The sequence below is a fragment of the Desmodus rotundus genome, chromosome 5 (genome assembly GCF_022682495.2).
Source record: "Desmodus rotundus isolate HL8 chromosome 5, HLdesRot8A.1, whole genome shotgun sequence".
Classification (NCBI taxonomy): Eukaryota; Metazoa; Chordata; class Mammalia; order Chiroptera; family Phyllostomidae; genus Desmodus; species Desmodus rotundus.
In genome coordinates, this window is record NC_071391.1 from 91,018,458 (window position 1) to 91,593,582 (window position 575,125).

At 39.9% G+C, this 575,125-nt stretch overlaps 4 protein-coding genes, 1 non-coding gene and 2 pseudogenes across 23 annotated transcripts; 3 read left to right on the forward strand and 4 right to left on the reverse strand.

Moving 5' to 3' along the window:
* Positions 1–48,560: 48,560 nt before the first annotated feature.
* Positions 48,561–326,930, reverse strand: ARHGEF12 (Rho guanine nucleotide exchange factor 12). 9 transcript variants are annotated; one of them, XM_053923628.2, is made up of 42 exons: positions 325,718–326,929; positions 324,266–324,375; positions 216,538–216,561; positions 215,211–215,284; positions 214,572–214,657; positions 193,658–193,756; positions 192,979–193,028; positions 191,189–191,246; positions 189,688–189,866; positions 187,840–187,917; positions 187,544–187,663; positions 184,099–184,236; positions 147,293–147,367; positions 144,603–144,695; positions 142,973–143,083; positions 142,583–142,681; positions 129,269–129,311; positions 128,864–128,969; positions 128,321–128,458; positions 127,781–127,813; positions 127,405–127,519; positions 126,442–126,547; positions 124,895–125,107; positions 119,762–119,894; positions 119,445–119,480; positions 96,747–96,901; positions 95,576–95,722; positions 93,944–94,029; positions 77,266–77,391; positions 75,604–75,718; positions 67,479–67,579; positions 64,507–64,584; positions 63,068–63,143; positions 61,158–61,325; positions 59,823–59,910; positions 59,062–59,148; positions 58,851–58,927; positions 58,326–58,559; positions 55,577–56,047; positions 54,411–54,727; positions 53,744–53,813; positions 48,561–53,177 (listed from the first exon to the last, which is right to left on the reverse strand). In XM_053923628.2, exons 7-42 carry the CDS (start codon positions 193,015–193,017, stop codon positions 53,167–53,169), a joined length of 4,320 nt encoding a protein of 1,439 aa, XP_053779603.1. In that variant the 5' UTR covers positions 193,018–193,028; positions 193,658–193,756; positions 214,572–214,657; positions 215,211–215,284; positions 216,538–216,561; positions 324,266–324,375; positions 325,718–326,929; the 3' UTR covers positions 48,561–53,166. The 9 variants fall into 9 exon arrangements, with proteins under 9 accessions (XP_053779603.1, XP_024425343.2, XP_045058919.2 ...); XM_024569575.4 differs by lacking the exons at positions 215,211–215,284; positions 324,266–324,375 and adding an exon at positions 213,049–213,105; XM_045202984.3 differs by lacking the exon at positions 324,266–324,375.
* LOC112312983 (GTP-binding nuclear protein Ran-like) lies at positions 235,167–237,929 on the forward strand (annotated as a pseudogene).
* A 2,413-nt stretch (positions 326,931–329,343) lies between the features above and the next one.
* TLCD5 (TLC domain containing 5) lies at positions 329,344–336,744 on the reverse strand. 6 transcript variants are annotated; one of them, XM_045202995.3, is made up of 3 exons: positions 336,610–336,744; positions 333,478–333,691; positions 329,344–331,655 (listed from the first exon to the last, which is right to left on the reverse strand). In XM_045202995.3, exons 2-3 carry the CDS (start codon positions 333,674–333,676, stop codon positions 331,135–331,137), a joined length of 720 nt encoding a protein of 239 aa, XP_045058930.1. In that variant the 5' UTR covers positions 333,677–333,691; positions 336,610–336,744; the 3' UTR covers positions 329,344–331,134. The 6 variants fall into 6 exon arrangements, with proteins under 6 accessions (XP_045058930.1, XP_045058928.1, XP_045058929.1 ...); XM_045202993.3 differs by having other exon boundaries at positions 333,478–333,914; XM_045202994.3 differs by having other exon boundaries at positions 336,418–336,744.
* A 13,247-nt stretch (positions 336,745–349,991) lies between these two features.
* POU2F3 (POU class 2 homeobox 3) lies at positions 349,992–453,716 on the reverse strand. Of its 4 annotated transcripts, XM_045202996.2 has the most exons (13): positions 453,537–453,716; positions 444,072–444,140; positions 401,943–401,977; positions 371,445–371,549; positions 369,888–369,990; positions 367,636–367,718; positions 365,194–365,376; positions 364,656–364,797; positions 363,002–363,138; positions 361,346–361,507; positions 355,452–355,518; positions 354,187–354,319; positions 349,992–353,245 (listed from the first exon to the last, which is right to left on the reverse strand). In XM_045202996.2, the coding sequence occupies exons 1-13, from the start codon at positions 453,562–453,564 to the stop codon at positions 353,206–353,208; spliced, it is 1,287 nt and encodes a 428-aa protein (XP_045058931.1). In that variant the 5' UTR covers positions 453,565–453,716; the 3' UTR covers positions 349,992–353,205. The 4 variants fall into 4 exon arrangements, with proteins under 4 accessions (XP_045058931.1, XP_045058932.1, XP_045058935.1 ...); XM_045202997.2 differs by lacking the exon at positions 444,072–444,140; XM_045203000.2 differs by lacking the exon at positions 361,346–361,507.
* LOC112312973 (small ribosomal subunit protein eS24 pseudogene) lies at positions 410,651–411,145 on the forward strand (annotated as a pseudogene).
* On the forward strand, positions 424,632–424,738 carry LOC112312984 (U6 spliceosomal RNA). Its single transcript, XR_002975646.1, has one exon. It is a non-coding gene; the product is annotated as a U6 spliceosomal RNA (small nuclear RNA).
* A 9,981-nt stretch (positions 453,717–463,697) lies between the features above and the next one.
* OAF (out at first homolog) lies at positions 463,698–498,014 on the reverse strand. 3 transcript variants are annotated; one of them, XM_053925231.1, is made up of 6 exons: positions 497,872–498,014; positions 497,256–497,449; positions 471,293–471,390; positions 466,947–467,081; positions 465,993–466,194; positions 463,698–464,753 (listed from the first exon to the last, which is right to left on the reverse strand). In XM_053925231.1, the coding sequence occupies exons 3-6, from the start codon at positions 471,374–471,376 to the stop codon at positions 464,488–464,490; spliced, it is 687 nt and encodes a 228-aa protein (XP_053781206.1). In that variant the 5' UTR covers positions 471,377–471,390; positions 497,256–497,449; positions 497,872–498,014; the 3' UTR covers positions 463,698–464,487. The 3 variants fall into 3 exon arrangements, with proteins under 3 accessions (XP_053781206.1, XP_053781205.1, XP_024425341.2); XM_053925230.2 differs by lacking the exons at positions 471,293–471,390; positions 497,872–498,014 and having other exon boundaries at positions 497,256–497,813; XM_024569573.3 differs by lacking the exons at positions 471,293–471,390; positions 497,872–498,014 and having other exon boundaries at positions 465,993–466,173; positions 497,256–497,806.
* Between the last annotated feature and the right edge of the window lie 77,111 nt (positions 498,015–575,125).

The window sequence follows — 575,125 nt, forward strand, 5'->3', positions numbered from 1 at the left end:
GGAAAAGACTGTAGTGAGAATGTTTCGTATTTTAGCAGAAAGCCCTCTGCGGTGTTTGTAAGGTGATTCTCATGTACACATTTTGGTATGTGACAGAGTCTGGTTGTGACTGAGATGATAGATTCTCTTTATATCACTTTGTTTCAGTGTGTTTTTGAAGCACCATCACTCTTGTGTTCCTCTTAGTAGAGAAAAAGCTTCTGAAAGCACTGTGTCAATGGTGAAAGAATGAATAGGTGCATAGTACTATATTGTTTGTGAAATACAGCAGGTTTTTATACCATGACTTTATCCAATGTGCTCTTTGCAGAAGAAAAGCGTAATCTTAGCTAACATGGGAGTGAAGTGTTCAAACTTCTCCTGTACACTGGGGGATTAGAATATTTCATGGCTGAAAATTTTTCATGCTATAGAAACACCTATCAGCTTTGGTGTTTCTTCATCACAATATGGTTATTCCAGCTTCATATAGCTTTACAGTCACTATGGACTTGCACCCTTTCCTGTGTCACACAAATTCAACTACATATAGGTGGAACTGAGGATGCCTTTCTCTTTTTAAATCTCTGCTTTTGTGACTTTACAGCATGTCCCATAGAGTCTAAAAAATCTTCGTATTGATGGATAATATTTGTAGTGTTAGAGTCTCATATTCCTTTGTATATTTCTTCAGAAATGTTTTTCTCTGGTTCTGTAGAAGGGTGGATGAGAAGAATTTTTCTAGGGTCTTCACAGTTTTTGCATTATGCTCCAGTGTCTTAAGGCATACGAATTGTCTGGTACCCTGTCTTCACATTGGCACCTTGTAGGCTCTTGTAGCACCATTGCATACAGAGTACAGAGCCTTGCCAAACCCGAATTGTGGTGACAGAGTACTGCTTCTGTGCAAGGATGCACTTTTTACCCTCCCAATGTCCCAAAACACTGTAAGTAAGCAGATTTTTCAAATGCCACTCCAGTTGACAAGTGTTTCAAATCTTTTATCATCTCACTGCATACCCTGTGTGTTCTGGAGAGAATTCTTGATCACTTCATTTTGTAAAGAACCCCAGAAACAAGAACAATAAAGAAGAAAAAAAGAAATGTTGCTGCTAAAAAGGATTGTGTCTATAGGAAATATAAAAGGGAGGAAAATGGTGAGAGCTGTGGAGAATCATCATTTTGTTGGTTTCTTTTGTTCAAAAGAAATGACAAAGGGGTCCGCAACTTGTACCAAAATTATCTAGGTTGCCCCTTCTGCTCTGTTCTGAACCTTGGGTGCTGTCTTCCTGCAATCATATGAGAAATAAAGACCAAAAGACAGAAATACAAGAAGAAATAAGAATCCAGTTCTATATTCTTTACCCCATGCTGCCAGACAGAGGGAAATATATCAAAAGTCTATCTAGAGATTGTTCTACATGCATCTTTTACATGGTCTTTTGCAACTGGTAGCAAACTTGAGCAATTGTGATCAACTAGCTACAAGTGGATTCAACATTATTTAAGTAGAATGATAGCCACTCACATTCCCCATTACCTGTCTTGCTCAGGTCTTCCCTCATAATTGTAATTTTAATGACATCTCTTTTATTTATTCTATGGCACATAATTTAAGATACTTTTTCTTTTGTATCTCAAATATTTTACTTCAATATCCAGGCAACTATCCAATCATTTTCTCTGTCTGCTGATGGCTGTTACCTAAATACACAAAATTAACTATTGTGGCACAGATTCTGTTTCTAATCCAGAAATTTCATAGAGTGAAGATTTCTCTCAGGTTTACTTTACATTCCAGAAGCATATCACACATAGTGGAAGTTATACTCACATTCAATTGAGGAGTACAGATAAGGAACATATAGATTAATAATTTCCCCCACATATTTGAGGCTGAAAGAGAAGAGATCTTGATCCTGTTGATGTTGCCCTTACTTCTTAAATATGGAGGTACAAATAAGAATGACAGTAGTTCACCTTTCAAATAAAGCACTGTTTCAATTTGGTTTCCAAATGAGAGACTTATGAGAAACTGCCTCAATGCAAGTATAAACTAGCTTCATAACAATAACATAAATCACAATATGTATATATAACAATTACAAATAAACTGCTTGTAACTTGGGAGCATTTTCATACCACAAACACAAAATATGGCCAAAAAGTGAGGTAATGAGTTTAACTGACTGGATAATATGGAGCGGTGGATTCGGGGCAGTGTCTATACTGGACAGAGGATGAGTCCTACTTTGTTGATAAGCACACACCCAAACATTGCACAGTGCACCACTATAATACAAATTTCTATGTCCAAGTGGCAGATAAGTGAACATTCTCAACACACATTTGAGAAATAGAAATGCATGTTTCTATTTCCCAAAGGAGGAAATAAACTCCCAGGGGACTACAAGACCTCCATGAGTCCCCAAAGCCTGTGTTTCTGAAAGGACTGGTACTGCTCTCACTTAGGGGATGCTTTGGCTGATCAGAAGTGATTAGCCTGAGAAGCCCAGTGTGGGATACAAGGGAAATGCCTCCTCTTCTCAAAGGTGGCAGAATTGTAGGAATTGACCTTGGAGATTTCTGACTTCAATTCACTGATAATGAATTGAACTCTTATTCTCAAGAGTTCAAGGTATTGTTTTGTTTTGTTTTGTTTTTTGAAAGACAATATATTTTGGGGGAGAGCTATTTGACCTTAGGTTTTGGTGTTTGAATTCCAGAACAAGAGCCAGAGAGACATGTGGAGGACTTTTTATTTATCGTATATTGAATTTATAGAGTTGATGTGGCATAATAAATCAATAAAGGTTTCAAGTGTTCAATTTTATTATACATTATTGGTCTACAATGTTGTGTTTTCATTATTCAAAGTCAAGTCTTTTTCTATCAATACTTATTTTTCCCTATTCTACCCTTTCCCTTCTCTGATCATCATACATTTCTCCTTGTCTATGAGGATTTTTCTTTCTATTTTTTTCATTATTTCTGAAGAGCTTTCAAACATCTGTCAGTCTCTATTTAGTTTCCATGATTCTGTTTGTATATTGTTTGTTTGTCTATTTTGTTCATTATATTATACTTATAAATGAATCCAGGTGGTCATTTTCTTTCTGTGTCTTACTTCAATTAGTATAATACACCCTACTCCCATTGATGTCACTACAAAAGATATATATATTTTTTATGGTCAAGGAGTATTGAATTGTGTAAATTTCTTCATGCACTGCTTTTTCAAAAGAGTTTTAGTAACTTATTTTTAGAGAGGGAGCAGGGAAAGAAAAAGAGAAAGAGAGAAACATCGAAGTGTGGCTGCCTCTCACAAGTTACCCACCAGTGTCGTGGTTGGCAACCAAGGCATGAGCCCTGAATGGGAATTGAACCAGCAACCCTTGGTTCACAGTGTGGTGCTCATTCCACTGAGCCTCTCCAGCCAGGGCCTCATACACTTGGGGAGAATGTTAATTACTGCAAGAACCATAGAAAACTCTAGGTAATTTCTTCAAAATATTAAAAGTCAAATTGCCTAAAGACCCAGCATTCCCATGTCTGTAATTGTATCTGAAGTACCTGGAAACATTAATTATAAAAAACATATGCACCCCTGGTAAAGATAGATCTGATTAAGATGACTCAGATAATTGGGGAATTAAAGTGGGGCAATAGGATGAGTTTGCAAGGACAATGTTGGTCAGTCTAGGACAGGATTGTCCAAGAAGCTGAAAGCTTCTTGAGCCAGTGGGGAAAGAAAAGAGCACTTATTCTCTCTAAGTGGGAGGTTCTGGGGCCTGCTGGAATTCTCTGGCTACTGTGGTGGGGCTCACTGTCTTAAGCTTTCAGGCTGTTTCTCCAGAAGGAGGCCCAATTGCAGCTGCCCGAATTTCCCAATGCATCACATTTTTTATGGGTAGGAACTCAGGGCAAAGCTGAGGGTCTCGCTGACCTGGCAGAGGATAACAGGTTCATTTTTTCAGTATTCTGCAGGGAACAGCCTTTGAGGCAGAAGACTGCCATTCTCCCAGAATTCTGTAGTTTTTGGATATTATGTTGTTTTTATTTTGTAAGCTAACCCTTAGAAACAAGACAACTATTGAAACTAACAGGGAAAATATTGGACAACACAGGAATTAGAGTTTAGACTTAGTTGGTGGGCTTACGTGATTAAAGCAGTGACTTGATAGGCTTCAGTATCTGCTTTTGAAAAGAGGCCTTTGCCTCTGAAGTTTTTGCCTCTGGAGACTGACAATGGCAGCAGGACGCAAAGTACAGTTCCGTAACACCCCTCTCTATTGCAATGAGATTTACATTAGCCAGGGTTTGTAGGCAGACTTAGAGACCATCAGTATATGAATGGGGAAAAAAAGCCTGGGGGAATTCTTTTTTAGTTATGCTCCTTTAATTATTTTGTTTACAATTTTGGGGTTTCCCAGAAAACACAGGTTGTGGTAATAGCAATTATGTTTGAATTTTCCTTTTTTATATAGCTGATTCTAGTTTCCAACAATTCTGGCCATTATTATCTTAGTACTATTTCTAAAACTCAGTACTTTAAAATAAAACTATTGTTATTTAACCATTTTATTCCACATTTAACTCTCAAAACAGCCCTCTGAGATAAAGGCTTTTTTAAATCACATTATTAGGGAAGAAAGAGGTAAAATGCAACTTCTGTAGTCTGTGGCAGTTTCAAGATCCTAACGTGATATTTCCAGCCACATTATCCCTCAATATTTTTTTTTAAACTGTAACAGAAAAACTCAGAGAGCAGAAAATGTGGGCGAAATGGGAGTATTCTTTTCAGTGTTCTCATATGTTTTGTGCAACTGTCTTTGTGGAACTGAACTTCAGAGACTCTGGCCTCACAAACTGGTTGGCACAGGCCAGTAATGAAGAGTTTGTGTGTGAAGGGCACAAGAACAAAGCCATCAGCTACACTGAAAAGGATAAAAACAGTCCACACAATAAGATAGGCTGAGACAGAATCCAGACTTTGGCTAGGACATCCTCACTCAGAATGCAAGGCTTTTCTTTCCAGCACATGCTCTGTGGTAACATGAGAACCTTTTCCTAAAGTCAAAGACTAATTGCATTGTTAAATGTTCCTGTGATACATCATTCTGGGTGGTGTTGGGAACATGCCTCCAGTTCCCAAGGCTACAAAGATACCATCTGTGCTACATGGAGAAGAGAATCATACGATGCCTATTTTCTCTACATTTCTACTAAAACTGAAGCTCCGGAATTGTGTGCAATTTTTTCATGAGTTATGCTGTGTCACAGAAAGTTCCTGCAGCTAGCATAAATAACCATATATATAGAGGTAGTTGAATAAATAAACTCCATCCAACTTTGTACGAAATATCTGAGTTAGTCTGGGGCTTCTCTGCAGCCCCCACAGATTCTTAATCTGGCCAAAACAGGGACAAAATTAATGACATGAAAAGTAGCATATATAATTTCTTAACAGGTTGTTTTCCAGATGCTTTTCCAAAGTCTTAATGGCCACAGGCCAGTGAAGAAAAAGGCAGAGTACTTCTCATGAAAAAATGGAAAGTTATAAATATGAGGAACCACGGTATTTCCATCAGGATATTATGCACAACAAAGCACCAGGTATGCACTGGCCATGGCTGATACAATTAATCCCACTAAAAATTACACAAATCTTATTTGTGTAATTACCCACTTTCTGAGAGGCAAATTGAGGCTCAAGGGGATAATGAATGTTCCCAAGATAGAAGTCAAAGGAAGACAGTGTCACCTTGTGCTGTGGTGAAAGGCAATAATCCACCTAGTGAAAAGCTGGTCCACAATATACTGCGTGGAAGTAAATGCCAGGTAGTTGAAAATCTAGGTCATGTTCATGGTTGTTCTACTTTGAATGGTAAGTACAACAGATACAAGGGACACCACTTTCTAATGTCTCCTGGGTAGCCCTCAAGGTACAAGTTTCATTCACAGATAAGCTGGTGTTATCTTCACACTAAGTAAGTAGAAAAGAGACATAATGCAAGCAATATCTCTAGGAACCATCAAAAGGATCATGGGGTGAACATCACCCAGGAACTCTGAGTTCTTTATGGACATGGGTGGAGGAATGGAGATTTTTAACATAAAAATATTCTGAGCTACAAATGTACAATTTCAGTTTACTGGTTTGAAAAACTACATACAAGTATGTCCTTCAGGGCATTTTGTTAGGTGAGGAACAACAGATCTTCCTGTAGGAAGTCTGTCTTAACAGCATTATCCCAGTGAGTCTGCAAGAAACACCCTGAGTATAGACACTAGAATACAGAAGCTTATGGATTTGAATGGCTGCTCAAGCTCCTTCAGGTCAGAACTGACAACCCTGTAAAACACATTTCTCCACATTCCCCCTATGCTACTGAGGATTGATGTGCCCCTGCAGTGAAGGAAAATGATCTGCAAGGTGTCATTGTTTTCCAATTTGGAGACACTGTGCAAAAAAAAGAAAAAAGACTCATTATAATAACTTTAATATTTTTCCATTTTTAACATTTTAATTTATTTTTTAAACATTTTTATTTTTATTCAAATACACTTTTTGCCCCCCCCCCACAATTCCCCACCACCCTAGCCATCCCCACCTCCTTCCCCTGTTTCCAACCCAAATTGTTATTGTACATGTGTCCTTTATAATTATTCCTGTATACCCTTCACACTTTTCCCCCATTATCCCCTCCCTTCTCCCCTCTGGTCACTGTCAGCCTGTTTTCAATTTCAATGTGTTTGATTATATTTTGCTTCTTTTTTCATTTTGTTGATTAGGTTCCTGTTAAAGGTGAGATCATATGATATTTTTTTGTTCACTGCCTGGCTTATTTCACTTAGTATAATGCTCTCCAGTTCCATTCATACACTCACAAAGGGTAGGAGATCCTTCTTTCTTTCTGCTACATAGAATTCCACTGTGTAATGTACCATCGTTTTTTGATCCATTAATTTACTGATGGGCACTTATATTGCTTCCAGCACTGGGCTATTGTAGATTGTGCTGCTATGAACTTTGGGCTGCATATGTTCTTTTAGATTGGTGTTAAGCATGTGGATTGTTTTTCCTATTTCAGTAAATCGAGTTTTCATACCCTCGTTATGAACATTATAGATTTAGCAAAGCTGTACTTGAACAATTTAGTTTGCTGAGATAGTCTATTACAGGGAAAGAATTTGAGCCAATAACAATAACAAGGGAATAGACAAGCCTTTATGTGGCCAATGAACATCTGATAAATCTTTATAGTATCAATGAAACAAGGGGTTATGAAGGAGCACTGAGGGAGCATGAACAACCTGACACCATGTAGGTTTAAAATGAAAAGAATAATTATGCCTGCCTTTCAGGTCAAGTCCCCATTAGGGGTGTGTGAGAGGCCACCACACATAGGTGTTTCTCTCCCTCTCTTTCTTCCTCCCTTCCCTTCTAAAAACAAAGAAATAAAACCTTTAAAAAAAAAAAAAGATGCATGTTCTGGCCAGATGGTGGGGTAGGTAGAAACCCTTCACTCTGTGCACAACCAAAAGTAGGATAACAACCAATCTAACATCAATAAACAACCAGAAGTGCCAGAAAATCAAACTGCATGGAAATCCAATAACCAGAGAATCAAAGAAACAGTTACCAGGACAATCAGACCTGTAAGATGGATGGACAGAGAATATGAGGTGACTCTTTGGATTGTATGGGCATGGCTGGCTGACAGAAACCATGATGAGGCAATGGACTCTGTGGGAGGGGCTGGCTAAAAGGAAACTGAGACTCACAGCTGACTGTGGAGTACAGTGGGGGTTGCCGTGGTGGGAGAAATTCCCAGGCTCACAGGAGGGTTTGTTGGAAAGTGGGCTGGAGCTGAGCAGGTGAGCTGCATTGTTACCTCTGGGGCCCATCCCCCACAGGGAGGAGGGGCAGAGAAATGCAGCCTCGGTGGAGGGTAGTCACAGGAAGGCATTGGTTGCAATGCCCAGGAAGGCTGGGGGGTGGCTGGCGGGCCAGGAGAGGCTGCCTCTGGTGGAGGCGGTGGTCCCACCTTTCTGTGTGGATAAACCAGGAGAAACACCTGGGAAGCAAGACAGTCCACATAACCCAGGGTTACAAAGTGGGGAAATAAATCCTCAAAACCTCTGACTGAAAAAACCTTTGAGTGTTGTGTTAGCAGGAAAAAATCCGAATCACAGGAGGGTCAATTGGAGAAACCCACAGGGTCCTAGAAAGTACACAAAAACACCCCAGGAAACAATCAGCACCAGAAGGGCCCAATTTGCTTGTGGGTAGCAGAGGAAGTGACTGAAAGCACCTGAGAGTCAGGCAAGCAGCACTGGTCCCTCTCGGACCCCTCCCCAACATACAGCCCCACCATGCAGTCACATGAGGTGTACTCCCCTGGCAAATACTTAAGGCTCCACCCCTTACTACGTAATAGGTGCACAGAGGCAACCCCCCCCCCCCCAAATATAGAACAAATCAAAGGTCCAGAAAAAGTACAATTAAGCTGTGGAGAGATAGCCAACCTATAAGATGCACAGTTCAAAACACTGCTAATCAGATTGCTCACACAAATGGTAGAGTATGGTCACAAAATACAAGAAGAAGTGAAGGCTATGCAAAGCGAAATAAAGGAAAATGTACAGGGAACCAACAGTGACAGGAAGAAAACCGAGACTCAAATCAATGACTTGGAATAAAAGGGAGAAATAAACATTCAACCTGAACAGAATGAAGAAACAAGATTTCAAAAAAATGAGGAGAGGCTGAGGAACCTCCAGGACATCTTTAAACATTCCAACATCTGAATCATAGGGGTGCCAGAAGGAGAAGAGGAATAGCAAGAAATTGAAAACTTATTTGAAAAAGTAATGAAGGAGAACTTCCCCAATCTGGCAAAAGAAATATTATTCCAAGAAGTCCAGTAAGCTCAGAGAGTCCCAAGGAAGTTGGACCCAAGGAAGCACACATCAAGGCACATCATTATTACATTACCAAATATCAAAGATAAAGAGAGAATCTTAAAAGCAGCAAAATAAAAAAAGGCAGTTACATATGAAGGAGTTCCCATAAAACTATCAGCTGATTTCTCAAAAGAAACCACATGGGTAAGAAGGGGCTGGATAGAAGTATTCAAAGTCATGACAGCCAAGGACCTACAAGATAGATTACTCTATCCAGCAAAGCTATCATTTAGAAAAGAAGGGCAGATAAAGCACTGCCCAGATAAGGTCAACTTAAAGCAGTTCATCATCACCAACCTCACTATATGAAATGTTAAAGGGACTTATCTAAGAAAAGGAAAAAGATCAATAACATGCACAGTAAAATGATAAACTCACAAGTAGCAACAACCAAACCTAAAAAACAACAAAAACAATAAACTAAGGAAACAGCTAGAACAGGAATGGATTCACAGAAATGGAGATCATATTGGGGGTTATCTGTAGTGGATACATGGGGAGCATAATGGGGATAAAGGTATTTGGAATAGGAAGCACAAAAGGTAGATAAAAATTAGACAGGGAAAGGTTAAGGATAGTATAGGCAAAGGAGAAGTCGAAAACTTACATGTATGACACATGGACATGCACTAAGGTGGGGGAATGCTGGTGGGAGGTGGGGTACAGAGTAGAGGAGGAAAAAAGGGAGAAAAAAATGGGACAACTGTAATAGCATAATCAATAAAATAGATATAAAAATGAAAAGGAAATTCTCAAAGGATGACACAGGTATAAAAATTCATGAAAAATCTTTAAGAAATATTACATATGAACACATTTTTTTTTCATATGAACACATTTGTGAATCTAGATAAAATGGAGTTTTCTCAATAACATAGAGTGACGCAGATCCCGGCCAGCAAGATCTGTTGTGGTTGCCATATACAAATACACACGGACTACAGAAATCCTGTGGAGAAAAAGGGGCTGTGTGGCCACTCTCCAAGTTAAAGAGAGGGCCCCTGACCCCCGCCTGGACAGGCTTTTATTGTTTTTCTGGCACATTACATTGAGGACGATCCTGATTTACTATGCACAGGTTCACCACAGGTGATTACCTTTTCAGGAGGACAAAGGACAGGACACTGCTAATTACTTCAAAGACAAGGATGTTACAGCTCAAAGGGGGAAACTGCTCACACTCCATACTTGGATGGTTTAGCACAAATTTTAGGAAGTTAAAGATACTCAGTAAACATTTGCTGCCTCAATTCAGGGTGAGGGAGTTTTAGCAAGATCAAGTCTCATAGCAGTCTAGGTAAAATGCAGGCCTGATTTTCCACTGGAGAACCTATCCATGGACGTGGGTCCTGCCCAGCAACCTCGCTTCCCACTGGCTTTTCCGAGTGGGGGCTGAGCCACATTTCCCACGCTTGGAACGGTTCCCCAAAATAGAGCCTCCCAAGTCACAACGAGAAAGAAACAGCATTTGTCTGTAAAACAATTCCCAGCAGTTCAAGTGAAGTCAAAATGAAAACTCCCAAAAAACAAAATCCCAGAACCACATGGTTTATAGGCCAAGTCTGCCAAATATTTAAATAATAATTAGTACGTTTTCTCTTCAAACAGTTTTCAAAACCATATAATAACACTGGAGAGAGTGTATGAGGGCATTGTCACAGTGGTTTTGTGTGTAAAGCAGTGAGAAGGTACTAGGACTTCATTTGGGGGGAATCCTTTCATAATTCTTCCCTACCACTGTGATTTCATCCCCAACCTCCCATGTTCTGTCTGTACACTGGGATCACTTCCTTGCATGGCATGTGGGTGTGGAACAAGTTAATAGCCAGATGGCAATTTGACCTTATTCTCATCCTGTCTGGGAAAAGAATCCACCCAAAAATTGGGAACAGGTGGATGTGTAAGAGTTCACCAGAGGCTTTCGTGAAAAATGATTTAGAGTCTCAGAGAAATGTGATGCCTCTGAGGGGGGTAGGAAGGCCAGCTAGCTTTGCCATCCCTCACACTTTATCCTCTATTCCCTCAGTGACTGGGTGTCCTTAAGGTGACTGAGCAGATTGGCCCATGATGACATCAAGGTGGTTGGAAAAGGAAATTATTGGAATTTGCCAATAATCTATCTGATAAGGGATTGACATACAAAATATTTTTTAATTTTAATTTTTTACTGTTATTCAATTAGAGTTGTGTGCCTTTTCTCCCCATCCCTCCACCCCACTCCAGCTGAACTCCCCTCCCTCCCCCACCTCCACCCTCCCCCTTGATTTTGTCCATGTGTCATTATAGTAGTTCCTCTAATCCCCTCTCCTCACTGTCCCCTCCCCACTCCCCCCTGCCCATTGTTACATTGTTCTTAACTTCACTGTCTCTGGCTATATTTTACTTGCTTTTTTCTTCTATTGATTATGTTCCAGTTAAAAGTGAGATCATATGGTATTTGTCCCTCACCATATGGCTTATTTCACTTAACATAATGCTCTCCACTTCCATCCATGCTGTTGCGAAGGGTAGAAGCTCCTTCTTTCTCTCTGCTGCATAGGATTCCATTGTATAAATATACCATAGTTTTTGGATCCACTCGTTTGCTGATGGGCACTTAGGTTGCTTCCAGTACTTGGCTATTGTAAATTGTGCTGCTATGAACATTGGGGTGCACAGGTTCTTTTGGATTGGTGTTTCAGGGTTCTTAGGGTATAATTCCAGCAACTGAATTGCTGGGTCAAAGGCCAGTTCCATTTTTAGTTTTCTGAGGAAATTCCATACTGTTTTCCACAGTGGCCTCACCAGTCTGCATTCCCACCAACAGTGCACTAGGGTTCCCTTTTCTCCGCATCCTCTCCAACATTTGTTTGTGGATTTGTTTATGTTGGCCACTCTGACTGGTGTGAGATGGCACCTTATTGTGGTTTTAATTTGCATCTCTCTGATGGCTAGTGATGCTGAGCATCGTTTCATATGTCTCTGGGCCCTCTGTATGTCTTCCTTGGAGAAGTGTCTGTTCAAGTCCTTTGCCCATTTTTTAATTGGGTTGTTTGTCTTCCTGGAGTGGAGTCGTGTGAGTTCTTTATATATTTTGGAGATCAGGCCCTTGTCTGAGGTATCATTAGCAAATATGTTTTCCCATACTGTTGGTTCTCTTTGTACTTTAGTGCTGTTTTCCTTACCCATGCAGAAGCATTTTATTTTGATGAGGTCCCATTTGTTTATTCTTTCCTTTAAGTCCCTTGCTTTAGGGGACATTTCTGTGAGGATGTTGTTGCGTGGAATGTCTGAGATTTTCCTGCCAATGTTTTCCTCTAGGACTTTTATGGTATTACAACTTATATTTAAGTCTTTTATCCATCTTGAGTTTATTTTTGTGTATGGCATAAGTTGGTGATAGAGTTTCATTTTTTTGCAGGTAGCTGTCCAGACCTCCCACCACCATCTGTTGAGAGGCTGTTTTTGCTCCATTTTATACTCCTGCCTCCTTTGTCAAATATTAATTGACTGTAAATACTTGAGTTTATTTCTGGGCTCTCTGTTCTGTTCCATTGGTCTATGTGCCTGTTTTTATGCCACTGCCAGGCTGTTTAGATTACAGTGGCCTTGTAATACAGTTTGATATCAGGTATTGTGATCCCTCCTCCTTTGTTCTTCTTTCTCAAAATTGCTGCAGCTATTCGGGGTCATTTATGGTTCCATATAAATTTCTGAAATGTTTGTTCTATATCTGTGAAATATGTCATGGGTACTCTAATAGGGATTGCATTGAATCTATAAATTGCTTTGGTTAGTATGGCCTTTTTGATGATGTTAATTCTTCCAATCCATGAGCATGGTACATGCTTCCATTTGTTTGTGTCTTCCTTAATTTCTTCCTTCAGTGTTATGTAGTTTTCTGAGTACAGGTCCTTTACCTCCTTGGTTAGGTTGATTCCTAGGTACTTTATTTTTCTTGTTGCTATATCAAATGGGAGTGTTTTTTTTTTTTTTCTGATTTCTGTTTCTGCAGTTTCATTGTTGGTATACAGGAATGCCTTTGATTTCTTAGTATTGACTTTGTATCCAGATGTTTTGCCAAATTCATTTATTAGGTCAAGTAGTTTTTTGGTGGAGTCCATAGGATATTCCATGTACACGTCATCTGCAAACAGTGACAGTTTCATTTCCTCCTTTCCAATTTGGATGCCTTTTATTTCTTTTTCTTGTCTGATTGCTGCGGCTAGGACTTCCAGTACTATGTTGAATAGGAGTGGTGAGAGAGGGCATCCTTGTCTTGTTCCTGATCTTAGTGGGAAAGCTCTAAGTTTTTGTCCATTGAGTATGATGTTGGCTATGGGTCTCTCATATATGGCCTTTATTATGTTGTGCTCCCTTTATTCCCACTTTGCTGAGTGCTTTTATCAGAAATGGGTGCTGTATCTTATCAAATGCTTTTTCCGCATCTATTGATATGATCATGTGATTTTTGTCTTGGCTATTGTTGATGTGATGTATTATGTTTATTGATTTGTGAATATTGTACCATCCTTGCATCCCTGGGATGAATCCCACTTGGTCATGATGTATGATCTTTTTAATGTATTGCTGGATGCAGTTTGCCAATATTTTGTTGAGGATTTTAGCATGTATGTTCATCAGCGATATTGGCCTGAAGTTTTCTTTCTTTGTTGTGTCTTTATCTGGTTTTGGGATTAGGATGATGTTGGCTTCATAAAAAGAGTTTGGGAGTCTTCCATCAGTTTGGATTTTTTCCAATAGTCTGTGAAGGATAGGGGTTATCTCTTCCTTAAATGCTTTGTAGCATTCTCCTGTGAAACCATCTGGTCCAGGGCTTTTTTTGTGTGTTGGGGGTTTTTTGATGACTGCTTCAATTTCATCTGCTGTTATTGGTCTGTTCAGGTTTTCTGCTTCTTCTTCATTCAGTTTTGGAAGATTCTATTTTTCTAGAAATGTGTCCATTTCACCTAGGTTTTCAAATTTCTTGGCATACAGTTCTTCATAGTAATTTCTTACAATCCTTTGTATTTCTGTGGTATCAGTTGCAATCTCTCCTCTTTCATTTCTAATTGTGTTTATTTGGATCCTCTCTCTTTTCTTCTTGATGAGCCTACTTAAAGGCTTGTCAACTTTGTTTATATTTTCAAAGAACCAGGTCCTGGATTCATTGATCCATAGAATTGTGCTTTTAGTCTCTATGTCATTTAACTCTGCTCTGACCTTGGTTATTTCCTTCCTTCTACTTGCTCTAGGCTGTCTTTGTGGTTGTTCCTCGAGTTCTTGTAGGTGTAGGGTTAGGTTGTTTGTTTGAAATGTTTCTATCTTTTTAAGGTAGGCCTGTATTGCTATGAACTTCCCTCTCAGGACTGCCTTTGCTGTGTCCCATAGGTTTTGGGTTGTTGTGAGTTCATTTTCATTTGTTTCTAGAAAGTGTTTGATTTCTTCCGTAATCTTGTTCTTGACCCATTCATTGCCTAATAGCATGCTATTCAGTCTCCATGATTTTGAGTGTTTGGGTTTTTTTCCTTTGGGGTTGGTTTCTAGTTTCAGTCCCTTGTGGTCAGAGAAAATGCTTGATATGATTTCAATTTTCTTGAATTTTTGAGGCTTGCTTTGTGTCCTATCATGTGGTCTATCTTTGAAAAAATTCCATGTACACTTGAAAAGAATGTGTATTTTGCTTCTTTGGGATGAAAAGCTCTCTATATATATCAGTTAAGTCCATTTCCTCTAGGGTATTGTTAAGTGACACAATATCCTTCTTGATATTTTGTTTGGAAGACCTGTCCATTTTTGACAGTGGGGTGTTAAAGTCCCCTACTACAATTGTGTTGCTGTCAATATCTTTCTTGAAGTCCTCCAAGATTTTCTTTATGTATTTGGGTGCTCCTATGTTGGGTGCATATATATTTACAATGTTTATGTCCTCTTGGTGGATTCTTCCTTTGAGTATTATGAAGTGACCTTCTGGGTCTCTCTTTATGGCCCTTCTTTGGAAGTCTATTTTGTCTGATATGAGTATTGCTACCCCTGCTTTTTTCCCCTGTCCATTTGCTTGAAAAATTTGTTTCCAGCCCTGCACTTTCAGTCTGTGTAAGTCTTTTGTCGTGAGATGGGTCTCTTGTAGGCAGCATATGTGTGGGTCATGCTTTCTTATCCATTCAGCTATTCTATGTCTTTTGATTGGAGCATTTAATCCATTTATGTTTAATGTTATTATCGATAGGTAGTTATTCATTGCCATTTTTTCCCACCTGTGTTCCTCACTCTCTCTCTTTTCCTTCCTTTCCTTAAAGCAGTCCCTTTAGCATCTCTTGCAGAGCTGGTTTGGTGGAAGTGTATTCTTTTAGATTTCTTTTGTCTGGGAAACTCTTTATTTGGCCTTCTATCTTGATTGAGAGCCTTGCTGGGTAAAGTAGTCTTGGTTGCAGGCCTATGGTTCTCATTACTTGGAATATTTTTTGCCATTCTCTTCTGGCTTGGAGCGTTTCCATTGAGAAGTCAGTTGCTAACCTTATTGGGTCTCCCGTGTATGTTACTTCCTGTTTCCCCTTTGCTGCCTTTAAGATCCTCTATTTGTTGTGGAATTTTGCCATTTTAATTATGATTTGTCTTACAGTGGGCCTCTTTGGGTTCCTCTTGATTGGGACTCTCTGTGTTTCCTGGATTTGGGTGACTTTTTCTCTCATCAGATTAGGCAAATTTTCCATCATTACTTTTTGAAACAGGTTTTCTATCCCTTGCTCTTCTTCTTCTCCTTCTGGTATTCCTATTATATGGATATTGTTACGTTTCATGTTGTCCTGCATTTCCCTTAATCCCTCTTCATTCTTTCTGAGCCTCTTTTCCTTTTGTTGCTCTTTCTGGTTTTTTTTTCTACTTTGTCCCCCAGCTCGCTGATCCGATGCTCTGCTTCATCAAGTCTGCTTTTCATTCCTTCTATTCTGTTTTTCAACTCAGAAATTGTATTCTTCGTTTCCTCTTGGCCCTTGTTGATAGTTTCTATTTCCTTTTTCATGTTGATATAGTTTGCAGTGAGTTCATTGTAGTTTCCCTGTAGTTTCTGGTAGTTCTCTGTGAGCTCAGTGAGTTCAGTGAGCTTCCTGATAACCATTGCTTTGAACTCAGTATCTGATAGTTGACTTGCCTCTTTTTCAGTTAGCATTCTTTCTGAGGCTTCCTCCTTTCCTTTCATTTGGGGATTGTTTCTTTGTGTTCCCATTGTTTGTGAGACTCTTCTTGTTAGCCTTTGCTTCTGCAATTGATCTATTCTGATTCCCTGGGTTTATGGTATGAACTTCTATGGTAGAATGCCAATGGGATTCAGTGGTGCTGTCTCCTTAATCTCCTGTGCTCACTGGTCTTGAGCTGACGTTTATGGGTGTGACATGGTCTAACTCTGGTCTTTTCAGCACTCCAGGTTTTCTTGTCTCACCTGTGGGAAAAAGAGAAAGTGGGGGGGAGAAGAAGAAGGGAAGGAGGGAAAAATGGAATAGAAAAGGAAAGGAAGGAAGGAAGAAGGAATAAAGAAAGATCGGAGGCAAGATAAGAAGGAATTTTAACAAAAATTAAAACAAAAGAATAAATAAAAGAATGCAGGAAGAAGGAATAAAAAAGGATGGAAGGAAGAAGGAATATAAAAAAAGAAAGAAGGACAGAAAGGAAGAAGGAATTCAGGGGGAAAGGAGGAAAGAAAAAAAAAAGTCTTCTGCTGTCTTTAAACTGGTCAGGTTAGTTCTGCTGGTCTTCCTGTCTGTGGAACGGGAGGGGGTGGTTGGAAGGATTGGTTTCACTTTTCTCTCTTTCTGAGCCACACTCTTCGCTGTTGTTCAGCCTCCAGTCCAGTTCTTCCGGGTCCTTCTGCTCCCTACTAGGCCTTTAGTTCACCAGTTGTGCTGTCCTTGAGTTGCACCAATTAGGGGCAACTCACACTCCCCCTTCTTTCCTGTCTTAGATGCTAGGGGCTCTCGGTGCTGCTATGGGGTAGTTCAGCCCCCTACTGGGTGGAGTCTTTCCGGGGAATGCAGTCTTCCCTCATCCTGTAGCTCTCCTCTGCTGGGTGTTCTGCCTTAGTCCTAGAGAGCCAGTAGAGCCTGCAGGGCTCTGTGCGCAGGGGCTAGGTAGGAGTTGTTCAGAACTGGTGCTTTTAGGTGTGGTCCCTCGCAGCCAGCTAGGCTGTTGATCAGCCAATCTGCTGCTTGGGCCTGCGTCAAGCTCGGCAGGCTGGTCCGCCACTTTGGGCCTGAGTAGGGCGGCTGGCCAGTCTGCCGCCTTGGGCCTGTGCGTGGGGCAGCTAACCTCTGCTCCTGGTGCGCACCCACCCGAGGTTTCAGGTGTGGGCGGCCAGCTGGGGTTTGAGGTGTGGGTCCCCAGTCTGCTAATCTGGGCGCTCGCAACCAGGCTTCAGGTGAGTGCTGGGGCTGCTTATCCCACGTTCACTGTCCAGGGGCTGAGGGGCGAGGGGCACCAGAGGCAGCAGCCGCTGCAGAGAGTTCTCTAACTAGCCACTGAGTGCCTCTATTTTCTTTTTCTTTTTGAGAAATTCTTCCTATTCAAGCCCCCCTGGTCCAAACAAGCACCTGGCTGCTCACACAGCTCAGCCTGCCTCTCTCTCAAGAATCCTGCAGCAGACCCTTCTCCCGGGCCGGGGCTCAGCCGCCCTGGTCCCTGCGCAGGTCCCAGGGACCTTATTGCCCTTAAGCACTCTTCTTACCATCAGATCTTTCAATGTCCTCTATCTTTGGTCTCCTATCTTCATATATGCTGCAATATCATTGGCTGTTCAGTCTGCTCCTCAGATCAGCTAGGTGTTTCACTGGTGTTGAGGGGAAGTGGACTCCGCTCCCACCTATCTTGCCGCCATCTTTGCTCGCTCAGTCATTTTGAATGCCGACATCCAAAATTTATAAAGAATGTAGAAAACCAACACCAAGACACAAGCAATCTAATTTTAAAAAATGGAAAAAGAACCTGAATAGACACTACCAAAGGGGGCATAAATGATTAATAGACTTATAAAAAGATTCTCAATGTCACTAATCATTAGAGAAATGCAAACTGAAAGCTGTTATATATCTTATTGAAGATGGCAACGAGATAGGTGGGAGTGGAGTCCATTTCCCCCTGCACACGGGTGAAATACCTAGCCAATCTACTGAGGAACAAAGCGAACAGTCAACAGTACCCCAGCATTTAGGAAGATAGGAGACCAAAAAGTATAGAGGATACTGAAAAAACAGATGGTAAGGAGATTACTTCAAGACAATAAGGCCCCTGAGACCAGTGTGAGGACTAGGTTGACTGCAGCCCCAGGCCTGGTGCCTGCCAGGCCTGCTGCAGGACTCCTGGGAGAAAGACAGGTTAATAGCTCCCTCCCCTGCCAAACAAGTTTTGAGCACCACCAAGAGACACCTGGTTGTTTGAAGTTGCAGGGAGGGGAATAAAGACAAAGTGGTAAACCCACGGACACCGTGTGCACCAGCTGGGGAGAGTTGAGAGTTGGGCTGTGTTGGGCCCTGACCCAGACAGTCCCTGGTCTAGCTGGAGAGGTGGGCTATGTGAGAGGACAGGCCCTTCCTTGTATGGAGGGACAGGATTGAGCAGGGGGGAATTTCCCAAGAAGAAAAACTGAAATAAAAAGAGACAATTGGGGGCAGTTTAGGGACTTCTCTTGCAGCAGCAGCTACAGCCTCCTCTCCACCTGGCTGCCAGGTGCTCCCGTCGGGGTGTGGGGGCCTCCAGGCCCACATTCAAGGCACCGGGGAGAGTGCACACCTCAGAGGGATCTGAGACCACATCCAAGGCATCGGGGAGAGTGCACACCATGGAAGGCCCCACATGCACGCACCCAGAGTCCTGTGGAGGGTGCGTGCCTGAACCTGTGGGGCCAGGGGCTGCTGGACAGCTGGGCTGGAGGCTGGCCAAGTGATGGTCAGGAATGGAGAAGAGCTAAACGAAGCCCCCTGAGCCTGCTGCAGCCAAAAAGACCAGCAAAACTGGCTTGGCTAGTGTGAAGCCAGCAGGAGGCTTTTTTTTTTAAGTAATTATTTATTATTATTTTTTTTCCTTTTAACACCTTCCTCTCTTTCCTTCTTTCTTGTTCTATTCCTTCTTCCTTTCCCTTCATATCTCTTCTTCCTTCCTTCTTCTTCTTTTTTAATTTTTTTAAATTCCCACAAGTGAGACAATAAAACCTGGAACTGTGAAAAGACCAGACTTGGACCCAAAGAGGGGGCATCCCAACAGCTGAGACAGTCAAACAAATTTCACTTTGCTACTCCAGAGAACTTGCAAGTTATTGCATATTTGCATTATTATTTTTTCATCTTACATCACTCATTTTATTAGTATTTTTGTATTTTTCTTCTTTCTGTTTAGTCTTCTTCCCTTGACTGGTTAATTTGCATTGTTTGACTGGTTTCCCCTTGTTTTCTCTTTCACAGTGTATTGTTGTTGGGTTTTTTCTTAACTTTTTAAAATTTTTATTCAGTTACAATTGTCTGCATTTTCTCCCCATCCCTCCACCCCACCCCAGCCAATCCCACCTGCCCTTCTCCACCTCTACCCTCCCCCTTGATTTTGTCTTTGTGTCCTTTATAGTAGCTCCTGTAGACCCCTTTCCCCACTATCCCCTCCCTACTCCCCTCTGGCTATTGTTACATTGTCCTTAATTTCAATGTCTCTGGTTATACCATACGATCTCACCTTTAACTGGAACATAATCATAGTGTATTGTTAATTAACTGTCTTTCACTTCACTTGAGTTCCATTAGCACACTACTCTAGTACCTATACTCCTTACTCTAGTTATCCAGATCACATAGATTCTGTCATATGATTGTTGCTCCATTACTATTGTAAATAATAGCTCTTCCATATATTTGTAAATACGACACAGAACCCCTCCCAGATCTCAGCCCATTTCACTGTTTCCTGAACTTTACTACTGGTGTGGTTAACTATATTCTCTCACACATTACAACTATTTTCTATCCTTTACTCTCACTTTACCTCATAATCTGACCTCCCACAAGCTCACAGCTACCTAGAACCAACACAAAATCCTCCCCCCCGCCCCCCACAACAAGAGTCTTATCTTCTTTCCACCCTTTCTAAAAAGTGGCCAGGTGGGTGAATTATCATGGTTAACACTATACATATCCAAAGCATCTCCCATCTGTTCTCTAAGGGCTGGTACGTTAAATAACATAGAAGACACTCCTGCTCTCTTAAACCATTTCACCTTCCCCCTCCAACCTATCACAGAAAAGAATAGGTAGAAGCTATGAACAGCAGAACACCTCCTGGAAGAAGAAACCCACCTACAAAGGAGCCACCAAGAGATAAGAACAGAAGAAGGTGAAGGAGGGAGTGGAAGCCACACTAACTCAATCCAGGACCTATCTGGAAATACAACCAAATAGTGGAGAAAATACTCACAATAAACAACTGAACAAGAGAAAAGCTTCACACCTTTGTATACACCAAGGAACCAATTCCAAAACAACCTGCCCACATCTGCACAACAGAAGACAAGAGGTGGTGGACAGACTGACCCTCAGTTAACCAGCTGGTGGGAAGGACCAACCAAAGAAAGACGCAACAACAACCAAAAACCAAAGACATACACAGAGCCAACATAAACCACAGCCCAAGTTCAGTAAGATCGGGAGATCAAGGAGACTGTACCACTGAATCTCACAGCTATTCTACCCCAGAAGTTTACACCATAAATCCAGGGGGTCAGAACAGAGCAACTTAAGAAGCAGAGGCTAACAGGAAGAGTCTCACAAACAATGGGAAGACAAAGAAACAATCCCCGAATGAAAGGAAAGGAGGAAGTCTCAGAAACAATGCTAAATGAAAAAGAGGAAAGTCAACTATCAGATAATGACTTCAAGGAATTAGTTATGAGGAAGCTTAATGAACTCACACAGAATTAGCAGAAACTACAATTAACTCACTGCAAACTATATCAACATGAAAAAGGAAACAGAAACTATCAACAAGGGCCAAGAGGAAATGAAGAATACAATTTCAGAACTGAAGAACACAGTAGAAGGAATCAAAAGCAGGCTCGATGAAACAGAGGACCAGATCAGCAAGGTGGAAGACAAGGTAGGAAAAAACACCGAGAATGAGCAAGAAAAGGAAAAGAGGCTCAGAAAGAATGAAGAGAGGTTAAGGGAAATGCAGGAAAATATGAAATGTAATAATATCCATATAATAGGGATACCAAAGGAGAAGAAGAAGAGCAAGGGATAGAAAACCTGTTTGAAAAAGTAATGATGGAAAACTTACCTAATCTGATGAGAGAAAAAGTCACCCAAATCCAGGAAACACAGAGAGTCCCAAGCAAGAGGAACCCAAAGAGGCCCACTGCAAGACACATCATAATTAAAATAGCAAAATTCCAAGACAAAGAGAGGATCGATCTTAAAGCCAGCAAGGGAAAAAAAAGGAGGTAACATTTAAGGGAGCCCCCATAACATTATCAGCTGATTTCTCAATGGAAATGGTCAAGGCCAGAATAGAATGGCAAAAAATATTCCAAGTAATGAGAACCACAGGCCTGCAACCAAGGCTAGTTTACCCAGCAAAGCTCTCAATCAAGATAGAAGGCCAAATAAGGAGATTCCCAGACAAAAGAAGTCTAAAAGAATACACTTCCACCAAACCAGCTCTGCAAGAGATGCTAAAGGGACTGCTTTAAGGAAGGGAAGGAAAAGAGAGAGAGAGAGAGAGAGGAACACAGGTAGGAAAAAATGGCAATGAATAACTACCTATCGATAATAACATTAAACATAAATGGATTAAATGCTCCAATCAAAAGACATAGAATAGCTGAATGGATAAGAAAACATGACCCACACATATGCTGCCTACAAGAGACCCACCTCAGGACAAAAAAAAACTACACAGAACTAAAGTGAAGGGCTGGAAACACATTTTCCAAACAAATGGGGAGGGAAAAAAAGCAGGGGTAGCAATACTCATATCAGACAAAATAGACTTGGAAGAAAAAGGGCCACAAAGTGAGACCCAGAAGGTCACTTCATAATACTCAAAGGAAGAATCTACCAAGGAGACATAAACATTGTAAATATATATGTACTCAACACAGGAGCACCCAAATACATCAAAAAAAAAAATCTTGGGGGACTTCAAGAAAGACATTGACAGCAACACAATTATAGTAGGGGATTTTAAGAACCTACTGTCAAAGATGGACCGAACTTCTAAACAAAATCTCAACAAAGATACTGTGGCATTGAACAATGCCCTAGATGAAATACACTTAACTGATATAGAGGCTTTCATCCCAAACAAGCAAAATACACATTCCTTTCAAATGCACATGGAACATTTTCAAATATAGAACACATGATAGGACACAAAGCAAGACTCAACAAATTCAAGAAAATAGAAATCATGTGAAACATTTACTCTGACCACAGAGGACTGAAAATAGAAACAAACCTCGAGGAAAAAAACCCAAAACACGAAAAAAAAAAAAAAAGATTGAATAGCATGCTATTAAACAATGAATGGGTCAACAATGAGAGTAGGGAAGAAATCAAAAAGTTTGTGGAAACAAATGAAAAAGACCTCGCAACAATCCAAAACCTGTGGGTCACAGCAAAGCCAGTCCTGAAAGGGAAGTTCATAGCGATACAGGCCTACCAAAAAAGAACAGAAACATTGCAAACAAACAACCTACCCCTACCCCTATAAGAACTTGAAGAATAAAAACATAGACAACCCAGAGCCAAGTATAAAGAAGGAAATAAACAAGATCAGAGCAGAATTAAGTGACATAGACACTAAAGGCACAATTCTAAGGATCAATGAATCCAGGAGCTGGTTCTTTGAAAAGATAAAGAAAATCAAGCCCTTAAGCAGGCTCATCAAGAAAAAAAGAGAGAGGACCCAAATACACACAATTAGAAATGAAAGAGGAGGGGCTACAACGGATACCACAGAAATGCAAAAGATTGTAAGAAATTACTGCGAAGTACTATATGCCAAGAAATGTGAAAACCTAGATGAAATGGACAAATTTCTAGAAAAATATAACCTTGCAAAACTCAATGAAAAAGAAGCAGAAAGCCTGAACAGAACAATAACACCTGAAAAAATTGAAACAGTGATCAAAAAGCTTCCAACACAAAAAGCTCTGGACCAGACGGTTTCACAGGTGAATTCTATAGAGCATTTAAGGGGGAGCTAACACCACATCCTCCACAGATTATTTCAAAAAATTCAAGAAGATGGAAGACTCCCAAACTCTTTTTATGAAGCCAACATCATCCTAATTCCAAAACCAGATAAAGACACAACAAAGAAAAAAAACTCCAGGGTAGTATCACTGATGAACATAGAGGCTAAAATCTTCAACAAAATATTGGCAAATCGCATCCAGCAATATGTTAAAAAGATCATACACCATGACCAAGTGGGATTCATCCAAGGGATGCAAGAATGATATGATATTTCCAAATTAAAAAACATATTACACACATAAACCAAAGCAAGGACAAAAATCACATGATCATATCAATAGATGCGGAAAAAGCATTTGATAAGGTACAGCACCCATTTCTGATAAAAACACTCAGCAAAGTGGGAATAAAGGGAGCATTCCTCAACATAATGAAGGCCATATAAGAGAGAACTACAGCCAATATTGTACTCAATGGACAAAAACTTGGAGCTTTCCCACTAATATCAGGAAAAAGACAAGGATGCCCTCTCTCACCACTCCTATTCAATATAGCATTGGAAGTCCTAGCCACAGCAATCAGACAAGAAAAGGAAATAAAAGGCATCTAAATTGGAAAGGAGGAAACAAAACAGTCATTGTTTGCAGACAACATCATAGTGTACATGGAAAATTCTATAAATTCCACCAAAAAACTACTCGACCTAATAAATGAATTTGGCAAAACAGCTGGATACAAAGTCAATACTCAGAAATCTAAGGCATTCTTGTATGCCAATAATGAAATATGAGAAACAGAAATTAGGAAAAAAAACCCCTCCCATTTGATATAGCAACAAGAAAAATAAAGTACCTAGGAATCAACCTAACCAAGGAGGTAAAAGACCTGTACTCAGAAAACTACACAACACTGAAGGAAGAAATTAAGGAAGACACAAACAAATGGAAGCATGTACCATGCTCATGGATTGGAAGAATTAACATCATCAAAATGGCCATACTACCTAAAGTGATTTATAGATTCAATGCAATCCCTATTAAAGTACCAATGAGATATTTCACAAATATAAAAAAAAATTTAGAAATTTATATGGAACTATAAATGACCGCGAGTAGCTGCAGCAAATTTGAGAAAAAATAACAAAGCAGGAAGGATCACAATACCTGGTATCAAACTGTATTACAAGGCCACTGTAATCAAAACAGCCTGGTACTGCCATAAGAACAGGCATATAGACCAATGGAACAGAACAGAGAGCCCAGAAATAAACCAAAGTCTCTACTGTCAATTAATATTTGACAAAGGAGGCAGAACCATAAAATGGAGCAAAAATAGCCTCTTCAACAAATGGTTGTGGAAGATCTCGACAGCTATGTGCATAAAAATGAAACTCTATCACCAACATACACCATACACAAAATAAATTCAAGGTGGATAAAGGACTTAAATATATAAGTTGTAACACCATTAAATTCCTAGGGGAAAACATTGGCAGGAAAATCTCAGACATTCCACACAGCAACATCCTCACAGACATGTCCCCTAAAGGAAGGGACATAAAGGAAAGAATAAACAAATGGGACCTCATCAAAATAAAAAGCTTCTGCATGGCTAAAGAAAACAACACCAAATTACAAAGAGAACGAACAATATGGGAAAACATATTTGCCACTGATATCTCAGGCAAGGGTCTGATCTCCAAAATATATAAAGAACTCACACAACTCCGCTCCAGGAAGACAAACAACCCAATTAAAAAATGGGCAAAGGACTTGAACAGACACTTCTCCAAGGAAGACATACAGAGGGCCCAGAGACATATGAAAAGATGCTCAGCATCACTAGCCATCAGAGAGATGCAAATTAAAACCACAATGAGGTGCCATCTCACACCAGTCAGAGTGGCCAATATGAACAAATCCACAAACAAATGTTGGAGAGGATGGGGAGAAAAGGGAACCCTAGAGCACTGTTGGTGGGAATGCAGACTGGTGAGGCCACTGTGGAAAACAGTATGGAATTTCCTCAGAAAACTAAAAATGGAACTGGCCTTTGACCCAGCAATTCAGCTGCTGGGATTATACCCTAAGAACCCTGAAACACCAATCCAAAAGAACCTGTGCACCCCAATGTTAATGGCAGCACAATTGACAATAGCCAAGTACTGGAAGCAACCTAAGTGCCCATCAGCAAATGAGTGGATCCAAAAACTATGGCATATTTACAGAATGGAATTCTATGCAGCAGAGAGAAAGAAGGAGCTTCTACCCTTTGCAACAGCATGGATGGAACTGGAGAGCATTATGTTAAGTGAAATAAGCCAGATGGTGAGGGACAAATACCATATGATCTCACTTTTAACTGGAACATAATAAATAGAAGAAAAAAGGAAACAAAATATAGCCAGAGACAGTGAAGTTAAGAACAATGTAACAGTGGGGAGGGGACAGTGAGGAGAGGGGATTACAGGAACTACTATAAAGGACACATGGACCAAATCAAGGGGGAGGGTGGAGGTGGGGGAGGGAGGGGAGTTCAGCTGGGGTGGGGTGGAGGGATGGGGAGAAAAGGCACACAACTGTAATTGAATAACCAAAAAAAATTAAAAAATAAAAAAAATTAAAAAGAAAACAAAAATCTGGTTCATATAACTTTAAACTTTTTAATTTATTTAGGGTTATTTTTCTCCTAGTACAAGATCTATCTTGGAAAGTTTTCCATGTGAAATAGAGAAAAACGTGTAGCCTGCAAGTTTTAAATGCAAAGGTCTACAAATATCTATCAAGGAAACCTGTTTTGCAGTTAGTCTAATATTATTTTTTAATTGTCTAAGACAAAGTGTTTTAAAATACAATTATTCTTCTTTAATCATACCATACCATATTTAACCCTCAAAGGGAACCATTGAAATAAATGCTTTTTTACCTCAGCATTACATACGAGGAAAGTAAAAGGCATTTTAGCTATTTTAAATTCACAACACCATTAATAGCATTTCCAATTTTTCATCCAAGGACTGTCTGTTTCCCCAGCCATCCATATCTAGTAATAAAATAGTAAGGAAGCTTAAAAAGATTAGCAAGATGGATGGAAAAGAGAATTAGGTGGCTCTAGCAAGGGGCTCTTAGCAGTATCTAAGACTCTGTGGGTCTGAAGTTCACAGAGTCCAGCCACAGGTTGTCTATATGGCACAGGATGAAGATGATACGGTTGATCATGCAAAGGCATTAGAAAAAGTCCAGCAGTTAAAGTGTAAAAAATAACAAAATGGCAACAAGTTTAGAAATGGATTGTACCAAATCCAGGGTACTATCACACCCTTCTCACCTATATGAGATTCTCTCCTCCTCAGGACATGTACTAAAAAAATGGGAGGTGCTTCCTCTGGACTTGAAGATCACTAACCTATATCTATTGTCTTGTGATCCTTCACTCAAGTCCACATTTGGAAAGTACCTCCAGATACAAAGCATTCTAAGAAAATACCACATATGACATATGTTCAGGAAACATAAAGTGATACATAGTTTGACTGTCAGATCCTCTGACCAAAACTAAAGATCAATTGTTGTGTTTGGGTTTTTGTTTTTTTTTTAACTGAATTATGGTAAGTATTTCAGGGAGGGCCTGCTTGAATGACATATATAAGATATAGAGTTGAAGGAGTGACCTGCATCCAAAATAACACCAAATATCTGAGTGGGCCTGGGGACTTTCAGCTACCCCCAGAAATCCCTAAACAGGCCACACCAAAACCAAAACCCGGACTAGATAAATGGCATCTGAAACTCCTTGGCAGTTTGCTTTCCAGGTGACTTTTTCAAACTTTTGAAGGCCATGGGCAAGTGAAGATGGAGGCAGAAGTCCTTCTATGAGTGAGTGGAAATTGATAAAGATCAAAAAGCACAGCAGGTCCAGCAATATATTCTGCAAAACCAAGTACCAGGTAAACACCAGCCATGGCTGATCCAATATATCCATCCAAATACATATAAAATATATTTTCTAACAACTTTCACAGAAGCAAACTGAGACTCAGAAAGATGAGGATTTAGACACATGGCCAATCCTAGAAATGGGCAGTGTCACCGTGTGACATGGAGTTGGCCAGTGCTCACCTAGCAAAAAACTGGCCCAGGATATTTTGTGTGTTGTTGAATGTCAGAAAGGAAAATAGGTAGGTAGTCATGTAAATGAAGGTCCTACATGTGAAGTTTAGTACCATGGACACTATAGGCAATTCACCATTATGCCTTCAGGGAGACCCCAATGTGCAAGCCTCATCCATGGAAAAATTGATGTCATGCTCATAATAAATGATACAAAAGGGACATAATGTCAGCCACATTACATTGAACAAGCAGAAGTATACACTTCTGGGGGTTACCCAGGAACACTCAGCAATTCAGAGATGCTTTGCAGGGACAGATGTGCACAAGATGAAAAAACTATTATGTATAAATGTATAATTTGAGTTTAACGGTGAAGAAAATTATTCAATTATTGTTTTCAAGGCATTTTGTTAGCTGAGGTACAACTGGTCCCCCTTTATGGGTAGTCTGTATTAAGAGCATTGTTCCAGTGAGTTTGAAACCCACAACCTGATTATAGGGGAAAAAAAAAAAAAGGGAAACAACAGTACTTGAACAACAATAAAAAAATGAATAAAATAAAATAAAAAATGAATGAATAAAGAGTGCAATAAAACAGAAAGGCTTAGAGATTATTAAAAAGAAAAGAAAAGAGAGGCCTCAATATTTCAAATTGTCCCTCAAAGGCTTACAGGCCAGAATTACAAACCCCCTAAAGTCTGGAAGAACCACATTTGGTTTAAGCTCTGAACATTCATCTACCTGTGAAGTGGAGGAAAATGTCTGCAGAATGCCTTTCCTTCCCAATCTGGAGACAGTATGCAGGAACAACACACACAATGAGAACCTTCTTGATTTCAAATGAAGAGACTGATTGCTTTTGGTTTACTTTAAATTGAATTTTGATACTCCTATTATGGAGATTCCAAGTTACTAAAAGTGGCAAATACTTAATGATTTCACGAAGAGAAATAGCACATTCCAACAAGGAATCTGTATGACGACTCAGGATGGAAGAAATCTGTTTTACAGGTAACCCAGCCTTACAGGTGCTTCAAAGTATCATTAAAACAAGTGTTCATAAATGACCACTGGAAAAACACATTTGAGGACTAGAACACAAGGGCGGTTTCCATGTAAAAGAATGATAAATCCACAGTCAGGTTGTTTGCAATAAAGTAGCTAAAAATCACAGAGAGATAACAAATTGACAACTCCAGCCTTTTCCGTTTGGAATCAGGCTATAGCTTATATATATATATATATATATATATATATATATATATATATATATATATATATGTAAATATATATATATATCTTTCTATATAAATATATATATATTTCTATGCACAGCCCCATTTCTGAGTGAATTTATTGAGATAAAGTGTTGTATGTATGATACCAACCTTCCTGTGTACAACCATCGTTTACATGACTACCTACCTGCTTACTTATTTGGCATAACACCAAACAACACATTCCGTACCTGACTCTGCCAACACCTAGTTTGTGTCATCGGAGTATCCCATTATCTGTATGAGACGCAGTTTGCATGTCTGAAAATTGGGCGGTATAAAATAAACCTTGTGTAATTTTAGATGGATTAATGGGTCAGTCATGGCAGGTTTCCCCCTTATGCGTCTTCCTGCAGAATATGCAGCTGGCCTAGCTGTGTTGTTGTATTTCATAAATTTCAACTTTCTATAAAATCACTTACCTTTTTCCTTATTTACCTGTGGCTAGTATTAGTTTTAAAAAGTACGTGAAAAGCAACCCTCAAGGAGCTTGGGATGCCATTTATGAGGTCCTGGTTTATGTTTTGCGGTGGCCAGAAAAGGCATTCATGCAGGCAGACAAAATTCCAAGGCCCGCTCAGCTTTTTCATATGATTTTGAATACACTTCATTCATAAAACTCTATGTTATACACCTGCCAATGTAGACACATTCTGAGATAACTTGCAACACTATTGAAGGAGGCAGAACAAAATCTCTTAACCTCAGTTTTAGTAGGAGAGTCAGACAGTTGTAGAAGACATTACTTGAAATCTCTTGCCATAGGGCACTTATGGTATTTTCATAGCCTTTGTTGCACCTGGTGGCATTTTTTGAATGGTGACTAGAGGGATGGATCAGGATGGGTCACAAGACCATATATACAAAGGGAGTGATGTTTGTGTCCAGAAGAAAAACCTCATGTTTCTACAGAACATAGGTTTAATTGGAGAGCATTAGTTTTCGGATGAGGAAGGCATGGCAGAACACTAGATTTGCAGATTTGCTCCAAGTCCATCCTAACTTGCGTCTTCTGTTTGGTCTCACTTCAGGTGCTGGCCCCGCTCTGGTGTCCATCACTTTCATCATCATTAGTTTGTACCATAAAAGGACATGTGCCCAGACTCTGTAAAGTCAAGTTCCACAGAGTCACTTGTACAAAACCTGGTTAGAACCACTGGCAAGAAAGCCCATTTCTTTTTACAAGCTTATCCAAACTCTCCTTGAGTTTTTTTTTTCTACACTTATAGAGGATATGCAGTGCTGAAAATGTACATAGTTCCAGGTCTAAAATTTTGGAACTGCCAGAGATAGGTGGTCACTTTAATATACAAAACTTCCCTTTTGTGATTTTTATCTGAAATACTAAGATTAAAATGGACTTCACTCAGAATGTCCTTGGGATAATAAACGTGGAATGGAATTTTTAAAGAGCAGTAATTTTCATTTATAATACTATATGTTAATAAATTAATTATAAATAATGGCCTTAACTGCCACATTAAAACACTTGACATCATAAATGTTTATAAAGGATTTTATTGCTCTAACCTGATGCAGATCCCGGCCAGCAGGATCCTGTGTTGTGGCAGCAATAGACAAATACACACGGACTACAGAAATCTTGTGGAGAAAAAGGGACAGCATGGCCACTCTCAAAGTGATAGAGGGCGAGAGGGCTAGAGAGAGCCCAAGAGAGAGAGTGCTGACCCCTGCCTGGGAAGGCTTTTATTGCTTTTCTGGGCACATTACATCAAGGATGGTCCTCATTTACTATGCACAGGTTCACTGTAGGTGATTACCTTTTACAGACAACCAAGGACAGAATGCTGCTAATTACTTCAAAGAGAAGGATGTTACAGCTCAAAGGGGGAAAGTGGTTGAACTGGTTACACTCCATACTTGGGTGGTTTAGCACAGACTTTAGGAAGTTAAAGATACTGGTAAACATCTGCTGCCTCAATTCAGGATGAGGGAGTTTTAGCAAGAGCAAGTCTCATAGCAGCCTAGGTACAATGCAGGCCTGATTCCCCATGGGAGAACCTATCCGTGGGCATGGGTCCTGCCCGCCGAACCTCGCTCCCCACTGGCTTTTCCGAGTGGGGGTTGGGCCACATTTCCCACTTGTGGAACGGTTCCCGAGCAGGCATGGCTCAGCATAGTGAGTGTCAGCCTGTGAACTGACAGGCCACTGGCACATGCCTGGGATGCCTGCCAGGTCCCATTTTGGGAGCACTTGAGAGGCAACCGATCTATGTGTTTCTCACATATTGATGTTGCTCTCCCTTTCTTTTTCCCTCCCTTCCCCTCTCTCTGAAAGTAAATAAACACAATATTTTTTTAAAAAGACTTTGATTAATAATTTACTATGCGAATCACTGTGTAAGTTTTATTCCCTAAAAAAAAAACCCCAAAACACACTTCAAAACACATGGCATTTGACTATTAATATAACATCTTTTAATTTGCATTTCTCTAACAATTAGTGATACTGAGAATCTTTTTAAATGTCTATTAACCTTTTATGCCCTCTTTACAGAAGTGTCTATTCATGTTCTTTTCCAATTTTTAAAATTGGAAATTTCATAGCTTCGGTTTTGGTGTTCATTTTCTACATTCTTTATAAAGTTTGGATGTCAAATCCCTATCAGATGTGGCAAATTCCATTTTCATTTTCCAACCACGTTGATGTCATCATGGGCCAATCTGCACATTTCACCCTATGGACACACAGTCACTGAGAGAATAAAGTGTTAGGGATGATAAAACTCACTGACATTCCTACCTGCCCCAGAGGCATCACATTTGTCCGAGAGACTCTAAATTATTTCTCTTCAAAGCCTCTGATGAACTCTTACACATCCACCTGTTCCCATTTTTTGGTGGATTCTTTGCCAAGACAGGATGAGAATACGGTCAAATTGCCATCTGGCTGTTAATTTGGTCCACACCCACATGCCATGCAAGGAAGTGATCCCAGGAGACAGAGAAAACATGTGAGGTTGGGGATCAAAGCACAGCGGTAGGGGAGATTTATGGAAGGATTCCCCCCAAATGAGGTCCTAATACCTTCTCACTGCTTTACACACAAAGCCACTGTGACAATGCCCTCATACACTCTCTCCAGTGTTATTATATGGTTTTTAAAATAGTTCAAAGACAAAATATACTAATTATTATTTAAATATTTGTAAGACTTGACCTATAAGCCACGTGGTCCTGGGATTTTGTTTTTTGGGAGTTTTGATTATGGCTTCACTTTCACTACTGGGAATTGCTCTATAGACTTTGGAGGCTCTATGTTATTGAGGAAACACCATTTTATCTAGATCGTCAAATTTGTTTGTATGTAATTGTTCATACTGTTTTTTCATGAATTTTTAAACCTGTGGCATCCTTTAAGATTTTCCTTTTCATTTTTTATATCTATTTTATTGATTATGCTATTTCAGTTGTCACATTTTTTCTTCCTATGATTCCTTCCACCCTGTACCCCACCTCCCACCAACTTTCCCTCACCTTAGTTCATGTCCAAGGGTCATACGTGTAAGTTCTTTGGCTTCTCCTTTTCCTATACTATTCTTAACCTCCCCCTATTTTGGACCTACCATTTATGCTTCTTATTCCCTGTACCTTTACCCCATTCTGCTCCCCACCCACCCCCTACTGATAACACCCCCTGGAGTTTCTACCTACGCCTCCATCTTGGCCAGAACGTGCATCTGGTTCTGAGTTTTTATTTTTTTTAAGGATTTATTTCTTTGTTTTTAGAGAATAATGGAGCCAGAGAGAGAGAGAAACGTCAATGTGAGGTTCCCTCTCATGCAGCCCGTACTAGGGATCTGACCTACAAGGCAGGCATAATTATTCTTTTAGTCTTAAACCTACCTGGTGTCAGGTTGTTCATGCTCTCCCACTGCTCCTTCATAGCCCCTTTTCATTGATATTATAAGGACTTATCAGAAGTTCATTGGCCACATAAAGGATTGTCCATTCCTGTGTTATTGGCTCAAGTTCTTTCCTGTAGTGGACTATCTCGCCAACTAATTGTCCAAGAACTCCTTTGCTACATCTAAAATGTTCATACTGAGGGCATGAAAACTTGATTTACTGCAAAAGGAGGAACAATCAACATCCGTACCTAAAATTTTAAAAGTTATTATGTGTGTCTTCTTTTTTGCGCAGTGTCTCCAAACTGGAAAACGATGACACCTTGCAGATCATTTTCCTTCAGGGCAGGGGCACATCAATCCTCAGTAGCATAGGGGGAATGTGGAGAAATGTGTTTTACAGGGTTGTCAGTTCTGACCTGAAGGAGCTTGAGCAGCCATTCAAATCCATAAGCTTCTGTATTCTAGTGTCTATACTCAGGGTGTTTCTTGCAGACTCACTGGGATAATGCTGTTAAGACAGACTTCCTACAGGAAGATCTGTTGTTCCTCACCTAACAAAATGCCCTGAAGGACATACTTGTATGTAGTTTTTCAAACCAGTAAACTGAAATTGTACATTTGTAGCTCAGAATATTTTTATGTTAAAAATCTCCATTCCTCCACCCATGTCCATAAAGAACTCAGAGTTCCTGGGTGATGTTCACCCCATGATCCTTTTGATGGTTCCTAGGGATGTTGCCTGCATTATGTCTCTTTTCTACTTACTTAGTGTGAAGATAACATCAGCTTATCTGTGAATGAAACTTGGACCATGAGGGCTACCCAGGAGGCATTAGAAAGTGGTGTCCCTTGTATCTGTTGTACTTACCATTCAAAGTAGAACATCCATGTACATGACTACCTAGCTGTTCGACTAAAATGCATTTGATACCACACAGTATATTGTGGACCAGGTTTTCACTAGGTGGATTACTAGCTTTCTCAACAGCACAAGGTGACCGTGTCTACCTTTGGCTTCTATCTGGGAATATTCATCATCCCTTTGAGCTTCCATTTGCCTCTCTGAAAGTGGGTAAATAAGATTTGTGTAATTTTTAGTGGGATTAATTGTATCAGCCATGGCCAGTGCATACCTGGTGCTTTGTTGTGCATAATATCCTGGTGGAAATACTGTGGTTCTTCCTATTTACACCTTTCCACTTTCTCATTTTCCTCACTGACCTGTGGCCATCCAGACTTTGGAAAAAAACCTGGAAAGCAACCTGGTAAGAAATTATATATGCTAGTTTTCTCATCATGGATTTTGTCCTTATTGGGGCCAAATTAAAATCTCTGGGATTACCGAGAAGTGCCAAAGTAACTCAGATATTTGGTTCGATGTTGCATGGAGTTTATTTAATCAACTACGTGTGTGTGAATAAATAAATATATATTTATTCAACTGCATGTATATATTCAACTACACACACACACACACACACATATGGTAGCTGCAGGCGCTCTCTGTGACACAGCATAACTCATGAAAAAATTGCACACAATTCCTGAGCTTCAGTTTTAGTAGAAATGTAGAGAAAATAGGCATCGTATGATTCTCTTCTCCATGTAGCACTGACGGTATCTTTGGAACCTTCTATGCATCTGGAGGCATGTTCCCAACACTGTCCAGAATGATGGATCACAGGAATATTTAACATGTGATTAAGCTTTGACTTTAGAAAAAGTGCATCATGTTACCACAGAGCATGTGTTGGAAAGAAAAGTCTTGCATTGTGAGTGAGGATGTCCTAGCCAAAGTCTGGATTGTGTCCAAGCTTACCTTATTGGGTACACTGTTTTTATCCTTTTCAGTGCAGCTGATGGCTTTGTTCTTGTGCCCTTCACACACAAATTCTTCGTTACTGGCCTGTGCCAACCAGCTTGTGAGGCCAGAGTCTCTGAAGTTCAGCTCCACAAAAACAGTTGTACAAAACATTATGAGATCCCTGAGAAGATTACTTGTATTTTCCACACATTTTCTGCACTCATTTTTGAGTTTTTCTACTACAGTATTAAAAGATATTGAGGGATAATGTGGCCGGAAATTCACATTAGAATCTTGAAATTGCCACAGAGTACAGAATTTGCATTTTGCCTCTCTGTTCTCTAATAATGTGATTTTAAAAAGCACTTCTCTTACAGGGCTGCTTTGAGAGTTAAATGTGGAATAAAATGGTTAAATAACAATAGTTTTAAAGTACTGAGTTTTAGAAATATTACTAAGATAATTGTAGGAAACTAGAATCAGCTATATTAAAAAAAGGAAATTGAAACATAATTGCTATTACCACAAACTGTGTTTTCTGGGAAACCCCATAATTGTAAACATAAGTGAAGGAGCGTAACTTAAATAGAATTCCTCATGCTTTTTTTCCCCCATTCATGTACTGATGGGCTCTACGTCTGCCTACAGATCTTGGCTAATGTAAGTCACATGGTAATAAATAGGGGTGTTACGGAACAGTAGTTTGGGTTTTGCTGCCCACTGCCACAATCCAGAAGCAAAAATTTCAGAGGCAAAGGCCTCTTTTCAAAAGAATTAAAAGAATTCACAGAATTAAATGACATAGAGAGTAAAAGAACAATTCAAAGGATCAATAAATCCAGGATCTGGTTCTTTGAAAAGATAAACAAAATCAACAAGCCTTTAACTAGACTCTTGAAAGAAAAAAAGAAGAGAGGACCCAAATAAATAAAATCATAAATAAAAGAGGGGCGATTATAACAGACACCACAGAAATACAAAGGATAGTAAGAGATTACTATGAACAAGTATATGCCAAGAAATTGGAAAACCTGGGTGAAATGGACAAATTTCTAAAAACATATAATTTTCCAAAACTGAATGAAGAAGCAGAAAGCCTAAACAGACCAATAACAGCTCGTGAAATTGAAGCAGTAATCAGTAAACTACCAGCACACAAAAGCCATGTACTGGATGATATTACAAGAGAATTTTATAAAACACTTAAGGAAGAGCTAACCCCTACACTTCTCAAATTATTACAGAAAATCAAAGAAAAGGGATGACTCCAAACTCTTTTTACTAAGCCAGAATAATCTAATTTCAAAAGCAGGTAAAGACATAACAAAAAAAGAAAACTATAGGCCAATAATGCTGATGAATTACAGATGCTAAAATCCTAAATAAAATGTTGGCAATCACATCCAGCAATACAATAAAAAGATCATACACCATGATCAAGCAGGGTTCATCCCAGGGATGCAAGGTCGGTACAATTAATACAAATCAATAAATGTAATACATTACATAAACAAAAGGAAAGGCAAAAATCACATGATCATATCAAAGGATGCAAAAAAAAAAAGCATTTGATAAGGTACAGCACCCATTTATGATAAAAAAAAAAAACAATGAGCAGAGTGGGAATAGAGGGAGCATACCTCAATAATAATTAAGGGCATATATGAGAAATATATAGCCAATATCATACTCAGTGAGCAAAACCTAAAAGCTTTCCCACTAAGATCAGGAACAAGGCAAGGTTGTCTGCTTTCACCACTTCCATTCAACATAGAATTGGAAGTCCTTGCCACAGCACTCAGATAAGAAAAACAAATAAGAGGTGCCCAAATTGGAAAGAAGTAAAACTGTCACTGTTTGCAGATGACATGATAGTGTACATGGAAAATCCTACAGAGTCCACCAAAAAACTGCTTGACTTAATAAGTGAATTCAGCAAAACAGCAATATTCAAAGTAAATATTCACAAATTGAAGGCATTTTTATACATCAACAAAAGATCAGAGTCAGAAATCAGGAAAAAAGTCCCATTTGATATAGTAACAGGAAAAATAAAGTACCTAGGAATAAACCTAACCAAGGACGTAATAGACCTTTACTCAGAAAACTATACAACACTGTAGAAAGAAATTAAGGAAGACACAAATGGAAGCATGTACCATACTCATGGATTGGAAGAATTAACATCATCAAAATGGCCATACTACCCAAAGCAACTTATAGATTCAACACAATACCTATTAAACCACCAATGGCGTATTTCACAGATATAGAACAAACATTTCAAAAATGTACATGGAACCATAAATGACCCCGAATACGTGCAGCCATTTTGAGAAAGAAGAGTGAAGCAGGAAGAATCACAATACCTGGCATCAAACCCTATCACAATGCCACTGCGATCAAACAGCCTGGTACTGGCATAAGAACAGATACATAGACCAATGGAACACAATAGAGAGCCCAGAAATAAACCCAGGTTTCTATGGACAATTAATTAATATTTGACAAAGGGTCAGAAGCATAAAATGGAGTGAAAAGCCTCTTCAACAAATGGTGTTGGGAGACCTGGAAAGCTACATGAAAAAAAAAAAAAAAAGAAAGAAATTCAATCACCAATTTACACCATACACAAAAATAAATTCAAGGTGGGTAAAAGACTTAAATACTAGTCGTGACACCATAAAAATCCTAGAGGAAAACATCGGCAGGAAAATCTCAGATATTCCACGTATCAAAATCTTCACCAATATGTCTCCTAGAGCAAGGGACACAATACAAATATAAAGAAATGGGGTCTCATCAAAATAAAGATCTCTTGCTTGGCTAAAGAGAACAGTATGAAAATGAAGAGAGAACCAACTCTATGGGAATACATACTTGCCAATGATACATCAGACAAGGTTTTGATCTCCAAAATTACATATAAAGAACTCACACTACTCCACTCCAGGAAGACAAACAACCCAATTAAAAAATGGCCAAAAGACATGAACAGACCCTTCTCCAAGGAGGACATACAAAGGGCCCAGGGATTTATGAAAAGATGCTCAGCATCAGTAGCCATCAGAGAGATGCAAATTAAAACCACTGTGAGATACCACTTCACACCAGTCAGAATGGCCAACATAAACAAATCAACAAACAACAAGTGTTGGAGAGGATGTTGGGTAAAGGGAACCCTAGAGCACTGTTGGTGGGAATGCAGACTGGTGCAGCCACTGTGGAAAACAGTATGGAATTTCCTCAGAAAACTAAAAATGGAACTGCCTTTTGACCTGGCAATTCCACTGCTGGGCTTATATCCTAAGAATCCCAAAACACCAATCTAAAAGAACCTACGCACCCCAATGTTCACAGCCCCACAATTTACAGTAGCCAAGTGCTGGCAGCAACCTAAGTGCCCATCAGTAAATGAATGAATCAAAATCTATGGTACATTTACACGAGGGAATACAATGCAGCAGAAAGAAAGGAGGAGCTCCTACCCTTTGGGACAGCATGGATGGAACTGGAAAGCATTATGCTAAGTGAAATATGCCAGGCGAGGAAAGACAAATACCATATGATCTCACTATTAACAGGAACCTCATCAAAAAAACGAACAAGCAAGCAAAGTATAGCCAAAGACATTGAAATTGAGAACAGGCTGACAGTGATCAGAAGGGAGAGGGGAGGAGATAATGGGGGAAAAGGGGAAAGGGATTTCAGGAACAATTATAAAGGACATATGGACAAAACCAAGAGGTGGGGTGGAATCTGGGGAGGGTGGCTGGTGTGGGGTGGGAGTGGTGGGGGGAAATGCAGACAACTGTACTTTAACAGTGAAGTAAAAAAAAAAAAAAAGAAATTGAGACACCTATAACAGCATAATCAATAGAATATACTTTAAAAAAGAAATTAGTTAACATAAACATAAGAATATAAATTCAAATCATTGTTGAGTTTACTCCCCGTAACCAGAAAAAAAAAAGATGCTCAACAACTCATCAAATGTAAATCGAAAGTATGTCAGTGAAAGACAAATAACACATGATCTCACTTATATGGGGAATTTAGTTAACTAAATAAACTGGTGAACAAAATAGAAACAGATGCATGGATACATGGAACAGACTAACAGCTGAGGAGAGCTGAGCAGGTGGGACTGGATAAGAGAAGGTGAAGAGATTAGGCAAATAATATATGGGCATAACCCATAGACACAAATAATAATGTGGTGATGGCCTGAGAGAAGATGAAGGCAAGGGCTGAGTGGGGGTGGGGAAAGGGGAGCAGTGAATGAATGAGGATATCTATAATAAATAATGAAAACAAAGTTAAAAAAAACACAATAAGGTACTTCTTCACACCTCTCATAAAAGCTATCATCAATAAATTAACAAACAACTGTTGGCCAGAATGTGGAAAAAAAAGAAACCCTCATGGAAGAGTTGAAGGGAATACAGCTTTGTACAATCACTATGGGAAATGTGCGAAGGTTTCTCAAAAATGAAAAATAGAACTGCCTTATGACTCAGCAATTCCACTTATGGGTATATATTCACAGAAACCCAAAACACTAATTTGAAAGAATATATACACCTCCATATTCATACTAGATATGGAATCAATGCAAGTGGCCTTCAACAGACAAGTAGATAAAAACATTGTGGTACATATATACAATGGAATATTACTGGGCCATAAAAAACAATGGAATTACTACTTGGACAGCCCAGATGGACCACAGAGTATTTTGTCAAGTGAAATAAGCCAGACAGAGAAAGAGAAATAACATCTGATATCACTTATATATGGACCTAATGAATAAAATAAACCAATAAACAAAATAGAAATAGACTTACAGATACAGAGAACTGAAGGAGTCCACAGGGGATAGATGTTGGGGGACAGGGTTAAAAAGAGGTGTTGGGATTAGGAAGTAAAAATTGACAGTTACAAAATAGGAATGGGGATGTAAGAAAATGCATAGAAAATATATTTAACAATATTGTGATAACTATTCATTGTGCAAGGCTGTCACTGGAATTACTGAAGGGAACATTTTGTAACATATATGAATGACTCTCTGCTGTGCTGTACACCTGAAACTACTTAACAAAAGATGCAGAATGAAAACTGTAATCAAAAAATAAAATTAAAATAATTACATAATTGGCTTTTTTTGCTACACATATGAAACAGTTTAAGGAAAAATAATTTACATCAACAGAAATAATAGAATCATACTTGGATTTACAAAGAAACATAATAATCTGTTTATTGTATAACTAACCATTTTTAAAACTATAACAGTTAATAGAACAAAGTTTTTATAAACATAGCAGTAACGTGTAGCAAATTACACCAGTTATACAAACAGCTTAAAGTTTTAACGGGTAAAAGCCCCAAATCCCTGAATTTCTAAGCATTTGTCTCCAAGTTCACTGTTTCACCAAAATGTTACTTTAGAAGAGATATTTAAGCATTTCTCCTCTACATTATCATACTTTCACAAGTGGAAAGGGAACAATTCAATCTGTCATTTTACTAATTCTCCTGAATCTGATATTAGTTTTATTGCAGTGAACTTATTATCTTTGTTCTAGAATATTGCTGATATTGTACAGTAAGCCTGTCTACCAGAAATCCATATCTGTGTTTGAAACATTTTCTGGACAAATTATTGAGAAGTTAAGGCCAGCTATCAATGAAGATGCACTGTTCCCTGTCAGCTAACAGTTTGATCTTTTCTATCAAATTAAAATTTCTTAGTGCATAGGATTACATCTCATTTTTTCTGTATCCTTTGTAGCAACTACTAAAGTTTTATGGGTATGACGAGTTCCTCTTGGTGAATATTATCTGGGAAAAATTTTTTCCTTTCTGCCTCAAAGGAAACCTCAATCCATCATGTGATACACTTTAACTCCAATATCACAAATTAGATTCATTAAAAATTACATTAAATGTTATCCGTATTAGTAGATACTTAAAATGTGGGGCTTGTTCTCTCTGACATCAGTTGAAATTCATTTCAATTTTTAAACATTGGCATGAGGTGAAAAATAAGAAACTCACAAAGGGAAGTAACTTCCAAAATATTGAATTTTATTTAATGCAATTAGCCCCAAAGGTGAAGTGAAAAGATACGGCTTAATGTATTTTGGAAAAAGACAACACACATTCTAAAATATTCATAAAGACTATATATGTTTTTTAAAACATCAAGTTTATCTTACCATGTTACCTGAAGTCACCTCAATTGAAATGTAGGACCTTTTCACTTAGTGATCAAAAATGAATATAGGGGGTTTAAAATCCCAGTAGGATAAAAAGAAATTACCATTTAAAATACTGTACTTTTCATAAACTAGTAGCACTTCATTCTACCAGAACATACAGATTTTGCTTCACTGATTGGTCAGAAACAAGGGAAAATGTGTTATGTGTCTAAAACAGCTCATTGTACAAAAGAAAACTGAAGCTACTATTTTTCCTCAATAACTATTTCCCTCTTAGGGGGTATGTGAAATCACTGGAATGTTAACTTCAATGGTAGAGAGGTGCTGAATCAGGCTCTTTTCCCACCATGGTGGCTTGACAGGGGGATTTTATAAAGTGACGAGTAAAGTTAGAGACAGTTGAAAAATTGCTAACAGGAATAACTATGACACCATCAGTTTTTCCAGAGGTAGAGGAAGGCACTGGATGGAGATCCAGCATTCAAGCATGTTCCCTGTGGAGGCTAAGGTTTGAGAGCATTGTTTTATACTTTTATGCCAAGCTGTCCCATTTTAAAATGTTAAAACAGGAAAAATTAGTAAGTGCTATATAGTTGAAGGTTAATAATATGGAATATCTAGGGAAGTTTACCAACTTGTTGCAAGATAATTAAGAACATCAATGTACCCAGGAATATGACAACTATGAAATAAACATAATGATTACACATGAGTTAACTTTACTGATTTGGTCCCAGATATTGGGAAAGGCTGTCTGCTACAAATGCCATCTGCTTTTCGCCGAAGTGGCTGTACGCTGTGAACAACTTCAATTGGAGGTATTCTATCCAGCCAGGCAAATGAAGTGTAGTTTTTGAAGTGAAAAACATAAATCCATAAATCAAATACTTTTAAGTTTGCAAAGCAGGGATTTATTAACAATACCCAGTCTCTTCCAGTGACTCTGGAGTGAGTCCTTGTGGAGATACTCTTTTCAATGGACCATATCTCTAGGTTGTAGGCCATGCCGTCACTGTCTTCATTGCCCAGGAGTGTGCTGTCAAATGATTGTTCTACAAGCTTTGAATTAATTTCCAGAGCTTTTCTAAGTTCTTCACAAAGTCAGAAAATCTGCTTAATAAGGCAGATTTGTACATTTCCTGATCTAGCTTCATAGGCCTTCCAGTAACAATTTAAAAAATGGACATTTGATGTTTACCAAAGGAAGTAGATCTTAAGCAACAGCAGGGAAAGGGCTTTAGGATAAGGCAAATTTTAAAAAGTCAACAAATTTTACCTAATTTTAACTACCTTGTTGATTTGCTCTATAAAATCAGAGGAATGTGGATGATAAATACAATGGAAATGCTGTAATTTTGGCCAAACTATGCATATCTGGTGTAGAATTTGTCTTTTAAAGTGGTTCCCCTGATTGCTATGGGACTATGTGAGAATTTTTCAAGCAGGAACATTCCTTTCTAGAGTTATTTTAGTGACCGCTGTGGCTGTGATTCCTTTGACATGGGAATACCTGTATCCAATGCAAATACATATGAATTATCACTAGTATACCTTTTGTCTTTGAAAGTGGGGAAATTAAATTGAAATCTACTTTCCAAATCTCAAATAAGCCTAACTAGTTTATTCCCCCCTTTTAAAATATTTCCTGTTTTAGTTACCCATTTAATCATGGCGACAAAGACTTGACAAGCAGTTATAGAAATTTAAATGGTTAGAAGGAAAAATGTAGCTCTTTCAATATTAGAAAGTTTGGTTTACCCAATCAAAAGTCTGAAACCAAGCACAGTAAGTAGTCTAACAAACACAAAATCCTTAGTTTTCCTTTACAATTTCTTACCCGAAGCACACCATTAGCACAGGAAAACTTTGTCCTTTTAACAGAGAAACTGTTAAAAGGATTGTATCTGTACCACTGTGTATTTAAATTACCTTAGTTTGACCATGCAAGAGATTTCTTCTCTCAAGATCCCTTCTCCATGAATTTTTTGCAACTTCAACAAACCTGCAACTTGCAAAACCCTTCAACTTTTGTTCTTTCCCCTTATTGTAGCACCATCATTTTACTCTAAGAGACAGAGTAAATCATTTTACTCTACAGAATAATTTTTATTATTCTTTTCCTTTAACAAAAATAAATTTTCATTCCTTGTACCTTCTTTTAGCAAGCACACATACCTTATTCTCCATAGCATCCCCATCAGGTTTCATCACTAGTGTCTGGACCTTAATCTGAGGCATCTTGTGCCCTTCTAGCCTTGCAAGTAACACACTAAGCTCTCCAAATTTATTAACCTGCTTCTTGTGTTGTCTGCCAGTCCTAAAGGTAGCAGAGCAATAGGCAATCAATATCCTTAGTCTTGTTTTTATTTACTGAAGATTAATCCTAGATCACATGGACTTAAAAAGCAATTGGGAGAGTTTATGTTATTTCTCCAATTTGTATGAGCACTCATTTGTTTTTAGCCAGTTAAACAGGGCTCCTTTATAACCTCATTTTGCAATTGCAATTTTGGCAACACTGTTCAGCAACGTAAGTATACCATTATCTCTAACATACGTACATTGACATAAACACACAGGCAGCACAATAAAACAAAACTCAAAAGAAGACTGGATCTAAATTGTTTTCTGGTAGATGGATTAAGTTACGGTTTTGCTTAGATAGCCAAAGTTTTTGCATGCTGTGAGAATTTATTTAAAGCTGTTTTCAAAACAATGAATGCATTCTATTGTCTCTGAGGGGTCTGAGATCCTCTTTTAAAAGTGCCCCTTAAAGTTGACTTGTCAACAAACACAAACAAAAATATAAAGAGCAAGTGTGCACAATAAAGTCAGAAAGCTCAGAAAGCAGAGAACAGCCTCAGAAGGCTTGAATTTAAAAGGGGGAAGATATTCCTGGAGAAAGGAAGGTGGTACTTAGCACAAATAGCTACTGCTCACTTCCCCCATACCCCACAAACTCCCAGAAGTAGAGAAGATGGGGTGAAAAAAGAAGTCTCAGAAGCCACTTAAAAAATACGTAACAGTTCATTTTATTTTTAGTGCTCTCAAAGTAACACTTAAGCTTCTCATTGTTTCTGGGAAGTACAGCATTTCCTTTGTACTGAGGACGAAAATAGGTAAGTTCCGTGGTTCCAAAGGAGCCCCATTTTGACCAACAAAGGTTAAGATTATCCCACTTTTTTTCATCCAGAAGTCTAGCCAATTACAATTGTCTATACTGTAACTTTTGTTGTACATGTAATCAGCCAAAATTTACACTTCTGCCACCAGGAGGGAGCTGATTAATATGAGAATTTTAGAGCACGAGTTATCCTTATGAGTGGCATCCCTACCCCTCAGTGCCTCTTAGCACGAGTCCCCACAAACCTTATGGACAAGGCCGAATCCCAACCTTCAGAAACCCTCCCAGGTACCAAACATAACTGGTGAATACCCTCACTAGGTACCAAGTGCAACGAAGTGAAGCCAAACCCAAATCATATGGAGGGGTCTTCTTGGTCCAAACATATGAACCAGTCACAACAAATGAGGGTACCCTAACTAAACTAACGTCTGTAAGACTAACCAAAAGCATGGGAGACCCTGGATCTGAGAGGACTCATCCGAAACCCTCCCGATGCTGACAGGAAGATAACTGAGCTCAAGAGGCTCATGAAGATATCAAAGTATTAGTTTAAGATGGCACTGAGAGGAAAATCTAGCTATCACTTCAGATCCCACCACTGCTACCTTGTAATGTAACCCAATGGTCTTTGGCATCAATTAAATGCCAACAGGAATCCCCATTTTGTAATGTGGTGAAGGGGGTGATTTATTCAGTGCAAACAGCTCAACTATAATGCAGCTCAGCTGTTGAACAACATGGCTGTGAGGCAGCCTGGGTATGAGACAGCCCAGGGCACTAGGTGATCCTGGGGTAAGGCAGCCCTTGAGCAAAGCAGTCCTGCTGCTGCAGCTCAGTGTTACCTGACCCTTCTCTGGGGAGACACCTCTGCTCCACTCCAGCAAGATAGCTTTGGTGTTACAGCTCCAAACCAGAGAAATTCAGTCTTCAGTGGAAACCAAAAGTGTGCTCCTGAGATAGAAGGGAGGCTGACATAGAGAGAAGTCCTCACCCTGGTTGAATTTTCATCCTAGGAGTGGTTCCTGGAAAGGTTGACAGGTGGCAGTACAGTGCAGGAGGCAGGCAGCCAACTCTGGTGGATTAAGTATTATTTACCCCAATTTATAGATAAGAAAATGAAAACAGAGGGTAACCTTCTCAAGGTCACACAACAAGTGGGAGAACTGGAATTTACTTAGTCTAAGTTTGGACTCTTTTCACTACATCAGTTTTTAAAATGTGGTCTGCAAATCTCTGAATCTCAAAGACCTTGAGGGGGAGATCCAGGAGTGAAAACTATTTTTATAAAACTAAAGGCACTATTTGTCTTTCACCATGTTAACAGTTGCACTGATGGTGCAAAAGCAATGGAGGGTAAAGTTGTTGGGAGCTTAGCCTGAATCAAGGCAGTGACACCAAATTTCGCTAAGTCTTCACTGCTGGTCACTTGCAATATAAACACTACCAGTATCACTTTGGAATGCCCCTGATGAAGCAGTAAAAATTAATAGTAATTTTATTAAATTTCAATCCTTGATTACACTTTTTTAGTATTTTGTGACTGAGAAATATGCCTAAAGTACCTCTGCCACATACCCAAGATGTGTCTAAAGGAAAAGTAATTGTGCAATGGTCAGAGTTGAGAGCTAAACCAGCCTTTCCCCCCCCCCCCCCCAAATGAAACTTTAAAGGATGACTGGTAAACAGAGGCTGTTCAGGTTTGAGTATATAGCAGATGTTCTCTCAAAAAGGAAAAAAGTGAACCTGTCATTTGAAAGAAAACTGTATTTGTTGCCAATGACAAAATCTGAGCTTTCAAGTACAATTAGTTTTAGAAATTTGTTTCCACCATGACTTTTCTGATGACCTATGTTGTTGGTATTAATAAATGTGATTTTTTTGATATTATAAAATGTGTCAACATTTAGAAGACCTGCATGATTCAGTAAACTAACAATTTTCAAATGGCAATATAGGTATTATGAAATCATGTATGGTAAAGGATTCCAATCTTCACACATTTAAAGTATGAAATGGACTGATGGACTTTAGTGAAACAAAGTATAAAAATTTCACTGATATGGCTTCAGATTCCACTCTTTTAAGAACCTACCACTTGTCAAGTTTCAGGGTAGTGTCAAAGAAGAATATCCACAATGATCTGAAACGGCTATTGAAATACTTTTCCCTTTTTAAAATATGTGCCTGTGTGAGGCTGGATTATTTTCATACAATTCAACCAATACAACATTATCACACCAGATTGCATGCAGAAGTATATATGAAAGCCCAGCTGTCTTTTATTATGTCAGACATTAAAGAGATAAACTATAAAACACTTTTCAATAAATATTTTTTATTGTTGTTCAGTTACAGTTGTCCCCATTTTCCCCCATTGCTCTCAATAAACGTTGTGATTATGAAAAATATAGTAGTTTCTCATAAAACATGTAATGAATTTACCATTTTAAAATAAATTAATTTTTTTAAAGTATATTTTGATTATGCTATTACAGTTGTCCCTTTGTCTCCAATTAATTCCTCTCCACGCTGCAACCCCTCCCACCAGCATTACACCCCCATAGTTCATGTCCATAGGTCATACATGTAAGTTCCTGGCTTCTCCATTTCCTATTCTTGACCTCCCTGTCTATTTTGTACCTACCATTTATGCCATTTTCCCTGTACTTTCCCCGCGCAACCTCCCTGATAAACCTCCATGGGCTCTCCACTTCTTGATCCTGTTCCCATTCTAGTTGTTTGCTTAGTTTGGGGCTTTTTTTTGTTTGTTTCTTTCTTTCAAATCATTTTATTTTTAAAAATTTTTATTGTTATTCAATTACAATGTCTGCATTTTCTCCCAACCTTAGCCAATCCCACCTGCCCTCCCCCACCTTTACCCTCCCCCTTGATTTTGTCCATGTGTCCTTTATAGTAGTTCCTGTAAACCCCTCTCCCCACTCCCCTCTGGCTATTGTTAAGATTGTTAACTTCAATGTCTCTGGTTATATTTTGTTTGCTTTTTTCTTTTGTTGATTATGTTCCAGTTAAAGGTGAGATCATATGGTATTTGTCCCTCACCGCCTGGCTTATTTCACTTAGCATAATGATAGTTGTGAGTTTCTTGTCATTTTACTGTTCATAGTTTTGATCTTCTTCTTTTTCTTAGATAAATCCCTTTAACATTTCATATAATAAGGGCTTAGTGATGATAAGCTCCTTTAACTTGGCCTTTTCTGGGAAGCACTTTATCTGCCCATTCATTCTAAATGATAACTTTGCTGGATACAGTAATCTTGGATGTAGGTCCTCGCCTTTCATGACTTTGAATACTTTTTTCCAGCCCCTTCTTGCTGTAAGGTTTCTTTTGAGAAATCAGCTAATAGTTTTATGGGAACTCCTTTGTCTCCTTTTCTCTTGCTGCTTTTAAGTTTCTCTCCTTATCTTTACTCATGGATAATGTAATTATGATGTGTCTTGGTGTGTGCTTCTTTGGGTCCAATTTCTTTGGGATTCTCTGAGCTTCCTGGAAGAATATTTTCTTTGCTAGATTGGGGAAGTTCTCCTTCATTACTTTTTCAAATAAGTTTTCAATTTCTTGCTCTTCCTCTTCGCCTTCTGGCACCCCTATGATTCAGATGTTGGAACGTTTAAAGTTGTCCCAGATGTTCTTAAGCCTGTCATATTTTTGAATTCTTGATAATTCATTCTGTTCTGGTTGAATGTTTATAATCTTCCTACTGCTCCAAACCATTGATTGGAGTCCTGGTTTTCTTCCCTTTAATGTTGGTTCCCTGTGTATTTTTCTTTATTTCTCTTTGCATAGCCTTCACTTTTTCCTCTATTTTGTGACCATACTCAACCATTTCTGTGAGCATCCTGATTACCAGATACAGAGTTTTTTGAACTCTGCATCTGATAAGTTGGCTATCTCTTCATTGCTCAGTTCTATTTTTGGATTTTTGATCTGTTCTTTCATTTGGGCCATATTTGTCTTGGTACACCTGTTACATAGTAAGGTGCAGAGATTTAGGTATTTGCCAGGATGGGGCAACCCACTTCGTTGTGTTGTGGCACAGTCTAAATGTGTGTTTCTTCTTTAATTCCTTGATTGTTGGACTTCCATACAGTTTGATTTTCTGGCAGTTCTGGTTATTTTTTGTTCTTATATTTGTTGTTGTCCTTCTTTTGGTTGTGTGAGGGGGCAAAGTGCCTCCACCTATGGCTGGAAGTCTAAATGAATTAATGTTTATATAAATTTTCTCATTTTAATTTCTAATAGATATATAGATATAATCCGTATGAAGACAGGAGTACTAAGATGTAACCTAATTATTGTTATTGATCAGAATGTGTTCAGAGAGCCCCAACCCTGTGGTCACATGTACTAAAAAAGGAATCCCTTGAAATAAAATGCCATAAAGGAAGCCTTAAATTATCAGTAGGTCCTAAATAGAGACCTCTACCTACCTTAAACAATTTAAAACCAAGGTCTCAGCTGATATTCAGGGAATAATAATTTCTCACTAGTAAAAACACGTGGCAAAACAATCATTCCCTGACAGCTAAAATAAAGGAAGTGTTTGATTCAACTAGTAACAAGAATTATACTTGATACTACATAAAAAAATCAGAAACACCTATAGCTAGCTATTTATCTATAACATTTTATGACATTAATCATAGTAGGGAGACATCACATTGAAAAGCAACTTCATCAGGACATATCCACTTATTTTTCCAGTCCATATTAACCTTTGCTGGACTGGTCATTTGGCTTGAAGGAGGAGAGCAAAAAGTGAAAGTAACTGCTCACATGCAAAGACAGAATTTTACTTTCTCCATTCCTAGTAGAACATGGTCATCTAGGAGCAGGTAGAAATGATATGGGAATTTACTTGTTCTACCAGTTATGCGTATAAACAGAGAGAGCTAAGAGTACAAACACTGCAAAGGACATCTAACACGTAATTTTTAAAAGGTTTAAATTAAAAGATGACACAAAATACTAAGCATTTTTTGTTATGTTTATTAGATCTATCAGCCAAAAGTGCTCCTGAATGAGTGAAAGCTAAAATATCATCCCCAGAATAAGTCGAATTATATCTCTATGTCAAAACCAACATACAAAAACCCCCAAATTGAGTGAGTCATCTGAGTTGAAATGAAATCCCTTAACAGCATAGAAATGTTAGTACTTTAGGAAGTCCAGCATTGGGGATAAGAATGGTAATAAACACATCATATTTTCATTTAGGGTAGCATTAAACAAGTTATCTTCAAGTGAGCCATAAAAACTGCCCTATTAATTCCACTGAACTGTACACTTAAAAATAATTAAAAGGACAAATTTTATGTTATACATATTTTATCACAATTTAAAATAATGTAATATACCAAAAGTTATTAAATAGTACATTTTAAATGAGTGAATGGTGTGATAGGTGAATTGTATTTCAATAAAACTAAGAAACAACAAAGCTGTTCCAGAGGTGAGGCAATCCCAGCTGTCAGTGTCCTCATGAAGGTTTATAAACTAGCGAGATCAACTGTAGTCTCACTAGTGAAGATGCTCAAAGCAGCAGGAAGATGTTTAATAGTCATTGCCAGTAAAATTAATTAAGGCTTCCTTGGCACCTAAACTTTCCCCATATAACTTGTATAAGACAAATCAACAAGAATACAAATAAAAAGTCACATACTTGGTTCCTTTAAGCATATTTAATATTTGAACTCTAATTTTTTATTTTCCCAGATCCCAGAAAAGAGAAAGTTTTTAGATGACCAGTATTTTGTTCCAGAAACATACAGCCTTATCAGCCAATTCATTAAAGAGCTATTTTGCAAAGGTGTATCTGGATAATTAGAACAATAGTCTTTTAGGTATTTCAAAATGTGATCAGTAAAAATACATGATTATTAATACAGGTTTATTTTGAAGGTCATTCCAAATTTTTAAAAAGTAGTTTCTGTTTAAGAGTACATGATTGTATGGTGAACAAAGAAAATAAAATGTTTTAGTAGGAAGAGGCTTATTAAAAATGACCAACAGTGTGCATATTATAGTTATTTTTGTAGTACGTACGCTTAAGTGTTGGCTCCTGGAAATGGCAGACAGAGCTTCTTTCTGGGAGGTACATTTTTTTCCTACCAATTTATTATCAACACCATCAGCACCAGTGGGAAGGCATAAGAAATGAAGCAAAGGAAATTTTTTCTTGAGGAAAGAACAATTTTGCAGACCACTTTGAAAAGGGGTAGAAAAATCTGGAGAAAACATGATTTAGAAAACAAAAATTGTAATACTAGGAGGAAAAACCCAGCAGAGAGATAACTGGAAGGTCCTGCTAATTGTCTATTTTGAGGTCCTCTGTACTCAAGTTCTCAATGATGCCTTCTATGACATACAGCCAAGAAAATATTGACCAAAGCTCTAGTCCAATAGCACTAGATAACCCTATATACCACATTCAGAGAAAATAGTTTCCAGTTTGAAATATAGATGCTCCATGTAACACACCAAATTTACCAATATCAAAAAGAAAAAAGTATACAAATAAAAGACAACCTAGAAAGCATACCATTTTCTTTAGCTTCTAAAAATAATAAAAAACAGACTTTTCCCCTCTACTATCACATTAGCTCCCCTCTCCAAAATCAAATAAAAACTTATTTTTCCTTTTTACCTAAACTGTAACTATTTATTATACTACATGGGAGGTATATTTCATAAAAAAGCCACAAAGCTTATGAAATATACTCCCCATGCAGTATAATAAATAGTTACAGTTCAGGTTTGAAAAGCCAAGATAACTCAAGCAGTCCAAGTTAACTGATATTAAGATATGTAAAATATGTAGCTTCAAGGGTAATAATCAATATTTTAAATTAGAGCACTTTGAGTGCTTACTGATTTGCCATGATTAACTCTTTATTCTGTTCTCACTTCAAATATAATTTGCCACTTAGTAGCAAAGGAGCCATAGGCCCACTTCAATAGCTAAACCCCCCCAGCTCTCCTGCTCTGGGAATGTTACTTTGTCCACTACCTTTGGGTTCTTCTGAATGGAAATAGGTTCCAACATCTGGTCCTATAACTTTGAGAACAGCTTTAATGGTAACCATTTCCACTCATGGAATTATTCCACTCATGAATTCCATCATCCTGAAAGGCAGTATTAATATCAAAGTAAAACAGATCTGATTATAACAGCCAAAATAAAATGGAAGGTATGGGTGGCCAGGCTAGGGAGGAGGAGGAAAGTAGTTCAGCTGGTAAGATAAAAAGAACACTTGAAATTGTGGGATCTTTTCAAAATTATACTTCATTTTGGGGCTCCATTTGAAAATATAGATACGAATTTATTTAGAGGTACTAAAGCTATGGTCAAAGCATTTTGCAGTTAGCCCTGTTATTGTTCCAAGGATAGGTTAAACTGCAGGAAAAGAACTGCAAATAGTTGCTAAGGACAAGATATTTGCTGAGCTACAAAAGGAACCAAAACATTGTTAACCTACAAAACTTCTTAAGTGAGCGCCAGAGAATTACGTAATTTCCCTGTAGTGTCTGAGGTGAGGTGAAAGTTCTATTTATATTTACCTTTCTCCTGATTAACTGTCTGCTGATGGTATTTGTGTGTCAAGTGGTGACAGGTGAAACCCTTTGTGAGCAGCTGCATTATTTTTAGCAGCACAATGTGACCATTAGTTTCTACTGGCTTCTCTTCAGAGATCAGAAAGTTCAAGTCCACTTATATATTAGCTTCTGCTTCTAAAATTTTTAATCTCATTCTGATTTAACTTATACTTGGGTCTACAACCCAAAATGTAATTCTAATTTATAAATGAGGGTCCAACAATCCAAGTTGGTCAGTTTTCTTAAAAACATAGATCACTTCTGAAAAGACAGAAACAGGAATCGGACATAGATGAGCTTGTTATAAGCTGTAGTGCTGTTTGTAAGAGTAATTGGGAATCCTTACCACTTGCGATGAGTATATATATATATTTGGACTGCAAGGAAGAATAGAATTACATCCTGACTACTCACAGAGTTCAGAGGGCTCTACTGAAAGACAAGAGCAGTGGATTAACTCATTGCATATTAACAGAATTTTAAGATTTGACAAATGATTTAGTTTTAGTTGGCAAAAATAATCCAAAACATATATACCAGATGCATAACGAAAATCATAGAAAACCAACAAGTGAAGGAGTTCTTGAGTTACAATTCTGAAACCTTTATCCTCTGTAGGATGCTGCCAATATACTAGTCATTCTAGAACAGGCAGTTGCCAACACCTTGCTTGGAGTATCCAGTGTCTGTACTGGTCCACAATTTTTTAAGGCCAGTCAGGCACCAGTGTGGAAAAAGTTCTAGCAGTAAAGTCAGAGAAAGTACTTCTGAAGCTGGTTTGGGCAGCTCTGCCTTTTCTACCACATCTCTTGGCACTCACTCCTTTTAACTCAAAAGAGCCCTTTGGCACGATTAGTGTAAAAATTAGAGTCAAACGTCCAGGCACTAACTTTTTACTGGCCATTTACTCAGCAGTACCTGTGGCTAATGACAACCATTATTCAACTCAGTAGTGATTCGGTTACATAACCTTCCAAAGTCTCCAAACATTCCTCAGCAACTCCCATCCCTGCCACCACCTGAAGCATCTCCTTTTTTTTTTTTTTTTTTTTTATTTCCTGTTCAATCTGCAGGAATAATTTACACAAGTGCTGAAGACTATGATGCATAATTTATAACAATGAAACAATTATTAAGAAAAACAAATTTATAATCAAGAAAATAAAATTTGTTTCCTCTCCCTCCCAAATCCCAACCCTCAACGGAAAAGAAAATAGAAGAAAACACTTATTTTCAAGTGTCCGGTATTTAGTACATTGAGGATTCCTGTTAACTGGGAGTTGATCCCAGCTAGAAAAGAGGTGTTTGCCTCAGATGGGAAGAAGCCCACCTGGGTAGAACACAGCTCAAGTCTTTTGCACAGAGGAGCCATAGGCATACAGTGCCTTGAGGGAACCATTAAGAAGCAGCCTACTGGACAGCAGAGGGCATAAGATACAGTTTAGAAGGCTAAATGCTCCTCCTTCCCCTTCTTACTTCCTTCTTTTCTTTCCCTCTTTACCCAGCCTCCTAATACCCCATCCTGAACTCTTTGCTTCAGAAGCAACAGATCCTTCAGTGTACTGTATACAAAGGGTCACAACTCTCACTACTCACTTAAAACATGGCAAAATAAAAATTAAAATGTGCTTTCAAATATGGAATGAAGTCAAATAAATACATCTGATTTTCTCATTTTCTTAAGTCTAAATAGAATTTCATATCCTACACCCAAAGCTCTATACATTTGGTTTTTGTTCTGAATAAAAATGAATTTCTCATAGAGGACAGCGGAGTGAGGAAGGAATATTCACTGACAGAGTTACGCAGCTGCCAGACTGTGAATAACTAGTCCTGTTCTGGGCCCCCTGTGACATGACTAACCCCAGGGGCTTCACAGGCAGATCCTATCACATACTCTCTCTTCGTCCACACGGGAGCCAGGATGTGCTGATATAAGGCCAATGCTCAAAATCCAACAACCTCCAGGACATGCAGCTCTAACTTTTATCTGGAAGAATAAAGATATACAGGTATCAAATTAAGAAGAAAGAACACATGAACACTTAGAGAATGCCTATGAAATCTGTGGGAATGGTTATTTATATCTTTGTTTTTTGATCAGAATAGAACAGCCTCATTCAAAAACAAATGAATACAAATTGCTGCACTGAACACAGATCCACTTAGAGTCATAGAGACATAAAAGCGCACCAAGACGTGAGGAGGATCAAGCTTCCACCTTTAGGGAGTTATAGCAGAACCGACAAGTCTCATAGGGGATTTAGGATTATCAGGCTTACCACCATTCTGCCTTCCGCTTTGCAAAGGTGAAGAAGACAGAGAAAAGGGGTGGCATGGCAACTGACCACTGCAGTTCCTCTTAGAAAACAAAGAGCTGAGTTAGCAGATAACAATTTCTGCTTGATTATTGATGTGTGCACACAAACAATTTTTTAAAAATAAAAAAAAGGGATCTCTTGAGGCTTCTGCTTTACAGAATAGGAAATAATTTCATCTACTGCATTTGTTCACGGAGAATGATTCTAGAGTCTGGAATCTACAACTTTCACATACCTGAGTGGTTGTCTGTGAGGGCTGATTCAGCCAGCCTTTGCCAAAGGATGGTATAACTTTCCTCCACCTTCTGTAAAATAAAACCAATAGGTTTTTCATTTGAATATTCTAAAAACATTTTTTGAAAATAATAAAAAAGGGTTATATTAGAGACATGCTTCCAAATTTCAACTTAAACATAATTAAAATTTTGTTAGGAGGAAAAATGTAAATTTTATTCCTTTTTACCTGTTTTTGCTTTAAATGAATAACTTAAAACTTTCCCATGTAAAAAGTAGTAGAAGTGAGACTAAACAGTAAAAGTGATTCTCCCACCCCAGGAGTCACCCTGAAAATGGTCCCACATTTAGTATGTGAGACATATTAGAGCCAACCTGCACACAATGGACTTTAGTATAACTCCTCTCAGGAGCCCCAGGATGAAACTACATGTAATCATATGAAGAAGGGGAAACATATCATTTGAAGTTAAAGAAAAACTAATGGAGACCAGCCTTTAGTTAAAGGCTAGGGACAGTTTTAACAATGTCCCTAAAGCCTCCAACTGAATGATGTAATGAAAAAACATTTGGGCTCTAGGAGCTGTCTACTGTCAGCAAACTTTAAAATATAGTCCTTTCCTTGGAAATTACCAAACAAGTCCTAAGAATGCTGAAGTGTGAGGTACCTTTAAGTGTTCAAGGTCAGCCTCTATCTTATGAATGTACTCCATGATCTGTCTTTCTGAATCTGCACAAGTGTAGGGACTCTGGATCTCATAACAGGTATCCTCCCCAGCTTCCCAGCACTGCTGGACCAGGAATTCTGGGGTGAACGGTGAAACTGCTCCATCAGAAAGAGCATTCTGGAGAGAATGTTGCGGCTGCTGAGTAGAGTCCACAAAGGGGAGGCCTTTCATGGGTTGTGGAGGAAGGGAGGAGGTGACCTCCTCATCTGTGGAGCTCTCTTGCACTGTTTCGTAGCCATCAAGGATCAAATAGTTTCCTATTGGTATAGACAGAACAGTTTTGTGAAATTTAGTAATGCTATCAAAACATCAGAAAATAGAAGTTGGGTGATATGCTGACAACTTTAAAAGCTGTTAAAGAGGGATGGAAGTTATTAATTCCAAAATTCCCAAGTTTAATTTTAAGTACATCAGAATTTTCTCACTTTGGGCTCAAGTTAAACTTAGCAATCTTTCATGGTACTTTCTGAATAATTTCATATTAGGTAGCATTTTAAAAGTTAAGAGCTGAAAACTACAAAATCTGCATATGATCTTACCACCATTTCCCCAGCCGAATACCTTTTTTGCCTCATCTTCTACCGCTTTTGTCTCCCTTGCCCTGTATTCCTTAACCACAAAGAACTTGCTCTTGCCACATAGCCTGTGCATATTCTTCTCTGCTATAACACTCTGCTTCCAGATAACCGTGTAGTTTCTTCCCCTGGGTCTCTGCTCAAATGCTACCTCAGCAGAGGTTCCTCTTCCCTGATCACCTTGTCTGCTCCCATTACTCTCTGCTGTCCCTTAGGGAGACTTATTTTTTCCTGTGAATACTTTTATATGTGACATCTACTTATTTGTTTACTTATTTATCATTACACTTTCCCCTAGTGGCACTTAAGCTTCATGAGAATAGTTGATTTTTATGTTTATTCAATGCTACATCTCCCAGCATCTAGAGCAGATTAAAAAATTATTTAGTGCAATAAAGAATAAATAACATATCACAGACACACACACACACACACACACACATGATGCCTGCAAACCCAAAAAATGTGCACTTCAGCACACAGGATAGTTAACAGCAATCAAAATCAAAGTTTAAATGTGAAAGAACTTGCCTGAGATGTGTAAATTAGCATCCTTCTCTTCCATTTTAACTGCTCCATCACCTTCTAATGGATTATCATCACTATGTACTTCACGGGCATCAAAAAAGTGCTCTCCACTCTCATCAAGACCTCCTTCTGGCTCTGCAGGAGGAATCTCTGGGGTCATAATCATGTGGTCCATTACTAAAATGTTACTTGCCTGGCTATCTTGGAATGCCAGTACCACTGAATCCCGTGGAACATAAGAGTCAGTTGAAGCCCGGGGACTGTAACAAGCTGAAATGTCACCAGTTCCAGTTCTAAAGGGCCTCTGTCTTTCACCAGTATGGTAGGCCTTAATAATTTCAAAGTTCTGGGTTCCACTGTCTGTCTGCACCCCCGGGGACGCTGTCCTGTATGTTGAGAAATGTGGCCAATCTTCCTGAGTGCTCTTCTCAGTCAAACTCAGCTTCTGTACCAGCAACTGCTTCAACAAACCCACTAAAAGATTTAGGAGGGAGGGGGAGGGTTGGTGAAATGCACATTCACAACTATAACCTCAGAGTGCCAACATTAAATTAGTTAGTGGAATTATCAATTATCTCTAAAAGTAAGTACCTTTTAAGTAAAACATACAGTCAAAATATTAATTTCATACAATCATTTTTTTGTTTTGTTTGAAAAATAAAATCAAGCACCATCTACAGATGATTCAATATTAAACTAGACTTAAAAAGATCTAAATATCTGTAATGGGGAGGGACTCCTACTTTGCACTCCTAGATAAACAAAACCATGTCTTCCTCTATTTTTTCTTCCATATAACTGGAATAATATCCACACAGTACTTCTTAAAAGGATGTTGAAACACTGTGTTAAGCTAGACATGAAGGTTCTATTTTTCCAGACACGGACAATATATACACAGGCATTATTTTTTCTGATTTTATTAGCCACACAGAACATTTATTTTATCATTTAGAGTAATCGAAAGAATTTCCTTAAATAGTGAAGAAAACAGTAGACTTTTTTTGTGAAAAAACTTTAACTCTGATGATTGGTAGTGTGTATAATTTCAAAAGATAAGGAAATATTTGTTTAGTTTTTTAAAAATGACCTTACTCATGGCACAGCTTCCTTAGGTTGTTAAAAAGAGAACAAATTCAATTTTGAATGGGCAAGTCTATGCTGTAAGGTCATTCATACAATAACAGAGTTACTGAGACAAGGTCAGTCAAACCATCAGAAATCTTAATTGTACTTATAAACGCCTAACCACTATGTTGTACACCTGAAACTAACATAATACTGAATGTCAACTGTAATTGAAAAATATTAAAAATTAAAAAAAATAAATCATTACCAATGTGAATTCAGGAGAATCTAGAATTAATTCGGTTTTAAAGAACTTGACTAGTTCCCTACTTTCAACTCTGGCTTAATTTCTACCTTCTATTTCTCCACATAGCTATGAGCCTTTGACCCTTTGTCTTTCTGCTTTACATTCATTTCCTGAGAGATGCTCCAAAGTTTTATGGCTTTGACACTAAAATCATCTCTCTCCCTAGTCTCTCTACAAAGTTCCAGTCTTAAACTCTAACGTCCTACTCATCAGTTTTTTCTTAAGTGGCTTATCATTCATTATATGAACTCAACATGTTTTAAAATTAAACCTATACTCTTTGGCAAATAAAAAAGTGGGGAAAAGTGTGACAGTGGGCAGTGTTGGTCCTTTATGACTTTTATTTCTAATAAAAATATTAAAATTATTTCTAAATTTTCCCTTTTACTCTCACATCCAAACAAGTTAATTGTTTTAAATATTTGTTGACTACTCACTTTATATTTATTTCTCTGATATCACTCTAGTTCAGACCCTTTCAGCCTCAAGCCCAGGCTACTACAATAATTTAATGGTAACTGTACCACTCCAAACCTCTTTCCATTAAAATCCTTTAAAAGCTCTCAGTCAAATTAATCTCTTTTCATTAGTTATAACTTAAAAACTTCAAATGGTTCTCTACAGCTAAAGCAATCATTCTCAGCCTTTTCCCCAACTCCAAATACGAATGAGAAATGTGATACACTCCCATTAGTAACTGATTACCAATGACTGGAGAGGGAGGGGGTTAGCTAACAGAGTGGCAAGGACCATTCACTCTCATGGGTGTGTACAGGCGCGTATGTGAAAAGGATGGGCCTTGGTGGAGAATACTACAATTTCCACAAGAATATTAGAAGAATAATTTGTAGTTTGAAAAACCCTCAAAACACTGATGTGCCATTCTTAAAGTTCGGAAGACTCAATCTGGTATTCAAGGTTCACAGCAGCTGAGATCAACAACACATCTGCCATGACTTATCTTCCATGACTCCTGTAATTTAAATGGTCTACCATAGGCCTACTGGTCTATTTATTGCTTCCCAAACACTCTGTTTTTCCCCTCTGTGCTTTTGGTCCTACTATTATTCTTGTCTGAATGACTTCTATTCTTTTAAATGCCTACCAGAAACTTACTCCTTCAAGGCATTAATCACATCTCTCTTGTTTTCTGATGCTTCCCTTCCCTGGTCACCCCAACCAAATCATTGTTAATATACTTGTATTGCTTGTTTATTTAAAAATATGGGCAAAGTTTTTATCATCTTCCCAACTAGATTGTAAAAATATTGCAGGAAAAAGTCAGTTATACTTCTTTGGATTCTCCCTAAATGATTGCAGAGTACATTACACAACTCTGGTACTTATTATCTGCATTAACTTATGAATAAAACTTACAATTCCTTAGTGCATCCAATGCCCACTGTCCTTCTGAGACAGGCAAGTGTGAATCTGGAATTGTGATTGGATATTTTACTCCAACTTTCTTTACAGTCCCCTCTGCATGCTGTTCCTTTGCAAACTGTCTTTCAGCCACAAAGAGATCATCTACCTCTGATTTCTCAGAGACATCCAGTGAATGAGGTTGAGCTTTTGATGACATTAAGGGAGATTCTAATCCCAAATCTCTGTCTGTTCAATGAAACAGAAAAAGTATGTATCTTTCAGAAACAGAATATATCTTTCAACTTTTAACATGAAATGTTCAGGAAATACTTGGGAAAAAGTAACCACATGAGTTAGAGAGTCTCTGTTAAGTAAAACACACACTCAGAGCCATGTTACAAGGCTCATAAGCAAAGCTTGTTAAAATAAATAGCTGATGCCAGAATCTGCATAAACCAAAAGAGTTAAAGTTTCTCTGCATTTTAGTAAGTAATATATGGACTAAATTCTTCCAGGTAAACTAACAAATAAATTTACCTGTGCTCTGCAGACAAGTTACTGAAATGCCATGATGTTCCACTTTTATTTTTGGAGGTTCTTCATCATTGTCTCCTCTACAGAAGAAAGAAAACATTCTTTGAGCTTCATGAGGTGCCTATACATCATTGCAACAAAATGTAAAATTACCCATTTCTTTTCTGACCCAGACCAGAAAGTCGGTTCTCCTAAAAGACAAAGGCACACTCACTCGCAAGGTGGTGACTGTGGCAATGGAATTGGCTTTGTGGACTGCTCCTTCACTGATGCAGCCATCTGACAGATTAGGTCCTGCCAGCTGTGGAATTTTGAAAAGAATCCAAAATACAAAAGGGAAAGGAAAAAGAAATGTCCTTTAAACACACTGAGAAAGCAAAAATAAAAACAAACCAGAAACAAACAAAACCAAACCAAAGAATAGAACCCAACAAACAAAAAACTCTATTTTCTGCCAGAGAATATCTATATATTTTGGCAATAACTACTAAGTAGAGATTATATGTACTCTATACCTTAAAGAAAAACCTTACAACATAATGGATACACTACCCACTAAAAAACTTCACTTGATCCTCCCAGAATCTTTTTAGAAGAAATACTTTCAGTAGAACAGAATCAAAGAAAGAGGCATCTAAAAAGAAATAAGTTCTTAGAACATATCCAAAAGACTATAGAAGAACTGTTTGTTTCTTGGTTGTCAAAGTCCTATTGAAGAAACAAAATTTGTGAAAGATTATATTCAGGATATGAAACATGGTCGAGCACCAGTAGGTAGTGGGTAGTAAAGGGTAAAGGTTGTCAAATATAAGGCAATGAAAAGAGATTTGACTTCTGAGTACTAAACACACAATGCAATACACATATGATGTGTCAGAAAATTGTACACTTGAAGGCTGTAAAATTTTATTAACCAATGTCACCCCAGTAAATTTAATTAAAAAATAGAGCAAGGTAGCTATATCTAATACATACACAGTCTTTTCAGAAACTGTCTGTGCCACCAGTTCATAAATTTGAGCTCCATTGTCTGACATGGAAATGACGAAAAAAGCTTTGTTATCTAGAAAAAAAATAAGACAAAATTTACTCTCATAATATGACCTACAGAGGCATTTTCCAGGGTCCTGGTATTATTGTGCATCTAATCCAAGTAAAGGTTACATATGTTCACTTTGTAAACTTGTGCTTACTTTGTAAAAATTCACCAAGCTATATACTTAAAATAACATACTGTATGTTATACTGTATTTATTATACTTCAATAAAGCAAAGATTATAAAAACTAGCACTGATTCCACAGTAACTTATTAGAAACAAAAAGTCAAAGTACCTAAGTTCCTGAACTAAACACTATGATTCTTTGGCAATTATTTTGAATTGGCCTTTTGCTAAAGAGTTAGTTAATAATATTCAGTGGGTATTAGAGAACAGAGGTCATAAATTTTCCCTGCCATCATGGAACTAATGAGCTTTAAAAGAGATCTCTGGACAAAGAACATATACACATAAGTCATAGACATGGACAATAGCGTGGGGATGGACAGAGGGAAGGGGGTTGAGGGATGAGTGGGGAGGCAGGCAAAGTGGGGGGAAATGGGGACATCTGTAACAATGTCAACAATATATTAATTTAAAAGGGATTTCATTGTTAATATAACTAATACATAATTTGCTACCTTAAACTGATTTCAAAAACCCAAACTATACCTACATCTTCAGGTTTTGCTTTTTGCCTTCTTCCCCCCACCAAATCAAAAAACATACCACTCTAATAAGTCTTTTCACGGGGATTATCTCCCAATTTACTATTTTCATTGATGTCTATCAATAACTTAACATGGAATAAAGATCAAAGTAATATGCAAAAAATTTTCAAATGTAGAAAATTACTCAGAGTCTAGGTGTCCTAATTAGGGAGTATAAACACTTAATTCACTTTTTTTTTTTAAAGATTTTATTTATTTATTTTTAGAAAGAGGGAAGGGAGAGAGAAAGAGAGGAGAGAAATATCAGTGTGTGGTTGCCTCTCACATGGCTCCCACTGGACACCTGGTCTGCAACCCAGGCATGTGCCCTGAATGGGAATTGAACCGGCAACCCTTTGATTCATAGCCAGAATTCAATCCACCGAGCCATACCAGCCAGGGTTTAATTTACTTTATAAGCAGTAAATAAATTTCATTTAACTTGTATAAGAATATAAAAAGAAAAAACTTTATGGCAGTTGTGCTACTTACATAACACTGAATATCTTACAGAATTTTACAATGAAACTGAGGGTTAGTATCATTCAGCAGACATACTTACCTGTTGCCACTTGTCGAACCAACACTGTATTCAACTTAATGACAGGGCTAAATGTGTGTTTGCTATCAGCTGTAGATGCCAGAATCTTACTATGACACCTTAACACCAGTCTATCATCCTGCTTTTGTAACAATACAAGAATGTCTTCCAAAAGCAATGTATATAGATCTAGAAATAAAAAAATAGGAAAAGGTGATTAGTATGGAAACTGAAATGTGTTTTATGAACTTTATAATAATTCAACAGAGAACTTTTCTGTTAAATCTAGTATATTTTAGTAATTGACTTGTTACTGTATTTTTATTTATTGTTGTTCAGTTAAAATTGTCCCTCCTTTTTCCCCATTGGTCACCCTTACCCCGTAGCCCCACACCCAAAGTCAATAACCAACCCGCCCCACTCCCTGTCATTGTCTGTGCCCAAGAGTCTTCTATTCACGTTCCTTTGCTTGCCCATTCCCCTTCATTCCACCATTATACCCCTTCTCCCTCCCCTCTGGACACTGTCCGTTTGTTCTTTATTTCCAAGTCTCTGGTTCTACTCTGTTCATTTGTTTGTTCTGTTGGTTAGGTTCCACTTATAGGTGAGACCACATGGTATTTGTCTTTCACCACCTAACTTACTTCACTTAGCATAATGCTCTCCAGTTCCAACCAATCTGTCATAAAGAGTAGGAGTTCCTCCTTTCTTTCTGTTGCGTAGTATTCCATTGTGTAAATGTATCATAGTTTTTTGATCTACTCATCTACTGATGGGGCACTGAGGCTGTTTCCAGCTCTTGGCTACTGTAAATAGCGCTGCTATGAACATTGAGGTGCACAGGTTCTTTTGAATTGGTGATTCAGGATTCTTAGGGTATAGTTCAGGCAGTGGGATCGCTGGATCAAAAGGCAGTTCCATCTTTAGTTTTTTGAGGAAATTCCATACTGTTTTCCACAGTGGCTACACCAGTTTGCATTTCCACCAGTCTACTAGGATTCCCTTTTCTCCACAACCTCGCCAGCACTTGTTGTTTGTAGATTTGTTAATGATGGCCATTCTGATCGGTGTGAAGTGGTATCTCACTGTGGTTTCAATGTGCATCTCTGTGATGGCTAGTGATGTTAGGCATCCTTTCTCATGTCTATGGGCCATCTGTATGTCCTCCTTGAAGAAGTGTCTGTTCAGGTGTTTTGCCCATTTTTTAATTGGATTGATTGTCTCCCTGGTGTGGAGTCATGTGAATTCTTTACATATTTTGGAGGCCAAACCCTTGTCCGAGATATCAATGGCAAATATGTTTTCCCATGTGGTTGGTTCTCTTTCCATTCTGCTGGTGTTTTCTTAGCCATGTAGAAACTTTTTAGTTTCATGTAGTCCCAGTTGTTTATTCTTTCCTTATATTCCTTGCCCTAGGGGACATATCAGTGAAAATATCGCTGCGTGGGATATCTGAAATTTTTCTGCCTATGTTTTCCTCTAGGACTTTTATGGTGTCACGACTTATATTGAAGTGTTTTATCCATCTTGAGTTTATTTTGGTGTATGGTATAAGTTGGTGGTCTAGTTTCATTCATTTTTATTGTATTACAATATTACACTAAAGTGTTAGTCTGTGACTGTTAAATGAAAAGTAGTGGTTCCTCAAACAATAGTTTTAGATTTAGTAATCTAAAGAAAGATCATTCAAATACAAGAATGATGGAGATAGAATCATGACAAAAGTTTTCTGCTTCATCCCTCGATGAGTATGTAACATTTCACATGTAACAAAGTCACATAAGCGTATCTTCTGTAAATGCATAAATAACACAAAGTAGCATTGTTCACTGTTTTATAAATGAAAATGGTGAATGGTTATCTCTTCTAAGAAACTTTCCCACTCTTTTCCTTTCTTCAGTCTCCCCGAAATTAACAGATATTTGACCTACCAATAGTTTTATCTCTATTCACCTTCCAAACCAATGGCCCTTCATGAATCATCTTCCTTTTTGTTAAATCCAAATTCTGTCAAAATAAAAAGAATTATATAAATTATTTCCATGCGTTTAGTGGGGTAGTATTTCACACAGTCTCTTTTCAAGAAATTGGTGAAAATTTTATTATTACCATGTAAATTACTATTATTATTGGTATCTCTCAACTACTGACATAAAAAGCAAGTTACAGTAAACTGCATACAAGTTTCTAAAAAGGAAAAGAATCTTGGGAAACATTCAGGAGTACTGTCTTCTAAATCTCACTGTAAATAGATGATATTAGCTTATAAAAATAAAGCAGTATTTGTCTTTCACTAACTGGCTTATTCCACTTAGCATAATAATCTCCAGGTCCATCCATGCTGTTACAAAAGGTAAGAGTTCCTTCTTTTTTTACGATTTCACTTATATGTGGAATCTAATGAACAAAATAAACTAACCAACAATAGAAACAAGAGGCATTGATACTGGAACTGAGAGCTGTCAAGAGGGAAGAAGGGAGGGGGGGCTGGATGGTAGAAGGTAAAGGGATTAGCCAAAGAACATGTATGTATAATCCATAGACACAGACAATAGTGTAGTGATGGCCAGAGGGAAGGAGGGTGGGGGAAGGAGGTGGGCAAAGGGTAGGGAAAATGGGGACATTTGTAATAGTGTAAACAATACAAATAAGGTAAAAAAATAAAGCTGTAAATATTAAGCCACCAGATTCTCAACCCACCGCTTAATTTTTTATATATAACTAGATGCGGATAATGCATAGTTTATTTGTAATAGGGCTCTAAGTTCCAGGCTCTAGTTCCAAAGAAACTTCTAAGGAATGGCATTTATGAAAAGTCCAGAAAGTACTCGGGCTTGATCTAAATATTAATAACGTAGTAAGAGAATCATCTTGTAGTATAAGTAGCTCTAGAAAAACCTCATTTTATGGTCAGGGCTAAGCACATTAGTATGCTTTTTGATAAGCTGTTATATATGACACAGAAGTCTATTTTAACAGCCACCAATTTGCCAAAACAACTACCTAGCACAATACAGCCACCAGTACAAGAAAGAGTTAAAAGTTTAAGTAGTTGTTAATAGAAAAGCCTCATATGCTAGTAGTGACAATTAATAAAGTTCCCATAGTAAACAGCCCTATTCTTATTCACACTATACAACACAATAAATTAAACTTAGTAAGTAATGTTCTTTAGCCTCCTGTAAATTTCTATCACAAAACAGTCTCACAGAAATATTCCTTTAGTGAAAGACTAAAGTAATCTTCACACAGATGAGACATTTAATGGAAGAACTTATTCAGGTAATGTATGTTCCCACTGAGATGTTAATTACCTGCCAGGTCTTTAGTAAATTTTATTTTTTAAAATAATTATTAGACCATCTCTCACCCTGAGCTCTTCAACGTTTGGGTACTCTGACAACTTCAGATTGGAAGTATCAAGGCGACGCTGATAATCTTCTAAACGCTGAAAATTAGACAGGATAGAGCAAAGATTACTGCTTTGGGTATCAGTGACCTTCCCACTCCAAAATCAAATGGACGTTTTTTAACCTACATTTTACAGAGCTCTTTGCCATACTGGGCAAAACTGACAGCACACACTTTTTTAAAACACTCCTTCCCTTGGTTTTGAAAACTCTCCTAGCTTTTGCCTTACATCTTTGGCTCTGCTTTCTCAATCTTTTCAAATTCACTGGCCTCTAACTAGCTTGTATTTATTTTCTGAATATGTAAATCATGTACACGGTACAAAATTCAGAAGGTAATGTAAGGCACACAATAAATAAAGTAAGTTTCCCTCCAACCCTGTTCTTTTGCCTCCCCACCCCCAATTTCCTCTAAAGGAATACCCATTTCTTTGGTAGTCTATGACAAAAATTCTAACCAGACAGAATATACATGTATACTTGTCTCTTCATGTTATGTGTATATATCCTTCAACAAAAAAGATATGGTAGCATAATAAATTTATATACACATTTTTCTATGTATGTGTATCACTCACCAATACATCTTGAAGATTGTTCCACATTAGTACATATATAGAGAGAGCTGTCTCATTTTTTAAATGGCTCCATGGTATTTAATTCTGAAATGAGCTATATAGCTTATTTAACTACATCTTACTGATGGACATGTAGGTTACTTCAAATTTTCTCCTATAACAAACAATACTGCAATAAAATGGCCTTAAACATATATTTTTGTACACAAGTGTAAATATACCTGTAGGATAGATTTTTAAAGGAAGAACTGTTAGATCAAAGGGTATGTGTATTTGACCCAGATTATAAGTTGCCAAATACACAGAAAAGTTTGAATGTGTATACTGAATACCCATATACCCACCACCTACATTCAATAATTAACATTTGCTGTATTTGTTTTGTCATGTATTCATCCATCTAGTCATCCCTCTATCCACCAATCCATCTTATATTTTGGATGCATTTCAAAATAAGTTACAGACATAAGCACACTTCACCTTTAAACATTTTAGCATTCCTGTAATTAACAAGAGATCAATAATTGTTTATAGTTCTTTTTATAAAGTAAAATTTACACAGTGAAAAAAATGCACTAATTTTAGATGTACCTTTCCATGAGTTTTTACAAATGCATGTATGCCTGTGCAATCAAACTCCATCACCCTCATACTTTTTCCTAATTAATATCTGTCCAAAATCCCCAGTGACAACTATTTTTCTGATTTTTTCCCACTATACATTAGTAGTCTGTTCTAGAAGTTTATGTAAGTAAAATTATATGTACATATTCTTTTGTGTCTGTTTTTTTTTTTTCATTCAGCATGTTTGTAAGATTCATCCATGTTGTTTATATCAGTGAGTCATTCTTTTTTATTGCTGGTATAATTCTCATTTATGATTATACCACATTTGGTTTATGTTATAAACATTCCCGTAAAAGTCTCTGGGCATATAGCTTCATTTCTCTTGGGAATAACTAGGAACAGAATTGCTGGGTCAAAAGGTAGATGTATGAATATGTGTATTTTTAATTTAGATAAGTTTTGCCAAATTGCCCATTGGGGGTTTATTATTTTATACTCCAAACACTACATTTTGAAGTATCTGTTTTCCTACAGCCTCACCAATAGAGCTGTCATCATACTCAGTTCCTAAGAAATTATATCCAGGTCTATGGATTTAGTAAGCCTCTATATGCTCACTATCTTATACTTTTATTTTTCAGTATAGTCCTCTTAGAGGTGAGTACATGTAGCCAATTGTTTACTGTACATTTTCACCTGATATTGCACACTGAACTCATAATCCTCCCCACATATCTGGGGCTTCTCCACTCATCCTGTTCATCCAAATGTGCAAGCCAGAGACATTGGATTTATTCCTGACATCAATTCTCTTCAAATCCTTCTCTAAATCAGGCACCAAGTCCTGTCAATTTTATCTTTGAAGTATTTTTTAAATTTCTGCACTTCCCTAAGCCACCATCATCTATCCTAGACTGCTCAAAGAGTCCTAAGTGAGCTCTTTCATCCACTCTCTTCCCTCTTCAATTAATTTTTCATAGAGTAAATGAGTGGTACTTAGAAATGAAAAACCTGAACATGCCGCTCCTTGACTATAATGAATTCCCAGTGCTCTTACAATAAAAACCAAAATCTTTAACATGGTCTACAGGGCTTTGTATGATTTGGCCGTAGCCTACTGTATCTCATTTCATATCACTATGACTTTGCATTTAGGCCTGATAAACACTAATCTAATCTTTCAGTTCCTCAAACAAGGAATGCTTTTTTACCCTAAGACTTTTCTACATACTGTTCCCTCTACCTGTAAGGTTGCTCATTTCTACATTATTTTATTTCATTCCATCCTTCAAACTCATCCTTCAGAGCTTGGCTTAAATGTCAGTTCCTCAGGAAGCTTACTCTGATGGCCACTACCTAACATCCTCAAACTAAATTAGCCCTGTCCCTCAGCATCCTGAAATTCTCCTTCATGGCATCCATCACAACTGATATAAAATACTGAATACCTGCACTATAATCTGTTCAATGCTGTTCCATCCTGCTAGAAAACAAGCTCAGTGGAGGCAATTATTATACTCATTTTTTTCCAACTACTCTATACCCTACACTCAGCATACAACAAGATGCTGCATAAATATCTGTTGAATGAATGAGCAAACAAGCAACTAGAGATGCTCAAAAAAGTCAAATACAACTCTGATGTTCTATCACAAATTGATACAGACTCACATACTATATGAATAGTTAACAAATGTCCACCTTTCAATTATTATTTCACAGATTCCAAGAAACACTAATTTAATATTCTTACTACGTCACCCAGTATCCTGCTTTTCCCTTCTTACCTGCTTGTTTTCTGCCTCCTTGACAGCCTGATTTACATAATTTAAGATCCGACGACAATGATCTGCAGCTTTCTTCACCTTCTCCCTTTCCATTGGCCACTCTAAATAAGGGCAAGAAATCAAAAATGGAAAATGGAGGATATCAGGAAAAAAAAGGTATCATACATAACATTTTATTTGAACAGTTAGAAGAACATACTAAGATCCTGAATATTGTTATACCAAGATAACAGTGATGGAAGAATCTCAATTCAGGTAGTCTTTGGACATGTGAAACTACTTATGACAGTACTTTAAAACATAAATACTAATCTTTAAAAAGAAATCATAGTATAGGAACCCAACACAAGGAGAGATGTTTTACATCAAGTATCAAGTATCAAGCATCATCAATGTTACACATTCCAGGGAGTCGGTCTCATTCACATTGCAAGCAATATAAATGAGAGTCCTCCCCACTAAAATATCACAGTGCACAGCCTACATGATTATGTACAGTGCACCCGTTAAGCAATTTTTGAACGATAATACAAAATAATTCCAAATAACTCCAAAATAATTTAAAATAATTCCAAATAACTCCAAAGTAAGTTTCTTTGAATTTGAAATTAGATTTATAGAAATAAAATAAGATTAGAAAATCTGTATCATTAAAAGAAGATAAAATTCGGCCCTGCCTGGTGTGGGTTAGTTAGTTGGAGCATTGTCCCGTACACCAAAAAGTTGGGGGTGCCATTCCTGGTCGGGGCACATACCTAGGTAGTGGCCCCAGTCAGGGCACGTATGGGAGGCAACAAATTGATGTCTCTCTCTCTCTCCCCACCTCCTTCTCACTCTTTCTCTAAAATCAATAAACAGGTTAAGAATAGGTGGGAGCTGAGCCTACGTGCTCATGTACTCAACTGGGACACTTAGCCCATCTTCCAAAAAACAAAGTGAACAGCCAACAGAATCTCAGCTGAAATGAAGTTTGGAAGCCAAAGTGTACAGAAGACCCTTAAAAAAGGGCAGTAAGGAGGATTCACAGAGCAATGGGAAGGTCCCTGGGCCTGGCACATGAGACTGTGACTACCACGGGTACATTGGAGGAGAGTGGGGTCAGTGACAGCAGCCTACAGGCTCCCTCTCCTCCCACAGAGGGGAAGTCCCAGACCCATGCCAGGAGAGAGACATGCACACATACAGGAACAATGCGTCCAGTGGGGTAAACTAAGTGGGGTGGGGGGGAAGTAGCAAGCGACACACAGCCAGCAGAGTACCCAGACTGGGTCTGTGGTCACTGCTTGGGACATTGCCAGAGAATTTGGGGGATCCTGGTTGACACCTGGGAGCTGGGAGAGGAGGTGGGCTGCAACTGGGTGTGACCAAATAGAACTCTGGATCTGACAGAGGGTTGGACTGTGTGGCAAGCTGTGGAGTGCCTCAGTGCAGCAACAGCGCTCAAAGAGACTTTTTGCAAAAGGAGAACTGAGGTGCTCAAGTGCAGGGACCTCAAACTTGCCCAGCTAGCAAAGAGGGAGGCATGGGGGCGCGATTTGCTCCCACTCAGGAAACCTCATGGACTGATCAAAAGGGTGCAAAATGAGGTGGCTTATCAGCGATGGATAGGTGCAAATGCTCGGTGAAGAGTACAGGATGCACAGTACTTGGAGGGCCTGGGCTGGAAACTCGGCACCTCTGACTATAGTAGCCCAGAGTGAGCCACCATCCTTGCAGAACCACAGCAAAGGAAAAAATGTAGCCCAGCTCCCCTCTGCCTGCAGGAAACTGGAAGATCTGCAAAACTGACTGGGCAGGCTTTTTTTTTTTTCCTGTCAACTGTAAGACCTGGACAGGAGAGGCAGATCAAAAAATAAGTCAGAAGGCGAACACCAACAGCTGAGACAAATTTCACTTTGCTTTTCAGTAGAACTTGCATGTTTTTAAAAAAAGTTTCTCTTACTTCTTTACATTTAGTTTTTTTGTTCTGTTTTTTTATTCTCCCTTTCATGTTGTATTTTCATTTTTTTCTTTCACTTCACTTATATTCCAAATAACGTGCTACTCTTGGTCTTGTACTTTTTATTCTTTTTATTTAGATTATATATTTCTTATCACACTATTATTATTCCAAATCCAACAGAACACCCTTCCCTGGTCTTAATGCATATCGCCACCTTCCTGGAATTATCGTTGCTGTAAATTTTATTTTCTCTCACACTATGCCAAGTTTCTATCCCCTACTCTCACCAGCTCTCCTCCATATAACCTCACATATGTGTTTTTCTTTCTTAAGTCAGCTCCCATTCTTTTCCCCCTGTAATAAGAGTCATCTCTTTTCTACCTTTTATAAATAGTGGCTAGTTGGGTGAAATACCACGTTTATAGAAAGGAAAAAGGAGAAATTACAAATGACACCACAAAAATACAAAGGATTGTTAAGAGATTACTACGAACAACTCTATACCAAAAAATATGAAAATCTGGGTGAAATGGACAAATTTCTAGAAATATAATCTTCCAAAACTGAATAAAGAACCATAAAGCCTGAACAGACAGATAATTGCTGGTGAAATTCAAGCAGCAATCAAAAAACTCCACCCGCAGAGAATACCTGGACCACACAGTTTCACAGGAGAATTTGACAAACCATTTAAGAAGATCTAACCCCTATCCTTCTCAGAGTATTCCAAAAATGATTCCAGGGAAAATTCCCAGCTCCTTTATAAGGACTGCACTATCCTAATCCCAAAACCAGATAAAGAAACAACAAAAAAAGAAAACTGCAGGTTGATATCACTGATGAACACAGACACTAAAATCCTGAACAAAATATTGGCAAATCGCATCCCATAACACATTAAACGATCATACACCATGACCAAGTGGGATTCATCTCAAGAATTCAAGGATGGTACACTATTTGCATATCAATAAATATAATACCTCACAGAAACAAAAGACAAAAATCACATGATCATATCAATAGATGCAGGAAAGCATCTGATAATGTACAGAAACCATCTATGATAAAAACACTCAGCAAAGTGGGAGTATAAGGAACATACTTCAACATAATAAAGGCCATATACGAGAAACTTATAGCCAACATCATACTCAATGGGCAAAAACTTAGAGCTTTCCCACTAAGATCAGGAACAAGAGAAGGATGTCTGCTTTTACCACTTGTAATATTGTAAGTCCTAGCCACAACAATTAGACAACAAAAAGAAATAAAAGGCATCCAAATGGGAAAGGAGGAAGCAGAACTGTCATTGTTTGCAGATGACATGATGGTGTACATAGAAAACCCTATCTACGTCTGCAAAAAACTATTCGACCTAATAAGTGAACTTGGCAAAACAGTGGGATTCAAAGTAAGTATTCAGAAAGTGAAGGCATTTTGCATACTAAAGATGAAATACCAGAAACAGAAATTAGGAAAATAATCCCTATTGCTATAGCAACAAGAAAATAATGTACTTAGGAATAAACCTACCAAGGAGGTGAAAGAACTTTACTCAGAAAACTAAACAACATTGAAAATAGAAATTAAGAAAGACACAAATAAATGTAAGCAATTACCATTCTCATGGGTTGGAAGAATTATCATCATCGAATGTCCATATGGCCTCTAAAAATCTACAGATTCAATGCAATCCTTATCAAAATGATATAATGACATATTTCAGAGATACAGAATAAACACTTGAAAAATTTATATGGAACCATAAATGACCCTGAATAGCTGCAGCCATTTTGAGAAAGAAGAACAAAGTAGGAGGGATCACAGTATCTGACATCACAATATATTATAAGGCCAAAGTAATCAAAACACTATGGTTCTGGCATTTAAGAACAGACACATAGATCAATAAAATAGAATAGAGACCTCAGAAGTAAACCCGCGTCTTTATGGACAATTAATATTCAACAAAAGGAGCAGAAGCGTAAAATGGAGTAAAAATAGCCTCTTCAACAAATGGCATTGGGATATCTGGACAGCTATATACAAAGAAATGAAACTCGACTACCAACTTACACCATACATAAAAATAAACTCAAGGTGGATAAAAAACTTATATATAAGTCACACCATAAAAGTCCTAGAGGAAAACATAGGCAGGAAAATTTCATATATTCCACGCAGCAATATTTTCACCAATATGTCCTCTAGAGCAAGGGACATAAAGGAAAGAATAAACAAATGGGACCTCATCAAAATAAAAAGCTTCTGCACGGCTAAAGAAAACATCAGCAAAATGAAAAGGGAACCAACTGTATGGGAAAATATATTTGCCTGTGATAACTCACACAAGGGGATGATCTGCAAAATATATAAAGAAATCATATGACTCCACTCCAGGAAGACAAACAACCCAATTAAAAAATGGGCAAAGCACCTGAACATACGCTTCTCCAAGGAGGACACACAGAGGGCCCAGAGACATATGAAAGGATGTTCAGCATCACTAGCTATTAGAGAGATGCAAATTTAAACCACAATGAGATAGCACTACACATAGATCAGAATGGCCATCATAAACAAATCAACAAACAAGTGCTGGCGAGGTTGTGGAGAAAAGGGAACCCTAGTACACTGTTGGTGGGAATGCAGACTGGTGCAGGCACTGTGGAAAACAGTATGGAATTTCCTCAAAAAACTAAATAGGAACTGTCTTTTGACCTGGCAATTCCACTGCTGGGATTATACCCTAAGAATCCTGAAACAGCAATTCAAAAGAATCTATGCAACCCAACGCTCATAATAATGCCATTTACAATAGCCAAGTGCTGCCAACAGTCTAAGTGCCCATCAGTTAATGAATGGGTCAAAAAACTTGGTACATTTACACAATGGAATAGTACACAGCAGAAAGAAAGAACTCCTATCCTTCATGACAGCATGGATGGACCTACAGAGTATTATGCTAAGTGAAATAAGCCAGTTGGTGAAAGACAAATACCATATGATCTCACCTATAAGATGAACCTAATCAACAAAACAAACAAGCAAGCCAAATATAACCAGAGACACGGAAATAAAGAACAAAGTGACAATGATCAGAGGGGTTGGGGGAGGAGGATAATGGGGAAAAGAAAGGGGAAGTGTCATCAAGGAACATGTATAATGGACCAATGGACGAAGACAATGGGGATGTCGGAGGACTGAAGGTGGGAGATGGGTGTGGGCAGGGTCGGGGACAGTAATGGGAGAAAATGGGGACAACTGTAATTGTACAATAATAAAAAAAGCAAAAAAATAAAATCAATACACAAATTTAAAAAATTAAAAATGAATAAATAAAACATGAAATTTGCCACAATATGATGGGTTACACTGATGTATACAATGTAAATACCAAAATGAGAATATTCAAAATTACAATCCTCCAAACATAGTCTAACTATAATGAATAGATATACTAAAATATAAAAATCATGCTTATGAGTGTTTTCAAATTCTGAGGCATAAGAGTTTACATAGAATTATTAATGAAAATTAATTATAACAGCCTAAAGCTCAATTGTAAAATTCAGTACTTATTTTAACTTTTTTAAGTATATTGTACTGAGTATCCTATTACAGTTGTCCCATTTTTCCATCCTTTATCCCCTTCAACCCCGGACCCCTATACCCTCCTGCATTTCACCCTACCCCTTAGTTTATGTCCATGGGTCATATATGTATGTTCTTTGGCTTCTCCATTTCCTATACAATTCTTAACTACCCCGTATCTACTTTGTACCTATGAATTATGCTTATTTCCTGTACCCTTTTCCCCATTCTCCCCCCTTCTCCTCCCTGCTGATAACCCTCCAGGTTATCTCCATTTCTGTGATTTTGTTCCTGTTCTAATTGTTTACTTAGTTTTTGATTTTGTTTTGTAGGTTTAGTTGTTGATAGTTGTGTGTTTGTTTTACTGTTTATAATTTTGATCTTTTTCTTAGGTAAGTAAGTCCATTTAACACTTCATATAATGAGGGCTTGGTGATGAACTCTTTTAACTTGACCTTATCTGCGAAGCACTTGATCTGCCCTTCCATTCTAAATGATAGCTTTGCTGGAAAGACAAATCTTGGAGGTAGGTCCTTGCCTTTCATGAATTTAAATACTTCCTTCCAGCCCCTTCTTGCCTGTAAGGTTTCTATGGAGAAATCAGCTGATAGTCTTCTGGGAACTCCTTTGTAGGTAACTGTCTCCTTTCCTCTTGCTGCTTTTAAGATTCTCTCCTTATCTTTAATCTTGGGTAACTTAATTATGATGAGTCTTGTGTTCCTCCTTGGGTCCAACTTCTTTGGGACTCTCTGAGCTTCCTGGACTTTCTGGAAGTCTATTTCCTTCACTAGACTGGGGAAGTGTTCCTTCATTATTTTTTCAAATAAGTTCTCAATTTTTGCTCTTCCTCTTCTGGTACTCCTATGATTTGGATGTTGGAATGTTTTAAAGTTGTCCCAGAGGTTCCTAAACCTCTCCTCATTTTTAAAAATTCTCATTTCTTCATTTTGTTCTGATGGAATGTTTATTTCTTCCTTTTGTTCCAAATAGTTGATTTGAGTCCTGGTTTCCTTTCCTTCACTGTTGGTTCCCTATATATTTTGCTATATTTCACTTTGCATAGCCTTTACTCCCTCCTCTATTTTGTGTCCATGCTCAATCAATTCTGTGAGCATTCTGATTACCAGTGTTTTGAACTCTTCATCCAATAGGTTGGCCATTTCCTCTTTTTCTGGAGTTTTGATCTGTTCTTTCATTTGGACCATATTTCATTGTCTTGGTGCACCTGTTCTGTAGTAAGGGGCAGAGACAGCCCACCTTACTGCATTGTGGCACTGTATGTGGGGGAGGGGTCAGAGAGGGAACAATGCCACTTGTACTACTCTTGCCCTGCTTTCAGTCACTTCCCCCACTACCCACAAGCAAACTGGCCCCTCCGTTGCTCATTCCCTGGTTGGTGAGCTTGTGTACATTCTAGGACCCCGTGGGTCTCTCCAATGAACTGTTCTGTGAGGGTGGCAGTTTCTGCCGCTGCTGCAACCCCCACAGGTTTTTATAGGCAGTGGTTTTGAAGCTTTATTTTCCCAGGCTGGAACCCCAGGTTGCGTGGTCTGTCTCACTCACCAGTTGTTCCTCCCAGCTTATAGGCTCATGAATGTAGGACCACCCTGTCCACCAGCTACCACCTCGCTGGCCTGGTCTGTTGCCTTGCCATGCGTCATCTCTACCCAGCCGCCTGTCACTGCCCCTCCTACCGATCTGGATGAATATTTCTTCTTTAACTCCTTGGTTGTCAGACTTCTATACAGTTCGGTTTTCTGGCAGTTCTGTTTGGTTTTTGTTTTTAAATTGGTTGTTGTCCTTCTGTTGGTTGTTCGAGGAAGCAAAACATATCTACCTATACCTCCATTTTGGCCAGAAGTTCAACATATAGATTTTCTGGAGGTGAGCAGTAGTGTCGCAGATTCTGTGGCAGCAGTGGTAGGGGACAGCCCGGTGGAAGGACTGATGTGCTGGCTGGCTGCAGAGCGGAGCTATGGTCCCAGCACCAGCACCTACAGAGGCAGTGCTGCGCCTCCACTACTTATTTTAACAAACTATAGAAATGATCCCTTAAAGTATAGTCTTCCACTACTTATTTTAAAACGGAAGAGTTAGAATTATAATGCGCTGATCAGCTAGGCTAATGAAAGTACATACACAGATAAAAAACATCTCTTCAACCCAACATTAGCCTTCTTCAAAGGAAATATGATATACGCTAGAGGAAGAATTGGTGAACTTCTATAAAGAGCCAGTAAAAAGTATTTTATAATTTGCAGGCCAAGTGGTCTTTGTCCGAACTACTCAATTCTGCTTTTGTAGTGCAAAAGCACGATGTGTCAACAAACACATGACTATGGTCTACTAAACTTTACAAAAACAGGTGATTAGCTAGATTTGGCCCATGATCCAGATTAACAAACCCTGTGCTAGACTCAATAATGGAGTCCACTATATCAAATATCCTGGAGACTGGATTGAATCTTACTAGAAAATTTTGCTCTACTATTCGGAAACCTCTAGGCACCAGAATGCTGTGACAGAATTTTGTTCTTTTTTTTTTTTTTCTCCCTAAGCTTTTTAATTTCAGTGAATATATTGTACCTGTGTATTTGGCAATATTATCCAATAGAAGAGGGTACTTAGTAAGCCTCTGCATTTGGGTAGGAATGATATCCTTCAGCTGCAGACGACGACAGAGTGGATTACTCTCAGCATCCTAAAATTAAAGTGAAATAAGTGAATTTTAAGTTCTACCATACATTCATCATATAAGTGTCTACAGCAGCATAGTTCTGGTAATCAAATCAAGACTAAAAATATGCCAAAACATACCACTGCCACAATATACTTCTGCTTTCTCTTTTTATCCCTAAACCAATGGCTTCTTTGTTATGTGTTTAAGCAAGGACTGAACGCATTCATAATCAACTCTTAGAATAACTTTCTTGGGATAAAAGTTTTTTCTTAACATATTCAAAAAATCTAGTTACAGTTTCCTATAATTGGCATTCCCACCCAAAACAAATCAGATAATTTGCTGGCTGCCATCCCAAGTAGGCACAATGGGCCACTAGTCTGGATGTAACAGCTCATCTATATCAAGAATCTGAAAACTTCTCAGTAAAGTGCCAAATAGTAAATATTTTAGGCTTTGCATACCGTACAGTCTCTACCACAACTTTCAACTTTGCTGTTTAAGAACCAAAGCACCACAGATAATATGTAAGTCAAAGAATATGACTACGTGTATTAAGTTTCTAACATGGCTCCTACAATTCCCCAACTGGCGTAGACACCCTATATAATCCCCTCCCCTTGTGTGTGGATAGAACCTTGAATATGATAGCATATTGCTCCTTTGCTTAGGTTACTACCAGCTGACTTTTGAGGATTCTCCTAGGTGAGTCTGACTTATTTAGAGGATTATTTAAAAGAAAGCTCTGCCAGGGAGATGCTTTCCTACTGTCTTGGAAGAAAGCAAACATCCATCTTGTAAAATGCCTACAGGGGTCAGGGTCAGATGGCAAACAAATATGGGCATTCTCTAGTAACCAAGAGCAGTTTGTAGCCAACAATAGTAAGAAGACAAGGATCCCAGTTATACATTTACAATGACACGAATTCTGCTAACAAGTGAGCTTAAAAGAGGACCCCAAGTCTCAGATGAGAACTATGGCTCCAGCTAACAACCTTGATTTCAGTCTGATGAAAGCATGAAAGGAGAACCTAGGTAAACTATACACCTGTACTCCTGAACCCCCAAAACACTGACACAATAAATTTGCATTGTTTTAAGTTGCTATGCTTGTGGTAATTTACTATACAACAACAAAAAACTACTATACTGTTTTTCAATATAACTTTATTTACAAAAACAGGCAAGAGGCTGGATACGACCAGCAGGTTGTAGCTTACTGACCCTTCCTTTATACCAATATATACCTCAATAAGTATGATTGTTGTTAAGTTGCTCCCTGGACTGAATATAAACCCATTCTTTATGTTTTGATGATATGATTTTAATAGTATACATGGGCCACTTCTGGACAATATCCCCAGGGTAATGTGAACTTCCATGTTAAGTATTTTAATCCTGATATACATTCTTTATTTGTCACTATTCCAGTAATTTAAGAGAGCATTTATAGATTTAAGAAACATTAACATAGATATAATGCTTGTAAAAGAGTCAAAATTCACCAGTTTATTCCATAATTAATTTAATTGCATCATTTTTTCTCCTAAAGGATGCAGTCAACTCACTTGCACAAAAGTATGAAATCGAGAATCCTTTTTCTGACGAGATTTGATCATTTCTAGGGCAAAAGGTTGATTACTGCAAAAGGTAGCAGCAGCATGTTTCAACTTCTCCTCCCCTGGTCCACTGAACTGTACCAAGAAAGCAAAGAACACAATAGAGAATGGGATACTTAGCTGATAAAAGGTCAGACAAAATGAGAGACATCCACAATTTTACCAGTATTTCAGTAGGTATTCTCAAAAAACAAGAAACAAAGAACTACATATATACACAGAATATCAATGTTTCTCTATTAAAAACATCTGACTCTGACACATTCAAACCTTTTCTAATTAAACTCTAAATGTTTTCTTCCTTGTAGCCTCCCACACTTACTAACTTTTCAGTCTATACCACTTCTATATTAGATAGAATGGTTGACACTTGGGAAATTATGAGACATAAAACACTTAAAAGAGACTTTGGGTAGTGGACAAAGAAATAGACAGATGATGTATCATGGAACTGCACTCCTGAAACCTACGTAATTTTATTAACCAATATCACGCCAATAAATTTAATTAAAATAGATAAATAAAATTTAAAAATATACTGTAAAACAAAAAAATACTGAGATTAAAATTTCATGTTCTTAGAATCTGGCACTTTCACAAAAATGACTCTTTTATTATTGCTTAGTATAAAACCTAGGTCAGGTCAAAACTTTTCTGGGTTGCAATAAAATTAAACTACCCCTGCTTCACCTGTGCTGAGGCTAGATATCCAGGCCATCAATCTCTCTCCTGGGGAAGATCCATGAGCCTATGAATCTCTTTGCTAAAAATAATACTTTTTTACTGATAATTTTAATTCATAAATTTAAGTTTTTATATGCCATAATTTTAAAGTTTCTGACAAAACACTTAATAGTGCTTTACTCACAACAGGTACTTTTATAAGTATAGGTTGAATAAATTATTTTTAACCAGTTTTATATTTCTAATAATTGCTTTTATGGTCCATAAATAAATTTTTGATATAATCTCCCCTTTAAAGTCATAATTGCAAAAGTTTGTACATGAAAATATTTTGTTAACTGTTTTATAGTGCATTTGTAGGTAAAGTCAGAGTGTTTTTTCAGCTCGGACACATATCAAGTGACATTTCAATAGGTTGTTCCAATGCTGTATTCTTATTCTATTATAAATGACACTCAACATTTAAAAAAATAAAACTAACAGCAGTTTGGAATGTTAATTCTGCCACACAAATACTACCACAGTAGTTGGGTTTACAAAAGAAAATAAATGTCATCAACCTCAGGCAGTTGTTAAAGTAGTTTTACAAGTAGCTTGAGTATCCATTAAGAAAGATGATCTTAATGGACAAATACAAAAAATAAATTCTCCAAAACTATTTGAAAAAATAATTTTAAAGGCATATTTATGATTTTTGCTTTTACTATTTCTGCATTGCCCTAAATTAACCATCTATAACTAATGGTTACTAATCTAATTGGTTAGTCCATTCCAACTTTTTTATAGGTCCATCACACTAGTCAAGAATACACTTCTTTTGTCAGTTCTAGTAGTTTTTTGGTGGAATCTTTAGGGCCCTCTGTAACAGAATGCAAAATAAATATCCAGAATTAAGTTTCATTTTTATACACCAATAATGAGCTATCAGAAAGGGAAAATAAGAAAACAATTCCACTTACAATTGCTTCAAAAAAAAGTACCTAGAAAAAAATTTAACCAAGGATGTAAAAGACCTGTACTCGAAAAATTATAAGGCAATGAATACAGAAATTAAAGAAGCATATGAATAAGTGGAAGCATATACTGTGTTCATGGATAGGAAGAATTAACTACCCAAAGCAATTTACAAATTCAATGTAATTTTTACTAAGATACCAATGGCATATTTCACAGAACTGGAACAAATATTCCAGAAATTTATATGGAACCACAAAAGACCCAGAATAGCCACAGCAATCCAGAAGAACAACAACAAAGTTGAAGGAATCATCCTACCTGATATCAAACTATACTACAAGGCCATAGTGGCTGCTGTGGCTCAGTGGATTGGGTGCTGGCCTGAGAACGAAAGGGTCACCAGTTCGATTCTAGTCACAGCACATGTCTGGGTTGCAGGCCAGGTCCCCAGTAGGGGGCACGCAAGAGGCAACCCTACACTGATGTTTCTTTCCCTCTCTCCCTCTCTGCCTTACCCTCTCTCTAAAAATAAATGAATAAAAATCTTAAAAATATAGTAATCAAAACATCATGGTACTGGCATAGTTAAATGGAACATAACAGTGCCCAGAAACAAACCTTTGAGTTTATAGGCAGTTAATATATGACAAAGGAGGCAAAATATACAATGAGGTTAAAAATAGTCTGCTCAGGAACTATTATAAAGGACACATGGACAAATCGGGGGGGATGGTGGGGGTGGGGGAGGGAGGTAGGGGGGAGGGAAGGGGAGAAAAGGCATACAACTGTAATTGAATAACAATAAAAATTAAAAAAAATAGTCTGCTCAAAAATGGTGTGGGGAAAATGAGATGGATATATGCAAACAAACAAAAAAAGAAGAAACTTGACCACCTTCTTATACTATACACAAAGAATAAACCTCAAAATAATTAAAGAATTAAATGTTAGAATCTAAACCATAAAAATCCTAGAGGAAAACACAAGCAGTAAAATCTGAGACATTTCTTGTAGCAATATTCTGATATTATTGCTTTGGGCAAGGGAAACAAAAGAAAAAATAAACAAATGGGACTACATCCAACTAAAAAGTTTTTTCAGAGCAAAAGGAAACCATCAACAAAATAAAAAGACAATCCACTGAATAGAACATATTCACCGATACAACAGATAAGGGGTTAATATCCAAAATTTACAAAGTACTTATAAAACTCAACATCAGAAAAACAAACAATCCAATTAAAAAATAGGCGAAGTACCTGAATAGACATTTCTCCGAAGAGGACATACAGATGGCCAATATACAGATAGGATATTCAATGTCACTAATCAGAAGTGCAAATTAAAACCACAACGGGATTCTCACCTCATACCGGTTAAAATGACTACTGTCAATAAAGCAAACAACAAGTGCTGGCAAGGGTGTGGAGAAAGGGTAACCTTCGTGCACTGTCGGTGGGAATATAGATTAGTGCAGCCACTGTGAAAAGCAGTATGGAGTTACTTCTAAATTTAAAAATGGAACTGTCTTATGATCCAGCAGTTCTTCAGATACTTCTGAAAATATATCCAAAGAAACCCAAAACACTAATTTGAAAGAATATATGCACCCCCTATGTTCAGCATTATTTACAACAGTCAAGATTTAGAAACAGCCCCAATGTCCATCAGTAGGTGAGTAGGAAAAAAAAAGCTGTGGTACATTCACACGGTGGAATACCACTCAGCTATAAAAAAGAAGGAAATCTTATCTTTTGCAAAACCATGGATAGTCCTGGAGAACAGGAGGGGGGGGCCCTTAAAAATGGAACTATCTTCTGGAGGGTGGGCCCCTTGTAGCACAGGCTTCCTATGCTAGGTGAGTGTTCTAGAACCCCATCTGTATCAGTGTACCAAGTGGCATTGTTGTGAGAGGCTGTGTTCAGCTTCAGTGAATTTTTAAAGACTCTTTCATTGCACTTACCCATTTCATGATGGGTGATTTATGAGCACACCTGCGCACACTGCACTGAGTATTCAGCAGTTTTTGACCAAAAATGGCATGACCCCCATGCCCCACTCTCCCTATTCACCCAATCTCGCACTGAGTGACTTTGTCTTCTCGGTGAAAAAACTCCTCAAAGGGAAACGTTTTGCTGATGTGGAAGAGATGAAATAAAAAAATGGTTGAAGCACTGAAAGGCACCCAAATCGATGAGTTCAAATACTGTTTTGTGAGCAGCGGAAAAAAAGTCTCAATAGGTGTACTACATCAAATGGAGAATACTTTGAAGGTCACTGAAGTTTAAACATGTTAAGAATATACAATTTTTTATAAATGAGTTCTCAGTTTTTGGGGGTCCACCCTCGTATTATGCTAAATGAAGTCAAGTCAGGCAGAGAAAGACAAGTACCATCACAAAGTACATGATTTCACTCATATGTGGAAACTAATGAACAAAATAAACAAACAAACAAAATAGAAACTGACTCATACATACAGAACAGACTGACAACTCTCAGGTGGTGAGGGTTTGGTGGGCTGGATGAAAAAGGTGAAGGGATTAAGCAATAAAAACTCTTATAAAGAGAAAACTCTTATAGAGAGTATGGTAATTACCAGAGGGAAAGGGGGTGGGGGAGGGGGGTAGGTAGCAGTAGGTAAAGCAGGGATTAATGGTGATGGAATGAGACTTGACTTGGGGTAGTAAATACAGAATAAAATATACACATGATGTATTCTTTAATTGTGTACCTGAAACAATATAATTTTATTAACTAATGTCACCTCTATAAATTCAATAAAAAAATAAATGGAACCCTGGCCAAACAATTGTGGCTCAGTTGGTTGGGCATCACCCCACAAAGCAACAGGTCACCAGTTCAATTCCCAGACAGGACACATGCCTAGGTTGTGGGTTTGGCTCCCTGTTGGTGTATGTTCAAGGGGCAACCAGTCAATGTTTCTTTCTCATAGTGGTCTCTCTCCCCCTCTTTTTCTCCCTCCCTTCCCATCTCTTTAAAAAAAAAAATTTAAAAACAAATAAATTAATGGGGAAAAAAAGAATACACTTCTTCTGCAAGGTCCAAGATTATGGCAGAATAGATAAAAATAACACTCACCTCCTCCCAGGAACAAATCAGATTTACAACTAAATTAAAGAATAATGAACTAGAATAACCCACTAAAGATTAGCTGAATAGAAGACCCATACCCAAGAATCTACACAAGAAGCTATGTCAAGACTGGTAGGAAGGGTGGAGATGTGAAAAGGGCCCGCCCTGCACTCATGTGCCGTGGTTGAGAATTTGGAGGGATATCTCAAGTGCCAAGAATACCCCTGAGGAGTAAGGGATATCTCAATACCAGAGCACCACAGCTGGGAACTGGAGCCCACATAATGTCTGGCTGTGTAAATCAGCAGAGATTCTGTCCACCAGGAAGAGATCAGAGTTTGCTAGAAACCCACGTGTCCTCTGAAATGGACAATGCACAAAATCTTGTTGATGGCTACTCACTCTGGGTTCTTCCAGAGGGAAGGGGGCTCAGAGAAAATTGGAATCCTATGGGGAGATACTGGGTTGCGTGGATTCAGGGAGAGGGCTGAAGGAACAGCTGCCAAGGTCCCCGTGTTGAGTTGTGCTCCCACACAACCCAGAGATGTCATGTATCCTGTGTTGAACACTCTCCTCTATTAAGCATCAACCTGGAGAAATTCAGTAGCTTCTCCTCCTGACTCCCAGTGGCCCAGCCCTGCCAAGCTCATGTCCAGCAGAGAAGTATGCTGGGTGGGTCCAGCCTGGATCCACAGTGCAGTCGTTCCTGAGGAGATCTAGGTAGACTCCTGAGGAGATCTAGGTAGACTCAGGTTGTGTCAGAGATGCACAGGGCGAGGCTGAGTTGTGTGGCAATAGGGAAAGGGCCATTTCCCCCCTCACACCAACTAGCGCCACCATTCTGATGTAGAACCCTCCCTCCACATGGCCAAATAATGATCTCTTTTAGCATGATTGACTCTGTTGGCCTCACCCTGATAACTCCCTTAGATTGTGCCCTACCACAATGGTCCACAAGTGGCAGCTGGCCTTGGTATACACTACGACTTTTGCTGAGTGGCGTCAGACCCAGCACTGGTGTCAAGTTTCAATTTGTAACAACCTGGTGAACAGCACTCACCCTACCGGATACTCAATGAGAACTCATGCAAATCATGTACTGACAGAGGCTCTTTCAGTGACTGGGCCTAACAAGCAGCCAGTAGTTGCAGGCATATTTCAGAGTGCCCTGGCCATTTGCTGACATGCCTCTGTGCTAGAAGCTGGTGGAAGCTTACCTTGTTATGCAATTTGGTCCCTTCCACATGTGCCCAAGCCCAGCAGACTCAGACACAAACTAGGATCTCTTTGCAGCCCAAAACAGGTAACCTAGGGTGGGTCAGAGACAGAATCTGACATTGATCTGCACTGGATTCCCTCTCAGAAGCTCCCAGAAGCAACACACATGGTGGCAAGCTTCAGAACAAATTAGAGCACAGTCCAATTAACTCCACAAGAGTCATACCCAAAGGGAGATCTCATCAACCACCAGACCCTGCTGGAGGAAATTCTGCTTCCTGGAATCTGCCCACACATAGCAGACTGAACGCTGTGGTTGGGGTCAACCCTCATAGTTAGCCAGTACGAGGCTCAATCCTACCCATGGTCAACCAGAGCAATCAACACTCAACTATAAAAGGAAGGCTCAATAATCCCACACAAGAAACATTCCTGAACCACCTGGATTAGTTGACAAGATAGATTGTGCCACTGAAACTAGTAAGACACCTACTACATAAGGCCATAGTACAAAGACTGGGAGACAGAGCAGATCTACCTAATACACAGAAACAAATAGAGACAGGCAGCCAAAGTGGGGAGACAAAGAAACACTCAAAATGAAAGAAAAGGAGAAATCCCCAGAAAAATAAACTAAATAAAATGGAGGCAAGCAAGCGACCAGATATAGAGTATAAAATAATGGTTATAAGACTTCCAGCCAAAATGGAGGTATAGGTAGACACACTGTGCCTCCTTGCACAACCAAAAGAAGGACAACGACAATTTAAAAACAAAAAACAACCAGAACTGACAGAAAATCAAACTGTACGGAAGTCCAACAACCAAGGAGATAAAGAAAACACATTCATCCAGACCCGTAGGAGGGGTGGAGATGGGCAGCTGGGCGGACAGGACTCGCAGCAAGGCGGTGGCTAGCAGACCCAGCGAGGTGGCAGACTGTGGAGTGGGGTGGACAAAGCTGCAGCTGGCCAGCATGAGGCACCAGCTGGTGGACGGGGTGACAGACCTCGAAACCCAGAGTTCCAGCACAGGAAAATAAAGCCTCAAACCACTGACTGAAAACACCCGTGTGGGTTGAGGTGGCAGGAGAAACTCCCAGCCTCACAGGAGAGTTCGTTGGAGAGACTCACAGGGTCCTAGAACGTACACAAACCCACCCACTTGGGAAACAGCACCAGAAGGGCCCAATTTGATTGATAGCAGAGGGAGTGAAAACCGGCAGAGTAGAGCAGGGCCATTGCTCCTCTCCAACCCCTCACCTACATGCAGCATCACAGTGCAGCAAGGAGTGTTAAGCCGCCCTGGTGAACACCTAAGGCTCTGCTCCTTTACATAACTGGCATGCCAAGACAAAAAAAATGGCCCAAATGAAAGAACAGATCAAAGCCCCAGAAATAATTCAACTAAGTGATGAATAGATAGCCAATATCAGATACAGAGTTCAAAACACTAGTAATCAGGAAGCTCACAGAATTGGTTGAATTTGTTCAAAAACTAGATGAAAAAATGAAGGCTATGCTAAGAGAAACAAAGAAAAATGTACAGGGAACCAATAGTGATGCGAAGGAAACTGGGACTCAAATCAACAGTGTGGACCAGAAGGAAGAAAGAAACATCCAACCAGAAAAGAATGAAGAAACAAGAATTCGGAAAAATGAGGAGAGGCTTAGGAACCTCCAGGACATCTTGAAACGTTCCAACATCCGAATTATAGGGGTGCCAGAAGGAGAAGAGGAAGAACAAAAAATTGAAAACTTATTTGAACAAATAATCAAGGAGAACTTCCCTCATCTGGCGAAGGAAATAGACTTCCAGGAAGTCCAGGAAGCTCAGAGAGTCCCAAAGAAGCTGGACCCAAGGAGGAACACACCAAGGCACATCATAATTCCATTCCCCAAGATGAAACAGAAGGAGGGAATCTTAGAAGCAGCAAGAGAAAAGGAGACAGTTACCTACAAAGGAGTTCCCATAAGACTGTCAGCTGATTTCTCCAAAGAGACCTTACAGGCAAGAAGGGGCTGGCAAGAAGTATTCCAAGTCATGAAAGGCAGGGGCCTACATCCAAGATTACTGTATCCAGCAAAGCTGTCATTTAGAATGAAAGGGAAGATAAAGTGCTTCTCAGATAAGGTCAAGTTAAAGGAGTTCATCATCACCAAGCCCTTATTATATGAAATGTTAAAGGGATTCATCTAATAAAAAGAAGATCAAAAATAGGAACAGTAAAAATGACAGCAAACTCACAGTTATTAATAACCACACCTAAAACAAAAACAATAGCAAACTAAGCCAAAAACTACAACAGGAACAGAACCACAGAAATGGAGACCACATGGAGGGTTATCAACAGGGGAGTGGGAGGGGGAGAGATGGGGGAAAGGTACAGAGAATAAGTAGCATAAATGGTAGGTAGAAAATAGACAGGGGGAGGGTAAGAATAGTATAGGAAATGTAGAAGCCAAAGAACTTATATGTATGACCCATGGACATGAACTATAGGGGGGGAATGTGGGAGGGAGGGGGTGGAGTGAAGGGGGGGATGGGACAAATGTAATAGCATAATCAATAAAATATATTTAAAATAAAAATGGTTATAAGGCCCTGGCTGGTGTAGCTCAGTGGGTTGAGCACAGGCCTATGAACCAAAGGGTCACAGGTTCTATTCCCAGTCAGGGCACATACCTGGGCTGTGGGCCAGGTTCCCAGTTGGGGGCGCATGAGAGGCAATCATACACTGATGTTTCTCTCACTCTCTCCTTCCCTTCCCGTCTCTCTAAAAATAAATAAATTAAATCTTAAAAAAAAATGAGTGTAAGAATGTTGAAGGAACTCAGGGGAAGAGCAGAAGAGTGGATGCATTCAGTGAGAACTTAAAGTGACAGTGAGCATAAAAAATGACACTGAAACCATAAAAAAGTATGAGCCAGAAATCAAGAATACAGTATGTGCAATTAAGATAACACTAGACGGAATCAACACTGGATTAGATGAAGCAGAGGACTTAATCAGTGAATTGGAGGAAAAGATAGCAGAATACACCCAAACAGGGCAAAAAAAAAGAAAAGAAAAGAAAAAAGAACTTTTAAAAATGAGGACAGTCTAATGGGAGCTCTGGGATATCAAGCATAACACCATCCACATCTTAGGGGTACCACAAGAAGAGAGACAGAAAGGGATTGAGAAGCTATTTAAAGAAATAATGAGTGAAACTTCCCTAATGTGGTAAAGGAAAAAGACACATAATGTCCAGGAAGCATTGAGAGACTCAAACAAGATGAATCCAAAGAAACCCATACCAAGGCATATCATAATTAAAGTGACAAAGATAAAGACAAAGAGAGAATCTTAAAAGTAGCAAGAGAAAAACGGTTACCTATGAAAAAGCTCCCGTATGATTGTCAGCTGATTTCTCAACAGAAACATATCAGGCCAGAAAGGATTGCCACAAAATATTCAAAGTTATGAAAAGCAAGGACCAACAACCAAGACTAAGTATTTTACCCATCAAAGCTGTCATTTAAAATTGAGGAGAACCCTGGCTGGTGTAGCTCAGTGGATTGAGTGGTGGCCTCTGAACCAAAGGGTCACCAGTTCAATTCCCTGTCGGGACACGACTGGGTTGTGGGCCAGGTCCCCAGTGGGGGCCATGTGAGAGGAAACCACACATTAATGTTTATCTCCCTCTTTTTCTCCCCCCCTTCACCTCTCTCTAAAAATAAACAAATAAAAAAATTTAAAAAATAAAATTGAGGAGAAACAAAGAGCTTCTCAGACAAAAATAAAAAAGCTAAAGTAGTTCATTATCACCAAACCAGAAATGCAAATGTTAAAGGGACTTCTTTAGGAAGAAAAAAGGAACAACAACAAAAAAAGAGGAATGTAATTATAAAGAATAAAATGGCAATAAATACATACCTATCAATAATTATTTTAAATGTAAATGAATTAAATTCTACAATCAAAACACACATGGTAGCTGAATGGATAAGAACACAAGATCAATATGTATGCTGTCTATAAGGGCCCCATTTCCGAATGAAAGATCTACCCAGACTCAAAATAAAGACATAGAAAAAAATATGTCATGCAGATGGAAATGAAAAGAAAACAGGGTTGGCAATACTCAGATGAGACAAAACAGACTTTAAAACAGACTATAATACAAGACAGAGGACATTACGTAATGATAAAAAGATCAATCCATCAAGAAAATATAACCACTATAAATATTTATGCACCGAAAATAGTAACACCCAAATATCTAAAGGAAATAACATAAAGTTGAGATCAACAGTAATAGAGTCATTGTAGCAAATTTTAACATCCCACCTATCCAGACAGAAACTCAACAATAGAGGCCTTAAAAGACACACTAGACCAAATGGATTTAACTGATATTTTCATAGCATTTCACTGAAAACCAGCAGAATATGCCTTTTTTTCAAGTGCACATGGACATTATCTAGACCAGGGGTGTCAAACTCATTTTCACCGGGGGCCACATTGGCCTCGGGGTTGCCTTCAAAGTATAAGTGTAACTACTCCTTAACTAGCTTGGTGCTGTTGCCGGATAGAAACAAGGTGCCAGGCTGGATAAAACAAGGTGGAGGGCTGGATTTGGCCCTCGGGTTTTGTGTTTGCCACCTGTGATCTAGAATATACGTGTTAGGACACAAAACAAATCTCAATAAATTTAAGAAGACTGAAATCATATGAAGCATCTCCTCCAACCACAATGGTATGAAACGAGAAATCAGTTACAAAAAAAACCCCCCAAAACCCCCCAAAACCCTGAAAAACACCAACACATGTAGGTTAACTCACATGCTACTAAACAATGAGTTCAAGGTAGAGATCAAAAGATACAACAAGACAAACAGCAACACAAAATCTATGAGACACAGACAAAGCAGTCCTATAAGGGAAATTCTTGGCAATACAGGCCTACTGCAAAAACAATGAAAATCTCAAATTAACAATCTATCCTTACACCTTCAGGACCAAGAAAAACAACAAAAAACCCCAAAATGAGTAGAAGGAAAGAAATAAAGATGAGAGAGAAATAAAAATAGTATCTAAAAAACTATTAAAAAAATCAGTGAAACCAAGAGCTGGTTGTTTGAAAAGTCAAAGTTTGATAAACCTTTGAGAAGACACATCAAGACAAAAAGAGAGGACCCAAATACATAAAATCAGAAATGAATACTAAATGAAAGAAAAGCTGTGGTTCATCCTTAATTGGAGTAAAATAATTATTTTCCTACTTTAGTGGATACTCAGTAATTTATTTTTGAAAATCCAACATCATACTCAATAGTTAAATGCTTTATATGCTGTGGAGGGAGAAGGGTTGTCAAGAATAACGATAAATATCCATATATATACTACCCAGTCAAAACATAAAACACTGCCATCCAGGACCGCAAAAGACCCCCAAGTGTCCATATTCTCCATCACAACCTTATTCACTCACCAGGAGGTAACCATCCTCCTAATTTTTGCAACTGTTGTTTCCTTGGTTTTCTTTATGGTTTTACCCTTAGTATCTGCATCCCTTACAATATTGTTTGATTTTGCATATTTTTGAACTTTGCACAACCATTTGTTCATATTTTAAAGAAAAGAAAGAAATGAAAGAGAAGTAACAACTGATACCACAGAAATGGAAAGAATTATAAGAAAATATTATGAACAACTATATGCCAACAAAATAAATAATCTGGAAGAAATAAATAAATTCCTAGAAATATACAATCTCCCAAAACTAATCAAGAAACAGAAAATCTGAACAGGGTAATACAACCACAAAATTTAAGCAATAATAAAGAATAACTGCCAATAAACAAAAGTCTTGGACCAGATGGCTTCACAGATGAACTTTACCAAACACTCATAGAAGAACTAACCTACACTTCTCAAACTATTCCAAAATTTCAAGAGGACGGAGACTCCCAAGCTCATTTTATGAGGTCATCATTATATTAAACCCGAAACCAGTAAAGATACCACAAAGAATGAAAATTACAAACCAATATACCTGATAAAAAATGATGCAAAAACCCTCAAAAAAAAAAAATGAGCAAACTGATTCCAGCAACGTATTAAAAAGGTCATATACAAAAATCAAACAAAAAAAATCACAAACCATGATCAGATGGAATGGATGCAAGGTTGACAGAATAGTCACCAATCAATTAATGGGATACACCACATAAACAAAATAAAGGATAAAAATCATATGATCATACTGATACAGAAAAAGAATTAAGACAAAATCCTGACCAATTTATATTAAGAACTCTAAGATAAGTGAAAACAGAGGGAAAAGGCGACATAAAAAAGGCCATATGTGACAAGTCCACAGCTAACATCACACTCAATAGGGAAAAACTAAAAGTGTTTCCTTTAATATCAAGACAGGCATGTCCACTATCACCACTGTCATACAACATAGTACCGGGAGTCTTAGAACACAGCCATCAGACAAGAAGAAATGAAAAGCATTCACAATGGAAAGGAAGAAGTATAACTGTAATTATGTGCAGATGACATGATTCTGTATATAAAGGACCCTAAATATTCCACCAAAAAAATACTAGAACTGATAAATAAATTCAATAAAGTAACAGGATACAAAATAAATATTCAGAAATTGGTTGTACTTTTTATTGAACTATCAATAAATATGTACCAATACTGAACTATCAGAAAGTGATACTAAGAAAACAATCCCATTTACAATTGCCTCAAAAAAATAAAATACCTAGGAATAAATTTAACCAAGGATGTAAAAGACCTGTACTCAGAAAATTACAAGGCAACAAAGAAACTGAAGAAGTACACAAATAAAGTGGAAGCATATACCATGTTCATAAATAAGAAGAATCAACATCACTAAAATGTCTGTAATACCCAAAGCAATCTATAAAGTTAACAAAATTCCTATCAAGATACCAATGGCATATTTCACAGAACTAGGACAAATATTCCAAAAATTTATACGGGAACTACAAAAACCCCAGAATAGCCACAGCTATCCTGAGAAAGAAGATCAAAGTTGGAGGTCTCATGCTATGTGATATAAAACCATACTTTTATGTTAACATAACAAAAGCAGTATGGTACTGGCATAAAAACAGACACATATATCAATAGAACAGAATGGGGAGCTAAGAAAAAAACCAACACCTATGTGGTCAATTAATATTTGACAAAGAAGGCAAAAACATACAATGGGGTAAAGGAAGTCTATTCAATAAAGGGTGTGGGAAAATTGGACAGATATGTGCAAAAAATGAAACTAGACCACCTTCTTAGAAGAATAAATTCAAAATGGATTAAAGACTTAAATGTAAGACCCCAATCCATAAAACTCCTAGAAGAAAACGTAAGCAGTAAAATCTCTGACTTTACTTTTAGCAATATTTGGCTGACGTATCTGCTTGAGCAAAAGAATCAAATAAATAAATAAATAAATGGAACTACATCAAACTAAAAATTTTGCACACCAATTGATACCATCAGCAAAATGAAAAGGACAACCCACTGAATGGGAGAACATATGGTGAATGATACTGCTGATAAGAGGTTGATATCCAAAATTTATAAAGAACATGGACAACTCAACACCAAAAAGAAAAAAAATAACCCAAGATGGCCAAAAGACATATGAAAAGACGCTCACCATCACTAATCATCAGAGAAATGTCAAATTAAAACCACAATCAGATATCACCTCACACCTGTAAGAATGGCTATCATCAATAAATCAACAAACAAGTGCTGGTGAGGATGTGGAGAAAGGAGAACCTTTTTGCACTGTTGGTGGGAATGCAGACTGGTGTAGCCACTGTGGCAAGCAGTATGGAGATAACTCAAAAAATTAAAAATGGATCTGCCTTTTGACCCAGCTACCCAACTTCTGGGAATCTAGCTGTAGGAACCCAAAACACTAATTTGAAAGAACATAAGCACCCCAATGTTCATCGTAGCATTATTTACAATCACCAAGATATGGAAACAGCCCAAGCGTCCATCAACAGATGTGTGGCTAAAACAACTATGAGACATTTACACGATGGAATATCACTCGGCCATAAAAAAGAAAATTTTACCCTTTGTGACAGCATGGATGGACTTGGAGAAGATTAAGTGAAATAAGCCAATCAGGCAAAGACAAATACCATATGATTTTACTGTAGAAGCTAATGAACAAACTGTACTAACAAGGAAAACAGAGACAGGCTCATAGAGAGCAGAATGACAGCTAAGGTGGGAAGGGGAGGTTAGGGGGTGGAGGGGTTGAGCAAAAAGGAGAAAGGATTCATGGACATGGATAACAGTGTAGTGATTGCTGGGTGGGGAAGTGGGTACAAGGGGACTAAATGGCAATGGAAAAAAATACAACTCAAAAAAGACTTAACTGGAAAAATATATTTAAAATTAATATGTAAATAAAAAGAAAAAGAATGGAACTGCCTTATGACCTAGCAATGCCACTCCTGGGTATATATCTGAAGAAATTCAAAGCACTAATTCGAATCAATATACGCATCTCTATGTTCACTGTGACATTATTCATAATATAATAGCCACGATATGGATGCAATTCAAGTACCCATCAACAGACAAGTGGGTAAAAAATGTTGTACGTATATACAATGGAGTATTACTCACCCATAAAAAATAAGTAAATCTTATCATTTGTGACAACAAGGATGAACCTAGAAGGTATTATGCTAAGTGAAACAGTCACTATATAATTTCACTTATATGGGGAATCTAAAGAGCAAAATAAGCACAAAAAACCAGAAACATACTCATAGATACAGAGAACAGAATGACAGTTGCCAGATGAGAGGGGGGTTAGGGTACTGGGTGAAAAAGGTGAAGGGATTAAGAAGTACAAATTGTTAGTGACAAAAGAATCATGGGAATGTAAAGTACATCATAGGGAATATATTGTCAAAAATATTTTAATAACTATGTGTGGTGCCAGGTGGGTACTGGAAGTATCAGGGCAACTCTTTGTGAAGTCTAAGTTTGTCTAACCACTCTGCTGTATACCTGAAACTAGTATAAAATAATACTGAAATTATAATTGAAAAATAATATTAAAAAAGAATACATTTCATTTTACACGTACTAAAATAAATTTTGTCCCACTCTATGAATAGGTTTCTCTACTTTGTTTTAACATGTAGATGCATATATGGAGTACAATGGACTCTGATAAGAGGACCAACTGCACTTCTGTTCCACATTAATGATGAATCTCACTGGAGACTTGGTTTAAACACTATTTTATATGAGGCACAAATTAAACTCCTTAGAATCAAGATTGGTATCTTACATCCATATGACTTACAACTTTTTAATCCACACTTCACATGAATTGATGATACACTATGTCATCCTACAAATGTTTTGTTTTAAGTGGTCTGCTGCCAAGCCAACAGAACTCAGTCATAACTTTCACTGCTACAATGACATCAAGAAACAAAATGAATTAGACTATTACAAAGTAGCCAAAGAATAAATTGAACTTTTCAAGGAAGTAGATCTCCTTAAAAACAATGATCCTAGACTGGGCCAAGGGAGAAATTGCTTTGGAAAGTTCAGTAAATGCAAAATAGGACTGGATTATGATTCCCTAATCCTGTTCTAGGAATCAAGTAACTAAGAAGAGATCAACTATTAGATTAGTAGATTGATTCTAAACCAAGATCTCACCATCCATGAAAGTAGTAAGATGAAGATTTTAGTGAACTGGTAGTATTTAATCTTTAAAAAATTTATCATTGTAGAATTCCCATAATTTCATGGCAGGCTACACATTGAAGTAAATTTTTATGGACGTATCTAAACAGTGATTTTTTAACCTGTGTTAAATTTTTGCTGACTACATGATATACTTTACTCTTATCTATAGCCTTAAGTATAGTAATTTCTTTAAATGTTTGAATCAAACTCCTTTTCCCATAGGAAGATATTCTGTATGTTTAACTTTAGGTCTTACTTCCATATATTCCTATAACAACCTGTATTCTTCCCGTTCTTGTAACAATCACCAAACTTGAAATAATTAACAACAGTTGCCCTATTAATTGTGAGCTCCACTAGGCCAGGAGCCATGTCTGTTTTGATCACCTCTATTCTCAGCACAGTGTTTGGCACATACCGGTAAATATATATTGTGGGGTATATACTGACAAAGAGTCAGAAAAAATAACCACAACTTGATATAGTCTCTGAATTCTTTTATTATACTATAAATAAGATTAAGTAATTTTCACCTTTCTACTTTTGTGATGGTAAATTCTAGATCTATAATTTTTAATGTGCAGTATAATTCTGAGATTTGGACAGCAGAAGATAGCTAAAATTCTATACAGTTAAATTATTTTTAGGGAAATTCATTTTACTCTACATTCTTTAAAACAGAAAGAACTAGTATCTTTAATTTGATTAAAAAAAAAAAAGGAGCACTTAGTTTGATTGAGCACTTAATAGAAGACTAACCAAAAAACACATACTCTGGACTCTTCATCTTTACAGTAGCTTTGAAAAATGGATGAATTTGCACATTTGGAAAGGCTAATTACTTAAACTTGAATCTGATCTTCAAATAGCTGTAAAAATATTAAAATAAAATAGCTAATTTCCTTACCCAGGTCAGCAAATCTTCCCCAATTTGATCAATAACAGAGGTCTCATTCCTTTTTCGAACAGCTTTCATTTGCTCATTCAACACAACTAAAGGGGAAAAATAAAATGGAAAAAAAATAAGTATATACTCATTTCAGGCTGAGTTACTGGTAGTACCAAGAATTTAAATCTTCTCCTTAAAATAAGTTTGGAAACAATTCTTACACATCCACAAGGAGGGATCCCCCCAAAACCAGAATTATCTTCTGGTGGGCCCCTTGTAAGTACAGGCTTCTCCCTCTAGGTGAGTGTTCTAGGAACCCATCTGTATCAGTGTACTAGCTGGCATTGTTGTGAGAGGCTATGTTTGGCTTCAGTAAATTTTTTTTGAAAACACTTTCAATGCACTTGCTTATTTCATGATGGGTAATTTAGGAGCATATCTGCCCACTCTGCGCTGGGTGTTCAGCAGTTTTTGACCAAAAACAGCATGACCCTATGCCCTACCTTCCGTATTTATCTGATCTTGCCCTGAGTGACATTCTGTTTCCCTTGATGAAGAAAGTCCTCAAAGGGAAACGTTTTGCTGATGTGGAAGAGGTTAAATAAAAAACGGTAGAAGCAGTAAAAGGCATCAAAATCGACAAGTTCAAAAACTGTTTTGAGCAGTGGAAAAAATATCTCAATAGGTGTACGGCATCGAATGGAGAGTACTCTGAAGGTGACTGAAGTTTAGGATGTAAGAATAAATATACATTTTTTATAAATAAATTCCAGGTTTTTTAGGGTCCCTACTCATAGATATTTATGAGCTCTATCTGAAAAATAGGTGGCAAAGCATAAAACAATGTGAAACTAGCAAATAACATACAGGATAGGCAAACCAAATATTCACTTAACTTCATGACTCCATCTAAATTTAAATTTAAATAGTGCAGGTTATTCTCTCTATTATTTCTTTCAAAATGTGTCTGTTCACAGGCAGGGGATATAATCAAGCCTGAACTTGTCAGTGCATGCCAGTGAAACCTAAAATCACCCCCAAAGAAGTAAAAGGCTTCAACCTGGTGGGCAGGTATTGAAAGGTGATAAAGGCATCCCTGAAAAAAGAAAAATGAAAAATTAAGGGTCACAGAGAAACAGTGACTTATAAAGAGAGGAACTGACAGTACTGACTAGAAAGTCTGAGATGAGTTTAACCAAGTGAAGCCAGCAAGAAAGAATTTTTCTGTATTTACTCAAGAGTTCCAAGCAAAAAAAAAATAAATAAAATTCCTGAAAATGATACCTTTATGGGGTTATATACTATATATTATTACTTTCAAAATTCATTTATACATATGTATTATATGGGATATTTGTTTTTAAAAACATATACACTGTAATTGACAGGAAATTTTCAAGGGTAATTTTGACTACTCATGTTTTTCATCTTAAACACTGACATTAGATACTAAGTCCTCTGTAAACCCTTTGTATAGAAAAGGCTGATATGTGGGAGAGAGGGGATATTCAAAGATGTACTCACATATATAATTTCAGAAAAACTAACATGGATACACTTACAAGATTTTACTGTTATGGTATCTATATACTCACAATCTTCTATCTATTGGAAATGTTAGGGACAAAGACGAAGGTCAATTTCTCTTACTGTGAAGTTGAAGAATATCTTCTAAGTTTGAAAAAATTTTCCGTATCTCTGAAGGTGACAGAATTCCTTCTCGGGACACTCGCTGATAGAATACTTGATCAAGAACCTTTAGTGTTCGAACATGAGCTCTTTCAGTATAAAACAATTCTAAAGAGCAAAAAAGGTAAATATAAATGTTGCCTTACTTAGAACAATTCCATGAAAAGTCTACCACTTAACTTACACCATACATAGTTATTACAATATTATCGACTATATTCCTATAGGCTTCAGCTGAAATTAACTAGCAAATAAGTTATATAATATTTATTTATAGTTTAGAAACTGTGTGGTATCTCCAAAGTCATTTTCTTGATTCCACAGAACCCTCCTACATATTAGCTATAAGAATTTAATAATGGCAAATGAAAAAGTTATTATTATTATAGTTATTAATAATAGTTAAATATAGTTGTAATAACTATGAAAGTTATTATTCATAACTGTTTGATAATTAAAAGTTAAGTGTACTCCAAAACTTGTACTTCAAACTTAACAGTGTACTCTGAAACTCATCTGTCTTTCTTCAATAACACTCACCAATCACAACCATAACATTAGAAAACTGTAAGCCCAAACATCATATAGCCTTTAAATTGAGCCCTCCTCATAAGTAACAGTACTTTTGGTTATCTAATTTGCCTATAAACCCTCATTTCTGAGGTCAGACTTATAATTCCACTATGTCTTAATGTTATCAGGGACAAGAGGATATTTATTCAAATCATATTCTAAAGATAGTAGAGGGTACAGCATTCATGTCACATCTCCATTACATAAAATGCTTGGATAAAGAGCATTGCATTAGGATAAAGCAAGACCTGGATCCTAGTTTTCTCCCTATCACTTATCAGCTATGATCTTTACTTGTTCAATCACCTGAGCCTTAGCATCCTCATTTATAATCTATGCATAAATTAACTTAGCCTGAAAGTAAAGTGATAGGGCAATGTTATCTTAATGATTTTGCAAGTTGTAAAGTTCAAGGATCACCTATATAGCTTAATTTCCTCATTGTTTAAAACAAAAGGCAAACAGAAACTGTGAAGCAAACGCCAAGGCTCAGGGTGTTTTCTGCTCTAATAAAACTCACTATATGTAAACAACAACAACAAAAACTAATTAAACTCACCATTAATTACTTCCTGTCTTTTGATTTCACAAGGCTTTAGTCCCAATAATACTTCTCGACTAACGAGCTGTTGCCAGTTGGGTGGATCTGTCTCTAAGTCATTTTCAAATAGTTCATCTTCACTTTGACTTTCTCCAAAACCTATGCTATCAAACCTAATGAAAAAAATGATGAAGAATTCTTTCTGAGGACATCAGGCAGACAATAGGAAATAGCAATAGTCGTTACATTAGAGTAAATCACTCTGATAGATTGTGTACAGTGTTTCCCTTAAATTTTTTTTTCTTAGTTGTCAATGACAGTTGACATACAGTAGTATTAGTGTTAGATGTATTAACACAGTGAATAGATGTGTTTATGAAATGATCATCCTGATAAGTCTAGTACAATACCTATCTTATACCATATAGTTATTACAATGATATTGGTTATATACCCTGTGCTATATTTAATATTTCCAAGACAATATTCATAACTGTCAACTTGTACTTCTTAACCCCTTCACCTTTTTCAGCCATCATACCAATCTCACTCTCATTTGGCAACCATTATTTATTGTCCAAATCTATTTAACTGTTTGTTTTGATTCCACATACGGTATTTGCCTTTCTCTGTTTGACTTACTTCACTTAGCCTAATACCCTCTAGATCCACGATGTTGCAAATGGCAAGATTTCATTCTTTTTATGGCCAAGTAATATTCCATTGTGTATATGTTTACATCTTCTCTATCCGTCTACTGATAGACACTTAGGTTTCTTCCATATCTTGGCTACTGCACATAATGCTGTAATGAACACAGGGGTGCTTGTCTTTTCAAATTAGTGTTTTGGATTTCTTCAGATAGATATCCAGAAGTGAAATTTCTGAGTAATACAGTAGATCTGTATTTAATTTTTTGAGGAACACAGTGTTTTCCATAGTGGTTAACAGTACACAAGGATTCCCTTTTTTTCCACACACTCTCCAAAATTTGCTGTTTGTTAATAATGACAGCCATCTCACTGTAGTTTTAATTTGCATGTCCCTGATGATTAGTGATGTTGAGCAACTTTTCGTATCAGTAGATGTTACTGTATCAATAGATATTAGCCATCTGTATGTTCTCTCTGGAAAAATGTTTATTCAGGTCCTCTGCACATTTTTAATCTAAATGTGTCTAGGGTTTTTTTGTGGGGTTTTTTTGGTGATAAGTTGTATGGACTTTCCTATATATTTGAAAATTAACCCTTTATAGGATGTACCATTGGTGAGTATTTTCTCCCATTCAGTGAGCTGTTTTGTTTTGTTGATTATTCCCTTTCTTATGCAAAAACTTTTTAGCTTCACGTAGTCCCATTTGCTTATTTTTTCTTTTGGTTTTTTCTTGCCTGAGGAGACATATCCAAAATCCTATTACTAAGAGTGATGGCAAAGAGTTTACTACCTATGTTTTCTTCAAAAAGTTTTATGGTTTGGGATCTTACATTTAAGTCCTTAATCTGTTTTGAGTTTATTCCTTTATATGGTGTGAGAGTGTGACCCAATTTCATTCTTTTGCACATATCCTTCCAGTTTTCCTAATACCTTTTATTGAATAGGCATGAGTTTATTTCTGTACTCTCCTCTCATCCATTGATCTGTTTGTTTTGATTACTACAGCCCAGTAGTGTAGTTTGATGCCAGGTAGTATGATACCTCCAATTGTGTTCCTCTTTATAGAGACCTCTACTCAAGGTCTTTGGTTCCATATAAATTTTAAGATTATTTGTTCTAGCTTTGCAAAAAATGACATTGCTATTTTGATATGATTTCAATTGCATCTACAGATTGCTTTGAGAAGTATAAACATTTTAGTGATGTTAATTCTTCCTATCTAAGAGCACATGCTATACTTTTATTTGCATCTTCTTAAATGTTTCCTCAATTTCTTAGGGTTTTCTGAGTATTGGTCTTTTACGTCTGCAAATAATAACAGTTGTCTTTATTCCTTTCCAAAATGGATGCCTTTTAGTTCTTTTTATTGTGCTTGCTGCGGCTAGCAATTCCAATACAATGTTGAATAAAAGTGGTGAAAGTGGATATTCTTGTTTTTCTTGATATTAAAGAAAAAACTTTGTTTTTCTTCATTGAGTATGAATGTTATCAGTTTATTTGTCATGTATGGCCTTTATGTTGAGGTATGTTCCCTATATCATAACTGCTGAGTTTTTATAATAAATGAATGTTGAATTTTGTCAAAAGATTTTTCTGCATCTACTGAGATAATCATATGGTTTTTATCCTTCATTTTGTGTATGTAGTATGTAATCATAAATGATTTGTAGATATGAATCAACACTGAACGCCAGGATTTGAACTCCTTATCTCATGAAACGCACCTTAACGACCATCTGGTGTCAGTATGTCTAACAGACCCTAACCTGAGGCAGATCTCTGTGTTTCTTCAATTGTTATCTATAGATAATATCTGTCTTCTATAACTACAGCCTTTGGACATTGATTGATGAGCTATGCATGCATGCATGCTGTATACCCCTACACATACCAATCCCAATAAAAGCCGTTTTGGAGAAGGGCTTGGGGCATTCTGCAACTAGAGGGAATCGTCACCCTTTTTCTGCCAGACAGACTGTTTCTGGGCCAACTCATTTCATTCCCGACTGGGAGAATTCCACAGGGACGCAGTTCACCTCAATTGGTGCCCGAACAGGGACCCTCGATTGGGGACCTGCATCAGATGACAGGCTACAAGCCCTCACTGTGGAAGGCACACCTACACAGATGGGATTCGGCGCCTTCGTCACACCTAAGGGACAAAGGCACCAGCACTTTTGGTTATACTGCCAGTGTGTATTAGACGACAGGGGAATTTCTTTCAGGACTACCTCTTACAGCCATTTGGTTTCAGTCTTCCTTCTCCTCCCTTTGCTTTTAGCTATACTAGGAAGCCACCATCAGCTAAATAAAAGTCAGGACTTGAATGAGAGCTTCTGGTTTTGGCTGGACTCCAAAGATGAGACGAATTTCCGCCCTCTGGCCCGAGTTTCCGGGTGTCCCTATGTGAGTGGGGGCCTAGTAGGGGTGTCTGGGGTCAACCCCCAAGACGTATAGGGGCCTCACAGGAGACTCCAATCACTGTAATACAACTTTTGGCTTGTCCGGGGATATGCGATATAAAGGTTGGTCACCCAGCACTCTGAGCCCTCCTAGCTGTTTTAGATGACTGGGAGGGAAACTGAGACACCTAAGAGAGGCAGGGATGACCAAGGGATGACATCCTTGGGAACCCTCCTCACAAGCAGCACACTTTGACCCACAACATTTATCTTACTCCCCAGCAATTAGCCAGAAGCTTACAGAACGAGATAGGCAGAGCCGAAGTGAAGGGAGACGAAACTAAAAATACCCCAGCCACAAAAATGGGTTCAGAGCTTTCTAATGAGCATGAGATATATTTTCAACTGCTTCAGCAACTTCTTAAGACTGAGGGATGTCAGGTTAAAAAACTGAATTTAATTAACTTATTACAGATGGTAAAGACCTACCCTCCATGGTTCCCAGATAAAGGCTCTTTAGACTTAGAAGTATGGGAAAAAGTAGGACAGAAACTAAAATGGCATCAGGAAAACGGGACCCTTATTTATATGGCATCAGAATTTATTAACCTGGAGCCTAGTTAGAACACTCTCGCCCCTATTCATACTAGAAACCCTCATAATCAGGAAAGCTTAGACATAAAAGAAGGTACCTTTCATGGCTGCTTAACCTAATAATAAAAACCCACTGCCGCAAATGGAGGGGGACGGTTTCCTTTCTGGCCCTCCTTCAGCCCCACTACGGGGCAACTCACTGAAGATCTACTTCCTCCCCCTCCTCCTCTATTAGATTCACCTCCGACCTTTGGCCAGACTACTATCGCCACGCAACAATGTCTCCGAGAGGCTGCGAAAGCCAGAGACTGGAAAGCTGTATCTGCTTTTCCTGTTTTCACTAAACAGCGCAGGCAGCCAATGTATGAACCTTTGCCTTTTGAAATATACAGAGACTTATGCCCACTCAGTATGCCCACTGCTGTCGTCAAATGGCTGAGACGAACAGAAGCTGAAACCCAGTCCAGCTTAACATGCTTCTTGGAACTGATTGATATGAATCCACTGAATAACAAGTATAAACGGACCCTCAAGCTTTCTCCCAATGCTCCCAGGCTGCTCTCTGTGCCCTGAAGGTAGTTCTAGAAGCTAAAGCCCGGGGGGCCAGGCTCCTTCATTAATATTTGGCAAGGAGCCACACAGGCTCACTTAGATTTTGTTGATAGACTACAAGAAGCAATACAAAAACAGGTTGAGAGTCGGGAAGCAGTTGAGACCCTTTTATTACAACTGGCTTATGAAAATGCAAATACTGATTGTAAGGCTGTACTCAATCCTCTCAGACTAACCACCATTAATACTAGTCAATGTATCAAGGCTTGCCAAAACATTGGCATGGAACCACATTGAGCCACGTTGTTAGCGGCTGCCATAAAGTGGGAAATTAAATGCTTTAATTGTGGCAGACTGGGACACACCCATCGGGAGTGCCAAAACAAACAACAGAATAACCGAAAAACCACCCCCAGTAAAGACTGCCCACAATGTGGCAAGGGCAAATTTTAGGCCAATCAATGCAGATCCAAATATGATAAAAATGGCAAACCACTTCCACCTCAGGGAAATGGGCTGGGGGTGGGGCTGGGGGGGGGAGACGGTGAACTCTGGTGCCCCAAATTCCAACAGGAGTTTTCCAGGCAGCAGCAACCAATTGTTTTGGACTCAGGAACATGCCAAGTCACTGACCTCTGTGCCGCCACAAGTGGAAGCACAGGATTGGACTTGGTTACTACCCAGGAGCCCATCTTAAGAGAACAGGATAAATCCTCGTAGCTCCTACAGGGGTATTGGGGACCACTACCTGAGGGCACTGTTGGATTGATTTTAGGAAGATCTAGCATTACCGCTAGAGTTTAGCAGATTTTAGTCCAGCTGGGAGTAATTGATTCTGATTGTCAGGGAGAAATCAAAATTACGACCAGAACCTTTGGATATCATGTTGTTCCTGCTCAAACTCGTATATCCCAACTACTTCTTCTTCCCTATATAGTGCCAAATACTCAAAATAGTAAGAAAGGTTAAAGAGGCTTTGATACTACTGGTAACCAATCTGTTTTTTGGACTGCTTCAATCAAATTAAATAAACGTCTTTTAGAAGTAACAATCAAACACAGAACCTTCCATGGCCTGCTAGATACGGGAGCAGGTGTCTCTGTCATTTCTAGCCAATTTTGGCCTCCAGATTGGCTGCTAGCAGAGGCCAACATATCCATAACTGGCATAGGAGGCGTTTCTCAGTCACACAGGTGCTATGGCCCTGACAGACAGGTAGGGTGAATTCAGCCCTATGTCCTTCCAGACCCACTTAATATTTGGGGAAGAGACCTTCTTACTTAGTGGGGAATGAAAATCACCCTCTCGCCTTTTTACTAGTGGCCACTGTTCAAATATCTCCTCTACCCCTCACATGGCTTTCAGACACACCTGTGTGGTTTGATCAGTGGCCAATAAAAGGGGAGAGGTTAGAAAAAAACCATGAATTAGTACAACAACAGTTAGAAGCAGGACATACTGAGCCATCGAACAGTCCGTGGAATACTCTGATTTTTGTAGTTCCTAAAAAATCAGGGAAATGGAAGCTTGTACATGATTTTAGAAAAATTAATGAGATACTCCAACCAATGTACACTGTCCAACCTGGAGTCCCAAATCCAGCCTACCTACCCAAGGATTGGCCACTTCTAGTCATTGACTTAAAAGACTGCTTTTTTACAACTCTTTGGCTGAAAAGGACAAAGAGCAATTTGCTTTCTCTGTCCCGGTTCTTAACAACTTTCAACCATTATAGAGATTCCACTGGAAGGTTCTGCCTCAAGGCATGTTAAATAGCCCAACTATCTGTCAACATTTTGCCCACCAAACCTCATGAGCCTGGCTGGGAAAGGTCTCTAATTCTATAATGTGTCTTTATATGGACAATATTCTAATTGCTGCCCCACCTTTTGAGATACTGGCCTAGACCTGTTTACCTAAAAGAAGCCATATCTCATGCAGGCCTAATTATCACCTCTGAAAAGGTCCAAAAACGTGAGCCATGGAAATACCTGGGGCACATTCTTTTTCACTGGACAATCTGGCCTCAAACACTCCAAATCAATCCACCAGAACCCCCAACCCTTAATAACCTCCAGCAACTACTGGGTGTTATTAACTGGATTCAACCCAGCCTAGGAATTACTGCTCATCAGCTTACTCATTTATTCAATACCTTAAAAGAAGACTCTGATCTAAATTCCCCCAGAACTTTATCCCCCCAGGCTCTCTAAGAACTAGATCTTGTCAATTAACATATCAATGAAAGCTCACAAGAGTTGACCACCAATTTCCCATCAGGCTATTCTGCTTTCCCACTTTAGGTACCCCCACAGGATTAACTGGTCAACTATTACCTCAGTTAGGCATGAGAATGGCTATTCCTCTCTCATCAACCTCGACGAACTATTGCCACTTAAATATTACAGCTCTACGCCATCTTATTATTAAAGGACGTGAAAGAACTCAACAACTTTTTGGCCATGATCCAGCTATTATTCACATCCCGCTTACCCAAATCTATTTACAATTGTCCAGTCAGTCTCTGGAATTTCAATGTGCCATCACAGATTTTGTTGGCAAAACAGAAATTAGCCTGCCCTCAGATAAATTATTACAAAATATCCCAATTCTTAATGTTCGTTTGAAAGAAAAAAATTAGTAAGACCCCTATTCCCAAAGCAAGGACTGTTTCCATTGACAGCTCAGGAAAAACAGGGAAAGCCGCCATCACCTGGCAAGAAATGAGGAACAGAAACACTGTATTTCTTATGGTCATGTTTCCACTCAATGAGCTGAGCTCTCAGCAGCCATTATAGCCCTCCTACAGTGGCTTCATGAGCCCTTCAATCTAGTTTGTGATTCTGGTTATACTGTGTACACTCTCATCTGTATGAATGGCTCTCCTTAAGGGGTCCATTGACCCTCCTCCACTCAGTCTATTTTTAACCTTACAAACCTTGCTAGATAGAAGGGAACCCATCACATATACATTCCCATACAGGCCTCCCTGGTCCTAGGTCTGAAGGCAATGCCCGAGCTGACACTCTAGTAAGCATAGTAGATACCTTTCAAAAGGCTGTTAACTCTCTTCAATTTTTTCATCAAAACAGTCATGCACTTCACAAAGAGTTCAAATTCCCACGTTCTCAGGCCAAACAAATTATTAAAGAATGTCCAGATTGCCAGGCCTTAGGTAAGGCATTGCCCTCTATTGGAATTAATCCCAGAGGTTTACAGCCACAAATAATCTGGCAAACAAATGTCACCCATTACCCCTCTTTTGGGAAGTTTAAATTTATAAATGTCTCTAGTGATACCTTCTCTAGAGCATTACACGCTTCCGCCCTTATAGGCAAATCAGGTAAGAACATCCAGGCCCGTTGGCTTGAGGCTTTTAGCCATCTAGGCCGTAGACAACAAATTAAAACTGATAACGGACTGGGTATACAGCCTGACCTACTCAACATTTCCTACAAAGATGGGGAATTCAACACAAAACAGGTATCCCTTATAATCCCACAGGCCAAGCAATTGTTGAATGTGCCCATCATACCTTTAAAACTCTCCTTAACAAACAAAAAAGGGGGAACCAGGAGACCTCTCACAGAAATCTGATAATGCTGGCCATGTACAATTTTCTTAATTGTGATAATTCTCTTAACACACCTATTGAGAATTTGTCAGAATTTCAATTGACAAAAGGTAGATAATAAGGGGCCCCATCCCTTAGTGTTGTAAAGAGACCCCTTGGGAGAAGGGAAATGGGAGGGACCAGCTAAATTGTTGACATGGGGAAGAGGGTGTGCTTGTGTCTCTGCTTCAGAAGGACCCTTGTGGCTGCCAGTGAAGAGAGTGAAGCCCTATCATGGAAAAGGCTACCCCACTCTGTGTCCCACCTCTGTTCCATTGGACTCCCACAATCCAGGAAATAACAGTACAGATGATGAGGATGCTAGAAGTGAAGGACTGGCACCGACGGGATGGCTACCAGCCCCTCCAACAGGAGAGGCGATCTACACCTACTGATGTTACACAGGGTAGTCTCAAAAAATTGAATGAGGAGGCAGACAGCATGTTAAATCAGACAGGTGTAGAGGATACTCCCCAGACACAATTTTTCACCTTTTTAGCCATTATCTCTTCCAATTCAGCATGCAGTATACTCATTCTCTGACTTCTTCTTAGCCTAGGGGGAGGAGGATTAGCCTCCTCTGAGACAGTTTATTGGGCACACACCCCTGATCCATCGTTTTGATTGCATACCTGGTGGCATTCTGAGCCTCCTCTCTCTACCAATGATACTGAATGGACTGGGGGTACCTGGCTCCCCCCTCAAGGACCGTTAGAGCAAGGGATTCATTGGGACTGGGTGCCAGAAGGAAGTATTTACCTGTCAACACCTTACCGCTTGCATTACTACTATCCCTGGAAGTCTATGCCTGCCCATGAGCTTTCGCAGCACTGCATATCAGTATAATCTAAGATTACAGGGTACTGAGGGATTATGAGTTATTGTAGCCCAGGGTCTACCCTAAACCAGACTATAGAGAAGATAGATCAGCAAGAGTGTTCCGTCTTCCCTAGTTGTTCCATGGAAAAGGTGCACGGAGACTGGGAGACTTGTAGCAAGATGCCTCTCAGGAAAGGGGAGATCCTTGGTATTCCTCTCTGGTGGGAGGACTAGGGACCCAGTCTTTGAGCTAGATGTAATAACACCTACTTTGAGGAAGGGTTTAATAGTATTTGTAAGCCCCTTGCCTGTAAAGGAACTAGACTAGGAGCTCTACTACTAAGAGTAAGAGGGGAAAGTTACACCAGCCCCTGACGTAAAAACTTATGGCGGGGTAGGGCTCCCCTTTCAGTAGAGACGTGTTGGAACCTGGCTTACACAAATCAACAACACAATGGGTTTAGTTGTTACGGGGTTTTTCCCAATGAGAGCCAGCCAGTTACTGTTTGCACTTCTCACCCCTGCCTTCTCTTAGCCATGCCTGGGACACCTCAGCCCTCCTATGATAATGCCTCTCATTTATATAATTTAACCCTATCCAACAGATCCTTTTACGCTAGCTACTTAACTCATAGTAATGTCACCCAACTCAATCTGACCACTGTCTTCATAATTTGATGATGGCCAAGTGTGGGCTACCAGTCAATGCTCCCTGAAAATGGCAGGACCATGGGGGTCTCGCTGCCCTCAACCAAGCTCCAGCAACAGTACAGGTCAAATACTTTGTTGGCACTCTCATGGCATGCATTGTCTCTGCCATTATTATGGTTGCCACTGCTGCCACAGCTACAGCAGCATTAACTGAATCAGTCCAAACAGCCCACACAGTAAGCAAACACTCTGCTCACTAACACTACTAATGATATGTTACAGCAAACGCATATTGATGAAGAAATCCTCACCTGCCTCTTGGCAGTAGAGTCTGCAGTAATATGGCTGGGAGAATGACAGGATGCCCCTGTCACTTGTCAATAGCTCACTTGTGATCCAGGCTTCTCGAAGCTATGTTACCCCCCTGAAGTGAGACTCCAATCAGCACTCATGGGAGGAGGCCTGACATCACTTATGAGGGGCCTTTTCCATTAATCTCAAGAGACCAATCGATCAACTTCAAATTGAGCAGTATCAACAACTCCGGGACATTAAACAGCTCTCTGAACAGAAGGTCTTTCAGACCCTGCATGACAATTTACAATGGTTTGATCCAAGGACTTGGTTTGAAGGACTAAATTTGCGTATCTGGGTCATAGGGGCTACAGGATGCCTCCTAATCATTGTAGTCTTTTGTGCCTTGAGATGTATATACAAATTGTTTTCCAGAGATCGTATATGCGAAAAGCAAGTAGCAGGCTTCATCAGACGTACCACCATATCTGCCATAACAAACAAAAAAGGGGGGGATGTTGGGGACCATTTTATGTGGTATCAGAGACTGTAGCCCTGCACAAGCTAGGCCTTGAAAGAGAAAACCGGGAATGCAGGAGGCAGGCATGACCCGATGCTAGAACCGAAGGTTCCCGTGGGCAATCAGGTCTGAAGAGTGCATTGTACCCTTTGAAGCTTGCTTTGCTCTGTATAGCCCTGTTGATATAAACCAGATGTTTAATTTCAAAGCATAAGGAGTAAACTCATCTCATGTAACATGCCTTAGTGACCATCTGGCATCTTACAGACCCTAACCTGAGGCAGATCTCTGTGTTTCTTCAACTGTTATCTATAGATAATATCTGTTTTCTGTAACTACGGCCTTTGGACATTGATTGATGAGCTATGCATCCATGTTGTATACCCCTACACATACCAATCCCAATAAAAGCCATTTCGGGGAAGGGCTGGGAGCATTCTCCACTAGAGAGAATCACCACCCCCTTTCCCGCCAGACAGATTGTGTCCAGGCCAACTCACTTCATCCGAGACCAGGAAAACTCTGCAGGATGGAGTTCCCCTCAGATTTCTTCTAGGTTTTCCAATTTGTGGCAATAAATCTGTTGTAGTATTTCTTTATAAATCTTTGAATTTATGGTGTAGGTTGTCAGTTCTCTTTCAGTCCAGATTTTATTTACTTGGCCCCTACTTCTCTTTTTAATTTTTTTCTTTGTTGATGGTAATGCAGACAGTGTAAGAGTCTGTGTAAGTGTTTATCAATTTTATTTTTTCAAAGAACCAGGTCTTGGTTTCATTAATGGTTTCTCTTTTTTTATTGAACTCTATTTCATTTATTTCAGCTCTTATCCTTTTTTTTCTTCCGTCTGCTCACTTTGGGCTTTGTTTGTTCTTTGTTTAGTTCCTTCAGGTTTAGTTAGATTATTTATTTGAGATTTTTTTGTTTCTTGTGGTAGGCTTGTATTGCTATAAATGTCCATCTTAGAACTGCTTTGCCAGTGCCCCAAAGATTTTTGGTCATCATGTTTTCATTTTCATTTGTTTCAAGGTATCTTTTGGTATATTCCTTGATTTCACTGTTAATCTATTCATTGTTTAGTAGCATATTAGCCTCTACATGTTTGTGTTTTTCAGCTTTCTTGTTATTACTAGTTTTGTATTATTGTTCTCATAGAAAATGATTGATATTATTTCCTTCCTCAATTTATTGAGACTTGTTTTATGGCCTAACATGTAGTTTGTTCCTTATGCACCTGAGAAGAATGTATATTCTGCTGCTCTGGGTTGTAATGTCATGAACATATCAACCCAGATTAGACACATTTGATGTAATGTGCAATTTAAGGCCACTGATTTCCTTGTTAATTTGCTGTTTGCATTGCCTATCCATTGATATCAATGGGGTGGTTAAGGTCCCCTACTATTATTGTCTTACTATCATCTTCTCTGTTTATGTCCATCACTATGTGTTTTATGTATTTAGGTACTTCTATGTTGGATGCATAGATGTTTACAACAGTCATAGTGTCTTGTTGGAGTGATTCCTTTATCACTATGAAATGCCCTCTTTGGCTCTTGCTATAGCTCTTGTTTCAAATTTTATTTTCTGTAAGTATTGCTACACCAGCTTTTTTTTTTTTTTTCATTTCCATTTGCAGGAAATGCCTTTTTCCATTTCTTTACTTTTTCACTCTGTGTCTTTAGATCTGACATGGGTCTGTAGGCATTATATGGGCCAGTCTTATTTTTTTCATTCATTCAGTCACTCTATATATATTGGAGCAGTTAATACATTTAAATTATTGATATCTATGCAGTTATTGCCATTTTATTAATGGTTTCCTGTTTATTAATGGTTTTTGAAGTTCCTCTCTGTTCCTTTCTTATTCTCTAATATGTTGATGACTTTCTACAGTGTTTAGATTCATTTCTTTCTTTATTGTATATCTCTTACAGATTTTTAGTTATGTGGTTACCACATGCTTCATATATACCAAGCTATGTTTATAAGTCTGTTTTAAGCTGATGGTAATTTAACACATTCTAATATGACCATTTTTACTTATCCCTCCACATGTATGTTTTTATCATTATTTTTAATACTTCATGTGTGTCTGCGTGTGTATCCCTCACTTTATTGTTGTAATTACACATGATCTTCCTACTGTTGCAGTTTATACTTTGTACTAACTTTATAGTTGTTTGATTCTCTGCTTTTACTAAGTGTTTGCCTAAATCCCTTGAACATTTCTTATACTACTGGTTTATTAGTGATGAAGTCTTTTAGCTTCTACTTGTCTGGAAAGCTCTTTCTCTCTCCTTTGAATCTAAATGATAGCCTTGCTGGGTAGAGCGATGTTCATTGTGTGTCTTTGCTTTTCATCACTTTGAACATTTTATGACAACCCTCTCTGGCCTGCAAAGTTTGTTGAGAAATTACCTGGCAGTCTTAATGGCAGCTCCCTTGGACATAATTAACTGTTCTTTGGTTGTGTTTAAGATTCTCTCTTTGTCTTTTACCGTTCGCACTTTAATTATGATGTGTCTTGGTATGGGCCTCTTTTGGGTTCATCATGTTTTGGCTCTTTCTATGCTTCATGGACTGGCATGTCTATTTCCTTCACCAGGCTAGGGAAGTTTTCAGTTTCTATTTCTTCAAACAGGTTTTAAGTTCTTTGCTCTCCCTCTTTTCCTTCCGGCATGTATATGATACAAATGTTGGTACAATGGTGGTTGTCCCAGAGGTCCCATAAACTACCATTATTTTTAATGTTTTTTTCTTTTTACTGTTTTGATTGGATATTTTCTGCTACTTGTTCTTCTAGATCAAAGATTTGATGATTTTCTTCATCTAATCTGATACTGATTCCTCTAGTGTTTTCTTCACTTCTGTTATTGTACTCTTCATGTCCAACTGGTTCTTCTTTAACTTCTGTATCTCCTTATTTATGTATCCTATCTCTTTGTTAAAGTTCTGAGTCCAACTATTCTGCCTCTCAGATTGCTGAGTATCCTTATAACCTGGGTTCTGAACCAGAGTTCTATCTAGTAGGTTGTTTGTCTTCATTTTATTTAGTTCTTTTTCTGGGTTTTTGTTCTGTTCTTTCTTTTGAAACATGTTTATTTGTCTCCACATTTTGGCTGACTCCCTGTATTTGGGTCTATGTATTAGGTAGATTTGCTATGTCTCCCATTCTTGGCAGAGTGGCCTTATGTAGTAGGTATCCTTGAAGGCACACTTGCACAGTCTCCCTGGTCACCTGAGCTGGGTGCTCTCGCAGAGTCTCCTGTGTGGGTTGTGTGTGCCCTCCTGTTATAGTTACATCTCGATTGCTTTTGGCGTATCAGTGGGTGGGAGTGACCCTTAGGCTGACTGGCAGTAAGGGATGGCCATGACTAGATCAGAACAGTTGTACAAGGGCAGGGCTGATCCCATGGAATGGGAGTTGCTTTAGCAGGACTATAGTGGCAGCTGAATACACCCTTCTGATTTGTTATACGTACATCTGATTGAGTGTTGTTCTGGTGTGGTCTGAAGCCAGCCACAGGGTGTGTTGGTTCTGAAGCCTCTAAGGAGGGGCTCTTGTGCAGGCTAAGGTCAACCCCCATAAGTGCCCAGCGTGTGTCACGTGGTGGGAACTATAAAGTGATCTGTGGTTGGTTGCCTCTTGTGCTGGAGTTGGAGGGACCTGGAAGCTGTTATGCTGCAACACAGGTCAGCTGTCAACAGTGCCAGGCTTGAAGTTTCCAGATGGTGACAGAGTAGGTGGATCTTTCTCACACCACTTCCCAGGACCAAACGAAATAAAAGTAGATTGGGGAACATTCACCCAGAATTACCAACTGAAGACTATCTGAAGAGGACACTTTTAACCAAGGATAGGCAGAAAGCACCTTTAGACTGGTAGGAAGAGTGGGATCGCAACCGCAACAGGGGCTAGCCCTACTCCCATAGGTGGCAGGCTGAGGTTATGAAGGGATAGCTCGGGAGGTTCTCCTTGAGAGGAGTGAAGCCTAGACCTCCAGACTGGGCTCCCCAGCTTGGAGTGCCAGAGTTGGGATCAGCTATCCATGTAGCATCCAGTGGTGAAAGTCAGTGTGGTTTCTCGATGCTAAGAAGAGATGGAGCCCGCTGGAGACAGTCATACTTTTTAAAGGGCCAACGCACAAGATTTTTTTTTCAGAGAGACTCACTCTGGGCTCTGGCAAAAGGAAGGCGGTGAGGACTGAAGTCGCCTGAAGAGAGCATGGAATGGGATATAGGTTGGATATGTGGGACAGCAAGTGCCAGGATCACTGTGTGGAGGTGTTCCCAGGATATTGCAGCAGCCATTTTACTGAAAGGAGCACACCCCACCCAGGAGCACCAGCCTGGGGAAAAGTAATTACCCAACCCTCTGGAATACTACCTACCCTAACTTCTTGAATCCCACACAACCCACCCATTAAAATACTGATACAGAAGTGTGGCTCTGAGGTGGGAGGGGACATACCCACCATCTTCTCTAAAGTTTGAACTGCACCTCCCCCTCACAGGAGATGCAGGGGTCCCATTATCCTGATTCTGCCAAAAGCCCTTTCAGAAATAGCCTTTTCAGTAACTAAGACTGACAGTAGAAGGCAGGGGAAGGTGGATCCTGGCGTGCCTTGGGCATATGCTGACCTACCCCTGTGCCCTAGCTGGTAAACAGAAGCCCGGCCCCTCCCATGCACAGCCAAGCCCAGCAAATCCAGCCACAAACTGTGAATTGCTTATAGCTTCCAACAGGTTGCTGAGTGCCAGATGTGGACATAATCTGACACTGGCTCGCATAGAAAACCTCCCAAAAGGCTTGGAACAGGCACAGTAAGTGGCCAGTTTCAGACAACTTCAGAGTAGGATCTAAGGGAAGATCCCAGCAGGCACTAAACTCTGTTGGAACAAATTCCACTTTGGACTTTTTCATTATTTTTTCTTTTTTTATTATTTTTATTTTCTTTCTCTTTTTCCTTTCACCCTTTATCTTTTATATTTATTTTTTCTTCCCTTTTTCCTATCTTTTCATCTTTTTCCCTTTTCTTATATATTTTTTGTTTTTCTTTTTGTTTTTCTACTCTTCTTTCTGTTCCTTCTTTCCTTTCATATTCCCCCCTTTTTCTTCTCATGTTCTTCTTTTCTTTACTCACTTTTCTTATGCTTTATTCTTTTGTTATTAGAGGTTTTTAAAAAATTTTATTTTGTTTTGTTTTGGCAGCACCTGCAAAACAGCTTGTGTGATGTGGTTAGGATTGAGCCTCACAATCAGTCAGGCTGAGGGGAGATTCCACCCACGAATGAGCCAGCAATAACCAAGTTCCAATTACAATAGGAGAGTCCACAAAAACCCATACTAGGGACATTGCTAGAGCATCCAGCTCTGAAGATCAAGGAGACAGCACCACTAAGTCCCAAATAACAACTACATAAGCCACCCTGGTAGGACTGGGTGTCATAGTAGTTATATCTAATACATAGAAACAAACACAAATAGGCAGTTAAAATGGGAAGACAAAGAAACAATACCCGAATGAAAGGAAAGGAGGAACCTCTAGAAAAAGTTAAATGAAATGGAGACAAGCAATTTGAGACATAGAGTACAGAGTAATGAATATAAGGATGCTCAAAAAACTTAGTGAGACCATTAGCATGTAACAAGACATAAGACCATGAAGAAGAACCAGTCAGAAATATACAATACAAAGTCTGAAATGAAGAATACACTAGAAGAAATTAAAAGATGGCTGGATGAAGCAGAGGATCAAATAAGCAATTTGAAAGATGAAATAGAAAAAATATCCAGTCAGAGCAACAAAAAGAAAAAAAGAATTAAAAAGAACAAGGATAGTTCAAGGGAAATTTGGGGCAACATGAAACATAACAATATCCAATAATACCCCGTAATTATAGGGGTACTAGAAGGAGAATGAAGGGAGCAAGGGATAGAAAACCTATTTGAAGAAATAATGACAAGAAACAACCCTAACCTAGTGAAAAAAAGTTATACAAGTTCAGGAAGCACAAACAGTCCCAATCAACATGAACCCAAAGAGATCTACTCCAAGACACATCATAATTAAAATAGCAAACATTAAAAACAGAAAGAATCTTAAAGGCAGCAAGAGAGATACAGTTACTTACAAAGGAGTTCCCATAAGTCTGTCAGTTGATTTCTCAACAGAAACACTTCAGGCAGAAAAGACTGGCATGAAGTATTCAAAGTAATGAAAAACAAGGGGCCTGAAACCAAGACTACTCTATCTAGTGAGGCTAACATTTAAAACTGAAGGCAAAACAAAGAGCTTCCCAGACAAAAATACGCTAAAGGAGTTCATTACCACCAAACCAAAAACACAAGAAATGTTAAAAAGACTGCTTTAAGAAGAAGAAATAGAGAGAGAAACATAGGTATAAAGAATAAAATGTCAAAAATAAGTACCTATCAATAATAACCTGAAATGTAAATGGATTAAATGTTCCAATCAAAAGACACAGAGTGGCTGAATGGAAAAGAAAATATGACCCATATATATGCTGTCTATATAGAGACCAGCCTCAGAACAAACAACACACACAGGCTGAAAGTGAAGGGATGGAAAAAATATTCCTCGCAAATGGAAATGAAAAAAAGAAAAAAAGCCAGGTTAGCAATACTTATATCTGACAAAATAGACTTAAAAACAAAGGCCATGACAAGGGACAAAGATGGTCACTAACTAGTACTAAAGGGATTGATCTAAAAACAGTATATAACCCTTGTAAACATATATGCACACAGTACAGGAATACCTGAATACATATTAAAAAACAAACAAACAAACAAACAAACAAACAAAACCTCCTGATGGACTTTAAGAGAGAGATCAACAGCAATCCAGTCATAGTAGGGGATTTTAACAAACCACTGTCATCATTGGATAAATTTTCCAGATAAAAAACATCAACAAGGAAACAACGACCTAAAATGACAAACTAGATCAGATGGAGTTAATTGATATTTATAGAACATATCAACTGAAAACAGAATATACATTCTTCTCAAGTGCACATGAAACATTCTCAAAAACAGATCACATGGCAGGACACAAAATAAGTCTTAAAAAATTCCAGAAGACTGAAATATCAAGCACCTTCTCTGATGACAATTGCATGAAATTAGAAATCATCTATAATTTAAAAAACTCAAAAACACTCAAACACATAAAGGCTAAATAGCATGTTATTAAACAATGAATGACTACTAATGATATAAAGGAAAAAATAAAATATTACCTGGAAACAAATGAAAATGAACACACAACAACCCCAAATCTATGGGACACAGTGAAAGCAGTCCTGAAGGAGAAGTTTATAGCATTTACAAGCCTACCTCCAGAAGTAAGAAAAAACTCAAATAAGCAATCTAGCCCTATACCTATAAGAACCAGCAAAAGAACAAGAAAAGCCTAGAGTAAGCAAAAGGAAGGAAATAAGAAAGATCAGAGCAGAAATAATTGACAGAGTCTAAAAAATACAAAAGGTACATGAAATCAAGAGTTGGTTCTTCATAATCAACAGAAGAAAAAAGCAAACAAAATATAACCAGAGACATTGAAGTTAAGAACAATCTAACAATAGCTGGGGGGGGGGCACAGTGGGAAGAGGGGATTACAGGAACTACTATAAAGGACACATGGACAAAACCAAGGGGGAGGGTGGAGGTGGGGGAGGGAGGAAAAAAAATAAATAATAAAATAAAATAAAATAAAACGTGAATTAGAAAGTCTCTGTAGTTATTGGTTTACTCTCTACTTCTGTTTAATGAATTTAGTGTAAAATGTCTGCTCTTCTAGAAAGTCTTCTATAACCTTACCATTCGTATAAATTTTAGTTTGATTTTCAAAGTTCACTATTGGTCTCAATATTTGCTGCTGTTTTGCTACATTGTAACCTAAGAAACAGAGAGGACCCAAATAAATCAGAAATAAAAGAGAAGTAAAAACTGACATCAAAGAAACATAAAAGATTGTAGAAAATGCTGTGAACAGCTATATGCCATCAAATTGCACAACCTGAGAGAAATGGACAAATTCTGAGAAACATAACAATCTTCTAAAACTCAATCAGGAAGAATCAGAAAACCTGAACAGACCAATAACAGCTAGTGAAGTTGAAGCTTTAATCAAAAAACTCCCAACAAACAAAAGTCCTGGGCTGATGGCTTCACAGGAAAATTTACCAAACATTCAAAGAGGAACTAATACCTATCCTCCTCAAACTATTCCAAAAAATTCATGAGTAGGAAAGACTTCCAAGCTTTTTTTATGAGGTCAGCATTATTCTAATTCCAAAACCAGATAAACACATGACAAAGAAGAAAATTATAGGACAATATCCCTGATGAACATAGATGCTAAAAATCTTCAACAAAATATTAGAAAACCAGATCCAGCAATACATTAAAAAGATCATACACAATGATCAAGTGGGATTTATTCTGGGAATACAAAATTGGCACAAAATATGCAAATCAGTAAATATGACACATCACAAACAAAATTAAAGATGAAAATCACATGATCATATCACAGATGCAGAAAAAACATTCAACAAAATCCAACACCCATTTATGATTTAAAAAACTCTCAACAAAGTAGGAATAGAGGGATCATACCTCAACATAATCAAGGCCATATATGAAAAACCTACAGGCAACATCATAATAAATGGGCAAAATCCAAAAGTGTTTGCCTTAAGATCAGGAACAAGAGAAGGATGTCTACTTTCACAGTGATCAGACAAGAAGAAATAAAAACCATCCAAATTGGAAAGAAGGAAGTAAAACTGTCATTATTCACAAATGACATGATAATGCACACAGAAAACCCTAAAGGCTCTACCATAAAACCATTAAGTCTAATAAATGAATTCAGCAAATTAGCAGGATACAATATCAGTATCTAGAAATCAGTGGCTTCTTTACACACCAATAATGAACTCTCTGAAAGAGAAACTAAGAAAATGATCCCATTTAGTATTGTGACAACAGCAAAATAACGGTAACTAGGAATACACTTAACCAAGGAAATAAAAGACCTTTACGTATAAAACTATAGGACATTAAAGAAAGAAATAGCAGAAGATACAAGTGGAAGCATACAGTGTGTGCTGTTCATGGACTGGAAGAATTAATATCATTAACATGTCCATATTTGCCAAAGTAATCTATAGATTCAATGCAACTCCTATTAAAACACCAATGGCATATTTCACAGTTCTAAATAAATACTAAAAGAATTTATATAGAACTAAAAAGACCCCAAATAGCCTCAGCAGTCTTGAGAAAGAAGAACAAAGTTGGTGGGATAAGAATACCTAATATCAAACTACACTACAAAGCCAGTGTAATCAAAACAGTCTGGTACTGACATAAGAACAGGCGAGTAGATCAACAGAACAAAACAGAGAGCCCAGAAATCAACCTACACCTCTATGGTCAATTAATATTTAACAAAGGAGGCATGAGCATACAATGGCGTAAAAACAGTGTCTTCAATAAATGGTGTTGGGAAAATTGGCCAGGTACCTGCCAAAAAAATGCAACTAGACAACCAACTTAAACCACACACAAGAATAAATTCAAATTTGTAAAAGACTTAAATATAAGTTGCAAAACCGTAAAAATCCTAGAAGAAAAAATAGGCAGTACAATCTCTGACATCTCTTAGAGCATTATTTTTGCCAATATGTATTCTAGGTCAAGGGAAACAAAGGAAAAAATAAATACGTGAGACTATATCAAATTAAATTATACACAGCTAAAGAAACCATCAAAAAAATGAAAAGGGAACCCATTGTATGGGAGGACATATTCACCAGTGATACTTCTGGTAAGGGGTTAATATCCAAAATATATAAAGAACTTAGACACCTCAATACCAGAAGACAAATAATCCAATTAAAAAATGAGCAAAGGACCCACCCAAATAGACCCTTCTCCAAAGAGAACATACAGATGGCCAATGGACATATAAAAAATGCTCAACGTCACTCATCACCAGAGAGATGAAAATCACAACTACAATGAGGTATCACCTCATACCCGCAGAATGGCTACTATCAATAAATCGACAAACAGCAAGCGCTGGCAAGTATGTGAGGAAAAGGGAATGCTAGTACACTGCTGGTAGAAAGGCAGACTGGGCAGGTACTGTAAAATCGATTACGGTGTTTCTTCACAAAAATGAAAAATGGAACCGCCTTTTGACCCAGCGATCCTACTTCTGGAATATATCTTAAGAATCCTGATATGCCAATTCAGCAGAACATATACACCTCAATGTTCATAGCAGTGTTATTTACAATAGCCAAGATCTGGAAATAACCCAAGTACCCATCAATAGGTAAGTAGAGAAAAAAGATGTGGTACATTTCCACAATGGAATACTATGCAGCTGTATAAGAGAAGGAACTCTTACCTTTTGCAATAGCATGGATGGACCTGAATATTATCATGATAAGCAAAATAAGCCATTCAGGGAAAGACAAATACCATATGATCTCACTAATATATGGAATCTAATGAACTAACCAACAAAATAGAACCAAAGGCATGGATACATGACAAATGTTAGAGGGGAGAAGTGGGGAAGACTGGATAAAAGGTGAAGGGATTAAAGGACATGTGTGTGTGTGTGTGTACATATATATAAGGGGGGAGAGAGAGAGAGAGAGAGAGAGATGGCGAGTGCGTGCGCACGCGAGTGCCCATGGATACAGACAATAGTGTGGTGAAGACCACTAGAAGGGGGCTGCTGCTGAGTGGAGGTGGGAAAAGGGGGAAAAAAATGAGGGACATCTACAACGGTGTCAACAAAAAAAATTTCTTAAATGAACAAGCCCTGGCTGGTGTGGCTCAGTGGATTGAGCACAGGCCTGAGAACCAAAGGGTTGGTGGTTCCATACCCAGTCAAGGCACATGCCTGGGTTGTGGGCCAGGTCCCCAGTAGGGGGCATGTGAGAGGCAACCACACATTGATGTTTCTCTCCCTCTCTTTTTCCCTCCCTTCCCCTCTCTCTAAAAATAAATAAATAAAATCTTAAAAAAAATAATAAAATAAACAGCATTTCAGATACTAGGGTGAATGAAAACTTTAATATTATTTTAGTAGATTTGAAAATAAGATTTCATTTTTTTCGTTAATTTAAAATCCTTCACTTCATATTGACATTGTAAACTTAATTTTCAGTTTTTCCTTGTATAATTAAACAATGTAAATAAACAATGTCATTGCATTTCATGTAACTACTATTAAATTCAACTAAGTAAATAAAAAAAAAATAGTGCCAGGCTCCAGACCCTTTGGTGGTGACCTTGATGTGCGCCTATGCCAGTGACCACTTATGCTAGGCTTACGGTTACTTAGTTGAAGCTGCTTTCCAAGCCAACCCTGGACACAGCTTATGCCAGGCTTGCAGCTATCTGATGGGAGTTACAATGCAAGTTGAGACAGACTGCTGGTTGTACTGCACTTGGGGAGTCTTAACAAGTGGTATAGGACATGCCATGGCCAGCGCCTGGTTGTTTCGGATTTGGAGACTCTTGAGATATTTTAGGAATATCCACAGCATGAACTAACACAGAGCACTTGTGTGGAACAGCCACTGGAAGTGGCTCAGGGTGTGTCCGTGTCTGAGTCAATCAACACGTCTGGAAAAACAGTGTTAGCTAGGTTAATGGAGAGCACAGATTTGGAGCCAACCTGAGCCTGCCAGACAGGTGGTGGGAGGGGTCAACAAAGTAACAAAAGTAGTGCCTACCAGAACTTTTGGTCCCCAGAGAGCACTGTTTTGACCTCTATCCTTCCATCTCTTACCCCTAAGCTACTCTATTCAGTTCCTCTTTGCCAAGTCCTTGCTGCTCCTGTGCTGGTGCCTAGAAGGAGGGAATTCATCAGGGAGTCAACCCACAGGCTTCTCAAGAGGAATGCCTAGGACTCCAGCAGCCCTCTGCCTCACTCAGATGCAATTCCCACTGGTTTTCACAGCCAGAAATTATGGGGACTTCTGTCAAGGAAGCCCAATGTGGTGCTGGGAACTCTCATTCCTTAGGGTAGACCTCTACAGCTGAGATATCCCTTCTGATTCTTATTCATCCCACATGTGTGTGAAACCTGCACATTTTGCATCTCTACTCCTCCTATCACTCTTGACATGGCTTCTTTATATTTTTAGTTATAATATCTCTAAGTTCAGCTAGCCTTCAGATGGTTCTCAATGATGTGTTCTACAATTTAGTTGTCATTTCATATGGTCAGGGAGGAGGCAAGCACAGCGTTTACCTACTCTACCATCTTGACAGGAAGTTCTGAGCCTCTTTTCCTTTAAAAAAGAATGTCAGGGGAAAAATATGAATTTCTTAAATTATGCCTCAATTGGCCCTGGCCAGGTAGCTCAGGTGGTGAGAGGATGGTCCCAATATACCAAGGTTGCGGGTTTGATCTGTGGTCAGGAGGGCACACACTAGAAGCAAGCAATGAAAGCATGAATAAGTGGAGTAAGATGTCGGTGTTTCTCTCTCTCTCTCTCTCTCAAAATCAATGAAAAATTAAGCCTCTATTAACAGCTACTTTAGGGTTACTTACTTTCGAAAGGGCTTTGGTGTCCCATGTTCAGGTATCCTAAAACAATGGAAAATACTCAACATAAAAACAAAATGTAATCAAAAAATTTTGCTAAAGTTACTCAAAACTGGGTTAAATGACTGGCTTATAAATAATTCTACTGGATATTTGTAAGATTAATATCAAACTAAAAAAAATAGTATGTACTACCAACATAAGTTCTAGTTCCTTCCCAAAAAATCACATGTGGTAAAAACTCTGCAAAATATAGGGATACTACACAATTAAAAAACTTTAAGCAATGTCCTAAACTTAAACCTAAATGATCACTGAATTACCTTTCTACTTCCCATTCCTCCTCTTGCACCTGATCTAATTGAAGAGGCAGAAAATCAAAGATGGTATTAGAAGTACGAGGTGTGCTATCCAAGGAGTCTCCAGATGCTGGTGTTTCCCCAACTTGCTTTGATCCTGCAAAGATAAATGTCACACATTCAATTCATGTTAATACTTAATATTAAGATGATTACAAAAAAATATTGGTTCCAAAGACCAATAGTCAACCAAATCCATAGTCACATTCATATTTAAACAATTGTGGGTTAGCTAGAACCAAAATTCAAGTCTATAGAATTTTAAAGTACACTAAAAAATAAACAGAAAAATCAATTTTAATAGCTTTTAAAAGTCAACACAGGACACGGCAACAACTCAAAAGAGAAAAAAAATTCTCTTACCATATCTTTTTCTATTCCCAATCTTTCTCATTCAAATTTTAGATAGTATGGTGATCCGACAACAAATAGTAACTTCATATTTCTTTTTCCTAATTTATTACCTTTAGGTAATATCCATTTCTTTCTCCTCTGAAGATATTGCTCATTTACGCTTCCTACCTTCACTTTCCCCATTTATCCCCAATATTTGATAATCATTACTAGTTGGATCATTGGTTTTTAACTAAGTTTGAACAATATAATTATATTTGTATTTTCGTTATATCAAGAAGTTAGTATCTTAACTCTCTTCTATGTCAGATTAGGTATTTGGTGTACATGTCCTTCCTTCTAATTATATTTCTCTCTTCTACTTTCATTTCTTTCAACTACAATTTTACTTTTTTTTACATTTCTATTCTAATCTGCAGCCACAGCTAAATACTCTATGCTTTGCCTAAGAGGTTGATTCTAAAAGTCTAAAAACCAGTAAAGTGCTTACGTTATTAGGTCATTATATACATATTGCCATATACAATATACAACATACACATAACTATTATTCTTGCCGAGTTAATAGGTATGCTAGTTAGGATTATCTTTTCTTTTATATTGGCCCAATAATGCAAAATTCCTGGGCCACTTAAAATAAAAGTTTTATTATATTAGAGTCTTATACTCCACCAATTACTTTAAAATTATGTCACTTTTTATTTTGTTTCATGTTTAAAGTCATGACTTAACTTTCTGAACTTTTTCTCAATGCTTTTCTATTATTACTGTCAAAGTAATATAGTTTTATCAAGTCTCAAATTTTTTCATCTGCTACATCATATGACAGTATGCTTAAAATCCCTCTCTTGCTTATTATCCTTTACGTTCTTGCATTCCAATATGAAACAGCTGCTCCCTTGGCCTATGACACAATTACCATCATAGAACTGCTCTTTATCACTTTCCTAAGTTGTTTCCACTTTTTCCTGATCTCATGACATTTTCTTTCTTAATGCTTTTCTCATTTTGCTGAAGTGGTACCTTCAAATAATCTTCGAGAAAAAGTTACATTTAAGTTAGACTTTTAATCCTGGCATATCTGAAAATGTCTTTATATCTGTCTTCATATTTTACGGATAGTCTGAATGAATACAGAATTTTAAGTTCAATATCATTTTCTTTAAGCAAGTTGAAGGCATTGTTCTTTGTAGTCAAGCACCTAGTGTTACAATGAGAAATGTGGTGCAGCATAACCCCCATTTTCTCTTGAAAGATTTTTCTTTTTTTTATCTTTGGCACACTGAAATTTCCAAAGACATTTTAGGTATGGATCTCTTATTTTTATTATTTTTCTCTGTAGTTGGTTCCAAGTGAGCTCTTTCTATCTGAAAACGTGTATTCTTTTTAAACTCTGAGATTTCTTCTGTCATTTCTCTGTCTCTTCTCATTTTCCTCTACTGATGTTTTGTGAAGCCAACTTCTGTAGTGATTCTCTATATAATTCTTGTCTCTTTAATATCGATTGCGTTCTGTATTAATTTCTAATACACATTCTGAAATATTTCCGTGATTATATTTCTAAGGACTATTTGTTTCTTTAAATACTAGCAGTTATAGCAGTTTGAAAATATGTCCACAAATTCTTTGATACTTATCTCTTCAGGGGTGGAGCCTAATTCTTCTGTCCTTGAGTGTGGACTACATTTAATAACTTGCTTCTAACTTGCTGAAGTGACAGTATGCACCTACAGAAACTGAAGTTATAAAAGACGTTGGGGCTTCTTTCTTGCTCTTTGGATCACCCTGGGGAAAGTCAGATACCATGTCATGGAACACTCAAGCAGTTCTATGGAGAAGCCCATGTGGTAAGGAACTTAGGCTTCTGGCAAGGAGCTAAGATCTTTCTGCCACCAGCCACCTGTGTGAGCATGGAAGCAAGTCTCCTGACCTCAGCTAAGCTTTCAAATGACATCTTAACTGTAACCTTATGAGAGACCCAAAGCCAGAACCACCCAGCTAAGCTACTCTTGAGTTCCTTGCCCACCAAAAAATGTGAGATAATGCTTTCTGTGTTAAACTCTTAAGTTTTGTTGTAATTTGTTGTAATACTTAAACTCTTAAGTATTGTTGTAATCACACAACAATAATAAACAATACAATAATTATTATACTATATATAGTAGTTATACTGAAACTATTTCTGGTCTTTGAATGCTTTTTCATAGCATCCCATTCTTGTTTTATAGATATAATAATTTATTTTTCCAAGTATACTGTCTAATGTAAGAGGTATTTTTTCAAGTGCTTGTCTATTATCAAAATTATTATTTTCTGCTAGTTTTTCTGTTCTTTTCATGTTCCCTTTTTTATACCACTAATATGCTTGGCATTATATATTACTTTAGATCTTGACTCTAACAAGCACATTTTTCCAAGAGTCAATAATGCTGCTCATATTTATAAATATAAGCCCTGACAGATGATTTGGCTTTCTTTTGCTGCTATTTGTTAGTAGATCCATTTCTGTTGGAGTTTTCTGAGCAGGGTGAGTCCCTAGCATGCCTACTGTTAGGCTTTAGGCCCCCAAATGCTAGAACTCCAGGACAATCATATCATGGAGAACTTAATTTTCTCTTTACAATTCATTCAACTTCCCTAAAACAGAGCACACTCATTTTCTTCTGGTACATAAATGAGAGAGTACTTATATTTTATAATGCAAGGATCAGAAGCTGCTGACATAATTGTTTTGATTACAGACTTTCAATTTATTCATTATTTTCAACTTTCCTTCTTATTCATGTACTCCATACATGCATGTTCTGAGACTGAAGTCTCAACAGGCTTCTAATGGGCAGACTGGCTCCCACCTTGAACTTCTTGAACAAATTTTGGACTCCAGTTTCCTTTATGTTGCTTTATCCATCAAACTACTACTGTCCTCTTTCAATCTCCCCAAAATTGTTAAAATCTCTTATTTGTTGATAACATCTTATCTTCCTCTACACACTTTCTCTTTATGGTTTTTGTTCGTTACCTATCATGTTTGTATTTCAGTAAGTTATAGGACACATGAATTAATGTATGTACATAATCCAACATCTTCAGAATTCTCTCTCAGACAAAATCTCTAGATTTTTCTCCAAATGTCACCCATACTTCTTTGTCTTAAATAAAAACCTGCCTACCCCATGAGGATGCTACTTCTTCTGTGACAGCCCTCTCAAATAGAGACTTATGTTTCTGTCATACACTAAGTACTTTAGGGTAGAGATGGGATGGACAGCCTCCTTTTTCCTCAATACTATTTTTAAACCATTATCTAGGTGTGTTATAAAAATACCCTTGTTCCACTAAGACCTTCATTGTCTAGATATTATCACATGTTCTCCTTCCTTACAACAATCATCTAGTAACACTGAACCTTTGGCAGCTGGCTCAAAGTTTTCTTCTTAATGCTCGTATCACACAAGGTAACCTCAAAACCCATATACATATTAAGCTATTCAAACTCCTGTCTCCTTGTTTCCTCACCTTCCTCATCTGACAACTTCCTCAATGCCACCTCAGTAGACACTCCCACAGCTTTATCACTTTCTCATTTATCTTGACATCACCAGAAACTGAACTGCCTCCCAAATCACTAATAAAGATAGGCATTCCCTGTTCCAAATAAAACCACCTATTCTCTCACCTCACTTGCTTATAATGGGTTAAGAAACCCCTTATAACAAGTAGAAAGAAATATGCTAATAAGCTCTTTTCCCAATTATCTACAATTACTTCACATCTTTCTTTAAATCCCCTTGTTCTTTTCACCAAAGCCTCACTCTTAGGTAATAACCTTATCTTTCACATATACTCTGCATCTCATCTCTTTCTTTTTCAAAACTTTGTTCTACTGGTTATATAGTTTATTTCTTGCATCTTCAACTTTGTCCTCACAACTGGTTTCCACTTAGCATTTAAAAAACATTTCTAGTATCTCTCATTTTTAAAGTCTTCTTTAGATCTCTCACATCCCTAACCACTGACCAGTCCCCTCAATACTCACTTTACCTTCCTCTGTTGTATTTAGCACAATTTGAATTTGTGTTTGTTTGTGTATGTATGACTATTTCCCCATGAGACTAAGCTAAGACCTCTTGTGGGGAAAGAATCTATGTATAATTATTGTATGCTAACATCAGTTATGAAGCTCAATAAGTATTTTTTGAATGGATGAGAACTTAAAAATTATCATTCATGCAGATTTTTCACTAGTTCTAAAATATTAAAAAAATGTTTTTTCACCAATAACTTTATTGATTTGGAGATTTTGAGTATGTCAGCTATATTCCACATGGTATAACATTGATTGTTCTCAATTAATGTCTCCGTTTGATCACTATCAACTTCAGGTGGTCTACTGGAGCAAGAAATCTCTAGCACGAAACCTCGCAAACCTCTTTTGACACATTCGATCAGTCACAGCACCTTCTCCACACACTGCACAAATCCTTTTTTTTTGCCTTTCAGTTGTTTTTATCTTTCTTTTTTTAAAATTTTTACTGTTATTCAATTACAGTTGTATGCCTTTTCCCCCCATCCCTCCACCCCACCCCAGCTGAACCCACCTCCCTCCCCCACTTCCACCCAAAATATTAAAATTTAAAACTAAATTGAACTGGAATTCAGTCTTGATTAAAATAATCTGCCACTCTATTTCTTAGTTGTTTTATTGTTTTAAAATCTCGATAGTTAAATTAAACTACAGCTCACCCATGTCATTATCTTTCCCTCCTTCCTGGAAAAGAGTGGCCACTGAAGCCATAGAAGACATGGAATTGGCTGGCAGGTATCCAATGTCTGATCCTTCACTTGCTAACCCACTCTGGCGCAACTTAGCAGAGTCCTGAGGTTCAGGGCTCACAGATGAGGGTGTGGATAAATGCTTAGGGTAGCGCTGCTTCTGTAGTTCCATGGCTCTGCCAACTGAACAGAAAAAAAAGGTCAAAAATTTGTGTTTCAAAACAGCTTAAAAAAGATGATCTAAAAGATCTGGAAAAATGTCTAAAATCAGGTAGGCCCTAGAAAAATATAAGGTTAGTTATTACACATAGTGAGAAAGAAAGGAAAGAAAGAAAGAAAAATGAGAGAAAAAGGCAAAGGAAGGTGGAGGAGGGAAGAAGGAGATGGAAGATGAATAAAAAGGAGAGGTATGGTGGAAGATGAGGAGGAGAAACAGGAGGTAAAAAAGATGAGTCATGAGAAAAGGAGATGAGGAGAGCAATTGTAGGAGGGGGAAGAGGTAATGCTGATAAAGACAGATAGATGCATATGGAACTGTGCCCATTTGTAAGAGTGATGAAGCATTTTGGCTCTGTGAGCTATTAGAAGCTTCCCATTTGTCTCTAACACTCACAGCTTCATCATTACAACATGCCTCACAGACCATCCAGACGAATCCTTATTCTGCTCATTATCCCTGTGCACATCAGTCACAAGAAGCTAAAACCTTTCAGGTCATCCATCCTCCACAGCACTGCACATCCTCACACAGCTTTATACATCATTAATCCTAAAATTCTTCCTTCCTTAATTCCAAAAATTCTTTTCTTCTGTATCCCTTGGAACTCTTGGTCAGCATATGTGAAATGCTCCATCTTCTCAGTGTTTCTCAACAAAGGTACTAATGGCATTTGAGTGAGAATTCCTCATTGTGAAGGACATTTAGTATCACTATATTGCAATACCATCCCCACTACAACCATGCCAACATATTCAAACGTGGTATTGCCTAAGTTATAGACCACTACATAAACTAGTTTCCTCCCCATAGGACCACTATTCCTATTTCTCCTGTAGCCTCTTCTAGTGGGCTGATCTCTCTTCATTAAACCAGAGGGTAGAGGGAGATAAGAAAACAAAGCACAATTGAGAGATGAAAAACTGTGGAATTAAGGAAAGAGTAATATATGTATAAAAAGATTAAACAAAGTATGGTGGAGAGATCCAGGCACATATTTATTTTTTTTAATTTAACAATCAGAACTTGAATACAAACAAAATGAGAACAGGTAAATAAGTTTTATCATGGATAACCGATGGAATGCTCTACTGCCATTAAAGAAGATGTTTATAACAATTATATAGCCACATGGAATAATTTAGTTCAGTTCTAACACTGAATGGAAGCAAGGCATATTGGAAGTTCAGTGGAATCATGACAAGAACATCTATTTCCAACAATTCATTCTAGCTAAATGAGCCTCTGATAAAAGGAGGCATGGAATGGTAGGAATGCAGCATTTCAAACTTCAACATACTTGCACTGTTGTCATGACGGCTTGGCCTCCGTGGGGGTCCCAGGATGCTGGAGAATCCTCTTCGCTTCCCTTTCTCTTCGCCTTCCCTATCTTTCTTCATGGTTTGCTAGAGTCAAGGTACAATCAAAGAGATAAGAGATACATAACAAAGTAGATTTATTTTGTTGCTTTCAAGTACAGAAATGCAATTCCATTATCATTTATAAGAAATTAGTTAAATGTAAATGAAAGACACACACACACAAAATACTCCTTAGAAACTAGCACACACTACTGTGTATACATCAAACTTAGATATCTGGGGGGAGGTAGAAGAGGGTGCAGTGTGGCTAAATGGAGATAAAAGGAGACGACTTGGAGTGATGAACACACAATACAGTATGTAGATGATGTTTTATAGAACTGTATACCTAAAACCTATGTAATTTTATTAACCAATGTTCCCCCAATAAATTCAACTAAAAAAACTAAAGATATTTTTAAAATTCTGGAAAATAAAAAGGTAGTTACATAACATCTTTGCTGGGAACTTGTTCTAAATGATTAATTTATCCATTGAATAAATATTTACTAAGCTCATAACATGTGAAGGCACAATGCTAAACCCTGGGGATATAATGATGAAGGCGTTGCCGGTCTTTATAGAGCTTTACAATCCAACTAAAATTAAATGGAAACACAGGTAGTTGCAACTGGACAGGTACCACAAAAGAAAAGGCCATTACAGAGTTGGGGATAGCACTCTGTGTAAATTGCTATTTTCACTTTTCATATTGTCTAGTAATTAGTTCATATGTCTGGATTTCTCACTAGATTTTGAGTTTCTTGACAACAGGGGCCATATCTCATACCTATCAGTGTGTCTACCACTAATATGCTGAGAGAGTAAAGAAGAAGGAAAGCACTGAACTAAATGTAAAAAAGCACAGAACACTAAACACACTGTCATTCTTCCAGTCTTACTTTGATTTTTGGAAGGAATCCAATCCGACCCCGTTTATGCTCCAAATTTCGAGGTTCTTTCACTTTTACTCCCAAATGCTTCATGTACATGAAAATAACATACTGCATTGTTGAACTAGAGGAGAATGGATTAGGTAAAATAAGACTTCTGAGAAAGGAAGATGGGTAAAAATAAAGATTGCAAATGACTTCAAAACCTCAATGATGGAATTCTTAGGATTTATTCAAGACACTACAATATTAGTCAAATAAAATATAGGCCACCAGAGGGAGACAGTTTATACCTTTTAAGTTAAAAGAAAAAATATGTAATTTAGGACTGACAAAAGATAGTTTTTTTCTTGTTCTTAGAATTCTAGGAAAAAAGTTGTATTACCTCTTATCTTCTTCTATAGCCTGAGCAGTCATCCTAAAAATAAAAACATTTAAAAACAAAATATTAAAGTTTAATAAGAGTTGTATTAAACCCAGACACCTGAAAGAAAAGAACACAGCTGAATGCTTTGGGAGCCACACTAAAATCTCTGTCACATGGAATATAGTTGGAAAAAAACTCTAATCCCTAAAGGAAGTACATGTTTTTCACTCTTATATTATTAACTGTAAATGTTTTATAGAAAGAACTATTTCCAAACCTTATAAATTTAAATTAATGAAAGTATTCTACCTGCTTTTGGTCAGTTAGAAATTTTGTAGTTACTCATTTTGTTAATATCCAGAAAAAGAAACTCAAGAACTTTATTTAAAATAAAATATTAGCAATAATAAAAAATTCTAGTTTCTCAAGTATTATGACAAATAAATAGCTCCACATACCTACTGTGACACCACCCCCTCTAAATTTGTTCATAGTGTACTTTCAGCATAATAAGCATCCTGGAAGAGGGGCATTTCTACATATACTTGTATTACTTACAACACTTCTTCAATTTTGGCAACAATCTGTTCTGCACATGCCCGTTCCTTCTCCAAAGTTACCCGGTCCTTGTCTCGCTCTACATCAAGTTTAGTCAGTTCGCTTTCAGCCAAGGTCAGCCCCATGCTCCGTTTCTGCCTAAAGGAAATAAGAAGAATTTCCTGAGGGAGCCTAAAGAAAATCTATCTCCCTCAGCAAACTTTCCATAGCAATGACTTTCTAGTAACTGGAAAATGTCACAGTTTTTTATTTTAGAACACCATGTCACCTAGGACACCACAGGAAAAAAACTCTAAGAGGCAATCACTTAACAGAAAAACATGTCCTGAAGGAACACACTGAATACTGAACTCAAATGCTAAAATCATATGGAATGGGAACTATGAACTCTCTACCACTCCAACACTTTGAATCCAGATGTTCATTATATTTTAATAACAGTGATAAAGATCGTATGCTCAGTCAAGGATTTAATGCATTAACTTTCCTACCTACAAAAACTCCAGAATAATCCTATCAGCTTATATCTATCACCAAGCTTACCGGAAATCTTCTAAGTGCCTCTGAATTTCTGGGTGGACTCTTTCTTGCACACTTTGAATATAGTGGCGATGCAGATCCTCAGGAATAAGCTCAGGTCGTCTTTTCTCTACAAAAAAAAAAAAAAAAAAAAAAAAGAAAGGGAAAGAATTACTTGATTTAAAGGTATAGTCTGTGCATTATAACTGGCAACGTATCAATGTCATTTGATGTAAACTTATCTTGGGGTAAGGCAAAGAGAAATTCTTCAATTCAGTTCATGTATTTCATCTCAGAATTCAGATTTCATTTACCCTTAAATGCAGGTGACCTACTAGTCACCACATGACACATAAAACCTTTAGAGATCAGCTAAGGAACATAACTATAAAGATATAATTCTCCGGGATATGGGTCCTCCGAACTTACCTAGATCTACTGATATTTCATCAGGAACAGAAACTTTCAGGTGCTAAAATAAAAATACAAACAAAAAGTGAGACAGCACTAACGACTCTTCAAGATGTATATAAGTACCTGTATAAAGTAAAGAGGTAGAACTTGGATAGTTATTTTGATAAGCATATTAATGTATAACTAATTTACTAGGTTCTGCCAACCCAAATTTCACAGCTTTGGCATGTCCTATTGTTTAAACTTGAAAATAAGTCCTTTCCCAGATCAGTGGCCTGGGCGTCCACACCTGAAACCCCGGTTGGGCATGCACTCTGATCAGTGGCCCGGCTGCTCGGGCGCACAGGCCCAAAGCCAGGGATTGCTGCACAACCCAATAAACGGCATGGCTACCTGTGGGCGACCACACCTGAAGCACCGGGTCTGAACACCTCCCACATAGCCGCTGCACACAGAGCTCTACAGGGCCTACTCACTCTCTAAGAGGAAGGTAGAATGCCCAGCAGAGGAGAAGTGCAGGGCTAGGGGAGACTGCAGTCCCCGGAAAGACTTGACCCACTAGAGGGCTGAACTACCGTGAAGCAGCACGCAGAGCCCCTAGCATCAATATATTGAAGAGCAAGAAGGTAGAGTGTCAGTTGCCCCTAATTGGTGCAGACCAAGGACAACACAACTGGTGGACTAAAGGCCTAGGGGGGAGCAGAAGGACCCTGAGGAACTGGACTGGAGGCTGGACAACAGCAAAGAGTGTGGCTCAGGAAGGGAGAAAAGTGAAAACAATCCCTCCACCCACCCCCTCCAGTTTCACAGACAGGAAGACCAGCAGAAGTGACCTGACCAGTATAAAGCCAGCAGAAGAGTTTCTTTTTTCCTTTACCCCTAAATTCCTTCTTCCTTTCTCTCCTTTCTTTTTTTAACTCCTTCTTGCTTCCTTCCTTCACTTTTTTATTCCTTCTTCATGCTTTCCTTTCCTTTTCTGTTCCTTTTTCCTTCCTTCTCCATTTCCCACAGGTGCGAAAATAAAATCTGGAGCTCTGAAGAGACCAGAGTTACACCTTGTTAGACCCATAAATGTCAGCTCAAGACAAGTGACTCAGGGGATTAAGGAGACAGCACCACTGAATCCCACTGGCATTCTACCATAGAAGTTCATACCATAAACCCAGGGAGTCAGAATAGATCAATTTGAGAAGCAGAGGATAACAAGAAGAGTCTCACAAACAATAACAAGACAAAGAAACAATCCCCAAATGAAAGGAAAGGAGGAAGGCTCAGAAAGAATGCTAACTGAAATAGAGGCAAGTCAACTATCAGATACAAAGTTCAAGGCAATGGTTACCAGGAAGCTCACTGAGCTCACAGAGAATTACCAGAAACTACAGGGAAACCACAATGAACTCCCTGAAAACTGTATCAACATGAAAAAGGAAATAGAAACTATCAACAAGGGCCAAGAGGAAATGAAGAATACAATTTCTGAACTGAAGAACACAGTAGAAGGAATCAAAAGCACGCTCGATTAAGCAGAGGATCAGATCAGCGAGCTGGAAGACAAAGTAGAAAAAAACACCCAGAAAAGCAAGAAAAGGAAAAGAGGCTCAGAAAAAATGAACAGGGATTAAGACAAACGTAGGACAACATGAAACGTAATAATATCCGTATAATAGGGATACCAGAAAGAGAAGAAGATGACCAAGGGATAGAAAAGCTGTTTGAAAGAGTAGTGATGGAAAATTTCCCTAATCTGATGAGAGAAAAAGTCACAAAAATCCAGTAAACACAGAAAGTCCCAAGCAAGAGGAACCCAAAGAGGCCCACAGCAAGACACATCATAACTGAAATGGCAAAATTCCAAGACAAAGAGAGGATCGTAAAGAAAGCAAGGGAGAAATAGGAAGTAACAAACAAAAGTAGCCCCAATAAAGTTATGAACTGACTTCTCAATGCAAATGCTCCAAGTCAGAAGAGAATGGCAAAAAATATTCCAAGTAATGAGAACCAGAGGCCTGCAACCAAGGATACTTTACCCAGCAAGGCGCTCAATCAAGATAGAAGGCTAAACAAAGAGCTTCCCAGACAAAAGAAGTCTAAAAGAATACAATTCCACCAAACCAGCTCTGCAAGAAATGCTAAAGGGACTGCTTTAGGAAAGGAAGGAAAAGAGAGAGAGGAACATAGTTACAAAAAAATGGCAAGGAATAAGTACCAATCAATAACAACCTGAAATGTAAATGGATTAAATGATCCAATGAAAAGACATAGAATAACTGAATGGGTAAGAAAGCATGACCCACACATATACTGCCTAAAAGAGACCGACCAGGACAAAAGACCTAACCAGAGTGAAAGGGAAGGGCTAGAAACAAATTTTCCAAGCAAAGGGACAGGAAAAAAGAAGCAGGGGCAGTAATACTCATATCAGTCAAAATAGACTTCCAAAGAAGGGCCATAAAGAGAGACCCAGAAGGTCACTTCATAATACTCAAAGGAAGAATCCACCAAGAAGACATAAACATTGTAAGTATATATGCACCCAACATAGGAGCACCCAAATATAGAGAAAATCTTGGAGGACTTCAAGATCGATATTGACAGCAACACAATTATAGTAGGGGTCTTTAACACCCCACTGTCAAAAATGGACAGGTCTTCCAAACAAAATATCAACAAAGATATTGTGTCACTGAACAATACCCTAGAGGAAATGGACTTAACTGATATATATATAGAGAGCTTTTCATCCCAAAGAAGCATAATACACATTCTTTTCAAGTGTATACGGAACATTTTCAAAGACAGATCACACGATAGGACACAAATGAAGCCTCAACATATTCAAGAAAATTGAAATCATATCAAGCATTTTCTCTGACCACAAGGGACTGAAACCAACCCCAAAGGAAAAAAACCCAAAACACTCAAAATCATGGAGACTGAATAGCGTGCTATTAAACAATGAATGGGTCAAGAACGAGATTAGGGAAGAAATCAAAGAGTTTCTGGAAACAAATGAAAATGACCTCACAACAACCCAAAAACGATGGGACACAGCAAAGACAGTTCTCAGAGGGAAGTTCATAGCAATACAGGCCTACCTTAAAAAGATAGAAACATTTCAAACAAACGACCTAACCCTGCACCTACAAGAACTTGAGGAATAACCACAAAGACAGCCAAGAGTAAGTAGAAGGAAGGAAATAACCAAGATCAGAGCAGAGTTAAATGACATAGAGACTAAAAGCACAATTCTAAGGATCAATGAATCCAGGACCTGGTTCTTTGAAAAGATAAACAAAGTCGACAATCCCTTAAGCAGACTCATCAAGAAAAAAAAAAGAGAGGATCCAAATAAATAAAATTAGAAATGAAAGAGGAGAGAATACAACTGATATTACAGAAACACAAAGGATTGCAAGAAATTACTATGAAGAACTGTATGCCAAGAGATATGAAAACCTCGGTGAAATGGACACATTTCTAGAAATATAGAATCTTCCAAAACTGAATGAAGAAGCAAAAAACCTGAACAGACCAGTAACAGCAGACGAAATTGAAGCAGTCATTAAAAAACTCCCAACACACAAAAGCCCTGGACCAGATGGTTTCACAGGAGAATTCTACAAAGCCTTTAAAGAAGAGGTAACCCCATCCTTCACAGACTATTTGAAAAAATCCAAACTGATGGAAGACTCTCAAACTCTTTTTATGAAGCCAGCATCATCCGAACCCCAAAAACAGATAAAGACACAAAGAAGAAAGAAAACTTCAGGCCAATATTGCAGATGAACATAGATGCTAAAATTCTCAAAAAAATATTGGTAAACCCCATCCAGCAATACATTAAAAAGACCATACACCATGACCAAGTGGGATTCATCCCAGGGATACAAGGATGCTACAATATTTGCAAATCAATAAACATAATACATCACATAAACAACAGCAAAGACAAAAATCACATGATCTTATAAATAGATGCGGAAAAAGCATTTGATAAGATACAGCACCCATTTCTGATAAAAACACTCAGCAAAGTGGGAATAGAGGGAGCATTCCTCTACATAATAAAGGCCATATATGAGAGACCTACAGCCAACATCATACTCAATGGACAAAAACTTAGAGCTTTCCCACTAAGATCAGGAACAAGGCAAGGATGCCCTCTCTCACCACTCCTATTCAACATAGTATTGTAAGTCCTAGCCACAGCAATCAGACAAGAAAAAGAAATAAAAAGCATCCAAATTGGAAAGGCGGCAATGAAACTGTCACTGTTTGCAGATGACATGATAGTGTACATGGAAAATCCTATGGACTCCACCAAAAAACTACTCGACCTAATAAATGAATTTGGCAAGACAGCAGGACACAAAGTCATTTTCAGGACACTCAGAAATCAAAGCCATTCCTGTATACCAACAATGAAACTACCAAAACAGGTATCAGGAAAAAAAAATCCGATTTGATATGGCAACAAGAAAAATAAAGTACCTAGGAATAAACCTAACCAAGGAGGTAAAAGATCTGTACTCAGAAAACTACACAACACTGAATAAAGAAAAGAAGGAAGACACAAACAAATGGAAGCATGTACCATGCTCATGGATTACAGGAATTAACATCATCAAAATGGCCATACTACCCAAAGTGATTAATAGATTCAATGCAATCTGTATGAAAGTACCCATGACATATTTCACAGATATAGAACAAACATTTCAGAAAGTTATATGGAACCATAAATGACCCCGAATAGCTGCAGCAATTTTGAGAAAGAAGAACAAAGTAGGAGGGATCACAATACCTGGTATCAAACTGTACCACAAGGCCACTGTAATCAAAACAGCCTGGTACTGGCATAAAAACAGGCACATAGACCAACTGAACAGAAGAGAGCACCCAGAAATAAACCCAAGCCTTTACGGTCAATTGATATTTGACAAAGGAGACAGGAGTATAAAAAGGAGCAAAAATAGCCTCTTCAACAAATGGTGTTGGGAGATGTGGACAGCTACATGCAAAAAACTGAAACTCGATCACCAACGTACACCATACACAAAAATAAATTCAAAGTGGAAAAAAGACTTAAATATAAATCGTAACACCGTAAATGTTTCCTAGAGGAAAACATTTGCAGGAAAATCTCAGACATTCCACGCAGCAACATCCTCACAGACATGTCCCCTAAAGGAAGGGACATAGAGGAAAGAATAAACAAATGGAACCTCATCAAAATAAAAAGCTTCTGCAAGGCTAAAGAAAACAGCACCAAATTACAAAGAGAACCAACAGTATGGGAAAACATAATTGCTAATGATACCTCAGACTAGGGCCTGATCTCCAAAATTTATAAAGAACTCACACAACTGCACTCCAGGATGACAAACAACCCAATTAAAAAATGGGCAAAGGACTTGAACAGACACTTCTCCAAGGAAGACATACAGAGGGCCCAGAGACATATGAAAAGATGCTCAGCATCACTAGCCATCAGAGAGATGCTAATTAAAACCACAATGAGGTACCATCTCACACCAGTCAGAGTGGCCAACATAAACAAATCCACAAACAAATGTTGGAGAGGATGCGGAGAAAAGGGAACCCTAGTGCACTGTTGGTGGGAATGCAGACTGGTGAGGCCACTGTGGAAAACAGTATGGAATTTCCTCAGAAAACTAAAAATGGAACTGCCCTTTGACCCAGCAATTCCGCTGCTGGGATTATACCCTAAGAACCCTGAAACACCAATCCAAAAGATCCTGTGCACACCAATGTTCATAGCAGCACAATTTACAATAGCAAAGTACTGGAAGCAACCTAAGTGCCCATCAGCAAACGAGTGGATCCAAAAACTATGGTATATTTACACAATGGAATTCTCGCAGCAGAGAGAAAGAAGGAGCTTATACCCTTTGCAACAGCATGGTTGGAACTGGCGAGCATTATGTTAAGTGAAATAAGCCAGATGGTGAGGGACAAATACCATATGATCTCACCTTTAACTGGAACTAAATAGAAGAAAAAAGGAAACAAAATATAACCAGAGACATTGAAGTTAAGAACAATGTAACAATGGGCAGGGGGGAGTGGGGAGGGGACAGTGAGGAGAGGGGATTACAGGAAGTACTATAAAGGACACATGGAGAAAATCAAAGGGAAGGGTGGAGGTGGGGGAAGGAGGGGGGTTCAGTTGGGGTGGGGCGGAGGGATGGGGAGAAAAAGCACACAACTGTAATTGAATAACAATAAAAAAATTAAAATTAAAAAGAAAGAAAGAAAGAAAAAAAAATACAAAACAAAACAAAAAACAACTATGGTACATTTACACAATGGAATTCTACGCAGCAGAGAGAAAGATGGAGCTTATACCTTTTGCAACAGCATGGATGGAACTGGAGAGCATTATGCTAAGTGAAACAAGCCAGGTGGTGAGGGACAAATACCATATGATCTCACCTTTAATTGGGACATAATCAACAAAAGACAAAAGCGAGCAAAATATAACCAGAGACATTGGAGTTAAGAGCAATCTAACAATAACCAGAGGGGAGTGGGGAGGGGACAGTAGGGAGACGGGATTACAGGAACTACTATAAAGTACCCATGGACAAAACGAAGGGGGAGGGTGGAGGTTGGGGAGGGAAGTGGGTTCGGCTGGGGTGGGGTGGAGGGATGGGGAGAGAAGGCAGACAACTGTAATTGAATAACAATAAAAATTTAAAAGAAAAAAGGAAATAAGCCCTTTCCTAAGGATCATGCCATAAAGAAAATATCTACAGCATTGACTAGATGACTAAAGGCTTCTGTGCCTATCTTACTCCTATTGGCTTTGGCTTTCTAGGATCATTGGTTAATAAAATTAGTCACTCATCATTTGAATTAAGAGGTAAAACCTATATGATATGTATATATTATGAAAAATTACTCATATATAACCATAAATTTTATTTGCTGTATGAGAGATACTCCCACTACAGACCATGATATTCCCAGTCACTTTCCTATGTAAATTTAAAGAACCCTCACAGTAGTCACATTCCCAATGAAAAGGTATTGGATGTAGATGTTGAGGGTTTGGTGTCTTAAATCTCCAGTAACCACCTACAGTATTTGTACTATTAAACTAATTAAAGTTACTGTGTCAAAATTTAGTTTATAGGTAGGATTTCCCCCATAAGAACTGCAGTTTCTTGTCCAACTACCAGGCAGCTTCATTTTTCTTTCCATCAATTTGGGAAATGTTTTGAAAAATAATTATTTTTGCATTTACAGGAAACATCTTAACATCTGCATACTTACTTTGTATTATTGTATAACTACTTTAGTCATATACTTCCAGAATTTAAACAATTCCTTTAAAATCTGAACTTTTATATTTGAAAATAAGTCACTGTGAAGAACAGGGAAATAGATATCAAAGTTTTCTCTTTAACTGAGTTTGCCATGCCATTGTCAAATTTAACTGTCCTAACACTATTTCTAGCACAAATACAAAAATTATATAAATGTTCATTTCTTTATGAGGCTACTTATATGAAATAAATGTCTCCTGTGGCTTGAAAATAATTAGCAAATTCATCAAGGTTCTTATACTTTGATGTTAATAAACTTATAGATCAGTAGAAAAATATAAAGTTTTAACTTAGCATGGAGCTCCTTAAATGTGAAACTCAAATACAATTCAATATATTATCATATCTTCATGGAAGCAAATTATCTTAATAAGTGAAATGTATAATATTTTAAACAATAGCAATAAAATCAGAATCCTAATTAATTCATTTAAAAAATCTAATCCTGGAGGTGACAAAAGTAGGTATAAGATAAAAAGCTAGAAAGGCTGTACGGAAGTAAATTTTGTAGGGCAGTATAAGTCAAATTAAGGTGTTCGGACTTTTAAAATAAAAGAAACTACCACGAAAAAAAGAAAAAGAGTAACGTCAAAATCTGTGCAAACCAAATTAATTAGCACTATTCACAAACTGACACTAAAATAATAGAAATGTTGAGTTAAAAAGCATTTTGTAATTATGCTGAGTTGTTTATTTTTTTATGAAAAAATGTATTATAAATGTACAGGATATTGTTCAAAATTTTTTCAAAAAATAATCCGTATTTCTACCAATCTAGTGAAATGAAGTTTTAAAGAATTCTGTAAAAGAAATCTGCAATCTTTAGCCATACTATTTGTTGCTAAAGATACTGACAAAAATATTTGTATGTATTTTAGATGGATTTTGATAATTTTTTTTAAAGGTGTTATTTACTTATTTTTAGAGAGAGGGGGAGAAGACAGGGAGAAACATAGGGAGAGAAACATCAATGCGTAGTTGCCTCTAGCACACCCCCTACCCGGGACCTGGACTGCAACCCAGGCATGTGCCCTGACTGGGAATCAAACTGGTGACCCCTTGGTTCAGAGGCCACCACTCAATCCATGAGCCACACTAGCCAGGGCAACTTTTGATAATTTCTATATATGTAAAATACAATTGAAAACTTAGGCAGTAAGTGTTATTCTGTTTAATCTGACTGTACTTTTTTGATACTTGTGCCAACTGCTCCCTGCTTACAAAGTAAATTATTTAGACAGAAACAAAAATTGTTTCTGATAACTCTGTGTTCACTGTTACTTAACATTTGGTACTTCAGGTGCACTCAAATTGATTTTTTATTAAAATGAATTTTTCCAGAAGCATGAAAATTGACCAACTGGTTTCTAATTCTCAAGTACTATTTCATTTATTATTTAAGAACAGTGATTCTGCCAGGTTTTCTTATTTTTCATCAAGATACCATTCACTTATCTACCATCAGTGTGCAAAAACTGTAGGTATGTTTGACATTTCATCATTTCATATTCTAAATAGTCTGGGAAGTTCCTGGCAAGAAACTTTTAAGAAAAATATGCTGTATTGACTAAGATATTTTTAAAGTATATTTTATTGATTATGCTATTACAGTTGTCGCAATTTGTTTCTCCCTTTTATTCCCCTCCTCCCTGTACCCTCGCACCTCCCAGCATTCCCCCACCATCCTTAGTTCATGTCCATGTGTTGTACATGTAACTTCTTTGGATTCTCCATTTCCCATACTACTCTTAACACCTCCCCCCCGTCTACTTTGTACCTACCTATTATGCTTCTTATTCTCTGTACCTTTTCACCCTATTGTCTCTTTCCCTCTCCCCACGATAACCCTCCGTTTGATCTCCATTTCTGTGATTCTGTTCCTCTTCTAATTTGCTTAGTTCGTTTTGGTTTTTGTTTTTTAGGTTCAATTGTTGATAGTTGTGAGTTTGTAGTCATTTTACGTTCATATTTTTGATCTTCTTCTTTGCTTAGATAAGTCCCTTTAACATTTCATATGATAAGGGCTTGGTGATGATGAACTCCTTTAAGTTGACCTTATCTGGGAAGCACTTTATCTGCCCTTCCATTCTAAATGAAAACTCTGCTGGATAGAGTAATCTTGGATGTAGGTCATTGCATTACGACTTCAAATACTTCTTTCCAGCCCCTTCTTGCCTGCAAGGTTTTTTTTTTTTGAGAAGTTAGCTAATAGCCTTATGGGAACTCCTTTGTAGTAACTGTCTACTTTCCTTCTACTGCTTTTAAGATTCTCTCCTTATCTTTAATCTTGGGTAGTATAATTATGATGTGTCTTGGTGTCTTCCTCCTTGGGTCCACCTTCTTTGGGACTCTCTGGGCTTCCTGGAAATCTATTTCCTTCACCAGATTGGGTAAGTTTCCCTTCATTATGTTTTCAAATAAGTTTTCAATTTCTTACTCTCCCTCTTCTCCTTCTGGCATCCCCATGATTTGGATGTTGGAACGTTTAAAGTTGTCCCAGAGGTCCCTAAGCCTTTCCTCATTTTTTTTTTGAATTTTTATTTCTTCATTCTGTTCCAGTTGGATGTTCACTTCTTCCTTGTGTTCCAAATTGTTGATTTAAGCCCCAGTTTCCTTCCCTTCATTGCTGGTTCCCTGTATTTTCCTTTATTTCACTTTTCATAATCTTCATTTCTTCCTTCATTTTGCAACCCAGCTCAATAATTTCTGTGAGCATCCTGATTACCAGTGTTCTGAACTCTGCATCAGATAGGTTGTCTATCTTCTCATCACTTAGTTCTTTTTCTGGAGTTTTAATTTGTTCTTTCAATTGGGCCATATTTCTTTGTCTTGTTGCATCTGTTACCTGGAAAGGGGTGGAGCCTTAAGTATTTGCCAGGGCGGGGCAACCTCTTTGCTGTGTTGTGGCACTGTTTGTGGGGGAGGAGTCAGAGAGGCAGCAATGCTGCTTGCTTGGCTTTTGTCTCACTTTCTGTTACTTCCCTTGCTTCCCACAAGTAGTGCCCTTTCATGTGCTGATTCGCAGGTGGGTGGGTTTGTGTACATTTTAGGTTTCTGTGGGGCTCTCCAACAGACTCTTGTGTGAGACTGGGAGTTTCCCCCACCACTGCAATCCCCACAGATTTTTACAGCCTGGGGTTTTGAGTCTTTAGTTTCCCCATGCTGAACCCCTGGTTTCACAGTCTCTTGCTCCCCAGTTGTTCCTCCTGGCTTATCCACGTGCGAATGTGGGATCGTTCACATGGTCCATCACCTTGCCTTGCCATGTGTCCTCTCTGCCCCCATCTCTGTCCCTCCTACCAGTCTGGATGAATGTTTACTGTATTTTGTGGACTGTAAGACGCACCGGACCATAAGACGTTCCTAGGTTTTAGTGGAAAAAAATAGGAATAAAAAACCCCGCTCCACACCCCCCACCCCGCCCCACAAGCCAGGTAAGCTACATTCGGACTATAAGGTGCACCCCCCTTTCCTCCCAAATTTGGGGGAAAAAAGTGCATCTTATAGTCTGAAAAATATGGTTAACTCCTTGGTTGCTAGACTTCCATGCAGTCTGATTTTCTGGCGATTCTGGTTGTTCTTTGTTTTTAAATTGGTGTTATCCTTCTCTTGGTTGTATGAGGATGTTGGGGACCACTCTGTGTGGTTTCGGAGACTGTAGCTCCTTGAGAGCAAGCTCTGAAAGGGGCTGCTATGTCTCCCTGGAAAACCAGGTCATAACACAGGTGGCAGGTATGACTTGATTCTAACACTGAGGGTCCCATGGGAATCAGGCCTAAAATGGACATTTTTGTCCTTTGAAGCTGGCTCTGCTCAGCAATAAGCCCTGTCAGTATAACCCAGATGTTTTAGTTCAAGGCATAAGGAGCGAAACCCCCTATTTCATGGTACACGCCTTTACAGCCATCTGGCACCTGCATGTCTCTCAGACCCCAATCTGAAAAGATTTCTATGTTTCTTTCATTGTTAACTATAAATACTGTTAGTTTTTTATGACTGTAGCCTCTTGGACATTGATCAATAAGCTATGCATGTGTGCTGTATCCTCCTGCACTTCCCAACCCTAACAAAAGCGGTGTCAGAGAAGGGCTCAGGGCATTCTCCACTAGAGGGAATCGCCACCCCTTTTCCTGCTGGAGCAGTAAGATTGTGTCCGGGACGACTCTTTATTCTCATCTGCTGTGGCCCGGGGAACCTCACTGGCCAAAGTTCCCCTCACAAGGAAGAGAAGTGTTTCTGCCTACACCTTTATCTTGACCGGAACCCATCTAAGATATTTTTATCGTAGTTGAAATTTGTTGTGCTTATGAATCCAGTCCATCATATTTTACTTCTCAGATTTTGAAAATGAACATTTACATTATGCATGGTGAGCAAAAGGCAAAGTCCAAAAATCCAGGGAAAACTCTGTCTAATGGTCCAAATATCAATTTATGGATCAATTCTGTCCACAATCATTTTATTCCATAATTCCATTCCATAATTTTATTATTACCATACATAACTTTTTGTTTGTTTTAGTGCATGTATGTGGCAAAATAAAATGTAGGTATGCACCTATGTCATACCATCTAGTAAAAAAAAAAAAATGGAAAAATAAAAAAATGTAAGTGACTACTCTATGCTAGGATTTTTTCCCCTAATCCTTACCTGAGGAAAAGAGAGAGAGAGAGAAAGAAACATCAATTGGTGGCCTCCTGTACACACTGATCAGGGATTGAACCCGAAACCTAGGTAAGTACCCTGACCAGGAATCGAACCCACAACCTTTCAGTGCATGGGATCAGGCTCCAACCAACCGAGCCACAATGGTCAGCAACCAGAATTTATTAATATTGGGGAAACAGCAGTGAATAGACAGAATAAAAATATCTGCCCTGATGAAGCATATGTTCAGGGAAGAGTAGGAACACAAACAAAATAAATAAAGTTCTGTAGAAAAAAATAATAAGAAAGATAACATGAAGTGAAGGGGATCAAATTTTAAATAGGTTGGTCAGGGAAGGTCTCAATGAGAAGGTAATTATTTTCAGCAGTGTGTAGGCAACTTGTAAAGGAATACAAAGAAAGTGGGGATCTGGACAAAGAGATAGGGCCAAAATGTTTGTGTGTGTGTGTTCATTTGCTTTAAGATAGAACTAACAATGCATGCTAATGTAAATGATTCAACAAAAAAACAAAAACTGATGATGCAGGATAAAATGGGATATCATTTAAATAGCCTCTTTGAGTAAATATAAAGAGACATAATACACATGGTATGATGAAGGTAGGTGATGTATCTGTAGAAGTTCTCTTCTGTATAGTATTATATTTTAAATTTCTCAAAGAAAAACCATGTCATCAGCTGAGAAAAAGATAAGAGAGGAACTGATGGAAGTTTTAGGAGAATAGAGATATGAAACACTCACCTGGGAGAACTACAAATATGAAAGAACTAAGGACACGCACTACGATTATCCAGGAAGCATTAAGGGCTAAACTCTTATTTACATGACGGCAAAGCTAATAACAAAAATCTTAGTTTAAAAATCTATTAACATTTTGATTGGTAAAATAAAACACTATTATCATTTACTATCATTTATGTGAATAAGATCTTTTCTACCACTTTTACCTACAAACTTCAAAAAGGCCAACCAGAGTTCAATTATCCAAGTATTACCTTTTGGATCCTAATATATAAATATGTATCATTTGTGTTCTCTTTTTACTCCCTCATCCTAACCATAAATATGTATAAACCCAAATATACATGTATACATGCCTATCTCCTAATACCTACTTTGACAATTCATATGCCCATAACTAATTTAAATGATTAAAAATAACAGTCAAGTGTAATCACTAACTGACATATAATACAGAGCTCACAAAGCACAATAAAGCCCAAAAACATGGGAGTGGAACCTGGAAGTAGGAGGCCAATTATTCAATGTACTACAGCAAAGAGTTTAATATTATCTTGGTAACTTACTGCAGATCGATCCAGGAAGAACTGATGAAACTCAAGGAAGACACGACGAGTCTCCTTGGAATTGGTCTGTTTATAAAGGTCTGAATAGAGATAACAAAGCTGTAGTAAAGAAGAAATAGAAAAGATAAAGTGAGAAATTAAAAAAAAAACATAATCTGTTAGATTCTCATAAAGTATAAATGTTTGGAACAGGTAAGTCACCACAAACAGTCTAGTGACTATTATATAATGAAGTGTTAAAAAACAACATTTTAAGTATCTTTCGTGTTTATCCTTATATGTTTAGAAAACTGAAAGAAGTGTGTCCAGTTATCTTGCATAAGTGAAAAGTTTTATGGTTTATGAATCAATGAAAGAACCCTAAATTGGCTAAATTGTAAAATATATTACCAATGTCGCAGGGTCAAACTGTGAAACTACATGATGTAAAAATACAGCTAAGTGAGCGGGGCGAGATTTTAGCAGTTCAATGCTCTGGAAACAGCTGCACTGCCCATTGATCTAGAAAAAGAAATAATTATATGTCAATAACTCCATCACAAATGCTCAAAGATATCAAAATTTTACTTCGATCTACCCCCCAAAATTCAAGATTTAAAATATTTCACTAGAATGTATTAGCAACAGAGGCTATAGAATCTCTTCCTCTGAAATAAATAAACTCTTGGAAATAGGATGGAAGAATGTCCATCTTGGGAGAATTCAAGTTTAGAAGATGATTATCAAGGAGCTGAGATATCTATAAATCAGTATGCAAAAAACTAACAACACTTCTAATACTGTAATGAAAGGCTTTTTGCCCAATAATGAAATAGCCATTTTCCTTTTCTTTTGGGCTAATTGTAGAAATTGTGGTAGAAAATGGAATTGTATGATTTTAAGTAAGACACCACCTAGAATACTTGTATATTCCCTAACTACATTGAAAATAGAAAACAGTAATAGTTATAATAGAGGTAACTAGACTCACAATTTTCATATAATTTTTCACTTTTAAATAAGGGTGAGAATAAAGTTGATCTAAACAAACGATACTGATTCTACACCATCTCTTTCAGAAAATACAGGAGGTAACACTTCTTAATTAATTCAAAAAGGCTAGCACTACCCCACTATCAAAACCAAACAAAATAATTATCAAAAAAGAAAAAACAAAAAACTATACACCAATATTCCCCATAAACATAGACACAAAAGTCCTCAGCAAAATAATAGCAAATGGAATACAGCCACACATAAAAAGAAAAATACATTATGACCAGTTAGGGTATATCCCCAGAATCTAAAACTGACTCAACATGCTAATATCAACCCATGTAATTTATCATATTAGGAGACTATTATAATCATCTCATTCAATAAAATTCAGTATTCATTCATGATAAAAAACTTTTTAACAAACTAGGTAAAGAAGGAAACTTTCTTAACCTATAATAAAAAGTATCTACAAAAAAGCTACAGCTAACTTTATTATACTTTATGATGAAAGACTAATCTTTCTTCCTAAGATCAGTAATAAACCAAAGATGTTCTGCCTCCCCAATCCAATTCAACCTCATATGGAAATCTTAATCAGTGCAATAATAAAAGATAAACTAGAAACAAAAAAGCATTGTCTCTAATCATTCACAACATGGTTGTCTATGTAGAAAATCCCAAAAACTTTTTTAAAAAGCTCCTGGAAGTACCAAAGGCAAGAATCAAGCCTATCATATTCCTATATGCTATCAATAAACAACCAGAATTTCAAATAAAATAAAAAAACTTTACAGTAACACCTCCCTTAATCCAAATGAAGTACTTAGGTATAATTAATGACTTCTTATTAGTTTTAAAAGCAAAGTCATTTCTATCGTTTAAAGCTAAAATAAGCAACTAACCCATGCAACTAACCGATTAATCTTAGTTCTAAAATTTAGCTTCGAATCCTTAACAATTTAATGTCAATCTCCCAAAAGTGTTCATTTTTACAACAATCAAAACTCTCAAAAAACTAATGGGTTTTTAGAAAAAATATCACCTGTTCATGTTCGGTACCAAAATCATCATCCTCTGCTCCAATAATATGAGGTGCTGTATGGGTTGAGGGACTTCCGATAAGTGATTGAGTGTCCTGGTAATATTCAGAGAAAAGAAATGGAAAAATTATCTAGTCATCAAATTCAGAGACAGGATAAAGTGAAACCATCAAAAGATGTGGTTCACTAAACAGGTAGGATTTCTTTCTATTCATTTCCTTTATGCACTTTATTTTCAAAGAAGTGGTTATCAAATTTCAAGGCCATGAACCACTGTAGCAAAGAAAACTACTATAGTAATTTTTTTTTTCTTGTGGGGAAAATAATGTTTCCCCTAGAAATAAAAAACATTCTTTGCTCACTATACCCTTGGTTTTCTGATTCTAATCACTCTCTGTAGACTTCATTTATTATGTCATACAAACCTAACCTTGTTACGGAAAGAAAAAAATTAGCTTATTTTAAAAACTTAGATTTTAAAAAGTGAGTGAAGGCAACAGGACAACAGAAAAATGAGAGTAGAAGTGATAAGACAAAGTTAGTAGAGGTTAATACAAAGATTTCTATTAATATCACATATATATTGAAAACCATCACCAAACCCTATTTTTCATTTTTAATTCTTTTTTGGATTTGCATAATGCAAGGTTTTCCAACCCTGGCACTGTTGATATTTTGGGTCAGATAATTCTTTGTTGAGGGAGCTGTCCTGTGCACTGTAAGGTATTTAGCAGCATCCTTGCCTTCTACCCATCCACTAAATGCCAGTAACAGGCTCTCAGTCGTAACAGTCAAACATGTTTCCAAACACTGCCAAATGTCCCCAGGGGCAAAAAAAAAAATCACTCCTGGTCGAAAATCATTTGGCACAATGCAAAATAAAATTTGAAGTAATCACATAAAAAACTACGATAGAAGCAGATGACAAAAATTACAAAAATAAATGAACAGATCTCACTCCATGCAACAGATCATCCATTTGCCAACTCACAGAGTAAAATCAGCATGTAAAAGGCAGTGTAGAGGCATTAATGTATACTGTAAAAAATACAGGATGTCCGAAGACCACAAATACCAAAATCAGAGACCACAAGAGCATCAAGAGAAATAAAATTTGGAAAAATTAGAAAAGAATGAGTTTGGCTTAAATCTGGCAGCAGTTGAACATGTAAGATCTGTCTGTAGCTGAGCAAAGAGAGTGAGGCTATAATCATTTGGGACTCATTTGCAAATTAAACGGATCCAACAAATTATAAATTAAGTAAGTAATATGTAACTGTTGTTTTTCCTCCTTAAATGTTGTTCCAACACTATGTATTTGCATCTCTTAAACTTGATTTGGCCTTTTTTACTAATATTTTCAGAAACACATGTATTTTAATTTTTAATTTATTTTTATTGTATTTTTTCCATTACCATTTGTCCCCCTTATGCCCTGTCCTACTTTTACCCGCCCTGCAATCACTACACTGTTGTCACTGTCCATGAGTTCTTTTTCTTTTTTGCTTCTCCCCACCCGACCCCAAACCCCACCCCAGAGCTGTCACCCTGCTCTCCATGTATAAGTCTATCTCTATTTTGCTTGTTAGTTCAGTTTGTTCATTAGATTCCACATATGAGTGAAATCATATGGTATATGTCTTTCTCTGACTGGCTTATTTCCCGTAGCATAATGTTCTTCAGGTCCATCCATGCTGTTGAAAGAGTAAAGTTTTACTCATCTTTATAGCTGGGTAGTATTCCATTGTGGAAAAAAATTAGTTTTTAAAACCGAACATTTTAATAATTTAAGAAAAAAAATCAACTGTGAAACAATAAAAAGGCATACACAACAGTAGTAGTTAGACAACCTTTGATCTTATAGCTGATTTAACTTCCCTGATTTTTCTATATGTTCCAATAAACAGTGTATCATAGCATGATATTAAGCTTTTTACTATAAAGCTTTATATAATTCTAATTAAAATAATAAAATCAAAATGCTAAAAGTATATTTCCTCTTCTAAGTATACACCCAAAAGAACTGAAAGAACTTGAACAGATCTGTATAGTCATGTACATAGTAGCATTATTCATAACACCCAAAAGATAGAAACAAAGCATTCACTGATAAATGAATGGATAAAAAAAATGTGGCATATACATATGATGGATTATTATTCAGCTTTAAAAAGGAAGAAAATTCTGACACATGCTACAACATGGATGGACGTTAAAGACATTATGCTAAGTGAAACAGGCTGGTCAACAAAAGGACAAATATTATACAATTCTACTCATATGAGGTTTCTAGGGTAGTCAAATTCATAGACAGAAAGTGGAATGGTAGTTTGCCAGATGCTCTGAGGGAGAGGATAATCTGGAGTTAGTATTTAATGCGTACCAAGTCTTAGTTGTAAAAAGATGAAAAAATTTTAGAGATGAATGCTATAATGGCTGCACAACATGAATGTAACTTAATGCCAATGAACTGTATACTTAAAAATAATTAAGTGGTAAATTTTATGTTATGTATATTTTATGAAAAAATTAAACCACCTAATAATACTATGTAGTAGCTCTCCATTTATCAAAAATTTTACTAAGTTCCTTGAAAGCTTAAGCTTGCTCTCAAAATAATATATAAATAGCAGATATGTCTGTCACTTTAAGTATAAGGAAAATGCTATCTCTTTATAGATTTCACACTCACAGTGTCCTGAATTACTTCATTTTTCTCTAGGTTTTCCTCTAGATAAATCTTCTCTTTCTGGCCACTCTTAGGACTCTATTTAAAAAAAAAAAAAAAGATATTCAGTTCATTTCAACAGGCTCACCAAAAAAAAAAAAAAAAAAAAAAAAAAAAAGTGTGTGGAAAAATAATCTTCTGAACTTCATATATATATTTAAGACTACTAAATATCTTTCGTATAATACCTGGCTCTGCTATTTTGTTCCTGACTTTAGCAGATCAATTATTCTCTCAGCTTTTACAGTGATAAAATAATATAGAACCAATAGAATAATTTTACTACAACTCCAGTCCTGAGGACATATTTCTACCAAATACCTGTAAGTAGATATTACATATCTCAAATTCATTATGTCAAAATCAATCTCTATCTTTATCCATCTCTGTTAACTCCCCCTGCCCCAAACTATTCTTTTTATCCAAGTTAAAAGCATATTGGACTATTTATATGAATGAAATTAAGCTTCTATTTTGCCTCTGCTACCTCATGTGAAACTGATGTATGGATTTTTATAAAATTTATGTGGTTATGTTTGTAATGACCTAATATAAAATATGAACTATCTGATATGCAGAACTTCACTTCTGGGGGATGAAAAATACCCTAAAGCAATGGGAATCATTCTTCAGAGCAGCTGAAGATCAGGCACAAGAGATTTTTGTGTGAATGCAAATAGTAAAGATACATGCTACCTATACATATACCAAAATACCACAAGACAGAGAAAACAGTAAAGCTACCAAAGCTACTGGTAAGTCTTGTCAAAAGAATACAGAAGACAATTTGAGGAGACTCTACTGGCCAAAAAAGGAACAATTTAAGCAATAAAAAGAATAATGATTGCAATGGACTGAAACACAGTAAGCAATATGTTAAAATCTATGAATTCAAAATATCATAGACATGTGGTAGTGTACATACACATCCCTATATTGGTGACCTTTGGAGTTTCGTAGGCTACCAACTCTTCTGAAAACAGATACATAAAGGAAAAGAATCAAGCATTTATCCCACATTCCCTATTTAAGCTGTATTTTATGATAATCTAAAAACTACTGTAATATGGAAAAATTATTCCTTACAAAATAATTCCACCTAATATACAGAAGAAATGACAAAACAATATCATTTTGAAACAATTAATTAAATCATGGATGCAGGCATTCTGACCATCAATGGCAGGTAAAAACATGACATAAAAGCTTAACAGAGAACTTTATAATGAAGGAATCATGCTGGTATCACCTGAACACCTTAAACAAACTTAAAAGTCCCCCGCCAGATATTTACCACCTGATGTGATGTAGTAGGGTGTATACAGTACCACCCATGAATTGTTCTTGACAAACAACTCTCAAACCTTATTCTGATCAAGACTCCATCTCACTATCAATTTTCAGAAAATATACATGAAGGAACATGTTAAATAACACCATGAAAATACAATTACTGGATATATGATCCAGCTTCTTTAACAAAAAATGGAAATGAAAAAGAAGAGGGAACTATTATAAATTCAGAGATTTACCAACCAAAGGTTGAAAATGTTTATTAAATCCTGGTTCAAATAAACTAACTGCAAAAAGATCATTATAAGACAATTAGGGTAGTGGTTTGGGGCCCTTTGGATGAAAAGAGGCCGATCAAATGGAGAGATGATTCTTTGGGAAACTGACACTACACAATGGCACCCTTTCTCCTAACATACTGCAAGTGGGTTATGAAGTTTGGAGGCCAAAGATTGAAGAAGACACTTAAAAACCTCAAGTGGTAAGGGGATTTTGTAGGAAAACAGGAAGGCCACGTGGCCTTGCTCCTGAGACTGGGGCTGCAGCAGAAGCACTGAAGAGCTGTGTCAGTGATAGCAACCTAGCAGCTCCATCCCCTCCCAAAGTGGGGAAGTCTCAGACCTAAGCCAAGAGAGACCTGGACAGGAAAAGACAGAAAAGACGCTGGGGGGATAAAAAGGCAGTTAAGTGACATAAAACCCGCAGTGGACCCCTACTGGGGCAGTGGTCACTGTCTGGGACAGAAATTGGGGAGCTGGGTGGCACTTGGAGCTGGGAGAAGAGAGGGACCTCAACAGGCCATGACCCAGACAGAGTCTGGACTGGTCAGTGAGTTGGAATGCATGGAAAGCAGGCACTTGTTAGGAGCAACAGGCTGCAACAAGGGGACTTTTTCTCAAAAGAGAATCTCAGCTACTGTGCAGGGACTTCATGAGTGCAGTGCCTGGGCTAGCGAAGAGGGAGAAATGGGGGTGTGATTTGTTCCCACTCAGGGTGCCTCAGAGATTGATGAAACTGGGGCAGCAGAGACTTGGAGAGGCAGTGGTGCGCAGAGAGACTTCATTCAATAGAGGAACTGAGCCCTCATGCAGGAACCTCCCGCGGGCACAGCAGCCAGGCTAATTGTAGGGGGGGGGGCGCACAACTTTGTCCCATTCAGTGCACCTCATGGACCCATCAAGGGTTGCAAAACCAGATGTATTATTGGCAGTGGCCTGGCAAAAATAGTGCAAACCTCACAGTGCTATGAGAGCCTGGGATGGAAACTTGACACCTGTGAATATTGTAGCCCAGAAAGAACCACAGGAAAGGAAAAATAAAACGGAGCCCAGCCCTCACTCTGCCTTCAGGATCCCAGAAGACCTGCAAAACCAGATTGGCTGGTTTAAAATAAGTACAAGGCCTTTTTCCCCCCCCAAGAGTAAGACAAGGAGAACTGGAGCTGTGAGCAAACCAGAGATGGATCCAGAAAGAAGAAAGAAGGCAAACCCAACAGCTGAGACAAACTTCACTTTGCTCACCTCCACAGCTTACAGGGTTTTTGTTTTTAATTTCTCATATTTCTGTTTATTTACTCATTTTTCTGTTTCTTTGATTTGTTTGTTGTTTCCTACTGTTTAATTTGTACTTTTTATTCTCCCTTTCATACAGCATTTTAATTTTTCTTCTTTTCACTTCACACATATTCCAATAACACACTACTCTTTTCTTTTACTTTTTATTTAGGTTATATATTTCTTATCATATACCAAATCCCACACAGCATCCTTCCCTGGTCTTAATCCATTTCACCATCTTCCTGAGCTTTATTACTGTTGTGGTTAACTTTCTCTCATACTCACACTATGCCAAGTTTCTATCCTGTACTCTCACTATTTCTCCTTCATATAAACTCACATAAGCACTTTTCTTTCTTAATGCAGCTCACATCCTTTTTCCCTTCTAATGAGAGTCTTATTTCTTCTTCACCTTTCATAAACAGTGGCTAGTTGAGTGAAATATCATGGTTATTGCTATACTTCTCCAAAGAAACTCCTATTTGTTCACTACTTGTTTGTACTTTAAATGCCACAGAATACTCTCCCGCTGTCTTAGTCCACTTTGCCCTTTTACTACCCTGGCTCAGTTGAGTACAAATTTTATTTCATTGTTTTTTCTTTTTTTTTCTTTTCTTTCTTTTTCCCCTCTTTCAACCTGAGCTTTACTCCTTATTCTTATTAGCTGGGTTCCCCTATCCTGTCAGAGTTATGTTTTTTAATTGTAGATACCTCACATTCACTTTTTGCTTTTCTACAGTATTCTTTTTCCCGTTCTACCTTCATTAAACTTCATTCAACTGTCATTGCTATTGACCCTGCTGTGATTTTTCTGCAATTTTGCTCCCAATGTTCTAGTACCTTTCCAACTTTACTTCAAACTTCTACAGTATACTCTTCCATTTACTTACCACATTGTTCCCATTACCCTTTTGTGTATTACTCACATAAATTTTGTTATCTCCCTTTCTTCACCTCCATTGCATCCTAACTCTTATCAATTCTCCTCCCTCCTACCACACAATATCCCCATCTTTAATCAGTCTCATATGACCCTTGTCACATCTTATAATATCCACAACCTCTTTTCACCTTTATTAGTATTAGTTCAATTGAGATTGAGACTGCTGATGTAGTACCTCTGTGGTACCCCTTCTTTGTCCTGGTGTAGGTTTGATTGTTTGAAAACACTGCTTTGTTAACCAACACCAATACAATAGCATACAAGACAAGGTGGGAATTGAGAACACCAGTAAACATGATGGATGAGGGAAACCCACAAACAAAGGAGCCACCAACAGCTACAGCACAAGTACAATAAGAGAGCACGTACAAACGGAAAAACTGTCAACCATAGAGAATTCACAAAAGGAAATCAAAGAGACCATACCACTGAGTCCCCCAGATGTCCTACCACAGAAGTTCACCCTACAAACATAGCTGGCAAAGCAGAACATTGTGAATCGCAGAAACAAACAAGAAGAGTCACCTAAAATGGGGAGACTAAGAAAGAATGTATAATCGAAAGCCATGTCAGAATCCCCAGTAAAAGACCTAAATGAAATGGAGGTGTGCAACCGATTAGATATAGAATTCAAAATAATGGTGATAAGGATGCTCATGGAAATTACAGAAAACTACAAGGAACTGAGTGGGAACTACGACAGTATGAAAGAGGAAACAGAAATAAAAAAACAAGGAAGAAATGAAGAATGCAATTTTGGAAATAAAAAATACCCTTGAAGGAATGACAAGGAGATTGGATGAAGCAGGGGACAGAATTATCAAGCTAGAAGACAAGGTGGAAAGAAACACCCAGACAGAGTAGCCCCACAAGAAGAAAACAAAGAAAATGACGATCGCTTAAGAAAACATGAAATACAACAACATTCAAATCACAGGAATACCAGAAGGAGAAGAGGACCAACAGACAGAAAATCTGTGTGAAAAACTGACAGAAAACTACTTGAAACCCAGAGAGGGGAAAAACCCACATAGGTTTGTGAAGCACAGAGAGTCCCCATCAAGGTGAACCCAAACAGGCCTACTCCAAGACACATCATAATTACAATGCCAAGTTTTAAAGACAAAGACAAAGAATTGTAAAAGCAACAAGGGAGAAACAAGAAGTAACATACAGAGGAGCTCCCATTAGGCTAGCAGCTGATTTCTTAATAGAAACACTACAAGCCAAAAGGCAATGGAAAGAAATATTCCAAGTAAGGAAAAGCAAAGGCCTGAAACCAAGACTACTCTACCAAGCAAAGCTCTCAAATAAAATGTAAGGTGAAATAAGGAATGTCGCACACAAAAAAGGCTCGAAGAATAGAACTCCACCAAACCAGCACTGCAAGATATGCTAAAAGGACTGCTTTAAGAAAAGGAAGAAAAAGAGTGAGAGAGGGGAACACAGGTACAAAGAGGGGAAAATTAGTAAGTATCTATCAATAATAACCTTAAATGTAAATGGCTTAAATGCTCCAATCAAAAGACACAAGGTAGCTGAATGGATAAGAAAACATGACCCGTACGCATGCTGCCTACAAGAGACGCATCTCAGCACAAAGTATCTACACAGACAGAAAGTGAAGGGTTTGAAAAAAACATTCCAAACAAATGGACAGGAAACAAAACTATTGCTACACTTATATCAGACAAAACAGACTTCAAAACAAAGGCCATAAAAAGAAACACTGAAGGACATTTCATAATACTCAAGGGAAGAATTTATCAATAACACATAAACATTATAAACACACATGCACCCAACGTAGGAGCAGCCAATTAAATAAGGAAAATATTGGAGGACTTCAAGAAAGACGTAGAGCAACATAATTATACTAGGGGATTATATCACGCCACTGTCAAAAATGGACAGATCTTCCAAACATATTATCAACAAGGATATGGCGGCATTCAACAATGCCCTCAATTAAAGGGACTTAACTGTATATATATACATACATATATATATATGTATATATAGAACCTTTAATCTCAAACAAGCAAAATACATATTCTTTTCAAATGCACATGAAACATTTTCAAAATGGGACACAAAATCAGCCTGTACAAATGCAAAAAAATTGAAATCATATAAAGCATTTTCTTGGACAAGCGCCTGATACTAGAAACCAACCTCATGGAAAAAACTCAAAAACACTCAAATTTGTGGACACTGAAGAGCATGATATTAAACAATGAAGCGTTAACAATGAGATCAAGGAAGAAATCAAAAAGTTTCTGCAAACAAATGAAAATGAACACAAAACAGTCCAGAGTTTATGGGACACAGCAAAGACAGTCCCGAAAGGGAAGTTCATAGCAATACAGGCCGACCTAAAAAAAGATAAAAACATTACAAATAAAAAACCTAATCCTCCATTCTACAAGAACTGAAGGAAAAACAACAAAGCTCAGAGTGAGTGGAAGGAAAGAAATAACCAAGATCAGAGCAGAATTAAATGACACAGAGACAAAAAGAACAATTCAAAGGATCAATAAACCTAGGAACTGGTTCTTTGAACAAATAAACAAAAACAACCAGCCATTAGGCAGACTCACCACAAAATAAACACAAAGGACCCAAATAAGGAAAACAGAAAGGAAAAAAAAAGATTATAACTGATATCGCACAGATACAAAGAATAGTAAGAAATTACTACAACTACATGCCAAAAATTTGGAAAATTTCGGAGAAATGGACAAAATCTAGAAAAACATAACCTTCCAAAACTGAGTTAGGAAGAAAGCCTGAACAGACTAAAACAGCTGGTGAAACAGAAGCACTAATCAGAAAACTCGCATCACACTAAAGACCAGATGGTTTCACAGGAGAATTTTACAAAATATTTGAGGGCGAGCAAACCCCTAACCTTCTCAGACCAGTTTAAAAAGTCCAAGTACACCTCAGGTGGGGGACGATGCCTCAGACCACAAGCACCAACCAGGGAGAGTACCCACCTCGGAGGGACCTGAGACCACAGGTAGCAGGAAGAGTACGCATCACAGAAGGCCTGCGCGCACACACACCCATAGCCCGGAGGAGGGTGAGTGCCTGAAACTGTGGGTCCAGGGGACACTGGAGAGCTAGGCCTGAGGCTACCCGAGGAATGGAGAAGAGCTAGGTTAGGCCCCCTGAGTTGAATTCACCCAAAGAGACCAGCAAAACTGGCTTGGCCAGTTTGAAACCGGCAGGCTTGTTTTTTTTTTTTCCCCTCTCTCTCTCTGTTTTCTTTAAGTAATTCCTTTTTTTTTTTTTTGGAAGTAGCTACATATTTATTTTTTAATTTTAATTTTCTGTTATTCAATTACAGTTGTGTGCCTTTTCTCCCAATCCCAGCACCCCAACCCAGCTGAACCCCCCTCTCCCCCACATCCACCTTCCCCCGTGATTTTGTCCATGTGTCCTTTATAGTAGTTCCTGTAATCCCCTCTTCACTGTCCCCTCCCAACTCCACCCTGACCGTTGTTAGATACTTCATAAATTCACTGTCTCTGATTATATATATTTTTTCCTTTTTTCTTCTATTTAGTTCTAGTTAAAGGTGAGGTCATATGGTATTTGTCCCTCACCGCCTGGCTTATTTCACTTAACATAATGCTCTCCAGTTCCATCCATGCTGTTGCAAAGGGTATAAGCTCCTTCTTTCGCTATCTGCGAGAATTCCATTGTGTAAATATACCATAGTTTGTGGATCCACTTGTTTGCTGATGGGTACTCAGGTTGCTTCCAGTACATGGCTATTGTAAATTGTGCTGCTATGAACATTGGGGTGCACAGGTTCCTTTGGAATGGTGTTTCAGAGTTCTTAGGGTATTATCCCAGCAGTAGAACTGCTGGGTCAAAGGGCAGTTCCATTTTTAGTTTTCTGAGGAAATTCCATACTATTTTCCACAATGGCCTCACCAGTCTGCATTCCCACCAACAGTGCACTAGGGTTCCCTTTTCTCCGCATCCTCTCCAACATTTCTTTCTGGATTTGTTTATGTTGGCCACTCTGACTGGTGTGAGATGGTACCTCATTGTGGTTTTAATTAGCATCTCTCTGATGGCTAGTGATGCTGAGCATCTTTTCATATGTCTCTGGGCCCTCTGTATGTCTTCCTTGGAGAAGTGTCTGTTCAAGTCCTTTGCCCATTTTTTAATTGGGTTGTTTGTCATCCTGGAGTGCAGTTGTGTGAGTTCTTTATATATTTTGGAGATCAGGCCCTAGTCTGAGGTATCATTGGCAAATATGTTTTCCCATACTGTGGGTTCGCTTTTTATTTTAATGCTGTTTTCTTTAGCCATGCAGAAGATCTTTTTAAAAATTTTTTATTGTTATTCAATTACAGTTGTGTGCCTTTTCTCCCCATCCCTCCACCCCACCCCAGCCAAACCCACCTCCCCTCCCCCACGTCCACCCTACCTCTTGATTTTGTCCATGTGTCCTTTAAAGTAGTTCCTGTAATCCCCTCTCCTCACTGTCCCCTCCTCACTCCCCCCTGCCCATTGTTAGATTGTTCTTAACTTCAATGTCTCTGGTTATATTTTGTTTCCTTTTTTTCTTCTATTTATTATGTTCCAGTTAAACGTGAGATCATGTGGTATTTATCCCTCACCGTCTGGCTAATTTCACTTAACATAATGCTCTCCAGTTCCATCCATGCTGTTGCAAAGGGTATAAGCTCCTTCTTTCTCTGATGCAGAAGCTTTTTATTTGATGAGGTCCCATTTGTTTATTCTTTCCTTTAAGTCCCTTGCTTTAGGGGATGTGTCTGTGAGGATGTTGCTGTGTGGAATGTCTGAGATTTTCCTGCCAATGTTTTCCTCAACGACATTTATGGTGTTACGACTTATATTTAAGTTTTATCCATCTTGAGTTTATTTTCGTGTATGGCGTAAGTTGGTGATCGAGTTTCATTTTTTTTGCACGTAGCTGTCCAGATCTCCCAACACCATCTATTGAAGAGGCTGTTTTTGCTCCATTTTATGATCCTGCCTCCTTTGTCTTATATGAGTTGACCATAAAGACATGGGTTTATTTCTGGGCTCTCTGTTCTGTTCCATTGGTCAATGTGTCTGTTTTTATGCCAGTAACAGGCTGTTTTGATTACAGTGGCCTTGTAATACACTTTGATATCACGTATTGTGATCCCTCCTGCTTTCGTCTTCTTTCTCAAAATTGCTGCAGCTATTTGGGGTCATTGATGATTCCATATAAATTTCTGAAGTGTTTGGCCTATATCTGTGAAATATGTCATGGATACTTTAATAGGGATTGCATTGAATCCATAAATTGCTTTGGGTAGTATGGCCATTTTGATGATGTTAATTCTTCCAATCCATGAGATGGTAAATGCTCCCACTTCTTTGTGTCTTCCTTAATTTGTCTCAATATTGTGTAGTTTTCTGAGTACAGGTCTTTTACCTCCTTGGTTATGTTTATTCCTAGGTACTTTATTTTTCTTGTTGCTATATCAAATGGGATTCTTTTCCTGATATCTGTTTCTGAAGTTTCGTTGCTGGTATACAGGAATGCCCTTGATTTCTGAGTATTGACTTTGTGTGCTGCTGTTTTGCCAAATTCATTTATTGGGTCAAGTAGTTTTTTGGTGGAGTCCATAGGATTTTCCATGTACACTATCATGTCATCTGCAAACAGTGACAGTTTCATTTTCTCCTTTCCAATTTGGATGCTTTTTATTTCTTTTTCTTGTCTGATTGCTGTGGCTAGGACTGCCAATACTATGTTGAATAGGAGTGGTGAGAGAGGGCATCCTTGTCTTGTTCCTGATCTTAGTGGGAAAGCTCTAAGTTTTTGTCCATTGAGTATGATGTTGGCTGTAGGACTCTCATATATGGCCTTTATTATGTTGAGGAATGCTCCCTCTATTCCCACTTTGCTGGGTGTTTTTATCAGAAATGGGTGCTGTACCTTGTCAAATGCTTTTTTTTGTTGCATCTATTGATAAGATTATGTGATTTTTGTCTTTCCTGTTGTTTCTGTGATGTATTATGTTTATTGATTTGCGAATATTGTACCATCCTTGCATCCCTGGGATGAATCCCACTTGGTCATGGTGCATGATCTTTTTAATGTATTTCGGGATGCGGTTTACCAATATTTTGTTGAGAATCTTAGCGTCTATGTTGATCAGCGATACTGGCCTGAAGTTTTCTTTCTTTGTTGTGTCTTTATCTGATTTTGGGATTGGGATACTGCTGGCTTCATCAAAAGAGTTTGGGAGTCTTCCATCAGTTTGGATTTTTTCAAATAGTCTGTGAAGGATAGGGGTTATCTCTTCCTAAATGCTTTGTAGAATTCTCCTGTGAAACTATCTGGTCCAGCGCTTTTGTGTGTTGGGAGTTTTTTGATGACTGCTTCAATTTCATCTGCTGTTATTCGTCTGTTCAGGCTTCTGCTTCTTCATTCAAAGTTTGGAAGATTCTATTTTTCTAGAAATGTGTCCATTTCACCTAGGTTTTCATATCTCTTGGCATACAGTTCTTCATACTAATTTCTTACAATCCTTTGTATTTCTGTGGTATCAGTTGTAATCTCTCCTCTTTCATTTCTAATTCTGTTTATTTGGATCCTCTCTCTTTTCTTCTTGATGAGCCTACTTAAAGGCTTGTCAATTTAGTTTATCTTTTCAAAGAACTAGCTCCTGGATTCTTTGATCCTTAGAATTGTGCTTTTAGCCTCTATGTCATTTAACTCTGCTCTGATCTTGGTTATTTCCTTCCTTCTACTTGCTCTGGGCTGTCTTTGTGGTTGTTCCTCGAGTTCTTGTAGGTGCAGGGTTAGGTCGTTTGTTTGAAATGTTTCTATCTTTTTAAGGTTGGCCTGTATTGCTATGAATTTCCCTCTCAGGACTGCCTTTGCTGTGTCCCATAGCTTTTGGGTTATTGTGAGTTCATTTTCATTTGTTTCCAGAAACTCTTTGATTTCTTCCCTAATCTCGTTCTTGACCCATTCATTGTTTAATAGCATGCTATTCAGTCTCCATGTTTTTGAGTGTTTTGGGTTTTTTTCCTTTGGGGTTGGTTTCTAGTTTCAGTCCCTTGTGGTCAGAGAAGATGCTTGATATGATGTCAATTTTCTTGAATTTGTTCAGGCTTGCTTTGTGTCCTACCATGTGGTCTATCTTTGAAAATGTTCCATGGACACTTGAAAAGAAAGTGTATTTTGCTTCTTTGGGATGAAAAACTCTATATATATCAGTTAAGTCCATTTCATCTAGGGTATTATTAAGTGACACACTATCCTTCCTGATATTTTGTTTGGAAGATCTGTCCATTTTTGACAGTGGCGTGTTAAAGGCCCTGACTATAATTGTCTTCCTGTCAATATCTTTCTGGAAGTTCTCCAAGATTTTCTTTATGTATTTGGGTGCTCCCATGTTGGGGGCATATATATTTACAATGTTTATGTCTTCTTGGAGGATTGTTCGAGTGTTATGAAGTGACCTTCTGCGTCTCTGTTTATGCCCCTTCTTTTGAAGTCTATTTTGTCTGATATGAGTACTGCTACCCCTGCTTTTTTTTTTCCTGCCCCTTTGATTGGAAAATTTGTTTCCAGCCATTCCCTTTCAGTCTGTGTAGGTCTTTTGTCCTGAGATGGGTCTCTAGTAGGCAGCATATGTGTGGGTCATGTTTTCTTATTCATTCAGCTATCCCATGTCTTTTGATTGCAGCATTTAATCCATTTACGTTTAAGGTTATTATCGATAGGTATTTATTCATTGCCATTTTTTTCTACCTGTGCTCCTCTCTCTTTCTCTTCTCCTTCCTTTCCTTAAAGCAGTCCCTTTAGCATCTCTTGCAGAGCTGGTTTGGTGGAGGTGTATTCATTTAGACTTCCTTTGTCTGGGAAACTCTTTATTTGGCCTTCTATCTTGATTGAGAGCCTTGCTGGGTAAAGTAGTCTTGGTTGCAGGCCTCTGGTTCTCATTATGTGGGATATTTTTTGCAATTCTCTTCTGGCTTGAAGTGTTTCCATTGAGAAATCAGTTGCTAACCTTATTGGGGCTCCCTTGTATGTTACTTCCTATTTCTCCCTTGCTCTCTTTAAGATCCTCTCTGTCTTGGAATTTTGCCATTTCAATTATGATGTGTCTTGCTGTGGGCCTCTTTGGGTTCCTCTTGCTTGGGACTTTCTGTGTTTACTGGATTTTTGTGACTTTTTCTCTCATCAGATTAGGGAAATTTGCCATCACTACGTTTTCAAACAGGTTTTCTATCCCTTGCTCTTCTTCTTCTCCTTCTTGCATGCCTATTATACGGATATTACTACGTTTCATGTTGTCCTGCATTTCTCTTAATCCCTCTTCATTCTCTCTGAGCCTCTTTTCCTTTTCTTGCTGATTCTGGGTGTTTTTTTCTACTTTTGTCCTCCAGCTCGCTGATCTGATCCTCTACTTCATCAAGGCTGCTTTTGATTCCTTCTACTTTGTTCTTCAGTTCAGAAATTGTGTTCTTCATTTCCTCTTGGCCCTTGTTGATAGTTTCTATTTCCTTTTTCATGTTGATATAGTTTGCAGTGAGTTCATTGTAGCTTCCTTCTGGTTTCTGGTATTTCTCTGTGAGCTCAGTGATCTTCCTGATAACCACTGCTTTGAACTCAGTATCTGATAGTTGACTTGCCTCTCTTTCAGTTAGCATTCTTTCTGAGGTATCCTCCTTTCCTTTCATTTGGGGATTATTTGTCTTCCCATTGTTTGTGAGACTCTTCTTGTTATCCTCTGCTTCTTAAATTGATCTATTCTGACTCCCTGGGTTTTTGCTATGAACTTCTAAAGTAGAATGACAATGGAACTCAGTGGTGCCGTCTCCTTAATCTCCTGTGCCCACTGGTGTTGAGCTGACGTTTATGGGTCTAACTCGGTCTAACTCTGGTCTTTTCAGCACTCCAGGTTTTACTGTCTCACCTATGGGAAAAAGAGAAAGGGGAAAGAAAAAAAAAATAGGAGAGGGGAAGGAAGGAAAAAGGGAATAGAAAAGGAAAGGAAGGAAGGAAGAAGGAATAAAGAAAGATCGGAGCCAAAATAAGAAGGAATTTTAACAAAAATTAAAACAAGACAATAAATAAAAGAAGTCAGGAAGAAGGAACAAAAAAGGTAAAAGATGCAAGGAAGAAGGAATAAAAAAAGAAAGGAGGACAGAAAGGAAGAAGGAATTCAGGTGGAAAGGAGGAAAAAAAAAAAAGTCTTCTGCTAGCTTTAAACTGGTCAGGTTAGTTCTGCTGGTCTTCCTGTCTGTGGAACGGGAGGGGGTGGTTGGAAGGACTAGTTTTACTTTTCTCCCTTCCTGAGCCACACTCTTCGCTGTTGTTCAGCCTCCAGTCCAGTTCCTCAGGGTCCTTCTGCTCCCCACTAGACCTTTAGTTCACCACTTTTACTGTCCTTGAGTTGCACCAATTATGGACAACTCACATTCCACCTTCTTGCTCTTTGCTGTCTTAGATGCTAGGGGCTCTCGGTGCTGCTATGGGGTAGTTCAGGCCCCTACAGGGTCGAGTCTTACTGGGAATGCAGTCTCCCCTAGCCCTGCAGCTCCCCTCTGCTGGGCGTTCTGCCTTTGTCCTAGAGAGCCTGTAGGACCTGCAGGGCTGTGTGCGCGGAGTCTCGGTAGGAGTTGTTCGGAACCAGTGCTTTTAGGCCAGGCCATTGACCAGCCGATCTGCTTGCTGCTTTGGGCCTGGGTCGCGCGGCCGGCGGGTCTGCCGCCTTGGGCCTGTGAGTAGGTTGGCTAGCCTCTGCTCCCGGTGTGCACCCACCCGAGGTTTCAGGTGTGGGTGCCCAGCTTGGGTTTCAGTTGTAGGCCCCCAGACCGCTAATCTGGGTGTGCGCAACCGGGCTTCTGGTGAGAGCTGGGGCTGCTTATCCTGCGATCAGAGTCCACTGGCTGAGCGGGGAGGGGCGCCAGAGACAGCGGCTGCTGTGGAGAGGTGTCTAACTAGCTGGTGAGTGCCTCTATTTTCTCTTTTTCTTTTCGAGAAATTCTTCCTATTCAAGCCCCCCTGGTTCAGACAAGCACCTGCCTACTCACACAGCCCAGCCTGGCTCTCACCCAAGAATCCTGCAGTAGACCCTGCGCCCGGGCCAGGGGCTTCAGCCACCATAGTCCCCGCGCAGGTCCCAGGGACCTTATTGTCCTTAAGCACTCTTCTTACCGTCAGATCTTTCAATGTCCTCTACCTTTGGTCTCCGATCTTCATATATGCTGGAATACCGATGGCTGTTCGCTCTGTTCCTCAGATCAGCTAAGTGTTTCACTTGTGCTGAGGGGAAGTAAACTCTGCTGCCACCTATCTCGCTGCCATCTTGGAGTCATCCTTATTATTATTTTTTACTTTCTTCTTTCTTTTAACACGTTCGTCCTCTTTTTCCTTCTTTCTTGTTCTACGCCTTCTTTTTCGCCTTTTGTATCTCTTCTTCCTTCCATCTTTTATTTTTATAAATCCCCAAAAGTGAGACAATAAAACCTTGAACTGTAAAAACACCAGAGTTGGACCCAAAGAGGGGGCGGCATCCCAACAGCTGAGACAGTGAAACAAATATGACTTTCTTACCCCAGAGAATATGCAAGTTATTATATATTTCTATTACTATTTTTTTCACTGTTCTCACATCACTCAATTTATTAGTATTTCTGCATCTCTCTTCTTTCTGTTTAGACTTCTACCCTTGACTGGTTAACTGGCATTGTTTGACTGGTTTCCCCTTGTTCTCTCATTCACAGTGTATAGTTAATTAACTGTCTTTCACTTCACTTGTGTTCCAATTGCAAACTATTTTAGGACATATACTCCCTATTCCAGTTACCCAGATCACATAGATTATGTCATATGATTGCTGCTCAATTACTATTGTAAGTAATAGCTGTTTCGTACAATCGTAAATACTACACAGAACCCATCCCAGATCTCACCCCACTTCACTGTTTCCTGAACGATATTAATGGTGTGGCTAACTCTATTCTCTCACACATTACACCTATTTTCCACACTTTACTCTCACTTTACCTCGTAATCTGACCTCCCACAAGCTCATAGCTTTCTAGATCCTACTCACTCACAATCCTTCCCCACCACAACAAGAGTCTTATCTTATTAAAACCCTTTCTAAAAAGTGGCTAGGTGGGTGAAGTATCACAGTTAACGCTACACATATCCAAAGGATCTCCTATCTCTTCTGTAAGGGCTGGTATGTTAAATATCATAGAAGACACTCCTGCTGTTTTAGACCATTTCGCCTAACCCCTCCAACCTATCACAAAAAAGAGTAGGTAGAAGCTGTGAACACAAAGATACCACCCGGGAAGAGGAAACCCACCAACAAAAGAATCACCAACAGATAAGAACAGAAGAAGGTGAAGGAGGGAGTGGAAGCCACACTAACTCAACCCAGGAACTATCTCGAAATACAACTAAAATACTGGAGAAATTACTCAAAACAAACAACTGAACAAGAACAAGAGAAAAGCCTCAAAACCTTGTACACACCGAAGAACAAGCTCCAACACAACCTGCCCACACTTGCACAACAGAATACAAGAGGTGGTGGACAGACTGACCCTCACATAGCCAGCTGGTGGGAGGCACCCACCAAACAAAGACCCAACATCAACCAAAACTAAAGACATACACACAGCCAACATAAACCACAGCCCAAGATCAATAAGCTTGGGACATCAAGGAGACTGTACCACTGAATCTCATAGGTATTATATCACAGCAGTTTACACCATAAATCAAGGGGGTCAAAACAAAGCAACTTAAGAAGCAGAGGCTAACAGGAAGCGTCTCACAAAAAATGGGAAGACAAAGAAACAATCCCCAAATGAAAGGAAAGCAGGAAGTGTCAGAAACAATGCTAAATGAGAAAGAGGAAAGTCAACTATCAGATACTGAGTTCAAAGAATTGGTTTTAAGGAAGCTGAATGAGCTCACACAGAATTACAAAAAACTACAGGGAAACTACGATGAATTCACTGCAAACTATATCAACATGACAAAGGAAACAGAAACTATCAACAATGGCCGAGAAGAAATGAAGAATACAATTTCTGAACTGAAGAACACAGTAGAAGGAATCAACAGCTGACTTTATGAAGCAGAGGATCGGATCAGTAAACTGGAGGACAAGGTAGAAAAATCATCCAGAATAAGCAAGAAAAATAAGACAGCCTCAGAAAGAATGAAGAGTGGTTAAGGGAAAGGCAGGAAAACATGAACGTAATAATGTCCATACAATAGGTATACATGAAGGAGAAGAGGAATAGCAAGGGATAGAAAACCTACTGGGAAAAAAAAAATGGTGGAAAATTCCCCTAATTAGATGAGATAAAAAGTCACGTAAGTCCAGGAAACACGGGGAATCCAAAGCAAGAGGAATCCAAAGAGGCCCACTCGAAGACACATCATAAATAAAATGGCATAGTTCCAAGACAAACAAAGAATATTAAAGGTAGCAAGGAAGAATCAGGAAGTAACACACAAGGGGGCCCACATGAGGTTAGCAGCTGACTTCTCAATGGAAACGCTCCAAGCCAGAAGAGAACGGCATAAAATATTCCAAGTAATGAGAACCAGAGGCCTGCAACCAAAGATACTTTACCCAGCAAGGCTCTCAATCAAGATAGAAGGCCAAATAAGGATTTTCCCAGACAAAAGAAGTCTAAAAGAACACAGCTCCACCAAACCAGCTCTGCAAGAGATGCTAAAGGGACTGCTTTAAGGAAAGGAAGGAAAAGAGAGAGAAAGGGACAAACACAGTTACAAAGAAACATCAATGAATAACTACCTATTGATAATAACCTGAAATGTAAATGGAATAAATGCTCCAATCAAAAGACATGGAATAACTGAATGGATAAGAAAACATGACCCACACATATGCTGCCTCCAAGAGACCCACCTCAGGACAAAAGACCTACACAGTCTGAAAGGGAATGGCTGGAAACAAATTTTCCAAGCAAGAGAACAGGGAAAAAAAAAGCAGGGGTAGCAACACTCAGACAAAACAGACTTTAAAAGGCCATAAAGAGAGACCTAGAAGATCACTTCACAATACTCAAAGGAAGAATCCATCAACAAGACATAAACATTGTAAATCCCTATGCAAGCAACATAGGAGCACCCAAATACATAAAGAAAATCTTGGAGAACTTCCAGAAAGATATTGACAGGAAGACAATTATAGTCAGGGACTTTAACACGCCACTGTCAAAAATGGACAGATCTTCCAAACAAAGTATCAACAAAGATATTGTGGCATTGAACAATGCCCTGGATGAAATGGACTTAATTGATATATATACAGCCTTTTATTTCAAACAAGCAAAATACACATTCCTTTCAAACGCACATGGAACATTTTCAAAGGTAGACCACATGACAGGTCAGAAAACAAGCTTCAACAAGTTCAATAAAATTGAAATAATACCATGCTTTTTCTCTAACCACAAGGGACTGAAACTAGAAACAAACCTCAAGGAAAAAAACCCAAGACACTAAAAAACATGGAGGTTGAACACAATGCTATTATACAATAAATGGGTTAAGAATGAGATCAAGGAAGAAATCAAAAAGTTTCTAGAAACAAATGAAAATGAACTGACAACAACCCAAAAACTATGGTAGACAGCAAATACAGTCCTGACAGGGAAGTTCATAGCAATACAGGCCTACGTAAAAAGAACAGAAACATCTCATATAAACAACCTAAATCTAAACCTTACAAGAACTCGAGGAACAACAGCGAAGACAACCGAGAAACAAGTATAAAGAAGAAAGTAACCAAGATCAGAGCAGAATTAAGTGACCTAGAGACTAAAAGCACAATTGTAAGGATCAATGAATCCAGGAGCTGGTTCCTTGAAAAGATAAACAAAATCGACAAGCCTTTAAGTAGGCTCATCAAGAAAAAAAAGAGAGAGGACCAAAATAAACCACAATCAGATATAAAACAGAAGAGACTACAACTGGTAACACAATAATACAAAGGAGTGAAAGAAATTAGAAATGTGAAAGCCTAGATGAAATGGAAAAATTTCTAGAAAAATAAAACCTTCCAAAACTCAGTGAAGCAGCAGCAGAAAGCCGGAACAGACCAATAATACCTGATGAAATTGAAAGAGTAATCAAAAAGCACACAAAAGGCCTGGACCAGACGGCTTTACAAAGGAATTCTACAAAGCATTTAAGGGACAGCTAACCCCCATGCTCCACAGATTATTTCAAAAAATTCAAGAAGATGGAACACTCCCAAACTGGTTTTATGAAGCCAACATTTTCCTAATACCAAAACCAGATAAAGACATAAAAAAGACAAAACTTCACGACAGTATCACTGATAACAGATGCTAAATTCCTCAACAAAATATTGGTAAACTGCACGCAGCAAAATGGTAAAAGGATCATACACCATGATCAAGTGGAATTCATCCCAGGGATTCAAGGATGGGACAATATTCGCAAATCAATAAACATAATACATCACATAAACAACAGCAAAGACAAAAATCACATAATCTTATCAATAGATGCAAAAAAAAGCACTTGACAAGGTATAGCACCCATTTATGATAAAAACACTCAGCAAAGTGGGAATACAGGGAGCATTCCTCAACATAATAAAGGCCATATATGAGAGTCCTACAGCCAACATCATACTCAATGGACAAAAACTTAGAGCTTTCCCACTAAGATCAGGAACAAGACAAGGATGCCCTCTCTCACCACTCCTATTCAACATAGTATTGGAAGTCCTAGACACAGCAATCAGACAAGAAAAAGAAATAAAAGGCATCCAAATGGGAAAGGAGGAAATGAAACTGTCATTGTTTGCAGATGACATGATAGTGTACATGGAAAATCCTATGGACTCCACCAAAAAACTGCTCGACCTAATAAATGAATTTGGCAAAACAGCAGGACACAAAGTCAATACTCAGAAATCAAAAGGCATTCTTGTACACCAACAATGAAACATCAGCAACAGAAATCAGGGGAAAAAATCCGATTCAATATAGCAACAAGAAAAATAAAGTACCTAGGAATAAACCTGACTAAGGAGGTAAATGACCTGTACTCAGAAAACTACAGAATATTGAAGAAAGAAATTAATGAAGACACAAACAAATGGAAGCATGTGCCATGCTCATGGATTAGAGGAATTAACATCATCAAAATGAGCATACTACCTAAAGCGATTTATAGATTCAATGCAATCCCTATTAGAGTACCCATGACATATTTCACAAATATAAAAAAAAAATTTAGAAATTTATATGGAATCATAAATGACCCCAAATAGCTGCAGCAATTTTGAGAAAGAAGAAGAAAGCAGGAGGGATCACAATACCTGGTATCAAACTGTATTACAAGGCCACTGTAATCAAAACAGCCTGGTACTGGCATAAAAACAGGTGCATAGACGAGTGGAACTGAACAGAGAGCCCAGAAATAAACCCAAGGCTTTATGGTCAATTCATATTTGACAAAGGAGGCAGGAGCATAAAAAGGAGCAAAAACAGCCTCTTCAACAAATGGTGTTGGGAGATGTGGACAGCTACATGCAAAAAACTGAAACTCGATCACCAACTTATACCATACACAAAAATAAACTCAAGGTGGATAAAAGATTTAAATATAATTTGTAACACCATAAAAGTCCTACAGGAAAACATTGGCAGGAAAATCTCAGACATTCCACCCAGCAACATCCTCACAGACATGTCCCCTCAAGAAAGGGACATAAAGGAAAGAATAAACATATGGGACCTCATCAAAATAAAAAGCTTCTGTACGGCTAAAGAAAACAGCATTAAAATGAAAAGAGAACCAACAGCATGGGTAAACATATTTGCCAATGATGCCTCAGACTAGGGCCTGATCTCCAAAATATATAAAGAACTCACACGACTCCACTCCAGGAAGACAAATAGCCCAATTAAAAATGGGCAAAGGACTTGAACAGACACTTCTCCAAGGAAGATATACAGAGGGCCCAGAGACATATGAAAAGATGCTTAGCATCACTAGCCATCAGAGAGATGCAAATTAAAACCACAATGAGGTACCATCTCACACCAGTTAGAGTGGCCAACATAAACAAATCAACAAACAAATGCTGGAGAGGATGTGGAGATAAGGGAACCCTATTACGTTGTTGGTTGGAATGTAGAGTGGTGCGGCCACTGTGGAAAACAGTATGTAATTTCCTCAGAAAACAAAAAATGGAAATGCCTTTTTGCCCAGCAATTCAAGTGCTGGGATTATATCCTAAGAACCCTGAAACACCAATCCAAAGGAACCTGTGCACCCCAATGTTCATAGCACCACAACTGACAATAGCCAAGTACTGAAAGCAACCTAAGTGCCCATCAGCAAATGAGTGCATCAAAAAACTATGGTACATTTACACAATGGGAATTCTACGCAGCAGAGAGAAAGGAGGACCTTATACCCTTTGCAACAGCATGGATGGAACTGGAGAGCATTATGGTAAGTGATACAAGCCAGGCGGTGAGGGACAAATACCATACGATCTCTCCTTTAACTGGAATATAATCAACAGAAGAAAAAAGCAAAGAAAATATAAGCAGAGACATTGAAGATAAGAACAATCTAACAATAGCCAGAGGGGAGACGGGAAGGGACGGTGAGCAGTAGGGTTTTTGGGAACTAATATAAAGGACCCATGGACAATACCAAGGGGGATGATGTAGGCAAGGGATGGAGGTGCGTTTGGCTGGGGCGGGGTAGACGCGTGGGGAGAAAATGCAGACAACTGTAATTGAACAACAATAAAATAATTAAAAAAAATAAAATAAAAATGTCCAAGTAGAGGAATGATTCCCCAACTTTTTATGAAGCCAGCATCATCAAATCCCTAAATCAGGTAAAGACACAACAAACAAAGAAAACTACAGGCCAGTATCACTGATAAGAATACCTGCTAAAATTCTCAAAAAAAACTTTGGCAAACCACATCCAGAAATACATTAAAAAGATCATACACTATAATCAAGTGGGATTCATCCTGGGGATGCAAGGATGGTACAGTATTTACCAATCAATAAATATATGTCACATAAACATGAAAAAGACAAAAATCACATGATAATATCAATAGATGTGGAAAAAGCATTTGATAAGGTACAGCACTTATTTATGATAAAATTGGGAGCAGAGGGAACATACCTCAACACAATAAATGCCTCATTCTAGAAACCTACGGACAGTATCATAGTCAACAGGCAAAAACTAAGAGCTTTCCCATTAAGATCAGGAACAACACATGGATGTGCACTTTCACCATTCTATTCAATATAGTATTGGTGGTACTAGCCACAGTGATCAGACACGAAAAAGAAATAAAAGGCATCCAAATTGGAAAGGAGGAAGAAAAACTGTCATTGCTTACATATGACATGATAGTGTACACAAAAAACCCTATAGACTCCACCAAAAAACTACTTACCTAGTAAATGAATCAGGCAAGACAGCAAGATACAAAGTCAATATTCAGAAATTCAGGGCATTTTTGAATATCAAGAAGGACATATCAGAAACAGAGATCAGGAAAAAATCCCATTTGGTATAGCAACAAGAAAAATACCATACCTAGAAGTAAACTTAACCAAAAAGATAAAGGACCTGTACTGAGAAAACTACACACACTGAGGAAAGAAATTAGGGAAGACACAAACAAATGGAAGCATATAAGATGTTCATGAATTCAAAGAATTAACATCATCAAAATGTTCATACTACCCTACGAAATTAATAGGTTCAACACAATCCAACTAAAATGCCAATAACTTATTTCATAGGTACAGAACAAACATTTCAAATATTTATATAAACCATAAAGGACCCTGAAGAGGCACAGCAATTTTGGGAAGGAACAAAGTAGGAAACAAACTATATTATATGCCAAAGTAATCAAAACAGTGTGGTACTTGCATAAGAACAGACACATTGACCAATGCAATAGAACAGAGAGCCCCGAAATAAACCCATCTCTGTATGGTCAATTAATATTCGACAAAGGAGGCAGCAGTATAAAATGGAGTAAAGATAGCCTCTTCAACAAATGGTATTGGGAGATCTCGACAGCTGCATGCAAAAAAAATAAAACTTGACCATCAACTTACACCATACACCAAAATAAACTCAAGGTGGATAAAAGTCTTCAACATAAATTGGGACATCAAAAAATCCCAGAGGAGAACATAGGCAGGTACATCCCAGGTATTCCTTGCAGCAATATTTTTATTCATATGTACCGTAGAACAAGGGACATAAAGGAAAAAACAGGAGTTCTGGCCAAGATGGAGGCATAGGTAGAAACTCTCTTCGCTTCCTCACACAACTAAAAGGAGGATAATAACCAATCTAAAATCAATAAACAACCAAAAGTGCTAGAAAATCAAACTGCATGGAACACCGACAACCAAGGAATCAAAGAAAAAAAAAACAACAAACAACTAGAACAACCAGACTGCTAAGAGCTTGCAGGTGGGGATGGCTCAGAAGAACTGGGGCAAGGTGACAAACCAAATGGGCCAGGACAGCTCAGAAAAACCACAGCGAGGCTGACAACAGAGCTGGCAGGGCTGGCTCAGAAAAAGTGCCTCAAGGTGGTGAACCACGTGGGTGGGGCTGGCTGAAGGCAAAACTGAAACTCAGAGCTGACTGTGGATTACAGCTGATATCACACCAGGAGAAACTCCCAGTCTCACACAAGAGTCGATGGGAAAGTGGGCTAGAGGCAAGCAGGCGAGCTGCATTATTCCCTCTCTGGCCCCTCGCCCACAGACAGTAATGCCTAGGAAAGAGGGTTGCCCTGCCTGGGTGAATAGCTAAAACCCCACCCCCTTACAACTTATCAGGTACACCAAGATAAAGAAATATGGCCCAAATGAAAGAACAGAGCAAAACTTCAGAAAGAGCTAAAAGATAAAGAGATGGCCAACCTATCTAATGGAGATTTTAAAGCCCTGGTAGTCACAATGCTCACAGAACTCATTGAGCTTGCTCAAAAATGAAACAACAAATGAAAGATACCCAAAATGAAATAAAGTAAAATATTCAGGGAACCCACAGTGCAGGAAGGAAACCAGGACTCAAGGCAACAATTTGGAACAAAAGGAAGAAATAAATATCCAAACGGAACAGAAGGAAGCAGAAAAATGAAGATAAGCTGAGGAATCTCTGGGACAACCTGAAACATTCCAACATCTGATTATAGGGGTGCCAGAAGGAGAAGAACAGCAGCAAGAAATTGAAAACTCATTTGAACAAATAATGAAGGAGAACTTCCCCAATCTGGCAAAGGAAACAGACTTCCAGGAAGCCCAGGAAGCCCAGAGAGTCCCAAAGAAGTTGGACACACCAAGAGAAACGCACCAAAGCACATCATGATTAAGTTACTGAAGATTAAAGATTAAGGACAGAATCTTAAAAGCAGCAAGAGGAAAGGGAAGAGTGACCTATAAAGGAGTGCCCATTAGGCTATCAGCTGAATTCTCAAAAGAAACCTTGCAGGCAAGAAGGGCCTGGAAAGAAGTATTTGAAGTCATGAAAGGCAAAGACCTACATCCAAGATTACTCTATCCAGCAAAGCTTTCATTTAGAATGGAAGGGCCGATAAACTGCCTCTCAGATAAGGTGAAGTTAAAGGAGTTCATCATCATCAAGCCATTGTTATATGAAATGTTAAAGTGACTTATCTAAGAAAAAGATGATAAAAAATATCAACAATAAAATGACAACAAACTCACAACTATCAAATGAACCTAAAATAAAAGAAAAACAATGAAAACAAAAACTAAGCAACTCAAACAGGAACAGAATCAGAGAAATAGACATCACATGGAGGGATTTCAGTGGGGAAGGGGAAGGGAGGAATGGGGGAAAAGGTTCAGAGAAGAAGAAGCATAATTAGTAGGCATAAAATAGATTCGGAGAAATCAAAAATGGTATAGGAAACAGAGAACTCAAAGAACTTATATGTACAACCCATGGACATGAACTAAGGGGGTGCAAAGCTGGAGACTTGCGGGGGCAGGGTGTAGGGGAGTAAAGGGGGGAAAATTGAGAAAACCATAATATCATAATCCATAAAAATACTTAAAAAAAGGAAAAAATAAAGAAAAGAGACTTCATCAAAATAAAAGGCTTCTGAATGGCTAAAGAAAACATCAGCAAAATGAATGGAACCAACCTTATGGGAAAATATATTTGCCAATGATATCTCAGGCAAGTGTTTTATCTGTAAAATATACAAAGAACTCACACAACTCCAGTCTAGGAAGACAAACAACCCATTAGAAAATTGGCAAAGGACCTGAACAGACACTTCTCCAAGGAGGATATACAGAGGTCCCCAAGGCACATGGAAGAATGATTAGCATCAAAAGCCATTAGAGAGATACAAATTAAAATCACAATGAGATACCACTTCACACCGGTCAGGAAACCTGTGGGGGTTGAGGTGGCGGGAGGCAGCCATCATAAACAAATCAACAAACAAGTGCTGGCAAGGGTGTGGAGAAGAGAACCCAAGTAGACTGTTGGTGGGAATGAGGACTGGTGTAGCCACTGTGGAAAACACTGTGGACCTTCCTCAGAAAATTAAAAATGGAACTGCCTTTTGACCCTGCAATTCTGCTGCTGGGATTATAACCTAAGAGTCCTGAAACACCAATTCAAAACGACCTATGTACCCCAATGTTCATAGAGACACAATTTATAAGAACCTATGCACCCCAATGTACATAGCAACACAATTTACAATAGCCAAGTACTGGAAGCAATGTTAAGTGCCCCTCAGGAACTGAGCTGATCAAAAAACTGTGGCATATTTACAGGATGGAATACTACATGGCAGAGAATGAAGGCACTCGTACCTTTCAGGACAGCACGGATGGAACTGGAGAGCATTATGCTAAGTGAAATAAGCTAGGCAGTGAAAGGCAAATACCATATGATCTCACCTATTAGAGGACCCTAAGAAATAAAACAAAGAAACGATAAAAATAGAATGAGAGATATCGAAATAAAAAAAAATTGACAGTAACCAGAGGATAATGGGAGAGGGATAACGAGGGAAATAAAGAAAAGGGTTGTCAAGGTACATGTATAGGAACAAACTGACATCTGGTCAAGATGGAGGTGTAGGTAGGTACACTTTGGCTCCTCGCAGAACCAAAAGGAGGACAACAAATTTAAAAACAAAAGAATAACCAGAACTGTCAGAAAATCGAAGTGTATGGAAGTCCGACGACCAAGGAGTTAAAGAAGAAACATTCATCCAGACCGGTAGAAAGGCCTGAGATGGGGACGTCGGGTGGAGAGGAGTTGGAGCACAGTAGCGGCTGGTGGAGCGGGCATTTCCACACTTGTGTACAGTTAAATCAGGAGGAACAAATGGGAAGTGAGACAGACCTCTCAACCCAAGGTTCTAGTGAGAATAAATAAAGACTCAAAACCTCTGACCAAAAAAAGCTGTGGAGGTTGAGGTAGCAGAAGAAAGTCCCAGCCTCTCAGAAAAGTTCACTTGTAGAGACCCCCGGAGTCCTAAAATATACACAAAACCATCCAGCCTGGAATCAGCACCAAAAGGGCCCAATTTGCCTGTGGGTACCAGAAGAAATGACTGAAAGCCTACCCTGAGCTAAGCAAGCAGCATTGTTCCTCTCGGACCCCTCCATCACATACAGTGCCACAATGCAGCCAAGTGAAATGCATGCCCTGACCTGGTGAATAACTAAGGCTCTGCCCATACTATGTAACAGGCGTGCCCAGACAAAGAAATTGGCCCAAGTGAAAGAACAGATCAAAGCTCCAAAAAAATTCAACTAAGTGTTGAATAGATAGTCAATCTACCAGATACAGAGTTCAAAACACTGGTAATCTGTATGCTCACAGAAATAGTTGAGTGTAGTCACAAAATAGAGGAAAAAGTGAAGGCTATGAAAAGTGAAATAAAGGAAAACCCACAGGGAGCCAACAGTAAAGGGAAGGAAACTGGGACTCAAATCAACAGTTTGGAACAGACGAAGAAATAAACATTCAACCAGAACAGAATGAAGAAACAAGAATTCAAAAAAATGAGGAGAGGCTGAGGAACCTCCAGGACATCTTTAAACGTTCCAACATCTGAATCATAGGGGTGCCAGAAGGAGAAGAGGGAGAACAAGAAATTGAAAACTTATTTGAAAAGATAATGAAGGAGAACTTTCCCAATCTGGCAAAGGAAACAGACTTCCAGGAAGTTCAATAAGCTGAGAAGAGTCCCAGAGAAGTTGGACCCAAGGAAGCACACACCAAGGCACATCATATTTACATTAACCAAAATTAAAGATAAGGAGAGAATCTTAAAGGCAGCAAGAGAAAAGGAGACAGTTACCTACAAAGGAGTTCCCATTTGGCTATCAGCTGATTTCTCAAAAGAAACCTTGAAGGCAAGAAGGGGCTTGAAAGAAGTATTCAAAGTCATGAAAGGCAAGGACCTACATCCAAAATTACTCTATTAATCAAAGCTATGATTTAGAATGGAAGGGCTGATAAAGTGCTTCCCAGATAAGGTGAAGTTAAAGGAGTTCATCGTCACCAAGCCCTTATTAGATGAAATGTTAAAGGGGCTTATCTAAGAAAAAGAAGATAAAAAATATGAACAGTAAAATGACTACAAAGTCACAGCTATCAACAAGTGAACCTAAAAACACAAACAAAAACAACCCAAAAAGGAACTAAGCAACAACTAGAACAGGAACAGATTCACAAATAGAGATCACATGGAGGATTATCAGCCAGGAAGGGGAGATGGGAGAATGGGGAAAAAGGTGCAGAGAAGAAAATGTATAAATGACAGGCACAAAATAGACAGGGGGAGGTTAAGAATAATATGGGAAATGGAAAAGCCAAAGAACTTGTATGTATGATCCACAGACATGAACTAAGGCGTGGAAATGAGGGTGGGAGGGGGGGTACAGGCTGAAGGGGAATAAAGGGGAGAAAAAAATGGGACAACTGTAACAGCACAATCAATTAAAAATATATTTAAAAAAGGAACATGTATAAAGTATCCATGGTTACAGCCAAAGGGGAATAGAATTGATGGTGGGAGTTGGAGGTGGGTGGAGTAGGGGAGCATGGTGGGGGTAAAGTAGAGCAACTATGCTTGAAGAACAACAAAATAAATAAATAAATGACAGTTTAAAAAAAGAAGATATTAATTCTAAAGATTTGATTATGGTAATATGGCTAAATGTTTAAGTTTTTTTCTCTTTAAGTTGTGTATTAATGAAATAATGTGTTGGGCCCTGGCTGGTGTGGCTCAGAGGACTGATTGTAGGCCTGTGAACCTAAGGGTTGTGGGTTCCATTCCCAGTCAGGGCACATGCCTGGGTTGCGGGCTGGGTCCCAGTGGGGGACACCTGACAGGGAACCACACATTGATATTTCTCTCCCTTTCTTTCTCTTTTCTTTCCCTTCTGTATAAAAATAAAGAATTAAAATCTTTTTTTAAAAAGAGTGTATTGGATTTTACTTTAAAATATTCCAGTATTAGTGAGTGAGGAATGGAGGTTACAGACAAATTTGAGCACCTGTTGATGGGAAAACCATTATGCTAGTCTCTACTTTTCAAAGTACCTCTCTTGTGAGAACTGGGTATGTGGGTATTCTTTAAAATCATCTTTCAGGCAAACAAAAGGAGGGAATTTTACAATGATGATAATATCACGAACACCACAGGGAGATTATTTTATAACATGAGCAGAAATTAGGGAAAAAATTAGAAGCACTGATTTAAAAGATAAAAACACCGATTGGTTCCTATAATCTTAATACAGTTCAACTGAAACAAACATGGAATCCTATTAGCTAAAAGTAGCACATCTTAGCTTCGAACAGACACGAATAGAAATTAAGCTTGTTTTTTATGTGTTCAGTACAAATCGTAGTCTACACTGTATCATCTCTCACCTGGATCTCTACAATATCCATTTATTTATTTGCTCTCAGTTTCCTGGTTTATAAAATGGTGATATAGCTTCTTGAAGATTATTATGAGAGCTAAAAAAAACTATCTGTAAAGTATTAGGTTAAGTGCTGACACAAAGGCAGGTATTCACTAAATGATAACTATTTATTAACCATTCAACACACATTTAAGTTCCTATTAAGCCAAGCAGTCTTCTTTTCTTACAGATCTCCCTGATTCCTTATTCTACTTCATTTTACATTCTGACATGTTTCTGTTTGTACCTCTCTTCTGAATACAAGACAATGCCCAAACTCTTTAATTATTAAATTTGCTGTTTGTTCAAATACTTCAAAAACACCAATTACATCTCAAACAGTCTTAATTCAATGGAATCCCTGTTTCTACATTTGCCAATTCACTCTATTTTATATATATCTAAGCCACAGATTTTACTGTAACATTCCTCTAAATATAAGATAAAATTCAAATTTTTCCTTCTTATCGTTTGTTCTAAATTTGTACAATCTGCCAGCCTTTGGAAACATAAAGGTAAGTAAGATGGCCCCTGGGCTCTAAAAAACTTTGCATCTAATGGTGGAAACAGGCCTTGAAAGTAGGGAGAAGTTGCACTAAAATAAAAAGGAGAAGAATATGAAAAGGATTCCCAAAAGCAATACTGTTAGAACAAGTTGAAGCCCTGGTCTCAAGAGTGTTTCTAAAAGAAACTATAGCTATTTCTTCCATGATGCTAATATACAAGGAAAATTTTTACTGCTTTCCCAAAATGTTACCCATTTTCATACAAAAGCCCCTTTGTTTATATTTAGAGTACTGGCTTTTGCAGCCTAGGTAGAGGTAGATCACTTAGTAACTGGGTAAGTTTGGCTAGTTAGTTAACTCCATTTGGCCTCAGTTTTTTCTTTTCTAAAGTTATGATAAAAACAGTACTGTATCACATGGCTGTTTTGATAATTAACTAAGGAATGTAAAAACACTTATAGCATATGGTATTAATGCCCAATAAATGTGAGCTATTAAATTTTTTTCTTGCATCACAATTGAATTTTTCGTTAAAACCTTTAGCCTATCCAATCATTAACACTCCTATCACCATCTTTCAAAAATAAGAAAGTAAACCCTCATAATTTCTCTGCATGAGGAACTGAGTCGTTGGGCTTAAGCCTCAAAACATGGCTAAAATGATCGCTTAAACAAGTAGCTTTGTGTATATAAAGCTATATTATTTTTATATATATAAAATTTTATTTTTTTAACCACAACCTTCAGGAAGAAATTTTACATTGTTAATCAGCATATGTGGGTGTGTCTCTGTGTATGTGTGTATATGTATATTCACATATACTAAGTGGGGACACAAAAAACGCCAGAATTTATTTATAAAAAATTGTGTATTTGTTCTTACATGTTTAAACTTCAGGTACCTTCAAAGTAATCTGCATTTGACACAATACACCTATGGAGACTTTTTTCTACCGCTCAAAACAGTTTTTGAACTTGTCGATTATGATGCCTTAGTACTCCTGAATTTTTTGTTTCACCTCTTCCGACATCAGCAAACTGTTCCACTTCAAAGACTTCTTCCGCCAGGGAAACAAAAAAAAGTCAGTCAAGGCAAGATCTGGCAAATGGGGAGAGTAGGGCATAGGGGTTATGCTGTTTTTGGTCAAACTGAACACTCAGCATGGTACAGGCAGGTGTGCTTGTAAATCACCCATCATGAAATGGGCAAATGTGTTGAAAGAATCTACAAAAAAGTTCACTGAAGCTGAACAGAGCCTCTCACAACAATTTCAACTGGTACACTCATATAGATGGGTTGGTAGAACACTGATCTAGAGGGGGAAGCTAGACTATAAGGTACCTGACCTCCAGAAGAAAATTCCAGTTTTTATAGGGTCCCCACTTGTATACACATTCACAAAGATACATACATATGTATATAACAAAGTCACAAGAAGTAACACCACTTCAACATGTAAAGAACTCTTTAAAAAAATTTTTAAACTTATTGTTGTCCAATTACAGTTGTCCTACCTTTTTCTCCATTGCTCACCCCTACCCCACTCCTACACTTCCAAAGTCAATCGCCCCCATTGTTCTAGTCTATGAATACTCTATTCGTGTTCCTTTGCTTATGCCTTCCATATTTTCCCCATTATACCCCTCCCCCATCCCCTATGGTCACTTTCACTTTCATCTTTATTGCCATATTTCTAGTTCCATTTTACTCAATTGTTTCTTTTGTTGATTAGGTTCCACTTATACGTGATATCATATAGTATTTGTCTTTCACCGTGTGGCACACTTCACTTAGTACAACGCTCTCCAGTTCCATCCATGCTGTAGCAAAGGGTAGGAGTTCCTTCCTTCTGCTGCGTACTATTCCATTGTGTAAATGTACCATAGTTTTTTGATCCACTCATTTACTGATGAGGCATTTAGGTTGCCTCCAGGACTTGGCTATTGTAAATTGTGCTACTATGAATATTAGGATGCATAGGTTCTTTTGAATTGTTGCTTCAGGATTCTTAGTGTATAGTCCCAGCAATGGGATCACTAGATTGAAAGGCAGTTCCATCTTTAGTTTTTTGAGGAAATCCCATACTGTTTTCCACAGTGGCTGCACCAGTCTGTATTCCCACCAAGAGTGTACTAGGGATCCCTTTTCTCCACAACCTCTCCAGCACTTCTTTGTTGATTTGCTTATGATGGCCATTCTCACCAGTGTGAAGTGGTATCTCATTGTGGTTTTGATTTGCATCTCTCTGATGGCTAATGATGCTGAAGCATCCATTCATATGCCTATGGGCTGTCTGTTTGTCCTCCTTGGAGAAGTGTGTGTTCAGGCCCTTTGCCCATTTTTGAATTGATTGTTTTCCCAGTGTGGAGTCATGTGAGTTCTGCGTGTATTTTGGAGATCCAATCTGTGTCTGAGGTATTATGGGCAAATACGTTCTCCCATATGGTTGGTTCTCTTTCCATTCTGGTGATGTTTTCTTTAGCTGTGCAGAAGCTTTTTAGTTTGATGTAGTCCCATTTGTTTATTCTTTCCTTTATATCCCTTGCCCTAGGAGATGTATCAGTGAAAATATTGCTGCGTGGGATATCTGAAATTTTTCTGCCTGTGTTTTCCTCTAGGACATTTATGATGTTATGACTTATATTGAACTCTTTTATCTATCTTATATTTATTTTGGTATATGGTATAAACTGGTGGTCTGCTTTCATTTTTTTGCATATACTACACCACTTATTGAAGAGGCTATTTTTACTCCATTTTATCTTCTGGGCCCTTTGTCAAATATTAACTGACTGTATTGACATGAGTTCATTTCTGGGCTCTCTAATCTGTTCCATTGGTCTAAGTGTGTGTTCTTATGTCAGTATCAGACTGTTTCGATTACAGTTGTCTTGTAATATACTTTGATATCAGGTATTGTGATCCCTCCTATTTTGTTATTCTCTCTCAAAATTGCTGAGGGTATTCGGGGTTGTTTATGATTTCATATAAATTTTTCAAATGTTTGTTCTCCACCTGTGAAATGTTATTGGTATTTTGACAGGGATTGCGTTAAATCTATAGTTTGCTTTGCGTAGCATGCACATTTTGACGATGTTAATTCTTCCCATCCATAAACATGGTATATGTTTCCATTTATTTGTGTCTTCCTTAATTTCTTTCTTCAGTGTTGTATACTCCTCTGAGTACTGGTCTTTTACCCTTCTTGTCTAAGTTTATTCTGATGTATTTCATTTTCCTAGTTGCTACACTAAATAGGATTTTCTTTCTTTCTTTCTGTCTGTCTCTCTGTCTTTCTTCCTTAATTTTTGGTATTTCATTGCTGGTGTACGAAAATGCCTTCTATTTCTGAATACTGACTTTGAGTCCCGCTGTTTCATCAAATTCACTTATTAGATCGGGTAGTTTTTTTGGTGGAGTCTGAAAGGTTTTTTTTTAAAAAAGATTTTATTTATTTATTTTTAGAAAGAGGGGGAGGGAGGTAGAAAGAAACGGAGAGAAACATCAATGTGTGGTTGCCTGTGACCCTACTGGAGACTCAGCCCACAACCCAGACATGTGCACTGACTGAGAATTGAGCCGGCGACCATTTAGATCAAGGACTGGCACTAAATCCACGGACGCACATCAGACATGGCTATAGAGTTTTCTATGTAAACTATCCTGCCATCTGCAAAGAGTGACAACTTTACTTCTTCCTTCCTATTTTGATCCATTTATTTTTCTCTTCTGATCACTGTGGCTAGAACTTCAAATGCTGTGTACAATAGGAGTGGTAAAGTGGACATCCTTATCCTACCCTCGATTTAGTGGGAAAGCTTTCAGTTGTTGCCTGTTGAGTATGGTGTTGGCTGTACATTTCCCGTATATGGCCTTTGTTATATAGAAGTTTGCTCCCTCTATTCCCACTGTGCTGTGTTTTTATCATACATGGGTGATGTACCTTTTCAAATGCTTTTTCAGCATCTGTTGATATGATCATTGGTTTTTGTCTTTCGTATTGTTTATGTGGTGTATTACATTATTGACTTGTATATACTGTACTACCCTTGCATCCCTGGGATGAGTACCACTTGGTCATGGTATATGATTTTTAATGTGTTGCTGGATATGGTTTGCCAAAATTTTTTTTGAGGATTTTAGTGTCTATGTTCATCAGTGATATTGGTCTTTCTTTGTTGTGTCTTTACCTGGTGTTGGAATTAGGATAATACTGGCCTCATAAGAAGAGTTTGGGAGTACTCCATTTTCTTGGATTTTCTGTAATAGTTTGAGAAGAATCAGAGTTAGCTCTTCTCTAAATGTTTGGTAATAATCTCCAGTGAATCCGTCTGGCCTATGGCTTTTGTATGCTGGGAGTGTTTTTATTACTACTTCAATTTCACTAGTTGTTATTGTCTATTCAGGATTTCTGCTTCTTCTTGACTCAGTTTTGGAGGATTGTATTTCTAAAAATTTGTCCATTTCAAATTTCCTGGCATATAGTTGTTCGTGGTAGTTTCTTACAATCCTTTTTATTTCTGTGGTACTAGCTGTAATTTCACCTCTCTCATTTCTGATTTTACTTATTGGAGTCCTCTCTATTTTTTTTGATGAGTCCAGTTAAAGGCTTCTCGATTTTGCTTATCTTTTCAATGAACTGGCTTCTGGGTTCAACGATCATTTGAATTGTTCTTTTAGTCACCGTGGCATTTAATTCTGCTCTGACCTTATTTCCTTCCTCCTGCTCACTCTTGGCTTTATTTAATGTAATTCCTTTACTTTTTTGTAGATGTATGCTTAGGTCATTTATTTGAAAAGTTTCTATCTTTTTGATAGGCCTGAAAGGCTATGAACTTCCCTCTCGAGACTGCCTTCGCTATGTCCCATAGGTTTTGGTTTGTTGTGTGTTCATTTTCATTTGTTTCCAGAAACTTTTTGATTTCTTCCTTGATCTCATTTTATACCCTTTCATTGTTTAGTAACATGTTATTCAGTGTCGATATATGACTGTTTTTTAGTTTTTTCCTTGAAGGTGATTTCTAGTTTCAAGCCATTGTGATCCAAAAAAATGCTTAATATAATTTCAATTTTCTTGAATTTCTTGAGGCTTGATTTGTGTCCTATCATGTGATCTGCCTTTGAAATATTCCATATGCTATTGAAAATTTGTTGTGAAAGGTTCCATATATATCAGTTAAACCTATGCAATCTAAACCCATGTGATTCAGTGCCAATATATCCTTGTTGATTTTTGTTTAGAAGACCTGTCCATTGTCAACAGTTGTGTGTTAACACTTAAATACTGTGAGTATGTTGCTGTCTATATCTTTCTTTAAGTCCTCCAAGATTTTCCTTATATATTCGGGTGCTCCTATGTTGGGTGAAAATAGGTTTACAATTGTTATAGCTTCCTGATGGATGCTTCCCTTGATAATTATGAAATGACCTTTGTCTCTTTTTATGGACTTTGTTTTGAAATCTGTTTTTTCTGATATAAGTATTGCTACCTTGGCTTTTTTTTTTTTTTTCTGTCCATTTGTGCAGGTCTTTTGTTCTGAGGTGGGTCTCTTGTAGATAGCATATATGCAGGTCATGTTTTCTTATCCATTCACCTAACCTATGTCTTTTGATCAGAGCATTTAATCCATTTCCATTGAACATTACTACTAAAAGGCCCCTTATTCATTCCCAATTTTCCTTTTGTACCTCTGTTCCTTTCTCTCTCACTCTATATCTTCATCTTCTTAAAGCAATCCCTTCAGTATGTCCTGCAATGCTGGTTTGGTGGAGGTGTGTCATTTAACTGTTTGTCTGGGCAACTCCTTATTTCACATTCCATTTTAAATGACAGCTTTGCTTCATAGAATAGTCTTGGTTGCAGGCCTTTGCTTTTCATTATTGCATTATTCTTGCCATTGTCTTCTGGCTTGTATTGTTTCTGTTGAGATAACACCTGCTAGCTGTATCTGAAATCTCTTGTATGTTACTATCTGTTTCTCCCTTGCTGCTTTTACGATGCTCTCTTTGTCTTTAAAATTTGGCATTTTAGTTATGATGTGTATTGGAATAGGCCCCTGTGGGTTCATCTTGATTGGGACCCTCTGTGCTTCCTGAATTTTCATGGCTTTTCCCCTCTCCAGGTCAGGAAAGTTTCTGTCATTTTTTCAAACAGGTTTTCTATCCCTTGCTTCATTTCTTCTCCTTGTGGTATTCCTATGATTTGAATATTGTTGCATTACATGTCGTACTGCACTTCCCTTAAGTTATCCTCTTACTCTGCTTTGCCAGTTAGATCTGTGGGACTCAGTGGTTTGATCTCTTTGATCTCCTTTTCTGGATGCTTCTAGGGTTGCCATTTCTTCTGTTTGTGTGGGCTCTCTTGTACTTGGGCTCTACTTGTTGGAGGCTCCTTTGTTGGTGGGTTCTCCCCCTCAGCAGGCTTACTGGCAGTCACAACTCCCACCTTGTCTTGTATTCTGCCGATTGTTAAGCGTGCCCAATCGGTTTTGCAGAATCTTGGGTCCTGCATGTGGGCAGGGGGGTGGGAGCCGGGTTGAGCTCCGTTTTCCCTTTCCGATGGTTCAGGAAGGATGGGGACTCAGTCTGGGCTTCAATAACCCATGTGCTATTTCCAGCCGACCTCCTGATAGCACTATGTGGCCCACACTCTCCTCTCTGCGCAGTTGCTCCAGGTTGGTGTTGATAAAGGACCTCGCTTTGTACCCCTTTGATCAATTGTGAGGTGTCCTGAGTGGCAGCAAATCGTGTCGACAATCCTCTTTCCTCATTGCCCAGCAGTTGTACATGGGAAGTCCCTGACCTGTGTGCCTCAGTTCCCCTTTTGAAAAAAGGCTCTGTTAGCGCCATTACCAGTCCAAGCCAGTGTCTGGCTGGCTTTCTACACACTCCAACTCTCTAGCAAACCCAGAGTCAATCTCAGTCACAGCCAGTTGCAGCCCACCTTTTCTCCCAGCTCCAGAAGCCACCAGGACTCCCCGGTACTCTCTGGGACATTCCTGGCAGGTGACTGCTGCCCCAGCTTGTATAACCCCCAGCTATGAATGAGTTTGGTTGTGTTTTTTTCCCCCAGCGCCTTTACACGTCCAGGCATGAGTCTGAGAATTTCCCACCCTGGGAGGGGAGGGAGTTTCTAAGCTGCTTTCACTGACCCAGCTCTCCTCCAATATTGCCACTGCAGCATCCGTGGTTTCTGGTACCACGCCTGGAAAGCTTCACCGACTGCCTATAAAACCTCCTTACTGCCCGTTTCCAATCGTCCTCTGCACACTTTGGCTTCTAAACTCCGTATCAGCTAAGATTCTGTGGACTGTTCATTTTACTTTTTGGAAGATCAGCTATGTGTCCCAGTTGGGTGCACGAGCAAGTGGATTTAGTTCCACCTACTTCGCCACCATTCTGTAAAGCACTCTTATTTCCTTATTATTATGTTTTTTGGCATGCTGGTCCCAACCAACCATATTGATTTCATGAATCACAGTTTTAAAAACACTGGTTGAGACTACCTTCCTCATCATGTTTTAAAAGGGTGATCTATTCTTAAAGTCATTATTCCTATCACTGATACTACTTACAAAAGACTGCTAATTAACACTCAATTCATATGACTATGAAGCCATATCACATTCGACTTAAAATATCTTCTTTTAACAAATATCCATGTACATCTAGCAATTCCTGTGTTCATCAGGAAAAGTGTTACTAAACATGGGCTATTAACTGAAGTCTAACAGAACTAAGTCTTTTTCTGCTTGTAATGGCAAAGTGCCCCATGATTCAAGACTGAGTTACTCTGACCACAAATGGAATATTTACAGGCTCTTAAAGATATCAACAACTGTCCTTTCAGTTCAGTAAAAAGCACTGGCATTATTAACTTTTCTACCCTCAAACAAGATGCCTGCTGGGAAATCCCATGTCCTCTAAAGAAATATTTGACAATGGGTGTCCAAAGGAAAAAGCGAACTCTAGAATTAAAAGCTCAATATACAATAGTGTCCAGAATTTCTGCTCATCAAATTCCTACATCAAAGAAGGCAATGATAAAAAGATTATAAGTAATAAGAGAACATACCGGTAACTCATGTAACTTAACATCAAATATAGAGGCTATAAAGAAGAACACAACTTCAGTGTCTCTGGTTATATTTTGTTTGCTTTTTTCTTCTATTGAACAATCTAACAATAGCCAGGGGGGAGTGGGGTGGGTACAGTGGGAGGAGGGGATTACAGGAACTACTATAAAGGACACATGGACAAAATCAAGGGGGAGGGTGGAGGTGGGGGAGGGAGGTGGGTTCAGCTGGGGTGGGGTGGAGGGATGGGGAGAAAAGGCATACAACTAATTGAATAACAATAAAAATTAAAAAAAAAAAAGAAGAACACAAGAAGACTAAGATATGAACACTTACATTTGCATTGTCACTGCTGGGCCAAGAAACATCTCTGCTATAGTCAATTTTGCATAGTCCATCACCAGGATCTGCCTCTAACTCACTGACTGTTAGTGTGTCACCTAAAGGCTTGGAGGAAGTAATTATAGCTCCATCCTAAAACACATTAAACACATACACAAACACATAAAAAAAAAAAAACAACGTTCATTACTGATTGCATAAAGAAATAGAGTTGCATTATAAACTCAAGGAGACCACTAAAAGTTGGACATTTCCACATGATCAAGAATGCTTAAAAAGATTTGAAAGTTAAAAACATAAATAACTACTAATTCTGTGGTTATAAAATGGCAGTAACATTAGAGACAGTTAATGGGACTCTAAGTAAAGAAAAAATAAATAACGTGAAAGTGAAAGTACACTAAACCAGCAAGTCAAGAAGTTTTCAGAACCATAGCATGATTTTTAATTAGGCTAGATGATCTTAAAAACATCCTTTTAGTTCTATGAATCTGGCTTTCACTTACAGACATAACTAAGGAAAAATAGCAAGTCAACAGCTTTTATTCATTTTAAATGGTACAGGCAATTTATCCATTTAGCTTTTTTTTTTTTTGTATCCTTATGCAAGGACATGCTTATTGATTTTAGAGAGGGGAAGAAGGAGGGAGAGAAACACTGATGTAAGAGAGAAACATTGATCAGTTGTCTTTCATAGGTGCCCTGACCAAGAACCCAACCCTTTGGTTTATAGGATGATTCTCCAACCAACTGAGCCACACTTGACCAGGACCATACTGCTTTAAAATGAAGTAAAAGGAGCCTTTCATATTCCAAATTTGAATATTATAGAATATAAATCTGGCTGAGATATAAATGCTGAGCTATTTTTTATGACACCATCATCTCTATACTTATACCTATTTAGCAAATTTTGTCCTTATCTATTTTATTATTTTATTGTCATTTTTAAATGTTTATTTATTGATTTTAGAGAGACAGAGACAGAGAGAGAGGGAGAAAGAGAGAGAGAGAAACATCAATTTGTTGTTCCACTTATTTATGCATTCATTCGTTGATTCTGTATGTGCCCTCACCAGGAACTGAACCTGTAATCTTGGGGTACAGGGCTGAAGGACTATACAACTGAGCTTCCCAGCCAGGGCCTGCTGCAATCTATCTCAAAATTATATAAAAACACAGTCATTAAGAATGTGAGTGTGTTTTAAATTCATCAGACTCAGCTTAAATTCCAGTTCCATCACTTTTGAGCTACATGTTCTCAAACAATTTATTTAATCTGAGTTTCTTTAAGTGTGTATGCAAAATGGGTAGGAGGGACAACATAGTATCTAATCTCAGAGGGTTGTTCCGGAGACTAGGAAAATGCTTGCCCAAGTACTTAGCACAATGCCAGTCCATTCGTAAAATCTTATGTCCCTACTTAAAAACATAATTGCAGGACGAACCTCAAAACAATAAATACATGTATATAAATACATTTCAGTAATTTGTCCCATCAAAGCAAAAGCACTCCCTTAAAAATTATTATGGGGAAACATGGGGAGAAACCCTTTGCTTCCTCGCACAACCAAAAGAGGGTAACAACCAATCTAAAATCAATAAACAACCAAAAGTGCCAGAAAATCAAACTGCATGGAGCTCCAACACCCAAGGAATTAAAGAAACAGTCAAATAGAAAAACCAGACCAGTAAGAACCTGCAGTGAGGCAGCAGACAGCGTGGGCAGGGCTGACTGAATGAGAAACTCAGACTCAGAGCTCACTGCGGACTACAGTGGTTGCCACCATGGGAGAAACTCCCAGAGTCACATGAGAATTTGCTGGAAAGTGGGCTACAGCCAAGCAGGCGAGCTGTATCGTTCCCTCTATGGCCCCTCCCCCACAGGCAGTGCTACAGGGCAGCAAGGAGGGTTGCCCTGTCCAAGTGAATACCTAACGGCCCTCCCCCTTACAATTTAAGAGGTGTGCTGAGACAAAGAAATGTGGCCCAAATGAAAGAACAGAGCAAAACTTCAGAAAGAGCTAAAAGATAAAGAGATGGCCAACCTATCTAATGGAGATTTTAAAGCCCTGGTAGTCACAATGCTCACAGAACTCATTGAGCTTGCTCAAAAATGAAACAACAAATGAAAGATACCCAAAATGAAATAAAGCAAAATATTCAGGGAACCCACAGTGCAGGAAGGAAACCAGGACTCAAGGAAACAATTTGGAAAAAAAGGAAGAAATAAACATCTACCGGAACAGAATGAAGAAACAAGAATTCAAAAAAATGAAGCGAGCTGAGGAATCTCGGGCAACCTGAAACATTCCAACATCTGAATTATAGGGTTAGGGTTAGGCCAAAAGGAGAACAGCAGCAGCAAGAAATTGAAAACTTACTTGAACAAATAATGAAGGAAAACTTCCCCAATCTGGCAAAGGAAACAGACTTCCAGGAAGTCCAGGAAGCCCAGAGAGTGCCAAAGAAGCTGGACCCAAAGAGCAACACACCAAGGCATATCATGATTAAGTTACCCAAGATTAAAGATAAGGAGAGAATCTTAAAAGCAGCAAGAGGAAAGAAGAGAATTACCTACAAAGGAGTTCCCATTAGGCTATCAGCTGAATTCTCAAAAGAAACCTTGTAGGCAAGAAGGGGCTGGAAGGAAGTATTCCAAGTCATGAAAGGCAAGGACCTACATCCAAAATTACTCTATCCAGCAGAGTTATCATTTAGAATGGAAGGGCAGATAAAGTGTTTTCCAGATAAGGTGAAGTTAAAGGAGTTCATCATCACCAAGCCATTATTATATGAAATGTTAAAGGGACTTATCTAAGAAATAGAAGATCAAACACTATGAACAGTAAAATGACAAAAAACTCACAACTATCAAACAAATGAACCTAAAAGAAAAGATGAACAACGAAAACAAAAATTAAGCAAACAACCAGAACAGGAATAGAATCAGAGAAATGATTCTATTTCTAAATCAAAGATTTCAGTGGGGAGGGGGAAGGGAAGAATGGAGGAAAAGGTACAGGGAAGAAAAAGCATAATTAGTAGGCATAAAATAGACGGGGAGAGATAAAAAATGGTATAGGAAACACAGAACTCAAAGAACTTAACATGTACAATCCATGGACATGAACTAAGGGGCGGGGGGAATGCTGGAGGGTTGTAGGGGCAGGGCAGAGGGGGGATAAAGGAGGGGGGATTGAGAAAACTATAATATCATAAACAATAAAAAATACTAAAATAATTACTGTAGAACAAAGAAACATTAAATCATAGGCAAGCAAATAATCAGAAGTCCACATTTCTGTAACATCCTACAAGGGACTTCCTGCTCAAAAAAGTAACTGTTTCAAAAGGCAACTGCAACATTCTCTAACACATTCCCCAAAGAATATGCTCCAACAAAACAGCTGGCTAGTGCTTTTAATAGTGTTGCTACCTGGGCAGAGCCTGTGGCTTTGGATAACTGCTCCTGCAGCTGAGGGATGTGTTTCTTGGCTTCTTGGATCTCTTTTAGCAATCTTTGGGCAGGTGTTCGGTTGTAATCTTCCTGTAATAACTGAAAAGTTGTAAAAATATTTTGATATTAATTATTTATGTCAAGAAAAATAGAGAAAAAGTCTGTTCTTAATCAAGTAACTGATGGACTGATTACAATACTGTTTGACTGTGATTATAATAAATACCAACTCACAATCTAACTGGCCTGTAAACAGCCCTTCCCTAGTTCAGTACCTGTAGCCGTTCCTGTTCTTTCCGTAACATTTTTCTCAAAATTTCTACTTTCTGGTTATGAACCACATTGTTTTCCTCCTAGAAAAAGATAAAACAAACAAACAAAAGATGCAATCCAGGGAACGTGAGGCTAAAGTAAACAGTGAAAACAAGACTTACTATGTTATGTCCCAGCTCTATTAAGATTTTCTTTATTTCTAGCACTTATAAGGTTAGACTTTTTTTAGACGTGACACTACAGATAAAAGGCAACAGGGAAATTTCAGCCCTTTTCACTTTTACTAAACTAGATCAAGGAAACATTAAATATTGTATTAGTTGGAAAAATAAAGTTGCCTTAAGTATAAAAATAATATCAGTATTTTCCCTTCTTCAGATCTTTACTATCAATCCCCATACATGGCTCAAATTCCCAGTACTTCCGACCTGAAATACTAAGCTAGCTCCCTAATTCACTTCACACCATCTTCCTTATTTCAAAACCCCTCATTTTATCAAAATAGTCTTCCTAAAATCCTGCTATAATCACATCACTGTCTTAGTCAAAAAAACCTTCACTGGCTGTCACTGCCTATCCAAGTTACATGTAAAATAGCCTGGTAGTTGTAATTTTTGAAAACAAATAGTCTTACTTTTTCAAGCTCATTTCCCACTACATAAATCCTTAACAGGCACCAAACGAACAATAGTCCTAGCTAACTCTACTACCTATAAGTGCGTTGCCCTCCTTTCCACTGCCACCACTTAAATGTTACCTGTTTATCAAAGGCTCAATTAAAAAACTAGCTTTCCACGAAGTCCTTCCTTATCACAACTGGATATACTCTTTTGCCCTCCTTTGAATTCTTTAGAACTTAATATTTTTTGCCCTTATGTCACATTCTGCCTTTGTACTGTAATTACTTGTATTTATAGTCTTGATTCAATCTCAAACAACAAAGGTTTATTAAGCACCTACTATATGCCAAGCACTATCAGGGATGTCCAACCAGTGGCCTGTGGGCCACATGAGTACCAGGATGGCTACCAATGCAGCCCAACACAAAATCGGTAATTTACTTAAAACATTATGAGATTTTTTTTGTGATTACAGGTCACAATGTGTTTAATGTGTGGCCCAAGACAACTCTTGTTCTTCCAGTGTGGCCCAGAGACAACAAAAGGTTGGATGCTATATACTTTTTTTCAGGCACTAGGGACTCAACAGTAAACAAACAAACAAACAAAAACCTTCATCCTTTCAAAGTATGTGTTATTAGATAATAAGGACCTTGAACACTGGATATCTTAAATATTTTTGTGAGTGGCAACCTGTTCTCTGTATGGTAGGTATTTAATATTTATTGAATTATATCTCCTATCCCAATACTCAGTAACTATTCCAAATTACAATTGACACTTGAATAACATGGGGGTTAGGAATGCCAACCCCTGGGCAGTCAAAAATCTGCATGTACTTTCTGACTCCACCAAAACTTAATTACTAATAGCCTATTACTGAATGGAAGCCTTACCAATAACAGCTGATTAACACAATTTTTTTATATGTTAGATGTATAATATACTGAGTTCTTGCAATAAAGGTAGAGAAAATGTTATTAAGAAAATCATATGGAAGAGAAAAACATATTTATAGTGCTATATGTATTAATTGAAAATAATTCATGTATAGTAGATTTCAAATCCATGTTGTTGAAGGGTCAACTGTATTATGTAATTATTATATTAGAAAGTTACTTTCTAGAATCTTGCACTTAAATGTATTTATCAGTTCTGTACTTCAAAATTCTGAATACGAAGCAAAGTCATTATGCAATTGAGCATTTACAAAGATTTTCTCCCACTCACCTCCATAAGCACTGGACTAGTAATTCTCTCCATATTCCCAGATGTTCCAGGTGAATGAGGGGATGTCATAATGGGAGACATATGTCCAATGACCAATGGCTCTACTTCAGAATCAGAAAGTGGAATTTGGGCCGACCCAGGTGGGCGTCCCTGAACAGTGAGAGCTACATAGGAACCGGCTTGGGGTAAGGAGATAAAAGGGGAATGAAGGGGAAATAAACATTGTAAAAAATTGTTTACAACACTTCACTACTTAGTCTTTGACTTTTCTAATAAGATCCAGTCATGTGCAAAAGTTTCATCATCCGCTTATCACTTATCCACATAAAAAAAGTCCAATTTGTCTTTTTTATGACTCTTCTAAGAATCTAAAAGAATAACTTCATTTTCAGGTAGCAAATTATTACTTATAACATTACTTAGAAGAAAATAAAATGTATAACCCTCAGATTTTAATTAGAGAAGAATGAGTTAATATCAATCATCTACTAATGGCTATGTTTAATTAATTTCTTAAATGCAAATTTTAAAAATCATTTTAAGATGACAGTAATTAGGCAGAATTTAACCAATTTTCTAAAGTATAATGATGCAACTTTAAATTAACTTTATAAAATAAAACTGACAAAAAATATCCTACGAAAACTGGGAAAATAATAAATAAGCAGTGAGTATTCATTTTAAAAATTTGGGGAAGACAGAAATTCACTAGGTACATTACAGGGGAAAATAAAAACTACAGAAAGCAAAATTGACCATAACCAGAAATACTCAACAGAAGACATTCATTTTTTATCTACCATCAGGAAGAAATGAGACTTTCTAAACAAAGGATTTCTTTAGGTAACTGGCCTTTAATAGACAAAAATCTTTCTCTTATTAGACTTTTCAATAGAACTTTTAAATGTATTTCATACCTTTTTGCAATTTAACCTGATTGTGGAACTAAGTCAGTTATTTCACAATGTTTGAGTTTCTAAAACCTTTTTTTTATTTTAACCTAATGGTCATAAATGCTATGACTTGGGGGAATTTTAAGTTTATATATTTTTAAGGTTTTCCAGTTCATCCAGGCCATTGCATTCAATTTCTCATTCTCTTCTCTCTTAGGTGGCTTTAAGACATTTCTTTCAAATATATACTATCAATATTACCACGACAACAAGGATATTATAATCAACTATAAAAATGAAGTTGACATAAGATAATTATTAAGAATTTCCACCTCAGACTTTCCTTTAATTCAGGAGTCAGCAAATACTAGTCAAGGGACTTAACCTAGCACACAGACTGTTTTGGCAAATAAAATTTTATTGAAACACTGCCATACCTATTCATTTACATATGTCTATTGTTTATTTCATGCTACAATGACAGAATCAGGTAGTAAACCATACAGACCACAAAGCCTAAAATATTTGCTATATGGTCTATTATAGAAAACATTTGCTAATCCTTGCTTAAGGGTTTGGGAAAACAAAACATAATAACATTCACCTACATTTGATTAACTTTACCACCTCCAAATGATTTGAATGAGTCACCAGTGTTCCATTCACCTGCAAGAAAATGAAAATAGTGTATGTCAGATACATTCTATTGAGAAAATGAGTAAACTGATTTCAGGAATTACCATACACAGTACATACAATTATAATATAGTGAATAAAGTTATGTCTATATTTGCATAATATTCACTTCTCCATTATTCTATAAATTATACTCAGCAACAAAATGAACTTGAACACTCAACAAAACCTATCATGCAAATGACTTAAAAATCCTTCACAGTGGAGGGCTCTTGCAAATAGAAAACATTTCTTAGACTATAATTACTAATTCAGTAATTTGTCAAAATCATAATATATTTTTGAAACATGAAAAAATAAGTATTTCCAAAATAACATTCAACTAACTTTCAGTTTCCTAATTATGACCTAACCTTTACAAAGAAAATTAATTTTAGGAGGTTAAGTGTAGGATATGTTATCTGAAGTCTCCAATAAACAAAACAAATTCAGGTATAATGAACATGGATCTAACATTAAAACTATTTTTTCTCTGATACAAATGATGCTGATTTTTATAAGTTCAAATATATCAGTATATAAAATAGAAGTAAAAATACATTCATTGTAACCACAAGAGATTACTTGTTAACCATGTTTAATCTTTGAACCACTATTCTAGTTACACACACCACAGACACATATAAATATGCATTATAATTGTTTTTCCTGCAAACAAATACTTTTTATTGTAGATATCTTTCATTATAGGTACACAAATTCTTTTTAAAAGCTGCAGATAATTTGCAATTTATTTCTCTACCTCGAAGTTTATAAGTTTTCAGTGTGATGAAGCTGAAATACATTTCCCTGTATAAATGTCGTTTCATGTTTGTACACTTATTTCCTTACATATGTTCCTAAAAGCAAAATTGCTGATCAAAGGTATATACTTAAAAGTATGTAATTTTTGATATATATTCACAAATTTCCATCCAAAAAAATTTTACCTAATTTACAAGGTCTGTCTAGAAAAAATTCAGCTAGTGTTAATATGAGAACAGTTTGCATGACATCAATTTAACCTGGCAGCCAAGGAGAGTGGACTGGAATGCACATGTGTGAACAATGACGACTTCACTGTACTAGTCCGTGGGGGTGATAGACGCCGCTGAGTGAGCATGTGTACTGCGTGGCCATCCCATTCAAAATGACTGAGTGAGAAGAGCAACAAATCTGCATCAAATTTTGTGCTAAGTTGGAAACATTCCTCCACAGAAACTATTTGGATGATTCAGAAGACTGCAGCTATGGGCAACTGGTGACTGACAGCTCCATCATGACAACACACCAGCTCATGCAGCATGTCTGGGGCAGAGTTTTGGTGAAACATCAAAGCACTCAGGTGACTCAGCCCTCCTTTTAGACCAGCCTTCTGGCTTTTCTCAAAACTAAAATCACCTCTGAAAGGGAAGAGATTTCAGACCATCAGTGATATTCAGGAAAATACAATGGGACAGCTGATGGAGATTGGGAGAACTATGTGAGGTCGCACTCAGTGGAATGAGAATTTCTTGCTAAAAAATTATTTACTCAAGCCTTTTATTATGCCTTTCAGTATAGGGTTATATTAGTTTTAAAGTAAGTAAGTTTTTATAGTCCACAAACCCAACATATGTCAAGTGCTGCTTTTTATAAAAATCCAAATGAAAAAAATCAAACTATGGCTAACATATGCTGTTTTTTAAAATTCTACCATAAATTCCATTAGTCTCTTTCTTACCTTGATGATTCGATCACCTGTCTGTACTCCAGCCCGCATGGCTGCTCCATCTGTAAGAGAAATTAATTACTTAAAATGTAACTCATTTGAATTGGTTGATAATCTTCATGAAACAGAGGCAGCATAATAAAATGTTTAAGAACGTGGGCTGAAAATCAGACAGACTGAGATTTAAAAGCTACCTGTCACTCACTAGTTGTGTGACCTTGGACTGTTTTCATGGTTTTTAATCTAAGTCTCAATAGCACTTAAAAAATAGGGATAAAATATATCTACCTCAAATTATAGTACCCAACATAAAGGAAGTGATCAATAAATGGTAATAGCAATAAAAATTATTAATGTTGTTTTGGAAAAAGAATAGGTATTTTTGACCCTATAACCATCTGCTTAGTCTGTTTCTACTGAAGTATCTTCATAACACAAACTTCTGTTAAGTGATGATGCATAAAGTATCATGACCAAAGAGTTATGTGATTTCTAGAACTATAAGTAAACAGAAAATCAACTGGGGGAAATTCATGCCTCAAACTACGACATTAAAGACAAATCTAGCAAAACAAGTCACGTAACCTGAAACCTATGTCATTATTTTATTCTGGGCAACAGACTTTATTTAAGCTTTTCCATTCTTACTGTTTGCTTTCGAGTGACAAGACAATTCGAAAAAATGTCTTGCCTTCTTTGACAGACTGTACGAAGACTGGATTATCTCCACTGACCGTCAGCCCAAATCCATTGTCATCCTTCTGGATGACCACACAACGCTGAACAAGACCTGCTCAAGAATCAAAGGGTAAAAAGAGAAGGAAGAGAAAAACAAAGAGAAAAAAAGACAGTAATTACATACTAGTAATGATATGTATTATTTCTGGAGAAATACAAGGTAGCACATGAAACCCAGATATAAAATAAGAGCACTAAACTCCACGAACAAAACAAACGCTACAACATCACAATGTCATATATATCGGTTTCTCACTGGAGGGGCAGAGTAAAATTGCTCCAAGATTAAAAACAGCTATGGCAAACTGGAAAAGATGAAGTATTAGAGAGGAGATAGAAGAAAGAAAAGTCCACTCATATTTATCCTACATTGCGTATTATAAAATTCTTCCATACAACCCTGTGTTTTTGTGCTCTTACTGGTGTTTCACATCCTCCCCTCAAAATAAAAACATTCTGAAACATTAGGCTACAAGCAGCCCATAGTAAACTCTAGAGAAATCCAATTTCACTCCCAGGAAAATATGCTTGGAAAGGAGATGCTTGCAGAGCACATGCAGCTCTTCTCCCAAAAAAGAGAAAAAAATGAAAAAAAATCACAGGGAAAAAAGATCTTGGCTCAAAGAAAAAAAGGAAGGAGAAAAAAGCAAAAAAGAAGAAAATCTGTGAGCTCAACCAGTTCTTTTATCTCTTTCATATACTTACCTGATTCCTACAGGAGAATTCATTTTCCTTCCAGTTAAAAAAGTAAATGAAAATTGTCAGGGCAAGGTGAGAGAGGACTCAATCAAAGGAACAGGTGTGTCATGGAATAGACAAACCCTGATTAGTGCCCAGCTGTTTTAATATGGATCAGATATGATCATCCTGAACTCTGTGTTAACTAAAGATTTAATACATATTTTCAGTTTTACAGAATCTAGTCATTTCACCAAAACTCAATATATAAATACATGTAAAATAACATAAGTATAATGATGATTATACATGATTTTTTACATAAGTCTGGTGAACAAAACAAAGGATATGTTAAATATTGCATATTTTTACATAGATTTATATATATGAGATCAGTCCAAAAGGTATCCATCCATGTAATATGAAAAAATAGAGACATTTATTGAAGAAGATACAAGAAACATTGTAGATAGGACAGAGACGCCTCAGTCCCCTTCAAAATAGGCATCTTGGGACCTCACACAGTTCTTCCAATTGCCATCAGCTGCCCCATCATGTTTTCCTGAATTTCACTGACAGTCTGAGATCTCCAGCTGTTCAAAGGTGATAGTAGTTTTGGGAAAAGCCAGAAGTCACAGCGTGCCAAATCTGTACGGGGGCTGAATCACCTGGTGATTTGAAGTTTCACCAAAAAACTGCACAAGAAATGGTGCATGAGCGGGCACATTGTCGTGATGAAGCTGTCGGTCACCAGTTGCCCACAGCTTTGGCCTTCTGAATCATCCAAACAGTTTCCATGGAGGAATGTTCAACCTTAATGCAAAATCTGATGCAGATTCGTTGTTGCTCTACTCGCTCAGTTATTTTGAATGGGATGGCCACACAGTACCCAAACTCACTCAATGGCATCTACCACCCCCACTGACTAGTACAGTGAAGTCATCATTGTTCACACGTGCACATTACAGTCCACTCTCCTTGGCTGCCAGGCTACATTAATGAACTCTTCTCGCTGTTATTAACAATGGCTGTACTTTTTCCAGACAAACCCTATATGTTTCTTGCTGTTAATGAAATATCACAAGTATGTGTGCCTACTACAGATAACTAACTGAAATAACTGCATCCCAGCATGGACAATATGAATCTTAAATTTAAAATTAACTTAAAGCAGATCATGGACCTAAACACCAAAAGATAAAATTTTTCATGAGAAACCACATAAGAAAATCTTCAAGAGACTTTAATGTAGTCATAGGTTGTTTAAGATGCAAAAACGCATCAACTGTGAAAGGGAAAAAACCGGCAAATTGAACTCAAAATTTAGAACATCTGCTCTTCTAAAAGACACTAAGAAAATGAAAAGGCAAGCCACAGACTGGGAGAAAATATTCACAAAACAAGTATCTGACAAAGAACTTATAACCAAATTAAAGAAAAAACAACTCTACAATTCAAAAATAGAAGACATTTTAAAAGGGACAAAAGATTTGAAAAACACATCACAAAGAAAAATACGCCAATGGACAATAAGCACATGCACAGGCGCTCAATATCCGCAGTCATCAGAAAGATACAAATTAAAATCACATTGAGGACACCATTATGCACAAATTGAAATTGCTAAAGAAAGAAAAGACTTAAAATACCAAATGTTGGCACAAATGTGGAACAACCGGAACGTTCATCCATACTGATGAGAGTGTAAAATGATACACTATGAAAAACAGTTCAGGAATTTCTTAGAAAAATAAGCATACATTTACATATAACCCAACAATTTCACTCATGAGAAATGAAAACTCACGACCACAAAGACTGGTAGACAGTTTTGTTGACAGTTTTTTTGTTCATAAAAGCTGAAATCCAGAAAATAAAACAAGAGCTACTCACACATGCACACTCATGTATGAATCGCAAAAACATTTATGCTAAGCAAAAGAGGGCAATAAAACACTATATGAATGTGATGTAAAACAGACAAAACTAAACTACAGTAACAAATCAGGTTAGTGATTGCCTAGGAGCAGGATGGTGAGAATGACTGCAAAGGAACATTAAGGAACTTTTGGGGATGATGGAAATGTCCTGTATCTTAACTGAGGTAAAAGTTACGTGAGTATATTCATTTCTCAAAACTCAGTGAACTGCACACATAAAATATATTCATCTTATTTCATGTAAATTGTACCCCAAGAAATGATTTTCAACATTAAAGAAGTGTTACCCCTCCACTGAAGAGATCACTAAATACTAAAGAGCATCTGAATTCACCACTCCCATAAAACAGAAAATTATAATGAGGGCAGAGGAAAGATAACCCATCTGAATTCAACCTTCTTCCTTTGCTTAATGTTGATTCCTTGTTAGTGAAGATTGAAGAGTTTGTATGTTTGTGTATTTCACTTTAATGAACATACAGTAACTAATTTAATGCCTGACACATATTAAGGACTCATAAATGTTAAATGTCATTTTATGACTGAGTGTAGATTGCCTTCAAATTTCCTAATCAAAAACATATCTTACTTATCTATCAATGTTTTCAATGAAAAATGTATTAAAAATACTTTTCTGTTAAGAAACTCCTATCATTTTTGCAAATTCTCCTCCAAAAGGATCAATCCTCATTTATATTTTTGTCTGAGTTTTGTAACAGACAAGCAAATTAGTTTTATTTTTTGCTTTATTGTTTTTTACTGTATTTTTATCCATTACCATTTATACCCCTATACCCTCTTCCATCTCCACCCAATGCGCACCCCTCCCCACAATAACCACACTGTTGTACAAGCAAATTAGTTTTAAATGAAAGAGGGAGAACGAAAACTGAACAGAGGATGTTCAGAGTAACTTCAGAAGATGAGAGACAACAGGAAGTCTCAAGAAACTGAACACCTCCTCTTGTAAGCTTTTCCTGAATATCCATACTGGGATAGATGGGTCCTTATAGACACCAACTGCACCCTCTATTTACTCCATACTGCCATTTGATGTGTATTTGTTTTTATCCTTTCATAAGGTTTTATGCTCCAAGAGTATAGGGGCTCTATCTCGTTTATAATCTTATCGCAGGATCTGGCATATGTTCTGGCATAGAAAAAACTTTAAAAAAATTGTTAATAAATTAATAAAAATTGCAAACCTAGATGAGTCTAGGAATGGATGGAATCACAGAAAGGGAGGTATCTAAGAGGAAAAAAAAATAACCACCACACACAGTCAACTTTAACAAATATGCATAGGGTCCTAACAGACTTTTAAGGATTGAGTAAATATAATGGGATTCTCTCAAAATACTGCAAACCTGTATTCTCCAATTCAAAATGGTACAGCCTGATGATTTCTGCTTTTAACTCTACATCAAAAGATGAGGAACAAAGGATAAAGAGGAAAAGGATAAAGAACTATGTAGACATTGTATTCATCTTTCTTCTCTACCCAACCCCACTTTATTGTCCATTGATTATTATTTTAAGTCCATCTGTTAATCTGAGAATCTGACCTACTTTAACATGTAAGAATTACTAGATCAATATAAAAAGAAAACATACCTTATATATAAGCAAATCAGACTCTACAGATTTCAAATCTACGCCATCTACACAAACTTAATTAACTGAAAACTAAGCTGTAATATCATTCAAAATTCAAAAATCCAATCTCTCAAATGCTTAGATCTATTATGTTCCCTCTCATTCAAAATCAAATAACATGTCTGTCAAGGGGGAAGATGGCGGGGAGATATGTGGGAGCAGAGTCCACTTTCCCCTGCCTATGGGTGGAACACCTAGCCGATCTTCTGAGGAACAGCCAATGATGCTCAGGTGAAGGTTGGAGGCCAAAACAGTATAGGACATTGCAAAATTAAGACGGTAGGAGATTGCTTTGGGGCAGTAAGGTCCCTGGGACCAGCACAGGGACCCAGGTGTCTGCAGTCCCAGGCCCAACACCCTCAGGGTCTGCCACAAGATTCTTGGGAGAGAGCTAGGTCAAGGACTCCCTCCCCTGCCAAACAAAGAGGTTTGAGCAGCACCAGGAAGGAGCTGGATGCCTGAAGTCCCTGAGGTGAATAAGGACGAAGTGGCAAACACACAGGGGCAGTGTGCACCCACTGAGAATGTGGACATGGGCTGGGAAGAGTTGGGCCATGATGGAACCTGACACAGTGAGTCCCCAGTATGGTTGGGGAGTTGGGATGTGTGAGAGGCCAAGTGCTTGTTTGGAGTGGCAGGAAGGGGAGGTTTAGGGAATTCTCTCGCAGCAGCTGTCCCCAACTCCACCAGCTGGGGCCCTGTAGCCTCGACCATAGGTGCGCCTCTGCTGCCAGGACCACTGCCAGGACCACAGCTACACCCCTAACACTAGCTGCAGAGGCAGAGGGCGCCCAACCGAGCTTGAGACTCCACTGGTTTGCCACCAACCCAGCCACCACTCACCCCACCCTGGCTGCCCCCCACTGCAGTGTAGGCTGGCAGGTGCCCAACACAGCTGCCCCGTGACTGCGCTCCCTCTGCACCAGTGGGGGGTCAAGTACTCACACCTGAAGCCCTGGGGACATCCTGCGCAAAACCCCCTGGCCCAGCAGCTGGCTATTCCTACCCAGAAACAGAGGCTGAGTGCTCATACCCGCATCCCTGGGAAGGCGCAGGCCCGACCACGTAGCCCAGGGGCTGCCCATCCCGCCCCTACAGCAGAGACCCAGCGCGCAAGCAGGCAGCCCCCCCTGACGGAGTGCTCCTGAACCCACCACCCAGAGGAACCATCCACCCAACCGCACTGCCTGGGCACAGGAGCAGAAGAGGCATGATCCCGTGGCCCCAGCCAGGGTGGCAACCCCACCCTGTGGGGCCCACAGGCTCACTAAAAGGAAGGGGGAGATGCCCCAGCAGAGGAGAGCAGCAGGGCTCAGGGAGTCAGCAACTCCAGAAACACTTAATTCAGTGGGGGAGCCGAACTACCCTAAAGAGACTCTGAGAGTACCTAGCATCTAGGACAGCAAAGAACGAGAAGGTGGTGTATGAGCTGCCCCTAATTGGTGCACCTCAAGGACAGCACAACTGGTGGACTGAAGGCATAGGATAGATGCAGAAGGACACTGGAGACCTGGGAGCAAACTGAAGAACTGGGCTGGAGGTTGAGCAACTTTAAAGAGTGTAGCTCAGATCTGGCCATTGCCATGATACCACTGGAAGGGAGAAAAGCTAAACCAATCCCCCCTCACCCTGCTGCAGCCAGAAGACCAGCAGAACTGGCTTGGCTAGTTTAAGGCCAGCAGAAGGATTTTTTTTTATTTATTCTTTCTTCCTTTTCTTTTATTAATCCCCACAAATGAGACAGTAAAACCTGGAGCTGTGAAGGACCAGAGTTAGACACCCCAGAGGGGTCACCAACAACTGAGACAGTGAGATAAATTTCAATTTGCTATTCCAGAGAATTTGCAAGTTATTGTATAAGTTTATTATTATTATTTCATTATTTTTACATCTTTTTTACTAGTATTTTTGTATTTCTCTTCTTTCTATTTCGTCTTCTTTGCTTTCTTTGATAAACTGCATTGTTCAACTGGTTTTCCTTGTTCTCTCTTTCATTGTGTATTTTTAATTTTCCATCTTTCACTTCATTTGTGTTCCAATAGTGCCTATTCTAGGTCGTGTACTCACTATTCTTGTTATTCAGGTCACACAGATTCCGTCATATGATTGTTGCTCCATTACTACTGTTAACAATTGCTATTCCATACAATTGTAAATACTACACAGCACCACTCCCAGATCTCAGCTCACTTCACAGTTTCTGCAATTTTATTACTGTTGTGGTCAACTCTATTCTCTCACACACTACAATTATCTTCTATCCTTTACTCTCACTTGATCTCATAATCTGACCTCCCACTAGCTCACTGCTTTCTAGAACCAACTCACAACCCTTCTGCCCCTGCAACAACAGTCGTATCTTTTTTCCAACCTTTCTCAAAAGTGGATAGTTCGGTGAAAACTCACAGTTAACACTATATATATCCAAAAGATCTCCTATCTCTTTTCTATGGGTTGGTACTTTAAACACCATGGAATACACTCCTGCTGTCTTAAACCATTCTGCCTTCCCCCTCCAAATGATCACAAAAAGAGTAGGTGGGAGATGTGAACACCACTATACCGGCTGGAAGAGGACACCCACCAACAAAGGAACCAGTAACCAATAAGAACGAAGAAGGTGAAGGAGGGAGTGGAAGCCACACTATTCTTAATCCAGGACCGATCTGGAAATACAACTAAAAGGTGGAGAAACTACCCGAAACAAACAACAAAACAACAGTGAGAACCTCAAATCGTCATACAGACAGAAGAACCAGCTTCAATACAAACTATCCACACCTGCACAACAGAATACAAGACGTGGTGGACAGAGTGACCATCGCTTAACCAGCTGGAGGGAAGGACCCACCAAAGAAAGACCCAACAACAATCAAAAACAAAGACATACAGAGAGCTAACATAAAAAACAGACCAAGACCAGTGAGTTCAGGAGATCAAGGAGACTGCACCACTGAATCTCACAGGTCTCCTACCATAGAAGTTTACACCATAAACTCAAGGAGTCAGAACAGATCGATTTAAGAAGCAGAGGCTAACAAGAAGAGTCTCACAAACAATGGGAAGACAAAGAAACAATCCCCAAATGAAAAGAAAGGAGGAAGCCTCAAAAAGAATTTTAAATGAAATAGAGGCAAGTCAACTATCAGATACTGAGCTCAAAGCAATGGTTATGAGGAAGCTCAATGAGCTCATAGAAAATTACAAAAACTACAGGGAAACTACAATGAACTCCCTGTAAACTGTATCAACATGAAAAAGGAAATAGAAACTATCAACAATGGCCAAGAGGAAATGAAGAATACAATTTCTGAACTGAAGAACACAGCAGAAGGAACCAAAAGCAGCCTTGATGAAGCAGAGGACCGGATCAGCAAACTGGAGGACAAGGTAGAAAAAAACACCCAGAATAAGCAAGAAAAGGAAAAGAGACTCAGAAAAAATGAAGAGGGATTAAGAGAAACGTAGGACAACATGAAACGTAGTATTATCTGTATAATAGGGATACCAGAAAGAGAAGAAGAAAAGCAAGTGATAGAAAACCTGTTTGAAAAATTAATGATGCAAAACTTCCCTAATTCGATGAAAGAAAAACTCACACAAATCCAGGAAACAGAGAGACTCCTAACCAAGAGGAACCCAAAAAGGCCCACTGCAAGACACATAATAATTAAAATGGCAAAATTCCAAGACACAGAGAATCTTGAAGGCAGCAAGGGAGAAACAGGAAGTAATATACAAGGGAGCCCCAATAAGACTAGCAGCTGTCTTCTCAATGGAAACACTCCAAGACAGAAGAGATTGGCAAGGAATATTCCAAGAAATGAAAACAAGAGGCCTGCAAACAAGACTACTCTATTGAGCAGGGCTCAATGAAAATGGAAGGCAAAATAAGGAGTTCCCCAGACAAAGGAAGCCTCAAAGAATACACCTCCTCCAAACCAGATTGGAAGAGAAGCTAAATGGTCTGCTTTAAGAACAGGAAGAAAAAGTGAGAGAGAGAGGAGCACAGATACGAAAAAATGGCAATACGTATGTAAAAATAAGAACCTTAGGAGTTTGACTGGGGTGAGGGGGAGTGGTGCAGGAAAATGCAGGAAACTGTAATTGAACAACAATAAAAAAATAATAATAATAACCTTAAAAATAAATGAATTAAATGCTAATATCAAAAGTCATACTACAGCTGAATGGATAAGAAATCATGAACCACACATATACTGCCTACAAAAGACCAACCTCAGAACATAAGACCTACACAGACTGAAAGTGAAGGGCTGGAAACAAATACTCCAAGCAAATGAATAGGGAAAAAAAGCTGGGATAGCAATACTCGTATCAGATAAACTAGACTTAAAAAAAGCTATAAAAAGAGACCCAGAAGGTCACTTCACAATACTGAATGAATGGATCCATCATGAAGACATACAAATTGTGCATATATATAAGTATCCAACATAGGAGCACCGAAATACATAAAGAAAATCTTGGAGGACTTCAAGGAAGATATTGACAGCAACACAATTATAGTAGGGGATTTTAACAACCCACTGTCAAAGATGGACAGATCTTCCAAAGAAAGTATCAATAAAGATATTGCAGCATTGAACAATGCCCTATATGAAATGGGCTTAGCTAATACATAGAGAGCCTTTACGCCGAAAGAAGCAAAATACACATTCTTTTCAAATGCACATGGAACATTTTCAAAGACAGACCACATGATAGGACACAAAACAAGCCTCAAAAAATTCAAGAAAACTGAAATCATATCAAGCATTTTCTCTGACCACAAAGGTCTGAAACTAGAAATCAACTGCAAGGAAAAACCCCAAAACACTCTAACTCAAGGAGATTGTTTAGCATGCTATTCATCAATCAATGGGTAAAGAATGAGACTAAGGAAGAAATCAAAAAGTTTCTGGAAACAAATGAAAATGAACTCACAACAACCCAAAACTTATGGGACACAACGAAGGCAGTCCTGAGAAGGAAGTTCATGGTGATAAAGGCTTACCTAAAAGAAATAGAAACATTTCAAATAAACAACCTAACCCTACATTAAAAGAACTCAAAGAACAACAAAGACAGCCCAGAGCAAGTAGAAGGAAGGAAATAATCAAGCTCTGAGCAGAATTAAACAACATAGACACTAAAAGGTCAATTCTAAGGATCAATGAATCCAGGAGCTGGTTCTTTCAAAAGATAATCAAAATCAACAAGCCTTTAGGAAGACTCATCAAAAAAAAAAAAAAAAAAAAAAAGAGAGAGAGAGAGAGAGAGAGAGAGAGAGAGAGGACCCAAATAAACACAATCAGAAATGAAAGAGGAGAGACTACAACTGATACCACAGAAATACAAAGGACTGTAAGAAATTACTGCAAAAATCTATATGTAAACAAATTTGAAAACCTAAGAGAAATGGACAAATTTCTAGAAAAATATAATCCTCTAAAACTCAATGAAGAAGCAGCAGAAAGCCTGAACACACCAATAACAGCAGACAAATTTGAAGAAGGAATCAAAAAACTCCCGAGAAACAAAAACCCTGGACCAGACAGTTTCATAGAATTCTCCAAAGCATTTAAGGAAGAGCTAACCCCTATCCTTCACAGACTATTCCAAAAAGTCCAAGAAGATGGCAGTCTCCCAAACTCTTTTTATGAAGCCAGCATCGCCCTAATCCCCAAACCAGATAAAGACACAACAAAGAAAGATAACTTCAGGCCAGTATCACTGATGAACATAGACGCTAAAATCCTCAACAAAATATTGGCAAACTGCATCCAGCAATATTTAAAAAGATCATACACAATTACCAAGTGGGATTCATCCCAGGGAGGCAAACATCATACAATATTCACAAATCAATAAACATAATACATCACATAAAAAGCAAAGCCAAAAATCACATGATATCAATAGATGCGGAAAAAGCATTTGATAAGGTAAGCACCCATTTGCGATAAAAACACTCAGCAAACTGGGAATAAAGGAAGCATTGCTCAACATAATAAAGGCATTATATGAGACCTACAGCCAACTCAATGGGCAGAAACTAAAAGCTTTCCCCCTAAGATCAAGAACAAGACAAGGTTGCCCAATTTCACCACTTCTATTCAACATAGTATTGGAAGTCCTAGCCATTGCAATCAGATAAGACAAGGAAATAAAAGACATTCAAATTGCAAGAGGAAACAAATCTCACTGTTGCAAATGACACAATATTGTACATAGAAAATCCTATAGACTCCACAAAAAAAATGTTCAACCTAATAAATCAATTTGGCAGCCAGATACAAAGTCAATACTCTGAAATCAAAGGCATTTTTGTACATCAACAATGAAACATCAGAAACAGAAATCGAGGAGAAAATCCCATTTGATACAGCAACAAGAAAACAAAATATCTAGGAATAGACCTAACCAAGGAGGTAAAATACCGGTACTCAGAAAACTACACAACACTAAAGGAAGAAATTAAGGAAGACATAAACAAATGAAAATATATACCATGTTCATAGAATGTTAGAATTAACATGACCAAAATGTTCATGCTACCCAAACCAATTTATAGATTCAACACAATACCCATTAAACTACCAATGGCATTATTTCACAGATATAGAACAAACATTTCAGAAATTTATATGGAACTGTAAATGACCTGAAATAGCTGCACCAATTTTGAGAAAGAAGAACAAAGCAGGAGGGATCACAATACCTGGTATCAAACTGTATTATAAGGTCACTGTAATCAAAACAGCCTGGTACTGGCATAAGAACAGACACATAGATCAATGGAACAGAACAGAGAGCCCAGAAATAAACCCAAGTCCCTACAGTCACTTAATATTTGACAAAGGGGGCAGAAGCATAAAATGTAGTTAAAACAGCCTCTTCAACAAATGGTGTTAGGAGAGCTGGACAGCTACATGCAAAAAACTGAAACTCGATCACCAACTTATACCATACACAAAAATAAATTCAAATCAAAAAGATTTAAGTATCAGTTGTGATACCGTTAAAGTCCTAGAGGAGAATATAGGCAGGAAAATCTCAGATATTCCATGCAGCAATACTTTCACTTACATGTCCCCTAGAGCAAGAGGCATAAAAGAAAGAATAAACAAATGGGATCTCCCCAAAAGAAAAAGCTTCTGCATGGCTAAAGAAAACAGCATTAAAAGGAAAAAGAGAACCAACCGTATGGGAAAACATATTTGCCAATGATATCTCACACAAGGGTTTGATCTCCAAAATATATAAACAACTCACATGACTCCAGTCTAAGGAGACAAGCAACTCAATTATAAATGGGCAAAGGACTTGAACAGACACTTCTCCAAGGAGGACATACAGAGGGCCCTGAGACATATGAAAAGATGTTCAGTATCACTAGCTATCAGAGAGATGCAAATTAAAACCACAGTGAGATACCACCACACACTGTTGAGAATGGCCATCATAAACACAGAACAAACAACAAGTGTTGGAGAGGTTGTGGAGAAAAGGGAACCCTAGTGTACTGTTGGTGGGATTGCAGACTGGTGCAACCACTATGGAAAACAGTATGGAATTTCCTCAGAAAACTAAAAAAGGAACTGCCTTTTGACCCGGCAATTCCATTACTAGGATTATATCCTATGAACCCTGGAACACCAATCCAAAAGAACCTATGCACCCCAATGTTCATAGCAGCACAATTTATAATAGCCAAGTGTTGCAAGAAACCTAAGTGCCCATCAGTAAATGAATGGATCAAAAAAACTATAGAACATTTACATAATGGAATTCTATGCAGCAGAAAGAAGGAGCTCCTACCTTTTGCAAAAGTGTGGATGGAACTGGAGAGCATTATGGTAAGTGAAATAAGCCAGGCAGTGAGGGACAAACACCATATTATCTCACCTGTAAGTGAAACCTAATCAACAAAATAAACAAGCAAGCAAAATATAACCGAAGACATTGAAGTTGGGAGCAGGCTGACAGTAACCAGAGGGGAGAGGGGAGAGGATAATGGGGTGAAAAGTGTGAAGGGTTTACAGGAACAACTATGAGGGACACGGATGAAAAACAATGGGGGGGCTGAAACAAGGGAGAGGTGGGGATGGTTGGGGTAGTGGGGAGGGGTAGAGGGAAAAGGCAGAAAACTGTACATGAACAACAATAAAAAATGTTTAAAAAATAATAATAAAGAATTAGCTTCAAGGAAGAGTGTGGAAAAAAGGTCATGGGCATCCTCATAAAAACAGCTCATATTTAAACCGCTGCCAGACATATATGTTTTATGAGTAAGACCTCAGATAATCCTTTGATTAAGAAGCTTCTTCCCCTGGCTGTTGTGGGTCAGTGGATTGAGCACCGGCCTGAGAACCAAAGGGTTGCCTGTTCAATTTCCAATAAGGGCACATGCCTGGGTAGGGGTGCAGGCCAGGCCCCCAGTACAGGGCATGCAAGAAGCAACCACACATTGATGCTTCTCTCCCTCTTTTTCTTTCTCCCTTCCTCTCTAAAAAGAAATAAATTAAATCTTAAAAAAAAAACACAAAAAACTTCTTGATTCTAAATACACAGTGCTGCCCATAAGAGGTACCTTATGTTCCAAGTATGCTGATTTCTTTCTTTAAGCTATTCCTACCAACAGTAAGTCTCATTTCTAAGTTACCTTTTCTTTCATGTTAATATTTTTCAGAGGAAAAATCTAATGAAGTTGCGTCAATATTTTATTCCACCAAATCTCTTTCCTATAATACTCATCCCATTCTCAACAGTCACTCAATCAAAGGTGAACAAGTGCCTTCAGGGTATCAAGCATGATGGGAGATATGAAGACAAACGGAAGTACAAATAACTAGACACAAAGCAGGACGTCAGAGCTGAGATAACAGAAGCAGCTGGGCACATCCAGGAAAGCCTGGAAGGATAAAGAGGATTCTAACAAGAAGTTATAGGATGTAAACCATTCAAGACAATGGGAATGGCATGAACAAAAAATGAAAACCAAGCCATATTTAAGAAATGAAAATTTGAAGGAGACCCTGGTACATTTAGGTGAACAGTAAATTAAGTTGGAATGATAAATTTGAAACAAAATTATGGCATATTTAATAACTATTCACTAGTAAGTGAATGCCCGAATCCTTGCTGGTGATACTAATCTGACAAAATACACAAGAATGGAGAATAGAAAGTGAAATAAAAGTGAAAGAAAATTAGGAGTCTAATGATGAAAAGGGGTGGGAATAGAACCAAACAGTGTGTGATGAAAATAAAGTGATGGTAGAATCAACGGGACCTCATAAACAATTAAGAAGAGAGGACAAGGTAAAATAAGTTGAAAGTAACTATAAAAATAGTAAGACTGGGTTAATGGAAGAAAGACAGTGCTACTCAAAAAAAATCAGGAAAACCAAGGGAAGATTGATTTCTAGCCATAAAGAAAAATGATGGATTTCAGATTGGTCATTCTGAATAAGAAGAACAGTTAGAGTGAAAGTATTCAGCAAACAGTTAAAAATATAAAACTAGAAAAAGAGAAATATCAAGGACAGAAACTCAGGTCATGTTTACATTTGTACAAGGAAAAGGCAATTAAGTACAGAAAAGACAAAACAATTATAAAGAAAAAAGAACCAGATTGATATAATATTGTACAAACCAAAGGAAGAGCGTCAACATTGTCAAATGGTTCAGAAAGATGGTGAGAACTGAGAATAAATTCGCAGATTTTCAAGTCCAGTATTTTGCTTTACCTTCCAGATAGTATGTGCTCAGATATTAGATTTCAAGAGGTTAACAAATGAATAATTTAGGAGGACATAGAAAGTTCATATTGCAGAATGTTCTTTGCAAAATTAAAGAAAAAAAGAGAATCATAATTTGGTGAAAGTAAGAATCAAACCAAAAATCCTGACCAACGTGGCTCAGTTGATTGAGCATCGTTCCACAAATCAGAAGGTTAGTGGTTCGATTCCCAGTCTGGGCACATGCCTGGGTAGGCCTGATCCCCTGTTGGGGCATGTGCAAGAGGCAACCATCAGTGTTTTTCTCACACATCAATGTTTCTCTCCCTCTCTTTCACCCTTCCTCTTCCTCTCCCTCTCTCTAAAAATAAAATAAAATAAATAAAAACAAGAACTTCTCTTTTTACAGATATGAGAAGCTAACAGTTCACCTCTGTTAAGGACTGTATCTTTGTGCCCCTCACAAAATTCATATATTGAGTGAGCTTCTCTCTCTCTCTGCCACCTTCTCCCCCTCTTTCTCTCTCTCCCCCCCCCACTCTCTATCTCCATGTGCTTACAGCAAGGAAAGAACATGTGAGCCAAAGCAATCCAGGAGAAGAGCTCTCATTAGAACACAACCATGCTGGCATGCTAATCTCATACTCTAGCCCCCTGAACTGTAAGAAAATTACATTTGTTATTTTTTTTATTTGTATTGTTATTCAATTACAGTTGTCTGCCTTTTCTCCCAATCCCTCCACCCTACCCCAGCTGACCCCACCTCCCTCCCCCACCTCCACCCTCCCCCTTGATTTTGTCCATGTGTCCTTTATAGTAGTTCCTGTAATCCCCCCTCCTCACTGTCCCCTCCCTACTCCCCTCTGGTTAGTGTTAGATTGTTCTTAACGTCAATGTCTCTGGTTATATTTTGTTCGCTTTTTTCTTTTGTTGATTATGTCCCAGTTAAAGGTGAGATCATATGGTATTTGTCCCTCACCGCCTGGGTTGTTTCACTTAACATAATGCTCTCCACTTCCATCCATGCTGTTGCAAAGGGTATAAACTCCTTCTTTCTCTCTGCTGCGTAGAATTCCATTGTGTAAATGTACCATAGCTTTTTGATCCACTCATTTGCTGATGGGCACTTAGGTTGCTTCCAGTACTTGGCTATTATCAATTGTACTGCTATGAACATTGGGGTGGGTGCATAGGTTCTTTTGGATTCGTGTTTCAGGGTTCTTAGGGTATAATCCCAGCAGTGAAATTGATGGGTCAAAGGGCACTTCCATTTTTAGTTTTCTGAGGAAATTCCATATTGTTTTCCACAGTGGCTGCACCAGTCTGCATTCCCACCAACAGTGCACTAGGGTTCCCTTTTCTCTACATCCTCTCCAACATTTGTTTGTTGATTTGTTTATGTTGGCCACTCTGACTGGTGTGAGATGGTACCTCATTGTGGTTTTAATTTGCATCTCTCTGATGGCTAGTGATGCTGAGCATCTTTTCATATGTCTCTGGGCCCTCTGTATGTCTTCCTTGGAGAAGTGTCTGTTCAAGTCCTTTGCCCATTTTTTAATTGGGTTGTTTGTCTTCCCGGAGTGCAGTCGTGTGAGTTCTTTATATATTTTGGAGATCAGGCCCTTGTCTGAGATATCAGTGGCAAATATGTTTTCCCATACTGTTGGTTCTCTTTTTATTTTAATGCTGTTTTCTTTAGCCATGTAGAAGCTTTTTATTTTAATGAGGTCCCATTTGTTTATTCTTTCCTTTATGTCCCTTGCTTTTAGGGGAAGTGTCTGTGAGGACATTGCTGTGTGGAATGTCTGAGATTTTCCTGCCAATGTTTTCCTCTAGGACTTTTATGGTGTTACGACTTATAGTTAAGTCTTTTATGTACCTCGAATTTATTTTTGTGTATGGTATAAGTTGGTGATCAAGTTTCATTTTTTTGCACGTAGCTGTCCACATCTCCCAACACCATTTGTTGAAGAGGCTATTTTTGCTCCTTTTTATGCTCCTGCCTCCTTTGTCAAATATCAATTGACCATAAAGACTTGGGTTTATTTCTGGGCTCTGTTCTGTTCCATTGGTCTATGTGCCTGTTTTTATGCCAGTACCAGGCTGTTTTGATTACAGTGGCCTTGTAATAGTTTGATACCAGGTATTGTGATTCCTCCTGCTTTGTTCTTCTTTCTCAAAATTGCTGCAGCTATTAGGGGTCGTTTATGGTTCCATATAAATTTCTGAAATGTTTGTTCTATATCTGTGAAATATGTCATGGGTAGTTTAATAGGGATTGCATTGAATCTATAAATCACTTTGGGTAGTATGGCCATTTTGATGATGTTAATTCTTCCAATCCACGAGCATGGTACATGCTTCTATTTGTTTGTGTCTTCCTTAATTTCTTTCTTCAATGTTGTGTAGTTTTCTGAGTACAGGTCTTTTCTGTTATTTAAGCCAAGTCTCTGGTGTTTTGTTACAGCAGCCCCAGCAGACTAAAGACAGCTTCAAAAAGACATGACTTATTTTTTGTACAAAATACTATCAGCTAGAATCTCTTCATGAAACCAAGATAGAAGTTACGAAGGAGTATCCAACTCAAAATTCCCTTGTTAAATTTCTTATGTCCCACAAAAGCTACAGTTTCTTCACTATAATATTAGTGAAAAAAATGGAAAATTACCATATCTTTCGTACTGTAAGATGCACCAGACCATAAGACATACCTAGGTTTTAGAGGAGGAAAATAGGGAAAAAAAAACACAAAAAAACCCCCCTGCTCCACTGGGCCCCCTCCCCCCAGTCAGCCAGGTAAGCTACATTCAGACTATAAGACACACCCCCATTCTCCTCCCAAATTTGGGGGGGGGTACGTCTTATAGTCCGAAAATATGATAAATATCATTAAATTACAGATCAGAAAATGCATCTGTATATGATCAACAGACTTCAAACGGTACAAGGAAAAATAAGGGGATACGGAATAAATATTGACCTACTATATTGGGTAGAAAATTATCAACAGAAGTCAATAGAGAACAAATACTTGGTTTCCTTTTAAAATGAGCAAGGCAAATCTATCTGGTAAAACAGTTGTTAAAATGGCTAAAAGAGTATAAAATAAATACTTTATAAGTGGATAACTGGCAGTTGTATTAAGTATCCATCCAGCTAGTGAATTTTACTCCAAGACAATGTATAATCTCTAAAGTTAGAAGTTAGCTTGTTAAGAGCCCCTATGCTAAAGCAATGTCACCAGTGGCTATGATTCTACTGTCATATTCCATTATGTCCAAGCTTTCCTTGGCTTCCTAGAGATTAGAGATTCTTTTTCATCCATGCTAACTGCACAGAGTTTGAAGTCTATTCACACAGGTGATAAAGTATTTGTAATATGAAAGAGATTTAAGGTAAAATGCTAATTAACTTTGTTCTGAAAAACTCATTTCTCTAAGTGGTTTTTGAGAACTCATGGCTCAGTTCCCTCCACAAAATGCACTTCTACAGTTCTCAAGAAACAAACACACAGATAATCCACACCTTGCATCCTCATTACTACTTAAAACATTTCTATTACTACTAAGCCAATGGCAAGTCTGAAATAGTGTTAACATCCAAATCAAACAGGAAGCTTTCATTCATGCCTATCATCTTATCATTCAAAGCAAAGATCCTATCATCTTAAGCAAACAGCAAGCTTTTGCACACATACCACAGATCTAGGAAAATGGTGGGGGAGATAAAATAACAACACTGCAAAGGCTACTCAAAAAGAATGGGGCTATAAAGACAGTGTTCTCATTCCTAAAGGATAAACCAGAATAAACCATAGTAAACTCTTTATACAGAACAAAAAAAAAGTCTTGAGAAATTCAGAAGCTACTTCTTACTTATATGGAGCCAAATACTCTGGAAGAAAAAAACATAAACTTGACATGTGTTTGGCATGGTATACATTTCCTGCTGAACTACTGTAAAAGGTTTAATTACATAGAAAAAGCACTGGTCACAAAAACCCAAGCAAAGATTTTTATATATGTATCTAATGAAGAAGCATTTACTGCTTTATAACCCAACACTGAAGCCTCATGATATTAAAAAGTGTCTATTATTGGCTGAAGTATCAGGAGATATAAATTATAAAATATCTTAAAAGGGTTAGAAACATTTTCATATTTTATTTTCCTTTCATGTATATCAGGCTAGGAATCAGCAATACCTGGGAAAACGTCTACTTGACAGACGTTTGGTTCTATTAAAGAAGACATGGTTTTCCTTTGATGACAAATTGGGAATCTTCTAAAAAAAATAACCTCTTAGTCTTTTAGAGATTATTTTCAAAGTCTTTGTTCCAGGCTCTGCTTCTCCTATTCACTTTTCTCAAAAAAACTAATTAGATATCAAAACAGGAAAAGTGAAACTTTGCAAAGGAAGAAGAAAAATATGTACAATCTTCACAAATAATGGTTTATATTATCCTTGGAATACAGGACACAATCTGGAATTATCAGTGTTTCAATAACCTGTTATAAAAGTTGACCATTCTGGTTAAACCTGCTTTTTGTAAACATTATTTTTAAAACATACCATTTTGTAATTTGCCCATTCAGACAGAATAAGCTTTGGGGAAACTTATGAAAGGCACAGACAAATTCTTCAAGTTATAAAAATAAAACACTTAAGGCATTTTGTTGCTGTGGATGAATCACACAAGAACAGCATTTCCAGAGGATGATGCAATTAAAAATAAAGCAGCAAATAAAAGATAAAAATTCCAAAGAACTGCTAACACACATTAAGTTATACCAGCACTATACTTAGAGTAAAAGACTGGTAGCACTGAGAAATTCTATGTGACCCAAACCCTGCAAATGGGACATGGGAAGAAGATAATAAGAATTTAATGCCCTAATTAAAAATAAAGAAAAAGAAAATAAAGAAGAGGAGGAGGAGGAGAAAAGAGGAGGAGGAGGAAGGAAGAGGAGGGGGGAAGAGGGAAGGAAAAGAAAGAAGAAGGAAGAGGAAGAAGAAGAATTATTATTCAATGCTCATCCACGTTACATGGAAGAACCTCACCCAAACATATGAGAGAGAATCACTTTCCCAACATGAACAAAATAAAAGAGAAGAAAACTAATGTGGTCTATTCTTATTCTACAATGTTAGTTTCTACCAACCTTAAGCTTCCACATCACAGCCACATTAAAACCTTAGGTTCCCTTTCCCAGCAGATCATGCCATGCAGAGCAGACACAGGAAGGCTCTAGTTATTTTAAAAAAGGAAACAGCATGAAGCAAACTCCAAAGGTGCAAGGCTGAATTGTCTACATAAAGCTTACCATATATCTCGGATCTACTCTCCTCTGAACTAGACCTTGTCTTCTTGGAGGAGCTATCTGCACAAGAGTGGGAGAAAAGGAGAGAGATATAGAAAATATGGAGACCAATGTAAGGGGAAAAATTTATGGGGGAAAAAAGAATGAATCATGATCAAGTTAAATCATGCAAACATAAAGCATGAACATCACAGATGACAGCACTTAGTCACGAACAGCTGCGACGTTATTTTAAAGATTTACCAAAGAAAAGACAGTGCAATAAAAATAGGTTCAAAGAAAACAACACATGAATAGTCTACAAAATATATATGCCAATTTTAGAGATGGCAAAAGCACTAAAAACTGTAATAATCTCATCATGAAGCACTGCGTATCACTTTGCTAAATCTGTCTGCAGAAATGGTCACATCACACACAAACAAAACACAGTAAGTTAATCTAACAAGACCACAATACTTTTATGAACATAGGGCAGAACTTGTGACCCTCATTAGCAAAACAATAACTAATTATATAAATAAGTCTCTGAGCCCCATAATGTCAAAATTAGGTGTCGGAAATTATTATCTTTTAATGGAGATCCAGAAGTTACATATCACATATTCCCACCACCAATACCTCACAAACTGATGATTGGGGTTTCCTTTTTACTTAATCTTAATTAGACACAAAAAATGTTATTAAAAATTTATAATTTTTTTTCTAAATAAAAATATCTAAAAATAGATAAATTATGTATCTGGGAACCTTAGCATTTACATATTTTATCTTTTGTCACAGGAACATACGACTGAATAAAATAGTTTGTACACAAAGAACACATATCACTTTTAAATGACGAAAGCAAAATTATCAAGCAATTTTTTTATAAATTAAAAACTTGGTGAATTTACAAGGAGAAAGCAACAGCATATATTTCACAATAAGAGTTCAAACTTTATGTATAAATTAAGGGATATAAATAGTTGAGAGTCTATTAACATGAAAACTCTATGAAAGAGCAACACAGCTGAGGCAGAAATACAGCTGAGTTCAGAATACTTTTTGACTGAAGAAAAAGGGATCTCTTCATTTGCTTACTCTAAAATGAGATGATAATTAATTTTGAAGTTGAATTTATCTACTCCAGACCTAAATTTTTAAATGACTGCAGAAATTGGTAGTTGTTACAGACTTGATTTTGACTTACTACCAGTGCATACTTAACTTAAGATTTATCTTAATACTAAGTCCTTGGTCTTAACAAAATACCAATGATGATATAAAAACTATTTCTATTATCATCACCATATTTAAATACACTCTACAATGATGCTTCCATGGTGGAATCCATAGTACTGAAAGTTAAAAATGTTTGCATTCCCTGAATGCAAAGATTTTATATGATATAATTGAAGAGGAAGGTGAGTCATAAATGGAAGTTCTACTTCTGAAACAAGTGTTTCAGGTCATTATGTAGCTCAAACTATAGCATTCTGAAGTTTATTTCTCTCAGTATAATTTGGAAGAAAAGAATATTTTACCTGTGGGGTCAAAATCATGTGATACACTGCGCTCAACTTTCTGCTTCTTATCTGTTGGTGACTCTCGGTTCAAAATACTTCCATGCCTAAATTAAACCAAAGCAATCAAGTATTTACTACAAGAAAGTCATTAGCACAAAAACGTAATTTAAAAATCTCAAGTGTGTCTTACAAAAAGAAACCAAGAAATCAATTTACCTTATACAGTCTCATAAACCTCTCTGTATTTTTCAAGAAGTTTTAAAATTAGTCTGCGCTGTGTGTAATACAGAGTCTATTTACTTGGTTATAAAAAATGCTTAAAAATGATAAAAGTAGTATGTTATAAAGTCAGTTTTATTCTTAGAAATAACTGCTTTAATTCCTTTAGTGGTTTTCAAAGAAAAATCAGTATTATTTTCATTTACCAGATAAGAAAACTCCCAACTTGTAAATTCAACACATTGACCAAGCCTATATATACATCATGATTTTTTAAGTTCAAAATCACTGTGTAAATATAGCACTGATGAGAGCAGTTGAAAAAAAAAATGGGGGGGAAACTTCACTTAAAGCCTGCCTATAATTCTAGCTGCAGTAGTTTTAGCCAAGCCCAGACAACACTAGAATTATTATTTTTCTTATGGTTTATCAAATTACCTGATCAGATAATGGCTGGGCAGTAAATAAAACCATAACTATTGGGTTGGCCAAAAAGTCCATATGGTTTTTATCTGTAAAATAAAAGACATTTTTCATTTTCATGAATAACTTTACTGATTTGGATATTTTGAGACTGTCGGCTATACATCATGATAGAACATTGATTGTTCTCAATTAATGTCTCAATTTGATGGTTATCAACTTCAACTGGTCTACCTGACTGTGAAGTACCTTCCGTACTCCATGAAAGTTCACAAACCACTTTCTAAAAAAAGTTTTAATTGTTATTTTATTACAATTATCCCAATGACAGTATGGGGCAAACCACTTTTGACCCATTTGATCAGTCACAGCACCTTCTTCACACACTGCACAAATCTTTTCTGCATTTTAGTTGCGTTTCTACTTTTCTTGAAATAATAAAGCATAATATGCTGAAAAATGTTGCTTACTTTCTTCCATCTTCAATATTAAAACGGCTACACAAAAAGTCACCAATTTTGGTAAGCTGTTTTTAAATGCACAATGATAATGACAGCTGTCACAGTACAATCTAACAAAACTGTTTCGAATGAAGTTAAGACAACTAAGCACTACTGGAGCCATCTTACAAGAAAAACCAAACAATTTTCTGGCCAACACAATAAATACATACACTACTAATTAACTGAAATGCCAAGATTAGCATTGGTATTCTGTACTATGGTGTCACTAAATGACAAATGCACTATAATAATAGGAATGACATGCTACCTACATTTTAAGTAGTATTTATGACAATTAAGATGAAAGAGAAGGATGTTAAAGAAGAAGTACTTAGGAAGAGACATTTAATCTTGGGAAATTAGTAAATGTGGAGATACAGATATGGGCACAGACATTTGAACATTGTGGACTTTTTCCCTTTATTGTCTTAAAGTAATGAAGACTGATTCAGTTTCCCACAATTCATTAACTAAAGGCAGTTACAGTTACCCAGATGATAAAACACATCAAAAACTGGTAATCCATTTATACTCCCCATGATATTCACAACTGAAAGCAGTCACAATGGATCGTAAAATTAAGTCTCCTCATAGGGAGTGACGTTAAGCATCAACTTGAGCAGACATTTTAAATGCTTATATTAAAAACATTTGTTATCAAAACAAAGCCATCTTGCAGAAAAAACAGAAACACCTGTTACATTTTAAATTCACAAAACATTTTGAAATTTTAAACTAAAATCCACATTTTCAAAAACCACAAAAAATTCACCATAATTTCAAAGGAATGCTTCCATTAAATTTAACCTAAATGTATGAGGTGCAACTGAACAACTTACCTTATAGGTTTTTTGAGGGGAAACCTGAAACAAAGGGAAAAAAGGCATAAATGTAATTATTTCACTTGTAAGACAGTCATTACATTTACTGCATTCTACTTAATCAGAATAAGGGACTTAAATTTTATGCTAACTTTCCCAAAGCAATTCAACAAACAGGTAAAGTAAGAAGCTGGATATCATTTTTAATATCTTAAATACTTTGCAAAATCGTTTTTGAATTGATTTGAGAGAGAGAGAAGGGAAGGGAAAGGAAAGGAGAAAAGCAAGAAAGAGAAGTAGCTAGAGGGAGAGAAACATCAACCTGTCACTCCACCCACCCCTGACCAAGGACTGAACTATAGAACCTTGGCATATGGGCACAGTGCTCTAACTGAGCTACTAGACCAGAACCTACTTTGTTAAATCTTAAATTGCAGGTGTATTTACCCTCGGCTGTTCAGGAGTATGGGTTCTCTTTTTAAAATTCCAAATAATAATAAAAACAGCTAAATTTACTGAGGGCTTACTAGATGCTAAGCACTACGCTAAATTGTTTCCATGTATTATCTTCCTTTAAAAAAATAACCATGAAGGTATTTCCATTTTACAAGTTTTTAAAAAAAAGGCAAAGAGAAATATTTTACCAATAATATATTATACTTAGTTTCCCTAACAAGGAAAACTTCCTCCTTGCCCATCATCACCTCACCTCACTCCCTAAAATATCCGGGTGCTGATTACTGTTCTATTAATCTATCTATCCTTTGATCATGATTAAATCATGGTCTTCAATTATTTATGCTTAGTTTTAATAACAGAAATTTAGAAAAAGTTACCACTGGAATACTATTAGTTATTAAAAATACATTCCTACAGTAGAAAACAAAGGGTACGTTTTTTCTTTTTTGGTCCTGTAAGCTAAAAGCTACATCATTTCTCCAGGGCAGTCTTTTTAATTTTTATAAATATTTCTTCATTTATTTTTAGAGAAAGAGGAAGAGAGGGAGAAAGGGAGAGAAACATCTATTGGTTGCCTCTCCAACGCCCCCAACTGGGGACCTGGCCCAACCCAGGCCTGTGTCCTGAATGGGAGTGGAACCAGGGACCTCTCTCATTTTGCAAGCCCACGCTCAGTCCACTGAGCAACACGCCAGGGGATCCTGGTTGCCTTTTTTAAAAGCAATATTACTGGAGGCTTCTTGATAAGAGTTTGATGCTACACATAAATAGAAATCTAAGTCTACAATGTGTTATCAAATTTCCTCCCATTCCTCTTTTCACTTCTATCCTTTTAAAAATTATCTAAAATTATTTATTCTAGGTAACAAGAACAGTTTATTGTAAGTATCAGTAAAATTAGGTTTTTATTTCATTTTACTTTTAAAAGATTTTATGTATTTTTAAAGAGAGGGGAAGGGAAGGAGAAAGACAGGGAGAGAAACATCAATGTGTATTTGCCTCTCATTCACCCCCAACTGGGGACATGGCCGGAACCTAGGCCTTTGTCCTGACTGGGAATCAAACCGGCAACCATTTGTTCACTGAGCCACACCAACCAGGGCTAAAATTAGATTTTTTAAAAAAGACTATAATTAAAGATAGTAAGAAATAAACATAAAACAATTATAGTGGAATGACTACTTATTTGCCATGGAAGTAGTTTGGTTTAAAAACAGTATGTTTAATTACAATTTCCTTTAACTCCTATATAAATCAAAATTGATCCTAAGAAAGACTAAGAATTTACAATCTCCCCTAATAAAAAATATAGCATGTTAACTCACAACACAGTTAGGGATAACAAGGGCAGGGGATCCAGGATAAGAGAACACTGCTCTAGAAAATATACTGATTACAAATGATTACCAAATATTCAGAAGTAAATGTTCCTAAGTAGTCCATCCTTACTAATGGGGATAGTGGGGTAGGAACATAATTTTTAATTTACAGATGAATATAAAATTGGCAGAAAAGAATTTCCAACTGAGTTTTTGCAAAGGGTAACACCCATAGTTAGCAAACTTAGTCACTCTGCCCCATAGCCATTATAAAAATTTCTACCCCCAAACAATGTTGCTTGTGTCAGGGACTGCAACACCCATAGAGATTCTGGTAAAGAAGCTAAGAAGATCCCAAACTAGTGATTGTAAGACAGTGTCCTGAGCTATTGTCTCTTGCAAGGGAATGGAAAAGGAGGAGATAAAAAGAGGATAAAAATGGAATGAGAAGATAAAGAACAAAGACCACCCTACAATATAACTTGCTTACCATAATTTACTTAACACATCAGAAAGTACAGATAAAGAACTTTTCTCAAACAAAAATTTTTGGATAGAGAAGGTGGTAGCATAGTAGGTGGGAACTGAGTAAATCTGCTCATGCACCCAACTGGGACACTTAGCCTATCTTCCAAAAATCCAAAGTGAACAGCCACAGAATCTTAACGGATATGCAGTCTGGACTCCAAAGAGTGCAAATGATGCTTCAAATTGAACAATACATGACAAAGTGGGAGTTCTGACTAGCAGGAAGCCTGCTGAAAGAAACGAACACACCAACAAAGAAGCCACTGACAACTAAAGCCCAAGAACAATAAGAGAGCCCACACAAACAGAAGAACAGTCCTACAGCACCTAGACAAGATCAAAGAGACCACATCATTAAGTTCCACAGATGTCCTACCACAGAAGTCAACCCCACTAAGTCAGGCAGGCAAAGCAGAGCACCCTGAGATGCAGAAACAACAAAAAGTGTCATCTAATATGGGAAGACAAAGAAAGAACCCCAATCAAAATGAATGGAAGAATCCCCAGTAAAAGAGGTAAAGGAAATTAAGGCAAGCAATCTATCAGACATAGAAGTCAAACAAATGCTTGTAACAATGCTCAAGGAATTCTGTGACAATACAAGGAACTGAGTGGGAACTACAACAGCATGAAAAAGGAAACAGAAACTATAAACAAGAACCAGGAAGAAATGAAGAATACAATTTCTAAAATACAAAATACATGAGAAGGAATTAAGAGAGGCTGGATAAAGCAGAGGATCAAATAGGTGAGTTGGAAGACAAGGTAGAAAGAAACACCCAGGCAGAGCAACAACATGAAAAAAGACTTAAAAAAATTATTAAGTTAGCTTAAGGGAACTTCAGGACAACATGAAACATGAAAACATGTGAATCACAGGAACACCATAAGAAGAAAACGAGTAAGGATAGAAAACCATACGAAAAAATAATGACAGAAACTTCCCTAACCTGGAGAGGGGAAAGACAGGCAATATCAAGCAGCAGAGAGGGTCCCAATCAAGATGAACACAAAAAGGGCTACTCCAAGACACATCATAATTAAAACGCCAAATTTTAAAGACAAAGAGAGAATCTTAAAAGCAGCAAGGGAGAAACAAATAGTAACATATAAGGGAGCTCTAATAAGTCTAGCAGCTGATTTCTCAACAGAAATAATACAAGCCGGAAGGGACTGGAAAGAAATATTCCAAGTAATGAAAAGCAAAGGCCTGCAACCAAGACTATTCTACCAAGCAAGACTATCATTTAAAATGGAAGGTAAAACAAGGAGTTTCCCAGACAAAAGAAGGTTAAAAGAATATACCTCCACCAAACCAGCACTACAAGATATGCTAAAGAAACTGCTTTAAGAAGTGGAAGAAAAACAGTGAGAGAGAGAGGAACACATGTACAAAGGGGATAAATGGCAATGAGTAGTACCTATCAATAATAACCTTAAATGTAAGTGGATTAAATGCTACAATCAAAAGACATAGGGTAGCTGAATGGTTAAGATGTCATGACCCGAATATATGCTGCCTACAAGAGATCCACCTCAGAACAGAAGACCTACACAGACCAAGTAAAGGGTTGGAAAAAAAAATTCCAAGCAAATGGACAGGAAGAAGAAAGCCAGGGTAACAATACCTATATCGTAAAAAACAGATGACAAAAACAAGGGCCATACAAAGAGACAAAGAAAGCCATTTCATAATTCTAAAGGGAAGAGTCCATCAGGAAGCTATAAAAATTATAAACATATACGCACCCAATATAGCAGTATCAAAATATATAAAGAAAATCTTGGAGGACTTAAAGAAAGACACAGACAGCAACACACATATCAGGGGATTTTAACACCCCATTATCAACAATGGATAGATGTACCAAACAAAGAATCAACAAGGAAATTGTGGCACTGAATGACACCCTAGATCAAATGGACTTAACTGATATATATAGAAGCTTTCACATCAAAGAAGCAAAATATACATTCTTTTCAAATGCACATGGAACATCTTCAAAGATAAACCACATGATAGGACACAAAATAAGCCTCAAAAAATTCAGGAAAAATGAAATCATATCAAGCATTTCCTCGGCTCACAATGGTTTGAAACTAGAGACCAACTTCAAGGAAGAAACTCAGAAACAATCAAATACATGGAGAAAGAGTAAAATGCCATTAAACAATAAATGGGTAAACAATGAAATCACGGAAGAAATCAAAATTTTCTAGAAACAAATGAAAACGAACACACAAAAACCCAAAACCTACAGGACACAGCGAAGGCACTCCTGAAAAGGAAGTTCATAGCAATACAGGCCTACTTAAAAATGATAGAAAATTTTCAAATAAATGACCTGACCCTACATCTACAAACACTAGGGAAACAACAACAAATGAAACTCAGAGAGAGGACAAAGAAGAAAATAATGAAAATCAGAGTAGAATTATATGACACAGAGACTAAAAGAACAAAGATATAATAAATCCATGAGCTAGTTTCTCTGAAAATATAAACGAATTTGACAAGCCTTTAACCACACTCATTAAGAAAAAGAGAGATGACCCAAATAAATAAAATCAGAAATGAAAGAGGTAAAACTACAACCAATATCACAGAAATACAAAGGATCATAAGAAATTACAATGAACAACTACATGCCCAAAATTTCTGGAAACATATATTCCTCCAAAACTGAGTCAAAAAGAAATAGAAACCCTGAATAGACCAGTATCAGCTAGTGAAATTGAAGCAGTAATCAAAACACTCTCTGCACACAAAAGCCCTGGGCTGGACGGAACCACAGAAGAATTTTACCGAACATTTAGAAACGAACTAATCCCGATTCTTCTCAAACCATACCAAAAAGTCCAAGAAGAGGGATGACTCCCTAAGTCTTTTTATGAAGACAGTACTATCCTAATTCCAAAACCAGATAAAGACACAACAAAGAAATAAAACTACAGATGAATATTGCTGATGAACATAGATGCTAAAGTCCTCAGACAAGTATTGTCAAAATGTACCCAGCACTACATTATAAAGATCATACACCATGATCATGTAGGATGCATCCCAGGGATGAAAAGATGGTACAATATATGCAAATCAATAAATGTAATACACTACCACATGAACAATGCGAAAGACAAAAACCACATAATGATATCAATAGATGCTGAAAAAGCATTTCATAAGGTACAGCACCCATTTCTAATAAAAAACACTCAGCAAAGTGGGAATAGAGACAACATATCTCAACATAATAAAGGCCATATACGGGAAACCTACAGCTAACATCATATTCAGCAGGCAAAAACTAAAAGCTTTCCCACTAAGATCAGGAACAAGACAAGGAGGACTGCTTTCACCACTTCTATTCAACATAAGTACTGGAAGTTCTAGCCATAGCAATCAGACAAGATAAAGAAATAAAAGGCATCCAAATTGGAAAGGAGGAAGTAAAACTGTCACTGGTTACAGATCACATGATAGTGTACATAGAATACCCTACAGTCTCTACTAAAAACTACTTCAAACTAGTAATAGAATTAGGCAAAGTAGCAGGATACAAGGTCAATATTCAGAAATCAAAGGCATTTTGGTATACCAACAATGAAATATCAGAAACAGAAATCAGGAAAAAAAATCCCATTTGCAATAGCAATGGGAAAAATAAAGTACTTAGGAATAAATTTAACCAAGTAGGTAAAAGACCTGTACTCAGAAAACTAGACAACGCTAAAGAAATAAATTAAGGATGACAAAAATAAATGGAAGCATATACTGTGTTCATGGATTGGAAGAATTAACATCATTAAAATGTACACACTACCCAAAGCAATCTATAAATTCAACACAATCCCTATCAAAATACCAATGACTATTTCACAGACACAGAACAAATATTTCAAAAATTTATATGGAACCATAAATGATCCAGAATAGCCTCAGAAATTTTAAGAAAGAGGAACAAAATAGGAAGGATCACATTACCTGATATGAAACTATATTACAAGTCCACTATAATCAAAACATCCTTGTACTGGCATAAGAACAGACACAGAGACCAATGCAACAGAATAGGGAGCCCAGAAAAAAACCTATGTCAATACGGTCAGTTAATATTTGACAAAGGGGGCAGGAAAATAAAATGGAGTAAAAATAGCCTCTTCTATAAATGGAGTAGGGATTTGGGGCAAATAAATGCAATAAAATGAAACTCGACCACCAACTTACACCATACACCAAAATAAACTCAAGATGGACAACAGATGATTTAAGTTGTGACACCATAAAAGTGCTAGTGGAAAACATAGGCAGGAAAATTTCAGATATCCCACCCAGCAATATTTTTAATGATACATCCCTTAGGACAAGGGATACAAAGGAAAGAATAAACAAATGGGATTACATCAAAGTAAAAAGCTTCTGCACAGCTAAAGAAAACATTACCAAAATGGAAAGGGAACCAACCAGATGGGAAAACACATTTGCCAATGATACCTGGGACATGGGTTTGATCTCCAATATATATATAGAGAGAACTCATATAACTGCATACCAGGAAGACAAGCAATCCAATTAAAAAATGGGCAAAGGACCTAAACAGACACACCTCCAAGGAGGACATACAGAGAGCCCAGGGACACATGAATGGATGGTTCAGGATCATTAGCCATCAGAGAGATGCAAATTAAAACCACAATGAGATACCACTTCACACTGGTGATAATGGCCATCATAAACAAGTCAACAAACAAGTGCTGGCCAGGTTGTGGAGAAAAGGGAACTGTGGTGCATTGTTGGTGGGAATGAAGACTGGTGCAACCACTATGGAAAACAGTATGGAATTTCCTCAAAAAACTAAAGATGGAACTGCCTTTTGATCCATCAATCCCACTGCTGGGATTATACCCTAAGAATCCTGAATCACCAATTCAAAAGAACCTATGCACCCCAATGTTCATAGCAGCGTTATTTACAGTAGCCAAGACCTGGAAACAGCCTAAATGTCCTTAAATAAATGGGTGGATCAAAAGACGATGGTACATTTACACAACGGAATACTGCAGCAAAAAGAAAGGAGGAACTCCTACCCTTCCCAACAGCATGGATGGATCTGGAGAGCATTATCCTAAGTGAAATAAACCAGGCGGTGAAAGACAAATATTTTGTGATCTCACCTATAAGTGTAACCTAATCAAGAAAACAAACAAATGAGCAAAACAGAACCAGAGACTTGGAAATAAAGAACAAACAGACAACAAGCAAAAGGGAGGGGAGAGGGAATAACAGGGAAAAGAAGGGGGAAGGGCAAGCAAAGGAACTTGAATAGAGGATTCATGGACATGGACAATGGATGAGGGCATTGACTATGGGAATGGGGCTGGCTGGGTGGGGGTGAGCAATAGAGAAAGAGGTGGGGAAAAATTATTTTTAATCACAATACTTTTTCTCTAATTACTGAATTCCACTTTAATGTATATGGTATACAAGCATATATTTATGTTACTATATATGTGTAGTTGCATATATATATAACCAACCATGTCAGGGGCCTTCCTGGCTATTTCACTTGTTCTCTCTGTTCCAGCTAAGAAAATCAAAATAAACAAAACAGAAACAAATTCACAGAGAACAAACAGATGGTCGACAGATGGGAGAGGTGGTTGGGGAAATAGGTGAAAAGCTGAAAGAAATTAAGACGTACAAAGTGTCAGTTATAGAAATGGTCACCAGTAGTAAAGTGCAGCATTGGATGTATAGTCAAAAGTATTATAATAATTATGTATAGTGGCAGATGGGTACTAGACTTATTTGGGTAAGTACTTTGTAAGGTATAAAAACATCTAATCACCATGTTAGTCACCTAAAACTAATATAACATTGTATGTCAACAGCAGTTGAAAATTAAAATTTAAAAAACTTTACCAAAAATTATTTTTCATTAGAAATACTTTTTTATGGGATATGTATATAATGAACCCTGTAACGAAAATTTCTGATTCAAAAGTAAAGAGATATCTCTTCACAAATGCTTTGGTTCTGGTATCAAATATTAACAATTCCTCCCAGCTATCCACTTAAGTTTATTACGAAACCAAATCTGAATATCCAAAACTTTCAAACCACCACAAAGAAAAAGGACCTCTGATTTCTTGGGGAAAAGGTGATAAATTAGTTATATGTACGTCTTCTTAACTTTCTTTAAGTTAAGAGTTTTTCTTGACTGAAAACCAAGGAATTAGAGCTGGGATATACTCTTATAACTAACAATGGCTCACCATAGCACTGAATTTGGAATGGGAATCACTACTTTACAAAGTTCAGTTCATTTTAATTTCTCTGGCATGCAGTTCTATTTTCTCTTTAGATGCTAAAAAGGTAACTTATACTCACATAGTTAATGCATAAGGCTTTTGACAGTACTAATGTCTAAATAAATCTGTTACTGATATTTTCATAATATTTTCAAGACAATTCCTCTTTCAAAGGATTGAGGAATAAGATTATCTTTCTCAAAATGTAAAGTGTTGTATAAAGCAATGGTTCTCTACTTTTTAATACTAAGAAATGTCTTTATTTTATTCCCCAAGAAATACATGTACAAAATTAAGAAATAAAATACAAAAACTAGCCAGATTATCAATAACTAGCATTTTTATGATTATTTCCTCCATCTTTAAGATATAGATTTCTGTATTTGTATAAAGTAGAAACACAGTGTATAAATTTTGTAATAAAAATTGAAGCAAACTGGACATACTGTTTAATAACTTTAACTTTACGAAACATCAACATAATTTTACATCATTAAATATTTCACTACAGCACTAATTTTAAATTATGCTTCATAGAATTGTAGGGTTCAAAAGAAGTACCTCAAAGAGCAAAAGTGAGATGGGAGCTCTAGTCTTCTCATATACCAGAGGTGCTTAGCTTTTATGTTATATATTGAACTTACAAATAAGATAAAGATTTGAAAAAAAGAGCTCTAAATAATTCTTGATAGCTGCAAAGTGCTTTGTGATAGGGCTACTTAATTAATTTAACCAATTCTCTTTTATAAATATTTAGGCTAGGTACCATTTTTCAGTATATCTTGAAGGAGCACTCTGATGAATAAATAAACCTTTATGTTCTGTAGATTTGAGTACTAAGAAAGCCAAATTCAGTCTATATTTACAGTAAACAATGTATTTGGTCCCAAACATCAAATACTTAAGAGTGCATCTAATATGTGTAGAACACTACACAAAGTTTATAATGCTGATACACCCCGTCCTCACCAAGCATGAATTCCACATTATCTTGAGTTTAGGTTTTATTTAGGAAAAATAAATAAAATGAGGATAAACTAGCAAAAAATAGGAGGAGGGGGCTGTTAAATTGTTCTTTCTAATCTAATAACTCTAGATAATGTCTGAAACTGGTAATATTGTTTTGGTTTTTTAAGATTTTATTTATTTTTAGACAGAGAGTTGAAGGGAGGGAGAAACAGGGAGAGAAACATCAATGTGTGGTTGAGTCTTCCCTGCCTCACACCAGGGAACCTGGCCTGCAACCCAGATATGTGCCCTAACTGGGAATCGAACCTGCGAGCCTTTGGTTCGCAGGCTGGCACTCAATCCACTGAGCCATTCTAGCCAGGGCTGAAATTTATAGATTTTTTTTTTAAGCATAGCATGACTGACAGGCAACTTAGAACTATAGTTCAGTCATGTAATCTCTGCCCAGCCCTGCTCTAACACAAGTATTTGGATATTTCTAAGAGGTAATATCAGTATTTTCTCACAGAAACAGAACAGCATTTACAGGCCAGTGAAGAAAAATGGGTTTTCCCCCAGCAGCTCTGCTCAATGTAGCTTTTGTCGTGCTCTACAGCTAAGGGCAGGAAGAGCCTGCTATATAAAACTATTCAGATCCTAAAACAAATTCTACCCTGGTGTGTGTGTGTGTTTGTGTGTCCATATTACCCATTTAGGGAACCCAACTGTTTTCTATCAGTGTTCAAACCCAAATTTAGATGGGCTCATCATCAGAAGAAAGGTTTCTGAATTCTTGTGGGAAAAAACCAACAACATTCTGCTGAACTTGTACCTAAAGAGGAGGTGAACAGGCTAAAAATAAATGTAAATTATAGTGGTAAGGAGTAAGAGTAAACTGTTCCTGGTGTTGGACGGCTGAAAAATACTCATTTGAGAAGAATGGCTAGTTGAGGAATGCTCAATATCTTGAAGTTACACTTGGTAATCAAAAATTATGCTAGGCAGAGAGATCCAAGATGGCTACAGAGTAGCTGGAAGCTCTGTCCACTTGCTCCCAGACCTGGAACAGTCTTGTAGCTAAAACCACAGAGCAATTAACTCAAAAATCCAGCTGAGAGTAAGTGGGAGCATGTGTGAGTGTTATGCGGACAAGTATGTGGGGCGTGTGCAAAAGTGAGCAAGAGCCTAACCGCCTGCAAGGTACTTCAGAGCAGGCAGCCTGGGCTCTCCTAGCAGAGCAGCTGCCCAACCCAGCACTTCTGGCTGCAGAGGTTTGGGGTGGAAGCCATTTTGAGGAATTTAAAATATCCTTCTCAGGAATAAGCCTCTGGAGTGCTGGGACCTTGGTGCCCACACTTGACTCTGTGCCCTCCGCCCCAGGCAGAGCTGCGCACGCAGTGGTTGCCGCGAACCAGGATCCAAGGACTGCAGTTCTTAGTGGGGAAGGGGCTGTGTCCTACCTAACTCTGGGTGCCATGGGAGCCGCGACAAGGACAGAATCTGACTCAGAAGGCTGCAGATCGGCTCATGAACTGCGAGCACCAGGGGTGGAGAAAGATAGCTGGGGCAATGCTGAATGTAGAAACTGCGTGGCAGGACAAGGCTGAGAAACACTACCCCCAAGAACACCCTGCCCCCGCCCAATGTTATAGTATCGCTGTGGGACTTTTCCCAGCGCCATCAGAGAGAGATCCAGAAAGAAACTTTATCTAAACTGTCAGAGGCTCTGACAGATTGTGGCAAACCCTGACTGAGAAAGGCTGTGTGCTTTTTGGCGAGGAGGAGCACGTGGAGAACAAGCCCTCCCAGGGCTCAGTGCTGCGCGGGAGGGGGGGAGGGTAGCACAGAGAAACTCTTCTAAAGAGGAGTTAAGGGGAGACTCCAGGCCAGGAGGGACCCTGTGCTCACATGTGTGTGCATACATGTGCAGCAGCTCTCCCAATAAAGAACTCAAGAGTGATAGTTACGCTGAAGGGACTGTGGGACTCAACCCAGCACAGCTGGTGAGCAGGGGACTGTGCAGAATGGACACTGAGGCAGGGTCTCCTGCGAGAGTGGCAGGCTGAAGACTAGATGTGCAGGAGCTGAACACCTGAGATTCAAGCAGCCAGGCAGGCAGGCGCAACCCTCACCTGCAGGCTCTGCAAATCAGTGAGGCCAGGCTCAGGAGCCCTCTGCTGGGAACATATGCGTAAGGAAAAGAAGGTAAAGTTCTGAAAGGGCCCTTTCTTCAGACACTGTGAGCTACACTGTTCCTCAGGCCCTGATCCACTGAAACCAGCAGAGCAGAGAAATTAGACACAGATATAACAAGGGGTGTGTGTACACAGCCACGCCCAGCCTCAGGGCCTAGTCAGAGCTGCTGTCTGCACCAAGCAGGAAAAAGCTGCCCCTTTTACAAAGATTAGCCCCTCAAAGGAAACAGCTTATTTGCCAGAAACCATACATTATTGGAAAGAATATGGGGCAGACCAACACACACAGCGAGGGGACAAGGAAATACTACCACCATCTTCCCTGAAGAACAAACAGTGCCCCACCGAGGGTGACCCAGGGTTCCCACCCTCCCAACAGCTCCAGAGCGGAGGCAACCTCTGGGGTCAGGTGAAGAAACTACTGGCAGTCCTCTAGGGTCATTCAATGAACCACTCCTGGGACCTGGGCTGCTGGAAAGCAAGCAGGGCAGAACAGAGTATACCAGCCAAATCTGAAGGAGATCTCCTTCAGATTTGGCTGGTATACCCTGTGGATCACTTGTCTTGAACAGGCTGCCTAGAGCTAGACTAGGACACCATCTGACATTATAAGGGGTGGATCTAGAAAGAGAAGACAGTGGTAAAGAATGGATCCTGTTGATATGAATTCCACCACTGACTTCTTCATTATTTGCATTATTCTCTCCTGCATAGCTTTTTAACATTCATTTCTTTTCCTTCAAGTTTGTACCTATTTTTAGGATTTTTATTTTAGTTTATTTCAAATCTCATATTTTGCTCCTCCCTTCTCGTACTCCATTTTATCTTCTTCCTTCCTCTTATTTTTGTTTTAAATATTTTTTCTTTTGCTACAACTTCTTTCTATTCCACATTTTTACTATTTCACCCCTCTCCAGCCTCTCAAAATCATTTTTCTCATCATTAGTCATTTCACATTCTTTTCCTCATTCTTAAAATATCTTTAATCTCTCTTAACTTTTATCAATCTTTGCTCATTGGTTGTTGACATGATGGTTGTTACTGCATTTCTTCAAATTTATTCTGAGATCTTCACTATCTTTGTATTTCAAATTTCAAATTTCACTGTTACCCTCTCTTACTCCATTTTGCCTTCCTCCTGACCTTTGTTTTTATTGTTTTAAATTTAACTTTTTCCCTGTCTTGGCCTGGTTTTCATTCCTGACTCTTAGTATTCCTCTACCTCTATCCTCTCAAAATTACTTTTCTTTCTTCTAGGCATCTCATAAGCTTTTTTCATCTTTCTTTTTTTCCTTCCTTGTTCCCATTCCACCAGTATTAATCTTTATTTATTTGTTGTTGATACTCCCTTAGTGGGCCTTTTTCTCCAATATGGTTCCTATTTTTTTCACTACTATTTCAAATTTGTTCATTAACCTCATACTATACTCTTCTTATTCCATTTTGCCTTCTTCCCCACCTTTTTAAAATTACAATATAAATTCTATTTTCTTTCTTTCTTTACCTTGTTTTTATTCCTGAGTCGTATTGTTTCTCCTCCCTCTACCCTCGCAAAATCGTTTTTCTTTCAGTTAATCACTCATATTCATTTTTCCTTTATTATAAGTCAATCTCTTAACACCTTTATTAATATTTGGCTCATTTGCTGTTGATAGTGTGGTTTTGGATGGCAGTAATTACTGCATGTGTGAGTTTTCATGTCTGGTTGTTTTGTTTTGTTCTGGCAGCACATGTACAACAGCATACAATATGTGGTAGACAGTGTGAATCTCAGACAGTTGGAGGGAAGGACCCACCACGGAACAACAAAACAACCACCAAAACCCAATTTCAACCACAAAACCCACATAAACAGCATAAAGGGCATCCCAAAAACATCCAGCTCAGGAGATCAAAGAGAATTTCACCGAGTCCCACAGGTCTCCTACCACAGAATGTCACCCCACGAAGTCAGGGAGTCAAAGCAGATGAACCTAATATGCAGGAACAAACAAGAGGAGTCACCCAAAATGTGCAGCCAAAAAAAAACCCAACTTGAAAGGAAAGGAGGCTTCCCCATAAAGAGTGCTAAATGAAATTGAGGCAAGAAATCTATCAGACATTGAATTCAAAATAATGGTTATAAGGATACTCAAGAAGCACAGTGAGAACTACAAGGAAACCTATGGAAGCTACAAGCAACTTACTGGGAACTACATCAGCATGAAAAAGGACATAGAAACTATCAATAAAAGCCAAGAGGAAATGCAGAATACAATATCTGAAATGAAGAATACAGATACACTAGAAGGAATTGAAAACAAGCTAGATGAAGCACAGGATTAAATCAGCGAGCTGGAGGACATGGTAGAAAAAACTCCCAAGACAGAGCAACAAAACGAAAAAAGACTCAAAAAGAATGAAGAGAGTTTAAGGGAGATGCAGGACAATAAGAAACATAATAATATTCATATCACAGGGATACAAGAAGAAGAGGATCAAGGGATAGAAGACCTGTTTGAAAAAGTAATGACAGAAAACTTCTCTAACTTGATAAGGGAAAAAGTCACGCAAGTCCAGGAAGCACAGAGGGTTCCAATCAAGATGAACCCAAAGAGACCCACTCAAAGATACATCATAATTAAAATGGCAAAATTTAAGACAAAGAATCTTAAAGGCAGCGAGGGAGAAACAGCTAGTAACATACAAGGGTGCTCTGATAAGGCTATCAGTTGACTTCTCAACAAAAACACCACAGGCTAGAAGGGAATGGCAGAACATATTCCAAGTAATGAGAAACAAAGGCTTACAACCAAGACTACTCTATCCAGCAAGGCTCTCAATTAAAATAAAGGTGACATAAGGAGTCTCTCACACAGTAACAGACTAAAAGAATACAGCTCCACCAAACCAGCACTGCAAAACATGATAAAGGAATGCTTTAAGAAGATATAGAAAAAGAGTGAGAGAGAGAGGGGAACACAGGTACTAAGGGAAGAAATGGCAATGAATTAGTACCTATCAATAATCTTAAATGTAAATGGATTAAATGTTTTAATCAAAAGACATAGGTGCTAAATGGACAAGTATACAGGACCCATATATATGCTGTCCACAAGAGAACCACGTCAGAACAAAAGATCAACACAGACTGAAACTGAAGAAATGGAAAAAAAATATTCCAAGCAAACAGAAATGGGAAAAAAAAATGCTGGAGTAGTAACACTTACATCAAACAAAACAAACTACAAAACAAAGGCTATAAAGAAGACAAAGAAGGTCACTACATAATACTTAAGGGAGTTGTTCATCAAGAAGATATAACCCTTGTAAACATATATACATCCAATATAGGAGGCACCTAAATATATAAGGAAAATCTTGGAGGATTCCAAGAAAAATACAACAGTAGTGCACTCATTGTAGGGTATTTTAACACCCCATTGTCAACAATGGGTAGATCTTCCAAGCAAAGAATCAATAAGGATATTGTGACACTACAGATCAAATGGAGTAATTGATATACACCGAACATTTCACACCAAAGCAGTAAAATATAAATTCTTTTCAAATGCACACGTAACATTTTTGAAGATAAACCATATGGCAGAACACAAAACAAGTCTCAACAAATTCAAGAAAACTGAAATCCTATCAATCATCTCAGATGGCTTGGAACTAGAAACCAACCTCAAGGAAAAAACTCAAAAATTTTCAAATACATGGAAACGGAACAACATGCTATTAAATAATGAACGGGTTAACAAAGAGAACAAGGAAAAAATCAAAAAGTTTCTAGAAACTAAAGGAAATGAACACAGAACAGCCCAAAATCTATGCAACATAGCATAGGCAGTCTTGAGAGGTAAGTTCATAGCAATATGGCCTACCTAAAAAAGATAGAAATTTTTCAAATAAACAACCTAACCCCATATCGAAAATAAAAGAGGAACAACAACAAAGCCCAGAGCGAGTAGAAGGAAGGAAATAAGATCAGAGCAGAATTAAATACACAGAGACTTAAAAAAAAAAAATTGAAAGGATCAATAAATCCAGGAGCTGGTACTTTGAAAAGATAAACGACATTAACAAGTCTTTAACCAAACACATCAAGAGAAAAAAGCGAGAACTCAAATAAATAAAATAAAAAATGAAAGAGAAGTAACAATTGATACCACAAAGATACGAATGATGGTAAGATATTACTATAAATTACTATGTGCCAAGAAATTGGACAACCTGGGCAAAATGGACAAATTTCTAGAAAAATACAATCTTCCAAAAATGAATTTAGAAGAAACAGAAAGTCTGAATGACCGAGAACAAGAGAACTTGAAGCAGTAATCAAAAAACTCCCGCCACACAAAAGCCCTGGACGGGAAGGCTTCACATGCTAATTTTACCATTTAAAGAAGAAATAACTACTAAGCTTCTATAACTATTCCAAAAAATCAATCAGAGGCAAGACTCTCAAACTCTTTTTAGGAGACTACTTTTATTAATTTGAAAAACAGGTAAAAACAAAACAAAAAAACAAACTACAGGCCAGTATCTCTGATAAACATAGATGCTGAAATACTCAACAAAATACTGGCAATCAGGGTCCAGCAACATTAAAAGGATCAAACACACCATGATCAAGTGGGATTCACCCCAGGGATGAAAGGATGATACAATACTCACAAATAAATAAACATAATACATTATACCATAACACAAAAGGAAAAACAAAAATCACATAATTGTATCAATAGATGCTGAAAGAGCAGTTGATAAAAGTACAGCATCCATTTATGATAAAAACACTCACCAGAATGTGAACAGAGGGAACATACCTCACATAATAAAGGCCATATAGGGGAAACCTACAGCCAGTATCACACTCACTAGGCAAAAACTAAAAGCTTTCTCCTTAAGATCAGTAACAAGGCAAGGGTGTCCTCTTTCACCAGTTATTCAACATAGTATTGGAAGTTCTAGCTACAGCAATCAGACAAGATAAGGAAATAAAAGTCATCCAAATTGGAAAGGAGGAAGTAAAACTGTCATTGGTTACAGATGACATGATAGTGTACACAGAACACCCCACAGTCTCTATCAAAAAACTACTTCAACCAAATAAGAGAATTTGGCAATATAGCAGCATACAAAGTCAATATTCAGAAATCAAAGGCATTTTTGTATACCAACAATTAAATATCAGGACCAGAAGCCAGGAGAAAAATACCCATTTGCAATGGCAACAAGAAAAATAAAGTACTTAACCAAGGAGGTAAAAGACCTGTACTCAGAAAACTAGACAACACTACAGAAAGAAATTAAGGAAGACACACATGAAGAGGAGCACAAACCATTTTCATGGATTGAAACCATTAACATCAAAATGTCCATACTACCCAAAGCAATCTATAGACTCAACGCAATCCCTATCAAAATACCAATGGCCTATTTCAGAGATCTAGAATATTTAAAAATTTCTATGGAACCAAAAATGACCCCGAAGAGGCTCAGAGATCTTGAAATAGAGGAACAAAGTAGGATCACAATACCTGATATCAAACTGTATTACAAGGTCACTGTAATCAAAACAGTCTGGCACTGGCCCAACAACAGACACATAGATCAAGGGAACAGAACAGAGAGCCCAGAAACAAGCACATGCCTCTATGGTCAACTAATATTTGATACAGGGGGCAGAAGCATATAATGGAGTAAAAACAGCCTCATCTATAAATGGAGTTGGGAAATCTGGACAGCTACATGCAAAAAAAAAGTGAAAACTCAACCACCAACTTATACCATACACCAAAATAAACTCAAGATGGATAAAAGACTTCAATATAAGTCGTTACACCATAAAAATCCTAGAGGAAAACATAGGCAATATAATTTCAGATACCCCACGGCAGTATTTTTGTCGATACCTCACCTAGGGCAAGGGAAATAAAGGGAAGAATAAACAAATGGGACTATATCAAACTAAAATTTTTCTGTACAGCTAAAGAAAGCATGATCAAAATGAAAAGCCAACTGACTGTATGGGAGAACATATTTACCAATGATACCTCAGACAAAGGTTTGATCTCCAAAATATATAAAGAACTCACAAAGAACCATACGAGGAAGACAATCAATCCAATTAAAAAATGGGCAAAGGACCTAAAAAGACACTTTTCCAAGGAGGACTATAGAGATCCCATAGATATATGTATGAAAGAATGCTCAAACAACATCACCAGCCATCAGAGAGATGCAAATTAAAACCACAATGAGATACCACTTCGCACCGCACCTGTGAGAATGGCCATCATAACCAAATCAACAAACAACAAATGTTGGAGCGGATGTGCAGAAAAGGAACCCTAGTGCACTGCTGGTGGGAATGCAGACTGGTGCAACCACTGTGGAAAACAGTATGGAATTTCCTCAAAAAACTATAAATGGAACTGCCTTTTGACCCAGTGATTCTAATGCTGGAATTATACCCTAAGGATCCTGAAACACTAATGCAAAAGAACTTATGCACCTGTGTTCATAGCAGCACTATATACAATGTCCAAGTGCTGGAAATAGCCTAACTGCCTATCAGTAAATAAGTGGAATAAAATTTTGTGGTGCATTTATACTTCGGAATACTACCTACACAGCAGAAAGGAAGAAAAACTCCTACCTTTTGTGACAGTGATGGAACTGGAGAATATGCTAAGTGAAATAAGCCAGACGGTGAAAGACCAATAGCATGTGATCTCACCTATAAGAGGAACCTAATGAACAAAACAAACAAATGAGCAAAATACAAGAAGAGGCATGGAAACATGAACAGATGGACACTAGAAGGGAAGAGGGACAGGGATAAGGATGAAAAGGGAAAGGACTAGTCAAGGAATATGTATGAACGATTCATGGACATGGACAACAGGGTGGGGATTGACTGTGGGAGCAGGATTTGGGGTGGGTGGAAGAGCAAAAGGGGGAAAATTGGGACAACTGTAATCAAACAACAATAAAATGTTTAATTAAAAAATTTTTATAGAAAGTATTAAAAAATTATGCTAGGCAGATTGATCCAAATATATGTCCTCCATTATCCATAACAATGATTAATAATTAATATCATAATGATAATTGATAAAAAGTTATTTCAGTATTTTACTGTATACTTACTGTTGCCAGTCTCTGTGTTGAGTATTTTATACATATTAGTTAATTTAATTCTAACAATAATTCTCTTTTTTAATTGTTGTTCAATTACAGGTATCCCAATTTTTCCCCTGTCCAGCTCACCCCTGCTCCCACATTGTTAGTCAATTCTAACAATAACTCTAAAACACAGATATACATTATTTTAGCCTCATTTCATAGCAGAAAAGTGTGAGGTTCAAACAAGTAAAGTAACTCACACAAGTTGTATAACTATACAAAAAACCTTCAATTCAAACTTCACAGTCTGACTACAGGCCCTGCTCTCAGCCTCCAGACTACTGCATTACCACAAAACACTATTTTCCCTTTGTATAGCTTTTTTTATTTAACAGTTTACTAAAAGTTTTCACATGTGGACTCAAAAACTACATCTGATACAACTACAAAATACTTAGCTAGAAAGGAAGGTATTCAGACTGTTTATATAGTTTTAGCCTAAGATAAGCCAATATAAACTGGTTACAAAAGAACTTCCAATCCTACAGAATCTGTCTCTCCAAATCCCAAAGCTTGATGAATTCAGTTAATACCTACCTGCTATATGGCCCACTTGCCACCTATACCACTTGAATGTCTTTCTTCCTAGCAACATTCTCACAAACCACTTATTCCTTCAATAAATATGCACTAAGTCCAGTTAAAGATAAAAGAAAGAAAACAAAAGCAATTTTACTCTACTATCCTTCCTCTACATTAAAATGAAAAAAATAGAAGAAAAATCCATCTTCTGTGAAAGAAGGACATGATTATAACCTTAAAACATTAACTACAAAAGATACTTGCCATATCTATTAAATTGCTTGACAGACTTGAACAGAAAACAGATTTCCCTATACATAAGGATCACAGAGCTCAAACGTAAATCTAACTAATTAGAAAGGGAGTAGGGGACTCTGTAGAGACCCAGAATAGTAGGAGGATATTAAATTAAAGTAAGCTCAGTCAGATGGACCAAGAGACACTTCTGGAAGTCACATCACCATGACCGCCCAAGGAGAACCCCAAGTTCAGTTCAAACTTGTGTTGTTTGGCAATGGTGGGACGGGGAAAACCACATTTGTGAAGTACCATCTGACAGGTGAATTTGAGAAGTATGTAGCCACCCTGGGCACGGAGGTCCACCCGCCAATGTTCCACAACAACCGAGGGCCCATCAAGTTCTCAACATGTGGGACACAAGTAGGCCAGGAGAAGTTCCAAGCGCTGTGGGACAGCTGCTACATCCAAGCACAGTGTGCCATTATAATGTTTGATGTCACTTAGAGAGTTACTCACAAGAATGTGCCTAACTGGCATAGAGCAGATCTCTATGAGTGTATGAAAGCATCCCCACCATGTTGTGTGGCAACAAAGTGGATATTAAAGATAGAAAAGTTAAAGCAAAATCAATTGTCCTCTACCAAAAGAATCTTCAGAATTACGACATTTCTGCCAAAAGTAACTACAACTTTGAAAAGCCCTTCCTCTGGTTTGCTAGAAAGCTAATTGGAGACCATAACTTAGAGTTTGTCGCCATGTTTGCTCTTGCCCCACTGGAGGTTGTCAGGGACCCAGCATTGGCAGCACAGGATGAGCACGACCTCGAGGCTTCTCAGACCACCACTCTCCCAGAGAAGACGGTGACCTGTGAGAAAGGGAAGTTGGAGCCCAGCATCAGAGGTCTACATTTATAGGCAACTGTCCTGTGATGTCAGTGGTGCAGCGTGTTTGCCACTTTATTATATAACTAAGCAGAACCTGTGATTTGATCCTTGGGATGCTGAAAGAGATGAATGGGCTTTAGAGTGACTGCGGAAGTTTAACAATACCTTCATTTGTTGGACCTGCATATTTAACTGTTTTGTAACACAGTTATCTCCTTACTGAGTTTCAAAACTCTAAGACTGCTGTAGCCACATCAGCATATTCAGTGGTGAAACCTTGTTTGTCACTGGTCATTCCCATCTCTTTATGTTTAGAATCAGAATAAAGTTGTATTTCAAATATAAAAAAAAAAAATTAAAGTAAAAAAAATATGCTGACACATTCCTAGGTTTAGAGTACTGCTGGAGGTATAATGAAGATAATAATGGAAAGACAGAACAAATGCCACCAGAACACAATAAAGAGAAACCTGTGACCCCAAGAATTTTGCTATGAGCAACATAGGCCTTTTGAACACTGACAGAAACAAACAGTAAGTAATAGAAAAATGGAATAGTTAATAGCTAACACTTACTGTGCATGTAACATATACCAGTAAGTGTTGTAACTACATTAAATATATTAACTCACTTAATTCTTGGTATATACTATTATTAACCTTGCTTTATAGATGAAAAAACTAAGGTACAGAAAGATTAAGGAACCTGCCTAAGGTCAGATAGTAAACAGAAAAGCTGAGATGTGAACCCAGACCTCATAGTTATAGAGCCTTGTTCTTAATCATTATGCTTTACAGAATAAAAAGAATATTTTTAAAATACTAGAAAAAAAATTTTTAAATACAGAATAATTTGAATCTGAAGACAGAAAGGGTATGCTATACCCTATAAAAACAGACACAAAATAATCAAGACTCACATGTACACTGTTAAAGTTTTGAAAAATTATGATTTTAAAAATAAAGAGCTATATAAGCATCTAGACCCCCCCTCAAAAAAACTTAAATCGTGTGCAAGTGGGAAAGATTAAATTAGCCTCAAGATTTCTCCAAAATAAGATTCCATATGCCAGAAGATATGACTCCAATGTAAGGCAACATCTAAAATTTCTTTCAGAAGTTTTTATGCACACTGGAAATAGGGACATAAAGATTATTTAGAGAAATAAAGAAGTAAAGTACCTACAATCCATTCTTGGAGAGGGAAAAAAGCTACTTGAAGACAAAAACCCATCCAATGACTATATAATCAAAATTTAAAAACCAGGAATATAGAAACTAAGGTAAAAGGATTGAGGGTAAGCACTAGATCCATTAACATCCAGGAAACAATAAATAACTGTAAACAACTGTAAACAACTTGAGGGTCAGAGGTAGCAACCCCTCTTGAATCAAAGCTCTCATATAACTTTTGACCTCTGGGGATTGGTTCCAGACCCCCAACAGACACCAAAATCTGTGGATGCTCAAGTCCCTTATATAAAATGGTACAGAACAAAGCAGACAGTTGGTCCTCTACATCCAGGAAGTACCAGCTGTGGATCAAAAATATTGTTTCAACCACCATGGTTAGCTGAATCCAAGGATGTGAAACCAGGGGATACAGAGGGCCAACTGTATATTTATTGAAAAAAATCTACCTATAATTGGACCCAGAGTTCAAACCCATGTTGCTCAAGGGTCAACTGTACCTCTAATCAAAGCCCCCCCCCCCCCCCGCCGCCAACTGCAATCCAGTGAAACACTAGTGTTAGCTCAATAGCGGTATTATCTTTAATTTTGTATCGTCACTATACCTCAGATGGTACTTCTCTGCACATAGCACTCAACAAATAAATGCTTTTTAAGAGGGTAACTTGATATATCACCTACTCAACCCCCCAAGCTGAAGGAATATAAGCTCTTTGATGGCAGGATTCCTGTTTTATTACTGAATCCCAGGAGACTGATAGGCATAGAGTGGTGCTCAATAAATATTTAATGGTTAATAGCTAACACTTAATAAATGAACAGATATTAGATATGGGCATATGGACTTATTCTATCTTCTGGGCTCTAACCAACTGCCATCTAGACATACCACCGATATCTCAAATTCAATACATCCAAAACTAAATTCTGACTCTGCCTCTCAAAACCCAACTGTCCATTTCAACAAACCTCCATCCACCTGACACCTTCCTCTCCCTCAGGCCTCATATCCAAAACATCCAACTCTCCATCTATCCAACAAAATTTTTGAGCATTTATTATATACCAGGCACTGCTCTAAAGACTGAAACACAAAATACATAAAATTCCCCATTTTCGTGGAGTTAACATTCATCATTGCATTCTACTGATTTTATCTTAAATATATATTTCAAATCTGTCTATTTCTGACCTTTGCCAATGCTAGTTTTGAGCTAGCCACCTGAGTCATCTCAAGCCTACACTGTTCCTGTAGTTTACTAGGTCTTGCCACTTCTCTTGCACACAACCTCAAATTCATTTTGCCATACGGCAACCATAATTTTGAAAGACAAATCTTATGGTGTCTTTCCCCTGCTTAAATTCTTTCAATAGCTTCACACTGCATTTAGGGAAAAAAAATCCAAACACCAAACATGACATTACAAGGCCCAAATATAAAATATAGTTTTTGTTGCCTCTTATCTCAATCACTCACTATGCTCCAGTCAGTGAATGGCCTTCTTTCAGTGCTTCATTCACATGCATGTTTCCCCCCAAAAGGGATATTTTCCATGCTGCCGTCTAGGACACTCTCTCTACCAATCCAACTCATAATTATACTTTATGTCTTTGCTTAAAGAGTACTGCCTCAGGCCCTTTTTGACCTCTGTTTCTCAATTTAAATTAGGTCCTTCGTATTACTATCTCCCATAATTACCCTGTCCTCTTTTTTAACCATTTGATACATTTCATAATTTAATTGATTGCATTTAATGTTGACCTGTATCATTAGACAGCTCCATAAGTACATGGTAAATCCAGGACCTGGTATAGCTCCTCAAAGTGTTCAATAAATAATTGTTGAATAATTAATAATTAAACCAAAGAAAAGAAACAAGTGGAGAAATTCTCTGCAAGGGAGAAGCATATGCTGATGTATTTGGAGAAAAATGCAAATACATGGGGGTTTAGTAATGATGTCTGGAGAGATAAGTAGTAACTAGATCAACAGGGGTCTATATATCATACACAGGATTTTAAACTTTGCTCTGTAGAAAGAAAGATTTTTAACTCAGGTTTCAGCTTCTATGGGTACTGAATATTTTGAAGTGAAGGAATATCTAGAGAGAGTCTCAAAAGAGGTCCGTAACATTCCTCCTCCAAAGAACCACTGCTAGAGAAAATGCAGGAACAATGACAGGTTTTAAGCCATGCAATGATATGTTCCAATATGTATTCTAAAAATATCACCTTACAAACAGCATGGAAAATGGGCAGCAAAGGTATGAAACTGAGGGCTGGAAAACCAATTAGAAAACTTTAATAGTACACATTTAAAAAAAACGAGGATCTAAATGAGTGCATTATCAAAGGCAACGAAAAAAAGGGGATAAATACAAAAAAAAATAGTATTATGGAAATAAGCACTGCACCTTCAGCAGACTAGAGACGGAAGAAAAGAAACTCCCAGGATTTTGGCTTAGTTGACAAAATATTTGATTGTGCCACACTCACCATGGAAAGAAATGCAAGAGGAGTTTTGGGACAGAAGCCATTTTATGTTTGTCAAGGCACCTTCAGCACTCCATAATAGAGATGTCTACAGAGGACTTGAGTTCAGAGAAGAGACTGATCTGGAAATCCACATTTGAATGACATCAACATGACAGCAGAAATCATGAAAATAAATGAAATTCCCTCAGAGGTTCACTTACTATCATATGTAAAATGTAAGAGGCTAAATCTGAAATACACTTAAAGTAATATGATTTTGCTCATTATTACTGATTTTTATGAAATAAATCGATAAACTTATTTTAAAAGTTTATTAAAGTTCATATTCTATATATACACAGTTTCTACTTCCTCATCATAGTCTTATAATATATATTACATTCAAATTTATGTCGTAACTATTACACAGCAAAGAAAACACTAAAAATGTTTAGTTATGATTTCCCTTGCAATGCCAGAATACTGACACTGGTATAATTCTCCTGTTAAAGGGTATTAGGGAGTTCCAACCCTTCACTTCCTCACACGCACAAAAGGAGAATAAACCAATGTAAGATCAATAAACAACCAGAAGTGCCAAGAAATAAAACTGCATGGAACTCCGACAACCAAGGAATTAAAGAAACAATCAAGTAGACCAAGCAGACCAGTAGGAGGGAGATGAGGGAGACGGGACAAAGGGGCGGATAGAGAGAGAGAACCCGAGCCGAGGCAAGGACCGTTGACTGCGCAGGCGGGGCTGGCTGAAAGGACCCATGGTGAGGCAGTGGAACATGTTGGCAGGGCTGACTGAAGGGGAAACTGAGACTCAGAGCTGACTGTGGACTATAGTGAGCATTGCCATGGTGGGAGAAACTCCCAGTCTCACAAGAGAATTCATTAGAAAGTGGGGCTAGAGCCTATCAAACAAGCTGCATTGTTCCCTCTCTGACCCCTCCCCCACATACAGCATCACAATGCAGCGGAGGGTTGCCCTGCCCTAGTGAACACCTAAGGCCCCGACCCCTTACAATTAAATAGGCGCACAGAGAAATATGGCCCAAATGAAAGAATGGAGTAAAACTCCAGAAAGGGAACTAAGCAATGAGGAGATAACCAACCTATATGATGGAGAGTTCAAAACACTAGTAATCAGGATGCTCACAGAACTGATTGAGCTTGGTCAAAAAAAGAACAAATGAAGGATACCCAATATTCAGGGAACCAACAGTGACAGGAAGGAAACCAGGACTCAAAGCAACAATTTGGAACAAAAGCAAGAAATAAACATCTAACCTGAACAGAATGAAGAAACAAGAATTCAAAAAATGAAGAGAGGCTTAGGAATCTCTGGGACAACTTTAAACGTTCCAATGTCCGAATTATAGGACTGCCAGAAGGAGAAGAACAAGAGCAAGAAATTGAAAACTTATTTGAACAAATAAGGAAGGAAAACTTTCCCAATCTGGTGAAGAAAATAGACTTCCAGGAATTCCAGGAAATCCAGGAAGCCCAGAGAGTCCCAAAGAAGTTGGACCCAAGGAGGAACACACCACGGTACATCATCATTAAGTTACCCAAGATTAAAAACAAAGAGAAAATCTTAAAAGCAGCAAGAGAAAAGGAAAGAGTTATCTACAAAGGAGTGTCCATAAAACTATCGGCTGATTTCTCAAAAGAAACCTTACCAGCAAGAAGGGGCTGGAAAGAAGTATTCAATCAAAGTCATGAAAGGCAAGACCTACACCCAAGATTACTCTATCCAGTAAAGCTACCATTTAGAATGGAAGGGTAGATAAAGTGTTTTCCAGATAAGGTCAAGTTAAAGGAGTTCATCATCACCAAGCCATTGTTATATGAAATGTTAAAGGGACTCATCTAAGAAATTGAAAAAGATCAAAAACTATGAACAGTAAAATGACAAAAAACTCACAACTATCAACAAGTGAACCTAAAAGAAAAGACAAACAACAAAAACAAAAACTAAGCAAAGAACTAGAACAGGAACAGAATCAGAGAAATGGACATCACATAGAGATATTTCAGTGGGGAGGGGGAAAGGAGGCATGGGAAGAAAAGGTACAGGGAAGAAGCATAATTGGTAGGCATAAAATAGATGGGAAGAAATCAAAAATGGTATAGGAAACAGAGAACTCAAAGAACTTACATGTACAACCCATGGGCATGAACTAAGGGGCAGGGGGAATGCTGGAGGGTTGAGGGGCAGGGTGGAAGGGGGATAAAGGAGGAAAATTGGGGAAACTGTCATAGCATAATCAATAAAATATACTTTAAAAAAAGAAAAAATGTATTATTTTGAAAAAATATTCTGAAGGCCTTTCTTTAAAAATATGTGATGTTAAACTGTTTAAAATTTTTTACTTAATTTGAACAGTAGTATTACCAATTATATTTCTAGTTCTTATAGCCTTAAACACTCTTAAAAAGTCTAACCTGATGATGGCATCTACGAAAAACCTATAGCTAACATCATACTAAATGGTGAAAAACAGAATGCTTTTCTCAAGGATCAGGACAAGATAGGGATATACCTGCTCTGCATTTTTACTCAACACTGTACTATTGTAGCCAGTGCAGTATGACAAGAAAAATAAATAAAAGGCATCCAGATTGAAAAGAAAGACGTCAAATGGTCTTTTTATTCACTGACATGATGATCTATGTAGAAAACTCTATGAATTCTATGAAAGAGCTACTAGAACTAATAAGTTAACAGGGTTGCAGAATTAAAAATCAGTAATAAACTGTCTTTATGTATTTTGTACTAGCAATGAACAATTAGGAATTCAAATGGAAAAGACAATACCATTTATGATAGCATTAAAATATTAAACACTTAGGTTAAATCTGGCAAAAGATGTGTAAGACCTGTAAAACGGACAACTAGAAAACCGTTTAATAAATGAAACAGTCATGTTCAGGCATTAGAAAACTCAGTAATGTTAAGATGACATTTATACACAAATTATTCTACAGATTCAAGGCAATTCCATACAAAACCCCAACAGGCTTTTTTCGGAAACTGAGAAACTGATCTTAAAGTTCATATGGAAATGCAAGGAATGAATAAGAGCCAAAAGGAGGAACAAAGTTGGAGGACTAACAAGACAGTATGGTAGTGCAGTCAAGAGTGACCAAAAGATCTGTAGAACAGAATAGAGACCCCATGTATATGGACAACTGGTTATGACAGAGGTGCAAAAGCAATTCAGTGAACAAAAGAAAGTTTTTTCAACAAATGGTAGTAGGATATTTGGATATCCATATGCAAAAAAATATATACTTCAATCTATACCTCAAGCGCTATTAAAAAATTACTTCAAAATGTATCAGAGACCTAAAAGTAAACTTAAAATTATAAAACTTCTAAAAGCAAACCTTGGAGAAAATATTGGTTAGGCAAATTATTTTATGGATATACAAATGTACAATTCATGAAAGAAAAAATTGACAGACTGGAATTCAAAGTTAAAAATTCTGATCTTTGAAATGTGGATTTTTTATTAGAAAGAGAAAATACTAAGAGAATTAAAGGACCAGCTGCAGACTGGGATAAAATATTTCTAAATCATTTATCTAATAAAGGACTTATATCCCGAATATATAATGAACTCTTACAACTCAATAATAAAAAGACAGTGTAATTAAAAACAAGATTTAAATAGACAATGAATGAAAGAAGACATATGGATGAAAAACACATGAAGTGATGTTCAACATCACTGGTTATTAGATGAAATGTTAATAAAAACAACAATATAACACCATTACCCATCTACTAAAATGGCTAAAATTAAAAAGACTAACAATACCAAGTATTGGTGAGACTGTGGAGCAATTGTAATATTGTTTGTGGGAATGTGATACAATATAGCAAGTTCAGAAAATAGTTTGTTAGTTTGTTAAAAAGTTAAATACACTCCTACCAGATGATCCAACCATCCCATTCCTAGGTGAAATGAAAACATATATCCATATGAACACATGCATGTACAAAGAAAACTTTTTCCTGGTAGTCCAAAGCTTGAAACAACCAAAATGTCCACCAATGGATGAATAAACAAATTGGCATATCCATATATTGAAATATCACTAGCAATAAAAAGGTATGAACTATGAATATACACAACATGGACAATAACATGGACAAATCTTAAAATAATTATGTAGAATGAAAGAAGTCAAGCAAATAAAGAGCATATATTATAAGATTTTAACTAATCTATGACAATATCAGTGGGTACCTGAGGATTGGTGGAGAAGGTTGGGAGGAAAGAATTACAGAAGGCAAGAAGAAACTTTTGGGGGGTGGATATGTTTATTCTTGACTGTGGTGAAAAGCTTCCCAGTTGTGTGTGTGTGTATATCAAAACTTATCAAATTGCTTACTTTAAATATATGCAATTTATTAAATATATGCAGTATATAGCAATTATACTTCAATAAAGCTGATAAAATCTCAAAAGCCTAATGTTTAAATGAACCAAAAGTACCAGTAAACATTATATCATACTTCATTAAGTAACTTTTAAGTAAAAGATTCAATGGTCTGAATATTTTCTACCCCTTGTAAATAACATCTGAGACTATAATTAAATTAACAGATAAACCCAAAAGGGACCTTGCTACTGTTTGTCTTTGTATATGTGGAAAAGCATCTAATAATACTCTAGGTAAAGTATTTTTAAAGAGAATATTGCCTAAACTTAATTACTGTATAGGTTTTCTTCTTTTCAAGATTCTCACACTAGTTGGTTCCTTAAAGGATCACTGTAATAGTAAAGTGAATAATTTTAGTCCCAAGAGAATCTGTTAGTATTAAAAAGTATAAAATTACTTCTATATACCAATGGACTATACAAACACATCATTCATATATTTATACCTGCACACTATATGGCCAGGCACTAGTCTAGGTCCTTGCAATCAATATATTTGGGGAAAAGGGAAGGGGAGACCAACAGACAATAAGGTTCTTAATAAATAAATGTATACTGTAATATATTAGAAGGTGATGTGCATTACAGGTATAACCCCCACCCCAAAGAAAAAAACAGTAAAGCAGAATATGAAGGATCAGGGATAGACTAAATACATTTATAATAAAAACTTCAAAGTAATGAGACTTGTTTCCATAGCCACACACAAAAATCTCTTACATGCAACAGAATCATGTAATATTAGAACTGAACTTTAGGTAATAACCTAGTCCAACCCTTACACTTTATAGATGATGTTAAATTACTCAGTTTTTGGCAGAGATTAGGAGCCCTATTTTCTGTTCACTCTACTGGCATCATTCTTTGTGAAGGCAAATAATTATGATAAAATGTTTTTAATATGCTAATGTGGAAAGAGTTCAAAGAGTTTCAAAGTTTGGTCTGGCCTTCCTCACTTCATGGTCTTGTTACTTATGGTAAATTACTTAACCAGTCACAAAGTACAAATTTCATCATCTATAAAAGAGGGATCATGGTAATTTTGTTACTGGGTTGTTAGGAGGATTATATAGTAGTTTATGTAATTTACATATCAGTACATAGGTATATAACCAACACTTGCATACTAGCACCAAAAATAGGGCATCATATTCATGAGTTTTTATATCTCTACTAGACTATAAACCTTATACATACCTAAAGTACTAAGTATTATGCAAATACTAAATAAGCATTCATTAATTTGTTAATATTCTGAGGGATCAACCAGTTTTCAAAATGTTGCAATCATGATAACTCCTATGACTAAGATGGCGATAGTCAAATTAATTGAAAGCTTCAGAGTATGCTTAAAAATGTTTTTGATCTATCTTTTCTAAACAGAGAAGTCTGTAAGCACTAAACACTTTTTAGTGCCATAAACTATGGTCCAGGATCTTTCTGTCAACAAGAAAATAAATTCCACCATGAAGACACCTTAAAAGAAAACAAAGAAGCCTACAGTATTTTATACCATGTCTGCTTTTCACATTCATGTCTCTGCTCCTGTATTCACAAATATGAATGCAAACAAAAAAAGCAAAACAAAACAAAACAAAACAAAAAGCAGAATGCAATTCCAATGCCATCGGTTAGTAATCCAGCAGCCTCTTTGTATTTGCAACCATCATTTTAGCTGACAACAGCAAAATAACCACAAACTGAGCAAAGGATGAAATAGTGCAAATGGGTAAGAATGTTTGATGCCATGCATATCATCTTTTCCAAATGACTGTATATTCCAATTTAATTTCAAATAGAAAACAATCATGAAGATTGCTTTGTAAAAACATTCTCTTCCCCCACTACAGAATTAATCCCTGCCCTAATCCTCAATAGCCCATCCAAAGTCCCTTGGGTATAACAGGGAAACAACCATCCAGGAGCTTCAGATTTAAATCATAATTTAGAGAATAATAAATCAAAGTTCCTAGCTAAGATTCAGAAATTAAGTCACTTCGGTTCTAAAAAGAGAAAAAGAAGGATGCTGTTTCCTATCCTTTTGAATAAAAAATATCCCTGCAATGCTGGACATTAAAACCTTTGTTCTCAAGCTGAGCAACAAAAGCACAGGTTTTCAAAAACAGGAATTTGGTTCCTTAAGGTCAAATTAGGCTTTTTTAAACATGAAGAAATCTTAAAAGCTATTGTAATAATAATAATAATAAATAATACAACATATCCTTTTCCCTTTCAATTTTATTCCTATGTTATAGGTACATCCCTTTCACATACGCTATTTTTCTACCATTTTGTTACATTCCACACCCTCCAAGAAAACAAATATTGCTATAGGTTGGTTACCTGGACCACAGGACAACTCAGCAAACAAGTAAAAGCTCAAAAGGTTGTTTCCATGGGATACAGGAGAATGAAATCCTCACCAAAGCACCATTCCATTAATAATCCTAGGCTTTTCCTTTATACATACACTTGAGATCCTTGGAAAGGCATCTTCTGTCTGATGATATTGCTGACTACAAAGGGATGATATGAATAAACCCCACCTCCTCTTTCACCCCCAATCATCTACCCTCATCCACTGAAGCCCAACACTGCACTGTTAATGGAAAGGCAAGAACAGCATCTATACACACTGTTCTAGAAGAAAAACACTATGAGAATACATAAGAGACAAAGAAAACAAAGACTTTCCTGACAATTTTCTAAGACAGAAAGCCAAACAGCTCCCACAAAATTAAAAATATTTGTTAAAGATCCAATTATACAACCACAATAGATTAATATTAATTTGTCAGAATTTCCTGAATAAAGTATAATTTTTAGAAAAACACATAGTGTCTCTACCAAAACTAGAGGTCCTCAAATATTTTAAAATTTTGTTGTTGCTACTAGTAGCTCCTTTCCCTAAAGCCAAATAAACCAAATTAAAGATTAACTGATATTTACATTAAAAAACAAGACTCCTTTTGTTGGTGTGTGACCTCTTCAAAGATAATCTGGGACAGGAGGTGGAGATGGAGAAACATAAAAAATGGGAGGAGGAGAAACCTTTTCTGTCCCAATAAGCCTAATTAAAGTTGTGAGCTAGGAGTACTGAAATTTCTTCATGCTATTCTGTCAGTTTGTATGTGATTATTGTAAAGGTTCCCTCATCTCTTAACTATGCCCCCAGGCATTATGATATCAAGCCTTCCGTTAACTAGTATCCCTGACACTTACAGTAAAATAAGAGAGAGACAAGGGGCATACTCATTCAGTCTAATCTTTAGAAGCCCTGTAATTTTGCCAAAACAGTAATTTCCTTCAAACACTGCTCTTTAACAAATGCACTGTCATATGACAATGATTCATTTAGCCTCTACTTTCCTTTCCTGAAGCATCAACCCAAATTGACAAGTTGCACACACATAATTTCTGGGATCAATATAATAGTAATAATGAGAAACATATTCTTTGTTTTATGAAACATATTCCCTAAAACATTTTAATGTATCTAATTTTATGTTAAAATACAGTAATCATTTCACTCACATAAACTATAGAACCTCAGAACTAAAGTCAGTGATCTATGATGAATCAGGTTCCAAAGAACCACACAATGGCAAATGTAGTTTGTAATAAATAAAAGAACCAAAGAACAAATAAATGAGTAGATTATGTAGATTTTCTAAAGCAGAGACCAATGATTTTAATGCTCTTCTTGGGCAACATTAAAGAACTACATCATTCAATTTATGGTAAGTACTTAACAGAAAAGTAGTGATACAACATTATACAACCATGAGACTCAGAAATCATACTTTTAGTTATATATATATATATATCCAAGTGATGTGAAAATGTATGTCCACACATAAACCTGTCCTTGGATGTTTATTGCAGCTTTACTCATAATTGCTAAAAACTGAAATAATCAACATATCTTTCAATGGATACAGACATTATGATTCACCTACAAAATGGAATACTATTTAAAAATTAAAAAAGAATATACTACTAATTCATACAACAATATAGATAAATCTTAACTGCATTTTATTATGTTAAAGAAGGCAGCTGCAAAAACCAAAGGCTTTCATATTCTGTTCATATGACACCCAGGAAAATGCAAAATTAAAAAAAAGATTAGCAGTTACTAGGGATTGGGAAGGGGAGAATAGTTGACTACACAGGGGAACATTTAAAATTCAGGATCTGTTCTGTATGATACTAGGGTTAGGGTGGTGGATACAGGACTCTTCTCTTTTGTCAGAACCCAGAGAACATTACAAAGAGTGAACTTCAATGAATGGTGGCAAGCAACAATCAAAAAACCATCAACCAAAATGTTGGAAGATTTCAAGATGAAATGTGGACTGTGACAAATGAATCTACTACTTATATTACAAATCATGACATAACTGCATTAAGGAGTGGATGAGAAAAGGAGCTGACCTAACTAACTTTGGAAAACAATGTTTTGACTGGAAGCATAATAGACAAAAATAAAGACTATACTCTAGTTGGAAAATTTGTTTCTCATAGGTATATAAGTTAATAGTTCTATTTCACTTTTCATGTTTATTGGAGTTGAACAAATAAATAGGTACTACATAGTTGGAGCCAGGTTTCTGACTGTCAGATTATGAAATCATGAATAAACAAGAAAAGAAGACTAGACTGTGGCACTGAATTAAATCAGAGACATCAGTATGAACTCAATGGATAAAGAAACAATTACATGTATGTGGGTACACATGGGTTGGTATACATACATATATTACCTAGCTCTGTCCCTTGAGAAAGCCTAAAAGAAATGGCACCTCAGTAACAATGAGCACACCCAGAATCCACACTTTGGTTTCCAAATACCATTACCCAATAAAAGGAATCACAGTTCTTTGGAAAAAGGCTTACTCCACAACCAGAGCAAAAAAAAAAAAATACAAGATGAGCCTGCAGCATCTATCTTATAGTACCAGAAAATAAGGAAGGGCTCAAAATACAAAAGGATAGGGATAAGTGCCAACCTGAAAGCTTTTCCAATGGTCAAAGTTGCAAAAATATGAGCAACAAAATAAAAATATACTATTGGATTAGAAATCAAAGTATAAAATTAAATATATATTAGACCATACTGATGATATAAGTTTAGTAAATCAGTAACAGAGGAAAACACAAATCTTCCTCACAAAAGAATCACATATGTAGATATCTTCCTACTCCCCCAAGTGTGGAATGGACTTAAGTAACTTGCTTCTAAAAAACAGTTGGGAAAGAAAAGAAAGGGTAACTTTAGAGTGGAGAAACCTGGCAAACACTACCTTACTCAAGTGGTCAAGGTCAATATGATGTCATATGGATGTCATGTACACATCATATACCAGATATGATGAAATAAAAAGGGCGCTTTGCCTCTGTTGTATTCTTCGCAAAAATGCATAACCCTAATAATGAGAAACAGCAGCAAACTCAGACCAGAGGACAGTCTAAAAAATATCTGGCCAGTACTCCTCAAAGCTGTTAGGGTCATGAAAAACACAGTAAAACTGAGAAACTGTCACAAACCACAGAGACTGGGGAAACTTGAAAACTAAATGCAATGTGGTATCCTGGACTGGATCCTAAAACAGAAAGAGACCATTAATGGAATAGCTGGTGAGATCCGAATGAAGTCTAGTTTAAAGTAGTTTAGGTAATACCAATGTCAGTTTCTTAGTTTTGACAAATGTACCATAGTAAAGTAAAACGAAAACAATGAGGAAAACTACGTGTGAAATATACTCTCCATACTATTTTTGTAACTTTCTGTAAATCTAAAATTATTCCAAAATAAGAAAGTTATTGAATAATTAGTCTATGATGCTAAAAGGCAGAATAGTAGGTACTCTTAGGTAGTGCCATCAATTGTTGGCTTTCCTCCCAACCCGCCCACCGAAAAACCCTCCAGGCTCAGGTGACTTCACTGGTGAATTCTTGCAAAAGATAATAACATCCTATACACACTTTCTGGAAACAGATGACGCTTCCCAACTCATTTTAACGAGGCAATGACATTACAAGAAAATGAAAAACTACATTCCAACAAGTCCTAGTTCCAGCCAAGATGGAGGAGTAGGTAGAAACCCAAAAGGGTTTCCTCACACAACCAAAAGGAGGATGACAACCAATCTAAAATCAATAAACAACCAGAAATGCCAGAAAATCAAACTGCATGGAACTCCAACAACCACGGAATTAAAGAAACAGTCAAACAGAAAAACTAGACCAGTAAGGCGGTGGACAAAGAGAAACCACAGTGAGGCGGTGGACCGTGGGGTTGGGGCTAGCTGCACCAGGCGGCAGGTTGAGTGGGAGGGGCTGACTTAAGAGGAAACTGAGACTCAGAGGTGGCTGTGGACCAAGGCAGTTGCTGTGGTGGGATAAACTCCCAGTCTCATAGGAGAGTCCATTGAAAAGTGCGCTAGAAAGGAGCAGACAAGCTGCGTTATCATCTCTCTGGCCCCTCCCCCACAGGAAGGGCAGGGGCACAGCAAGGAGGGTTGCTCTGCCCGGGTAAATACCTAAGGCCCCGCCCCCTTACAACTTACAACTTAAGAGGGGCCCAAAACAAATAGGGCCCAAATGAAAGAACAGAGCAAAACCTCAGAAAGAGAGCTAAGCGATGAGGATACAGCCAACCTATTTGATGCAGAATTTAAAGCCCTGGTAATCAAAATGTTCACAGAACCGATTGAGTTTGGTCAAAAAATGAAAGAACAAATGAAAGATACCCCAAATGAAATAAAGCAAAACACTCAGGGAACCGACAGTGACAAAAAGGAAACCAGTATTCAAAGCAACTATTTGGAACAAAAGGAAGAAATAAACATCCAACTGGAACAGAATGAAGAAACAAGATTTCAAAACTGTGAAGAGAGTCTTATAAACCTCTGGGACAACCTGAAACATACCAGTATCTGAACTATACGAGTGCCAGAAGGAGAACAACAACAAGAAATTGAATGCTTATTTGAACAAATAATGAAGGGAAAACTTGCCCAATCTGGTGAAGGAAATAGACTTCCAAGAATTCCAAGGAGACCAGAGAGTCCCAAAGAAGTTGGACTCAAAGAGGAACACACCAAGGCACATAATCATTAAGTTACTCAAGATTAAAAACAAAGAATCGTGAGAAAAGGCATTCAACTGTAATTGAATAATAATAAAAATTTTTAAAAACGAACAAACCAAAAAAAAAAACCCAACCAAACAAAGAATCTTAAAAGCAGCAAGAGGAAAGGGAAGAGTGACCTATAAAGGAGTGCCCATAAGACTATCAGCTGATTCTCATAAGAAATCTTACAGGCAAGAAGGGGCTGAAGAGAAGTATTTGAAGTCATGAAAGGTAAGGACCTGCATCAAGATTATTATATCCAGCAAAGCTATCATTTATAATGGAAGGGTAGATAAAGTGCTTCCCAGATAAGGTAAAGTTAAAGGAGTTCATCAGCACCAAATCCTTATTATACGAAATATTAAAGGTGCTTATCTAAGAAAAAGAACAAATTATGAACAGTAAAATGACAACAAACTCACAACTATCAACAGCTGAACCTAAAACTAGAAGGAAAAACAATGAAAACAAAAATTAATCAAACAACTAGAACAGGAACAGAATCAGAGAAATGGACATCACATGGAGGGTTTTCAGTGGGGAGGAGGAGAGAAGGAATGGGGGGAAAGGTATAGGGAAGAAGCAGCATAATTGGTAGGCATTAAATAGACGGGGAGAGGTCAAAAATGGTATAGGAAATAGGGAACTCAAAAGACCTTATATGTACAACCCATGGACATGAACTAAGGGGCGGGGGGGAGAATGCTGGAGAGTTAGGGAGCGCAGGGTGGAGGGGGGATAGAGGGGGAAAAGTTGGGAGAACTGTAATACCATAATCAATAAAATCTAATTAAAAAAAAATAAAATATTCTGAAGACTCAAAAAAAAAAGAAAAACTAAATTGCTCATGAACACAGATACAAAATTTTCACCAAAATATTAGCAAACCAAATCTATCATATATACAAAAAATAATAAAAAATAACTAAATAGGGTTTATTGCAGGAACATAATGTTGGCTCAACATTCAAAATTTGATATAACTCATCATAACCACCAGTCTGAAAAAAATCCACATCATCTCAATAGATGCAGAAAACAGCATTTTACAAAATGCAATATCCATTAATGATAAAATCTATCACAAACTAAGATAGAAGATAACTTTCCTAAGCTGATAAAAGGCATCTATAAAAAAAAAAAAACACAAAACATCATACTTAATAGTAACAGACTGAAAGTCTTTCTCCTAAAATCAAAAACAAGGCAAGAATGTCTACAATTCTATCCTCGCAAATTTTATTTAACATGTCATCCAGAAGAGTAAGGTAATAAATATAGAAAAGGCTTATAACTGAAAAGAAAAAAAGTGCAACTGCCTTTAACCACACATAACACCATCATCTATATAAAAAGTCCAAAAGAATCTATAAAGAAAACTAATAGAATAAGTTTAGCAAGGCAACAGTAAAAAGACCAATGTACAAAAAGCAACTGTATTTCTAAATACTAGCAACAAATTAAAAATTGTAAATATCACTTAACCTCAAAGCACATAAAATATTTAATACATACAGATGTAGTTAAACTCCATGTAAGACCCATGTGCTAAACACTACAGAATCTTTTCAGAGAAACTAAAGACCTCAAAAAATAGAGAGTGAGATTATGTTCATGGATCAGAAGACTCACACTGTTGAGATGTTGATTCTCCCCAATCTGATGATCTAGATTCAAAATCACAGCATGTTTTTTTAAAACAGAAACTAACATGCTGATTCTAAAAATCATATAGAAATACAAAGGGTCTAAAAGAGTCAAAGCAATTTTTAGAAAAACAAGTTGGAGACTTACGCTATCTTATTTGAAGATCTAAAGTACTCAAGACATAAGGACAGGCATATTGATGAAGAGAATAAACAGGTCCATGCATAGATGGTTGACTTGAGTTTTTAACACAGATGCCAAGGTAATTCAACAGGGAAAGAATAGTCTTTCCTATAAATAATACTGAAACATATGCCAACACACACACACACACACACGCACACACACACAACACCTCAACCCATACCTCACACCATATACAAATGTTAATTTGTATGGACCCTGAGAAAAAAGATACCTCCTAAGAAGGGCTCCTGGTGGCTAATGGGCTCAAATTAAAAAAACAAAACAAAACAGAGCTCAAGAGCCACTCATGCAAACTGCATGTCATGGAAAAGCCTGCACTGAAGGGGCTACGTGCCTCTGCATGGAACTGCCTGCCTGCACTGTGTTTGGGATCTGAGCCAGCCCTTACAAAAGTGTTACTGAAATCCTATTTCAAACACCGAGACTGAGGCTTTTCCCCATCTAATCGGAGGTGCACAGCTATAGCCCCATCAACAATCAATCAGAGCAGATCTATTCTGACCAGTCAGGAAAGCGCCTTTTGTACCAAACTGTGAGAACTTGGACCTCATTTGCATAAGGACAGACCAATCAGCAGCAAGGAGTGGGGCTTTCTGTCTATATAAGCTCTGTAAGTATACTTTCCTTTTCCATCCATGATTGAAGACTGTTATCCTAGCTGAGCTGAAACACTGAAAATGCCTCACAGGAGCAGACTGGCACAGAACAGAGCAGACCAGCACAGTGCAAAGCAGACAGACTGGAAAGGAGCAGAGCACAGCTGTCTAGCCTGAGAAGGGCATGCCTCTTAGCTATGCTGTTTTCACAGTTGTGCTGGTATCACAATTGAGCTCTTTTACACTGAATATACTTTCCTTCTTCACTGGTCCCCAAATAGGGGATTTCTATTGGTGCTGAATTGGCACCAATGACCATCGGCTTTCACTGAATATGTATCATAGGCCTAAACATAAAAGCTAAACTCTTAAACTTTTAAAGAAGTTAGGAGTAATTCCTTGAGATCTTGGGTTAGGTCAGGATTTTTCAGAAAGAACCTAGAAGGCAAAAACATAGAAAGAAAAAGTTGATAAACTGAACTTCATCAAAATTAAAAACACAAACAAATGAAACTTCTGTTCTTTGAAAGATGTTAAAGAAATAAAAGAACAAGCTGCAAACTCGGAAAATAATTTAAAAACACATACCTGATAAAGGACTCCTATCTTACATTTCAGTAAGAAAGTAAAGCCAGTTTTTAAGATCTAACCAGATACTTCACAAAGAAAACAATGGCAAAAAACACATGAAAACTCCTCAACATCATTAATTATAAGATAAATTCCAACAGAAAATACAGTGAGAGAGGGAGGAAGATGGCAGTGAGGTAGGTGGCAGCTGAACCCACTTGCTCATGCACCCAAGTGGGACACCTAGCCAATCTTCTGAAGAACAGAGAGAATGGGAAACAGAATCCCAGCTTACATGAAGTTTGGAAGCCAAAGATCGCAGAGGATGTTGAAAAAAAGATGAATCCTCTCCTGCTGTCATAATACACTCCACCTTCACCCTGCCCAGGTCACACACAAGACAAGGTGGGAGTTGTGAATACCAGTTAACCCACTGAAGGAGAGAACCCACCAACAAAGGAGTCATCAATGGGCAAAGCCCAAGTACAACAGAGACCACATAAACAGAAGAAAAGGGAAACCCTAGAGCATCCAGACAAGGGGATCACAGAGACCACACCCTAAGTCCCACCATAGAAGTTCACCCTACAAAGGCAGCTAGAAAAGCAGAGCATCAGGAATCACAGAAACAAACAGAGTAACCTAAAATGGGGAGACAAAGAAAGAACCTGCAATCAAAAGAAATGGAAGACTCCCCACTAAAAGAGCTAAATGAAATGGAGGCAAGCAAACAATCAGATATAAAATTCCAAAGAATGATGATCAGGATGCTCTAGGAACTCACAGACAACTACAAGGAACTGAGTGGGAACTACAACATTATGAATAAGGAAACACAAACTATAAACAGGAACGAGGAAGAAATGAAGAATACAGTATCTGAAATAAAAAAACACACTAGAAGGAATTACAAGCAGGCTGGATAAAGCAAAGAAGAGAATTAGTGTCCTGCAAGACAAGACAGAAACACACAGGTAGAATAGCTGCACAAAAAACTACTTGAAAAATATGAAGACAGCTTAAGGGAAGTGCAAGATAACATGAAATGCAACATTCGAATCATAGGAATACCAGAAGGAAAAGAAAAGGACCAAGGGATAGAAACCCTGTTTCAAAAAGTAATGACAGAAAACTTCCCAAACCTGGAGAGGGGAAAAGCCACTCAAGTTCAGGAAGCACAAAGGGTCCCAATCAAGATGAACTCAAAGAGGCCAACTTCAAGACACATCATAATTAAAATGCCAAGTTTTAAAGCCAAAGAGAAAATCTTAAAAGCAGCAATGGAAAAACAAGAAGTAACATACAAGGGTGTTCCAATAAGGCTAATAGCTGATTTCTCAACAAAAACACTGCATGTTAGGAGAGAGTGGTAAAAAATATTCCAAGTAATAAAAAGAAAGGGCCTGCAACAGAGAGTACTTTACCCAGCAAAATCTCAATTAAAATGGAAGGTGAAATAAGTTTTCCAAACAAAATAAAGATGAAAGAATAACCTCCACCAAACAGGCACTATAAGATATGCTAAAGGGACTGCTATAAGAAGACAAAGAAAAGAGTGAGAGAGAGAGGAACACAGGTATGAACGGTGGAAAATGAACAAGCACCTATCAATAATAGCCTTAAACATTAATAGATTAAATGCTCCAATCCAAAGACATATGGTAGCTGAAGGGTTAAGAAAACAATATCCACACGTATACTGCCTACAAGAGACCCGCCTCTGGAAAAAGACCTACACAGAGTGAAAGTGAAGGGTTGCAAAAAATTATCCCAAGCAAATGGGCAGGAAAAAAAGCAGGGGTAGCAATACTTATATCAGACAAAAATACACTTCAAAAGGAAAGCTATAAAAGACACACTGATAGACACTATATAAAATTCAAGGGTATTCTACTCAAGGGAAGAATCCATCAAGAAGACATAAACATTATAAACATATGCACCAACATAGGAGCATCCAAATATATAAGGAAATTTGTGGAAAACTTCAAGAAAGATATACACAGCAACACATTACACTAGGGACCTTTAACACCCTACTGTCAAAAATGGATAGATCTCCCAAATAAAATGTCAACAAGGATACTGCAGCATTGAACAATGCCCTAAATAAAATGGGCTTAACATATATATAGAGAGAGAACCTTTAATCGCAAAGAAGCAAAATACACATTCCTTTCCAATGCACATGGAATATTTTCAAACATAGACCACATAAGAGAACACAAAACCAGCCTCAACAAATTCAAGAAAACTGAAATCATATAAAGCATTTTCTCCTACCACAAGTGACTGAAACTAGAAACCAACCTCAAGGAAAAAAACTCAAAAGCACTCATCTTCATGGAGATTGAATGCATTGCTGTTAAACAATAAATAGGTTTTAAGAATGAGATCAAGGAAGAAATCAAAAACTTTCTGCAAACATCATGAAAATGAACACGCAACAGTCCAAAACTTATGGGACACAGCAAAGGCAGTCCTGAGAGGGAAGTTCATAGCGATACAGGCCTGCCTAAAAAAGACAGAAACATTTCAAATAAACACCCAACCCTACATTTACAAGAACTGGAGGAACAACAACAAATCCCAGAGCAAGTAGAAGAAAGGAAATACCCAAGACCACAGCAGAATTAAACAACACAGACACTAAAACAATACACGAAAAGATCAATAAATCCAGGAGCTGGTTCATGGAAACTGTAAATAAAATCCACAAGCCTTTAATCGGACTCATCAAAAAAAAAAAAAAAAAAAAAAATAGAGGACCCAAAGGAACAAAATCAGAAGTGAAAAGGAGAGATTACAACTGATACCACAGAGATACAAAGGTTTGTAACAAATTACTATGAACAACTATATGCCATGAAATTTGAAAACCTGGGAGAAATGAACAAATTTCTAGAAAAATATAATCTCCCAAAACTGAATGAAACAACAGAAAGCTTGAACAGATCGGTAACAGCTGATGAAATTGAAGCAGTAACCAAAAAAACCCCAGACCAGACGGTTTCATAGGACATTTCATAAAACATTTAAGAACAGCTAACCCCTAACCATCTCAAATACTCCAAAAAAATTCCAGAAGAGGGAAGACTCCCAAACTCTTTATGAAGCCAGCATCATCCTAATCCCAAAACCAGATAAAGAAACAACAAAGAAAGAAAACTACAGGCCAATATCACTGATGAACACAGACACTAAAATTCTCAACAAAATATTGGCAAACCACCTCCAAGAAACACATTAAAAAAATCATACAACATGATCAAGTGAGATTCATCCCAAGGATGCAAGGATCATACAATTATCGCAAATCAATAAACATAATACACCACATAAACAAAAGGAAAGACAAAAACCACATGATCATAGCAACAGATGCAGGAAAAGCATTTGATAAGGTACAGCACCAATTTATGATAAAAACACTCAGCAAAGTGGGAGCAGAGGGAGCATCCCTCAACATGATAAAGTCCATATATGAGAAACCTACAGCCAACATCATACTCAGTGAGCAAAAACTAAAAGCTTTCCTACTAAGATAAGGAACAAGGTAAGGATGTCAGTCTTCACCATTTCTATTCAATGTAGTATTGGAAATACTAGCCATAGTGATCAGACAAGAAAAAGAAATACAAGGCATCCAAATTGGAAAGGAAGTAAAATTGTCCCCGTTTGCAGATGATATGATAGTGTACATAGAAAACCCTATAGACTCCACCAAAAAACTACTCAACCTAATAAGTGAATTTGGCAAACAGCAGAATTCAAAGTCAATATTCAGAAATCAAAGGCATTTTTATACACCAAGAATGAAAGATAAGAATCAGATATCATGAAAAAAAAATCCCATTTGCTATATATAGCAACAACAAAAATAAAGTACCTAGGAAAAAAATCTTACCAAGGAGGTAAAAGGACTGCACTCAGAAAACTACGGCACACTGAAGAAAGTAATTAAGGCAGACACAAACAAATGGAAGCACATACCATGTTCGTTGATTGGAAGAATTAACATCATCAAACTGTCCGTATTACCCAAATCAATCTCTAGGTTCAACGCAATCCCTATTAAAGTATCAGTGACATATTTCACAGATATAGAGATGGACAGCCACATGGAAAAAAATGAAACTCGATCACCAACTTACACCATACACAAAAATAAATTCATGGTGGATAAATACTTAAATATAAGTCACAATACCATAGAAGTTGTAGAGGAAAACATAGGCAGGAAAATATCAGATATTCAATGCAGCAGTATTTTCACTGATACGTTCTCTAGAGCAAGGGACACAAATGAAAGAATAAAGAAATGACACCTCATCAAAATACAAAGCTTCTGCATGGCTAAAGAAAATAGCAGTGAAATGAAGACAGAACCAACCATATAGGAAAATATATTTGCCAATGATACCTTGGACAATGGTTTGATCTCCAAAACATATAAAGAACTCACACAAGTCCACTCCAGGAAGACAGACAACCCAATTAAAATATGAGCCAAGGACCTGAACAGACACTTCTCCAAGGAAGACATACAGAGGGCCCAGAGACAAATGAAAAGATGCTCAGCATCACTAGCAATGAGAAAGATGCAAATTAAAACCACAATGAGATACAAACCACACACCGTTGAGAATGGCCATCATAAACATATCAACAAATAAGAAGTGCTGGAGAGGTTGTGGAAAAAAGAGAACCCTAGTGCACTGTTGATGGGAACGCAAACTGGTACAGCCACTGTGGAAATCAGTTTGGAATTTCCTCAGAAAACTAAAAATGGAACTGCCTTTTGACCCGGCAATACCACTGTTGGGATTATACCCTAAGAATCCTGAAACAACAATCCAAAAGAACCTATGCACCCCAACGTTCATAGCAGCGCAATTCACAATAGCCGAGTGCTAAAAGAAACCTAAGTGTCCATCGGTAAATGGGTGGATGAAAAAACTGTAGTACATTTACATAATGGAATACTATGCAGCAGAAAGAAAGAAGGAGCTCCTACCCTTCGTGATAGAATGGATGGAACTAGAGAGCATTATCCTAAGTGATATAAGCTAGGCGGTGAAAGACAAATACCATATGACCTCACCTATAAGTGGAACCTAATCAACAAAACAAACAAGCAAGCAAAATATAACCAGAGACACTGAAATAAATAACAAACTAACAGTAACCAGAGGGGAGGGGGAAGAGGGATAATGTCGGAAAACAGCAGACAGTCCATCAAGGAACATGTATAAAGGACACATGGACAAAGCCCAACGGGGTACGTTTGATGGTGGGTGGTTGGGATGGGTGGAGCAAAGGGCCATGATGGGGAGAAAATGGAGACAACTATACTTGAACAACAATAAAAAGAAAGACAAATAAGGGAGGCAAGTATAGGTATAATACTTTGTATAACACATTAGTAAATGTCTAGTATTTATTTACACAGTACCTGTCACGTAAGTTTGAAATAAATATTTGTTGAACTCTTAGAATGAATACGATTTGGAATTAAAATCACCTAAAATTAAAGATGCACAATGTCCAGAATTAGTGAGGTTACATATATAGAAAGGGGTAATGACATACTATTATGAGATTTTTGGAAGTCAGTTTGGCAATGGCCACCAAATTTTAAATGGTTTTTTTTGGGTCCAAAGAGTCTAAGAATCTACCCAGGAAATATCTGTGTTCCATAAAATGGATATACAATGATGTTCAAATTTAGCACTGTTTTTAATTGTGAAAATTACAACCTAAATGTTCAGAGATGGGGGAATTATTTAATAAATTATGAGTCATCTGTTAAAAGAAGAATTTTATTAAAGGTATTAATAAGGCAACAAAGAAGAATATACAGTGAGATGGCTACTCACACCCACTAAATGACTAACATTAAAAAAAACTGGTAACATCAAGAATTGATGAAGATGTGCACACAGCAACTGAAACTCTCCTACCTTGCTGGTAAGAATGTGAAATGATAGAGTCTCTTTGGAAAACAGTTTGGCAGTTTCTTATAAAGTTAAACATATACTCAATCACACAACTTAGCAATCCTACTAAATAAAAGGTTTCAACTAAAGAGAATGAAAATGTATGAAACTTAAAAGGTAGAACACCTTAAAACTTTAATTCTTAGTTTTGAACATATTATTTATAAAAACATTTAACATTTGATGAGCACTGTATCGACATAACTTACTTCAATACTTAAAACCCAAGCAATTACCAAGACAATTAATTCACCTAACTAGGCTATTCTCACCAGAACATTCCAAGACTCTACAGTAGAGAAACCTGACAAAACACTACTTCAGCCATATTATCATCATCATTGACAGTCATAAGTCTTGTTGATAGTATGCACCCTTGATATGATGTGATGAAAAAGCATTTTACCCCCCCCATGCTCTCCCTTTCAACAACCCATATCTCTTAAGTCTAATCATGAGAAAAACACCAGACAAATCCCAATGCAGGGGTACATTAAAACATACCTGACCAGCCCTGGTCAGATGACTCAGTTGGAACGTCATCCCATACACCAAAAGGCTGTGATTTTGACCCTGGTCATGGCACATACCTAGGTTGTGGGTTCAATCCCCTGTTGGGGTGCATACAGGAGATAACAGATCAATGTTTCTCTCTCATATTGATGTTTCTCTTTCTCTCAAATCAATAAACATATTGTTAGGTGAAGATTTTTTTTAAAAAGCTGACCAGTATTTCTCAAAACTGTCAGAATCATCAAAAACAAAGTTAGTTTAAGAAACTGTCATGGTCTGAGAAACTGTTACAGCCAAGAAGAGCCTAAAGAGACATGACAACTAAATGTAATATAACAGTGGGAGCAGGGGGGCAAGTGAACCAAGGGGGGGGATCCTGAAGCAGGAAAAGGACAACACTGCCCTGACAGGTGTGGCTCAGTTGGTTGGGCATCACCCCGCAAAGTGAAAGGTTGCCAATTGTATTCCAGATCAGGGCATGTGCCTTGGTTGTGGGTCCGGTCCCCGGTTGGGGCATGTACAAGAGGCAACTAATACATGTTCCTCTCTCACACTGATGTTTCTCTCCCTCTCTTTCTTCCTCCCTTCTCCTCTCTCTAAAATTAAATGAATAAAATCTTTTTATAAAATCAGTAACTAATCTAGCTTCAAAAAAGTAATTTAAAACAAAAAGAAAAATTAGGACAATAGATTAAAACTAAGGAAATAAACTGTGGACTTCAGTTAATAATAATTTATTAAAACTCATTCATTAATTTTAAGAAATGTATCATACAAATGTAATATGGAATGCAAGTGTAAGTACATGTTTTTCTCTTTACTACCTTTTGAATTTCTCTATAAATTTAACCCTGCCCTAAAAAATAAATTCTTAAAAACACCTCCCCGTCTATCTCACCAAATAAAAAAGGTTCATTTCATAAGAACTTAAAAATTTATAACACAGGAAAAGAAAAGGCACAAGGGGAAATAAATTAAAACAAAAAGGATTGTATGGATACTAATTTAAAGAACATCATTACAGCCTTGGTAGAAGAATTACAAGGCTATTTATTTATTTATTTATTTATTTATTTATTTTTACTGTTTAGTAGAAGAAGAGAAAAGCATAAAAGGAAAGGTAAAAGCTGATCTAACAGGAATGTTGAAAATACTCTTCCCACTGCTTATACTGATATTTTGACATCAATTCAAGACTCCTATGGATTAGAACAATTCAGTCTTTGGTGTTTGCTGTGTAAGTTCCCAAGTAGAACCAGTTGTTAAGGAATGTTCCTTAACATGATGAGAAGACTAACTTTGCTTAAAATGTAAGATACACAGTGGCTAACTGTGTGTGGGGGGGGGGGGCGGGTAGAGGAGCAGAAATAGAGTGGGTCATTCTGAGCATTCATTTGAGTTTATATTTTCTCTCTTAGATGTTTAAGTCATTTACTGTCTCATTCCTAATCTTCATTGGGAAACTAAAATGACATATCAATCTCCTTAATTTCTTTTACAAGTCAATTTGGTTGGTAAAAGCAAATTATTAGTGTCCTTCAAAAATAAAGTTGATATTCAAAAATTTTTGAAATTTCAAAATCCAGAATATCTGTATTTTGTATGATAGATTTAACTTAATGGGGTGATGTTAGTAATTTGAATCACTAATCTGTATGATTCAATGTACAGTTGACCCTTGAACATCACAGGTTTGAATTGTGTGGGACCACTTATACACAGATTTTTTTCCTGTAAATATACAGTCAGACTGCCTTATCCAGGGTTTCGTATCCACAGATTCAACCAACAGTGGACCAAAAATAGTATTTTCAGTCTCCAGTTGGGAATCAGTAGGTGCGAAGGGTTGACTGTATTCATTGTTCTATGTCATTTTATATAAAGAACTTGAGCATACACAGATTTTAGTATCTGTGGGGGTCCTGGAACCAATTCCATGCAGATACTGAGGTATGACTATAGTTAAGTTTTGGGGGAGTCAAAAGTTCTATGTGGATTTTTGGGTTCATGGGAGTTGTTCAAGGGTCAACTATAATCAGTTATTCACAAAAGCATCGTCAATGGTAAAACTATAATGTAAATCCTTTACTATTTAAAGAGAAATGTGTTTTAAGAATTTTATCTAAGTCTGCAAACTATGAGGACTGAGATTAATACGCCAAAATACACAGGGTTAATTTTGCATACTGGAAGGTAATTTGTGCTATGTTGTATATACTGGATCCATGAATTAAGAAATAATTCAAGAATATATTTATTGTCAGCATTGTAAACCTTTGAAGTTGAGCAGAAAAATCAGCTAGAGATGTTTGATAGTTCAGTGAATCTATTTTTATCAAGTATCACAGTGTTCACACATATTTAGCAATATATAAAAATCCATCTTTATTTCCAGAAGTACTTGCCACCTCTTTAAAGGTGATTAAATCAAAAGAAAATGTTTCTTCTCTACCTAAGGATATAATATCACAGCAATGTCAAAACTGCTGAACTGTTAGAGATATCCAAAAAAACTGGAACTGTACAGTAATTTCTATGAGAAAAATCATATCTAAAATTCATAGTATCTCTCCTACACTGAACAATGGTTACACTCTGAAAGGATCATAGGAGAACACAGGAGGCATCATTCAGGAGGAGTTGGTTAATGAAAGCCACTAGATTATAAAGGAAGCACCATAAAAGGAAGACACAATTTATGGGTACCCATAAAAATACATTTTTCATATTTTCATTTTGTTCTCAAAATAAATGTTTAATATAGGTAAAAGAAACAAAAAAGAAAAAATAAACACAAAGTCCTACTGGCCATCATTATTGTACTAGTTTGGTAAATTATTGTACAACTATACAATAGAATATTGTACAAATACAAAGCATAGCCATTCACATAAAAATAAAACATTGTCAAAGTGTATTGCTAAATGAAAATTTCAAGTAACCAAACAGTATATAAAGGATAATTTCATTTGTGTAATGAAACTTAATGGTGGCTACCTCTGGTGGATTAGGCAAATGGATAAAATGAAGGAAACTTGTCGTTTTATACCTTCATCTTTGAAAAGATTAATCTAACATATACTTTTATTATTGAAGCTGTTAATAGTATATAAAGGTTGATTATGCTATTCTAGTTTTAGTGTATGCCTGAAATTTTATACAATAAAATTATGTGAAATTATACTTTACATATACTTTTTAAAAAAATTATCCTAAGGTGGGTGTGCGGGAAGAACTTGCTGAGACTACATTCATCTTCAATAGCCTTTTGTGTCTGCACTTATTTTTAATTCTAGAGATAGGTACACCTCAGATTGTCCTTGAACAAAAAATTATCAGTCAGCTACTATAGGGAACCGTTCCATATGTGGGAAATGTAGCCCAGCCCCCCACTCAGAAAAGCCAGCGGGGGAAAGAGGTCCGGCACACAGGACCCATGCCCATGGATAGGTTCTCCTGTGGGGAATCAGGCCTGCATTGTACCTAGACCGCTATGAGACTTGCTTTTGCTAAAACTCCCCCACCCTGAGATGAGGCAGTTAGTGCTTACCACTTATCTTTAAAGTAACTTCCTAAAATCTCAGCTAAACCTCCCAAGTATAGAGTGTAACCAGTTCAACCACTTTTCTCTTTACATTTGCAAGTATCCTTCTTCTTTGGCGTAATTAGCAACATCCTCTCCTTTGTTTTCTCTAAAAGGTAACCACCCAAAGCAAACCTGTGCATAGTAAATGAGGACCATCCTTGATGTAATACACCTAGAAAAACAATAAAAGCCTGTCCAGGCGGTGGTCAGGGCCCTCTTTCTCACTTAGCAGTGAGTGGCGCAGTCCCTTTTCTCCACAGGATTTCTGTAGTCTGTGTGTATTTGTCCATTGCTGCCACAACACACGGATCCCACAGGCCGGGATCCACATCAAGCTACAATTTAATAATTTAAAAAACACTATTGTTTAAAGTTCATTAAAGTAGATATTATAGTAGCTATTAAGAGAAAAAAGCAAGTTATACAGGCAAAGTAACTTTCTCAAGGTCACTCAGCTAACAATTGGTAGAGACAACATTTGAACCAAAACTTGTTTTCAAATCCTGCCTGCTTCTATAAAAAGCTGTAAAGTTTTGGGGCTGGAGGGGCGGGGGAGGGGGGGGGACATGACAAAATTGAGCACCTGTCTTACCTCTAAATAAAAAACTTCCATTTTCCATAAATAAGTCTTTCAATTACAAGAAGTTAACCAAGAAAGGATTCCTATGCATCATTGTACACCTGCCTAGGGAAGATCAAGATACGTTTGAGCAGATTTCAGCCCTGCAAAGCAAACTGATTAATAATACACTTGAAGAAAGGTCTGCAAGAAAATCTTTGTACTGTATATGACAGTGTGTAGTGAAGCACAAATAACTACAATTCAGAGGTATTAAATATATATCAAACCAATGTTAAAAATGGTATATATATATATAAACATATTGGAACTTTACTTCTTGAATTAAAAAAAATTATCAAAGCAAATCAGAGCAATAAACAGTACTACTAAAACCCAGATTGTACTGCTAGTGGTGACTGAATGAATTAATTTGTAATTTATAAGACTTTTTACTGTACTAGTTTACCTTGTCATTACTAGTACTTATGTAGTATTCTCTTGAAAGTTTTAGTGGTTTTAAGGATGCCAACAAAAATTCCAATATTCAAAAGTATGACATTAACACAAAAATTATTTAGAGTACCAACTTCTTATAATCCAAATTAGTACATTATAACTTAAATTATAAAATAAATAACAGTAGCTTAGTCCACCAAAAGAATTAGATTTGGTCAATTATCCTTTAAGCTATTCCCTCAGTTTTTTTACTAATGGTCTTTAGAAAAGACATTAACAAAATATTTCTCGTAACCTGTTATGAAACTGTTATAGAAGTACTGTCCCCAGTGTTGTCTTAACCCCATGTGAATACTCTTTATAAATTTAATAACATTTTAATGAACATTTTACAATTTTTTAAAATAAATTTTAAAAGTTTAGCTTCCTTTTTACAATGAAAAAAATAATACATCCACCAATAGCCAAATCATATTTATCTTTTCCCCAGTCTCCTGAAAACAGAGGCTTAAACACAATGACTGTATTAACCTTCATATTTGCATTTACCTCAGTAATAAATTGACTTTCTACTTTTAATGTCTTTAATTGAAATGTGTGTGCATGAATGTATTCTTTTTATAAACCACATCCTTTTGGGGGAAGGGAGGTATAAGCTTTATAAGTAATTTTTAAGTCAAAGTAAGTTTATATATTCAGGTATTTTTATTTAATAACTAAGTATTGATTATAATAAACATCTAGTCTGATTTTTGGGAAGTGGAATACCTGCCTAGAAATAACTCCTTTTCTCATTGAGTTGTTAATTAAGAAAATATCAAATCTCGCTTGATCCTGTGTGATAGACAATATAAAAGTAAACATTATTCTCCCTATACAGATTAGGAGAATTAGGCTCAAAAAAAAAGTAAGAAAAAGAAAAGTTGACTTAATTGTCATGTCATCCTTGGGGACAAAGCTGGGATTCATTTCTAGCAATTCTGATTGTCATATATTTACCTCTATACCGCACTACCTTAAGTAGAACTTTCACGCCAAGACAACATAAGAGTAAAGCATTAGGTGATAAGCAAGGGAGGTAAGAACAGAAGGAAGGAAATGGGAGTGGGGGGGGAAGAAAAGAGAGGGAAGATAGTGGCGAAATAGGTGGAAGCTGAGCCCACTTGCTTGTGCACACTTAGCTGATACTTAGCTAAGTATCAGGGGCACTTAGCTGATATTCTGAAAAAACACAGTGAACAGTCAACAGAATCTCAGCTGATATGAAGTTTGGAAGCCAGAGTGTGCAGAGGCACTTCAAAATGGGCAGTAAAGAGGTCTTATAGGAAGACAAAGTCCCCGTGTGGGGTGCCAGCAGAGACAACATCAGAGGAGAGCTGGGTCAGGCTAGCGGCTCCCTTCCCTCCAAGAGCAAGGAAACCAGACCCATGCCAGGAGCAACTTGAATGTGCAAAGTCTCCAGAGAGACTGCACACACACTCAGAACTGGTGGTGCACCCAAGATGGTGGGGCAGTCACCAGCTAAAACAGTGCAAGAGAGTGGGGGGGCATTCTGGCTGTACCCAGAATTGGGGGAAGAGAAGGGATGTGACTGGCCATGACTGAGATAGACTCTTAACTTGCCAGAGAGTTGGAGTGTGTGGAAAGCTCAGCAATGGCTCGGAGGGAAAAAGTCAAGAGACTTTTTTCAAAAGGCGAAGTGAAGCATGCTAGGCAGAGGGACCTGGAACGCACAGCTTCCCAGCCAACAAGGAGGGAGGACTGTGGGCGAGATTTGCTCCCACTCAGTACACCTGGCAGACTGATCAAAGGGGTACAAAGTGAGGTGGTTTCTAGGCACCAGCCTGGAGCAAGGGTGCAGAGTGGAGAGTGCCAGCTGCAGAGTATTCTCAGGGCAGCAGGCTGGAGACTGTACACCTTTGATTGTTGTAGGATAGACTGAGCCCCCTTCCTTGGCAGAACCACCAGAAAGGGAAAAATTGAATCCAAACTCCCAATGCCTACAGGACCTGGGAAAATCTGCAAAATCAGCGGAGAGGCTTAACAAACAGCAGGGGCTTTTCCTTTTTTTCCAAGAGTAAGACAGCAAGCCTAACTCCTGAAGAACCCATTCTGAACTCTCCACAGAGAGACAAAGTACACTGGATCCTAAGGCCCTATTTCACTGAGGCCATCAAAGCAGGAAGTTAAGAAAGGGTACAAGAAGGGAGATTCAGGGTAACACCAAGACTTGGCTCACCCATAGAGCTGCAGACTACACCAAGCAGGAGAGGGCTGACACTATTAAACACATTGCCCCATTGCCCCGCCCCCCCGCCCCCATGAAACAGACAGCTATTGAAGCAGAAACTATACCTTTTTGGAAATAAAGTGGGACAGACTAAGACTGGAAGTACAGGTCCAGGGGGAATGCACTCACAATTTTCCCAGAAGATGAACAGTGCCTTCCAGGGATGACACAGAGACTTCACCCTCTCAATCACAACAGAAGCTCCCTCTAGAGGCAGGGGAGGAGATACAGGTGGTGTTGCCAGAAGATGTACAAACCACCTGGGACCTGGAGCTAAAAGAAAACCTGAGACGGATCCAGAAAGAAGTCAGAACACGAGCACCAACACCTGAGACAAACTTCACCTTACTCTTCATCAGAACTCGCAAATTTTCTTTTTACTTCTCTTTCTTCTTTTCTTAGGTTTATTTTTGCTCCCTTTCATATAGCACTTTAATATTTCTTCTTTGAGTTCACTCATATTCCAAATAACTCACTACACTTGGTCTCTTACTTTTTATTCTTTTTATTCAGATTATGTATTTTTTTTCATATTATTGTTATTCTAAATCCCACACAGAACCCGTCCCTGGTCTTAATCTATATCACCATCTTGCTGAGCTTTACTACTGTTGTTGTAAACTTTATTTCTCTCACACTACAGCATGCTTCTATCCCTTACTCTCACTATATCTGCTCCATTAAACCTCACATAAGTGCTCTTCTTTTGTAAGTCAGCTCACATTCTTTTTCCACTCTTATAAGAGTCTTATTTCTTTTCCACCTTTATGTAGCCCAGGGGCTACATGGGCAAAATACCATGACTATTGTGGTAATACTCAAATGGAACTCCAATTTGTTCGCTATTTGTACTCTAAATCCCATAGGATACTTTCCCCCTGTCTTATACCATTTTGCCTTCCCTTTGCTCCTGATCAATTGAGTGAGGAATTTTATTTCATTTTTCCCCCCTCAATCAACCTGGGCTTTACTCCTTACTCTTATTAGTTTGTTTACCCCATCCTCTCAAAATTAGTTTCTTTACTGTAGACATCTCATATTCATTTTTCTCTTTTGTACAATATTCTTATTCCTGTTCCACCTTTATTGAACTTCATTAAGCTGTCATTGATATCAACTCTGCTGTGGTTTATCTGCAATTTTGCTTCCATTGGTCCAGTACCTTTTTAGTTTTACTTGAAACCTCATAGTATACTCTTACCTTTTCTAACTCTATTGTTCTCATCGCCCTTCCATGTTTTACTTATGCTTTAAATCTTGTTCTCTCCCTTTCCGCGCCTCGGTTCCATCCCTACTCTTACCAATTCTCCTCCCTCTTCCCACTCAAAAACATTGTTCTGTTTTAGTCATCTCGTATTCCCTTTGTCCTATCTTACAATATTCATAATCTCTCTTCATGTTTATTAATCTTTGCTCAATTACAGTTGAGATTGCTGATGTAGTAGGGGGGTTCTTTTTGCTAGTGCAGGTTTGGTTGTCTGGTAGTACTGTTTCATTAAGCAATACCTGTACAACAGCATACAAAATGAGGCAGGAGTTGTGACTACCAGTAAGACCACTGGAGGGAGGAACCCACCAACAAGAAAAGCCCAAGGAAACAGGCGAGCACACACAAACAGAAGAAAGGGTAACTCTAGAGCATCCAGACAAGCAGACCAAAGAGACCACACCACTGAGTCCAACAGAACTACTACCACAGAAGTCCACCTCATGACGACAGGCAGGCAAAAGCAGAGCATCCAGACATACAGAAACAAACAAAAAGAGGCACCTACAATGGAGGGACAAAGAAAGAAACCACCATCAAAATGAACGGAAGAATCCTCAGTAAAAGAGGTAAACGAAATTGAGGCAAGCAATCTATCAGACACAGAATTCAAACAAATGCCTACGACAATGCCCAAGGAATTCTGTGACACCTACAAGAAATGGTAACTACAACAGCATGAAAAAGGAAATAGAAGCTATAAACAAGAACCTGGAAGACTGAAGAATACAATTTCTGAAATTAAAAAATACACTAGAAAGAATTACAAACAGGCTGGAAGAAGCAGAAGACAGAGTTAGCGAGCTGGAAGACAAGGTAGAAAGAAATACTCAGTCCAACAAAATGAAAAAAGACTCAAAGTATGAGGATGGATTAAGGGAACTTCAGGATACCATGAAACGTAACATTTGCATCATAGGAATACCAGAAGGAGAAGAAAAGGAATAAGGATAGGAAAACTGTATGAAAAAATAATGACAGAAAACTCCCCTAACCTGGAGAGGGAAAAGCCATGAAAGTTGAGGAGGCAGAGGGTCCCAACCAAGATGAACCCAACAGGCCTATTCCAAACACATCATAAGTAAGATGCCAAACTCTAAAGACAAGGTGAGACTCTTAAAGGCAGCAAGAGAGAAACGTATACTAATAAACAAGGAAACTCCAATAACGCTAGCAGCTGATTTCTCAACAGAAACAATATAAGCCAGAAGAGAATGGCCGGAAATATTCCAAATAATGTAAAGCAAAGACCTGCAACAAAGAATATTCTACCTAATAAGGTTGTCATTTAAACGGAAGGCGAAATAAGGAGTTTCCCAAACAACAGAAGGCTCAAAGAATACATCTCCAACAAACCGGCACTGCAAGACATGCTAAAGTGACTGCTTCGAGAAGATGAATGATTGGAGTGCGAGAGAGAGGAACACAGATACAAAGAGAAAAAATGGGAATGAATAAATATCTTTCAGTAGTAACATTAAATGTAAATGGATTAAGTGCTCCAATCAAAAGACACAGGTAAGCTGACTGGATAAGAAAACATTACTCACATATATGCTGTCTACAAGAGACACACCTCAGAACAAAAGAACTACAGAGACTGGAAGAAAAGGATTAAAAAAAATATTCCAAGCAAATGGACAGGAGAAAAAAGCTGGGGTAGCAATACTTACATCACACAAAACAAAATTCAAAAGAAAGACAATAAAAAGAGACAAAGAAGGTCCTTTCATAATTCTAAAGGGAAGAATCCATCAGAAAGCTATAAACATTAAAACATGTATGCACCCAACATAGGAGAACCCGAATACATAAGGAAAATCTTGGAGAATTTCCAAAAAGATACAGATACCAGCACACTTACAATAGGGGACTTTAAAACTCCACTGTCAACAGTGGACAGATTTTCCAAAGTATCATCAAGGACATTGTGACACTGAACGACACGCTAGATCAAATGGGTTTACCTGATGTACATAGAACCTTTCACCCCAGAAAATATACATTTTTTTCAAATGCACATGGAACATCTTCAAAGACAGATCACATGACAGGACAGAAAAAAGTCTCAACATATTCAAGAAAACTGAAATCATTTCAAGCATCTTCTCGGATCACAATGGCTTGAAACTAGAAACCAATCTCAAGGAAAAAACTCAGAAACAATCAAATCCATGGAGACTAATGAGCATGTTATTAAACCACGAATGGGTAAACAATGAGATCAAGGAAGGTATCATAAAGTTTTTTAAAACAAATGAAAATGAACACACAAAAACCCAAAACCTAGGGGATACAGTGAAGGCACTCATGGGAAGGAAGTTGATAGCAATACAGGCCTAAAAAAAAAACTGATAGAAAATTTCAAATAAATGACCTGACCCTACATGTACAAAAACTAGAGGAACAATAACAAGCAAGCCCAGAGAGAGTAGAAGGGAGGGAATAATCAAGATCAGAGCAGAATAAATGACATAGAGACGAAAAGAACAATCCATAGGATCAATAAATACAGGAGCTGGTTCTTTCAAAAGATAAACAAAATCAACAAGCCTTTAACCAAAGTGAACAATAACAACAAAAAAGATGACCCAAATAAATAAAATGAGAAACGAAGGAGACGGAATTACACCTGATATTATAGAAATACACATGGTCATGATCAATAACTATGAAAAACTATATGCCAAAAAATTTGAATACCTGGTTGAAATAGACAAATTTCGAGCACCATACCATCCACCAAAACTTAATCAGGAGGAAGCAGAAAGCCTAAACAGACCAATAACTGCTAGTGAAATTGAAACAGTAATGGGAAAATTCCCCACACAGAAAAGCCCTGGACCAGACGGCTTCACATGAGAATTTTACCAAACATTTAGGGAAAAGTTAACCCCGATTCCACTCAAAGTTTCCAAAATATCCAAGCAGAGGGATGACTCCCAAACTCTCTTTATGAGGCCAGTATTATCCTAATTCCAACACCACATAAAGACACGAGAAAGAAAGAAAACTACAGGCCAGTATTGCTGATGAATGTAGATGATAAAATTCTTAGCAAAGTATTGGTGAAATGCACCTAACACTATGTTAAAAAAATCATACACCATGACAAAGTGGGATTCATCCCAGGGATTCAAGGATGATGGTACAACATTCACAAATCAATAAATGTAATCCTTCACTTAAACAGTACAAAAGACAAAAACCATATGATCATATCGACACATGCTGATAAAGCATTTGGAAAAGTAGAGCACCATTTATGACAAAAATTCTCAGCACAGTGGGAATACAGGGGGCATACCTCAACATAATAAAGGCCATATAGGAGAAACCTACAGCCAACATCATACTCAAGGGACAAAACTAAAAGCTTTCCCACTAAGATCAGGCACAAGACAAGAGTGTCCGCCGTCATCACTTCTATTTAACATCATATTGGAAGTTCTAGTCACAGCAATCAGAACAGAAAAAGAAATAAAAGGCATCCAAATTGGGAAGGAGAAAGTAAAACTGTCACTATTTACAGATAACGTATTAGTATACAAAGAAAACCCTACAGACGCCTCCAAAAAACTATTTGACCTAATAACTGAATTTGGCAATACGGCAAGATACAAAGTTGACATTCAGAAATCGAGGGCATTTTTGTACACCAACAATGAAATATCAGAAACAGAAATCAGGAAAAAAAAATCCCATTTGCTATAGCAACAAGAAAAATGAAATACTTAGGAATAAACTTAACCAAGGAGATAAAAGACCTTTACTCTGAAAACTACAGAACACTGAAGAAAGAAATTAAGGAAAACTCAAATAAATAGAAACATATACTGTGTTCATGAATTGAAAAAAATTAACATTAAAATATCCATACTACCCAAAGCAATCTATAGATTAAATGCAATCCCTATCAAAATACCAATGACATACTTCAGATAGAGAACAAATATTCAAAATTTTATATGGAACCATAAATGAACCTGCATAGACCCAGCAATTTTGAGAAAGAAGAACAAAGTTGGAGGGATCATAATACCTGATAACAAACTATGTTATGAGGCCACTGTAATCATAACAGTCTGTAGTGGCATAAGAACAGACACACAGACCAATGGAACAGAACAGAGAGCCCAGAAATAAACCCATGTCAATAAGGTCAGTTAATATTTGAAAAAGGGGGCAGGAACATAAAATGAAGTAAAAGTAGCCTCTTGGATAAATAGTGTTGGGATTTTAGGACAAATAAATGCAAAAAAATGAAACTAGACAACCAATTCACACCACACACCAAAATAAACTGAAAATGAATGAGAGACTTAAATGTAAGTCGTGACACCATAAAAGTCTTAGAGGAAAACAGGCAGGAAAATATCAGATATCCCACGCAGCAATATTTTCACCAATAAGTCCCCTAGGGCAAGGGATATAAAGGAAAGAATCAACAAATGGGACTACATCAAACTAGAAAGCTTCAGCACAGAAAAAGAAATTATCACCAAAATGCAAAGTGAAACAACCATATGGGAAACCATATTTACCAAAAATACCCAAGACAAGGGTTTAATCTCCAAAATGTACAAAGATCTCATAGAGTAAATACCAGGAAGACAAACAACCGGATTAAAAAATGGGCAGAGGACCTGAACAGACACTTGTCCAAGGAGGACATACAGAAGGCCCATAGACATATGAAAGGATGCTCAACATCACTAGCCATGAGAGAGGTGCAAATTAAAACCACTACACACTGGTCAGAATGGCCATCATAAACAAATCAACAAACAAGTCCTGGAGAGGTTGTAGGGAAAATGGATCCCTGGTGCACTGTTAGTGGAAATGCAGACTGGTCCAGCCACTGTGGAAAACAGTATAGAATTTCCTCAAAAAACTAAAGATGGAACTGCCTTTCGATCCAGTGATGCCACTGCTGGGATTATACCCTAAGAATCCCAAAATACCAGTTCAAAACAGCCCATGCACCCCAATGGTCACAGCATCATTATTTACAATAGCCAAGCATTGGAAACAGCCTAAGTGTCCTTAAGTAAATGAGTGAATCAAAAAACCTGTGATACATTTACACAGTGGAATACTATGCAGCAACAAGAAAGGAAGAACTACCCTTCACAATAGCATGGATGGAACTGGAGAGTATTATCCTAAGTGAAACAAGTCAGGCAACGAAAGACAAATACCACATGATCTCATTCTTAACTAGAACCTAATGAACAGAAAGAAATGACCAAAACAAAACCAGAGACATGGAAATAAAAAACAAACTGACAGTGACCAGAGTGATGGGGGGAGAGGGATAATGGGGAAACAAGAGGAAGAGTCTAGTCAAGGATGATGTATAAAGAACCCATGGTAATGGACAACAGGGTGGGGGTTGACTGATGGAGTGTGGCGTTGGGTGAGGAAAAGAAGAGCAAAAGGGGGAAAACTGGACAACTACAAGTGAACAACACACACAAAAATTTTTAAAGAAAATATTTGCAAAATTAAAAAAATAAATTCTGGAACAAGACAGGGATGTCCACTTTCACCACTCTTACCAACATAGTACTAAAAGTCCTAGCCACAGCAATCAGACAAGAAGAAATACAGACTTTCCAATTGCAAAGAAGTAAAACCGATTATTTGCAGATGACATGACACTGTATATAGAGAATCCTAGAGATTCTACCAAAAAACTGCTGGAACTCATAAATAAATTCAGTGAAGTAGTGGGACTAAAAATAAATATCCAGAAATCAGTTAAATTTTTATATACGTATAATGAACTATTAGGAAAGGAAACTAAGAAAACAACTGTATTCACAATTGCTTCAAAGAGAATAAAATACCTAGCAATAAATTTAACCAAGGGAGTCAAACACCTGTACCTGGAAAATGATTAGACACTGAAGAAAGTAAATGAAGAAGACACCAACAAATGTAAGCATATTCTGTGTTCATGGAAAGGAAGAATTATATCATTAAAATCTCCATACAACCCAAAGCAATCTATAGACAACCCAATTACAACCAAGATACCAGTGGTGTATTTCACATAACTAAAACAAGTATTACAAAGATTATATGGAACCACAACACACCCAGAATAGTCACAGCCAATCCTGAGAAAGAAGAACAAAATTGGAGTAATCAGGCTACCTGATATCAAACTATACTACAAGGCCATAGTAATCAAAACAACATAATACTGTCATGAAAACAGACATACAAGGTCTGTGCAGAAAATATCCACCCATGTAATATGAAAAATAGAGACATTTACTGAAGAATATACACTATGCATAGGACAATGATGCCTCAGTCACCTTCCAAGTAGATACCTTGGGACTTTACAGAGTTCTCCCAAACACCACGGTGCTTTCTTGCATTTCATCAACAGTCTGACATCTCTTCCCATTCAAAGGTGATTGCAATTTGGGAAAAGCCAGAAGTCACAGTGCACCAAATCTGGGCTGTAGAGGGACTGAGTCACCTGGTGATTTGATGTTTCAGCAAAAAACTCTGCACAAGAAGTGATGCATGAGTGGGTGAGTTGTTGTGATGAAGTTGCCAATCATCAGTTGCCCATAGCTGCAGCCTTCTGAATCATCCAAATAGTTTTTCCGGAGGAATGTTTAAGCTTAAGGCAAAATCTGATGCAGATTTGTGGCTCTACTTGCTAAGTCATTTTGAATGCTATGGCCACACACTACCCAAGCTCACTCAACACTGTCTACCAACCTTGCTGGCTAGTACAGTGATGTCATCATTGTTCACTCATGAGCATTCCAGTCCACTCTACTTGCCAGCCAGGTTACATCGATGTTGCACAAACCATTCTTGTTGTATTAACAACGGCTGGACTTTTTCCAGACAGACCTCATATATTTCAATGGAACAGAATAGAGAGCCCAGAAATAAACCCATGCCTTTTGAGTCCATTAATATTTGACAAAGGAAGCAAAACGTACAATGGGAAAAAGATAATTTATTCAATATTTGGTGTTGGTAAAATTGGACAGATAATGTGCAAAAAATAAAAACTATACCACTTTCTTACACCATGCACAAGAATAAATTCGAAATGGTTTAAAAACTTAAAAGGTTAGACTTGAAACTGTAAAGGCCCTAGAAGAAAAGAGAGGCAGTAAAATCTAGGACGTTTTTCTGATATATCTCCTTTGGCAGGGAAACAAAAGAAATAATAAAACATGAGACTATACCAAACTAAAAAGTTTTTGCACAACAAAAGTAAACCATCAATATAATGAAAAGACAACCCACTGAATGACAGAGCTTATTCGCCAATGATACATCTGATATGGGGATAATGTCCAAAATTTATAAGGAGCTTATACAATTCAACACCAAAAAAAAGAAAACCCCCCAAAATTTAAAAATGGGCAAAGGACCTGAGTAGACACATCTCCAATAAGGCATGCATATGGCCAATATACATGAAAAAGTGCTCAACCTCACTAATCATCAGAGAAATGCAAACTAAAATCACCTCACACTTGTCAGAATTGTTATCATCAATAAATCAATAAACAATCAGAGCTAGGACTGAGCCCCCATCCCCAGGGAACCACAGGAAAGGAAAAAAAACAAGAGCCCAGCCCTCTGCCTATAGCATCCAGGAAGACCAGTGAAACCCACTAGGCAGCTTTAAAGTCAGCGGGAGGATTTTTTTCCCAAGTGTAAGACAGTAAGACCTCGAGCTGTGAGACCACACACAGATCCAGAAAGAACTCAAAAGGCTAACACCAACAGCTGAGACATGACAGTCTGGTATGACCTTGCATGGAGGCACCTAGCCAGGAAGACAGGGTATCGGAACAAACAGACCAGGGTGGTACAGCACCCAAGTAATCAGTCATAGAACTAGAGTGCTGCAGGATAGAAACACCCAATAAGAGAAGGAAGAAAGTGGAGCAGATCAAAGTAACCAATTACAAGACTACTTGCCCACAATGCGCTGTTTTTTTTTTCCTTCAAAAACCCAACACAGAACCACCCGAGTGGGAACTGGTCTGAACTGGGAACTGGCCTCAGCTCTGTTGCATATCCTCCCTTGCTCGGAGGGACCCTGCTTTCAATAAACTCCTTGCTTTGCTTCTAGCTTGCTGTCTTCTTGTGGTTCCTCAGTGGCTCAGATCTCACAAGACAATTTTCACTTTCCTAGCCTTCAGAACTTGTATCTTTTTTTGTTATTTTTATTTTTTCTTTTATTTCTTTTTTCTGTTAATAATTTTTTATTGGTTTGTTTGTACAATTTCATTATTTAATTGGTTTTCTTTATTCTCCCTTTCGTACTGCATTCTAATGTTTCTTCTTTCACTTCACAAATTTTCCAAAAACATACTACTCTTGGTATTTACTTTTTATTCTTTATTCAGATTATGTATTTCTTATCATAGTCTTGTTATTCCAAATCCCACACAGCAACCTCCCCCAATCTGAATCCATTTTGCCACCTTCCTGAGATTTATTACTGTTGTGGTTAACTTTATTTTCTCACACACTACGCCAAGTTTCTACCCCTTACTCTCACTATATTGCACTCTCTAACCTCACATAAGCGCTTGGCTTTTCTAAAGTCAGCTCTCATTGTTCATCCCCTCTACTAGGAGTCATCTCTTTTTCACTTTCTATAAAAAGCGTCTAGTTGGGTGAAACATCACAGCTATTCCTGTACTTCTCCAAAGGACCAACTATCTGTTCTCTACTTGTTACTACTTTAAATCCCATAAAATACTCTCCCGCTGTCTTACTCCATTACAACTTCGCCCTGCCCCTGATCACATACAAGAGAGGTGGGAGTTGTGAATACAAGTATACTGCTGAGGGGCAGAACCTACAAACAACCAACAGGTAAAGCCCAACAAGAGAGCCCACACAAATAGAATAAAGGGCCACCCTAGAGCATCCAGACAAGGAGGTGAAAGAGACCGCACCACTGAATGCCAAAGAACTCCTACCACAGAAACTCACCTGGCAAAGCAGAGCATCAGGAATCACAGAAACAAATAAAAAGAGTCACCTAAAAAGGGGAGACAAAGAAAGAATCCTCAATGGAAGGAATGGTAGGCTCCCCAATAAAAGGCTAAATGAAATGGAGGAGAGCAAACTATCAGATATAGAATTCAAAAGAATGAAGATAAGGATGCTCAAAGAACTCACAGACAACTACAAAGAGCTGAGTGGGAACTACAACATTATGAATAAGGAAACACAAACTATAAAAAAGACCCAGGAAGAAATGAAGAATGCAATTTTGGAATAAAAAATTCATTACAAGGAATTACAAGCAGGCTGGTGAAACAGAGGACCAAATAAGCAAACTGAAGGACAAGGCAGAAAGAAACACCCAGGTAGAGCAGCTGCACAAAAAAGACTAAAAAAAATAAATAAAGACAATTAAGGGAACTGCAAGACAACATCAAATGGAACAACATTCAAATCATAGGAATACCAGAAGGAGAACAAAATGAGCGAGAGAGAAACTCTGATTGATAAAACAATGACAGAATACTTCCCTAACCTGGAGATAAGAAAAGCCACATAAGTTCACAAAACACAGAAGGTCCCAGCCAAGATGAACCCAAGGAGGCCTACTCCAAGATGCATCGTAATTAAAATGCCAAGTTTTAAAGACAAAGAGAGAATCTTAAAAGCAGCAAGGGAGAAACAAGAAGTAACATACACAGGAGCTCCTGTAAGGCTAGCAGCTGGTTTCTCAACAGAAACACTACAAGCAAGAAGGCAATGGCAACAAATATTCAAGAAAGGAAAAGCAAAGGTCTACAACCAAGATTACTCTACCAGCAAGGCTCTCAATTAAAATTGAAGGTGAAATAAGGAGTTTCCCAGACAAAAGTAGGCCAAAAGAATACACCTCCACCAAACCAGCACTGCAGGATATGCAAAAGGGACTGCATTAAGAAGAGGAAGAAAAAGGGCAAGAGAGAGAGGAACACAGGTACAAAGGGGTAGAATGAATAAGTACCAATCAATAATAAACTTAATTGTAAATGGTTTAAAAGCTCCAATCAAAAGATATAGGGTAGCTGAATGGATAAGAAAATACAACATGCCCATATGCTGCCTACAAGAGATCCACCTCAAAAACAAACAAGCAAACATACACACACAGACTGAAAGTGAAGGGATAGAAAAAAATATTCCAAGCAAATAGGAATGAAACAAAAGCTGGTGTAGCAATATTTATATCAGACAAAATAGACTTCAAAATAAAGGCCATAAAATTAGACACTGAAGGACACTTCATAAAAGTCAAGGGAAGAAGTTATCAAGATATAAACATTACAAACATGTATGCACTCAACATAGGAGGACCCAAATATATAAGAAAAATCTTGGAGGACTTCAAAAAGGCTACAGACAGCAACACATTTATACTAGGATATTTTAACACCCCAGTAAAAAAAAAAATGAATAGATCTTTGAAACAAAGTATCAGCAAGGATATTGCGGCATTAAATAATGCCATAGATCTAATATACTTAACAGATATATATAGAAGCCTTCATCCCAAGAAGCAAAATATTCATTCTTTTCAAATGCACATGGAACATTTTCAAAGACAGACCACTTAACAGGACACGAAACCAGCTTCAACAAATTCAAGAAATTTAAAATCATATCAAGCATTTTCTTGCACCACAAGGGCCTCAAACTAGAAACCAACCTCAAGGAAAAACTCAAAGACACTCAAATTCGTGAAGATTGAATAGCATGCTATTAAACAATGAATGGGTTAAGAATGAGATCAAGAAGAAATCAAAAAGTTTCTGCAAACAAATGAAAATGAACACACAACAGTCCAAAACATATGGGACACAGCAAAGGCAGTCCTGAGAGGGAAGTTCATAGAAATAGAGACATACCTAATGCAGACAGAAATATTTCACACAAATAACCTAACTCTCATGTATAAGAACTAGAGAAACAACAACAAACAAAGCCCAGAATGAGTAAAAGGAAGGAAATAACCAAGATTACACCAGAATTAAATGACAAACAGATTAAAGGAACAATTCAAAGGATCAATAAATCCAGGAGCTGGTTCTTTGAAAAGATAAACAAAGTCAACAAGCCTTTAATCAGACTCATCAAAAAAAGAGAGAGGACCCAAACAAAAATAATCAGAAATGGAAGAGGAGAGAAAAACTGATACCACACAGGATTGTAAGAAATTACTAAAAAGAACTATATGCCATGAAATTTGAAAACCTGGGTGAAATTGACAAATTTCTAGAAAAAATATAACCTTCCAAAACTGAATGAAGAAGAGCCAGAAAGTTGAACATACTGATAACAACTGCTCAAAATGAAGCAGTAATAAAAAAAACTCCCATCACACAAAAGCCCTGGACCAGGCAACTTCACAGGAGAACTTTACAAAACATTTAAGGAAGAACTAACCCCTAACCTTCTCAAATATTCCAAAATATTCCAAGAAGAGAGAAGTCTCCCAGAATAATTTAATAAATCCAGCATTGTCCTAATCTGAAAACCAAAAAAACACACAGCAAACAGAGAAAAGTATAAGCCAATATTGCTAATGAACACAGATGCTAAAATCCTCAACAAAATATTGGCAAACCACATCCAGAAATGCATTACATAGATCATACACCATGATCAAGGAGGATTCATGTCAGGGATGCAAGGATGGTAAAATACTCACAAATCAATAAACATAATACATCATATAAACAAAAGGAAAGACAAAAATCGCCTGATTGTATCAATAATGCAGAGAAAGCATTTGATAAGGTAGAGCACCCATGAATGATAAAAACACTCAGCAAAGTGGGAGCAGAGGGAACATACCTCGACATAATAAAGGCCATATATGAGAGACCTACAGTCAACATCATACTTAATGTGAAAAAACTAAGAGCTTTCCCACTAAGATCAGGAAGAATACAAGGGCGTCCACTTTCACCATTTCTATCCAACATAGTATTAGAAGTCCTAGCCACAGCAATCATACAAGATAAAGAAATAAAAGGCATCCAAATTGGAAAGGAGGAAGTAAAACTGTCACTGTTTACAGATGACATGATATTGTCATAGAAAACCCTATCGATTCCACCAAGAAAATCCTTGACCTAATAAGTGAATTTACAACACAGTGGATCACAAATTCAACATTCAGAAATCAAAGGCATTTTTGGACACCAACAACGAAATATCAGAATGAGAAATCAGGGGAAAAAATCATATGTGCTACAGCAACAAGAAAAATAAAGTGCCTAGGAATAAACTTACCCAAGGACGTAAAAGACCTGTACTCAGAAAACTACACAACACTGGAGAAATAAAGAAGATAAAAATAAATGGAAGCATATACCGTGTACATAGATGGGAAGAATTATCATCATCAAAATGTCTATACTACCCAAAGCAATTTATAGGTTCAACACAATCCCTATTAAAATACCAATCACAAATTTCACAGACATAGAGCAAACATTTCAGAAATTCATATGGAACCATAAACAACCCCAAATAGCCTCAGGAATTTTGAGAAAGAAAAACAAATTTGGAGGGAGCACAATGCATGATATCAAACTATATTACAAGGCCACGGTAACCAAAACAGTCTGGTACTGGCATAGAAAAATCGATCAATGGAACAGAATAAAGAGCCCAGAAATAAACCCAAGTCTCTATGGTCATTTAATATTTAACCAAGGGGGCAAAAGCATAAAATTGAATAAAAATAGCCTCTTCAAGCAAATGGCGTTGGGACATCTGGATGGCTACATGCAAAATAATGAAACTCGACCACCAACCTACACCATACACAAAAATAAACTCAAGGTGGATTAAATACTTAAATATAAGTCGCAACACCATAAACGTCCTAGAACATAGGAGAACATAGGTAGGAAAATCTCAGATATTCCATGCAGCAATATTTTCACCAATATGTCCCCTAGAGCAAGGGACATAAAAGAAAGAATAAACAAATGGACTTCTTCAAAATAAAAAGCTCCTGCATGGCTAAAGAAAACATGAGCAAAATGAAAAGGGAACCAACCATATGGGAAAATATATTTGCAAATTATACCTTGGACAAGGGTTTGATCTCCAAAATATATAAAGAAATCACACAACTCCACACCAGGAAGACAAACAACCCAATTAAAAAATGGGCCAAGGACAAGAACAGACACTTCTCCGAAAAGGACATACGGAGGGCCCAGAGACATATGGAAGAATGCACAGCATCACTAGCCATCAGAGAGATGCAAAGTAAAACCACAATGAGGTACCATCTCACACCAGTCAGAATAGCCATCATAAACAAATCAACAAACAACAAGTGCTAGTGAGGTTGTGGAAAAAGGGAATCCTGGTGCACTGTTGATGGGAATGCAGACTGGTGTAGCCACTGTGGAAATCAGTTTGGATTTTCCTCAGAAAACTAAAAATGGAACTGCCTTTTGACCCAGCAATTCCAGTGCTGGGATTATAACCTAAGAATCCTGAAACACCCAAAGAACCTATGCACGCCAATGTTCATAGCAGCAAAATTCACAATAGCCAAATGTTGGAAGCAACCTAAGTGCCCATCAATAAATGAATGGATCAAAAAACTGTAGTACATCTACATGATGGAATACTACAAAGCCAAAAGAAAGAGCCTCTGCCCTTTGTGACAGCATGGATGGATCTGGAGAGCATTATCGTAAGTGGAATAAGCCAGGCAGTAAAAGACAAATACCATATGATCTCACCTATAAGTGGAATCTAATCAACAAAACAAACAAGCAAGCAAAAGATAATCAGAGACAATGAAATAAAGAAGAAACTGACAGTAACCAGAGGGGAGTGGAAAGATGAGTAATGGGGAAAAATAGAGGAATGGTTATCAAGGAACATGTATAAAGGACACATGGACAAGGCCAAAGTGGGTAAGATCGAGGGTGTGAGGCGAGGACGGATGTGGCAGGGGGAGTTATGGGGCCAAAATGGAGACAAATGTATTTGAGTAATTAATTAATTAATTAATTAAATCAACAAACAAATATTGACTGGTGCAGCCACTGGGGAAAGTAGTACTGACTTACTTCAAAAAATCAAAAATAGAACTGCTTTATGACTCAATGATTCCACTTCTGGGAAGATATCCAAGAAAACCTAAAACAATGATTCAAAACAATATAGGCACCCCTATGTTCACTGAAGCATTATTTACAATAGCCAAGATACAAAGAAACAATTCCATTTTCAATTGTATCAAAAAGAAAATATTTAATAATAAATTAAACAAGGAGGTAAAAGATCTACACTAAGAAAATATAAGACATTAGGGTTTTACAAAGATGGCGGCAACATAGGTGGGAGCGGAGTCCACTCCCCCTCAACGCCAGGGAAATACCTAGCTGATCTGGGGAGCAGAGCGAACAGCCAACAGTATTCCAGCATATACGAAGATCAGAGACCAAAGATAGAGGACATTGAAAGATCTGACGGTAAGAAGAGTGCTCAAGGACAATAAGGTCCCCGGAACCGGACCGCGCGGTACAAGGGCGGCAGAAGCGCCAGCCCTGGCGCAGGGGCTGCTGCAGGAGTCTTGGGAGAGGGCCAGGCGGAGCTGTGAGCAGCCAGGTGCTTGATTGGACCAGGGGGGCTTGAAAAGGAGGAATTTCTCAAAAAGAAAAAAGAAAATAGAGACACTCAGGGGCTAGTTAGAGAACTCTCGGTAATAACCGAGGCCCCTGACGCCCCTCCCCCCTCCACCCCTGGACTGCCAGCGCGGGATAAGCAGCACCGGAGTCACGGCGTTCACCTGAGGTCCGGTCGCGCGCGCAGATTAGCGAACGGGGCCCATACATGAAACCCCGGAGGGGCGCCCACACCTGAAACCTCCGAGATCATTTGGAGCAGAGGCTAGTTGCTCCACACACAGGCCCAAAACCTGGGAACCGAGTGCCGCGTGATTCAGTCCCAGGGCGGCCCGCTGCCCGAGAGACTCAAGCCCAGGGCGACTGGATCGGCCCCCAAGCACAGAGCCTCTGGCTCGGCCGCCTGCACGCTCACCAATCGCAGGGCCGGCTGGATGCGCGTTTTCCAAGCACAAAGCTGCTGGCCAGTGTCCTAACCCCAAGGCGGCTGAACCCGCCGCCGGCGCGCCAGCATCCCAAGCCCAGGCAGCTCCATTGCCTGGCTGTGCGCTCAGAGCACAAAGCAGCTTGAGAGCGTCACAAACCCAAAGCAGCTGGATTCCCCTGCTGTGCGCGCACGCGTCCCAAGACAAAGCGGCTGGAGCTGCCGCTTGCGTGTCCCAAGAACAAAGCTGCTGGACTGGCTGACCAACGGCCTGATTGCCTACCTAATAAGTGCGCACCCTGCAGGGCCGATTAGCTCTCTAGGACAAAGGCAGAACACCCAGCAGAGGGGAGCTGCAGTGATCGGAGGGTCTGCAGGCTGAACAACAGCGAAGAGTGTGACCCAGGAAGGGAGAAAAGTGAAACCAATCCTTCCAACCACCCCCTCCCGTTGCACAGACAGGACACCAGCAGAAATAACCTGACCGGTTTAAAGCCAGCAGAAGATTTTTTTTTTTCCCCGTTTCCCCCTGAATTCCTTCTTCCTCTCTCTCTTTTTTTTCATTCCTTCTTCCTCCCATCCTTTACCATTTTTATGTCTTCTTCCTGACTTCTTTTATCTATTTCTATGTTTTAATTTTTGTTAAAATTCCTTCCTATCTTGCCTCCGATCTTTCTTTATTCCTTCTTCCCTCCTTCCTTCCTTTCCTCCTTTCCTATTTCCTTTTTCCCTCCTTCCCATCTTTTTTTTTTTTTCCTTTTCTTTCTCCCCCCCTTTCTCTTTTTCCCACAGGTGAGACAACAAAACCTGGAGTGCTGAAAAGACTAGAGTTAGACCGTGTTAAACACATAAACGTCAGCTCAAGACCAGTGAGCACAGGAGAGTAAGGAGACAGCACCACCGAATCCCATTGACATTCTACCATAGAAGTTCATATCATAAACCCAGGGAGTCAGAACAGAGCAATTTAAGAAGCAGAGGCCAACAAGAAGAGCCTCACAAACAATGGGAAGACAAAGAAACAATTCCCAAATGAAAGGAAAGGAGGAAGTCTCAGAAAGAATACTAACCGAAAAAGAGGCAAGTCAACTATCAGATACTGAGTTCAAAGCAATGGTCATCAGGAAGCTCACTGAGCTCTCTGAGCTCAAAGAGAACTACCAGAAACTACAAGGAAACTACAATGAACTCACTGCAAACTATATCAACATGAAAAAGGAAATAGAAAATATCAACAAGAGCCAAGAGAAAATGAAGAATACAACTTCTGAATTGAAGAACAAAGTAGAAGGAATTAAAAGCAGACTTGATGAAGCAGAGGATCGGATCAGCGAGCTGGAGGACAAAGTAGAAAAAAACACCCAGAAAGAGCAAGAAAAGGAAAAGAGGCTCAGAAAGAATGAAGAGGCAATAAGGGAAATGCAGGACAACATGAAACGTAACAATATCCGTATGATAGGAATACCAGAAGAAGAAGAAGAAGAGCAAGGGATAGAAAACCTGTTTGAAAAAGTAATGATGGAAAATTTCCCTAATCTGAGGAGAGAAAAAGTCACCCAAATCCAGGATTCACAGAGAGTCCCAAGCAAGAGGAACCGAAAGAGACCCACTGCAAGACACATCATAATTAAAATGGCAAATTTCCAAGAAAAAGAGAGGATCTTAAAGGCAGCAAGGGAGAAAAAGGAAGTAACATACAAGGGAGCCCCAATAAGGTTAGCAACTGACTTCTCAATGGAAACGCTCCAAGCCAGAAGAGAATGGCAAAAAATATTCCAAGTACTGAGAACCAGAGGCCTGCAACCAAGACTACTTTACCCAGCAAGGCTCTCAATCAAGATAGAAGACCAAATAAAGTTTCCCAGACAAAAGAAGTCTAAAAGAATACAACTCCACCAAACCAGCTATGCAAGAGATGCTAAAGGGACTACTTTAAGGAAAGGAAGGAAAAGAGAAAGACAGAGGAACACAGGTAGGAAATAATGGCAATGAATAACTACCTATCGATAATAACCTTAAATGTAAATGGATTAAATGCTCCAATCAAAAGACATAGAACAGCTGAATGGATAAGAAAACATGACCCACACATATGCTGCCTACAAGAAACCCATCTCAGGACAAAAGACTTACACAGACTGAAAGTGAAGGGCTGGAAACAAATTTTCCAAGCAAACGGACAGGAAAAAAAAGCAGGGGTAGCAATACTCATATCAGACAAAATAGACTTCCAAAGAAGGGCCATAAAGAGAGACCCAGAAGGTCACTTCATAATACTCAAAGGAAGAATCCACCAAGAAGGCATAAACATTGTAAGTATATATGCACCCAACATAGGAGCACCCAAATACATAAAGAAAATCTTGGAGGATTTCAAGAAAGATATTGACAGCAACACAATTATAGTAGGGGATTTTAACACCCCACTATCAAAAATGGACAGGTCTTCCAAACAAAAGATCAACAAAGATATTGTGTCACTTAACAATACCCTAGAGGAAATGGACTTAACTGATATATACAGAGCTTTTCATCCCAAAGAAGCAAAATACACATTCTTTTCAAGTGTCCATGGAACTTTTTCAAAGATAGACCACATGATAGGACACAAAGCAAGCCTCAACAAATTCAAGAAAATTGAAATCATATCAAGCATCTTCTCTGACCACAAGGGTCTGAAACTAGAAACCAACCCCAAGGGTAAAAACCCAAAACACTCAAAATCATGGAGACTGAATAGCATGCTATTAAACAATGAATGGGTCAAGAACGAGATTAGGGAAGAAATCAAAAACTTCCTGGAAACAAATGAAAACAAACTCACAACAACCCAAAACCTATGGGACACAGCAAAGGCAGTCCTGAGAGGGAAGTTCATAGCAATACAGGCCTACCTTAAGAAGTTAGAAACAGTTCAAACAAACAACCTAACCCTAGGCCTACAAGAACTCGAGGAACAACAACAAAGACAGCCCAGAGCAAGCAGAAGGAAGGAAATAACCAAGATCAGAGCAGAACTAAATGACATAGAGACTAAAAGCACAATTCTAAGGATCAATGAATCCAGAAGCTGGTTCTTTGAAAAGATAAACAAAATCGACAAGCCTTTAAGTAGGCTCATCAAGAAGAAAAGAGAGAGGATCCAAATAAACAGAATTAGAAATGAAAGTGGAGAGATTACAACTGATACCACAGAAATACAAAGGATCATAAGAAATTACTATGAAGACCTGTATGCTAAGAAATTTGAAAACCTAGATGAAATGGACACATTTCTAGAAAAATATAATCTTCCAAAACTGACTGAAGAAGAAGCAGAAAACCTGAACAGACCAGTATCAGCCAAGGAAATTGAAGCAGTCATCAAGAAACTCCCATCACACAAAAGCCCTGGACCAGATGGTTTCACAGGAGATTTCTACAAAGCATTTAAGGAAGAACTAACCCCTATCCTTCACAGACTATTCGAAAAAATCCAAACTGATGGAAGACTCCCAAACTCTTTTTATGAAGCCAACATCATCCTAATCCCAAAACCAGATAAAGACACAACGAAGAAAGAAAACGTCAGGCCAATATCGCTGATGAACATAGACGCTAAAATTCTCAACAAAATATTAGCAAACCGCATCCAGCAATATATTAAAAAGATCATCCACCATGACCAAGTGGGATTCATCCCAGGGATGCAAGGATGGTACAATATTCGCAAATCAATAAACATAATACATCACATCAACAACAGCAAAGACAAAAATCACATGATCATATCAATAGATGCGGAAAAAGCGTTCGATAAGATACAGCACCCATTTCTGATAAAAACACTCAGCAAAGTGGGAATAAAGGGAGCAGTCCTCAACATAATTAAGGCCATATATGAGAGACCTACAGCCAACATCACACTCAATGGACAAAAACTTAGAGCTTTCCCACTAAGATCAGGAACAAGACAAGGATGCCCTCTCTCACCACTCCTATTCAACATAGTATTGGAAGTCCTAGCCACAGCAATCAGACAAGAAAAAGCAATAAAAGGCATCCAAATTGGAAAGGAGGAAATGAAACTGTCACTGTTTGCAGACGACATGATAGTGTACATGGAAAACCCTATGGACTCCACTCAAAAACTACTCGACCTAATAAATGAATTTGGCAAAATAGCTGGATACAGAGTCAATACCCAGAAATCAAAGGCATTCCTGTATACCAACAATGAAACTGCAGAAACAGAAATCAGGAAAAAAATCCCATTCGATATAGCAACAAGAGAAATAAACCTAACCAAGGAGGTAAAGACCTATACTCAGAAAACTACACAACACTGAAGAAAGAAATTAAGGAAGATACAAACAAATGGAAGCATGTACCATGTTCATGGATTGGAAGAATTAACATCATCAAAATGGCCATACTACCCAAAGCAATTTATAGATTCAATGCAATCCCTATTAGAGTTCCCATGACATATTTCACAGATATAGAACAAACATTGCAGAAATTCATATGGAACCATAAACGACCTCGAATAGCTGCAGCAATTTTGAGAAAGAAGAACAAAGCAGGAGGGATCACAATACCTGATATCAAACTGTATTACAAGGCCACTGTAATCAAAACAGCCTGGCACTGGCTAAAAACAGGCACACGGACCAATGGAACAGAATACAGAGCCCAGAAATAAACTCAAGTCTATACGATCAATTAATATTTGACAAAGGAGGCAGGAGCATAAAATGGAGCAAAAACAGCCTCTTCAACAGATGGTGTTGGGAGATCTGGACAGCTACGTGCAAAAAAATGAAACTCGATCACCAACTTACGCCATACACAAAAATAAACTCAAGATGGATAAAAGACTTAAATATAAGTCGTAACACCATAAAAGTCCTTGAGGAAAACATTGGCAGGAAAATCTCAGACATTCCACGCAGCAACATCCTCGCAGACACGTCCCCTAAAGCAAGGGACATAAAGGAAAGAATAAACAAATGGGACCTCATCAAAATAAAAAGCTTCTGCATGGCTAAAGAAAACAGCACCAAATTACAAAGAGAACCAACAGTATGGGAAAACATATTTGCCAATGATACCTCAGACAAGGGCCTGATCTCCAAAATATATAAAGAACTCACACGACTCCACTCCAGGAAGACAAACAACCCAATTAAAAAATGGGCAAAGGACTTGAACAGACACTTCTCCAAGGAAGACATACAGAGGGCCCAGAGACATATGAAAAGATGCTCAGCATCACTAGCCATCAGAGAAATGCAAATTAAAACCACAATGAGGTATCATCTCACACCAGTCAGAATGGCCAACATAAACAAATCCACAAACAAATGTTGGAGAGGATGTGGAGAAAAGGGAACCCTCGTGCACTGTTGGTGGGAATGCAGACTGGTGAGGCCACTGTGGAAAACAATATGGAATTTCCTCAGAAAACTAAAAATGGAACTGCCCTTTGACCCAGTAATTCCGCTGCTGGCATTATACCCTAAGAACACTGAAACACCAATCCAAAAGAATCTGTGCACCCCAATGTTCATAGCAGCACAATTTACAATAGCCAAGTACTGGAAGCAACCGAAGTGCCCATCAGCAAACGAGTGGATCCAAAAACTATGGTATATTTACACAACGGAATTCTACACAGCAGAGAGAAAGAAGGAGCTTATACCCTTTGGAACAGCATGGATGAAACTGGAGAGCATTATGCTAAGTGAAATAAGCCAGGAAGTGAGGGACAAATACCATATGATCTCACCTTTACCTGGAACATAAGCAATAGAAGAAAAAAAGCAAACAAAATATAACCGGAGACATTGAAGTTAAGAACAATCTAACAATAGCCAGGTCGGGGGTGGGGGGTGGGGTTGGGGACAGTGGGTAGAGGGGATTACAGGAACTACTATAAAGGACACATGGACAAAACCAAGGGGGAGGGTGGAGAGGGGGGAGGGAGGTGGGTTCACCTGGGGTGGGGTGGAGGGATGGGGAGAAAAGGCATACAACTCTAATTGAATAACAATAAAAAAAATCATATCTAAAAAAAAAAAAAGAAAGAAAATATAAGACATTGAAGAAAGAAACTGAAATAGATACAAATAAGTGGAAGCACATACTGTGCTAATGGATAGGTAGAATTAACACCATTAAAATGTCCACTCTATGCAAAGCAACACAGAGATTCACTGTAATCCCTATTAAAATACCAATGACATGTACCACAAAACTAAAACAAATAATCCTAACTTTATATCCAAGCACAAAAGATACCAAGTAGCCAAAGGAATACTGAGAAAGAACAAAGTTGGAGGTATCATTCTAGCTGATACCAAACTACAAGGCTACAGTAATCACAGCACCATGGAATTTGCATAAAAACAGACATATAGATCAATGGAACAGAATAGAGAACCCAGAAATAAACCCACACCTATATGGTCAATTAATCTACAACAAAGGAGGCAAGCATATGTAACAGGGTAATAACAGTCTCTTCAGTATCTGGTGTTGTGAAAACTGGACAAAACAAACACATGCAAAAAAAAAAAAAAAAGAAACTAAACTACTTTCTTACACCACATACAAAGTTAAACTTAAAATGAATTAAACACTTAAATGTAAGACCTGAAACCATGAATTCCTCGAATAAAACATAGGCAGCAGACTATTTGACATAGCTCTAAGCAATTTTTTTAGTAAGTCTTCCTGAGAAAGGGCAACAAAAGGAAAAAAAATAAACGAAGGAGGCTGCATCAAACTAAACAGTTTTTTTTATGGGAAAGGAAATCATCAACAAGACAAAAAGACTGCCTACTCAATGGGATAAGATATTTGCCAATAATATATCCAACAAGAGATTAATATGCAAAATGTATGAGGAAATCATACAATTTAACACTAAAAGAACAAACAATATGATTAAAAATTTGGCCGAGGACCTGAATAGACATTTTGCCAAAGAAAACATACAGATGGGTAACAGACATATAAAAAGATCAACAATCGCAAGGGACATGCAAATTAAACCACAATGAGGTCTCACTTCACACCTTTCAGAATGAGTATCATCAATATATGAACACACAAGTGTTGGCAAGGATATGGAAAAAAGGGAACCCTTTGCACTGTTGTTATGATTGCAAATTGGCACCGAAATTATGGAAAACAGTATAGAGTTTCCTCAAAACATTAAAAACAGAACTAACATATGACCCTACAATTATAATTCTAGGTATTTATTTATTGGAAGAAATCCAAAACATTAATTTGAAAAGATATTTGCACCCCTATGTTCACTGTAGCATTATATGCAATATAATAGCCAAGATATGGAAATAACCAAAGTATCCATTGATAGATGAATGGACAAAGATGATGTGGAATATAAATATAATGGAATATTACTCAGCCATAAAAAACAATGAAATCTTACTATTGTGACAACATGAATGGATCTATATCGTTTTAAGCTATGTGAAATAAGTCAGAGAAAGACAAATACCATCCGACTTCACTTCTCTGTGGAATCTAAATAAATAATAAATAAGCAAGCAAATAAAACAGAAACAAATTCACAGATAAAGAGAACAAATTACAAATTGATGGTTGTCAGATGGGAGGGGGCTTCAGGTCACGGATGCAAAGGTGAAGGGATTAAGAAGTAAAGCATACCAAATACAAAAACAGTCACAGGCATATAAAATACAGCATAGAGAATATAGTCGGTAATATTACAATAATTATGCATGGTGTCAGATGAGTATTAGACTTACCGGGGTGATCATTTTATCAGGTATATAAATGTCTAGTCACTAGGTTGTACACCTGAACCTTATATAATATTGTGTGTGAACTATAATTTTTATCTTAAATTTTTTCAAGGTGAAAGGGATTAAGAAATACAAATTGCCAATTACATAAAAATAGTCACAGGGATGTGAAGCACAGCCTAAGGAATATATAGTCAGTAACATCGTAACTGTGTATGGTGTCAAATGGGTGATCACTTCATGAGGTATATGTAAGTATCTAATCATTATGTTGCATACCTGAAACATACAATATTGTATATTGCTGCTTTTGAAAAATAAATTTAAAAAAAAATGAAATCTAAGTAAAGCGTCCTTGAAAACAAGAATACTAACAGTATGCTTGCAACACATCATTATAGCAGCCTTGAAAAAGAAGCATTTCCTGTTTCCTTCTCTTCAAATCTCCTAACATTGTAACATGCCATCAGCTATAGAGTAAAAACTGTCCTATTCAATTCACTGGTACCAGTGATTGGTCATTTAATGGAAAAGTGCAGTTAAAGTAAGGAACTGTTTTTAAAACACACTCATATATAAACTTCATTTTAATTTAAAATGATCAAGGGTACATTAATTTGCCAATTTTTAAATATAGGATCAAGGTTTTTTCTTTAAGTAAGGATGTTCTGCTGATTGTAGTACCCTATTATTTTTCTTGTATGAACTACACTAAAATAAAGTACATTGGCTATGATTTATTTCCTGTTTTAGTTTCCTTATAGTAAAGTAAGAAACTGAAGATACTCACTAGACTCTTTTCACGCACATCTAATTCCACAGCAATTTCGTTAGTGCCAAGTGTCTATTCACATATCCAAAGTGCAGACAACTCAGTCTTCATAGAAATACCTTTCTCTTTTATGCTCATATTTCGTCAGTTTTCTTAATATTAACTAAACTATACAATTCCAATACCAGTACAACAGGTTGTGATTATACAGTTCAAATGGGAGGAGTAGAAATATTCAAACATAATGCAAAGTAGCCTACCAGACACAGCATTTAACATACTCTGAGTACAAGTTATGGAGTCCATTTAACTGAGGCTAACTAAGAGATTTCAACTATTCTTTCTCCCCCTCTTCTTTTTAAATACTTTGACCACATCTCAAGAATTGGTAACGTTTAACTTCCCTTCATATTACAGGACTTCATGGATTCCTAAATGACTACCCATCTTTAACATATTTCCTCTAACAGTTCCTTAAACATAGTTGGTCACCACGAGACTCTAAAGCTTTTATGTTAACATAAAAATGATACACCTTCTTGGAACTTTTGCAGCATCCCTAACACTATTATTTGCAAGTTTTTTTGCCAGCTATTACATTCAAAACCATTCATTAAAAATCTTATAAAAGTATTCCCTATGTTAACTTCAAAATTGGAACTACACGTAAGGGTTTTGCAGAAAATTGGAAAGTCTTCACACATTTGTTTGAGTTACAGGAAGAATTTCAAATATTTCTGGAAAAAAAACTTTCAGTTTGTAAGACCACATGCATGACTGAGACAAGCTTTGCCAATAAGCACATCTACCCATGTAAACTTAAATTTATCCTGTCAAATTTAAAATATGCCATGTATAAAACAAGTTAACAAGGTAACTGCAAAATTAGAACTACAAGATGTATGTAAGTTGGATTATTTTTCCTTTCCAAAAGGACTACTTAAGGATTCCTCTGTAAACATTTTGAATATTTTTAAAGGTGCTTAAAAGATCTGATAATTTTTCAAAGGAATTTTCCCAAAGTGCATGACAGCAAAAAGTAGATGAAAAAATCCTTTTGCACTTTACTAACACCAACTAATAAATAACCTGACACACTCAGAAGGAAAGATTCTTAAGATTACTTTAGGTGATTTCTTGAAATAAAAGGCCTAATTTTTATTAGAATTTTACTGTAGATCAAAGTTGACCATTAACTATCTTCTGATCATTCCAGCTACAAATAGAAGAAAAGACTTGAGAGTTAGGATCTTGGAGCTTGTTAGTATCAAAACATTTAAATGGAACTATTGTTATGACCTCAAATCTCATCTTAGTTATACACCAAGCAGTGTGCAAATATCCTTTTACTGCTGACTAAAAACACTTGAGAAACTAATTTTCAGGCAGGCATTTTTGTAACTCAAAAGGATGCATTACTGTGTTTCATTTAAAAATTTTTAATGGAGTAATAGTTTGTAATTTTTACTACTGTTGCCTTCTGTCTATGGCAAAAATATGACTTTCTAATATATAATAATAAAATAAACTTTCTTTTGAAAATGAAATTTTAACTTAAAAAGTAATGTTTAAAAAGTATTAAGTAACTGATGGTTCAGAGGTTATAAGACTTGCAAATCATTAAAACAGTGTCCAACAATACTCTACAATATACAGGCAAGTTTCTGACCATGCATTCAATATCACTCTAAGGATCCTACCAGTCTGCCTTCTCGCTACTTTCTCTCAACAAACTAGTAATATTCCACACAACAAAACAATGTCCGTTCTATTACCCACATCACCACCTCCACCATTATCACCACCACCACCATCATCACCACCACCACCGCCACCACCACCACCTCCACACACACATACATAGGCATACAAACTCAACTCCTTACTTTTAAAAAAGGCTCTACACTAAGGTACTTAACTATCTTCCTCCAAGAAATCTTCTCTAACCATGTCTCCTCTCAAGACTATTATATGTTACTAGAGACTTTGTCTTATTCATCTATGTATTTTTCTCTGGTTGATAGCATATTTATTCCATAAATAACTTTTGAGAGAATGACTTAAATTTTACTCTTATTTGACTACTCTCTCTCATTTAGCAATGTTAATTATATTCTACTTTCAACTTTTATTCCTTCATGAAGTTACCTTTATCATGCGCTCTCATGGTAGTCCTACTACTCCTCTGTAACCATTCCTTTGATTCTCTTTACTGTTTCTCAATAGCCTTTGAGAAAATTTCTGTCCTTTCCCAAAACTGTGACCCAAGATACTATATTGGCCATCCTTCTAGTGTAATCTCATTATTGTTGCATTCGCCTATTCAAATTACTTCAACTACTATCAAAAACACAATAGCAACAGCCAAGACCTCGCTCCTATACATCCAGTTGCTATTAGACATTTGAACCCGGATATTCGAGGTAACGTGATAAGCAGTCTCTAAAATAACCCCCAATGAATCTTCCCTCCTGGAACTCATGCCTTTGTATGGTTTCCTCTCACACTAAATACAGTTCATCTGTGCTACCAAGAGAATATAACAAAAAGGAGAGTTTACCTTCTGAGGTCAACTCATAAAAGCTACTATGGCTTCCACCTTGCTCTTTATGATCTTCAACTGGGTAAAGCCTGATGCCTCAAATACCTCCATAGAGAGGTCCACCTGGTAAGGAAATGAGGCCTCTTACTAACAACCAACATTCACTTGCCCAGCATGTGAGTGAGTTATGTTGCAAGTGGATCCAGCAGCTCCAGTCAAGCTCTCAAATCAACTACAGCCTCATTAGAGACCTTGAACAACAAACACCCAGTGATTGAACACTGCTCCCAGATTTCTGTAATGTTTAGCAGGACTGTCCAGTAGGACTTTTTTTCTTTTCTTAACTTTTATTTATTTTTTAATTGAATTTTCTGATTAATAAAATTATATAGCTTTCAGGTGTACAATACAGTATTGTGTGTTCACCATCCCAAGTCAAGACTCCTTCCATCATCACTTATCCCTCCTCTATCCTCTTTTAATTCTTCACACCACCCTTTCCTCTGGTAATCACCATGCTGTCATTCTGTGTTCATGTTCTGAGTTTTATTTTTAGGACTTTTGGCGATTATTAACATGTTCTATGTCCAATGTCAAATACAGTAGCTCCTGGCTACATGTGGCTACTGAACACTTAAAAGTGGTTAATGTGACTAAGGAAATAAATTTTCAATTTTAATTAATTTTAACTAATTTAAATTTGAATAGTCACATGTCTTGTGTCTACCATATTGGATAAGGCAAATTGATACACTGTTTTTGGAATATTCCATTATGCAGTAATAATAGATAACTAGTACAGCATCTCAAACTAAATCCGTCCTTTACTACAGTCCATTCTCTTCTTCATCTTTCATCTAATCAGTCAACCAAACAAAAATAACAAAACAAAACCATGCCTACTCCCTTTTACACACAAATGAATATTCCCCTCAGTAAATGGTACCAACACCCACCCAAATATTCAAGACAGAAAGGCCTTCATTGTCACCACCTACCATTTTCATACCAGAAAGTATTCTTAGTATCTTAATTTGTCCCTTAATAGCTCTATTAGTCTCTTCTATTTTAAATTGTTACCACAATCTGTTATTTTTACAACTTCAGTTTAGGTCTTCTCATTTTTCATCTGGATTATTGAAAAATGTCTCCTTATTGGTATCTGTGCTCCTAAAACTGTTTCTCAACACTAATCCACTCTTCACACTGCTACTGAAAGATCTTTCTATAACATAACACTGCATATTACCCCTCTGATTAAAGGCCTTCAGTGGCTCCTCACAATCCAGAGAATAAAACACAAACTCCTAAAAACATCATAAAAATATTCTGGTGTCTCTTTACTGCAAATTTACCAATTGCTATCCCCATTATCAACCTCCATGCTTTAAGCACACAACTATATGCATTCCTAGAAAATGTGAGCTATCTCACCCTGTGCCTTTTGTGTATATTGCCACTTCTACTTAAATTGTTCTTCTCTTCCTTACATTTCTGGTAACCACACCCCACTTTCAGGACTTAAAGGAAGTATTCATCTCCTCTATGAAGCTGTTTCTAATGTATCCAGAAAGTATTCATTCTTCTCCTTTGAATCTCCACTGCACCATGTGCACTCTGCTGTCTACATTTCTGTCTCCCTCTTTCAGACTACAAGTTCTTAAAAAGGCAAAAACAAAAAGATACCATCAACAAAACAAAAAGACAACCAAATGGGAGAAGACATTTGCCAACAACAGCTCCAATAAGAGGTTAATATCCAAAATATATAAAGAACTCATACAACTCAACAAACAACCCAATTAAAAAAATGGGCAGATGACCTGAACAGACACTTCTCCCACGGCGACATAGAAATGGCCAAGAGATATATCAAAAGATACTCGACTTCACTAGCTGTTAGGGAAATTCAAATCAAAACTATAATGAAATACCACTTTACACCTGTTAAAATGGCTATCATCCATAAGACAAGTAACAGTAAGTACTGGAGAGATTGTGGAGAAAAAAGGAACCCTCATGCACTGCCAGTGGGAATGTAAACTGACACAGCCACTACAGAAAACAGTATGCAGGTTCATTAAAAAATTAAGAATAAAGCTACTATATGACACAGCAACCCCTCTTCTGGGTATCTACCTGAAAAATTTGCAAACATTTATTCGTAAAGATATACATACCCCTGGGTTCACTGCAGCATAATTCACCGTGTCCAAGACATGGAAACAACCAAAGTGTCCTTAGATAGATGATTGGATAAAGATGGGGTATATACACATATACAATGGAATCCTACTCAGCCATAGAAAAGATGAAATACTGCCATTTGCAATAACATGGATGGATCTGGAGAATATAATGTTAAGCGAAGTCATATGGAAAAAGTCAAGAACTATATGATTTCATTCACATGTGGGATATAAAAATGAAAACAACAAATGAACAAACAAGACAAAGTCATAGACACTGACAATAGTATGATGACTAACAGAGAGGAAGGGGGTTTGGCGGTTGGTAGTATTAGGTAAAGGGGGGTCAAATATATGGTGATAAAAGGAAATTTGACTTTTAGGAGGAAATCACAACACACAATATGCAGATAATGTATTACAGACTTGTACACTTGAAATCTAACTAACCAATGTCAACCCCAAAAAATTTAATAAAAAATGAAAATTAAATTATTTTTTACAGCTTTTTATTTTTTTATTTTATTGATTATGCTATTAGTTTTCCCATTCCCCCCCTTTTATTCTCCTCCATGCTGCACACCCCCTCCCACCCACATTCCCCTCCCTTTAGTTCATGTCCATGGGTCATACATGTAAGTTCTTTGGCTTCTACATTTCCTATACTATTCTTAACCTCCCCCTGTCTATTTTCTACATACCATTTATGCTATATTCCCTGTACCTTTTCCCCCTCTCTTCCCCTCCCACTCCCCCACTGATAACCTTCTATGTGATCTCTATCTCTGTGATTCTGTTCCTGTTCTAGTTGTTTGCTTAGATTTTTTTTTTTGCTTTTTTTTTTTAGGTTCGGTTGTTAATATCTGTGAGTTTGTTATTTTATTTTTCATATTTTTTCTCTTCCTCCTTTTCTCTTGCTGCTTTTAAGATTCTGTCCTTATCTTTAATCTTGGCTAATGTAATTATGATGTGCCTTGGTATGCTGTTCCTTGGGTTCAACTTCTTTGGGACTCTCTCAGCTTCCTGGACTTCCTGAAAGTCTATTTCCTTTGCCAGACTGGGGAAGTTCTCCTTCATTATTTTTTCAAATAAGTTTTCAATTTCTTGGTCTTCCTCTTCTCCTTCTGGCACCCCTATGATTCGGATGTTAGAACGTTTAAAGATGTCCTGGAGGTTCCTAAGCCCCTCCTCACTATTTTGAATTCTTGTTTCTTCATTCTGTTCTGGTTGAATGTTTCTTTCTTCCTTCTGCTCCAAACCGGTGATTTGAGTCCTGGTTTCCTTCCCCTTCCCGTCACTGTTGGTTTCCTGTACATTTTTCTTATTTCACATAATGCAATCTTCATTGCTGCCTGAGTCTTTTTTATGCTGTTGAAGTAACCAGTGAGTCCCTGGAGCATCTTGATTACCAGTGTTTTGAACTGTGCATCTGATAGGCTGGCTGCCTCTTCATCGCTTAGTTAAATTTTTCCTGGAGCTTTGATCTGTTCTTTCCTTTGGGCCATTTTTTTTTTTTTTTTTTTTTTTGTCTCGGTGCACCAGTTACATAGTAAGGGATGGAGCCTTAGGTATTCACCAGGATGGGGCAACACAAGTAGATACATTGTGATGCTGTATGTGGGGACGGAGTCAGAGAGGAAACAGTGTCGCTTGCTCTGCTCTCTGCTGATTGTCAGTCACTTACCCCATGACCCACAATCAAATAGGGCCCTTCTGGTGCTGATTCCTGGGTGGGTGGGTTTGGGTACATTCTGGGACCCCGTGGGTCTCTCCAATTAACTTTCCTGTGAGGCTGGTAGTTTCTCCTGCTGCCGCCTCAACCCCCACAGGTGTTTTCAGACAGAGGTTTTTAAGGCTTTATATCTCTACACTGGAGCCCTGGGTTGTGCGATCTGTCTCACTCCCCAGTTGTTTCTCCCCAGTTTATCTGCACGCAAATGTGGGACCGCCTGGTCTGCCAGCCACCACCTCGCCTGGTCTACCAGCCGCCACCTTGCTCCAAGTCCTCTCCACCCAGCTTCCCATCTCCACCCCTCCTACCGGTCTGGATGAATGTTTCTTCTTTAACTCCTTTTTTGTTGGACTTTCATACAATTCAATTTTCTGGCAGTTCTGTTTGCTTTTTGTTTTTAAATTTGTTATTGTCCTTCTTTTGGTTGTGTGAGGGGGTACAGTATGTCTACCTACGCCTCCATCTTGGCCAGAAGTCCCCTAAATTTTTTAAAAAGGACATAAACACATTCAATGCTGACTGTACCTGACAGTATAGCATAATGTTTGAGAGTACAAGTTGGGAAGTCGGACAAACTCAGACTAAAATTACAGTTTTACCATTCAATAGGCATGCTACTTAAAATTTATGAGCTTCTGTTTCTTCACCTGTAAAATGGAGATTATATAATAAAACCCCTTACCTCAAAGGGTCACTGTGAGAACTAAGTAAAATATTATGTATAAAATGTTGAATGGAGAGATTAATGGTTGGGTTACCACTTGCTAGGTATGTAAGGAAAGGGTGATGAAGTTCAAAATAGAAGGTACCATCTTTGAAATAACTTTTACTAGGATACTCTAGAGAAAAATAACAAGTAATCCAGGAAGCCTATTGGATAGGGAATGGCAAAAGGGCTCAACTAGAAATAAATCAAAGGTTGAAAAAGAGCAGAGGTTCTAGATGGGGTCAGACAGGAGAGTTTAAAAGCCTGGTGATGACAATAAAGACAGAGAGTACATATAAAAAGATATGGAGACAAAGAAGAAGTTGAAGGATTGGGAACATGGTGGCGAGATAGGTGGGAGCACAGTCCATTTCTCCCTGCACACGGGGGGAATACCTAGCTGATCTACTGAGGAACAGAGTGAACAGCCAACAGTACCCCAGCATTTATGAAGATAGAAGACCAAAAAGTACAGAGGACACTGAAAAACCAGACAGTAAGGGGATTACTTCAAGACGAAACGGTTCCTGGGAACAGCTCGGGAACCAGGGCCACTGCAGCCCCAGACACACACACACCGGGTCTGCCGCAGGACTCCTGGCAGAGAGATGGGTTAATGGCTCCCTCCCCTAACAAACAAGGTTTGAGCAGCACCGAGAAACAGCTGGTTGCTTGAAGTCGCAGGGAGGGGAATAAGAACGAAGTGGTAATCCCACGGAGACTGTGGGCACTGACTGGGGAGAGTGGAGAGTTGGGCCGTGTCAGGCCATGACCTGGACTGTCCCCAGTCTACGTGGAGAGGTGGGCTGTGTGAGAGGACAGGCCCTTCCTTGAATGGAGCAGCACGATTGAGCAGGAGGATTTTCTCAAAAAGAAAAACACACTCAGGGGCAGTTTGGGGAATTATCCTGCAGCAACAGCTCCAGTCTCCTCTTCACGTGGCCACCTGGCACTCCCGCGGGGGTGAGCGGGGAATCGAGCCCAAATCCGAAACACCAGGGAGAGTGCACACATTGAGGGGACCTGAGACCATATCCAAGGCACCGGGGAGAGTGACACAACAAAACAACCCACGCACCCACCCATAGCCCTGAGGAGGGTGCACAAATGAACCTGCCAGACCCGGGGCTGCTGGAGAGCTGGGCTGGAGGCCGCCCGAGTGCTGGTCAGGAATGGAAAAGAGATAAATTAAGCCACCTGAGCCTGCTGCAACCAAAAAGACCAGCAAAATTGACTTCGCCAGTTTGAAGCCAGCAGGAGGCTTTTTTTTTTTTTCAGTATTTTTTTTCCTTTTAACACCTTCTTCCTCTCTTTCCTTCTTTCTTGTTCTATTCCTTCTTTATTTCCCTTTATATCTCTTCTTCCTTCTTTCTTTTTTTTTTTTTAATTCCCACAGGTGAGACAATAAAATCTGGAACTGCAAAAACACCAGAGTTGCACCCAAAGAGGGGGCATCCCAAAAGCTGAGATAGTGAAACAAATTTCACTCTGCTACTCCAGAGAACTTGCAAGTTATTGTATATATGTATTATTATGTTTTTCATTATTCTTACATCACTCATTTTATTAGTATTTTTGTATTTCTCTTCTTTCTGTTTAGTCTTCTTCACTTGACTGGTTAATTTGCATTGTTTGACTGGTTTCCTCTTCCTCTCTCTTTCACATGGTATTGTGAATTTACTGTCCTTCACTTCACTTGTGTCCCATTTGCATACTACTTTAGGACCTATACTCCCTATTCTAGCTAACCAGATCATATAGATTCTATCTTATGATTATTGCTCCATTACTATTGTAAATAATAGCTGTTCCCTACATTTGTAAATACTACACAGAACCCATCCCAGATCTCAGCCCACTTAACTGTTTCCTGAACTTTATTACTGGTGTGGCTAACTCTGTTCTCTTACACATTCACCTATTTTCTACCCTTTACTCTCACTTTACCTCGCAATCTGACCTCCCACAAGCTCACAGCTTTCTAGATCCAACACACAATCCTTTCTCTCACACAACAACTCTTATCTTCTTTCCGCCCACTCCAAAAAGTGGCTAGGTGGATGAAGTATCACAGTTAACACTATACATATCCAAAGGATCTCCTATCTCTTCTGTGAGGGCTAGTATGTTAAATATCAGAGAATATACTCCTGCTGTCTTAGACCATTTCGCCTACCCCCTCCAACCTATCACAAAAAAGCGTAGGTAGAAGCTGTGAACACAAAGATACCACCCGGGAAGAGGAAACCCACCAACAAAAGAACCACCAACAGATAAGAACAGAAGAAGGTGAAGGAGGGAGTGGAAGCCACACTAACTCAACCCAGGAACTATCTCGAAATACAACTAAATAGTGGAGAAATTACTCAAAACAAACAACTGAACAACAGCAAGAGAAAAGCCTCAAAACCTTGTACACACCTAAGAACAAGCTCCAACACAACCTGCCCACACTTGCACAACAGAATACAAGAGGTGGTGGACAGACTGACCCTCACATAACCAGCTGGTGGGAAGTACCCACCAAACAAAGACCCAAAAACAACCAATAACCAAAGACATACACACACAGCCAACATAAACCACAGCCCAAGATCGGTAAGCTTGGGAGATCAAGGAGACTGTACCACTGAATCTCATAGGTATTATACCACAGAAGTTTACACCATAAATTCAGGGGGTCAGAACGGAGCAACTTAAGAAGCAAAGGCTAGCAGGAAGCGTCTCACAAAAAATGGGAAGACAAAGAAACAATCCCCTAATCAAAGGAAAGCAGGAAGTGTCAGAAACAATGCTAAATGAAAAAGAGGAGAGTCAACTATCAGATGCTGAGTTCAAAGCATTGGTCACAAGGAAGCTCTATGAGCTCACAGATAATTACCAGAAACTACAGGGAAACTACAAGGAACTCCCTGCAAACTATATCAACATGAAAAAGGAAAGAGAAACTATCAACAAGCGCCAAGAGGAAATGAAGAATACAATTTTGGAACTGAAGACACAGTAAAAGGAATCAAAAGCAGGCTTGATGAAGCAGAGGATTGGATCAGTGAACTGGAGGACAACATAGAAAAAAAAAAATACCTGGAATGAGCAAGAAAGGGAAAAGAGGCTCAGAAAGAATGAAGAGGAGCTAAGGGGTTAAAACAACATAAAATGTAATAATATCCGTATAATAGGGATATCAGAAGGAATAGAAGAGCAAGGGATAGAAAACCTGTTTGAAAAAGTAATGATGGAAAACTCTAATCTGATAAGAGAAAAAGTCACACAAATCCAGGGAACACAGAGAGTCGCAGTCAAGAGGAACCCAAGGAGGCCCACTTTAAGACACACCATAAGAAAATGGCAAAATTCCAACACAAAGAGAGAATATTAAAGGCAACAAGGGAGAACCAGGAAGTAACATACAAGGGACCCCCGATAAGGCTAGCAGCTGACTTCTGAATGGAAACGCTCCAAGCCAGAAGAAAATGGCAAAAAATATTCCAAGTAATGAGAACCACAGGCCTACAACCAAGGCTACTTTACCCAGCAAGGCTCTCAAAAACATAAAAGGCCAAATGAGGAGCTTCGCAGACAAAAGAAGTCTAAAATAATATTCCACCACCAAACCAGCTCTGCAAGAGATGCTAAATGCACTGCTTTAAGGAAAGGAAGGAAAAGAGAGAGAGAAAGAGGAACACAGGTACAAAAAAATGGCAATGAACAAGTACCTATCAATAATAACCTGAAATGTAAATGGATTAAATGCTCCAATCAAAAGACATAGAATAGCTGAATGAATACGAAAGCATGACCCACACATATGCTGCCTACAAGAGACCCATCTCAGGTCAAAAGACCTACACAGACTGAAAGGGAAGGGCTGGAAACAAATTTTCCAAGGAAACGAACAGGAAAAAAAAGCAGGGGTAGCAATACTCCTATCGGACAAAACAGACTTCAAAAGAAGGGCCATAAAGAGAGACCCAGAAGGTCACTTCATAATACTCAAAGGAAGAATCCACCAAGAAGACATAAACATTGTTAATACATATGCTCCCAACATAGGAGCACCGAAATAAATACATACAGAAAATCTTGGAGGACTTCAAGAAACATATTGACAGCAACATAATTACAGTAAGGAATTTTAACACCCCACTGTCAAAGATGGACAGATCTTCCGAACAAAATATCAACAAAAATATTGTGGCATTGAACAATGCCCTAGAGGAAATGGACTTACTTGATATATATATAGAGCCATTTATTTCAAAGAAGCAAAATACACATTCCTTTCAAAAGCACATGGAACATTTTCAAAGATAGACCACATGATAGGACACAAAACAAGACTCAACAGGTTCAAGGAAACCGAAATCATATCAAGCTTTTTCTCTAACCACAAGGGACTGAAACTAAAAACAAACCTCAAGGAAAAAAACCCAAAACACTAAAAAACATGGAGATTGAACACAATGCTATTAAACAATCAATGGGTTAAGAATACGATCAAGGAAGAAATCAAAAAGTTTCTGGAAACAAAAGAAAATGAACTCGCAATAATCCAAAACCTATGGGACACAGCAAAGGCAGTCCTGAGAGGGAAGTTCAAAGTGATCGATACAGGCTTACCTAAAAAGAACAGAAACATTTCAAATAAACAACCTAACCCTACACCTACAAGAACTTGGGAACAACAACAAAGACAACCCAGAGCCAAGTATAAAGTAGGAAATAACCAAGGTCAGAGCAGAATTAAATGACCTAGAGACTAAAAGCACAATTGTAAGGATCAATGAGTCCAGGAGCTGGTTCTTTGGAAAGATAAACAAAATCAACAAGCTTTAAGCAGGCTCATCAAGGAAAAAAGGGAGAGGACCCAAATAAACACAATCAGAAATGAAAGAGGACAGACTACAACTGATATCACAGATATACACAGGATTGTAAGAAATTACTACGAAGAACTGTATGCCAAGAAATGTGAAAACCTATGTGAAATGGACAAACTTCTAGAAAAAGATAAGCTTCCAAAACTCAATGAAGAAGAAGCAGATAGCCTGAACAGACCAAGAACACCTGATGAAATTGAAACAGTAATCAAAAAGCTTCCGACACACAAAAGCCCTGGACCAGAAGGTTTCACAGGAGAATTCTACAGAGCATTTAAGGGAGAGCTAACCCCCATCCTCCACAGATTATTTCAAAAAATACAATAAATGGAACACTCCTAAAGTATTTTTATGAAGCCATCATCATCCTAATCCCAAAACCAGATAAAGAAACAACAAAGAAAGAAAACTTCAGGCCAATATCGCTGATCAACACAGACGCTAAAATCCTCTCAACAAAATATTGGGAAACCACAGCCAGCAATACATTAAGAAGATCATACACCACGATCAAGTGGGATTTATCCCAGGGAATGCAAAGATGGTACAACATTCACAAAATAATAAACATAATACACCACATAAAGAAAAGCAAAGACAAAAATCACATGATCATATCAATAGATGCAGAAAAAGCATTTGATACGGTACAGCACCCATTATGATAAAAACACTCAGCAATGTGGGAATAGAGGGAGCATTTCTCGACATAATAAAGGCCATATATATGAGAGTGCTACAGCCAAAATCATACTCAATGGACAGAAACTTGGAGCCTTCCCACTAAGATCAGGAATAAGACAAGGATGCCCTCTCTCACCACTCCTATTCAACATAGTACTAGATGTCCTAGCCAAAGTAATCAGACAAGAAAAAGAAATAAAAGGCATTGAAATTGGCAAGGAGGAAACAAAACTGTCATTGTTTGCAGATGACATGATAGTGTTCATGGAAAATCCTATTGACTCCACCAAAAAACTACTCAACCTAATAAATGAACTTGGCAAAACAGCTGTATACAAAGTCAATACTCGGAAATCAAAGGCAATCTTGTACACCAACAATGAAATATCAGAAACAGAAATCAGGAAAAAAAAATCATATTTGATATAGCAACAGGAAAAATAAAGTACCTAGGAATAAAGCTAACCAAGGAGGTAAAAGACCTGTACTCAGAAAACTACACAACACTGAGAAAGAAATTAGGGAAGACACAAACAAATGGAAGCATGTACCATGCTCATGGATTGGAAGAATGAACATATTCAAAATGGCCATACTACCCAAAGCGATTTATAGATTCAATGCAATCCCTATTAAAGTACCAATGACATATTTCACAGATATAGAACAAACATTACAGAAATTTATATGGAACCGCAAATGACGCCGAATAGCTGCAGCAATTTTGAGAAAGAAGAACAAAGCAGGAGGGATCACAATACCTGATATCAAACTGTATTACAAGGCCACTGTCATCAAAGCAGCCTGGTACTGGCATAAAAACAGGCACATAGACCAATGGAACAGAACAGAGAGCCCAGAAATAAACCCAACTCTCTACAGTCAATTAATATTTGACAGAGGAGGTAGGAGCATAAAATGGAGCAAAAACAGCCTCTTCAACAAATGGTGTTGGGAGATCTGGACAGCTACATGCAGAAAATTGAAACTCAATCACCAACTTACACCATACACAAAAATAAATTCAAGGTGGATAAAAGACTGAAATGTAAGTTGTAACACCATGAAAGTCCTAGGGGAAAACATTGGCAGGAAAATCTCAGACATTCCAGGCAGCAACATCCTCACAGACACATCCCCTAAAGCAAGGAACATTAAGGAAAGAATAAATAAATGGGACCTTATCAAAATAAAAAGCTTCTGCATGGCTAAAGAAAACAGCATTAAAATGAAAAGAAAACCAACAGACTGGGAAAACATATTTGCCAATGATACCTCAGACAAGGGCCTGATCTCCAAAATATATAAAGAACTCACACGACTGCACTCCAGGAAGACAAACAACCCAATTTAAAAAATGGGCCAAGGACAAGAACAGACACTTCTCAAGGATGACATACAGAGGGCCCAGAGACATATGAAAAGATGCTCAGCATCACTAGCCATCAGAGAGATGCTAATTAAAACCACAACGAGGTACCATCTCACACCAGTCAGAGTGGCCAACATAAACAAATCCTCAAACAAATGTTGGAGAGGATGTGGAGAAAAGGGAACCCTAGTACATTGTTGGTGGGAATGCAGACTGGTGCGGCCACTGTGGAAAACAGTATGGAATTCCCTCAGAAAACTAAAAATGAAACTGTCTTTTGACCCGGCAATTCCACTGCTAGGATATACCCTAAGAACCCTGAAACACCAATCCAAAAGAACCTGTGCACCCCAATGTTCATAGCAGCACAATTTACAATAGCCAAGTGCTGGAAGCAACCTAAGTGCCCATCAGCAAATGAGTGGATCTAAAAACTATGGTACATTTACTCAATGGAAGTCTACGCAGCAGAGAGAAAGAAGGAGCTTATACCCTTTGCAACAGCATGGGTGGAACTGGAGAGTATTATGCTAAGTGAAATAAGCCAGGCGGTGAGGGACAAATACCATATGATCTCACCTTTAACTGGAACATAATCAACAGATGAAAAAATGCAACCAAAATATAACCAGAAACACTGAAGTTAAGAATAGTCTAGCAATAGCCAGAGTGGACGAGGGAAGGGACAGTGAGGAGAAGGGTTTTCAGGAAGTAGTATAAAGGACACATGGACAAAACCAAGGGGGAGGGTGGAAGCAGGGGAGGGAGGTGGGTTTGGCTGGGGTGGCGTAGAGGGGTGGGGGAAGAATGCAGACAACTGTAACTGAACAATAAAATAGTTAAAGAAAAAAAAAGAAGTTGAAGTTCAGGCAATAAAACACAAAGTTTGACAGCAGAATCCTTCCAAGCAATAATAGAAACTCCAGGATGAATCATATAAAATTTCAAATACTGGATGTTTTTGATAGATGAAATAGATTGACCAATTTTTAAATAATAAACTTGACCTTTTTAATATAATAAAATAAAAGTGGTGCAGGGTGTTACACATTAATTCCATTTTACATCTTACCTTTTGCCTTGAATGCCTAAGATAACGTGGGGCTCATAATAAAATTAAGCAAAAGAAAAAATTACATTCCTATTAAAATATCCCAGAAGTTCCCTAGAATACAATTAGGAATTGCTACTGTAGCTTACATTAAAAGACAAGAAACTAAATAAATAACTTTCTTTAGCTGAAACTTCTCATTTGAAGTTTACACTTTCAATTTGTATTTGGATTCTAACTTCAGAGAAATGACATCTTCCCAAAATCGTGTATAGTAGCAAATACAATGAGCCAAGGGTCAAAAGACCTGGGTTTTAAACATGGTTCCCAAAATATACTAGCTAGGAAATACTGAACTCGTCAATGAATATCTTTGAATCTAACCTTTCTTTATTTATAAAATGGAAATAACATATCTCGTAGTGTTGTTATATATATTAAATGAGGCCTATAAAGCACCTAGAATGATGTTCAATAAACAGAAGCTGTTTATTATCATTTATTATTATCCAACTTCATCACCCTCAAAGCTTTACCAGAACATTCTCCAGATTAGTCGTACCAATAATAATAAATTTTTCAAGTTGGATAAGCAAAGATTTCCTTGTTGTTAACAGTGAGAAAGTAATACTTGCTAAAATGAGATACGGTAAATATTTATGCAAAGTTAACAGACCTTTTACCCCACAGGGAGGTGACAAGCATGAGAAAAAGCAACTTCCCAGAATTCATCATAGGAGATATCTATAAAACTCCCTAAGAGCTATAAAATCTCTGCACACATAAGAATGCTTCAAAAGGCACTACCTTTTTGCATGCACCCTCTTTTAAGTCTTAAACGGAGTAAAATTATCAAAATATAATTCTCTAGTCTTTTTCAACTAAGAAATAGCAGTTATTCAATAAAAGATTTAATTTGTGAGCTTTTTAAAACCCACTATCTGCCTGCCTCTGTTGTAGATACTCTGGGGTTACTAAGAAAATGAAAGAAAACAATTTATAATTAAAAGGGTTAGGTAAAAAAAATTACACACTTAAATATCTATTAAGCAAATTTCCTTTCCAATATTATGGCATAAAAAGTGGCTAGAAAAAAAATGATTCATGTCACAGAATCTTAGTAACAGAAAAAAAATCATTTACAAAGAAGAAATGAAGACTACAGGTAACAATGTTTTATGGCTCAGAAGATGAATCTGGAGCTAGAACAAAATAAGTAATTACTTATTTCTTTAAGTGGTAGAAAATACAAACTAAATGATAAAGAAGGGAAGATCATGGCCTGGCCATGTGGCTCAGGTGGAACATCGCTCCATACACCGAAAAAGGCTGTGGGTTTGATTCTCAGTCAAGGTACATCGCAGGTCGGGGTGCACAGAGGAGGCAACAGATTGATGTTTCTCTCTCTCTTTCTCTCCCTTCCGCTCTCCCTACAATCAATAAACATATCCTTGGATAAGGATTTTAAAAAAAGAAATGAAGGGAAGATCACTACTATAGCAAATCTTTAAAAAGAAAACCTCTCCATTGCCATTTAAGTAAACAGACTCTTGCTAAAAAAAACCTTAAACCCGGTTCGTTTCAATCATTTATATTTCGCAAAGGTCTGATCACTTACTATTAAAATCATTCATTTGTCGCCTCTTCTCTCTTACATACTCAGTATAAGAATTTTTTGAGCCCTGGCTGGTGTGGCTCAATGGACTGAGCACCTGCCTATGAGCCAAAGGGCTGCGGGTTCAATTCCCAGTCACAGCACATGCCTGGATTGCGGGCCAGGTTCCCAGTTGGGAGCATGCCAAAAGGCAACCACATGTTGATGTTTCTCTCTCTCTTTCTCCTTCCCTTCATCTAAAAATAAATAAGTAAATAAAAGAACTTTTTGAGTCACTTCATACTACTTTATGTGTCTATAATACTAACAAAAAAAAAACTCCAAAAAATTTATATCAGATGGGCCTTAAACTTAAGAGAACTTTAGAACACTTATGAAAGAAAATTATTTATACGCAACATATATTAAGCTTCAAAAAAGTCCAATGTTTATAGATGTGTATATACCTAATGCAATGAATAAGAAACCAGCCCTGGCTGGTATGGCTCAGTGGATTGAGTGCCGGCCTGTAAACCAGAGTACCGGTTTGATTCCCAGTCAGGGCACATGCCTGCGTTGTGGGCCAGGTCCCCAGTAGGGGGCATGTTAGAAGCAACCACACATTCATGTTTCTCTACCTCTCTTTCTCCCTCCCTCCCCTCTCTCTAAAAAAATTAATAAAATATGTTTAAAAAAGAAAAAGTGAAACCAAATCACACTGTCACCATTCTTTAGAGGAAATGAGGCAAAACCCTTTGTGTCAGAAATCTTAGAAAAGGTACGTAAATAAATGATGAAAGGTAAAACGTAGTTATGAAATTATATGAAGACAACACCTAAATGGTATTCAAGACAAAATCCACTTCCTGAGTTTCATCCAACTGACTCAAAAGATCAACTGGCTGATCCAGCTAAACCAATCTTAATATAAGCAGGACTTAAAGAAAATGGGCATTGAGTCATAATTCCAAGTCTTTTATTGTGAAACTATGTGACCTTGAACAAGTTAGTAAATGTCTTAAAGCCTCATTTTTCTGTTTTAAAATGAGGACAACAATATTTAATTTACACAGCTGAGATTTTAAAAGATGTCCAGAAAGTACTGCCCAGACTTAGTTCTGTGTGTACTCAACAAGTAAAAATATCCTTTACCACTTCCCAAATTTCTATTTTTTTCCAATGGTTTCTTTTTATTTCTTTTTTTTAATTGTCGTTCAGTTACAGTTGTCACAATTTTTCCCCCATTGCTCTCCCCTGGTCCATCGTCCCCTCTCTCAGTCAATCCCCACCCTGTTGTCCATTACCATGGACCCTTTACAAATGTTCCTTGACTGGACTCTTCCCCTTCTTTCCCCGTTATCCCTCTCCCCACTTGGTTATTGTCAGTTTGTCTCTGGTTCTATTTTGCTCATTTCTTTTGTTCATTAGGTTCCACTTACAGGTGAGGTCATATAGTATTTGTCTTCGCCTCCTGGCTTATTTCACTTAGCATAATACTCTCCAGTTCTATCCATGCTGTCACAAAGGGTAGGAGTGCTTTTTTCTGCTGACAAATTTCTTTTATAACATTAAATTTCACCTATTTTTAAATAATCATTTTCACCTACATTCATCTTGCCACCTGTCTGAAGTGTAAAATTTTAAAGAAACAAGTCATCATAATTTAAGTACTGTCCTACCATAGTTTTCAGAATCCTTATTTGATTTCATCACTGTATTTATGCACAAATTGATTTAATGGGTTGCTACCTTCAAAGAGGTAGCTAATGAGTAGAGGAGTTTTCCTTCAAGTTGTGACTAAAACAACTCCTAGTCACCAAAATGTGATGTCTTCTATTCAAAAGCAATGAACACCTAAAGTTTCTCAAATGTCAACTTATACCATATGTCCTTTTTAGTTTAGGTAACTCGCCAAACTATAATTAAAAGAACAAATTTAAAAATACGCAGTATGTGATAGGAAGTAACATTAACTTTTTTTTTAATTTGGAAAAGATAAATTCAATCATTAATTATGATTTCCTCCCACTACTTCCCAAAATATACAAGACATCTCACCTTAACCTTCAGCACTAATCAATGAGTATCACTCTCACATTATAGGTAAATTTCTTAATTCCTAAGTATAAATCAGCAGGTAACAAGAGCTCAAAATAACTTTGCCAAACAATGACCTACACAGAGCAGTCATTTAACACTTACTGAATGAATGAATGAATGAATGAATAAATAAACAAACAAACAAACCAATGTTGTAAAGACAAAACTGGACAAATTCTGACTGACTGAAGCTAGATTTAAAAGTTGATTGCCAAAAAGACACCTGGACAATGCCAAAGGGGGTAGGTTCAAGTGTGGGAGACAGGGATTGGGAGGGGGAGTGTGGTGGAGTGAAAATGGAGACATCTGTACTTGAACAACAGCTAAAGAAAAAAGAAAAAAAGAAACAAAACAAAATTGTAAAAAATAAAATAAAAAGTTGTCTGCCATCCTAAAAATCTTACCAATTCTGCAACTAGAAATGTTATTGTTTCATAGGCTGAATTGAAATAACTACCTCTTAATCTATTCTTCACTTCTAAATGCACCTTAATTTTAAAAACATCCTACAATTTGAAATATAAAGGGTAAGGAATATTACCGCAAGGGAAAAAGAGCCACAGCAGCAGCAAGTACATATGAATTCAAAATCATTTTATATGCATAGCTCAAATTTTTAGAAAGACATAACTAATTTCTAAGATTTCAACAGTAACGGCTACTATAATTTATTGACCTTTTATAGCTAGATATTTAAACACATTCTCATTTAATCTTTATGACAATTTGCCAAATTAATTATTATTCCCATTTTTATAAATGAGAAAACTAAACTGCTTGTTCACAGAGGTAAATTTGCTGAAGAACTCTCAACTAGTCAGAAGGAGAACAAGCCTGACACAACACCCAAGCTCTTTTTTCTACATCATTTCTCATCCTATGGCTCCTCTCCTACAAAGACTAAAATATAAAAATATGTAAAATTAAGAGCTGAATTAACTCTTCCTTTAAAAGCTATTCTTTAACTCTGACAAACAGGAGAGTCTCAAAAATAATTTTGCCAGAGAGTAAAAATTAATGTAATTACCAATATCTATCCACATAATATTTTACTGAATTCTTTTTTGGGGATACAGAACTACACCTTGTATCCTATTAAGCAATAACTAGATAGTGAGAAGCTCTTTTTTTTTTTTACACTATTCACATTCAGGCAACGTATCTAATTTACCTTTATACGCTGTCTCGAGAATTCTGATCATGTAGGACTTGTACCCCTGGGTAAATTATAGTAACTGAAACCACAAACCTTCCCCCAAATTGTGCAACTAACAAATGCAACTAAAATACAACCAAAATGGAAGTATATTATTCTGACTAAGGTATGACAAACTATCTCCAAAAATAAATGTTTTTAACAGATTATATTGTCCCAAGCAACTGAAGCACAAATAAATTCAATGGCCAAGAAAAACTTAAATTAAATACACATTTAATTTAACATTTTATTTGTAAGTCAATGGTAGCCATCTACTGCAGTCACATATCTGAAATCAGGTTAACAATACAACTTAATTAAGAAAAACTAAAACTATTTGTACATCTAGAAAGACTACTTTATGTGTCTCTATATACAATGAAAGAAGCCAGTTAAGAGAACAAAATTAGCCCAGTAGCTCAGTTTGTTAGAGCATTGTCCCGATACACCAAGGTTGCAGGTTCGATCTCCAGTCAGGGCATATACAAGAAGCAACCAAAGAATGCATAAATAAGTAGAACAACAAATCAGTGTTTGTCTGTCTGTCTCTCTCCCCCCTCCCTCTCCCCTTTCTTCTAAAATTCAATCAATTAAAAAAACTTTTAAAGAAAAAAAATTGCACTATACTAAAACAAGCTATTTTCATATTATATGCAATTATTTATTTACTAGCCAGTATAAATTCTCTCTGATCACCTTATTGTCACCCACCAATCTACAAACCAGAGAGACCAGTCTGTTTTATTTGCTTCCCACTGTTGATTACATAACACCTTCCCAAAGAAATGTCCTGTGAAACTGATGATCCTAGATCCATAATGTAATGCCCATACTCCCTATAACCGGAGAAATGACAAATAAACTTATTGTATGACACTGTAAGCTAATAAAATCTGTGAAGTCTTGAGTCAAAATGGAGGCTTTAACAAACTAACATGAGCAGTTAAAAGTGGCTTTAATTATTCCTAATTTAAAATTAGATGAGTCATTTCCTTACTTTTGTATCATCCTAGGGATCTCCTGAAAGATTTGATAAAGCCTTTCTCTGCACAGAAAGTAGCATAGGTGAATAGAGGATTTTTATAAATGATTCCAGTGTTCTCTGGAGTAAATAACATCACTGACTAGGAACTCCCAGAAGACTTACAGCCATTAAGGGCTGGGATTCCTTTCAAATAGGATCATTTCAACTGAGAGAGGCTCAGTGAGAAATGAAAACTCCTGCAAATAAAATGTGTTGCAGTGCTATTTTTTCCAGAGGCTTATAACCTGTTTCTCTATACACACATGCACACATGCACAATATTTCCTTCTCTCTCTCTAAAAAAAAGAGGCTAGAAAAAGAGATGACACTCTGGTGTTAAGCCTCCTCCAGAAATACTCAAAATGAAATAAAACAAGTTTGTGGCTGTCAAAGTCTAAGCACCCTCCGTGAACATCCTCCCCTACTTGACACCTATCAGTTCATAGTGCCATTACCTCAACTTATTAGACAGTAAGGATTTACTAAAAGAAGTCATACTTTCAGACCTTCTCTTTCAAAGATAGTAAAATATTTATGGGTAAAATGATGGTGTCCAGAAACTGCTTCAAAATAATCCAGTAGGGAAGCAGAGCAAGGAAACAGATGAACCAAGATTGTCCAAGCCCTGACAATTACTGATGCTAATGATGGGAACATGGAAGTTCATCATATTATTCTCTATACATCTGTATATGTTAAAAATATTTCATTAAAGAAGTTTCACAGATTTAAAACACCACAGTTATCAAGCATTTATTGAGCACTTCCCATGGTAAACTATATTATTATTCCTAATATTCACTCTCTCCTGTCCTTCCTTAACAGGATTTTACATACTTACCCATTATTATGTGACTTGTAATACTACCTGTGGGTGGAGTATACATCCCTGGCCCACTGACAATGAGCTGGACCATACAACTTACTTTGCCCAATGACATGTGTGAGCTAGTGTGACTGCCGTACACCATGACTGAGTGGAAACTTTAAGATCCCTTACGTTTGCATCAGTTTTCCTGTTCTTTCTTTATAACAGGATAATGGCATATCCCAGAGAGCGGCTGCTCCTTCAACCAGGTATCCAAAAGTGCTGCAGCCAAATCCACAGCTGACAGGATATAATGTAAGCAAGAAATAAATCACTGTCATATAAATCATTGAAATTTGAAGGTATTGCTATGGTAACATAAACTAGCAATAGCTGATATATACACCTATTATGGGCTAGGTACAAAGAATATTAAAATAAAAGGCTGGCACATTTATAAGAATGTTTTAGAAGGTAGACAAAAAAATGTTTAACTATGACTACCTCTGAGTAGACAGTTTGAAAACCAACTAGGTGTGTAGGAATAGGGGTAAGATCAGAGGGAGACATTATTTATACCATCATGTATCATTTGAATTTTCTTGTGTATGTTTTTTAAACCTCACCATTATCTAGGTACTTGGATAATTTGGGTTATTTTTTCTTTCTTATGACTTTTAGTATTAAAATAGAATGAAAATATAATAAAGCAAATAATAATTACTTACAAATGATTAAGAACTATCCTCCTACCCTTGAGAAACTCAAATTTTAGTTGATAATTTAGGATTAAAAAAAGCCTTTTCCCAAAAAACATTCAGTGTTAATTTTTCGGTGGCAAAGGCTGCTGACTGCAAAAAAAAAAAAAAGTGTGACACAGGTTTCAGCAAAGCAAATATAGGGTTTTATATATGGGTGGTGTGGCTACTGATCTCGAAGGAAATTCAATTATATTATTTTAGTATGCAAGTTAAACTGGTGAAGAAGCTTGCTCCTAGCTTTAAGTTTTGTGAATAAGTCTCAACTACAGACAAAGTATTTCACTCTATTAAATTAGCTCATGTACACTAAAATTATAAAAAAAAGAAGAAAATAAGTGGAAAAAATTCTAACCATGAATCTTGCAGTGATTAAACAACACTTGAAGTTCTGTAGGGTAAAACTTTACTATGTGAACATATTTTTAATTAAATTTGACCAATATTTGAACACAGCAGTATCTTGCAAATATGATTAGGAACATGTCTACACATTTTAGACTAGCATCTCAAAGCACCTGACAAACATTAACCTTCATTTTGCCTGACAGGTAGATATTATACCACATTATAATCATCTATCCTTTCACTACAAAGTATTTAAATACCCCTCCAGCAGTACTTGCCCTGAGGAGGTCTTGCCCAAACAGCCAATAAAACAGGAAATAAGCTGACAGTACATGTGCCACCAACAATCTCTGAAAAGATCAGACCTTCACCCAAAAGAACCACTTCCTCTGAGTAAACCACAAAGACTGTACAGGGCAAACCACAACATACCTACTTGTGTCAGGAACACAGACAGATAACTCATCTAAAATTTATAAAAGAATATGTCTAAGCACCTCCACAAGATTTCCTACCTATATGCTTTTAAGTACATTTTGAGAACATGTTACTCTTCTGGACAAGATATAGCCACCTACTGCATTACTTGATCAATTTCAGATATAATTTCTTCAGATGCCAATGAAGTCTTCAGTTTTTCAACAGCAGCATTTTCTACATTTTTCATAATCCACAGAACTACAATATCCTCTTTAATGTCTTATATGTGAATCTAAAATTAGCATTTAAATATAATATTTGACCAAAACTGTAGTACCAAAGTAGTTTCTTTAAATGACAACAGGCTTTATAACATCAAAAGAAAAAGCAGTGTGACACATGACTAACTGTAAGCAGCAATTATAGCAGGTTTTCTTATATATTTCCAATTTCTTCATGAATTGTTACTCATAGTTTCAGGACAGGAAATGTAATTTCTCATTGGCCATTGGATTTGCATGTTTCTCAACACTAGGAAGCCAGTAAGAATCTAAACTGTCAGCTGCACTGGTGCACGCTAATTCAATAAAGTAAATTTAGTGTGTCTCTCCTTTTATTAAAAGTCAATAATGCACTCTTATGAAATTTTGGCAAAGCCTCTGACCTTCAGCACCATCATGTAAGTACCTCAGCAGAAGCAAAAACTGAAAATTATTCTAGGCAATAGCTTCATGGGCTTAAGAAGTTATATTAGAAGCTAACATAAGTTAGAAGCTGTCTTACAAACTTCTTTCACATAAAGCTATTTTGGTACTCTACATATTCTAAGTTGAAAAAGTAAAATGCCCTAAATTTGGCATGTTTCCAAAATTCTAAACTTTGAGGAAACAATCACTAACAAAATACAAAAGTATAGAGGTCCAGCCAAGATGGAGGCATAGGTAGAAACCCTTCACTTCCGCACACAACCAAAAGGAGCATAACAACCAATCTAAAAACAATAGACAACCAGAAGTGCCAGAAAATCAAACTGCATGGAACTCTGACAATGAAGGAATTAAGGAAACATTCAACCAAACCAGTATACTGAGACAAAGAAATATGGGCCAAATGAAAAAACAGATCAAAGCTCCAGATAAAAGCTAAGTGATGAGGAGATAGCCAACCTATCTAATGGAGAGTTCAAAACCCTGGTAATCAAGATGCACACAGAACTGACTGAGCTTGGTCACAAAATGAAGGAACAAATGCAGGCTACCCAAAGTGAAATAAAGCAAAATATTCAGGGAACCAACAGTGACAGGAAGGAAACCAGGAATCAAATCAACAATTTGGAACAGAAGAAAGAAATAAACATCCAACCGGAACAGAATGAAGAAACAAGAATTCAAAAAAATGAGGAGAGGCTTAGGAACCTCCAGGATGTCTTTAAACGTTCCAACATCCAAATCATAGGGGTGGGCCAGTAGGAGAAGAGGAAGACCAAGAAACTGAAAACTTACTTGAAAAGATAATGAAGGAGTACTTCCCCAATCTGGCAAGGGAAATAGACTTTCAGGAAGTCTAGGAAGCTCAGGGAGTCCCACAGAAGTTGGACCCGAGAAGGAACACACCAAGGCACATCATGATTACATTAGCCAAGATTAAAGATAAGGACAGAATCTTAAAAGCAGCAAGAGAAAAGGAGACAGTTACCTACAAAGGAGTTCCCATAAGACTATCAGCTAATTTCTCAAAAGAACCCTTACAGGCAAGGGGCTGGAAAGAAGTATTTGAAGTCATGAGAGGCAAGGACCGACATCCAAGATGACTCTATCCAGCAAAACTATCATTTAGAATGGATTCGCAGATGAAGTGCTTCCCAGATAAGGTAAAGTTAAAGCAGTTCATCATCACCAAGCTCTTATTACATAAAATGTTAAAGGGACTTATCTAAGAAATAGAAGATCAAAAACTATGAACAGTAAAATGACAACAAATTCACAACTATCAACAACTGAACCTAAAAAAACAACAATGAAAACAAATACTAAGCCAACAACTAGAACAGGAACAGAATCAGAGAAATGGACATCACCTGGAGGGTTTTCAGTGGGGAGAGGGAGGGAAGGAATAGTGGGCAAAAGGTACAGGGAATAAGAAGCATAATTGGTAGGCATAAAATAGATGGGGAGAGGTTAAGAATGGTATAGGAAACAGAACTCAAAGGGTTAAGAATGGTATAGGAAACAGAACTCAAGGAACTTATATGTACAAACCATGGACATGGAACAAGGCGGGTGGGGCATGCAGGAGGGTTGGGGATGAGGGCAGAGGAGGTATAAAGGGGGAAAAATTGGGAAAACTGTAACAGCATAATCAATTAAGTACTTAAAAAAGAAAATAAAAAGTACAAAAACATCTAATTAAGTAATTTGAAACTACGTATCAGTGAAAAAGGTCTACTAATATTCAATTTCTATAATATATATTTTGTAACAACTTATATATGCACTTTTTCCTTGTTATTGTCTCTTATTATTAGTAACAATTCTTATAAATTCAGTGGTAAGAAAGTAAAATGTTATTTCAGTGTTAACAATAGTGCTTTTTACAGGAAATACACTGTTAAGCATTGAGTCTATTTCTTTTCACTAATATGTGGGAATAAGAGAAAAAAAATAAAGTAGAACAATAAAAAATGGGGAAAAAATGGCATGCAACTTGAGGTAAGACTGAAAAACCACTACAAAAAAAATATATATATATTAACAACAACTTCCAGATATATCTCAACACACTGCAACAGATTTTTTACTTTAAAGCTACAATTACGCCCTGGCCGGTGTGGCTCAGTGGATTGAGCACCGCCTGTGAACCACAGGGTCTCAGGTTTGATTCCCAGTCTAGGGCCCATGACTGGGTTGCAGGTCAGGTACCCAGTAGTAGGTGCTCCAGAGGCAACCACACATTGATGTTTCTCTCTCTCCCTTCCTCCCTCCCTTCCCATCTCTCTAAAAGTAAATAAAATCTTTTTTTAAAAAAGCTACAATTACATCCCTTTATTTACTTTTAAATTCAGAGATGTTTTATCTTCAGTTCTGACTGATTTTCAACCAAAGGTGGCCTCTAACACTTATTGTTTGTTGCTACGCTTTTGTCACATAATTGATAATACTTGTTAGATTAGGGTACTCATATTTTAAAAAAACAAAGCCTTTTATAACATGAGTAATTGCTTAATCAGTCAATTTGGTAATTATGCTGTTTATATAAATGTTTACTGTTTTATTTGTGACATCTCCCACATCCATTCTAAAAACTATCTATAATAAAAGAGAATTAAAATGATCTTCAGAATCTCTTCACCTCTAATTTTGGGCTATGCCTGAAGAAAACTGAGGGCCACCTGAACTACAGTAAAACTAAACTTGGAACTTGCTGCTCTAAAATATGGGTAAAAACATACAGAATGTCACATAGATTTGTACAAGGAGAATATCTAAGGGAAAAATCATTTTGCATTAGAAAAGCAATTGGGAAAAAGCTAATAAAATATTAAGAGGGACAGGTTGATTCTTGGACAATGAATCAAGAGAAAATATACAACTTGTTTAAGCAAAGATTAAGGGTGGGGGGGTAGATAATTGTCTGACCCATTTAGAGTCCTATAAACAGAAACGAGAAGAGAACATTATTTAGCCTGGTATAGCAAGTTTATACAAGCAACAAGACAACTTAAAGTCTGAGCTAAAAATCTAGAAAAGCTACCTGATTACAAGATCTATCAGACTGCTGTACATTCTCCTGAGGAAGTGATGAGTAGCCACTCTCTAGAGATACTTAAAATTAGAATGGATAAGATACTAAAAATATCCTCTAAGAGACAAAATCCCACCTGGACACGGTCAGCTTGGAAAGTTATTAAAGGAAAGTGGGAAAGAAAAAATAAAGTATATAGTAAGACAATAATTTAAAGTGAAAAAGTGGGGGACTTGAGAGCTAAAAAGAGCTAGATTAAAATCTTGGGTCTGTCCTTTCCAGTTTTATAAACTTGACTTAAACTCTGAGTTGCCGGAAGTATAAATGGTGATATGCCCTATGTTGAGTTGAAAACATTGTAAATGCTATAGAATTACAGGATATCAGTTCATACATGAGGGTATTTTACTCAAAAGGGAACAAAATATTTATAATTTGGCTAATTTTATAATTTATGTTAAAACGCCACTATTTTGAAGACACTCAATTATTAAAAGGGAAAGGAGCAGGCCTTGAAATAAAATTTGAAAACATTATCAAAGCCAAGTTTTAAAGAATGCGACCAAATGAAGTTAAACTCCCTATTGCTGAAAATATGGCATGGTCAATTTCGAGGAGATAAGAAATCATATAGTAAGAAATATCTCTAGTAACTATGTGAGACAACTATGACGTAAAAGAGTTTCTCCAATTGCCTCTGAAAAAAACCATTAAAATAATCTATTTCTGTGACCCGTATATTTGGTAGGCAATTCATATCTATTTCTAGATGCCTTTTATAAGAGGTAACCATATATGTTTACATTAAGAATTTCCAACTGTTTTCCTGTAATCACAATGCTCCACAGAAAAATATGTAAAACACACCATTTATGAGTTCTATCAATGTTTGCCTGAAATTTCATTGTTTCAACTAAAATTTCACACTTAGTTTTTAGCAAGTCCTACATGTTAACTCAATATTATATACTACATTTAAAAAACTGGAAACCACAAGTGTGTTAAGTGGTATTTCCAGGTTAATATACCTTTATATTGATTCAGATAAAGCTTCTCTTGCCATCTCACTGAATAATAAATGTGCCATTTATCAGCTTTGTATTTTTTTAAGATTTACTTTGGACGGTACATGTTTCTCACTTAAAACTGAACAAGTGGAAGTACTATCACATACCTATATGAATTGGGGTTTTATACTGAACTCTTAGAAGAAAAGACATCACTGGGATCTTGATACCCAATTTCAATTTTGTATTTATCAAATGACTGACTTCATAAGTAAATATTACAAACAATTTCACCTTGCAGATGAGTCAAGCAACCTTCAAAATAGCAGTTACACTAGTTTTTTGTGTTTTTTGTTTTTTTAATCAAAAGCATTATATGGCGATGCTGGCAGAAAAAGTATAATGAGCCCTGGCTGGTGTGGCTCAGTGGACTGAGTGCCAGCCTGGGAACCAAAAAGATCACCAGTTCAATTCCTGGTCAGGTTACATGCCTGGGTGGGTGGCCAGGTCTCCAGTTGGGGGTGTGGGAGAGGCAACCAATCTATGTTTCTTCCACATATCAATGTTTCTCTCTTCTTCCCTTCCCCTATCTCTGAAAATAAATAAATAAAATCTTAAAAAAGAGAGAAAGTATCATGAATTAAAATGCTAATTAATGAGTATATGCAATATAAAGTCACAGGTTTCCATATTCACTTTTAAAGTTTACTTAAGCTAAACAAGTTTAAAGTTGAACTCAGTGCTAAGGAAATGCCAATGCATTAAAAATCTTTGTTTATCCATAAGTCAAAAAAACCCAAAAAATCCCTAAGTTCAAGACAAGACAAAGGTCCGTTTATTTCAAGGAAGACCCTTACAACAAAATCCCGCCTGTATTGTCCCTAAAAAGTCATTGTTCTAGAATCTAGCCTGAAATCATTTACTGAGTCCAATGAAAAATCATTCTTTTCTATTTCTCAGAAGAAATTCCAATTGCCAGAGGACCCCTAAATTCTCAAGGACAGAAGACAGGAATTAGGGACACTGGAAAAAAATGTTTAAGGACTGAATGCAGTAATCAATGCAAACTGAAAAGCAGCAATCAGATATTTCTACCGCTTTAAGTGATGATTCTAAAAACTGAAAACTACAGTCCACAGGTCTCACAGGCACTACAAAGCAAGAAAGTGGAAGGTAAGCTGTATATATATTTTTTAAGCTGTTCAGATATATTACATTTAAAAAGTAACTATCATAAACATACTTGGGTTTTTAATTGAGGACTATGCCTTTTAAAAGGGGGGTGGGAGGTTTGGGGAGTAGAGGAACAAAAGAAAACAGAATAAATGAATGTGTTAATTTAACTGCAAAATGACAGGACATTAGTTCTGAGTATCCAAAGTGACTAATCAGAGCCTAAACATAGCTGAATTTCATCCCAGCCCCAGCATGTCCCTAACACAAGAAAAAACCTTATCTTGTTCAGCCATATGTCCCCTGCCACAAACTGCAGAACAGAACAACGCCTAAAACCAGCTAGTGTGATTTCAACTAAGGACAGAGAGACCCTGTAGTCAGAAGGACAATGAAAGAACTCTAACTCAGACAGCTGGTCGAGTGGGTCTGCACACTCTACAAAACAAAGCCAGACCACATAGCAGTACTTCAAAGTATCTTTAAAAAGCTACATTGGCAATTGTTAATTTGCCAACAGTTCTAGAATCAGCAAAACATATCTCCACTACACTGTAGTTAGTGAGAAATGAGGATGAAGGAGACAGGGCTGAGAAGAAGTTAAGGCATCCTGGCACAGAAATCATAATAAACCAGTATTTTACCCTAACATATATTCAAATCAGAGACAATTACTTTTCTAAAGGGCAAATGGATGCTTGATATTTATAGAACATGTTTGAAGAAAAACTAATGGTCATGTACGAGTAATTTTCTTTAAAAAACTATTAGTATATGTCTAAGAAACAGGTATCCATATTGTCTATGCAGTGCTTATTAAATTAAGTGACTTTTAAGTTTTTTTTCTTTTAAAAAATGCATAAAATCAGGCAGCACTTGAACCAACTCAAGGATATTAATACCCAAACCAATTTACAGATTCATCTTATACTGAGAATCCCCTTCGTTTAATCCTTTGGGCCTAGCAGTGCCTGGCAAAGAACAGGCATTTATTCACTACATGCTGATTGTATATTTATATCTCCTCTAACTTATAAAAAGAACACAAATCCCAAGATTTTATTTCCAAGATAATGGAAAGAGTAAGGAAATCTCTGAGAAGCAAAAAGGAAGAAAGGGCATTACTTGTGGGCTTGTAGGTGTGAGTGGAATGAGTTGATGACTCTAAATTCTGTTTCTACAAAATTAAACACCCCTATTATCACAATGAAAACTAGCAACATTACATTACCTTCTTGTAAGACTTCTTGTCTACAAGTTCAAGAGTGGGAGAGGACTGAAAAAACCAGCGTAACGATTACCCACAGACCCATGAAAGTGATTTCTCAAAAGCAAAACACCCTGAAAAGAAAAGGAATGAGGATAACTAGAAATCAAGATATGCATTGTTCCTACTCATGTTAAGTTAATCCCCAAAAAGTTGAAAATTATTTCATTTCATTGAAAACTAAAATGTATTTTTTAAATATGCAAACAAAAAATACATATAGTTTAAATATTTAATGGCATCTTTTCAGGTAAACAGTCCCTTGACATTGGAAAGCATAAACAGGAAGAGGAAGTTCTTTTTTTGGAGTAGCTGTTATGTTACGATAATGGAATTTGGTCCTTTTAAAATCAACAAATGAGTCTACAATTTAGGTGAAACTACTATTAGGAAATTCAACTATTTTCTGCAGGAGCACTATTGTTCCACTTTTCATCAAGGAGCTTTTTTTCTTTGGGCGCCTAATTGAGTTATTTGATCTTTTTTTCAACTGATGTAATAATTTGAAGGTTGACCGAAAAAAAAAACAAGCTGAAATCTGGTACAATGAGACAATGTCATAATTAAATTCAGAAATAAACTGTAGTAAAGTAATTAATATGCTTTTATCACTTAAACTAACATTCAAAAGAATAACTGTTAAGAGTAAGGGAACTCTACTTGAATCACAAATGATCTAGCTCAACTCACCAAACACCACCAGGCAATGTAGATAAGTACTATAAATGTCTCAAAGAACTTAACAAAAATCCACCTGCCATGCTTATACTACAAAATTCCCTTGGGATTTGTATCCCTTAAACACAAATGTTTCTGGAAAATGAAATACTTAAAATGCATTAATTAAAATCAAGCCCCATGATTTCCCCCCACCTTTTTCAAGCCCCATGATACTGCCCTCAGCAAAAGTCTATTATTTACTAGTAACTTCAACATTCTGGAAAATTATTGAATAAACACTGCGCAGGACAATACTTAGATCAAGTTCATAAATCATCATGCAGAAGTATCAGAATGAAATTCACAAATAGAAATTTCTGGACTGTCTACACAACTACAAGACAGTAGTAAAACTGATGATGTACCAATACCCAGCTAATTTCGGGCACTGACCTTCATCCAAAATTACCTTCTTCTAGTTCCTGGACAAGTACAGAATCCTAATGCACGCTACAGACACATCATGGTTTTACCTACCGCTTCTTTGAGAATCTGGAGGTAAGTTTCTCTCCAGAAAAAAAACTACATTTCCAAATTCAATCAACCAAGTAACTTGACAGCAGCCCTAGACTTAATTGCAGAGCTCCATAACAACCCTTTCTCCTTTGCCTGTCAACTTCACTAGTCAAAGGCAATCAAGAGTTTTTTGCTGGGTCGGGACAAATCCAGGGAGAATAAGCGCACGTTTGTACAAACCTGTCGGTGATAGTAGACTGCGTGCCACTCATTGGGGCCCTTGGCAAGAAGTCCTCCTTTCATCCAACTTGCATTTTACAGTGACACCTCCACCCTACCCCCACTGCTCTGGGACCAGGCCCGACTCCGGAAGGGGCAAAAAAGTCCAACTCAAAACTCCATTCAGTCATCTAGAACGTCCGGTTGAAAGGGGTCCAGGAAGGAGGATGCAGGTTGAAGCAAAACAAATTATCTCCCAAAGCAAACCGAGAAGGCCTGCCAGAAGGCAAGTTCTAGAGCTAGAGATAAATCCTCGAGAAAACGCAAGGAGAAAACTTCGTCACGGAGGAAGTGGGCCCAGGAATCCCTCTTGAGCTAGAGCAGGATCAGCACGGGGTTTGGTGTCCACTCCTCCTCTGAAGTCTTGAGGGTCTGCAAGTTCCCGCCGCCGCAGAACCGGGCCCTCTCGCCGCCTCCTCTTTCTATCTGGGGCTGGCGGGCGCTCGTGGCCGTAGCCTCCGCCGCGTCTCGGGCCCTGCCGCGCCAGGCTCGCGCGGCTCCATGTCCGCAGGCCGGGATATTCCTGTCGTCTTCCTCGTCACCTCCACCAGGCTTCGTACTCTGGGACAAGCAAAGATTCTGGGGATAGGGAGCCTTGCAGCCAGGAGTGACAAGAATCTGGCCTCTCAGCGCCGCAGTCTACTGAACATCCTTCGGAGGCCCGGACGCTTCCGCAGTCTGCAGAGGCAGCGGCTACGGCTCCTCCCAGTGGAGCCGGTAAACGGCGATTACCGCGAGAGGCGGGATGTTCCCGTCCGGCTTGGCCTGGAAACACCGGCCGCCAGCGGTGGCTGGGGCTGGGGCTGGGGCGGCGGCGGCAGTGGCAGCAGCGGTAACTCTGTTCGCAGGGCAGGCTTACCAGGTCCCGAGGCCGTCCAGGGAGCTCGCGCGGCGGGCAGAGAAAGCTGCCTGCTGCAGTAGGGGTCGACGGACTGGGTGGGTGAAGGGCGACAATCGCCGGCGCGCTGATGGGTTCCGGTTCCGGTTCTGTCGTAGCCTCTGCGAGTGCGAGCCAATTCGTCCCCTCCCCCGCTGGCTTTTTGGACTCCTTCCCTCAGACCTCGGCAAGGCGCCTCACCCGGGATCCCTCCGCCACGGGCGCCAGCCGTCGTGGTGAGACCGCCACCGGTCCGGTTTGAACTGCAGTTCTGCTCTCTTAGCTTGGACTCCTCCCCCGGGGTCTTGTTTGTGGGCAGAGGGAGGCGGGAATTGTCCCACCGGGGAGCCCCACCCATCACCCCACTGTCGCCCTGAAGGCCCTGGGAATGTCGGAGACCTGTACTTTTGAGTTTAATTTTAACCGGAGACCGCCAAAGAGTACTCCTATACCGAGAATTTCAGGATGAGCGGCTCAAGCCCTAGAAACTTGTGTTCTTTATTAAGGGAATGTAATTGTTCTCCTTACTCTCCGATAATACTTATAGACTGCTTTTGACCAATGGAAATGGTCTCAAGTCCAGCTGCCTGGAACGTCCTTTACTCTGAAGCAAACCCCAGCAAAGAGAAGTTTTGGCCTTGGCAGACACACTTGGGGTTTCTGCTGGTCTCGTCCCCTGACAGAGGCCTCTGTGCCGAAGTCCTGGCTGCGGGAGAGGGTTAGAGGGTGGTGGTGTGGGTGGATGGGGAGAAAGAAAGTTGGGAATTGGAGTCAGGATTTCTTGGTAAAAATATTGCTTTGGCAAAAGGAAATGCATTTTTTGCCAAATTAAGAAAGGATGGTGCTTTCCACAGCGACTTAACAAGCTTGCTGTGGAAATAAATGGGAGTAGAAAACAAAGAATATTTATCCAGTAAATAGCAATACAGTTGTCTCTCAAGAGTTCGCAAAAAGTTGTTCGGATTCCCCCCCACCCCGTACCGGCTAGATTTAGATATCCATCTAGTTTTGTAATTGAATAATTAGGTATGATAACAATTTAAGTACCACATACCATATAGTTTCTTAATTCCCTCTGCAAATATCTGAAGCGGCTATGCTTTTATTTTTTCAGACTTTGGAGTTTAAACCTGTGCTAATGGGTACAGGACCACAACCTTTTTGTGGAAATTCAAGTGGCAAAACAAATCTAGTAAACAGTGGATGTGGAGAGGGAAACAATTATCTCTCTAAAATGCTGTTTCTAAAAGTCAATCGCCAACAATTCATGAAAGGTCATATCCCTGAATAGAGTATGAACTAAGGCTGACGTTAGAAGGGTTAAAAAAAAAAAAAAGGAAAAGATAAACAGAGGCCAAAGATGACTTTTTATTACTTTTTTTTTTTTAAGTTCGGGGCACAGCTAGCTAATTTTGTAATGTTAATTTTGGGGAAGAATAGAAGGGATTTAAGTTTCCAAGTCACTTTCCTAGTGATCAGACCAGGACACATTGCCACCTGGTGGTGTACCCTAGCATGACAATTCTATCCTGAAGACACTTTTAATTGCTTATTTTGTACATATAACCGGAAAGGGTTCCATCCATCTGTTCCATAGTGATCAAAATGCAAACCTTATCCCCAAACTTGTATCTTTATTATTCATACTAAATATATTCATACCCTGCCCTAATAATTTTGCAGTGTAGGTATCAAGTTAATTGGACCCAATGACTCATCAAATCATGCATTTTAAAAATGAGTTCCTTTCTTCCCTTCAAAAATGATTCACTACTTGAGCTTCGGGAATAAAACAAACTGGGAAGGTTTCCAGGCTCACCTTCTTTTCCTTGCATACAAAATTTCTTGGCAAACTACTTTTAAGATTTTTCCAAAGTTAAACACACACAGTTCTAGCTGTGAGCCTTTGCTGTGGGAAAGTTTCACAAAATGGTAGGCAAAGGATTTAATTAAGCCAGTTGTTACTCATTCCAGAATCATTTTTTTTAATAATGAAAATCTCTGTATTTGCCCATGAATCTGTAATGGTAAAAATGTCCTGAAAGCTTCCTTACAGATGTTGGTAGCCCTAGACTGTTCTAAAGGCTCCATCTACACAATCCCTTTAGAAAGTCACATTCTCAACCCTCATCCATTCTTTCAACATGCTTCTTGAGCACCTCCTATGTGTCTCACATTGTTCTAGGCATTGGAAGTACAGTTTTGAAGAGAGCCAAAGGCCCTATTTTCATGGAGCCCACTCAACAACATTTTCAAGGCAACTACCCAAATGGGGCAAAATAAGAAAGAAATTGTGTTTTTCCTCTCTCTTTTGCCAAACTATTTCTAGTATGTAGATTGCTGTTCCAAAAACTAAAAAACATTAGGAATGGTTGTTGATAAGTAGCAGGTTAAGAGGTATTTTACTGGTAAGTATAAACATGGTTTAACATTTCTATAGGCCAAAGACTTATTTTCTCACCCTTTTGTCAAAACCACAACAAAGATATAAAGGCAAGCTCTGGATTGATAAAAAAAAGTTGTTTATTTTTATAAAACAGTAAAAATCATTGAAATATAAATTCTCTTGAGCAGTGTTAATTATAACATAATAATCCAAATGCAAATGAGTACTTCATTTTATCTGTTAATTAGCCCTCATTTACCAGTGATGTGAAAACTTAGCATCTTAACTGCTGGTAATCTTCATTTCACATTTTTCTTTCAGAGAGGTTCCTTCCTAGTTATTATCTACAATATCAAGAAAAGTTGAAATGAGGGATTCTGTTTCCCTTATCATTCTTTAGGTTTCTCAAAATTCAAGAGACCTATATATATTGATATGAGAGTACCCCAAAACAAAGATCTGCAATCCCCAGTCTCTTCACTTTCGAGGAGTAAGGAGAAAAGAACTAGCACCAAATTAAGCCTATTCATTTGTCTGGTATGGAACAAGTTGAACTGTGCTAAAATTTAAAAGCCAGCTTTTTTTTTTTTTTTTTTTTTTTTTAGAGCTCATGCGCCAAGCCATTCTTTTTTGCTAGGTTTTTATTGACATCAGCATTCCCCAGCATCCTACTTTGACCACATTTTTGGAAAGAAACTATCCAGCATTTTAGGGATACTGATCATAAGAAAAAAGAGATGGAGATACTACTCTCAGATTATTTCCATGTCCAGTAAAACTCTTTAACCAAATGACAGTCATTTTTAGAAGATCCACCACAAACAAACAAGCAAAACAGAACCAGAGGCATGGAAACAAGGAACAAACTGACAGTGACCAGAGGGGAGAGGGGAGGGAGATAAGGGGAGAAAGAAGGGGAAGGGGCAAGCCAAGGAACACAAATAGAGAACTCAGGGGCACAGACAATGGGGGGAGATTGACTATGGGGTTGAAGGTGGGGATGGGGCAGGGGAGAGAACAATGGGGAAGAAGGTGGAACAACTAACTGAACAACAATAAAAAATAAATGCATTGGTGAGGATTACCCAAAGAAGTTATATCTAGATGGAATAAATGTATTTTCCTATCATTTGCTGCTTCAGGCTACAATAAACATGTTTCTTTTGTAATAAAACATCATTTTAAAAGGCAAAAAAAAAAACCACCCACTGTTGACAGGCCTTTAAAGTTGCTTTGCCTGGAGCACCTATGGATACGTGCCACTCCGCTATGTGTGGCCACTGACATCTATTTTCAAGAACTTGCATAAGGTTAATATTGCCACTGACCTTCAGTCTTGACTTCAATAGCCCTACATACTTGCTCACTAACAAAGCTAATCAATAACCACTGATCTGAATAACAAGTAAACAGCAAAGATATAAATAATCCTTCACTTTTTCATAAAAGCCCTACATTAAAGATCTCCATTAATGAGATGCTACATAATGTTGCTATGAAATACACAATGGGGTATTTCATTCACAACAGGATTTACACTGAGGCAAAGGATAAAAATAAGTGACCTCCCGAAGTGATTGGGCATGTGAGTAGCATAATTCTGTAAAAGAATCCAGGAATTCTTGATTCCAAACTTCTTGTTCTAAGCTTATATTCTTGCTTTTCCTAGGTGAGATTAGAGAATAATCTTCACACTAAAAATTCTTTTTTCCTTCATGGATGGGCCTTGTCATAATATTTTGTCCACAGATAGTGGTACCTTTTCCAGAGAAAAGAAAAAATAGAGGACTAAAAGGGAATGTATCCAAAAGTAAGAATCCTAGGAACAACAGGACCCAGAGCCACCCCAACCAAAAGGAATGCAGTTCTGATTTATTCAAACTACTACTGATTAGTTTCACTTTCTACAACTGCACCCCTGTAGAAATTAGTCTTTTAATACTGACTGGTATGTGCTCCATTTAAAAACTGACCAATAAATTTACTTCTTTTTTGATACCTAAGTTTGTTAGATAAGCATGATTCCTTAACAGCCATATTGTCAACCTGGTTCCCATGGCTAACTTTACCCAATCCATTAACAGGAGTAAACCTTAACTAGTGTGTCTTGAGATGTCAATTATGTTTCAGTTTCTGGTTTACAGTCCACCTGCTTCTCCAGGCATGGTACTTCTTGATGCTTTTCCTCCATGCAAAGCGCCAGATGCTTAACATAAAACACCAGGACACAGTGTACATGGCTATCCCCCCAGCCTTCATAAACCACCTGGGCTTAGGTGAGACCATTTCACAGAAAAGGAGGTGAGCTCCTAAGCCAATCCTCACACCAGTGAACAAAGCCACAAAGAGGAAGTCCACCACATCTCCAATGAAACTGTGGTAGTAGCCTGTTTCACGAAGAAACCAGCGTATCTGCAGCAAGGGGTTTGTAATTTCACTTCCAAAGAGAACTGCGTTGACCTCTGTGCCTGACTCTCCAAGCACCAGGGCCAAGATGATGCCCCAGATACTCAGTGTGTGGTGCGCCAACATCAGGGAACCCTCAGACTGGAAGTAGATGCACCAGCCCAAGTCAAAGATGAAGTAGCCCAAGGTGACACACAGAACATACACTTGGAGAGGTGTATTGGGTGAGCCTGAAATAAACCAAGACAGAAACAAATTGAGTGACTAGGGATGGTGCTGCCTTACACAGGAATCCTATGTTATTGTCTCTCAAATCTTTTAAGATTTTATTTATTTTTAGAGAGGACAAAGGAGGGAGAAAGATAGGGAGAGAAACATCAATGTGTGGTTGCCTCTCATGCACCCCCAACCAGGGACCTGGCCTGCAACCCAGGCATGTGCCCTAGACTGGGAATTGAACTGGCGACCCTTTGGTTTGCAGGCTGGCACTCAATCCACTGAGCCACACAAGCCAGGGCTGAAACCTTTTTTAAAGCATTGAAATAAAAAACATTGGCAATCACATGCTTTTTTAATGACAACCAAAGAAAGACTAAATCTAAAACCGTGGTCTTTATCAAACCAAACAATGTTATGGGTCCCAGAATATGCTGTTCTGATGAATCACATTTCTGTAAGTGATTTGAGCACCAACAATGATTTTAGTACTCTCTCTATGTAGCAGCATAAAATCGAATTATTTTGTTCATTCAATTAAAATCCTACATAGTTTCTCTTCTTTCTTTTAACAGCTAGAAATCTATTTCCAAAGCTTTTAGCTATCCTGTTATGAATGTCAGATTAATTTCATAATTTACTGAGTTAAATTACTGGACACTGGTAACCCTAACCCATCTTAAAAGTGGACTTTGGAAAGAACTCCAGAAATTAGTGTGTTACACGTCCAAGAACATAGGGTACAAGGATCTGACATGTTCAGATCCAGCTTAAAAGTTGCTTTTATATCAGTTTGACAGTTTAGAGGGAAACTCAGAAGTTCAATATAGATACCTAAGAAAAAATGTTAGAAAAGAGTCTAAGGTATTTTTAAAAATCTTATTCTAGGGGACTTATGGACTGAACTATGTCACTCCAAGATTCATATGTTGAAGCCCTAACCCCCAGTACCTCAGAATATGACTGTATTTGGAGATAGGGACTTTAAAGAGGTAATTAAGTTAAAATTGGGTCATCGTGGTGGGCCCTAGTCCAATGTGATTGGTGTCCTTAATAAAACAAGGAAATTAGGACAGAAGCACACAATAAAAGGGAAGACCATATAAGGACACAGCAAGAAGGGCAGCTGACCAAGCAAAGGAGTGAAGCCTCAGAAGAAACCAAACCAGACAACACCTTGGTCTTGCATTTCTAGCCTCCAAAACTGTTAAAAAAAAATTCTGTTGTTTAAGCTACCCAGTCTGTAGTATTTTGTTATGGTAGCCCCAGCAAACTAATACAAGGGGATACAATTTTTTTATTCTAAGAAAGTAACACTTGTACATCTAGCAGGTATTCTAGAAAAATTAATATCATTGCCCCAAATAATAAGGCATTGGCTAAATAAATGAAGGTAAATACATACAACACTATTATTTAATAATTAAAAAGAAAAAGGAAGATCTACATACGTAAACATGGAAAGATGATATCCTTTGAATATACAATCAAGTAAAAATTTCAGGTAACCAAAAAGTACATATTATACAGTACATTTGTGTCTGTCTGGAGGTGGTAGAAAATATTGATATTGGCTTTATGTTTTGTACATTTTGATTGATTACATTATAAGAAGCATTTAAATTTTGTTTTAAAGGTAGAGCTATGAAAAGCAGAAACAATAGGTGACATAGACAACATCAGAGTTAACAATGAAGACTATTGATATAAATTATAATGATAATAAGTTTTCAATATTCTTTGATATTGTACAAATTCTCTGAAAAAGTCCTATCCTTTTAAGACTACCCCCAAATTATAAATCCCTTAGGGAAAAATCCTCTGTCTCCCACCTACCTGGGTAGGTAAAAGGCCAAGGGCCATCAATGAAGCCAATATAAGCTGAGAGACTTATAGAGAGGACTCCATGGGTGAACGTAACCAGCCGGCAGCTCCACTCATAGCTTCGGTGCTTATTCACACAGCAGAAAGAAATGTAGAGGGAGAGCCAGGCCCCCAGGCTGCCAAGCACCTGCAGACACAGAGCTAATGCCATCCTATGATGAAAAGACTGAAAAAAAACACACACACAAAAAAGGATGTACCCTACGAAAACAGCATTGGGTTCATTTATGTATAATCTTCATCTCTGCTATAGAATAGTACAAAAATATTGCCTTCATTGAAGTAGTGCTTCTTTATCTATATAGCCAAGACTCTTCTATTTGTGTGTCCATATTTCTGACTCCATAGTCCTCAAAGATAACATGTTGGCAATGGGTAAAGGCTGTAACCTGAAAATCAGGAATTGCATTCTGAGTTAGTAGACTGTCTAACACATTGTTATATGTCAATAATAACCTGTCAGTGATGACTGACCTTGGACAATGATATGCAAGTAGTATATGTAATATGTAACATAATGCATGTATTAGATATTGTGTTCACATTTCAAAAATCCCAGATAAGAAGCTGGCATGAAGCTACTCACCACCAGTTGTGGTCTCTGCTAGAGCTCATATGACACATGGCAGTTCAGTATGATTTTAAGCTAATATTAAACTGAAGTTTGGATTTGGGTTATGAGTTTATTGGTCAAAATCAATACTTGAGGTAAACCTAAATACAGAATTAAAAACAGTTCAGATATTTGGGAAGGGAAAATATTATAGTTCTATTCATTCTGAAATTCACCTCAAAGAATGACAAAGGGGGAAGCAGGATTTTGAGGTATTGTACAAGTGGAAAGTTTTTGTTGAGATATAAAAATGTCTTTAAGACAATTATTTAATTAAAAATGAAACAGAAAACTACACTTTGGAATTTTTCCTGGTGATAAAGATACCAGGACAAGATTGACTGTAACTGAGTCAATTTGGTCACACAGGACTAAAATCTAAAAATAACCAAGATTATATTATTAATATCATTAGCTCCTCTATTAAAAATAGAAGTTAAAAAGTCAAAAACATTTCAGATATCAGTCTCATCTCAGCAGGAATTTTCTGCATAACTACACTTACTGCTTAATCCTGCTCTGACAAGTGAAATACTATCTGTGGATTAACACACTTCAATACACAAGCCATTCCTAAGAATGCTATCCAGAGAAAGCTTTAGGACGGTCAAATTTTGAAACAGTTTTCACCTGAAATCAGATTTCTATTCAAGAAAACAGTAGGTGTCATTCATAGACCTGAGTTCTAATTCTGTCTCTGTCCTTAACTAGTCAATAAGAGTTTATGGGCAAATTTTTAACCTCTTGAGCCTCAGCTTAAAAAATAATAAATAAATAAGTTTTTAAAAAAGGAAGAGAGGAAAGAAAAAAAAACAATTGAAATACCATACGATTTCAGTTATATGTGGAAATTAAAGAACAAAATAAATGAGCAAACAAAACAGAAACTGACTCATAGGTACAGAGAACAAACTGATGGTTGCCAGTTGAGAGGGAGGTTGGGGCTGAGTGAAAAAAGTAAAGGGATTAAGAAGTACAAATTGGTAGTTAGAAAATGGTCACAGGGATGTAAAGTATAGCATAGGGAATACGATTTATAATTGGTGCCAAATGGGTACTAGACTTATGTGCAGGGGGGAGCACTTTGTAAATTATATTACGGTCTAACTATTATGCTGCACATCTGAAACTAATACAATAATATTGAATGTCAAATGTAATTGAAAAAAATTTTTAACTGACATTAAAAAAGAGAGAAAAAAAAAAGTCTATAATTCGGTCCAGTTCTGAGTTAAATTTTGTAAAACATTTAGGCCAATTTGCAGAGTAAGAGCCAGAAGTGCCATGTACCCTGAGTGAAAATCACATTCTCCTATTTCCATTTTTTCCCCCCAGTGATCTAGCACAGCTTTATTCTTTTTTATTTTTTAGCTTTACATCAAAGTATTTAATTTGACAGTACTGTTTTACATAGTACTTTTTTTAATTTTTAAATTATTTTATTGTTGCTCAATTACAGTTGTCTGCATTTCCCCCCCACCCCTCTACCCCACCCCAGCCAAACCCACCTCCCTCCCCTGCTTCCACCCTCCCCCTTGGTTTTGTCCACGTGTCCTTTATAGTAGTTCCTGAAAACCCTTCTCCCCATTATCCCTTTCCCCCTCCCCTCTGGCTATTGTTAGATTGGTCTTAACTTCAATGTCTCTGGTTATGTTTTGTTTGCTTTTTTCTTCTGTTGATTATGTTCCAGTTAAAGGTGAGATCATATGGTATTTGTCCCTCACTGCCTGGCTTATTTCACTTAGCATAATGCTCTCCAGTTCCATCTCATGCTGTCCCAAAGGGTATAAGCTCCTTCCTTCTGCTCCACAGAATTCCACACTCTCCTATTTCCTTTTAAACTCCAGGGTCACCCACCAGTAATGTGGATCAGCTCATTTGGATATACTGACTAGTATTTTTAGAGTCCTCTTCTCTGAATCCTAATTCCTTGTCAGAGCAGAGGAAACAGTAGTCCATTTACAAATACTTAAATAAAAGAATAGACAGCTGTAAATGGCAGATACAACTCTGTGACCTTGGGAAAGGCCACTCCATCTCTGAGATTCAGCTTTTTACTCTTGGGGGAAAGAATGGGGAGTACTTAGATGGCTGTTCCAGCTCAGAATTTCATGGCTTCTGATTCCTCACTAGCGCTGAGGGGCACACCAGGCTCTGAGCCTAGGAGCAGGCGTGGGGGGGGCGGGGGCGAGCAGCAACCTGAGCACCTCGCAAGCACAGCGAACGCACCTCCCCAGGTCCGGCCTACCGACTGCAGGCCACGCCCGGCCCTGGCGCACCTGAACCGGACTATTAGGCCGGCATCGCTCCGGCGACCAAGCTGGACACAGAAAGGCCTCCGCGGCCCAAAGGCAGATGAGGCCCACTCCCCTCAGAAGCTCGGCCACCTCCCGGCCTCTTTAATCACCAGTCGACTGCGACCAAAGCGCAGAACGGCCGCCCGAGCCGGCAGTTTCGCGCCACAACGTTACCTGACCAAGCGAACCGGGAAACCTGGGGCGCCTGGGCTCTGGAGCTCAGGGCCGGGAGGGATTCCGGGGGAAGGAAGCAGCGGTAAGAGGGAAAGAGGATGAGGCTCTGACAGCTGAGGAGCCTGAGGCCTGGGGGCACCTGGTGGCTGGGAGGACGGAGCGCAAAACCACGGCTGGACGAGGGACGTTCCGAAAATGGGCGAAGGGTCTTCCTCCGCGAAAGGCTAGGCTGAAGGGTGGGGTGAAGTGATGTGGGTTTTGGTGCTTTAGTGGAGATGTGAGACCTGCAGGCTGTTCCTCTTGCTTGTTTGTTTGTTGTCTTTTTGTTTTAATAATTATCTATTCCCCCACCTCTCCCATTGTGGAACAGCCCATCCAATAAACAGTTGTTGAGCACCTATTATATGCTGGCATCCCTACTAGGCACTCTGGAGATGCAAATTATCGTCTCTGGCCTCATGCTAGAGTCTAAGTTTTGAAACAAGCACACAAATAACTAATTTTAGAAAAGTGCTCAGGACTGGAAATTAGAAGTCATTCTCATTTCAGCCCTGTCACCAACTTGCCAGTAGAGTATGACTTAAGAGTAAAGCTGGCTTGATTACTGAATGTGTGTCTTTGATCAAGTTACCTAACTTTTCTGTGCCTGTTTTCTCATCCATAGATAAGGCATAGTAATAATAGCTATCTCATTAAGTAGTGTGAGAATATTACACACTTTACACGTGTAAAGTGCTTATAACAATAGCTGGCACTTGCAAATCACTATGTAAATGTTAATTATTTTCGTTACATCACTTTGGGTAAATCCTTTCTCTTTTCTGGGTTTAATACCAAGGAAATTAAATTTGAAGAGATGACCAAACATAAGTATAGAGACGCAAATGCAGTAAGGAGGGATCTGGTTTGATCAGCACAGGCAATGATGGGGTCCTGACAGGCTCAGACATTCATAAAAGCAAAAGACCTTGAGTAGAGGTGTGAGCCTTTAGGCTAGGTCCAGGGAATAGTAAATAGTAAACAGTCTTATTTTATTTTATTTTATTTTATTTTATTTTATTTTTATTGTTATTCAATTACAGTTGTATGCCTTTTCTCCCCATCCCTCCACCCCACCCCAGGTGAACCCACCTCCCTCCCCCCTCTCCACCCTCCCCCTTGGTTTTGTCCATGTGTCCTTTATAGTAGTTCCTGTAATCCCCTCTACCCACTGTCCCCAACCCCACCCCCCACCCCCGCCCTGGCTATTGTTAGATTGTTCTTAACTTCAATGTCTCCGGTTATATTTTGTTTGCTTTTTCCTTCTATTGCTTATGTTCCAGTTAAAGGTGAGATCATATGGTATTTGTCCTTAACTTCCTGGCTTATTTCACTTAGCATAATGCTCTCCAGTTTCATCCATGCTATTGCAAAGGGTATAAGCTCCTTCTTTCTCTCTGCTGCGTAGAATTCCATTGTGTAAATATACCATAGTTTTTGGATCCACTCGTTTGCTGATGGGCACTTAGGTTGCTTCCAGTACTTGGCTATTGTAAATTGTGCTGCTATGAACATTGGGGTGCACAGGTTCTTTTGGATTGGTGTTTCAGTGTTCTTAGGGTATAATCCCAGCAGCGGAATTACTGGGTCAAAGGGCAGTTCCATTTTTAGTTTTCTGAGGAAATTCCATATTGTTTTCCACAGTGGCCTCACCAGTCTGCATTCCCACCAACAGTGCACGAGGGTTCCCTTTTCTCCACATCCTCTCCAACATTTGTTTGTGGATTTGTTTATGTTGGCCATTCTGACTGGTGTGAGATGATACCTCATTGTGGTTTTAATTTGCATCTCTCTGATGGCTAGTGATGCTGAGCATCTTTTCATATGTCTCTGGGCCCTCTGTATGTCTTCCTTGGAGAAGTGTCTGTTCAAGTCCTTTGCCCATTTTTTAATTGGGTTGTTTGTCTTCCTGGAGTGGAGTCGTGTGTGTTCTTTATATATTTTGGAGATCAGGCCCTTGTCTGAGGTATCATTGGCAAATATGTTTTCCCATACTGTTGGTTCTCTTTGTAATTTGGGGCTGTTTTCTTTAGCCATGCAGAAGCTTTTTATTTTGATGAGGTCCCATTTGTTTATTCTTTCCTTTATGTCCCTTGCTTTAGGGGACGTGTCTGCGAGGATGTTGCTGCGTGGAATGTCTGAGATTTTCCTGCCAATGTTTTCCTCAAGGACTTTTATGGTGTTACGGCTTATATTTAAGTCTTTTATCCATCTTGAGTTTATTTTCGTGTATGGCGTAAGTTGGTGATCGAGTTTCATTTTTTTGCACGTAGCTGTCCAGATCTCCCAACACCATGTGTTGAAGCGACTGTTTTTGCTCCATTTTATGCTCCTGCCTCCTTTGTCAAATATTAATTGATCGTATAGACTTGAGTTTATTTCTGAGCTCTCTATTCTGTTCCATTGGTCTATGTGCCTGTTTTTATGCCAGTACCAGGCTGTTTTGATTACAGTGGCCTTGTAATACACTTTGATATCAGGTATTGTGATCCCTCCTGCTTTGTTCTTCTTTCTCAAAATTGCTGTTGCTATTCGAGGTCGTTTATGGTTCCATATGAATTTCTGCAATGTTTGTTCTATATCTGTGAAATATGTCATGGGTACTCTAATAGGGATTGCATTGAATCTATAAATTGCTTTGGGTAGTATGGCCATTTTGATGATGTTAATTATTCCAATCCATGAACATGGTACATGCTTCCATTTGTTTGTATCTTCCTTAATTTCTTTCTTCAGTGTTGTGTAGTTTTCTGAATACAGGTCTTTTACCTCCTTGGTTAGCTTTATTCCTAGGTACTTTATTTTTCTTGTTGCTATATCGAATGGGATTTTTTTCCTGATTTCTGTTTCTGCAGTTTCGTTGTTGGTGTACAGGAATGCCTTTGATTTCTGGGTAATCAGACTCTGTACCCAGCTATTTTGCCAAATTCATTTATTAGGTCGAGTAGTTTTTGAGTGGAGTCTATAGGGTTTTCCATGTACACTATCATGTCGTCTGCAAACAGTGACAGTTTCATTTCCTCCTTTCCAATTTGGATGCCTTTTATTGCTTTTTCTTGTCTGATTGCCGTGGCTAGGACTTCCAATACTATGTTGAATAGGAGTGGTGAGAGAGGGCATCCTTGTCTTGTTCCTGATCTTAGTGGGAAAGCTCTAAGTTTTTGTCTATTGAGTATGATGTTGGCTGTAGGTCTCTCATATATGGCCTTAATTATGTTGAGGACTGCTCCCTTTATTCCCACTTTGCTGAGTGTTTTTATCAGAAATGGGTGCTGTATCTTATCAAACGCTTTTTCCGCATCTATTGATATGATCATGTGATTTTTGTCTTGGCTGTTGTTGATGTGATGTATTATGTTTATTGATTTGCGAATATTGTACCATCCTTGCATCCCTGGGATGAATCCCACTTGGTCATGGTGGATGATCTTTTTAATATATTGCTGGATGCGGTTTGCCAATATTTTGTTGAGAATTTTAGCGTCTATGTTCATCAGCGATATTGGCCTGACGTTTTCTTTCTTCGTTGTGTCTTTATCTGGTTTTGGGATCAGGATGATGTTGCTTCATAAAAAGAGTTTGGGAGTCTTCCATCAGTTTGGATTTTTTCGAATAGTCTGTGAAGGATAGGGGTTAGTTCTTCCTTAAATGCTTTGTAGAAATCTCCTGTGAAACCATCTGGTCCAGGGCTTTTGTGTCATGGGAGTTTCTTGATGACTGCTTCAATTTCCTTGGCTGATACTGGTCTGTTCAGGTTTTCTGCTTCTTCTTCAGTCAGTTTTGGAAGATTATATTTTTCTAGAAAAGTGTGCATTTCATCTAGGTTTTCAAATTTCTTAGCATACAGGTCTTCATAGTAATTTCTTACGATCCTTTGTATTTCTGTGGTATCAGTTGTAATCTCTCCACTTTCATTTCTAATTCTGTTTATTTGGATCCTCTCTCTTTTCTTCTTGATAAGCCTACTTAAAGGCTTGTCGATTTTGTTTATCTTTTCAAAGAACCAGCTTCTGGATTCATTGATCCTTACAATTGTGCTTTTAGTCTCTATGTCATTTAGTTCTGCTCTGATCTTGGTTATTTCCTTCCTTCTGCTTGCTCTGGGCTGTCTTTGTTGTTGTTCCTCGAGTTCTTGTAGGCCTAGGGTTAGGTTGTTTGTTTGAACTGTTTCTAACTTCTTAAGGTAGGCCTGTATTGCTATGAACTTCCCTCTCAGGACTGCCTTTGCTGTGTCCCATAGGTTTTGGGTTGTTGTGAGTTTGTTTTCATTTGTTTCCAGGAAGTTTTTGATTTCTTCCCTAATCTCGTTCTTGACCCATTCATTGTTTAATAGCATGCTATTCAGTCTCCATGATTTTGAGTGTTTTGGGTTTTTACCCTTGGGGTTGGTTTCTAGTTTCAGACCCTTGTGGTCAGAGAAGATGCTTGATATGATTTCAATTTTCTTGAATTTGTTGAGGCTTGCTTTGTGTCCTATCATGTGGTCTATCTTTGAAAAAGTTCCATGGACACTTGAAAAGAATGTGTATTTTGCTTCTTTGGGATGAAAAGCTCTGTATATATCAGTTAAGTCCATTTCCTCTAGGGTATTGTTAAGTGACACAATATCTTTGTTGATCTTTTGTTTGGAAGACCTGTCCATTTTTGATAGTGGGGTGTTAAAATCCCCTACTATAATTGTGTTGCTGTCAATATCTTTCTTGAAATCCTCCAAGATTTTCTTTATGTATTTGGGTGCTCCTATGTTGGGTGCATATATACTTACAATGTTTATGCCTTCTTGGTGGATTCTTCCTTTGAGTATTATGAAGTGACCTTCTGGGTCTCTCTTTATGGCCCTTCTTTGGAAGTCTATTTTGTCTGATATGAGTATTGCTACCCCTGCTTTTTTTTCCTGACCGTTTGCTTGGAAAATTTGTTTCCAGCCCTTCACTTTTAGTCTGTGTAAGTCTTTTGTCCTGAGATGGGTTTCTTGTAGGCAGCATATGTGTGGGTCATGTTTTCTTATCCATTCAGCTGTTCTATGTCTTTTCATTGGAGCATTTAATCCATTTACGTTTAACGTTATTATCGATAGGTAGTTATTCATTGCCATTATTTCCTACCTGTGTTCCTCTGTCTTTCTCTTTTCCTTCCTTTCCTTAAAGCAGTCCCTTTAGCATCTCTTGCAGAGCTGGTTTGGTGGAGCTGTATTCTTTTAGACTTCTTTTGTCTGGGAAACTCTTTATTTGGTCTTCTATCTTGATTGAGAGCCTTGCTGGGTAAAGTAGTCTTGGTTGCAGGCCTCTGGTTCTCATTATTTGGAATATTTTTTGCCATTCTCTTCTGGCTTGGAGCGTTTCCATTGAGAAGTCAGTTGCTAACCTTATTGGGGCTCCTTTGTATGTTACTTCCTGTTTCTCCCTTGCTGCCTTTAAGATCCTCTCTTTGTCTTGGAAGTTTGCCATTTTAATTATGATGTGTCTTGCAGTGGGTCTCTTTGGGTTCCTCTTGTTTGGGACTCTCTGTGATTCCTGGATTTGGGTGACTTTTTCTCTCCTCAGATTAGGGAAATTTTCCATCATTACTTTTTCAAACAGGTTTTCTATCCCTTGCTCTTCTTCTTCTCCTTCTGGTATTCCTATTATACGGATATTGTTACGTTTCATGTTGTCCTGCATTTCCCTTATTGCCTCTTCATTCTTTCTGAGCCTCTTTTCCTTTTCTTGCTCCTTCTGGGTGTTTTTTTCTACTTTATCCTCCAGCTCGCTGATCCGATCCTCTGCTTCATCAAGTCTGCTTTTAATTCCTTCTACTGTGTTCTTCAATTCAGAAATTGTATTCTTCATTTCCTCTTGGCTCTTGTTGATATTTTCTATTTCCTTTTTCATGTTGATATAGTTTGCAGTGAGTTCATTGTAGTTTCCTTGTAGTTTCTGGTAGTTCTCTTTGAGCTCAGAGAGCTCAGTGAGCTTCCTGATGACCATTGCTTTGAACTCAGTATCTGATAGTTGACTTGCCTCTTTTTCGGTTAGTATTCTTTCTGAGACTTCCTCCTTTCCTTTCATTTGGGAATTGTTTCTTTGTCTTCCCATTGTTTGTGAGGCTCTTCTTGTTGGCCTCTGCTTCTTAAATTGCTTTGTTCTGACTCCCTGGGTTTATGATATGAACTTCTATGGTAGAATGCCAATGGGATTCGGTGGTGCTGTCTCCTTACTCTCCTGTGCTCACTGGTCTTGAGCTGACGTTTATGTGTTTAACACGGTCTAACTCTAGTCTTTTCAGCACTCCAGGTTTTGTTGTCTCACCGTCAGATCTTTCAATGTCCTCTATCTTTGGTCTCTGATCTTCGTATATGCTGGAATACTGTTGGCTGTTCGCTCTGCTCCTCAGATCAGCTAGGTATTTCCCTGGCGTTGAGGGGAAGTGGATTCCGCTCCCACCTATGTTGCCGCCATCTTCCGCATTCAAAACAGTCTTATTTTAGTCATTTGTCTTGCCAACCATTCAAGAGTTAAGGATTGCACTATTTTCATCTTTGTTTCCCTTGAATCCCCTAGGAGGCAGGTTCAATAAATGTTTGCTGTTGAATGAATAGTAAATGAACTTCAAAGAGTACACTGGAAACATATTGTGGCTACTAAATCTTAATGATTATGTATACCCCTTGGAAAGTGTTTTTAAAATACCCTTTGTGTAGGCCTTGAAGATTATGATTTAGTAAGCCTGGAGTGACTAGGAATCTGTATCTTTTAAAACCTGCCCACAGGGTCAGTGAGATGGTTAGTGATACGTGAGAACCATTGCTATTAGAGGACCTTAAATAGCTGATGCCAGCCTAAGATGCCAGGCTGAATCATCTTATGTGAATAACAGGAAACCTATGATGTTATTGGACAAGAAAATAATTTTATCATGTTCTTCATTCCCTTGCTACTTGAAGTATGTAGGGCCAGCAAAATCTGCATTGCCTGAGTTTGATAGAAGCACAGAATCTCAGACCCTAACCCCAGACCCTGCTATATTAGAATCTGCATTTTGACAAGGTTCCCAGTGATATGTACACACATCTGGGCAGTGTTTCTCAACCTTGACAGCACAATAAACACTGGAGTTTCTTTTCTTTCTTTCTTTTTTTTTTTTTTTTTTTTAGATTTTACTTATTTATTTTTAGAGAGGGGAAGAGAGGGAGAAAGAGAGGGAGAAAAACATCAATGTGTGGTTGCCTCTCACATGGTCCCCACCTGGGACCTGGCCCACAACCCAGGCACTTGGAATCAAACCAGCAGCCCTTCAGTTGGCACCCCGTGCTCAATCCACTGAGCTACACCAGCCAGGGCCACTGGAGTTTCTTTAAAAAAATAAAATCCCAATGCCAATTCCACACCCCAAAGTAAATTAGAACCTGTGTGGGTAGCAATCTTTTTTGTAAAGCTCCCCAGATGATTCCAATGTGCACCCAAAGTTCAGAATCCCTGCTATACAGACACTCACCTAAAATCAGTATAAAATAAACTGAAGAAGACACCTGTTACAAGTAGTTTTGAATAGAGCCGATAAAACGTAATGATAGCCTGAAGAAAGAAAACATGATCCATTTCACTAATAGAATGTATGCAAATCTCAACTTTTTCCCATTTGTTTTTGTTGCAGTACTTTTTTTTCCTTCTGGTGTCTAAATGTGGAACTTTCTTCTTGCTCTGTTCCCCAGGAAAGAACAGAATATTCCCGAAAGGCTTCAGGAGTCTAAAGGCTGAGGGGATAAGGGAAGGTGCCAGCTCTTCCAATGGAGACTTTATTGGGCCTTTATCCCAGAGTGACTGAGATGCCAGGTTTATACTACATTACCAGGGATTAAATTGTATTAATTTACATATCTTTGTGCACAATTCTTGTCCTACCAAGTCAGATCCCTGTCAGTAGTGACATCCCCACAGAAAAGTTCTGGACTGTTAGGGACAATAGGAGACAGGAAGCTCTCCCCTAATTTATTTGAATAACAATGACAATAATAATCGCAATAATAACAGATAACATGTATTAATGTACCAGACATTGTCCTGTGGTAGGCTGTTAAACAGATAATGAACAGAGCAAGGATGATGGGTCAGGTACAAAAGATCACTGGTTTGGAAAGCCTGGGGTCCCTAAAAATAGGCAAAACTGGGAAAATAGGTACCTTGCCCTCAGAGTGACCTTTCCTCCCCTAGCATATCTCTGGACATGTGGTTTAGACCCCCTGGCCTTTCATAACGCTGATCATGTGGTTTAGATCCTCTCCTGACATTTCCTCCCCTAGCATATCACTAGTCATGTGGTAGACCCTCTTAGAAGAGGAACAAACAAGGAGGCGAGAGAATAGCTCTTAAGTATTAAGCCCCCAGGACAATGAAGTGCTAACCCACATCAAATATAATACATCTAGGCCTCAGCTGTGTTTCAGCTCCAGGCCAAAAAAAGCAGCAAAACCAGACAAGGGATGCCATGGCTGACATCAGGACCAGCTGCACTGACTAATGATCCCCTGTCCTGGCACTAACCAATCAGTGGAGATGACAGCCCTAAGAGGACACATATGGAAAGCTGATGAATATTCTATAGAGATCCTCCCTTAGGACCTCCCTATAATCCCCACTCTTAAAAACCCTTAGGACAGAGGACCCAGCATGCTCTCTCTTGGGAGCTTGTCTGAGGCTTTCCTGTCTGTCAACCTCCCTCTTCTTCCCTCAAGATGTGTTGCCTTTATCTTTTTCCTAAACTCCAAGGACCCTTCTTTTGCCTTTGTAACTTGTTTCCTGATACCACACCCAAGTGGCTTACTTTTCCTACAACTGTAACTTTCTAAATAAACTTTTTCTGAGAGTTTTGAGTCTTGGCTCTAAATTCTTTCTTAGCCAGAACTCAAGTACCAAGGTTGCTGAGCCAAGGTCTGGTCTAATTCCATCGGTCTAACACTTGATCTGTTTCACCACCAACTATTCCCAGCACTTTACACATATGAGGGGAACCCCCAAAACACAGAATTACCTTCTGGAGGGTGGGCCCCTTGTAGTACAGGTTTCTTCTGCTAGGTGAGTGTTCTAGCTCTATCATTGTACTAGCTGGCGTTGTTGTGAGAGGCCACATTCAGCCTAAGTGGATTTTTTTTTCAAGACTTTTTCAGCGCATTTGCCCATTTCATGATGGGTGATTTACAAGCTCAGCTGCCAGCTTTTGACAAAAAAAATGGCATGAACCCTGGGCTTCACCCTCCCTATTCACCTAATCTGGTCCCGAGCGACTTATTTTTCCTTTCCCTAGATGAAAAAAAGTCCTCAAAGGGAAATGTTTTGCTGACATGGAAGACCTGGGATGGGGTGGGAAGGAAACAGCAGAAGCACTAAAAGGCATCAAAATCAATTATTTCAAAAACTGTTGCAGCAATAGGGAAAAAAACCCCATCTTGATGTGTGTGTTGCATCAAATGGAGAGTACTTTGAAGGTGACTGAAATTTAAACATGTAAGAATAAATACACAAATTTTTAATAAATAAATTCTGGAGTTTTTGGGTCCCCCCTCATATTAACTCTTTTAATTCTCACAACTCTTTGAGTTACTCTATTGTTACTCCCATTTTACAAGTGAGAACTGAGACACAGAGCTTTCCAAAGGTGACATGATTAGTAGGAGGCAAATTGGGGTATGTATGAACCAGGCAATATGTCCCTGGATGTCATGCTTTTAATCACCAAGATATACTGCTTTCACTGGACTAGAATCTTCTCTAGATATGTACTGTATTTTTCTGTATTCATAGCTCCATACCTCAGTGAAGGGCATTAGAAGTTGTTCAGAGAAAAAAAGATGAATTCAATTTATCTTTTTTTAATATATTTATTGATTATGCTATTACGGTTGTCCCATTTCTGCCCCTTCACTCAACTCCATCCTGCCTACCCCCTCCCTCCCACATTCCCCTCCTATAGTTCATGTCCATGGGTCATACTTATAAGTTCTTTGGCTTCTACATTTCCTACACTATTCTTACCCTATCTATTTTCCACCTATCGTCTATGCTACTTATTCTCTGTACCTTTCCCCCCCTCTCCCCCTCCCAGTCCCCTGTTGATAACCCTCCATGTGATCTCCATCTCTATGGTTCTGTTCCTGTTCTAGTTGTTTGCTTAGTTTGCTTTTGTTTTTGTTTTAGGTGTGGTCGTTAATAACTGTGAGTTTGCTGTCATTTTTACTGTTCCTATTTTTGATCTTCTTTTTCTTAGGTAAGTCCCTTTAACATTTTATATAATAAGGGCTTGGTGATAATGAACTCCTTTAACTTGACCTTATCTGAGAAGCACTTCATGTTCCCTTCCATTCTAAATGATAGCTTTGCTGGGTAGAGCAATCTTGGATGTAGGTCCTTGCCTTTCATGACTTGGAATACTTCTTGCCAGTCCCTTCTTGCCTGTAAGGTCTCTTTGGAGAAATCAGCTGACAGTCTTATGGGAAGTCCTTTGTAGGTAACTGTGTTCTTTTCTCCGGCTGCTTCTAAGATTCTCTCCTTCTGTTTCATCTTGGCTAATGTAATTATGATGTGCCTTAGTGTTTTCCTCCTTGGGTCCAGCTTCTTTGGGACTCTCTGAGCTTCCTGGACTTCCTGGAAGTCTATTTCCTTTGCCAGAGTAGGGAAGTTCTCCTTCATTATTTGTTCAAATAAGTTTTCAATTATTTGTTCTTCCTCTTCTCCTTCTGGCACCCCTATAATTCAGATGTTGGAACGTTTCAAGATGTCCTGGAGGTTCCTAAGCCTCTCCTCATTTTTCCAAATTCTTGTTTCTTCATTCTTTTCTGGTTGGATGTTTCTTTCTTCCTTCTAGTCCACACTGTTGATTTGAGTCCCAGTTTCCTTTGCATCACTATTGGTTCCCTGTACTTTCTCCTTTGTTTCTCTTAGCATAGGCTTCATTTTTTCATGTGGTTTTCGAACAAATTCAACGAATTCTGTGAGCATCTTGATAACCAGTGTTTTGAACTGTGCATCTGATAGGTTGGCTATCTCTTTCTGGCTTAGTTGTATTTTTTCTGGAGCTTTGAAGTGTTTTGTCATTTGGGCCATTTTTTGTTTGTTTGTTTTGGTCTTGGCGCGTCTGTTACTTAAAGGGGCGGAGCCTTAGGTGTTCCCCAGGGCGAGGTAACGCTGGTCGCTGTACGTGGGGGAGGGGCTGAGAGGGAGCAATGGCGCCCACTCCCCTCTCCCCCGGATTTCAGTCTTTCACTCCGCTACCCACAATCAAACTGGGCCCCTCTGGTGCTGGTTCCCGAGTAGGTGGGCTTGTGCACGCCCTAGGCCCCTGTGGGTCTCTCCAACGCTCTCTCCTGTGAGGCTGGGGGTCTCTCCTGCTGCCGCCGCAACCCCCATGGGCGTTTTCAATCAGAGGTTTGAGGCTTTATTTCCCTGAGCTGGAGCCCTGGGTTGCACGGTCTGCTTTGCTCCCCACCGTTTGTCCGGTTTATCTGTGCGCGAATGTGGGGCTGCGGGGTGCTACCCTCCGCTCTGCCTGCCCCGTTCTCCGCTACTCTGAGTCCGGCTCTCTCGGTTTATCTGCGCGAATGTGGGGTCGCAGGGTCTGCTAGTGGTCAGACTGCCTGCCCCGTTGGTCCCACACTCTGCCAGTCTCGGTCAGGCCACAGCAACGTGAGTCCTCTCCGCCCCGGCTGCCCGTCTCAGCCCCTCCTACCCGTCTGGATGAATGTTTATTTTTTATTTCCTTGGTGTTGGACTTCCTTGCTGTTCAATTTTCTGTCAGTTCTGGTTGTGCGAGGAGGTGCAATGTGTCTACCTACGCCGCCATCTTGGTTCTCCCAATTTTTTTTATCTTAATTGCCTATTATATGCTAATTACAATGCTAGTCATGGTGTTACAAAGAAAAAGAGACAGCCTTAACTGTAAGAAACTCCCGACAGTTTAGCAGGAGAAGCAGCAGGGTCAGCAAATGTACTATATGAGATATAACAGGAGCATTCTGAGTGCACAGTGAGGAGAGGCAGTGAGCCTGAAACCTAGGTGCTCAGGCCAGGATTCCTAATTGAGTCCTGGGACTAAGCTCATTCTCCGATTTAGAGCAAAAGTCTTAGGAGCCCATAGCTGGGCCCACAGCTCTGGAGTCAACTAAAGATCTAAGTATGAAATCTGAAAAGCAGCAGTAATTTTCCCCCTTTCTTTTCCCTAAACAATGCTGGTTGTTGCCCTTAGATTCTCTTGTGCCTAATTAGGGGCTGAAGAAGCTAACAAAGCTATGATCAAATTTTATTGGAATTGTGAGTTTTATGGAATCATGCAGACATGAAAGGTAACTCACTCACTTTCAGGCTTGAATTTATTCAACAACTGTCCAAGTTAATGGACAATGAAAGCTACTGGAGGCTGAGCATTTAGACTACAATTCAGTTTATCTCTATTTTCTGTCAAGTAGAGAACCCAGAAATAGACCCCATAAATATAGTCAACTGGTCTTTGACCAATGGAGAAATGATAGTCTTCGACAAATGTTGCTGGAACAGCTGGACATCTACCTGCAAAAAAATTTAATCTAGCCCTGGCTGGTGTGGCTCAGTGGATTGAGTGCCAGCCTGTGAACCAAAGGGTCACCAGTTAGATTCCCAGTCTAGGGCACATGCCTGGGATGCAGGCCAGATCCCCAGTAGGGGGTGCATGAGAAGCAACCACACATTGATCTTTCTCTCCCTCTCTTTCTCCTTCCCTTCCCCTCTCCCTAAAAAATAAACAAATAAAATCTTCTTAAAAAATTTAATCTAGACACAGACCTTACACCCTTCACAAAAAGTGAACTGAAATGAATGCCAGAGGTAAATGTAAGGAATAAAACTATAGCCCTGGCTGGTGTGGCTCAGTGGACTGAGCACCAGACTACAAAGCAAAGGGTCACGGGCTGGATTCCCAGGCAGGGCACATGCCTGGGTTGTGGGCCAGGTTTCCAGTGTGGGGTGCACGAGAGCCATGCATTGGTGTTTCTCTCCTTCTCTTTCTATCTCCCTTCCCCTCTCTCTAAAAATGAGTAAATAAAATCTTAAAATAAAAAATAAAAATTATTAAACAAGAATAAAACTATAAAACTCCTAGAAGATAACATAGGAGAAAACCTAGATGACCCTAGATGACCCTGGATATGATGACTTTTTAGATAGAACACCAAAGACATAATTCATGCAATAAATAATTAATATGCTGAACTTCATTAAAATTAAAAACTTATACTCTGCAAAAGAAAGTATCTAGAGAATTAGAAGACAAGTCACAGATTTGACAGAAATTTTTTCAAAAGGCACATCTGATAAAGGACCATTATCCAAAATATTCAAAGGGCTCTTAAAACTCAACAATAAGAAAACAAACAACTGGGTTGAAAAAATGGGCCAATGACTTTAACAGATGGCTCACCAAAGGAGGTATACAGATGAAAAACAAGAATATGAAAAGATGTTCCACATCATATCTCATCAGGGAAAAGCAAATTAAAACAATGAGATACCATTACACACCTACTAGAATGGCCAAAATCTGGAACATGGAAAACAACAAATGTCGACAAGGATGTGGAGCAACAAGAACTCTCATACCTTGCTGGTGAGAATGCAAAATGGTACAGCCTCTTTGAAAGACAGTTTAGCAGTTTCTTATAAGACTAAAGGTACTCTAAAAATCCAGCAATTATGCTCCTTGGTATTTGCCCAAAGGAACTGAAATTTTATGTTCACACAAAAACCTGCACACAGATGTTTGTAGCGGCTTTATTCATAATTTCCAAAACTTGGAAGCAACCAAGATGTCCTTTAGTAGGTGGATAAATGGATAAATAAACTGTGGTACATCCAGACAACAGAATATTATTCAGAGCTAAAAAGAAATGAGGTATCATGCCATGAAAAGACATGGCGGAACCTTAAATGCATATTATTAAGTGAAAGTTAATCTGGAAAGGCTCTATACTATATGAATCCAATTATATGACATTCTGGAAAAGGCAAAACTATGGAGACAGTAAAAAAATCAGTGCTTGTGGGGTGGGGGTAGTGGAAGGGAAGCATGAATAGGCAGATCACAGAGGATTTTTAGAGCAGCGAAAAATAGTATGGTATTATGATGATGAACATATGTCATTATACTTCTTTCCAAGCCTGTATAGAATGTACAACACTAAGAATAAACTCTAAGTTAAACTATGGACTTTGGGTGATTGATTATGTTTCAATGTAAGTTCATCCTTGAAAAAATAAATGTGCTTTCTGATGAGTGATATTGATAATGGGGGAGTCTATGTATGTGTGGGGACATCTGTACCATCTTCTCAATTTTGTTGTAAACCTAACATCGCAAAAAAATAAGTTTTTTTTTTTAAGTTCAAATGGTTGAAAACCAGAGTCTTGGACAGTGCAGATAAATGTTTATCATTCACCTGAGTGAGATGTCGAGGTAGCCAGGATTGCTGAAGAAAAGGGTCAGCTCTGGCACCCATGAGTATACAAGGGAGAGTACACGTATGCCTGTGCATGTATGCATATATATATGCACAGATGGGCTCATGGGTAGCAGAGTAGTCCCTTTATATACTTAAATTACTACTGGAGGGTCCTCTTACTGTCTTTTTAAGATACCAAGCCCCTCTCAGCTAGCCTTTTCCTACTTCATGACATGAAATATTAGTCTTAATATAAACCCCATTCAAACATCAAGAAGAGTTAACTCTTAATCATTTATGTTTAGATTGTCCACATGAATATTATTATTTGTAAGAAATGTCTAATCCCAATTTTAGTTTTTCCCCTTTGGCTATTATATTTTTGAAGGGCCTCTCTTTTCCACAGGTCAATGCTTACCTCAGGAATGGTAACTATTTAAATTTTTATTAACCTAAGAAAAACCACAAGTATAGCTGTTTTGCCCCTTTAGCCCCTCATTAAAGTCTCAGCACATTCCAAAGCCAAATATATATGATTATTAAATTATCATTTGTCTGAAATATCTATTGCTTTCCATTGTGAATTATGAATAATTGACCTTCAGGATATCTGAGATATGAACTATTAGCCTCAATATAAGTCTTCAAATGACTTGACCTTAAGTAGTTACCATTCTCTCACTTACAAAATGAGGAAACCAATCTCTTCTCTGCCTTCAAGGCAGTTCTGTCAAAAACAAAAACAAAAAAACAGAATTCTGAACTCTTAACGGCCCTGCATTAATGTATGTCAGCTTTAGCACTAGTTTGGGGAGTAATACACTTAATTTGAAACATTTTTATCGTACCACTTGGTCATATGTACTCACATCACCCTGCAACAAAAGACACAGAAAAATCATCTAAACATCTTCTTATCAATAGTGGCATAGTGTATATTATCACTATACAAATTTATTTAGGAACAGTGAGATTCCTTTGAATCTCAACATTTCTTTGGATATGCAGGTTTTTTTTTAAGTTACCATTTCTAGAATGGCTTCATATTACATTTACATACTTGCTCACAAAGGAGACTTAAAATACCATTTCCGGGAAGTTAACAAGGATTCCTAGCCCATGTGGGAACTCTTGTGGGAGTTAGCATAGTATTTCACACCTTGGTATTTTTCGTTTCTCTTTTTTTTTAAAGAAGATAAAATATTACAGACATGTTCAAAATTCACACCTGAGTTAAACATTTTGCTGGAAAATTCCACATTAATGAGAGAAGTGCAAAAAGAGGAAAAGGGCTGTATATAAATATTTTGCCAGCATAATTGTTGCATGTTTGTTTTTGTGTTCTTCCTTCTATAGCCAGGATAAGGGAGAGAGAATAAGACAAGGAAAAACACAATGAAGGTGAGAATGAACAAGTGCTCCTTAACTCTGTGACAGGTGTAACAGACAGAGGAGCATCTGTACGTAGAGAAATATGCCCAGCAGACTGAGGGACTCAACCTTTTGTAAAGAGGAGGGAACTTGGAGAACAAAATCATGAATGGAGTTGGTTCTAGAAAAGGAGGCAGCACTAAAGAGAAAATTGGGTGAAAGAAATTTTGGCCAGAAAACTTTGCTGAACAGGGAAAACATCAAGGCTTTGGTGGAGACATCAAATTCAAATCCTTTCACAGATTTTAGAAGTAGTTCAGAGATTATGGCTAAAGTCAGAGTTAAAACCATTATCTCCCTTTTTGATAGTTTGGCACGCCAGACAAAAATGGCTGTCCCCAGAATGGGTTAGGGAATAATGGCAAGATGTCCTTTCTCTGAAACACCACTGCCACAGTGATGCTGTCCGAAATATTTACAACTAGAGGATGGAGGTGGGCCACAGGCAAGGAAGTTCAAATTCTAGCATTGGTATATATTTCAATAACACTAGAAGTCAACACATGGTTCAATCACAGTTTAAATCTCCCGAGGCCCTTGCTCATTAAGAAGGCAAGAGTTTAGGTTCAGTGATAGTGGGAATTCTCCTCTGCTCTTCTGAGAGTAATCTGTTCATACAGAGAAGGCACGACTCCCTTCCTTCCAATGGGGAATACAGAGCCAGGTGGAATAGGAGAAACTTTTTGGTCTCAGTGGAGGTAGGTGGGATGATTCCATCGGTACCAAGATCTGGAAGGGAGAAAGAAACAAGTCAATTGTAAAGCTGTTAATGTGATGAGGGAAGATGGGAATGGATAGTGACCACTAATAGGTACAGGGTTTCTTTCTGGGATGGTATGTTCTGGAATTAGATAATAATGAGAGTTGTGTGGCCTTGAGAATACATTAAAGACTACTGAATTGTATACTTTAAAATGATAAATTTTATGGTATATGAATTATATCTCAAAACAATATTTAAAATGTACATTACATTGTTTTCTGTATCTCTCTCTCTCTCCTTTTTTTTTTTTTTTTTTTTTGTTGGAGGTAGCTGAGGAGCTCCAACTTTTGGGGCTATGCAACAGTTGGCCTTGCTGAACTACCTGGGTTTGGACAAGTAGATTCATCTCTCCTGACAAGCTCAGATCTTTAACCTATCACCTAACTTTCAGATCTCTCTTTTGTTCTGAATCAGGGAAGAATCTCTCAAGGTATCAGCTATGAAAATACTTTTTAGTAGATTCTTTGACTCAAGAGGCTACTTTCCCCCAACAACATCCTATTACTTCCCTCTCTCACTGTGCCAGCCATGTTCAAAGCTCAAGTCCACATTACAGTGCCCCCAGAACAGGGTTACTGGCATTATGTGGAGAACTCCTAAGCCCAGTGAAGGGCTTGACCCTTCTTGACAGGAATGTTTGGAAATTTCCACCTTCCCAGTGAGGATGGACATTTTGGCTTTGTTGACATGAGCTCCTTGCCAGGAATGCTCACTGGCTGAAGCTTCTCTTTTAAGTCCAACTCCCCAGGGATAAAGTCCAGTTTGGCTCTCCACTCTGTCCCCACCCTGCCACCCCATTCCCTTTTTCCAACCCAGTGACAGCTTTCTCTCCCAAGGTTTTGACCTAGCTTTTCACATGCCCCTTGGCCCTGCTGGATTGTTACTGTTCTCTCCCCTTCCATCTTACCCTGAAGAGTTAAAAGTAGAGGAGTTCACTGTTGCTTTGGAGTTATTTTGAGATGCAGTGGGGCTGCTTGCATGAAGTCCTGAGCTAGGAGACGAAGGCCTGCTGTTGTTCCCAGGGGAACAGGGTGATGTTACTGAGGATAAGGAGAGGCAAAAACAAGGGGAAAGTAATGTGGTTGGGTCCTGCTTGGACCTTGTGGCATGGCCCTTCAAAACATGTATCCCCAAAGGAATCTTACCCTCTCCGTAGCCCCACTTATCTGTCCAGCTCCTGCCATATTAGCATCAGTACCCAGCTCCAGAGGTTTTTTGTTTGTTTGTTTGTTTGTTTTTAATCATGAATGCTCTCCTTAGACCAGGCTCTGAAGAGCTGCATGGATGGTTCTACAAGTCTTAGACTTGTCAAACAGAAGGACAGGTGCCAAAATCATCCTATTGTAGGACACACCCTGGGCTGGGCATATGCAGCCCCAGACCAAGAGGCAGGATGGGAAAATGAACAAGAAACCTCAGGATGGAAGAGTGTGGGAATGAAAGAAAAGTACACAAGGAAGGAAAAGAGAGCCTGAGAGTGCAATTAAAGATTGCCAGCCTCCATAGTAGTCTCATCTCCACAAACAAATGGTACATGGTCTTCTAGAAAGAGTACAACAAGGAATGAGGTGACTCAAGTCTAGGTCCCAGCAGCTCTGTGGCCTGTGGCTTCCCTTCCCTGAAACTCATTTTTGTCCTCTGTAAAATGGCAGATTTAAATTAAACTGAGCTCTTGTATTTGAGTTCTACAAACAACATTACATGGGTAAGGTGACATATATTTTACCATCCAAAGTAAGATATCTTGAAGAGTGGAAAGGAGTGCTATTGATAATTATGTCAGGACAAGAGGCTGACACTAGGATTATCCTGGGCACATCCAGACATATTTAGCTTTTTGAAATGTTATAGTACTCTTTGAAAAGTACAGTTCTGTACAAAATTGGTTTGGAAAACCCTCCCTTCTGTTAGCCTTTCATACAGCTTCTTTAGGAATGTATAATGTACTTGAGTGCTGAGACGTACTGTAATCAAAACAAAATGAAACATAAACACTTATTTAAACTTTGCTTACTCAGTATTTCCTAAACTTACTTGATCATGGAACCCTTTTTCTCCAAAACAGACTTTAATATCTTTTTGAAATACATTTAGAACCGTTATTCTCAGTTCTAATATCCCATTATTTAATGGAATTCTTGCGTAATTCAGAAACTTCATTTTAAAGCTCACCTGTTCCAGGCATGGTGCTATGGACAGGAGGGATGGAGTGGGGGCCCAGAGACCCAGAGGGAGAGACCTGAAAGGCAACAGAAGCTTGTAAATGTCCATTTCCACCCCATTCTCCAACCTTTGTTGCTTCTCCCAGGATGCTGGGTGCCATCTCTGCAGAGGTAAGGTCTTAGCTTCCTTGACAATTTCTAGTCCAAACCTACATCCTGTCCCATTTCATAGAAAGGTCTTTGGACCACGTATATCCAACTCCAGCTCTATCCTTCTCCCACAGCTCTCTGCTGCTGACACCCAGACCTGCCCACCCTGCTGTGTCTCCCCTGGCAAGGTTTCTTTGGAACTGCCAGGTTGAAGCTGTGCTTGAGTGCTCTAGCAATGAAAGGAGCATGCCCCCGTAGACTCTGCTGTGGCAGACACTATTTTTCAGTCTTTACTTCTTCCTTGGTAAAAAACTTTTGCTTTTGCACAGGGCAGCAGAGCACCAGTCCTAACAACCCTGTCTCAGGCTTCCCAGCCTCATGCATGAGTGGACCATCAGCTCTCCAGAGATAACTGGAGGAGTTGAACTTTGGTTTCTGAAGATTTTATTTTGCCCTGGAGACCTCACAACAACATCAAGTCTAAGATTTGAAAGGGACCTAAGATAATTTAGTTTAACCTCCCACAAAGTTCAGGAATCTCCCCCTCAGTATTACTATCCTAGAACATAGAAAAAGATGAAATATACAGAATGGACTTTGGAGCCCAACAAATCTAGGGTAAGACCTGGCTCCACTATCAACTATCTGGGTGACTTTGGGCAAGTTACCTAATCCCATTGAGATTTGGCTTTCTCGTCTGTAAAATACTACTAATGATTCCCTTATAGGTCCTTTTAATTAAGATTTAATGATATAATGTTCATAGAGCTTCCAACTCAACACCTGGCAAAGTATACCAGACTTGTTCAATGTTAGTTCCCTTCCTTCCTGAAAGAAGCTGTTAGCTGCCTTGTCTGTAGAACCTGTTCACATTTTCATTTGAACTGAAATCTTCATACATTCTTTCCCCTCATTCTTCTCATGCTGACAGGGGAAGCTCTGGTGAATTTATTTTTTATCCTCACCTGAGGATATGTTTTCCCCAGTATACTGGGGTTTTTTTCTAGTTGATTTCTTAAAGAGAGTAAAGAGGAGAGAATAAGAGAGAGAGAGACATCACTGTGAGAGAGAGAGAGAGACATCAATGTGAGAGAGAAGCATTGATTGGTTGCCTATTGTACACCCGCCGACTGGGGATGGAGCCTGCAACCCTTTTGTGCCCTGACCAGAATCAAACTTGTGACCAACACTCCAACTAACTGAGTCACACCAGCCATGGATGAGGAATGTTTTATTATTATTATTATTATTATTATCATCATTGTTGTTGTTCAAGTACAGTTGTCTCCATTTTCCCCCCACCACTCACCCTACCCCAGCTACCACCACCTCACACCCCTGATCCCACCCACCCTTGGTTTTGTCCATGTGTCCTTTAGAGTTGTTCCTGAAAACCCTTCCCCCGCTCTCCCCCATTATCCTCTCCTACCTCCCCTCTGGGTACCACACTCCAACCAACTGAGTCACATCAGCCACAACTGATGAATGCTTTTTTAAAGAAATTGAGAAGTTTCTGCTCAGGGAGTTGTGATTTGATATTCCTTCCCTCCCCAATTTGTAACATCCCATCCCAGCAGGGTTCCACATATACTCACTTCCTGTGGTAAGCATGGTAAGAGATGTTATCAATAATCTCCCTCCCTTTTCTTCCACTTTCTGCTGCCACATCCAAGAAATTTGTTGTTTTTAAATAAATAATGTATTTAGTCACTGTGACCAGCTTCTAAGAGGTTTCCTTCTGGAGATAGGTTATGCATATGCAAGCAGACATACATATGGCTCCCCCTTTTTAATTTTTTATATTAATAGTAGGATTCTGCCCACATTGGTCTGCACCATTTGCTTTTTTTTCTGCTGAATGGTATATTTTGATGATTATTTCATATCAGAAGCAGAAAAAAATTATGTCCTATTCCCAAGGAGACTGCCCCAATGACACCTGAGGAAAAGATAGGGTCAGAACATTTTCTCTATCTGCTTTTTTCATAACAGCACAAGTATTAATTATTTGTACAATATCTCCCCCTTACCACTAGGCTGTGGAATTCATGAGGGCAGGATGATGTCAGTGTGGTTCACTGTTACACCCTCAAGTGTCTACTATAGGGCCTGGAACTTTGCAGGTGCTCAGCAAATGTGTGTTGAATGAATGATGACAATGAGTCAGGCTCCTTCACAGGTCTTTCATAACCTCACTGCTTTTCTCCATGCTGGTGCCCTTGGTTGGGATTAAACCAAAGCAAAAGCCTATCTCCCATCTACTGTAAACAAAGCACCAAATCTAAAGATTCCAATGTTCTTGTGACATGATCCAATTTCCTTAATGTGGCCTCCAACACCTTCCAACACCTCTACCTCCCACTCGGAGGAGCCTCCTTCCTCACACTCTCTTTCACTCCCTGGGTTCCAGCCCATTCAAGCCTTCTGTGCTTCCTCTCCCCACCACCCCAGCCTCAGGGCCTTAGTGCACACTGTTTCCTCTGCCTAGGATGTTTTTCCCTATTCTCTCTCCTCCTTCTTCTCCAAACTCACACTTTTCCCCATTAATGTCCACTCATTCTTCTGCTGTCAAGTTTCAGCATCATTCCTCAGAGAAGCTCTGACACCCTGGACAAAATTTGGTCCCTGCAATACCTGTACATCTTCTCCGAAGGCTTCAGCACAAACAGCATTTGTTTATGTCTGTTTTCCCTGCTGGACTGTAAGCGGGAATCACAGGTGTCCTGTGCTCCATTCTATCCCACTGTCAAACATATGGTGGGTGCTCAAGAATATTTGAAGCCCTGGCTGGCATAGCTCAGTGGATTGAGCATGGGCCTGTGAACCAAGGGGTTGTCAGTTCCATTCCCAGTCTAGGGCACATGCCTGGGTTGCAGGCCAGGTCCCCTGTGGGGGGTGCATGAGAGGCAACCACACACTGATGTTTCTCTCCTTTTCTCTCTCCTTCCTTTCCCCTCTCTCTAAAAATAAATAAATAAAATCTTTTAAAAAAGAAATATTTAAGAAAGGAATAATGAATGAATGAATATCACATTGACTCCAACTTAAAATTCTAATGGATTATCATTGTTTATAGAGTATTTTGGTATCAAGGCCCTTTATGATCTGGCCTTCATCAATCTCTGTCTTTTTTCCAAATCCAACTCTAGCCAGACTAAATTGGTGTGATTCTCCAAAAGCATCATGTTGTTTTAGAATTCCATGCTTTCTCACAGACCATTCCTTCTGCCCTGAATACCAATTTTCATGCTAACTTCTAATGTGTTCTTCAAATAAAATAGTGTCAGCCCTCTCAGACCCAACTTGTGTTTTTCATCTGTGTTCCTATAGCACGCCTATAAATCTCACACCTGTTTTACCCCTTACATCTATTTCATTGCAATGTCTTGTCTTTTCTGCTTCTCCTTATCAGTTTCTTCCCTTGATACTCTTCTTTTGCCAATCTCTCAAATGCTAGTGTTCTACCGGATTGAGACCTGTACTTTCCTTTTTGCTTCCTCTGTACAGACTCCATAGGTGAGCTCCTCTTCACCCAGTATTTCAACACCATGTGTATGTTTATAACTCCCTGATCCATGTCTCTATCCCAGCCTTCTCTCCTACCCTCCAGACCTATAATCCTAAGTGACCATGGACGTTGCCACTTGGATGTCCCACAGGCCTCACTGAACATCATAATAATGGAAAGAACTAAAATTATCACTTTTTCCAGTTCCCAAACTAGCTCCTCCCCTGTGTTTTCTTGTTCCATCCATAGCGTCATCATCATCTACCCAATCAGCCCACCCTGAATTCTGAGAAACATCTCCGAGTGTTTGCTTTCCTTCATCACTCTCCATGTCACCACCCAATTTTCAGTTTATCAGCCAACATCTAATAATTCTACCTTCTAATTATGTCCTGAATCTTTCCCATCCCCCTCATTCTTACCACCTGGGTTTGCTTCAGCCTTCATTTCTCTACTGGATAATTGCAATCAAGTCCTTACTATTCTCCCACGCTGTCAAACTACCTTATTTATACTGCAGGCAGTTATGATCATTCTAAAAAGCAAATATGATCATGCCAGTGCCCTATTTAAAAATTTTTCAATGACTTCTCCAAGCCTTGACATTTTTTAGCATTGCAAACAGTCCCTTCAGTCTGGCCTTTGCTGATCTATACATCCTCATCTTTCAACATTCCTCCACATGGAACCACTGGTGGTTCTGTGAATACTCCCTGATCTGTATCATTATTCTCATACTTTCCCCCTGTGAAAATTCCACCTCACCACTTATCTGCCTCTTCACTATTTTTGCCTTTTACACTTAGACTAGGTATTATTTATGTCCTTGGGGAAGCCTTTCTAACCATTACTTCCCAAGGCTTTGTTAGCTGTGACTCTTAAGTTCTCCTAAAGAAGTTATGTTGTTTATCATTTGTTTATTTGTCTATCTCCCTTGCTAGACAATGAGGTCCCCTGGGAGAGGGGACAAACAATACTTATTTGTGTATCCCAGGACTCTGCACAAAAAATGATACGTAGTACATAGTCAATAAATGCTTGGTGAAAGAATGAACAATGGTGTAGTTTTATGAAACAGCTATGTCCCTCCCTGGACAAGGATGAATTTTGTTTATCCTTAGTGCTAAAAGACTTAAGGACATCACCATTAACCTCAGTTCCTTTAACCTTAAACCATCACCATCCCCAAGGGTGGAGAAGAACATTCCCACACCCACCCTCTAGGCATCATCTCTCTCCAGGACAGAGAAGATATTTTCTACTCTCGAGGTCTGCCAGTCCAAGTTATTCCCAGCCCTGACTTCTTCCCTGACCACCATAATTATAGATATAACTGTCTGCTTAACACTTCCTTTTGGATATCTAGGAGTCATGTCCAACTTAATATGACAACTCTAAATTCTTAGTTTTTCCTTTCAAAACTATTCCTCTTGAGTCTTAATAATCTCAAAAAAAAAAAAAAAAAAAAAAAAAAAAAGCAGAATCTTCCAACCAATTGCTAAGGCCAAAACCCTTGATGTCATCTTTACCTTATTTCTCATACTCTACATCTGAGCTGTAAGCACATCTTGTTGGCTCCACAGTTGAAGTATATTCAGAATCCAACCACTTCTCACCACCCTAGCCCAAGCCTCCACCACTCAGCCTGATTACTGTAATTCTGCTAGCCAGTCTCCTGTTTCCACGCAGATTATTTACTGCACAGCACCTCATGTCAGCCAGCTCAGGCTTCTCTGCTCAGAGCCCGCCAGTGACTTATTTCACACAGACTAAAAGCCAGGTTCCTTTCAATGGCCTCCAATTGAGACCTTAGATAGTCTGCTTCCTGTTATTTCTCTTACTTCATCTCCTACTTCTCACCTTCCTCCTTACTGTACTCCAGCTACACTGGCATTCTTGCCGTTCCTTTAATATGCCAGGTAGTCTCATTTACTGGTCCCCTTCCTAGAACACCCTTTCCTTGAGGTATTTCTCTTTCAACACTTAGATCTCTGATCAAATGTCACCTTATCAGAGAATTCCTTTGACCTATTAAAAAAAACCTCCTCACTATAACTTTCTATCTCCTTACCTTTCTTTATTCTTTATATTACATATTTAGTATAAAGCATCTATTTGCTGATTTATTTACTTCATGCACCCATCAACCCCAAACCCCCACCTTCCCCAGGATAGAGAAGACCTTTTGCACTCTAGGCATCACCTCCCCCTGTGCTTGGCAGGCAGCTTATTTCCTGGCCACTCACCAGACGGGAAGTATAGATGGGTGATTTAATGGGTGCAGTGACAGGACAGTTGATTCGCTTCTCCTTTTGGCGTCGGTTGCAGAACCAGACCCTTACCACCTCCTTCTCCATGGACAACTGCTCTGCAATCATGGATATCTCCTCTGAGCTAGGTTTGGGGTTCTACACAGACAGAAGTGAGAGAGGGTGGTCAGAAGAAAGGAATAGGGTCAAGAACAGGCAGTGGGGGACAGATGTTCCAAGGAAGCAGGATAGAGAAAATAGATGGATCAAAAGCTTTAGAATCAGACCTAGGATGGAATACTAGCTTATAATTTACTGTGCGTCCTTAAGAAATTTTCTTAACCTCTCTGAGCCTCAGTCTTATCATTAAGAGATGAGAATCATAATAATGCCTACTATGAAAGATTATTGTGAAGATTAAATGAGAAAATGTGTGTAAACTGCCAAACCCAGGGCTTGACACAGGTTCCCTTCTTACTCCTTTCTTCAAGAGAAGTTCTGAAAAGAAGGGTCCATTGGTGAGTTATGTGGGGCCAAGAAGAATCTCCAGAACCCATGCTCTCTTCTGTGTTCTTTCCCCATAATCTAGTATATTTCTCTTGAGGCATTGCTTCCTGTCCTACCTCAAAATAGGAAATGATAAAGCTGAAATATGTGAATCCATCAAGAGTGTGGAAATATATATCACTCTCTTGTTCTGACCCCTCCCACACCTACCCAAACTTTGATCTTAGCCCTCTTTCCCTACACCTTCCCTCACTCTTGTTGCTCTGAGAATCCTAATCAGAAGGAAAGGCCAGCTCTTGTCATGCTGCCAGCAGGATGCAGCCATCAAATCCTTGAGCCAGATGCACTGCAGTCTACCGGAGGGGCAGCAGTCCTGGAGGCCTGGGACCAACAAGGTGGAAGTAGGCCATATGTACCTTCTTTAGGGACCTGTGTGGTAGAGATACAGGCTCTGGAGGTTGGTACCTAAGGGAACCTGATTAGAAACTGTTTAGATCATACCTGTTTTTCCCTCTTCTCTCCCCCAGCTTCCATGGGGGCACATAGTTGATACTATTAGCTTCACATAACAGGCTCAAGAATATACTTTTGCTACAAGTTAAAAAATGTATTTATAATATGATTACAAGTATTTATATGTACGTGGAAAATGAAATAGAAGGAAATACATTTAGATGGCATTTAATGATGACTGTTTTCTTTCTACAACCTGTATTTTCCTAATTGTTTACAATAAACATTTATTACATATATAATTTGAAAAATACAAAACAATGCCTAGAAAATAAAGAATTTACATACAATACCCTGGCTGTGCTCCCTTTTCTTTAACTGGGTATAGAACTACACCCTCTTCTGGGATGCTATATCCCATTCTTTAAATCTTCCAGTGAGAGGGACATTGTCACCCCAAATAGATGTCAGGGCAAAAAGGGTCAATGGGGGAAGAAGTTCCTGGAATTAGAGATAAAGGGCAGACTTTCACTCAAACACCTGGATGACTATAGAGCAAGTGTGTCATTGCTTTCTGACCCCTTCCCAGGGCAGGTGTATGGTGCTGAGGGGTTTGCTCGAAGGGCCTTGTATGTGTCTGCTCAACCACCTGTGGAAGTTGGCCCACTGCTCCCACCCAGAGGAGCCACTCACATCTTGAAATCTCTTCTCCAGAGTCAGGCGAATGTTGGTCTCAATACTGGTGCGTTTCTTCCTCTTCCTACCAAACACTTCATTGAGGGTGGGGTAGGAGCTTGGGGTGTTCACTGAGGGGTCTGATGGAGAGGATTCTGTTGGAAGGTGAAAGAGCAAAGGAAGCTCAATGAAGGGAATGGACAGTCAATCCCATCTTCATGGACCTGAGATCCAACAACTCTTCTGGGTGGGTTCTACAGTATATTATCAGGACTAGGCCCCTCTTCCCAACCTGGGGAACAAGACAGACCAAAAATACTGCTTATTCTCATTGCTCCAGGAAAAGATCCTTCATGACTCCCACAGCAATGCCTCCAGTGTTTGCAGCCATGGTTTAGGGACACCCAGATATCATCAGTGTGTGTGGGTGTGAGTGGGTATAAGCAGAGCCTCTGCAAGTTAATACTCCTGAGTCTGTCTTTTATAACAGGGGTCCCCAACCTCTGGGCTACGTACTGGTACTGGTCCGGGCCTGTTAGGAACCAGGTGCACAGCAGGAGGTGAACTTGAAGGTAGTGAGCTTGAATCATCCCAAAACCATACCCTTCCCTGGCCCTTGCCCACCATCCATGGAAAAATTGTCTTCTATGAAACTGGTCCCTGGTGCCAAAAAGGTTGGAGACTGCTGCCTTATAAGTATGCCTGAGCACCAAATACAATGTAAACTGGCACTTTGAGCTAAAAGCAATGGCACTTGGTGGTAGAATGTTGGTATTGAAGCTACTTTTATTCCCCAGTATAAATGTTGGAGCTAAGGCTGTTTAATTGATAGGCAGGAATATCCCTTAGGAAGGATTTAGGTGTCAGGTGGGGGACCACACTAGAAATGATCTGTAAGGTCCTTTCCCAAAGATCCTAAGACCCTTTGATCTCATCTCTCACTTTAATACTTCTTTTTTTAAATCCTCACCTGAGGATATGTTCATTGATGAGAGAGAGAGAGAGAGAGACCCAAGATACTGATAGTGAAGAAGTAGCTGAGAAACTCTGACCGTGACAACAAATTCTTCCATTCAGTATTCCAAACACTTGTCCCTTAGCTTACTTTCCTGACCTGCTGGAATGCCTCCCTGGCCACCACACCTGACTGAATTCTCCTGCAAACTCCCCTCCTGCTGTAAGACTTTTCTGACCAGTCTAGCTCACAGTAACTCCATGTCCTCTGAAAACCCAGTCAAGAATTAGCCAGATAAAGACCTTCTGTTGTGTCTACTGCCTCCTCCTACAAGTGAGACTTTAGGAAATCCACTTCCCTATCCCCCTGACCTAGACCTAGTCCAGACAGCAATCTGTGTAAGTGTGTAGCAACCCTTGTCTCTAGCCAGCTGTCCTGAGATCTATGCTGGGTGGGTCTGGGTTACAGAAGGGAAAGGGTGCAAGTCTTCATGGTCACGGATCTAAAGCCATGTCCTCCAAAGGGCTTTCTGAGTAATAAAGCTGACATTTTCTCTCCACTTGCCTGTGTCTTATTTCTCAATTGGTTCCAGACTAGGGAGGAGGAGAAAGAGGTATAATGTATGGACTGCCTAAAGCCCCAACACAGAGAAGTCACTAGCCCCTTCCCTGCAGAATTTTCTAGGGCACAATCCACCCTTATGTCCCTGAGGCCTACCTGCATCACTCAGCCACTTCTCCAGCAGTGGCTTGAGTTTGCACATGTTCTTGAAGCTCAGATTGAGGGCCTCAAATCGCGAGATTGTGGTCTGGCTGAAGTCATTGCCATACAGCTTTCCCATTGCCAGCCCCACGTCTCCCTGTGAGTGGGATTGAAAGGAAGTAACTTGAGAAACAAAATGCTTCTCTTCTTGGTCCACATTCCCCACCACCCTGGCAGCAATCACACACCCAATGAAATTGCAAGCACCCACCTATCACCTTGGCTCCTTTCTAGGTTTTTTTTCTAAGATGAAGACACCGAGTGGGCCATGCCCATGTGCCTGACCCTTGTCTGGCTCTCATTTACTTCTCTCGCCTCTACTGGCAATACCCTCATTTTCTCTACCAACAGCAACTGTGCCTTATTTTTAGGAAACACAGGAACACAATGGGATTGCCCTAAACACATCAAGCCTCCTTGAAACCTGCACTCGGGAAGCCTAGTTTCCACTCACTCAACCCAATTTCTTCCATCTTCTCCCACAAAACCAAACCTGTGTGAAGCCCAGCTTAATGCGCCTCTGCTTGAAGGTCTTGGCAAACTTCTCCAGCTCCTCCAGGTCACTGGGTTCATCAGCCCCTCCAGTGTTGGGCAGATGCTTAGGCAATGGGAGATGCTGGGATACTTCCAGGTGGGGTTCTAAAGAGGATCCTGGCAGCCCAGGGCGTCCAGCTGCCTAAAAGGGGACACAAGCCAAGCAGATCCACAAACAGTCAACATATCAAATGGCATTTTCTGATATTTTGTACTAATAGGCTTGTTCAGAGGATGACAGATCCCTGGCTACATTGGACTCCTACTGTTTGCAATAGCATGGAAGTGGAAACTGGAGTTTCTATGAATGGATAGCAAATACCTAGAATAATGGGTAGAAACAGTAGGAGTGTGGGACAGGGAGGTAGCCTTCTGAGTTTTATTCTATGACTCACTGACTCTGAACATTTATCTTCCTCCGTTCAGTTTTCTACCATAAAAGGAGCTAACAGAGTTGTTTACAAAGATTTCAAAAAGAAGTCTCAAGACAAGGAAAAGGATTTTTGCTTTGTCCATTCTTTTCCCACAAAGCAAGGTTACTGAGGTGATCAACAGGCATTAAACAAAGATAACAGAGGACATCTGAGACTCATTACATGAATAGAATTTCCATAAAATCTCAAACTCTTGTGATTGCCATTTTACTTTCCAAACCATCATTTTCTTTCAAGAGAATGTTTTGGGTTTTGCCTTTTTTTTTTTTTTAAATCAAAGGCATTCTAGTGCTATCTAAATGAACCTTGATCTCGTTTGTTATTGTCAGGAGAAATGGTTTCTTTAGTTTATTTTCATAGGAAAATAGACTTTTAGACCTAGAATCCTTGTTGTACCCATTTGAGGTCAGGAGTGAATTGAGCACACGAAGACATTTATCATTTCACAATAAGGAATGAAGCCCAAGCCTAGAGGCCCAGGCATTGTTCCAGTGTAGGGGCCACTGCCCATGTGGACAATGTGGCCCTAAGTCCACTTTCTTCTCCCTCCTTCCCAGCTCACTCTTTTCCTAGATTGGGGTTAACTTTATTTGTTTTCTCATCAAAGATATTCAGTTTACCATTAAGATAGGCGTCCTTATGATGAGGAAGGTGAAAGGACCTGAAAGAAGTTAAGGACTCTTTTCCCCAATGTCTTTTAGAACAGAATGATTTAAAACCATTATGGAAAGATCCTGTTTTGCAGGGAGGGAGTGGCATAGACCAGACCTTCAAGACAAAGTTTCAGTCTTCTTTGAGGCTTTCTTTTCATTAAATTACTTGTCCTTTCATTTGACAAACACTTATTAAGTTCTTTGCTAGACTTTCACTCTCCACCCTTCACATCCAATTAGATAAACCAAATTGCACTGACTCAACTTCCCCAAACATTTCCTCATTGATCCCCTTCCCTTTATTCTTGTTGTTATAACCCTAAGCCAGTCCCTTATTACCACTGTCCAAGATGATCTTAATAACTTTCTCTCCTGGCTCTCACATTTATAAGATGTGAGTTGATCTTGAGGAAAGCCGTCAGGAGGAAGTGGAAGAGCTTAAGACTCATGTCCCCATTTGTATTAGCCACTAGATGGCGCTCTCCTTCCAGGTGTCTTTAGTGGACTCTAGCCTTCTATGGCCAGGGCCCTTAGTGGTCCGTGGAGAATCTTAGCATAGAGAAGGGACGTTAGAATCTCTGCAGTCTTCTGTGCATCCACTTCTGCACAGCCATCTCATGCAGCTGTGTAGGTTTACTGTGGAGCTAGGGGAGGAGTTGCTGCTACAGTACAGCTCCCACTACTCCTGCCAAGCCACACACCCTAACACGAGGCCACATCTAGCCAGCATGAGAGGTGCCTTTTATTCTAATTGGAAAACAAGTTCTGTGTAGAACCATGGCAGCTCTCCAAACGGCCCCTGTTGCAGACCTTAGTCCTTCTGACCCATGAACATATGCCCAGTGCAGTAGGTGGTCTAGAATAGGTCTTATGTGAGACTCAGAGGTAAGAGCCACTGGCTTTGTGGTCTTGAGACATCAGGCCTATGGGATTCTGGGCTTTCCGTGGGGCTTGTGAGCACCCAGGTTGGGCTGGCCATTACCTTGGCGTCCCTGGGAAGTTAGCTGGCCTCTGGTTTTGAGATAAGTGATGCTAGGTTCTGACTGGAGATTGAGTGGAGTGCCTGGATAATGGAGCAGGATAGCCCAGGAGCTAAGATCCCTGGTTCTCAGTCTGACTTCACCAGTGATAAAGGGTCAGTAATTTTCTCTGGCTGTGGCTTTAATTTTCCCATGAGCCAACAGAGCTAATCCCCGGCTATTCCCTCTTCCCAGAGAGGTAAGAGCACCTTTAAGGAGTTGAGGGGAAACCAATGAGTTTAACTCCATCAAGAGCTGAGAAATTCCTAGAGGAAATAGGAAAAATGTTGTTTACCTGGGATGCCAGGCCAGGTCCAGCCTGTGGGAGGAGAAGAGAGCTTTGTTGCTGTGGAAAGGGGAGAAGATTTGGCTGTAGACCTGGGTAAGAGGGGAGGGACAAAGGAACAAATGAATAAAATCCAGGCCATCTGGAAGACATGCTCTGCAACTTTGGAACCATGATAACTCTCATCACCCCTTACTAAATAATCAAGTCCCTCACCCACCTTAAGCCCTGTGGAGAGGCCCCCACAGGTACTGCCAGGCATTGCCACACACAGGCAGAGGCAAATCAGACATAGGGATAAACAGATGTAAACAGCAGTTTCGAAACCAGTCTTTCTGCTTGCTCCCCTACCTGGGGTGGTGCAAAGGCTGAGGAGGGTCAAAAACAATCTGATCTGGAATCTGATAACCAGGGCTGGAGAAATCCAAGAGGCAAGAAGATGCATGGTGAATACTAAGATTTTGAGCTGAAGCTGAGAATTTCTGTTTTGCCTGCAGAAGTAGCTGGACAGCTACGTATGCTCAGCCAAATCTGCAAGTGTATCAGAACAAGTGGATGGGGCTATACAGCTCCAAAGAGCAGTGAACAATTGACCAGAGGCTCTTGGCAGGACATTTTACACTTAGGAGGAAGGACTCAGAGAGAAGGGGAGACCAGAAACTGAGCCTCTGGAAACTCTATCTGGTGGTATGGATTCTACCTGCTCAGTCCACTGCCTGAGGATTGCTTTCTCCTTCCCTCTCCTGGAAACTGTCCATGAAGATATCTGTCTGGTTAGTGGTTGTGACAGTGGCCTTCCTCTATGAAAGGTCACAGCCAGGACCTCTCATTCTCACTTCAGGGAGGGGCCATCAAACTACCAAAGCAGACGATGTGGTGGGTCACCCCAATCACTCAGCACAGAGCAGAACCTTGGGGTTTCTGCTGTCCCTAAGTTGTTTTACATCACTAAGGTACGGCATCGACTAATGATGACCTTTATGCTCCTCAGGCTAAAAAAAGTCAGACTTAATTTTTTCTTATTAAAATAAATAGGCAAAAACCCTGGACTGGGAGTCCAGAGGCCTGAGTATTAATTGTAATCTAACGTTTACCGTATGTTGCGTTTTAAAGGTTACAAAGCCTTTTCACATGCATCATTTCAAATAACCCTCAATAACCTTGTGAAGTAGAGTTTTACTACTTTTCCATTTTTATGGAGGGGGAAATAAAACCTCAAAGAAGTTAAGGTAAGTTTCCTAAGGATACACAGCTAGCAATTTTTACCAATGGCTCTCTCTGACTCCAAATTTTGAACTGGGCTTTTGTTTGTTTGGGGTTTTTTTTCTCCTCTGTATTATATGTTGGCCTTATTGGTTATATGCATGGGCCAATTTCATATCACTACCTTCCAAAAAGTAACTGAGTCAAATGTTATCTTCTCTTTTCTACTCTAGGAGTATGACATACATTTAGCCAAAACAAATGCTTAAAGGTTCAAATATGTTCTCATTCTTCATTACAGTAACATTCTAAGATGCCTTAGACACTAAGGATAGGGATTGAAATTTAGCCAGGTCCTAAAGACAGAAGGAACAGTTCCATTTTGTTTGGATTCTGGTGCTTATACTTCTGCATCACTTTTGGACCTCATTGGTGGACATAGGAGAGGGAGAGGTAGTACAGTGGATGGCCAAGAGCATGGGTTTCAGACAGACTGTTGTGGAACTTTCTAGTAGGTCATCAAAGGCATAATATAAGGCTATTTGAAAATTAAATCAGGAAAATTATTCAGCAGAGCTTGTGGCACATCATGCTCAAGGAATGTTAGCTATTGTTATAAATATTCTAATCCCTTTGTTCTTGAACAAGTTATCTGGAAGTTAACTTCCCAGCCAAAGAAAACCTGACAACCTGTGGGTGGCACTGTTGCTCTACCCAAATAGAATCACAGTCGTTTCCCTAGTGACCTCCAAGGAATTGAGACTTGTATGTACTGCATTTCCCAAGTGGCTACTCTTTCCTTGTACTTCCCCAGTTCTGTGCCACCCTCACACCACCAGTCTCAACTGGCCATGAAATGGAGAAGATGGGAAAGTGAAACAGAGAAGGAGACTCAGTCTAGAGGTGCAATGACAGGGTCCCTTCCTCAGGCCTTGATGTGGAAAAGCTGGTTTTAATATCAGAGGGCTAAGTCACTCATTCATGTCCCAAATTTGGGCTTTCTCACACAGTAAGCAGCAGCAGCACTTGGACTATGTGGAAAACCCCAGGATTCTTACCTTGCTGCCCAGGCTGGGTCTGAGATAGCAGAAACTGGGATACAGATTGTAGGTGGCCAGGAACCAGCACGAGCTGCTGGAAGGGATGGAGGGGAGTCACATCCTGCATATGAGGAGACACATACATTACAGAATTTATAAGCTGGGGTGACAGCACTAGCTGACTTCTACTCATCTGTCCCATGAGCCTCTGAGAGTTGGTGGGCAGTGACCTTGCCTTATGCCTCTGTGTATCACCAGTGTCTGCTACATAGTAGCTACTCCATTAATGCTAGTGTTAATTACAGCTCAACCAAGAAGTGCCTTGGAACCATTTGTCACTTAAATCTTGCCTTGCTATTTAACTTTTGTGTGTCAGTCCTGTCTCCCAGCTTGACTGTAAAAGCCCTTGAGGATACAAACTATTACCCTTCTCTCAGTTGTTTACCCTAAAAATAACATGCAATCCCAATTGTCCAATTTAAAAAAAACTCATGGCATTTTATCATGATAAAAGCCACGTCTTGGCCATTTTCTTGAAACTTCCCTGGAGGAAGGAAGAAAGTTATTAGTTTTTAATAAAACCAATTTGATTAAATAGAAAGTCCATTTTCCCTGGAGTTCTCCCACCAGCCCAGGAAATGGAAATACCAATCCCAATGCTTGGGGAATCTGGGAGTCCTTTGGTGCTTAAGACCTCCAGGGCTCTGTGCCCTCACTGTGCTGATATTAGCTCTGTACCCAAATAAAAAACTTGTTAAACTCTTACTGAATAAAGAAATGAAGAAATGGGTACATATTCTACTCTTACATATGACCAGAGAAGGGGTGTCCCTTTCTTCCCTCGCTGATCCAGACCAAGAAAGGAGTTCACCACATGAATGCCTTCTCAGACATTTGTGGGTACTGTTTTAGGATGCCTCTTTCTTCCCTGTACCAGTACTCTGTTCTAGTTTGGCTTTGATGTAAAAACTTGTTTGCGGGGAAGGGCCCACTGGGGACAGAAACACTTTGTAGGTCTCCCCTGAATGTGGCTGGCAGATACCAGCCCCACAGCTGCTAGGTCTGTTCTTTGGTGGTTGTGTGTGTGTGTGTGTGTGTGTGTGTGTGTGTGTGTGTGAAAGATTGCCTCTTTTTTCTCCCAGGGAGGTAGAGAGGTAGAGACCTCACTTTTCACAAAACCAGCTAGGCTTTACCTTAAAGAGGACTTTAAAAAATTTTTTTAAAATTTATTTTTAAATAGAGATAAGGAAAGAGAGAGAGAGAAACATCGATTTATTGTTTTCCTTATTTATACACTCTTTGGTTGATTCTTGTATGTGTCCTAAATGGGGATCAAATCCTCAAACTTGGTGTATTGGGACAAAGCTTTACCCGACTGGGACTGTTTTATAAACCCACCCCCCACCCAGATTCCAGGCCTCCAATCTCTCTCACATTCCCTGCAGGGGGGTTCTTCAGAACAATATAGACTCCCTGAGTGCCAAATCTAGAGGTCAAGCATTTTGTAAAAGGCTTGAATTAAGATCACTAGCCCACTGAGAATGTCAGGGCTCCCTTACATGGGCTGGCATTTACCCCAGACATCTGGTTTCCGGACATCATGGTAGGTCCTTGACTCAGGTGGCATGGCCTATGTGAGAGAGTCTGCTGCAGGGAGTCATTGAGGTCCTCTGTTTTAATCTGTAAGTGAAGGCAGGAGGAGAATATCAGTTCTGGGCCTCCCCAGGCCAATGGAAGTGGAAACTCAGAGAAGATCAAGGGCTTATGATTTGGGATAAGTCATAAGCCCAAAGAGCAAAGAGCTAGCTCAGAGCCTACTGGGCTATAGATTGATCTTCCTGCCTGTGTGTGCTCTTCAGAACAAGGAAGCTGGTAGGAAACAGAGGTAAGTGGCCCTCTGGAGCACCAATTTGCAAGATGGGGACCCCAATTAGATCCATCATTCCCAAATGCTATTCTGGCAGCTATGCTGATACATAGTACATTCTCTTCTTCTTCTTCATTGAAATGAGAAAAAAATAATTGTAGTGACTTAAAATTTTTATTTTGAACCTGGGATGATATTCTTTTTGGGGAGGGTAGGGATATATTAGAATGCCTTTTATGAAGTGATGGCGATCTGAAATGACGTTTTTAAAACTCTCCACCTCACAAAGTATAAAATTGGCAACCCTTTATCAATCTCCCCCATGTTCTGGTTTTTATATTCTTGGTCCACAAAGTCCCAAGTCTGGGAAACACTGATATGAAAGACCAACTTCCCCTCCATCCCCCTTTGTTTTTCACACCTCCTTGTCTTCTGAATGCAAGGCTGCCTCTGTAGCTGGACACCTTTGGTGACAGTACTTGCCTGTCTCCCTACAGGCGGGGACATGTCTTTTTCAGAGTCACTGCAGCAGTTTCAGCCTGAGGGGCCTGTGGTGGTTTCCAAACTTTCTAACAGCCTCTACCTCTCTTCAGTGCTAACACCAACCACCTACTCATGGGTTTCCAGGTGTCCAAGAGCAGGTCAGGAAGCACTACATGTGGCCACTTCTCCTCCCACCCTGAGAACAACTACCCACTAGCTGCTTTCAGAAAGTCCATGGAGGTAGGGCAGCTAAGTGATTTTGAGTTCATATAATATGGCAAGGAGAACAGGATCTGGGTCACACCTTACAAAAGACATTAGAGATCCTGGCTTAAACTATTTTCTTGTTCTACACTGCGAATCTCACTGACATCCTAGAAGCTCTCCTGTCTTCATTAGTTTAACCTAAGTTAAAGGTTCAGACTAACAGCTACACTTGTGCTTTTAAAATGGTGCTTTGGATCATTAGGGGAACGATTTCCTTTGGTTGGAGAGTCAGGAAGATCCTATGGAGTGACTATTAGAGACTGAGAGGGAATATGGTGCCTTGATGATAATGGGAACCTAATGCATGTTAATTAAATAAAAGACATAAACAGAACCCATCTCTCTGTAGTCTCCAGAGGGAAACAGTCAGGATGGAGCTATACATTTCTTCTAGTCCTATCTCTGACTCTAACTTACTATGTAACCTGGAACACTCACTCAGCCTCTATGGAATTCAATTTCCCCATCTGTTATATAATGCTGCATGGATTTTTAAAAAATTTCAGTTCTACTGCCCTTTGACCCAGCAATTCCGCTGCTGGGATTATACCCTAAGAACACTGAAACACCAATCCAAAAGAACCTGTGCACCCCAATGTTCATAGCAGCACAATTTACAATAGCCAAGTACTGGAAGCAACCTAAGTGCCCATCAGCAAACGAGTGGATCCAAAAACTATGGTATATTTACACAATGGAATTCTACGCAGCAGAGAGAAAGAAGGAGCTTATACCCTTTGCAACAGCATGGATGAAACTGGAGAGCATTATGCTAAGTGAAATAAGCCAGGTGGTGAGGGACAAATACCATATGATCTCACCCTTAACTGGAACATAATCAATAGAATAAAAAAGCAAACAAAATACAACCAGAGACATTGAGGTTGGGAACAGTCTAGCAGTGGCCAGGGGGGAGTGGGGTGGGGACAGTGGGAAGAGGGGATTGCAGGAACTATTTATAAAGGACACATGGACAAAATCGGGGGGGATGGTGGGGTGGGGGAGGGAGGTGGGTTCAGCTGGGGTGGGGGGGGAGGGAAGGGGAGAAAAGGCATACAACTGTAATTGAATAACAATAAAAATAAAAAAAAATTTCAGTTCTAAAATAGAATTATAAATTCCAGTTCCACAGTGCATTTGGCATACTGGGCTGGTCCAGGTTGCTGCAGCATTCTTAGACAAAGTAGATCTAAACAGCAACAAGAAACTCTGGTTGTGCAGAAATTGGTAAGAGGATGCTTCTTGCAGGGACAGCTTTTACAAATCATTCCTATTTTTTGTTCTCACCTAAGGAGACTGTTCTGGAGCCTTTGAAAACACAGAGGAGGAAGATAGAGAGAGAGGAAGTAGCACAGTGGGATCAGAGGGTGAGGCTTTCTGAAAACTCAAACAGCCTGGCCACCCAGGAACGATCTCCAGCACAGCCCCAACTCCTGCCCCCAGCTCCCCTCAGCTCTTTCCACCCACACTTAGCATCACAGTCTAAGAAACCTTGGTATTCTAATTCTCCCCCCACAAATTGGAGTTCACACTGTCTAAATTACAGGGAAACATGCCCTGGCTGGTGTGGCTCGGTGAATTGAGTGCCAGCCTGTGAACCAGGGGGTTGCTGGTTCGGTTCCCAGTCAGGGCACATGCCTGGATTGTGGCCCGGGTCCCCAGTTGGGGGTGTGTGAGAGGCAACCACATATTGATGTTTCTCTCCCTTTTTCTCCCTCCCTCCCCCTCTCTCTGAAAATAAAGAAATAAAATCTTAAAAAAATCAATAAATAAATTACAGGGAAACATTTTGAAAAGCTAGAAATAAATGATAAACTACTTATTTAAAACCACCACCCACAACAACTTTAAGATTTGCTCTGAGAGGAGGTTTTAGTTATGCAAAGCCTTTTTGGCCAGCCTCCCCTCCCCACATCCCCCTTCTCTATCTGTAATTCCAGAGGGGGCACATGTGAGGCAAGATGGAGGAAGGGAACAGGGAGAGGACATGGAACACTGGAGCTGAAATCAGGCTAGTGGAACCACCTCAGGCAGTTTGGCCACATTCCAGCTAGAAGGCAAGTGGCAGGATTCCTTTACAGACTCATTATGCTCAGTGGAGAGATAAGGAGGTGCAGCTATGACAGAGCTTGAAAACATGTGCTTTGCCTCCAACCTGAGTGCTATCTGTTAGAATCAGTGCCAGGTTTTCCTACAACACTTAATTTCAGAAACCAGAGCCATCATAAAAGAAAAGTCAGCCTTTCATCTGCTTCCTGGATCAACTATCCTTCAAACTCTTTCAGGGGCACTGCCCACCTCCCAATTCTGAAAATAAAGTGCCTGATTGCAAAAATTTCTCTGGGTGTTAGTCTGTGTGTTCTGACAACCCTATGTGTTATTATTCTGAGTTTTTTCTCTGCCAACGTTTTACTCTTTCATTTTTCATAATTCATTACCCTATTGGGTGTGAGCTGCTGACAGTAACTCCCAAAAAGACAATCCTAAACAAACCAGTGAAAGACAATAAAGGGTACTTCCTTTTCTATGACAAGTTCTAAAATCTCCCCTTTGGTTGGTGGGTCTCAGAAAGAACAGAGCTGGAATTAAAGGGAAGAAGATACATCAACAACTCTTACTGACTCTAGCACACTTCTCTGACAATTCTCTGAGATTTCAGGGACTCAGAAACTAAGAAACTCAGAAATAAAGATCCCCTCATCAAAAAATTCCTTCCACAGCTGTTGAATGGAAAACACTGGAGCCTTTCAAGGCAACTAGGTATTGGCTGTGGATCTGGAAGATGAGATGGAGAGACTTCTGTTGCATCCCATTGACTTCTAATGTGGAAACCAGAGGCAAACTGGATGAAAACCAGTAATTCCCCCCATACTTGTGAAAACCCAATTAAACCCACAGCCTGCGTAGAATTGTAAAGATCATCTCCAGAGTCCCTTTAGTGGGTCTTCTCACACAAATGGAATATTTCTCCAGACTCTGCTTAGCACAAACTAATCCCTGGAGAGATGGGCCAACACAGAGAGCTCTCTTGTCAGAGCCATTGATCATCCTGTTCATATATTAGACAAGGTCTGTTAGCTTAGAATCTTCTCCACCCACTGTACTGGGCAAAAGGTATTATTCTGAGTTTGGGCAGTGACCAGGAAGGTAAAAAGGTATCATGGGTGATTGTCTTTTCTAATCCAAGTGAACTCCTTGACATCACCTGCTTTAGAAAGCAGTAGCCTCATTCTGGAAGGAGAGAGAGCCCCTTTCAGGAGCTGGAAGCCTTTCACACTTTCCTTACTTGGCTTCATCTCCCAGCCAGGAGGTGTGAGAGACAACTGTTTACATTCCCAGCTCAGGAGGGCCCAAAGAGCTCTACAGATGGGTCTAAAGTTACATAACAAAATGCTGGCAAAAGTCTGACAAGGGAATGGTCCTCTGACCCTCTCCTGGTTCTCTTTCTGCCAGGGATGAAAAAGAGAATAGACCACAGGTGACAGAAAAGAGGGTGTTCTGGCCCAGACATACACTCGGACCTCCTTATTAACCATCTGTTTTGGGATCATGCAATGGGGCATGGGGAGTCTGGGGTGCTCATCCATAACCTCCTCCCCATGACATTTTCACATGGCCCTCTAAGGGAAAAACAGACCAACAGTAATGAATATATCACTGGTGATGAAAATGATCAAAGCTGTTGTCCCAGTTGCATAACTCATTTGTGGAAAATGTTTCATAAACATTTCACAAGAAGGAGAATTTCAAAGCATGAACATCTCTCAACCTGCCTTCAATTACAGGCAAGATTTTTTTTTTCTTTCTCCCCCCTTCTACATTTCTGCCTAGCAGTGAGGAACAGTTTCTGTTTTGTAACTGATTTATAAAGGGTTGGCAAACATGTTGACATGAAAATATCCTAAAAATATATTCCAAGTGGTAGCGTGGGGAGGCAGGTATCTCATCTCAGTGAATAAGGCTGGAAGTCTCCCAAGATATGTTGATTGTATTTTCATTTGGGGGACACTCCTCTCTCTGTGAGACTCTTACCTATTTCCCGTGATCAAGGTTTCTGCCTCTTTAGATGCCTCTGAAAGTGCCCGGGGAGATGGCCTCATCCAGTCCCTGATCTCTATTCAGACCTATGACAGACAAGCCTACATACACCTTTACCCATGCACACTGGGATCTTCTCCCTGACAGCATCAAACTTCTAGACAAAGGAGTGATGCAAGAGAGGAAACATCGGGCCCTTTAATAAACTAAGGGCTCCTTCAGGGGCTGGGGCCACTTGAAGTTGCTGTCTGCTGAAAAGAAACTTTCCAAAAATGGCATCCTTGTTTTTCCTGCTTGCACCTATTCTGGAAATATAACAAGCTCATTAGTCATGTTATTTAATGCTTTGGCTTCAGTACTTAGGACATAGAATTGCTAGTGCTAACACATGTGTGAAAAAAATACCCCATCATTTTAAGCACATAAAAGTTTGCTTCTCTCTTTGGCATATAAGTCCATGAATCCAAGTTTAAAAACTCTGGGAAAGGGATTGTGACCTTATTGAGAATGCAACCTCACAAATGTCATGGTGCCCAGGACTTAAACAACTTTAACCATTGCATTGCCTCACAGCCCTCCTGAGATGCCAGTAGTGTCCCCCTGCAGTTGGGAGCTGGAGTGATGAGAGTTCTCTTGTTTGGTCCTGATACCCTTCAAATCAGTTTTCTGATTCTCCTGGTAGTCTCCCTGGAGCTCCTATTCTCTAGGGAGGAACTGCTCCCACACGGAACTGCTCATTCGCCCACACAGAGGGCTCTTCTGCCCCCAAATAAGTAAAATGGCAGGAAGTAGAAGGTACAGTGGGGAAAAGGAATGTTGAGCATGGTCTTTGAATCAAATTCTGAAAACTGTTTCCAAGTCCAGTGGTTGTTTTGGGGAAGGGTCTGATGTGTAAGTGCAATTTATCATATCACTGGGTTCTTCTTCATACACCTGGGCTGCCTATCATTGAAGGACTTTGATGTCCTTTTCAGAGGAGGGGATAATTAAAAAAAAAAAAAAAGACACCCAGGAGACAAGCACAAAGCTCAAAAATCAACTAGGAGGCCTGACTTCAGATTCCATTCCTACTTCTAACTAGTTGCATGGTCTAATTTTAAATTATTTTACTCATTTATGTAGGCCTTGGTTATTCCTCCACATTAGGAGGAAAATAGACTAGACGGAAACTACTTGAGAAATTTATAATATATTAAAGAGAATGGGAGCAGACTTGTCAGGATATAATACGTTTGTTGTATTGCTCAACCCGTTTTACAGATAAAAAGACTGAGGTTTGGAAATGTTAGGAAACTTGCTTAAAGTCACACTACTGATAAATAGTAGAACTGAAATTTCAATCCAAGTCTATCTGTACATAGTTTTTCTACATAAACCTAACTCTCACTCACTGCGTGTGATAGAACCATAGAATCATAGACTCTTAAGATAGCTTAGAGTAGATAGTGCCAGGTGCATGGCAGATATTCAACAAGTGTTGATTCTCCTCCTTCCACATTAGAACTGGAAGGAAATGTAGATATCACCTGGTCAAAAAGGTTAGTTTCACAGTTATGACTCCTGAAGACCAGAGAGGGGAAACAATGTGCTCAAGACAACACAGCAGGAATTGCAGCCAAGCCAAACCTGGAGATCAAGTCAGGGCCAGTTAGGACAGATCTCCTAAGTCCCCACCCAGAATGCAGCCATGTACCGTGCATTCCATTGCACCTTGTGGTCTGGCTTTACAGTTCTATTTCTATCACTCTGATACTGTTGTCCACTCGGGCTCCTGTAATAATTCAGTAGTAATCCTAATCCCATTGCTCTAATGAGATTTAATCTCAGTCAAAAGAAAAGTTTCCATGCAGAGTTTTCAATTACTATACAGGGCAAGGTTTAGATATAAACAAGACATACATCTAGTTATGATAACATAATGTACTTAGTCTAGGAAACAGCATTGTGTATTTCCTCGATTCTCACATGTATTCATTAACTCTAGGGCTTTGATATTTGCTCTTTTCCTCCCTCATCATGAGGAAGACAGGTAGGGAGGGCGAAAAAGGCTCAGTCATACCATAAAACTCCTATCTCAGTGTATATTTTATTAATGAAAAATTTCAGAGGAAACTAATGAAAGGGCAGATACACTACTCATCTTTCACACATACACACACACACATACACACACACACCACCAACATGTGGTCATGAAGCACTACACAGATTAGTTCCATGAGTATCAGTTCAAGGGAGAAAGTAATATATTTTGGTACTTTAGAGATTAAAAAGCACTTTCAAATGTATTTTCATGTATTTTTCATGATAATTCAGTGAGGGTAATAATCTTATCAAACTGTTTTTTACAGATGTAGGAACTAAGACAAGGAGAATTTAACTAATATGCTCACTGTCAGACAGCCAGGGGAACAGATCCTGACTTTCTACTCAGGTCTTTGGCCTCTAGACCTTCCCCTCTTTTGCCTATACCACTCTGTGAGGCAGTCACACTGAGCTCCCCTCCTCCAGAACTTCTCACGCAGAAATGTGCTTATTAAGACAAACACATTTCTCCTCTCTGCCCCATGTTTTCATGTTAGTGCACACATGGTAACCAGTGCAGCCCGGGACTTCCACACGTATGTAGGACCTCCATTTACTGAAAGTCAAGTTTGCAAGAAGTCTGACTGGGATTCTCTTTGGCATTTCCTGGGTGCCTGTTTGTGATCTGGAAGCCTGAAAGTTTAAGCATCGGCTATAAATACAAGTAAAACATTTTTTCTGGGAATTTTCATCTTTAAGAATAGTCATATAGTAGGATTGAGGTCCTTGTCTCTTGTATTCCTGTGACATCCCAAAGTAAGGCACCTCTTATGGCCCTTTGATATTAGGTCAGCTTTGACAGCAGTAGGGTAGATTACCTTCCATATGACATACTTTAAACACAGGTTTCCTCCTTCATAAAGGTCTCCTTCCCAGTTCAGTTTAGTTCAACATTTAGCATGTGCCTGTTGTATACCAAAAGAAACTAGGGACACAAAATAGGAACCACACAGATTAATAAGAAGATGGCAAGTAAAAAAGCAATAAGAAGTATGTACAGTTGTAGCAGGAAAAGGTTGTAATTTGCTTTGTCAGAGGATGTCTAGAGAAAGGATGTCTAAAATATGGAAAGCACCATAAAAGAAAAGAACTGAGCAGCCCAGAAGAAGGTAAAAAAGGGCATGCCAGGAAGTAGGAGCAGCATGTTCAAAGTCACAGAAGGTACAACAGCACTTCATGTTTAAGAGGATCAGTCAGCTCAGCAGTGCGACAGCCTATGGTGGGAAAGGCCTGGGCCTGTAACCAGGGTTTGACAACAGAGCCTTGTGTGTCATGGAAAGGACTTTAGACTAGACTCTGGGAGCCAAATGTAACTAGAGTAAAGTGGAATAACAGTGATTTTTTTTGTTTGTTTAGTTCAACTATGCTAACAGCTGTGTGAAATATGGGTTTGAAGAGAGTGCAATTGTAAACAGGGAAAATAATGAAACAGCTGTTTATTGCAATAGTCTAGGTAAGAACTGGTAAGCACATACTTGAGGCCAAAAGAACAAGAATGGAGCTGGGGAGACAGATGAAGATTTTTTTGGATAGAAAATGTGTTTCCACCCCTAACGGTTTATCCTTTATAACAAAGGATTCTTTATTTCAGGAATTATCTGTGGAAATGCCTGCACAACTGAAAGGATACAGAAAAGAATCTGAAAGGCCACAGCCAACCAGACTGTTAATGACAGATGGAGTGGATGGCATTCAGGGCCTACCTAGAAGGTATTTACTTTCTTTTCTTTTCTTTCTTTTCTTTTTAAAATTTTTATTGTTATTCAATTACAGTTGTATGCCTTTTCTCTCCATCCCTCCACCCCACCCCAGCTGAACCCACCTCCCTCCCCCACCTCCACCCTCCCCCTTGATTTTGTCCATGTGTCCTTTATAGTAGTTCCTGTAATCCCCTCTTCCCACTGTCCCCCCCACCCCCCCGGCTATCATTAGATCTCACCTTTAACTGGAACATAATCAATAGAAGAAAAAAGCAAACAAAATATAACCAGAGACATTGAAGTTAAGAAGGTATTTACTTTCTAAATCACATTTTTCTGCAATGTTCAGTTTTTAAAAGCTATTTATTCATTTTAAATTAGAAAATTTAAGATTAAAAAATAGTAAGCACTGAAAGTTTTATGTATGTGTATACAAGTTTTTCTTTTCTATGCCCTAGTGGTGTTTTTCTTTTGCCCTGGTAAAGGGATGCCTTGAGAAGTTTAGCGGGGGCATTATCTAAGTAAACCAACACATTTATGCAGATATGCAGATATGTATAGTTTGTGCATATATGCATGCATACTTTTTATTTTTTAATATATTTTATTGATTATGCTATGACAGTTGTCCCATTCCCCCTCCCTTTATTTCCCTCGGTCCTGTACACACCCTCCCACCCACGTTCCCCCCCACCTTAGTTCATGTCCATGGGTCGTACATATAAATTCTTTGGCTTCTACATTTCCTATACTATTCTTAATCTCCCTGTCTATTTTCCACCTACCATTTATGCTACTTATTCCCTGTACATTTTCCCCCATTCTCTCCTCCCCTTCCCCGCTGATAACCCTCCATGTGATCTCCATTTCTGTAATGCTGTTCCTGTTCAAATTGTTTGCTTAGTTCATTTTTTTTTTTTTAGGTTCGGTTGTTGATAGTTATGAGTTTGTTGTCATCTTACTGTTTGTACTTTTGATCTTCTTTTTTTTAGATAAGTCCCTTTAACATTTCATATAATAAGGGCTTGGTGATGATGAACTCCTTTAACTTGACCTTATCTGGGAAGCACTTGATCCGCCCTTTCCTTCTAAATGATAGTTTTGCTAGATAGAGTCACCTTGGATGTAGGTCCTTGCCTTTCATGACTTAGAATACTTCTTTCCAGCCCTGTCTGGCCTGTAAAGTTTCTTTGGAGAAATCAGATGATAGTCTTATTATGGGAACTCCTTGGTAGGTAACTATCTCCTTTTCTCTTGCTGCTTCTAAGATTCTCTCCTTCTGTTTCATCTTGGCTAATGTAATTATGATGTGCCTTGGTGTGTTCCTCCTTGGGTCCAACCACTTTGGGACTCTCTGAGCTTCCTGGACTTCCTGGAGTCTATTTCCTTTGCCAGATTAGGGAAGTTCTCCTTCATTATATTTTCAAATAAGTTTTCAATTTCTTGCTCTTCCTCTTCTCCTTCTGGCACCCCTATGATTCAGATGTTGGGGTGTCTAAAGTTATCCCAGAGGTTCCTGAGCCTCTTCTCATTTTTTTGAATTCTTGTTTCTTCATTCTGTTCTGGTTGAATGTTTATATCTTCTTTGTGCTCCAAACCGGTGATTTGAGTTCTGGTTTCCTTCCCTTCACTGTTGGTTCCCTGTACATTTTCCTTTATTTCACTTGGCATAGCCTTCACTTGTTCCTCTATTTTGTGACCATACTCAACCAATTCTGTGAGCATCTTAATTACCAGTGTTTTGAACTGTGCCTCTGGTAGGTTGGCTGTCTCTTCGTCACTTAGTTGTATTTTTTCTGGAGTTTTGACCTGTTCTTTCATTTGGACCTTTTTTTTTTTTTTTTGTCTCCATGTGCCAATTATGTTGTAAGGGGCGGAGTCTTAGGTATTGGCCAGGGTGGGGCAACCCAGTCCCTGTCTTGTGGTGCTGTATGTGGGGTAGGAGTCTGAGATGGAACAGTGCCACTTGTTCCGCTCTCTGACAGCTTTCAGTCACTTCTGCCGCTACCCACAAGCAAATTGGGCCCTTCTGGTGCTGATTCCCAGGTGGGTGGGTTTGTGTACATTCTAGGATTCTGTGGGTCTCTCCAATGAACTCTCCTGTGAGGCTTGGAGTTTCTCATGCCACCTCAATCCCCACAGGTTTTTTTAATCAGAGGTTTTGAGGCTTTATTTCCCCACGCTGGAATCCTGGATTGTGTGGTCTGTCTCACTCCCCAGTTGTTCCTCCCAGTTTATCCACATGCAAATGTGGGACCGCCCACTCTGTCAGCTGCTGCCTTGCCCCCCCCTGGTCCTCCAGCCACCACCTTGCTGTGAGTCCTCTCCACCCCAGCTGCCAGTCTCTGCCCCTCCTACCAGTCTGGATGACTGTTTCTTCTTTAACTCCTTGGTTGTCAGACTTCCATACCATTTGATCTTCTGTCAGTTCTGGTTGTTTTTTGTTTATAAATTTGTTGTTCTTCTTCTTTTGCCTGGGCAAGGAGGCACACTGTATCTACCTATGCCTCCATCTTGGCTGGAAGTCCATATTTTTTTTAAAGTAATAACTGGAAATCTAACTCATTCTCTCACTGCATCCTAAGGTGTTGCTTTCAGCAGGCAACACTTGGGTTCTGGCCTGCAGACCTCACATATATTTTCATGATGTTCTACAGTTTACAAAGCATTTTCAAACACATCATTTTGGTTCATTTTCAGAATATTCCCCTGATATTGAGAAACCAGGTAATGTTATAACTATTTTACAGTGGAGGAAGGCAAGGTTCACAAAATGTAGCAAATTTATCCAAGGTATGTGTCTAGCTACTGGAATAGCTATGATTTGAACCCAAGTCATTTCAAATTCAACACGTCTTTCAAATTCCTAGGATTTTCTGAGTAAGCCTTTCCAAATAAGTGGATTTTCAAAGTCATTAAAATCTCTCCGTATAGCTCCAAAGCCTTTATTTTAGTTTTAGATATATATTTATTGGTTTCATTTTTGAGTAGAGATCTTGCTAAAAGCTATTACATACAGAACTATTTTCTCTTAAAGAGTACCTGAAAGATAATTAAGTCAATGACTCAAGCGGTAACTATGAACTCCTTTTAAAAGCAATCGTGCCCTTTGGAGATACTGAAGTGTTTGGCCTTAGCTGGCTGTGGCCCTAAATTGCTTTTTATTTTTTTAATTTCCAGCTTTGTTTTTACAAGGTTTTTTACTTCTTTCTCACAACCAGGTTTTTTTTATGTTTTTACTTTTTAATCTTGCTTCTAGCAGCCCCCTACTCCACCTCAAATTTGCAGCTTTTATTTGCCAAGGGCTGGATAACACAAATAAGTAAACTTGTTACAACTGTTTCTAAAATAAAAATTTAAGGTTCCGTGAAAGGGCTTGGCTTGAGGTCTCATTTTGCTTCCTTTTAATTCTCAGCTGGGTTCTAAACAGGCAAGGCTACTGGCTCTCAGGATAAGTGAGGCACTGAAGAAGCTCTATTATCTTTTTGTAAGAATGGGCTTGCCCTCTGGTTTAATTTCTATTGAGTACATATCTATCTTGTTACCCTTATTAGCCTGGGACAGGGCTCCAAGCATAATAGTTAGTTAAACCCACACAATTGACAGTGTAAGCTAAGTTTTCTATGGCTGGGGAGCAGTGTAGCAAATTTGTTACTAAAAGTCCCAGTAAACTTGAGCCAAGGGATTCTCTAAAAATATATGACATCTGTCCAGAAAAAGTCCAGCCATTATTAATATAATGAGAATGGTTTGCACAACATTGATGTAACCTGGCAGCCAAGGAGAGTGGACTGGAATGCACATGTCTGAACAATGAGGACTTCACTGTACTAGTCAGTACACATGCCACTGAGTGAGCATGTTTACTGTGTAGCCGTCCCATTTAAAATGACTGAGTGCATAGAGTAACAAATCTGCATCAAATTTTGTGTTAAGCTTGAACATTCCTCTGCAGAAACTATTTAGATGATTCAGAAGTGCACAGCTACGGGCAACTGGTGACTGGCAACTTCATTACAACAACTCACCCACTCATGTGTCACTTCTTGTGCAGAGTTTTTTGGTGAAACATCAAGTCACCAGGTGACTCAGGCCCTCTTTTGGTGCACTGTGACTTCTGGCTTTTCCCAAAACTACAATCACCTCTGAGAGGGAAGAGATTTCAGACTGTAGATGAGATTCGGGAAAATACAGAGGGACAGCTGATGGTGATTGGGAGAGCTGCATGAGATCCCAACATGCCTACTTGGAAGGGGACTGAGGCATCATTGTGCTATGTACAATGTTTCTTGTATCTTCTTCAGTAAATGTCCCTATTTTGCCTAGTGAATGGCTAGATTCTTTCTGGACAGGCCCGCATATGTTTTCTTACTTATAAATTCTGATTCTTGTCCAGGTCTCATATATGAAGATAATTATTCTGCACATTTATTATCTAGAAGACCTATGTTGCTTACTATGCCTGCTCGGCACAGAGCATAATGCCTGTCGTTTAGAAAGTGCTTATTAAGTGTATGGAGAATATGCATAAATACTTTTAACGATCCTAAAATATAGGTAACTGGGTTTCAGAGAAGACAAGTGTTTTTCCCAAGGCCATATACCTAAGAAGTTGCAGAGCTTGAATTTGAACTTGGGTCTGACTGGATTCAGAATCAACTCTCTTATCATCAAATCACACTGACTTAAAACGTCATGACCAACTGGACTCATTTCCTTTCATATAGGGTTCCTACAAATGGAGATCAAGTGAATGCTCTAATTATTGTATAATGTATATATGTATGGTCCCCAGAGGTCAAGATGGGGTCATACGGGCTGAGATAGGTTTCATTAACAATGGATCACTGTCATCTAGGAGGGCATTTCCAATGGTTAGGTGAAGATGTATGTAGCAGGCTTAGTTATAAAATCTCTGTATGAGGAGCAGAGATAGCTAGTACCTTGTACAAAGATATCAAGATGTTTTTTAAAGCTTAAAAATATAAAAGGAAGGGAAGAAAGTAATAAGATAGAACACAAGAGCAAATGTAAAACTCCTTAGAATATGAAAATTAATTGTGTAAGTGAAGGCAACAGTTTATATTTAAAACACTTGAGAGGTGTTAACTGACTCTAAGAGATGTAAGGTGACGGTGTGATATAATTATCACTAAAAAAAATATCTGTAGGATAGACTAACGAAAGTAGAATAATAAGAGAGATTCCCCTACTTTACCATGTAAGTTACATGAGGACAGGATTACTACTATCTTATCTGTTCCTGGCATGACTGGAATCAGGACACAAAAAGGTACAGTGCTTGCTCAATAAAAATTTACTGAGTGTGTACATAAATGAATGAACAAACGGTTCCACTTTGTTCTGGCCTAGCTTGATGTCATCTGAGCATTGAATGTTGTATACTTGTGGATTCTGAAGATGGTGACTGGCTTACTGAAAGATATGCATATAAGAAGACATTATGGCATATACAATTTCAAAGAGTTTATCACAGTATTGGTAAAACATATTTGAGGCAATCTAATATCCATTGATAGGACAATGGAAAAGTAAAATTATATTAAAATAGTAGATTATGTGGTCATTAACAAAAATAATAGAACTCTATATATACTGCCATGAAACGATCTATAAATTTTATTTGTAAATTTAAAAAGAAAGTTGCACCCTGGCTGGTGTAGTTCAGTGGATTGAGAGCGGGCTGCGAACCAAAGGGTCATTGGTTCAATTCCCAGTCAGGGCACATGCCTGGGTTGTGGGCCAGGGCCCCAGTGGGGGCCATGTGAGAGGCAACCACACACTGATATGTCTCTCCCTCTCTTTCTCCCTCCCTTCCACTTCTCTAAAAATAAATAAAAAAAATCTTTTTAAAAAATAAAAAGGAAGTTGCACACATCACAATGTGAAGGAACCCTCACAAAACTGGAATTATCTTCTGGTGGGCAGGCCCCTTGTAGTATAGGTTTCCCCAGCTAGGTAGCTGTTTTAGGAGCCCATCTGTATCAGTGTACTTGCTGGTGTTGTTGTGAGAGGCTGCGTTTAGCTTCAGTGAATTTTTTTGAAGACTCAGTGCATTTGCCCATTTCATGATGGGTGATTTACGAGCTCACCTGCCCACACCACACTGAATGTTCCGAAGTTTTTGACCAAAAATGGCATGACCCCCATACTTCATCCTCCCTATTCACCCAATCTTGCCCTGAGTGACATTTTTGTTTGTTTGTTTCCCCAGATGAAAAAAGTCCTTAAAGGGAAACATTTTGCTAATGTGGAAGAGGTGAAACAAAAAAACAGCAGAACTAAAAGGCATTAAAATCGATGAGTTCAAAAACTGTTTTGAGCAGTGGAAAAAACATCTCGATAGGTGTATTGCATCAAATGGAGAGTACTTTGAAAGTGACTGAAGTTCAAACATGTAAGAATAAATACACAATTTTTTATAGATAAATTCTGGGGGGTTTGGGGGGTCTCCCCCCAAAATTTATTTATTTATTTATCCATGTATGCATGTATACATACATGTGCATGTGTATGCATGTATGTACACATATGCATGTGCACATACAAAGGGAGACCCCTTTGTGTGTGTACATGCATGCATATTGCACATATGTGCATTTTTAAAGCCCTACAAATATTTATACATTTTCATTTATACCCATATTTATGTGAATGCAGAGAAAGAAGTCTTCTAGACATATATGTATACATACACATGCACATATACACCCTACAGTGATACTATACTGAGAACAGGGTTTACCTCCGGGGACAGTGCTGAGACTGAACAAGGATCTAAAGTCTTCTTTTTTAAAATCTCTATTATTAAAATTTTTTTACAACAAGAAAATATTCATGTATTATGTATATACTTGTTTTAAGTAAGGCAATCAGAAACTTGATATGTGAAATTATTTAGGAAACTCTGGATATTTACATAGAAAGGGAAAGATTTTAGTGTGATAGTTTTTCTCAAATATTAAAGGGCTGTAAAGGGAATATAAAAATTATATAAAATTTGCTACATTTTCTTCTTTTAAAATATCACTGCAGCCAGAGAAAGCTCAGTCATAAGGCATTACATTATGAATAAATGACCTACCCAGCATAGAAGGGAGGAAGAAGAAAGCCTTGTGTCAGACATTAAAGATCTGTGAAGCTCTTCTGTGGATGGAAGTCAGATGATCAGAGGGATTCTCAGCCCTATGAGTCTATGTCTCTGACTCCTACCAGGCTTAGAGGCTCAACCCCAATTTGTCTCCATTTTTAAAAATTTACTTTAAGAAAGAGGGGAAGAAAGGGAGAACGAGAAGGAAAGAAACATCCATATGAGAGAGATGCATCAATCAGTTGCCTCTCACACACTTCCAACTGGGGACCTGGCCCTCAACCCAGGCATGTGCCCTGGCTGGGAATCAAACCGGTAACCTTTCAGTTTGTAGGCTGGTGCTCAATTCACTGAGCCACACTAGCCAGGACTGTCTCCATTGTTTATAAACAATAAAGTCATGGGGATATCAGGTGCCATTGGATACTCCCAACCACATTGTTTCTATTTAAATGGCCAAATGTGGCAGCCCCAGGAATGCCACATTTCTCCCTAAGGAGCCTGTTTCTGGCTTCAAACAAGTAGCTTGCTGCTGAACTGCCAACCTCAAGGAGTTTAGAAAAGTGGCTTGGTCAGAGTACTATGCAGACCCTGGATCCACAGAGAATAGGTCCTAGCTCCCAGCAATCACTGAACAAACAACTGAGCTGCCTCAGCTAATAGCTCCTGAGTTTTAGCCAGAAGTGGCAGGGTTGGAAAATATTTACCTGAGCTAACTGGAGGGAGCCCACTGTACACTCTGGGTTTTGCATAAACCCAACAAGCTCATCTTCCTGGGAAGGGATGTGAGTGTGGATCACTGGCTGAGAGAAAGACAACAGGGAGTAGAGCAGCATGAAGAACAGAAGACCCTACAAAGCAGAGAGATGGGCATCCAGAATGGAGGGAGAGTGGGTAGGCGGATAGGTTTATTTCAATTACCCATTAATCCATTTGTTTAGGAAACACTGATTGAATGTGTACTCTGTGCCAGGCACTGCTGTACTATAATACTAAAATACAGATTCTTTCCTCAAGTATTTCACAGTCTGGTGGGGGAGGCAGACACACACACAGCAGAAGCCCGTAAAAGTGAAGAAGGTGGAGGGGGTGGTCCTAGTGGGCTACCTGTGAAACATGACATTCGAGCTGAATTTGCAAAGACAGGAAGATGGGGAATAGGAGTAAGGGTGGGGATGGAGGCTGGTGCTAGGGCTCACTCAAAACAGAATTAAGATGGCTGTCTATTCCTCTGTTCCTTCCTACCTTCAGACACCTCCCTCATTACAAAGAGCATTCTCATTGCTTCTTACAAGCACCCAGGTAGTACTTGAAAGTCATTAGGACCTGGGAAAGAGGGGACCTGGAGGCCTTTTGTGAAGTTGGACCTCCCCCCTGCCCAATCCTGTTTCCTGAAAGGTCTGCCTGAGCAGGATGGGGCAGCCCACCCTAAGAATGCTGGAACTTTGCCAAGTTCCTAATTTCTAGGCAAAGTCCCATATCCCAGGTCATGTCACCTTGCTTTATGCTAGAAAAATGTCTGTCCCTCCCAGGCCCCTGGGCAAAGACAGACTTTGGTGAGTGCTCCATTAGCCAGGAAGCTGCCTTCTGTGCTGTTAGGCTTAGTGCAAGGGGAAGTACCAAATCCTCAGAAAGGAAGTTGGTTCTGATTCATGCCAGAGAAGAAGAGGGAACCAGACTCCTTGCCTTTGAGCAGCTGACTGCCTCCCCCTCCAGGCACAGTGTTGTCAACCCTTCCTGGCCTAATGTCTCTTGCCCTAACAACTTGATTGTTCCTCTTATCTCAGCCTAGAGCAGGACGCAGAAGTACTCCCCCACTGGCCCCTGCAGGAATCAACACTCACCCCTACTGACTATCCAGTCAGTTAATCTTTCCAGGCTTCAGTTTACAGTTATACAAGTGGCCCATAAAACCCACTTACTAGCCCTCAGATGAGCCCATCTACAGGGTTGAGCTAAAAATTTTAACTGTCCTTGTTAGGAATAACATACTCGCTTTGAGAAGATGGCATCAGAGGGGAAAAGCAAATTAATATATATAACTCACTTTAAGCAAACTGTTTCAAGGATCTTTGGCTCTAAATGACCATAAAAGGCTTTTTTTTTTTTTCTTTGAAGAGATTCAGTCTAATATTCCTTTAAAAAGCAGGCTCTCATAGTAAAGAAAAATAAAATTTAGCTTACAAAACTTTGCTTATGTATAATATTTCTAAAACTGGAGCCAGGCTGATGTGAAATAGAGTAGCCAGAATCAATATTCATGTGATAGCAATAATAACTCATGTTGATTGAGCACTCAGTATGTCCCAAATACTTTACATTCAAGATCTCATTTAATTCCCTAAGAACACTGCAAGGTTGATTCTGTTATTTCTCCCCAATATACAGAGACAGAAATGAAGACTTGGACAGGGTGAGAGACAAGGTTACACAGCTCCTGTTGGTAGAGCCAAATTCAAATCCATGTCTATGGAATGCCAAAGCTGGACTTCTGACGACTACACTGTCATCTGCAAGCCTAAAACAAAGGACACCCTGCAGCAGTCCACACCAATGAAGTCTGTGGAGAAAATATTAGAAGATGCCAGCCCTGAGGAAGTGATGCCAAGAAAGAAAAGCAAAACAGGATGTGAACCAAGGATACTTGAGGTATGGGGGCCAAGGGGCTTTTAGTGGCCACACAGGAGAGATAGAGGGGCAACTTGACACTTGATCTGGATACAAGCAGCAGGGGTCCAGGGGGCTATGGGTGGTGGTGGTGAGGGCAGCTGGAATTAGTAGAATAAGTTGAATTTGGAGGCAACAGACCAGCAATGAATTCGGTGCCTACTATCAGGTAGGCACTGAATACAGTCTCAGCTCTGCCACTTAATTCAAGTCACTTTACCATGTTGAGCCTGAGTTCCTTTATTTTCCAAATGAGAATAATAACATATATTTTACACAGTTATTGTGATAGGAAAAATCTGTTGGCTTAATGAAGTCCCTCAGAGAGGGACATGAAATGAGAAGTGATCTGGTTCACAAAGTGGGCACATAGAAACAGTTCCTGAGCCCTAAGAGTAACCTCCAAAGCTACTCTTGGGCTTGACTTTCTTGAGGTGGAAAAAGTTTATTTTCAGCAGCAGCTGTGATTCTGGGAGAAGTAGAATCTCCTGGTTATTAGAGCTGCCTTGACAGCCCTCAGACTAGGAGGGTGGGGGTAGGGTGGGGAGCAGGGGGCAAAGAAAATGCCAGGTTCCACCCTCTGCCCTGCAGGCATGCACACAAGAAAACACTCCTCTTCTCCTTGCTCCCTTCTCACGCACAGGCCCAGGGAGGTACTTCTCATGTGGCCAGGGGAACCCTCTGGGTGGGAACTCTTCTTCACCCCACCCTTTACCTGGCAACCTTCCCTGAGTCTGCAGATAGTATCTCTACCAACCCAGCAGGCAAGCCCCAGCTGTGAAAGATCCGCAGGAGTCAGTATGGGTGAGAGGGCTCTGGAAATGTGGAAAAGTACCTGTACAAATGTCAAATGAGGGGCTCTGAATAACTCTGAATGTCTCATTTGCAAGAGTGTGCTGTCTCTGAAAAGCAACCTGGTGCAGTGCAGTCAGACAGGCCTGTTGTGTATCTGGACTCCACCTTGGGTAAGTTACTTGACCTCTCTGAGCTATATAGTTTCCCCAGCTATATAATGGAAATAATAATGCTTACCTCACCAGGCTGTCATAAGGATTAAGTAGTATCAAATAAGACATAACTTTATATAAAGTATCTGGCACATCCCATCATCCTTGGTTTAAATCCTGGCTCTAAGCAAGTCCCTTGATCTTTCCCAGCCTTAGTTTTCTTTTCTATAAAATGATGATTATAAAAGCCCCTGCTTGAATAATGGCCTGCAAAGTTGTCAAAAGAGACTATGCAGATGTGATTAAGGTTAAGAACATCGAGATGGGGAGATTATTCTGAATTATTCAGGTGAGCTCAATCTAATCGCACAAGTCATTAAAAATGAAGTCTTTCTTTTCTGGCTGTCATTAGAAAGAGTTGACAACAGAAGGGTCATTAAGGCAGGCAAGGAAATGGACTCTCCTGAGCCTCCAGAAGGAAGGCAGCCCTGCTGACACTGATTTTACCCCCAAAGACCCATGTTTGACTTCTGACTTCCAGAACTGTAAGACAATAAATTTATATTGTTAAATCACCAAAAATATAAACAAACAAACTACTGCTCAGGGTTACAGTAAAGTGCAAATAATGTACTGATTGTTAAGGACTCAGCCCACCCAGAGCCTGTTAAAGTAAGGGTATTAATTCTTCTGGGATTGTTTGGGGCCAAATCCAGCTTCCCTTTCAAGACCCCTGCTCCAGATCCTGCATGAGAAGGGGAAGAGTTGGTCCTGCTTTTATTCTCACCAAAGGCAACTTCTGAAATCTCCAAAGAAAACCCACTTTGAATTTTTGAAGAATCAAGGACAGGATTCAGACACTTTCCTCTCCCACTTGCATTCTCACTGCTCTCCACCCCACACCTGAGCAGAGAGAAATATTTCATCTACACTCCTTGTCTAGATGTATCCAGGGCCTTGTGCAAATGCTGAAGTCTGAATGAACTAAGCCTCAGATCCAGTGCCCCAGAGGGGTTTTGTGGTGCTATCTGGGGGTTGTGTGGTAAACCAGGGTTTACTAGGGACAGCTCTCTGGAGAACCTGCAGCTCTTTCTTTCCTATCTGCTCCTTACTGTCCTGTTCTCAACAAGGCTCAGTCTACCTTGTACTGGGGCTGTTGCCCTGTCCACAAACAAGAAACAGTTGACATCTGAGCCTCAGGACAAAGAGCCAAGAATGGCTGGCAAAGAAAGACAAATTCCCAGCTCTCCAAAAGCAAAGATACTTATCAACTGCTTCCCACCCAAGCTTGTGGGGATGGGGAGGCTTAGATTGACACATCATGGATCTCGGAAAAAATTACCTTCTAGTAGCATCTGCAGCCCATTTAAACTGGTGCAAGCACAGCTCAGCAGCCACACAGGGAGAGAACAGGAAGAAAAAATTACGGGTTCTCATTCATCAGAAAATAATAGGAGCTAATATTTATTGGTTGATTACTGTATATCAGAGACTATTCTAAATTATATATCTTAACTATAATTAATCCTTACAACATGCCTAGGGAGTAGACATGACATAGTAATAAATACAATTATTATTATATTATCTTAACTACAGTGGAGAAATTACTTTTGAGAAGGGGAGGGTATTTAATCCCACCAATTATCTCCTGACTGAAAATTCTGTTATTTCTACCTAGTTACTCACCAAGCTTATTTCCTGTGGAGCCAGCACTGGTTTACATACTCCTTGTGCTGACAGTTTGAGGAACTTTTCAGATCTGTATCACTCTTTGGATAGCAATTAAATTCTCTGAGGGCAGAGGCTATGCGTGTTATTTCTGGAGGCCCCTTCCCAGTGCTGAGGGAGCTCCATTTTCCACTGCTTTGTATTTCTATGCGGAACATCTTGTTCTCCGCCTCCTGGTAGAAGTGACCTGTCTCCCTGGTGAGTCTAGGTCACTTGTGCTTACTGGAGGTGATAGCAAGCCAGCTAATCATTTCTGAAATGTGTGGGGTAGTTATTCTGGCTGTCTTTATAATTAGGAGGCTCTATTTGCATTTACTCAGCAGAGGGCAGGCATTCTGGACATCCTGCAATGTAGAAGACAGTATAAAATAAGAAACACTTGCTCATGCCCCACACAACTTTCATATGACTTCCCAATGTGTCACCAGACATTTGTGCCAATAAATACTAGTCAGTGTGTATTTGTATCTGTCTCATTTATATAGGTGTAAGCATCCTACTATCTTGTTAAACCTTTGAGGATGCCTAAGGACTTACTTGCTGAAATACATGTTATTTCATTTAAAATGATTTTTCATTCTCTTTATGAAAATTAAGTATCTCACTGATTTTTATTTGTTTTCTCTAAATTTTATTCTAGGATATTAAAGTGCTTTACAGAATCCTTGTTACAGGGGACATTGGATCTGACAAGTCTAAAACCATGTGTGTTTTTTTTTATTATTATTGTTGTTCAGTTATAGTTGTCCTGCTTTTTCCCCCATTGCTCTTCCTTGTCCCATGAATTTAGAAGGAAGTGGGTATGTATGGCTGGGCTCCTTCTGGGGTTTGCCTGTTCGCTGGGAAGGTACTTTAAGGTCTGCTTTCCATCAGCTCTATCTGTGCCTGGTGGATTAATTTAATTCTAGAGTGAGGTCTTTGAAAGCCCATTATGGATTTACTTTAAAACTATATTCCCACTGTAGCTCTATCTGTCAGGCTCCTGTACCTATTTTTCAACTGTGTATGCGAAGGGGAGAAAAAGGATGAATAATATGTATCCGCATTCTAAAACCCAACTCTACTGCTTAGGGTTGAGCAAAATGTGGTTTGCTAGCTCCTCATCCTTTTCTCTCTTTTAGCCTGACTGTCCCCCCAATAATCCTTCCTCTACCTGTAAGTATGGGTCCAGAAACTGGATCCTGCAGCAACGGTAAACAAGCCTCAGAGGACCCAGAGTCTCATGTCCTTAATTCTCACCCTCCAACATCTTTCACAGGGATGTCTGAGGGCTTCCCTCTAGGTTATTAAATGTACCATCTGGCTCTATTCACCTTCCTGGCTTTCCCAGATCCACTGAACGAGTCCCATGGGCATTATCATGGCACAGGGGTCCTCCCTGTCCTCCACAGCCTTTACTGTATTTTCTTCCCACTGAATGGGTGTTCCTGTGAGCAGGGACCATGTTCTGCTCCCCTCTGACTCTTCACTAAGCAGCTAAGTACAGATTTGTGGAAATAATGGCAAATGCAATTAGTTAATACCTTTCCTTGCCCTTTCCTACTCAGCTGCTCCTATGTGGCTCTCTGAGGCTTTTGAGGGGAGAGGGGCTGGAGGAGAGAGCTTACTATGCTATCACTACAGACCCTCACCTGCCAGCTTGAGGGTCTGACCCACCTCCCCAGTGTCTCCCTGGAAAAGCCTCACCATCATTTTGACCCCTTAGAGAACTTGCCTTAGGTTCAATTTTGTTGCTTTTAGAGATGCTCCATTAAGCCAATTAAACACTACAAATCAATACATACCAGGAGGAGCCAGAGAACCACAATAGTTCACATTTTTTTTTAAATGAAGAAAAATCTCATCCATTTACAACTGAATGCTATGTAGGAGCACACTGGTGGAACTGCTCTGGACTAGCTGGCATGGGGTCCAGAGAGAGGCACAGGAGGTGAGATATTGGTATACTGGTGCAGGTGAACTGAGAATGCTACCAAGCTCAGGACTGACAGAAAAACCATAGGACACTGATTCTCAACTTTGGGGCCGGAACCTCATGAATAAGGATACTTGCCAACTTGCTTCAGACTCTCTTCTGGTCTCAGATACTTTTGGACAGTCTTCTAGCAAGATGGCATTCAAAACATAGCTGAAAACATTGTTTTGATGGCGCTGGATGATGAGGAGTTCAAAGCAGTGTGAGCCTCCCCAGGTGTTCACCTGTCACTGTGGACTCTCCAAGAACTTTTAAATCAATTCTAACTCCCAATGTCCTTCTGAAGTTAGCTTTTGGCCCAGGAAATGAAAGTGAAAAAACTCTCTGACCAGGAGAGCTAGCCCTTAGGCTCCTGAATTCACCAAAAAGGCACTCAGCCCTATCTTCCTTGAAGAGGAACCCTTCTCCTCTTCTAAGCTAAACCTTTCAGTGAGCCTGCCCTCTATCCATTTCTCTCTTTTGTGCACTTCCAATCTCTCTTCCCAGGTCCACACCATCAAAGTCTCCCTTATCTCCAAAAGGCTTTTCTTCACACTGTCTCATTTCAGATCAACACTTCCACCCCTTTGTCACCTCATTCCTTGAAAATAAAGTTATTGTCTCCATCATTTCCTTAACCCCTCAACTGCAACAATCTGGCATCTGCTCTCACCACAGACACTGGGATAAGGCAATCACTATTTCCTTCATTGCTTACTCATAGCCCATTTTCAGGCTTTAGTGTCTATAGAATCTTTGCATGTTCTGATGCTGTTGGCTATCCCACCTTCATGAAAATCTCCCCTTTGTGAGTGTGGTTTTAGTCCCATCCCTCTCACAATTCCATCTTAGTCTCATCTATAGGCACCAAGTCCTCAGCCTGTTCCTTATGTGTACCTTCTCCTCCAGATCTGCCCTTGGTCCTCATCCCATTCTGCACACCCTCCCTAGGTGACCTTACTTCCTCCCATCTCTTCAATTAACACGGTTCAATGGTGACTCCCAACTCTGCATTCTGCCTTGTCTCCTGGATTCTAGATCAAAGTTTCTCACCATGTATTATGTGCTTATAGCCTATTCTCCTCCCTCAGTCATCTGGACAAATTTGTTCTACCTCCTAGTCTGTTGATTGCTGGTTGCAGTACCACTAGTGCTCAGCATCTCAAGCTAGGAATCTAAGAATCATGCTGGACCTTTCTCTCTCCTCTGCTGCCCATGTCTAATCTATCGCCAAAATCGTCCTGATCTTATACCAGAAATATCTCTCAAATATGGGTCTCTCCATGCCTACTGGCACAGTAATAATAACAGCAAATAATTATATTCTATATAGGGTGGTGCAAAAGCAGGTTTACAGTTGTATGGTTATATATGGAAAATACTACAATAATAAATAATAAGATAAGAATAAATTCTGTTTCACCTACTCACAACTGTAAACCTACCTTTGCTCACTGTGTATGTGTTCTAGACACTTCTCTAAGAGGTACACACACATGCTTACACTCACTCAGTCATTTAACCTTTTCAATGATCCTGTGAGATAGGTATCATTATCCTCCCCATTTTATAGATGAAGAGAACAAGGGACAAAAAAGTTGAAGAACTTGCCCAAGATCACACAGTCAGGTAGTGCAAAACAGAGAATTCAAACCCAGGCACCATGGCTCTATGTTGGTATGCTTAACGTCTTTGCTATAATTTCTTTCTTAGCATTGCCTACTTCTTCCTACTACAACAGCATTCCATCAGGCCTCTCTTGTAGCAGTCTTTCATTCATCCTTCCCTCTCTCTTCACCCACACCCCCTTCTAATGAGCTCCCATTAAATGAAACTAGTCATGCTTGAAAATGCCCACTACTTGAAAATGCTTGCTCCTGCCCACAGGATAAAATTCTTTGCTGGGCATTCAAAGTTCTTCATAATCTTGTCCAACCCAAAACTCCAGCCTCATCTTCCACCACCTCATCCCATGCTGATCTTCTCAGTTCCCCTGAAGCCATTCCCTATTACAATAGTGGGCCTTCACACACACTGTCTCCTACACCTAACATATTCTTTCTGTCCCTCTCTGTCAGTTATATCCCCTACTTTTCTGTTGTAATCCACTTCAGATGTCTTCTCTTCAATTATGTTGTCAGAGAGTATCCCAGAGCTCAGCACTGTTACATCTGTCACAGCATTCACTGCACAGTATTACAATTTATCTTCTTACAAATGGCACCCTCTTTCTAGAGCTTAGGAGTAACTAGATATTCAAAGAATGAAAGGTTGGTCTCAGATCCAGCCTGCTGGGCCTTTCTGCCTCTGTCCCTAAATTTCAAATGATTCTTTTCACTGGATTACACGAGAGCATAAAGGCTGAAAAACATCCATATTACATATTTCCCCTCACTTTCTGTATCTCAGGGTGAAGAAATGGGCACTCTCTTCCTCATTTCTCTTTAATTAAAGAAAATGAAAGGAGAATGGAAGTCAAACTAACCAGTAGAATATGACATGACAAAAATGATGAGACCATGATACACAGACTGCTGGGGCCTTAGACATTATCTCATATAAACTTATTCATTTTATTCTTGAGCAAACTGAAGCACAGAAAAATAAAGGCAGCAACTAGCAAGGGTCAGAAAGAGCACTGGCACCCAGGACTTCTGACTTCTGATCTGGCCTTATTCTACTGCCTATCAACGTTTTTTATCTTTCCTGGAGACTGGTAGCGGCAGCCCTGCTTCTACAGTCCACAATTAGCCCCACACAGGCTCAGACTGCTTTCTTGGGACCAGGAAATTAACAGGCTCAGCTTGAAACTGCCTGATGAGCCAACATCCCTTGCTTATGCAACTTCAGGACTGCATTATACCCAGCACCTGGCTGCAACTTCCAATTGTACCAACTAGCTTGGGGCCTTACAACTGGGGCTTCACCAAGGGCAGTGGCTCATCTTTTGCTCTCTTGTGTCTGCTAACACCTTCTCTGTATTACACACAAAGGTTGTTCCTACACAACCACTCTTTTTTCTTCTTCCCACTCCCTCTACCTCCCATTTCCTCCCAGTTAGTCATGATGAAGTCACACTCACACTCTGGCTCCCAGGACTCTCCCTAAAGATGGTGTGTATGTATAGGGAGTGGGGAATTAGAGACTGTAGAGGAAAATTCATCAAGGCATCATGGGAAAAATGGGCTTTGGAGTGAAAGAGATGTGGGTTCAATTCTTGACTTTGCCAACTGGCCAATTGTGTGACCTTGAGCAAATTGCTTAATCTCTCAAATCTTTCAGCAAAAAAAAAAAAAAGGTGAGCTGTCTGGGAAGCAGTTTCCTCACCTATATAATTAGTGTAGTAACACTTGGTTTATGGTGAGAATTAAGGAGATAAAGTACCAACAGCATCCCACACAAAGCCTGGTGGTCCACAAAAATGTTGTTTTTGTCAGTGCAGTGGCCTGAGAAATCCTGGGTGTCTACCTGTAGGTCTGCAGGTGAGCTAGTAAGAATGAGAGCATGTGGGTGTCAGTATCTGACGGCACCTGAGGTATGAGGTGAGAAGGAGCAAGGAGGAACCTTAGGGAGGGTGTGGATATGTGCAAACACAGAAGAGCTGCAGTATCAGCATGTAAATAAGTGTGGCCTGGCTGAGCCTTTCTTTCTCCAAAATTCCCCCTCTCTTTAAAGAAAAGCTATGTCTGTTCTTGTCAGTAACAAGAAATCAAAAAACCCTTCCCAGGGAAGGGAAGGAATGACCCACTCAAGAAGGCTCATTCAAGTAAAGCAAATTCAAGAGAGGCCGGATCCTGGCAGAAGCCAGAAAACTTTCTCCCAGTTGTTGGGGACCAACCTCCACACATAAAAGATGTTCAAAGGGGCAGTGATCTCTCTGTTGGCTGCCCCCAGCCTTGTCCTAAGTGCAAGGGTTTCTCAAGCTTCAGAAAGATTACACAGGCAGCCAAACCCACTGGGCCAGTGAAGTGGGCACCTCTGGGCTGGGCTGGTAGAGCCATATTTGGCGTGGGATGGGCTTCACCCTGTACAGCTTGTTCAAGGGCCTGGGACTTGGATCCTTAGCCCTCAGGAAAGAGCACAGGGCACAGGTCCCATCCCAACCTGCTTAGGACTCTCCTTGAGGACACAGAATCCTTGGGAATCCACCTCCATCTTCCTGCCCTTGAAGCAACTCTGGCCCAACTATCCTTAGATAAGAATCTTTCTCATATTTAAAGACCATGAGTGACAAGCTGATTCTAACAGTCTCCCTCCCTTGGTATCTGGTCCAGTGTTTAACAAACCAATTGGCTACAAGTACCTCCTCATAGCCAACCTAGATGACTCCTTAACTGAAGCTTATCTCTGTTTTAGTATCGAGTGAAGAGGGAGAGTAATTGGCCTCTACTTGTTAGCAAACCCCCAATGAACAAAATTGCAGAAGTTGCCTGTGTAAGAGGTTTTGGCTTAGGACTCAAGTTTATTCCTCTCTCTTATTGTGAAGGATGTATCCAGAGTTAACAAACCTTTAGCAAATGTTAGAGTGACATCAAAACACTCTGCAGATAAAGGAGAAAAACATGTCTGAATTTCACCTCCAGCTATCCCTTCCCCCACCTAGACTTCCATCTAAACCTGACCTCAGCATTTCAGAGTGGGAAGGAACCCTAGTGGTTAGTCAATTCATCACCACTCTGGGATTATATTCCCTTACCCATGGCTATTTCCCTCTCCAGTCTACTTTTCTCTGCCTCACATACTCGTACTCATCTTTCAGAGCTAGACACAAATATTACCTCTTCCATGAAGCCTGCCCTGAGATCCCAGGAATAATTAACTGTTCCCATTTCTGTTTGACACCATGCTTTTAACATGCCTCTAGGTAGCATGAATAAAGCTGCACTATAAGTATTCATTGAAGATGTAATGGGGCACAGGGTTGGGTGGGGAATCTCTCAAAATATTCCCCAAAGCCCATAGTTGGGGGATAGGAAAGGGGATGATACAGCGGTTAAGATACTTTTCATAATAATAGCTAGGTGATAGTTGTGCTGCCACCCTGGGTTAAAGGTCTATGTAACTTTCAGACCATATAATGACTGATGCCATAGCTGGGGGAACTTACATAGTACCTGAGTGAGAGGCCAGAAGGCAGCAGCTCTCTTGTCATGGAGTACTCTTGCCATGACTAAAGATGGCAGCTGAAAGGAGGTGAAAGATAAGGGGGAACTGGCAAAAATAGCTCATTGTAGGAGGGGCGAGATGTGACCTCCTCTGAGGTCACATAGGAAGCTCTGGGTCAGCATTTAAAATCAGAGCAGGATGAAAGAGAAGGAGCTGGACACCCATGAGGGCTGAGAGAGTAGGCAGCAACCATGAAGAAGGAGCCATGATGTAGGGAGATTATGACATGAGGTCTGAGAGAGGAAGCAGTAAGCAGCTATGCAGTTTGTAGTCAGGATTCTGCCATGAGGGCTCGTGTGTGAGGTAGAAGGCATGCTGGCCAGGAGTCAGGCAAGGGTATAAGAAGAGGCATGATGGAGCTGTGTGGGGACCTGGCAAAGGTGATGGAACTGTGTGGGATCCTCTCAAACTAAGCATAGATTAGTGGGAGATGCCTGGAATGCTGAACTGTGGCTGGGAATGCTGAGACTATAGACTTTTGCTTCTCTGAAGGATGTACAGAGAAGCCACTTTCTTGGGATGTGTACCTTCCTGGAATCCACCGTGATCCAGTGTAATACGGCACGTGTTTTTCTGGACTACTACATGGAAGCTGAGGACAACATACCTCAGATCCAGGAGAGACCTGCTATGAGAGGATGATGACTCTGAAACCCACAAATTCAGATTCTGGGTGGGAAGGAAAACGGTGGGTACAGCTGGCTTAAGAAGAAATAAGGATATGGGGAACTTTTGAGCATGTTTTTGGCTTATAGCCTGATGGGGATCAAGGGAAGTGTTGGGCCGTGTGGGAGAACAGAGCTCCAAGCAGGAGTGCTCCCAGCACAGCCAAGGTTGGAATTCTGTAAATAAAAACCCATTTCCTTCAACACTAATTGTTGGGTCATGCATCAGTGCAACATGTGGATGGGCCCTGGTTTGCTCGGCTACAAAGACTCTCCCACCCTTCATGGCTCCCTCCCTCCCTTTCCTTCTTATTCTCCCTTTCTCTCTATTCTCCCATACTTCATAGTAGACTGTGAGCTCCTCCAGGGCAGAAAACATGTCTTAATTTTCTTTGTATTTCCACACATGACATAGCACATTTTCCCCCCAACTCCACCCCAAATTTATGAAATAAATGAACTCTGAAGCTGAAAAAATTCAGACCAAATATATTAAGTGACTTGAACAAGCTGGTTAGTGGCAGAAACAGGACCAAAAACCAGGTTTCTGATCTTGTATCTATTTCTCACCTCTCTGATTCTCTCTAAGGTCCTCCATTATTGCTTTCTGCTTGTCTCCACCTTACACTTCCTCCTCTCAACATACATTCACACCTTCTGCTTCTGACATCATACCCTATCCCAGCCCTCTGCTCCATGCTTCCCATCAGCCTCTGACCCTAAGAGAAAATTCCTCTCTTTCCTCTTTCTTCTTCTTTCTACACATCCACATTTATCCATCCTGCCATCCATCCAGCACTGCCTTTCTCTACCGAAAGCCCTCCCTGATTAACTCCAACCCACCCAACTCAATTTTCTTCAAAGGAACAGAGCTTGTGCCTACATTATCCCACTGAGCTGAGTCACTCTCTCCTTTCTGAGCTCTTTTTGTTCTGTTTCCTTTGCTTTGTTCACTATTTTCTTCCTGTAAATCAGGAGTTCTATGAGGAATCCAGGTACTCCATATTTTGTACCTCCATAAATTCCTTTACACACAGTCAGACCATATAAACATACTTGTCCAAGATACAACTCAGGTTGAGCTTTGACAGGAAAATAGCTGTTGTCTTAGATTCTGACCACATCTGGCATGCAGTAAATTATGAATCAGTGCTACATTTGTCCCTACTCTTTTGAGGCCAAAGTGAAAAGCAGACACAGACATTGGATTGTGGGTTGAAAGGGGGTTAGAGGCAAAGGCCCTTTAAAGGCCCCTTCCAATCCTCAAACATACAAGTCTCTGAATAAACTCCCTCAAACTTTGCTTCAACTTCTTTGTTTCTCCCACACCTGACATAGTACAAATGACCCCCCAAATTTATAGAATAAAGGTTTTGTTCTGAAAGTCCTTACCTGCCTGTTGAAATCTAGGCTGTTTCGATCATTTCCTGGAAGAGATTAAAAAAAAAATTAGTTGCTATCAGGATTAGAAGACTGAAGTTTAGAGGAAAAATAGGATGTTGAGAGAAGTTTGTCTTTATTTTGAAAAAGAATACTTGCTTTCCCTGTGACCAGGACCCTTCTGTTTATCCTGTTTCCTAAAAAGGTTTTGGAAAATATTCTCCAGAAAGGTGGATAACCAGGGAAAGCGTAGACTGACTGGCCTAATGTCACAAATAGTCAACTGGAATTAGAACTTGCCATACCAGAGTGTGGGTCCTGTGGCACTCCCTAGACAGTAGCTATTACAGTTGCTTTCATGTGTAAGCAAGGAATGACCAGCCATGCATCTTAAAGGAATTGCCATAAGGCAAGAAGTCCTCCTACATCCTAGCCCTCCAGGGATAATGACATCTAAGTTATGCCAGGTAGACAGGTGTCAGTCCTGGTTCTTCCTACTTCCTAACTTTGATTTCTTGTCTCTTCATCTTTTTTCCTTTTACAATAAAAGTTTGGCTGAAGGAGTAAATGTATGGTTAATAAAGAAAACTTGTGGTACAGAAAAAATACATGGTAGCAGAAAAATCACTTTGCTGAAAGGCAACTGTAATTAATATTTTTGTATATTTTATAGTTGTTTTTATGCTTTTTCCCCCTCATTGATAAATACTACTGTGCATTGATTATTACCATGGTTTTTCTAGTGAGCATCACAAATATTTCTCCTATACTATTAAGGAGCATTAAAACTATTTCCCTATGCTAGCAAGCATCATTTTTAATGGCTACCTAATATTCCATTTTGTGTACATACATACCATGATTTGATTAAACCTGTAACTATTGTTTGGGAAATTATTTCCATTCATTGCTGGGATAAAGTTTTCTATTCATATAGATTTTAGGGCAGCAGTGGTCAAACAACATTTCTTTGGGCCCTATGGATTGTTGGCTTTATAAAGCCAAGGAAAATGACTATTTATTCCCAGATAAGAAAAAGCTAAAGGATTTCACCACCACCAAATGTTAATGGAATTTTTTAAGAAGAAAAACATAGTAAAAATGACAACATAGGTAAACATGGCTCACCCCCTCATAAAACCACATCAAAATTACAAATAAAATATAGAATGACCAACACTTAGAACCTACAGAAATCAAGTTGAATGGAAATCTAACAAATACAGAATTAAAGAACTGCACCCATCCAGAGTGGTAGGAGGGGTGGAAACACAGAAAGGGCTGGTCCCACATGCACATATGGTACATAAAAATTTGGGAGGGGTATCCCAGGAGGGAGAAGATCTAGCTCCACACCAGGACCCCCAGCCCAGAATTTCAGCACCAGGAAGATAAGTCCCCACAACTTCTGCCTGCAAAAACCACTGGGGATTGAGTTGGTGGAAGAAACTTCTGGAGTCCCAAGCTCCAGTAGTTTTCCCCTAAAGAACCCACATACAGACTTACACATACAGACTTACACATACTCACTCACTCTCAACTCTAGCACCTGGGTAGCAGCTGGAAAGGCACCAATGGCATACAGGAAGGAACCGAAGTGTCTGGCATAAAGGCAGGACTTAGGCGACAGCTTTCTCCTGGGCAGAAAGGTGAGCAGACAAGGCCATTGTCCCTTTTCTAGCCCTCCCCACAAACAGCCACAGAGCCAGCAGGCACGTGTCATATCTGAGACTCCATCAACCTGGCTAACAGTGTTTGCCCTGCTCTGGAGATCCCCTGAGACTCCATCCTAGCCAACTTATAGGCCCACCCAAACTGTTAACTGTGACTTTTCCATATGAATGGCTGGGCTTGGCTCATGCCGTACAACTTCCACATTCCTTTCAAAAAAGCAACAGCAAGCCTCAGTAAGCCCCTAGCCCCCATACATTTTGTTAAGGGGTCCCAGGTATTATCAGCAGTCAGCATAGATTCACAGCTTTTCTTTTCCTTGGAGTCTCTAAGCCCAGCACAAGTAGCAGCCATCTGCAGATTACTTTATAGCTCAAGCTGGTGGCCCTGGGCAGAACACAGGTTGGGGCTTATTTTGGCCTGTACCAGGCAACCCCACAGCTTGAGAATCCAGTGGACAGAACAGACCCTGTTGGAGCACCACCACCTTTCTCCTGCACAGCTAATCCTCCATGGAGGGTGGAGGTTGGTGGTCAGTGGTCACAGCCAGTCCTTGCAGCTGACTGGCCTGGACAAATCTGTCCCATTGACCTGGCAACAGCAATTAAGGCTCAAATACAAGAGGAGGATGTATGCAGCACACAGGAAGGGCACACCTAAGGGCACAGCTTAGATGATAGGAGAGGCTGTGCCAAAAGACCCTATAGGACACCTACTACATTAGGGCACACTATCAAGAGAAGGAGTCATAGCAGCTCTACCTAATACATAGAAACAAACACAGGGAGTCTGTCAAAATGAGGAGATGAGGAAACATGGCTCAGATGAAAGAATAGATCAAAACACCAGAAAAAGAACTAAATGTAATAGAGATAAGCAATCTATCAGATGCAGAGTTCAAAACACTGGTTATAAAGATGTCCAAGGAACTTAGTGAGGACCTCGGCCGAATAAAAAAAGATCCAGTCAGAAATGAAGGATACACTAATTGAAAGTAAGAAAAATGTATAGGGAAACAACAGTAGAGTGGATAAGGCTGAGAATCAAATCAATGATTTGGAACATAAGGAAGCAAAAACCAACTGATCAGAACAACAAGAAGAAAAAAATCTAAAAAAAATGAGGATAGTGTAAGCAGCCTCTGAGACAACTTCAAGCATTTCAACATTCACATCATAGAAGTGACAGGAGAAAAGAAGGAGCAAGAGATTGGAAATTGGAAATCTATTTGAAAATATAATGAAAGAAAACTTCTCTAATTTGGTGAAGGAAATAGACATGCAAGTCTAGGAAGCACGGAAAGTCCCAAACAAGATGGAAACAAAGAGGCCCGCTTTAAGGCATATCATAATTAAAACACCAAAGGTTAAAGATAAAGAGAGAATCTTAAAGCAGCAAGAGAAAAGTAGTTAGTTACTTACAGGGGAGTTCCTATAAGACTGTCACCTGATTTCTCAAAAGAATCTTTGCAGGCTAGAAGGGATTGGCAAGAAATATTCAAAGTCATGGAAAGCAGGGACCTAGATAGACAAGATTGCTCTACACAGCAAAGCTACCATTTATAATTGAAGGGTGGATAAAGTTCTTCCCAGACAAGAAAAATACTAAAGGAGTTCATCATCACAAACCATTGTTATATGAAATGTTAAATGGACTTATTTAAGAAAAAGAAGAAAGTTAAAACTATGAACAATAAAATGGCAATGAACACATATCTATCAACAATTGAATCTAAGAAACAAACTAAGCAAACAAGAAGAACAGAGAAAGAATCATGGATATGGAGAGTGCTTTGATGGTTGCCATATGGGAGGGGATGTGTGGGAGAATGGGTGAAGAGGTGAAGGGATTAAAAAGTACAAATTGGTAGTTACAGAATAGCCGTGGGGATGTAAAGTACAGTATAGGAAATGGAGTAGCCAAAGAACTTATGTGCATGACCCATGGACATGAACAATAGTGTAGGGATTGCCTGAGGGAGTGGGGGTGAGGATGGAAGGGGGCAAAAGGGGAAAAATTGGGAAAACTGTAACAGCATAATCAATAAAATATAATTTAAAAGAAATGAAGAAAACTAAAAATATGAATAATAAGATGGCAATAAATACATATCTATCAATAATTACTTTAAATGTAAGTAAAATAAGTGCTCCAATCAAAGGATATAGGGTGGCTAAATAGGTCATAAAACAGGGTCCATACACAGGAAACCTACAAGAAACCTACTCCAGATCAAATGACAACACAGACTGGAAGGAAAAGGATGGAAAAATTTTTTTTTTGAAAATGGAAAAAAAATAGGGCAGCAATACTGATATCAGACAAAATAGACTTTAAAACAAAGGCAATGACAAGACACACAAAAAAGACATTTTTATAACAATAAAGGTATCAACCCAACAAGAGGATATAACTCTTGTAAATATTTATGCACCCATTGTAGGAGCACCTGAATACATAAAATAAATATTAATGGATGTAAAGAAACAGATCCACAGTAATACGGTAATGGCAGAGGACTTTAATACCCCATTGATGTCCACAGATAAGTCATCCAGACAGAAAATAAAAAAGAAAACAATGGCTTTAAATGGCAAAATAGACCAGATGGATTTAAAATATTATTTTAACATTTCATGCCAAAGTAGCAGAATATACATTCTTTTCAAGTGCACATGGAACATTTTCCAGAATGGACCACATGTTAAGTCACAAAACATGTCTCAACAAATTTAAGAAGGTTGAAATAAGATCAAACATCTTTTCTGATGACAGTGATATGCAACTAGAAGTCAATAACAAAAAGAAAACTGAAAAACACACTAACACATGGTGGCCAAATAACATGCTACTAAACAATGAATGGGTTAACAATGAGATTAAGGAAGAAACTGAAAGAGACCTTGAGACAGATGAAAATGAAAAACACAACAACCCCAAATTTATGGGACTCAGCCAAAGCAGTTCTAACAGGAAACTCATAGCAATACAGGCTAACCTCAAGAAACAAGAAAAATTTCTCATAAACGGTATAACCTCATACGTAAAGGAAGTAGAAATAACAACAAACAAAGAAAAAGTGAGTAGAAGGAAGGAAAGAATAAAGATCAGAGCAAAAATAATGAAAACAGAGTCTAAAAAATACAATACAAAAGATCAATGAAACCGAGAGCTGGATTTTTTTTAATTTTAATTTTTTATTGTTATTCAATTACAGTTGTGTGCCTTTTCTCCCCATTCCTCCACCCCACCCCAGCTGAACCCCCCTCCCTCCCCCACCTCCACCCTCCCCCTTGATTTTGTCTGTGTGTCTTTTATAGTAGTTCCTGTAATCCCCTCTCCTCACTGTCCCCTCCCCACTCCTCCCTGTCCATTGTTAGATTGTTCTTAGCTTCAATGTAAGAGTTGGATTTTGATAAGTAGTGGGGAGAACCAAGATGGCAGCGTAGGTAGACACACTGCGCCTCCTCACACAACCAGAACTGACAGAGAATCGAACGGCAAGGGGGTCCGACACCAAGGAAATAAAAAATAAACATTCATCTAGACCGGTAGGAGGGGCAGAGACGGGCACCGGGGTGGAGAGGACTCGCGTAGCTGTGGCGGACCAAGACTGGCGGAGTGTGGGACGACTGGGGCAGGTAGTCCGAGCACTAGCAGACCCTGCGGCCACACATTCGAGCAGATAACTGAGAGGGCCGGACTCGGAGTGGCGGAGAGCGGGGCAGGCAGAGTGTGGGTAGCACACCGCAGCCCCACATTCGAACATAGATAAACCAGATGAACAGGGGAGCAAAACAGACCGCGCAACCCAGGGCTACAGCTTGGGGAAATAAAGCCTCAAACCTTTGATTGAAAACGCCCGTGGGGGTTGGGGCGGCAGCAGGAGAGACTCCCAGCCTCACAGGAGAGGTCGTTGGAGAGACCCACAGGGGCCTAGAGTGTGCACAAGCCCACCCACTCAGGAACTAGCACCAGAGGGGCCCAGTTTGATTGTGGGTATCAGAGTGAAAGATTGAAATCCGGAGGAGAGTGAAGCAGGCGCTATTGCTCCCTCTGGGCCCCTCCCCCACTGTGACTGCTGTACAGTGTCACAGCACAGCAACCAGCGTTACCCCACCCCGGTGAACACCTAAGGCTCTGCCCCTTAAAGTAACAGACGCGCCAAGACAAAAAAAAAAAAAATGGCCCAAATGACAGAACACTTCAAAGCTCCAGAAAAAATACAACTAAGCGAGGAAGAGATAGCTAACCTATCGGATGCACAGTTCAAAGCACTGGTTATCAATATGCTCACAAAATTGGTTGAATCTGTTCGAAAAGTAGATGAAAAAATGAAGCCTATGCTAAGAGAAACAAAGGAAAATGTACAGGGAACCAATAGTGATGTGAAGGAAACTGGGACTCAAATCAATGGTGAGGACTAGAAGGAAGAAACAAACATCCAACCAGAAAAGAATGAAGAAACATAAATTCGGAAAAATGAGGAGACGCTTAGGAACCTCCAGGACATCTTGAAATGTTCCAACATCCGAATTATAGGGGTGCCAGGAGAAGAGGAAGAACAAAAAATTGAAAACTTATTTGAACAAATAATGAAGGAGAACTTCCCCAGTCTGGCAAAGAAAACAGACTTCCAGGAAGTCCAGGAAGCTCAGAGAGTCCCAAAGAAGCTGGACCCAAGGAGGAACACACCAAGGCACATCATAATTACATTACCCAAGATTAAACGCAAGGACCTACATCCAAGATTACTGTATCCAGCAAAGCTATCATTTAGAATGGAAGGGAAGATAAAGTGCTTCTCAGATAAGGTCAAGTTAAAGAAGTTCATCATCACCAAGCCCTTATTATATGAAGTGTTAAAGGGACTTACCTAAGAAAAAGAAGATCAAAAATAGGAACAGTAAAAATGACAGCAAACTCACAGTTATTAATGACTACACCTAAAACCGAAACAAAAGAAAACTAAGCAAACAACTAGAACAGAAACAGAACCACAGAAATGGAGATCACATGGAGGGTTGTCAATAGGGGAGTGGGAGGGGGAGAGGGGGGAAAGGTACAGAGAATAAGTAGCATAAATGGTAGGTAGAAAATAGACAGGGGGAGGGTAAGAATAGTGTAGGAAATGTAGAAGCCAAAGAACTTATATACATGACCCATGGACATGAACTATAGTGGGGGAATGTGGGAGGGAAGGGGTGGGCAGGATGGAGTGGAGTTGGGGGGGGAATGGGACAACTGTAATAGTATAATCAATAAATATATTAAAAAAAGAGTTGGATTTTTGAAAAGATAAACAAGATTAATAAACACTTAAGCAGACTCATCAAGAAAAAGAGAGAGAGATAAAACAAATATAGTCAGAAATCAAAAAGCACTAGTGAAAACCAACAGTACAGAAATACAAAAAAATTAGAGGAAAATTCTACAAATAACTATATGTCAACTAATTGGATAATCAAGAAGAAATGGATGAATTCCTAGAAACATACAGTCTTCCAAGACTGAATGAAGAAGAAACAGAAAATCTGAGCAGACTGATAACTAGAATATAACTGGCATACTCAAGAGTATATGAAATTGATCATTTAGAATGGGAGGGCAGATAAAGTGCTTCCCTGATAAGGTCAAGTTGAAGTTCATCATCACTAAGCCCTTATTATATGAAATGTTAAAGGGACTTATCTAAGAAAAAGAAAATGATCAAAAATATGAACAGTAAAATGACAACAAAATCACAACTATCAACAACTGAACCTAAAAAAAAAAAAAAAAAAAAAAAAACTAAGCAAACAACTAGAACAGGAACAGAATCACAGAAATGGAGATGACATGGAGGGTTATCAGTGGGGAGAGGGAAGAGCAAGAATAGGGAAAAAGGTACAGGGAATAAGAAGCATAAATGGTAGGTACAAAATAGACAGGGGGAGGTTAAGAATAATGTGGGAAATGGAGAAGCCAAAGAACTTATATGTACAACTCATGGACATGAACTAAGGTGGGGGAATGTTAGTGGGAGGGTGGTGCAGGGTGGAGGGGGAATAAAGGGGAGAGAAAAAGGGATAACTGTAATAGCATAATCGATAAAACATATTTTTAAAAAAGAATATATGAAATTGAATTTGTATAAAAATCTCCTAACAAATAAAAGTCCTGGACCAAATGCCTTTATAGGTGAATTTTACCAAATAATTCCAAGAATTAACACCTATAATTTTCAAACTATTCCCAAAAATTGACGAGGAGGGGAGGCTCCCAAGCTCATTTTATGAAGCCAGCATTACCCTGATTCTAAAGCCAGATGCAGACGCTACCAAAAAAAAAAAAAAAAATTATAGGTCAATATGCCTGATGACAGAGATGCAAAACTCCTCAAAAAATATTAGAAAAACAAATTCAGTAATACATTTAGCGATTACATACCATGATCAAGTAGGATTTATTCCTGAGATGCAAGGTTCATTTAATATCTGCAAATCAATTAATGTGAAACACCACATATATATATAATGAAGGATAAAAAGCATATGATTATATCAATATTTGCAGAAATACCATTTGGCAAAATCCATCATCCACTTATGATAAAAACTCTCAGAAAAGTAGTAATAAAGGGAATATACCTCAACATAATAAAGGCCATATGTGACAAACCCACAGCTGACATTATATTCAATGATGAAAATCTAAAAGCATTTTTAGGAAGAAAAAAAGATTGTCCACATTCATCACTTTTATTTAGTACAGTAGGGGAAGTCCCAGACACAGCAATCAGACAAGAAAAATAAAAGGCATTCAAATTGGAAAGCACAAAGTAACTCCTTATTTGCAGATGACATGATACTATACATAGAAAACCTTAAAGATTTAACAAAGAAAAAACTATAAGAACTGATAATGAAATAAGTAAAGCAGCAGGATACAAAATTAATATTCAGATGTCAGTTGCACTTTTATACACTAATAATGAACTATGAAAAAGAGAAATTAAAAAAACAATCTCCTTGTTTTTCTTCTTGGCTGCTTCAAGATCAGCCACTATCATGAACAACACACTAACTATCCAGACCAGGAGTTCATGACCAATAGCCTGTTGCAACAAAAACAAATGGTCATTGACATCCTTTACACCGGGAAGGCAACAATACCTAAGACAGAAATATTGGAAAAACTAGCCAAAATGTACAAGACTACACCAGATGTCATCTTTGTATTTGAATTCAGAAACCACTTTGGTGGTAGGAAGACAACTGGCTTTGGCACAATTTATGATTCCCTGGATTAAACAAAGAAAAAATGGACCCAAACGTAGATTTGTAAGTCATGGCCTGTATGAGATGAAGACCTCAGGAAAACGCCAAAAAGAATACCAGAACAGAATGAAGAAAGTTGGGGGGACAGCAAAGGTTACTGTTGGTGTGCAAAAACTGAGCTGGAGATTGGACAAAAGAAGGAGTAAAGATTCTTCAGTGACTTCATCTGTGGTCGTTATGCAGATTTTTCATGAGAGAATTGACAGACTAAAAACTTTTATGTGAAAAAGAAAACAATCCTACTTACAATTGTAGCAAAAAATACCTAGAAATAAATTTAACCAAGAAGGTAAAAGACCTATACTTGGAAAACTATAAGACATTGAAGAAAGAATTTGAAGGATGCAAATGAATGGAAGCATAGACTATGTTCATGGAAAGGAAGAATTAATATTGTTAAACTGTCTATACCACCCAAAGCAATCTACAGAGTCAATGCAATCCCTATCAAAATACAAATGGCATTTTTCACAGAACTAGAACAAATAGACTTTACACGGAGCCCCAAAAGACCCTTAATAGTGGAAGCAATCTTGATAAAGAAGAACAAAGTTGGAGGAATCGTACTACCTGATGTCAAACAATACTGCAAGGCTATAGTAATCAAAAACAGCATGGTATTGGCATCAAAACAGACGCATTGATCAATGGAACAGAAGAGAGACCCTAGGAATAAATCCACACAAATATGGTCAATAAATGTATAACAAAGGAGGCAAGAATATACAATGGGGTAAAGATATTCTTCTCAATAAATGGTGTTAGGAAAACTGGACAGAAACATGAAAAAGAATAAAACTGGATCATTTTCTTATACCATACACAAGAATAAACTCAAAATGGATTACATACTTAAATGTAAGACCTGAAATCATAAAACTCCTAGAAGAAAATACAGACAGTAAACTCTCCGACAGTACTTTCAGTAATATTTTTTGTTATGTATTCTCAGCCAAGGGAAAATTTTTTAATTAAACATTTTTTATTGTTGTTCAATTACAGTTGTCTGCATTTTCTCCCCACCCCTCCACCCCACCCCAGCCAAACCTCCCTCCCTCCCCCGCCTCCACCCTCCCAACAACAAAGACAACCCAGAGCCAAGTATAAAGTAGGAAATAACCAAGGTCAGAGCAGAATTAAATGACCTAGAGACTAAAAGCACAATTGTAAGGATCAATGAATCCAGGAGCTGGTTCTTTGAAAAGACAAACAAAATCAACAAGCTTTAAGCAGGCTCATCAAGAAAAAAGGGAGAGGACCCAAATAAACACAATCAGAAATGAAAGAGGACAGACTACAACTGATATCACAGAAATACACAGGATTGTAAGAAATTACTACGAAGAACTGTATGCCAAGAAATGTGAAAACCTATGTGAAATGGACAAATTTCTAGAAAAAGATAACCTTCCAAAACTCAATGAAAAAGAAGCAGATAGCCTGAACAGACCAATAACAGCTGACGAAATTGAAACAGTAATCAAAAAGCTTCTGACACACAAAAGCCCTGGACCAGACCGTTTCACAGGAGAATTCTACACAGCATTTAAGGGAGAGCTAACCCCCATCCTCCACAGATTATTTCAAGAAAATGGAACACTCCTAAAGTATTTTTATGAAGCCAACATCATCCTAATCCCAAAACCAGATAAAGACATAACAAAGAAGGAAAACTTCAGGCCGATATCGCTGATGAACATAGACGCTAAAATCCTCAACAAAATATTGTCAAACCACACCCAGCAATACGTTAAAAAGATCATACACCACGATCAAGTGGGATTCATCCCAGGGATGCAAAGATGGTACAACATTCACAAAATAATAAACATAATACACCGCATAAAGAAAAGCAAAGACAAAAATCACATGATCATATCAACAGATGCGGAAAAAGCATTCGTTAAGTTACAGCACCCATTTATGATAAAAGCACTCAGCAAAGTGGGAATAGAGGGAGCATTCCTCAAGATAATAAAGGCCATATATGAGAGACCCACAGCCAATATCATACTCAATGGACAGAACCTTAGAGCTTTCCCACTGAGATCAGGAACAAGACAAGGATGCCCTCTCTCACCACTCCTATTCAACATAGCATTGGAAGTCCTAGCCACAGCAATCAGAGAAGAAAGAGAAATAAAAGGCATCCAAATTGGAAAGGAGGAAATGAAACTGTCACTGTTTGCAGATGACATGATAGTGTACATGGAACATCCTATAGATACCACCAAAAACTATTTGACCTAATAAATGAATTTGGCAAAACAGCACGACACAAAGTCAATACTCAGAAATCAAAGGCATTCTTGTACACCAACAATGAAATATCAGAAACAGAAATCAGGAAAAAAATCATATTTGATATAGCAACAGGAAAAATAAAGTACCTAGCAATAAACCTAACCAAGGAGATAAAAGACCTGTACTCGGAAAGCTACTCAACACTGAAGAAATAAATCAAGGAAGACACAAACAAATGGAAGCATGGACCATGCTCATGGATTGGAAGAATTAACATCATCAAAATGGCCATACTACCCAAAGCGATTTATAGATTCAATGCAATCCCTATTAAAGTACCAATGACATATTTCATAGATATAGAACAAACATTGCAGAAATTTATATGGAACCATAAATGACCCCCAATAGCTGCAGCAATTTTGAGATGGAAGAAAAAATAAGGGGGGATCAGAATACCTGGTATCAAAGTGTACTACAAGGCCACTGTAATCAAAACAGCCAGGTACTGGCATAATAACAGGCACATAGACCAATGGAACGAACAGAGAGCCCAGAAGTAAACCCAAATCTCTATGGTCAATTAATATTTGACAGAGGAGGTAGGAGCATAAAATGGAGCAAAAATAGCCTCTTCAACAAATGGTGTTGGGATATCTGGACAGCTACATGCAAAAAATTGAAACTTGATCACCGCTTACACCATACACAAAAATAAATTCAAGGTGGATAAAAGACTTAAATATAAGTCATAACACCATAAAAGTCCTAGGGGAAAACATTGGCAGGAAAATCTCAGACATTCCACACGGCAACATCCTCACAGACATGTCCCCTCAAGGAAGGGACATAAAGGAAAGAATAAACAAATGGGTCCTCATCAAACTAAAAAGCTTCTGCATGGCTAAAGAAAACAACACCAAATTACAAAGAGAACCAACAGTATGGGAAAACATATTTGCCAATGCTACCTCAGATAAGGGTCTGATCTCCAAAATATATGAAGAACTCACAAAACTCCACTCCAGGAAGACAATAAACCCAATAAAACATGGGCAAAGAACTTGAACAGACACTTCTCCAAGAAAGACATACAGAGGGCCCAGAGACATATGAAAAGATGCTCAGCATCACTAGCCATCAGAGAGATGCAAATTAAAACCACAATGAGGTATCATCTCACACCAGTCAGAATGGCCAACATAAACAAATCCACAAACAAATGTTGGAGAGGATGTGCAGAAAAGGGAACCCTCGTGCACTGTTGGTGGGAATGCAGACTGGTGAGGCCACTGTGGAAAACAATATGGAATTTCCTCAGAAAACTAAAAATGGAACTGCCCTTTGACCCAGTAATTCCGCTGCTGGGATTATACCCTAAGAACACTGAAACACCAATCGAAAAGAACCTGTGCACCGCAATGTTCATAGCAGCACAATTTACAATAGCCAAGTACTGGAAGCAACCTAAGTGCCCATCAGCAAACGAGTGGATCCAAAAACTATGGTATATTTACACAATGGAATTCTACGCAGCAGAGAGAAAGAAGGAGCTTATACCCTTTGCAATAGCATGGATGAAACTGGAGAGCATTATGCTAAGTGAAATAAGCCAGGAAGTGAGGGACAAATACCATATGATCTCACCTTTAACTGGAACATAATCAAGAGAAGAAAAAAGCTAGCAAAATATAACCAGATATATTGAAGTTAAGAACAGTCTAGCAATAGCCAGAGTGGACGGGGGAAGGGACAGTGAAAAGACGGGTTTTCAGGAACTACTATGAAGGACACATAGACAAAACCAAGGGGGAGGGTGGAAGCAGGGGAGGGAGGTGGGTTTGGCTGGGGTGGGGCAGAGGGGTGGGGAGAAAATGTAGACAACTGTAATTGAACAACAATCAAATAATTTTTAAAAAAGACAACTTAGTGAATTAGAGAAGATATTTGCCAATGACACATCTGATAAATTAAGATTCAAAATATATAAGAAACGCATACAGCTTTATACCAGAAAGACAAACAGTCTGATTAAAAATGGGTAGAGGGCACTGAATAGACACTTTTCCAAAGAGGACATACATATGGCCAATACACACATAAAAAGATGCTCAACATCACTAATCTACAGGAAAAATGCAAGTTAAAATCACAATAAGATATCAACTCACACCTGTTAGAATAGTTATCATCAGTAAATCAACAAATAAGAAGACAACATGGTTTGGTGGTGATATGGAGAAAAGGGAGCTCTTGTGCACTGTAAATGGGACTGAAAACTGGGACAGCCACTATAAATAAAAACAGTATGAAGTGTCCTGAAAAAATTAAAAATAGAACCACTGTATAACCCACAAATTCCATCTCTGGGTATTTATCAAAGAAATTCAGAACTCTAAATCCAAAAGATATATTGGCCGCTATGTTAATTGCAACATTATTTAAAATAGCCAATATATGGAAGCAACCTGAGTGTCTGTTGCTACATGTATGGATAAAGAAGATACGGTACAAATATGCAATGGAGTACTACTCAGCCAAAAAACAATGAAATTTTGCCATGTTCATCAACGTGAATGGACCTGGAGGGTATCATGCTAAGTAAATAAGTCATACAGAAAAAAATACCCTAAGATTTCAGTTATATGTGAAATCTAAAAAACAAACAAATATCACAATAACAAACTTATAAATACAGAGAGCAAACTGATGATTGCCAGAGGAAAGGAAGGGTTGAGGCATTGAGTGAAAAGGGTTTAAGAAGTACAAATTGGCAGTTATAAAGTAGTCATAGGGATCTAAAGTAAATACAGCATAGGGATTATAATTAATGATATTGTCATAACTATGTATGGTGTCAGATGAATATTAGAGTTATTGAGGTGATCATTTCATAAATTATATAAATTTCTGATCACTATATTGTACAACTGAACATAATATAATATTGTATGTCAACTGTAATTGAAAATTTTTTTAAATAGAAAAGAAAAGAAAATGACTATTATATACCATACACTCAGAGCTTAGTACTCTGCTTAGTACATAACAGGAGCTCAAAATATATTGATTGAATGAATGAATAAATGAACAATGCATAAATTCAGAACTTGCAATCAGAAAATTCTTTTCTGTTTTTTATTGAATGTTCAATATTTTGAAATAAATTCCAAATTTCTTTGCATAACATATAATTAACTCACCAGGGGCTACCATCCCTGCTTTGTTTTCTGCCACTCTGGTCCCTCTCCCTTTCTCCCAGGTGTCCTGCACTGCAGCCAACACAATGCTCATTCATGTCCAAACACCCCACAACTCTCACATTTCCATGCCTTCATGCACTGTCCCATTTCACAAAGTTAGTCTCCCTCTCCTCTGGAATCCAGTAGCCTTCTCTAACTAGCCACATGATACTTATCTTGTAACTCATTTGTCCGCATGCTTCTTTTTCTCACTAGTCTATGAGTTCCTTGAAAACTGGGAAAATGATATTCATTTTTATATCATCAATGGCCACTACAGTTCCTAACACAGTTCAGAGGCTCAAGAAATGCCTGAAGCTCTGACTGGTGTGGCTCAGTTGGTTGGAGCATCTTCCTGTAACCAAAAGGTTGCAGGTTTGAGCCCTAGCCCGGGTGTATACGATCCCAGGTCTGGGCCATGCCAGAGGCAGCCAATCAATGTTTCTCTCCCACATCAATGTTTCTCTCTCTCTCCCTTTTTCTGTCTCTAAAAGCAATAAAAAAATGTCCTTGGGTGAGGATTAAAAAAAAAAGAAGAAAGAAATGCCTGTAGATGAAAAATCCCACCTATATGACTCCCTGCCTTCTCTGAAGTTATATAAAATTTCCCCCTACTATAGATCAAATTATCATTACTCAGTTAAAGATTATTTTGTGTTATGCACACACAGAGACACACATGAAATGCCTGTAGATGAATGAATGGTGTTTAAGAGGGTCTTCTGGAGTTTTAACTTAAGACCCTTTCCCTCTGCTGTTCTAAACAATGGCAAACTGTGGCCTTTCCTGTATGGTTGTGCAACATTTCTGAGAGCAACTGGGCCAGCAAGATGAGAGCAAAGGATGATGGGCTATGGAGTCCCAAGAAAGGGGAATATGGTAGGATATCAAGTGATCTCTGAATAGCCGCATGCTTTTGAGATCAACTAAGATGATATATAAAATCTGTGAGTGGAGGTAGAGATGAGAAGGGCTCACAGATTAAAAACAGTTGTCTTTGGAAGGATAGACTTAAAGGTAAAATATCTTTACCTTAAAAAATATCTTTTCATAACACTTTAAAGGTGGCCCAAAAAGGAGTAATTTTAAAATTTGCCAAAATAACCCCAAATTTTTTCATTCCACAAATATATATTAAGTATATATTAAACTCTATATGCATGGCACTGTTCTTATCACTGGGAATATAATATTGAACAAAACAGATGGACATCCCTGACCATATGGAGCTTACTTTCTAGTTGAGACATAAAAGGAATAAGAAAAATATATGTAGTATAATTTCATTTAGAGATAATTAGTGGGAGAACAATAATACATTGTCTGGAAAAGAGTGTGTCAGAGATTGTTGGTAAGCAAGGTGGTCTAGGAAGGCCACTCAGGGGAGGTGGCATTTTCACTGAATGAAGTGAGGACCCAACCATTTGAGGGTCTGGAGAAGATCTTTCCAGAAGAGGGATTGTGGCCTTAGGCAAGAACAGGCTTGTATACTGAGGAATGGTAATGAAGCAAGTATGAACAAAGAGAAGTGGATGGGGAATAACCAGGGACAAGATGACTTGCTTGGATCTGAGATGGGTCATGGTAAAGATTTCATCTTCTATGCCAAGGACGATGGGAAGTGATGGAGGGTTTTGAGCAGAGGAGTAACATGATCTGACTTAAGTGTTTAAATCTGCAGTGATCCACTGTAGAGGGTAAGAGAGTAGTAAGGAGACCAACTGGGATGCTGTTGCAGTGGCTCAGGTGAGAGGTGGCAGGGGACTAGATGTAAGGGTAGCAGAGAAGGTAGTGAGAAGGGCCTAGATTTAGAATATGTTTTGAATTGATAGCTGAGAAGCTGATGACAGGAGGTGGGTTGAAAGGGAAGGAGAGGAGGAATAAAGAATGATTCCCAGGGGTTCGGGTTTCTTGAAGGAGTGAGTGGTGGTGCCATTCCCTGAGATGGGGTGACTTGAGGAGTAGGCTGGTAGTAGAAAATTGAAAGCTACATTTTTGAGCAAGTTTGAGATGCCAATTAGATACCCCAGGGGAGGCAGGGAAATGAGTTTGGGCTCAGGAGAGGTGACGGTCAGAAGTATAAATTGGGTAGTTATCACCTTATAGGTAGAATATATATATCTTATATCAACTTATGTTTAGCCATAGGGCTCAGTGAAGTTACAAAGGAAGTGAATCCACATGAAGAAGAAAAAACAGTTAAGGTTGAGATGATGATAAAGAGCCAGAAAGGGAGTCTGAGAAAGAGTGGGTATCAAAGTAGGAGGAAGACCGGGCAAATATGGTGTCTGAAAGGCAAGAGGAGAAAATGCTTCCAGAAGAAGGTAATAGCACAAATGTGAAGAAAAAACCTAGAAAGTGAGAAAAACAGTGCAGGGCCAGAACAGTTTGACTTGGAGTGGTCACCGTGTTTATGGACAATTTTAAAAGGTCTTTGCTTTTGATTTCTGTGAATGCCATTATCATGTTGTTTGAGATCCACAAAATAAAAAAATCAAGCAAGCAGAATTCAGAGATTAATTTTAAAACTCCAGCCAACAAAGTTAGCCATTTCTCTTGCCTAGAATTTTTTCTTTGGCTTTTCTCAAGAGGCCTCTCTTATTGTGAGGATACACATGCTGGACTTAGAGCCCAAGTTTCCTTTTCTCATAAAATTCATTCTTACCTGCATTTGTATCTCTGCCTAATTTTCTTGAATCCTGGGCTAATTAAATGGTTGGACTGGAGGTGTCTGGGCCAGCCAGAACCTCCCAGGAGACTGATCCCATGACACTCCAGGAAAGCAGAATTCATCACTGAGTATTTAGTAGGGGCTCAGTTCCACAAAGTGATTCCCATTCTGATTCTGATTCCACTGCTGAGCAGGTAAGAGTATTCTCAGAAGACATGATTTTTCTCATGGCCCACTACCTGTGAGAAGGATCTCAGAGCATTTGTGGGGGTCTAGGTGGAGCCTCGATGATGTAGTCCAAAGGAGGCATTAGTTAATATATGATAACACAGTTGATTCTCTCTCCAGATCTGGCTGAAGGGAAACACCTCAGCCCACACTTTACTGCTGAGCTTGTTCCTCCTTTTCTCCCATGGCCCACTTGACTTGTTCTACCTGGAATCTCTCCCCACCCAGTCTATAAGAAAGACCTGGAAGGTGGTGCCTGGAAACTCTGTGCCAAGATCTAGCTCACTGGGTTTCTGCTGCTGCCCTAATGCTTAGATCCAGAGGTGGCTGGTGAGTCATTCCCAAACTCAATTTATTCATCTTTCAAACAGAAAGAGGAATGTGGTCCTCTTTCCCAGAGAAAGGAAGGGATGCAATTATATTATGTGAAATACTGGTCCACAATCACCAGAAACTTTTGGTGATTCCAGAATTCTTTCCAAGTACCAGAATGTAGTAGGGAAGTCTTTGACTTGAAGTCAAAGAACTGGGTTCAAGCCTTGGCTACAATACTCCCAAGGCTCAAGTGAGATAAAGCTGGTGACCATGCTTTGTAAGCTGGGAAGCATTATCCAATTGTGGAGCTGGGCTCCAGACATCCTGGGCTATTTCTCAAGCAGGCTGAGCCTGGTCCTATGTTAGGAACTTTGCACATTCCGTTCCCTCTGACTGGAATGCCCTTCTCTCCTTAGAAAATACACAGTCATCCTCTAAAACCCAACTTGAATGTCACATCCTCCATGAAGCTTATCCAAAGCAAAACAAGGAATTTTCTCCTCTGTGCTTCCACATCTCTTATTTATATCTCTTATAACACATATCACATTTTTTAGAGTGTGTCTGTTTCCCTTCTGAAAGTGAGTTCTTAGAGGCCTTATTATATACGGGTTATTACATCTTATTTATCTTTGTACCTGGAGTGACTAAAAGTGTCCAACACATAGTATAGGTGCTAAATGACTATGTATCTGATCCCAGTTACTAATAAACTACTACAAAAATGAATCTTATACTGAGAGTTAAGAAAATGCAGGTGCCATCATTTGCAGAAACCTGAACACATTTTATTTCTAAGCTCTGGCTACCTCTTTGGAAAGCAGTGACTGCTTGCAGGAAAAAAAAAAGCAGGACACAATCACATATAGGGCAGGAACATCATTTTTAGATTTGGAAAAACACTAAAGTCCAACCTCAGAGAAGCACCTTGCCAAGGTCACACAGCTTCAGAGAACCTGAATCAGAACCAAAACTCAGATTTCTTAACTCCTATACTTACACAAGTTTCCCAATAAATGCACTGCATTCAGCATCCAACACAGAGAAAACTGAGTATTAGATTTTGATCAACAGCTTAGGCAAATAAACAGGATAGATGATTCTTGACTCTGGGAGAGATTCGAAGCAGAGAGTAAGATTAATACAGAAAACTAGAAAATGGAATCAGGATTAGAAAATATTTTGGTAGATTCCAATCAGATAACCAAACCAACAAGATAGAATGTAATGGGATTTAATGTATTTGGCTTAAAATATCAACTGTATAAATAAAAGATACGGGAGGGTAAAATACACACTTAGAAATTGTTAAAGTAGTAAATCTTATATTTAAATTTAATGTTTTGTGTTTTTTGCTCTCAGTAAAAATTAAAAAGAAAAAAGTAAACTGAAGATTTTTCTTTTAATTAGGGAATTCTGTTTTCTTAATACCCTAACCCAGAAATTGACTTTTGTAATTTATATTGGGTAGTAAACTAAAGTAGTCAAACTATACAAAGGTATGGCCTATCTTTAAGACTATCTGCTAAATATGATCCAGCAACCTTACCTCTGGGCATATATCAAAAAAAAAAAAGAAAAAAGAAAATAGGGTATGACAGAGATATTTACATTTTTGTGCTCATTGCAGCATTATTCACAATGGCCAAAATATGGACACAACCTATGTGTCCATCATAAGATGCGTGGATAGAGAAAATTCAGCCATGAGAAAGAAGGAAATCTTGCTATGTGCAACAACATGGATGGACCTTGAGGATATTATGCTAAGTAAAATAAGCCACACACACAAAAAAGACAATATTTCCAGCATGCATAGTACCACTTATATGTGGAATCTAAAAAAAAGGCAAACTCATGGAAACAGGGGGTAGAAAAGTGGTTGTCAAGGGCTAGGGGTGGGGAAATATGGAGAGTTCAGTTAGAGGGTACAAATTTCCAACTATAAGATGAAAAAGTTTTGAGGATTTCATGTAAATGTGGTGATCATAGTTGATAACACTGTATTGTACAACTGAAATCTAAGAGAGTAGAAGTTAAATGTTCTCATACACACACACATAAATATGCAAGGTGATGGATGAGATAACTAACTAGATGGGGGAATCCTTCCCCAATGTATACATATAGGGCAGGAACATTATTTTTAGAGTTGGAAAATCACCATGGCTGATCAAATCAGCCATGACATACATAACTTATGATTTCATTTGTCATTACACTTCAATAAACTGGGGGCAAAAAGACTACTACACTGTGAAGCCCAACAAAGAATTTCTTTACCATTAGAAGGCAAGATGGTGGAGGACTGAATGGAAGTCACATTAACCTCCTCCCAAGACCAATCTGGAATTACAACTAAATTGCGGAGAAATCACCCAGAACAAACAACTGAACAATAGCGAGAAAGAAGAATTACAACCTCAGACGGACAGAAGAATCAGTTTAGCACAACCTGTCAGGTAAGGAGTGCAGTGTAGACTCAAGAAGGCTGGCTGGGCGCCCACAGGCAGCAGCGCTGGAGGGGTAAATAAGCGGCTGATTGAATGCCCCCTGGGAAGAGTGTGTTCTAAATCCTAAGCTGGGATCCCCAGCCTAGAGCACCAGAATCCCAAAAGCACACAAATAATAACCAGCAGTGAAAAGTGGCAGGGTTGCTCTCTGCCAGAGATGGATGGCTGGAGATGCAAAGAGCTGCTTAAAGGGCCAATGAACAAATTTTCATTTATAGCCACTTGCCATAGCTTAGAGCAAAGGCAGGGGCAGAGTGGGCTAGAGATGCCTGAGGAAAGACTGGGGACAGAACCTTTGGGGAGAGAACTGAGAGAGTAGCCACCAGAATCCCGGTACTGAGTCATCCCCCATAGGCAGCAGCCATCCTGCTCAGGCAGACCACTCCCCTCTGAGCAGCAGCAGCCTAAGGTAAAATAATAGCTCCAACCCCAGGAGAGATACTGCCTCACCCTATGGTGCTTAAACTGGACTGCTGAGTGCAGAGTGACTAGATTAACAACTGAAGGAGATAGCCAGACACAGTAGATACCTGACAGCCTGAAAGCAGGCTGCTTAAGGTCAGATAGGGTCAACATCTGACATCACAAGAAGCAAATCCAGAAATAAAAAACAGTGGTAAATATTAGAGGCTACTGAGACGAAATCCACTGTGCTCTTCTCCATGATTTGCAATATTGTCTTTCCTATATAGCTTTTTAACATTCATTTCTTGTCCATCAAGTTTGTACATATTAACTCACTAGATTTTATATGATAGTTTATTTCTCTCCTTTCTTATAATAGACTTAATCTCTTTACACCCTTGTTAATACTGGTTCATTTCCTGTTGATAGGGGATTGTTGGGAGGGAGATATTTTGGTGGACATGGATTTGTTCCCTGGCCTTCGTGGTTTTGTTCTGGCATCACCTGAACAACAGCATACAAGATGTGGTGGGCAGAGTGACCCTCAGTCAATGAGCTGGAGGGAAGGCCCATCAAAGAATGACCCAACAACAATCAAAACACAATTACATCCTGAGAGCCAACATAAGTGACATAAAGGGCATCCCAAGAGCATTAAGTTCAGGAGATCATGGAGACTGTGCACTGAATCTCACAGGTCTCTCCTACCATAGAAATTCACACCACAGACTCAGGGAGTCAAAACAGATCAATTTAAGAAGCAAAAGCAAACAAGAAGAATCTCACAAATAACGGTAAGACAAAATACATCCCCCAATCAACAGGAAAGGAGGAATCCTCAGAAAGAGCACTAAATGAAATGGAAGCAAATCAACTATCAGATATTGAGTTCAAAGCAATGATTATGAGGAAGCTCAATGATCTCAGTGAGAATTACCAGAAACCACAGGGAAACTAGGAGGAACTTACTGCAAACTATATATATCAGAATGAAAAACGACCTAGAAGCTATCAACAAGAGCCAAGAGGAAATGAAGAATACAATTTCTGAAGTGAAGAACAAAATAGAAGGAATCAAAAGCAGGCTAGATGGAGCAGAGGATTGAATCAGCGAGCTGGAGGACAAGGTAAACTCCCCAAAAGAGAAAGTGAAGGAAAAAGACTACAATAGAATGAAGAGGGATTAAGGGAACTACAGGAAAACTGGAAACATAATAATATCTGTATAATAGGTATACCAGAAGGAGAAGAAGAGGAGCAAGGGATAGAAAACCTGTTTGAAAAAATAATGATGGAAAACTTTCCTAATTTGAGGAGAGAAAAAGTCACACAAATCCAGAAAGCACACAGGGTCCCAGTCAAGAGGAACCCAAAGAGGCCCACTCCAAGACACATCATAATTAAAATGGCAAAATTGAAAGACAAAGAGTCTTAAAGGCAGCAAGGGAGAAACAGGAAGTAACATACAATGGAGGCTTGATAAGTCTAACACCTGACTTCTCAACAGAAATACTACAAGCCAGAATGAAGTGGCAAGAAATATTCCAAGAAATGAAAAGCATAGGCCTGCAACTAAGACTACTCTACCCAGCAAGACTCTCAATTAAAATGGATGGTAAAATAAGGAGTTTCCCAGAAAAAAAGAAGGCTGAAAGAATACACATCCACAACCAGCACTGAAAATATGCTAAAGGGACTGCTTTGAGAAGGGGAGAAAAAGAGTGAGAGAGATAGGAACATGGGTACAAAGGGGATAAATGGCAATGAATAAGTACTTATCACTAATAACCTTAAATATAAATTGGTTAAATGCTCCAATCAAAACACATAGGGTAGCCCTGGCTGGTGTGCTTCAGTGGATTGAGTGCTGGCCTGTGAACCAATGGGTCACTTGTTCAATTCCCAGTCAGGGCACGTGCCTAGGTTGCAGGCCAGATCAGGTCCCCAGTAGGGGTCGCACGTGAGGCAACCACACATTGAAGTTTCTGTCCCTCTCTTTCTCCCTCCCTCCACCTCTGTCTAAAATAAATAAATAATACCTTTAAAAAAAAAAGACATAGGGTCGCTGAATGGATAAGAAAACAAGACCTTCAGTGCTCACTTCGACAGCACATATACTAAAATTGGAACGATACAGAGAAGATTAGCATGGCCCCTGCGCAAGGATGACATGCAAATTTGTGAAGAAAACAAGACCTTCACATATGCTGCCTAGAAGAGACCCAACTCAGAACAAAACACCTACACTGACTGAAAGTGAAGGGTTAGAAAAACATACTCCAAGCAAATAGACAGGAAAAAAAAAAAAGCCAGCATACCAACACTTATATCAGACAAAATAGACTTCCAAACAAAACCCATAAAAAGAGACCCAGAAGGACACTTCATAATACTCATCAAGAAGACAAACACATTATAAACATATATGCACCCAACATAGGAGCACCCAAATATATAAGGAAAATCTTGGAGGACTTCAAGAAAGATATAGAAAGCAACACACTTATACTAGGATATTAACACCCCACTGTCAAAAATGGATAGATCTTTCAAACAAAATATCAACAAGGATATTGTGGCATTGAACAATGCCCTAGATCAAATGAACTTAACTGATATATATAGAACCTTTCATCACAAAGAAAAAAATACCCATTCTTTTCAAAAGCACAGTGGAACATTTTCAAAGATAGACCACATGACAGGACACAAAACAAGCCTCAACAAATTCAAGAAAACTGAAATCATATTAAGCATCTTCTCAGAACACAATGGCTTGAAACGAGAAACCAACCTGAAGGAAAAAACTCAAAAACACACAAACATTTGGAGATTGAATAGCATGCTATTAAACAATGAATGGGTTAAGAATGAGATCGAGGAAGAGATCAAAAAGTTTCTAGAAACAAATGAAAATGAACTCACAATAATCCAAAACTTATGGGACACAGCAAAAGTAGTCCTGAAATGGAAGTTCATAGTGATACAGGCCTACCTAAAAAAGATACAAACATTTCAAAGAAACAACCTAACCCTACATGTACAGAACTGGAGGAACAACAACAAACAAAGCCCAGAGCCAGTAGAAGGGAAGAAACAACCAAGATTAGAGTAGAATTAAATCACATAGAGATTAAAAGAACGATTCTAAGGATCAATAAATCCAGGAGTTGGTTCTTTGAAAAGACAAACAAAATTGACAAGCCTTTAAGCAGACTCATCAAGAAAAAGAGAGAGAATACCCAAATAAACAAAATCTGAATGAAAGAGGTGGGATTACAATTGATACCACAGAAATACAAAGGATTGTAAGAAATTACTATAAACAACTATAAGCCAAGAAATTAAAAAAATCTGGGCGCAATGAACAAATTTCTAGAAAATATAATCTCCTAAAACTGAATGAAAAAGAAGCAGAAAGCCTGAACAGACTGGTATAGCTGGTGAAATTGAAGCATTAATCAAGAAACTCTCAGCACAGAAAAGCCCTGTACTGGATGGTTTCACAGGAGAATTTTACAACACATTTAAGAAATAGTTAACCCCTATCCATCACATAGTATTCCAAAAAATATAAGAAGAAGGAAGACTCTCAAACTCTTTTTATGAAGCCAGCATCATTGTAACCCCTAAACAAGATAAAGACCCAACAAAGAAAGGAAACTACATGCCAATACCGCTGGTGAATATGGATGCTAAAATCCTCAACAAAATATTGGCAAACTGCATCCAGCACTACATTAAAAAGTTCATACACCATGATCAAATGGGGTTCATCCCAGGGATGCAAGGATGGTACAATATTTGCAAATCAATAAACATAATACATCATATAAGCAAAAGGAAAGACAAAAATCACTTGATCATATCAATACATGCGGAAAAAGCATTTGATAAGATACCGCACCCATGAATGATAAAAACACTCAGCAAAGTGGGAGCAGAGGGAACATACCTCAACATATAAAGGCCATATATGAGAAACATACAGCCAACATCATACTCAACAAGCAAAAACTAAAAGCATTTCCACTAAGATCAGGAACAAGACAAGGAGGTCCGCTTTCATCACTTATATTCAACATAGTATTGGAATCATAGTACTCATCATAGTATTGGTCCTAACCACAGTGATCAGACAAGGAAAAGAAATAAAATGCATCCAAATTGGAAAGGAGGAAATGAAACTGTCATTGTTTGCAGATGACATCATGGCGTACATAGAAGACCCTATAGACTCCACCACAAAACCACTTGACTTAATAAGTGAATTTGGTAAAACAGCAGGATACAAAGCAATATTCAGAAATCGAAGGCATTTTTTGTACACCAACAATGAAATATCAGAAACAGAAATCAGGAAAAATATGCCATTTGCTATAGCAACCAGAAAAATAAAGTACCAAGGTATAAACCTAACCAAGGAAGTAAAAGACCTGTAGTCAGAAAACTACTCAACACTGAAGAAATAAATCAAGGAAGACACAAACAAATGGAAGTATGTACCATGCTCATGGATTGGAAGAATTATCATCACCAAAACGTCCATACTACCCAAAGCAATTTATAGATTCAATGCAATCCCTATTAAAGTACCAATGACATATTTCAGAGATATAGAACAAACATTTCAAAAATTTACATGGAGCCAGAAGTGACCCTGACTAGCCTCAGGAATTTTGAGAAAGAAGAACAAAGTAGGAGGGATCATAGTACTTGGTATCAAACTATATCACAAGGGCACCGTAACCAAAACAGTCTGGTACTGGCATAAGAACAGACACATAGATCAACGGAACAAGAGAGCTCAGAAATAAATGTCAGTCTCTACGATCAATTAATATTCGACCAAGGAGGCAGAAGGATAAAATGGAGCAAAAATAGCCTCTTCAACAAATGGTGTTGGGACATCTGGACAGCTACAAAAAAAAAAAAGAAAGAAACTAGACCATCAACTTACACCATACACAAAAATAAACTCGAGATGGATAAGAGAGTTAAGTATAAGTTGTGACACCATAAAAGTCCTAAAGGAGAACACAGGCAGGAAAATCTCAGACATTCCATGCAGCAACATCCTCACAGACATGTCCCCTCAAAGAAGGGACATAAAGGAAAGAATAAACAAATGGAATCTCATCAAAGTAAAAAGCTTCTGCATGGCTAAAGAAAACATCAGCAAATTTAAAAGGGAACCAGCCGTATGGAAAAATACATTTGCCAATGATACTTTGGACAAGAGTTTAATCTACAAAATAATTAAAGAACTCACATGACTCCACACTAGGAAGACAAGCAACTGAATTAAAAAATGAGCACGGGACTTGAGCAGACATTTCTCCAAGGAGGACATACAGAGAGCCCATATATATATGAAAGGATGCTCAGCATCACTAGCCATCAGAGAGATGCAAATTAAAACCACTGTGAGATACCACTTCAGGTTGGTGAGAATGGCCATCATAAACAAACAATAGGTGCTGGTGAGGTTGTATAGAAAAGGGAACCCTAGTACACTGATGGTGGGGATGCAGACTGTTGCAGCCTCTGTGGAAAACAGTATGGAATTTCCTCAGAAAACTAAAAATGGAACTGCCTTTTCAAAAGAATGGATGCACCCCAATGTACATAGCAGCACAAATTTACCAATTAGCCAAGTATTGGAAGCAACCTGAGTGCCCATCAGTAAATGAATGGATCAAAAAACTATAGTACATTTACAGAATAGAATAGTACACAGTAAAATGAAAGAAGGAGCCCCTACCCTTCATGACTGCATGGATGGTTCTGGAGAGCATTATGCTAAACGATATAAGCCAGGCAGTAAAAGACAAATACCATATGATCTCACCTATAAGTGGAACCTAATCAACAAAACAAACAAGCAAGCAAAATATAATCAGAGACACTGAAATTAAGAATAAACCGACAGTAACCAGAGAGGAGTGGGGAGGGCATAATGGGGAGGGGAAGGGGAATGGTTATCAAGGAACAGATTAAAACACACATGGACAAAGCCAAAGTGGAGCAGGATCCAGGGTGGGAGGTGGAGATGGGTGGGGCAGGGAGTAGTGGGGTAGGGGAAATGGAGACAACTGTACTTGAACAACAATTAAAAAAAAGTTTCTTCACCAACACCAATAACCAATCTCTAGCTGTTATTATCAATAAAAATAATCACAGCTGATACTACAGTGATTAAAAATTCATGTGTGCATAATTTAAGATACTTGATCATTAAAATATCTTTATACTGTATTTTACTTTTTTTAAAGATTTTTATTTATTTTTAGAGAAACATAAACAGGGGAAGGGAAGGAGAGAAACATCAATGTGTGGTTGCCTCTTAAACACTCCACGTTGGAGACCTGGCCTGCAACCCAGGCATGTGCCCTTACTGGGAATCAAACTGGCGACCCTTTGGTTCACAAGCCGGTGCTCAATCCACTGAACCACACCAGCCAGGGCTGTATTTTACCTTTTTGAAGAGGCTAAATCTTCAAAAGAAATCTAATATACTTCCTACTCCCAAAGGAAAAAAAATGTAAAAATTGATTCCCATTTCTGTTTATTGGCAGATGTTGTTTGGAAATAAACATACTGCAGTTCCTTGGGGGTAAGGGAAGATAGGGAAGTTGTCATTAGAGTATCTCATGTGAAAAAAAACAAAAACAACAAAAATTGTTTTTGTTGACTGAAGCTCAGTACCAAAATGTGCTGCACATGGGTGCTTAAAAAGGCGAAAGATTTATACGATCTGAAGAGAAACCAGAGTATGACACATGGGTGCTTAAGAAGCTAATGCTGTCCTATGCATTAGCATACATGCAGATCATTATGCTACCAGACACGGGTCTGGCCTCAGTAGGTCTGCCTCAGGCCAGCTGTAGTGTGTGGGTTCTTGACTTCATGTAGGAACGTTTCACAACAGGAGTCCAGATTACTATGAAAATTTGTTTATTAATGCTGGGGACAGTGAAATAAGGAAGGGCTTAGCACAGAGGAAGCAACAGAAGAGCCTAGAATGGGTTGCCTTAGTTCACTGGGAAGTCTGAGAAAACAGGGCTTTGAGGACAGGTTCAGGAGATCAGACCAGGGCAAGCTGCCAGCTGCCCACTGCCTTAGAGTTTAGGAGATGTGTGCCCGTGAAGAAAGAAGTGAGGGAATAAGAAGGGAAAAGCTCAGGCTGCTCCCTGAATGGAGAGAGTATGAACTGGGTCCTTTTTCTTGAGGCTCTTATGTGTTTCTTACAGGCAGGCGGGAATCTTAGGGGAGGTCTCGGGGAAGGGTTTCAGGAGAATATTCATCAGTTTTCCAGGTGTGCCCTTTCAGCGTCACGGTTTCCACTGATGGGTTAGTGTCAGGTCAGGGTGTCTTTAGTTACTGTAGTGGGTCCTGGCATCACCCACCTGGTTTTACTGCTTTTCTGGGCCTGGAGCTGAAATACAACTGAGGCTTAGATGTTATGTCTAGGGAGGTATCTGGTTGTAATTTGCTTGGCTAGTTTGTTCAGCAATCTGTCTCAGTTTTCCTATTCCACTTGCCAAGGAATTTTCCTAGCTTCATACTATCCTGTCTCAATCACAGATCTTTACCAATGAGCATCATGCCCAGTTTAGGACACCATTTTTAAAAAGGGCCCCAATGAACTGGACAAAGAGCATGGGGACAAAGACGGTAAAGAACCTAGACATCATACCTAGATGAAGAGAGGATATTTAGCCTAGAGAAGAAAACTTTCACCTTCAGATAAAACCTTCATAGGATTGCCATGAAAATTATAAGAGATTTTTTTTCAAAGTGTGATAATGGTATTGTAGTTAAATAAGGAAAATGTCCTTATGTTTTAGAGATGCATACTGCCATATTTATGATTGAAATATTATAATGTCCATAATATATAAGAAAATATTCCAGCAACAAGAATAACAGAAATTTGATTGTTGTTAAGGGTAAACAGTGAGTATATGGGGTCTCATTGTATTTGTCTCTACTTTTGTGTGTGTTTAAAAATGTCTACAATAGAAAGTTAAAAATAAAATATTTTTTTAAAAAATGGATGAAGCAAATATGGCAATATGTTAATGATTATTAAATTATTAGCTAAACTTGTTTTCTTTCTTTTCTGTATGTATGTAGGTTTTGAAATAAAAGTTTTACAAAACAATTCAATAAGGAAACATTTGAAGTCACTTGGCATAGTGCCTGGTACATTGTAAGTGCTTAAATAAATGTCAGTGGACTTTTCCTTTCTCCCCAAATATTGGCATGGAAGTGAAGCAGGCTTAGCCTGTAGCTCCAAAAGGCTGAACAAGAGCCAACAGTAGAAGCTTCTGGGAAGCAGGTTTCATTTTATTTTAAGAATTTTTTAACAAGTGGAATTGTCCGGCAATGAAACCTGCAGTTTCACGTCAACACAGTGCCCATTGCTAGGAATAATTGAGCAAAGGCTGCTTATTTCAAGGATGTTACAGAAGTGATTTTTTAATTAAGAAGCAATTTGATAGCATCGAGAGGGGGCTCTCAGGTGACCTCTGAAATTCCTTCCATCTCTGAAGTCTTAGGGTTCAATGCAAATGACTGAAATGTCTAGGGCTTTTTCTTCCCCTCCTAGAAGCTGGTCACTGTCTATGCATAGAGAGGCACAGGAAGGACCAAAGAACTCTCCTTATCATTTTCCTCTGTCCTGTTTGTTTTCACCCAAATAAAAGATAAGGACACAGAGGGGAAAGGTAGGGGGGAAAGGGCTCACAACGGAAGCTTCAGAATTCCCAATTGGAAGGTCTTGGTGGGGCTAAAGGGTGATATCTGTACCAAGCTGGAAGGGCCACCAGTTGGGGTCTCTTCAGGCCTTTTTAATTCTCATGGTCCCCTGGGAATCTCTGGGCCGTGAGACCTCAGAAAGAAAGCAAGAAGAAAGTCAATACATTGAAACCCCGGGCTCATGGGGGTAGGATGGACCTCAGGAGATCATCAGGGTAAGTTCCCTGCATTTGAGAAGATGAAACATTATTATTTGTCCCATTTTATAGGTAAAGAAACTGAGTCTCAATAAGGTTAAGTGATATGCACAAAGTGACAGAGCTTTTAAAGTATGGGTGTGTATTAGAAATGATCATCAAGGAGAGACAAAAGCCACATCTCCAATCCCAATGTGGTATATTCTTCACACTCTTACATGAATCCATTATTAGCATCTGAGGATACCATCAAAGCCCCAATTTAGCTCCCCCAACTCCAGCATCTCCCTGGTCCCATGTAATACATAGACCTGTTCATCTATATAAGGAGCTTCCCACAAATTAAGAAGCTAGGGGGGCAGGTGGAGAGGTTGAGTTAAATAGGAACACCACATATCCACCCATAGAAAAATGACAATAAGTGATCAAAAGGGGGTAAAAGGCACACTGAATTAATGGGAAGTCCAAGATTCTAGGCAGAGTCTCCTCAGGCCAGCATGGCCATAATACCCAGCAGAGTTCTCATGAGAAGGGCCAAGGATAGGTCTGTGAGGGGTACTGGGAGTCGAGAGCAACTTCAACTTCTGTCTCTCCTTTCATGACATCTGGTGGGCACAAGGTCAGCAGTGCTTGTAGGAAAGTAGATGGCAGGAGTCCTCCTGGTGCCAGCCCTCTGCGTTTCCACCTCTAAACCTGCAGCCTTGAAGGCCCCACTGATTTGCATAGCTTTGGTAGCACTGGAGTGTGAGTTTGCCTGGGGAGTTATTCTCTGGGTGAGGGAGGTGGCAGCACAATAATGAAGAACTCTTCCAGCAGGATTTTTCACTTCTGCCTGGTAAACAATACAGAGAGCGTTCAGCAGAGGCTGAAACTCTCCCATTTCTGAACTGCTTCTCCTCTCACAAGGTCCACTCCCAGTATAACCCAGTAAGACTTCCAGTGATGCTTTATGGCCACTTGGCAACTTCCTGGCACTTCCTTGGGTGACAATTATTAAAGTCACCAGTACCTTGGAAACACTCCTGGGCAGCCAGCCACCAGAGCAAACCAAGGGACTTCCCAGTGCAGTCATTTAAACCAGTCCAAACAGTTTTTTTCAGGACCCCACAACACACCATGACTACCTATTTTGTCCTCCTAGGAACTAGGAAATATTGCCTAGTGATCAGAGTTTTGTATAGATACTACATGGTAAACTGATCTTGAGGATTACTTCAGCAGCTGTTCACACTGAACTTTGGACAAGTGGCTTAATCTTAGTAGCCTTCAATTTCCATTAATTATTTAAAAATTTCTGTCTGCATTCCTGCTATCTCCTTCACAGGAGTGAAAAACCCATGAGGACCCCAAGGGTGACTCTGAAACCAAATGAAGAGCAGGACACAAAAGGATCTGTGAGAGACTGTGGGAGAGCACTGGGATAGCTGGAATTAGTTTCAGTTCTCCACTAGTTGAGTGTCCTTGGTCAAATCACTTTACCTCTAATGGTATAGATAACAATAGCAAAAGTGCAGCATGCATACAAGTCATGCCCAGGGAAGATGTCACTAATGGATTCCTGCACCCTGTTCCTTTTCCTAAACTCAGTGCTCAGTGAATCACTAATGATCAGGATTAGCTCTCCTGAAGAAACCCATTTACTCTCCCAGGACAGGATGATCTCTCAGGTACCCTCTACCTCTGAAGGTCTATGGATTTGGAGATTTTCATGATTTAAAGCAGAGTAAACATGACTGACCTCTGGGCTTCCTTGAGACATGGACTATGTGAGCATCCTGATGACTTTTCCACATGTACGGTCATGAGGTGGAACCCCTAGGCCTTGCTCTTCAGTACCTTCCCACAGATATTAGAAGCCTGGGGCCATGCCATGGAGGACAGAGGTATTCCCACCTTCCCTCTGCAATTTGTCATATCAATCTTTAATCAGTGAAAAGGTCCTCACCAAGGTCTTCAAAATTTTTTTAGGAAATACAATCCTCATTTCTTCTCAGTCTGAGCTACAGATGGGCCTCTCAGGGCTCCCCTGCATTTCCCCCTTATCTCTTGCTGGATACACACTGATGCTGCGATCATCACTACAACTGCCCAGGATGCTTTCCTGTGGTCAGAGGCTAACTTGAAGAAGCATCCTGGGCAATCATGCCCCGTCCCAGGAAAAGAGGTCAGCGAGTCAGGCCACAGCGGCAACGTATGGGGCCAGAGGAGCCAGGTTCACCACCAAGGTCTCAACTCATAGTACTCTGACCCTGGAAAAACAACAAAAAAACACCTTTAAAGGAAGAGCTTTGTTAAATAAACCCAGGGTTGTGGTTGCACCCAATGCACATATCTCAGAGAAGCACCTCAGCTTCTATTTTTCTACCAGAATATTTTTGTGTCTGAGGGGAGCACAGAGATTCCTGGCATTGTGCATGCCATTTATAGGTGAGGAAACTGAGTTCCACAGAGAAGTGAGGTGCTAAAGGTCATACAGGCAACAAATAGCAAAGCAGGAACAAGTTGCTAGAGCTCCATGTCTAGACTTGACTCTCTCCATGGCAGCCCACAGGGTCCTTTCACAGTCAACTTCAGACTAGCACCCTCTCCACCCCTCACCCAAACTTGAAAGGCGAAGAGGTTCAAAGTGGTTCCAGGTCAGTAAGAGACCAAGAGCTTGTATCCTCACTCTTTTTCCAGAGTAGAGTGAAGCAAAGTAAAAAGGGGTGGGAAAGAAGGTCAGGGGAGCTACTAGAGGGGCATGTGTTCAGGCTCTGGTTCTCGTGCAGGCATACAGATATCCTCTGTGCAGCTCACAGGGGCATGTGTGTAGTAAGAAAGCTTAGATGGGAGATGTTATCTCACATTTGTAAAACAACTCACACTTCAAAAAGCTGCCAAGGTATATTCTCCTTTAATTTATTCCTCACAACTCCTTTACAAATAAGGAAACTGAGGCTGGGTCATAGCACCAGAGCTGGAGGGAAGGAGCTCAAATTTTAATGACCTAGCTCCTGGGACAATGTGCTTGCCAACATGCATGGGTCATAATGATATGTACAGGGTTTCTTCTTTTGCTTTGCAGTGTACTTTCATATCCTCAGTGCACTTCTCAATCTTCACCTCACCTGTGAGGTCTACAGGGCCGTAATTACAGAACTCCTGTTTTGCCAGAGATGTCACACAGCCATCTTCTGAGTCCAGACACCATGTCCCTTCTTTCAAGTGGTATAATGCTATCAGGGTCATGACTTCCTCTCCTCTCTGGGGTCTGTGTTCCTGGGGCTGGAGGAGCCACTGCTGAGGGAATGGTGGTGGGAAAAGGGGAAACTTTGTCCAACAAAACAACAGACCAAAACAAAAGATGGAGGACTTGCCTCTGAGGATAAGGCTCCTAAAGAAACATCAGTTTCAAACCTTCACTGTGACCTTGGGAAAGTCATTCCCTTTTTCTGACCCCAATCTTTTCCCCCATAAAATAGGAGACTAGGACTAGATCAGAGAATTTAAAAACATTTGGCAGCAAAACATTGTTTTCAAATAATAAGAATAATTAATAGCTGACATTTATTGAGCATTTACTATGCACCAAGCTCTATAGTAAACATTTTATAAATATGACAGCATTTAATCCTCACAACAACCCTATGAATAGGTACTCTTATTAGTCCCATTATGCAGGTGAGAAAAGGTGAGTTTCAAAGGGGTTAATCAACTTGCCCAAGGTTACTGATTAGTAAATCACTGAGTAGAAACTGAAACCCATATCCATTCACCAGCTAAAGTTGTCCATACCACACCATCTATCTCCAAAAAACCTCATAGGGACTTGATACTGAAACTCAAGGGTTAAAAAGGACCTTTAGCTTTTCCAGAACTACAAATATCCTCTAGTCTCATTGATTCTGTCCCATCTCAACACTGGGTCCTAGGAGGAGGGCATTGCTCCATCAGTTCTCTCCCCTTCTTCCTACCATTACCCTACTTCCTGAGAAGTAAAGACAAACTTGAGTCAGGATGGATACCAGGAGACCACATTGGGTTCAGGTGACATACACCTCCATCTGGGTGGGTCTTCGGTGGAGTGACCACGAAGCTTTGATAGCTGCTCCTGGAGTCCTTAGCTGAAGCATGCTTCTTGCTCTCAAATACAAATGAATATGACAGTGTGTTGGCTGTCAGTGAATGAATTCACAGGCAGGTCTACTGAGGGGACGGCCTGTATTTCTAATTGAGTTTCCCTGGATTAGCTGCTGGGTTACTGCCCCATCATGTGGACAGTTTGTCCTTCTGATAGCAATACTAGCAAATAGAACTACTCTATGGGAGGCCCTATTCTAAGTATGGAACAAATGTTGTTGACTCCTTTAATCCTCACAGCAACCCTGGGAGATAGGTACCATGATTACGGCCATTTTATAGCCAGGAAACTGAGCATCAAGGGTCTAAGCAATCCAAGATCATATGTATAATTAGTATAGAGAAGCTGGGATCTAAATTCAGACTCTAGCTCCAAAGTCTATGGCCTTATTGACTGCACCTTGGTAAGCAGAAGAGCTGGGGTGTCCTTCCCAACACATTTAGAGGAACTGAGGAGTGCAGCAGTTCACATCAAAGTGTCTTACAAATAATAACTGGTGTGTGCAAAGGATCAGAGTGTGTTCAGAGATCACAACATCTCTTAGAGTTAGAAGTGATTTTAGAGACCCTCAAGTTCAGACCCTTCATCTAGTATACAAACTCAGGCCCAAAGATGGGAAGCTGAGATGACTTGCCCAAGGGCACAGATTAGTGGTATAGATGAATTCAGAATCCACCTGCCCTCCCACCTCCTCAGCCAAACAAGAAAGTACAGACTGTCTCATCAATTTCACAGTCACCAGAAGGAGGTAGGACAGAGCCCAGAACTAGAATTTACTCAGTGGTTCTCATGAGCTCAAGCATCCTCAGGACACTGAGAGGTAAATTGAGTCCAGGGGCAGGAGGGGATAGAGACCCAGTTGGTTGATCCTAATACTCAGCCTAGCCAGACCACCAGCATATCTCCAGGGCCTTCAGATAGGTGGCAGGGAGTCAGCTAAGTGCTGCTTCCCATTTAATAACTTTGAGCCAGAGCAGACTTTTGCTAGCTAGCTTAACCCCTTTTGTCCAGGCTTCCCTCCACAAGAAAATCTTAATCATTCTCATTTGAATTTCAAATGACCTCTCCCCACCTCCCTCTCTCTGTCCCAACAGGCTTTGAGGCAGGGATATGGAAATTCACCCAGAAGTATGGAAATCACCTTCCTATGCAAATCAGATGCCCAGACTCAGTCATCACAGCCACCGCTGAGCTTCCTTTCTTTTTGGCAACTGTCTCTGGCTTCCAGCCTGAGCAGGCTTGGAAAGTGGTGGGGGGAGGGGTGCAGGGGGGACGTGTAATCCCCCTGCTGGGGAGGCCTCACTGCAGATAAGTAGGGTGCCCCTAACCATGATGCCCTTAACCAAGGTGCCCAGCAGGGTCCAGATCTGCCAGGCCACCTGCCTGCACCTCTCTGGCAAATCTGAATTGAGCAAACCTAAGTAAGGCCAACTGCTGTCTCCCACCCCCCTCTGGGCTAATCCGAGAATAGGCTAGATGGTGGTAGGGAAGTTCTGAAGTTTGGATGACATACAGCAATGCCCTTACTCTGGGGTCAGGAGAGGGGAGACCTAGGGGTCTTTGGAGGTGCCAGTGGCAGGAGATGAAAAGCAAAGCATGAAACCTGTATGTAAAATGTCATGCAAATTAATACCTATTATTTTTTAAGTCAATAGCACTGGTGCTTTTGGGGAGATGCCTGCAGCTCGGTTTCCCATGCTCTTGGCTTGGTACAAAGGCTTGACCTCCCTCCCGGAGTCTCACAGGGCCCTGCTATTACCCAAGGAGTACCCTCCCCCCCACCCCCAGCACTGAGCACTAGTCCCTGGAGGTGCCAGGAGGGGACTTTGAAGTGTCAATGGCTGAAGTCCCTTAGAAATGAAATTTAGCCTTTGTGGGTCTCTTCATTCTCTGATCCTGGCCTGCCCTGCCAGGTTCTCAGGCTCTAGTAAGGGGGAAACAGCCTCAGCTGGAATGACTGCATACAGCTTCCCTTTGAAGGACACGTAAGCTGATTCTTTTCCCCCTCTCTCAGACCAAAGGCTGTGGGGAGCAGGGATGAGAGAGAAGCTGGACCAAGCTTCTCCCCTCAGCAATTCTTCCTAATGGTGGGTCATCCTAGGCAAATTACTTGCTTGGGAGGGGGATTTAAACTCAAGAAACCCACCACCAAAAGCTGTCTGAGACTCCAATTTCCATTTCCTTGATACCTGTTTAGCTTCCCAAGCCCCCTTGAGGACCTAAGCCTGTCTTTGACAGAGCAGCCTGGACTAGAAAGAAAGACTTCTAGTGGGTATAGCCCTAAGCCTTTCAAGAGGGGTTTGAGGTGGGGATTTTGTGAGTGTGGGTCTCTGTGTGTGTCTTGTAGGATAGGGTAGAACAAAATGTAACTACATTTCATTGTAGTTAATGCCTAGATTTTGGCTGCTCCTGAAGACCCTAAAACACCCTAATTGGGTTACTCATTTTACTTTAAATTATTTTTCCACTTATTTAGCACTTTTCCACACCAGGTGTTCATTGCCCTCATTGTTTCTTGAGGAAGAGGATGGCCCAAGACACCAGAGGCATTTATTCACAGCTGGGGAGGAGGGGTGCTACAATTTTGGTGACTTAGTGAAGGGCTGAGGCCCCGGAAGCTGCAATGGCCTGAGTCTCTGGATGTTCCTCAAAACCCAGTCTCTCAGCCTCTGTGTAGGTGTTGTCACCCCTGTCAGCAAAGGATAGGCTGGGACCCTCTTTCTTAGTGGATCTCCTCTCATCACTCTAACAATGCCCATAGTAGGAGTAGAAGGACTGTTAAGAAGGTCTTAAGATGTACCCAGGGTCAGCTGTAGCCATTGCTCATGGAATGCCAAAGGAAAGGGATATTCTGATATACACTGCAAACTCCTCCAAGGCAGAGCACCTCAGTGTACTCCACTGTCCATGGCCTGTCCGTGAACTGTCCATTAAGGTGTGAGATCCGATATGTAAGAGTAAGAATTTATAAATGTTAAGAGCACCCCAAGCACTTGATTAGTGGGCTCTCCCTGTTGATGCAGGTATAGAGGAATTTGGATCCTGATAAATGTGCATGGTGGGTGCCAGCTGTGTGCCAATCCTTCACAGTCAGGCCAAGTACTGGTCTATGATAGTACTGGAAGTAAAACAACTGGTCATGTACCTCAGATTGTTTGACAAGCTGTGCTCTAAAGAATGACCACTAATGGGACTAAGTGGAGCTCAGATTGGTAAAGACAGCACAGGGATACCCCCTACTAGGTCCCTCAATTTTTTCCCTCTTAGTTTGAAAAGAAAGGAGGTCCATGTTCTTCTGGGGGCCAAAGCGATGGCAGCAGGAGGGTGCTGGGAGTAGCATTTCCTTCAACAGACCTCCAAAAGGAAGAGGAACTGATACTGGGCAGGACTAGCCCAGCCATCCACAGCTCATCTGAGCAGTATGGTCCTGCCTTGTCTACCCTTTGGGCTTGGGTTTGGGAATCTATGAACAAAAAAGTAAATTTTATGTGAGTTGTAAGGGTGTGGTATAGGTGTGAGAGGTTGTTGCAGCTGTTTTATTTGCTAAGGTTCTCTGAGTGCTAGAGGCAGATAGGGGATTTCTGACAACACAGGCTTCTCTCCTGAGATCTCCAGCACACAGAGCCATAGTATGAAGCCTATGTGGTCAATGAGACCTTCTAATCTCCCTGTCACAGAAAATGGAAATGAGCTGGGATGGAAGCCCCTCTGGTTTGAGAAGGTTAAAATCAAAGGCAATGGGCTTATGGTGCAGCATGACTGTCTTTAGTGAGAGATAAGAAAGCACTTCCAGGCACTGAGGATTATATCCTACAAGAACAGCTGGCCAAGAGAAATTGTGGGGTTAGCTTTTCTTAAGAGTGGAGGATAGATGAAGGGAAAAAATCTCTCTAAGAACAGTAGATTTTTAAAATTTTCCATAAATGGTTTTAAAATGTCTCCAGAGGAAGGGAGAGGTATAAACAAGATGTCCTCTCAGAATCCTTCCATCCTCAGAAATTCATATCAGTTTCCCCTGGAAGTCTGGAGGGATTGTAGCTTCATTTTTCTCTTCCAGAGAGGTAAGGGATGGAGTAGGTACAGATTGAGGCACAGGACCAGAGTCAAAGCTCAAATCCTGGGGACCACCCAGCCCACCCCCTTCATTCTACTCCTGCAGCACTTTTCTCCGCACGTCACAAGGAGAAAATTCAAGTCCAGGGCACAAGCAGGTTTGTCCCAAATCATTCAGTGACAGTTCTTTATCTTGTCTCCTGAATGTTTCCAATAATTATCAACCTAGTGATAGATTGTATTTGTAATGTGGTGTACACTTTACAAAGCACTTTCACACCCACTCTGTCTTTTAATCACAAACTGGAAGGTGTGTGTGTGTATGTATACATGTGCCTCACTTAGAAAGGGCTGTCAATAGGATACTCTTCAGCACTTCCCTCCAACTCTTCCCTCACCCCAAGCACTTCCTAGATTTCTCCTGTCTTCCCTGCCCTTGAAAGCATAGTTTTATTTAATAAGTATTTGTATTGAAAAACCACACTCATCTCTAAAGCCTTCTGCCTGTTTCTGCCTGAATCTTTGCCTCTGGGTCACGATGAAACATATTTTCTTTATCCTCAACTTTTTGTCTTGGGGACCGAGTGCAGGTGGAGATAGGGAGGCCCTGGGAATGCAATGACTGAAAAGGAATTTCTAGTCTTGGGTCAGATACTCATTCTTTCTCTGGGACCTTATGAGAATCACTAACCTCTGGGATCCCTTATACAGTCATGATTATTCCTTCTTAAGACCACGTTGAAAGCTCCCAGGGTTAAGTGGGGAGACTTTCTGCACAGGTTACCCAAACAGCTATCTCGCCTTGGTGGTCCTTCTACCACCAAGGGTGGGACAGGTGTTAGTCCTTCTACCACACAGACAGGACAATGGAAGCAACAGGAAGAGGCAACTGACAAAACCCATTTCTCCCTTATTTCTAGCTCTCCTTTTCTTTCTCTAGGCTCCCGTCACAGAGTCACAGATCTCTGAGTAGGACAAGGGTGCCAAGACATTTGCTCCATTGTCATCTTGGTTTGCAACCCCACCCCACACCCCTTGTCAAATGGGGTGGCAAGGTGTGACAGGAGCTGGTGTATTGGTGAGGCTGTTTCAGGATAAGAGACAGGAAGGAGAAAGTCCTCTCAGAGGTTAGATTCTCACCCTCCCCAGAAGGGAGTGACATGACCCCAGACCTTTCCCTCTCTTCCCCAACAAGCATATTTTGGCCCCAGACAGGGCTCTGCCTCCTGAACCACACCACCCCACCTTCCAGGCGTTTGGCTCCCCTCTAACTCCTGTCATCAGTGCTACCATCCATAATCTTGTCATCTCTGCTGCTGCCACTCTCTTGTGTTCTCTGTCTCTGGTTCCCCAAGTTGGTCCGCAGCCTTTCCACCACCATCTTTGAATAGAAAGCCACTAGAAAGACCCAGGTTTAATTTTGTCATTTACAAGGTATGTGATATTGGGGAAATCAGCTAACATTCTTTCTCATCATCATCCTCAACTTCCTCATCTGCAAAGTGGGATACAACATCTACCCTCACAGAATTGATGTGAAGGCTAAATGCACTGTGTTTGAGTGTATTCTTCCAGACATAAGTTGGTACTGTTATCCACTCCATCATGGGATTCCTGCACTAAGAGAAAAGCCCTGTGAAGACAGGGATGATTCTCCATCTTTCTGGGCCCAAGGTCTGACCCAAATGTGATCTGCAAATGTTGATTAGAGGACTACCAGCCAGGTCAGAGAAGAGGACTAGAGACAGAACACAGCAAGGCAGCTGGAGGTGTTAGATGAGAGAATGCTGAGAGGAAAGCTGGAAAGAAGGAAATGTGAGGGGCTGAGGGAGATAAGGTGGAGAGGGAGAACTCCACACTGAGAAAGTCTAGTTGTAAATACAGAGTGTGGAAACTGATGGGAGAGAATTTGGAAAAGTGGAACCATGTACATACCTTTTAAAATTTGGCCCTTAGAGATTATACAAACCCCTTCTTTATAAGGAGAAAAATAAAGGTCCAGGTGAGGAAAACACTTGCCCGATAGTCTGCAGGGAGATCATGGCAGAGTCTGGAGTTTGAAGCTGTGTGACCCTGGGCAAGTTAGTTCCTCATTCTGAGCCACAATTCCCATTGGTAAAAATGGGAATTGTAAGAATGAAAAATGAGATGATGTATGTAAAGTTTTGGGTAAATATACATGTGCCCAGGCATGGAGAGGAGGCTCCATGAATGTAAACTGCTCTTTCCCTCCTTTCTCCTGAGCCTACCAGATTTGTCCAACTCTGAGTTTGAGGCTATGCTGAGACCAGTGTGGTCAAAAGTCATAGGGTTAGCTGCATAGGTATGTGGGGTTGTCAGTTACATACCTGGGGGCTTTTGAAATGTGTCTTGGGTATATTCTTATCAACCACTCAATTGACAACAACAACAAAAATGCTGGCAGCCTACAAAATGAAGTAAAAGTAACAATAGGTAGGAGGTAAAAGGAATTGACAGAAAATCTGATAGTGTAGATATCTAGAAACAGCTTGGCTTTAGTCCTCTGAAGGGTGTAGAAAGAGCACTGGACAGGGGATTGGGAGCCTCCTCTGGTCCCTAGTGCTGTCACACTCTGAGGCCTTGAGCAGTTTATCCTCCAACTATGCTTTAACTAAAGGATAAGCAGAGAGAAAGGGAAAAAAGACCTGCCCCACTAGGTGTCTATCAACCAGGAGGTCTATGTCTGCATTTGAGAATGCTCTCCTTTGCAGTCTGGGCCAGTGTGGATGGGAAAAGTCACCTCCTTTCCCAGCTTCCGCTCAACTTGTGCCTCTTGGGGATTTTACACAATACAGAAGGTGCTCTCAGGGAGCTTGGGCTTTCTAGGTCATCTTTGTTTATAGTTCCTTTAAACCCAGACACAAACCCCTTAATTCATGCACTGCTGGAAAGGGGAATCTGCCTTTTAAAAATCCAAAGAAAGCCATAAAACCAAGTTGGTAACCACTGTGACTCATAATAAGCTCTCCTCTTTAAAAAATGAGTAAGAATGACTTTCCAGGAAGTTTGGTTACTTTAATTTGCTACCTCTTTTTTCTTGCCCTTAAAAACATGCAGTGATTTGATGATCACCTAAGCATGGATGCTACCAGCCACTGAGCTGAGTCCCATAAGTGAAAGGCTAGGGTTGGAGAAGTTCCAGACAACATGGACTTCACGGTCTCCATGGAGTTAAGGAGTCATACAGAATCATTTACTGAATGGTGAAAGGAGAAAAATCAACCTGTAGGACTGACCCACTTGGCCTGAATGAAGGGGGGAAGGGCACCCCAGCCACCTGCAGCCCCAAAGCACTAAGCAGTGATGCTCATTCTGTATATTACAGAATCACAGAATCCTAATGATGCCATTAGAGGTAATGATGATCACAGCCGCCACTGTGCTAAGGCCTTTAAACATAATCTCAGCTAACTCTCCACCCATTCTCAAAGATGTGCATAAATTGTTCCCTTTTACAGAAGAGACAAGGCTAAATTAACTTTTCAGACCAGTAAGCAGCAGGGCTGTGATTTTTATCCCAGGTCTGTTTGATTCTAAATCCAATCTCCAAAGGTCATCAGTTCCTGCCTTCTAGGGAGGCAAAGTGGCTGGTCTAAAGTCACATATTGAATTGGCAGTAACCCTGGGATGATAGTCAAATTCCAAAAGTCCCAGCTTCTATCTGGATTATTTCTCCTTAGAACCTAGTCTGTACATAGTTCCTACATTCCCAGATAGGAGGTCAGAACTTGCTTGGATTGTCAATAATACCTTAACCATCCTAATCCCAACCTAGGATCTGAACTCCCTCCCTCTCCTGGTTCACCTTTTGGGGTTCTGCATAGTTCCTTCTTATCCCCAACATAACTTGGGCATGTGACTAATAACAGAGCATGAGTTCCAGCCTGCTAAGTGTGGTCTTCTTCCCACATTAATATTCTCTTAGCTGTGTCCCCCTGTACCTAGGGCAATATAACTAGCACAAGTGAACAGAGTTAGTTCCAGCCAGCCAGTAAAGGGTAACCCACCTTCTCCTGAATCCTGGCTTTTAGACTTGAATTTTTTTTCTAGAACAGAGTCAGAGCCTAGACTATGCCTATCAGTCTCCAGCTGGACTGGGGTTTTTGAGATTGGAGAGAATTTTCTTCTCAACTAAGAGGAACAGGTGTCCCACCCCACAGAACCTTAGGAAAATATACTCTGATGATAATACAACAGCAAAATGGATACAACTGACCTATATTCTCCTAGTTCAGCTGTCAGTATACATAAAGCAATTCATGAAGCCTGTAGCTCTACCTGTGCAAATAGATTCTGTTTTAATATTAAATTGGGGACTGAAACAGCTCTTTCCCACCAGCTGTTTTCCTGTATCCTTCCCCAGAAGAGAAGACCCTTACCTGTCTCCACTTGGCTGAGAGCACTACGAACGTCTGTGGAATCTGCTACATCCTCACTCATCTTGATATCTACAGGGAAAACACAACTGATTTTAATAACAGGTCACAATTTTTCTTGCTATGAGATATTTGGCTTTAATAGCAAAGATGAATGTGTAATTACAACAACCACCAGGCTTTCAAATTCCTGACTCCTGAATACCCAACTATTAGAATATTCATAAACTCTGGGCACATATCCCCTCCTCCCATGCTTGGCTCCTTTCCTTTCCCTTTCTTTTCCCTTTCTCCCATGCTACTTATAAGGTCTCTCACCTTTTGCATCATTTATCTCCATTTCCTTCTATTACCAGGCAATGTTGGTAAAAATGTAACAAGGGGAGGGGTAACAAGGTAACAAGGTGGAGGTGGGGGAGATGCATCCCAATCTTAATCCTCATTTCATTTTGGATTTGGGGAATTTATTTTAATTAATTAATTAATTAATTTGCCCCCCATCATTAATACTTTTTTTATTTTTCAATTACAGTTGACTTACAATATTATATTAGTTTCAGGTGTACAACATAGTGATTAAACAGTTGTATAACTTACAAAGTGATCACCTTCTAAATCTAGTACCCATCTGACACTATACATAGTTTTTACAGTATTGTTGACTACATTCCTTATGGTGTGTTGTACATCCCCATGACTAATCTGCAGCTACCAATCTGTACTTCTTGATCCCTTCACTTTTTTTTACCTATCACCTCAACTCCCCTACCATCTGGCAACTGTCAAAATTGTTCTCTGTATCTATGAGTCTGTTTCTGTTCTGCTTGTTTGCTTATTTTGCTTTTCGGATTCCACATATAAGTAAAATCATATGGTACTTGTCTTTGTCTAATTTATTTCACTCAGCCCAATACCCTCTACGGCCATTCATGTTGTTATTGATGGCAAGATTTCATTCTCTTTATGGCTGAGTCATATTCCATTATATATAGCCACTGCTTCTTTATCCATTCATCTACTGATGGTCATTTAGGTTGCTTCCCTATCTTGGCTATTGTAAATAATACTGTAATGAACATATGGATGCATATGACTTTTCCATTTAGTGTTTTGGGTTTGTTCAGATAAGTACCCAGAAGTGTAATGCTGGGTCCTTCTGTGACGATTGTTAAAGGCTTTGTTTCAAAGTCTATTTTGTCTGGCACAAGTATTGCTATCCCAGCTTTTAAAAAAAAATTCAATTTTCATGAAATGTCTTTTTCCATTCCTTTACTTTCAGTCTGTGTGTGTCTTTCTATCTGAAGTAACTTGTAGATAGCATATGTGAGGGTTTGTTTTCTTTTTAAAAAAATATATTTGATTAATTATGCTATTACAGTTGTCCCATTTTTCCCCCTTATCTCCCTCCACCCTGCACACCCCCTCCCATTAGCATTCCCCCCCTCCTTAGTTCATATCCTTGGGTCATACATATAAATTCTTTGGCTTCTCCATTTCCTACACTATTCTTAACCCCTCCCTGTCTATTTTGTACTTACCATTTATGCTTCTTATTCCTTGTTCCTTTTCCCCCATTCTCCCCTCTCCCCCTCCCTGCTGATAACCCTCCATGTGATCTCCATTTCTGTGGTTCCCTTCCTGTTCTACTTGTTTGCTTAGTTTGTTTTTAAGTTCAGTTGTTGATAGTTGTGAGTTTGTTGTCATTTTACTGTTCGTAGTTTTGATCATTTTCTTTTTCTTAGATAAGTCCCTTTAACATTTCATATAATAAGGGCTTGGTGATGATGAACTGCTTTAACTTGACCATATCTGGGAAGCAGTTTATCATTTAGCATTTTAAACGATAGCTTTGCTGGATAGAGTAATCTTGGATGTAGGTCCCTGCCTTTCATGACTTTGAATACTTCTTTCCAGCCCCTTCTTGCCCATATGGCTTCTTTTGAGAAATCAGCTGATAGCCTTATGGGAACTACTGGTTAGGTAATTGTCTCCTTTTCTCTTGTTGCTTTTAAGATTTTCTCCTTATCTTTGATCTCAGGTAATTTAATTATGATGTGTCTTGGGTGTTCCTCCTTGGGTCCAACTTCTTTGGGACTCTCTGAGCTTCCTGGACTTCTTGGAAGTCTATTTCCTTTGCCAGATTGCGGAAGTTTTACTTCATTGTTTTTTCAAATAAGTTTTCAATTTCTTGGTTTTCTCTTCTCCTGCTAGCACCCCTATGATTCAGATGTTGGATGTTTAAAGTTGTCCCGGAGGTTCCTGAGCCTCTCCTCATTTTTTGAATTATTGTTTCTCCATTCTGATCTGCTTGAATGTTTACTTCTTCCTTCTGCTCCAAATAATTGGTTTGATTCCCAGTTTCCTTCCCTTCACTGTTGGTTCCCTGTATATTTTAATTTTTCTTTTTTAATTTTACTTTTTTAAAACTTGTTGTTCAAGTACAGTTGTCTCCATTTTCCACCCACCACTCCCCCGACCCCAGCCATCCCCACTTCGTACCCTCAATCCTACTTCACTATGGTTTTGTCCATGTGTCCTTTATAGATGTTCCTGAAAACCCTCCCCACTTTTCCCCCTAATATCCCCTCTCACCTCCCCTCTGGTTACTTTCAGTTTGTTCTTAATTTCAATATCTCTGGTTATATTTTGCTTGCTTGTTTGTTTTGTTGATTAGGTTCCACTTATAGGTGAGATCATACGGTATTTGTCTTTCACTGCCCGGCTTATTTCACTTATCATATTGCTCTCCAGTTCCGTCCATGCCATGATTCCCTATATATTTTTCTTTACTTCATTTTGCATAGCCTTCACTTTTTCCTCTATTTTATGACCATACTCAACCATTTCTGTCAGCATCCTGATTACTAATGCTGCGAACTCTGCATCCTATAGGTTGACTATCTCTTCATTGCTTAGTTCTTTCTCTGGAGTGTTGATCTGTTCTTTCATTTGGGCTATATTTTCTTGTCTTGGTGCACCTGTTACATTCTAAGGTGCAGAGCCTTAGGTATTTGCCAGGGCGGAGCAACCCATGTTGCTGCGTTGTGGCACTGTATGTGGAGGAGGGGTATGAAAGGGAACAATGCTGTTGCTCGGCTCTTGGCAGACTTTCAGTCGGCTTTCAGTCACTTTCTCCACTTCCCAGAAGCATATCGGGCCCTTTTGGTGCTGATTCCTGGATGGATGGGTTCTGGGACTCTGTAGGTCTCTCCAATGAACTCTCCTATGAGCCTGGGAGTTTCTCCCACCACCATAATTCCTACATGTTTTTACAGCCAGAGGTTTTAAGGCTTTATTTCCCCATGCTGGAACCCTGGGTTGCGCAGTTTTCCCCATGCTGGAACCCTGGGTTGCACAGTTTGCCTTGCTCCTCAGTTGCTCCTCCTGGTTTATCCTCATGCGAATGTGGGACCACCCAGTCTGCCAGCCACCACCTTGCCAGCCCCCCCCCCCAATCCACCAGCTGCCAGGGCCTTGCTGTGCATAATCTCTGCCCTCATTGCCCATCTCTGCCCATTCCTACCAATCTGAATGAATGTTTCTTCTTTAACTCCTTGGTTGTCAGACTTCCATGCAGTTCAATTTTCTGGCAGTTCTGGTTGTTTTTGTTTTTCAATTTGTTGTTGTCCTTCTTTTGGTTGTGTGAGGAAGCAAAATGTATCTACCTACACCTCCAACTTGGCCGGAAGTCTTATTTTACTTTTAATGTAGCATAAGAAATATCCATCTTTCCTCCTTCCCTCATAATAACCCTACCCTGGAAAGTAAGAGTACCCTTGAACCAAGGCTTCACCTTCTCATGTTTCTTCTCCAATTTCTGCTTCTGTTTTCTGGGCCCACTCTCTAGGAATCAAACTGTAGCTCCTCTATGGTCCTCCTTGGAGATCCTGTTCTTTTGGAGATCCTTACTTACCTTCTTTCCTACACTTCCAATGTGCTCAGTGAAAAAGGGATGGTGGATAGGGCAATGCCCTGGAAAGAGAGAAGACCTAGGTAAGGCCCATCTCAGCTCCCAAGTGCTGTGAGTTGGGCCTCTCTGCCCTGCTTCTTTTCAATAAACTAGACATTTACCCACAACAAACAGCTGCCATCATCTAAGAGGCCTCTAAGTCTCCTCCAGAGTCAGAAGAGAGAAGGAAAGCGGCAACTTTGAACTACCAGTAACTCATTCTCTCAATTACCTTCCTTATTAAATTACCCAAATACTGAAGACTTAAAGACAGAAGACTATTTTATACAAATCATGTTGACCCTCACCTCCCCACCCTCTTCTCTGGGGCAGAATTTTAACTCTTTCAAACCTGATAAAGTCTTGGTGAGCCAGTTTTACATGCCTGGTTGCCAGCCAATCCCATTTAAACTGGTAGTCTTAATTTGCATGAGGTAATTAGGCAGTTAGCCGTCTGGCCATCTGATATCTGGAGATGATCAGGATGAGGGGAAAGGGTGGACCTTCACTCTAAGGAAAGTGGGGAGAAACCTACTTATTGTTTTTTTAGGGCAACAACGTGTGTGGCTCTGGCAGAGATTTAAATTGTGGCCTCTGAGGCTGTAGTGACTACAGGATAAGAAGGGTGACTATCCTGCCAAGCAAGACAGAGATGAGGAGTCCAGAGGCTCTCCAGCCCTTATAACACCCCAGAAGGAGGGGAGGAAAAAAAGCAACCTTGGGAGCCACTGTGGTTTGAGTAATGTTTTTGAGACCTGCTAAAGTGACAACTCTTAGGTAGATACTTGGCACTCCATACAGCTGTCCCCAGACCTCCGCTGTCCTGCATGGTCACAGACCTCTAGGTGAAATCTTGCAACCACACTCTGCCATGTCTCCCGGTGTACTATACTTAGGAAAGCATTTCTTGAGCTTCAGTCCTTCGTGCTGCAGTATGAAATTCTCTATACAGTCTGTCATGCATGAATATGCAGACTAACTAGTGTGGGCCACTTGGACACATCTGCAAAGGACATCTGCTGCTTCTCACCTTTACACCAATGGAAAAATTGGCTTTGCTTCATCCCACCCCTAAGTACTACCCCTGGAGCTAGACATGGCTTAACACAGATGTGCTCAGTGCTCACTTTCTCATAGGGATTCTTTGGCAGTGCTAAGAAGAATGAGAGACTGCTGGGAAGATGTGGAAGGGGGAGAGTTCTCCCTTTGGTGATTTTAAAAATCTGCCTCAGTAGAGCCTGGAATTCAGAGCATGGGTTCTGGTGGCAGACAGACCTGGGTTTAATTCCAGTACCATTGCGAACTAGCTGGGGGGCCCCAGTCACATATTTGAACCTCAGTTTTCTCAACTAAAAAACAGGAATAAAGATACTTCCCAGGCTTATTGTGAGGAGCAAATGAAAACTGTCAGGCACAAAGTTAGCATGTGATAAATGAATTAACTAAACAGATACTTAAGTTTTGATATTAGTCCCCTTCTACTAGTACAACAAACAGCTTTACTTCTCTGTCTCAGCACTATTATAATTTGTCTGTTACCTGAGGAACCACTGGCATTCTCCAAATTCTGACTTTATAGGAAAAATTCTCATAGGAACAGGAAGAGTTCAAGATGCAGTAAGGCCAGAATGATGACCAGATTTTCTGAATCAGCTTATTTCAAACTCCTGACATTTAAGAAGGGTAACTTTTTAAGCTTAATCATAACTTTATGCCTATAACCCAAACTCCCTTTCAACACCCATCTTCTGCATTGCCTTTAAATATACCCAAAAGCCTTCTTATTCATCCTTTCAATGAGCTTAAAAGGTGGTCTTAATTATGTCTAATATAACTTTGAAGGAGTCAAAGGGCCCATACTCTGCCAGAACATCTACTCATTTGATGTAGCCATTATGGAAGCAACACTGACACTTCTGGATTGGACAGGGATTTGAGCCTGAAAGAAGCGGCAGGCTGAGATAATCTGTAAAACCTCCTCTAAGTTTGATAGGATGCTAAGACACTAACAGCCTGTTCCTGTTGGGTTAATGGGTGGGACAAGCTTTTGGGTTTCAGCCTACACCGAAACTCCCCAAGATGCCATAACCCTTCACCTGTCAGACAGCACTTGCAGGGGTGAGTGAGAGAGATGCAGGGTGGGGCCAGGCTTCTTGGCTGTTCTTATCTCAGTCACAACTGAGTAGGCTCTTTGCCATCACTCCCTTCCCTGGGGAGGCTCAGCTGCTCTATGTAAGAGCCCAGATACCAGACACAGACTTTCATCTGCCTCCCTGGCGTCCCCACACTCTAAAGCTGGGACAATTTGTTGGCAGCTGACCTTGCCCCTCCCTGAGCCTTGGCATGACCTAGGAGCAGGTCCTCTTTACATATCTGTGAACCAGGATGAGTGTGTGAACCTGCAGGAGCAAAGTCTATGGGCAACATTGCCCCCAGGCTGCAGGCTGAGCATCCACACTGTCTTAGACCACTGGGGATAGCAGAGGGCCTACCCTTCTCTCTCCTACTGTCCATCTTCATCTCTTTGAAAGGTACTGGAGCACCCTCCTGATTTCTCCCTCACACAACTGCTGATGGTGGCACTTCCACCAGAGGGAATTCAAGGGATCCAGCAGTTCTACTTTTGAGTCAGCCATGGCTTCCACTCTTTCCTGAAGGAGACTTCTCTTCTACAAGAGAAATCTACTTCCTCTCACAATAAGGCCTTCCAACTCAAATGGTATTTCTGGACTGTAACTGGTATCAGTCTGTAAGACTGGATCCCTCTTTCCTAGCCCTGACAGAGAGAAGGGCAGAAAAAGAGATGCCTGGAGTCAGCCAAGTGAACCCCTCTGGCTGGATTTTCACTGTTTTCCTCTCTTTTTTCTCCTTCCCCATCTGTCTGTCTGACTCTTACTACCGGTCTACCTGTGTGTGACCTGGGAGGGGGCAGCCCTTACTTGGCTGGGGTACCCCCATGTCTGGTGACCTCATGCCTACTAAGGTGCTCCTCCTCCCATGTGAGAGATGCTCTATGAAGTACAAACCTCCGAGGCCCCAGACAGAATTGATCCATGGTTTATACCCAGGTTATCAGGGGTCACAGTGCTTATGGACCTATCTGAGTGGAGGGCTCTACACCTTACTTTGTGTGTTCCTGTTCCTTTCCTTCCACCTCCCAAACTGTTCCAGCAAATCAACTGAGGAGTCCCCAAAGGCCCAGGACTTGGAATTCACCAAAGTGTTATTTATAAAGCATCAGCAGGATATAGGATTACTGTGAGGGGAAAAATAGGACCCCAAAGTCTTTTGTTCCACCAAGAGGATCCTGGACTTAGAGACCCTAGAGGGGGTCCAGTAATGAGACACTCCATAGAAGGACCCTTCCTCACAGGTCCCATAGCAGGGCCTACACTGAAAGATCCTACAAAGACAACCTGGACTGAAAGGCCCATTGAGATGACCAAGCAAAGAGAACCTTCAACTGGAGATCCAGTTAGAGAGGTTCCACAGAAAGTCTTACATTGAGAGAGCACTCTGAGGTGCTCCTGAAGGGGAACCAAGCACCACACAGGGGCCCAGACTAAAGCAGTGGTCTGGAGAGGAGTAGCAAGTAAATGCAGAGAGATGAATCAGGTAACCTACTCAAGGTGGACGGAGACCTTACCCTGCAGAGTCACCCCACCTTAGGTTTATCTCAGTCTCCCCCTTTGTGAGAGAGGTGTCAGGTTTTCTGAGAAGCATCAGCCTGTAGCTTCTTCCAAGGCCAAGGCATGGGGGTGGGGAGGAACTAGGCCCTCTCACCTCAACCTCACTGTCTTTCCTATTTTCTTTGGGATCCTCTTAGCCTCTAAACTCCTTCCCTGCTGGGTCCCAGCTGCCTCACTTTCTCCCACTTCCCCCAGAGCAGGAGCCTACATACATAATGAGGTGAAGAAAAACCCAGGAAGTCTCTGATATTGGCCCTAAAGAACTTGCCACTCTTTCTGCCACTGGGAAACACCTTCTGAATTCTTGCTCCCATTCAAACCAAGACCTTCTTGGTTGGAAGTGAAAAAAGAACAGGGGATGTACTCCCAGGTATGTCCAGCCCCATGTTGGTGCCGCAGAGTCCGGAAACAAATTATTCCCAAATGTTGAATGACACCAGGTGGTTCCTTTAGCCTTACCTAGCCCTTCCTGGCAGGTCCTCTGTCTGGAGAACTGTGGACCCTAGGGCTCCGTGGCCACCCTCTGCTGCTTGTTTTCAGGATTGGTGGGTCCCAGGAAGGGCCAAAGCCTCTGGCCTGCTCTGTTTCTTGTGGTAGGTTGGAAAAATTGCCTCCCTCCACATTTCCTCCCTACTCCTTCATAAAGGAGAGCAGGGCATAAAATTTCTGTCAACAGCGCTGAAATCCTAAATGAAGGTCATTGGGTGCTGCCCACTTTTGAGAGGCAAATTGCTACTTTGAAACAGCCAAATTCGGTTTAGCTTTGTTTACCATAAGACTGTTCTCTGCTTCTCCTCAGATTTCCAAAAGGCTTACCCTAAAACCAAGCCCAATCCTTCAGGAATAGTAACTCTTGCCTTGACCCAGCTATGGTAGGAAGAACCAGCAGGGTGCCCACATACCATTCACCCAGGGGAAACTGACTTCTGGGAAAGTTTTTCCATCTGCTAAGTTCCCATCCCTGAGGAAAGGAGGGCATGGGATCTGAATACATGGGACATAGAACACAAAGAATGTGTCTTTCACCACCCACTCTTAGACAAAGATATGCAAACACTCGTTCTACAGGCCCCTGCACAGGGGTCGCACAGAGTTCCTGACCAGCACCTAAACATTGGCACCCCTCCTCTATGCCTTGCACAGAGCCCTATAGCATTACTAAGACCCACAGAGCATGCAGGTGGGCACACCTTCACCCATAGGGTCTGCTCTACCACCTCTCCCAAATCACATGGGGACAGGTAGACTTACCTCTGATACACATGCACACATGCTTCCACAAGACCTAATCAATACACGGTGGCATGACACCCACCCCAGGTGTACCTCTGTAATTGCCCTGCCCCACTCACTTCTCCTAGCTGCCTCCCTTCCCCCAGCCCATGTCCAGACCTTACAGATGCCCACTTTGTCATTACTTCACATAAATGCCCAGGACACCAAACACATAACATATGGATACATGTATTTTCCTCACTTACACACTCCCTGGTCCACATCCCTGGCTGAGTGAGCCACACTTCTGTGATCATTGAACAAGGCAACTTCAATGAGACACAACAATTCAGCATACCCAAGTCCCATATACCTGCCACTCTTCAAATTGGAGACGTCAGAAGCCCTCCCACCCCTAACTCCATAGACCCCACCTTCATCCTTTTCCAAGGTACCCCAACATCAACCTCCCCAAATCTGCCCCCAGTGACCAGCTATCTATCCACGCTGCCCTATCCTGGCCGCTGGGGAATAAGACCCCCCAGAATGGTGGCCCTGTCCTTTGACCCTTACCACGCAATGACACCTGTTAGAGCTCACTTACTCCTCCCTCACCTGTGTGCAAGAGTTCCAAATTCACCATCCTGCCCAAGGCGGGGCCAAAACAGGCACCCCCGCAGGCTCCTCGAGTGGGCCCCAGCCGGCCCCCCTGAGAAGCCAGGGTCTCCTTCCTCCCGCCCCCAACCGTCGCCGCCTCCGCCGTGGACGCTGCCGCGGTAGCGCACTCAACTTCTCCCGCCCGGGCAACACTCCGCGGGGCCAGGATTGTCACTTGCCCCAGGTGAGCACGCCGAGCGGCGCGCGGCGTGGGGCGGGCGCCGTCGGCCACGCCCCGCCCCGCTGCCGAAGCCGGCAGGGCCGGGGCTCTTGGCCCCCAGCCCAGGCAAAGCAGCGATTTGCATACAAGGTGCCAGGGGGGCTGGAGAGGGCCAGTGAGTGCTGCCGGGGCAGGTCCTGACCCTGCGGAACACCTGTGTGCCCCAACCCAGCCTGGGGGCCTCTCCCCAACGCTCCCGCAGCGACCCAGACTTCCTCTAGTTCGCCCCTTTTAGAAACCCCTGGAGGTGGGGGCTATGGGGTTGTGGGGTGGGAGGTGGGAGGGCTTCTGAAGTCTCCAATTTGAAACCCGTAGGGCCGAGCCCTAAACGCAGCAAGGGGCCTGGAGTGTTTGGAGAAGCTATAGGGTGTATGGGAAAGAGTCTGGTTCTGGAATCCTATCTCTCAACCGTTTACTAGCTGTCTGACAGCCCCTTTTCTCCCCTTCCCTCCACCCCACCCTAGTAAACAAGGCTTTTCACCTCCCCGAACTCAGTTTACTCATCTGTATAATGGGGCAGGGTGCAAATCCAAACTGAAATCTCTCTGTATCTTGAGTTATCAGGTGGCCAAGTTCATCAGCTCGCATGCATCCTGAAAACATCCTGGAACCTAGATGTGGCCCAGCTTATTATCACATTTTCCAGGTGAAGACACAGAACTTTGCCTGCTCTACCCAGGTCCCAGGTTTCTCTGAGGCTCTATGACAAGAAGATGTAAAAGTTATTTACCAAAATCAGGGGTTGTGGGGCCAGCTGCCTCCCTCATCAACAGAGCTGGGAAGTGACAAAGTCACACAATTCCCTAGTGACAAACCAAGTCCTGCTGGAATCAGGTCTCTGGACTCCTGACTTGAGTGCTATTTGCAGCACCTATCATAGATCTGAGGCCCCCGCCCCACACTCTTTAGGTCACAGTAAGTGGTGCCACGGGCAAGGGATCACCTATCTTGTAAGCACAGAAAGCCATGTGCTGACGGGAAGGCAGGTCCTTTCTTTCCAGATAGTTCTTCCTATCAACCTACCTTAGTCTCACAGACTATTTCCTGCTCATAGAACAGGTGCTGGGTTTTTCTGCCTCTATGCCTTATTTACAACGTTTTTTCCACCTGGTATTTCTCTCCACTCATTGTCCACCCCAATAATCCCTATTTTTTTATATTTTTTAATTAATTAATTTATTTTTATTCAGTTACAATTGTCTGCATTTTCTCCCCTTCCCTCCACCCCACCCTAGCCAGTCCCACCTCCCTCCCCCACCTCCACCCTCCCCCTTGATTTTGTCCTTGTGTCCTTTATAGTAGCTCCTATAGACCCCTTTCCCCACTATCCCCTCCCCAGTCCCCTGTGGCTATTGTTACAACGTTCTTAATTTCAATGTCTCTGGTTATATTTTGTTTGCTTTTTTCTTTTGTTACTTTAATATCCAGCATTATTAAACTTTCACTATGTGCCAGGCAATGTACTAACACTTTAAAGCATCCATCTTCTTTAGTCCTCACAACAACTCATAAATTGGACTGTTATTATTTCCATTTAACAGATGGAATAAATGAGGCTTAACGAGTTTAACTTGCCCAATGTTACACAGCCAGTAAAGTATTAGGGCTTCTATTCAAAAGCACTGTACTTTATTCCTTTACTCCCTCTCTATGCACAATTCAAATGCTACCTCTTTTCTAAAGTTGGAAGTTATCTGATCTTTCACTAACTTATCATAACACTTCAATGTTTTTAATAACCTTTGTGGTGGGTTCTGTGAGATTTTTCTTACCCCACCTCATGGTTAACTGATTGGTGACCCCAAAGCACTAAGCACAGTAAGCATAGTGCTGGGTACAAAACAGGTATCAGAAAGGGTTCAGTGAGTGCCACAGTAGCCCTGGAGAGATAGGAAGTGCCTAATAAGTGCATCTTTAGGTCCATACAAACCATCCTCCCCAAGTCACAATATTTTCTCTTCCCCTACTCCAGGAAAAAAAGAGAGGAGACTTTCTTCCTGTTTCTTCTGGCTAGTGGAAGAGATCAATCAAAGGAACCCAGGCAACCCCACTCAGGACAATTTCAGCCTGTCCTTCCCTTCCCTGCCTCTTCTCTTTCCTCTCCCCTTCACTTCAGGCTTGGCCCCTGCCCTTAGATCCATTTCTTATCTACAATTGCACTTCATCTGCCATCATCCTAGAAAAAGGCCTGCACATAGTTTATATATCCCGGTGCGCTTGTGACTTCTATATCTCTATTTGCATAGTATTTGCATGACTGTGTGCAATGGAGAGTCTGATTCTCTAACTACAATATCTGGGACCTGTTTCTCTTTTCCATGTGTGAAGTTACATTGTTTCTCTGGGCTTTAGTTTTCCAGAAGCCAGAGGATCATGTACCTAATGGTTTCCAAGGGCCCTCCAGTTCCAGTGGCCTAGGATTCTGGGGTCCTGAAGATGGGGGTGAGTTGGAGCTCTTGGAGATGGTGCCCATTGGGACAGAGATGGGACCTTGGAGGTTCACAGTTGGAAGTACAGCTTTAGATTCCAGACATGGGGTGGGAAGATGGGGGGGGGTGGCCCACATTACCTCATCTTCTTTCATTTACTCATTTCTTTATTCTTTCATCCAATAAACATTGACTGTACCTTTCCCTATATGCCAGGAAAGGTGCTACATGCTAGACATACTTATTATTATTTAATCAGCACAACTTTAGAAGGAAGGTATAATTTGTTGCTCCTTTTATAGAGGAAACTCAGGTTTAGGGAAGTTAATGCAGCCAGTAGATGGCAGAGCTGGGATGTAGACCAGGTTGGCCTGACTCCAAACCTGGTGTTTTTAATCCTGCCTCCAATGGCCTGAGACTGAGATTCCCCTTCTCTTTTCCCTACCATGATCTTATAACTTGAGATGAAAGGAATCTAGATATCATTCATATGAAGAACAGGAAGGTCAAGGAGAAGGAACTTGCCCAAAGTCATGTGGCAGAGCAGAGACCCTTCCGCTCTTTCTGCCCCTCCTTTACATGCTCTTCCTGGGTCTTAAAAAGTTCAGTGGGTTTGCAGTACCTGTGTATGGGGCTGGGAGCAAGGTTGGACAATTTTTAATTCTCTCTCTGACTTGCTTGATGATAATATCAATTGGATGAACTCAAAGACCCCTTTATCTCTCCTTCCTCCCCAGTACCTAGTCTCCATGAAATCAGCTTTTAGAGTTCTGGGCAGATGAGAGGTGGTGGAGAAGGTGCCAGCTCCCTAAGCCTAATACTCCATGCCTGTATTTAGCCTGGAAGAGGGAAAACTGTGGGGAAAAGAGAGAGAGAGATAGGGGTTTGCCTTGAGGTTAGAAAGGAAAGGTTGGGGGGAAAAGGTTGAAAGAAGTAAGGACAAGAAATTTCAGTGCCTTTGGACATCAAAAGAGCCATATACACATAAAATGCAATTAATCTCTCCTGCCTCCCTTACCCCCACCCTCTCTCAACAGCTGGAAGACTTTTTCAGGGAATAAATGAAGCCTTACATCAGGATGCCTTGGTCCTGAAACTGTGATCAACTCGGAGTCCTCCCCAGGTCCTTCGGGTCTTCTGGGGATAACACCTGAGCCTCTTGGCTGCACCTCTAGAAAGTCACTAGCTCCACAGGCCATTTCTAGAAATCTCTAGGAATCAAGCTTCTCCTTCCAGACACACTGCTGGAAATGATCTATAGTCCTGGAAAAGGTACTCAGGGAAGGGAGGGGAGACCCCAGCTCTGTTTCCCACCTTAGCAAAATGGTCTTCTTAGCTACAGGCCTGTTTCCCACTTTCATTTCCTATCATGTCAGCCATATTGAGTTGTCAGAGCTAAGAAGAAGGTGGAGAGCAAGGCATCCTGAAAGGCCACCAAGCAATAAGTCCCTTCTAGCTTCTTCTGTGTGCCAGCTAAACTGTGAGACATAGAGCATGGGGCTGCATGGTGGGGTCAGCTCCCTGCCTCGGGGAAACCATAGGAAGTGAACCCTCGTTCAGGCTTCTCAAAAGGTCTGATGGAAACAAGGTAGAAGCCAGGAAGAACTCTTTGGCCTCTCTAAACAAAAAAAACCAACAAAACCAAAACACCTCAGAGTCAATGTTACAGCACCATTGCCAGGAGGAATATTGCAAGATAGGAGTAGAGGGGTTAGTGTTGGGGTAATAATGTGAGAGGTGCTCTGGGAACCAGGATAAAGCAACTGTTTCTTGGGATTAGACTGGAGAGGACATGGGAGTCAGGATGCAAAGCTATTTATTCCCTGCTTCTGATATCCCTAATGCTGAGCTCTCAGCCCTGGACATTTCACTCCACCCAGTACCCAGCCTTCACTCATATCTATGGGGGATACACACAGTCTCCTTGTCCATTTTGCACACTTGAAGCTTCCAAATAATAGATAATAGTAGTAGGTATTTAGTTTTAAAACAACATAACAACTCCGTTTTTCAATGAACTTTTTTGACCTTGGGGCCAGAAATGTGCCTTGGTCTGGCCGCTATAATTGCACTTCAGCAGAACTTTGCTTGGGTCAGCCCTTTACTGGCTCTGAGCAGGTAAACTTCTTGGTTCGCCTGTATCCTCAGGGAAAGTCTAAGCCCAAGGCGCCCTCTTGTGGTAATGGAGGTGTGTGACCCTGACTTGAGCATCCCTACAAGCATGTGTCTGGAGAGCTTTCACCGCCACCCGGCAGTGAGGGCCTCTCCATGGCTGGGAGAGTCACAGGTGAGGACTCCAGTTCCAGGCTGGGGATATTGAATTTTAGCTTCAAAGTGATGTTGTGTCTTCTAGTCAGTCCATGCTCCCCAACAAAGGCCATGGAACCAAGTTGGAGTCAGCCAGCCTTAGCCTAGTCAACACAGTGACAGGAGCCATGGCCTTGTTAGGACGTCTGTTCTATTGCTGGACATCTCTGCTGGTTAAAATGCCTGCTTCCCACACTGCCCTCTGGAGCTTCTGAGCTACGTGCCAATACTACAACCCCACATGTAGGAGATCAGTGGCCATTTGTTCCTTCATCCATTCAGAGCATGTATTGAGTACACACTGGAGCTATTCATTGGGCTAAGGGCTGGAAATAGAAGGGAAACAATCACTGTCTCTGCTCACAGGAAGCTTACAGTCTGGAAATGCTTGTAGACCAGTCAAAAGGCAAAGTCCCTCACAGTGTGGCATGTCCTCGAACAGGGAAACAGAGGGTGCTGTTGGGGGTCTGCTATGGGACATGCCTTACTCAAAACTGGGCACGGGCATCAGGAAAGACTTCTTAGAGGAAGACAATCTAAGCAGAGATCCCAAGCAAGGAGCAAGGAGTTGAGAGTGGGCACAAGTAGTACAAGCAAAGGGAACAGCATATGCCAGGAGGGTATGTGGAACAATGGGGGCTCCTAAGCAGTGCAGTCTGGCCAGATCACAGAGCACAAAAAGGGTAAATACAGGGAGTGAGGATGATTATAGCTGTACAGGGAGGATGTTGAATCTGTCTGCCCTAAGGTGGAAACAGTTTGCCAGTTTCAATAACAGATGGCTTGTTACTGATTTCAAGATTGGGAATTGCTGGAGAGAGATTAAGGGCTCTGGCAAGAAGTTTCACTGTGAAGGAACAGGGACAAATAGGATAAGGTAGAGAGGGACTTGGGTTTGAGGTTTTACTTAACAGTTTTATATGAGAAAAATTTAAATACTCTCAGGACTGATGGAAAGAAGGCAAAAAAAAAAAAAAAAGAGAGAGAGAGAGAGAGAGAGAGAAGTGGAACAGAGGGGACAATTTCTCCAGAAAGGAAGGGAGAGAGGCTAGGATTCAGAACCCTGTGGTCAGGGGAGAAGGGACACCTGTCCTGCCATTATGACAGACATGGATGTAGGTTGGATAGAGATGTTCATGCTTCCTGTGATGTAGAAGATGAGGAGCCATGAGTGCTTTGTCACTTCATCCTGTCTCTCCCTGTTTAGGAGTTAGGACATTCTCCATTATGACACAGGAGCCAGGGCCAAGGCAGTGAGTCAGTCACCTCAGGGGATGTGAGCACTACCCTCTCCCCAAAGGCTCCACAGGCCTAGATCCTAAGGTAATTTGTGATACACCTACTTTCCCTTGCTGCTGGGAAGCCCCCTAAGTTGGAGACCTTCTCCCAGGGAGGGGTGCAGTAAGTCCTTCTCCCCTTCCACTGTTCATGCTTCTGGGTCTTCAGCTGGGACTGCTGTTGTGGTCAATCATGGTTTTTGAAAGAAAGCGGAATCAACTCGACTTGGAGTGCCTTTAATGAAGGTATTGCTTATTTACCCAGGTGCCAGTAGGGCTAAGTGAACCAGAGAGCAGTGCCCCTGAGAAGCTAGGACTGAAGAGGCAAGGGGAGGAATAGTGGTTCAGGAACTCAAGGAGGTCTGGAGCCTGTGAGAAGAAAGCCAGTGCCAGAAGTGTGGTACTGAAGAAGCAAGGAGCAGGGAATATATGTCGCAAAGTCTCTCTCATACTGCCCTCAGATCTTTGATGCTTCTCATTGGCCAAGTCAGAGGTGAGTAAGCCCCGCTGGGGCTGATGCAGAGATTGGTGTCCCAGGCAGAGGCAGAAAAGGATAGAGAATGAATGGAGTAGGGAAGGGGGTCAAGCAGGGAACAATCAGCACAACTGTTACCTGGTTAGAGTCAATAGCTGATATCTGAGAATAAACCCTAGAATGCTTTATTATTTCTCAAGGTCAAATGGCACTTTATGATAATGTCAAGTGATGGCAGGGTGATAGTTAATTTTGTGTTTCAGCTTGGCTAGGCTATAGTGCCTAGTTGTTTGGTCTAATACTAGTCTAGATATACTAGGCTGTGAAGGTATTTTATAGAAGTGATTAACATCTACAATCAGTTGACTCTAAGATTACCCAAGACAGAGTGAGACTCATCCAATCAAATGAAAGCCTTATGAGTAAAAACCGAAATTTTGAAAGAGAAGGAATTCTGCCTCAAGACTGTAACAGAAATCCTGTCTGAATTTACCGCTGCTGGCCTGCTCTACAGATTTCAGACTCAAGACTATAAAATCAATTTTTGCCTAAGCTGCCAGCCTGTGAGGATTTTGAACTTGCTAGACTCCACAATCACATGAACTAATTCCTTAAAAATCTGCCCCTGGCTCTCCCTCTCCCTCTCTTCTGTCTCTCTGGAGAACCCCTACTGATACGGCAGGAATGTGGGGAAACAAGGCCTTTCATACACTGCTAGTGAGACTATAAAATTGAGGCAGCCTCATTTGGAGGGCAATTTGATGGTATCTACCAAATACTGGCTATTTTAGTTCTCCATCTTTACCATTTCTCTACAGCATGGCTTATAAGAGCAAGTGACAGTAAACAATTCAATTGTCCATCAGTAGCCAAAATGGCAAATAATCTGAGGTGGAATGCCGGGCAGTAATTACACGCAGAACGTCAGTTTCAGGGAAGACATTAGAGGTGATCTAGTGAGGCCTTCTCTTGATGGATGAGGGAACTAGGGGCTTGTACTGGGGTGACCCACCCAGGTTACACAGCTTTGGGACTAGGCTGGCACCAACATTTATCACATGCATTGTTAGCCTCAAGCTTCACTTCTTGACAGTAGTCCTTGCCCTACTTTTTGCCAGACTCCTTGGCAGCTCCACCCACCATACAGATCCTGTGAAGACCCTGGGCAGATGCGCCCCAACTGTGGGGCTCCACAGTTCTCCCATCTAAGACTTCCTTTGGCTTATAAGACTTCAGGAAGAGGAGCCTGAAGAAAACCCATAGAAAGCACAGTAAAGCTGCATACAGGCTGCATGATCCTGTCATGGGTTTAGTGGCACCACTTTTACCTCTTCTGGCTCGAAGAGGCCCTGGGAGATCTGAGCACTTGGTCTCCTACACAAGATTCTCGCTTAACTTGGCAAAGGGACTAAACAGGAGCCTGTTCCTTCAAATACTAGTGCCAGGGAAGATTTGGGCACCCCCTCTCCCAAGTACTTAGCGATTGCTACTGTAGAACTGGCCCCAGCTCCACACCTCACACTGCCTACTGTCCACCCTCCTCCCTCTGGTAGGTACACTGTACTTTCTGAGGTTCTGGCAGGCCAATCTGATAAACCCACTTGAGTTAGGTGTGCATGGAATCCCAGCTCTGCTGTTACTAGCTGTTTGACCTTAGGCAAGTCACAATTTTATAGGTGAGCCACATTCATAAAATGGCACAGAATCACTACAAGGTGCCAACTGAGCTAATTTATATGAAGGCACTTTGTAAAACCTAAAGTGCCAGAGAAATGAGTACTCACTATAGATAGATTACCTCTCTCAGTTGTTTTCACATACTCACAAAGGCCTCTGGAGGAAAATAAAGCACTATCTCAGTGTTTCTGAAATAGCCAACCACCTACATCTATTTAACAAGCTCCTGAGGGATTCTGATGCACCCCAAACCTTGTCAGCTAAGTGACTGTAATGGTGGAATTGGAAGCCCCATGACAGCACAGGTTGGAGGTTAGGTTTGTTTGGAATGATGACAGGTGTAGACTTTGCCTGTGTGTAGAATTAGCACCAACTCTCAGGAAATCGTAACTCTCATCCCCCATGTCCTAAGACCACAGGCAGGGTGGTGTCCAAAAGCCCCCCTTACTGCAGGGGACAGGCAAGCTTGGAGGTTCCTCCAAAGGAAGATCAGAACAACACTCTAAGTCTTGAAAATATTACTTTTTACAAAAGTGTTGGTTTTGGCTATTTGAAAGTGAGTAGGGAAGGTATATGATGTGGGTACCCCACCCCAGAATGGCAGACACATAGGGTAGTACATGCCTTCCCCAAGTAATTGCCTCCCTCACCTGAAGGGGTTAGGGCTTAGAGCTGAGGCCCCATTTTGTGCAGGAGAGCAAGGAGGAAAAGGCCTGGGGAGGAATGCCTCCCTCCCCTGCCCCCCAATGCCTCCTGCATGGCTAAATTGGTCCTTGTCTACCCACTGACCCCCAACTTTGACCATGGCCAAGCAAGCCTGGCTCACCACAACCCTCCGGCTTGCACAGGTTTAAGGGGCAGGAGCAGCCTGTTCTGAAGTTGCTGGGAAGCAGAGTAAGGGACCTGCCCTGTAAGCCTCTCCAAGGCCTCCGATTCTCCCAGTCCCCTTTCCTAAGGAGTTGGATGCTTTGTGGGACCCCTGGGACTTTCCCAGGCCCTGAAACATAATTCCCTCCACTTTACCAAATTCTTACCATCCTTCAGCCTCAAACCATGTGTCCTCTCATCCAGGAAACATTCTGCAATAAATGCAGCTTGTACATCCCTTCTTCTTAGAAGTCCTCCAGCATTTGGCCCAGCACTTTGTATTACAGCCTCCTTATATTGGAAGATACTGTGGAAGTGTAGAGGCTTAAGTGTAGATAGAGGCTAAGATGTCTGGCTTAGTTGTCTCAGGTTTATACATGAGGAAATGTCTGCTCTTTTCACTAACAGGAACGACATAACAACAGCTAACACAGTGAACACTATGTGCTGTGCACTTGAAATGTATGAATTCATCTAAGTCTCACAATTAAGCTCATTTTATAGCCAAGAGAGCTGAGGCAGAGAAGTAATGTGACCCAAGACTGCACAGCAAATAAGAAGCAAGGCCAGGATTTGAACCATGGAAGTCTAGTTCCAAAGTTTTCATCTTAACTCATGCTGTCTTAATATATCTCATGCTGCCTGCTACTGTCTGGCTTGCTCATTTATGTATGTCTCCTCTTCTTCAGTGCAGAAGGTTTGTCTTATCCTCCCCTACTAACATCCCCCCATCCACAATCTCTCCCCACCACACAGCGGCTGAGCATACAGTAGGTACTTTAGAAGGTGTCCCAAGATTAGTCATTGATAGAATACAGAACACTTCTCCTGACACCAGGTGGCAGCAATGCATTGGCCAAAAGTCAGTCGAGTAAAAATTGAAACTTTTATTTCTGGTAGAAATGATAAATACTTTGCATTAAAAATCTGGAATTCAAGTTTTCCTCATACTTCATGCTTCCTCCCTGACCCAGAACCCTACAAACATATTTGTTTAGAAGGGGAAAAGGTGGTGCCTGCTCTCGTAGCCAAGTCTGGGTCTGGGGAAAGGCACAGGGGGTCTGTTTCAGAGCTGGGGGAGGTTACCACCTGCCCCAGTGAGGCCTAGGAGGCCAGTGATGAGTAGAATGCATTGTGATCTGGTGTAGGGGTTGCAGCATCAGTCCCAGCAGACCCCTCTCTGGGGCGATAATGCCCTCCTTCTTGGGTAGTTGAAAGTAAAGAGCGGCCAGCTTCTTCATGATGGTTAGGGAGGGGTTCTATGTGGGGAGGTGGTATAACAGGCAAAGACACTTTTGGGGGTCTAAACCTTTAAAGAGTTAAATAAGAGAATCACAGGCCATGATATTTTGGTTGCTTGAAAGGGGGGGATGAAGGAGGAGAGGAGGGGTACATTATGGAGAACCACCTTTTCTTCTCTGTCCTCAAGAAAGGCACACGGTAGGAGTGGAAGCTGCTATGCCACATCCCATTTCACAGTTATGAGTGATGGGGCTAGAGGCTCTGGGATTAGGGGAGGGGAGAAAGGGGGAAGAGGAAAGGAGGGAAAGGAAAAGGGGAGGGGGAAGAGCAGGGGAGAAGATAGGAAGGGAGGGGAGGGAGAGAAATAAGGCCTCTCTGGGGTTGGGAGGAGTGGTGAGCCTTCACCCCTGCCTGCCTAGGGATCCTCATCCCAGGGACACAGTTGCCTCTGGGGCATGTAGAAGTTGAAGCTGTAGCTCTTCTGGCAGCTGCGGATGCCGCATTTGTAAGGTGCCAGCCGATCCCGGCTATGGCAATACTTGAGCATGCAGGGGTACCAGGCCAGGCTCAGGCTATAGTGACAGACACAGGGCATCCCTCGGTCCCCCATCTGCCTGCAGCGAGGTAGCAAAGCCTGGTCTGTGTCCTTGTGCAGAGTCTTGAAGATGGAGCTGTCCACACCTAAGGGAGAGAGGCAAAGGTCAAGAAAGGAGAAAGCGGGGGATCCCCTAGCATGGGGCCAGGGACATTCCATGCATGAACTTTTTAGGTATCCCATCACCCCAATGAACTAAATATTCTTATTCCCCTCTCACAGATGAGAAAAACAGCCCACAGAAGTTTAACAATCTATCACACAGTAAGTAGAAGAGTTAGGACTGGAACACAGTCATGCCTTAACTTAGTCATACTGCCACCCTACATTTGAAAACATCACTATACTGGATTGTGATGGAATAAAGGCAAGGGGGTAATAAGTAGAAAATCAAGACAAGCTTCTTAAAGGAAATGATATCTGAGTAGGACCAGGCAGGAAAAGGCCAGCACAAACACACTGGGAACTCAGGATGGTCAGGACAAGGGACAGACAGGAATGTGCACTTGAAGGGTACTGAGAAGACAACAGGGACCTGGGCCTTGGCTCAGCTCAGTGGCTACAGGGGACCAGTCTCTGGGGGACAGTATCAGGCTTGTATAGCTCAGTCTGGGGTGCAACACACTGGGCAGGGGTGTGTGTGTGTGTGTGTGTAAGGCTTGATAGCTCTTTCGGGCATCTCTAAATCCAGAGCTGCCCTGGAAGGGGCAGACATTTCTCTAGTGTGTAGCCAGCTGAGCAAAAGGACCAGGGACCTAGAATTGGAATGGTGACATCTCCTTGTCCCCTCTATACAGAGGACCTGAGGATAGCCCTAGGAAAAGTACCAGGAGATCACCCAAGCAGTGAGGTCACACAGGCCAGAAAGGCAAAGATCATGCAAAGATAGGAGGAGGCCTCAGAGATCTTGGGATAAAGATGCTGGCACCAGAGAAGGAGAGGAGAAAGAAAGGAGAGGAATGGATTTCTAAGAGGTGGTGGTCAAGGTAAGCATGTGGGAATGGGAGTCCTTGGGCCCCACCCAGACCCTGGTGCCTGTGCCCCCTCACATGACAAAAAGTTCTGTGTTCTCATTAAGGTCAGGAGTGAGGTTGGATTTGCCTGGGAATCTCCCTCCACAGGGCCCAGCAGAACCGTAGTTCTGTGTGTCCTTACCTGGAATGGGTCCCTTTCACCTGGCTGACTCTTCTCACTGAAGAGCCACACAGATGTCACTTCCCTAATCAATCCCAGCCTGGTTTAGAGGTCCCTTCCCTGAACCCCACATCTCATCATTGCATTCTATCATATACGATAAGATACAGCAGTGGAGAGACCCATCTGACCTTGTTCCAACCAGAACTTGACATCCTGCTGGCGGGTGTAGATGGCGTCCACTGCCTCTGCACACACATTGTGGAGATGGGGACTCAGCAGGCCCCCCTGACTGAAGTTTACAGCGATATCCAAGTGCAGGTGCTCGAGGCCCCGTACCTCTTCAGCCTGACGCACCGCCCGTGGATTTTTCTGTGGGGAGAAGAGCCACTCCTACCAGGTTTCAGAAGCCTTCCTGCCCATTTCCCCCTGATTACTGAGAGTCAGACAAGCCCAGGCTGGTTGTGTTTAGAATCTTGGGACCATCTCAAAGGGGGCAGTCATAGGGCACCCAGCTCCTACTCCAACTGGCAGAGACACTGATACCCAGAGCATAGTCAAGCCTTTTTAGCTGGCTACTGGGCTGTCCTTGGTGGCCCAATGAAGAGTTCAATCATGCTGCTGGGGTGGCTGTTGGTGGGCTGACCAGGCAAGCTGTCCCAGGGTAATTGACCTCTGAGGTTCCATACTTCCCAACATTCAAGAAATTGAGTCTCTCTGGGAAGGGCAGGCACAAGGAGAAGGGCCTATGGCAGGTAGAGGCTTTGAAAGTGAGGTAACTTGTCAAATGTTACCCAGACAATGAGGGTGGTGCTGGATCTGAAGGCAGATCCAACTTCAGAGTCTAAGCCCCTAGCCTCCATCATAAATGGGGAGAAGCTAACAGTAGGGACTGGAGGAATATGGGAGTTTGGGGGTTCAGTACAAATTAAAGATCTGGGACTATGAGGTCAGGTTTAGTTGGAGCAAAGTCAGGGGGTTCAGGACTGTAAAGTGAGAGTAAGGTACCAGGTATGAGGGCTGAGGTCACATGCTGGGTGGGATACTGAGGTTGGGGTGGTGTGCAGGCTTGGGACTTGCTGGCAGCAGTGCTGAGAGCTCTGGGGCAGAAGCTGGGAGATGGCAGACCCAAGGAAGGCACTCACCTGTCGAAGCCTGGCCATGGCTTCACTGGGGATGATGTCATTGTGGTGCAGCCGGGTGACAAAGCAGAGGGCCTGGAACTGACTCTGACCCTTCTCCAGCTCCCCCAGGATCAGGGCCCGGAAGATCTTCACATACTGATGGAAAAGGGCAGGACAGGGACCAGGTGGATGTGGGTGGGGCCTCCCTGCCAGCCCACCCAGTGCCCGGCCCAGGCCCTGGAGAGGACATGTGCTTGGATACTGCCCTGCAAAAGACACCTCCCTCTTTTTGGTCTAGTATTTTTAATCTTTCCCATAAACCAGTCACTTAAAAGAATATAGCCCATATGTTTCAAAGCCTCCTGGAAAATTCACAAAGTGAACTGCTAGAAAGCTTTTCAAAACAGAACTGTTTCAAAATACAGAACCTCACCTTGAAGGGAACAGCAGTTTTGGCACCTGGTTTGCTCATAGTTGATACATCCCCCAGGTAGCACCGATGTGTCACTCTGATCAGGATGGGTCAGGACCCCTACAACCACAGGACCCAGGCCTCATGGGGGGAGGGGTTGTACTTTTTACAAGTACAGATTCCAGAGTTTCTTTTGCTGACATTCTTATTCAGGTTTGGGGAAATGCCTAGCTATTAGTGCTCCTCAAAATCCCACCCCCCAGACTTCTGATCAGCCAAACTCCTGGCCACCCCATCTCAGAAGGAGGTGGTGGGGGCAGGACAGGGTAGGAGCAGATGCCAGCACAAGCTGCCTTCAGCTGTTGCTGCCTTCTGGAGTGAGGGAACTGGGATGGCTCACCTTTCCCTTCCCTCTCCACTTCCCCTTTCTCGATGGGGTTACTAATGGCATTACCAGGGGGCCAAGGGCTCCTTCCTGTTACTGACTCACTGCACGAATGGAAGAGGCTAGAGTGGGGCCATGGGATGGGGTCTCCTTCCCAACTGACTCCTGGAACCCTGTGCTCTGACCCACCTGCACCTGAGGTGCCTCCCTGCTCTCACCCATCTCTGTGTCTTGTCTGACTGCTCCCAGTGAGAAGTTACCAGGTTTTGGTCAGAAGTAATTTAATCTGTCAAGACCCCCCTGCCTAGGAGATACCCTGGTGACAATGATGGTTCTCTTCTAGGAACGCCAATGGCCCTGCACTGGCACTAAGAGTGTAAGGCCCAGTGTAGCTCATCTATCAATGTACGTGCCCTGGCCTCAATCACTAAGACAGCCCCCATTCAGTGGGTGCTCACTGTATACCTGCTAGAGTGTAAGTGCTCTGAGAACAGGGTATAGGATCCCTCTTGGGTTCCTGGTACAGGTTGTGAGGGGTACATGATTTTACCCCAACTCTGCAATGTATTACCTGGTACCCAGGCATATCTCTCAGCTTCTCTGAGCCTCATTTGTAAAATGGAAATGAGAATACATTTACCTGACAGGGTTGTGGTGAGGACTAAATAAGTTAGTGTGGAAGGCAGAGAAGAATGTCCACCCAGAGTTAAGTGCTCAGAAAGTACAAGCTATGGTGATTATCATCATTGCAAGTGATCTGCACATGTCTCAGGTGATCTGAACAAATGGCTGCTGTCATTTCATAAATCCTTATGTATTTCTGAAGTCCTTTGACTTTACAAGGATGTTTCTCTTACTTCCTTTTACTGTGAACGCTCTCTGGAACAATGAGGTGGAGGAATGTATGGGGAGACTTTCCACCAATATTGTAGAAAGGAAAACTGAGGCTCAGCTGGTGAGAAAGGTTCTGTTAGATTCCTTACAATCCCAGACTTGTGGGGAAAGTGAATCAGAGCTTGGGTTCATCCTAGCTTCTGCTCAACAGAAAATCTGTTCTTGGGCCACATGCCTGGAATCTCCTTGCCCCACCAGCCTGGCATCTGATCTTCCATTCCTTTGGGTCAGATGAGGGGAAACTGGAGCTAGTACACTTATGTACTTTTCACTCCAGGCTCAATTCCTGTCTGGTGAGACTTGATACCAGATTTCTACTCCTAGGGTATTTTCAGCAATGACCCTTTAAAAGAACCCTGTCTGGAATATTCATGATCCTTTTAAAAAGTATTTACTTATTTTTAGAGAGAGGGGAAGGGAAGGAGAAAGAGAGGGAGAGACACATCAATGTGTGGTTGCCTCTCAAGCACCCCCTACTGGGAACCTGGCTAGTAACCCAGGCATGTGCCCTGACTGGGAATCGAACCGGCAACCCTTGGTTTGCAGGCTAGTGCTCAATCCACTGAGCTACACCAGCCAGAGCTTCAAAATCCTTTAAAAGAACCCTGTCTGGAATATTCATAGCATCTTCTCCAATCCATCTCCTATCAATACCCTGTGGTTTGAGGGATGCTGGGTAGTCCCATTGCTCGGGGACATCACCTGCCTGCCATTAACAGGAAAGTATTTATTTGAATTCTTAGGCCAGAACAGAGGATGAAAGAAATCTGATCTATATTAAATAAAGATCATCTATATTAAATAAAAATGTCAACAACAACAAAATGCTACCAAAATGGGAACACAACTGGGGGTGAAGAGAGGGAACAAGGACTTCTAATTGAAAAAGGATATTTCCTTTGTTTCTCCCATTTATTTGTGTAGGACAGAGATTTATTGAAGTTTATAACTGGAAGGGACAAGTCATTGTTACTATGAGTCAAAAAAGGATAAATTGTCCTGTTTAAAATCTTTACAACAAGAGGTGAGAACTATGATTTCTACCAAGTTTAGAATGGGTAACTTGCTCAGGGTCATGGGACTAAGACAAAATGTAGCCAGAATTTTAATCCAGCAATCAGACTCCAAAGTCTGAGCTCTCTTCACCAACCACAATGCACAATTGCCTATTAGGCCAATTTGTCATATTTCTTTGATGCCTAGCTAAAGAAACTGAAACTCAGGCCCAGAGACACAGTGCTAATCTGCCCTTGGCCACACAGCTGGCAAGCAGCAGAGCCAGAATAGTATCCCCCTTCCAGCTGTGCCTGTCCATCCTGCGGTGGTCTGTGAGTCCTCTCTGTATACCTGCTTGCAGAGTACTACAGCTCCCACTCATGGTTCTAAGTGACTAATATACAACAGCATCTGACGCAAATATTGGAGTAAGATGAGGAAGGACACCCTTCTAACATGCCTGTCTGCCTGTCCTTCAGCCTCTTTAAATCCCTGAATTCTCGTTTTCTGAGTCCTATTTTTCCAGAAAACCGTATTCTACTTGCTGGTCCCTAGGAGGGAATGAGCAGCCCTAGTTTCTGAATCTCTTTGGCTCCACCAATCTGACCAGTGCCCCTCCTACCTTCTACTCCCTACACCTCAGAGTCACTACTAAAGTTCCAAGGGTCCCCTTCCCTTCAGCACAAGGGAAGGGCAGGGGAGAGGCTCCCTTGCTTCAGAGAACATCTGGCCAGCTGGAAGCCTGGCTTACAGGCTTCCTCCTCACTAGAGAGTACCCTGGGATGATTCACCCAGATGTGACCGAGCACCCAGGACAGCTGGCATAGCTGGGAAAAAGCCCATGTCAGGGCTAGAGGTAGGGTCCTCAAACCCAGGACTAAGGCTACAGCTCCCAAGACAGGAGATTTCTGTATGTCTCCTTTTCCCATGAGCTCCTAGAACCTGTAGCTCACCAGGTACAGGCCACCAGGAATAAATGTACACTATAGTACCAGGGATGAAATCAGGGCTATGTAGAGGGTGTGGCTAGTGTGCCATGGAGAGAGAGAGAGAGAGGGAGAGAGGGAGGGAGGGAGGGAGGGAGAGAGGGAGGGAGGGAGGGAGGGAGAGAGGGAGAGAGGGAGGGGGGAGAGAGAGGGAGAGAGGGGGGGGAGAGAGGGGGAGAGGGAGAGAGAGAGAGAGAGAGAGAGAGAGAGAGAGAGAGAACGAGCAAGTGAGCCTCTGCTAAAGTCCTTTGTGGTTTTCAGTAAGAAGGAATTAGGTATGTTCTAGGAGAGCACAGTAGTTAAGAATAAAGGCTCTGGAGGCAGTACTACCTGTGTTCAAACCCTGTTTTTGCTGACACTAGCTATGTAACCTGGGGGATTTACTTAATCTCTCTGCAACTTAGTTTCCTCACCTGTAAAATGACTAAAACTAGTAGTACTTTCCTCAAGGGATTATTATGAAGAAAAACTGAGTGAAAGGTTTCAGAACATAGTAGGCTGATCTCTTTTAAGTTTCTTTATTATATTGTTGCAACCACTGGCCTTGTTTCAGCTGTGATCTGTTCCAGACCTGCAGAGGCAGGAGTAAAAATTTTTCTCTTAGAGATGCACTTGAGACCCAGAGAGGTCAAGTGACTGATCTGAGGCTTGAAAGTAGTCAGCAAATCAGTGGGAGAGCATTGATTATAATTACCTGGGCCATGTCCTTCACAGCCACCAGGCTGGGCAGGGCGGTGGGCAAGACTAAGGCAAATGCCCCTGTCTTCAAGAGGCTCATGCGAGGCTGAATTCCTACAACCAAAGTCAGTGCATTATGATAAGGCCTGGGGTGAGTTTTATGCTAAGTGCTATGTGGCAAAGGATATATGGAGGAATGTTTTTTGTTTCTTTAATGAAGGGACTTGAAGTGGGGGAGGAAGGGGAGACTTCCCAGGAAAATGTCAGTGATCCTTGACAGTCAAAGGAGGAAGGGCCTTCTAGCCAAGAGAGAGGCAATTACAGAAGACAGGAAGGTACGAGGGTCTCAATGCCTCATCCCAACCCATCCCTCCACTCTACTGTCATCGGATCTGCTTAAAGCCCTTCAAAGGCTCCTTTTGTCCTCTCTATAAAGTGTACCCCCCAGAGGCTGGTATCTGGGTCTCTGCAGACAGCTCCTCTTATGCTCCCTGAGCATTGAACCAAAAAGCCGGCCGTTCCCAGAATGAGAAATGCCATGTACCTTTCTATGAGCTGATTCCTCTGGCAGGGATGGCCTGTCCCCATCTGCATACCATCTGCTTTCCCCATTCATAGGTAGGCCACAGATCCATAATCTTTCACACATGCTGTTTCTCAAACAATCTTTCATACACAGTTGCTCCCAGTATCTCACCAGTAGCAACCAGGCTCCCCAGTGCCTTGTGCCCCAGGTTCACACTGTACCTCAGTTCCTCATTCCCATCCCCCCACACAGATGCTCATATGAGCATATTTTCTCCCTCACAATCCCTCCATGGAGCCTCCACCTCACCGCTTTCTCTTAAGAGTCACATGCAACAACTCTCACAGACCTTCTCCCACAGTCTCCCACACCATCTCTCCCTCACTGAGTTCCCCCAATCTCATACACAGCCTCTCATTCTCCATCTCACACATACCCTTTCTCACCAGTCTAACAACCTCCTCATACATGATGTCACATGCACCTTCCTTCAGTTAGTCACACACACCTTTGTATGTAGCATCTCTCCGGCACTGCTTCACACACATCCTCTCAGTGCATTACCTCAGCTCCAGCCCGGCGAATCTTCTCTCCTCCTCTACCCTTTGTACCCTCCCACTCCCTGCTGCCTTGCTGACCACTAGCTCCTAGCTTTCTTCCCACTCTCTCAGTGCCCTTCTCCAGAAAGCCCGTTCTGGGTAGGGTGGTGAGGCTCTCCTGTCTCAGACCTCATTGCCGACCCAGCCTCCCACCACAAGGGAACCAAAACCTAAAGGGGCCAGGATGGTGGCACTGCCCTTCCTTCAATGCCCTCTCTCAGCCCACCATTGTACTACAGTTATTTTACAGCCCAAGCTGGAAGCCACCTCTCCAGTGTTCTCATGAAGCAGCTTGCCCCCAACCCATTCCCAAATTCCTCCTTGCTCTTAAAACTGCTAGGAGTTTACCCTGCCATCTTGGTCTCCTTTCAACCACACCAGAGTGTGTGATTCTGAGGCCTGGGCTAAGCCAATTTAAATATTTATTCCTCTTCTCCTGGCTGGGGCCTGCTTTATGGCTAGAGAACAGGTGAGCATAGAGAGCCAGCCAAGAATCAATGCCTTCCTAACTCCATGATGACTGCCCTGTGGGAGACACAGTAGTACCTTGGTTGCTTGGCCCAGTATCCATGGGGGAATGCAGTCAACCCAAAGCTGGCCAAACACATCCAACAGGGTGATGCCCAGGGACTTAGGCTACCCCTATTACAAGATGCATGCATGTATACTCTCAGGGCTAGGCTGGGGAGAGAGGCTTCTTGTTCCAGTGCAGTGCCCCCTGCCCTCTTCCACTACCCCCACCCTCAGTCTCTAGTGCTCTGTCAACCAAATCCCAAAGCTCACCACTGTCCTGACTGCCACAGGAACAATGTGAGCCTTTATGGGGATCATCTGTGCCCCAATGTCCTGCTGACTCAGGGCTCCTAGGATGGGGATCATAGCTCCCTCTCACCCAGATTCCCAGCCCCCAAACCTCCCTTCCTCCCTCTCCTTTACTGGAATCCCCAGTGGGGCAGCAACTTAAGCACTTGCCAGCTTAAAGGATGGAAGCTCCTAACAATGCTTTAGTCCCTAGAGCAGAAAAAAGGAGCTAGAACAGTCTGCTTAACAGGGTGAAGAAAGAGTGGGAAGGAAGGCCTTGCCCAGGACCTGGCTGGCACTGCTATTTCACTTTTCACATGCCTATACTGCTTCTGCTTTGCAAAGACCTCTTACTCACTTTTCACAATACGCCTGCAACCATCATACTACTGGCCCTCTTGTGTTCCTGTCCTGTCTGATCCTGGGGATCGGAGAGATCATGGCTTGTCAAGTCACACAGCCAGTAATGGGCAGGAAAATGTATGCAATGTACTCAGTAGTATCTGTGAGATCTGTAAAAATGGTCCCCACAGCTCTGTCCCTCTTCCACCCCCACTCTCTAGAGACCATGGAAGGAAGGAGGAAGGAAGGGAAGAGTCTGAGGCACAAAGATGATAAGGAGTCGATATTCACTGGGGGTGACAAGCTTGTGATGAAGGGACCCAGCCCAAGTTTGTATAGAGGAAAGTTTCTCTGTGGATTTATTCCTCTGCACCAAGGCTTTTTTCAGCCTACTTCTTCCCTTTCCAATATTCAGGTTTCTTCAGCCTTCTGGAAGGAGCCTACTTAAATTCCACGATATATACAGGAAGTATCCCCCTAATCCAGGATTGTTAACTACTGGATCTTGTCAAAGTCACTTCATAGGTCTGAGCCTCAGTTTGCATATCTGCAAAATGGAGGCAGTATCTACCTCATGGTGCAGTGGTAAAGATCAAATAAGGTCAGATGTGTGACAGCAACTAACAATGTGTGATGTGAGTGACTACTTGATAAGGGAGATCCAGATACACACAATTCTTATCTCAAGGCTGGACCCTCTTTCTTCCTGTGGAACCAGAGCCTTTCTGAGTTTTTCATCCTCCTCCTTCACTTTCACTTCCATCACCACCACTACCACCACCATCTCTTAGCACCCTGGGAAACCTAGTGGGGAAGAACCCCACTTCTTCGTTTCCCTACTTTCTTTCAAGCAGGCCACTCACTTGTTCCCAAGGGTCACTTTTCACTGCCTAATCTGGATCTTTTGCTAGGACCCCACAAGGACATAGGCATTCAGAAGGGGAAGGGATGCTTGCCAAGCTCCAGGGAGCACATCTGAATCTTTGGGCAGGGCTACTGATCCCGATCTATGGAGGAATTCCTTAGAAATGGCAAAGGAACTGCACTTAGACCCAAGGGCTCTATGAACATGAGCTTGGTCATTCCTCCCAGTGACTTCTCATAAACTCCTATGAGGAAATGATTGGACTCTAAAAAGGTTAGGTCTCTATTGAAAGCACCTCTGCTGTCCTGTTTCCCAAGAAGACATCCTATCCATCACATGCCTCTATGCCAAATTGAGGGGACCTAACATAAACAGGGTAGGGGAGACTGGGTTCTAAAACCTTCTCCTGTCTGATATCCATGTCATGTGATATCCTGTGGGAATAAACAGCCCCGGGCAGCAATGTGGCCATCTGCATTCCATATCCTCATTTACTGTATATCACAGCTGTGCAGCTTCCTATGTTGTTTTCCAGATCAGGAGACCCCAAGGCAGGGACTCTGGTGCTTTCTGTACTGTTCCTTCCTCTGGCTACCACTCATCCATCAGTGCCCAGAGCAGGATCAAGTTCCAATTTCTTTGGGTCCTTCAGAGTGACCTTGAGCTAACTCATACTGCCATATGGCTCTCCTTATCTTGGCTCCAGCCAATGATCCTTATAATCCCCTCCTTCCACACTTTTGAAGTCTGTGGCTCATCCCCCCTCATTGCTGTTGTATCAGTCACCACAAAGCAGTTCCATATGACTTTCTCATATCTTTTAGCCCCACCCTCTCCATCTGGTCAGCACCAAACTATGCCTGGAACATGACTCATACCTTCCTCCAGCTTTTGAACACTCAGACTGAGAGACAAAGAAGAAAGAGAACTTGGACAGGGAAAGCAGCTTGGGGGTGGGGGGACCAAGAAAGCTGTTATACAAAAAGCCAGGTTAGGGACTACAGATGGTGACATGCCTGCTATTGGATATACCCAGTGAGTATGTACATATGGGTATAATTACATATACAGGATTTGGATTATAAAGAAGAGTACTATCTATTGAATTAGAGTTCTATAGTAAGAACATGGAGAATTAGGCATAAAGTCTATATGCTGCTTAAACACATTGGGGTTATTGTTGGTAGAATGACAGGTTTCAAACAGGTGACTGAGTTTGGGCTTTACCTTCATTTGACAGTCTAACCCGGTTTCTCTTCCCAGTCCCCTCCCCTTTCCTGGAGCAGCTATGCCAGTGATTCCCAAACTTCACTGCCTATTGGAATCACCGGGGCCTCTTTAAAAAATATTGCCTCCTAGCTCCCACCCTCAGGCATTCTGACTTAACTGGCATTAACAGCAGATCCAGCTCTGGCACTGAGTGTGAACCTGTATCAATTTGGGAAACACCACTTGCCCCTACCTGGTGACTCACTGAGAACCTACCTCATGCAACTTGAGAACCGCCAGTGGTTCTTTCAGTGACTTGAGGCTACAGGCAGCCAGCAGGTAGAGACAGATCTCATGGTACCTTGGGACTTTTGCTGACCTTCCCCTGGGCTCAGTGTTAGTAAAAATGAGCCTTGATGAACATCTTGGTCATTCCTATGCACACCCAAGCTCAGCAGAGACAGCCACAAACTGTGGATGGCTTTGTAGCTCCAAACAGGTTGCCTAGGGGCAGTCATAAGCAGTATCTGACATTGGTCTGCACCAGAGTTCTTCCCAAGAGGTCCCGGAAACAACACAGTCAGTAGCCAGCTTTTGACAACATCACAGCAGGATCCAATTAGCATCACAACCAGTATATCATAGGGAGGTGTCAGCAGGTATCAGACCTGCAGCAAATTCCACTTTGTATGGTTAGCACCTGCACAGCAGCTTATACACTGTGGTCAGGGTTGATCCACACAGTCCACCAGCCTGATGGTCAACCCCATACATGAAAAAGACAATGGCAATCAAGACTCAATCACAAAAAAAGGACCCACATAACCCACATAAGGGACATTCTTGGAGCACCCAGCTCGGGTGATCAAGAAGACTGTGTCACTGGGTCTATATACAGGACACTTACTACATAAGGCCACTCTACCAAGACTGGGAGACATAGCAGAACTACCTAATACATAGAAATTAACACAAAGAGGCAGCTAAAATGGGGAGACAAAAAAAACAAAACAAAACTACCTTAAATGAAAGAACAGAAGCAATTTCCAGAAAAAGAACTGAATGAAATGGAGGCAAGCAATTTATCAGACACAGAGTTTTAAAAAATGGTTGTAAGGATGATCAATGAACTTACTGAAAACTTCAACAATGAGATCGCAAGCATAAAAAAGGATATAGAAACCATAAAGAAGGACCACTCATATGCAGAATACAATATCTGACATCAAGAATACACTGGACGGAATAAACAGTAGGTTGAATGAAGCACAGGATTGAATTGGCAATTTGGAAGACAAGGCAGAAAAATAACACACAATCAGAGCAGCAGAATGAAAAAATACATAGAGGGGTCACAAGATAGTTGCAGAGTAGATCTTTCTTGCACTTCTTACCAGCACAAAACTGGAAATAAAACAAAAGAGGAGAACAGCTACCTGAAATAAGTAATCAAAAACTTCCTGAAAAACAAACTTTTAACCAAGAAAAGCCAGAAACCAACTAAAGACCGGTAAGAAGGGCAGGGACATGAAAGGGGCCAGCTTCATTCCCATGGGTGGCAGGCCAAGCTTAGAGAATGACTGTGGGAGCTTTTCCCAAGATGAGAGAAGCCTGGACCCCAGACTGGGCTCTCGAGCATGGAGCAGCTCTAGTGCTGGCATCAGTGCTCACATAGCATCCAGCAGAGAAGGGTGCAGGGGTCGGAGGGGGGGGGGGTGGGAGAGGAGGGTTTGGGAGCAGGTTTGTCTGCTGGGAGGAGACAGCCTGCTGGAGACAAAGCCACTTTTTTTTTTCTTGAAGGGGTCAAAGCACAGGGGGGTTTTGGGGGTTTGTTTTTTTTTTGAAAACAGAAAAATAACAGGTATATTGAAAGAAATAAACATGCAACCACAGTCTTAGAAAAAAACCCTGGATTTAGCAAAAGCTGTTATAAGAAGAAACCTTATAATGATACAACTCTTCTGAAACAGCAGAAAAATTTCAATGAAATCATTTGAATTTATTTCTAAATACATTACAAATGAAGTAACAAAGCGAAAAGTAAATTGAAATAATATAAACCAAAGGTCACAGCCATAACAAATAAAGTAGAAAAATAATAGGAAAGAGTAATACAACTGGTGGCTCCTTCTTTGAAATGATAAAAAAGTTTGAAAACCCTCTAGTAAGACTCATCAGAGAAAACATAAATAAAATGAGGAAAGGAGACAAACTACAATTGACAATAAGAAAGCAGAAAGAGTTGTTGAGAAATACCATCAAAACTTTATAGAAATAATTTGACAATTTGATAAAATGGGAAATTTTTTAAAAATTCACCCTTTGAAGGTTAAACCAGTAAGAATTACATAAGCTTAACAAAACAATTACCAGCAACAAATTTGAAGCAGTAAGCACAACACCAAAAAAAATAACCCAGGACTAGATAGATTTACAGGGGAATTTTAACACTTATTTTAAAATAATTGATAAATTGAAGAAGTACACTTCCAAATTTAATTTACTTACTCTTATAGTGAAACTACACAAAGACACTGGAGAGAGAGAGAGAGAGAGACAGAGACAGAGACAGACAGAGACTGACTCACAGGCTATATTCTTGAAAAGTGTCCAGGCCAAAATTCTCAACAAAAATGTAGCAAACCAAATTTAATAATATTTAAAAATGATTATACACCCAAATCAAGTGTTAATTTTACCACTGATGCAAGAATGGCTCAATATCCAGCAAAAAATCAGTGCGATTTATCACATCAAAAACCAAAAACAAACCACTTTTGACATATTTGATCAGTCACAGCACCTTCTCCATACACTGCACAAATCAAAGCACAGGTTTTGTGTTCACAACCATTCGCCTTAGGGTCAGGCGAAGGGAAGGCTATGCGGACTGGAGTTGTGCAGGAGGAGTCTGGAGTGGAAGGAACTGGAGAAAGATGTTGGGGAGCAGCTGTGGGGATATCTGTGCCAAGATATACCTTGGTACTGTAGCAGCCATCTTTCTTGAGAAAAGCAAGCTCTTCCTAGGGGAAAAGCAATTACCTCACCCTGTGGGATACCACTCATCCCATCCTCTGGAATTATGCATGCTCCATCCTGCATATCTTTTTTGTTTTGTTTTGTCTTGTTTTGTTTGGGTTTTTTCTTTTCTTCTTTCTTTTCTTCCATCCTGCATCTTAAACCCCTGCTGAGGAGATAGCACATATACAGATTTGGGGTAGCAGGAGACTAGCTTTAGTATGCAGCCTATGGGTGATCCAGGACTCCCACCCCCGATTCCACCAGAAGCCTTCTCAGAAACAGGTCAGCAACTAGTCTAAGACTGACAGCAGGCCCAGCAGGTAGAGCCTGATGGAGGCAAATCCTGTGGTGCCTGTGATGTCTGCTGACCCACCCTTGGATTCAGTGCTGATAAAAGCCAGTTCTGCAATGCAGCTTGGTCCATCCTGTGTAGAGCTAAGCCTGGAGAAAATAGCTACAAACTGTGGATAGCTTGTAGTTTCCAATAGGCTGCTGAGGGCTAGATGTGAACAGCATCTGATATTGGCTTACATACAACATCAGAGGTGTATCCAAAGGGAGAACCCAGCAGGCAGGAACTAAACTCTGCTAAGATGATTTCTGTTATTCATTATTTTTCTTTAAAACAAATTTTTTTTATTTTTGTTGCTCTATTTTTCTTTCATAACACTTATTTTACTCTTACCTTTGCTTACTCCATTTTCCCCTTCCCTTTTCTTATTTTTGTTATTCTCTTTGTCCTTTTTTTTCCCATTTTCCTCTCTTTAGTCATTACTTATATTAGTTCTCTTACTCCTTTCATAATCCTTTTATTTCCTTTGGTCTTCTCTTCTTTCTTCTTTTTCTTTTCCCTTTCTCTACTATTCTATTTCACTTTCCTTTTATTATTCTTTGCCCTTTTGTTGTTGATTTTGCTATTGTTGGATTTTTTTTTTGCTTGTTTTGTTTTGGTTTTGATGTTGTTTTGCTTTGTTCTGTCAGCACCTGTACAACCATGTACAAGACATGGTGGGGGCTGAGCCTCTCAGTCAGTCAGCCAGAGAGGAGATTCTACCAACGAATGGGCCAACAAAAATCAGGCCCAAATATTGGGTTGGCCAAAAAGTTTGCTCAGTTCATTTTGTACAATGGCTCTAGTAGTGCTTAGTTGTCTTTAACTTCATTTGAAACAATTTTATTAGACTGCAGTGTGACAGCTGTCCTATCAGCATGCACTTAAAAGAACTTATCAAAATTGGTGAATTTAGTATAGCCATTTTAATATTGAAGTTGGAAAAAAAATCACACAACATTTTTGGCATATTACGCTTTATTATTTCAAGAAAGGTAAAAACACAACTGAAACACCAAAAAACATTTGTGCAGTGTTTGGAGAAGGTGCTGTGGCTGATAAAATGTATCAAAAGTGGTTTGCAAAGTTTCTTGTACTATTGACATTCTGGCCAAATAATTCTTCGCTGTGGGGTTGCCCTATGCATTGAAAGATGTATAGCAGCACCCCTGGGCTCCACTGACTAGAAGCCAATAGTGGGAAATAGCCAACATACTCAAAATATCCAAAACAAAAAGTCATTGGTGAAAATGGAGTATGGGTCATTTATTTTGTGGAAAAAACTAAACAGATATTTTGGCCAGTCCAATAACAGAAGAGCCCACATAACCCACACAAAGGACATTCACAGAGCATCCAACTCAGGAGATCAAGGAGACTGCACCACAGGGTCCCAAAGGACTCCTACCACATAAGTTCACCCCACAAAGAGAGAAAGTCAAAACAGATCTATCTAATACATAGAAACAAACAAAGAGAGCTAAAATGGTCAAAGATACAACCTCCAAACAAAAGAGAAGGAGGAATCCCCAGAAAAAGAGCTAAATGAAACTGAGGCAAGCAAATTATCAGAATAGAGTTCAAAGTAATGATTACAAGGATGCTCAAGGAATTTAGTAAGAACTACATCAGCATGAGAAAGGACATAAAACTATGAATAAGAATCAGTTGGAAATGAAGAATGCAGTATCTAATATGAAGAGTATACTAGAATGCATTAAAAGCAGGCTTGACGAAGCAGAGGATCAAATCAGTAATTTGGAAGACAAGGTAGGAAAAAATAACACCCAGTCAGTGCAACAAAAAGAAAAAAGACTTAAAAAGACCAAAGATGGTTTAAGGAAGCTTTGGGACAACATGAAACATAACAGTATTCACCATCATAGGGATACCAGAAGGAAAGGAAAGGGAGCAAGGGGTAGACAACTTTTTTGAAGAAATAATAACAGAAAATGTCCCTAACCTGGAGAAGGAAAAAGTCACACAAGTTCAGGAAACATGGAGAGTCCCAAACAGGATGAACCCAAAGAGATCCACACCAAGACACAACATAATTAAAAGTGTAAAGTGTAAAGACAGAGAGCATTTTAAAGGCAGCAAGAGAGAAACAGTTACCTACAATGGAGCTCTGATAAGGCTGTCAGCTGATTTCTCAACAGGCCAGAAGGGAATGACACGAAGTATTCCAAGTAATGAAAAGCAGGGACCTACAACCAAGACTACTCTATCCAGCAAGGTTTTCATTGAAAATGGAAGGCAAAATAAAGAGCTTACCAGACCCCCCCCCTCCGCCAAAGGCTAAAGGAGTACATTTCCACCAAGTCAGCATCACTAGAGAAGCTAAAGGGACTTCCCTTAGAAGAAATAGACACACACACACATACACACACAGGTTCAAAGGGCAAAAATGGCAAAAAAGTACCTATCAATAATAACCTTAAATGTAAATGGACTAAAGGTTTCAATCAAAAGACAAAGGGTAGCTGAATGGATAAGAATACATGACCTGTATATTTGCTGTCTGCAAGAAACCCACCTCAGAAAAAAAGATTTATACAGGCTGAAAGTGAAGGAATAAAAAAGGTATCCCATGCAATGGAGATGAAAGAAAAGCTGGGGTAGCCATACCTATACCAGACAAAATTAGATTTCAAAACAAGAGTCAAACAAGAGATAAAGAAGATCACTACATAATACTAAAGGGATCAATCCAACAGGAGGATACAACCCTTGTAAATGTATATGCACCCAATATAGGAGCACCTAAATACAAGGTTGTCCAGAAGGTATACACCCATGTAATATGAAAAATAGAGACACTTATTGAAGAAGATACAAGATACAAGAAACACTGTTCATAGGACAATGACACCTCAGTCCCCATCAAAGTAGGCACCCTGGGACCTCACACAGTTCTCCCAATTGCCATCAGCTACCCTGTTGAATTTTCCTGAATCTCATTGATGGCCTGAATTCTCTTCCCTAAAATCACCTTTGAAATCTTTTTCAAAGGTGATTTTAGTTTTGGGAAAAGGCAGAAAGTTACAGGTTGACAAATCTGGGCTGTAGTGAGTCTGAGTCACGTGGGTGATTTGATGTTTTGCAAAAAAACTCTGCCGGAGACACGATGCATGAGCGGGCGCACTGTCATGATGAAGTTGCCAATCCCCAGTTGCCCATAGCTGCAGCCTTCTGAATAATCTGAATAATTTCCATATAGGGATGTTTAAGCTGAATGCAAAATTTGATACAGATTCATTGCTCTACTTGCTCAGTCATTTTGAATGTGATGGCCGCACAGTACACATGTTCACTAAATGGTGTCCACTGCCTCCCAGGCGTACAGTGAAGTTGTCATTGTTCATGCATGTGCATTCCAGTCCACTCTCCTTGATTGCCAGGTGACATTGACATCATGCAGACCATTCTCATTGTATTAACAATGGCTGGACTTTCCCTGGAGAGGCCTCGTATAAAAGAAAACCTGGAGAACTTCGAGAAAGAAATTAACAGCAATACAGTCATTGTACGGGATTTGAACACCCCACTGTCACCAATGGGTAGATCTTCCAATCAAGAAGGAAACAGGTGCCTTAAATGACAAACTAGATCAAATAGATTTAATTGACCCGAACAAAACATTTCATCCCAAAGCAACACATTCTTCTCAAGTGCATGTGGATCATTCTCAAAGATAGACCACGTTGTAGGACACAAAATAAGCCTTAACAAATTCAAGAAAACTGAAACCATATCAAACATTCTCTTGGATCACAATGACTTAAAACTAGAAATTAACTGCAATAAAAACTCAAAAACCTTCAAATACATGGAGGCTAAATAACATGTTAATAAATAATGTGTCAATAATGAGATCAAGGAGGAAATATAAAAGTACTTGGAAACAAATGAAAATGAAAACACAGCCCTGGCTGGTGAGGCTCAGTGGATTGAGTGCCAGCCTGCAAGCCAAAGGGTTACAAGTTCGATTCCCCATCAGAGCACATGCCTGGGGTGCAGGTCATGTTCCCAGGTCGGGGGCGCACAGCAGACAGCCACACATTGATGTTTCCCTCCCTCTCTTCCCTCCCTTTCCCTCTCTCTAAAATTAAAAATCTTTAAATAAAAAGAAAATTAACACACAAAAATCCCAAAACCAAAACCTATGGCACACAGCAAAAAGCAATCCTGAGAGGAAATTTCACAGCATAGCAGGCCTACCTAAAGGAGATAGAAAAATTACATATAAACAACCTAACCCTATTCCTAAAAGAACTAGAACAAGCAAAGCCCAGATTGAGTAGAAGGAAGGAAATAATCAAGACCACAGCATAAATAACATAGAGACTACAAACACAATCCACAGGATCAATGAATGCAGGAGCTGATTCTTTGAAAAGAAAAATAAAATCGATGAATCTTTGACCAGACTCATCAAGAACAAAGGAGAGAGGACCCAAATAAATAAAATCAGAAATGAAACAGGAGAGTAACAACTGATACCACAGAAATACAAATACTATGAACAATAATATGCCAAGAAATTGGGCAACCTAGGGGAAATGGATAATTTCTAGAAACATAAAATCTTCCAAAAGTGAATCAGGAAGAAGCAGAAAACCAGAATAAACCAATAACAACTAATGAAATTGAAGAGGAAATAAAAGAATTTCCAGAAAACAAAAGTCCTGGACCAGATGGCTTCACAAGTGAATTTTAACAATCATTCAAAAAAGAACTAAGACTTATCCTTCTCAAACTATCCCCAAAAATTCAAGAAGAAGGAAGACTTCCAAACTCTTTTTATGAGGCCAGTATTATCCTAACTCCAAAACCAGGTAAAGGCACAACGAAAAGAAAATTACAGGCCAATACCCATGAAGAACATTGATGCTAAAATGCTCAATAAATACTAGCAAAGTGGATCCAGCAATACATTAGAAAGATCATAAAGTATGATCAAGTGGGATTTATCCCAGGAATGCAAGGTTGGTACAATATTCACAAATCAGAAAATGTGATATATCACATAAACAAAATGAAAGACAAAAATCACCAGATCATATAACAGATGTAGAAAAAGGTATTTGATAAAACCCAGCACCTATTTATGATAAAAAACAAAACAAAACTCAGCAAAGTGGGAATAAAAGGAGCATACCAAAACATCATAAAGGCCATATAGGAAAAGCCTACTGCCAACATTATACTAAATGGACAAAAACTAAAAGCACTTCCCTTAAGATCAGAAACAAGAGAGGGATGTCTGCTTTCACCAGTCTTATTCAACATAGTACTGCAAGCTGTAGCCACAGCAATCAGACAAGAAGTATAAATAAAAGGTATCCAAGTTGGAAAGAGAAAAGTAAATTGCCATTATTCACAGATGACATATTATTATACTTAGAAAACCCTATAGACTGCACCAAAATACTGCTTGACCTAATCAATACTGCTTGCCTAATTCATTGACCTAATCAATGAATTTGGCAAAATAGCAGGATAAAAGTCAATATTCAGAAAATGATGGCATTTTTATACACCAAGCATGAACTATCAGCAAGTGACACTAAGAAAATAATCCCATTTGCTACTGCAACAACAACAGAGAAATAAAGTACCTAAGAATAAATTTAACCAAAGAAGTAAAAGACCTGTACTTGGAAAACTATAGAACACTGAAGAAAGAAATTGAGGCAGATACAAGTGGAAGTATATACCATGCTCATGGATTGGAAGAATTAACATTAAAATTTCTACCCAAAGCAATCTATGAACTCAATGCAATTCCTATTAAAACACCAATGGCATATTTCACAGATATAGAACAAATATTCAAAAAATTCATATGGAACCGAAAAAGACCCTGAATTGCCTCAGGAGAAAGAAGAACAAAGTTAGAGGGATCACAAACCTGATATCAAACGGGCAACTATAATCAAAACAGTCTGGTACTAGTATAAGAACAGTGTAGATCAATGAAACAAAATGGAGAGCCCAGAAATAAACCCACATCTTTAAGGTCAATCAATTAATATTTGACAAAGGAGGCAAAAGTCTACAATGGAGTAAAGACAGCCTCTTCAATTAAATGGTATTGGAAGAACTGGCCTGGTACATGCAAAAAATGAAACTAGATCAACAACTTACACCATACACCAGAATAAACTCAGAATGGATAAATGACATAGGCAGTAAAATTTCAGATATCTTGCATAGCAATATTTTTGACAATATATCTTCTAGGGCAAGGGAAACAAATGAGAAAATTGATAATTGGTACTACATCAAACTAAAAAGCTTATGCACAGCAAAAGAAACCACCATCAAAATGAAAAGGGAACCCAATATATGGGAAAACATGTGCCAATGATACATTGGATAAGGGTTTAATCTCCAAAATATATAAAGAACTTATCTGACGAGACACCAGTAAGACAAACAATCTAATCATAAAATGGGCAAAGGACCTGAACAGACACTTCCCCAAGGAGGACATACAGATGGCCCACAGGCATATGAAAAAATGCTCAACGTTGCTAGCCATTAGACAGATGCAAATTAAAACCACAACGAAATATCATCTCTCACCTGCCAAAACAGCTATCATTAATAAATCAGCAACCAACTAGTGCTGGCAGGGATATGGAGAAAAGGACCCCTAGTGCACTGTTGGTGGGAATGCAGACTGGTGCAGCCACTATAGAAAACAGTATGAAACAGTAAGGAATTTCCTCAGAAAATTAAAAATAGAACTGCCTTTTGACCCAGCAATTCCACTGCTGTGAATATATCCTAAGAACACAGAAATACCAATTCAAAAGAACATATGCACATCTATTTTCATAGCAGTGCTATTTTTCATAGCCAAGATTTGGAAACAGCCTAAGCGCCCATCAGTAGAAGAGTAGATAAAAAAGCCATGGTACATTTGTACAATGGAATACTACACATCAGTAAAAAAGAAGGAATTCGTACCTATTGTGACAGCATGGATGGAACTAGAGACTATTTCGCTAAGTGAAATAAACCAGCTGGTAAAAAACAAATACCATATGATCTCACTTATAAATGGAATCTAATGAACAAAATAAACTAATGAGCAAAATAAAACCAGAGGCATTGAAACATGGACAGACTGACAGCTGTAAGAGAGGAGGGAGGAGATGGGGACTGATTGAAAGAAGGTGAAAGGATTAGTCAAAGAACATACATGAAGGACCCATAGACATGGACAATGGTGTGGGGATTGGCCACGGGAGTGGGGAGTGGGCTGGGTGGAGGGGGGGCAAAGGAGGAAAAAATGGGACAACTGGAATAACATAAACAATAAAATGTTTAAATTAAAAGAAAAAAAAGAATACAAAAAAATGAGGGTAGTTTAAGGGACCTTTGGGACAACTAGAAATGTAACAACATCCACATCACAGGGGTGAAAGGACGAGAAGAGAGAGAACAGGGGACTAAAAATCTATTTGAAGAAATAATGACTAAAAATGGGCCAGCTGGGCATCAGGGAATGAATGAGCACTGAGCTGGGGGCACACTAGCTCTCAGGACCAGATGACGCTCTACGGGCTGTGACTTTCTTGGATTTGAAGAACCACTACTGCAAAAACATAAAAAGAACTGAAAGCTTACTGTGGAAGCTTGGCCATCAGTGATGTTCACATCAATATGGAGAACAGTTCACTTTAAAAGATGGGGATCTGGATCTGTTAACTTAGGAATGCATTATTTCTATGGTGGTCTATGTGACAACTCACCTTATGGTTTTACTATTAACCTCCTATAAAATGGGACTCTGTCCTGGAAAGGAGGGTGGATATTTTGTCCAGTGGGCCGCCACTGGGAGCAGCGGCTTTGCCCAGGTAGCAACAACACTGCACTGGTCCAATTTATATTAAAATATAAAATATGGACTTCCAGTCAAGATGGAGGCATAGGTAAACACACCTGGCCTCCACGCACAACTATAGCAAAAACAAAACAAACCAAAACAAAACCAAAAACTAAAACAAAACAAAAAAACTATACTACAAAATAAACATCACCCAGAATTGTCAGAAAATCGAGCTGTGTGGAAGTCCAACAACCAAGGATTTAAAGAAGCCACATTCATCCAGATGGGAAGGAGGGGTGGAGAGTCACAGAGAGACATGGAGACAAAACAGGCCATCCCACATCCAGTGTGGTCAATAAAAAACTGGAGGGATACTTCAGGAGCAAGGGATCCCAGCCCCTGTGCAGACCATCCAGCCCAGGGTTCCAGCACCACAAAGATAAGTCCCCATGACTTCTGTCTATAAAAACCAATGGGGATTGAGGTGGCAGAAGAAACTACAGGATTCTCAAAAGATTCCTCTTAAAGAGCTTGCCAAAGACTTAGGACTCATGCAGACCCACCTTCTCTGGGATTCAGCTCCAGGGCAACAGCTGGAAAGGCACCAGTGGCATATGGGGAGAAAGTGAACTATGAGTAGCAGGAAACAGCTTCCTACCGAGCATAACTCCAGTGGCCAGGGAGCAGCATTGTCCCCTCTGAGAACCCGCCCCAAACAGAGCAACAGAGTGGTGACACAGGTTGCCCAGCCCTGGCAATTACCTAAGGCTCTGCCCCATACAACTTAACAGGTGTGCTTTTTCTATAATGGGCCACACTTCTAAGGGAAGGGAGTCAAAGCAGCTCTACCTAATACACAGAAAAAAAAAACAAACTCAGGGAGGATGCCAAAACGAGGAGACAAATGAATAGGGCCCAAATGATAGGACAAAATTCCAGAAAAAGAACTAAATGAAATGGATATCAGCAACCTATCAGATACATAGTTCAAAACACTAGTTATCAGGATGCTCAAGGAACTCACTAGGTACTTCAACAGCATAAAACAGACCCAGGCAGGAATGAAGGCTGCATTAAGTGAAGTAAAAATCTATAGGGAACTAGCATGTAGGGCACAAAGCTGAGAATCAAATCAACAATTTGGAACACAAGGAAGGAAAAAGCATTCAATCAAAACAGCAGAAAGAAAAAGGAATTCAAAAAAAAAATGAGGATAGGCTTAGGAACTTCTGGGACATCTTTAAATGTACCAACATCTGAATCATAGGGGTGCTGGGAAGAGAAGAGGAAGAACAAGAAATTGAAAACTTATTTGAAAAAATAATGAAAGAAAACATCCCTAATTTGGTGATGGAAGTAGACATACAAGTCCAGGAAGCACAGAGAATCCTAAATACGATGGATCCAAAGAGGACCACACCAAGACACATCATAATTAAAATACCAAAGGTTAAAGACAAAGAGAAAATCTTAAAAGCAGCAAGAGAAAAGCAGAGAGTTACCTACAAAGGAGTTCCTGCAAGACTGTCAGCTGATTTCTCAAAAGAAACTTTACAGGCAAGAAGGGACTGGCAAGAAGTATTCAAAGTGATGAAAATCAAGGAACTACCACCTAGATTATTCTATCCAGCAAAGCTATCATTTAGAATTGAAGGGCAGATAAAGTGCTTTCCAGACAAAGTAAAACTAAAGTTCATCATCACCAAGCCATTATTCTATGAAATACTAAATGAAATTATATAAGAAAAAGAAGATCAAAATAATGAACACTAAAATGGCAATAAATTCTAACTTTCAATAATTGAATCCAAATAACAAACTAAGCAAACGAGCAGAACAGGAACAGTATCACAGATATGGAGATCACTTGGAGGGTTATCAGTTGGAGGAAGAAGGGGGAAAATGAGGGAAAAGGTATAGAGATTAAGAAGCACAAATTGGTAGGTACAAAACAGACAGGGGGATGTTAATAATAGTGTAGGTAATGGAGTGGCCAAAGAACTTACATACATGACTCCTGGACATGATCTACAGGTGGGGAGGAATTGCTGGAGGGTGTGGGGGTAATGGGTGGAGGGAGGCAAAAGGGAAAAAATTGGGACAACACTAACAGCATCATCAATAAAATGTATTTAAAAGGAGAAAAAAAGAAATAATGACTGAAAATGTCTCTACCCTGGTGAAAGAAAAAGACACAAAGTTCAGGAAACACAGAGAGTCCCAAACAAGATGAACCCAAAGAGGCCCACACCGAGACACATCATAATTAAAATGGCAAATGTTAAAGACAGAATCTTAAAAGCAGCAAGGGAAAGACAGTTACCTACAAGGAAGCTCCCATAAAACTATTGGCTGATTTCTCAACAGAAACATTTTACGCCACGAGGGACTGGCATAAAATATTCAAAATGATGAAAAACAAGAACCTGCAACCAAGATTACTTTACCCAGAAAGGCTATTATTTAAAATTGAAGGAGAAATAAAGAGCTTCCCAGACAAGAAAAAAATCAAAGGACTTCATTAACACCAAACCAGTATTACAAGAAATGTTAAAGGGTGAAGAAGAAGAAGAGGAGGAGGAGGATGTGAAAAAGGAGGAAGAGGATGAGAAAAAGGAGGAAGAGAAGGAAGAAGAAACCACTACCATGGTCAGGTAGCTCAGTTGGTTAGAGCATGGTCCCAACACGCCAAGGTTTCAGGTTTGCTCCCTAGTCAGGGCACATACAAGAATCAACCAATCAATGCATAAATAAGTGGAACAACAATAACAAAAAATCATTGTTTGTCTCTCTGTCTTTCTCTTTATCCCCTCCTCTCTCTATAATCAATTCTAAATAAAAAAAAGAAGAAGAGTAACATAGTTATAAGCAATAAATACGTACCTACAAATAATCACTTTAAATATAAATGGCTTAAATGCTCCAATCAAAAAAATTAGGGTATCCAAATGGATAAGAAAACAATACCCATATATATGCTGTCTACAACAAACCCATCTCAGAATGCAAGACACACACAGACTAAAAGTAAAGGGATAGAAAAGTATATTTCACACAAATAGAAATGAAAGAAAAAAAAAAGCTGGGTTAGCAGTAGTTATATCAGATAAAAAAAGACTTCAAAACAAAGGCTATAACAAGAGACCAAAAGGACATTACACAATGCTAAAAGGATCAATTCAACAAGAGGATATAAATCTTGTAAATATTTATGCACACAACATAGGAACCCCTTAATACATGAAGCAAATCTTAAACATAAAGGGAGAGATGGACAGTAATATAGTCACAGTGGGGGACTTTAACACCCACTTGACATCAGTGGATAGATCTTCCAGACAGAAAATCGACAAGAAAACAGTGGCCTTAAATGACACACTAGATCAGACAGATTTAATTGATATCTTCAGAGCATTTCACCCCAAGCAGCAGAATATACATTCTTTTCAAGGGCACATGGGACATTTTCTAGGATAGACCACATGTTAGGACAAAACAAGTCTCAATAAATTTAAGACTGAAATCATATCAAGAATCTTCTTTGACAACAATGGTATGAAACTAGAAATCGATCATAACAAAAATACTGAAAAAATACACAAAGACATGAAGGCTAATTAACATGTTACTAAACAATAAATGGGTTAACAATGAAATCAAGGAAGCAATCAAAAGATACCCTGAAACAAAAGAAAATGAACACACAAAAAACCAACATTTATGGGACAGCAAAATCAGTCCTAAGAGGGAAATTCTTAGTATTATAGGCCTACCTCAAGAAACAGGAAAAATACCAAATAAACAATTTAACTTTACACTTAAGGAAACTAGAAAAAGAGCAACATACAACGCTCAAAGTGATCAGAAGAAAGCAAATAATAAAGATCAGAGCAGAGATAAATGAAGTAAAAATGTAAAAAAACAATACAAAAGATCCATAAAACCAAGAGCTGGTTCTTTACAAAGATAAACAAGATTGACAAACCTTTAACTGATACATCAAGAAAAAAAGAGAGAGGACCCAAATAAATAAAACCAGATATGAAACAGGAAAAGTAACAAATAACTCTACAGAAATACAAAGGATTGTAAAAAAAACCATTATGAACATCTATATGCCAACAAACTGGACAATCTGGATGCAATGGATAAATTTCTAGAAACACAGTACCTTCCAAAACTGAATTAGGAAGAATTAGAAGTTTAAAAAATTTTTCTCTTTTATTGATTCTACAGAGAAGGTGAAAGAGAGGGAGAGAAACATCAATGTGAGAGAGAAAGATTGATCAGTTGCCCTTGAGTGCACCCTGACTGGGGACCGAACCTACAACCCAGGCATGTTCCATGACCAGGAATTGAACTGGTGATTTTTCACTTTGTGGGATGACACCCAACCAACTGAGCCATACCAGCCAGGGCACAACTAATGAAATTAAAGCAGGAATCACAAAATTCCCAACAAACAAATGTCCTGGACCAGATGGCTTCATAGAAGAATTTTACCAAACACTGAAAGAAAAACTAACACCTACCTTCAAACTATTCTAAACAATTCAGGAGGAGGAAAGACACTCAAGCTCATTTTATAAAGCCAGCATTATCCTAATTCCAAAACCAGATAAAAACACTACAAAGCAAGAGTATTATAGGCCAATCAATTATCCCTGATGAACATAGATGCTAAAATCTTCAACAAAATATTAGCAAACCAGATTCAGCAATACACTAAAATGATCATACACCATGACCAAGTGGGATTTACCAGTATTTTGGGAATGCCAGGCTGGTACACTATCTGCAAATGAATAAACATGATACATCATATAAATCAAATGAAGGATAAAAATCACATAATCATATCAAGATGCAGAAAAAGCACTTGATAAAACCCATCACCCATTTATGATAAAAACTCTCAGCAACTGGGAATAGAGGGAACATGCTTTGACTGAATAAAGGCCATCGATGACAAATCCACAGCCAACATCATACTCAATGGGCAAAAACTAAAAGCTTTTCCTTAAGATGAGCAACAAGACAGGGATGTCTGCTTTCACCACTCTTATTCAATAGAGTACTGGAGGTCCTAGCCACAGCAATCAGACTAGAAGAGGAAATAAAAGGCATCCAAATTGGAAAGGAAGAAGTAAAGCTGTCATTATTTGCAGATGACATAATACTGTATGTAGAGAACTCTAAGAATTCCACCAAAAATGACTAGAACTGATAAATGAATTCAGGAGAGTAGCAGGATACAAAATAAATATCTGAAAGTCAGTTGCATTTTTATACACCAATAAAAAACTATTAGAAAAGGAAACAAAGAAAACAATTTCTTTCACAATGCACCAAAAAGGACAAAATACTTAGGAATAAATTTAACCAAGTATGTAAAAGACCTGTATTTGAAAAATGATAACACACTGAAGAAAGAAATCAAAGAAGATACAAATTAAGTGGAAGCATATACCATATTCATAGATAGGAAGAATTAACATCACTAAAATGTTCATACTACCCAAAGCAATGTATAGATTCAACACAATTCCTATCAAGATACCAATGATGTAGCCTTGGCTAGGGGGTTCAGTTGGTTGGAGCATCATCCCTGTACAACAAAAGGTTGTGGGTTTGCTTCCCAGTCAGGGCACATACCAGGGCTGCATTTAATCCTTGGTCAGGGTGTGTATGGGAGGCAACTGATTGATGTTTCTCTAGCTCCCTGCCTCTTTCTAAAATCAATAAAAACATACCCTTGGATGATCTTTAAAAAGGATACCAATGGTGTATTTCACAGAACTAGAACAAATATTCTAAAAATTTACATGGAACCACAAAAGACACTGAATAGTAACAGAAACCTTGATAAAGAAGAACAAACTTGGAAGAATCAAAACAGCATGGTACTGGCATGAAAACAGACATATAAATCTGTGTAACAGAATAAAGAGCCCAGAAATAAACCCATGCCTTTAAGGTCAATTAATATTTGACAAAGGAGGCAAAAACACAATGGGCTAAAGACAGTCTATTAATAAGTGGTACTGGAAAAATTAGATAAGTGCAAAAAAATTGAAATTAGACCACCTTCTCACACATACACAAGAATAAACTCAAAATGGGTTACAGACTTGAATGTAAGACTTGAAACCATAAAAATTCCAAAAGACAAGATAGGCAGTAAAATCTCGAACATTTCTTGTAGCAATATTTTTTCTGATATATTTTTTGGGCAACGGAAACAAAAGAAAATATAAACAAATAAGACTATATCAAACTAAAAAGTTTTGGCACAGCAAAGGAAACCATAACAAAATGAAAAGACAACCCACTGAATGGGAGAACATATGTGCCAAGGACACATCTGGTAGGGGGTTAATTCCACAATTTATAAATAAATTATATAACTCAACATCAAAAAAATGCCAAAAATCCAATTTAAAAATGAGCAATGAACCTGAATAAGCACATCTCCAAATAGAACATATAGATGGCCAATAGACAAATGAAAAGATGCTCAATGTCACTAATCATCAGAGAAATGCAAATTAAAACCACAGTGAGATATCACTTTGCATCTGCCAAAATGGCTATCATAAATAAATCAACAAACAACAAGTGTAGGTGAGGATGTGAGAAAAAGGGAACCCTAGTGCACTGTTGGTGGGAATGCAGACTGGTGTAGCCACTGTGGAAAGCAATATGGAGTTACATCAAAAAATTAAAAATGGAATTGCCTTATGACCCAGTGATTCCACTTCTGGGAATATATCCAAAGAAACCCAAAACACTTATTCAAAAGAATATATGCACCCTTATGTTCATTGCAGCATAATTTACAATAGCCAAGATTTAGAAGCAGCCCAAGTGTCCATCAGAAGATGAGTGGATACAAAAGCTGTGGTACATTTACACAATGGAATACTACTCAGCCATAAAAAGGAAGGAAATCCTACTCTGTGTGACAGCATGGATGGACCTGGAGAATGTTATGCCAAGTAAAATAAGCCAGTCAGAGAAAGACAAATACCATAATATTCCACTCATATGTGAAATCTAATGAACAAATAACTAACAAAATAGAAACATACTCATAGATTGAGAACAGACTGTCAGAGCAGAGGAGGATTGCAGATGATAAATATGAAAGGATTAAGCATAAAAAATAAAACAAAATAAAAACCTGCATAGACAGATGACAGTATGCTGATTACCAGAGGGAAAAGGGAAGTGGAAGGAGGCAGAGGGTATAGAGGGGTGTAAATGGTGACAGAAGACTTGATTTTGGGTGGTAAACACAAAATACAATATATAGATGATATATTATAGAATTGTACACCTGAAACCTGTATCATTTTATTAACCATTGTTACCCCAATAAAGTCAATACAAATTTTTTGAAAGATGTTATTTATTTATTTTTAGAGAGAGGGGAAAGGAGGGAGAAAGAGAGGGAGAGAAACATCAATGTCAGAGAGAAACTTCAATAGGTTGCCTTTGCATACCTGCAACTGGGGACCTGGCCTGCAACCCAGTCATAAGCCCTGACAGGGAACCAAACCAGCAATTTTTTGGTCCACAGGTATGTGCTCAATCCACTGAGCCATGCCAGACTAGGCAAAAATTTTTAAAAATAAATAAAATATCTCATGATTTTGAAAACAAAGTCCTTCTGTATATTTATGTATATGTGTGTATGTTTGTTTCTATATGTGTTTCTACTGTTTTTGTTTCTCCAGAGAACTCTAATACAAGGCACTTAAATTTTACTATGAGGGACTCAAGTCTCCTCCAGGCTCAGTGCTGACTTGCTATGTGACTTTGGATACAGCATTCAATCTCTTTGAGCCCAAGCTTAGCAGGGAGATTCCATAAGGTGATGCTACGTGAGCCACAATTATGAAAGTTAATGATTTCTATTTCTTGATAACTTAGCATTAATAGCCAATATATAGTGAGTATTTTGCATGCATTCCTATTTAGTTCTCACAATAACAATGGGATTTGTACCATTATTACTCCCATTTTGCAGATGAACAAATGAAGGCTTGCAGAAATCATGTAGTTTGCCCAGTATTAAATCAGGTCTGTCTCATTTCAGTCTGGACTACCTCCCAAAGGTGATAAAATGGCAAACATAACTATTCCCAAGCAGACTAAGGAATTTTCCCAAACTACCAAAACTGGATTTGGTACATGAAACAAAAGAACCACCATGTCCAGGCCTTTTTTCCTACAAGAAAAATCATCACTTCTAGATAGATCTGAGAAGTGAGCAGGCAACAAGAGAGATCTACCCAGAAGGGTTTGGACTGGGGTGGGAGTGAAGGCTATTACACACACCACCTTGCATTCCCCAATTCCACTATGCCCCATGTTAACTGAGAAACCAGGAGCTGTAGGGGATCTTGGAGAGCTGGTTCCCTTTCTGAGCCTTCCACTCCCAATTTCCATCCTTGCTGATGAAATTGGAGATGCCGGGGGCAGGTGTGAAACACCAGCTTCTAGGTCAGAAGCTAACCTGAAAAGGACTTCAGAAGTCTGGGTGGAGGTTTGAAACGCTCTGGGAATTACAATGGGATTTTTGCAATCAACAACAGTCTCTAACTGGGCAGTCCTCCACTGCACTGCCACCTGAGCTCTCCCCTTTCCTAGCCTGCAGGGAAGACCACTAACATATTTCTTGCTGCAGCTAGATGCTAGAAAAGCTTAACCCTACCTTTTAATTCTTTCACTGGTATCCTACCCACAGCCTTGGCTGCTGGAGAAGTCCCAGGGATGGAGGAGTCTCCCTCCAGTGTTTCAACTCAGAGCACAGTGGACAGTGCCCAGGAAAGTGGGAGGCTTAGCCTGGCCTGAGGCTCACTCTCAAGGGCAAAGGTAGGAGGGGAAGATTAGATCTGCTTCCTGAGAGATCCAGCCACTATTCAATTTTCTGGGAAAAGAACACACTTGACAAAATTTCCCTGGAGTTCAGGTGGGGAAGATGGAGGTGTTCTGGCCCCACCAGCTTCCCTCTCACCACACACAAACTCACCTTGTCATACCTGAATCTGAGAACCTATCTGGGGCCTACTGAGTAAGAAACGGCCATGAAGTCTTCCCAATTGTGGCCATTCACCCTCTCCCCATCTCTCATAGTCCACCTATGTCCCATGTCAATAACAACTGAAGTAGTCCTGGTACAGATGAGCAGTCAAGCCCCCACGGTCCACTGGATCTATGCCCCCCATGCTATCTATGGCAATTTTACTAGGTCCCTAAGCTGCCTCCCAAACTCTGCCCCCTTTCCTCTCAAGTTCCCAGACTTTAAGAGTGAGGAGAAAGAGGTGGCTCAGTCAATGGTCCCATGGCCCTGGCATAACCCACCTGCCCAGCTATCTAATTGGCCTCTCCTGCCCATTCCCCCAGAAATACAATGGGGCCTCTTTTTATCTGGGGGTGAGGGGAGTGGGGGCGCTAGAAGATCAAGAGACACCTCACTCACCCACTTTTCCTTCAGGACTCCTGCTGCTGGGTCATTGTTAGTTATTGACCACCCTTTCAGGCCTATTTGCTGAGAAACTCCAGCATCTCCACTCTCCATGCCCCCTAACCTTGGGAGCCAGGTCCACTTTCTAGTCCCTCCACAACAAACGCACACTGAGTAGAGGCTGGTCTCTGCTACCCTCCCACAATCATGACCAAAACATGAGGGTTGGCCAGCCCTCCTTCCAGGCATTGTAAGGGGTGGCATCTCTCTCAGAGCATGTGGACTTCATTTGGGGCTTCTCCTCAGGTCATTCTGCTGCAAGGTTCCCAGCTTTCCAGAGCAAAAAGGAGAGGTAGCTTCTCCTTGACTTGGGAGAGACCAGGGACAATCAGTTCTGCCCAGCATTGCCCTCCCTCTAGCCTAGGAAAATGAAACAGTAGAGGTGGTTCACAGACTCCAAGATGTCAGGGCTTCAAGGCCTGGAGTCACTTACTTTCAGGGATCATTTCTATAGTTCGTTACAAAGCAAGATCCTGGCCCTGGATTTCCAATCCACCCACTCCCCATCCCCACCCCCGCCCCCGCTGGAGAATACAGAAATTACTCCAAGAGGAAGTCTAGGTCATTAATACTAACTTTTGAAAGAGGGTCTGAACCTGGAGGTTCTGGGGAGAGCTGGAAGAGGAAATGGGGAAAAGGCTAGTCAGGGAGTGAGACAGGACTTGGGCACCCGGAGGAAGGAGGTGAAAAGCTGGAGGGGTGACTCGGTGGGAGCAGCAGAGTAGTACCTGGGGAGAAGAATGGGGCTGGACAATGGGGACCGGGGCGAAGAGGTGTAGAGAAGAGCCCTGCGTAAAGCTGGGTAAGTCGCGTCCCTCTGGTCCCAATCTTAGGTCTGCAGGCCTGAGTGCGATGGGGACCCAGGCACTCAGACTCGAAGGTCCCACCCCGGAAAGTGAGGGCGCCTCACCTTCTTGAAGTCCGCGATGAAGGAGACAAGGGTGCCGTCGGGCTTGCGCAGCTCGAGGCTGATACTGTCGTCGTCGCTGTCCGCCTGCAGGCTCTCCTCAGTCACCTGACCGTCGGGCAGCCGCACGCGGACACGCAGCTCAGCGGGCGCGCCCGCCCCCGCGCCCACGCCGCGCGGCGCCCCGAATAGCGGCACTAGAAGTGGTAGCAGTATCAGCAGAGCACCCGACGCGGTAGGGAGTCCGCAACAGCCTGAAGGGCGCATCCCCAGGGGCCACCGCCGCCCTCTGCGGCCTCAGCACGCAGCGTGCGGGCAGAGAGAGGCGCTACAAACTTCGCTCAAAGTTGGTGGCTAGTTTGGGGCTCCTGAGAGCGGCTCCTTGGGGGGGTTAGATGCGGGCCGCCCGAGACGTGGCACGGACGCACGTAGACTGTGCCCCGCGGCGTACACCCAGCGGCTCCAAGGCAGCCTCCGCCCTCCCCTCGTCTCCCGCTGCTCCGGACTCGGGCGCTCAGGGGCTGTTTTGCACTTTTCATTCAATTCCCGCCCCGCCCCGTCACTTCCTTCAGAAAAGAGAAACCACCTCGACCCGACCTGCCTTAAAGTGACCGCGTACCTTTCGACCCTTAAAGGGCCTGCGAAAGCTCCCCACACTCCAGCAGCGGCCGGAGGAGAGGGGACCACAGCATAGCGGCTTTGTAGGAAAGGGGCTTTCTCTATCTCTGTCCCTTCCTGCCGCGTTCCATCAGCAACAGGGTCAGGGGTTGGTTCTTGGGATAAATCCCTTCCTCCCGGCAGGGGCGGGACCAGTGACTCTGACCCTCCCCTTTTTCTTTTCATTCTTTCTTCCTTTTTTTTTTTTTTTGACTTGTTCTTTTGCCACGTGGATGAAATAATGTGGCTTGATGTTTTAGGGGTTTTGTTTGGTCTTTTAGTTTCTCTGACAAAGCGGATTTTTAAAATGCTTCTGCAAAATCAGACCTCGCCTCGCACTCAATCTTTTGACTGCCCTCTCTTGGAGAGGGGAGCTGATGTTGTTGCCTGTTTTGACACCTCTGAGATGTGAGATCTTGGTAAAGCAGGGTACCTCTCTGGATGCAGCCTTCAACGCACTCACATTTTGTGAGCCCCTGTGAGCCTTTCCTTTTCATTACAGCCTCCCTCTTCCCGCCATTCAGGGCTTTTCCTCAGTCTTGCCCGCCTCTCCAGACTCCCATTCTCTCTCCCTGTTCTCTGTTAATAGTCTGAGCAGATGCAGGGAAATGATAGGCTCCAGGCTATTCCGGAGAATATACAGATACTCAAGACACTGGCGCTTGATCATCAGGGGTTCTCCACTAGCCCTAAGACAATAGGACTGACCTGCTGTGCACCTCAATAATAAACTTGGTGAAGTCGGGGTGGGGGTCTAAATTCCTGCTTCCTCTGATTAGCTGTGTCATTTGGGCACGTTAAAAAAAATTCTTTGGGCCTAGGCAACACCTGTGTATAGTGAGAATTGTTGAGATCTATGGTGTCTTGCTAATCCAATGCAAGAGAAAGCTCCAAGGGGATTTTTGGAACCTAGTGTACCTCACTCATGTCCATTTATGATTTCTGTTTATTCTAGGTCCCCCTGTTTTTTTTTTTTCTGAGATCTTGATTGCAGATAAGTGAAAACTCTCTTATCTACAGCCTCCCTCCCTTCTAGATTTTCCCCGGCACAGGTTCTTATTAGTACCAAAGATGACAACAGGTACCCAGGCATGCAGGTACTGTGAGAGCACCAATAACAGAGTCAGACTTCCTTGAAGTGCAGGGTCAGAGTCAGGCCAAAACCCACCTCTTGCTATCAACTTAGGGCTTTTCCTACTACCCTCTGCTGCCTAAGTTTAGGACTGAAAGGGATTCAAGGGATTATCTAACTCAGTATTTTCTGAATTTGCCTTGCCAAAAAAATCAGCTGAGTAATTGTTAAAAAAACCTAAATATACCCAATTAGACTCCCTAGGGGGGAACCCCCCCCTTAAAATTTGCATTTTGAAACAAAGGCCCAGGTGATGCTTGATATAAGGGGTTGATAGTTGGTATTTGATAGAGGGTTAAGGATAGAGAATATAAAAAAACAGCATTTTTCCTGGAGAACCATCCTAGCCCCTTAGGAGTTGATGTTCTCATCAGGGAGATAAGGCAGACTGTTAGAGAATAATGAATTTGCACAAAAAAGTCTTTTGTCTCAGAGAGCCTCCCACCCTGAGCTATCAAGACTGACAAGAGAGATGACTGGAGTCTAAAAACTGGCTTCCTGTCTGACAGGATACCCCTGTCAATCCAGCCTTAAAGCTAAGTTTTCCCACCTGAGTTACCCCACACAGTATTAGGGCCTCACCCACATTTCCTGACTTCCCTGTTTCAGGTTCTGCCCCCCATCCTTCATAGCTCTGCCCCCAGCCATATTTCCAGGTTCCTTCCCCTTCACCCCAAAGAGATCCCAGAGGGAAGCAAAGAACCCTATGTGTCTGGTTTCTTTTTTAGGTCTCTGAGGCTCTCTCTGTCACTTTAAATTCTGGGTTTGGAAACAAGGATAGAAGACTTCATCTCTTATCACTATCTCTTCCCAAATAATTAACTTTCTTGTTTAGTTAAAACCACAGATCAAATTAGTTTTTTTCTCTTTTTTTAGGATAGAAAACTTGAAGTCTCACCCCACTATGAACTCTACCTCTGTCCCCATTCTTTCCTTTTGATTTTACCTGAGCAGTTCCTCAAGATTCAGAACAAAACGAGTTTCCCAGGAAGACTTTCTTAGCTACTAATGCACAGCTCTGCTCCAGGCTGCTCTTTCCTGCCTCTGGACTCCGATAGTAACAATTATTATAGCAACTACCATTCATTGTATCCTTATTATGTTCAAGTTCTGTGCCAAGCACTTTACATGTATCATCTTTTTAAAAATTTTCATGGCAACCCTCCAAAGTAGGTTCTATTCTTAGCCTCTTTTTACTGACTAGGAAAGAGAGGATTAGACAGGTTGAGTAACATGCCCAAGGTCATACAATCAGGAGAGTCAGCAGGGACTCAAACACAAGTCCACCTGACCACAAAGTTCTTGCCTTTAACCACAGTAGCATCTGCCTGTCTATAGCCCTTGCTTTTTTCCAGCCCCATGTGGGTACACATCCTGTGGTATCTTCTGTAATCTAATGGTTTCATGTATGGCAATCTTGTACCCCAGTGAGGCATCAGTTAGTTCAAGCAGGCCAGCCTTGTGCTGGGAACACAGAGTGCTTCCCTTAAACCAGCCAGGGATAGAAGCATCTATTCATCTTAAATGTAAAGGCCCTCAGAGGAGGAGCTGTAACAAGCCTAATTACCCTGACTACAATAAAATTGCACTCATTGTCGTTAGAACATTCTTTTTTTAAAAATTTTTATTGTTATTCCATTACAGTTGTATGCCTGTTGGTGGGAATGCAGACTCGTTAGAACATTCTTTAACGTCTAATCTCAAGCCCTCTGCCACACCACAAACAAATATCCGTTCCTTTCTGGTCTCTAGCCCTAGGAAAGCAGTTGCAAGTAGAGGTTCAAAGCAAGGACACCAGAATCTAAATCCTGGAGCTTGACCACTCATGAGCTGTGTGACTTAGTGAGCCTATTTCCCCATTTATAAGATGGGCACATAAATGCTTACTCATTGGGTTGCTTTGAAAATTAAATGAAATATTGAGTAAAAACCACTTCGCAGTATATAGAAAAGGCCCGACAAATGGGGCCTATTATTTGTTACTTAATATTTATTCTTCCCCATTGTGTCAAATAGTAAGTTCTTGTATGATCTACACATGCTCCCCTCCTCCCCTGCCCACCCTCCTTACACATATACACACATATTCATTCAGGAACATTTTTTCTGTATATTCTCTTTTTTTGAGTTACCTTTTTAAAAATTTTTTTAAAACTTTTTTTTATTGTTGTTCAATTACAGTTGTGTGCATTTTCTCCCCACCCCTCCATCCCACCCCAGCCAAACCCACCGCCCTCCCCCGCCTCCACCCTCCCCCTTGGTTTTGTCCATGTGTCCTTTATAGTAGTTCCTGAAAATCCCTCTCCCCACTCCCCTCTGGTTATTGTTAGACTGCTCTTAACTTCAATGGCTCTGGTTATATTTTGTTTGCTTTTTTCTTTTGTTGATTATGTTCCAGTTAAAGGTGAGATCATATGGTATTTGTCCCTTACCGTCTGGCTTGTTTCACTTAGCATAATGCTCTCCAGTTCCATCCATGCTGTCACAAAGGGTATAAACCCCTTCTTTCTCTCTGCTGCATAGAATTCCATTGTGTAAATGTACCATAGTTTTTGGATCCACTCATTTGCTGATGGGCACTTAGGGTGCTTCTTTTGGTCTTTCAGTTTCATGCTGTGAGACCTCCAAAACTGGAAAGTGGTCATCCAAACTTTAGGAGGTACCTCCCCTTTGCTTTTCTGTCTTAGTGTACCTTGAGTTGTCAGGAAGAGAAATGCCATATCATCTCCCAGTCTGTGACCAAGATAATAGGTGCTGACTGAGTCCTACAGAAAATTGAAAGGGAAACTGAACCAGTGAACTCTATTAGGAGATGGGCATAATGCAATAGGGAGCTTGTCTTTGCACAGTGGAAAGATTTCTTTTCAATTTCTTGTGGCTGGCATTTGGCTTGGGTTCTGCTGTAGTCCTCTATTACTAAGCCCTTGCATTTAGGGGCTGACTACTTGTGTTTTGAGTCTGAGAGTGTGCTGGGAATGGGATGGGGATGCTCTCCTCTGCCTGTTTAGGTCAACTGCAAAGCTCCAGTCACTTCACTGCCTAAGCAGAACTGCAAATTTGTTTTATAGTAACAGTTACTCAGCTACATAAATCCAAGGGTGTGGTGGGAAAGTAGACTGGAGGGAGAATGGGCTTGGTTAGAAAATGGAACAGAGAGAGAGTGGGACACCTAGATGAAAGCCATTCTCCCCAGTCAGAAAACCAGGCGGAGGGAAAGTTTAGATGGAGCTGGGCTGAGTCAATGACTTTTAGTAAGGAAAGGAAAGAAAGCCTGGATGATCAGAACTGCAAGAGAACATACATCTCAGCTCATTTATTCCAGGCTCATGACTCTTGAAGTTCCAAACATAACCATCTCTTTCGCTATGCTGATTCTTCTAGGCCTTTCCTGATCTCCTATCTGGACACTCCATTCACTTCATTCATTCATTCATTCATTCATTCATTCACCCATCCATCCATCCAGTCAGTCAGTCAGACACTGTACTATATGCTAGTGAAACAAGGCAGATTTAACAATTCCTTATCCTGAGATGAAACCTATAGTTGCAAAGGGAGTAAGCATTTAAAAAATAAGTGCAAAAACCAATATTTAAATTATAATTGTGGTAACTGGTACTACATAGAATTAGAGGAGACTCTATCCTAGCCCAGGAAGCCTTTGGAAGGCAGCAATGTCTAGGCTGACTTAAAAGATGAATCAGGGTTGACCAGCAAAAATGAGAGGCCAGGCAAAGGGAACAGCGTGTGTATGGGCCTGAATCTGGTGGGCTCCCCAGAAACTTCATTAACTATCTGAGGCCTGATGTAGAAGGCGAGCTGCTTGAAATAATGCAGGAGAGTTGGGCAGGTGCCAGATAATGCAGGGCCTTGTGGGAAATGTTAGGATGTAAGTTTTGTTTTGTTATCCTAAGAACGATGGACAGTCACTGAAATGTATTATGTGAGGGAGTGACATGCTCAGACTTATGTTTTAAAAAGATTACTCTGGAAGTGAATTGCAACAGTCCAGATGAGAAATGATGGTGTTTTGGACCATGGTGGTGGCTGTGCTGTGGGAATATAAAGAGGGTGTGGTCTTCAGCTGCATTTTGGAAGTAAGATTTGATATTTCTTTGGATTTGGGGTTGAGTGAGAAAGGGGGATCAAGGACAACTCTGTGGTTTTGACTTGGGCAATTGGGTGGCACCATGAATTGAGATTGGGAAGCCTGGGGGAGAAGCCCTTACCCTTTTGGTAGCTCTTCAGGTACTTTTCACTTTCAGCCTTTTGTTATAATGATTTCATAGCATCTGTATTTGAACCAAAGGTACAAAAGAACTGAGGCAAGCTATGAGTGTCACCACTCAAAATAGAAGTTTAGCCTTCTGAAGCCAGGGCTACCCTCCTTCTGAGACACCACATAGGGCTTTCATTTCACTGCTGTGGGTGGGGTATGCTCAATATGGCCCATCTTTGTACCCACCTCGAGCCCAGCTTAACGTGTTATACACAGAGTGTGCTCAATAATGAAATTTTCTACAGCCCTGTGTACCTGGCACTGTGTTGTAAGTGAGATAATCCGAGGCATAGTCCCTGCTCTCAAAAATCTTATTGGTTATCTGGTCCACAGAGAACAGAGACCTCCAGATAGCTGGCTGGGCCACCTCATCAGCAGAAGACATCACGTCATTTGCCAGTGGTGCTGCCCATCCCTGGAAAACCTCAAGAGGTACAGAGTATACCACAGACCATGGGAGACACAGATGTCTATTCTTCAGAGCATCCTGTCCCCATCATGCCCAGCAGTTCTATCACCAGGGTATATACTCAGAGATAGGGGCCTTGCCCCTGCTCTGTAAAGCCGCACCTTTAGCTCCAACAGAGGCCTTTGTACACTTGCAGCAAGAGAAGGGCACCTGGCAGGTTTGGGTGCCTTGTATTTATTACATTTACATGGGTAAATATCCTTTCCTTTATGTGAAATCCTGGGGGAATTTATTACTAAGAACAAAATCAGTTGGATTTTTAGCTCAGCTTTTTACTGCTCTTACAAAATGAATGTGTATATTATAGCTTGAGATGAGAAGTTCTGCCTTCTCATTAGGAAGCTGAGTATGAGCAAGTTGCATCTGGACAGGAGCCATTTCTAACCAGAGCCATCAGCTTTTCCTGTCACAGTTGCGGATGGGGTCTTTTAGCATCTCCATTTTTCTTTCTCCTATCTGGCAGCATAGGAACTTAGGAGACTCTAGGAAGGGCCTAAAGTTGCCCAGAGAGGGAGGGTCAGGTGCCAGTTAGGGCCAGAACTGGGAGTCACACCTCTTTCTTATCTAAAAGGATAGGGAATGCTGCCTCTCCAAAACTGGGATCTCAGAAACACTATCACTGTCATGCCTTTTTAAAAAAGATTTATTTTCATTTTTCTGAACAAATGGAAAGCTACCCCATGTATCTTGATGGGAAACAATATGGTAACATATGTATTTAGTACATTTTCTATAATTTAACAGAGCTTTAAAATTTTTTAAAAATAGATTTTCTTTTTAGAGCAAGTTTAGGTTCAAAGCAAAATTGAATAGAAGGTATAGTGTTCACATATACTCCTTGCTCCCATACACACATAGTCTCCTCTACTACCCATCCCCTACCAGAGTGGTACCTTTGTTACAATCTATGAACCTACATTGATATATCTTTTTCCCCTAGAGTCCATAGTTTACATTAGGGTTCACTCTTTGTGCTGTATATTCTATGGGTTTTGACAAAGGCATAATGTTGTGTTACCATTACCATATCATACAGGGCAGTTTCACTGCCTTAAAATTGCCCTGTGCTTCACAATTCATCTCATTATATATATACATTTTTTTGTGATGCATATAATGACTTTAGGCTACTTGAGAGAAAATAAAATCTGATCAATATTTATTCCAAATTATCTTCTGAGCTTTGTGACTTTTATAAAGTTATCCTTTTTTTCATACAGGTATTTCTATATATTGACGGTTCACATGTCATTCTTAATAGTTGTAGATATGCCATACTGTAAACAGTTGATAGCTCACTCTGATCATGTTATTATTTTTCTCCCATATGATCTTGTTTAAAAGATTTAAAAGGAGATACATAAATGTGATTCTAATATGAATCAATATAATATGAATAATAACAATGCTTTTTGCAAAGGTTGATGCCCCCTCTACACAGACATAAGCTTTAATTCATGCCTCCAGCCAGGGTCATATCTAGCAAAGTGTTTCACTTCTCTTTTAATGTCTGTGAAGGGAAAGGTCCCCATAATGACCTGAGGGGACTTAATTACTACTGGGAAAGTGCAGAGTCTTAGCCAGCTTTCAATTAGAAAGTTCTTTCTAATGTCCAGCACAAATCTCCTTGACCTGAATTTAAGCTTTCCACCTTTTCCTCAGTATAGACAGACTGAGATTAATAATAGGACTCATTTATATGTGCTGATATTCTTCTGGAGAAGCTGGGCTTTTCATGAATTCTCAAATACTGAACAACTCTTTGAGGTGGTTACTGCTATCATTTCCATTTTATTGATGAGAAAATAAGATGATTCAATCAATGCCCAGCTTTTAGATGTTATTTCCCACTTTATATGTTTCCCACTCAGAATTTCAAATTACTTCCCACAAATACCTCACTTATTAAAAATAAAGTGGTGAGAAGCTCAGTAACTCTTTATCAATTGCTTACTGTGAGCCTGAGAACTTTAGGTTTATTTTCTCTTAATTCCTTTTTTCCTTGCTTTGGTGACCAGATGGGTACTTATATCAATTTCTGTATTTTCGATTAAAATTTTTTTCCCAAAAAAGTAAAGCAGTAAAGTACTGAATTATTTTGTTAGGGCAAGTACCAAGTTCTATGTACTCATTATTCCCAACTTATTGACCAGACACCATTTAAGAGAATGCAGGCATTGTGTACAGAGACTGGGACTCAGGAGACATGGCTTAAAATTTTGAGTCTAGAACTAAATAGATGCAGGACCCTGGGTAAGCAACCCCTCCCCCAAGTTTTAAAAAAGTATGGTTGACATTTTCTTACTTCATTCTTATAATGTGTTATAATAAATATTGGAGGCTGATATTATTACACATTTAATAGGTGAGAAAATTGAGCTCAGGGAAGTGAATGGACTCGCAAAGATCACACCAGAAAGTGGTGTGGCTAAACTTAGAACCCAAGTTTAACCCCAAGGTCTGGGCTTCTGGCTTTGCCTACTGTCCCTTCCAAATATCCCATATCTGTGTCATCTACACAGAGACTCTTAATTTAAAAAAATTTTGCTTTCTCCTGAAAGTTGGGAACCTAAAAGTTCTTCTCTGTGCTTGTGGTTGTCAGAGGAAACCAGAGCAGGTTTCAAATTAAAGATCTTGGGTGGGGTGCGGGTGGAAGGATTGATCCAGGTCATCATGGTGAGGGCAGAGGGGAAGGAATCTGGTCCTCACTGCCCATTTAGAAACTCTCATTCCCTGCATATAACAGAAGGGAACCTGTCAAAGAGCAGAGGAGGACAGAGAGCAGGAAGTGTCCCTTGGGAGGGAGTAGGTTTGCTGGTATTGAGTCCAGCCCAGTCCCATTGATAGGAAAGGATCCTGGCTGTGGTATTTATTAGGCCTGGTTTTGAAATTTTGGTTTTGCCATTTACTGGCTGTGTGAAATTTGGTCTGTGATGGCCCCCACCCCCACCTTACCCAGTGAATCTATGCTTCCTCACATGTAGAAAGAGGATATTAATTCCTACTGCAATGGGTTATAATGAGGACTAATGTGATACAGTACACAATTAGCAAGGTGCCTGCACCAAATAAAGTTTATTAAAGTTTCTTTTCCTCCCATTCCTTTGCTGTCTTTCCTGTCCTCTAGGCCCTGGAGTGAGTGTGGAGTCTCACTTTGTAATCCTTGAGGTACCTCAGTTACCCCATGTCCCTCAGCTTCCAGCTCTGACTCTGCTGCCCAGATGCCCCTCAGCTCTTCCAGAGAACAGAGAAAGGAGCAAAGAGACCCGAGCCTCAAACCTTAACTTTTTGCCCTGGTGGGAAAAAAGTGGCTTCCCTTATGCCCAGACCCTCTTCCTGGTCCTCCCCTCCCCTTTGCCCAGTACCCTGCTGTGGACAATGCTCATAGATGAAAGGACAGCCCAGCAAGGATTCTTAACAATGGATAGCTTCAGGATTCAGAACTCTAGAAATTATAGACAAACCTTTGTGCGTAATTGCATTTTCTGGAAATAAAATCCTGAGAGATCCCTGACCTCTCTGGATAGATTTGAGGTGAGAGAGGGACTCTGTGGGGTTTCTCCTGTGTGGACTAGAACTTCCCTTAGAACTTCAACAGTAACTTGCATCTTCAGTAGGAAAGTCTGGTCCCAACCACACAAAGGACCAGAGAAAGGCAAATCTTCTGCTCAAACACTGTAGAACTGTTCATCATGTTTCCATTATGCTTACTCACTCACTCATTTATTTATTCCATTAATCAACATTTATTATATATCCACCACGTGCTTGGCTCTGTACTAAGTAGGTAATATTGGACATACAAACATCAGACCAGTGTTCTTTAAAATGCTGTCTGGCCCTGGCTGGTGTAACTCAGTGGACTGAGTGCCAGCCTGCGAACCAAAGGGTCACCCGTTTGATTCCCAGTCAGGGCACATGCCTGGATTGTGGGCCAGGTCCCCAGTGGGGGGTGCATGAGAGGCAGCCACACGTTGATGGCAGCCTCTCTTTCTCCTTCCCTTCCCCTCTCTCTGAAAATAAATAAATAAAATGTTTTAAAAAATAAAATAAAATGTGGTCTGGTAGACCAGCCTCACCAATCCCCTGGGCGCTTGTTAAAAATATAGGTCCCTGGACCTCAACCACTAGGGTCATTGCCTGGGACTATGCATTTCAAATAGTCTCTCTGGAAACACTAAATTAGTTGAAAGCTGTTGCTAGAGAGTGGCATCTCTCACAGCCCTTTGGAGTGGTATGTATAAGTGTCAGCATCATGGCTGCACTCCCTCCTTCTTTCCTGCCTTGCCTCTGCCCTTCTTATACACTGGGCCTTGTGAGGGTGAAGGAGGGGAGGAGCTACCTGCCCTTCACCCTCCATAGCTGCGCTGGGGTCCAGTTTTGGGTAGATTGTAAATCCCAAGGTCAGAGACACTTGCAGCTTTCATTGCTCTACCTGACTGGCCAAAGGTCTGATAGTACCAATTAGTGTCAACTAAACTTCCTCACCACCTGAGGCTTTGCTAATTAGCACCTCTATGTTTCCTTGGATCTCTGGAATGAGAGGTTTGGGGAGACCTGGGGAAACTAAATGGTGTCATCCAAAAGGATCTTTCTACCCATAATGAGCAGAAGGAGACTTAGGCCAGAATCAGTGGTGACATGGGAAATGGAATCTAAAACAATATATAGCTAACATTTCTTGTGGCCCAAATGCTTTAACTATAGTATTCCACTTAGTACCCACTTGCACTCCAGGAGATAAGAACTCTGACTTCCCCACTTTACAGAAAGGCACAGTGAGGCACAATGTTCTGTCCAATGTCACACAGCTAGTGTGGCAGTACTAGGGCCACACTCAGACCACTTGATTCCACAGTCTGAGCTCCTACCCCTGCTATACAGGGTCTTCTGCACTCACACAGTCCAAGGTTTCCACCCTAGCCATGGCCTCTTGCCCAGGGACAGGTATTCATTCTGCATTACATTGGTTCCTACAAAGGGGCTGGCCAAGGGAGGTGTCCATGTTGCTGCAGCCCTTGGCTTCCTCTCCTAGCTGCGCCTTTGGACCTGACTATGTACTTCCTGTTCCTGGGAAGGATGAGGCTACAGGGAGGTGGGATAGGGTAGGAACAGGTCATTCTCTTCTCCAGGGTCAACAGCTTCTAGGAGAATTTACACTCTGTGCCCTCCTGGACAGTGCTAGCCTCTCTATAGCTGCCAGGGAGATGACTTCTACCTCCCCTGAGGGCACGGGGTGGGGTGAAGTTGGCTAGGGCCTTGTACATGTATGGTGAAGGTCTTACTCCCAGGAGCTTTCTCCAGCATTTCTGTGGGACATCTTTGAACCTATTTCAGATTTCTAGGAACTGGTGGGTCTTTGGCCATTTTATGGTATCAATCAGCCTCCCTCAAACTTCTGTCTTGTGAAAGAAGAGTAAATGTCATAGCTCCCAAATGGGTAGAATATCATGGGCAGTAGAGTCAGACAGCCCCCAAGTCTGGATGCCACTTTCTGGCTTTGTGGCCTTGCACAAGTAACTAAACTTTTAAGACTTGGAGCCTCAGTTCTTCATCTGTAAATTGTGTGTAGTAATTCCTATCTCATTGGGTTGATGTTATAATTAAATGAAGTACTGTGTTCAATGCCTTGGGTACCCATGCCAGACCCCTGTCTCTTGGTCAGGGCTAGGCATTAGCCTCTACAGTTGGGCTTGTAGCAGAGATGCTGAGCAGAGGGGAAAGTTCACATCACTGGAAGCCTTGGCTCCATAGTAAGAGATACCTGATACAAATGGTAGCAGTTTTTCTGTGGGTGCTTGAGCTATTGGCAACATCACCTCATGTTTATTAACTAGAGATAATGGAAGCCAATTTGAAATAACAGTTTTGCACCCAATCAGAGGACACTGATATCCAGAAATAATTTCAGGGCACCTCTGGCACTTCTGCAGTGAGTTCTGCTATTCCAGTCCCCTCCTCCTTGCAGGCCCTGACTCCAGCGCCCCACCCTCCCATCCTTCCATCCTACTTACCACATATGGATTCAACTAGGGAACAGCAGGCTTCCTGTGAATGCCTCTACCTTTCTCTGCCCTAGGTCCTCCAGCTCCAGAATTTTGGTTCTCACAGGGGTGGATGGGGGAGAAGGGGTCAGGAAAGCTGAGAGATATCTGCACATACATATACCCTCACCCAACTCCCCATTGTTCCAATTCTTAATATTACCTATTGCCTCAATTCTTATTCTCAGGATCCACCAAGAAGTCTGAAGCTCTAGTTCACATCTGGGCCAGCTGTCTCCTGGCACAAGGAGGAGACAGCAGTTTTCCACATTCTGCCCCAATCCCAAGCCAGGAAGCAAAGCCACCCTTCCTGGACAGGGAAAAGTCCTGCTGGGCTCCTGAAGGCCAGGCAATAAATTGGAATATATCAGTCACAGTTGAAGTTGAAGGCAGCTGTGACTCTCATTAAAGTGCTATCAACCCTACTGTAGAAGGATGCTGTAAATCAAGGGAAAGGGAGCATTTATCCAGGGAAAATCAAAGAAGCAAAGGAAAAAAACCCCCATAAATAGAGGAGACGTGGTATCTGGAAGTAATGGGGCCCTGCTGAACTGGAAACAGGAGGAACTACAGGCTCAAGGATGGGGTGAGGGTCCTGAGGCAGGCTTTCAGCCTAGTGAAATGTAAGGGCACAGCCAAGGCCCCCTCTTGCGTTGATTCTCCTCTACCTTTTCTGCATATTCTTGTGCTGGCTCGAGCTGGGAACAGAGCTGGCTTATATCCCTGGAGGAACTGCTGGGGACATATCTCTATTCATGGGGTTTCCCAGGGGCAAAAGGAGCTGCTAGCACTTGCTATTAGGATTTTTTTCCATGGGAGAAATTAACTATGGGTCAAACTCTGGTTAAACTCTGACTCTACTACTTGCTTCCAAGCTGTGGGAAGAGTAAATTCACCTTTGGAAGCCTCCATCAGAAAAATGGAATTGATCACCCCTACCACACTGGCTTAGTATAGATAAGCATGTGACAGTGTCTCTAGGTGCTGTTTGTCAAGTTACTAAAGTAATCTACAAATCCTTATAACCCCAGAAGCTTAGACTTTATTTTAGATCTATTCCCTTCCCCCTGAGTGGTCCTGTCAGAATTCAGGCTTACTTTCTTCTATTACTGCAGACCTGCAGTGAAAGTAAATGGTCAGTTTAGGCAGACTCCAAGATGCTGTGTGAAGACTTTTAAGACACGTGGGACACTCAGAGCCCAACATATACATCTTTGTGCAAAGAACTGGCATTGGCTTTAGTAAAAAGCCAATTCTGTATCTTTGACAAGCTCCTCAGCCATAGAGGGCACTGCTATTAGAAATTAGATTTCCTTTGAGGGGCCCCCTCTCTCCTCTCCAAAAAGATTTAGAGAAAAATGGTATGAGAAGAGAAAAAAGGAATTAAATTGGGTGAAAGGTCTAGGTGGAGGAGTCCAGAACAATCATTTGAAAGGAGAGGCAATATAACCAGTTTCTGCAACACTCAGAAATAATACACGAAACTGGGCTTGGGTGAGAAAATATGATTGACTTCTGTGGAAGGCCAGACAGACACAGTGTGAGTAGAGGCAGCCTTGCTGATTTGAAGAATGCCTCTGGGGTACATCTCATTCCCTGGTAGGAGACTGATGATGATGAATGTGGCAGCACAGACTTCCGAATGGTCGGGGCAGGAGTGTGGGTGGAGCAGGCTAGGGAGCCACCCACTTCACTATCAGGATATGGCTGACCAACAAAGGAGGCACTCAAAGGAAGCACCCCAGTGCACCACACCTGCCATCACCTGTTTGGGCATCCAACACTGTTGTTCTTCAACCTCTTGGAAAAGATAGGCCTGAGCCCAAACCCCCACAAGAGAGAGCATGAAGGGGCACAGACACCTGCTGCCTGCATACCCAACCCCCTCCCATCCTGTGAGCAGCAGTTTTCTCACCAGCCTTGGTGCAGAGCATCCCAGTCCCCTCTGGGTGAGCCATGGCTACAGTAACCCATTTTCTTTACCTCACAGCCTGACAGGGAAGAGTGAACTTATGGGGCACACACACACAAACTGGAATTAGGACTGACTGAATTTATAGTACGTGTGGTTACCATGTAGTAATAATGCCACAGGTTTCAGAGCACTTCATATTTTGCATTATGGCATTTTATGCTCCCTATGACCCCTGCCACACAACTAGGTAAGAATTTGAGTCCTAATAGGAATTAATGGCCTTCTCATTCCCAGTTGGCCTCTCTACTACAGTCAGTAGCTGATTTATGATGGCTTAACTTAAATTTTTTTGACTTTACTATAGTGTGAAAGTGATATGCATACAGTAGAAACCATACTTTGAATTTTGATCTTTTCCCAGGCTAGTGATACGCTATATGATGCTGCGCAGCAGCAGGGAGCCATAGCTCCCAGTCAGCCTTACAATCACGAGGGTAAACAACTGATATTCTACGGTATACTGTTTGTCAGCATTTTTTGGATATTGTGTTCAGTGGTTTCGTATCCCATCATGGCTACAAAATGCACATTATATCTCCTGCTTCTGGTGAGAAGAAGAGGAAGGCAATTACTCTTGAGATAAAACTCAAGATAATTGCCCAAATGTAGGCTAATGTAAGTATTCTGAGCACATTTAAGGTGGGCTAGTCTAAGTATAAATGCCGTTTCAACTTATGATATTTTCAACTCATAATGGCTTTATCAGGACATAACCCCATTGTAAGTCAAAGAACATTTATAGAGTGAATTTAATTCACTTATGGAAACTGGTATTAGATGTGGGAGAGGAGGAAATGGGTGCATGGAAATATTACATATTATAGTAATGGGTGTTGGGGTGCATGGCCCAGAACCCCCTTCAGGCTGGAGGTACTCACTCTCCAACTGCCCAGAAGTTAAATGAGAAAGTTCACACCTCCATCCCTGTAGAATTGTCCTTGGCTAGTGAGAGCTGTGTTGCCTGAGGTTATTGCCCTTCCTGAGGTAAGGGGATAGTGAGTCCAATGACGGGTTGATGTGGGGTACAGACCCAGTCACCTTACCTCAGTGTGGAACAGCTATAGGGCCACTCCAGCTCCAGAGCTCCCTTGGGGGCTGGCTGAGGCCTTCATTACCATTGCATCAAAAATCCACCTTCTCTCTCTAACAATCTGGCTTCCTTCACTACCCCACAGGGTCTCATCCCCAGAGTACCCCAATAAGGGCATACAAATCTCTTAGAGTCTGTTTCCTAGGAATTTAAGACCAGAGTGGAGAGCTAATCAAATAACAGAATGCTTCCTTTAAAAAGACTGTCTCATTTAATACAATAAATCTGTAAAATAAATAGTTTTGCTATTTCATTTTTGAGGAAAGGTTGAAGAAGTTGTCAAGACCAAATAGTACCCGGCAAAGCTGGGATTCTAGTAAAGAATCATGTCGACTTTGAGAGAGGGCTCTGCCCACTGTACAGAATGGGCAGGAGCCCCTGTGGGGGCTACAGAGGAAAGGAGCTGGCTGGCAAAAGACCGGCCTAGTGCATTCAAGTAGAGATGTAAACATCCCTGAGAAGTGTGTTGAAATCTTGGGTGCCAGTGAAAGGAGAAGCAAGGAGGGGGAAACAGCAGCAGCATGTGGCAATGTCTGATGGCCAAGAGGGGAGCAGGCAGCTCTAGGGGAGGAAGACTTCAGGCTGACCACAGGTCCCAGAGCCACAGCTGCAAACACTGTCAGCCCCTGGCAGAGGAAGTCATATTGGCAGAACCTGTACCCACTCCCAAGCCTGTGTGGTGGGGACTGCTGGCTTTGCATCTTCCCTGGGAATGCAAAGAGAGGTCATCCTTGCTCAAACTAGTTGGCAAGACCCAGACCCAATTCTTTTACAGTGAAAGTCAAGGGGCCTGGACTTCTCTAGAAGCACCACCAAAGACTTGCCCCTGCCTGGATTCTGGGGCCAATCTGGTTGTAGTCAAGGAGGACAGGGGTATACAAGGTTAACAGCATGGAGCTACAGCAACAACCTGTCTCACACATTTTCCATCAGGCCCCAGCTCTTCAGCATTCTGGAGAAGAGAATGGAAAAAGGACCCTTCCTGACTTTTTTCTATTGAGGCCCAGACTTGTTCTAGAGGGGAGCCTAATGCTAGGGCAGTCTCCCAGGGCGGGGTGGGCAATACTCCTGGAATTGCACTTGGAGGTGTAAGGCAACCCCTTGGTTCTGGCAAATTTTCTTAGCACTAATTGATAGGGCCTGTCAAGCTTTGGCATCAATTAGGAAAGTGCTGACTTGGGCTCATCCTGTTGCCTGGAGATTCTGAATACATATTTACAGTTCACATAAGAAGAAAGAAAAATAACTCCTTTATCTTCTCCTATTAACCAGCTCCTTACACTGTGAACATGAGCTGTAGACAGTGCAACTTTCCCCGGGTAGATGGGCCTTTCAGGGTTGAGAAGCAAGCATCTGGAAGTAACACCTGCTGGACATACCCTAAGGAATTAGAAATCTCTTGTTCCTTAAAATACTCAGCCAGTGTGTGCAGAAACTACCCTCCCCTCAGTAACTGAGTTGAATGCCTTGAAATGAAATGGCAAACTGAGTCCGAAGATGGTTCGTCTTTACTTGGGAAGGGGCACCAACAGGTGCCCCTTCCCTGCTGTGGGTCTCAAGTTTCCTCACCTGGCAGGGAATAGTCTTCCAGTCACCTGAGGAGTTATGTTTGTGACTGCTGTCTTTTTCTTTTATTTTCTTTCTTTTCTATACCTTTGTGAGAAAAATCCTGTGGTTCCATTTGTTTTCTCCAAGTTGTTTTGTTAGTTGAGGTATTTGTCTGCTGAGCGACACACACTTATATTTTTCTCCCTAGCAAAACACTTATTGTTATACCCAGTAACCTTTCTCTCAGGTATTTTTTCCCTTTACCACCCCCTAACCTGCTGGGCACCAAGTAATTCCTGTATTTTCCCATTGACTCAGCAGTCTGACTGCAAGGTCTAAGAGAGAACTTTTCTGCTTGGCTGGGTACAGCCCTCCTCCTCTGTGCTCCACAACACCCAGTATAGGCTACTCACCCAGCACTGCTCACACTGGGTGGGAACCATTTATTTACACAGCTTGCTGTCTTCCACGAGGTTGTGAACATACTTCTTTGTTTCTAACATCCAGATTAGTGCCTGGCATGTAGTAGTGACTCTATAAATGTTTGTGAATCAATGAAAGTATACTTCTTTTAATCTCCAGACATGGGAGCTTGGATCAATGTTGAAGAGTAATTTTCATGATAGTGAAAATGTTGGTTCCAATAAATTTCTACACTTGCAAAAGAGAGAGAGAGAGAGAGAGAGAGAGAGAGAGAGAGAGAGAGAGAGAGAGAGACTGAGTTAAAGAAAGGATGTGCAGCATAAAAAGCCAGGATTACAAATGAGTCTTCACTTTTGCATTCCGAAACCTCAATCTTGCCCATTTGTATAAGGAGTGATTATAGACTCAATATGAGTCCTTTGCTGTCTCTGCCACTTGGTTAGTCCCCTCCTCTATTCCCATTGCAGCCATTCTCAGCTGCCAGCCAGCTGATACATTCACTGGCAACCCAGTTTCCTTTCCTTCAGATTCTCCTTGGCTGAGAATAAAATAGAACAGAAGGGAGAATCTTGGAGTCTGGGGATAGAGGTACCAGGGAACAAGTGCAGAGCTTAGCAATCATTTAGTACCAATACCTTCTCTACCAGCTTAAAAATAGGGCGACTAGGGCCCAGAGAGCTGAGATGTCTAGTTCAAGGTTACTTAGCTGGTGAGTGGTGGAGCTGGGGCTCAGACTCTTAGCCTCTTGATTAATTAGCCTTTTGATTAATTCTGAGTGCAGGGCCTTTTTAGTCCCCCTTGCTGCCACATCCTGTGCCTCAGGGAGGAGAGAAAGGCTTCATCTTCCTTGCCTGTACACCACAAATTCCTTTCTTTTCCCATCACGCTTGATCTCCACAGCATCCCTCTCATGAAGTAGACTGAGTGGTTAAAATTGTCTCCAATTTACATGTGAGGAAATTGTGGTGGAGAAAGCAGAACTGACCTGCCAACATAGCAGAAGTGACCGACCAGTTGCAGAATAGGGGCTGTCATTCTGTTTCTGAGTCCAAAGGTTGTGCCCCACTAACCCCTCTGTCTCTCTGGGTCTAGCCCCTTCTGCTACTCTGCTCCTTCCCTCCAGGAGCCTGTGGCCTCTGACTTGACCTAACTCCAACTGAGATTCAAGGTGCTCTGTTCCAGAGAGGGTCCCTGGGAATCAAGAAGATAATGCATGTTCCCTCTTTCTGGCTCAAAGCCAGGGCTCTACCTCTCCATGCATTCCTGGACCTTTCAGCTTTAGGACTGGGAGCTAGAGGGCTGGTGAGTCTTTATATATCTCCAGCTGGGATGGTTGGGTGTTAGGGAGCTCAGCACACATAGTACAGCAAGGCTAACATGTTAAAGTTGCCATGGAAAGCCCACTTGTACCTCCAGGACTTTCTGAGTGGTATTTTCTGAGGTGAAACCTCCCTCCAACAAGAGAAAGTGAAGCCTCCTCAGAGCATTCTTCCTGCCCAGTTGGCGTGGGGTAGGGGCAGGGGCGGGGGTGTAGAGTAGAGGAGGGAGTAAGCAGGTAACTACAAATAGATTTCCCTTCAGCCTCACTTACCTCTTTCTCCTTAAAATTGAGTGAGCTCTTCCCTGGCAAGAGTGAGACACTGGGCACTGGTTGGTTCCATACTCTAAATGGGATAAGGGGCTCCTTGGACAGGGTGAGTGCTTAAGCCACTTTACCCTCATGCATATTGTACCCATACTCCTGGTGTTCTCTAGATAAAGGCACCGATATGGCTGTTGTATATAAATGCGTTTTCTCAAGGATAAGACTTTTGCATAATAACTTGTCTCCATCTAGGATTGGTTCCCATTGCTTAATCCGAGGGTGGAGCTAAGGAGAAAAGGCTTATCTGAGTATATCTTGTTTATTTGATCATCTATTTTTGTCTGCCCCATCCTATAATGTAAGTTGTAATGCATATATAGGTTTATATATGAACCTAATATCAGGTCATGTATTTAAATCCTATTACTATATAGAGTTTACCTGTCAATTGGGCTACATCTGAGACCCAGATGCCTCATATTCAAAAGCATTTTTCACTCTCCATTGCTGACCGAGGGGCCCAGTGATCTGTTCACAATGGTGTTCTCTCATAAACATCCTCTAATGGCTCCCCATTGGGGGATGTTTACAGTCCACCTTCCTCAGCCTGGCCTTCAAGGCCCACTGCCATCTTCCTCCTGCAAGACTGACCTCCATGTCCACATGCCCCAGCACAGAAGGCTCTCTCTGTCCCTTTCTGCCTCCTTCCTTCCACCATTTAAGGGGCACCAGACTCTGTTCTAAGAGCAACAGACTTACTTTTACTTAGCTTACATTACAAGGGTAGGTATAGATTAAAACAGATATTCAAATAAGCAAGGTAAATTCAGATAAGTGCTGAACAAAATAAAACAGGGTGATGTGCTTAAGAATTCTGTGGAGTGGGAGTGAAGCCAAATTATTTTTCCTACCCCAACAACCTACACAGGTTAATTCTGCCCATCTGTCAAGGCTCACAGGCCACTCCTCCAGAAAGCCCCTCTCATACCTCTGGACTTTATCCTCTTTCCTGGCAAGGTATCTAGTGACCCGCTGCTGAGCTGTAAGCTCCTTAAGGGTAGAGAAAAACCTTTCTGTCAGCTCTGTGCCTCACGATTGCCCAGCATATTCCAGGCATAGAGTAGTAGTTCCATTAGAGTTTGCTGGGTGGATGTGCAAGATCTCTCTTACCTAAGAGGGCAAAAAGCAAAAGGGGAGAAGAGAGCTACTTCTACTCTCTGGGGAAGGACAAGAAATGGGCATAGTTGAATGGGAGATTTCATCCCCAGGAAAGGGAGATTTAAATCAACCCAGGCCAAATTATGTTAAACCTTTAAATAGTTTGCTTTGATGAGAAGCCTAAGAACAGTATAATGCTTATTCTTTGGCTTGGAAAGGTCTGAAACTGTGTATAAGGGTAGGAAAATTTTTTTCAAGTATAGGTACTTTGATGAAGAGTTGGGGATAGTTATGTGGGATTGCTATGTTTGTAGAGGTGGGTATGCATTTTGCCAGGCCATATGGTTTAGAGTCTGTGTGTAGTGGGTCTGTTCCTGTGGCATCTGTGATTGTGGTTTTGAAATACTGGCATATAATGTGTGTGTATGTGAATGTGGTGCTCATACATGTGTATACTTGACGGTGTGAGGGATGATGCAGTGGAGGCTTGATTGTACCTGTATGTTCAGTGCGTATGCTGTCTTGGTGTTGAGAGTGTGGAGATGTGCTGGTGTGTTCTCCCACAAGGCAGTGAGACATTTACTTAGGGCCCTCTGAGAGACCCTGCACCATCATGGAAAGAGAGCCTGGGAGACAGGAAACAGGAGTGGCCTGGGATCTGGGGGGCCAGCATCCCTGGCAACTGGGACTTTGTTTTCTCAGGTGGTAGCTGGGGCCCTGTTGAGGACCTTACAACTGGAAGCTATCAGAACATTCTCCCATCTCCCCACCCTGTGGCCTTTGGGAAATGGTCTTGCCTCTTCAGCTCCCCTTTGACTTGAGGTCCCTCTGTTTTGGAGGTCTGTCCTCAAACCTCATCTTACTCTCTTTCCTACTTCCCAGAGCAGACACCAAAATGTTTCTAAATTTCCTCTGGAAAAAAATCCTGGGAGGTCTGTTTACAGCTGCAGCAAAGCAGCACACAGCTGTGCACAGTTTAGTTGGGAGAGATGGAAACTCAGGAACTGGAGATAACTGGAATTCAAAGCACATTGGTGCTTTCCCACCTTGGCACAACTTACAGGCCTGTCACAGAAGTGTGAGTTCATGTTTCTATAGACAGCCCATTGCTGATCACTGTGCACAGGTGTACCAGCACATTCTGAGAACAATCTCAATCCTGCTTCCTTAGGATATAGAGCCCATTTACACATCCAGGCCTGGCACGCTGGGAGGCCTGTCACATACATGTTAACACCTACACTCCCAGACACACAAGACAATAGCACACCCACATATAGACATGCAACCCCCTCAGGTGTGATTCACTTCTAGCCAGCTACTGAAACTAATACTGAGCCAGTCAGGGGCCCTCACCCAACCTCAGGCAACATCTGCACCTTCAGGCAACAGGGCAGGCCTGCCCAACCCTGGGAGAACCTGGGAATGTCCCTGTTCTTCCCTGTACCCTGCCCGTTCCCTGACAGAGGCTTCAAAACACCTCTTCTTTGGCACTGAGCACCCAGGATCTTCTCTTTGTTGGGTGACCCTGAGTTACCCTCAGTACCCGTGTGCCCTGGTCCTCAGTTGTCTCCTTGTAAAGGAGATGCTATACTGCAGGTCTGCTGAGGCTTGCCTGTTCTAACATTCTGACTTTCTATGCCTGTTTTTCTAGGGCTGACAGGATTGGAGACAGGCCACCCTCCCAGGCCTAAGGGCTCAGACCATCTGGGGAAGTAGGACTGTCAGGCTTTCTGGGAAGACTGGAGGCAGGGACTTGCCTGTGTGAAGGAAAGTGGGGATGGGGAGAGGTCAGTGCTCCAGGAGCTGGCTGGGCAAGCTTAGGAAGGCCACTGTGTGCTAAAATACGAGGAACTGCAATTGGATGAGCAAGACAGGTGGCTGAAGAGAAGGAAGCTGCCCACCGTGCAAGGGTTAATTAACCTGGGCCAGTGGTGGAAGGTGGCTGGCCAGCCTGCTACTAGGGCTTCATATTGTTCTCAGACACAGGCCTGGAGAGTGTGGACCCTATGTGAGTACCCTGCATTAGAGCAGCTGACATTCCTGGTAAGGCCAAGGCTGCCTGTCTGTTGCTGACTTTTCAGTCTTCCCCTGGCTCATCCCCTCTTCTCTGCATCTGCTTTACATTCAGACTAAACCAGACACCCTGGTGGGCTGAGTTGAAACTTGGCTGGTGTAGGTGGAAGTGCCTCCCCAGCTGCCCCCATTACTATGTGCCCCCTCTGTAAGGCAGGGCTGGGTACCTGAGTATCCCTTATCCTGACTTGCCTCTTTTATTCATGCATCCTACATATCTCACTGGTTTGGGGACCCCTCTCCCTTCCAGGAACTCATCTATCCCCATTGCTGACTCCTTTTGCCTTCTTCATTCCTTCAGGCCTGTTCTAGGATCTGCGGTTACTGCCTCTTCTCTTTTATCTAAACCACACCTCCCAGACAGTGGTAGAAAAGGGGAGGAGGGCAAGTGGGAAATATAAAGTGGAAGGAAGCAATAAGAACTGACATTTACTTGGGCATAAGAGGGAAGGAGGGAGCAGTTGTGAGCTGCATCCTGCCCAGTGGTTGGGTGGCCAGGAAAACAGGTGTGGAGGAAGCAGCAACAGAGCTGTATTCCCCAAACCCACTTGCTTTGCTGGGTACCTATTTTAAGGCTCTGCCTGGCCCAAATGGGGATAAGACCTACGTCCTTGGCCTCTCTGGCAATGTATCCCAAAGTTCTGATCTTCTCAGAGCCAGACCAGGATTCTCAAGGGCTCTTGGAGGGGTGTTCTAGGCTTGGGTGGGGGGTGGCTTTTTAACCTCTCCCATACAGGGCTGTCTTGGCAGGTTTGGAGTCCAAAGGTCTGTCCAACCTTGTGGGCCTTCCCAGTTCCCCTTGGGGCCCTCCCTCTGCATACGAGCCCAGGCTGTACACATACCTTTGCTCTCTTTCCAAGCTGGAACATTGCAGCTATTTTCAGCTTTATGTGCATACTGTACAGACAATCATAGAATCTTCTATCCCATCGTGGGTTAGAAACTACCTCAAAACTCTACTGAAAGCCTTGAGGCTTTTCCATCCTTCAATTCATATTTGTGCTATCTGGGACAAGTTTCTTTAAGGCTTTGTACCTCAGTTTCTTAAATGCAAAATGGAGATCCCTGCCCTCCAGTAGGACAGCTGTGAGGTGAATGAATGTCTGCATTAGCTCAGTGCCTGATAATAGCAGGAGGACCTTGATAAACTTGGATTCCCTTTTCCTTCCCCCACCTGCCCCTTTATTCTAACATTATGTAAGCAAGAGATAGCAAGCTGACCCCATTGCCCTGGGAGAAAGAAATGATGTCCTTGATTCAAGGGCAAAGTACAGGAGTTTTTGATTAACTCAGGAACACCATCTACTTCCAGCAGCCCAGCTTCTGTGGGGTGGAGTGGGGTGCTGTGGGGTGGGAAAGGGAGGGGAGGTTGTTGAGGGAAAATGTAGGAAGGAGATAGAAAATTCAGAACATGACGACAGGGAATGTTGAGGCCAAGGCCTTCTTCCACTGCTTCTCTTCAACTTGGGCAATGCCAGAGCCTGGAGCAGAGCCAGCTGAGGCCCTGCACTAGCTCTGCTGGTGGTGCTTGTACCTGGTCCTCTGCAAGAGGTTGTATTTCTATGGGACTGAAAGGCCATGGATGCTCCCTTCCTCAGCTCTAGTCTCCCTCCCCCCCAGTCCTAACTGCATCAGATTTTTTGTTTGTTTGTTTTTCCTGCAGGAACAAGGTCATTCTGGCTTTGGAAGGGAGAAGCTGCTCACCCTCTAGGTTAGTGCTCCTGTGAACCATGGACTTGGACAGAGAGCACTGTGGGAGGGTGTGGGGAAGGGGATCATGTTTCTCCCTGAAAATCCCAGAATGCTCACATGCAGAGAGTCTCCTAAGGATCATGGAGCTCCTATCAGCCTCCATGATGAAGCACTCCCACTCAGCCCAGGAAGAAGGCCACTGCATGTCCTCACAACCAAATGTTCCACACAGTGGCCATCCTGGTCTTCACAGTCTTCCTGATTTCTAATCTGAATCTTTCTTGGAACTCTGATAGAATTCTTAAGGTTTCAAGGATTTATTCATGATATCAAGTAAGCAGTTTGTTTTTCCCCTTAGAGGATAAACCAAACCTTGGGAAGATTCTAAGCTGCTTCTTTCCACCTTCCTTCATCCAACTCATGGTCCTCCCAGCCTCCTCCCCACCCAGCCACATAGGCAAATCCCCAGTTAGCACTTCTCTCTCTTTTTTTTAAACGTTCATATGGCTTTGTTTCTTTTTTCTTTTTTTAATTGTTCAATTACAGTTGTCCCCCATCCCCCCCATTACTCTCCTCTGCCCTACCCACCCCCACCTCCCACATTCAACCCCCACCCCCTGTTATTTTTGTTCATGGGTCCTTTATAGACGTTCCTTGACTTGACCCTTCTCCTTAGCACTTCGAATCATGTGAATGAGGCTACGATTCAAAAGCAATAGGCAAGAAGGAGGCCACATGGAATAGCCAGAAGAACCAATCCTTTGTGCTGAACTGGGGTCCTTAGGGGATGAGTACATTTTTGGCATATTTAGAAACATTTCTTTTTTATAATGAGAGCAGAAGAGGATAGGGGAGGGAAGGAAAGACAGCGAGCCAAAAGCAGGGCTTGGAAAAAGAGAAGTGAGGAGGAATGGTGAGGGCTGGAGAGGGAGGTTCTAAGAGCAAATGGAGAAATATAAAAGGAGCCTAGGGTGAGAAATGGGGAGAGAGAAAAGAGGGATTCTTAGGACATATGGAAATACAGCTGACTCTTGAACTATGTGGGGATTTAGGGTGCTGAACCCTGTGCAGTTGAAAATCTACTTTGCTCTTTTGACTCCCCCAGAACTTAACTACTACTAATAGCCCACTATTTACCAGAAATCTGGCTGAAAACATAAACAGTCAATTAACTCATATTTTGTATGTTTATATGTATTATATATTGTATTCTGACAAAAGTAAGCTATAGAAAAGAAAATGTTACTAAGAAAGTCATAAGGAAGAGAAAATACACTTACAGTATTTATTTTTAAAAATCTGTGTATAAGTGGACCTGCACAAACATGTGTTATTCAAGGGTCAACTGTAGGAATGTCACCTAGATAGAGATCTTCCAAAGAGAAAGAGTGCCTATTTGTTTGTTTGGCAGCAGAGGGGTGGATGAAATGAATATGCTGAGAAAGTATTTGACTTCCATTTTTATGTATGAAAAACAAGACTCAAAAGGGATACCAGGTGGTGTTAATCAATGCCAACTGAGCTCTCAGTAGGCACATTGGGTACTGTGCTGAGTACTTCACAGGCAGTGCCTGGTTTACTTCTCATGAAGGCCAAATAAGGCTGGGTCTATCATTTTCCCCACTTTACAGAGATATTGAGAAGTTAGGCAGCTTGCTAATATATCAGCCAGCTAAGAGGTGGTGGACCAGTGCTGAACCCTCAGAGCTCATGGTGAGCATCACGCATTATGCTGCTAGGTGGGGCCTGGTGCAGCCCAGGGAACACAGAGAGAAATCACAAATGCATGAACAGGTGAGCATGCCTAGAGGCTGCTCTTGGTCCTAAGACAATACATATATTCTAGCCTGGGTTCTTCCTTCAAGGTCATTCAGAAAGTTCCCCATAACCTTTGATAGAACATACCACCTCCCTCTTGCCTGTGAGCCATCATCTGACTCCCTCTGAGAATAGCTGATTTTCTCTTTCTTCAAATACTCTTGTTCTCTTAAGGGCCTAGGAAACACCTCTCTACTCAGCAATTCACAGAGCCGCCATGAACAAAGGTCCTTGGAAGCTCACCTGCTTCTGCCCCTGTTACTCTTATGGCCTCTGTTGTTTTGTTGGCATTGCCTGCCTTTTTTGTTTCCCACAAGGACTGCCTTTACTGGTCCCTGAAACCTTGACACTTGGCCCTGCAATGGATACAGCTGAATGATGGTCCAGACATTCCACAAATACTCAGGTTCATGCATTTGCAAAAGTTTTAGAGCATTGACTCTAAATGCTCTAAGTGCTTGGAGCTGAGAGAAAAAAACATAATCCCTGTTTTCCTAGAGGCTGACCTAGCTGGGAAAACTGATGAATCAGTGGTTACACTGCCTGGTGGTAGAGATGATGGCAGGGGCCCCAGTGGAGGAGGGAAGAGTCTGAGGAGGTAGTGGGACGAGTGACAAGGAGTCCCTGAAGGCTTTCTGGATGTGGTGGGGACAGAGTCTTGAGGAAAGAGAGATCCTCAACTCCATCAAATTCTGGAGGATGCTGGTTTACTATCCCCCTTTTCCTACTCTTACCACTCATTAAAAAAATAGTTCATTCATTTGTTAGTTTATTTGAAAAATACTTATTGCCTGCTTATTGTGTGTCAGGCACTGTGCCAGGCTAGTATTTGGGAACTCAATGACGACCATCTAGTCACTGACATACCTGAAGCTCCCAGACAGGTGAGACAGCTAAAAAACAGGCAAGCAGTGACCCCACAGAAACCACTGGTAGTCAGTGTCAAGGCATCTCTCTCACTTGACCCTCCCTCCTACGGCTATTTTTGCAGAGGTCAGTGGCTTCCCCAAGATCATAGGGAGAGTAAGTAGGGGATTCTTAGTTCTCAGACTCCAAGCCTTTGTTTTCATCTCTTATCAGCCTGGTCCCTGCAGGAGGAAGGGTCTGAACGTGGATTTGGTGCCTGTGGGTGACTGCTGCTGGGACTGGGTTCCGGGGTCTCCCCTGAGAAAGTACTAACAGTGCAAGTTTTCTCCCAAGCTACATGTGGGAGGTCTAGGGCTTAGTTCCCTTGCTTCTCATGCTTCTCTGGTAGGTGGGGCCATGGGAAGAGCTGGGAAGGTAAATAAAGGTAGTGTCCCCTGGATGCCTGATGTGTTAGCTAACTTGGTGGGTCAAAATGCCCCACCATCTCTCTCTTTTCCTCCTCCTCCGTTGTTGTTGTTGAGAGAGAGACTCTCTCTCTTTTCCTCCTCCTCCGTTGTTGTTGTTGAGAGAGAGTCTCTCTCTTTTCCTCCTCCTCCGTTGTTGTTGTTGAGAGAGATTCTCTCTCTTTTCCTCCTCCTCCGTTGTTGTTGTTGAGAGAGATCCTCACCCTTTTTTTCTCCCCACTTCTTCCTCCTCCTTCTGTCTTTTCTCCTTGGAACTAATTATTCTTGGGTGAAGACCAGGTTAACTTGTAAAAACTCTAATCCATCACCATGGTGATGCTAATTCAAGCTGAGTACAAACGAAATTGTTCCAGTTAAAACTAATAAGCTGGAACCCTAGCTGGTGGGGCTCAGGGGATTGAGCAACAGCCTTTGAACTAAAGGGGCATGGGTTCAATTCCCAATCTGGAGTACATGCTGGGTTGTGGGCCGGGTTGATGTTTCTCTCCCTCTATTCTCCCTCCCTTTCCCTCTCTAAAAATAAACAAATAAAATTAAAACAACAACAACAACAACTAATAAGCTCCAGGAAGGCCCAATGCCAGCAGGAGGAAACCTCAGCCCAGAAAAATAGAAAAAGCAAACACATCTTCATTGGCCTCTCACACTCCCTCTCAGTCCTGTGTCTTCCCTGCAGCCTTCACGTCTGCCCAGCTGAGATAAAAACGCAGGAACGCCCTGCTCAGGCCAGACTCCACCCAAGCCACCTCAAACATTTAAGCAGCATTAAAGTCCTCCAATAAAGGCCTCATAGCACCTCCCTGGCCCTGTGGTTATGGGGTTTAACCACTCTTGCTTTTGGAGAATTCTCCCTAGTTCACCCAAATGCTTCTCACTTCTTTTTAATCACTGTGTATATGAAAGTACAAGGTTGAGGTGACCAGGACTCCTGAAGTGCTTGCTGTAGGCCAGGGCTGCCCTAAGACCTCATGTTTATGAACTCATAACCCACTGGCTGCTGATGCTGTTCTCACCCCTACTTCTCGTTTCCAGGTATGAGAAAGGTCCCAGGGCAAGAACCTACTTAGAGCTTGATTTGAGCTCAGCTGGGTATGGCTAGTTTAAGGAATAACATGGTAGATCTGGTTGGGGGGAGATGCCTAAACAGTGGAAAGGAAAAAGTTGGTTCCGAAGTGTTATACAAGTAAGTATCCTTGTATTTTCAACTGATTAGTCCTTCCTCCCCCAGCCCCTACTGCAAGTCACTTGGACCTCTTTCAGCTCATGTTGTAAGATCATGTTGTAAGCTCATAATGTAACAGAGAGGTCTGGCCAGAACCCTGGGTAGAGGGGAGTGACACCTGGAGAGAGGTCGGGAAGCGCTGAAAGTGGCGGATTGAAATCGCAGCTGAGGAAGGATGGGGAGAAAATGCAGACAACTGTAACTGAATAACAATAAAAATTAAAAAAAAAATCGCAACTGAAATCTCACGACAGGCTTCCATGACCTAGGGAAGGGTAAACAACTAATGAGGCTCATGACAATTTGCACAGAGCCTGTGTGGGCTGAAAAGGTCACAACAGACATTTATCCTGGAGGTGAGCATGGCCACGCCCCACCTGGGACACTGAACCCCTGCGCATGGCTAGAAAACCCTTCTACTGCACTTCTGGATCATGGCAGTCTGAGGAGGGGAAGAGACACCAGGCGGGCTGACACGCGTGGTGGTTGTCAGGCAAGATTCACTGGGAATTTGGGCACTTCTGCCTCACATGGGATTTTGGGGCAAAAGACTCAAAGTGGAGAGAGCATAGAAGCTTGCTCTCTTTCCTTCCTCTTGCCAGTCTGGTCGGGGATCGGCGGAGGGCCAGAGTGTTCCCAGGGCGGCAGGCCGTGGAGACTGCATAGTCTGACAAGCTCTACACCCCTCCTGTGTGAAAAGTCGCGGCAGTGCTAGTGACTGGCACTGCCCTATGCAGCCCTTCCTGGCCAGCCAATGGCTGGAGAGATGGGGCACAAGCAATGGGCCAGCAGGCAGTGGCCAGAGGAAATGGCCGAGTGCTGGGAGAAGGACGCTGGCATGCAGACTTTGAAAGACTCCTGGAGCCAAACTGTGACCGGGACCCAGCTAAGCCACCTGTATTTTCCAAAGGACAGTATTTTTAAATGGGAGAAGGGATTCCAAGTGCATCCTTGAACTGAGCTGGCAAGGGGTGGAGGGTTACTTGCCTTTGGGTGATTTGAAGGGAATCGGCTTGGAGGCAGAAGCTCATTATTCTTTTAGAATTGTATAGACTTTGGATAAAAGACTTCTTTCCCATTTCAACAAACCCCTGCCTCTGGAGTTTATGGGTGGCGGCAGCAAAACCCCATGTGGCTGTATGGTAACAATGTCCCTTTCAGTCTGGTCAGCTGCACATGCTTCTTTTTTACTCTGAACCAGGAACCATGTCTTATTCATCCATAGCACAGGATTGGCCCAGAATGGGGCCTGTTATCTACATATTAGAATGCTATATCAGAATGCTGAATGGTGCTTCAGCCCCTTAGAAGGGAAAGCTTTGAGGTCCACAAGGTGAAGGAAACCCTAGCCACCTAGTTTGGGGGACTTAGTCTCATGAAGGTCAACTGATAACCAGCAGGAGGAGCCTTTCTTGGAGGAGGTTGTGGTTCTAATTCATTGGCAGAAGCCAACATGGGAACCCTATCCTTGACAGCTCTCACCTCTCTCTCTGACCTTCCAGATGACCTCATTCCCTGTTCAATGCTCACTTTTGTGCCCTTCATTCTAGAATAGCTAGTGATCCTCCCAGAGACTAAAGAGGTACTAGTCAAGCAGGAGAAGAAAATTCCTTGAAGACAAACCCCAAGTTTGTGCTTTTTTTCATACTGTTGGTGAAACAATTCATGGTGCTATGAAGCTTGTTGGAGAGCCTCAGATTTAAATGATGAGTAAGCCATGGTATGGCTGCCCACTGGGGAAGGATGTGAGAAGCCAGAGTCTTCAAATCTACTCTCTCCTCAGATGTGATCTGAAACCTTGAGGAACATCTTCAGCTTTGTTTTTCGGTTTTGTCAAATGTAGCCAGAGAATGCTTATCACTGAGATATCTCGGTCTCCAATCATTTTAAGAGGAGTCATAACACTATAAATGCATCACCAGCATCAAGGCCAAAACACCACACTCAGCTCCCAGCCTGTGTTGGGGCTCTTTGGTAGTGAACTGAGGTTCATCCCTGGCCTGTGTCCTGCACATATTACCCCTCTGCCCATCAGCTGAGAGTTTCATGTCTCTGGATTGCAGATGTGCAATATGACCATGACAGAGGAAGTGATTCAGTACCCAGGCTAGGGAAGACCTAGGGCCAGGCCTTCCACTTCCAGGACAGCTTGCACTGTGCTTTGTACTAAACCCAGTGCCTTTCATCCTAGCATCTTAAAGCACCTTTCAGCCCTGGGAGTTGGGTCATTATCTCAATTATCCGAAGAAAGCCGGGGCCCAAACCTGATGGAGTCCACTTTCCCCTGAATGAGGCCTTGACTCAGGAAAGCCAGGATCTGTCAGCTCTGGATCTCTCAGGGGCCTGTTGTAGAGGGAAGAAAGTGATGGGCTAATTTCCCCTATCCTGTTCTTCCACAGGGAGAGATCAAGGTCATTCACAAGGACTTGGAAGCTGTATGTGCAGGGCTGGAAATTCCAAGAGGGCAATGAGTAGGTGCTCCCTCATATCATTGTTAGTAGAAAACCTGCATAGCTTGTGATTTTCCAAATGGGAGAGAGAAGGAACAGGGTGAGTGCACAACAGTAATCAGAGACTCTGGGAATAGGCTTAGCAGGCTTTGGGGATATCTTTCACCCTGGTGGAAACATTAGTAAGACCCCCACAACTTAGAGATCCTGAGCTGTTTCAGCCAGCTGACCCCATTGAGTTTCTCTACCACTTTACCGTTGGAACATACGTCTGTAGCAAATCAACCAATGATTGTCGAAGCTCTTTTGTACCCAACTAAATCCAGCTGTGCAGTCTTGCATAATCACTTTAACCTCTCTGCACTTCATTTGCCTCACAGGCTCCTTGGCTCAGTGTCTTGAATGCAGGAGATTCCAGCCCTACTAATATTGCAAGAGAGAGAAGAATCACAGAGCGTAGGGTCTTGCAGAAATGTTCTTTACTTCTATCCAGGAATGAAGCACAGAGAGATGATGTGGAATGCTCCAGGTCACAGCTAGGAATAGAACCCAGTCTGTCAAGGAGCTTTCAAAGGACGTCCATTCCTTCCCTTCTAGGCTTGGATGAGGTAGCTTTCCTGCCTTCTAACTCAGGGTAGAGGAAGGCTGAGCTTTGATCTCAGCAGACAGGAGTAAAAAAAGAGGGAGTGTAATGGTGAGGTGTCCTGGGGAAGTTTAGAGTAAAGGAAAATCCAGTATGTTTCACAAGGAAGAGTGAAGGGAAGGATGGGTTCATTTTAATGAAGCCACAGAAGAGGAGAGGGGCTTGCTCTTTGGACAGAAGGTTGCCCCTGTGAGGATGCTGTATGCTACATGGATTAAAGTTGCCCTGGGCATCATTTCCTGGAAATGGCATAACAGTGCTGGGTCCACTAACACATGAGTTTCTCACAGGGCCTGCTTGATGTAACTGCCTTGGTTTCCCTCATACTCAGCCCACCACACCCACTTTTTTTCTGAAGAGGCCTACTTCGGCCCAGTTGCCTTCTGTATGTCTTCAGCTTGAGCTGCTGACTCTCAGTCTACTGGGTTGATGTCCAAAAAAATCTGTAGCTGGAGACTGTCCACCTATGTCATCAATGCCAGGATTCCCTTTCTGGCTGTTGGTGCCTTCCTACCTCAGCCACCACCTCCATCTTTGTCTTGACCATGGGTCTGTACTCAGTAAAGCTTACTTGGTTGATAATGTCAGTATCTGACTCTTAGTTTTGCCCTTGGCCTTTGCATAGGCCAGTAAAGTGAATGCAACGGGCCTGGGCTTTTCTCCATCTTTTAAAACATTTGGTCCAGGTCGGGCCCTCCAAGTTTGCCATTAGCCTCCACGTGTGAGCCTTCTTTCTCCAGGCTGCTGTGTTTGTGGTGTGCCAGAGAGGCCCAGCTAGGGCCAGGGGCCCAGGTCTCTCTCAGGTTTGCCCATCTGTGATGAGCTGGCTTTGGTTCTCACATAGAAAATGTAGGTGAGGTGATGAAAAAACATGACCAAAGAGAGGCAGCTGGGAGAGTCCTCTTGCCACATGTGGAGAACACATTAGGGTGGTGATAGATGGAAAGGATTCTTAAGAGGGAGACGATCTGGGCTTAACAGCAAAATTGTAAGGAGAAAAGAATTTGACTTTTTTCTTGGTTTTGTGAATTCTAGAGAATGTTTCCTTCAGTATAATTTAGATACTTTCTGAGTATCTCATTTTCTCATTAGGGCCTCCCCATCTCTCTCTACTCATATTCCCCTAGTCGCCTTCTACTCCAGCCTCTGGTTCACCAGTTTTATTGAGCTTTAGGCAGTCTTTAGATGGGTTTAAATTCCCACATTTTTCTGATGAAAAAATAGAGACTTAGAAAGATCTGGTGATTTACTTAAACATTCACAGCAAGTAAAGTTAGAGCTGGGAAACTGACCAGGTCCACCTGGCTCCAAAGCCTATGTTCATTCTATTATACCCTCACACATATGTGTGGTATGTGTGTGTTGAAGTTTGTGTGATTTCTCAGAAATCCTTAGAAGATTGTTTACTGGCTTCTCTTCCTTCCCCTCTCTTTTTTTCCCTCCCTCCCTTCCCTCCTTTCTTCTCTCCTTCGCTTCCCCTTCCTCTTCTCTCTTTCCCCTTTAGATGATGTAATTGTTCATAGCATGTTTTCTTTCTAGGCCCTAGAAGACCAGAAATGCTGGTATTTGTCTCCCTGAAACTTTAGAATGCTTAACGTCTAACTCTGTCTCAGGAAGAGGGAAGTGCTTTTGTAACTCTCCCTCAGCATAGTAGCAGTCTTGGCAACTGTGGTGGCTTCTAGGTGGAAATATAAACATTTTTTAAAAAGTAAAGTGGAATAAGCAGGAAGATCAGGGGCCTGTGTTCTAGGCTTCACACAGCCTTTAACCATTTATACTATGGGGATAACAATACTGTCAACCTCCCATGAATTAGATTAGAAAACATAATGTGCATTAACATGCTTGGTCTCAAAAGGGTCAAGTCATTGATAAATATCAACCAGGGGAACATAAGGAATGTTTAGATGCATTCCCCACTAGCATTCCAATGGTGATACCATGATAACATAAAACCCTCCATGCCCCTTCATAGATAGGCTCTATTGGATGAACCACTTTCTATAATTCTTACTATGGCAGAACGTACTATCTGATGGCTTTCCCATCTTTCATCAAGAGGATATTAGAAATTAGAAGGAATCTAATTAGTCATTTCAGATGCTGAGAGTACTTGTCAACTGATGGTGTTGATGCTTCTACTGATGCTTCAAGCTCAGGAATGAATAATGATTTCTTAGACAAATTAACGCTGGTGTTATTGTTTTATAAGGAGCAGGGTCAAAGACAAGCTAAGAGGAGAAATAGACCTTCTTCCTATGAGACACGACTGCGTTGGCTCTTGGAAAACAAAACACAAAACAAAAAACTAGTGCTCACCTTGAGTGGAGACATGCTTGTTTCTGCATTAATAAGGACATCAGCCTCAGCTGTCTGGTGGGAGACTGAGTCAGGGAGCCCACTATCCTCCTGAGCTAGCAATTGCTGTCACAGGAGATGCTCCATGAGCATCTGACCAGACTTAGGGCCATGAAAAATAAAAATTCCTGTGGAAAGCAAAGGAGTAGAGACATTGGTCCAGGGAACTTGAAAGAAGGGATTTTAGGGAAAGGATGGGAACTTGAATAGGGAGACAAGGAGGGGAAGAGGACAGAACTCTTTCAAGGCCAGCATCTGTTTGGCCTTCTCTCTTTGTTGCTACTTGGAAGTAAACAGGTTAATTTTCTTCCACGGTTTTATTGCTGTCAAGATCTACCTGATCCGTGAGTGAAATGAAAAAATAAACATGACATGTTTCCATTTTAGTTCTCTGTTTGATGTGGGACACAGTCTCTGGGATAGAACTCTTTCCACTTCTTCCATAGGTGGATTTCACTGAGATGGACTGGATGAGCACTGGCTCTTGATGGGTTACCAAGTGGAGTCACTATGGTTACTGACAGCAGAAGAGAGACCAAGGGGCCAGCAGTGGTGATAACCATCTCACCCTACCCATTCAGTGGAAAACTGAATTCCTTGACAGCCTTTCACAGGTTAGCAAGAAATAACTTTTGAGAAACCTTAGTAACATCATATTCTCAGAGTCTAGATACAAATATTCCTGAACACTCATTCTAGCTGTAGACTCTTGTGTTGGAAAAACCCCCAATAGGTTATTTTGTCCCTCCCCCTGCCTCAGGCAGCACTAACTTTTTAAAAATTATATTTGATTGATTATGCTATTACAGTTGTCCCAATTTTGCCCCCTTAGTCCCCCTCCACCCAATATCCCCCTTCCATCTAGTAATCCCTTCCCGCTTAGTTAATATCCAAGGGTCTGGCATATAAATTCTTTGGCTTCTCCATTGCCTATACTATTCTTAATATCCCCCTGTCTATTTTGAATCTACCAATTATGCTTCTTAATTTCTGTACCTTTTCCCCCATTCTCCCTGTTACCCCTCCTGGATGATAACCTTCCAAATGATCTCCATATCTATGATTCTGTTTCTGTTCTAGTTGTTTGGTTGGTTTGTTTTAGATTTTATTTTTGTTTTTTAGATTCAGTTGATAGTTTTGAGTTTGTTGTCATTTTACTGTTCATAGTTTCGATCATCTTCTTTTTCTTAAATAAGTCCCTTTATTTTTTTAATAATAAAGTCCCTTTATTATTTTTTATGTATTTATTTTTAGACAGGGGAAGGGAGGGAGAAAGAGAAGGAGGGAAACATTAATGTGTGGTTGCCTCTCACATGCTCCCTACTGGGAACCTGGCCTGCAACCCAGGCATGTGCCCTAGACTGGGAATTGAACCAGCAACCTTTTGTTTGCAGGCTGGCACTCAATCCACTGAGCTACAGTAGCCAGGGCTTAAATAAGTCCATTTAACATTATTATTAACGTTATTATCATATTATAAGGGCTTGATAATGATGAACTCCTTTAGCTTGACCTTGTCTGGGAAGTATTTTATTTCCCCTTCCATTCTAAATGATAGCTTTGCTGGATAGAGTGATCTTGAATGTAGATACTTGCTTTTCATGACTTTGAATACTTCTTTCCAGCCCCTTCTTGGCTGTAAGATTTCTTTTGAGAAATCAGATGATAGTCTTATGGGAACTCCTTTGTAAGTAACTGTCTCCTTTTCTCTTGTTGCTTTTAAGATTCTCTCCTTATCTTTAACCTTGGGTAATATAATTATGATGTGTTTTGGTGTGTTTCTCTTTGGGTCCAATTTCTTTGGGACTCTCTAAGCTTCCTGAAAATCTATTTTCTTTGCCAGGTTAGGGAAGTTCTCCTTCAATATCTTTTCAAATAAGTTTTTAGTTTCTTGCTCTTCCTCTTCTCCTTCTGGCACCCCTACAGTTCAGATCAGCACATTTAAAGTTGTCCCAGGGGTGCCTAAGCTTCTCCTTTTTTTTTTTTTTTTGAATTCTTCTTTCTTCATTCTGTCCCAGTGTAATGTTTATTTCTCCCTTTTGTTCCAAATTGTTGATTTGAGTCTCAGTTTCCTTCCCTTCACTCTTGGTTCCCTGTATATATTTTTTTATTTCACATTGCATAGCCTTCACTTCTTCTATTTTGCATCCATACTCAATCATTTCTATGAGATCCTGATTGCCAGTGTTTTGAAGTCTGCATCTAATAAGTTGGCTATCTCCTCATTGCTTACTTCTTTTCTGGAGTTTTGATTTGTTCTATCATTTGAGCCATATTTCTTTGGGTGTACCTGTTATGTTGTAAGGGGTGGAGCATTAGGTATTCACCAGGGTGGGGCAACCCACCTTTCTGCCTTGTGGCACTGTCTGTGGGGCAGGGGTCAGAGAGGGAACAATGCCATTTACTTGGCTCTTGCCCCACTTTCAGTCACTTCCCCTGCTACCCACAAGCAAATTGGGCCATTCTGGTGCTGATTCCCAGGTAGGGGTTTTGTGTTCATTCTAGGATCCCATGGATCTCTCCAACCAACTCTCCTGTGAGACTGGGAATTTCTCCTGCCACCGCAACCCCCATAGGTTTTTACAGCCAGAAGTTTTGAGCCTTTATTTCCCTATATGGGAACCCTGGGTTGTGTGGTCTGTCTCACTCCCCAGTTGTTCCTCCCTGTTTATCCACACACAAATGTGGGACCTTCTGGAGCGCCGGGCACCACATGCCTATGAATCCTCTCTGTCCCAGCTGCCTGTCTCAACCCCTCCTACCGGTCAGGATGAATGTTTATTCTGTAACTCCTTGATTGTGGACTTCCATAAAATTCAATTTTCTGGCAGTTCTGGTTATTTTTTATTTTTAAATTTGTTGTTATCCTTCTTTTGGTTGTGCAAGAAGTCAAAGTGTATTTAGCTACTCCTTCATCTTGGCCAGAAATGATATATGACTTATTCTTAACAGTGCCTTAAAAGTCTTCACATAAAGCTACTTCCTTATATGTACACATTCTATACACATACATATCTACTTCAAATAGTATGGATGTATCATAATTTATTTACTCCATTTCCAAATGATAGACATTTAGGTTGTTTTCAGACTTTAGTTATTACAAACAAAGCTGCAATTGGCCTCCTTATACATATATATCTGTGCAAAGCAACCAAGGGGCAAATTTATAGAAGAAGAATTGCCATGTCAGAGATACATACCATAAATGGATAGACATTGCATGGGTTGTTTTCTGGCTAGCCATGATTGTTCCAAAATGAGGGGAGAATTGATTATCAACCCTCCATCATTATCCTTCCATTTCTTTCATCCTCGTTTAGGAATGTAACAGTAGGGTAGAATAATTTTCCCAGAGGGTGACTGAGAAATTATCTCTGGCTTTGGGATGCAGGATAAGATTTATTTTTTTATGTTTTACAGAATGATCATTTTCCTAATGATGTTTTCTCAGGCTGAGCATTGTTTTCTTCTTCTGAGTTGCACTGAAGAAGGACTACGAAGACCAGGGGGTATAAACAGGATTCCCCTACAGAGCAGAGACCATGGCTAGCCAGGAAATTCCAGGGTCTTCCCATCTCTGTTTACCAAAGGGCAATAATGCTGCAATCATTTGTATGATGGATTTAACATTTCAAAGTCTTTTGCAGCTAACATTTTATTCCATTTCAGTTGTGAGGGAGATCAAATATATTGGTTAGGTGAGGAAACTGAGACCCAGAGATGCTGTGTGATGGAGTGTGATCATAAAAAAGTACAAGAGTTGGGAGTCTAGGTTGCAAGTCCAGCACCAAGTTGTTAGCTGTGTGGCCTCAGGCTTCTGTTGAAGCATTTGGGTAGGATGATCTCCAAGCCCCTCACCATCAAGGGTGTGGTTTAATGACTGTGCAAAGTCCTGTAATTAGCTTGGGGGCAAGCTGGCTATTACTGATTGCTGGGCCACATGGGGATTCACTGTCTACAGTGACTCCAGGCTCATACCATATTTTATTTATTTATTTATTTATTTTTAGAGATAGGGGAAGGGAAGGAGAAAGAGAAGGAGAGAAACATTGATCCATGAGAGACATCAATTGGTTTCCTCTCATACACCCCCAACCAGGGACCTGGCCTGCAACCTAGGCATGTGCCCTGACTGGGAATCGAATTGGCAAACCTTTGATTTGCAAGCTGCTGCTCAATCCACTGAGCCACACCAGCCAGGGCTCATACTACATTTTAAAAAACTTTTTATTGAATTTATTGGGGTGGCATTGGTTGATAAAATTATATAGATTTCAAGTATACAATTCTATAATACATCATCTGTGTATTGTACAGTGTGTTCACCACACAAGGTGAAGTCTTCTTCCATCACCTTGTACCACATTTTGCTGTGGCTTCTGTAGTGACAGCAAGGGGAAGTTCTCTCTCCTTTGGGTGATGGCACATCCTCCCAGACTCCTTGGGGGTAGGTGTTGTTTGGCATATGGAGAGGGGTACTGCAAGGACAGCAAGGACTACAACAGAAAAGATACCACCTTGACCCATTCCAAAGGCATTGCAACCCCCATTGCAGGGAGAGCCCTACTGCCCCATTAAAGTCCCTGTAATTCATGCTATCTGTCCCCATAAAATCAGTCGTTATAGCCTGATTCTCCAGATGGCTTTGGGACCTAATCATAGCCAGATAATTTCATGGCCCTCTCTTTTCTTACTGATCTGTGCAAAGCCTTCAGCCATGCTAGCTCTGGGCTCTCTTAACCTCTTCGTCCCTGGCTTCCTTTCTCTCCCCAGGATCTCTGTTCTGATGTCCTTTTAACCCCTGGAGGAGATAACACAGAATATGTCATTCCAAAGCCAAGTGTGATTTCTTGGGAGAATCACTGTGTTAGGATCAGGATGCCTGCACTTCCCCCCTGGGGCCACCACTGACTTGCTGTGTGGCTTTGGGAAAGTCATTTAACTTCGTTGGGCCTCAGTTTCCCTATCTTTGGCAACCAACATTTATATTGTAATAAAGAGCTTACAAAATGTTTTTCATCTACACAACCTTATTTAATCTTTCAAAATAGCATAATTATGCCCCTTCTAATTATCCTCATAGAGAGAAATTTATGAGAATGCAGGTCGTGGAGACTAGGAAGCAATGCCCTGGTTACCAGTTACTTTGCCAGGTTGGGGAGAGGTTTCCACAACAGATAGCCTGAGCCTCTCTCCAGGTCTTCAAGGCCCACCATGGGATAGTGTAGGTTTTCCTAAAAGATCCTTGCACCATGACTCTCAGGGAACTGAAGCACTACCTGGGACTCCTGATAAGACACTGAGGCAGTGAGAGAACTTGAGGTGGTTTTAAACCACCCAGGAATCACATGGAAAACAACTCCTTCTGCTACAGGCCACTCAGCTCAACACAAGGCAGGAGTGTGTGTGTGTGTGGCGGGGGGGGGGGGGGCACGGTGACAGGCCTTATACTTGCCAATAGACAAGGTTTGCCTCCTCTGAACACCAATAGGAGGAAACACACAAAATAGTGGCAGGAAGTATTTAGGTTACAAATCATGAAAGGCTGTTTCAAGGGTGGTCAGGGCCCTTGGTGGGTGATTGAGCAGGAGTGTGGGGACACCCTGTGGTAAGAACAAAGAACTACAGTCTCATTCCCTGAGAAAGGTAATGGGGAAAAGTAGGAGCAGCCTTGTTTGAGTTCACATCATGTTGGGCAGGGACTTTCATGTGAGATTTCTTGTACTGTTCACACAAATTTTGAGAGGCAGCTATTCTAATGCCTCCTTTTGTGTGGACTAGTGGCACCGTCCACCTTCTAGCTCTACCACTTAGCAGCTGAGTGACCTGTGCAACTTACAAAACCTCTTGGAATCTCAGTTTTCTCACCTGTGAAATGGGACTTCATAGTATTATTGCAGGGGTGACGGCAAAGTGCTTATCTTAAGGTCTAGCACATGTTAAGAGCCAAAGAAAGGCTGGCCACTCATTGAGGGGTTACTACCTGCCCAATGTCATACAGCTAGTAAGGATCAAAACAGCAGAGATTTAATCAGAGTTCTGCAAGCTCCACCAGCCCCACCACATGGACAAACAGCAGAGGAGTTGGAACTGTTGAGCATCCCATCCCAATACCGTGTTTATTCCTAAGATGGAGAAAGTGTGAGCTAGATCTCACCTTAAGTGGGATAAGAGAGAGCTGATTGGTCACACCTGGTTTTCTGGCAAACCCAGAGCTCAAGGTGGGAAGAGGCATTGGTGCCAGCTCTCCTGTTTCCCTTCTCCACCCCTTCCCTTACATTCCCTCATGACCAGGCACCTAAAACAGATATGGCATGTCTCCCTTCCATTTTAAAGAGGAGAGTAAAGGTTTGGCAAGCCCAAGTGACTGGAGCAAGATTGAACTGGCAAAGGACAGATTTGAGATTGGGCTGGGACTTGTTTCTCCATCTCTGAGCTCAGGCCCTGCTCAAACCACTCCATCTCCAGGTTAGGGTTTTGTTGTGTGGTATGCTTTTACTCTGCCAGGCTTCTCAAATGTGGCCCCTCCTGTTTTGGCCTTCTTCCAAGTGCTTCCCCACCCTTCCTGGACTGCTTTAGGAGGCCACTTGATCATCTTTTTCTTCTGTACTCTTCTTGCTTCTCCAAGGAGGGTCATGAGAGGTTTGTGAGGAGAAGGTAAGTGTAGCCTTGTGTATCTGAGAGCCACTCTGCCCAGACTGTGTTCAAGAGAGTTGCCCCTGCCATCACCCTGTGTGTTCCACTATTTACCTAAAAAATACAGCAGGGCTGTCCCCTCCTCTTTTGGAGCCATCTGGATAGAACAGGGGACAGCCAGTGGCTGAATGAAGGCAGCCTGCTTTGATTCAGGACCTTGTGTGTGGTTAGACTGGGATCTTGTCTCCAAGAACCCAGGGTAGACCTCACATGTTAGAGCCAGACACAGGAGGCCAGGATCCCTGGCTGGTATTCTAGTGAGTAGGCCTCAGCTGTTTCCCTGGCTTCCCACTGCTAGGACCCTTCACAGTCTGACATTGTAGGCATGTTTGTGCATTATCTTATGGATAAGAGATTGCAGCATGTGGCCACAGGGTGCCAGGCTGCCCACCTGGATGTGTCATACCTGCAACTGGTCAGGCTCCTGGACCTGGAGGGAGGGCCAATTGGCTCTTGAGTCACTGAACTGTCCTCTCCTATTGTGTTCACTCTGATGTTCAAATATACCTCCTCTCCCAGCTTTACAAACAACCTTCTCTGGACCAAAGGGAGAGAGGAGAGTGAGGATCCAGCGTTCATCTCCTCTCAGGTCAGAGCACAATGGCTGAGCTCAAGACAGCAAGAAGGATTGCAGTTAGATACCAGAAGAGAATTACTGGGTGGAAGACAGTTCCATGGTAGTGCAGAAATCCATCTGCCTAAGTCAAGTTCAGTGCTAGCAGGTAAAGGAAGGGGATTGACTGTTTTCTAGGGTTCTCAGATGACTACTTCAGAGGCTGGTCCCATTGGCCAATGGCCTGACACTGCTGTCCTGATGGATATTTGGACATGTAGGTGTTGCTTAATCCTCAGCTCTTAAATGTCCAGGCAAAATTCTAGCCATCCTCAATACTGACTCTTTGTAGCCAGTGGCCTTGCCCGGGATCTTGTCTGCTGTGCTCCAGCACCTTGTACCATAGACTTGCTAAGGACACCGATTTGGGCTTATAGCTGAATGTAAGGGCATCTTATGAATGCTAGGCATCTTATGTTGGGTGAAGGTAAGTTTGCTGAGCTGTGAGAGGAGGTGGGTCATAATGACAAGAGCTAACATTTACCATGCATCTTCATTGTGCCAGCAGCAGTGTGCTCACCATCCCTCACAACAACCTATGAGTTAGCTCTGTCATTTATTCCATTTTACAGATGAGGAAAGTGAGAGAGAGAAATTAAGAGACTGGCCCAAGGTCACTCAGTGATGGCGGAGCAGGATTTAAATGCTGGCAACCGGACTGCACAGCCCTTACTTGTCATCATCATGCCTGCATAGAATTGGGCTGGCCAGAAAGTGGGGTTGTGAGGCCAATAGAGGAAGATTTGGGGTAAGAATGAGGCTCTGGGCCCTGGTAGGGGGTGGGAGTTTAGGAAGAAGGAGGGCAGGTTGTGAGGTGAGAGATAAGCTGTGTCATTGTGGCTCCCTGTGAAAGGCTGAGCAGTCTTGGTCAGAGGGGCTTGAAGTGTACAAACCACCTCTGCAGAAGCAGAGTTCTCAGCTGGGCATTCAGTGGGCATTCTGCTGTGCCAAGAATAGAGGTGTGTTAAGGCAGGGAGCTCCCAAACCACGTCTTCCAGATGGCCCAGGGGGGTTCTAGGGGTCTGTTGCCCCTCCCCAGCTGTAGTTGCTGGTTGAAAGCAAATTTACTTCAGTGGACCATGCCTTGTTATCATTTGTGTGTGTGTGTGTGTGTGCTATGCTGTGAAGAGCTCAATAACTTCTGTCTCAAACCCTGGTCCTCCAACAGGAGGGCACACAGTCTCTGAATGTTGCTTCAATAGTTGCCACTCCTGCTGCTCTAGTGCCTGGCACAGAATGCTGTCCTGCACTGCAGTTCTCAGGAACTCTGGGGGGTGGGGGAACAGGGATGGGCTATCTGTGGGGAAGGCTGTTTGCCCTGGGGTTGACCAATTAAAGCTCATGATGCTTCTGTGAGCAGCTCATTTCATCCCTCCAGCTCCCTGTATCTGCTGACTTTTAGCTGCATGATCCTGGGCAGGTAAACTCCCTGGGCCCCAGATTTATCTTAGGAAAATAAAAATAATATATGTCCACCACAGAACACAGTACCTGACTACCAAGAAGGGAGGGGACCCAGGTGCAGAAAAATAGACACAGAGATGGAACCCAAGATACTTATTGAATGGGGTTTAGCCTAAAGCCCAGACCAAAAGCTTGTTGCTAGGAAATACTAACTGGAACTCCCTTCAGAGTAGGAACAATCCTCATCCTTCTGGTGAACTGCTGGATGGGGAATTTCAGAACAGCCTTCTGCCTCCTTGCCCAGGTTTCTCCCACCCCCATGCCAGACAGATCCTCTTGAAGCTCAGGCCCCTTGCTACCTCCAGATGCTCACTAGGCACCAAAATCAGGTCTGCCATTGGCCAGCTGTGAGGAACATGTGGGCAGACATAAAGTCCATTCCAGTGTTGGGCATGACACAGGACTTTGTAGGTGGCAGGAGTAACCATCAAACCCAAGCGAGTCTGGGCAGGCCAGGGAGTACTAGAAGCCTGAGACTTGCTCATTTCCCACAACTTCCATTGCCCTGGCCTTTCAGGCCAGGTTATGTATAGGTCTTGTTTTCTTATACATTCAGCTACCCTATGTCATTTGATTGAAGCATTTAATCTATTTACATTTAAAGTAATTTCTGATAGGTATGTATTTATTACTATTTTATTATTCATACTTTGGTCTTCTTCTGAAAGAAGTCCCTTTAACATGTCTTGTAGTGCTGGTTTAGTGGTGATGAAATCCTTTAGCTTTTTCTTGTCTGGGAAACACTTCATCTGCCCTTAGATTCTAAATAATAGCTTTGCTGTGTAGAGTAATCTTGGTTGTAGGTCCTTGCTTTTCACCACTTTGAATATTTCATGCCAGTCCCTTATGGCCTACAAAGTTTCTTTTGAGAAATCAGCTGAGAGTCTTATGGGAGCTCCCTTGTAGATAACTAACTGCTTTTCTCTTGCTGCTTTTAAGATTCTCTCTTTGTTTTTAACCTTTGGCATTTTAATTATCATGTGTTGTGATAAGGGCTTCTTTAGGTTTGTTTTACTTGGGACTCTGTCCTTCCTGGACTTATGTGTCTATTTCCTTCTCTAGGTTAAGTAAGGTTTCAACCATTATTTCCTCAAATAAGTTTTCAATCCCTTGCTCTCTTTCTTCTCTTTATGGTTCCCCTGTGATGCAAGTGTTGGTATGCTTGATGTTGCCCTGGAGGTCCCTTAAAGTATTCTCAATTTTTGGATTTTATTTATTTATTTTTGCTGTTCTGATTGGGAGTTTTCTGCTACTTTGTCTTCCAAACCACTGATTTGATCCTCTGCTTCAACTCATCTACTGTTGATTCCTTCAAATGTATTCTTTATTTCAGTTATTATATTTTCCATTTCTGACTAGTTCTTTTTTATGTTTTCTTATCTCCTTGTTGAATTTTTCACTGAAGTCATCTATTCTTCCCCTAAGTTCACTGAGCATCCTTATAACCGGTGTTTTGAACTGCTCACTAAGCTGGCCGCTAAGTATGTTGGTTCTTAGGACCCTTGGGAGGGGCTTTTGTGCAGGCCAAGTTCAGCTGTCTCCTGTGCCCTGCCTGGAGCCACTTGTACTGGCCTTGGAGGTGCCTGGGAGATGCTAAGCTGTGAATCGAGGCTGGCTGATTCTAATGCTGGGCTCAGAGCTGCTTAGCAAGAGGTACAGGGTATGTGGAGGCCAAATGTGGCTTGCTTGGGGTTTGTGAACCTTTGAGAAATTTTAGGAAAGCCTGCAGCATGAGAAAAAACAAGCCATTTATATGGAAAAGCCACTGGAAAAGGCTTGGGTGGGCCTGCAAGTTGCATGGGGCACTGTTTCAGGAATCACCAGGTCAGGGTGAAAGATGTTAGCTAGGTTGATGGAGACTCAAGATATGGTGCCCATCTGCACATGCAGGTGAGGGGAGGGCTCAACAAAGGAACAATGCAGCACTTCTGTCTGGGAGGAAGCTGCTGCTCCAGTCCTTGCCCTGAAGCTAGACAATTTACTTCCTCCCTGTGTGTCCTTGACACTTTCAAGCTGCTGTTCCAGTGCTAGAGTCCAGAGCAAATTAGTCCATCACTGAGTAAGTCCATGCATGGCCTTTTAAGTAGAATGCTTGGGACTCTATAAGCCCTTCCTCTCACTCAGTCATAATCCCTGCTGGTTTTCACAACCAAAAGTCATAGGGACTTCTCTTCCCTGCACTGGAACCCTGGGCTAGGGGGCCTTGTGTGGGGCTGGGACCCCTCGTTCCTCAGTGGGAACCTTTGCAACTGAGATATCCCTCCAGATTTTCAACTGACGCATGTGGGTGTGGGACCAGCTCATTCCACATCTCCACCCCTCTCACCAGTCTTGATGTGGCTCCTTCTTTATATAGCCTTAGTTAAAGGACTTCTGTTTATCCAGTTTTCAGGTGGTTCCTAGTGGTGGTACTTCTGTAGTTTAGTGAAATTTTGATGTGGTCATGGGAGGAGGCAAGCACAGGATTTACCTTTTACCATCTTGATGTAAGAACTTCTTACATTAACTCACTTGATCTGCATCAAAAACTGAAGTTTTAGGATGGCATTGAGAGCTGTTGAGTGGCCCAAGGTCTTCATTTATACAATAAGCACCTGCTCTGTGTTAAGGTCTAAGGATATAGTGGGATCAGACTTTGCAGGACTTCAGACCACCTTAAGAAGTTGGGTCTTTATCCAGAGAGCAATGAAAAACCATGGAAGGGATTTAGGTTGGGTAAGCATGTGAAGGAGGGAGGTAAAGACTGGTCAAATTTATGTTTCACAAAACTCCCTCTGGCTGCTACATGGAGAATGAACTTAAGTGAGCCAGAGCCACTGTGGGGAGAGTAGTAGGAAGCTCCTGAGAAATCCAAGGTAGTAATGGGGACAGGGTCACACAAACGCAACATTTCACAAATTACATATGTGTGTGGGATTCAGCCCTTGGTTCAGAATCTCCTCACTCCCTGTGGCCACCTCAAGTCATTGTTTAGCTGCATGTACAACCCTCCCTTCACACAGCCCCCCTCCTTTCACCCTAGAGTGTGCATGTCCTGTGGCTTGGTTCAAATTTGCCACATCATTGGTAAGCTGTGACCATAGCCACCATCACCATGCCCACAGCTAAGGCAGAAAACCAGTCAGATGCTTGTATGGACCTTGTGTGAAGACCTCAAAAGAGAGAGGTATGTGTGTATACAGAAGTACTAAAATTTGTAGTCTGTCTACTGCTTTTAGACTGTGAAGTTTGATTCTATTAACATACCCTGAGATAATTTATCTCCAGGGAATTGATTCATGATAAATTCACAGGAGGTTGAAAAGACAAGTATAATGTCAAAGCAGCATATAAGGTTCTCACAGGGTTGCTGTGAGGCACCCTCATACCATATTTTGCAGAACTTAATATTGAGGGTACAGAAACACACACAAACACATATGACTTAGAACAGTGCCTGTGCTAAGAATGTTAGCTATGACCATAATGAATGTAAAGAGTCTGCTAAATGTGGTGCTTTTCTGGGATGCTGATTAAATCTGCATGTATCTCAGTGAGCTTGTTTCTGGAACACACAATGCTTCATCCATCATTATGGGGTGTCACCAGGAAGTCCTTGTGAGGCCCAGTAACCCCCACTCCCACATCCTCCAACACAACATACCTCCCTGGTTTCTGAAATGTCCCTGTTCTCCCTCAGAAGATGTATGGTAGTTCTACCAGGAATTGTTGGATCACATGGAAAAATTCTGTCTCTTCTTTTTCTGCCTTTTTGCCACCCCATCACTTTTTGATTACACAGTGATTCTCCAAATAGCATACCTATCAGACAATTGTGCTTCTTATTTCTAGTTATGATCACAGTCCAGTCCTGCATCTCTGAGTACATCTGGTAACTAAGACTGAACTTGAGTGTCTCCAAAACTTTTAAGTTTCATATTTATGGATGACCTTTTGGATTAGATTTATACCCTTCCTGTATTGACTTACTACCAAGTTTAACTTTCAGAGGGTTACTCCTAGAGGCTTCCTTCTGCCTCAGTTCCTAGCAACAACCACTATCCATGTGGCTGTGTTGCCATCTGCCATTTTCCACAATGAAGACCCCTCTTTGCAAATTTTAAAATTTAAAAAGTATATATACTCTTCTACTTGATCATCAGAATAACGCCATAATATATGAATTGTCATTTGATTATACGTAAAGGAAACTGAAGTTCAGAGAGATGACTAGACTTGTATCAGATCTCATAATTACTACATGAAGATTTGGGACTAAACACAGCAATCCTGTTTGCAGTACCTCTTTCTGCCTCTACAGTACTCAGAGGTACAACAAATACCTGCTGGCAGCACCCTTGTCACTGTTGCTGGTCTCATCTAGCACCTATGTGGCCAACAAGCATCATCAAACCCAAGTTGTACTAACAGCTGAAGAAAAATACAAGTGTGATTCATGAATGAACAGTCAATAAAGTGTTCACACCTCATACAGGATGCAGAGTAAAGCTATTCATAGTGTGAGAAGAGGGAGGGAGATATAAGCATTTCAAACTAGAAAAAATCGATTGGGAAGATGGCGGTGAGATAGGTGGGAGCAGAGTCCACTTCCCCTCAGCACCAGTGAAACGCCTAGCTGATCTGAGGAACAGAGCCAACAGCCAACGGCATTCCAGCATATATGAAGATCGGAGACCAAAGATAGAGGACATTGAAAGATCAGACAGTAAGAAGAGTGCTTAAGGACAAAAAGGTCCCTGGGACCAGCAAGGGGACCAGCATGGGGACCAGTGCGGGGACCAGGGTGGCTGAAGCCCCTGGCTGGGGAGCAGAGTCTGCTGCAGGATTCTTGGGAGAGAGCCAGGCTAGGCTGTGTAAGAGGCTAGGTGCTTGTTTGGACCAGTGGGGCTTGAATAGGAAGAATTTCTTGAAAAGAAAAAGAGAAAATAGAGGCACTCAGTGGCTAGTTAGAGAACTCTCCACAGCAGCCATGGCTTCTTGCGCCCCTCCCCCCTCAGCCCCTGGACTGTGAACACGGGATAAGCAGCCCCAGCACACACCTGAAGCCCGGTTGGCATGCACCCAGATCAGCAGACTGGGCACCCACAACTGAAACCCCGGTGGGCACGCAACCTGATCAGCGGCCCGGCTGCCCCAGTTGCACAGTCCCAAAGCTGGGGATCAGTGTGCATCTAGATCAGCGGCTCAGCTGCCTGGGTGCACAGGCCCAAAGCACCTGGGTGGGTGCGCACCTCGATAAGTAGCCTTGGCGCCCAACCTGAAACCCCGAGTGGACGCCCACACCTGAAACCTCAGGTGGGTGTGCACCCAGATCAGCGGCTGGCTGCCCCTGCACACAGGCCCAAAGCTGGGGATCAGCCGCGCAACACGATCAATGGCCTGGCTGCCAGCAGGCGACCACACCTGAAGCACAGGTTCTGAACAACTCCCACCTAGCCCCTGCCCACAGAGCCCTGCAGGGCCTACTCGCTCTCTAGGAGGAAGGCAGAATGCCCAGCAGAGGGGAGCTGTAGGGCTAGGGGAGACTGCAGTCCCCAGAAAGACTTGACCCAGTAAGGGGCTGAACTACCCTGAAGGAGCACCCTTAGCCCCTAGCATCTCAGACAGCAAAGAACAAGAAGGTGGAGTGTGAGTTGCCCCTGATTGGTGAACCTCAGGGACAGCACAACTAGTGAACTAAAGGCCTAGGGGGGAACAGAAGGACCCTGAGGAACTGGACTGGAGGGTGAACAATAGTGAAGAGTATGGCTCAGGAAGGGAGAAAAGTGAAACCAATCCCTCCAACCACCCCCTCCTGTTTCACAGACAGGAAAACCAGCAGAACTAACCTGACAGGTTTAAAGCCAGCAGAAGACTTTTTTTTTTTTCTTTACTCTCTTCTTTTTTCTCCTTTCCCCCTAAATTCCTTCTTCCTTCCATCCTTTACTTTTTTGATCCTTCTACCTGCCTTCTTTTATTTATTTTTTTATTTTAATTTTTGTTAAAATTCCTTCTTCTTATCTTTCCTCAGATCTTCCTTCCTTCCTTCCTTCCTTCCTTCCTTCCTTCCTTCCTTCCTTCCTTCCTACATTCCCTTTCGACTCCATTACTCCTTCCTTCCCTTCTTCTCTTTTTTTCTTTTTTCTTCTTTCTCCTTTTCCCACAGGTGAGATAATAAAACCTGGAGCTGTGAAAAGACCAGAGTTAGACCATGTACAAAATTAAAAATAAAAACAAAATGAATTTGTTCACTATCACATTTATATTACAAAAAATATTAAAGAAAGGGTTTTTTTAGACTGAAAGGAAATGACACCAGATGGTAACTCAGACTTACGAGAAAAATAAAGATTATCAGATATGATAAATATGTGAGTAAATATAAAAGGTTATACATATCTTCTCAATTCTTTAAAAGACATACGATTTTTAAAGCAACAACTGTAACAGTGTAGTGCAAAGTATGAAGGTATATGTAAATGGAACTACCTTGCTGCAAGATTCCTATATTTTATTTTAAGCAGTACAATATTAACTCAAAGTATATTGTGGTAAGTTAAAAATGCATATTATAATACCTAGAACAATACCTAAAATGCAAAGATATATAGCCAAAAAAGCTAATAGCAATCACAGTAAAATATTTAAAAATATTTGCTTCAGCCCTGGTTGGTGTGGCTCAGTGGATTGAGCACTGGCCTGAGAACAAAAGGGTCACTGATTTGATTCCCAGTCAGGGCACATGCCTGGGTTGTGGGCCAGGTCCCCAGGTAGGGGGTGTGTGAGACACAACCACACATTGGTGTTTCTCTCTCTCTCTTTCTCCCTCCCTTCCTCTCTGTCTAAAAATAAACAATATCTTTAAAAAAATATTTGCTTCATTTCAAAGAAGTCAGGAAAGGAGGAACAAATGAGCAAAAGACACACAAAATAAATAAAAAACAAACAGGAAGTGGCAGGCCTAAACCCAAATAAATTGATACATCAAATGTAGTTTGACAAATTATTGATAAAATTGATGAATTAAACACCGTAATTAAAGGGTATAGATGGTCTGACTAGACAAAGAAGTGGGACATGCTGACTATAAGAGATGCACTTTATTTATTTATTTATTTATTTATTTATTTATTAAGAGATGCACTTTAAATAAAAAGAGAACTGAGAGTGAAAAGATGAAAAGAGATATAGCATTTGTGATGGTTAGTTTTATGTGTTAATTTGGCTACTTTTCAATTAAACACTAATCCAGTTGTTTTTGTGAGGATATTTTGGAGATGTAGTTAACTGTTGGGAACCGACTGCCTGTTTCAGAAACTGTAATCCCCCATGGCTAAGGCTGAGTGAGAGACTTTGGGACCCTAAGCCACTAAGGAGACAAAGCATGTATCCCTGGCAGGGGTGCCGCCTCTGCCCCCTTTTACTTCACCCTGCTTGGACCCAGGTGGATGACTGGTTAGCTAAGGACAGGTACCATTCCCCAAGGGAGGTATGACCTAATACAGGCATGGTCACGAAGGGGCCCTCAGGGAAGGACTTGGGGGGGCTACATAAAAAGGGGGTGATGCACCCTCACCCCTCAGCTTTAACAGAGCCTTAGTCCTCATTCTGTCTGCAAGAAGTCTCCTAATCTCTTGGTTGCCTTACTTTTCTTGCCTGATTTAAGCCTGAAACAATGCCAGAGGGCGGTGCAGCCCTGGGCAGGAATGGGTGGTTCCCCAGGGTGATCAGGCCTAAGAAAGAATACATAAAATCCTGTGAAACCCGCTTTGCTAAGAATGCCCTCAATTTTTTGATAAGGGTCCAAGTATGAAGTGAGTTTGTTTCCCAAAGTTTTATAGCCCTTTAGCTAACTGACCCTGACTCAGAATAAGCCCTCATAATTCTTTGTATGTTATCTACTGTTTGATCCTTACCATCTGACAATGATTGATGAGCTTCACCTGTATTCCTGTGCAAATTGAACCCAATAAAAGCCCATTGAGGAAAAGGCTCCCGCCCTTCTCCTTTGAGAGATCCGCCACCTTTCATCCCCGAGTAGATCATGTCTTGGTAGATTTATTCTTATCTGTGGTGGATGGGGGACTCTGTGGGTGGATCCCCCCCACAGTTAACATCTACAGTCATTTGACTAAGTAAAGGGGATTATACTCCATAATCTGGGTGGCATTCATCCAATTTTGTCCTTCAAAGGCCTTAAGAGCAAAACTGAGGTTTCCCGAAGGAAGATGAAATTCTGCCTGTGGACCACAGCTTCAGTTCCTGCCTGGGAGTTTCCAGCCTGCCAGCCTGTCCTCCTTACAGATTTCAGACTTCCAGCCTCTTCAATGAGAAAAGCTTGAAATAAGTCTCTTTTTATCAATCTCTCATTCTTTCTTTAGATAGATAAGTAGATATATAGCTATAGATAGAAATATTGATATAGACAGTGATCTCCAGTAAGTTTTAATTCTGTTAGGCCTCTGTTAAAACACAGCTCTTAAAAAAGCTGGGGTGACTATATAAATATCAGACAAAATAGACTTTAAAATAAGAAGTATTACCAGAAAGAAAAGCTTTATTTCATAATGATAAAAGGACCAACACATAAAGCATAAAAATTATAAATCTGCCCTAAAATTGATAATTAAAATAATTATTGTATCTGTACTAATTCTAATAACAGAGCTTCACAATACATAAAACAAAAACTTATAGAACAAATGAGAAAAAATAACCAAATTCACAATCATTGTTGCAGACTTCTCTCAGTAATTGATAGACTAATTAGACAAAAATTCAGTTGGAAAATAGCAGATATGAATGATACTATAGACTTCTTTGATTGAATTGACATTTATTGAATTGAATACACACAACGATTGCTGGATACACATTTTTTCCCCCCAATACACACAGAACATTCACTAAGGTGTATTATATACTAGGGAAAATAATATATCAATAAATTTTATAATATTGTAATAATATAAAGTATGTTTTCTGACCAAGATGGAATTTAAAATTCAATTAGATGTGTAGAGTATTTCCAAATATTTTTAAATTAAATAATATAGCTTTAAGTAACCTCTGGGTCCAAGAAAATGCTAAAAGAGAAATTTAAAAGTATTTTCTATTAAATAATAAAGAAAATACAACATATCAAAATTTGTGTGTGCCATACTTAGAAGAAACTTTACAGTTTAAATGCTTTTATTAGCTAAGAAGAATGGCTTAAAGTCAATCCTTTAAGTTTTTGCCGTTAAAAACTAGAAATAGAGAAAAAAATTAAACTGAAAATAAGTAGAAGGTAGGAAATAATAAAGGGCAGACCTATAAAATAGAAAATAAGTGATAGGTAAAACTAATAAAACCAAGTTTTTTTCTGGAAAATATTAATAACAATGATAAACCTCTAATAAGATTGATCAACAAAAAGAAATAAAAAATCTCAATTACCAGTATCTGGAATAATAGAGGAAATTTCACACTCTATTTTCTATCTGATGTTCTATAGGACATCGAAGGAATAAGGAGGAACTATTATGAGCAATTTTATGCCAATAAATTGAACTACCTCGATGAAATAGACAAATTCTTTGAAAAAACACAACATACCAAAACAGACATAAAATAAAATAGAAAATCAAAATAACCCAATACCCATCAAGTTTATTAAATTTGTTATATAAAACTTCTCTACAAGGAAAATTCTAAGCCCAGATAGTTTCACTGGTGAGCTTATCAAATATTTAATGAAAAAATTATACCAATACTACACAAAATTTCTCTGAAAGTGTAGTAAGAAAAAACATTTCTCAGCACTTTTCATAGGTCTAAAATAACTAAGCTCAAATATGACAAAATAAAGAAAGAAAAATTATAGACCAATATCTCTCAAAACAGAAATCTAAAAACCTTTAATAAAATATCCACCATTGAATTCAACAATATATAAAAAGTATTAGATATCTGACTAGTGAAGTTTATTTATTTCATATTTTTAAACAAATTAGAATAGTCTATATTCATCCAGATAGGTAGCAGGGGTGGAGATGGGGAGTAGGTTTCCAGAGGATTGGTGTGGTGGTGGGGAGCCAGGGGAAGCAAGGCAGCAGTGGCCTGCAGAACAGGCAGTCCCACATTTCCATGTTGTGGATAAAAACCAGAGGGCCACCATGTAAGTGAGTGATCCCAGCCCTAGGCCAGACTGTGCAGCCCAGGGTTCCAGTGCTGGAAAATATGAAGCCTCATAACTTCTGGCTGTAAACCCAGTGGGGGTTGGGGCAGCCAAAGAAACTTCCAGGTTCTCAGGAGAGCCTAGAATGTACACAAACCCGACCACTCTGGGAACCACAACCCATACAGTAGCTGGAGGGGTGCCAGTTATATATGGGAAGTGGCTGAAATGACTGGAAAAGGGGCAATTGCCGGGCAAGTCCCCAGAAGTCAGCTGACAGTGACATCATCTCCTCTTAGACTCCTACCCAACACATGGAGCCACAAAGGGGCGAAGCAAGTCACCCCACCCTGGCAAATACCTAAGGTTCCACTCCATACAACTTAACAGGTGCACTAAGGCAGGAAGTCAAAGTGGCTCTACCTAGTACACAGACACAGGGAGGCTGCCAAAATGAGGAAACGAAGAAATATGGCCTAAATGAAGGAACAGAACAGAAACCCAGAAAAAGAACTAAGCAATGCAGAGATAGCCAACCTATCAGATGCAGAGTTCAAAACACTGGTGGTCAGAATGCTCAAAGATCTCATTGAATATGGCAAAAGCATAAGGGAAGAAATGAAGGCTATATGAAGGGAAATAAAGAAAAATCCACAGAAAACTAACAGCGAGGAAATGGAAGCCTGGATTCAGATCAACAATTTGGAACATAAGGAAGAAATAAGTGTTCGACTAGAATAAAATAAAGAAACAAGAATTCAAAAAAATGAGGAGAGTTTAAGAAGACTCTAGGACATCTCCAAAAGTGCCAACATTTGAATCACAGGGATGTCAGAAGGAGAAGAGGAAGAAGAAGAAATTGAAAACTTATTTGAAAAACTATTGAAAGAAAACTTCCCTAATTTGGTGAAGGAAATAGACATACAAGTCCAGGAAGTTTAGAGAGTCCCAAACAATTTGGACTCAAAGAGGTCCTCACCAAGACAAATCATAATTAAAATCCCAAAGGTTAAAGATAAAGAGAGAATCTTAAAAGCAGTGAGAGAAAGGCAGAGAATTACCTACAAATTAGTTCCAATAAGACTGTCAGCTGATTTCTCCAAAAAAAGTTTGCAGGCAAGAAGGGACTGGCAAGAAGTATACAAAGTGATGAAATGAAAGGACATACAACCAAGATTACTCTATCCAGCAAAGGTATCACTTAGAATTCAAAAACAGATAAAGTGCTTCCCAGACAAGGAAAAGCTAAAGGAATTCATCATCACCAAGCCCTTATTATATGAAATGTTAAAGGGATTTATTTAAGAAAAAGAAGATCAAAACTATGAACATTAAAATGGCAACAAACTCACAACTATCAACAATGGTAAAAAAACAAAAACAAACTAAGCAAAACACTATAACAGGAATAGAATAATAGATATGGAGACCATTTGGAGAGTTATAGTTGGGAGGGGGAAGGGGAAAATGGGGGAAAAGGTATAGGGATTTAGAGGCATAATTGGGTAGGTACAAAATAGACAGGGAGATATTAAAGACAGTATAGGCAATGGAGAAGCCAAAGAACTTATATACATGACCCATGGACATGAAACAAGGGGGTGTATTGCTCAAGGGAAGAGGGGTATTGAGTGGAGGGGGTAAAGGGGAAAGTTGGGACAACTGTAATATCATATTCAATAAAATATACTTTAAAAACTCTCAGCAAAAAGGGAAAACAGGACACATTCTCAATCTGATAAAGGACATTATGTAAAACCTAGGGCTAAAATTATCCTTCCTGATGAAAAACTGAACAGTTTCCCAATAACATCAGGATGTCTGCTTTTACTATTTCTATTAAACACTGTACTGGAGATCACAGTTACTGCAACAAGGTAAGAAAAACAAATAAAAGAGATAAATATTGGAAAGGAAGATATAAAACAATATGTTTTCATGGATGACATGATAGTTTATGTGGGTTAAAAACATTACTGGAGATATTTGCAAGAGAGGGACAATGGCAGTAGAGTGAATGGAAGTCACACTGATCTCCCATAGCCAATCAGGAATTACAACTCTATTGTGGAAAGACTGTTCTGAACAAACAACCGAGCAATAGGCAGAGAGAAACCGTAAAACTTCAGACAGACAGAAGAACGAGCTTCAGCAAAACCTGTCTGCTGTTGCACACAAGACACAGTGGGCAGAGTGACCCTCAGTCAACCAGCTGGAGGGAAGGACACACCAAAGAAAGACCCAACAACAATCAAAACCCAATTACATCCAGAGAACAAGCATAAAATGCATAAAGGGAAACCCAAGAGTATAAAGTTCAGGAGATCAAGGAGACTGCGCCACTGAATCTCATAGGTCTCCTACCATAGAAGTTCACACCACAAAGTCAGAAAGTCAAAGAGATCAATTTAAGAAGTAGAGGCAAAAAGTAAGACTCTTACAAATAATGGGAAGACCAAGAAACAATCACCAACCAAAAGGAAAGGAAGAATACTCAGAAAGAATGCTAAATGAAATAGAGGCAAGTCAACTATCAGATATGGAGTTTGAAACAATGGTTACAAGGAAGCTCAATGAGCTCAGGGTGAATTACAAAAAACTACAGGAAAACTATGAGGAACTTACTGTAAACTATATCAGCATAGAAAAGGACATAGAAGCAATCAACAGGGGCCAAGAAGACATGAAGAATACAATTTCTGAATTGAAGAACATAGTAGAAGGAATCAAAAGTAGGCTCGATGAAGCAGAGGACTGGATCAGTGACCTGGAGGAAAAGTAATGATGGAAAACTTCCCTAATTTGATGAGAGAAAAAGTCACACACGTCCAGGGAGCAGAGAGGGTCCCAACAAGAGGAACTCAAAGAGGCCCACTGCAAGATACGTCATAATTAAAATGGCAAAATTCCAGTTCGTAAGATGGTGGTGAGGTAGGTGGGAGCGGAGTTAAATTCCCTCTGCACCTAGGTGAAACACCTACCCATTCTAGGGAGGAACAAAGCGAACAGTCAAAAGCAGTCCAGCATTTATGAAGATAGGAGACCAAAAAGTACAGAGGACACTGAGAAAACAGAAGGTAAGGGGATTGCTTCAGGACAAAAACTCCCTGGGACCAGTGCAGGGACCAGGGTGGCTCAGCCCCAGGCCCACCCATGCTGGGCTTGTCACAGGACTCCTGGGAGAGAGCCAGGTTAACTGCCCCATCTCCTGCCAAACAAGGCCTGAGCAACACTGTGAGGGAACTGGTTGCCAGAAGTCGCAGGGAAGGGAATAAGGACAAAGTGGTAAACCCAGGGAGACCATCTGTGCTGGCTGAGGAGAATTGAAAGTTGGGTCGTGTACGACCCTGACCCAGACAGTCCCCAGCCTAGCTGGAGAAGTGGGCTGTGTGAGAGGACAGGCCCTTCCCTGTATGGAGGGAGCCACAGGATTGAGAAGGAGGATTTTCCCCAAAAGAAAAAGACCCTCTGGGGCATTTTAGGGAATTCACCTGCAGCAACAGCTCCAGTCTCCTCTCCACGCCACCAACAGTCCCGAGACTGTGCCCATCTACTGGGGAATGTCCGCAGCACCTCATCTCAGAGGTAGCTGAGACTAGGGGCACCACTGAGAGGAGAGTGCCCAGCAACCAGGGAGTGTCCAAACCTCATCTCGGAGGGAGCTGAGACTACAGGCACCACCCGGGGGAGGGTGCCCAGTGACCGGGAGTGTGTTCACCCACCGGGAAGTGTCTGCACCTCATCTCGAAGGGAACTGAGACCACACGCACGAGGGAGAGTGTGAATCAAGGAAGGATCTGCACGCACACCCATAGCCTGGAGAAGGCCTACCATAAAAAAAGAGTGGGTAGAAGCTGGGAACACCAGGATTCTTCCTGGAAGAGGAAACCCACCAACAAAGGAACACCAACAGATAAGAACAGAAGAAGGTGAAGGACAGAGTGGAAATCACATTAAGTCAACCCAGGACATATCTGAAAATACAAACAAATAATGAATAAATTACTAAGAACAAACAACTGAACAAGAGCAAGAGAAAAGCCTCAAAACCTTGTACACATGGAAAAACAAGCTCCAACACAACCTGCCCACACCTGCACAACAGAACACAAGAGGTGGGGGACAGACTGACCCTCAGATAACCAGCTGGTAGGAGAGACCCACCAAGAAAGACCCAACAAGAACCAAAAACCAAAGACATACACAGAGCCACCATAAACCACAGCCCAAGATCAGTAAGCTCGGGAGATCAAGGAGACCGTACCACTGAATCTCACAGGTATTCTACCACAGAAGTTTACACCAAAAACCCAGGGGGTGAGAACAGAGCAACTTAAGAAGCAGAGGCTAACAGGAAGAGTCTCACAAACAATGGGAAGACAAAGAAAAAATCCCCAAATGAAAGGAAAGGAGGAAGCCTCAGAAAGAATGCTAACTGAAAAAGAGGAGAATCAACTATCAGATAATGAGTTCAAGCAATTGGTTATGAAGAAGCTTAATGAGCTCACACAGAAATACCAAAAACTACAGGGAAACTACAATGAACTCACTGCAAAATATATCAACATGAAAAAGGAAATAGAAACTATCAACAAAGACCAAGAGGAAATGAAGAATACAACTTCGGAACTGAAAAACACAGTAGAAGCGATCAAAAGCAAGCCCGAGGAAGCAGAGGACCGGATCAGTGTACTGGAGGACAAGGTAGACAAAAACACCCAGAATGAGCAAGAAAAGGAAAAGAGGCTCAGAAAGAATGAAGAGGGATTAAGGGAAATGCAGGACAACATGAAACGCAATAATATCCGTACAATAGGGATACCAGAAGGAGAAGAGGAAGAGCAAGGGATAAAAAACCTGTTTGAAAAAGTAATGATGGAAAATTTCCCTAATTTGATGGGAGAAAAAGTCACACAAATCCAGGAAACACAGAGAGTCCCAAGCAAGAGGAATCCCAACAGACCCACTGCAAGACACATCATAATTAAAAAGGCAAAATTCCAAGACAAAGAAAGGATCTTAAGGGCAGCAAGGGAGAAACAGGAAGGAACATACAAGGGAGCACCAATAAGGTTAGCAACTGACTTCTCAATGGAAATGCTCCAAGTCAGAAGAGAATGGCAAAAAATATTCCAAGTAATGAGAACCAGAGGCCTGCAACCAAGACTACTTTACCCAGCAAGGCTCTCAATCAAGATAGAAGACCAAATAAAGAGTTTCCCAGACAAAAGAAGTCTAAAAGAATACAGCTCTACCAAACCAGCTCTGCAAGAGATGCTAAAGGGACTGCTTTAAGGAAAGGAAGGAAAAGAGAAAGACAGAGGAACACAGGTAGGAAATAATGGCAATGAATAACTACCTATCGATAATAACCTTAAATGTAAATGGATTAAATGCTCCAATCAAAAGACACAGAATAGCTGAATGGATAAGAAAACATGACCCACACATATGCTGCCTACAAGAAACCCATCTCAGGACAAAAGACTTACACAAACTGAAAGTGGAGGGCTGGAAACAAATTTTCCAAGCAAACGGACAGGAAAAAAAAGCAGGGGTAGCAATACTCATATCAGACAAAATAGACTTCCAAAGAAGGGCCATAAAGAGAGACCCAGAAGGTCACTTCATAATACTCAAAGGAAGAATCCACCAAGAAGACATAAACATTATAAATATATATGCACCCAACATAGGAGCACCCAAATACATAAAGAAAATCTTGGAGGATTTCAAGAAAGATATTGACAGCAACACAATTATAGTTGGGGATTTTAACACCCCACTATCAAAAATGGACAGGTCTTCCAAACAAAAGATCAACAAAGATATTGTGTCACTTAACAATACCCTAGAGGAAATGGACTTAACTGATATATACAGAGCTTTTCATCCCAAAGAAGCAAAATACACGTTCTTTTCAAGTGTCCATGGAACTTTTTCAAAGATAGACCACATGATAGGACACAAAGCAAGCCTCAACAAATTCAAGAAAATTGAAATCATATCAAGCATCTTCTCTGACCACAAGGGTCTGAAACTAGAAACCAACCCCAAGGGTAAAAACCCAAAACACTCAAAAACATGGAGACTGAATAGCATGCTATTAAACAATGAATGGGTCAAGAACGAGATTAGGGAAGAAATCAAAAACTTCCTGGAAACAAATGAAAACGAACTCACAACAACCCAAAACCTACGGGACACAGCAAAGGCAGTCCTGAGAGGGAAGTTCTTAGCAATACAGGCCTACCTTAAGAAGTTAGAAACAGTGCAAACAAACAACCTAACCCTATGCCTACAAGAACTGGAGGAACAACAACAAAGACAGCCCAGAGCAAGCAGAAGGAAGGAAATAACCAAGATCAGAGCAGAACTAAATGACATAGAGACTAAAAGCACAATTGTAAGGATCAATGAATCCAGAAGCTGGTTCTTTGAAAAGATAAACAAAATCGACAAGCCTTTAAGTAGGCTCATCAAGAAGAAAAGAGAGAGGATCCAAATAAACAGAATTAGAAATGAAAGTGGAGAGATTACAACTGATACCACAGAAATACAAAGGATCATAAGAAATTACTATGAAGACCTGTATGCTAAGAAATTTGAAAACCTAGATGAAATGGACACATTTCTAGAAAACTATAATATTCCAAAACTGAATGAAGAAGAAGCAGAAAACCTGAACAGACCAATATCAGCAAAGGAAATTGAAGCAGTCATCAAGAAACTCCCATCACACAAAAGCCCTGGACCAGATGGTTTCACAGGAGATTTCTACAAAGCATTTAAGGAAGAGCTAACCCCTATCCTTCACAGACTATTCGAAAAAATCCAACTGATGGAAGACTCCCAAACTCTTTTTATGAAGCCAACATCATCCTAATCCCAAAACCAGATAAAGACACAACGAAGAAAGAAAACGTCAGTCCAATATTGCTGATGAACATAGACGCTAAAATCCTCAACAAAATATTGGCAAACCGCATCCAGCAATATATTAAAAAGATCATCCACCATGACCAAGTGGGATTCATCCCAGGGATGCAAGGATGGTACAATATTCGCAAATCAATAAACATAATACATCACATCAACAACAGCAAAGACAAAAATCACATGATCATATCAATAGATGCGGAAAAAGCGTTCGATAAGATACAGCATCCATTTCTGATAAAAACACTCAGCAAAGTGGGAATAAAGGGAGCAGTCCTCAACATAATTAAGGCCATATATGAGAGACCTACAGCCAACATCACACTCAATGGACAAAAACTTAGAGCTTTCCCACTAAGATCAGGAACTAGACAAGGATGCCCTCTCTCACCACTCCTATTCAAAATAGTATTGGAAGTCCTAGCCACAGCAATCAGACAAGAAAAAGCAATAAAAGGCATCCAAATTGGAAAGGAGGAAATGAAACTGTCACTGTTTGCAGACGACATGATAGTGTACATGGAAAACCCTATAGACTCCACTCAAAAACTACTCGACCTAATAAATGAATTTGGCAAAACAGCTGGATACAGAGTCAATACGCAGAAATCAAAGGCATTGCTGTACACCAGCAACGAAACTGCAGAAAAAGAAATCAGGAAAAAAATCCCATTCGATATAGCAGCAAGAAAAATAAAGTACCTAGGAATAAACCTAACCAAGGAGGTAAAAGACCTGCACTCTGAAAACTACACAACACTGAAGAAAGAAATTAAGGAAGATACAAACAAATGGAAGCATGTACCATGTTCATGGATTGGAAGAATTAACATCATCAAAATGGCCATACTACCCAAAGCAATTTATACATTCAATGCAATCCCTATTAGAGTACCCATGACATATTTCACAGATATAGAACAAACATTGCAGAAATTCATATGGAACCATAAACGACCCCGAATAGCTGCAACAATTTTGAGAAAGAAGAACAAAGCAGGAGGGATCACAATACCTGACATCAAACTGTATTACAAGGCCACTGTAATCAAAACAGCCTGGTACTGGTATAAAAATAGGCACATAGACCAATGGAACAGAACAGAGAGCCCAGAAATAAACTCAAGTATTTACAGTCAATTAATATTTGAGAAAGGAGGCAGGAGCATAAAATGGAGCAAAAACAGTCTCTTCAACAGATGGTGTTGGGAGATCTGGACAGCTACGTGCAAAAAAATGAAACTCGATCACCAACTTACGCCATACACGAAAATAAACTCAAGATGGATAAAAGACTTAAATATAAGCCGTAACACCATAAAAGTCCTTGAGGAAAACATTGGCAGGAAAATCTCAGACATTCCACGCAGCAACATCCTCACAGACACGTCCCCTAAAGCAAGGGACATAAAGGAAAGAATAAACAAATGGGACCTCATCAAAATAAAAAGCCTCTGCATGGCTAAAGAAAACAGCCCCAAATTACAAAGAGAACCAACAGTATGGGAAAACATATTTGCCAATGATACCTCAGACAAGGGCCTGATCTCCAAAATGTATAAAGAACACACACGACTCTACTCCAGGAAGACAAACCACCCAATTAAAAAATGGGCAAAGGACTTGAACAGACACTTCTCCAAGGAAGACATACAGAGGGCCCAGAGACATATGAAAAGATGCTCAGCATCACTAGCCATCAGAGGGATGCAAATTAAAACCACAATGAGGTATCATCTCACACCAGTCAGAATGGCCAACATAAAGAAATCCACAAACAAATGTTGGAGAGGATGTGGAGAAAAGGGAACCCTCGTGCACTGTTGGTGGGAATGCAGACTGGTGAGGCCACTGTGGAAAACAATATGGAATTTCCTCAGAAAACTAAAAATGGAACTGCCCTTTGACCCAGTAATTCCGCTGCTGGGATTATACCCTAAGAACACTGAAACACCAATCCAAAAGAACCTGTGCACCGCAATGTTCATAGCAGCACAATTTACAATAGCCAAGTACTGGAAGCAACCTAAGTGCCCATCAGCAAACGAGTGGATCCAAAAACTATGGTATATTTGCACAATGGAATTCTACGCAGCAGAGAGAAGGAAGGAGCTTATACCCTTTGCAACAGCATGGATGAAACTGGAGAGCATTATGCTAAGTGAAATAAGCCAGGAAGTGAGGGACAAATACCATATGATCTCACCTTTAACTGGAACATAAGGAATAGAAGGAAAAAGCAAACAAAATATAACCAGAGACATTGAAGTTAAGAACAATGTAACAATAGCCAGGGCGGGGGTGGGGGGTGGGGGCGGGGACAATGGGTAGAGGGGATTACAGGAACTACTATAAAGGACACATGGAGAAAACCAAGGGGGAGGGTGGAGAGGGGGGAGGGAGGTGGGTTCACCTGGGGTGGGGTCGAGGGATGGGGAGAAAAGGCACACAACTGTATTTGACTAACAATACAAAATTAAAATAAAAAATAAAACAAAACTATGGTACATTTACACAATGGAATACTACTCAGCCGGAAGAAAGAAGGAGCTCCTACCTTTTGCAGCAGCATGAATTGACCTGGAGTTCATTATGCTAAGTGAAATAAGCCAGGTGGTGAAAGACAAACACCATATTATCTCACCTTTATGTGGAACCTAATCACCAAAACAAACAAACAAGGGAAATATAACCAGAGACATTGAAATTAGGAACAAATGGACAATGACCAGAGGGGAGATTGGAGGGGATTATGGGGGTAAAAGGGTGAAGTGGTTCCAGGAACAACTATAAAGGACACATGGATAAAACCAAGGGGGGTGGAATCAGGGGAGGGAGGTGTGGTTGGCTGGGGTGAGGGGGAGAGTTGGGGGGGAAAGGCGGAAAACTGTACATGAAGAACAATACAATTAAAAAAAGAAAAAAGAAATCGTCTCTAAGTACTGCCTTTACTGTATCCCATACGTTTTGAGTTGTTTTGTGTTCATTTTCACTTTTTTCCAGGTAGTTTGTGATTTCTTCCTTGATCTTGTTTTAACCTGTTAATTATTTAATAACCTGTCATTCAGCCTCCATGTATTTGAATGTTTTTGAGTTTTTCTTGAGGTTGGTTTCTAGTTTTAAGCCATTGTGATCCGAGAAGGTGCTTAATACAAATTCAATTCTTTTGAATATATTAAGGCATGTTTTGTGTCCTGCTATGTGGTCTGTCTTTGAGAATGATCCACATGTGTTTGAGAAGAATGTGTATTTTGCTTTTTTTGGGTGAAATGTTATATAAATCTCATATAGTCCATTTGATCTAGAATGTCGTTCAATACTGCAATATTTTTGTTGATTTTTTTTTTGGAAGATCTATCCATTGTTTACAGTGGAGTGTTAAAATCCCCTACAATGACTGTATTGCTATCTCTTTCTTAAAGTCTTTCGATATTTTCCTTATATATTTAGGTACACCTATATTGGTGCATATATGTTTATAAGAGTTTTACCTTCTTGATGGATTATTCCCTTAAGTATTATGAAGTGCCCTTCTTTGTCTCTTGTTATTGCCTTTGTTTTGAAGTCTGTTTTGTCTGATATAAGTATTGCTACCTCAGCTTTCTTTCATGCCCATTTGCATGATTTTTTTCCCATTTCTGCACTTTCAGCCTATGTAGATATTTTATTCTGAGGCGGGATCTCTTTTAGACAGCATATATGTGGGTCATGTTTTCTTATTCCTTCAGATACCCTATGTCTTTTGATTGGAGCATTTTATCCATTTACATTTAAGGCTATTATTGATAGATACTTATTCATTGCTATTTTCCTTTTGTAGCTGTGTTCCTCTCTCTCTCCTCTTTATTTCTTCTTCTTCTTAAAGCAGTCACTTTCGCATGTCTTGCAGTTCTGGTCTGATGGAGCTGTACTCTTTTAGCTTTCTTCTCTCTGGGAAGCTCTTTATTTCACCTTCCATTTTAAATGAGAGCTTTGATGGATAGAGTAGTCTTGATTGCAGGTCTTTGTTTTTCATTACTTGGAATATATCTTGCCAATCTCTTTTGGCTTGTAGTGTTTCCATTGAGAAACTGATAACTTTATTTGAGCTCACTTGTATGTTACTAGCTGTTTCTCCCTTGCTGACTTTGATATTCTCTCTTTGTCTTTAAATTTTGCCATTTTGATTGTAATGTGTCTTGGAATGGGGCTTTTTGGGGTGATCTTGATTAGGACACTCTGTGCTTCTTGGACTTGCTTGACTTTTTCCACCACCAAGTTAGGGAAGTTTTTCATCATTATTTTTTGAAACAGGTTTTCTATCCCTTGCTTCTCTTCTTCTCCTTCTTGTATCCCTATGATGCAAATATTATTATGTTTCATGTTGCTCCCTTACATTATTCTCATTCTTTTTTAGTCTTTTTTCATTTTGTTGCTCTGACTGTGTCTTTTTTTCTACTTTGTCTTCCAGCTTGCTGAATCAATTCTCTACTTTGTCTAGCCTGCTCTTAATTTCCTCTAGTGTGTTCTTAATTTCAGATATTGCATTCTTCATTTCCTTCTGGCTCTTGGTCAAGGTTTCTATGTCCTTTCATATGCTGATGTAGGTCCCACTAAGTTCCTGCAGTTCTCAATAAGTTCCTTGAGCTTCCTTATAACTATTACTTTGAACTCTCTGTCTGATAAATTGCTTCCCTCAGTTTCACTTAGCTCTTTTTATGGATATTCCTCCTTTTCTTTCATTTGGAGATTGCTTCTATGTCTCCCATTTTAGTTGTCTCTTTGTGTTTGTTTCTATGTATTAGATTGATTTGCTTTGACTCTGTCTTGTGGGGTGGCTTTGTGTGTTAGGAGTCCTATGGGACTCAGTGATGCAGACTCCTTGATTTCCTGATCTGGATGCTAGAGGAATGAGCTCTGTGTGGGTTATGTAGACTCTGCTGCTATATTTGGGTCTTGATGATTACTGGCCTGTTTGTTAGTGGGAGCCCCCTCTGTCTGTCTGGCTAAAAGGCTCAACCCCCACCACGTGTTGCATGCTGTTGTATAGGTGCTGGCAGAACAAAGCAAAACAACACCAAAATGAGCAACCCTCCCCACCCCCATCCACCACAGTAATATCAACAAGAGAGCAAAGAATAATAAAAGTGAAGAGAGAAATGGAATAGTAGGGAAAGGGAAAAAGAATATAAGAAGACCAAAAGAAAGAAAAGTGATTATGAGAGGAGAAAGGGGAAGAGAACTACTACTTGTAATGAATTGAAAGAGGAAAATGGGAAAACAATACAGTATAAGTAACAAAAGTAATAAATGGAGAGAATAAGGGAACAGTGGAGTACTCTAAGAGAAGAGAAGAATAGGAGATATGAAAGAAAAATTAGAGCACCAAAAATAAAAGGAAAAGAAAAAATAGATAAAAGTATGAATAAAATGTCTATGAAAAAGAAAAAAATAGCTAAGATAATAAAATAAGAACCAAGTGGATTTGTCTAAGCACAGTTTAGATCTTGCCTTCTGGTTTCTTCCTTTGGATACTGCTCTGATGTCTGAGTCTGGTACAAGTCAATGTCTGGTGCTGTCCATGTCTGGCCCTAGGCCACCTTTTTAAAGCTACAGGTGATCCACAGTTTGTGGCTGATTCCTCTGGGCTTGGCTGCTCCCAGGTTGGGCCAAGCTGCTCTGCAAAGCTGGCATTTATCAGCACTGAGTCCAGGAGTATGTCAGCAAATGTTCCAAGTTGCCTCAGTATCTACCTCTGCCAGTCTCTGCCTTCTGGCCTGCAGTCAATCTTAGACGACTAGCAGACCAGACTATTTCTGGGAGGGCTTCTGGTATAAACAAGGGCTGTGATTCCTGGATCTCCCATGGCAGGTGCCTTTCAGACTTCAGGGAAGATGGAAGGTTTGTTTCCTCTCCCTGAAGACACTAGTCTGAGTCTGTCTGGGTTTATCTCCCTGCACTTGACAGGGCAGGGCCCCTATTAGGGTTCCTGAGCCCAGATTTTGGGTCTGCCCGATGCCAGAAGTGTGTTTCTGTGGCTGTCCCATGAAGGGGGAGGACCAGTCTATTTCCCCTGATAGTGTATGGATTGGCTGCACCCTACTGCCAATCTCTGATGACCCCTGAGTCTGTTTATATTGCTTTCTCCTCAGCAAGGGTTAAGATGCAGGATGAGAGAGAAGACAGAGGAAAAAAAGAGGAAAAAAGACTGAAAAAACAGAACACCAAGACAGCAAAACTGGGAGGCAGAGGTCATGCTGGATTGGAGTACATATATCTTTTTGAATTTTGGATTCAAATTAGTGTTTTGGATTCAAATTTAGTGCTTTGGATTTTGGGGGGGCAAATACCCAAAAATAGGATTGTTGGGTCATATAGTAGTTCTAGTTTTAATTTTTTGAGGAAACTGCATACTGTTTTCCGTAAGGGCTTCATCAATTGCGTTCTCACCAATAATACACTAGACTATAATCAATGTTTTTGAACTCTGTATTTGGTTTATTGCTTGCTTCCATTTTCTTTAGTTCTTTTTCTGGAGTTTGTTCTGTTCTTTCACTTCATCATGTTTATTTGTCTCCTCATTTTGGCTCCCTCTCTGTTTGTTTCTATGTATGAGGTAGATCTGCTACAATTCCCAGTATTGGCAAGGTGATCTTACATAGTAGGTGTCCTGTGGGGCCCAGTGTTTCATCTTCCCTGATCACCTAATCCAGGTGCTCCTGGGGTGTATGCTGTGGATTTTGTGTGCTTCCTTATCGTAGTTCAGCCTTGATTAGTGTTGGCATGTCAATGGGTGGGACATCAGGTTGACTGGCTGTGAGGAGTAGTTGTGTCTACTGTGAAGAAGCTATTGTGTGGGGGGCTGACCCCACAGAGCAGGATTAGGTTTAGTGGACTCTCATGCCTGCCAAATCCACCATTTGTGGATGTCATTTATGAAGTTAGTTGGGTGGTGTTCTGTTGTGGTCTGAAGCTGGCCACCAGTTGTATTGGTTCTGAGGCCTCCTGAGAGGGTTTCTGGTACAGGCTCAGGTCATCCTCTTCCTGTACCCAGCCTGGAGGCCCCAGTAGTAGCTATGAAATGATCTGTGGTTAGTAGCTGCCTGTGCTGGCCTTTGGAGGCACCTGGGAGAGGCTATGTTGTGAACTGAGTCTGGTTGCCACTAGTGCCAGGCTTGGAGACACTTAGCAAGAGGTACAAGGGCATGCCAAGGCCAGCTACTGCTTGTTTGGAGTTTGGGACCTTTGAGAGGTTTCTGGAAAAACCACAGTTCAGGCAAGGCCTGTGGTTCATGTGGAACAGCTGCTGAAAGATGTCTGGACCAGTCAGGTGAATTGGGTGGGGCCAGGTCTCAGGGAATCAGCAGAGTGGGGTGAGTGGTGTTAACCAGGTTAATGGAGACTCAGATTTGGTGCCTGCCTGAACCTGCTGGCTGTGTGCGGGGAGGGCTCAATAAAGGAACAATTGTGCCAACCAACACTTCAGTCCTACTCTTTCAGCCCTGGCCCCAAAGCCAGACAATTTAATTCTTCCCCATATGTCCCTGGCAGTTTTTGAACTGCTGTCCCTTTCCTGGAGCTAATGGTGAGTGTCTGTGAGCAAGTCCATGCTCAGACCCTTTAAGACAGGGGTGTTGAACTCATTTTCACTGGGGGCCACATCAACCTTGCAGTTGCCTTCAAAGGGCCAAATGGAATTTTAGGACTGTATAAATGTAACTACTCCTTAACAGTTAAGCAAAAGCTTGGCGCTACCGCTGAGTAGAAACAAGGTGCCAGGCCAGATAAAACAAGGTGAAGGGACATATTTGGCCTGCTGGCTTTGTATTTTCCACCTGTGTGTTAAGAGAAGGCCTGGACCTGCTGCAGCCCTACGTCTCACGTTGGAGGAGTCCCCACGGATTTTGACAGCCAGATGATGTGGGTACTCCTGTCCGGGCTCTGGTACTCCAAGCTGGGAAACCTGGTGTGGTACTGGGACCCTTTGCTCTTCAGAGGGTATCTCTGCAGCTGAGATATCCCTCCTGATTCTTTTTTTTTTTAAATTTATTATTATTCAAATACAGTTGTATGACTTTTCTCCACATCCCTCCACCCAACCCCAGCCGAACCCCCTCCCTCCCCCACCTCCACCCTCTCCTTTGATTTTGTCCATGTGTCCTTTATAGTAGTTCCTGTAATCCCCTCTCCTCATGGTCCCCTCCCCACTCCCCACATGCCCATTGTTAGATTGTTATTAACTTCAATGTCTCTGGTTATATTTTGTGTCCTTTTTTCTTCTGTTGATTATGTTCCAGTTAAAGGTGAGATCATATGGTATTTGTCCCTCACTGCCTGGCTTATTTCACTTAGCATAATGTTCTCCAGTTCCATCCATGCTGTTGCAAAGGGTATAAACTCCTTCTTTCTCTCTGCTGCATAGAATTCCATTGTGTAAATATACCATGGTTTTTGGATCCACTCATTTGCTGATGGGCACTTAGGTTGCTTCCAGTACTTGGCTATTGTAATTGTGCTGCTATGAACATTGGGGTGCACAGGTTCTTTTGGATTGGTGTTTCAGTGTTCTTAGGGTATAATCCCAGCAGCGGAATTAACAAATGGGACCTCATCAAATAAAAAGTTTCTGCATGTTAATTCTTCCAATCCATGAGCATGGTACATGCTTCCTTTTGTTTGTGTCTTCCTTAATTTCTTTCTTCAGTGTTGTGTAGTTTTCTGAGTGCAGGTCTTTTACGTCCTTGGTTAGGTTTATTCCTAGGTACTTGATTTTTCTTGTTGCTATATCAAATGGGATTTTTTTCCTGATTTCTGTTTCTGCAGTTTCATTGTTGGTATACAGGAATGCCTTTGATTTCTGAGTATTGACTTTGTATCCAGCTGTTTTGCCAAACTCATTTATTAGGTCGAGTAGTTTTTTGGTGGGGTCTATAGGATTTTCCATGTACACTATCATGTCATCTGCAAACAGTGACAGTTTCATTTCCTCCTTTCCAATTTGGATGCCTTTTATTGCTTTTTCTTGTCTGATTGCTGTGGCTAGGACTTCCAATACTATGTTGAATAGGAGTGGTGAGAGAGGGCATCCTTGTCTTGTTCCTGATCTTAGTGGGAAAGCTCTAAGTTTTTGTCCATTGAGTATGATGTTGGCTCTAGGTCTCTCATATATGACCTTTATTATGTTGAGGAATGCTCCCTTTATTCCCACTTTGCTGAGTGTTTTTATCAGAAATGGGTGCTGTATCTTATCAAATGCTTTTCCCACATCTATTGATATGATCATGTGATTTTTGTCTTTGCTGTTGTTGATGTGATGTATTATGTTTATTGATTTGCAAATATTGTACCATCCTTGCATCCCTGGGATGAATCCCCCTTGGTCATGGTGTATGATCTTTTTAATGTATTGCTGGATGCGGTTTGCAAATATTTTCTTGAGAATTCCAGCGTCTATGTTCATCAGCAATATTGGCTTGAAGTTTTCTTTCTTCGTTGTGTCTTTATCTGGTTTTGGGATTAGGATGATGCTGGCTTCTTTAAAAGAGTTTGGGAGTCTTCCAACAGATTGGATTTTTTCAAATAGTCTGTGAAGGATAGGGGTTAACTCTTCCTTAAATGCTTTGTAGAATTCTCCTGTGAAACCATCTGTCCAGGGCTATTGTGTGTTGGGAGTTTTTTGATGACTGCTTCAATTTCGTCTGCTGTTATTGGTCTGTTCAGGTTTTCTGCTTCTTCTTCATTCAGTTTTGGAAGATTCTATTTTTCTAGAAATGTGTCCATTTCACCTAGGTTTTCAAATTTCTTGGCATACAGTTCTTCCTAGTAATTTCTTACAATCCTTTGTATTTCTGTGGTATCAGTTATAATCTCTCCTCTTTCAATTCTAATTATGTTTATTTGGATCCTCTCTCTTTTTTTCTTGATGAGCCAACTTAAAGGCTGGTCGATTTTGTTTATCTTTTCAAAGAACCAGCTCCTGGATTCACTGATCCTTAGAAATGTGCTTTTAGTCTCTGTGTCATTTAATTATGCTCTGATCTTGGTTATTTCCTTCCTTCTGCTTGCTCTGGTCTCTCTTTGTTGTTGTTCCTCAAGTTCTTGTAGGTGAAGGGTTAGGTTGCTTGTTTGAAATGTTTCTCTCTTTTTAAGGTAGGTGTGTATTGCTATGAACTTCCCTCTCAGGACTCCCTTTGATGGGGCCCATAGGTTTTGGGTTGTTGTGAGTTCATTTTCATTTGTTTCCAGAAAGTTTTTGATTTCTTCCCTAATGTTGTTTTTGACCCATTCTTTGTTTAATAGCATGCTATTCAGTCTCCATGATTTTGAGTGTTTTGCATTTTTCCTTCGGGGTTGGTTTCTAGTTTCAGCCCCTTGTGGTCAGAGAAAATGCTTGCTATGATTTCCATTTTCTTGAATTTGTTGAAGCTTGCTTTGTGTCCTATCATGTCTTCTATCTCTGAAAATGTTCCATGTACACTTGAAAAGAATGTGTATTTTGCTTCTTTGGGATGAAAAGCTCTGTATATATCAGTTAAGTCCATTTCATCTAGGGTATTGTTAAGTGACTCAATATCCTTGTTGATATTTTGTTTGGAAGATCTGTCCATTTTTGACAGTGGGGTGTTAAAGTCCCCTACTACAATTGTGTTGCTGTCAATATCTTTCTTGAAGTCCTCCAAGATTTTCTTTATGTACTTGGGTGCTCCTATGTTGGGTGCATATATATTTACAATGTTTATGTCTTCTTGGTGGATTCTTCCTTTGAGTATTATGAAGTGCCCTTCTGAGTCTCTCTTTATGGCCCTTTTTTGGAAGTCCATTTTGTCTGATATGAGTGTTTCCACCCCTGCTTTTCTTTTCCTGTCCGTTTGCTTGGAAAATTTGTTTCCAGCCCTTCGCTTTCAGTCTGTGTAAGTCTTTTGTCCTGAGATGGGTCTCTTGTTGGCAGCATATGTGTGGGTCATGTTTTCTTATCCATTCAGCTATTCTGTGTCTTTTGATTGGAGCATTTAATCCATTTACGTTTAAGGTTACTATCGATAGGTAGTTATTCATTGCCATTTTTTCCTACCTGTGTTCCTTTCTCTTTCTCTTTTCCTTCCTTTCCTTAAAGAAGTCCTTTTCGCATCTCTTGCAGAGCTTGTTTGGTGGAAGTGTATTCTTTTAGACTTCTTTTGTCTGGGAAACTCTTTATTTGGCCTTCTGTCTTGATTGAGAGCCTTGCTGGGTAAAGTAGCCTTGGTTGCAGGCCTCTGGTTCTCATTACTTGGAATATTTTTTGGCATTCTCTTCTGGCTTGGAGCGTTTCCATTGAGAATCAGTTGCTAACCTTATTGGGGCTCCCTTGTATATTCCTTCCTGTTTCTCCCTTGCTGCCTTTAAGATCCTTTCTTTGTCTTGGAATTTTGTCATTTTAATTATGATGTGTCTTGCAGTGGGCCTCTTTAGGTTCCTCTTGTTTGGGACTCTCTGTGTTTCCTGGATTTGGGTGAGTTTTTCTCTCATCAGATTAGGGAAATTTTCCATCATTACTTTTTCAAACAGGTTTTCTATCCCTTGCTCTTCTTCTCCTACTGGTATCCCTATTGTACGGATATTAGTACGTTTCATGTTGTCCTGCATTTCCCTTAATCCCTCTTCATTCTTTCTGAGCCTCTTTTCCTTTTCTTGCTCTTTCTGGGTGTTTTTTTCTACTTTGTCCTCCAGCTCGCTGATCTGACCCTCTGCTTCATCAAGTCTGCTTTTGATTCCTTCTACTGTGTTCTTCAATTCAGAAATTGTATTCTTCATTTCCTCTGGGCCCTTGTTGATAGTTTCTATTTCCTTTTTCATGTTAATATAGTTTGTAGTGAGTTCATTGCAGTTTCCCTGTAGTTTCTGGTAGTTCTCTTTGAGCTCAGAGAGCTTCCTCATAACCAATTCCTTGAACTCATTATCTGATATTGAGTTGCCTCTTTTTCAGTTAGCATTCTTTCTGAGGCTTCCTCCTTTCCTTTCATTTGGGGATTGTTTCTTTGTCTTCCCATTGTTTGTGAGACTCTTCTTGTTAGCCTCTGCTTCTGAAATTGATCTATTCTGACTCCCTGGGTTATGATATGAACTTCTACCGTAGAATGCCAATGGGATTCAGTGGTGCTGTCTCCTTAATCTCCTGTGCTCACTGGTCTTGAGCTGACGTTATGGGTGTAACATGGTCTAACTCTGGTCTTTTCAGCACTCCAGGTTTTATTGTCTCACCTGTGGGAAAAAGAGAAAGCGGGGGGGGGGGGGGGGTGGGAAGAAAAAAAAAGGAGACGGGAAGGAGGGAAAAATGGAATAGAAAAGGTAAGGAAGGAAGGAAGAAGGAATAAAGAAAGATCAGAGGCAAGAGAAGAAGGAATTTTAACAAAAATTAAAACAAAAGAGTAAATAAAAGAAAGCAGGAAGAAGGAATAAAAAAGGTAAAGGATGGAAGGAAGAAGGAAGAAGGAATAAAAGAAGAAAGAAGGCCAGAAAGGAAGAAGGAATTCAGGGGGAATGGAGGGAAGGAAAAAAAAAAAAGTCTTCTGCTGGATTTAAACTGGTCAGGTTAGTTCTGCTGGTCTTCCTGTTTGTCAAACGGGAGCGGGTGGTTGGAAGGATTGGTTTCACTTTTCTCCCTTCCTGAGCCACACTCTTTGCTGTTGTTCAGCCTCTAGTCCAGTTCCTCAGGGTCCTTTTGCTCCCCACTAGGCCTTTAGTTCACCAGTTCTGCTGTCCTTGAGTTGCACCAATTAGGGGCAACTCACACTCCCCCTTCTTGCTCTTTGTTGTCTTAGATGCTAGGGGCTCTCGGTGCTGCTGTGGGGAGTTCATCCCCCTACTGTGTGGATTCTTTCCGGGGAATCCAGTCTCTCCTAGCCCTGCAGCTCCCCTCTGCTGGGTGTTCTGCCTTTGTCCTAGAGAGCCAGTAGGCCCTGCAGGGCTCTGTGTGCAGGGGGTAGGTAGGAGTTGTTAAGAACCGGTGTTTTTAGGTGTGGTCCCTCGCAGTCAGCCAGGCCGTTGATCAGCTGATCTGCTGCTTTGTGCCTGGGTTGCCAGCGGCCAGCAGGTCCGGCGTTTTGGGCCTGATTCTCGCGAGGCTGGCTGGTCGGCTGCTTTGGGCCTGTGTGTGGGGCAGCTGGCCTCTTCTCCTGGTGCACACCCACCCTAGGTTTCAAGTGTGGGCGCCCCACCCTGGTTTCTGGTGAGGGTGGCCAGCTGGGGTTTCAGTTGTGGGCCCCCAGTCCGCTAATCTGGGTGTGTGCAACCAGGCTTCAAGTGAGCGCTGGGGCTGCTTATCCTGCGTTCACAGTCCAGGGGCTGAGAGGGGAGGGGTGCCAGAGGCTGCGTCTGCTGTGGAGAGTTCTCTATCTAGCCGTTGAGTGCCTCTATTTTCTTTTTCTTTTTCAGAAATTCTTCCTATTCAAGCCCCCTTTGTCCAAACAAGCACCTGGCTGCTCACACGGCCCAGCCTGGCTCTCTTCATATATGCTGGAATACCGTTGGCTGTTCACTCTGTTCCTCAGATCAGCTAGGTATTTCACTGGTGTTGAGGGGAAGTGGACTCTGATCCCACCTATCTGGCTGCCATCTTCTGAACCTGATCCCTCCTGATTCTTAATTGCCACATGTGGGTGTGGTGGTTTGAGTCTCCATCCTTTCTGCCAGTCTCGATGTGGCTTCTTCTTTATATCTTTAGTTAGAGGACTTCAGCTAGTCTTTGAATGGTTCTAGATGATTCGTTTTCTTTAATTTTTAGAACTGTTGTTCTATAGTTGTAATTTTTATGTGGGAATGTGAGGAGGCAAGCACAGTGTTTACCTACTCTGCCCCAAGTAGAGTTATCCCCAAGTAGAGTTCAGCCCAAGTATAACTTCCTTGCAAGTCTTTTTGTTTTAAATGGAGTCTGCTCAGAGGCATAGGATGGACCAGCTGGCTGCTCTGTCCCAATCCTGTATTTTAAGGAAGCTAAGGAGTTTTTTCCCTTCAAGTGGTTTCCTCTTTCATCTGAAAGTGATTGGTGATGGAATCACCAGGCCACAGCAGTGGGTAGGTGAGGCTACTGGACCTGTTGAACCACAAGAGGCTTCCAGGAGGAAATGGCTTTTAGATGCCTCATGGAGGAAGCCTGGGAGGAGGCTTGAGGTTGGCTGATAGGTGGGAGGAAGGGATTTTGTGCAGGTTGGCTGGCAGGCCATGCTTAGTCTGAAGAGGCAGACTTCACCCCAGTTCCATAAGGATCCTTTTCTGCAAGCCACACCTGCCAGCCCTCCTTACCTCTTAAACCTCTTGAAGGATGGAGTAGGGGTTGCAGTAAGTCAAACTCCACAATCACTTTATATAGGCAGAAGTGTTGCAGGACGAAGGCTTAGAGCTATACTAGAAGGAGAACAAAATAAGATAAGAGATGAGTGCTTGAGGGGATTCATTGGATCCCTTTTTGTTTTTTTAATTTATTTTTATTTTTTTATTTTTTGAATTCCTCTTTTTTTATTGTTATTCAATTACAACTGTCTGCATTTTCTCCCCATCCCTCCACCCCACCCCAGCCAATCCCAACTCCCTCCCCCACCTCTACCCTCCCCCCTTGATTTTGTCCTTGTGTCCTTTATAGTAGCTACTATAAACCCCTCTCCTCACTATCCCCTCTGGCTATTTTTAGATTGTTCTTAATTTCAGTGTATTCGGTTATGTTTTGTTTGCTTTCTTCTTCTGTTGATTATGTTCCAGTTAAATGTGAGATCATATGGTATTTGTCCCTCACCGTCTGGCTTATTTCACTTAGCATAATGCTCTCCAGTTCCACCCATGCTGTTGCAAAGGGTATAAACTCCTTCTTTCTCTCTGCTGCGTAGAATTCCATTGTGTAAATGTACCATAGTTTTTTGATCCACTCATTTGCTGATGGGCGCTTAGGTTGCTTCCAGTAATTGGCTATTGTAAATTTTGCTGTTATGGATCCCTCTCTTTCAAGGCCTTTCAAATTGAAGAGATTTCTCTGCTTTCAAGCTGCCCTCAGCCACAGTGGTGGATAGATGGCCTTTGGGGTCTTCTTTGCCAGTTGGCATGTGACACACAGGCTCTGCAGACCGTCAGGAAATGCTTTTTTGTGGAACCTGTACAACTGAATTTGGGGTTGGAGAGCGGCAGGACCCAGGTAGATGGGGTTGAGTATAGTTAGGCCATTTGATGGGCAGAAATAGAAGACCCTGGAGATCTTGGAGCAATCACTTTCCCATACATGGTCCTCAGTGCTGCATCAGACCTCATTATTTGAGCAGATAGAAATCCTTGCTCTTTAGTTCAGCCTCCAGGCTGATAGACATGGCGGAGTGGTGTGAGAGCTGCAGCCAGTCCCGGAAGAAAAATTATTTCTTTGGCTTCTTTCCCTGAGAAGGTCTGTTCAGGCCTTAAACTCTGGGGATACCCAGGAACCTCTACCATCCACCAGGCATTTGGAAGGATCAGCTTTCCCAAGGGATGAAAGGGCCTGGGGCCCCTGCCCAAAGGATCAAAAGATGAGTCAACCAGCATTCAGTCAAATAAATATCTGCTCAGTCAAATTCCACAGCACATCTGTTTGGCTGGGGAGGATGCTTCCATGGCTGGGAAGTGAGCCATGCTCAGCCTGGCTGGAGGCTCAGGCCTCTCTCAGCATGTCCTGGGCTCTTCATCCTCTAGGCTGCCCCAGCTCCTCACACTGAGTTCTCTCCTTCACTGTTCACACAAAATTCAAATAATTGATTCACTCGCTTGCTTTCCCGCTGAACATGAGCTCTCCAACTCATTAATGCCTGTGTGATCAGTCCCTTGTTTAGGGCATGGCACCTAGTAAGATGCTCAAGAAATCTGTGTGAGTAAATAATCAACAACACTGGGTGGTCTGAGCTAAATGCCTCTGAGTAGAACAGACAAAGATATTACAGGGGTCCAAAGAAAGGAGCCATCACTGTTGGCCTGGGTCCTAGGAAAATGCTTGTGGAAGACATAAATTAGCCTTGATTTCCACTACCTTGGAATCACTTGAACCTGTTTTCCTCCCTTAGGACAAATGAGGGTGGCATTTTCCAAAATTGATCTTTCTGTTCTCCCTCCTACAATCTATTAATCTACCTCAATCATCCCCCAGTCTTTTGTAATATGCTGGAGCTGACTCCCAATGGCTTGGGAGAGCCAAGCAGGCTCATCTCTTCCCCACACATCTTGTGTTGGTAGCTTGAAACTGCTCACCATAGGAGACATTGGCAAACACCACAAACCAGTGCTTTTTCACCCTGGAAGAAAGAGTTAGCAAGTTTTATCAGCACACCACCTACCAACTACTTATTCATGTCCTTCCTTCCTTTCTTTTCCATTTTCTTTCTTTTTATTTATTTATTTATATGTTTATTTATTTATTTATAGAGAGAGGGGAAGGGAGGGAGGAAAAGAGGGAAAGAAACATCAATGTGTTTCTTTGTTGCTTCTCACACGTCCCCTACTGGGAACCTGGCCTGCAACCCAGACATGTGCACTGACTGGGAATCGAATGGGTGACCCTTTGGTTTGCAGGCTGGCTCTAAGTCCACTGAGCCACACCGGCCAGGGCCTCTTCCATTTTCTTAACTCTCTCCTTCCCATCTATCTTCCTTCCTCTCTTCATTGCTGCCATTTTCCTTTTCTTTTTTCAATTATTTTATCCAATTTTCCAACTACGATTTATTCACCTATCCATCCATCCATTCATTCATCTGTCCATCCACAAATGTTTTCTGAGTATCTAGTCTGTGTCAGTCTATTCCCAAGGCTCAGAATTATTTCCTAGACTTCTGGAATATAGGTACCTTAAGTCTAAGGACTAGTGGAGACCTCCTAATGCAGCACCCCAGACTCAGCCAGCATTGATGTTGGATCCATAAACAGAACACTTTGGTTTTCCTCTTTTGCTTCTTCTTGGCTTCCATGCTCTTTCCTCTTTATAGCCTGTTCTTGAAGGGTTGGGGAGATACTATCAGAGAAAAAGGGAGCATATCCCTATCTAACAGACCAGGACAGTACTGTTCTTTTTCTATCTTTCCCTCATGCCTCTGTCCGGAACCCAGTGGAATTGGGTTGGACTGTTGGAGAAAGGATTACCCACCCTAGAAGGCCACACGAGCTCTTAGACAACTACCAGTGAGTTAAAATAAGAGGTGGCTCCTGTGGAGCCTGAGAACAGAGGCATCAGGTGAAATGAATCCCCATTATTAATCTAGCACTCTACACGCCCAATACCACTCCACACCTCTTGACACTCTGATTTGTGAACCAAGCTTGTCTCTGCTTTTGTTCCCAGGGATGTTATTGCAAAGATTAGCAGGACTAGCTGTTCAGCCTGGTGAGCCAAAGGGGCAGGGACTCCTGAGCTTGACCTGGATTCAAAGGGAAGGAAGGGAAACCCACTCCTCTACACACCACCCAGAACCTGCCATCCCAGGCACCCCACCTGCTGTTCAGTCCCATCCAGCCCATCCTGGGAGACACACAGCCCTTTACTCAATGGGGAGGCTTCCCAGGACTATGGCAGTGATCACAGCCTAGAAGTGACCAGGTGGCATATCCTGGCAAGTGATCCTGCAGGTAGTCCAAGAAAGGACTGAGCTGGAATACTTTTTCTTACTTTTCTTCCTGAGCTCTGCATTCATATACTAGTCGTACTTGAACAGCTCACTTCTGAAATAATCTGAGTTCCATATGTCATTGGCCTCTTTTCAGAGGGTATTGCCTGTGACCTGGCTCAGAGAGGGTGGGCAGATTTTTTTCTGAGTCACACAGCAAACCACCTACTGTGGAGACAGAGGAGAATTAGTGTTTGGGCCCTGAGAACCCAGCCATCTGGCCTGGCATTGCTTGCATTTCCTCATTACTGTTTCTCTGTCTTTTAGATCCAAGCAAGCTCTGACCTGCTCTGACAGAAAATAATGTAAGGTCTGTATGTATCTTGTTAGGGCTGCTGGGACAGGCATGACTTTCAGAAGCCATCATACATTGAAATATTTAGGTGGCTCCATGACACACTTAGCTAAAGAAGGAAATTTAGCATCTCAAAGGCCTAGGGTTCCAATCTCAGTTC

Bases quoted from the DNA above. Each gene is read 5' to 3' on its own strand.
- TLCD5 (XM_045202995.3), bottom strand. From the start codon at position 333,676: ATGGCATTAGCTCTGTGTCTGCAGGTGCTTGGCAGCCTGGGGGCCTGG. The intron at 331,656-333,477 runs GTAGGTGGGAGA...GGTTTATTTCAG, and splicing joins TTGGCCTTTTACCTACCCAG to GCTCACCCAATACACCTCTC.
- POU2F3 (XM_045202996.2), bottom strand. From the start codon at position 453,564: ATGGTGAATTTGGAACTCTTGCACACAG. The intron at 354,320-355,451 runs GTGAGCTTTAAA...CCTTATCCTCAG, and splicing joins TAGCACCATGCCTGGAACAG to TAACATCACCCTGTTCCCCT. The intron at 353,246-354,186 runs GTAAGATGGAAG...TCTCCCTTCCAG, and splicing joins TCTACTTTTAACTCTTCAGG to ATCTTGGTACCGATGGAATC.
- ARHGEF12 (XM_024569575.4), bottom strand. From the start codon at position 325,749: ATGAGTGGCACGCAGTCTACTATCACCGACAG. The intron at 213,106-214,571 runs GTAAAATATTCT...ACTCTTGTGCAG, and splicing joins ACATGATTTTGACCCCACAG to ATAGCTCCTCCAAGAAGACA. The intron at 144,696-147,292 runs GTGAGTGTGAAA...GAATATTACCAG, and splicing joins ATGAAGTAATTCAGGACACT to GACACTCAATCACTTATCGG.
- OAF (XM_053925230.2), bottom strand. From the start codon at position 497,519: ATGCGCCCTTCAGGCTGTTGCGGACTCCCTACCGCGTCGGGTGCTCTG. The intron at 467,082-497,255 runs GTGAGGCGCCCT...CTTTTCCATCAG, and splicing joins TCATCGCGGACTTCAAGAAG to TATGTGAAGATCTTCCGGGC. The intron at 466,195-466,946 runs GTGAGTGCCTTC...GAAACCTGGTAG, and splicing joins CCATGGCCAGGCTTCGACAG to GAGTGGCTCTTCTCCCCACA.